The 576716-nt window shown below is 46.6% G+C and overlaps 3 protein-coding genes across 6 annotated transcripts in view; all 3 read right to left on the bottom strand.

Moving 5' to 3' along the window:
• LOC147712541 (inositol 1,4,5-triphosphate receptor associated 2-like) overlaps nucleotides 1-84846 on the bottom strand; it is a 420289-nt gene extending 335443 nt beyond the window's left edge. The window contains exon 1 of one of the 3 annotated variants that reach the window (XM_086923244.1): nucleotides 84635-84846. Coding sequence is in view for 1 of the 3 variants with exons in the window: in XM_086923245.1 (XP_086779371.1) it covers nucleotide 83278 (1 nt within the window). In the remaining 2 variants the exon portion in view is untranslated. Of the gene's footprint in view, nucleotides 1-83277; nucleotides 83400-84634 lie in introns of those variants that run through there. The other 2 variants (XM_086923246.1, XM_086923245.1) reach the window with 2 other exon arrangements.
• Nucleotides 84847-150215: 65369 nt separating this feature from the next.
• Nucleotides 150216-157268, bottom strand: RPL10A (ribosomal protein L10a). Its single transcript, XM_086923241.1, has 6 exons — nucleotides 157018-157268; nucleotides 155930-156004; nucleotides 153549-153629; nucleotides 153037-153185; nucleotides 151261-151433; nucleotides 150216-150424 (listed from the first exon to the last, which is right to left on the bottom strand). Exons 1-6 carry the CDS (start codon nucleotides 157020-157022, stop codon nucleotides 150254-150256), a joined length of 654 nt encoding a protein of 217 aa, XP_086779367.1. The 5' UTR covers nucleotides 157023-157268; the 3' UTR covers nucleotides 150216-150253.
• Nucleotides 157269-232345: 75077 nt separating this feature from the next.
• On the bottom strand, nucleotides 232346-532650 carry FANCE (FA complementation group E). 2 transcript variants are annotated; one of them, XM_086923242.1, is made up of 12 exons: nucleotides 532562-532650; nucleotides 515841-515930; nucleotides 512289-512523; nucleotides 484899-485628; nucleotides 483853-483897; nucleotides 462767-462826; nucleotides 433430-433573; nucleotides 421349-421472; nucleotides 295155-295230; nucleotides 237405-237471; nucleotides 233400-233525; nucleotides 232346-232908 (listed from the first exon to the last, which is right to left on the bottom strand). In XM_086923242.1, exons 3-12 carry the CDS (start codon nucleotides 512516-512518, stop codon nucleotides 232804-232806), a joined length of 1707 nt encoding a protein of 568 aa, XP_086779368.1. In that variant the 5' UTR covers nucleotides 512519-512523; nucleotides 515841-515930; nucleotides 532562-532650; the 3' UTR covers nucleotides 232346-232803. The 2 variants fall into 2 exon arrangements, with proteins under 2 accessions (XP_086779368.1, XP_086779369.1); XM_086923243.1 differs by lacking the exon at nucleotides 532562-532650 and adding an exon at nucleotides 521658-521764.
• Nucleotides 532651-576716: the final 44066 nt, after the last annotated feature.

The following is a 576716-nucleotide window of genomic DNA, read 5'->3' as shown; positions in this document are numbered from 1 at the left end:
CTTCACTCTAAAAGGTGCAGACGGAGTCTGTGGCCACCGGGCTCGTTTCTCTGGTGCCATGTCGCTGCCTGCAGCAGACTCCTGCCCTATAGGAAAACAAACAGAGCTGTGAACGCGAGGAGCTGGAAAACAAGCATGATGTACGACGGAATGAAAACACCGCTTTCATTTCCGTCCATCACAAAACGATTTCTTGTCTTTATGGGGCCATGTCACATGGCCCCATAAAGATACAAAATCTTTTACGACCAACAGAAAGCAGGCGAGCCAGTGCAAGTGGGACAGCTCAAAAAGACAAAAGTATATGTCATCAAAAGCTCTTTCCCAATGGCTGGCCATTGTTTAGCATAAACGGTGACGCCGGCCAATGGGAAAGAGGGGCGGGGCTTAAAGCCCTATAGTGAAGCTCCCTCAAAAATATAAAATCTCGCCAGCGAGACTGTGCATGTGCAGCTCACGCAGGCAAGACCTAAAAAGTACCATGAAGAACAGCACGAGCAGCAGAAGGACAGGTGAAGGGCACTAATCAAAGGTAATCAATTCAATTCATACTTGGTCCATTCTTCAGGGAAATAAAAGGAAGTGCTGTGAGACATATAGTAGCCAATGAGGAGGCAGCTAAAAAGAATGACAATCAAGCTAGCAAATGGTAATTATTAGGGAGGCTCCAAGCCCTTTACTGTATACAATACCTCTTGCTGCAACAGCACATGCGCTCTGTTAGGTCGAGACCATTTGGAACGAGCATGACATTATATCCTTTTGCCAAAAAGGATTTGAATAGAAGTGTCAGTAGATAGAAATAAGACTTCACTGACTCCATACTTCACATCTGTATTTAATTTGGTCAGTATTTGATTACTCTTGGTTAGCGTACTAAATGCTTAAGATCCAATATCCGACCCCTATTCTAATATTGCTTAGCCTCTCTGGGGAAAAACAGAAGAAAAAAAATAATTCATTAAGAATTAATGAATTGATTAATTACTATTTATGCAGCTTTCTGGTATCCAAAAAGGGTCTAATGCCACTGGAAACGCTGGATCAACAAGCAGAAGACCTCATGAGGCCATAGGAAAGAGATGCGCTATAAGAGATTTCTGTAAAAGGGAGTGATGGTATTGAAGACATGAGAGTAAATGGCAGATTGTTCCGGTGTTTTGCGGTGAGGTAGGAAATGGGCCACACCTCTATGTGAGATCTACAAACTCAAGAAAACTGAAGCAGGTTGAGGTTAGCAGTTAGGTAAATGGGAATGAAACAATCACTGAAGATATGGCCTCATGGAACATCTTCTGAACAAGTCAGAGGTGGACATGTCAAGCAATAGAGAGCCAGTGAAGACGAGCCAGATGACCATGTACAGAAATGCAGCGGGGATGTCTAGAATGAGACAAGCTGTGTATTTTGGACAACTTGGAACCTAGAAAGAAGACAGAGATACAGGGCCAGATGTAGGTAGCCCAATACCGGTCGGTAACGGCTGAAAATCGGTATTTTCGGCCGTTACCGACCGGTATTGAGCATTTGGGATGTAGGAGTCCGAAAATCGTCCGAATCGGTAAATTTACTGAATCGGTAAAGTTACCGAATCGGTGAAATACCGAATCGGTAAATACCGATTCGGTAATTTCCGAAAGTCCGATTTCGAATTTTACCGATTCGGTAAAAAATACCGATTTTTTTCCCTACATTTAATTTATGGATTTTTTAATACCGAATCGGTAAAATTCTGTATTTAAGAATCTACATCTGGCCTTCAGTGAGTTATCATCCAGCAGAAGTTAAATAGGACCAATGAAATACATTTTCTGGGCATCTGAAAACCAGGGAAATAGTTTGAGGCAGTGCAAATAATTTGAGAAAAAAAGGATAGGTTGTTTTTGGGGAGAAGTCCCAGATTTTTAACACATTTAGTGAAAATGTGGGTGAGCCAAAATCCAAAGGTCATCGGACAGGTGACCACAGGATGAAAGACCCTCCAATGATTAGGACGTATGCCTAGTTGGAATTAAGTTTGCAAGTATTAGCTTCCATCCATTCAGCTACATTTGCAGGACAGATGTGAATGTTCCATTGAGTGTTGCCTTAATTGTCATCCATCTGATGATAAGATAAATATTGTCAGCATTCATTATGAGGGAGAGGCAATAAGAACAAATAGGATCTGATAGTGGGGTGATGTATAGATTGGAAATGGTGGGGCTCAGAGAAGCAGTGAATATCCCTAAGCAACCCCACCGATGAGAGGTTTAAGGGAAGAACTAAACGGGTGCTGTGTGAGAAAAGATTGATAAAGAAAGAGAGTACATATTAGCAGTCGCGACTGGTGCAGGTAAGAGCGGTGAGGCGAGTCAGGGCAATTGAAGTTGACAGACGACGATGATGGAAAATAAAATGTAAAGAAAAACGCTTACCTTGAGCTCGGTGCATCGCCGAGTCGGTGATGCGGCAAGCGCAAGGTGAGTGGTTTTCTTTTTTTTTTCTTTTTTCCCTCGTCGTTGTCTGTTGACTTTACCCGGCCCGCCCTACTCCACCTCAACCCACTGCTCTTACCAGCACTGACCACTATTGCATATTAGAGGTAATATTTGTTTTAAAAATATTAAACATTTCTTGCCTCTTGCACTGACTGGTAAAAGATCAGCTGTGGGGATTAGGTTGCAGCCTACCAGAAAGCGCAGCTGTCTGGCTATCCGAAAGATATCTTGGGGACTATCAGAAAGTTGGCATTTCGCCTGTTGCTTGCTATTGGCTTTGTTGTTTGTAACTCACATGTTCCTATTTGTTGGTTTTATTGGCTTGAGGCTGTGCAGCTTTAACTCGTATCTCCAATGCTAACACCGTGTTGGCAGCATTTTTCCACAAACATGTTTTCTGTCATAAATATGCTTTTAAATCTTGTTATCTCATCACATTTGTCAAGCATTCAAAGACCGAGGTCAAATGTCAAGCTGTGTTTTTGTGGGAGCCAGATGTTTATTTTGCTTCCAGCTGACCTCAAAGTGAGAGCGTTTATAGGAAAGAGGAATGCAGTATACTTTCCCCACGGAGCCTGCTTGTGCCCTGTTTAGGGCTCGCGCCCTGCGTTGCACTGCACAGCAGTGCTCGCGCAGGCGAGAGTCCTTTTGTCTGGGGTTCAGAAATGAGCCCTTGAATTGTACATGCTTGCGCGTGTTTTTACTTTTGTGGCCTGCTATTGGCCTTTCCCTGCGTGTTCGTTTTTTAAATAGCACACAATAGGCCAAAGGCAGGCGCATTGCTCCGCCCATGGCCTATTGGTGTCTATTATGCGCATTCCTGCCATATGGTTTCAATTACCGTGCCCAGACACGGGTGCGATAATTCAAACCATATATCGCGCGCGCACACCAAGCGCGGCTTTGTTTTTCCCAAAAGCGATCGCTTTCAGTTTTGGAATCAATCAATCAATCAATCACAGGCATTTATATAGCGCACTACTTACCCGGAGGGTCTCAAGGCGCTAGGGGGGGGGGGAGCGCTGCTACTGCTCGAATAGCCAGGTCTTGAGCTTCTTCCTGAAGGAGAGGTGGTCTTGGGTCAGGCGCAGGTCGGTCGGTAGGGAGTTCCAGGTCTTGGCGGCCAGGTAGGAGAAGGACCTTCCTCCCGTTGTCATTCTTCGGATGCGGGGGACGGCGGCGAGGGCGTGGCTGGCTGATCGGAGAGGTCGTTTGGGAGCGTAGAAGTTGTTGCGGTTGTTGAGGTAGCTGGGGCCTTGATCGTGTAGGGCTTTGTGTGCGTGGGTGAGGAGGCGGAAGGTGATTCTTTTGTTGACGGGGAGCCAATGCAGGTCTCTCAGATGTCCGGAGATGTTGCTGTGTCGTGGGATGTCGAGGATGAGTCTGGCTGAGGCGTTCTGGATCCGCTGGAGTCTCTTCTGGAGCTTGGCGGTGGTTCCAGCGTAGAGGGCGTTGCCGTAGTCCAGTCGGATGGTGACGAGGGCCTGGGTGACCGTCTTCCTGGTCTCGGTGGGTATCCACCGGAAGATCTTCCGTAGCATGCGCAGGATGTTGAAGCATGACGAGGAGACGGCGTTGACTTGTCTGGTCATGGTGAGGGAGGAGTGCAAGATGAAGCCCAGGTTGCGTGCGTGGTCTGTCGGTTTGGGTGCGCTGCCCAGGGCGGGGGGCCACCAGGAGTCGTCCCAGGCGGAGGGTGAGGAGCCCAGGATGAGGACCTCCGTCTTGTCTGAGTTCAGTTTCAGGCGGCTGGTCGTCATCCACTCGGCTACGTCTTTCATCCCTTCGTGAAGTTTGGCTCTGGCGGCGGCGAGGTCGTTGGTCAGGGAGAGGATCAGCTGGGTGTCGTTAGCGTAGGAGATGATGTTCAGGTTGTGTTGGCGTGCGATGGCCGCGAGGGGGCTCATGTAGACGTTGAAGAGGGTGGGGCTCAGCGAGGATCCTTGAGGGACACTGCAGATGGCTTCGGTGGCCTCTGACTTGTACGGTGGTAGACGGACTCTCTGTGTTCTTCCGTCGAGGAAGGAGATGATCCAATCCAGTGCCTTCTCCTGGATTCCGACGTTGCTGAGACGCTGCACTAGGGTGCGGTGGCAGACAGTGTCGAATGCCGCGGAGAGGTCTAGGAGGATGAGGGCCGCTGTTTCTCCGTTGTCCATCAGGGCTCGGATGTCATCGGTGGCAGCGATGAGGGCGGTCTCGGTGCCGTGGTTGGCTCGGAAGCCCGACTGTGAGGGGTCGAGGGATCCATTCGTCTCGAGGAAGGCAGCCAGCTGCTTGTTGACGGTCTTCTCGATGACTTTGGCTGGGAACGGGAGGAGCGAGATGGGGCGGTAATTCTTGAGTTCGGTGGGGTCCGCTGTAGGTTTCTTGAGTAGGGCGCTGAGTTCGGCGTGCTTCCAGCTCTCCGGGAAGGTGGCGGTGTCGAAGGAGGTGTTGATGATGTCCCGCAGGTGGGGTGCGATGACCGCGTCGGCCCTGTTGAAGACGTGGTGAGGGCAGGGGTCGGTCGGAGATCCGGAATGGATGGAGTTCATCATGCGGATGGTGTCTTCGGTGCTGATCGGAGTCCAGGCGCGGAGGGTGGTGGTGGGGGGCGGTGGTTCGGTTGTGGCGTGCGTCGGTTGAGTGCTGAAGCTGTTGTGTATGTCCGCGATCTTGTTGTGGAAGTAGGAGGCGAGGGAGTTGCAGAGGTCTTGTGATGGGGTGATGTTGTTGTTTCCGGCGTTGGGGTTGGAGAGCTCTTTGACGATGTTGAAGAGTTCCTTGCAGTTGTGCGCGTTGTTGTTCAGCCGGTCCTTGAATGCAGTTTTCTTAGTGGCGCGGATCAGTTGGTGGTGCTTCCGGGTGGCAAGCTTGAGGCCGGTCATGTTGTCCGGTATTGGTTCCCTTCTCCAGGCTTTCTCGAGGGCTCGGCAGTTCTTCTTGGAGCTCTTGAGTTCGTCGGTGAACCATGGGGCCTTCTTGCTGCCGGGTCTGCTAGGCGGGGTCCTCAGTGGGGCGAGTTTGTCCGCGCAGTTGTTGATCCACTTCGTGAGGTTGTTGGCGGCCTGGCTGGGGTTCGCTGATCTGGCGGGGGGGGTGCTGGCTCAGGGAAGCGGCGAGCTGGTCAGCTGTGATCTTGTTCCAGCTTCTTCGAGCAACCGGTTGCTGGTGGTGGTGGATCGTCGTTCTTCTGAAGGTGAAGTGGATGCAGCTGTGGTCCGTCCAGTGGAGTCCAGTGAGTGGCTGAAGGCGATGTCTTTGCTGGATGAGAAGACGGCGTCGAGTGTGTGTCCGGCGAGGTGGGTGGGGGTGGATACCAGCTGCTTGAGTCCGAGGTTGGCGAGGTTGTCGAGCAGGGTGGTGGTGTTGTGGTCGTTGTTGTTCTCCAGGTGGAAGTTGAGGTCCCCCAAGAGGATGTATGCAGCGGAGGGGAGGGCATGCGGGCTGACGAAGTCGGCGATGTCCTCGCTGAATTGTGTGCGTGGTCCCGGGGGTCGGTAGATCAGGGTGCCTCTGAGGGTGGTCTTCGGGTCGGTGCGGATCTGGAAGTGTAGGTGTTTGGTGGTTTTCAGGGTGTCGTCGGTGTTGGTCGTGATGTGGATGGTGTCCTAGTGGATGATGGCGATGCCTCCTCCCGTCTGGTTGGTGGTGCGGTCCCTCCGGGTGATATTGTAGCCCTCTGGGATGGCGATGGCGATGTCGGGCGCTGAGGAGTCGTTCATCCAGGTTTTCGTGAGGAAGGCGACGTCCGGAGATGTGGTGTCGAGGAGGTTCCAGAGTTCGATGGCGTGCCTGTGGACGGAGCGGGTGTTGAGCAGGATGCACTTGAGGTGGTTGCTGCTGGTGTTCGGCTTGGCGGGTGCTGGTGTGGGGCAGGTCCGGATGCAGGTGAACTTGCAGGCGTGGCAGCTGAAGGGTCCGTGGGTGCGCCTCGGGGTGGCTCGGTAGCATCCAGGGATGCCGCCGGTGTTGAGTGCGATGAGTTCAGAAAGTTGGCATTTCTCCTGTTGCTTGCTATTGGCTTTGTTGTTTGTAACTCACATGTTCCTATTTGTTGGTTTTATTGGCTTGAGGCTGTGCAGATTTACCTCGTATCTCCAATGCTAACACCGTGTTGGCAGCATTTTTCCACAAACATGTTTTCTGTCATAAATATGCTTTTAAATCTTGTTATCTCATCACATTTGTCAAGCATTCAAAGACCGAGGTCAAATGTCAAGCTGTGTTTTTGTGGGAGCCAGATGTTTATTTTGCTTCCGGCTGACCTCAAAGTGAGAGCGTTTATAGGAAAGAGGAATGCAGTATACTTTCCCCATGGAGCCTGCTTGTGCCCTGTTTAGGGCTCGCGCCCTGCGTTGCACTGCACAGCAGTGCTCGCGCAGGCGAGAGTCCTTTTGTCTGGGGTTCAGAAATGAGCCCTTGAATTGTACATGCTCGTGCGTGTTTTTACTTTTGTGGCCTGCTATTGGCCTTTCCCTGCGTGTTCGTTTTTTAAATAGCACACAATAGGCCAAAGGCAGGCGCATTGCTCCGCCCATGGCCTATTGGTGTCTATTATGCGCATTCCTACCATATGGTTTCAATTACCGTGCCCAGACACGGGTGCGATAATTCAAACCATATAGCGCGCGCGCGCACCAAGCGCATCTTTCTTTTTCCCAAAAGCGATCGCTTTCAGTTTTGGAATCGATCAATCAATCAATCACAGGCATTTATATAGCGCACTACTTACCCGGAGGGTCTCAAGGCGCTAGGGGGGGGGAGCGCTGCTACTGCTCGAATAGCCAGGTCTTGAGCTTCTTCCTGAAGGAGAGGTGGTCTTGGGTCAGGCGCAGGTCGGTCGGTAGGGAGTTCCAGGTCTTGGCGGCCAGGTAGGAGAAGGACCTTCCTCCCGTTGTCATTCTTCGGATGCGGGGGACGGCGGCGAGGGCGTGGCTGGCTGATCGGAGAGGTCGTTTGGGAGCGTAGAAGTTGATGCAGTTGTTGAGGTAGCTGGGGCCTTGATCGTGTAGGGCTTTGTGTGCGTGGGTGAGGAGGCGGAAGGTGATTCTTTTGTTGACGGGGAGCCAATGCAGGTCTCTCAGATGTCCGGAGATGTGGCTGTGTCGTGGGATGTCGAGGATGAGTCTGGCTGAGGCGTTCTGGATCCGCTGGAGTCTCTTCTGGAGCTTGGCGGTGGTTCCGGCGTAGAGGGCGTTGCCGTAGTCCAGTCGGCTGGTGACGAGGGCCTGGGTGACCGTCTTCCTGGTCTCGGTGGGGATCCACCGGAAGATCTTCCGTAGCATGCGCAGGATGTTGAAGCATGACGAGGAGACGGCGTTGACTTGTCCGGTCATGGTGAGGGAGGAGTCCAAGATGAAGCCCAGGTTGCGTGCGTGGTCTGTCGGTTTGGGTGTGCTGCCCAGGGCGGGGTGCCACCAGGAGTCGTCCCAGGCGGAGGGTGAGGAGCCCAGGATGAGGACCTCCGTCTTGTCTGAGTTCAGTTTCAGGCGGCTGGTCGTCATCCACTCGGCTACGTCTTTCATCCCTTCGTGAAGGTTGGCTCTGGCGGCGGCGGGGTCGTTGGTCAGGGAGAGGATCAGCTGGGTGTCGTCAGCGTAGGAGATGATGTTCAGGTTGTGTTGGCGTGCGATGGCCGCGAGGGGGCTCATGTAGACGTTGAAGAGGGTGGGGCTCAGCGAGGATCCTTGAGGGACGCCGCAGATGACTTCGGTGGCCTCTGACTTGTACGGTGGTAGACGGACTCTCTGTGTTCTTTCGTCGAGGAAGGAGATGATCCAATCCAGTGCCTTCTCCTGGATTCCGACGTTGCTGAGACGCTGCACTAGGGAGCGGTGGCAGACAGTGTCGATTGCCGCTGAGAGTTCTAGGAGGATGAGGGCCGCTGTTTCTCCGTTGTCCATCAGGGCTCGGATGTCATCGGTGGCAGCGATGAGGGCGGTCTCGGTGCTGTGGTTGGCTCGGAAGCCCGACTGTGAGGGGTCAAGGGATCCATTCGTCTCGAGGAAGGCGGCCAGCTGCTTGTTGACGGTCTTCTCGATGACTTTGGCTGGGAACGGGAGGAGCAAGATGGGGCGGTAATTCTTGAGTTCGGTGGGGTCCGCTGTAGGTTTCTTGAGTAGGGCGCTGAGTTCGGCGTGCTTCCAGCTCTCCGGGAAGGTGGCGGTGTCAAAGGAGGTGTTGATGATGTCCCGCAGGTGGGGTGCGATGACCGCGTCGGCCCTGTTGAAGACGTGGTGAGGGCAGGGGTCGGTCGGAGATCCGGAATGGATGGAGTTCATCATGCGGATGGTGTCTTCGGTGCTGATCGGAGTCCAGGCGCGGAGGGTGGTGGTGGGGGGCGGTGGTTCGGTTGTGGCGTGCGTCGGTTGAGTGCTGAAGCTGTTGTGTATGTCCGCTATCTTGTTGTGGAAGTAGGAGGCGAGGGAGTTGCAGAGGTCTTGTGATGGGGTGATGTCGTTGTTTCCGGCGTTGGGGTTGGAGAGCTCTTTGACGATGTTAAAGAGTTCCTTGCAGTTATGCGCGTTGTTGTTCAGCCGGTCCTTGAATGCAGTTTTCTTAGTGGCGCGGATCAGTTGGTGGTGCTTCCGGGTGGCAAGCTTGAGGCCGGTCATGTTGTCCGGTGTTGGTTCCCTTCTCCAGGCTTTCTCGAGGGCTCGGCAGTTCTTCTTGGAGCTCTTGAGTTCGTCGGTGAACCATGGGACCTTCTTGCTGCCGGGTCTGCTAGGCGGGGTCCTCAGTGGGGCGAGTTCGTCCGCGCAGTTGTTGATCCACTTCGTGAGGTTGTCGGCGGCCTGGCTGGGGTTGGCTGATCTGGCGGGGGGGTGCTGGCTCAGGGAAGCGGCGAGCTGGTCAGCTGTGATCTTGTTCCAGCTTCTTCGAGCAACCGGTTGCTGGTGGTGGTGGATCGTCGTTCTTCTGAAGGTGAAGTGGATGCAGCTGTGGAGGCCAGTGGCGTGGCTGAAGGCGATGTCTTTGCTGGATGAGAAGACGGCGTCGAGTGTGTGTCCGGCGAGGTGGGTGGGGGTGGCTACCAGCTGCTTGAGTCCGAGGTTGGCGAGGTTGTCGAGCTGGGTGGTGGTGTTGCGGTCGTTGTTGTTCTCCAGGTGGAAGTTGAGGTCCCCCAAGAGGATGTAGTCAGCGGAGGGGAGGGCATGCGGGCTGACGAAGTCGGCAATGTCCTCGCTGAATTGTGTGCGTGGTCCCGGGGGTCGGTAGATCAGGGTGCCTGTGAGGGTGGTCTTCGGGTCGGTGCGGATCTGGAAGTGTAGGTGTTCGGCGGTTTTCAGGGTGTCGTCGGTGTTGGTCGTGATGTGGATGGTGTCCCTGTGGATGATGGCGATGCCTCCTCCCGTCTGGTTGGTGGTGCGGTCCCTCCGGGTGATCTTGTAGCCCTCTGTGATGGCGATGGCGATGTAGGGCGCTGAGGAGTCGTTCATCCAGGTTTCCGTGAGGAAGGCGACGTCCGGAGATGTGGTGTCGAGGAGGTTCCAGAGTTCGATGGCGTGCCTGTGGACGGAGCGGGTGTTGAGAAGACGGCGTCGAGTGTGTGTCCGGCGAGGTGGGTGGGGGTGGCTACCAGCTGCTTGAGTCCGAGGTTGGCGAGGTTGTCGAGCTGGGTGGTGGTGTTGCGGTCGTTGTTGTTCTCCAGGTGGAAGTTGAGGTCCCCCAAGAGGATGTAGTCAGCGGAGGGGAGGGCATGCGGGCTGACGAAGTCGGCGATGTCCTCGCTGAATTGTGTGCGTGGTCCCGGGGGTCGGTAGATCAGGGTGCCTGTGAGGGTGGTCTTCGGGTCGGTGCGGATCTGGAAGTGTAGGTGTTCGGCGGTTTTCAGGGTGTCGTCGGTGTTGGTCGTGATGTGGATGGTGTCCCTGTGGATGATGGCGATGCCTCCTCCCGTCTGGTTGGTGGTGCGGTCCCTCCGGGTGATCTTGTAGCCCTCTGGGATGGCGATGGCGATGTCGGGCGCTGAGGAGTCGTTCATCCAGTTTTCCGTGAGGAAGGCGACGTCCGGAGATGTGGTGTCGAGGAGGTTCCAGAGTTCGATGGCGTGCCTGTGGACGGAGCGGGTGTTGAGCAGGATGCACTTGAGGTGGTTGCTGCTGGTGTTCGGCTTGGCGGGTGCTGGTGTGGGGCAGGTCCGGATGCAGGTGAACTTGCAGGCGTGGCAGCTGAAGGGTCTGTGGGTGCGCCTCGGGGTGGCTCGGTAGCATCCAGGGATGCCGCCGGTGTTGAGTGCGATGAGTTCGGTGGCGTTGTAGGACAGTCGGGTCGTCTTCCGTCGGTGGGGGCCAGGGGTCCTGGCGCTGGGCGAGGTCCGGTCGCGGACGGGCGCAGACGGGCTTACCTTTGGCGCGCCTTCGGCGCACAATCGGCGCGCCCGCTGCGCGTGACCGCTGCACGTTCGCACGGTCGCCATATATGGCCAAGTGCGAGGAAGGGCGGAGCAGCTGGGAGGCGGGAGCGGGGAGGTTACAGAAAGAAAAGGGGGCGTGGTTAGCGGCGGTGGCGGGGAGCGGGGAGGGAGGAGACCGAGAAACAGGGGGACAGGGGAAATTACAAGCACTATACAAATTGACAGAAAATGAACAAAAATAGAACACAATATAACACAGCAGTCAGGGGGGCACACAGCAGGAGAACGGGGTCCAAGAGCACAGCGCTATCACGCAGGAGACCACGCCGCTCGGTGGCAGGGGGCGTGGTCACACGGCGGCAGCAGGGGCAGCGAGGAGGCGCACGCAGCAGCTGGTGGCCGTGCGGCGCGGGGGTGTCCTAGACTAGGTCACACTCACCTGCGTCGCACGGTCGCCATATATGGCCAAGTGCGAGGGAGGGTGGAGCAGCTGGGAGGCGGGAGCAGGGAGGTTACAGAAAGAAAAGGGGGCGTGGTAGCGGCGGTGGCGGGAAGTGGGGAGCGGGGAGGGAGGAGACTGAGAAACAGGGGGACAGGGGAAATTACAAGCACTATACAAATTGACAGAAAATGAACAAAAATAGAACACAATATAACACAGCAGTCAGGGGGGCACACAGCAGGAGAACGGGGTCCAAGAGCACAGCGCTATCACGCAGGAGACCACGCCGCTCGGTGGCAGGGGGCGTGGTCACACGGCGGCAGCAGGGGCAGCGAGGAGGCACACGCAGCAGCTGGTGGCCGTGCGGCGCGGGGGTGTCCTAGACTAGGTCACCCCCGCGCCGCACATCGCCTTGCTCCTCCCTCACCACTCCCTTTTGGTCTCCTCACCTCCATCCCCTCCTCGCACCCCTACCCTGTCCGTGCGCTCAGCAGCCTGAGCCGCAGCTGACTGTTGTAGAAGGGAAGGCGCGCGGTGGAGACAACAGAGAAGGCACGTGTCGTTAGCCCCTGTCCGTTTCCCGCCAACAGCTGGGTAAGGTACACGCTCTCATGTTCTCGAAGTGCCGAACAGCCTCTAGGGCAGCGGTCTTCAATCTGTGGGGCGCGACCCCCAGGGGGGTCGCGGAGTCCTGGGAAGGGGGTCGCAGATTCTGCAGAGTGCAGTTTCTGGCGTCCGGCTGATCGAGGGAGCTCACGGAGGAGGCCTAATTCACACCAAGGTGTGAAAAACATCAACGCCTCATTAACAAGTAAAAGGTCTTTTAAAGACCTTTCAAGTACTTGGGTGTGACTGTATGTGTGTCCCTGAAACTTTGTCAGCCTGGCTCACATACACGCGCTGGGGGGAGCTGGAGGGGGGGCGGGGGGAGGGGACAGTGGCTGTAGTGCAGCCCTTTGAGTTCAATGGATGTTGCGCACCTGAAGCTGTGGGTCCCGTGACACATCCCCCACAGAGATGCCCTCCTGTGAGCGGGAAAGAAGAAGGACGACGAAGCAGAGAGATACTGATCCCCCCCTCCCCCCATGAGAGAGGCACAGAAAAGGTGGGTGGATGAATGATGGGTGGATAGATGGAAGGATGAAAGGGTGGATGGATGAAGGATAGATTGGTAAAGGATAGATGTATGGATGGAAGAATGAAAGGGTGGACGGATGAAGGATGGATGGATGAAAGGGTGGATGGATGAATGATGGATGGATGGATGTGTAAAAAGATGGGTGGATGAATGAAGGGTGAATGGATGGATGAAAGGGTGGATGGATGAATGATGGATGGATGGATGGAAGGATGAAAGGGTGGATGGATGAAGGATAGATTGGTGAAGGATAGATGTATGGATGGAAGAATGAAAGGGTGGACGGATGAAGGATGGATGGATGGATGAAAGGGTAGATGGATGAATGATGGATGGATGGATGTGTGAAAAGGTGGGTGAATGAATGATGGGTGAATGGATGGATGAAAGGGTGGATGGATGAATGATGGATGTATGGATAGAAGGATGAAAGGGTGGATGGATGAAGAATAGATTGGTGAAGGATAGATATATGGATGGAAGAATGAAAGGGTGGACGGATGAAGGATGGATGGATGAAAGGGTGGATGGATGAATGATGGATGGATGGATGTGTAAAAAGATGGGTGGATGAATGAAGGGTGAATGGATGGATGAAAGGGTGGATGGATGAATGATGGATGGATGGATCGGAGGATGGAAGGGTGGATGGATGTATGAATGGATAAAAGGTTGCATGGATGAATGATGGATGGATGTGTGAAAAGGTGGGTGGATGAATGATGGGTGGATAGAAGGAAGGGTGGATGGGTAAAGGATGGGTGAATGGATGGATGAAAGGGTGGATGGATGAATGATGGATGTGTGAAAAGGTGGGTGGATGAATGATGAGTGAAAAGGTGGGTGGATGAATGAAGGGTGGATGGATGGAAGGATGAAAGGGTGGATGGATGAAGGATAGATTGGTGAAGGATAGATGTATGGATGGAAGAATGAAAGGGTGGACGGATGAAGGATGGATGGATGAAAGGGTGGATGGATGAATGATGGATGGATGTGTAAAAAGATGGGTGGATGAATGATAGGTGAATGGATGGATGAAAGGGTGGATGGATGAAGGATAGATTGGTGAAGGATAGATGTATGGATGGAAGGATGAAAGGGTGGGCGGATGAAGGATAGATTGGTGAAGGATAGATGTATGGATGGAAGAATGAAAGGGTGGACGGATGAAGGATGGATAGATGGATGAAAGGGTAGATGGATGAATGATGGATGGATGGATATGTAAAAAGATGGGTGAATGAATGATGGGTGAATGGATGGATGAAAGGGTGGATGGATGAATGATGGATGGATGGATCGGAGGATGGAAGGGTGGATGGATGTATGAATGGATAAAAGGTTGCATGGATGAATGATGGATGGATGTGTGAAAAGGTGGGTGGATGAATGATGAGTGTAAAGGTGGGTGGATGAATGAAGGGTGGATGGATGAATGATGGATGGAAGGATGAAAGGGTGGATGGATGAAGGATAGATTGGTGAAGGATAGATGTATGGATGGAAGAATGAAAGGGTGGACGGATGAAGGATGGATGGATGAAAGGGTGGATGGATGAATGATGGATGGATGGATGTGTAAAAAGATGGGTGGATGAATGATAGGTGAATGGATGGATGAAAGATTGGATGAATGAAGGATAGATTGGTGAAGGATAGATGTATGGATGGAAGGATGAAAGGGTGGGCGGATGAAGGATGTATGGATGGATGTGTGAAAAGGTGGGGGGATGAATGATGGGTAAATGGATGGATGAAAGGGCGGGTGGATGGATGTATGGATGAGAGGGTGGATGGATGATGGATGGAAGGATGAAAGAGTGGATGGATGAAGGATGGTTGTATGGATGGGAAGATGAAAGGGTGGATGGATGTATGAATGGATAAAAGGTTGCATGGATGAATGATGGATGGATGTGTGAAAAGGTGGGTGGATGAATGATGGGTGGATGGAAGGAAGGGTGGATGAGTAAAGGATGGATGTATGGATGGAAGGGTGGATGGATGAAGGATGGATGTATGGATGGAAGGATGAAAGGGTGGATGGATGGATGTGTGAAAGTGTGGGTGGATGAATGATGGAGGGATGTGATGAGGTCTAACAGGCGCATTTATGGTTGTGAAAAGTTGATGATGAGGAGTACCAGTTTCTAGAAACTTTTGTCGGAAGGGGGTCCTTACACCTAAAAAGGTTTTACAAGGGGGTCTCGGCATCAAAAAGTTTGAAGACCTATGCTCTAGGGTATCATCGCCACTCCCGGGTGTTGCCTGGACAGGCACCTGGAGCAGTTGGTCCCCTCTCACCTGCGGGATGCCACATGAAAAACCAGCAAGCAGGCACATTCGATGAAGACTCCCCGCAGAGCAGCTGCGCCTCCCCACACAGGCCGGCAGTACTTCTTCAGGCCCTCCGGCTTTCTGACCAGGTAACTAATGCTGGTTTGTTTTCATCTCAGTTGGGCCCGTTTGAGGTTCTGTGTAGTGGGAAGATCTGCTGTCCAGGCCCTAAACGATCCTGTTATAGAAGGGTAGTGTTCGCCAGTTTGTTGCAGGCAGTGAGGGGTATGGTTAGGGCGAAACAACGTGTCCTAGTCTATGATTAGCGCTGGGTAGCATCGGAGAATGCATAACCGGTAAGCACGATTTTAATTAACCTTATATTCATGTGACATGTTTTATGCCCTTACCATCTTTTATAAAGTTATGACGACGGGATTAATAACTATTTACCGTGTTTTCAATATGTAACTTAAGGCTCTGCTGGAGGTTGTTCGTGTCAGCCCTTTAAAGTGGATCAAACTGGGTGTGGCCACCAACCTTAGAGCTCTCTCCTAACTTTCTATGAAGTAGGACTGCTTGTTTGTGTATGAGGAAGGGGGTACCGCTCTACCTGCCTCTCTCTATTCATGCAGAACCCGGCACATTCCTCAGCGGTAATTGCACCCTCCAAAAGTGCCTCAAACTATTGACTTACCCCTGCTCGGCTCAGCCTCCTTTTGTACTAACCCATTCGATGCTAGTTTTATTTGCCAGTTGCCTCGAGACCTATTTTGCATTTCTAAAGATTAAAGCAGCAGTTTTCCTTCGGGCTGCTTCGTCGTTTACCTACTGTTTCAGTTTACTCGGCTTCTTTTGTGGCGAAGTGTTATGGTGGCAGCTTCTTGTATTGCAGGTTTATACAAATAGCTTTTCACGTGCCTGACACATAAGTAGACGGGTATCATGCTGTGCCATAGGATGTGCTTTGCTGGATGTTGAGTTGTTGTGTGGCCTGTGTGGGGGGCGGGGTGCTTTTAATGTATTGCAGGAAGTCTAGAGCTGTTCTTTTACCCTGTGCTTCAGTGTGTAGTGGAACAGAGAGAGATTAAAAGATGGAATGGTTGCTTTTATATAACTGTTTGGTTTGGGAGGGTATAGGTTGTGAGCAGAGCCTATGTAGGGCTGGGAGGTTGTTTTGAGGTAATAGGTGATGGATGACTTTTCTGTCGGGTTGTACAGTGAATGAGGTTCTGCCATTACCCTTCCAGTATGTTTGGAGTGGGGACAGACCAGGTGCCAGTCTGTAGTATAGGGTTCCATTCTGAAAGAGTCTTGAGTTTTACTTGGTTAAAGGATAAGACGGTTCCTTGGATGTCTCTACTGGCGCTAGAGTCCATTGAAGGTGGATCACCTGGCTCAGTCAGTGAAGTAATTGATTGGAGCACTGGTGCAGTTAAAATAAACCTGGCTGCTGCAAGTTTAATATTGTCATGGTCCGCTTGGACAGACGATTAGCACCATGGTGGCCTGTAGTTTCTAAGGCAAACCTAGATGAGGAAAGATGCATTGAACTGTTCGCATAGGTGTCCAAATAGTCCTTTGCTTCTTTTCTGAGCTTGCGGCCAGTGTACTATTTGTGATTTTATTTTTAAGTGAAAGTCTCTCCCTGTTTCTCTTTTTTTATGCTCTTCCTGCACCCTTCCTCCCACGCTTTCTCTCTTTCTCTCTTTCTCCGTCTCCCCTCTTCCTCTCGCTACCTCTCCCCCTCTTCCGTTCTCTCTCCCCCTCCCAACTTCTCTGTCCCCCTCCCTCTTTCTCTCTCCTTCTCCCTCTCACTCCCCTCTTCCTCTCCCTCTTTCTTGCCTTCTATCCCTCTTCCTTTCTCTCTCCCCCACCCTTTCATGCTTCCTCTCTTTCTTCCCCTCCCTCTCATGCATCCTGTCTCTACTTCACCCTCTCCGCAAGACAAGGCAACAGTCTCAAAAGCATTTGCAATGCAATAGGTCTCGCTTTACTGAAGTTTGAGCTATTGGTGTTGCATTATTTTAGCAATGCCAATAGCTCAAACTTTAATAATGAGAGACCTATTGCATTGCAAATGCTTATTTAATTTTATTTTAGACATAGCCATCTCAAAAGGTATCACTTTCTTCTGCTGCACAAAAAATGTTTTTTTTTGTGCAAAATTCCATTTTTTTGTTGAGCCCATTCAACTCGAGAATCTACCTTTTTAGGAACAAAGCACAAAACAGCATTTCAGTCTAAGCGTCAGCCTAACATATGGTGATCTTAGGCAATTTACACGGCTTATGTCCCATTCACTTTCTTTTTTTTTTTTCAAATAACTTTTTATTGTTGCACTAGGCGTATCATCTGAAAGACACATGAGGACACGGGTTGGCTTCAACATTCAGCCAGTTCCGTTGGTTCCGCAACTTTTCTTTTTTCTTTAGTAGGATTACTCACAGATCAAAAGCGACAGTACTGCTTAACCTAGGCTAGATACTGATGCAAATAAACAAGAAAAAACAACCCCTAGAAACAGCTCCTATCATGCCCGCCCACCTCCCCCCCACCCGAAGTCCGTCTACCCTTAGCCGATATAGTCACATCCACCTGGATGAGAACCGGGTTCTACAGTGAGGCATTGAACCGGTCCAGCCTCCGTCACCCTTTCTAGGCCTGTATAAAACATCAAGTGTGACCAAGTTCCCATTCAGATCCCCTGTGAGGTCACTCTAGTCCGTGATATTGCCGCCACAGAGTCCATACTCTCCGGAATTTCTTTGGGCAACCCCAGGCTTTGTATGTCACTCTCTCAGCCGCCATATAGAGGTCAAGCCCCAGGGGCGTAGCTAGAGCTTGTGGCGCCCGGGGCTACCCCTCAGATTGCTGCCCCTTGGAGGGTCAGGGGGGTGCTGGGGAAAAAAGACGGTGAGCACTTGAAAGATGTCCGAGCCTCCGAGGAGAGACACGTAGTATTGCTGCTAACAGTTACCTCGATCATGCAAGTTACATTTATTTATTTATTTATAAAGTTTTATATAGCGCGAACTTGATCCCGAAGGATATCAGAGCGCTTTACAATTTGAGGCAAAGGTAACAAATCAGAACATTAGAGGCATTGGCATGTCTAAATTGTGAGCTGGGCACATGCTTGCCATAGGCCCCACTGACTTAAATACCGGCCAAAGGTACCAGCTACGCCCTTACCCATCCCTATTCCCAAAATTATAGTACTGACCTGATCCAAAAAGTACAGTGTTCTCTTGCTTATTTTACATTGTATATCCTACATCTTACACCTGCACAGTTGTTGCTTCTCCACAGTATATCCTAGCACCCTTAGTTGTAAAGTGCTCTGTCACTCTTCGGGGCTAGCAGCGCTATAACAAAAACTATAAAATAAATATAAATATGCTGTATGTGTTCTCTTCTACTTTGGACATGGTTAAATATTTGTGTGGTTGGATTCTCTGGCTACTTGTGGTGCATGACCCCAGCTTTCCACAATCCCCCATCGATGATTGTGCTGTGGGACACCGAATGTAAAAAATACCATTATTTCATGCCCGCACTGTTTGTGCTTGCAGTGGAGGCGAGAAGCATGCCAGGAGTGGACGTGATGGAGTTTAAAAAGGGGCAAAAGACAGGCCTGGCATCTGTCTGCATCACTGAGAGAGAGAGGGGGAGGGGGTGACCACCCCTCTCGGGCAGGACCGGGCGCCATCCTGCCTACTATGGATTACTTTACTCTACTTCGTCGTGTATGAGTGAATACAACAAGGAAGGAGGCCTAGAATGAGATCCAAAACCTAACGGGCCGCGGCAGAGTGCAAAGCGAGTCTGGGACCGGCTTGCTTGTTGAAAACAGAACAGAGTGTAACTTGGTGCCGTCGTGGCCGTGCACGGTGCATTGCAATCATTCATTGTAATTCGGACGGTTCTTTATTACTTTCTCACAGTCTGTCTCACCTCGAATTACAGTAAGCAGGCAAGTCACTCAGAAAGGTGGTCTCCTCTCCACTCAAAGTCCGACTACTAGACGGGGCCGGGACAAGGGGCGAGCAAGCGCAGCGGGCGGGAGCGCGTAACGCGTCACACTGCTACGGTGCGGCGAGGGCAGTCAGTCAGAGCCGGCCCACGCAGCCACGGTCACCTCATACTAACTAGTTCAAAAAGGTGCCGCCTCAAAAAAGGTGCCGCCTGGGGCGGACCGCCCCCCTCGCCCCCCCCTAGCTACGCGAGTGTCAAGCCCTCTTCTCCATTCCTCCAAGTCCAGCGGTTCGGCCGCTCCCCAGCGCCTGGCAATGTCTCTCTTGGCTACCACCAGTGCTAGCCCTAGAAAGATGATCAAGGGGCGGGCCAGGTCGACTTCGGTCGTTAACCCCAACAGAGCTAGTTTCGGATCCTGTGGTAAAGTAGTTCCCAGGACCTCCTCTAATTCCCCAAATATGTTCTCCCAGTATTCCTGTATGGTCTCACAGCCCCAAATTATGTGGTAGAAATTCCCCTCTGTTTGGCGGCACCTAAGGCATGCAGTGTCCATGACCTTCCCCATTTTGTATAGCCGCACCCTGTCGTAATAGGCTCTGTGCAACACCTTCAACTGTATGAGGCGGAGTCTGGACTTAATCGCGACCTCACGAGGGTGCATAAGAACCATCTCCCAGTCCAGGTCTTCCATCTCCCCCGTGTCTGCCTCCCATTTGTTTCTCAAGTCTTGTAAGGTTCCCAATGTATTGTTGGTTAGTGTTCTATACGTGAGGGAGACCGCCCCCCTCCCTATCTGCTCCTGCAGCAACCTACCTTCCAATGGGGCATATTCTGGGATATCTGCCACAATGATGTTCTGAGCCCTCCAGGCATGTCGTAGCCGTGTGTATCTGTAGTACTGGGTGTTATGTAGGCCAAAGTCCCCCTGCAAGGCGTGGAATGTTTTCAGGTCCCCCCTAGCGATCACATCCCCTATGGTCGAAATGCCAATATCATCCCATTGCCTGAAGCCCGTCAGTTTGTTAAGTTCACCCAGCCACTTACAGTGCCATAGTGGCGTCTGTCGGGTGGGTCGTTTGTCCCATCCCATGCGTTTAGTTGCCCGGTTCCAAGCAGTCAGCGTGATCCTAGTGGCCGGTAGGAGGTGCTTCCCTCGTGGACCCCCGTATAGGTAGTACAGAGCGTGTGTGTGAGACCATTTTGATCGTTCCAGCGCATATGTAGGGTGGTCTACTGCTGCATGTAACCATTCATTTATCGGGGTAAGGTGTTCTGCCCAATAGTACGCCTCCAGATTGGGAAGGGAGATCCCACCACTATACTGGTGGCGTTGTAGTGTGGCTAAGGCTATTCTCGGGTGTTTCCCCGACCATAGGAAGGCTCGCAGGTCCGCGTGGATTTTAGGCAAGATTGTAGGAGGGAGCGGGTAATATTCATTTTGCAGTGCATAGAGAAATTTTGGCAGCAAGACCATTTTATATAGCGCTGCGCGCCCCAGTAGGGTGAGCGGGAGCTGCCTCCACCGGTCCATTTCTAATTTCGCACTAGTCATGATACGGGCCACGTTGGTATTAAGGGAGAGTGACTCGTCCAGCGTTATGAACACCCCCAGGTACTGGAATCCCTCCGTGGTGTGGATGAGAAGTTCCAGTAGGCAACCCCTCCGGTCTAGGCCGTGTGGGTCATATAGAATCGATTTATGCCAATTAATGGTATGGCCCGCTCTGGCTCCGAAGTCGTCCAGCTCTTTGAACAGGACCGGGATAGTGGCATCCGGTTCCGTCACGAATAGTAGGACGTCGTCAGCATACAGTGAAATTTTTTCCTGGGTAGCTTCCGAGTCTCCCCAGGTGAACCCTCTAATACCCTGATTCTGTCGGACCCGGATTGCTAGTATTTCTATCGTCAATGTGAATAGAAGGGGGGACAGAGGGCACCCCTGGCGTGTTCCTCTGTTGATGTGGAATTCGCGTGACAGTATTCCATTAACCCTCACTCGTGCCTTTGGGGCAGAGTACAAGAGTCTTATCCATTGTACGAACTTAGGGCCAAAGCCGAACCTCCGTAGCGTCTCAAACAGGAAGGGCCAGTGCATTGCATCGAAGGCCTTTTCTGCATCCAGTGAGAGGAACCAATGGGGTTCGCTCCTTCCCCGGACTTCCTGCAGCCAGTTATGTGTGCGGCGGAGGTTTAATTTGGTCGCCCTATCTGGAAGGAACCCAGATTGGTCTGCGTGCACTAACTCAGAGATGACCCGCCGCAGGCGCCTAGCAAGGACAGTGGCCAGAATCTTCGTCTCCATATTGAGGAGAGATATCGGGCGGTAGGAGGCACATATGTCTTTGGGTTTACCCTCCTTCTGTATGGGGACAATTGTGGCCGTCTCCAGATCAGGTGGCAGGCTCGCCTTTTGGAGTGCCTCAACAAAGAGTGTTTTAATATGGCGTTGCAGCAGGTCCGCCGTACGTTTGAAGAATTCCGCCGGAAAGCCGTTGGGTCCCGGCGTCTTCCCCGGTTTTAGGGACGCTATTGCCTCCGCTATTTCTTCTAGTGTAAAGTCTGTCTCCAGGTCCGTGGCGTCCTCCTGGGACAGCATTGGGACCTCCATGTCGCACAGATAGCGGTTGGCTTCAGCCTCGCCCCCCAGATCTCTAGCTCTGTAGAAGTCCTCATAGTACGCGGCAAAGGCCTCTGCTATCGCCTCGTCTGTGCAGGCCGACCTGTTCCCCGGCACTTCAATCCTGTCTATCCAACGTGCCGCCCTCTCTCTCTTGCTCAGCCACGCCAGGAGTCTACCAGATTTATCCCCCACGTCGTATAGGCGGTGGAGTGTCGCCAGTGCCTGAGTTCGCGCCTCCCCAGTTACAAGTTCTCTATAGTGCCTTTGTGTGTCTAGCAGTTTTCTAAGTACCTTTTCTTCCTTACCCTGATGATATTCCGTTTCGAGGGCTAAGATCGAGACCTCCTTGGTTGTGACCGCTTGTTGTAGCTCCCTCCTGGCCGCCCCTCGTCTGCTGTTGATACGATCCCTAAGGACTGGCTTAAGTGCTTCCCAGAGTGTGATCCCTGATTCTACGGACCCCTCATTCTCAGCCACATACACCTTTATGTCTGCTCTAAGTCCCTTCAATAGATCCGGTGTCTGGAGGTCCCACGCCGCAAGGTGCCATCCCGCAGCCTTTCCTCTCCTCCCCCGCCCCAAGTGGACATACAGTGGGGAGTGGTCCGAGATTCCCCGTGCTTTATACTCCGCTAGGTCAGTAACCGTAATTTCTTGCCTGGAGGTAAATATATAATCCAGTCTAGAAAAGACCTTGTGCGCCCCGGAGTAGTAGGAGTAAGCTCCTGTGTGGGGTGGAGCCACCTCCAGACATCTGTGAGGCCCAAGGTGTGTATTTGTCGAGCCAGTGCCGTGCCATGCCCCGGTGTGCGTGGGGTCCCCGATCTGTCCCCTGTGGCACACATTACATCATTAAAGTCCCCCCCTACTATCTGGATCGTATCTGCAGTGTCTAGAAGAATAGCCGTGACTGCCGTGAGGGTGCGTGCCTGAAGCTTTGGGGGGGCATAAACTGAGACGAGCGTGTACCTGCGCCTCCTCCAAGTGCCCTGTACCCCCGCATACGTCCCCTGAGGGTCCACCCAAGTGCGAGTGATGGTGAACGGTGTGGATTTTTTAATGAGGATTGCAGCCCCCCTGGAGTCCGCCGTGTAACCGGAGTGTGCAAGTACCACGTGCCTGCCTCTCGCTATGAAAGCGCAATGAGTGCCTCTAAGGTGGGTTTCCTGGAGTAGAATAATGTCCAGCGCTAGCCTTTTCAGATATGCATTTACTAGGCCCCTTTTGATCTTAGACCCAAGGCCGTTCACATTCCAAGATAGTATTGTGACGCCTGGGTCACCAGTGGGAGTGTGATCTAGTGGATCTGCCATTGTGCGTTCCCTTCAAATTTCCAGGTAGGGCTCCCGAAGTGGTGTGGTTTGAGGTGCGTAGTGGCATGTGGTCGCTGTTTCTCAACTTGTGACCCCCTCCCTTCCCAAGTCCCCTGTTTCCCCAACTCCCGATTGTAAGAAAACCATGTATCCCCAGCCTCCCCCACCCCACCTCCCGCCCCCTCCAGTCGCTCCCCATCTAGGGACCTAACCATCCGAGGGAGAAGGCCTGTCGCCCTCCCATCATTCCCTCCCATCACACACCAAACAACTGAAAGAACAAGAAAAACAACATATAGGGGCGTGTCATCTTGCGTGGTCCCGGCAACGGGCTGCTATCTCGTAGTCCCCCGGATGGCCGTGTTCATGAGTGCGAGTCCTGGGTGTCCGCAGCGGGACCCAGCCCCGACGAGTCCTGTTCCATTAGCTGTATCTCGGCGACCAGGGGGTGGACTGATCCTGCACGACTGTTCCCTTCGCCTCCCCCGGATTCAGGCCCCTCCGAGTCCTCCTCCTCGTCGCCCTCCGATCGGATACCATTCCGTAGGCTGTTGAACCTGGAGCCTGACATGGAAATGTTGTTGTTTGGGGACGTCGATCTGCCCTCTCTCCCCCCGTTAGCACCACGGGTCTGATAGGGCGTCGCTGGTTTACGTCCTCTGATCTTTTCAGTTCTTCGTCTCTGTGGCTTCGGCTGTTCCCATCGTGTCCTTTCCCTCATCGATCTGTCCATGGCGTCTCTGCCCGCCGTTTCCCTAGAGTTCAAGATGGGGCGTTCCTCAAGCCAGTGCCAGGCGTCCTCTGGGCACGTGAAGAAAAGTGTCTTGTCTTTATAGATCACTTTAAGTTTCGCCGGGAAGAGGAGCATGTAGTCCAGTTTCAAAGCACGTAATTTCATCTTCACCGAGTCGAAGGAGCGGCGCTGTTTTGATACCTCCTGGCTATAGTCCGGAAAGATCATAATCGTGGCATTTTCAAAGCGGATCTCCCCCAGCTTTCTGGCTTCTCTGAGGATCAAGTCTCTGTCGGCATAGTTTAGGAATCTCGCAATGACCGGTCTCGGTCGCGCGCCCTCCGGCGGCTTGGCCAGCAGCGCCCTGTGGGCCCTCTCAATAACGAAACAGGCAGAGAACTGAGCCGCAGGGAAGGTAGTCTTTAGCCATGATTGGAGGAAGGAGGACACATCCCTCCCCTCAAGCCCTTCTCTAAAGCCCACAAATCGGAGGTTGTTGCGGCGTGACCTATTTTCCGCATCATCCACCTTCCATTGCAGGTGGCGATGCGAGGCTTGTAGTTCTGCCATGTCTTTCCTTAATGCTGCGATCGATGACTCATTATCTGTGACTCTATTCTCGGCCGTTGTTACCCTCTCTGATAAATTACGAAAGTCTTGGCGCAGCAGGGTGATCTCTGAGCCTACCTCTCCGATCTTTACCTCCAATGCAGCCCGCGATTCCTGGATGTCACTTCTGGAAGCCTGGATGGCCGCCAGGAGCATTGCCGTCTCGGCTAGCGGTCCCGGTGCGTCCGGCCGCTGATCCCCGGCTTGTCTGGATGTAGCAAAGTTGTCCATGGGGCCTTGCTTTGTTGGTTTGGGGGTCTGGTCTCGCTTCCCCATGACCGCCCTCTCTGTGGGATCGACTGCGGTTCTGGTGCGGTCTCTGCTGTCGACTCGTCGTAGATGAGTGCCCGTATCTCCGGCGCTGTCTCCAGGACGGTGGCACCCTTGTTTCACCGGTGTAGTCGCCAAACTATGAATAGGTGGGAGGGGGGCGAGTGTCGTCTGGCCGCTGGTTGGTTTGCCCCGTGCGTTTCCCATTGAGGGACCTCAATCCACCCCTCCCAGGTTCCAGGAAAGCTTCTACCTCAGGCTCGGACCCCCCCAGTGATCTGGGTGGCGTGCACACTATGGCGTCTGGCGTAGCCGATTCGCACTCCCCAGCCCGTGGGTGTCAGTTGTGGGGTGACTGCTGGGTAGTCGTGCCTCTTGCAGAGTAAACACCCCTTCTCGCACCTCCTGCTGTGAAAGTCCTTGTGTCTGGCCCGTGGGACGGGGCAGCCCTCTACACATTCACAGGACACCCCCAGGCCCGGCACCTCCGTCCTCCCCCTTGAATGAGCGTCAAGGGGCAGGACCGTGTCTTTTCCAGGTGCAGTGCCCTCCCGCTGGCAGTGGCCGCCACTGGATGTCTTTTGCTGCCACTGTCCGCCGCCGGTCCCAGGAGCTCCTCCGTGTGCCAGGGGGGGGGGGGGGGGGGGGGGGGGGAAAGGGTGTTGCTTACCGCGTGTACAGCGGAGTCCCGAGCCCAGTCACTGCCTTCAGTCAGCGGGGGCGGGGAGGGGGGAGAGCAGTCCGCACGCCTCCCGCTCACAGCCCCAGGCCCCTGTACCTCGCTGCAAGTCGCCGGTCCGCCTCGCGCCTCTGGGGCCGCTCACCGGCTACGTCCGCTGGTGGCCGCCATCTTGGTGTAGGCGGCCGGAGCCCGACCTCAAAGTCCCAACACAGCGCTGGCTCCACTTGTTCGTCTCGGGACGCGGGATCCGTCTCACGCTCTCCGCTCCGCCGCCGGCCTTCCTCCCGCAGCTTATCAGGAGTCCGCAGCCTGTAGCACACCTCAGCGGTAAACTCCTAGTCTGCTATGCTGCCGCCGCCGCCATGTTGCGTGTTCGAGCGCACCCGACCTGGTGCCGATAACTACGGGTGAAGGGGGCATCCACGGCGCCGCCGGTGCCACCAGGCATGCCCCTGGTACAGTGCCCACAGATACACTGGCTGTTGTGTAGATCTTCGCCCGGGATAGGGTAAAATCGACGGATTATTTTGCAGCCCGGCCGGAGCTCCGGCCAGACACGTCTTAGCCGGCCATGCTGCTAGCCACGCCCCATGTCCCATTCACTTTCGAGCACAGGATAAGATCTTTTCACAGGAAAGAGCCAGCCACATTATAACACATTTTAACAAAGCTTGGTTTTCACTCTGATGTATAAAACAAATGCTTTATTTATGACATCTGTGGCAACTCGTTTTGGAGAGTTGATTGAGTTTAAAGGCACTTTTTATTAACGCTTTTGTGTTTATGTTTAGCTACACAATAATTATGTAACCATTCTGCAACTGTGCCTTTTAGGAACTCATATGTTACTGAATATAAAAGATTTTCTCATTTGTCCTTGCAGGCGCTTGGATTATGATTTCAATGGCGCAGCAGGTGCAGTGGCACAGGGGCCATTAGGTTTAGGAAACCTACTGGGCGCTGAATATTGTGATATTTTACTACAAAACAAGTAGTGAAAAGAGCAATTACCCTGCATGCACGAGGGTCATGATTTGAATGGTGCAGCAGGTGCAGTGGCACAGGGGCCAAAAGGTTTAGGAAACCCACTGTGCACCGAGTATTGCTTTATTTTACTACTAAACAAGCTGTCACAGGTGCAGTTAACTTGTAAGCACCAGGGTCATGATTTGAATGGTGCAGCAGGTGCACTGGCACGAGGCCAAAAGGTCTAGGAAACCCACTGAACACCAATAATTGCTATATATTAATACTAAACAAGCATTCACAAGCGCAATTACCTTTTAGGCATTAGGGCCATGATTTGAATTGTGCAGCAGGAGCAGTGGTACAGAGGCCAAAAGCTCTAAGAAACCCACTGAACACTGATTAGTGCATTATTTGACTACTAAAGAGCGGTCAAGTGCGATTACCTTTCAGATACTAGGGTCATGATGTGAATGGTGCAGCAGGTGCGGTGGAACAGGGGACTATAGAGCTAGGAAACCCACTGAATACCGCTTATTGGTATACTTCAATACTTAGAAAGCAATCACAAGTGCAATTACCTTGTAGGCACTAGGGCCATGTTTTGATGGTGCAGCAGGTGCAGTGGCATGGGCCAAAATGTCTATATTTTAATACTAAGCCAGCAGTCACAATTGGTTACCTTACAGGCACAAGGGTTCATGATTTGAATGGTGCAGCAGGTGAGTGTGGCACAGGTGCCGAAAGCTCTAGGAAACCCACTGAACACCAATTATTGCTATATTTTACCAATAAACAAGCAAACTCAGGTACAGTTACCTTGCAGGCACTAGGGTCATGATTTAAATGGTGCAGCAGGTGCAGTGGTGCTAGGGTCAAAAGCTCTAGGAAACTCATTGAATATGACTATTGCTATATTTTAATACTAAGCCAGCAGTCACAATTGGTTACCTAGCAGGCACAAGGGTTAATGATTTGAATGGTGCAGCAGGTGAGTGTAGCACAGGTGCCGAAAGCTCTAGGAAACCCACTGAACACCAATTATTGCTATATTTTACTACTAAACAAGCAAACTCAGGTACAATTACCTTGCAGGCACTAGTGTCATGATTTAAATGGTGCAGCAGGTGCAGTGGCGCTGGAGTCAAAAGCTCTAGGAAACCCACTGAACACTATTGCTATATTTTAATTCTAGACAAGCAGTCAGGAGTGATTTTGTAACTATTGCACCCAAAGTAATGCATAGCCTGAAGCATCACTGTAATAAAAGCTGGAACCTACACAACTTTCCTGTCTACCTACAACTTATGCTACATTCAGTACATTTATAGGGCACATTTTCACCGTTTTTGTATGGTCCTAAAATGCTTCTGAATTGGGACACCTTGATAAAGACATTCTGCATTCTATAACATTAGCACTTCAGCCGTTGTAAACACTATAGAAATACCTATAACTTACCATATGGCATTCCATGTCAAGCTTTGGCAAAGCCAATAGGACTCCCCTAAGTGAGAGCTTTTGGCTTTGTCAATGTTTTTAACTATATTATACAGCAGCACTAGCTTCAAATGCAGCATATCTGAAAATAAATAAATAGAGCTATAACGTGGACAGGGCTGGCTGTGCCATACAGTTTTTTACATTACTTTCAACCATTTGCAACATAGCTAAAACACATCAGTAAAGCCAATAAATCTCACATAGGCAAGACCTATTGGCTTTGCCAATGCTATGCACATTTTTTACTTTTCCTGTCGACGGGGATTTGTAACATTTACTAAATTTCCCTGGGAATAGACTGTTTAACATTGTCATTAACTTACTCCTGGGCTGCACTTTCCTAATCAGGTGCCTGGCCAGATATTCTGTCTTCATTCTTATTCAATATATATTTCTATTGATCTGTTTGAGGCATTTTAATTTTGCTGACAGTATCTCGGCTGTCTTCTCAAGTGCTTCCTGGATTTAAAAGTGACTCTAAATGTTGGTTAATATATTTGAACTGCTGAGCGTTGATTTGCACCAGGGACATCAAAAGTAAAATCCTACCTGCAAGCATCCGTGGTGTCTCCTCAAGGGGTCAGAAGAGCTTTTGGTGTTATCAGTTTGTGTACATTCTACTGAGTTCTAAACTCTTTCCTTCAGGAAAGAGCGTTCATCATTAATTAAAGACCCTTTGGCTCTTCATGAGTTGCTACAACCTATATTTACTCCACATTGGACCCCTGTGTATGTATTCACATCATAACTACACATGGGCACACTCAATGCTCATCTGGCAAAATACCTTTTCTTTTCAAGAATTGAACCAAAGGCCTTCACATCTCCCCTAAATTAATTAAATCTGTATGATCTTTGCTGCATTTATAGTCTGTTGATTATGTGCCGCCTGATGTCGACAATCATCATAGCTGACTTTGGTTTACAATGATCGATCACGTTGATTTTATATGAATTTATAACAATACAGGCATTAGCATGCAGCCTATCACTTCGACAACTATCCTCACAAAAATACGTCCTAGATATTTGCCTGCAGCCCAGCTCTGCTTGTTTCTTAAGTGGGAAAAACATATTCTTAATAAGACCAAGTTTATTAGCCGATTCAAGCGAATACATAGTTAGAGACGATGCGGTTGTTCTACAGATGGGAGATAAGGTCTACCTTTGAAAAATGCCTGGTCTATCAAGGTCGTCGATTCATAAGCCCTAGAGGAGCCAGCAGACATAAACAAATAAAGTCAAGGTGCCACAAACATAAGTGCCATCCATTACTCCCATCACTGATAAGCATCAGACTGGATAACTCTTTGACCTGTTGTGAATTTCCAAACATGGCAGGAAAACAGGAACTCTAGTATAACAATAATATTTTGCCATTTCAGTTTTTCTATAGGGTAGAAATACATCTGGTAAATAACAGCTGATGTTGATAGAATTTAAATCAAAGGAATGCCTCTAACATGCCTCTAATATTATGAACTCGCTTTCAAAAAAAGGCCAGCAATTTTTCATTGTTTTTATATTTATCATGATCATAAATAATGCTCACATCAAAAAACAAAAAAGAATTATTGCAGGATTTTACCATCCTATCGCCTCAAATATTTAGGCCCTCATTACAAGTATGCCATTTTCTGGTGTGGGGATACCAGAGGGTAGGATTCAGCCTATCCTGGAGAGGATAGGGGGTAAGTTGTGTCTGATCTCATGACATTCTGTACAAGGGAGTGCAGTAGTCTATTCTTAGGAAGAGAAAATGTTCTTTTATTTTATCAGATAGCCAATTTATGGAGCCCAGTGCCATACACTGTACTTTCATAGATTATGCCACTCTTTGCATGTGCTTTAGACATCAGAGCCGTGCACCACATATTGCATTGTTTGGTAGCATTTCTATAAAGTGTTCCTGCCTCTTGATGAGACCTCAAAGACCATCTGGTTGGTTGCATACGTTTCTTCTCCATTTGTTGTGTATGGTCGGAAAAGAGTTTTGAGAGAGGTGTCATCTAGGAGTAGTGCGTTGGTGTTATGTTATGTTATGTTATGTTATGTTATGTTATGTTATTATCATTCATTTTGCGCACAGATGCTCCAGCTAAGGAGCGTCCTGGCGCAAGGAAAAGGTGAACATAACACAACGCAGAAAGGAAACAGAAAAGTGACGGAGTCAGTATAGGAGAAATTAAAACAAGTAAGTTTTCACGGCCCTACGAAATGCTAGTAGATCCTCTAACAGGCGGATTTCCAAAGGGAGAGAGTTCCAGAGAGCCGCAGCTCTCACACGAAAAGAACGACCGCCCATCCGGCTAAGCCTAAACCTCGGGATAACCGCGAGGGACTGCCCAAGAGATCTGAGAGAGCGAGTCGGGACATAGGCGGATAAGAGATTATTGAGGATCTCAGGTGCCGATCCTTTTAAAATTTTAAAAGCAAGGCTAAGGGCCTTGAAGTGGATTCGGCTTTTGATTGGTAACCAATGGAGGGACCGCAGAGTATTAGAAGTGGGACAGGACCTCGGCAGACCCACCACTGCTCTCGCAGCTGCGTTCTGAACGCGCTGCAAGCGAACGATCTCAGATTGGTTAACTCCCAGCAGGAGCGAGCTGGCATAGTCCAGCCGGCAGATAATCGTCGCTTGGATAACCAACTGTCTCGTCGGAGCATCAAAAAATTTGAGCACCGGCCTTAGCCCACGCAGGACACCAAAACAGCATGCCGCCACTCTCTTAGTGTGGGTAGTGAAGCTAAGGGTGTGGTCTAGCCACACTCCCAGGTTTCTAAGTTCCATCACTGGTGTAGGGGCCGGCCCTAACTCCAGAGGCCACCAGATGTCCCCCCAGCGATCCGCTCCCCTCCCAACGATCATCACCTCAGTTTTTGTCGCGTTCAGCTGGAGACAGTTGTTATTCCTCCAGCTGGCCACCTCTCTCAGCCCATCTCGGAACCTGGGGGCATCCTGTTCTGCATCCCCGCTGATCGTGACTGCTAGCTGTGTGTCGTCGGCGTACGAGACCATGGTTAGGCCCCACTGCCTGGCGACATCAGCCAGCGGCCGCACGTACAGATTGAAACGCGTGGGATTCAGCGAGGAGCCCTGAGGGACCCCTAGGTCCAGCTGATAGAATTTGGACTGAAAAGGAGGGGTGGCAACGCAGAAGGAGCGATCGTTTAGGAAGGAGCGGAACCACTGCAGAGCAGAGCCACAGATGCCAATGTTCTCCAGGCGGTGTAGAAGGATGCGATGGGACACTGTGTCAAAGGCAGCGCTAAGGTCTAATAAAATAAGCGCTGCCATTTGACCTGCATCCAACACACTCTGCGTAGGGTCGAGGACATTGGCTCGGGCCATATGCTCGGACAGAGCCAGGTTGACATGAGCCTCCATGACTTTGGCCGGCCAAGGAAGCAATGAAATCGGGCGGCAGTTTTCCGGTTTTAAAGGATCCAATGATGGTTTTTTCAGGATCGGGTGTTGTGCATGAGTCCTGAGAGGTCCTCCAAGCTTGTCACTGCAGCATATCACAGTGTTTTACACATGGATTCACATGCAAAAGAAAGTAAGGGATACCTTCACAGGTCTATATAATCCAGTATGGCTTGTAATCTGAGGGTTACCTTACTGATAATTTAGAACATTTCAGAATTCTAGATGGCTCTCAATTATACTTATTGTCTTTAGAAGCAAGATCCAGTGCTTAAATGTCTGTATTTCCTTCCCCCTCTTCCTTTACCATGTCCTGTTTCAGAGTGATACTGCACTTCGTTTTAAATTACTGTTATGGGCTTTACCTTTGAATCATCTTTCCACTGCGTTCTTTTTACACTTCACATTCCTTCTCACTCCCCTCCCCCTCCTTTCCACTTCCATCCTTCTGTTTTTGGGGTTACCACAAGCTCACTCTTTTCACTTATATTTATTATTAGCTTATTATCACATTCCCATTCCCCCCTTTTTTCCCTTTATTGCAGGGACTTTCTTCTGTACCCTCTTCCCTCTCCCTTTCGCTCCTTACATCCGTTTCTTTTTTTCACTTTAATTTTAAGACTACATTCCCTCAATTGATTTCATTATTTTTATTATGAGGTCCATAATGAGGTTTTTTAAAGTGTTTTCCCTTTATTTTCAGTAAATTAGTATTCATTTTTAACTGTTCTATTTTTTCTGTTATTTTCGACCCAACTGCATTTCTGTCAATTTGTTTTCAATTACACGGGCTTTCCAATACCTGCTTTCTCAGAAAGGGCTTCTATTATTTTGTTTTTTGTGACTTTACATACTACATTCATATTTATAGTAGGATTTATGCTATGACCTACTTCTGATGGTGTTGCCATAAGGAGGTTAAGGTTTAAGATAATGATACTGTGAGCACCCCAAAAACTTTGTTGTGTCCTCTGACTAGAATAGTCTTCTGTAGGAGAAAAGAGGAGCCGCTGACAAAATATCCTGCGAACAATATTGTTGCAAAAATATTGTGTTAAAAATATAATTTACCACAATATTGTGCTCCTTTACCTGTAATAGTAAGTACAAAAATATGAGAAAAAAAAACATTGACACGTATATTGTCCAAAAATAGACGAAAATATTTACTTTTTTAAATATAGAGTTTAGATTAGTAAATGTTATATATTTTAATTTATACATTTAATATAATGTAAATTTTAAATATCCCACTAATGTTTAATACTGTATATAAATATTTACTTATATAAATACATAAATATATATATATATATATATTTGTATTTGTGTATATATTTATATAGTTATATTGATCTATATATGTAAATATATATATTTTCATATACAGAGATATAGATGTATATAGTGTGTAACATAATTAATGGAAGTATTTATTTTACATTATATTCATTTTCCAATATTGTAAATTTATTAATATGAAAATACAATTAAATATATATTCATAGTAATACATTTAAAATTACTGTAATGTAAAATAAATATTTGTATTAATTATGTTACACTATATAATTAAATATACAGAACTATAAATACATATAAAGATATTTATATATACCTATATACATAAAATATACATACATAATAAAACATAAAAATATAATTAACTGAATAAAAAAAATAATGTTGAGAATAAATAAATATAAAAAATTGAAAGCTCCACAAAAAACACATTTACAAAAATAATATAGACGTTAAATACATTTACAAATAAAAATACATTTATAAAATAAAAAAGATAAAACAATGCTACAAAATCTATTTTACCAATATTATGAAAACTATTGGAGTCTAAGAATATTAAATATACTAATCCCGCTCTGGTTTATGTAACAGTAGGGAAAGTGTTTGACTTCGGAGGAGTTAGAGTTACTATTTCTACTCCAGTCAGGGCAACACTAGGGAAAGCACTGGACTTTGGAGGAGTGAAATTTACTATTGCCTCTCCAGTCTACACAACAGTAGCGAAAGTGTTGAAATATGGAGGGGGTACATTTACTATTCCTACTCCAAACAACACAACTATATGAAAACCGTTGGATTTCACTATTTACTATTCCCATTCCAAACAGAACAACAGAAGGGAAAGTGTTGGACTTACAGTCAGGAAGGGTGTAGGGCCAGACCTCTAAATACTTATCCTCCCTATGACCCTAACTCCCCTTCTACTTCATCTCATCTAACTTGACATAGCATTGCCATATTAACAACACTGTTATCCCCAGTAGAACCAAATAGCTATTATGTTGTTGCTAACTGGTCCTTCACTGTTTAACTCCATAGGGTAGGTGCCATGGCTACTTGTATGCAGTGCATACCTATGGGTTGGTCCTCTATTGCTCCTTGGCGAACCTTATAGAGTATTTACCACACAGCATTATCATTGCTTCCTATTCCCAGTGAAGACATATGGATTGGTCCTCTGTAATTCCTGGGTGGATTCTAGAGGTCACTTAATCTAGTGGGCAAATACTAAAATCTGTATGGCACTGTTAATTAAAGATGATATCTAACTGTACCTGATATGAAGGAACTGCAAAATAAGCCACATGTTCCTAGTTTTATCAATTGGTATATGTGTTTAATTTTTTCTAGGTAGTCATGCCTAACTGTGGCCTTTGCTCAATAAATTAATCACCTGCTGTTCCAGATCCACCTACATTGTTCTGGGAAGGGGAGAGAGAACTTTTTATGTAGGAGTACAAGATACAGTCTCACTAGCTAGCCATGCCTATGCATAGGTATCATATAGCCTAAATTGTATTCAAAGTTCAGTAAACCTTTGAAAATTAAAGTGGAAGAAAGTCCACATGTTAATATCATTTATTTGGACGATCTCCCACTGTAATGGCAGCATGCCTCATTATCAGGTCTCATCCTGGCCCCTACAAACCAGAATGGGTTCAATCATGTTCCAGGGTGCACTTAGGATTATACTTGATGGTATCTCTAGAATAAAAATACATTAGGGCAACCCCAGTTTCCTTTTATTATTGGGTTTCCTGGATAAGGATAAAAGATAGGATGACGGGGTGCATATGGGTATTAGTCTCCCTACACCCTCTTAAAGAGTTGTCAACATGTTTCAGCCTTTCAGAATAGGCATCTCTTGGTCCAAGACTTTCATCAGGAAAGAGCATTGCCCCATCCGGGAAATATTTCTAGATAAAGATTGTCCTAGCCCTGACAGTCAGACTGACTTTTTATAATGCAATACAATACATAAAACTTGCAGGAATAATTTCCGCACCACAGAATATATATATTAGTGTCTGCATAAAGTAATCATAAATGTAATCATGATTTCCTTTAACGTTCAGATTTACAGCACCCAGAATGGATGATGCTTTTCATTGTCAAGACATCAACACCAAACCACAAGGGTGGCGTGGCTTGGGTGCCGATGTAGTCAGAAGCTCCTCCGTGGCCGCCCTCCGTACAAAATGATCCTGTTGTCTTGCAAGGGGCCCGACACCGCAATCTGTTGCGGAATTGCTGGAGCCCAATTGGGAGCGAGATCGGGGCACTAGCGAGGAAGAAAATCAAGTTTTACTCTCTTGCTGCAGCCCGCCTGAACGAGACCCAAAGTGGCGGCCCCGCACGGAAGTGTAGACGCCTGGTGGTGAGGCCGGCTGCTGCGGACCGTGAGTGTCCTGGGAGCATCTCCAAACGTAATTGAAGCGGTTCGGGAGGTGGACGCGACTTGCCTGAGAGCCCGGTGAGTGGTGGCGCAGAGGGACAGTGGGAGAGGTTGAGTGGCCCCTGACTGGCCAGCCGTGGCTGCCTGACCTTAAAATGGCGGTGCGCGGGACGCCGTCTGCACCGCGGTGAAGTTGCTCACATTTGAACTGTACCTTCGCCATTAAGTGCATTCTGGAGGTAATGGGAGCGCAAGCTGGCCTGAACTGCCAATTGGGTGGCACCCTGGGCCATTGATGATGAGGTGTGGAATGCGGACCCAGTAAGCAGGGCAGTGGCTGACTGACAGCGCATGGGACCTGCGGTATGGTAGGGGAGCGAAGCGCGCAAACGGCCAGGGGACCAGCTGGGCGCTCTTGAATGGTATGGCGCAGCCTGGTAAAAGAGCTAGCAAGCAGAGGCGAGAGCACCTGATGACCGGAGATGCCCACTGAGCGCTATGTGGAACACCACCAGGGGCTGCCTGTAGGCACTGAGCAGGTCTTCATTGCGTCCATCTGGATACAGCGATAAGTGAAGGAGCGGATTGGTGTTTGACTATGGAGGCCTGTTTTGAGGACTGTGCTGCTGTCAGTGCAGAGGCCCTGCGTTCGGGAGCGTGGAGAGCTGGGGCTATCTGGGGAAGGGGACATTGGCTGCAACTTCCCTAGAAACCTGAATACGCTCTGATGCTGTAGTTGGGCATAGTCCACAACACCGCAACAGGCAAGGAGTACTGTCTACTGTAGGGGGGACGGAACAGACTTACCTCCGTTCTGATCCTATACAGGGACGAGGGTTGTTGTTCCTGGAGGGTCCGCACCCCGCATACTTGGGGAATCTACGAGGAGGGACCATCTGACCGGCGGACTTTTGGCAAAGAGAGGGTGACACCACACCGGCGGGAGTGAAGTCGCAACATCATCTAGCCGCCGAGGGTGGGGCTCATAGACCCTCCTTACACAACCTACTACTGCCGGAAACGGATTGCAAGATGGGCAGAGTGTCCAGGAAAAAGGGTTTTGAGGTCCTGCGAATGGAAGTCGGAACAGCATAATGATGAGGACGACGCTGCCACTGGAAGACGCAGACCTGGACAACCCAGAGACCCCACATTGGGATTGGGGGATATCATGCAGGCCATTATATCTTCGTGAGAGGCGCTCGAGGCGAGGATGGACGCCATCGGATCAGACCTCACCCTATTGAAGGATGACCACCAAAAACTCAGCGAGAGTAGCGACCCATGAAACTAACATGAAAGCCTATTAAGATACGGTCGCCAACCTACGAGACTCCTTGAAACACGTGAGGAATAGGGTCAAGGTGTTGGAGATGAGGACTGAGGACAGTGAAGGGCGCTCAAGGTGAAATAATCTCCGCATCGTAGGCGTTCCGGAGCGCAAAGAGGGAGCTGATGCGAGCCAGTTCTTAGAAGCCTGGCTCAAAACGGAGGTGGCTCAGGAGGGTCTATCCCCCTTCTATGCACTGGAACGTGCGCACAGGGTTCTGTCTCGCCCACCTAAACCTGGGGCTCCGCCCCGGCCATTGGTGGTGAGACTGCTACATTATCAGGATCGTGACTTCATAATCCAGAGAGCCCGGGAGCAACCGAACCTACAGATCGGAAACAGTAAGGTGATGATATTCCCAGACTATACTCGGGAAGTACAATGGCAGAGAACCTCCTTCTTGGCTGTCAAACGAAAATTACACCAGCTTCATCTCTCCTACGCCATACTGTTTCCAGCCCGCATTAGGGTAACTACAGAGTCGGAAACCCACTTCTTTCTCACCTCGCAAGCTGCTTGGGACTGGTTGGAAACCCGCTGTGGTGCTGGCACACGCTCGCCACAATCGACCTCTCCTAGGGCTCGGCTGAACACCACGTTGCCGTTACAGTGGCTCATCTCCCCTGCTGATCGTCACCAGGAACGAGACAGAGCAGTCCTGGCAGTGGCAGCTATTAGTCAAGGCGAAATCAGTCTGAGTAGCAACGACACGGACAACGAGAGGGTCGGAGTGGAGACTTCGGGATCGAGCAACCGCAGGGACTCTCAGATACTGAGCTTCCGGACATTACTCCGCAAACAGCGGATGGGCTATTTGGGTGTTCGGACTACTGAGGGTTTGCGGCACAAGTTGGTAGGATACCTGTTGTGACTCTGGGGCCCCAACCGACACACTGAAGGGGGGCCTACATACGTTATGGGGTCCCAATGGGAGAATAACATACAACCGAGAAGGCCATGGGTGGGTTCCAGGACCAACGGATGCGAGCCATGCACCAACTTCTTGTTATGGTTCTTTGTATGATTGCCTTTGTTTGGATGGGGGCCTGTTTTTGTGTACCTGTCCTGGGGAGTGGGAGTTGGGTGAAGTTTGAAGATTGGGGTGGGTGGGTGGGGGTCAGACATGTCGCTATGAGGGCTCTCTGGGGCCAGCGCCTAGAATTGGAACTATGGGTACCTCCGTAGGAATTGAAATTATGACCTGGAATGTTAGAGGGATGCACACCATGGGTCGGCTGCACAAAATACATGCATACCTGGTGAGAAGAGGAGTGCAAATTGCATTGCTACACGAAACCTACTTGACGAAGTCAGAAGGGGCCGCATTGCAACGCCGTTGGAGGGGGCAGTTGTTTCATACTACATATTCGGCCTTTGCAAGAGGGTCCTTGGTGTGGGTACGAGCAGGGGTACCATTTCAATGTGTCCGGCAGATTATTGACCCCGAAGGCCGATTCCCAGTAGTGGTGGGGCGCCTTGATGGCGGGGATATTAGCATAGGAAGTATATATGCTCCTAATATCAAATAACCTGCTTTCTTTTCACAGTTATCTCAGAAATTGGCAATGGTCTTGACGGATCCTGTACTTCTAAGGGGAGATTTTAATTGCATTACTGAGGTGTCCCTAGGCCACTCCCATCCACCGCTCCCACGCATAGGATTGCAGAAGCCCGACGGGACTGGCAACGGTACTGGGGACTGACAGACACTTGGCGGGCTCATCACCCAGGGGAATGGAACGACTCTTATTTCTCATCTCTACATGAGCTGCAGGTGCGACTGGATTCTATCCTTTGTTCCCGAGATGTGCATATGGTGGTCACGCTGAGTGAGTACTTAGCCAGGATGGTATCTGATCACAATCCATTACTGGTGTCCTTGAATTGGTTTCGAATTAGCTCCACTATCCCCAGTTAGCGTCTTCGCCCAGAGACACTGGAAGACCAGGTCTTTAGAACCACCATAGGTACTGCTATAGAAGAGTACTTTCAGAACAACACTAAAACGACCACTAGCCTACATAATGAGTGGGATGCATTTAAAGTAGTGATACGAGGTTGATGCATTGGGGAAGCGGTGGGAGTTCGTAGAACCTTACTGAATAATGTACAGAAGGCAGAACAACGGCTCAGGGATGTAGAAAAAGATAGGCCCGAAAGGAGGATAGAAAGGAGGATCTCATGGCTGCCAGGGAGCTTGTCTCCTTTCCGGTGAAGAATTGGCTTGGTAGTTTGGTCTGCCCTGTTCCCATGATGCACTGGGCCAGGGACAGACTAATTTGCATATAGCCAGGTTCTGAGCTGGGATGGTGCAGTGAGCTAAATAACGGTGATGGATCAAGCCCTGATCTTTGGACTGGGTAAGAGTGGTCTGCTTAATTCAGACACTCTGTTCATCACCACCCCCTTTTTTGAATCGTTTTTGGCCACTATAGGTGTGGCAGGGTATACTCAGACATGAGTCCCTTGCTCACTGCACCATCAGGATTCAAGCAAGCCGGGCCGACGACGGCTGAAATGCCAGAAACCGGTCCCCGGAAGCTTGTCTCCTTTCCGGTGAAGAATTGGCTTGGTAGTTTGGTCTGCCCTGTTCCCATGATGTACTGGGCCAGGGACAGACTAATTTGCATATAGCCAGGTTCTGAGCTGGGATGGTGCAGTGAGCTAAATAACGGTGATGGATCAAGCCCTGATCTTTGGACTGGGTAAGAGTGGTCTGCCTAATTCAGACACTCTGTTCATCACCACCCCCTTTTTTGAATCGGAGGGAAGAGATGGCGGCACAGGTAGAGCAGTTAAGGTATTTCGATAACAGGGCATACACGGCACGGACACAAGTGGAGAGGGATTAGTCTGGGGCACTGTTGGCTTGGCGCGCAGAGAGACACCGATTTTAGAGCTGCGGGGCAATGAGGGTACAGCATATTATGGGCAGCAGGCTATCAACACACAGTTTCTGGAATACTACACTACTCTGTATTAAAGCCGGCTAGATCCCAGAGTACTGGAGGAGGAGGGATTCCTGGACATAGAACTCCCGCAAGTTGAGGCTGAGGAGGCAGAGGTCTTGGGCTGGGCAGTGGAGCTAGGAGAGATCGGAGGAGCCATTAAGCGTATGGCCAGGAATCAAACCCCCGGCACCGATGGGCTACCGATTGAGTTTTATGCCAGGTATGTGGACCTGTTGGCCCTTCATTTGCTACCCCTGTAGAACAGGTCGAAGCAAGAAGGCTGCCTACCTCAACTAGAGAAGCAGTAATCATACCGCTCCTCAAACCAGATAAGCCGACGTGGGATCGCGCCAGCTATCTGTCAGGATCCTCCAAAAGCGCCTACCCTACCCTTGAACTACATCTCCCAGAATCCTTAGAAGGGGCGTGGTTCTATAAAGGCAGGGAGGACCATCCCCACCTTGTTAGTGATTTTGTGCAACCACTGTGTTTGGAAGAAACTTTAGAGGTGAGCTGCTTAGGGCACCTCTCAGTAAAGAATTAGAGAGGGTTTGTTTCCTGTTTTCCGAGGCTGTTGGTAACGAGCGAAGGGATCAGGAAATCGCGCCTTGGATTGCAGCGGTGTTATCTCTCCCGTAGTGCGAGGAATGCGCTTCCTGTTGGAGTGGATTGTTATTGGAGTTCCTGTCACCGGTAAAGCGTTAGCGGCTGAGAACGAAGAACCGGGACACGCTGTAACTGTACCGTGAGTTATTAAAGCAGCGCGTGACTTTGAACGCGTTTGTTGTGCCTGCGCGGAAGCGTTTCCTCATAGGCGGCCGTCTGCTAACCGGCAAAGGGGAATTGAGTGAGCTAACGTGTTTCCACATTTTGGATTGATTATTTTTGTTTGGAGATTAATGTGAGAACGGAGTATTGCCGGATTACCCATATCTGCCTACTACCGTTACGAAGCGAGTCACTAGTGGCTACCAAAGAAAGTGCCAAAGCGGAAGGTAGTGGGGGGGGGTCCTACACCTTGCCGTATTTGGAGTGTAACATTCAAAGAACGCTGTGTTGAGTATTAGAGAGCGGAAGACGGTAGTATAAAGCTACGTCTTACCGTGTCCTTAAAGGATTGAAGTGGAACTATTTGTACAGAGGTGAATTAACTTCTCAAGAAGAGAAGGTCGTTTTGGAATACACCAAGGTTGTGGGACAAGCACATGTTTATTATTTGAGCACAATACAACACAAGGCAGGGTAGGTGAAATACCACTAGCGAGTATTGAATTAAGGTTATGCGAGATATTCTGATAATAACCAGTGTTTGTGTTCCATAGGGACTAGTGTGGCAGTTAACACTATTCAAGAACCAGGGAGGAGGTGGAGAGCCCTTCTTTTGTTAAAGGTGATTTTCTATGCGTACTTAGTGATAATGAAACGAGAGTAGGATTACATGGTAACCAAATATAACCTGTATTATTGTTCTCTTGTCTTGCAGCTATCCCTTCCCTGCAGTTCCCTTCCGTCCCCTCCTTGTTTTGTTTCTTGTTTTCCCTCGCCCTATCACTCGAACACGCTGTGTTGCTAATACTAGCGTGTTGGTGAGATCGGGAGGTGGAGTTATATGTGCATCAACCAGATCCGGCGGCGTGGAGTCTGACACTATCGTCCTCTCGCTATGCTTAATCTAGATTATAAGATCTTGAGTAGTATTCTGGCTAATCGATTGATGACCCATATGACTACACTTGTGCACATGGACCAGGCCGGGTTTATTCCTTCCCGGAATACGGCTATGAATATACACAGAATGTGTCAACTGGTATATGACTCGGTGGGTGAGGGGGGAGAGACGTGCATTCTATCAATTGATATTGAAAAGGCCTTCGATAGTCTCGAGTGGCCATACCTGTTCAGGGTTTTGCGGGACTTTGGACTGGGTGAGGGATTTGTGGCTTGGACGAAGATTCCGTATAACCTCTCGACTGCCAGAGTTCTTACAGGGGGAGTTATTTCAGAAGCCTACAATGTGGGCAGGGGGACGAGGCAGGGATGACTGCTGTCTCCCCTCCTGTTTGCTCTGGCAATAGAACCACTAGCTGTCCATGCAAGATTGAGGCGGTTTTACAGGGGCTTAGACAAGATGAGTCAGGCACACTACATTGCCCTATACGCGAACCACCTTTTAATGTTCCTCGCCATTGCTGATGAGGAGCTACAGGGGCCCAAGAATTGTTGTCCAGACTAGGGCGGATGGCGGGGCTCAGAGTCAACTGGAATAAGACGTGCCTTTTCCCGATCCGTGGGGGTAGAGACGAACCGCCAAAGGGATTGGATGTGCAATGGGAAAACAGCTTCTTGACTCATTTAGGAGTTAGAATTTATCATGGGACTTCTGACTTGTTCGAAGACAATATAGGATGGGCATTGAGAGCTAACAGGAGCAATTTTGACTTTTGGGGGACCTTACCGCTCTCAGTAGCGGGGGGAGTGGCGTTACTGAAGATGGTGACCCTGCCCCGGCTACTTTACTATTTTGGCTCACTGCCTCTATGGGTACCTGGAAAATATTTTACCCAACTAAGCACCATGGCTATGAGATTTCTGTGGGGTTCTGGGAGAAGTAGAGTGGCGCTAACTACCATGATGCACCATAGGCAGGAGGGAGGGTTCGCAGCCCCTGATTTTGAGGCGTATTATCACGCAGCCCAATTTCAGTGGTTCACTAAATGGTTGGCAGGGAGGCTGGGTGCCGATGAGGACCAAAAGGGCATGGACCCGGGCCTCTGCCGGCTCTCTCGGACTCTTCTCCAGCTGCCGTTGTGTGAAAGGGTGGTACCGAGGGACCTGTGGGTGGTGCGGCAATGCTGGAATTGTGCCAATAGGAGAACTAAGGCTGGCCCCTCGTATGCCCCTGAGATTCCATTATGGCTCTGTGAGGCGTTGCCGCATGGAGGGGATTGGCGGAGGTTACGGGACTGGGAAGATCTGGGGATCTCCAATATTGGAGACCTCTATGAAGATGGTACTCTTATACCCTTCCAAGACCTTCTGGAAAGATATGAACTACCCAGGCAAGACTTTCTCTTACACGCGGCATTGACGGCAGCCATTCGTGAACATTGGAAGAAAGGGATGGTGGAGCCACCGACCTTTCTCCCCTGCCAATATGTGGTCTCCTCAGCGGGGACAGTCAAGGCGGTTACCTGCCTGTATCGGTGAATTACGCAGGGGGTCAGACCTCCTTTGGAGGGATTGTGCACTAAATGGGAAGCGGACCTGGGGACAACTATAGGGGAAAAGCTGTGGGAGGCACTGATGGAACGGACATGGAAATGCTCTAGAAACGCAAGATTTCAATTAATACAGTTTTATGTGTTCCATCGAGCGTATCTCACCCCTCACAAAATTAACACGTTTTTCGGTTCCTGTACAGCCTGCCCATGGTGCAAAGTAAAAAATGCCACATTTGTACACATGTTCTTGGAATGCCCACGGCTACATGGGTTTTGGGGGGAAGTCACGGCCAAACTAGGTGAGGTAACAGATAGAGATATTCAGCATACCCTGGGTTTCTTTCTGATACACTGGTTCTCCCACACTGCCCGTAGTAAGCTCACCAGTAAATTTATAGATTTAGGATTAGTCCTAGCTGAAAAAGAGATTACTAGCCATTGGAAGGCGGTCACTGAACCTAATGTTGCACGATGGCTGCAAGAATTTATAAAGTGGGCTGATTGTGAGGGGATTTTTAGATTACAAATAGCTCAGAGAACCAATAATGACAAATTGTTGGATGTGGTAGGGCGTCGGTAGCGATGGCAGGGCTACTCAAGAGCCCATGGATGACGGTGACTGACCCTCTGAAGGGGAGGATCCGTACTTGTGAACTGGAACGTTGCCTTTGACGAGCAGGAGGTTTGGATGTTGAGTAGTGAGAATGGTATGAGAGCATCCCCCTAAGTGGAAGCTTCCTTCCTGACACGGTGATTTCGAATGGTTTGTGAGAGTTAGTATGGAGCAGCACAGGGGGGTACGGGGTAGAGCGACATGTCTGACGGGGAGGGGTGGGCAGGGCTGGTGGGGGGAGGAGGGCAGGGGGGAGTTGTTATCTTCTTAACCCATTGACTGTTGGGATGAACCAGAAGATGCTCGCAGCTGGAGCAGTAAGGCTTTGACAAACTGGATAGAGGTGTAGATCAAAAATATTCTAGCAATGCTGACTATAAGGACAATTACAGGAATATGAGCAGAGGCACGGACATCAATGAGGAAGAACTAGTTCCAACTGTGGCATTATATCTGCTCAAGGTGTTAAAGAATGTAAATTGTTGTGCACTGTACCCTCTGCAGGTAGATCCCAATGTATCTATGATAAATGAATAAGGAATATGCTACTTACCAGTATACATCTGTTCTTGGCATAGAGGGCTGCAGAGTGGTACATTATGAATAGATCGCCATCTGGTGTTGGGCTCGGATGATTGCACTTTGTTTTTCTCTTGGAGAGTCTTTTGTAGCTTGGTGACTCCTCCTTTGGTTGGTAGTGCGCATGGGCATCGGCACCATCCTTAGATTGTTTTGCCATAGTAGGGTTAGATGGAGTAGTATGATAGAATACAGATAGAAATGCCCATGTAAGTGTATCTAAATAAGATATTGTTGGAACAGACACAGGTTTCCGGGGAGGCTGGGAGGGCATGTACCACTCTGCAGCCCTCTATGCCAAGAACAGATGCATACTGGTAAGTAGCATATTCCGTTCGAGGCATATGGGCTGCAGATGGTACATTATGAATAGACTATACAGCAGTTCTCTCCCTAGCGGTGGTCGCCCGTGTCTGTTGCAACAGTCTGAAATAAAGTCTTTAATACAGCTTGTCCCACTCTAGCTTGTTGTGTTGTGTGCCCATCTACACAGTAGTGCTTTGTGAAGGTGTGCGGTGTAACCCAGGTAGCTGCTTTGCATATGTCATCTAGTGGAATGTTTCCCAAAAATGCCATAGATGCTCCTAGTTTACGTGTAGAGTGAGCTCTAGGAGGAACAGTTAATGTCCTCTTTGCTTTTAAGTAGCATATTTGAATACATTTTACAATCCATCTGGCAATGCCCGCTTTAGAGATGGGATTGCCCTTATGTGTAGGAGAAAACGCAACAAATAGCTGTTTTGTCTTTCTGAAAGTTTGTGTTCTTTCTATATAATACAATATTGCCCTTCTGACATCCAATGTATGTAGGGCCCTTTCCGCTACCGTCTGTGGTTTTGGAAAGAAGACCGGTAGTTCCACTGACTGATTGATGTGGAATGCAGAAATTACTTTTGGTAAGAATTTTGGGTTTGTTCTAAGAACCACTTTGTTTTGGTGTAACTGCATGAATGGTTCTTGAATCGTAAAAGCTTGTAACTCACTTACTCTTCTGAGTGACGTGATAGCTATGAGGAAGGCCACCTTCCATGTGAGGAATTGTATTTCACACCTATGCATAGGTTCAAATGGTGGTCCCATTAGTCTGGTAAGTACTATGTTGAGATTCCAGACTGGGGAAGGTGGCCGTCTTGGTGGAATGACTCTTTTGAGTCCCTCCATGAAAGCTTTAATTGCTGGTACTTTAAACAGGGAAAGATGTTGCCTGTTTTGTAGGTACGCCGCTATAGCTGCGAGATGAACCCTGATAGAGGTATATGCTAAGTTACATTGCTGCAAGTGTAGTAAATAGCAAATGATTTGTTTAGTGGATGCGTCCAGAGGGTTGATGTGATTACTGTTAAAGTGTACAGCAAACCTCTTCCATTTTGCTGCATAGCATGCTCTGGTGGTATGACGTCTTGCTTGTTTAATGATTTCCATACATTCTGGTGTTAAATCTAAATATCCAAACTCTATGACCTCAGGAGCCAGATCGCTATGTTCAATTGTTTGGGATCTGGGTGCATTATTTCTCCATGGCTCTGTGTAAGGTGCATGGGTAATAATCTTAGCTTTTGATGGGGCACCTGTGAGAGTTGTAGTAGCGTGGTGAACCACGGCTGTCTTGCCCACGTGGGTGCCACTAGTATCATTGTCATTGAATGTTGTTGCAGTTTCCGAACCACTAACGGAATTAGTGGGAGAGGGGGAAAAGCGTAAGCAAATCTGTTGGACCAATTTATCCATAGTGCATTGCCCTGGGACTGGTGGTGTGGGTACCTGGATGCGAAGTTTTGGCATTTTGCGTTCTGATGACTGGCAAACAGATCTATCTCTGGTTGCCCCCATCTTTGGAAGAATGGCTGCAGTATCTGGTCGTGCAGCTCCCATTCGTGTACTTGTTCTGACTCTCTGCTTAGGATGTCTGCTATCTGATTTTGAACTCCTGGTAAGTGTTCTGCTAACAGATAGATCTTTTGAGGAATGGCCCATCTCCAAATGTCCTGTGCTAGTTTGGATAGTTGGAGCGAGTGTGTCCCCCCCTGTTTTTGAATATAATACATTGCAGTCATGTTGTCTGTTCTGATCAGGACTGCCTTGTTGGTTATTTGCATTTGGAAAGCTTTTAGTGCTAGAAATACTGCTAATAGTTCCAAGTAGTTGATGTGCAGTTTCTTTTGCTGCACACTCCACTTCCTCTGCACTGTGTATTTATCCATATGCGCTCCCCATCCGGAGAGCGATGCGTCCGCTGTCAGTATCACTTGTGGAATCGGTTCTAGGAACGACCGTCCCTTGGAAATGTTTGTTGTGTTCCACCACTTCATAGAGCGATGCGTACGGTCGTCTACCAACACCAGATCTGTAATCTGACCTTGAGCCTGATTCCACTGTGTCGCTAGACACTCCTGTAGTGGACGCATTTGTAGTCTGGCATATGGTATTAGCAGTATGCAGGAGGACATCATGCCTAACAGCTGCATAAACACTTGTGCTGGTAGTGAGTGTCGTAGTTGAAATCTTTGTATTAACTTGACCATTGTCTGTATCCTGATTGGATTGGGGTATGCTATGGCTCTTTCTGTGTCTATAGTAGCCCCTAGGTATTGTTGAATTTTGTTTGGTTGCAGGTGTGATTTTTTGTAGTTCACCGTAAACTCTAGGTGGTGCAGCAATTGAATGGTCTTCTGTGTGTTGTGAAGGCATTCTTCTTGTGACTTGGCCTTTATTAGCCAATCGTCCAAGTAAGGGAAGACATGTATTTGTTGTCTTCTTAGGTGTGCTGCCACCACATCTAGGCATTTTGTGAACACTCTTGGTGCCGTTGTGACCCCGAACGGATGGACTTTGAATTGATAATGTTGTCCTTCCACTACAAACCTTAGGTATTTCCTGTGGGCTTTGTGAATTGGGATATGAAAGTAAGCGTCTTTTAGATCCAGTGTAGAAAGAAAGTCCCCTTTCTTCAGTAAAGGAAGTACCTGTTGGAGCGTGACCATGTGGAAATGTTCCGAATTTATGTATGCATTGAGAGGTCTTAGGTCTAAGATTGGTCTTAGAGACCCGTCTTTTTTGGGGATTAGAAAGTATAGAGAGTATACTCCTGTCCCTTGTTGATGTTTTGGAACCTTCTCTATGGCATGCTTTTGTAGCAGTGATAGTACTTCTTCTTTTAACAATGTCAGATGATCTTGACTCATTCGACGCTGTTTGGGGGGAATGTTGGTGGGGTACTGTGAGTTCTAGGCAATAACCATGTTGGATAATTTGTCTCACCCACTTGTCTGATGTGATGTTTTCCCAGACAGGTAGGAACTGTGATAGACGTCCCCCGACCGGTGTTATGTGGTCTGGGGGAAGTTGTATTAAGTCACTGTTTTGGGGTTAGGTAGTTGTGGTTGTTATTATTTCCGCGGCCTCTACCCTTGTTGTTGTTACCTCTGTAACTACCTCTTGAATTACCTTTGGGTGACGTAGGTGTAAAAGAGGTGGATTGCTGATTTGTTCCTGTATTTTTTGAGCCTCCTCTATAGGTGGATCTACGAAAGGAACCCCTTTGTGTTGGCTGTTGCAATGCTCCCATTGACTTAGCCATTTCTGTATCCTTCTTCATCTTTTCTAAGGTCTCATCTGTGCTTGAGCCAAAAAGTGTTTTTTGATCAAAGGGTTGGTTCAATAAGGATGTTTGTACTTCTTTTTTGAACCCTGAGACTCTAAGCCATGCATGTCTCCTTAACATGACACTGGTATTGATGGATCTTGCTGCAGTGTCTGCCGCGTCTAGGGCACACTTAATGGAAGTGTTAGTTATTATCTTTCCTTCCTGTATTAGCTGATCTGCTCTCTTCTGATGTTCTTTGGGAAGATGTGTGATGAGTTTTTCTAACTCATCATAATGTGCCCTGTCATAACGTGGAAGTAGCGCTTGTGTATTGGCTATACGCCAGCTATTTGCCGCTTGTGATGCTACTCTTTTGCCTGATGCATCTATTAATTTTGACTCTTTATCGGGTGGAGGGGCCTCTCCTGTAGATAATGAGTTCGCTCTCTTGCGAGCGTTTGAAACTACAAGCGAGTCCAGAGGTACCTGTCCTTTGATAAATATTGGATCCTTTGGAGCCGCTTTATATTTTTTATCAATTCTTGGGTTTAACACCCTAGCCCTCACTGGGTCTTTGAATATTTCTGCTGTGTGACTGAGAAGACCCTTTAGCATAGGTAGAGTACCTGATGTTCTTTGTGGAGTAGGTAGTGTCTCTAATAGGAAATCCTCTATCTGAGATTCTGTATGTAGATCTACCATATGATATTTTGCTGCCCTATTAATGAGCTGTACAAACCCTGTGTTATCATCAGGTGGTGAAGGCTTTGAGGGATATAACTGTGGGTCGTTGTCATCATCTGACCCTGCGTCATAATTTTCCCATAGATGCTCCTCATCTGGGATAGTGTCATCATCCCCTTGAGGTTCTCCCTCCCCTGTGTCACTGTCTACATCTGACTGAGGTGTAGATGGTCTTGGTGTAGAAGGTGGAGGAATATTTGGCATAGTGTGAGGAATAGGAGAAGAGGGTGTGATCTTAGGTCGAGGAGAAGTAGGAGGAGTTGTATTTGTCCCCAGTGTTCTCTTTTTAGAAGGAAGAGGTTTGTCTTCTAACTGTTCATTCTTCCTCTTCTTCGTCACTACTTTGCCAGTTTGTGGATCTATAAACAAAATCTTTTGTTTGGGATCTGTTTGCTGCTCCTGTGTCGGTACCGAAGCCTTTGGTTCCGAAAGGTGCCTTTGTTTTCGATCGTCAATGTTCGGTGTTTTCGGCACCGAGTGTTTGCTCGATTCCGATTTTTTCGGTGTCGAGTGAGTCTTCGACGTCGAATCATGTTTTTGTTTTGATATGGAGTGTTTCGATGCCGAGCTTTCCCTTGCATGAAGCTTCGGCGTCGAAGTCGATGTCGACCGCTTCTCGGATCCGACATGGTGGGAGACTGAGAGTTTCGGTTTCAGTTTCGGTTTCGTTGCCGGGCCCAAAGGCGGGGCGTCGGAAACTTTTTTCTGCGGTTTGACCGGGCTCGAAGGCGGGGTCGTTACCACACGGGGTCGGTTTTTTGGTAAGGGGACGTCGTCACTCACGGTTTGTTGCACGTCGAGTTCTTCGACATCCGACTCGTCCCCTTCCGACCCCGACTGATCTTCATGATCTTCTTCTTCATTGGGGTGCTGGTCTTCGAACAGCTCCGGGATCGCCTCCGACTGCATTCTGGAAACCTTGTGTCTTCGAGCTCGACGGTTTCTAATAGTCGACTTGGAGGAGAATGCTGCGCAGGCTTCGCAGTCCCTGGATTCGTGTTCACCGATAGGCAGAGGTTGCACACCTCGTGTAGGTCCTTGTGTGGGAACTTAGCACCACACGTTGGACATTTTTTAAATGGAGTCCTTTCCATGGACTCCGGGCTTGACCACGTTGAGAAAGGCCTCCTTTTCGTCGACGTAGATCAAAGTTTTTCTTCGATGTTGGAGTCGAAACGCGTCGGAATGGAAATGAAATCGCGTTCGATAACAATACCGTCGAATTGGAAAGGGAATACGCGCCGATAAGTTACTTCTTTCCGAAGTCGATCTGGAGCGTCTCAATCCTCATCCGAACCCGATGGCGGAAAAAAACAATCTAAGGATGGAGCCGATGCCCATGCGCACTACCAACCAAAGGAGGAGTCACCAAGCTACAAAAGACTCTCCAAGAGAAAAACAAAGTGCAATCATCCGAGCCCAACACCAGATGGCGATCTATTCATAATGTACCATCTGCAGCCCATATGCCTCGAACAATTTGTTTACAAAAATAAATCAACACACAAGCATGCAACAAATGCGTAAGTGAGCTTAGATGATATGGGAGATCTCTATCATTCAAAAGACAAGGACAGTGACTCACAAATTACCAGTATAGTCAGTCTTTGTGATACACCCCACAGTACACAAATTGATAGAAAATAAGGTAATGATGAATCAAAAAGTAGCTCATCTCCGTCTAGTAATGGGTGCTACTCCATAGAAAGGGTTTGGGCGACATGAACCTGAAGTCACACTACAGTAAGTCAGGGTAAAAAGATAAAAACAAATGTATGTCATGCGGTATTTAGCCCTCTATGCCAAGAAACTTCCTGCCTCCAGAAATTACCCAGGTCAATCAATTGAGAACGGTATATGTACTCACTGCAATGTCGATATTTCACCTGTTTAGGGTCCAACTGAGATCCTGGCTGCATGAATAAGTGCCTTTCTCATGAGTTATTTATGGCTGTTTGGCGCATTTTCCTGACAGCGCTGGGCCTGGCGAGGCCAAGCGTTAAATGACGCGTGGGGCCCCAAACATTGTGTGCAACACACCAGTGATGGAAAGGAAGGGCAGCCCAACAGATCCCTGATTTGGCAGCTATTATTGGACCAACTGGGGATCCGACTGGCTCCAGTGGGATATGCTCAAGTTGTCCAGGTGTAATTTGTCAATACAGGCAGGACACAATTCAGCAGCGGCCCTATAGAGCAGCAACATGAGGCGGCAAGGGGCTTTCTTGTTTTATTCAGTGGGGCCCTAAACAGTACAGAGAGAGATTGAAAAACTGGTTGCTTTTAGATCCACACAAGTAGCAGGAATGAGAAGCGTTTCTTTACATGGGATACGTGTAGTGGTCATCTGTGGTACGAAAGTGGTGAAAACCAGTACATTAACTTGGGAATTGCTTGTAACAAAGGAAGTTACAGAATGTGTGGGAATTAGCAGCTTAGTGTGCGTCTCAACAACAGGGAAGGATATCTGAAGGGAGGAAAGTTGGTCCTATCAAAAAACTATTATAAAAAATAAACTTATGATCTCACCAGGGCTTCGGTGATACCTTAAGAAGCATAATCATGGTGTTGTGATTGATAAGTAACCACGTCTCAGACAAAGGTGTTCTAATTTCCATAGACATCGAAATCTGGGACAGTGCTTGCAAAGACTGCAAGGTTTTTTTGTTAAGTTACTGCTGAAAATACTTAGGTATAGATTGGTTCTGAAAATCATACTGATGTAGCAATCAGTACCAAGGTTGGTATCATGATTCTAATTATAATACATGGGATTCTGTAATCCTTGTAAAAAAAAACAGTGCCTAATTTCTTTATAATCAGCGACTTGAGGTGCACATAGTCGCCAATTATAAAGAAAAGGCGCCCGAACTTGGCTATTAGAAGTTATTACAGTCAAGCTTTGACGTCAATTTTTCCCTTCTGCTCTATTTTTTTTAGCTTACAATGGTCGGCAGAGAGAACATGTTTATCAATCGTTAGAGAACAGCTAGAATCTTTCTGCATCTTTCTACACATTCTGAGCTAATACAGCCTTTTTTATACTGTTCCTAATATCCGTTTGCAACAAATAACTAACAGGTTTTTGATCTGTTTAATTTTGCAATAGAGGTTTTATTCGCTCTTTCAAAGTTTTAAGTGGTTTGTGGGAAGGGTGATGTGTAACTATGTATTTTATAGGATAAAGTACCCCCTGTCACAAATAATACGGCTATTGTAAGTCACATCGGAGTTCCACAACCTTATAAAGGAACTCTGCCTTAGGCCTCATTCCTCTATATGGTTATGGAACTCCCCAGTGACTTGCAATATCCTTATAAAGTATGGCAGGGGAGTATTTATCCCTTTTGTATCATGATATTCAGCTTGCCCTGGTGGTTTTATTTGATGATTTACTTCCGCCAGGGACTCCAAAATGCCTACTCTTGCCCAACACTTGGAAAAAGTATTCAGTTTCACACACACTCTTAACCCAGCCTAAATTCACCTGTTCAGTCTATTGATTCATATATAACACAGTTCCCTATACACATTCCTTATTATAATGATGATATCAGTCCATGCCCGTTTAGTGTTGAGGCTCCTGACTTTGCATATCTTTGCCCATTCTGATAACAGACCCAGTACTGCATTGACTACAATGAACCCTTCTTCACTCCTCCAGCACCTGCTCAAGTTTAAGTTCAGTGGATTTTTTACCCTGTCGCAGCATCTCTCGAACTTACACCCAAATCAAGCTGCAATCTGCCATCACCTTTAACATCTTTCAAAAATTTCCCTCAGGAATATGTATGGGGAAAAATCTGGTTTTACTTCCGACTGGCCCCTAAATTCTGATGTCCCACTTCATGTAAGCATTATACAGCACTCATTGGAAATTCTCAGCAAATAACTTTAATTTAATCCACCACTGCAGGCCCCAACCAGCTATTTACTATGACCGCTCCTTGACTTCTCACAATGACAATCAGATATGGGATGATATCACCAAAGTACATTTTAGCAGATCTCTCCACCAATTCTTCTTCCAACCTATGCCTGCTCAGGAATATAATTTTTCAACAAAATATCTCAAAATGGACATTCCAGTGCAGTAACAAACTAAGTGAATTATGGTCATAAGAGATACTATAAAGGGATCTGAAGAGCTGTTCAAAGCTACCGGCTTACTGAAATGAATAATCTGTGTACCTCCCACTCATACTTCTTAATCCAACACACTTCTAAGCTTGTGTCCCATAACACAATAGCGGTGCCTCGGTGATCATCATGCACAACATGAAAAAACTTCCTGCAAAGGATCAAAACAAAAACAATACACTTTCAACCAAAAGCCCTCCACAATGTAGTGTGCTAGCCATGGAGGCAAGCGCTTCAGCGCCCAACAAAGGGTTATTAAGAGCTCTATACATGTTGCAATACAATACTATACAATACCCCAACACGTAAACAAGTTGCACGCAACATGGCGCCAAGACTCATGGCTCTCGCTGTGAAAACGTGTTGCTTTTCCCTGTCTGGTCCACAAACTTCTGCCCTATCAGAAGCCAGGACAGGGCTGAAGGTGGAATTTCCTTCTCTATGCCGGTTTCTAATATGGTCTAAGCGCGCTTGAAGCTCTGCTAGTTGATATGCTGTGATGCTTGATACTAGTGCAGCATGTCAGCTATGTATTATGAATGAGTGAATCTGGGGATACAGTCATCTCTCTCACATATCAAAAATATGACTCTACAAAAGTTTGGCCTAAGGAGATTGGTTCACCCCCAACCACTCAAGTTAACTAAAGGACCAAACATGCTTTCCTCACAATGAGAACACTATGTTCTATCTTTCCTCATCTGGGTTTCCCACACATGGATCAAACTTCAGGAACTCTGGTGCTATTATGTCTTGATTATGCCAAAGGGCTCTACATTGGGTTCCCAAGGTACCTAATCAGAAGACAAATCCTGAATGCCATAGCTAGATACGTTCTAAGCATAAGTTGCCAAAACCATCCTACTCCTGCCATGAAGGCCATTCATTATTTACTCATTGCAAGAATTCCCTCTTTCAAACCTCCCTGTATTGCCCACACGATGATCTATGGGACAATCCTACAATTGAAACTTAGTTTATGGTAAGGGATGGGGTTGAAAGTGAGGACTAAGGATTGAAGTTGGGGTTAGGGTTAAGATTAGGGTAAGGGTTGGGGCAAGGTTGGGGTTTAGCATTAGGGTTAGATAGGGTTTAAGGATAGAGTTCGAGTTAGAGTAATGAAAGTTGTAAGAATTATGGTATGAGTAAATGATGGGCTTGGAGTAAGGGTGAAGGTTAGAGTTAAGAATTAGGGGGCGTGGCTTGGACACAGAGACAAGATGGCGGGTCCGGATTGAGCTCTGCTCGGACGCGGGGCTTTCTTGTAAAAAATTGCCTCTTCAAGTGCATTTCTTTCCGCACCGACTGTGATCCCGGCTCCATGAAGCAGCGGTGAGTTCGGGAACCGCTTTGGACATTCCTGTTATTACTCCTTTTGCCCGGGAGCTACGCCGGTGTTTTTCCTCTCCACAAACACGAGTGCCCGCCATTTTGATTATGGCGCTCGCGTCCCGTTTTTCTCCTCACGAGTGGGCTTCCATTTTTGTCACTACTAATATGTGAGGGCTGTAATACAATCATTTTTGTGAGAGTTTAGTCTTTCTACATTCCTAGAGCTGCCAAGGACTGCGCTGGTCATTCCTGAAATTCTATTGTTGGTTGATAGTTACTGTGTAATGGCATGCTTTTCAACGTGTGGAGATGAGTTCCTTCACCATATTGCACAAGCTCTTTCTACCTACAATGCATTGGTTTCATGAGCTGAACTCTATTTTGGGAGTTTTTGTAACAATATACTGAACTGTACTTACTATTATCCGTCTTTGGCTGTTCTGCTCCTGCTGATGCTCAATATTTGCTGCTGTGGTGCCCCTTATCTTTGTTTAGTCACAGTTTTGTCCGGTACCACCTACCAGTCACCCAATATATCAATAAATCATAATGGCTAGTGACACTCACACCTCTTCCAGACCATCCTTGACAGTAGCTAAACCCAAACGGCACAAAAACGACCCACCTTCTCCGATTCAATCATCACCAAATCTGGTTCTTGACTATCTTAGACGAGGTACGGGGCATCCAGCCTTTCATGTCTGCTACCAACGAAAAATTGCAGCAAATAGAGGACCGTTGGATCATCATGGAGGGGAACGTGTCGGAGCTCGAACAACGTGTAGGAGACATTCAAGATATTACCACAAAGATTCCTATACTAGAGCAAGAGATTCACAAACTTAAATTACACACCGAGGATCTTGAAAATCGAAATCGAAGAAATGACCTTCGCCCTTATGGCCTTCTGGAAAATATTGAAGGCTCGGATATGCTCTCCTTCTTAAAGAAATTCCTCCCAAAGCTCCTGGATCTGCAATCTTCACCTCCTCTAAATATATAACGTGCTGGGGCATGGCTAGCAGCCGATGAAGATGGCTGCGTAGCAGAGGAGCTCTGTAACCAAAGCGGCTCCGTTCACTAAATCCGCTTAATAATCCGATGTATCTAAGCCTCTGACGGCTGATTCCGGTGGGGGAGACCGAGAGGCAGGCCTTTAAGCCCATTGACTGCACCGGACTTGCATGTGCGACTGCCCGGGCGGAAGTGGCGGCTGACCGGGGACACTCACCGGAAGTCACAGCTGAGAGGAGCGAGTCGCGTAAACACGCACACAGCGGCGGAGCGGAGTCCGGGACTCAATCGACCCAGTGCCCCCTGAGTGCAGATCCACCCGCTTGCCTACGCAGGTATCGTCATTCTCGGAGACACCTGTAGAATAGCCCCGACTTCGCGGAGAGCGGCGCGGAACCTCTGGGCTTGGGGTAAGGCGGCGAAGGGTCAGTTATTATCCATATAGTGCTGCCCGCGATCGTATCTGCCCCCCCCCCCAGGCCCTGCAGAACACATTAAGATAGAGGAACACCGCGAGGCAGTGGGCGAGCGTGGAGGGCCCGGAGAGGGGCGGGGCCACGCAAAGAACACTTAACGAACTCTCTGCGGCCAAGACTGGGAACTTTGGATCGCTTCTTGCCTTGGTGGCGCGGGGGGAGAACTGGCTGTGACACCGCCTCTCTGGGGGCCAAGTGGAAGACCTTGAAGAAAGGCATGTGCGCCGGTGGCACTTTACAACAATCGGGGCCTGAATACAGGACTGCAGGAGGGCAGCTACAATTGTGAGCCACGGAGCGCTTATGCCGCTATATACATAAAGCCTACAAAGTAACCACGAATATAACACGGAGACGCATGCCTCCAGAAGATCCGCCTGGATACTCCACCACAGTGATCTAGTCTATGAGATCGCGAAGACCTTTGGGCACAACGCCATCTTGTCCCCGTGCCCTGGAAGGCCTCAAATAGCGCATCGCAACAGCGCTGGTGGTGACTCGAGCCCTGAGGCTCTTGGCAAACGATCGCTACTGCAGCAAAACTAGTCACGGACAGCGGCGCAGTGAAGGTAACAGCCATGTCGGGCAAGGGCTCTAGGAATAACACGGCGTAGGCACGCCTAGACAAGTACGCCTACGACAAGGCCACCACGCAGCATTCAGAGAGACGTACCTCCACGGGAAGGGGCCCGGAGGGAGACAGCACCAAAAAGGTGAAGTTAGAAGACCTGATGAAAACTTTATCCAATGTCCAAACTACGGTGGGATCCATCTCAACAGACGTCGGCCTGCTGAGAGCAGACTTGCATAAAATGACGGAACGAGTGTCACAGGTGGAGGTGGTCACTAAGTCCCTGGTTGAAGACACCTCCGAATTGCAGTTGGCTATAGCACGTATGGACGCAGTCACCAAGAAGCTCCAAGAAAAGCTGGACGAACAGGTAGGACGGTCCAGGCAAAACAACGTACGTATCCTAGGAATACCAGAATCGGAAGGCAAGCGTGCAATGGATCTCTATATTGAAGTCCTAAACAAGACCAAGCTACAGCCCAGGGCCTTTCCCACTTTTTCTCCATAGAAAGGGCACATAGGGTCCCTGGCTGAGCACCGAAGCCGGGGGCGCCGCCACGGCCAGTACTGGCTAGACTCTTCAACTTCCGGGACAGGGACTCCATACTCCAGGCAGCACGGACTGCGCCGCCTATTAAAATACACAACTCCACAATTGTGTTCTTTCCAAACTATACAGCCGAAGTGGCCCGACGTCAAAAAACTTTCACAGACGTTAAAAAGACCCTGCGAGAAAAGGAACTGCCCTATTCAATGCTATTCGCGGCGAAACTGTGAGTAGTGGACAATCATAAAACGTGGTTCTTTGACACCCCTGAAGCGGCAAGAGAATGGCTGGATGGCTGGCGGCAGGTGGAGGCACCTCGGCGAACGGGAAGAGGTCAACGAAACCAATGGTCTGAGATCCTAACGAGTTCGCAGACATCAACCGGACATAACCAAGATAACATCTCTGAGAAGGGACTGGGCGATGATGAACAACAGCCTGAATCCTGAGGTCCCAACAGAACTAGCTCGGACACCAATAATCTAACAAGGTAGACGTGTTGCCCTTGGACTCCTGTCTCGAAGAAGCGGACGAGGGCAGATGGAGCCGCTGGCACCACAGAACATCTTTGTACCCCCACAAGCAAGTACAATGGGTTGGGTCGGGAATGTGCACTCTGCTGAGTTGGGGAGGCGGGCGGTTCTATGTCCGGGAAGCAGGGAGGCAGGGAGTGGAGCAGAGAGGCGGATTTCTTTGGCTATGGTTCAAGTTCTACATGCAAAGACACGACACAACGAGAGACACATATACGCTGCTCACAGGGGCACTAGATTCACAGTATTGCTGAGGGACACACAAAGGTTTCCGTCTACAACACTTCAATATGTCACAACACACACAAGATGCCGCAGGTAGCGGCGTAATGCAGCATACAACTGTCCCACCCCTGAAGGTGTTGACCTGGAACGTACAAGGACTGGGAGACAAGATTAAGAGAGGAATGGTGATGCAGGCACTCAAGCGCCAGGGCCCACATTTGGTTTTGTTACAGGAGACACACCTCACAGGTAGAGCATGTCAGGTGCTAGATCGCAGGGGCTACAAAATGGTGGCACATTCAGAATTTACCTCGGGCTCCAGAGGGACAGGTATCCTGTTGAAGAAGACCCCCCCTTTCATTCTCTTACATCACAAAGTAGACGATCAGGGCTGGTTTGCTGCAATACACGGACAGTGGGAGGGTAGGCCTATGAACATTGTATCAGTTTATATCCGGCCGGCACTTCAGACAGTGGCCCTACCGGCATTAGGAGAATTTTTAATAAACCTCCCGGCGGGAGACACCTTCATCGGGGGTGATTTTAACGCAGTGGTTGACCCAACGCTGGATAAATTCCCAGTCAGGGCGCACGCGCCCGGCCCTTCCAACTTCCACGGTTTCCTGGAGGCCATGGGTTTGATAGACATCTGGCGCTACAGGCACCCAACCGCAAGGTAATATACCTATCATTCAGCCGTACACAACAGCATTTCACGTATAGACTACTTTTTGGGGTTGGGAGAAGGTGTACAGGATGTGGATACCATTGAAGTGCAGCCCAGGGGAATATCGGACCATTCTCCGATAGTCTTGATATTACTCAGTCGGGCAACGACACGCAAAAGGATATACCCCATATATCCTAACTTTTTGAAAATCCCGGGCATTAGGAAAGCTCTGAAGAAAACAACTAAGTTATACTTTGCTGAAAACACAGGCTCGGTGTGCTCCCCCTCGACCTTATGGGAAGCATATAAGACCGTCCTTCACGGCCAAACGATGGCCTCCATTACGGGGCACAAAAAAGCGCAGAGACAGGAACTCTTGGGGCTAAAGCGGTCTGTCCATGCAGCCAGTGTGTCCCACGCGGCAGATCCCACCATAGACACGGCTCACACTTTACATCTATGCCAGCAGAGACATAAGGAACATCTCAGACTGCAGGTACTTGATAATATTTCGGCTACGGCCCACAAAATATACGAGGTGGAGGACAAAGCCGGCAAAATGCTAGCCTGGTTAGAAAGAAAAGGAAGGGGCAATAGAGGTATTCAACAGTTACACGTTAGCGCAGGGCACCTACAGACACACCCCGAGGAGATAATCAACACACTAGTGGACCACTTCGCGAGGCTGTACACGCCTGACCGGGAAATCTCAGAAAGTGCAGCCTTAGACTCTATAAACCACATAACGGTCCAAACACTTACACAGGAAGCTGTCCAAGACTTGGAAGCTGACCTCTCTCTTGAAGAAATACAACTGGCAATCCAGGCGATACAGTCAGGGAAAGCAGTGGGACCGAACGGGATCCCTATAGAATGGTACAAAATCCTGTCAGACACACTCAGCCCGCCCTTGCTGGACATGTACACGGAGAGTTGGGAGAAGACGGAACTCCCGCTGGATCAGCGGGCAGCCACCATAGTGGCGATTCCGAAACCGGGCAAGCGGCCGTCGGCTTGCGCATCATATCGCACAATCTCTCTCCTTAATGCCGAGATCAAAATTCTAGCGAACTCTTGGCCACAAGATTGCAGGCCCACCTCCCATCACTGAAACACCCCGATCAGTCTGGCTTTATGCCGAACAGGAGCACAGCACTCTCAGGCGAGTGCATGGTGTGATACCGCGAGCCACGTCATTAACAGAACCAGCGGTGATCCTTTCATTAGACGCCAGAATGGCGTTCGACATGGTAGAATGGGGTCACCTCTTTGCAGTCCTGACACATATGGGTTTTGGTCCCAAGTTCATAGCTTGGGTGCGTCTTTTATATGCAAAACCGGTAGCACACATTATAGCCAACGGCCACATTTCACGTACAATCTAATTGGCGAGAGGGACCCGCCAAGGTTGTCCACTCTCCCCCCTATTGTTTGCCCTGGTCTTAGAACCACTGGCGACACTGATTAGAACTACACCGTTATTAAAGGGCATTAGTTGGAAAGAGGGATGGGAGGACCGTGTGTCCTTATACGCCGACGATATGTTGGTGTACTTGATGGACCCAGACAGAAGTATACCATCCCTACTGGCACTATGCGACGACTACGGGACATCATCGGGATACACTCTCAATTGGTCAAAGTCAGTCGTCTATGTTCTGAGAGGGCCTACACCACAGCTCAGCGACTGCCCACTGCAGTTGACCACGTCCTCATTCAAGTACCTTGGTATTCACATAACTGATAGCCAAACAGAATTTTTTGATAAAAACCTGACGCCACCCATGGCCTGACTCCGTACTGACATCAAACATTGGGCTTCGCTGCCATTGACGCTCCTCGGAAGGGCAGCACTTTATAAAATGATGGCCCTCCCACGGTTCCTCTACGCCCTGGAAAACTCACCCTACCCTGTCCCACCGAGATACTTCCGACAAGTGACAACCCTGGTGTCTAACCTCCTGTGGAGCAACAAGCCAGCATGTATCGCGCATGTCAAACTGAACAGAAGTTGGTTTGAGGGGGGGATTGCGTTACCAAACCTACAATTATATTACTGGGCCGCCCAACTCAAAATCATCAACCAATGGATTCCTGCGCCTCGAGATGACCCGGCATATAGGGCAGATAGAACTCAACTGGGCATGGACAGTATGCTTTCAGTGCTCTACAACAGAGGGCAAGCGGCACGGTTGATAGGCCCCACGAGGCACACAGCTCTGCTGTGGTACGCGGCGCAGGCAAAGCTGGGATGGAAGGGTATCATTACAAAGCTTACCCCGCGCTGGGACACTAAGGCACTGGGACAACTGAGACGAAGTAAAGGGTTTACACAATGGGACAGCATTGGCATATCTACGGTAGGAGACTTATGGGACAAGGGAACGTAGTTCCGTTCCCTCATCTTCAGCAACAGTATGACTTGGGGCCCAACGAAACCTATAGATATGTGCAGATAAGGCACGTGTTACTGCAAGCAATACCACCACACACTGAAGTCCCGGAGTCCTCGCCGTTAGAGGATAGATTACTCACGGACTACATGCAGCATAGTGCCACTTCCCTGACCTACAAAAAACTACTACATAACCAATCGGACCCTACATTGAAACTGCGTGAAAAGTGGGTGGACGAGCTGGGAGACATGGATGAGACAGAGTGGAACGAGGCGCTGGCATCCCCGAGGGAGGTGGGCATTTCGGCCAAGCTCAGGCTAGTACAATTGAAAATCCTACACCGTATATACTATACGAAACCACACTACATAAGTTACAGAGAGCTCCGCATCCCTATTGTCTTCGGGGCTGTGGAGAGGAAGGTACATTATTACATACCCTCTGGGACTGCCCCCTGATAGCCGCCTATTGGCGCCATGTGATGCGCACACTGTCACAAACGCTAAAGGTATCCCTGACTCCTGAACCACGTAAATGCCTACTAAACATTTGGGATCCAAATGACCTGTCTAGGTACGGTCTGATATGGGGTACATTAGCAATCATGGTGGCAAAACGAGATATAGCGCAAAAATGGGGTGCCCCAGACCTGCCCACGTTAGCACAGTGGAGCAGGAACATGAACCTGTTAATGTTTACAGAGCGGGCAGTGTACGTAAATATAGCCTGTCCGCGTAAATGGAACAAGGTCTGGTCACCATAGAATACATATAGGGGAGACCTGTGTGATCCATTACCAGAAGACGAAGATGCCAGCTCCGATTAGGAGGTGGAGGGGGAATGGGACTGAGTGTGTCGCCCTGTTGACTGAGTTGGAGTGCATGATGGGACTTCACACTGAACGCAGTACTGGTGAACTCTGATCTTAGGACGATATATATACCTACACCTTGTAGAATTATTGTTGTATAGATTGTTAATGTGCATGTTTGTTTACAGGTTAAAGGAAAACGAGAAAAACACAACAAAAATAGAGAAATTTGTAGACCTAGAGGATGTCTGATACAAGATTTGATTGAAATATGTACACCTTAATTGAACACGTCGCCGGACCCCAGGGTTGTCGGCTAAACGGCTGTGTTGACCAGACAACCCAGAGCAATTTGTGTCAGCAACGCGGCAGGTCCCCGGGGTTGTAGGCCATATGCTGTGTCATTATAATACTGTACAATAAAGGTCTTTAAAAAAATAAAAAATAAAAATATATACAATGTGCTTATCGTTTGGGTCGCCTACATCCTAACTCAAATAAGCCACGTGGTATAATAATGCTCTTTCTTGAATTTACTGATCTCATGTCGGTTTTAAAGGCAGTCAAGCTCAAACGTCGTCTCATTTGGTCAGGCAACAATATTTACATATCTCAAGACGTTGCCAATGCAACTAATGCTAGACAGAAAGAATTTTTAGCTCTCCGTCCTCAGATGAGACACTTGAATATTCAATATTGCATTCTCCATCCCTGTTTTGCAAGATTACTCACGAAGGAACTTCACGCTCATTCGATGACCCTGGCAAACTGAGACTATTCCTAAACAACATTTCCTCTCGCAATATGGATACTAATGCTTAAAATGTTTTTGGGGATTAATTGGTTGATATTTGTTCTTTCATAGTATAACTATACATCTTAGTTATCTCTACTAAGTGCTTTTCTTTTTTGATCATTCCCTCTCACTCTTTACTTCTTTCTTATCTGATGAATGGTTAATGTTTGTTATTCTACAAGTTTCCCTTCCCCTTATAATGTTCTCTCATCCTTTATTCTTTCTATTTCTTTATCTTATTTCTTAAAATTTCTCTTTTATTTGCCTACTATTTCTCTTCCTCACTTTCCTGTCAAGAACTAATGTTATATTTTACTCTTAATTGTACTAGTCTTATAGAATGTTGTTAATCCATCCTCTTTATTTGCTTCTCTTTTATACTCTTTTCTTTCTCTTATATTTTTTATTTCACTTTCAAGTTTTCTCCCCTTTTATTAGTACTCATCGACTTAATACTGAGACCTAATATAATTATTCTTTATTTATTTGTGCCGCTGTCCTTGTTTCTGTCGTCATCATGCCCCTCTCATCTCGTGTTTTACGTTTCTTCAGATCTGGACTTTCCACCTTGATCTGTTTACTTATTTTTTTCTTCTTTCTTCCTGTCCTTCTCCCCCTTCCTGTCTTTCCTACTTTTCTTATTCTCTTTTCTCCTTTCCTTCTCTTTCTTTTTCCTCTTTTTTACTTTTTATCTCACCTTTCATCCTAGCCTTTTCTACATGTTTTTTTCTCAAAATTATCTGTATTTGTTCAACATTGGTATTTGTCTTTGCTTTATTGCTAATATATGTTGGTTTTGTGGGTATTTTTGTAACATTTTACATATGTAACCCTCTTCTGTGGTGTGTTTTTTCTTGTAGTTGTACCTTTGCAGTGTATCATCTTCACCCGTGTTATACCCTCCTATCCCTCCATTATATGTAAGTTTGTCACGTGGAACGTCTGTGGTCTTGGGAACCCAGTCAAAAGGCAAAAGGTACAGTCTCATTTATCCCAACTCAATTCTCAGATTTTTTTCCTCAGGAAACTCATTGTACTGAAGCAGAGTCTCTTAAGTTAAAAAGGCAATGGATTGGTCAAGTTGTTTTTTCTCCTTCATCCAACAAAAAGGGGAGCGTTGCTATATTGTTTCATAAAGCATTGTCAGTATAAATTATATCTACACGTAATGATGTTGATGGATGATGGGTAATGGCAAAGGTTGTGGTACAAAACAAAACCTTAGTGTTGCTAAATATTTATGGCCCTGTTAAACCAGATTCTAAATTCTAGAATGACATTAAAATTCTACCTTCTTCAGTGGACTGTCCTAATATTATTGTTGCTGGTGATATTAACCAATGGTTGGACCCCTTTTCTGATAGATTGTCCAAATGTATATTTCATCCTGATAAATCTCATAAAGCTTTTCAATCGGCCACTGCCTCTCGTCCATTGTATGATGTTTGGAAGACTTGTAAACCTGATGTGCTTGAATATACTTTTTTTCCAATGTGGATCACACCCGTTCTAGAATTGATTATATTTTGGTCAGTAAATCCCTGCTTCCTTCTATTCAAACTTCTGAAATTAGATCCCTTTTTATATCTGACCATGCCCCTGTTCACGCTATACTAGACCTTTCATTTACCTCTTCCCATTTTAGTAGTTGGAAAAGTAATAATTTTTTATTATGAGACACTATTCATTAAAGAAGCAACCACTGGGCAGGGCTGGTGGAGGGAGGAGGGCAGGGGGGGAGTTGTTATCTTGTTAACCCATTGACTGTTGGGATGAACCAGAAGATGCTCGCAGCTGGAGCAGTAAGGCTTTGACAAACTGGATAGAGGTGTAGATCAAAAATATTCCAGCAATGCTGAATATAAGGACAATTACAGGAATGTGAGCAGAGGCACGGACATCAATGAGGAAGAACTAGTTCGGACTGTGTCATTATATCCGCTCAAGGTGTTAAAGAATATAACTTGTTGTGCACTGTACCCTCTGCAGGTAGATCCCAATGTATCTATGATAAATAAATAACATTTGTTTACAAAAATAAATCAACACACAAGCATGCAACAAATGCGTAAGTGAGCTTATATAATATGGGAGATCTCTATCATCCAAAAGACAAGGACAGTGACTCACAAATTACCAATATAGTCAGTCTTTGTGATACACCCCACAGTGCACAAATTGATAGAAAATAATAAGGCAATGAAGAATCAAAAAGTAGCTCCATAGAAAGGGCTTGGGCGACAGGAACCTGAAGTCACACTACAGTAAGTCAGGGTAAAAAGATAAAAACAAATGTATGTGATGCGGTATTTAACCCTCTATGCCAAGAAACTTCCTGCCTCCGGAAATTACCCAGGTCAATCAATTGAGAACGGTATATGTACTCACTGCAATGTCGATATTTCACCTGTTTAGGGTCCAACTGAGATCCTGGCTGCATGAATAAGTGCCTTTCTCATGAGTTATTTATGGCTGTTTGGCGCATTCACCTGACAGAGCTGGGCCTGGCCAGGCCAAGCGTTAAATGACGCGTGGGGCCCCAAACATTTTGTGGAACACACCAGTGATGGAAAGGAAGGGCAGCCCACCAGATCCCTGATTTGGCAGCTATTATTGGACCAACTGGGGATCCGTCTGGCTCCAGTGGGATATGCTCAAGTTGTCCAGGTGTAATTTGCCAATACAGGCAGGACACAATTCAGCAGCGGCCCTATAGAGCAGCAACATGGGGCGGCAAGGGGCTTTCTTGTTTTATTCAGTGGGGCCCTAAACAGTTCAGAGAGAGATTGAAAAACTGGTTGATTTTAGGTTCACACAAGTAGCAGGAATGAGCAGCATTTCTTGACATGGGATACATGTAGTGGTCATCTGTGGTAGGAAAGTGGTTAAAACTAGTACTTTAATTTGGGAATTGCTTGTAACAAAGGAAGTTCCAGAATGTGTGGGAATTAGCAGCTCAGTGTGCGTCTCAACAACAGGTAAGGATATCTGAAGGGAGGAAAGTTGGTCCTATCAAAAAACTATTATAAAAAATAAACTTATGATCTCACCAGGGCTTCGGTGATACCTTAAGAAGCATAATCATGGTGTTGTGATTGATAAGTAACCACGTCTCAGACAAAGGTGTTCTAATTTCCATAGACATCGAAATCTGGGACAGTGCTTGCAAAGACTGCAAGGTTTTTTTGTTAAGTTACTGCTGAAAATACTTAGGTATAGATTGGTTCTGAAAATCATACTGATGTAGAAATCAGTACCAAGGTTGGTATCATGATTCTAATTATAATACATGGGATTCTGTAATCCTTGTAAAAAAAAAACAGTGCCTAATTTCATTATAATCAGCGACTTGTGGTGCACCTAGTCGCCGATTATAAAGAAAAGACGCCAGAACTTGGCTATTATAAGTTATTAGAGTCAAGGTCTGACGTCAATTTTTCCCTTCTGCTCTATTTTCTTTAGCTTACAATGGTCGGCAGAGAGAACATGTTTATCAATCGTTAGAGAACAGCTAGAATCTTTCTGCATCTTTCTACACATTCTGAGCTAATACAGCCTTTTTTATACTGTTCCTAATATCCGTTTGCAACAAATAACTAACAGGTTTTTGATATGTTTAATTTTGCAATAGAGGTTTTATTCGCTCTTTCATATGAAAAGTTTTAAGTGGGTGGTGGGAAGGGTGATGTGTAACCATGTATTATATAGGATAAAGAACCCCCTGTCACAAATAATACGGCTATTGTAAGTCACATCGGAGTTCCACAACCTTATAAAGGAACTCTGCCTTAGGCCTCATTCCTCTATATGATTATGGAACTCCTCAGTGACTTGCAATATCCTTATAAAGTATGGCAGGGGAGTATTTATCCCATTTGTATCATGATAATCAGCTTGCCCTGGTAGTTTTATTTGATGATTTACTTCCGCCAGGGACTCCAAAATGCCTACTCTTGCCCAACACTTGGAAAAAGTATTCAGTTTCACACACACTCTTAACCCAGCCTAAATTCACCTCCTCAGTCTATTGATTCATTTTTAACATAGTTCCCAATACACATTCCTTACTATAATGATGATATCAGTCCATGCCCGTTTAGTGTTGAGGCTCCTGACTTTGCATATCTTTGCCCATTCTGATAACAGACCCAGTACTGCATTGACTACAATGAACCCTTCTTCACTCCTCCAGCACCTGCTCAAGTTTAAATTCAGTGGATTTTTTACCCTGTCGCAGCATCTCTCGAACTTACACCCAAATCAAGCTGCAATCTGCCACCACCTGTAACATCTTTCAAAAATTTCCCTCTGGAATATGTATGGGGAAAAACCTAGTTTTACTTCCGACTGGCTCCTAAATTCTGATGTCCCACTTCATGTAAGCATTATACAGCACTCATTTGAAATTCTCAGCAAATAACTTTAATTTAATCCACCACTGTAGGCTCCAACCAGCTATTTACTATGATCGCTCCTTGACTTCTCACAATGACAATCAGATATGGGATGATATCACCAATGTACATTTTAGCAGATATCTCCACCAATTCTTCTTCCAACCTATGCCTGCTCAGGACTATAATTTTTCAACAAAATATCTCAAAATGGACATTCCAGTGCAGTAACAAACTAAGTGAATTATGGTCATAAGAGATACTATAAAGGGATCTGAAAAGCTGTTCAAAGCTACCGGCTTACTGATATGAATAATCTGTGTACCTCTCACTCATACTTCTTAATCCAACACACTTCTAAGCTCTCTGTCCCATAACACAATAGCGGTGCCTCGGTGGTCATCATGCACAACATGAAAAAACTTCCTGCAAAGGATCAAAACAAAAACAATACACTTTCAACCAAAAGCCCTCCACAATGTAGTGTGCTAGCCATGGAGGCAAATGCTTCAGCGCCCAACAAAGGGTTATTAAGAGCTCTATAAATGTTGCAATACAATACTATACAATACCCCAACAGGTAAACAAGTTGCACGCAACATGGCGCCAAGACTCATGGCTCTTGCTGTGAAAACGTGTTGCTTTTCCCTGTCTGGTCCACAAACTTCTGCCCTATCAGAAGCCAGGACAGGGCTGAAGGTGGAATTTCCTTCTCTATGCCGGTTTCTAATATGGTCTAAGCGCGCTTGAAGCTCTGCTAGTTGATATGCTGTGATGCCTGATACTAGTGCAGCTTGTCAGCTATGTATTATGAATGTGTGAATCTGGGGATATAGTCATCGCTCTCACATATCAAAAATATGACTCTACAAAAGTTTGGCCTAAGGAGATTGTTTCACCCCCAACCACTCAAGTTAACTAAAGGACCAAACATGCTTTCCTCACAATGAGAACACTATGTTCTATCTTTCCTCATCTGGGTTTCCCACACATGGATCAAACTTCAGGAACTCTGGTGCTATTATGTCTTGATTATGCCAAAGGGCTCTACATTGGGTTCCCAAGGCACCTAATCAGAAGACAAATCCTGAATGCCATAGCTAGATACGTTCTAAGCATAAGTTGCCAAAACCATCCTACTCCTGCCATGAAGGCCATTCATTATTCACTCATTGCAATAATTCCCTCTTTCAAACCTCCCTGTATTGCCCACACGATGATCTATGGGACAATCCTACGGTTGAAACTTAGCTTATGGTAAGGGATGGGTTTGAAAGTGAGGACGAAGGATTGCAGTTGGGGTTAGGGTTAAGATTAGGGTAAGGGATGGGGCAAGGTTGGGGTTTAGCATTAGGGTTAGATAGGGTTTAAGGATAGAGTTTGAGTTAGAGTAATGGAAGTTGTAAGAATTATGGTATGAGTAAATGATGGGCTTGGAGTAAGGGTGAAGGTTAGAGTTAAGAATTAGGGGGTGTGGCTTGGACACCGAGACAAGATGACGGGTCCGGATTGAGCTCTGCTCGGACGCGGGGCTTTCTTGTTATAAATTGCCTCTTCAAGTGCATTTCTTTCCGCACCGACTGTGGTCCGGGCTCCATCAAGCAGCGGTGAGTTCGGGAACCTCTTTGGACATTGCTGTTATTACTCCTTTTGCCCCGGAGCCACCGCGGTGTTTTTCCTCTCCAAAAACTTGAGCGCCCGCCATTTTGATTATGGCGCTCGTGTTCCGTTTTTCTCCTCACGAGTGTGCTTCCATTTTTGTCACTACTAATATGTGAGGGCTGTAATACCATCATTTTTGTGAGAGTTTAGTCTTTCTACATTCCTAGAGCTGCCATGGACTGAGCTGTCATTCCTGAAATTCTATTGTTGGTTGATAGTTACTGTGTAATGGCATGCTTTTCAACAGGTGGAGATGAGTTCCTTCACCATATTGCACAAGCTCTTTCTACCTACAATGCATTGGTTTCAATAGCTGAACTCTATTTTTGGAGTTTTTGTAACAATATACTGAACTGTACTTACTATTATACGTCTTTGGCTGTTCTGCTCCTGCTGATGCTCAATATTTGCTGCTAGGGTGCCCCTTATCTTTGTTTAGTCACGGTTTTGTCCGGTACCACCTGCCAGTCACCCAATATATCAATAAACCACGATGGCTAGTGACACTCACACCTCTTCCAGACCATCCTTGACAGGAGCTAAACCCAAACGGCACAAAAATGACCCACCTTCTCCTATTCAATCATCACCAAATCTGGTTCTTGACTCTATCTTAGACGAGGTACGGGGCATCCAGCCTTTCATGTCTGCTACCAACGAAAAATTGCAGCAAATAGAGGACCATTGGATCATCATGGAGGGGAAAGTGTCGGAGCTCGAACAACGTGTTGGAGACATTCAAGATATTACCACAAAGATTCCTATACCAGAGCAAGAGATTCACAAACTTAAATTACACACCGAGGATCTTGAAAATCGAAATAAAAAAAATGACCTTCGCCCTCACGGCCTTCCGGAAAATATTGAAGTCTCGGATATGGTCTCCTTCTTAAAGAAATTCCTCCCAAAGCTCCTGGATCTGCAATCTTCACCTCCTCTAAATATACAACGTGCTCATCGTTTGGGTCGCCTACATCCTAATTCAAATAAGCCACGTGGTACAATAATGCTCTTTCTTGAATTTACTGATCTCATGTCGGTTTTAAAGGCTGTCAAGCTCAAACATCGTCTCATTTGGTCAGGCCACAATATTTACATATCTCAAGACGTCGCCAATGCAACTAATGCTAGCCGAAAATAATTTTTAGCTCTCTGTCCTCAGATGAGACACTTGAATATTCAATATGGCATTCTCCATCCCTGTTTTGCCAGATTACTCACGAAGGAACTTCACGCTCATTCGATGACCCTGACAAAGTGAGACTATTCCAAAACCACATTTCCTCTCGCAATATGGATACTAATGCTTAAAATGTTTTTGGGGATTAATTGGTTGATATTTGTTCTTTCATAGTATAACTATATATCTTAGTTATCTCTATTAAATGCTTTTCTTTTTTGATCATTCCCTCTCACTCTTGACTTCTTTCTTATCTCATGAATGGTTAATGTTTGTTATTCTACAAGTTTCCCTTTCCCTTATAATGTTCTCTCATCCTTTATTCTTTCTATTTCTTTATCTTATTTCTTAAAATTTCTCTTTTATTTGCCTACTATTTCTCTTCCTCATTTTCCTGTCAAGAACTAATGTTATATTTTACTCTTAATTGTACTAGTTTTATAGAATGTTGTTAACCCACCCTCTTTATTTGCTTCTCTTTTATACTCTTTTCTTTCTCTTATATTTTTAATTTCACTTTCAAGTTTTCTCCCCTTTTATTAGTACTCATCGACTTAATACTGAGGCCTAATATTATTATTCTTTATTTATTTGTGCCGCTGTCCTTGTTTCTGTAGTCATCATGCCCCTCTCATCTCGTGTTTTAAGTTTCTTCAGATCTGGACTTTCCGCCTTGATCTGTTTACTTATTTTTTTTTCTTCTTTCTTCCTGTCCTACTCCCCCTTCCTGTCTTTCCTACTTTTCTTATTCTCTTTTTCCATTCCTTCTCTTTCTTTTTCCTCTTTTTTACTTTTTATCTCACCTTTCGTCCTAGCCTTTTCTACATGTTTTTTTCTCAGAATTATCTGTATTTGTTCAACATTGGTATTTGTGTTTGCTTTACTGCTAATATATGTTGGTTTTGTGGGTATTTTTGTAACATTTTACATATGTAACCCTCTTCTGTGGTGTGTTTTTTCTTGTAGTTGTACCCTTGCAGTGTATCATCTTCACCCGTGTTATACCCTCCTATCCCTCCATTATGTGTAAGTTTGTCACGTGGAACGTCTGTGGTCTTGGGAACCCAGTCAAAAGGCAAAAGGTACTGTCTCATTTATCCAAACTCAATTCTCAGATCTCTTTTCTTCAGGAAACTCATTGTACTGAAGCAGAGTTTCTTAAGTTAAAAAGGCAATGGATTGGTCAAGTTGTTTTTTCTCCTTCATCCAACAAAAAGGGGGGCGTTGCTATATTGTTTCATAAAGCATTGTCAGTATAAATTATATCTAGACATAATGATGTTGATGGACGATGGGTAATGGCAAAGGTTGTGGTACAAAACAAAATCTTAGTGTTGCTAAATATTTATGGCCCTGTTAAACCAGATCCTAAATTCTGGAATGACATTCTACTTTCTTCAGTGGACTGTCCTAATATTATTGTTGCCAGTGATTTTAACCAATGGTTGAACCCCTTTTCTGATAGATTGTCCAAATGTAAATTTCATCCTGATAAATCTCATAAAGCTTTTCAATTGGCCACTGCCTCTCGTCCATTGTATGATGTTTGGAAGACTTGTAATCCTGATGTGCTTGAATATACTTTTTTTTCCAATGTGCATCACACCCATTCTAGAATTGATTATATTTTGGTCAGTAAATCCCTGCTTCCTTCTATTCAAACTTCTGAAATTGGATCCCTTTTTATATCTGACCATGCCCCTGTTGACGCTGTACTAGACCTTTCATTTACCTCTTCTCATTTTAGTCTTTGGAAACGTAATACTTTTTTATTATCAGACACTGTTTTTATTAAAGAATAACCCATTAGACACTTCTGTTCCTAACAACTGAAATGCCTTCAAGGCCGCTTTTCATGCCTTCACTATTTCTTATTTATCAAAAAAAAGGAAAATTACAAGAAAAAAATATGAGAATCAATTACACAAACTTAAAGGTTTAGAACACACGTATTTTACTTCTTGATCTTCTTCTTCCCTTCATGACTTGATTACAGCAAACGCTCACCTTAACAAATTTGCAACAATCGAAGCATGTAATATTTTACTTAAAATTAAATCTAGGGGGCGTGTCCAAGATGGCGGCGTGATCGGACGCAGGTCTCCGAGGCTCCCTGCCGATCCCGCCTAAACGCCGCAATCATCGCCTAATCTCCCCTAAAAAGCAGGAAAAAGCACAGGGAGAGGTGTCGCACAGCAGCTGCGGCCCTGAAATCGAGCCACTGACCTGTGTGCCTCGTGGGGGGCTCCAGACGCGAGAGGATGCCAAACCGCGGCCCGTAATGGCGGCCGAGCCAGAGACCTGACCGGCCCGGAGGCCCGCTGCCCCGAAGTCTCTGGGGGCAAGCCTGGCAAGCCGGACGAGCCGAGTGCGGAGCCTGTTGGATCGAGTCCCCGCTGCTGGCCCCGGAGCTGCGGACCCACATCACAGCGCATCGCCATCCTCGTGACCCGGCCGGTGATCAGGTGAGACCCGGCTGGAGGTCGGGAAAATCGAGGCCCTGGCTTTGGGCCTCATTCCTGGAGGCTTGCGGTCTTTGGCGCGGCTGACCGGAGCGCCTCAGCGAGAAAGGAGCGGACCCTGCCAGCGGTGGACTGCGCGACGCTGCCCCCCCATGGTGAATCGGACTTGGAAAGTGCCCCAAGTGGACCAGAGTGACCCCAACGTGGCCAACAAGGACAGCGCCGCGGTGGCCCTGTAGCCCCACAGAACCGCGGTACACTCGGAGGGAGCGCGGAGCGGCGCTGAAAGGCCAGAATTGTGACGGAGGACCGCTCCCAGACCAGTGAGCACAAAGGTGAGGAGAATGGAGGTGGGCACCTTAGAAGGCTCGGGGGGCACAATCGAGCCCCCGGGGTGGGGTTGACTGGAGGGGCCCGGGCTGCACCACACTTAAGGCCTGAGAGGCCGGACTGGGCACACTAACATTGGGACATTGGAGGCCGCAATTCACAAGCCCTACTGCACAGTACTGAACAGCGACCCGGTTAGGGGGTGTATGATTAACTGAAAAGGGGTCGACTTCGCTGCACTCTTGGCTGGCTGGGGGGCGATTGGCCGCATCTGCTGTCTTGACCCCGTGTGGCGCGGGGGGTGAGCTGACCTGTGACAACACGACTCGCCCCTAAAAGCTGCAACGCCGGACTCCTGCACCTACCACGGGCCCCTGAAATCCACCGCCTGCTTGTCTCCGGGACTGCCCACAACATGGCGGGACAGAGGGGAAAGAAAGGGCCCCAGACGTTCCCTGAACTACTGGCTAAGTCCCAGCCCAAACCCAGCAAAGACCCACCCTCCCCGGTAACCGCGAAATCACTGCCAACACCTGCAGATGACCAGATACCCATCATCAGATCCTTTCTAGAGACATTGTTTAATTCACTCAGAGAGGACTTCAAATCCTTAAAGCAGGAGGTGGCAGGTGAAGTCCGAGAGCGCCGGCGTGATGTGGAGGGCCTTGGAGAGCGGGTGGTCGCCATTGAAGAGACAGACCAAACCAGAAGCAATTAAATTGTGCAGCTCCAACAAGAGGTCCTGCGACTCACAGACCAGCAGTTGGACCTCCAAGCCCACGCGGAGGACCTTGGAAACCGTTCCCGTCGAAACAACATACGGGTCCGGGGGGTCCCTCAGAAGGCAGAGGGGACTGATGTCACCGAATACCTGCAAGCCCTCTTCAGGAACATCTTGGGGGAGCCGGCGGACTTTGCCATTTGCATCGACAGGGCGCACAGAGTTGGGCTGCCTCGACGAGCCTCGGCCTCGCCACCAGAGATTCTGGCCTTCCTCCCTGATTTTCCGTTAAAAGAGCGGATTCTCCGAGAGGCCCGGCGAATCCAGCCCCTTCAGTTTCAGGGTCACCCCATAGCCCTATATCAAGATCTCTCAACCATCACTCTGCAAAAACGAAAAGAATTCAAGAGAGCAACGGACTTCCTGCGACAACACGAGGTTCACTACTCATGGGGCCACCCGTTCGACTAATATTCAAATGGAACGGACGGTTACATCAACTGCGGTCGCTTAAGGACACTTGCACCCTCCTGGGACTCGACCAGGAAGATGATGAGCCTATAACGAGAGAATCGCAAGGGCCCTCCAGGGGGGGATGGCAACCAGTGAGTTATAGGCGATCCCCGTCGCACCGCCTGAAACCAGACGCCTCTGTCATCACACAGGAACGTGCAACAGCAATGGCGGAGGTGGCCAAGGAGACCTCTTCCTCCGAGTGATTGGTACTTTTGCCAGGGAGGTTACCTATAGCACATACTCTGTCCATGCGGTGGAAGGAAGTCGGGCGGGGGGCCGGAGAGGCCGCCATCGGGAATAACCCGTAAAGGAAACACTACCACAGCCCTGTGCGGACTAACAGGACTGGGACTATGCTTTTTCTTGAGTTGGGGGGGAGAAGATGGGAGGGGGGGAGTTATTCAGATCTGGAACAATTTAATTTAAAAGAATTTATAAAGCGCACGTATGCCATGCGGCTTCATGGCGCTGGCATACGTACAATGGACTCTCAACTTGAGCATAGAGTTTGACAGTTGGATTGTTTGGGAGGGGGGTTTGGGATCACGGGAGGGGTCAAGGGCGGGAACCAGTGTGCCAAAAGGGTTCTGTCGACGACAGATTGGACATGTCTTTCATTTGCCAGTCACGATCCATGTCGAATACAGCCCACGGGACAGACGTGAGCGGTCTGCGATGTCACAGGGGGGGTTGCTGTTTGCGTTCTGATGCACCCATGCACATGACTCTGATTCTAAGCTATACCACATGTTCACCTTGCCATGAATAACACCACATTAAAAGTACTGACCCTCAATGTGAAAGGGTTGAACAACCCCATTATGAGAAGAGCGATCATCTCCTACCTGGAAAATTCTGGGGCCGATATTTGTTTATTGCAGGAGACCCATCTCTTGCCAAAGGACTGGCATAGAATGCCCTCCCACGCCTTCCCACAACAATTCTTTTCCTCCCTCCCCACGAAGAATGCTGGAGTGGCAATTCTAATATCCAAACACTTTCGGGGATGGGTGGGGAACAAGGTAGGGGAGATTAAGGGCCGCTTGTTAGCGTACACATTTCAGCTAGGAGACACACATCTCACAGTTGGTTCTCTCTATCCCCCGAATACGGGACAGGAGGCTTTCCTGAAAGGCGCTATTTCAGAGGCGTTTCAATCCTCTAACTCACCTTTAGTTTTGGGTGGGAATTTCAACATAGTTATGGACACGCATGCCGATAGGTCAGGGCACCGATATGGAGAGACAGGTGCGGTCTCGGCGACCGGACTCGAGTGGCTAAAGGAGAGGGGTTTGGTGGACCTCTGGAGGGCTAAACACCCGACTGTGTCACAGTTCACCTTTTACTCACACGTGCACCGCACGTACGCTAGGCTCGACCATTTCTTAGGCTCCTCGGAGCTGCTCACAACCCTTGAGGTTGGTTAGCATAATACCTGCGGCCATTTCCGATCACGACGCAGTAGAACTATCGCTCAAACTCCACACGTCTCCTCGCCCCCGGGGCTCGTGGCGCCTGCGCGAAACCCTGTTGCAGCGACCAGAGGTTACTAAAAAAATCAACGACTGCATTACTGACTACCTAGCCACTAACGACACGCCGGGGATATCCATGACGGCTCTCTGGGGGGCTCCGAAATCGGCACCCGCGGTGAACTAATTGCCATAGCAGCCGCTGAGGCCAAAGACCGCAAAGCTAAACGAGATGACCTCGCAGCACGTGTCGCAGAATTAGAGAGGGTCCACAGTCGCACCTTCGCTCCACGTGTTTGGAGGCAACTAAAAGCGGCTAGGGCCCAACTAGCCAGCCTGGATACTGACAGGGCGGAATTCGCAGCACTCCGCCTTCGACATACCTATTATGTCGGGGGTAACAGAACTGGCCGTTTACTAGCCAGTGCCCTGAAGGCTAAGACCCAACGCTCCAAGATTACCGGTCTCACAGATGACACCGGAGTAGTTCTCACGGAAGACACTCAGGTTGCCGAACGTTCCGATCTTACTATGTTGTACGGGGCAGAGGAGACACCTCCTGAGGAGATAGATGCGTACTTGAATACAACGGCTGTCACCAAATTCTCCAAGGCAAACGCAGATGCCTTGGATGCCCCCATCCGCCAGGACGAGGTACTGGCAGCCATATCCCGTTTACGCCCACTTAAGTCCCCGGGGCCAGACGGATTCTCAGCGGGATTCTACAAGACCTTCAGCCAGCTGATAGCTCCAGTGCTTACCCGACTCTTCAATTCTTTTGAGGGCCCTGGTGCCATCCCCCCAGATATGCTGGCTGCCGAAGTGGTGGTATTGCCAAAACCGGGTAAAAAACCTACGCACTGCTCTGCTTTCCGCCCTATTTCACTACTGAACTTCGACCTAAAACTCTTTACTGGCATTCTTGCCACACGTCTTGGCCCCTGCCTCCCCGGGATTTTGGAACCAGACCAATCAGGTTTTGTGCCCAACCGACAATGTAGTGACAACACTAAACGAGTACTCCATCTGATTGACAAAGCCCATTTTCAGGCCTCAGACTCCGCACTGCTTGCCATCGACGCTGAGAAAGCGTTCGACCGCGTGGAATGGACCTATTTACAATGGGTCCTGAGGTGTTTCGGATTAGGAGATCGCTTTCGTTCTTGGATTGCCTGCTGCTACCATCACCCCCAGGCTAGGGTCCGGCTGGGCGGCTTTCGCTCGGACCCATTTGAAATCCAGCGTGGCACGAGACAGGGGTGTCCTCTCTCCCCCCTTCTATTCGCCCTGTATATAGAGTCCCTAGCGCAGAAGGTCCGGGACAATCCGGAAATTCGAGGCATCACTTTTGGACACGAACCCCACACGATAAGCCTATACGCAGATGACGTCACATTAATAGAGGGAAATCTCTGATATTACCATTGGGCAGGAATGCGCAGTCTAACGACTCTGCCATGGGACAGGGGAGCGGCCTTCAGCTTGCCACTCAAATCCCATACCTGGGGATCACCCTCGCCTCCTCAACGGAGTCGACGGTACTAACTAATTACAAATCCCTCGCTACCGAGATCCGGACAAATCTCGCGCGCTGGTCAAAGCAGCCACTCTCTCTATTGGGGAGGGCTGCGGTGGTGAAAATGTCAGTTCTACCTAGGATCCTCTATCTCTTCCAGACCCTCCCGATCGCGCCCCCAGTGGGCACCTTAAAAGATCGGCAGGCCGCTCTCCACTGCTTCATCTGGGAGGGGAAACGCACGCGTATCCATAAACAACTGGCGTATAAGAGCATGGACGAAGGAGGCCTTGGCGTTCCCAATCTGCTGCAATACTTCCATGCCTCTCAACTCCGCTATCTAGTGGAGTGGTATAGGCCGGAGTCGGAGAAGAGATGGCTCTTCCAGGATAGGGCCATGGCTCGGACTCCGCTCCGGAGGATTCCATTCCTCGCCAGGCAACATCGGCCACAATACCTATTAAAATCACCTATTACCCGCACAACCATGCAGGTCTGGGACAGGGTCGCTCTCAAGAGAGGTTTGACAACCTTCCCCTCCCCATTCACCCCCATATTGGATAACCCAGAATTCCCTCCGGGCAATGACCCACGTGCATTTTCACAATGGCGTGGTACTACGTGACGCTCTGCCGGTGAACTTTTCGACCTGCGAGGCTTCCTTCCCCTCTCAGAAATCAAACAAGGGTATGAGATAGAGAATCCTCACCTTTTCCAATATTTCCAACTTAGACATTGGCTTGCTGACCTGGCCACAGCCACCATGGTGGGTCGACCAATGACGACCTTTGAGAAATGGTTACTAACCAAAGACACAGACAAACACCTCATATCAGATATCTACAAGATGCTCACGCCACCACAAACTCCAGATAAAACACCAGGTCAGAGGCGCTGGGAGGCTGAACTAGGTAGGACGTTTACATCTAGGGAATGGGGCTACGTGTATTATAGGGCTTCACACACCACACGCAATACAGCGGCAAGGGAAACTGCAGTGAAGCTGGCAATGTACTGGCACCTCACCCCGGTCTGGCTTCACAAGGGGAACCCATCACGCAGCGAGTTTTGCTGGAGGGGCTGCGGGGAGCGAGGCACTTTAACCCATCTCCTCTGGGATTGTCAGGAAATCCGGAACTATTGGGAAGTGGTACTAGACGATATTGATTCCACCTTTGCAACTGAAATCCCAAGATTCCCGGCTTATGCTATAGTGGGACTCCCCAATGCACTCACCTTTCCTTTGAAATCAATTTGGGGTCGTCAAATGGGGATCGCCATGCAGGCATCCACGCAACACATCTTATCACTGTGGGGCTCGACGACTAAGCCCACACACACAGGGTGGTTACACAGGCTCTGGTTCACCCTTGGGATGGAACGCATACAGGCTACACTTACAAATTCCACCACTACATTTCGAAAAACATGGCTTCCATTGTTGTCCCTCCTGTCCAAATAATTCAATGAAGTCACATGTCCTAAATATCTCCGGGTTCTACGCCTCACTGACACTATACATGACTCTCGGTGACTCTTTGGCTACTCGCACCAATCATCACTGGCCCACTCGTCGATTTTATGCTGACATATGGCACACTGGTTGGGTTGGGGGTGGGGAGGTCGGGTCGGGGTTGGGCGTGGGGGTTGGTTGTCGTTTTTATTGTCCTGCCTTCTTACAATGCTTAACATTTTCCTCCTTGATATCGTACTCTCTTCTTGGCATATGTACCTCGCTTCGCCTTTCAATTTCAGGGAAGACATGCTTGTCTGTCCCGCCAGCTGTATATGCCTATTGCCTCTACAATATGTCACGATGTCTACTGTTACTTTTACTGGAAAAATCAATAAAACACATTTGAAACTAAAATTAAATCTAAATATCATGGAGGTCAGAATAAAGCGGGTAAGATGTTAGCTAATTATTTGAAAGTTAAATCTGAACGTAAAAATATTGGTCCTATCCTTAATGAATCTACTATTAAACTAGTCTCATCAGATGAGGATATTGCTGAGGTCTTCCATGAATACTATAAATCTCTTTATTCCGATGACACATTTCCGACTAATCAAAATTTAAATACCTTTTTTTCAGGTCTCCCTCCCCACCGTCTCTATCTGATGAATTTCATGCATTAGAGAAAGACATCACTCTTCAAGAGGTTACTAATGCTCTTAAATCTTTAAAAAAGTCAAAAGCCCCAGGACCCGATGGTCTATCTGTAGAATTTTACAACACCTTTAATTCCATTTTTGTCCCCAAACTTTTGGCACTTTTTAATTCTTTCATTGCAGACGCCAAAGCATCGGGTTCTTTCAAGGATGCCTTAATTATTATAATACCTAAACCTGATAAAGACCATTCTTTTTATAAAAACTATCGTCCTATATCGCTAATAAATTATGATTGCAAAAGTTTTGCTAAAATTCTTGCATCCCGACTTGAAACTATCATTCCTCTATTGGTTAAAACTGACCAAGTTGGGTTTGTGAAAGGCATATTAGCATCTGATAATGTTTGGATGTTTGCAAATATCATTTCTTATGGCAAAAAGTACAAATTTCCCCTTGCTGCCCTGTCTCTGGATGCGGAAAAGGCATTTGACCGTATCAATTGGCAATTTATGTTTCAAACTCTCCAATGGTTTGGTTTTGGGGCTTCTTTTATCTCTTATATTAAACTTTTGTACTCTTGCCCTCGAGCCAGTATTTTTGTTACGGATGTACGCTGTTACAACGCAGGTTGTAACAACACATACCTTTACCACGCGGCCGCTACAACGCAAGTCGTTACCACGACTTGCGTTGGAGGGCGCGGATTTAGGATTTTTATAATTTTATATTCCAACACCAGTCCCCGTAACAGTAGGGAAGGTGTTGGAATATAAATTTATAAAATTCCTTATCCCACAGCGCCCACCAGCGCAAGTTGTGGTAACGACTTGCGTTGTAACGGCCGCGTGGTAAAGGTACCGCGTGGTAAAAACTTTGTGGTAAAGGTTGTATACCTTTTGTTAATAATCATTTTTCCAAGTTTTTTTCTTTGTCCAGAGGCACAAGGCAGGGATGCCCACTTTCCCCTTTATTATTCATCCTATGCTTTGAACCATTTCTGGAGCGTATTCGTGTTAACTCACAGATCATTGGCTTCAAACATAACTCTGCAGAAACTAAAATATCTGCTTATGCAGATGATATATTGATTTACATGTCTAACCCTGTTGATTCCCTACCGTATTTTATGAATGAAGTTCGATTATACTCCAGTATTTCCGGTTATAAACTCAACCTCTCAAAAACAGAAGTCTTGCCTTTAAACTCCATATACTATCAATTTATGTTTAATGATACTAATTTTGCTTGGTGTCCTTAAAAAATTAAATACCTTGGCATTTGTTTTTCGTCATCTCTAAATGCCACAGTTAAATTCACGTTTCAGGCACTACTAAATAAAATCTAAACACTTCTCCTTACTTGGTCCCCCCTGTATCTTTCCTGGTGGGGCAGGTTGGATACCATTAAAATGGTGATTGTACCTCATGTTCTATATACATTGTCTATGCTACCTATTCGGATTCCCAATGCATATTTTTCCGTATTAATTCTGCTTGTATAACATTTTTGTGGAACAACAAACAGCCACGAATTGCTCTAAATAAACTAATTTGTCCCAAGAAGGAGGGTGGTGTGCGTTTCCCAAACTTTAAAGTGTGTCATTCAGCTTTTCTGATTAAGCAATCCTTCGCTTTAACCTATGATTTTGTTGATATTCCTGTTCCCAGGTGGGTCATTTTTTAACGTTCCTCATTAAAAGACTTTTCTTTTCAGCATGTAATTTTATGTCGAACTGCTCCATTATATCTACTAACCCAGTTTTAAAATACTCCAAAACTCTATTATACAACACATTTTCTAAGGATTTTACCCCGCTTCAATGTTTTTTGTCCTTCACTGTATGGTATAATAAATTTATTAAATATAAAGGTAAATCTTTCTACTACAAATATTGGAAGGAACAGGGTATTATTTTTGTTTACCAATTTATTCACCAAAATTCTATTATTCCCTTTCATGGTTTACAAGTTAAGTATCATTTACCTGATTCCTGTCTCAATGAATATACCATCATTTGTAATGCCGTACAATTTCATCTAGCCACTTTTCTCCTCCCAACTCACACACCATCTTTATCCCCTTCTACTCCTTTATACCCCTTATTTTCAACTCACAGACCTAAAGCTGCTCTTGTGTATAAGTTATTATTATCAAATGTTATTGAAAGACCAAAATCCCATATTGAAAATGCGAGAGAAACTGATGTGTCCGTTTCTTTTCCTATTACAACCTGGGATAAATTGTGGTCTAAGTTATTCAGAATTTCTGCTGCTGCTCGTATAACCCAATCTTTGTATTTTATTTAACATAGAGCCATTATTACTCCTATTTCTATTTCTACATTTTCACCATCTTCCTATCCATTATGTTGGTCCTGTTCTAAAGAAACTGGCATGTTAAAACATCAACTTAATGAATGTTCTAATGTTCTATCCTTTTGGAATTCTGTTTGGAATATCTGCATGTCCATTTTTAAATGCGATGTTACTTTATCATTACAAAATGTTTTTCTAGGTTCTTTATCATCTGATCATCCCTGCTCATCTTTTGTTTCCATGTTATTTGACCTCTTTATTGCATTAGCTTTCAAAGTTATTCTATCATCCTTGAAAGACAATTCTAAAATATCTTTAGTAACTTGGTGGAATTTTATTTGTGATAAACACAGGATTGCTACTGTTTCCTCCATTTCTCTCTCTCAAAAAAGTAAATCTGATCTTCTTTGGCTACCTTTTACTACATATCTCTCTACTCATTCTCCTATACACTAGTTCTTCTCTTTCTTTCTCTATACCATTTTCCTATGCAATTTTGGTTCTTTCTGCTCCTTCTTTTTCTTTTTCCCTTCTTCTTTCTTCTCTCTCTCTTTTGCTTCCTTTCTCTCTCCAATTGTTTACATTATTATTAACTCATATGTTATTTGCCTAAATATATATTTCAACTATGCTGTGTATGTTTTAGTATTGCTTCTCCCTCTTAATACATTTTATTGTTTCCATTTTCTCTTTTATCTTATGTATTTGAAAAACTCAATAAAAACTTCTTAAACAAAAAAAAGTGTTAAGAATTAGATGTTATTGTAAGGGTTAAAGAGTTGTTAAGGAAAATAGTAGGTCAATGGTTACCTTTTTCATACATTGTTGTATTTCTGATTGAACTACACATAAAACCTACATTTTTTGCACAACTTGTATAGGTCTACAGATTTGTCTAATACTCCTTGAATGGATCTTTACTACATACAAGCAGGTATTCTATGTGTTTCTGGAGCAGATTTAGCCTGCTGGTTTATTTACAAAAGTTCATGTTTGAAAAGCTATAGCTGTACGCGTGGGGAGCAATTCCATCATCCATGCCAGAGACTTTTTCTCCAGACAGCACTGCCAGGTCTTATGCAAGGGAAGGAGTACCGAGTCCCATGCCAACAAACTCAGTGCCTGGTATTGGAAAAACAGGTGCATAGCCCTAACCTTACCTGTGCCTTAACCTCCTACCAGGAAAGGCCCTTCCTGACCCAGCAATTGTGCCTTGAGGCTCCTGCCTCGCTCCTCTCCTGGTTGTCTCTCTCTTTCTCAATCGCTGTCTTTCTCTCTACTCTTTTGTTCTGTGTGCTCCATTTTCAGCTCTGCTTTAACCGGTTTTAAGTTTCATTTGCTTCTTTTTCTTGTCCGTTTTTACTCTGTATTGTCCCTCTTCCGCTCCATTTTCTGCTGTTTCACCTTTTTAGTGCCTCTTTGCCCATTCCTTGAAATGGATTTTGCCTCTTTTGCTCCGTTTTTGTTCTGTTTCACTTTTGAATGTGCCACTTTTCTGCCCACTTTTAATCCTTGCTTTGTGACTATTTTCTGCTCTTATACCCCTGTTTTGTGCTTAATTTGTGCAGTTTTTCCCTTGTTTGTATGTCTTTGCTTTCTTTTTGTGCTTCTATTCCCCTTTTGTCTGTGACTCTGTGCCGTCACTATCCCACACTTTTCCTCCTCAGCACTCCTCCACTTCTTACCACGCTCTCTCTTCCTGCGCCCCGTAGGCTTCACCCACTGCCCCTGCAGTCCTCTCCCAGTCGGACCTACTTAATGGTAGTCGCAGAACGGGCACACCAAGGCAAGCTGGTCTTCACCCATTCGCAACCTGGACCATGCACAGCACCAGGAACCTTAGGCCAACTCCCACCGCCATGACCCTCCTCACTATCAGCCCTGGCTGCTGCTGGCCACACTATTGGTACACTTGACATCACTGAGAGAGTATTCACTTGCACTCTTCTACACAATCCACTCCAGATTCTTGGTCTTACATTACCCATCATCCACCCTCAGATTCATCCAGATCAACCACCACTCAAATAGCTATTTGCTCTCTCTTGAATGATCTTCCACACCCACTCACTTACCATACATGCCATAGAAATCTGGGGCCTGGTACACGACTATGGCCCAGATATGCTCTTCGTCACAGATACATGGCTAAGCCTAACTTAAGAGCCAGACATAGCTACTGCCATGCTCACCAGCTACAAGATAGCTAAGCAGGACCGTCAGCACAAGCCCAAAGGCAAAGTGACTATCATATTCAAGGACACCATCAACTGCACCTCCTCCACGGACACACCGACAAGCTACTTGGACACCTCATGTTCAAATTACAAATCATAGCAAACTTCATCCTCTTTGGAACCCTCGTATACAGACCTCCAGGACTGCGTACCAACTTTGCCAACAACATCACGGACTTCATTGCACCCCTCATCCTCCTCTCCAACACCTTCATCCTGCTCAGAAGCCTAAATTTTCACCTGTAAGATCGACCCACCTGAACCGGATTTCCTCCTGCAAAACTTTGGCCTCACCCAGTATATTAATGGACCCACCCACACTGCCGGACACCATCTGGAGCCGATTTTCACCTCCTGCACCAACATCACAGTCAACAAGCCATCACCAATCACCTTGAAAGACCCCGCCCACATAAGTTTCCGCACTCCTGTCCCACACCCCCCACAGACCTGCCCACCTTAGCTGGAACAACATCACACAGAAAGATTGGACTACAGTATTCTCTGGACACAAGGCTGTATATGCCAGCAGCCTATTAAAAGCCATTAAGAACTTCAATAGCTAGATCACCACAACTGACATCCTGGCTCCCTTAAGTGCAACAAAACAGCAAAAGCCGGACCACAAGCCAACTGGTACACAGAGGAACTCAGGCTGACACAGGGTCAATGCAAGTAACTGGAGCGCAAGTGGAGAATAAGCCAATACATTGTGGACAAGGACACCTCTGCATCCAAGGGCCCACTCTCTGCTGGGTCTGTTCCTTCTTGGCTGATAGAACTCAATCTATCAGCCCGGCACAGACTCCTCAGAAGGGCATTGCCTCAAGGTTCATCTCTCATCCCTAACATCTTCAACACATACATGATCCCTCTGGCCAGTGTCATACACATTCACGATATTAACATTTTCTCCTACACCAATTACATGAAACTCGTACTCTCTCTCTCTTTCAGACAAGACCCCCAACACAAGAACCAGGTTCACTGCCTGCATTACTGAAGTTGCTAACAAGATTAAGTGCAACTGTCTCAAGGTCAACAGCGACAAGACATAAATAGTGATTTTCTGCAACAACTCCTAGGACTCCACCTGGTGGCCAGCCAATGTTTGACCCCAGCCCACACTCAGCACCCACACCAGGAATCTCAGGATCATCAATGACAAAACACTGGACATGATTGCCCAGGTCAACTCCATCACCACAACCTGCTTTCACCCCCTGATAATGCTGAAGAAAGTCTTAATTTGGCTCCAAGCAAAACCAGAAGAACTGTCACACTGCCACCAGCAACATATACTCGGGGAACACCTTCTACTCCAGCTTCACTAAGCAACTTACTAAAAGACTTCAAACCATCCAGAACGCAGCAGCCAGACTCATCCTGAATCGCCCACGCAGAATACGCATCATACTGCAGGAAACTTCTCTGGCTTCAGATACACAAACATGCACAGTTCAAACGCCTCACTCACACATTCAAGGTCCTAAACAACACAGGCCCCGCCTACCTGAACAATTGAAACTCCTTCCACCAACTCCCCAGACACCTCCGCTCTGCCAGACTCCTGCCTGCATATATCCCACAAATACAGAGAAACAGATCTGAAGCAAGGTCTTCTTGTACATTGCTCCTACAACATGGAACATCTTTTCATTACACATCATTCCTTCTCCTTTCTTCCAGAGCTCTGCAAGAAACTGAAAACCTGGCGTTTCGATTCACCCCTTCCATATACAAGACTAGACACCCACACCTGCTCAGCTCCAGGAGACCCTAGCAGGTGACAGTACACTCTACAAATACATGTAACATAACATAAACATAACATAACAAGGAGGTGTAACTGTCACTGAGAGAACTTCATGTCAGGTTGCTAGGGCAGCAAGGTCCTCATACCAGGCGACTGAAAAAGCAAGAACTTCAAAGCAAAGGACAAGAGAAACAAGAGCCTCAGAGTAGACGACCAACAAAGCAAGTACCTCATACCATCAAATGACCAGCGAAGCAAGAGTCTCGTACTAGTAGACGGGAAAAGCAAGAACCTCAAGCAAGTGAACAAAGAACAAGAACCTCTGGCCATCAATTGAATATCATGCACTCTTGAAAACTAAGAAGCTTTCAAGTCCCCGAATGAAAATATATTGTTGGCACTGGAGATAATTTGTGGTCCCCTTTATTTATCCCTCCTCTCCTTCCTTGCCTTAATGTATTGTTTATAGTTGGTTTAGTTATCAATGCTATGATATTCGTTATACATTTGGTTACATTTTCTGGTGCGGTAGTAAAATAATCAATTCTTTGTAATCCACCTGAGAGTATCTCCACAAACTCTTAGTCACGTTGCTTTAGTTACTCCTCTAAACTTCGTTTTTGTTGGTTTCGGTTTTAAGTTTTTGTAATCAGTATTCATAAGTTAAATTGTGTAATTTTATCTATGTAAATATGTCAATACAAATATATTAATGAGATTTGGAAAATTGGGATTAACCGCCTTGCCAATGAACGATAGCACTATAGGATGTACAGGCTGCGGATTTATTGACTGCATAACAACAAGAGATATTGCGGTGTACAAAAATGGAGAGAATGAAGCTTCCCGTTAAAGAAGGTCACATGTCCTCTGAGTGTGTGTTGCTTTCCTCACTCTCGCTGAGCCTGTGTGTTTGTGCTTGAAGACTCCTTGCCACATCTTACCTTAAATGTAGCCGCACAGACTTGAAGTGCATCAATCTGTAAGACAGATGTCAGGAACAACTCGGCGACAGACACACGTCTTCTGCTCTGAAGTTGGAAGCGCAGAGACGATTGGTGGAGTCTTGCAGCCTTGGGCCGTGCGTGTGTGTCGGAGTGCTGCCCGAGGCAGCTGCCTCGCTCCCACCAGTCGATGCTCTGCATCTGTTTATGCCTCGAAGAGTTCCCACCTCCTGGCTTTCTTCACGCTAATGTACACAACCTCTGCAGGAGCTGACAGCGGAATCCCTGTAAAGCCCTGCGTCCGCAGGGGGTGACGCATGGGGCGCGGCGAGCTGCCCGCTGGCGAGGAGCTGGGCCCGCCAGTTCTGACACCCGGACCCCCCACGGGTCAGGGGGTGTCAGGACAACCAGCGACCACCAGACGAGTGAACGAATTTTCGATAGTTCATAGAAAGACAGGATATGTTTTAAGTCATATGAAGGCGACAGGAGGTGGACCACAGCAAGCCACGAGCTAGTGTGAACAACATAGTGCACAAAGCAGGCGGAGCATAGAGTAAGCAAGGGAAAGAAGAAAGAGAGCAGTACCATGAAGTCCCGAGGCTGTCAGTACATACATACATACAGAAGCAAGACACCAAGCACACCAAGAAGGGCAGGCATGGCACACATACTTAGAAGGACCCAGACCTGGGGAAAGGGCATTAAATATCTACATTCCATAGAACTGGGACTTTCTACTACACCCACCCAGTGCAAATACAACATATTCCTAGCACGAAGAAAACAGTGTGTGAACCCAGGATTGGGTTCGGATGCTACCTACTACAGGTCACGTAAGACCCTACCAGGGAGGCCATCCTAACGGGAAGAAGATGACTCACACACATTATAGTGTCATGCTTCATCATCGGCATCCTCTCCCCACCCTGGTAAGATGGTACAACCAGGGCAGACTCAACCTCTGCGAAGACTTGACGGTAGGAGGGAGTTCTTACATAAAACTTACAGGACAAAGTCGGGATCCAGTTAGATTTTAAAATACCTCCAGGTTCCTTGGTTATCACCTTTATTAGTGAGGACCCTAGGTACACTAAAAACAGATCAAGGGATGGAGTCTGTAGAGTATAATGACTCTAGTCCATCCCTGAATTCTCCAACATGTTTCTACGCTCAATAATTAGTCTAATAGGTCTGGGGCATTCATCAGGGCGATTGGATCTCTGTCAGAAAGGAAGGGGTGTCCACAACTCTTCTAGATGCTACTGTGAGAAAGAACAGATATACGTTAACCCTAGTGAGTCCTACCTGAGATTCCAACTGCTGGATTACGTCATTAGCCCTATGCTTTAGGGGTTGCCATTTTTCCTCCTCTCCCTCTTTTGTGATAACCCGTTCCACCGAAGATATATATAAAGGACCAACGCTTCTCAGATTGGGGGCTTACAGCAGTTTTGTGCTCCTAAGGGGTGAAGGTATGGACTCTAGAACCAGCTATTATCCTGGGGTGTTATTTAATGTATACACCTGGGGGTGTGTGGAGCCAAAAAAACTCTAATGTGGGAAATGGCAGTCTAGCAAACTGTCCGCCCTCTTTGCTCTTCGAAGCTGGATATCTAGAATTTGGGGGTTTGGAAGGCTTTCGAAGGGGGACTTTTCTATAAGGAAATGGGGAGATTTGTTACAAAGTCATCTCGGTCTGGTGTGAAAGGGTCTGCCCCAGTGTAACCAGCCTTTCAGGAAATCTCCCCACGGGCCCCAGATCAGTCCGGTTCTGTCCGTAATTGTCCGTCTGTGCTGAAGCAGTGTTCATCTCGCACCTGTTTTCATCTGAATGTTCTGTCTAGGCCTCATTTCCAGCAGACTCTGCAGTTACATTTCACAACTGGATTAGCAGTCTCTGCCATTAGAGCTCTCTCGGCCCACTCTTGGAATGCGGCCTTACTTGGACCTGGGCCCATGTTTATGCCTGAAGCTGCTGCACTATAAACAGATCACCCCGTTCAGAAGTTTGTTAGAGAAAGTAACACGGCGGATAAAACTTCCTTCCTCGGGTTCTTAAACTGGAGACAGTAACCCCAGCCAGCTGTCAGTAATGGACGTGGGAGGGGAGTCAGACAACCCACCTTATGTGCTAGACCCTCGCGCCGAGGCCCAGCAAGCATCCCTGCCTCCCGAGACAGGTGAGGCTGGTGCCAAGGGTGTGGCCTCCCTCCCAAGGATGCTTCGGGGGTATCCTGGAGTCCTAACAGGAGGGCGCCTGACACAGCTGCCTAGAAGTGCCTTGGCGCAGTAGAGAGCTGCCATCTACCTGGTATTTACCGACCTTTAGTTTATGTCAACAATGGGATAAAAAGGCGCAAATTACTTAAATACGATGTTCCCCTCTTTGAAAAGCGCACTCGAATGTATTTCTAAATGTTTATTAAAGCAAACAAAGGCATAGCTGCCATGTGAAAGCACTAATAATACAGAGGCGAGTGAAATACTCGTTTAGCCCTTCCAGATTATGAAGATTTAAGAAATAGTGGTCATCTAGCTCGTCTCTCCACACACTGCAAACAAAAGGCTAACCAGTCTGATTAAGCATATCGGGCCCGTGAAGAATTGTGAAGAGCACGTATTTGACTTGAACTGCACACAATAATAACGCTGCTCCTGTTTCCAAGAGAGTCAGGCTCGCCCAGAGGCGCAGGTGCAACTAGAGCAGGGGTCTCCAAACCGGTCCTGGAGGGCCGGATCCATGCCAGATTTTTTGGATAGCCCCATTGAGATACATGTAGTAATTTTAAAAATCTGGCATGGATCCTTGGAGACCCCTGAACTAGAGCCACATTGCGGGGGTGAATTACTGTGGCTCGGAAGTGTGTGTGCCCGGGAAGCTGTCTCAGTCTGGGCTGACCTACACGATGGGTGTGGGGGGCTGAAGCCTTTTCAGCCCAATGGGCCTGGGCTCACCTGTCACAGGACAGGAAAGGAGAGCTGGTTTAGTCTTGTGCACCCCTCATGACGCCTTAGAGTTACAATACCTGATCTGACCTGGTCAGACCCGGTCGCTCCCTCCTCCCGCGCCGTGGCCCGCCCTTAGTGTCCCCGGCCTCCTCCTGCTGCCTCGGAGCTCTGCCCCTGACTGTGGACCCTGCCTGCCCTCAGTACCTGTATCGCCGCCCTTGTGTGCCTCGTACCGCCGTCCTTGTGATCTTGGTATTGTACTCGTTCCGCCGTCCCTGTGATTTGTGATACTGTACTCTTTGTGAATTTCCACCGTCCTTGTGTTGTGTGATATTGTACTCTCTGTGATTCCCCTTGGATTGTACTTGTTGTGCCGCTTTGTGCCCCGTGTCTCCGCTTGTACCCGGCCCCACCCCGCTCCCTGCCGCTGCTCCCCCGCGGCCCCACCCACGCTCCCTCCAGCAGCACCGCACCGCTGCCCCCCCTCCCGCCACCCCGCTCCCGCCTCCCAGCTGCTCCTCCCTCGCCCCTCCCTTCCCCACTCTCCATTTATGGCAGAGTGCACGCGTAAGCGCAGCATTCACGCACAGCGGGCGTGCCGATTGTGCGCCGAAGGCAAGCCCGTCTGCGCCCGTCCTCGCCTGGACCGCGCCCAGCGCCAGGACCCCTGGCCCCCGAAGATGCCTGCCCACATGACGGATCTACGACGCCGCCACCCTCAACGCACTCAACGCCGGCCGAACCCCCGCCTGCTACCGAGGAACCCCGAAACGCACCCACAGACCCTTCACCTGCCAAGCCTGCATATTCACCTGCCTCCGGACCTGCACCGCACCCGCCAAACCGAGCACCCGCAGCAACCACCTGAAGTGCATCCTGCTCAACACCTGCTCCGTCCACAGACACGCCGTCGAACTCTGGAACCTGCTTGACACCACATCACCAGAAGTCGCCTTCCTCACAGAAACCTGGATGTACGCCTCCTCAGCGCCCGACATCGCCATCGCCATCTCGGACGGATACAAGATCACCCGGAGGGACCGCGTCAACCAGACTGGAGGAGGCATCGCCATCGTACACAAGAACACCATCCGCATCACGACCGACTCCAACGACACCTTCACCGCTGCCGAGCACCTCCACTTCCAGATACACACCGACCCAAAGATAACCTTCAGAGGCACCCCTATGATGAAGCATGACACCAAGGGCCCTTTTGATGTGTGAGGGGTATTTAAAGAACACAGTGTGCTCCCCACCCTTGTAGGGAACATACCAATCACATTTCAGTGGATTCCTTTTGTTTATGTATACTCTACAGAAACCACACTTCTGGGAGTCAGTGAAATGATGCATAGTGGCTTGGATGCTGGCGACACTGTGGCGCTCATACTGCTAGATCTGAGCGCTGCATTTGACACAGTATCTCATACCGTGCTTTTGCAAACTCTTCAATCCATCTGCGTGACTGGATACGTTTAAAGTCTTTTCCTCAGCAGCAGCTTCCAAAATCCATGCTCTCCCTATGGGGTGCCACAGGGCTCGATTCTTAGCCCCTTATTGTTTAACATTTATGTTAAACCCTTGGCTGACATCGCCGAGGAGGTAGGATTGTCGATTTTTTCCTACGCTGATGACACCCAAATAGTTTTTTCCCTTTCTGCCAAAGGACCTTCTAAACCTTTTTCTCTTCAAGATGGGCTTTGTAAAATCGCGCAGTGGGTGCAAGTTAATTCACTCAAGCTAAATGGGGAGAAGACTGTGGTGCTAATTTTAGGGAATAATAAAGAGCTTTGGGATCCCCAACATTGGCCCCTTGAATTGGGTGCACCCCCCAGTCTACCAAACAAGCCCGTAATTTGGGTTTAATTATCGATGACCACCTCTCGATGAGACCTCAAGCAATAAAGTTGGCTGCATCTTGCTTTGCCATACTTAAATGGCTCAAGAAAATCTTGAGGATGTTGCAGCATTCCACAAAAGAACTGTAGTCCAGGCCTTGGTCACCTCTCGCCTGGACTGCGGCAACATCCTCTTTTTAGGAGCCAATAAGGAGGTTATTCGCAAGTTGCAAGTCGTTCAGAATGCTGCCGCTCGCTTGCTCTGCCGGATCCCTAAAACAGCCTCTGTTTCTGGTTCCTTGCGTGAACTCCAATGGCTGAAAGTGGAAAACTACATCAAATTCAAGACCTTAACTTATATGCATAGGATTAAAACAGGCAAGGTCCCCCAATATCTGAGGTCCATTGCCCAACCATATGTCCCCTCTCGCCCTCTCCGTTCAGCTAACCAGGCAAAGTTCTCGGCCCCGAGACATAGATTGTCCAGGGTGGGTGGCCGATCTTTTTCTTACTTGGGCCCCACCCTGTGGAACTCCCTTCCGCTGTCATTGAGGAACAAGGTCAGCTTTGTACACTTTCGAAAGACGTTGAAAACCTGGCTTTTTAATCAATAGGTCTTTCCACCTCTCTTTTGATACCTTCAGGCGGCGCGGGGAAACTCTTGGGTAGCTGTGCGCCTTACAAAATCAAATAACATAACATAACATCAGCGTGTGATGTGATCGCTACGAGATGATCATCTACTGCAATGCCTGCCTCTGTTTATGCGGGGATTTATTTCCGCTTGTTTTCTTTCACTCACAAAAGTTTAATTACATTTCCTCTGGTCTGTTTTAATTTTTTTGATTGGGCTTCATTTTCAGTACGTCATTCTAAAGAAGAAGGAAGACAAGGATTCACCTCAGACATGCCGCCAGATCATGATGATATGCGCTTTGTGCTTAATGCGATTATCGTATTTTCTATTTTCTCTGACTGGTTTCTGGTTTCACTTTTCAGAATATGTACAGTCAACATACGATAGCTGCCTGCTTAACACACTCTCACTTACCACCCTGCTACGTAGGCTTCACTGCCTGTACTGAAAGGAAGTTAACACAATATGTTTTCAGGTACACTCTCAGCGGTTTGGTTGCATCAGAAATGATGCAGGGTACACTTCTGCTTCCAAGAAACGAATAAATAATACTTTTTTGTCACCCTGCTTGGTCTGGCCTATTTCCCAATAAGTCAGACCCATCAGGGTAGACCCACAAAGCCAATGTGGACAGTGTTTTTATGAGTATAGGCTGGTTTTGTTACCAAGAGGGTTAGTATGCTACTAATGAAAGAGCGGAAGCAGATGGGCAGTTGCAAATGCTGATGCCGGTAAAGTCTTCATAAGTCTAGGGTGTTTTGCATTTTTGTGTTTTTTAAGAATCAATTTTCATTTTAAATATGTGTCTCAAATTCGATCTTTTATCAACTGTATGGCTGCATAGCACACATAATTTTGATTACCAAAAGCTGTAGGTGCTGCTTCATTAAAAGTCTGCTAATGAGTTGGAAATAAAAGCTTTCTGCACAAAGACAATAACATTTCTTAATGACAATATATTTCAAAGCGCGCCACAATTAAACACACTTAGGGGCCGATTATGATGGCGGACGGACCATAGAGTAGGAGGGAACCTCCGCATGGCCTGCGGAGTTCCCTCCTGTGCAATTAGGATGTGACCGCGCCGGAAAAGCTGCAGACGAAAACCAGGACCCACCAGCCATCCTAATGTGGCGGTGGGTCTTTGGTGGGTCCGCAGAGGATTTTCCGCATCCTCCGGGCCGGCGGTGGCTTCCGCTGGCCCGGAGGATGCGGAAAATCCTCCATCGTAATAGGCCCCATTACGTGCCGCTTCCCTGACCGGAAAATTCAAATTGTGAGGAAAAAGGACATTGTCCGTTTTTTTTAATGTTATTTGCTGTTGTCCGAAAACTCAGCTTTTGTACACAGATCATTTGTAATCATTAAACCACACGCTCTTGGAGGGCCAAGAGCCAGCAGAAACATATTTCCATAGCGCCAATATTGGCAACACTCCCCATCCCCCCCCCCCCCCCCCCCCTCCCACACAGCAATATCCTGGAGAAATAAGCAGACAAGACACCTTCTTTGTGGAGAAAATTGCTGCAGGTTTATTTGCATAACAAATATGCCAACATGTTGGGTTATCTTACGGGCGATCCCAGAGCAGGTAGCCCCTCGCCACCCGCCCACCTGATAAGCCAAATTACACCGTGGCCCTAGCCAACCTGTATTTGTCAGATTTGGGGGAGGGGATAGCCCCTCCCACCAGTGGACCGCCAGTCCACCCCGTTACTTACGCCCCCAGAAGGGGGACAGAGCATTGCAGGCAACCCCCGGTTGCTCAGGTCAACAACCGCCCGTAGAACTAACGGGGCAGCGTCGCTCCTCCAGGGTCCAACACGAGGACCTCCCTGGGGATATTTGGCCTTTGCACTCTTGTGGTGCTCGTGCAGAAGGTACAGCCTCTGAATCACCCTGTAACTCCGTCACAGCACTGGGAGTGGCCACTGTCACCCCAGGGCTCCCCACCACGATAGGCCTAGTTACCTACACCCTGCTGATTCCAAGGCTTCCCCCAGATCAAGCAAGAACCGGTCCATTCCCACTCTGGACAGGTGTGTCCCATCTTCATCTTCATCAAAACACCCTATGGACTTGGCGTGCAGTAACCCATGCCGGATGAAGCCGAAACCTTTGTTCGGTGAATTTACGCATAGTGCTGTTAGCCCTCCAGCATAAGGTCTCCATGGCTTCCCCTGATTGCCCTCCTAAACAGGAAAGTCAAGCCATTGCCTCCCAGGTGTATGGTCAAAATTGGTAGGAGGGAAGACAACCCTCCCTAATCTGTGTCGCAGCCTCACAGCAAGCTGTTTCAGCGCATGCCTGGGACCCCCACTCACAGGACGCCCGGAAGGCCCTCCCACAGACCGTTGGCCCTGGCAACTTGAAGAAATGTTAGGTTGCAAAACCCCCTTTGGGTAACTAGTCATAATATCGAGTTTTGAATTTTGACTAGACATAATATCGAGTCAAAAATATAGAATAGACATAATATCGACTAGACATAATATAGACTACAAAAATATCGACTACAAAAAATTAATATCGACTAGAATAGCAATAATATCGAATCAAAAATATAGAATAGACATAATATTGACTAGACAGAATATAGACAACAAATATATTGAATTTAAGGTAAGTTAAGAATAATGTTTAATTTTTGTGAAATATAATTCTGTAGCGGGTTGTGGGTTTATAGGGGAATAGGGTGGGAAGTAATTTAATTATAATTAATTAAATATGTTATTTTATTTATTGGTATTTAGTTAGAATTAATTGTTAAATTATGATTAATTGGTAATTAATTCACATATAATTGCTAATTAATTTAAATTGATTAATTGATAAATATTTTATTTTTTGTAATTTATTTTCTGTAGCGGGTTGTGGGTTTATAGGGGAATAGGGTGGGAAGTAATTTAATTATAATAAATTAAACATGTTATTTTAGTTATTGGCATTTATTTAGAATTGATTGTTAATTAATTATTAATGGGCAATTAATTAAAATATAATTGGTAATTAATTTTAATTGATTAATTGATAAATATGTTCATGTTATGAATTTGTTTTATGTAGTGGGTTGTGGGTTTATAGGGGAATCGGGTGGGAAGTAATTTTATTAGAATTAATTAAATATGTAATTTAATTTTTGGGTATTTATTTAGAATTAATTGTTAATTAATTATTAATTGGCAATTAATTAAAATATAATTGGTAATTCATTTTAATTGATTAATTGATAAATACGTTAATGGTATTATTTTTTTTATGTAGCGGGTTGTGGGTTTATAGGGGAATAGGGTGGGAAGTAATTTAATTATAATTATTTAAATATGTTATTTTAATTATTGGTATTTAGTTAGAATTAATTGTAAATTAATTATTAATTTTAAATTAATAAAAATATATTTAGTAATTTATTGTAATTGATTAATCGATAATTATGTTTCTGTAGTGGGTTGTGTGTTTTTAGGGAAATAGATTGTGAAGTAATTTAATTGTAAGTAATTACATTTTTGAATAAAAAATGTATTGTTATTTTTTCAAAATACTTTTAAATTGTTAATTATTTTATTATTAATAGGTAAATTATTAGTATTAGTAGGTTATTTTTATTATTAAATAATTTTTATTTGTATTTTAAATTGATTATTTAATATATTTTACACAATTGTAAAATATTTTAATTAATTTGTAATTGGTGTTACTATTTGTATTATTTATATTTAAATAAGAAGTATTTACTTGCCCTACTATTGCACTCACTGTAGTTGGAATATTATTTTTTACCTCTACGCTATCCAACGCTTTCCCTACTGTTGCACTCACTGGAGTGGGAATAGTAATTTTTACCCCTACGCTATCCAACGCTTTCCCTACTGTTGCACTCACTGGAGTGGGAATAGTCATTTTTACCCCTACGCTATCCAACGCTTTCCCTACTGTTGCACTCACTGGAGTGGGAATAGTAATTTTTACCCGTACGCTATCCAACGCTTTCCCTACTGTTGCACTCTCTGGAGTGGGAATAGTAATTTTTACCCCGACGCTATCCAATGTTTTCCCTACTGTTGCACTCTCTGGAGTTGGAATAGTAATTTTTACCCCTAAGCTATCCAACGCTTACCCTACTGTTACACTCACTGGAGTTGGAATAGTAATTTAAACCCCTACGCTATCCAACGCTTTCCCTACTGTTGCACTCACTGGAGTGGGAATAGTCATTTTTACCTCTACGCTATCCAACGCTTTCCCTACTGTTGCACTCTCTGGAGTGGTAATAGTAATTTTTACCTCTACGCTATCCAACGCTTTCCCTACTGTTGAACTCTCTGGAGTTGGAATAGTAATTTTTACCCCTACGCTATCCAACGCTTTCCCTACTGTTGCACTCTCTGGAGTGGGAATAGTAATTTTTACCTCTACGCTATCCAACGCTTTCCCTACTGTTGCACTCTCTGGAGTGAGAATAGTAATTTTTACCCATACCCTATCCAATGCTTTCCCTACTGTTGCACTCTCTGGAGTTGGAATAGTAATTTTTACCCCAACGCTATCCAACGCTTTCCCTACTGTTGCACTTACTGGAGTTGGAATAGTAAATTTAACCCCTACGCTATCCAACGCTTTCCCTACTGCTGCACTCACTGGAGTGGGAATAGTAATTTTGATCTCTACGCTATCCAACGCTTTCCCTACTGTTGCACTCTTTGGAGTGGGAATAGTATTTTTTACCCCTACGCTATCCAACGCTTTCCCTACTGTTGCACTTGCTGGAGTGGGAAAAGTAATTTTTCCCCTACGCTATCCAATGCTTTCCCTACAGTTGCACTCACTGGAGTCGTTACAGTAAATGTAACCCTTTTGCTAACCTACAGTAAAAATATTGTATATGTTTTGTAAATAATATGTATATATATATATATATGTATAAAAAAAATTAAGTTACATTAATTATTTCTCAATTTTACGTTTAAGTATTTTAAATAAGTTTAAATTAATTTATTTTATTATTATATTACTTTTAATTTACTTTTAAGACATTTAAAAAAATCGATATTTTGACAGTTTATATTTTTTACACTCGATATTTTGGAGGCGATATTGTTGTAATTACCTGTTTAAAGATAGGAAATCGATATTCTTGCAGTCGATATTTTTAGCTCGATATTTTAGTTATTGGTATTTATTTAGAATTAATTGTTATTTAATTATTAATTGGCAAATAATTAAAATATAATTGGTAATTAATTTTAATTGATTAATTAATAAATATGTTAATGTTATTAATTTGTTTTATGTAGTGGGTTGTGGGTTTATAGGGGAATAGGTTGGGAAGTAATTTTATTACAATTAATTAAATATGTAATTTAATTTGTGGGTATTTATTTAGAATTAATTGTTAATTAATTATTAATTGGCAATTAATTAAAATATAATTGGTAATTAATTTTAATTGATTAATTGATAAATATGTTAATGTTATTCATTTTTTTATGTAACGGGTTGTGGGTTTATAGGGGAATAGGGTGGGAAGTAATTTAATTATAATTATTTAAATAAGTTATTTTTATTATTGGTATTTATTTAAAATTAATTGTAAATTAATTATTATTTTTTCATTATTTAAAATATATTTTGTAATGTATTGTAATTGATTAATCGATAGTTATGTTATTTTTATTAAATTAATTTCTGTAGTGGGTTGTGTGTTTTTAGGGGAATAGATTGTGAAGTAATTTAATTGTAAGTAATTATATTTTTGAATAAAAAATGTATTGAGTTAATTTTTCAAAATACTTTTAAATTGTTAAATATTTTATTATTAAGAGGTAAATAATTAGTATTAGTAGGTTATTTTTATTATTAAATAATTTGTATTTGTATTTTAAATTGATTATTTAATATATTTTACACAATTGTAAAATATTTTAATTAATTTGTAATTGGTGTTACTATTTGTATTATTTATATTTAAATAAAAAGTATTTACTTACCCTACTATTGCACTCACTGTAGTTGGTATATTAATTTTTACCTCTACGCTATCCAACGTTTTCACTACTGTTGCACTCACTGGAGTGGGAATAGTAATTTTTACCCCTACGCTATCCAACACTTTCCCTACTGTTGCACTCACTGGAGTGGGAATAGTAATTTTTACCTCTACGCTATCCAACACTTTCCCTACTGTTGCACTCTCTGGAGTGGTAATAGTAATTTTTACCTCTACGCTATCCAATGTTTTCCCTACTGTTGCACTCACTGGAGTGAGAATAGTAATTTTTACCACTACGCTATCCAACGCTTTCCCTACTTTTGCACTCGCTGGAGTGAGAATAGTAATTTTTACCACTACGCTATCCAACGCTTTCCCTACTTTTGCACTCTCTGGAGTGGGAATAGTAATTTTTACCTCTAGGCTATCCAACGCTTTCCCTACTGTTGCACTCTCTGAAGTGAGAATAGTCATTTTTACCCCTACGCTATCCAACGCTTTCCCTACTGTTGCACTTACTGGAGTTGGAATAGTAATTTTTACCCCTACGCTATCCAACGCTATCCCTACTGCTGCACTCAATGGAATGGGAATAGTAATTTTTATCTCTACGCTATCCAACGCTTTCCCTACTGTTGCACTCTTCGGAGTAGGAATAGTAATTTTTACCCCTACGCTATCCAACGCTTTCCCTATTGTTGCACTTTCTGGAGTGGGAATAGTAATTTTTACACCTACGCTATCCAACACTTTACCTACTGTTGCACTCTCTGGAGTGGGAATAGTATTTTTACCCCTACGCTATCCAACGCTTTCCCTACTGTTGCACTCTTTGGAGTGGGAATAGTATTTTTTACCCCTACGCTATCCAACACTTTCCCTACTGTTGCATTTGCTGGAGTGGGAATTGTAATTTTTACCCCTACGCTATCCAATGCTTTCCCTACTGTTGCACTCACTGGAGTCGTTACAGTAAATGTAACCCTTTCGCTAACCCACGGTAAAAATATTGTATATGTTTTGTAAATAATATGTATATATATATATATATATATATATATATATATGTGTTAAAAAAAAATAATAATTAAAGTTACACTAATTATTTCTCAATTTTATGTTTATTTAAATATTTTAAATAAGTTTAACTTAGTTTAATTTATTATTATATTACTTTTAATTTACTTTTAAGACATTTAAAAAAATCGATATTTTGACAGTTTATATTTTTTACACTCGATATTTTGGAGTCGATATTTTTGTACTTACCTGTTTGAAGATAGGAAATCGATATTCTTGCAGTCGATATTTTTAACTCGATATTTTGTCCTCTCGATATTTTGACTGTCGATGTTCTGTCAGTGATCCCCCCCTTTGTTGAGCACTGCACACTCTTCTATACAACTAATCCAAAATTCTGGCCAGTACGGGGATCGGTTCCGCAAACTTGGCATTATAAGCACCACTCTTCAACCCACTGAGCTAACTGGCCAAGGCTTGCCCATATTTGCCTAACAACACTGCATCCCAACAAACCACAGGTGGCTCACAGGGGTGCCTATGGTATATTCACCATTCCCCTGTTCATAAAACACTTTACCAGTCATCCAGCCACTCCCCTGGGTGGCTGTTGATGGTTGTACCTTTTAACACATTGGGATTCACATCATCCCACCTGCATGATGCGCTCCGCTTACAAACCTGCCCAGAACGATGGGCTTTCTGCCCCTTCAAAAGAGTGCTTGCAAAGTGACCCGTTCAACCCCATAATGATAAGGGGTGTACTGTCAGCATGAACCAGAGTACCCCTCTTCCGAAGGGCCAGGTAAGGGGCGACCAGACCCACTGGGCCATACATCTATCTCCTAGCTGGGTGTAACAGAATACTTTTCAGCCAAGCCTGGTCGGAGTGTCACCCTTCTCCTAAACCCTTGTAAGGGACCACCAAACCCACCCCTCTTCCATGGCCAAAATTAAGACATTAGTCCCCTTGTTGGCTAACCGCTCCGAAGGATATTATGCTTAACTGACGCAACCTGTAACATGCCGCAGTGGATCGGAGGACATGGAGTAAACCTATGGTCAGTGTACCTGTACCCTCTTAACTATAAATGCAAAATTGCTCTGATAGTAGTCCGTCTTTGTTATCCTAACTCTCTATTCCAATAATATTAGGATACCAGCACCCTCTTGAGAATGGCAAACTCCCACCCCAGCTGACAGGATCAAGCCTATTCGTCCTTGATCTAACAGACCCAATCAACACCTCAAACCCTGACAAGAGGAGGCCTGCTAACCTGCCCTCACTCGCCAACTTAAGGAACCCCGATATTCCACACCTCTCTGCTATCGCTCAAGTTAGTATACAGAGCGTGTGCGTGTCTCCCGAAAACCATAAAAAACATATGTACGTTGGTGACATTCTAGGATACGTGCCTGCCCAGCTTCTGATACAATACAGCGCAAGTGGCCAAGAGTAGAAGATGTCTTAGGTCATGCAAACATAAAAAGTCACTCAATGAACCATAGACCCACCTAATAGTCTCTGAGGTGAAGCCACTGGATTACCCCGGAGAGGCAAAATGCCCGAGACATCGGATGCCACAAGCAGCCCTCGAGTTTAAAAAGGTCCAACAGCTCCGAAAACTGCACCTTAGAGGAAAACCCAAGCTGAGCACAAAATCTGCTTCCACCTGGTCCTGAAATCAAATGTATGCATCCCCTTCAGGATTACGATATATGTACTTCACATTTGCCGCTTTACTGTTAAGTGTGCCTATTTCATACACTGCTATTTCTTTACATTTTCTTCTCTTTCTCTGACTGTAAAATGTCCGTAGATTGGAAGCACCAATCCCATTGTTAAAACTAAAATGCAAGGAGAACTTATCCGGGGACATAGCCTCCCATTCAACCGCCTGTTTTAGAAGTGCAGCAAGTCAAATACAGGGTTAAAAGCCCCTTTAATTAACTTGAGCTTAGATGCACCGGTACTAACTGCTCCTATTACTTGGAAATGCGTGGTGCGTCCGCTGGCTGGAAAGCGTATGGGTGTGCACCGACACAATGCCTGGAAAGCCCAAGCTGTTTTAGAAGTTCCTCCTGCTTATAACCCAGACAAGATAGTCCTGCCAGAACTCTATCTGTGTCCCTTTACATTGGTTCCGCATAGCCCTGCCACTTTCTGATAATTAGTGGCCATCTCTGTTTTTAACCTAAAGCTCCCTAGTATGCCAATTCATTAATATTTGTGTAATTACCTTTTATTAACCGACCTCTAGTAGCGTTAACTATTCTATTAAATCCAACATAACTCATCAGAAGGCAACCTACTTACAACAACCTTTCCGTTAGCCCCAGCCAGGTACTTTTCCAGAAGTTTGAACCTTCCCTCGCATCCATGCTTGGTGGGACATGGTGTTCACGTTGTGTGAAGTGCACATTATTCTCAATAACAGGTCTCAAACAGGTAATGCGTGAGCTACTTGTAGCTCGTGAACGCCCATGAAGTGGCCCTTCAAATTGAATTTCAACCGTGTTCATCTTACAAGGAATTAAGCACCTTGAAAAACACTGCACTGTCCACATCCGGACCCTACAAGTCGAAACCAGCTGTCCCCGTGGCAGGCCCTCATGCTAAGACACCAACACTAGATGGCAATGCGGTTAAACAAGAAAAGGCTAGATTGTATCCGCAAGACTAAAACTTGGCAATAACAATATCAAAGAACTGAATTACTCAATGCCTGTTGATGCGGTCATCTCTAAGATAGACAGACAGTGTCAACTCGTGGCAGACAGTCACAAGCGCCGGAGGTGAAAAATAAGAGATGGGAGAAGATCCCCTTAAATATTCAATTGTGTATCCACTAAATGATCTGCAATAGTCAACATAGTACGTTACAGAGTAATTCAGTTAAGGGACAGGCGACCAAGGTTGTATCTTATCACTTATAATCCTATGATTTTGAGTCCCACCTAGTGCTACACCAATTGTACGGACCTCCCCTTGAAAGGACAGTTCAAGCGATTACACAACCCCTTAACTTGAACAACAGTATTGCCACAGTATTGAAATATATTGTATGTGCAGGGGCGTCCAGAGCTGCTGGAAGGTCCTGAGGCAGACCCATTTTACATTTAAACATGCATGAAGAGCCACCAATAAGTACATTCTGTACTCTGAATTCCCTATGCCATATCACGGGTCGTTTCCTAACGCTCTGTCCCCTTCGGGAAAGATTACATTGAAGCCGGGCCCCTACCTTGACCTGCGGGCTGCATCGATATCAGAGGGGGGTGTTACCACCTAGGCTATCCTCTTGGTCTTGAAAAGGTTTTAATACATTTACCCAGTGCAGTAATGGCGAAGATGGAATTGCTAGAATAAACGACAGGCACTTGCAAGTGCACTGTGCCACCTTGGGGAGAAGCAGCAAGGACACCGAGATATACCACAATCAAGCAGAGTGCACGAACGCCCAAGCCAACCCCATCCCCAATGTAAGAATGTGCCTGTGCCAGTGAACATTGGCCTTGCGCGATAAGTGTTACAACAGTATTGAAAATGCACACTGGCTCCCTAAATAACGCTGTGCCTCTTTAACTGAGCTACAGCGACGCTAGATCCAGCCAGTGGTAATGATATTCCTTGATGAAGCGACCAGACTGCACTGGCCACCCTGAAACCCCGTCCGCACAAACCAACAAACTCTGAGCGGGAAGAGGACTTTGCAGTGCAATGCAGGCGCAAGCCATACCTGCCCGAACCTAGCCCTTCCCACGCTCAACCCCAAAGCCTTAAACAAGCAAGTAGGCCTCTTCCCATACGTCCTGCGGGGCAGTTGCAGATGAACTGCAAAACAACTGAAGGGCATTCTCTTGTTCACCTCTGGCATTGTATTCCCACAAAAAGGTAGCACCGGACACTGACCTTTTACACATTTGCCCCGTGGGGGCCCTGCTCAACACATTCGCCCCGTGGGGGCCCTGCTCAACACATTCGCCCCGTGGGGGCTGTAGGGAAGTCGAATCAACACGCAGGAGAAGAAATGAAGATGGACGAGGTTTTATTTAGATGCTCTCGTCTTAAGTCCCAAGCTCGTAATGCCCATAACTGTACACAGCATTTAACTCCCCACATTCCACATATTCAAAAGATAACACAGAATCCCCATGCACGAGCTTGTCACGAGCTACAGACACCTGAGCGCTCGTGACAGCTCATATGAACATATGTACATACCCAACACACCTTCCCCCCTTAAAATGCAAACAAAATAATAAAAAAATAAAAAATAAAAAAAAAAACTAGTTCATCACAAAATCATTAAATCGAACTGGTAAACGATGAGAACGTGTAACTCTAGTGTTGTCCGAGTTACATTCAGCACGTGCACATTCCCCTTTATCACTCTGTTCTCCAACATCCAAAAAAACATTGCTGTCAAAATCATCCACCGATCAACTAATCCCATTAAACAGAGAAACTCTGCTCAAATTCCACACAGAACCACCATCAACCCTGACCGCATTCCTAAACACTTCAATCGCTTTCCTTGGACTTGACCACACAGGAAAACCTTTACTCACACCCTCTTTCTTTTTAATGCGAACAAGATCACCCACCTTAATAGAACGACTGGACGTAGAGCCAATCCTCTTAATCATATCATGTTTCATCTTATCCTTGTACAACTGAACCCTGTGTTGAACAGCTTCAAAATCCACTTTCAAACAATTCTCAAAACCAGCTAAATTCCTTTTTAACCACCAAGGAACTAACTTTGTGCTAGGCTTCCGTCCTCTTAAAAGCTCAAAAGGAGTGACCAAAGTCACTGAGTTGGGTGAAGTCCTGTAAGCTAACAACATAGATTGCAATGCATTTCTCCAATTCAAATTACCCTTGATAGAAAGTTGTATGGCTTCTTTGATCACACGGTTGAACCATTCAACCTGGCCATTTGCTTCAGGATGGAAAACCGCAATCTTTCTATGAATGATACCACATTTAACAAAAAACTGTTCCATTTCCTTGCTCACGAACTGCGGACCATTATCAGTCACAACTTCCTGAGGAATGCCCTCTCTGCAAAAAATCTCATCCAAAAACTCTATCACCTGACGAGAAGTAACCTCTTTAACCATCTTGACCTCCGGCCATTTGGAATAATAGTCTATAAGGACAATACCAAAAGCTTCCTGTTTTGGTAAACAACCAAAAGGCCCAATAATGTCTATCCCCAGTTTCCGCCAAGGACCTGAAGGTAAGTCAATAGGGCAGGGTTCTGGACGTAAAGCAACAGCTGTTTTGTAACTGTTAGAACAATAAGAACAAGAACGCACAAAATGGTCCACACTAGAGTCAATCCCTGGCCACCAGAAAGACTCCTTTAAACGTCTTCTGGTGAAAGATATCCCCAAGTGTCCCTCATGGGCAATCTCAAGTAGAGTGTTTCTAATAGAAAAGGGTGGAACAATCTTGTCACCCCGAAGAATTAAATCACTCTCCACAGCAAGTTCTTCCTGAACCTTAAAAAAACCCATCATATTTCCAGATAATTTCCTCTGTTCCGGCCAACCATGCACAAGATACTTCTTGACACTGCACAATTCCAAATCTTTACTCATTTCTTCCATCCAAACATCCTCCTGCAAAGAAAGTCGTTCACCACACACTAAATTAACATCATGGAAAGTGAAAGCAACCTCACACTCCTCTTCGTTAACCACTTCAGGAGAATTCGTATCGGAAATCAGTCTGGACATGCAATCAGCATGTACATTCGCCTTACCCTGAACATACTCAATACTGCACTGAAAGGATTGCAATCTTGAAGCTAGTCTTGCAAGGCGCGCCGACATAGTTCTGCCTCCACCTGGAGCCATGAGATACACCAGAGGCTTATGGTCAGTTTTTATCAAAAATCTAGTACCCCATAGGAAAGGTCTAAAATGCTCAGCTCCCCAAACACAAGCCAGCAACTCTCTTTCTATGACAGAATAATTCTTTTCAGCATCTCTCAAGGCTCTTGACGCATAGGCAACAACCCATTCTTTCTCACTATCCTTCTGCAGAAGTACTCCACCCAAACCAGAAGAACTTGCATCCACCATAACAATACATTTCACGCCAACCACAAAAGGTTTGAGGCACGGAGCATTCACAACGAACATTTTCAAAGACCCAAAAGCCTCTGTCATTTCATCAGTCCAAATGAACGTAGCATTTTTCTTCAATCCACATTCCACATATTCAAAAGATAACACAGAATCCCCATGCACGAGCTTGTCACGAGCTACAGACACCTGAGCGCTCATGACAGCTCATATGAACATATGTACATACCCAACAGGGGCCCTGCAGATGGACCGCAAGAAAAGAAGTTGTAAGGCAGAAAGTAGATCTATACCTCCACTCGGTACTACTCAATTTGAAAGTGGCCCACTGGTCAACACCCGTCTAATTATTCCAGGTTCCGTGTTTGAACTGTCTAAAACAGGCCCCGCGGCTTCCAAACTTAAGGAGGCTGCCTCATGTTCGCACTGGTCGCCAGACATCTTTAAAACGCTGGCCGCATGAGGTCAAGCATCTTGTAAAATAAAGGATCGTAGGGTTCACGCCGGTCTTTGAACCACGCATCTGCACTGTCTCCCAACATCAAACACAGACCAGACATTAAACAATCCATGACAGGGAGCAGGAGGCCGCCAGCGGCTCCCCCCCCCCCCCCCCTCCCCCCCCGTTTGTCAGCCTCGAGAAAACCTCTGCATGGGCAATCCAAGGTGATTCCAGCTGCATCCCCATCAGCCAGGACAATTTTATTTATTTATTTATTTATGGGTTTTTATATAGCGCGGACTTTACCCGAAGGCGTCAGAGCGCTTCACAATAGGAACAAAAAGATTACATGATGAGAGTATTACACGAGAACAGATTACAAAAGCAGACGTTAAGTTACATAAGTTAAAAGTAACAATTGTGAGCAAACAACAATACATGAGGTAGTAAAAATTGTAAGAGATGATACAAGATGAGAACATTACACGAGAACAGATTACAAAATCGGACGTTAAGTTCCATAAGGTAAAAGTGACACTTGTGAGCAAACAAAAATCATGAGGTAGTAAAAAATTGTGAGCAACCAAAAATACATGAGGTAGTAAAAAGTGCACAAGAGGAAAAAAGAAAAAGTGACAAGTGTGCAGGTTACAAGAGAAACAAAGTATAATTTGAGGTATAATACTGCAAAATGTGCTAGACGCTCAGGCACAAGAACAAACGTTATGTAGGCAAAGGTGGCACTTGTGAAAGTATCAAAGGTAAAAACATGTGAGAGGTAGCAAACCGTGTGTTACAGGGGCAAAGTGGTGTGTGCATGTTACAAATGGGTACCCAATATCAAGTACATGGATAGTATTGTAAAAAAGGCGAACGCTCCAACCACAAGAACACACTAGGAAGGCACTTCCATGATCATGGAAGGTAGACTTTTCAGTAGTGGGAGGTCTTCCTTCAAATAACAAAGAGGACGTGAGTTATTTTTGGAGGTGTCTCTGGAGGAGGAGAACTTTGAGGTCCCTTTTGAAGGCCTGGGAGGAGGCGGTGGTCCGGAGCTGAGGCGTAAAGGAGTTCCAGATTCTCACTGCGTTCCCTGAAACACCCTACATCTAACGCACTGGGAGCACGGGGCCCACCGCGCTCTGCATACCATACACACGGATGCCTGGCACTAGTGGTCATCAAAGATGCACCTCACCCCTCTATGCACCCACGTCGGTTCCGAAATCGAAATCGGTGAAAAAACCCCATCAGATGTAAAAGGGCGCCCTCAAGGCGGTGTTACATGTAGCTAATATTGTTCGTGACGGGCAATTAGATCTACAGTAGCTTCTTAGGCAAGACCAGCATTACAATAATGGTGAGGGAACAGAACGCATTGCTGAACTACCACTATATTAATAATCATCACTAGGGAATACCGGCAGTCACAGCACCATGGGCAGTGCCTCGCTACATTGGGAGGGAGGGCGAGGGGGAGGGGTTACAGCAGAACTAGGAAACTTAAATGTGGAAAAGGCCGCTTTATTAGGAACAGGTGCACATCACAAATAACATAACCTCGGCAAAGCCTTCCAAAACTAGACCTCACTAAATAAATAAATAAACCTGACCGCGCCCCCACCCCCTCCCCTAAAATGTTATGGCCCCTCCCCCACCCATACAATACAACATTTCAAACATTACAACAACATTATAAAAACATTACATCATCATTAATAAACAATACGTCATTATATCAACCCCAATAACTTACAAATAGCAGGCCCTCCATTAACCAATCACCTGCCTGCCCGTTCACTTCTGTCAAACCCCCAAAAACGTATGATCAGCCAAACACTGACCATCTTATCCTTTCCCTGTCGCTAAACAAACCTGAGCAATAATCAACCAAAATCTGACACAAACTGCCCTGAAACAACTAGACCCCGCTACCCAGGAAGGTGGGGGTGGGGGGGAGCAACACTACCCGCCCCCCCTTTCTGCCCCCCAAATAGGAAAAAATGGTGCAAACCAAAAACACACTCACCGCTTCATGGTCAAAGACCTAGCCAAAACCTCTCGTAACTCCAACAAATACAAGTCCATGCCTATTCTGGATAAATGGACTCCATCGTCCCTAAAAAACTCAACCGACTCAAAGCGAATCTCTCTATGGGACACTCTTCCAAAACCCAGCTGACGGCAAAATCTAGAAACCTCAGCATTCACCTTCTTCTTCTTTCTGGACCTGTCAATCGCTCTGGGATTCACCGCTCCTCGCCAAATCCTACGTGGAATCAATTCAGTCCAAAAAGCATGGCAACCAGCCCAACGTTCCTTAATGAAAGCTAAATCCCTCTTCATTGCCCTCAACAGAAGCACCCCTTTAGTTGCGCAAAGATCATTCTCGCCTAAGTGGATCACTAAAATATCTGGACAACAACCCCCAACTATTCCTTTGTTAAGACACGGAACTAATTCACTCCAAAACATCTCACCTTTACCTTTCCAAACAATATTGAACATTTTATCATTAAAGCCCAACATCTCTCCAAAATAACTTTGGGCCGCCTGAACCCGGGCCCATTTGATGAACGAATGGCCCACTATCCAAACCGTCACCGCTTGAGATCAGGGCCCAGTCACTGAACCTGTAAAAGAGAAAACAATGAATACTCAAGGAAAAGAGGATGACGCATGCGCCTCCCCCGCTTCTCCCCGCACATACAGCTGAAAGCACTTAGACGACCAGCGCCCCAACCTCATGATGTCCCCTTGAGACCAGCCCCTATTATAGGCTTCTGTCGCCGCACCAATTCGAAACAAGTGCGTTCCAAATTGGTCCCCATCCAAACCAATCTGCTGCAGAGCTTTACGCAAAACCATGCGCAATTGATATGCTGTAACAGGTGCTTTGTTAATGTGCTGAAAAACAAGATCACAATCAGATCCCCCTGATAGAGTGCGCCAACGGCGAGCCAACAGCAATGGACATGTAATCTTAGGAGAACGTGCTTCTAACCACACCCCTTTACCCAATTTCATTTGATTAGTCTCAGAACTGGAGAGCCACATGTGAACACCTTCTTCTGAACAAAAAATATCTCTCCAGCAAATCCCAACCTTAGCTTTAGAACCCAACAATTCTGAAACTCGAAAAGCCCCAAAGAACATAAAAGCCATCAACATGGCAAACAAACAAGCTTCAAAATCATCATTACAAACTGAAGGAAGAACAGCTAATATCCGGGCCAGTGTCTGCCAAGATAAAGAAGCTCTAGACATTCTTGAACCTCCCCACTCCCTGGCCCAGCCCTCAAGCATTCTTTTGCCAATCTCACCCACTGAAGGAGAATAACCCCCAAAAAGTTTACCCATGAAGGATATCCCTGCTAACTTTCCTGCAATGGTAACTCTAGACAAACCTTTATCCATGAGGTCCAGTATGAACTGAATCACATCCTCAGAACGGCACCAAACTTCCTCACGCCTGCACGCCCCCGATTCCAAGAACTCCTTCCATGCCAAAGAATAAGCTGAACGCGTGGACACAGACAAAGAACCTACCACCAGTTATAATACCCGACGTTGCCTACGTGCCACAGATGAATCGGCATTGGGGTCGGTGATCTGTCCGCCTCCCTGGCCAGTCCACGGAATCTCCCCCACTGCGAACGAGACAAAGCATCCGCTATGTCATTGTCCACACCAGAAATGTGCAAGGCTCGAAATGCAATGTCATGCTTCAAGCAACCCAACACAAAGACTCTCATTAGCTTCAGTACCTGCTCATCTCTGGCCGACTGCCGATTCACAATCTCGACCACTGCCATGTTATCCACCCGGAAAAGTACTTTTTTGTGTGCCAAATCCTCTCCCCACAGAGTCAAAGCCACCAGCAAAGGAAAGAGCTCAAGAAATGTTATACTCCTTCCACCTTTCAACCAATCTTCCGGCCACCGCTCCGCACACCATCTCCCATTCCAGTACAAGCCAAAACCCTCACTGCCTGCAGCATCCGAGAACATCTGCACATCCCACTGAAAGTCCACATCTCTGACCAATGGCACACCATGAAAGGAAGTGAGGAAAACTTCCCACATCCGCAAATCTTCTTTGATTCCTGCTGACAGACGTACACGATGGTGCGGCAAATGTTGTCCAGCCAGAGCCCTGCCCAACCGACGACAAAAAGTCCTCCCCGCGCTCACCACCCTGCACGCAAAATGAAGGTGCCCCAGCAACACCTGAATTTCTTTCACCTGCACCTTCTGTTTCAACAACATACCACTCAACAGTTCCAGCATCTTTGTTTTCATATCCTCTGGTAAGCGAGCCTGCATTGCCACAGAGTCAATTTCAATGCCTAAGAATGATAACACCGTGGCAGGACCCATAGTTTTCTCAGGAGCCAAAGGCACACCTAATTCCTCCATGAGCCCATGGAAAGTGTCCAGAGCTGTCTGGCACTCCGCGGAGCCCGGGGAACCAACAAAAAAGAAATCGTCTAAATAGTGCGTTACCAGGGAATGACCAGAATGGTGTGTGAAATGCCACTGCAAAAAAAGTGCTGAAACATTCAAAAAGAGCACATGACATGGAACAACCCATCGGCAATGCTTTGTCCACGTACCATTTCCCTTCAAAATGGATACCCAGAAGACACCAGTCATCTGGATGGACTGGAAGCAGCCGAAATGCAGACTTAATGTCACACTTAGCCATCTCAGCAGCTGCGCCCGCGGTCACTACAAGTGACATTGCCACATCAACTGAGGAATATGAAACCGAAGCAGCCTCTTCATCAATGAAATCATTCACAGAGGACCCTTCCGGCCACGATCGTGCTGAATAAGTCTGAACTGTCCCTGCTCTTTTTTAGGGACCACACCAATTGGTGAAATTATCAAATCCTGGATCGGCCAATCATGAAAAGGGCCTGCCATCCGTCCTTCACGCACTTCTTTATTCAATTTCTCTCTCACCAATGCTTTATGCTCGAAAGCTGACTTTAAGTTGTCTGCCCGACGCCTCTGCCTTGGTCCCAAATAGCCCAAATGAAAACCAAACTGAAAACCCTCCAACAGATTCTGCTTAACCTCTACATTCTCATAATCCTGAAGGGCCTGCTGTAATTGTGGCAGCTTAACCGGCGTATGAGCCCTTTGGCCCAGAGCCCTGCGCACCTCTACCTCCCCGACCCCCTTTAGACTGCTGTGACGATCCTGACGCACCTGAACCTGTCTGATTCCCCTGATTGCTACCTCCCGGGACACATTGTGCAATTTAGGAACTGCGTGCGGAGGAGGAGTTTGCCTTTGGACTCACTGTGAACATTTTCCCTGACTCTGATCACTGCTCGCCGGACCCGCTTCGCGGGTCCCGCCTCCGCAGTTCGAGGTGGGTGTTTGCTCGTGTTTGGAGCGGAGCATCAAGGGCAAGGAAAGAACACCAACAGGGCTGCGAGCTGTGAAGCAGGGACTCCATATCCCAGGAGTCCCTGCACTTACCATCAACACACCTGGTCTGCTCTCCCTGCTGCCACGCCCCCCGTCCTCAACTCACCCTTCATAATAGGGTTGGTATACCGCTGCGCGGGAGCGTCCCGGGAGAAGCCCGGGACAAGGGCGGGACCGTCTGTGGCCGTCAAAGGACGATTAAGGACGGGACGGGCCACCCCCCAAACATTTGTTATCTCACACCTCTTGGTAAGACTGCTGCCCGCCATTGTAAAGTGCCTTTTACTCACTGTTACTTAAAGACTGTATTGTGCTTACCCCACTGTGACCGTAATACTTCTCACCCTTTTGCAGCATAATTAACCCTCTAAAGTGCTGATTATGGCCACTTCAGCGGGGACAAGTAACAACATTACGGTGCAAACCTCTAAAGGGGCTGTTACATCTCTATCGTTCTGGAGAAAGAAATTGCCTACACAGAGAAGCGCCTTTCGCTCGATTTACTAACGGGAAAGCGCTCCTCTTTAGGACAAATAGGCCAAGCACCTTCCCCGGGTAAGGCAAACTTAGAAGGAGGTGGCCCCTCACACCTGGCCATAAGGGAGGAGGATGACGAACTGATTTGCCTTAGCGGAAACGTTTCCCTTCAAAATTCCTCGGTGGAGACAGACACCACGGGCCTATGAAGCTCCCCAAAATTATCCATTGCCTCCCCCCAACGATAACTCAGAGTGGGGAATCGAGCATTAAAGGAAAGAAAAGGAAAAGAAGGGGTTCTTCTCAAAAGAAAGGTCGGGTTAAGCGTATAAACAATCCAATTCCTGCAGTCCAAGTACCCTCGCAGCCAATAGAGATTAGTAATTCTGTTTGAATGAATGAATGAATGAAAGTATTTATAGAGCGCACGATGGCCAAACGGCTTCCTGGCGCTGAGAGCTCTAGTGAACAGAACAGACAGGGCCGAGGAGGTTAGCAGGGGTAGGCCTGGGCAAACAGGAATGTTTTGAGCGGTTTACGGAAGTGTGAGAAGATAGGGATAGAACGCATAGAGAAAGGAAGGGAGTTCCAAAAAATGGGGCGCAAGGACAGAGAATCTAGTTCCACCAGTGCGAGTTTTACGGAAACGGGGAACAGTGAGGAGGGCAGAGGGAGATGATCGGAGAGTGCGAACAGGGGTGTGGGTAGAAATCAGAGAATTGATGAACGCCGGCGCAGAGCGATCAACAGCCCGATAGACAAGGCACCCTAGTTTGAACAGGGATCTCTGCAGGATGGGTAACCAGTGGAGAGATTTGAGGACAGGAGTGATGTGAGTTTTGGGAAAATGGAAGATGAGACGGGCAGCCTGATTTTGGATTGCTTGAAGGCGGCGAGTTTCGTAGGCAGGGATACCCACGAACAAGCTGTTTCCATAATCAAGGCGGGAAGTGATGAGGGCAGAAATGATAATTTTGAGAGAGTCAAGGGAGAAGAAACAAGAAATTTTTCGGATCAACCGGAGGGAAAGAAAGCAGGAGGACACTACAGCACTGACCTGGCCATGCATGGACAGGTCCTGGCTGACCTTAATGCCCAACGTTTTAACGGAGGGGACGGGGGTGGGAGTGGGGCCAAGAATAGGGGGCCAAAAAGCGGAGGACCAAGGGCTGGATGAGCCGCCAGTCAGGACAAGCTCAGTCTTGTCTGGATTGAGCTTGAGGTGATTGGCGCTCATCCACCCAGAAATAAAAACCATAGTGGAGCGAAAAAAAGATAGGGAGTGAGAAGAAGAAGAGAGATCAAAGACGAGCTGGAGGTCATCTGCGTAGTTATACACAGAGACCCCCAGCTCAAGGAGAGAAGAAATAAGGGGGTGAATGTAAAGGTTGAAGAGGAGAGGAGAGAGAGAGGAACCTTGGGGGACCCCACAGGGCACCGGGAGGGGAGGAGCAGAAAAACCGGGAAGGTGGACAGCTTGTGAGCGTCCTGTTAGGAAGGACGTGATCCAAGAGAGGGCGGGGCCCCGAATGCCCGCTGCGCTGACACGGTCAAGAAGAATGTTGTGATCGACCGTGTCAAACGCAGCGGACAAATCGAGGAGAACCAAAGCTTGAGGGGAGTTGGAGTCAGCCTTAGCTTTCAGCTCGTCGAGGACGGCGAGCACCACTGATTCGGTCGAGTGGCCCGAACGGAAACCTGCTTGGTGGGAAGCAAGAAGATGGTTCTGCTCGATATAAGAAGAGAGACAGGAAGTGACGTAGCTTTCAAGAATTTTGGCGAGTTTCTCCTACTAACCCCCTAGCGATGGCACGAGGCCCCAATATAGAGGGCGAACTCTTATCTAAATTAGAGATCATGGTTAGGTCTCTTCTACTCCCTTTACTTGAGAGAACGAGGTTGATCAGTGCAAAGCTAGATAAACTAGGTGACCAATTAGAAGGAAATAAAGCGATTCTGGCGGAACTAGTAAAAACACAGGTCATAACGAGTACGGGAGGTCTCGCTGTGACTTCTAACCTGATTACAGAACAACCCTCAACTAGTTCCCCCAGTGCAAATACTGGGACCATAACGGGGAAAAAAAAGTGGTGGCTAAATCCTCAAAAACTTTGCCCACTAAAGAACAATTCACCCAACCACTAAAAGGCCATCCGAAACAAAGGGAGTCCGCAACCGCTGAAGAGAAAAGGGTATCTGAGAACAACACCACATCTAATAAAAATAGACTAGAGAACGAGAATGGGGAACAGTCCACACAGCGATCCTATAGGCACACGCTCAGAAAAGTAGACCTACCACCTGAATCCGCCCCTTTTACTATTATTATGACAAGAGTACCCGAATTAGCAGAAGGGTTGAGGGAAAAACATTACGCCCTAAAAAACAAAACAATCCATTGGCTAGAACAAACTAGACCACTCCCTGCCCATGTAGATGGAGAAATCCTAACCGTGAGGCATGCAAACTGGGTGGGATCAAGACCAAAGGACAGGAAAGGGGACGTAGTAATTGTAAATTTTAAGGACCACAGAACCGTGAGATGCATTGGAGATTGGTATGAGGCAAGAGGGGGGGACTCCATCTCCACCCACTATGTTAGCTATTTCTATCCAAGAGACCCATCATCCTTTCAAAAAGCTAACCCTGTAAGAAGGAACCCCTGTCAATGGAAAGAAGTGGGCCACCAACCTCTTTTCCAAAACCCTAACAATCACCCAAGCTGGCCAATGTCGTATAGGGGGTTTAATAACAACAACTTCTCAGCACAACAGGGATGGAGTAGTTTCTTTTCTGTAACTCCAGTTCTGTAGTAGGGGTATCTCTGTTATAGCCATAATCTAGTGAATAGTCCCGCCCATGTGCGTGGACCCCGGAGCAATCAAAAATAATCTCTAAAGTGTCAAAAAAATGCAGAACTGCACAGACACTTAAGAGAGAATTTAAAGACATATAATGCAGCCTATAACAGGCTACACTGTCCAGTACTTCAGCTAGAAATTCCACCAAAAATCCACAAAACAGCAAAGTCTGTCCAGATTTCCCTTGCCTTCAGCAAAAACCCCTCTGGATGATAGAGAGGAAGACATGGACAGACAAGCCCCATAGGCTGCCATTATGTGGCTCAGAATAGGATACTGTGCCTTTAAGAGAAGTTTCCAGAACTTCACAGTATCCCAGAATGCCCTGCAGGTCTCTCATACTTTCAGTTCTTTTTGAAGGCGTAACACGCCAGACCTGTAGCATTCCTTACATGAATATCTCTCTCTCTACCGGGGAGGAGGGCGGGCGCTTATGACTATAACAGAGATACCCCTACTACAGAACTGGAGTTACAGAAAAGAAACTACTCCTTCTGTAGTAGGGGATCTCTGTGTATAGTCATAATCTAATGAATAGAATGGCAAGCCCATCCCCACACCAAAGCGGCGGTGGAGAAAAGAAACCAACACCACTATTGTGCGAACAAATTCCGCAGCGAAGCCTGTCCAACCTGAGCATCTGCTCTGGCATCAGCGTCCAGACAGTAGTGCTTAGCAAAGGTATGAACTGACTTCCAAGTGGCGGCCTTGCAAATTTCTGCAATCGGCACATTACGGAGCAATGCTGTTGTGGCAGCTTTGCCCCTGGTGGAATGAGCCTTAGGCTTACCCCCTAAGGTCTTATTAGCTTTCTGATAACATAGTTGTATGCAGAACACAATCCACCTAGAAATGGACTGCTTAGAGGTCGCAAGACCCGTCCTGACTGATCCGTAATTGATAAACAATTGGTCTGACCTACGAATATCTTTAGTCTTATCCAGATAAAATTTCAACACCCTCCGAACATCCAGGGAATGTAAGGACCTTTCCGCTGGAGATGAAGGATTCTGAAAAAACGTAGGCAAAGTTATAGTTTGGTTGACATGAAAGTCAGAAATAACCTTGGGAAGAAATTTAGGGTGCGTACGCATAACAACCTTAGCAGCATGAAATACAGTATAAGGCTCATTACAACACAGCGCCTGAATTTCACTCACCCTGCGGGCCGATGTAATGGCCACAAGGAACGCCGCCTTCCAGGACAGGTGCTGCAACGAAGCCTTATGAATGGGTTCAAAAGGCTCCTTCATCAAACTGGACAGCACCACATTCAATTCCCATGAAGGCGAAGGAAGCCTGACAGGAGGGAACACTTTCTTCAAGCCTTCCAAAAAGTCTTTGACCACAGGGATCTGAAAGAAGGAAGTCTGTGAAGGGCTTTTCCTGTAGGCAGTCAATGCAGCGAGATGAACCCTAATAGAGTGAACATTAAGGCCAGATCGCGCCAAATGTAGAAGGTAAGGAAGGATGACATCTTCCTTGCACGTCGTAGGATCGAAGTTCCTGGACACACACCAGATACAAAATCTCTTCCACTTGTAAGCGTATGACGTCCGAGTGGAAGGCCTCTTAGACTCCTTCAATATGTTCATGCAATCGTCTGGTAGATTCAAATGTCCATATTGCACTACTTCAGGAGCCATGCCGCCAAACTCAAGGATGAGAGGTTGGGGTGCACCATCTGCCCCCCGAACTTCGTGAGAAGGTCCGGCCTGCATGGCAACCGAATGTGTGGAAGGAGGGACCGGTGTAGAAGGTCCGTGAACCACCACTGTCTGGGCCATTCCGGGGCAATCAGGATCATCCGTGCCCTGAACCGGGACAGCTTGATGAGCACCGCCGGAATCAGAGGGATGGGCGGAAAAGCGTAAACAAAGCTGTTAGACCAGTTGATCCAGAGTGCATTCCCCAGCGTCCCTTGCTGGTAGTACCTGGAGGCGAAGTCTCAGCATTTGCTGTTTTCGGCGGTGGCGAACAGATCTACGTCTGGAGTCCCCCACCTTGCGAAGACTTCTCCTAGCACGTCGTCGTTTATGACCCATTCGTGGTTTTCCTGGATCAGCCTGCTCAGTGCGTCCGCCTGAACATTCTGCACACCTGGCAGATGGGTAGCCGTTATCGTCAATCCTCTTGCCAGAAGCCAGTGCCAGATCGTCTGCGCCTCCCGAGACAGGGTGCGCGATCTCGACCCCCCCTGCTTGTTGAGGTAATACATCGTGGTCGTATTGTCCATCTGTACAAGCAGAGAGTTGGTCCGGAAGGACGGATGAAAGGCCTTCAGCGCCAAGTGAACAGCCCTGAGTTCCAGGAAATTGATGTGATACGTGGACTCCGTCTGAGACCACGTGCCTTGGATCTGTAAGTCCCCCGAATGCGCTCCCCAGCCCTGGAGAGAAGCATCCGTCACGATCGTCTGAGTAGGAATGTCCTTGTGGAAGGGAACTCCTCTGAGGAGATTCTCCGCTGAACACCACCACTTCAGAGACTGAAGAGCATGCAGAGACAGTCGTATCTTGTCGTCCCAAGATCCTCTCCTCTGGTCCCACTGGTCCTCCAGGCACTCCTGCAGAGGTCTCATGTGTAGTCGTGCATGAGGAGTGAGGAAGATACTAGAGGCCATCGACCCCAGTAGAGAAGACACCGTCCTCACTGTTGTAGATGGAGCGGTCATAAGAGCCTGAGCCTTCCGAAGGATCGATCTCCGTCACTCCTCCGAAGGAGACACGCTTGCTGACAGCGTATTGATGGTGGCCCCCAAGTATTGAATACATTGGACCGGGATCGGGACAGACTTGGACATGTTGATGTGCAACCCCAGCTTGTTCAAGAGAACGCACGTCTTCCGGAAGTCTGCTTGAGCTTCTGAGAAGGAGGAGGCCTTGATCAACCAATCTTCCAGGTACGGGTAGACAAACACCCTGTCTTTCCTTAGGTGTGCCGCCACCACTGCCATGCACTTCGAGAATGTCCTGGGTGCAGATTTCAGTCCGAAAGGTAGCACCGTGTATTGGTAATGATTGGTGCCGACTTGAAAACGCAGAAACTTCCTGTGCTTGTGTGCTATGGGCACGTGGAAGTACGCATCCTGTAGGTCTATGGCGCAAAGCCAATCCCCCTGTTGCAACTGAGGATAGATCTGATGCAACGACAGCATACGAAACTTTTCTCTGCGAATCCACTTGTTTGCCTGTCGCAAGTCCAGAATGGGCCTGAACTCGTTCTTGTCCTTCTTGCGAACCAGAAAGAACCGGGAGTACAGACCTCTTCCTCTTTGAGACAGAGGTACGTCTTCTATCGCCCTTTTCCTTAACAGGATATCGGCCTCTGCTTGGAGCTCGCGCAGTTGGTACTGCGAGCCGACCGGAGGGATCGCTGGAGGAGGGCTGATGAACCGAAGACTGTATCCATTGCAAACAATATTCAGCACCCACTTGTCCTGAGTAATTTTTCTCCACTCTGCCAGAAAAAATTGAACGCTTCCCCCCACCGGAGCAGGTAACGGATGACGGGGAAGTAACCGCTCAGGGTCGAGACCCAGCCGGGCCCTTGTTCGCGGTAGAGGGCTGCTGCCCACCTCTACCCCTCTGACGTTTTTGGAAAGGTCTCCGGAACTGCTGCTGTTGTTGCTGCTGCTGTTGCCCCGAAGATTGACCTCTTCCTTTCCCTTGCGAGCCGAACCGCCGTTGGAACTGGCAATAGGGTTTCTTGTCCTTGGGCTTCTCCAATCCCACCGCCGTCAGAGTTTCTGCCTCGGCCTTCATCCTGGCCATCTCGTCATCCGCGTGCTTTCCGAAGAGCGTGTCCCCGGAAAACGGCAGGTTGGCCACTCGCTGCTGCGCTTCAGGCTTGAGAGACGTAAGTCTGAGCCATGCATGGCGGCGCTGGGTGATCCCGTGGCAATAGCCATGTGCAGCTAACAAGGAGATATCCGCCGCGGCACTGATGGCCTGGTTCGAGACCAGCATACCCTCCTTGACGACCTCCATGAAGTCTTCCCGCCTGTCCCGCGGCACAAGGTCCGCGAACTGCTCCATGGAATCCCAAAGCGCACGGTCATATCGTCCTAGCAATGCCGAGTCGCTGGAAGCCTTCATCGTGGTGGAAGAATTCCCACACGCCTTCCTTCCAGCCGAATCAATCCAGCGGCTCTCCTTGTCCGGAGGCACGGTGGAGGACGGGGAGGTGGAATGTTGCTTTCTGGCCGCTGTAACTATCACTGAGTCGGGGACTGGGTCCATCCTCAGGAAGGCAGGATCTGAGTCCGGTGCCCTGTATTTTTTCAACAGTCTAGACGGGGCGGCCTTCACCACCGCCGGTGTAAGGAACAGTTCCTGCGCCGGTTCCACCAGTCCCGGAACCAAGGGCAGCAGAGGGCGAGACAGGTGCTTCTTGTGCAAGGTCTCGAATATCACGGACGTCGTAGGTGTAGGAGCCGTCACCGTGATACCCAACTTTGCGGCCCCCCTCAGGAGGACCTCCTGGAATGTACCAATGTCGTTGATAGGAGACACCCTAGTCTCCGGGGAATCGGACAACGTAGGGGAATAGGAGCGGGTCCTAGAAGAGGTATCGGTCCTGGACCTGCGTCTCCCATGGCGCCGCCTGGAACGGGTGGAGGACCTGTGCCTGCTCCTCGAACGGTCCCTCCGTCTGGAGCGAGACTTCGATCTCCTGGGCCTCGGCCGGCTTACGTGGTTCCTTGGACTTAGGAGTCTTCTTGGGAGGGGTCGGGAGATCGGGCAACGAGGCCGACCTCGGCCAAACCGGAGGAGGCTTGACGGGCGGAGGAGGCAAAGGAGGAGGAGTAGGATTCCTCGGACGCGGGCCTCTAGGTAGCGGAGGAGGAGGTGTAACTGACTTCTTTGGAGTGTATACCTCCGAGTACACCGTTCCCGGTGACCCACCATCCTTCCTGGGCTGAGGGGAGCCCCCCACAGCCCTAGGCCGCGTAATATTATCCTTCGACGCCTTTGGCTGGTGTTCAGGCGTCGACCGCCGACCTCTCGACGTCGAGCGACCCCTCGGCGTCGACCGTCTCTTCCTCTTCGGCGTCGAACGACTGCCGTGTCTCGACGTCGACCCGGACCATCTCGACGACGACCCTCGGTGTCTTGACGGCGATCTCTTGCGCCTTGACGGCGATCTCTTGTGCTTCGACGTCGACCGCCTCGACGACGCCTTGGAGCGTCTCGACGTCGATCTTGACCTCCTACACCTCGACGGCGAACGTCTCCGTTTCGCCGGCGAGTGCTTCCGCGTCGACGGCGGGCTTGACGACGAGGATCCCCTCGACGACGATGAAGTCTTGCGCCTTGACGGCGAACGACGGTGTCGCCTAGGAGGCGAGCGTCGACGCCGATGCTGTCGACGCCGAGAGCTCGAAGTCGACGCCGATGACAGCGACGAAGACAGCGTCTCTGTGTCCGACGGCGGCCTATGCAGGTCCCTCGACGTCGACGGGTGACGTTTTCTCGACCCAGAGCCCTGGGGAGATGGGGAGCCGGCCTTGGACTTCCCCCTCGACGTCTTGGTGGGGGCCACCGACCCAGACGGAGAATGGGGACGTGTGCTGGGCTTCCTGCCCCCGGGGAGCCCCCCAGGGGCCTCAGCATGGGCAGATGAAGCCCCTCCAGACCCACCTTGCGTCTTCTGTCTTCTTTCTTCAAGTCCCTGAAGTCTGATTTTCATTCTGTCCTTCAGGGTCCTGCCAGAGAAGCCCTGGCAGATCTCACACTCTTCAGGAATGTGGGAAGAGGGAAGGCAGAGAATACAGACCTCATGGGGGTCTGTCTTGGCCTTCTTCCTGGAGCACTCCGGGCATTTGTCGAATAATGCAGGCATCATGGACTGCCAAGGGGTGCAAGAAACTAAGAAGAAAGCTTTAAAGTACTGAAAAAGTACACAAAATCAAATTTAGTGCAAAAAACACCAACAAAACCCTTGAAAAGGGAGAGCTCAATGCTCCAGGGTCCTGCTAGCAGGAGCCGGAAAAAAGAACTGAAAGTATGAGAGACCTGCAGGGCATTCTGGGATACTGTGAAGTTCTGGAAAGTTCTCTTAAAGGCACAGTATCCTATTCTGAGCCACATAATGGCAGCCTATGGGGCTTGTCTGTCCATGTCTTCCTCTCTATCATCCAGAGGGGTTTTTGCTGAAGGCAAGGGAAATCTGGACAGGCTTTGCTGTTTTGTGGATTTTTGGTGGAATTTCTAGCTGAAGTACTGGACAGTGTAGCCTGTTATAGGCTGCATTATATGTCTTTAAATTCTCTCTTAAGTGTCTGTGCAGTTCTGCATTTTTTCGACACTTTAGAGATTATTTTTGATTGCTCCGGGGTCCACGCACATGGGCGGGACTATTCACTAGATTATGACTATACACAGAGGTCCCCTACTACAGAATTAATCTCCCCACCTTCAATCACTTCTCAATGCTTTATGGGTTAGATGAAGTGGACTGACTCATCCCGACCATAAATGGGGGTGAGAGCCCTTTACCAAAACTTATTCCCCCAGAGACTACTATTATAAGAGGTGCTGACATAAAGGAGGATGAGACAAATGAGGAAATGATAGCATACGATCACCAGCATGCAGCTCCTAATCTGGCACCCCTGGAACTGGGAGAAACCCTGAATCTAGAGAACACACTAGGCCCAATAATAGGCATCCCAAGGGAGAAGAGGCAACTGATAGTAGATAGTTCTCCCCTAGAGGAGGCTCCCCCAAGCGAGGTACCGCATGCATATAAAGGTGGAACGGTATCACTCTTGTTTTGGAATATAGCAGGACTTCGCACAAAGATTGAGGATGATAATGCCCTAAATTTTGTTAAAGAACACGGGGTTATCTGCTTACAGGAGACCTGGGCTACCTCGGAACAACATCTGATGGGCTATAAAACGTATTTTTCCCCAGCAATAGCAGCTACTCATGGAAGGGCAAAGGGCGGTCTGATCACTTTTATAGCAAATACCATATCTGGGCTGAAAGTTACGGTCCTCCAAATAGGACCTAATTATCAACTACTAAGCCTCTCTTTTGGGAAGAAGGAGACTGTTCTCCTGGTAAATTTCTACGATAATTTAATAGGCACTGAAGCGCTAAAAATAATTGGTGAGCTCCGTCAAAAACTCGGTAAACTGATAAATCAAATGAAACTCACGGGCACACCGTGTATTATTTGGGGGGGGGATTTTAATCAGCACCCTTGTCCTAAAATTAATACCAATATCTGTGGCTTAGCGGAAAACCAAGATGAGCAAATTGTTCACTTTAACCACTCTTTGGTGGGAGACTATTTAAACGAAACTCTTTCCGAACTAGGCCTAGTGATAATAAATGAGGTAAAAAATTCACAGGTAGGATTGGACCCAACTTATTAAGGGAGAGGACGTGAGTCGACCATAGATTACATCCTAGCCACCGTTACATCGGTAAGCAAAATTAATGAATTTAGAATATTAGTAAACTCCCTAAGTGACCATGTGGCTCTGGGTGTGAATCTCTCTCTAGAACAGGGCCAGCTCTCACCCCAGCTCATAATGACTGCTCTTGCCCAGAATAACTTACATCTTTCCAAAATGAATGGTTACACTCTGGCCTGGGAAAAGATAGATCCAGCAGAATTAACAGCCAAGGTGGTATGTGCGGTTTACCCGGCTATATTGAAATGCCTAGATACTGACATAGGGGAACCTCCAAAACTTCAATTTAATTCTGGAAAATGTGAAAAAAATGTTAACTGTAAATAAGAAAGGGAACAGGGATACAAAAAAAGGATGGTTTAACCATAAATGTACATTGGCCCACAAAAACCTAAAAAGAGCACTTTCTAATAGACCTAGAAATCAGGAAGAAATAAAAATGCTTAGAAGGTCCTATAGATTAGCCTGTAAGGAAAGAAAATTAGAACTGAAACAAGCCCTGTGGAACCAACTACACGAAAGTTCCCTAAATAAAAACAGCGAGACATTTTGGAAAGTGATAAGAGCCCCGTTTCTAACAGACAAAAAAAACCAACCATCAATATAGGTGGCTATAGATGGATCTGCATGGGTAAATCACTTTTCAAAAATCTTTGGTAAAAACCCAGAATCAGACCTTATAGGGGGACAAATAGCAATAGTAACACCCAACAGCTAAACTCTCTTCCAATTCCATTAGTATTTACCCTAACTGAAGTTATTGACGCAGTAACGGCTAGTAAAAGTGGGAAAGCCCCTGGCCCAGATGGGGTACCAGTGGACTTTTTTAAATACAAATTAGATTTGTGGGCCCCAATCTTAAAAAGGGTATTTGATTCCACTATGAAGTCTGGGCTACCTAAATCCTGGACCCAATCTATTATGGTCTCCATCTTTAAGAAGGGTGAAACGACAGGACGTCACTTGTTACCGTCCAATCTCACTCCTGGATTCGCTGGGGAAAGTCCTGGGCAGAGTGGTTCTCCAGCGTTTACAGGAGTGGGTTGAGGACAGGGAGATTCTTTCAGACATCCAGTTTGGCTTCCGAGAAGGTTTCGGAACAACGGAGCAAGCCCTAAATCTGTCATTAATGATGGGGAAATATGTCTCAGCTAAGCGGGCAGGCTATACATGGTCTATGTCGACCTGTCCGCAGCGTTTGACTGCGTTTCCCATTCGAAATTATGGTCTAGCCTCACTGAGATGGGGATGGAGCAGGCCCTCGTAACCTTCCTGAGAGAAATTTACTCAAACGCCTCTGCTAGAGTACGTTTTAGAGTAAACGGCGAATTATCTGATTCATTCGAGGTAGAGCGTGGGGTTAGGCAGGGTTGTGTCCTGGCCCCCTTTCTCTTCTCCCTCTACACAAATGGCCTTGAGGTTGAGATGTTGAGGGGGGGGTCAGGATCTTCCTCGAGTAAGAAACCGCCTAATTCCCGCTCTATTATATGCGGATGACGCCGTGATTCTCGCAAGAACACTGCGCGAATTACAGAAGGCACTAGACAGGTACGCAAGGTTTATGGGAAGTTTGGATCTGCGCATAAATATAAAAAAGACCTACGTCATGGTGGCAGGAACTAAGAAAAAAGGGGGGAAAGGTATCTTACTTGATAACGAAAGGATTGAAACAACTGCCCAATATCCATATCTTGGCATTATGATGGATGAAAAGATAAATTGGAAACCAGCCATAGAAGCCCGAAAGCACCAGTTCCTATGAGCAATTGCTGCTCTCAAAAAATTCTCACAAAAACTAGGAAAGAGACCACCAGTAGAACTGCTCCATATCTATAAAGCAAAATGTCAATCTACCGCACTTTATGGGGCAGGACTTTGGGGACACAAAAACACTAACTCCTTACAGGTTGCTCAGAATACTTTTCTAAGATTCCTGTTGGCAGTCCCCAGACGTACATCCACCTATGCCTCTCATATGGAGCTAGGCATTTCGCATATAGCGGACCTGGCAAAAATACAACCGCTCTTGCTCTGGCGACGTATCTGGACCACGACGACAAATACCCTATCTAAACAGATAGTAACAGATTGTATGTCACTGGACTACGTGGGAAAAATTGAGTGGCTCATGTACGTAAAGAACTTCCTCACAGATTTGGGACTTAGTAAATACTATTCTGCCCCGGAACTAATTGGTGAAATATCCAGAAAAGATTTTTAAAAAAGGGCACTGAGCCACGTGGAAGAGTTACGATTTTGCACTGAGGCAAGAAAATCTTCGGTCCAACACTCCATGGCAGTTATGACCACCCTGGAGATTGAGCCGTACCTGACATACGTCGAGTCACAATTTGAGCACTTCCTTTTGACAAGGTTTAGAATGAATATCTTTCATAGACTGGTGGCATTCCCGATAAAAAATAGTTGGGAAGAGTGTTTAACAGTGTGCCCATGTGACGACACATCAGAACAATCCACTATGCACACTTTTTTGTTTTGTAAATTTCACTCTGCACACCGTAAACTTTGGCTAATCCCACTCTTAAGAAAAATGGGTTTAAGAAGATGTCGCCCCGCCATGTTACGTTTGCAATTTATTGAATCAGAAACAGTCTGTAAATATACGACTTTTTTAAAATGTATTTTTAAACACAGAGTAAATCTTTGACCAAACCATATCGCAAACTGTATGAAAAATGAGATGATTTGGAAAATCGTTTGATAGGTCTAAATTTCTTTTTAAAACTTTTTATATTAAAATTGACTTTAAAGCTGATAGTTTTAAAGCTGATAGTTTTATGCTGTAAAGACTAATAACGGGTTGAAAGTATATGTTATGATATATTTGCTGAAATTCTTTTATGGTTTTTTATGTACCCTGAAAACCGAATAAAGATTTACTTACTTACCTCCCGGTTTGGGCCCCCAACATTTAAACAAAGGGTGTCGCCTTCCACAGCCGGAGCACTCATGCCTATATTTGCAATATTCTCTGGTGCACAACCCCTTATTGAAATCCCAGCAAGCACCACTTCCTGACTGTGTACTTGAACTACTCCCCACCCCTCCCCAGGTGGGCTTGGCCTGAAAGGGCTGATAAATTAACGGGAGGCTGCTGGCCGTAAAAATGGTTTTGCCCCCTGAGGCGGCCCCCAACGTATGCTGCCATAAATCAGTATCCAACTCCCCCCACTTTGCCTCCGAGGTCCCAAGCCATCCTTGCCCTAAATTCTTCATCATATTGGGCCCATGCATACCCTTCACCAGTAAGCTGCGCTTTCCGGATCACATCCATGTATTTAAATATAGAAACGCTGCGCTCTGGGAATTTCTTACAGTAAACACTTGCATATATTAGAAAGGCCGCCGTCCAATTCTCAAAAGCCAATGGTACTTTTGGACGCTTTGCTAGCTTATACTCTTCCTCCTTTGAACCTTCCTTAGACCTAACATCACAGTGAAGGAGCTTCAATATCTACACATAGTCACCCTTCCAAATGCGCTCCTTTGTTGCCAACATTAAGTGAGCGCCCAAAGGTTTAGTGACTCCCATATAAGGTAATTTTTTAATCTTCAACTCTTTACTTTGAAGTGGTTCCTTAACCCCTTCTGCAGCATCCGTATTTGTACCACTTTCAATCTTACCTTCAACTGACCCAATATTGTCATCCGTGCCTACACCTGTGTCCTTAGCATATCTACCTTTCAACAATCTCCCTTCCCCAACCCCCCCAACTCCCTCCACTGCCGTCCCCACAGACACCATTTTAGGTTTGGCCTGTGTAACTGCTTTCTCACCTGGCTCTAAAGGAACTGCCCTTGCAGTCTCCGCCCGTGGCGCCGAAAAATCCAACATAGTCCTTCCTCGAGGAGCCCTAATGGATGGGCCGTGCTCTCGTCTCTCCTTTGACTTTTGTGCAACTGACGAAACCTGAAAAACACTATGTGACACATGAGAGGGCTCCACCCCACGCAATTCTCCTTCTTCAGGAGTATCGTCGTCATAATCCAACACCACCGGCTCCATCTCCAGAAGCCCCATATTCTCATTTGCCATCACACTTCGGGTCTTACCCAACCCGTCATTAGAAACATTAAGCTCAGACTGAATGGAACGTCCTCCTGGAGGGGGAGCAGACTGTACCCGCCTGTACCTTCCCCTGTGCTGACTCTGTAGCTCCATAGCCGACGGTAAGGTAGACCACCTAGACCTGCTATTCGTTGGGGCCAGCGAGGTTGCGCAATACCTTCGTGCGCTGACCGCAACGGGTTCCCTCGGTGGAATAGAGATGGCCGCGCTAGGCTCTCTCCTCACTTCACCTCGGCGAAATTGGACCGGACCACGCCCTACCGAGTCTGGACTGCCGCACCGATCTACAACCTGAAAAGAAAAAGTTTGGACTGGTGCGCTGGGACCCCTCATAACAAAACCTGCTCCAGCACCAGGGTGCTGCAAAACAACTGGACCAACTGACCTTCCTTGCAACCTATCAAGAGACAAAACCCTACCTGTACTCCTCAAAGGCGCCCCCCTCACTGGGGAATCACCCACCACATCTCCATCTTCACTCGAAACCACTCTAGGAGGCGTAACCACCGAAGAAGACCCCATACCTAAAAACTTCTCAGCCAACCCCTGCTCCCCACCCTCCCTCTGCAGCCCACTCCGATCCATACACACCCTCCCAAAACGCTCCCAACCAGGAGGATGAACCTCAAAATGGGGGCCACCCAAACCCTCTACAAATAAGGAACAGCATCTGAGGACCCCCGCACTGAAACACTGCCCACCTGCCCAAAACCCTTACCATATTGTGAAAGTGTACCAGGAACCACATTGCCAAAACCAACCTCTGAAACATTTTTCCAAGCCTCAGAAGACATCGCTACTGCTGACCCCCAAAACCTACCTGTCCCACACCCAGCTCAGAAAAACTAGATTTAGCAGCACCCCTTTCGTCCATAAAAGCCCCTGCACTCTCACTCCTTACACTACCCAACCTCCTAACAGGAAAAACATCACCCTGCCCTACATTACTGCCAAAACGAGAAAGGGAACAAGGTACAAACTGTTCAAACCTACCTTCCAATTCATGCAATGCAACATCATCAGACAAACCTACAACTGGTCCACCAGCCCCTGCCCTGTCAACCCCCACATCAAAGACAGTCCCACTGACACCCCCCTCCCCAACTTGAGCCCACTCTCCTTCACCTCTAGAGCTTCCCAATACAGATACAGCTTCTTCGTGCTCCGAAGGAGGACCAGAAAACAACAAAGGGCTATGCACAAAACCTGCCCCTTCATATGCCCCCTCTGCATGTGTCATATCGATATTAAAAGAAGCTTGGCCCATATCATCGTGGGGTACATCAGAACCTGCCATATTCAAAGTATCTGACAATTGTTGATCAAAATGCACACAACCAGGAGCCCCAGGAGTAAAAGAAAAAACTTCCCTGCCCTCTCCACAACCACTTCTCCCCTCACCCAAAGCAATAGAGCCCCTCCGCGCACCACGCTGTGGAGCACCGGCTCCCAACCCCTCCTGCCGCTCCAATGCCGTCAAGGAGGAAGAGCGCTTCCCGCTCCTCTTACAGCCTCCGCGGCCATGAACGGCCGCAGAGGAAGCTTCCACAAATCCAAGCTGCGCATCGCCACAAGCACCTTCAAACGGGCGCCCGGTTACCTGCGACACTGACGTGACCTCCGCTCCTGCACACGGAGGGTCACGTGAAACACCAGAAACCTCCTCCCTCCCCGCACGCGCCTTTGCAGACGGGGCCGACTTCCGAGTACGGGAGCGGCCCCGCTCACTTACCCCCTGAGACCGGCGCTTCTTCGGCGATGAACAAGCTGCCACCACCGCAGCTACGCCAGCAGAGGCCTGGCGCGAGGGACGTGCTGGGCCCCCCCCAATCACCAAATCCATCCGGCCGGCTTCGGACAACAAGCGCAGAGCCTCCAACACACGGTGATCTTCCATTGCCGCAGTGAAACAAAGTAGAAACCACTAGCCCTAGATTATAAAGCTAAATGTATAAATACTACCTCACAAAATTCTAGACACAAAAAACCAAGCTAACCTCCCAGACACCAGGTCACCAAACCTAAAATGGTGGCTGGGAGGCGGAGACAAGGGGACTTATATGTTGGGCTGCAAAAACCTACCAAAATGCAGCCCAACAGGAACCTTCTAGAAGGCTCTGGAAAGGGAAAACCCCTTCCCCCCCCGCAGCCCTCCCAAATCGCCCGGGGTGGACCTCCCCGTGGTCGGCAGCCCCCCCCAATCCCCCCATGTGGCCCAACTTCCTCACTAAAAGCCAGTGACTCCAGGAAAGGCTGCGACGGCCAATAGTACGCAACACGCTTGCATCCTCCCCCCACACAAAATATAATAGCTCTGCCGCTACACTACTGCGGGGAGGCTGCACGCTGTACTCCATCCAGACCAGAGGACTGCGAAACCAAGAAAAGGTGCCCCCTGTGATGCCAGCCGGGCTCAAATTAGACGTACACACATCCGCCTCTATTGTCCTGCAATAGCAGCCAATCCGAATCTGGCTAACGAAAACTACCAATTGCCAATAGCTAAACCTATTAAAAACTAGACCCATTGTGTTTCCCAATGCTTGTTATGCCTAGAACTCCCACCCAGCTCCATCGGTAATGCCCCTTCCTCACCAACACAACCAACACCAGACCAGGGTCTCTACGGCCAGACAGGTGAGCCCAGTCTCCTCACTCTCAGACTCTCTCTAGTGTCTGAGGGCGAAGCAGGGACACCAACTCTCCACTTTGACTCACCTCGAAAACCGGAAGACCGGAAACAGCCACCATCGCGACCCCAACAAGCTTGACAACAGGGCGACAAAGAGCCCCGGTCCCGGCACGCACCTCGTTAAAGAGTACTCTCCTGCCTCCCCCTCTGGCCTCCTCCACGGTCAGCACAGTGCTGGCCTCGACACGGGGAGGGGCGCCGCTGCCCTAGCCCCATGGGAGCTGTCCTCCCCCGCCACCACGGCAGAAGCCGGGCCCAGCCTCGGTGGAGGTGGGGGGGGGGAGATCCGCACTCACCACGACAATAAGCAGCGCCCAGGGACAAGTCAACCGGCATGAGGGCAGCGGGACAAAGAGGGCGTCCAAGCGTCTGTCTTGTTTTCGTCTGTCAGATTCCTTCTGACAGTGGTGAGTTTTTGGATACCGAGGCAGTAGCCTCATTACTCCACATTCATTTTGAATTTTTTAGTCGCTGTTTAGGTTGTCTTATTGATGTGTGACGCTTTGTCACAGTTGAGGTTGTATCACATGGTCAGCTCAGTGATGGGCCGCGGGTAGCGGTCAATTGAGTTTGCAGAATTGTCAGCATGTTTCCTAAGAGAGTCTCGTCTTTGTCTATCTAGTGTCTTCTGACAGTGTTGAGTTTTGGGTGCCTGCCGCGGCGATTATGCCATCAGACAGCGAAAGGGTTTTGGTTGCTTGCTGAGGCGATTATGCCGTCTGACAGCGGTGAGTTTTGCGTACCTGCCTGCGTTTGCCTTCAAGCAGTGATGAGTTTTTGGATGCTGCGTTGCTGTTTCAGTTTTGCAAGGTTAGCGCTTCAATGGGACGCGGGTAGCAGTCAAATGGGTTTGTAGAGATGTCTGCGAGTTTCCTGATCAGTGGGTTTTCCTTTTGATCTAATCCTTTGTAGAATGTCCTGTTGAGTTTGAGGAGATGGTCGTCCAACATCTCAATGCCTAGGTCTCTGTGGAGGTCTGCTATTCGTGTGAACATAGGTGCACCTGCTGCAATCCGTAAGGCCTTGCTCTGTAGTCTCTGTAGGTCTTTCCGAAGATGGGGCGACAGCCACTCCAAACTGGTGAAGCGTATGTCATAGTTGGTCGAATTATTGCGGTGATTGCTCTCACCTTGCTCTGCATGGGCATCAACTTGGTCTTCAGGCGTGGGTATAATGCAGCCAGTTTGGCTGCTGCTTTCTGGCAGGTCTTCTCTATGTGGTTTCTCCAGCTGAGTTTAGAGTCCAGAGTCAACCCCAGGTAGGAGCTGCTGTTTTCCCATTTGATCTCATCCCCATTGAGGAGGATCTGTGGATGTTTCCTGTTCAGCTTCCTGGTGAATAGTGTTGCTGTGGTTTTGCTTCTGTTCAGGGTGATCTGCCAGTCGCTGTACCATTCGGAAAGTCTGCAGAGCGATGTCTCAAGGTTTTTTGCCACTTCTTAGTCGCTGAAGGATTGGGAGATGACTGCGACATCATCTGCGTAAATGGCTAGATCAGTCTTCTTTAGGTCAGTGGGGATGTCGTTTGTGAATATGTTGAAGAGGAAAGGTCCTAGGATTGACCCCTGAGGCACTCCAGCAAGATTTGGGCATGGCGATGAGCATTCTTCTCGCACCGCCACGTGAAAGGTCCGTTTTGACAAGTAGCTTGACAACAGCTTGACCAGGTAGTTTGGAAACTTGAGCTTGATAAGTTTGTAAAGCAGACCCTCATGCCATACTCGGTCGAATGCTTTGGCTACATTGAGAAAGACTACTCCAGTAGACTTGTTGATGTTGAATCCATGGCTGATGATGTCCACAACTCTGAGGAGTTGGTGATTGGTTGAGTGGTCTTTCCGGAACCCAAACTGTTCTTTGGCAAGGAGGTTTTCGCTTGTTGCAAGCTCCACGAGACGGGCGAGGATAACTTTTTTGAAGAGTTTTGATAGGCCAGATAACAGACTTATGGGGCGGTAATTTGCAGGATCTCGCAATGGTTTCCCAGCCTTGGGGAATACGACGACTCTTGCTTCTTTCCAGGCGTTAGGGAAGTACTGGTGCTGCATGCACGCGTTGAATATCTCAGCAAGATGATCCACTGCGGTATCTGGGAGCATCTTGATGGCTTGGTTGACTATTCTGTCCTTTCCTGGTGCCTTGCCGTTTTTTAGTGTCTTTACCAGGGCCAGTAATTCGTCCATTGAGCATTCCTCATTGATTGCAGCTTCTGTTTCTGGTGGGTGCTCCCGGAGGTGCTTGGTGAGCTCTTGCTCGACGGCCGCTGCCAGCCTGCTTGCTTGGTTAGGCCTGAAGGATGCCTCCAGTGTGTCAGCGAAGACCTTAGCCTTGTCCCTGTTGCTGCATGCCAAGTGAGTCTTCCCTTGTATCGGTGGGTTTGGTTCCTTCTTCCCAGTCAAGCGTCGGGTCATTCTCCAGAGAGAGTTGTTTGAGTCCTTCAAGTTAGCTGTAGCTGCTTCCCATTTTTCCCCTCTGTGCTGCCTTCTTTGCATCTTCAGCTGTCTTGTCAGTACGTTGTTCTGTACTTCTTCAGTAGGTCGGGAGTGCGGTTCCTTTGCCACTCTCTCCGGGCTCTGTTCTTATCAGCTATCGACTGCTTGATGCCCTTCGGGAGGTCGTATATAGAGCAGCGTTTGGAGTTTCTGCTCGGGAATGCTGCGCTCAATAGCAGTGTGGATTGTGATGTGGTGAACTGCCTGGTCAATGTCTTCGATGCAGCGTAGGGGACCTGGGACCAGTGTCTCCTCCAGGCTTCTCTTGTATAGGCTCCAGTCCGTTGTGCCTGGTGCCCTGTTGCTGGACTTCAAGTACATCTCCAACTGTGATTAGCACTGGGTTGTGGTCGGATGTCAGCGCTGTTAAGGTTTCAAGCTCCATAGACTGGGAGAGATTCTTCGTCACAACAATGTCCTGAACATCTGGTTTATGTAGTGCAGAGCCTGGATATTGTGTTGGTTGAGTTGGGCCGGCCACTACAAAGTCCTCCTTCTTGGAGTGGGCAAGTAGAGCATGTCCTTTGCTGTTTGCCGTGTGAGAGTTCCAGCACTGGTGCTTGGCATTAAGGTCGCCTCCAATTAGCGTTGGAGTGCTGGGGTCCAATAAAGCATCCATGTCCTTTGGGTTTAGCTTGCCTGGGGGTGAGTAGGTGGCAATCAGCCATAGCGGGCCTGCAGGTGTCTGGATCTGTATGCCAGTTGCGTCAATGCTCCCCACTGGTGGTAGTGAGATCTCGTGGTGCTTCACTTTTGTGCTGACAATCACCGCTGTTCCTCCGCCCTTGGCTCCAGTGGTGCCATCTGTGCGGTATACCAAGTGTTTTGCTATGTTGAGCTTTAGGCTTCCTTGGAGGTGGGTCTCGGAGATAAGTGCTATGCTCGCGTCCATGGTTTCCATCAGGTGCAGGAGTTCTGCAGTTTTCCTCTGAATGCTATTAGCACTCCACATCAAGAAGAACGAGTTTCTTTTAGATTTTGCTGCCATTGCAGGTGTTTTCTTCACCGCGGAAAAGTCAGGCGATAAGATTCGCCACCATTGTCACCATAGGGTGGATGTTCATGTCTGCAACTGTTTTCGCAATCTTCGTGATGAGTTCCTGCCAGTTGATGGCTGAGCCTATTTCACAGGATGGTGCTTGGGCGGTTGTTGGTGGTGGGCTGTCCTGTTTCGGTTTTGTTGTTTCTGCGTATGTTCTTCCATCCACACGCGCATTGCTATGGCTGTTGTTTGGATTGCAATTTGAGATCCTGTGTGACAATGCAGGTTTGTGAGTCTTCCTTTGCCCTGGTCCGTTGTTGTTGAGTGTAGGGAAGTCTTTTGTGGTTGGAGGGGTTTGCGCTGGCCTTCCCTCTTTGCCTTCTGCAGGTAGGGACAGCCGCGATAGCTTGCTGGATGTGGTCCTGCGCAGTTGGCATAATTTGCTGGTTCGGTTTCCTGGTTCCTTGTGCATAGGTTAGAGGTGTGCTCGCCTCCACAGCGTACGCACTTTGGGTTCTGGCGGCAGAAGGCAGAGGTGTGCCCCAAGTGCTGACAGTTGTAACACATGACTGGTCCACGTTTCCCTCAGGGTGCTTCTGTGGTGACGATGCAGCTGCAGAGACGTGTGACTGCTGAGAGGTCAGCTGGCTTCCCATCATGGCTTGCCGACAGGGTTACAACAAAGAGCGGAACTTCCTTGTTCTTGTCCGCTGGAGAGGCAATCTGTGCAATATTTTTGACTGGGAGACCAAGTTCAGCTAAGTCCCCAGTGATGTGCTCAAGTGATGCATTTGCTGGGAGCCCCCGTATTATAAATCGCTGGGCTTTTGCCGTGGTCATTGAAAAGGTGTGGTACTCAATTTTCTGTTCTGTAAGTATGGTGGTCACAGTCCTGTAGTCATCTGGGGAGGTGAGCATAATCTTGGCGTGGTCTTGCCTGGGCTTGATTGTGTAGGAGGAGGTGCAATATTCACCCAGTAGCTCCACGAGGTCCTTATGAGTGGCTAAGTTGAGGGCGTCCAGAAGGTGGGAGAGGAATATATACCTCGCCCCCGCCCACTCCTGCCCGGAAATGACACGGGCATGTGGACCCTCAGGGGTCCCAAACCCTGGGCGGCTGACTTGTGTGCCATCATGTGGCACTAAGGGTGGCCGCCCTCTTAGGAGGGCCCCCTTCGTGGGCCCAGGGCAGCCCGCATTTTAATGCCTTTAACTGATGAAAGCGTCAGCTTATATAATCAGTTCAAATCCATTTAACATGGAGCCTCGAGCATGTTGTAACTTGTAAGGCTTCCGTTATTTCTGATGTGCGGTTAATAGCACTTCGAATCGATTCCTTTGAACTAGGAATCAGGGCCTGAGATGCTAACTGTTACTCAGTCATTCAGAAAAGGGGGTGGTGATGAACAGAGTGTCTGAATTAAGCAGACCACTCTTACCCAGTCCAAAGATCAGGGCTTGATCCATCACCGTTTTTTAGCTCACTGCACCATCCCAGCTAAGAACCTGGCTACATGCAAATTAGTCTGTTCCTGTCCCAGTGCATGATGGGAACAGGGCAAACCAAACTACCAAGCCAATTCTTATACTGGGAATTGGTGCAATGAGCAAGGGACTCACATCTGAGTATACCCTTCCACGCTTATGGTGGACAAAATTATTCAGAAAAGGGGGTGGTGATGAACAGAGTGTCTGAATTAAGCAGACCACTCTTACCCAGTCCAAAGATCAGGGCTTGATCCATCACCGTTTTTTAGCTCACTGCACCATCCCAGCTAAGAACCTGGCTACATGCAAATTAGTCTGTTCCTGTCCCAGTGCATGATGGGAACAGGTCAAACCAAACTACCAAGCCAATTCTTATACTAGGATGTTACTCAGTCGTCATTCCTGAAGACAGAGTGACACGGCGTCGGTGAAGTAGGTAGCCGAAAAATTTAAAAGATGGGGAAGGTATAAGAGAATTGGTTTGAGTCCGAGAACTACAATGTATTGCATTAAAAAAAAATCCGGATTCTAATTCTCCGTTTGGTTTCTCTTGTACGTGTGTTTTTCTGTTCACATCCCGCTCTCTGCTCTCCTCGTTTGTCACACTCCACTCACTAACATGACGTCTTCCACAGACACATTCATCAAAGTTAGGAAGCAGCGTTGCTCTGCTGCAGTAATTGAAAAATATAAACCACAAAGCCATGTTTTCCTAAGTAAAAAGCCAGGAGTCAGTTAATCCCTCTTTCCAGATCATTGGTCTGCCTCAGAGGTGCTTCCATTTTGGATTTCAAATCTCTCCTCCTCGTCACTGCTAACTGGTCAGCGTGTTACAAATTTTGACAACTAGACCTGGGCTTAGTTTTACTTTTACTGGAAGCTTTAAATATCTTGGCTTGATGTTTTATAAACCGGACAGTAAGCATAAGCTTAACTAAAACTTGGAGCTCCTCTGTGGATGAGAATGTGGCTTAACAAATGTAAAGGTAAAGTCAGAGAGCCAGTGCTAAAGTGCATGTGCAGCAGTACCACCGTTGCTGCCATGTAACTTTGAAGAGACTCGTAGGTCTTTCATAGTTTCATCATTTCAGAACTGAAGCACTTTCAATCTGCTATACTAGAAGCCACGGTTGTTGCACATTTGTTATGCAACTAAAAACCATTGACAGAGCCAATACTACTGGCTTGTTGTAGGTCACTGTTACTTGTATTATATATCTGGATGCAATGACAGAAGCAGCAAATTACCTTTCGGGTGGTACACTTTGCTAAGCACAGACTTTTAGCTTACTTTTTAAACCACGCAAGTGGCTAGAATGATTTTATTCCCACCCAAACATATTAGCGCTACTTTACAGAGTTTGCCAGTGAAGCAGTACTTTTTGTTTTCTTGTCTTTTTTTGAACAGCATTGTTTTCCGGGGTGGGCGGATTCACCAATCCTGGGGTACTGCAATGACTGATTGATAGGTGGATTGGTAACCATGTTCTCCCTGCTTATATTTCACATGCTTTATTTAGTTTTTTTCCAGGATGTTAGTACTTTTTATTTAGGCAGCATATTTCTCTTTTGTCTAGTGCATAATTTGAATGGAGTTGCAAATATATTATGGTTCTAAAAGCATGCACTACCACCTTCCTGTCCTCTAGCAATTTTCGCAAACAATAAAAATGTCATGATAACGCTGATGGTTAATGTTTTTCCTAGTGAGAGATCAGAGGTTTGTCTAGTGGAAGTTTTGACTCATGGAAAGGTAGTGCAGAAGGTTAATGTGCCTGCTACTAAATGTAAATGTATAGGCATTTATATAGCGCACTACTTACCCGGAGGGTCCCAAGGCGCTTCGACCGCTGCGAAACCCTTCCTGGCTTCCCTGAGAGATGGTCCCTTAATGGGTATCTCCAGGGTGAGACCAGGCATCCCCGGAGGTCTGGTGGGGCCGTTAGTGAAGATGAGGCAAGCTAATGCCCAGAGTTGCCGAGTGTGATCGCTGATCAGAGTGGGCACCGAGGGGAGAGAATTATCGAGTCCGCTGACCCTGGTCCAGAAACCTGCCGCGCCGGGAATCGAACCCTGGTCCCGGGCCGTCCTCTGCTCTCGGGTCTGCCGCCTCTAACCAGTGAACAAGTACTTGATGCGGATCACAAAATGATGTAAATAGGTCAGTGAGTCACTACTTTAGTCAGAGAGATCCTTTTGTTACTTGCTGTTTGTAAGTTAAAATCCTAACATAGAACAGTGAGCTATTAACTGTCATCTAATGGCCGCATGCAAACTGCAAGGCAAGGCAAGTGCTCAACATCTAGTTACCCACATTAGAAAAAAGGGTCAGTTTTCAGTGGAAAAATAGGACGTGTTAATGTTGTTCTGGCCCATTTCCTGTTGCAAGCACCAAGCCCACGCACAACAGTCAGGTACCATTTTTATCTGAAGACTTGTGGAGCATAGAATATTAGTTATTACAAACTGGATTTTGCTGCATTTGTGCCTTTCAAATGTAAGCCAGTGGATAAGACAGAAGATATTTTAAAAAATTACCCTCTACATCAGAGCTTTCCAAACTATGTGTCACGACACTCCACTGTGTCGCTTGCCATGTGTGGGTGTGTCGTGCTTGTGTCCATTCTTTGGTATTATTTAAAATTACGACGACGAGACACTGTCTAGTACACATTCAGGATGGTACTGCGGCTCTTGGTGTATGGGCATGATCAGCCGTCGCCTGCCATACGCACAGGGCACGTCGCTTTGAGGGAAGAGGGATGCGGCTGCACTTCTGCTGTAGAGATCTGTGGCCTGGGCTGCAGGAGTGAGCCACAGAGCGGGAGCTGTGGAGGAGACCCACTAAGAGAGCCCTGAAAGCTGCGGTAGCTAATGTCTGCAGCTGCGATGAACTACCAGCCTGACTTTTATAAAATTGCAGCTTGTTCAGTGCTGTGCATGGGGCGGCCCTGAACAGTGGAGATACCGGGGCACTGCAGCCTAGCAGACTCGGCACCAGAGGCGCAACTAGAGTCAAATTTCAAGGGGGGGAGCGTGGATTGGGGGTAAGAAATAATTTCGGGGGGGGGGGGGGGAGCTGATTCTTTAAGCAAAAGGCAAAGTGGAGCTGCAGGGGCTCTAAGCAGGGGGTGGGAGACATCAAAGCCTCATTAACAAGAAAATGGTCTTTTAAAGACCTGCAAAGTGCTAGGGTGCGGGGGGGGGTGTGCCCGGGAAGCTGTCTCATTCCCGACTGACCCACAAGACGGGGGAGGGGGGGGTCTGAAGCCCTTTGAGTCCAATGGGCGTTGTGCGACTGCTCTGCACGTGAGTGACCAGCGCTCTGCCGAAGACACTGATGAGGTACTTTGTGAATATTGTCCATGGTGTGTGAGTGGGGAAAAAGTTAAGAACTCAGCCCAAATGTGGGACTAACATGTAAAGGAATAGTCAAGTGGTACATGAGGGTTTCGTTGCTTGCATGTTTCTGTCTCAGTACATGTTTCTGTGTTTGTTGGTGGTGCCCATGTTACTAGAACACTACTGGCCTTTTATTCCAAACTGTTGTGGTGCTGCTGACTCTAGGTTTACCAATATGGAGAATTGGCGAATGAACTTCAAAGAGAAGTAGGCATTTCTTCTTCATCACAATGATTGGTAAAAGCGGAGGCATGACGGCTGGATTCAAGTAGGTGTAGAAGAAATATGTCTACTGTTAGCAACAGTAAACCCACCTTCCACTGTCGGGAACTTGGCTAGATGTTGAGCAGCCAGACTTCCTGTGATTTGTGGGATAGTGGGAAGCGTTGGCAACATGGTTAGCTGAATAAACAACAAGAATCATTATAGTCAACACTATTACTTTACCAACATTCAGTAGGTAACTTATGGGTAATTTACCAGGGCTGGGCTGTTCCATTTTCGTGTGCTAATTCCAAGATTCTACACAGCTGAAAGGTAAAAATAAAGCCATTTTTGGCTGTAAATAGTGACAGTCTCCTGTTTAAAATGGGAGTATTTGCATAGTCATAGATGCAATACCGCTCCGGGCAAAATCACAACCCCCCCCCCCTCCCCCCCCGCAAATTTAAATTACACCTATCCTAAACTTTGCATCTATCCCAAAAGAACTGTATGTCGATACCCAGAGCGAGATTACTATTCAGCTAATGGGGAGTAAAAGCACAAAAAAAGGAACACCAGATTTTCAAGATCCTGTTCTGATTAAAGACATGCAGGCGACTATTATGCTTCCTTGCTTGGTTATTGCTGTTTATGTTTTAACTTATAACAAGAAAGCATAGTAGAAGCCTCCTTTCTTGTCATAAAATTTAAAGCAAGGTTCAACACTCCTGCCCCATCAAGTTAGTGACTCGGCTTTCATCCTATTTATTGGCTTAGCATTGGCACAAAGAAATGGGTTTGCGTACATATTCTTTATTTTATTTATTTATTTTGTGTACTTGTAGAGCGCAGACCTGTCACCCAGAGGGCATCCTGGCGCTTATGACACAACAATGACTCAGCATAATCATGTATGCATGCATGCGAGTCACCATGCATGTGCCAATATACTGCATGATGTGGGCACCATTTTATTTTTTTAATTTTTTATTACCATGCATGCATGGCAGGTGCCAGTTGTGGAACAATAACTATATAAATAAAAATAATTTAAGCATTCAAAAGCACAATTTGAATAAGAATGTTGTCTGGCAACAAATATAAGCTCTCTGGCCTGACCAAAAAATTAAAAAGAAACATTATAAAAAACCAAAAAAAACGACCACAATAGTTGTAAATCTTGTACACATACTTTTATTGAGACACTCATTGCATCCCTATCTGTATCTACCCCTTTGCTTGCCAAATTTCTGCAAACCCAAATGTGTGTGTTCTTACAAATCATATATTTTATAAAATACTAATGAAAGGTTTTCGTGAGATATGTTGCGTCCCCATACATTTCGTTGTTTGCAATCTCTGACATATGTATTAGTCCTTATCACCTATATGTAGTTAATTTAACATCTGGTTTGCTAGTGAAATTGAATTACTGTGTCGCGAACTGATGAGTGTCTAAAAAGTGTGTCACCAACACGAAAAGTTTGGAAAGCTGTGCTCTACATCATACGCTACTTAGGGTACCCACAAATTCAGAGATGTATAAATAACCACTGCTCCTAAACTCCGTGTTATGCCAATTTCCTAAATAGATGTTTTTTTTTATACCCATTGTTCAATCTGCCCATTTCACAATATGAATTTGTCTATACTCTGTACTCAATGACAAACCATTGTACGGTGCAGCTGAGTTGTTGACTCTGGGTCCTTGGTTAACCTACAAACTCTGTGGTCATAAATGGCACTCTCATTTACAATATTTATTTCAAGTTACTTTCCCTGAAAAATCCTTAGGGATATACACATATGACCTCTTGCTGAATTCAGCAATATCTACTTTTCAGAACTCTATAGCTTTCCTGGATCACCCTGGGTTTCACACTAGTTTCCACCACAAATGTGAAGTAGGTTGAGAGCACACAAAAAAAATTGGAATAAAGGGCTACCTCAAGAAAAATGCAAAGACTGCGGCACAAAATTAGGTTTTTGGATTCAGTATTGCATGTTCCTGGAAGATGGTGACTAACTGCAAATCATTTGTTGATGTCATTTTTAGGGAGGAAAGGTTCTTTTATCTGGAGCACTTTCCCCCCATTTTTAACAATTTAAAAAAAACTTTGCTGTATTTTTCTGGTTTCTTTTTTCAGTCCCCAGCAAAGGAATCCACAACCCTTAGGTACCTTTAGAATCCCTAGGATGTTGGAAAAATAGGACACACATTTGCCATGGATACCTGATGTGTAAAAAAAAAAGGTTATGTAGCCTAAGCACGAACTACCCCAAATAGCCAAAAAAGAGCTAAGCACTGGATCGCAAAAGGACCTGCAGGTAAGGGGTTAAGTTGGTTTCTGTGGCAAGCTAAGGGTTAAACACAAGTTCATTTGGGGTTTGCTTGTGTTTCACCCTGACAAGAACTGTGGCTGCTGCTTAACCCCTTTCATGCTGATGACGGAATCGCTCCGTCATCAGCTACAGTTGAGCTGTGCTGATGACGGAGCGGTTCCGTCATGGCCCGGCCGCCGCGCCTGCGCGGCGCTGATTTCGCGCCTGCGCGGGCGTTCTAAAGAGCGGGGCGGGTCATGACGGAACCGCTCCGTCACCAGCACAGCTCAACTGTAGCTGGTGACGGAGCGGTTCTGTCACCAGCATGCGGCGGCCGCGCGGCCGCCCCGCCCCTTTAGCGCTGCGGCGGAATAGCCGCCGCAGCGAAGGGGTTAAGTAGGGTTGTAGCCCCCTCAACCACTAACCCAATGTCCTACAGTTCAATTTTTAATATTCATGGATTGCACTAAAATCATGCAAGTCAAAATCCATATCAAACCCAGAACGATTTTCTTCCCCAGATGCAAACAAATGTGAATTAGATACAGTCATTATCCCCAGCCCATGTATATACCATGCATGATCAGAGTTCATGAAAATGCCCACAGTACTAACATGTGAAGATAAATGTAATAACCCAGGGTATAAAACAAATCAATCAATTGTGAATACTGATTTTCTGACTGATCCGAAAGCAATTCCTAATGACAGTGGGAGGGGATGCATAATTGGAGCAGTCCTGGAGATAGACCAAATTGACTCATATTTTATGCATTCTGTGACGGTCCTAAGCCTACCCTTCTCTGAAAGAGGATTCCAAGTTGAAGACATCAGTAACAGATTGTTAATAAAGTCAAAGCAGATGTTCCTGTTATAACCTGGTAAATGGAGAATAATGAGCTCATCCTGCATGATCAGAGTTTGGTAAACTTGTTGGGTACAGACTTGCTTTGCAAGATGAACTGTGTGATTTATTGCACACTGAAAGCTGTTGCAATTGAAACCCAAAATGAAGATTCTGTATTTATAATTAAGTCACATGACTGACTAGAATCAACTGTTCCCAGTTCTGACCAAAGACGATTTACCTCTTGATGCAAGACTTGCCGTCAAAGAAGTGGTCTGAGATTACTCTGGTTAAGATATAGGATTAATAAAAAGCATAAAGCCTGCAAAAAAATAATTACATCAAATTCAGTTTTCCCCAGAATTAAAGAATATAAACTATCAACAGAAGCAGAGAAAGTAATGAAGCCAGTCATTAAAAAAGTGGTTTAACAGGATCCCCCCAAAATTTAGCGATTTGCAAATATATATATATATACTAGCAGCCCGTCCCGTTGTCTGGGTATGAATTGCTGCCGGCCAGTAGTATATTGTTTTGTAGGATTTCGTTTTGATAGCATTTCTTATCTGTGACAGGCCTGTGAAACGCTCCGATTCACAGTGCACTGCTGATGCACTTAAGAGTGCGCGTTCAGTAGTGTGTGAACTCCAGTTTCCCTACTTTATTTTTCTTTGCAATATTATATAGCACAAACTCGACAACATGGCATGAGCACAATTTACATTACAGAAGAACACATTCATTTGTGGTAGGCACGGGGAGACAAAGCGATTTGCCTGGAATCACAGGATGTTGAGCTGATGCTGAGATTCGAACGTAGTTCTCCAGCTCTAAAGTTCGCAATTGTAGAACTTGTGGCGGGAGGTGTGTCTAAAAGTGTATGACGGTGCAGGCCATCAATGAGAGAGACCTGTGCATTTTTTCAAATGGGTGGTGAAAAAATATGAGTATGTTGCTGGAGATGTGGGCCGCCGTGCCACCAATGTACTTACCGGGGGAGGGTAAACACCCATTATTCCGCAACTTTCTTTCCGCATACCATCACCCCGCATACTTTCATTACGAAAGTACCATGACTCCGCAATGCCATTATAACGCATGGCATTACATTTGATATGCTTTTACCAAACATACATTTACAACGAAATTCGTTGTAAATACATGAATGGTAAAAGCATGTTTTTTTAATGTTTGGATAAGGTAAATATGGGTATAGGGGTATATGTTTTGGGGTACTGAGGTATATGTTTTGGGGTGTTTGGGTATTTTAAGGGTTCAGAAATAGTTTTGGGTTATTATGGGGTACAGGGGTAGTTTTAGGGTTTAGGGATAGTTATGGGTTTTGGGGTACAGGGGTATTTTTAGGGTTCAGGGCTAGGTTTGGGTTTTGGAGTACAGGGGTATTTTTAGGGTTTAGGGCTAGGTTTGGGTTTTGGGGTACAGGGGTTTTTTAGGCTTCAGGAGTAGGTTTGGGTTTTGGGGTACAGGGTTATTTTTAGGGTTCAGGTATAGGTTTGGGTTTTGGGGTACAGGGGTATTTTTAGGGTTTAGGGATAGGTTTGGATTTTGGGGTACAGGGTATATTTATAGGGTTAAGATGGGTTAGTGTTTAAGGGTGTTGGGGTATTTTAAGGAGTAAGGGTAGGGAATGATTATGGGTTGGAGGGGTATTTAAAGGGAGCAGGGTGGGATTAGTGTTTAGGGTGTAAAGGGTAATAAAATAAAATAATAAATAAAAATAATATAAATAATGCAATTTAAAAGAATAAGGGGCAGATTTGCAAGCCCCTTGCGCCACGTTTACGCCGCTGTTGCGTCACGCAAGGCGGCGTAAACGTGGCGCATCCCTACGAGGCATTTACAACGTGACGCATTTATGGAGATGCGTCACGGTGTAAGGCCCTCCGCCACATGAAACCTGCGTCAGGTTTCATGTATGCATTCCGGTGCAGTGGGCCGGGGGGGGGGGCGTTTCGTCGCAGGAACGCTCCTGAAAAGTGACTCCGTGAAATCTACAAGATTTCACTGAGTCACTTTCCCAACGCTGATGCGTCAAAACCCTGCGCCTGCTTAAAGCAGGCGTAAGGCTTGACGCACCACGTTAAAGATAGGGCAAGTTGGAAAAGTGCTGGAGATACGTGCCGCACGCAACACAACTTCAGCACTGCGCCAACTTTACGCCCAAGATGCGACACGCATCTGTTCATTACTGCGCCATGGTGCGCAGCATTGTAAATGCGGCGCATCATGGGTGGCGCAAGGATGAACTTGAGTGTCATATCTTTCCTGTCGCATCTCTGCTGATTTGCAGAGATGCGTCAGGCAACGTAAATCAGCCTCCGTATGTTTTAATTAAATTTAAAAAATGTGTATATATATATATATATATATATATATATATATATATATATATATATATACATATATACAAACATATATTTGATGTTTTAATAATGTACTTTTACAATGTATATGACTTTACCACACATGCATTTGCGTTATAATGGCATGCGTGATAAAGTCATATGCATTGTAAAAGTTTTAGAAATTATGTCTTTGCAGAGTAATAGTCCCGCGTTATAAAAATTGCGGAGTGATGGTTTGCGGAATATCATCACATATTCCCGGGGGAGGGATAGTCCCTTTCTTGCTATTTCCGTGGAGGCGGGCCTTGTGTCCGGATGTGCGTGGCGCGAGGCCTATGCGCAACAGAAGTGGAAAATCTCCAGTGTGCGCTTCAGGCATCACCGGAAGTTAAGGCGAGATTAAATTTCCTGCATAATGGCCCCTGTTTGTGCTCCTTCCGGCCCTTGAGAATAGCGCCATGCCTGACCTCCATACAGTGCCCGTCACTGGGAGCGCGGGGCAAGCACACCCGGAGCTGGAATGGTCAGAACCTGGGAAGAAAAAACAATGAAATATTGGGCACAACGCTCACTTTTTATTTCTGTAATCCTGCACCCCGCACACGCCCACAGCACACAATATGAGACATGGCATGAAGGGCGGAACGTACCACACGCCCCCAGCGTTTGTCACGCCCCCAGCACATGCCCACAGCACAACGCAGACATGCCCACAAGAGACTACTTTGCTGGCATGGTTCTTTTAAATGTATATGGTGGGCGTCTGCATAGCCTTTGTCCTTCTGCTGCAACTGCCCTTTCCAACGCTGTATTGGGTGTTGTGATTGGTTCTGTGGTTCCTGAGATTACCCGCCTCAAAGGTTTGGGCTCTCTCTTTATTATATTAGTATAGATATATATATCAATCAAAATCTGTACTTTTGTAAAAATGCTGCGATTTTTACAAAAGTGCCCACAAAATGTTACAACAAGCATTTACAATGCAATATGTCTCACATTTGTTAACCCCTTAAGTGCTGCGTCAGTGCGTTGGCCGACGGCAGCACTACCTCCCCAGTGCTGCGCACGACCATTGGACGTCCATTCAGCACTAGTTCCAATGGACAGCGCAGCACTGGGGAGGGATGTTTACTAGCATCTATGAGGTTAATGCTAGAGGTGTTGGCATTGAAAACGTCAATGTTTTTGAGTTGTGTTTTTTTTTATTTGCAGTGGAGTCATATTTGCATAGCGCTGTGGACAATGGTATAAAAAAGCAATACTAAAAAACATTGTCATTTTGACCACCAACAGCTCTAACTTTAACAAATGCATGACCTATTGCAATGCAAAGAATGAGCTCTGGGATTTTTTTTTGCAGTTTTTTTAGGGCAGAAACCCAATGGAATCTGAGCACTTTACATGAGTACCAGTGGCATTACAGACAGACACATCCTCCTGCCAGACTCGAACCTGGTTACCCTACATCAAAGTCAGCCGCCCCAGCCGTTAAGCCATACCCTCTCCTTTTTAGGTTTCGCCTGGCGAACAGCTGCGCAAGCAGCGTTTCGCGCAGGCGGAAACTTTTTTTTTACTAGTGTGTGGATTATTCCCGCCTCTCTGTTCCATTGGCTGGCTTCATAAATGGAGGCTAGCCATTGGAAGAGAGAGGCATCCGTCATTCTGCGAGGCGACTCGTGGGCATTCCTGAGATTTTTTCTCATCCAGCCCCTTTGTTGCCGTCATTGCGGAGGTGGACGGTTTCTATTTTTTTGGGGGGGAAGGCTTGTTTTTTGTCATTGCAGGCCGACCGCCGCCGGAAGAAGTCCAGGTGAGTGTTTTTTCTTACCTTCTGCTTTGCCTTTCTTGCAGTTTGCCGTTCCCGCCCCCCCTCTGGCTGTCTGTGCCTTTCCTGCCCTCCCTCCCGCTGTCCGTGCCTTTCCTTGTTCTGTTTCCAACCCGATTATATTGCACTGGGTTTACCCATCTGTTTTGGGCTCAGTGAGTTGCCGGTCATAGGTTCCACATGCTGTATTATAGCTCAGCTGGTTCTAACTCCTGCTGCAGAGATTCGTGTATTTTATACTAGCTGTTAGGGGTTTGAGAGCAGCTACGAGGATTAGGCATTGACATGTGTTTACATAGTCACCCCGGGTCTCTTTTCCCTCACTCCCTCATAGAGCAACACATACTGATCTTTAGAGACGATCCCTTCATCACGTATAGGGACGCTCTACAGTGAAACAGACGCTTGGCTTACTGCCATGACCACGCCCCCTTTCCAGTTCCGTGTTTGTTTGTGATCGCCATTGCTCCTAGCGAGACGCCTGTTTGCTGATTCCTTCCCCGTATTCCCCGCTCTCCGAAGACTGCATTCGGAGAGATTGCCGAGACAGCTTCATCGGCGCGGACTTCTCCTCCTTCCTCCTTTCATTCCCCGGTCAACTTGCAAACCGGGTTCCTAATTCCTGCCGCACCGCTCGGTGCAATTCTCGGCATGGACGCCGATGTTTGTTTTCTTTTCCTTTTTGCACACTTTAACCTCCGCACCGGTCGGTGCACGTTGAGGCTGAAAAGCCGAGTTTACTTTTCTCGCTATTGATACGCTGTGCCTGTATGTACCACTGGTAAAAGGCTCTTTGAGTCTACTTCCCCATTTTCTGTTCTTTATTCCCTGTATGGGAGAGTGTTGCTCCACCTGGTGCTTGGTCCTGGGCCGGGCTTCGCCTCTCTTGAGAGAGTGGATGCTCCGCTCTTCAGTGCCCCAGAAGAGCCGGCCATTGCTCCTCAATTCCCTACGTTAAAACCTTTGAGTTGATTCTGTGGCACTTTCTTTTTGGTCAGTATGGTTGTATGTCATGTGAGTGCGATATTGAGTAGCCATTCCCAGTTCCTCTGGACTCCTATCTCCTTGATGTTGTCGAGGAGGTAGCGGGTCAGCTGTCTCGACAATCTTCTCCGTGACTTTCGACGGGAAGGGGAGCAGGGAGATGGGCCGGATGTCCTTGGGGTCCGCCTTGGGTTTCTTCAGTAGGGCGTTGATCTCAGCGTGCTTCCAGCTCTCCAAGAAGGTTGCTGCCTCGAAGGAGGTGTTGATTGTGTTCCGGAGATGGGGTGGTAAGGGCATGGGTTGGATGGGGATCCGGAGTGGATAGAGTTCATGGTCTTGATGGTGTCTTAGTCGCTGACGTTGGACCAGTTGGTCAGGCGACTGGTGCGGGTGGAGGTCGCAGGTGTGGTGGTCTTGGTGGTGGATGTGGGGGTGTTGGAGTTGAAGCTGTCGTGGATGTCTGATCTTGCAGTGGAAAAAGGTGGCCAGTGAGTCACACAGGTCTTGTGAAGGTAGGATGTCGTTGGTGTTGGAGCTGGGGTTGGAGAGTTCTATCACGATGCTGAAGAGTTCTTTGGAGTTGTGTGCATTGTTGTCTAGGCGGTCCTTGAAAGCGGTCCTCTTGGCGGCCCTGATGAGTTGGTGGTGTCTGCGGGTGGCGTTCCTGTGGGCTGTGTGGCTGTCTGGTGTATGATCGCGGAGCCATTTCTTCTCCAACTTCCGACAGGTGTGCTTGGAGGTCCGGAGGTCTTCGGTGAACCATGTGGCTTTCTTGTTAATTTGATTGGTTGCAGAGGTCTTGAGTGGGGCGAGGGTGTCGGCGCAGTCGATCCACTGTTTGAGGTTGATGGCGGCGGTGTCGGCAGGTGGTCTCAGGGCAAAGGTGGTGGTCAGTTGGTCCTTGGTGACTTTGCCCCAGCAGCGACGTGGCAACTATTGGGTGCGGTGGTGTTTCCTGAAGGTGATGTGGACGCATCGGTTGTCAGTCCAGTGGGGTTCTGTGGTGTGGTCGTTAGAGACGTGGGGACTTGCGGATAAGATGGGGCCCAGTTTGTGTCCAGCGGCATGGGTGGGTGTTGTCACGAGCGGTTTGAGTCAGAGGTTGTCGACCAGGGCGGAGGAGTTGGCGTCGTTCTTGAGGTGGAAGTTCAGGTCCCCGAGGAGGATGTAGTCCTTTGAGGTGAGGGCATGGCTGCTGATGAGGTCGGCGATGGCATCGCTGAACTGTGGTCGTGGTCCGGGTGGTCTGTAGACTAGATCCTCTGAGGGTGGTGTTAGGATCAGTGTGGATCTGGAAGTGCATGTGCTCCGCGGAGGTGAGGGTGTCGTCAGTGTTGGTCGAGATTGAGGGCGTCCTTCTGGATGATGGCAATTCCCCCACTCTGTTGGTGCGGTCCCTGCAGGAGATCTTGTACCCCCTCTGGGATGGCTATGGCGACGTCTGGTGCCGGGGTGGCGTTCAGCCAGGTCTCCATCAGGAAGGAGACATTGGGGGTGGTTGAGACTAGGAGGTCCCAGAGTTCGATGGCGTGCTTGCGAGCGGAGCGGGTGTTGAGGAGGATGCATCTGAGGTGGTTTGGTTCTCTGGTTGATGGTTTGGCAGGCCGGATGCTGATGAAGCTGTAGTTATGGCAGGAGAAGGGCCCTTGGGTGTGCTTCAGGGTGGCCTGGTAGCAGGAGTGGTCTCGTCCGGTGTTGAGTGCGTGGAGGGTGCTGGAATCGTAGTGCAGTCTGGTGTCATGGCGACTTCGGGGTCCTGGCGCTGGGCGCGGTCCAGGTGCGGAAGGGCACAGACGGGCTTGCCTGTGGCGCACCTTCAGCGCGTCCGCTGCGCAGTCGAGCTGCGGTCGCCATGAAGGCGGGGAGGGAGGAGAAGCAGGGCAGCGAGGGTGCGTGGCCACGAGGGAAGCGGCAGGAAAACAATGACAGAAGGCAAGGGGGGGGGGGGGGGGGGGGGGTGGCAGAGGGCGGAAAACCAGAGAAATAAGCAGGCAAAAAATACAAGTGGCAAGTTTACAGCAGTGATTAAGAAAACAAGCGTCAGATCAAACCGCAGTCAGAGTGCTGGTCGAGGCACAGGAGGCTCAAACCCTGTTGGTGGCAGCAGCGGGTGAGAGCACACACAGAGGGAGCTGTTGGCGGCAGGGGGAGCGACCTGGCCCCTGGAAAAGGTAGAGGTATAAGCCTTCTGCTCCAACAATCCAATATTTTTCTTCATGTTTCTTACTTTTTAGGTCTCTGCTAGGCAGCACAGGCGCGGTCTTGTCGAGAGATGCTGTGTACAGTATTGTGAGGGAAGCTCTGCCCATGCTTTTGATTGGCTCAAATCTGAAATGCTGCATTCAGATTGGTTGCCAGCATATTAGTCCATCCACCTTACTGCCATGACGTCATGTTAATCATTCAATGCTTATCAGCTCCTTTACTTCAGCAACTCTTTTGTTCCCCTGCCTTCCCCTGTACCCTCCCAGTTTGAGACTTGTCTGGCCGCCACCACCAACCCCTACTCACTTCCGTTCCTGCCTTCTTCGCCCGCATTTTTGTTTACAATGCAATAGGACTCGCATAAATACAAGTCCTATTACAAATGCAAATGCTTTTTTTTCTATGTGACTCTTTGCCTGACCTGTCCACTCTTGCGCGCGATACTTTACTTTGTGCGCATGCGCCCCAAAAGTCTTACTCTGTAGGCAGAAGAGCACTGCCTAAATACTGGTTCCTCACACTTTTATTTTTGAATAGTTGGTTGGCAGAACTTTTTTTATATTATTGCGTTCTGCTCAATGTTGCTTGCTATCCGCTACTTTACAACACCAGCCTACTGCGGAGCTCCCCGTAGCGCAAACTGCACCTGGTATCACTTCCCTGGGGGCACGCACGGCCGAACCCAGCCCTGCCTGCTGGTCACACCCGCGGGGACTTGGGGCCGTCAATGTGACTTCTTCCCTGAGCCACACTTAAGTAGAGGAACATATCCTAGCTGAGGCATTCGGCCGTGGACCGGTGGATCACCTGTGGGGCCTGCAGAGCTGTACCTGGGACTGCAGTGGCGAAGAGATGACCCGGGCCTGCCTGACTGAAGCCCAAGTCAGATGCGACTCTGCTGTGGAGCCGTGGCCTAAGGGAGTTCGTTCTGCGGCCTACCCAGCCTACCGCTCTGCGCGGCAACTTGCCCCAGGCGTCCAGTGGTCTTCCGCCAGGGACCGCCACTCCTGCAGTTGTAATTATGAGTCCATTGGGCACATTTCACCGTGCACCATGAACTGCTCGCCCTGGAGAGAGCCAGACAACGTGCTGAATGAACCAGACTAACTGCATCCCATTCACTACTATTGCGTGTGCAGAGGCATGGCGGACCGGCCTGCTGCTCAAACGCAATTACCTGCATTGACTCCACAAGATGACCAGGTGCATTACAGAGGAGCAATGCCGCTGCCTGAACCATCGTGAAGGTGTGTGGGTGTGTAGCACTCATTTGGCCCTGTGTGCGCGCGCACTGGCCTGTAGGCCCCCCTGGCAGGCATGTCTGCACTACTATCACTGCTGCTTTACTAACACAACTATTAATACTCTTGCTAAGTTATCACTGCTCTCCTGGTAACTCAACTGCTATCACTACTCTATTGCTTATGTTGAAACTGCTTTACTGGTAAAACTGCTGCATTACTATTCTGCTACTTCTAAAGTCATTGCTAACCTGCTAATTTATTCATCCGATACTAAACACAGTATATTCATATATTTATAATGGCAACTACTCCACTAAAATCATTAATGTGCCAAGCCCAATTGGCATTGCCAATGCTGGTTTTACCTATCCTTAACCTTCTCTGCAGCCACCCCCGCCCCACAAGTGGTCTGAAGCCAAAAAGAGCAGGTTTCATATTTTAATCTGCTCTCTGGTATCAGCCACCCTCCGGTTCCAGACTCTGCGCTGCTGGAGACTGCAAAGTTAGACTGACATAGCAGTCTCCTGCATTGACAGAGCACAAGCATGCTGTATTTTTGTAGCATGCACATTCTTTGCCCACTGCATAAATACTGTGAAATTTGAGTTTGCTGCAAAAAAAATTGCCACAAGCTGATAACCGCTAAGGGGTCTAAATAAAAAGTGGTTAATGGAGAACAGTGCGGGAATTAAGAAATAAAGTGATCCCATTCCAGCAGTAATCAGATGCAGAGTGGTACAGTCATTTACTTATTCCGAGTGGACAGTCAATACTTATTTGCTCTCCAATTTAAAAATAAATTCTCAGATCCCACAAGGGTAAAAAGTCGTTCAGTTTTTAGTAAAATCCTTAACATCTAGAAAATGTAAAGTTGCCCAGTCACTGGGCAATATATTGATAATCTACTTGGTTGCATCCAAGTAGAAACTTTAGTTTCTCTTCTGCAATGAATTAGTAGACAATGGGCACAAGGTTTCCTTTGTAAAAATGTAGTACTGTAAAAGGGAAATTACAACAAAAAAACTCCGAGAAAAAGTGTTTCATCTTGCCATCACGTTGAAAAGGGAACAATGCAAATCTCAAAATAACAATTCTGTAAGTGAATCCTCCTACCACCCAGAGCAGAGGCTGTGCTTGGGGATTTTTTGCTTGTGATCCAATTCCAAACTTTTCTTCCGTAGCAAAACACAGCTAGTACGGGTGACCTGAAGTGGCACCCAACATCCAGTATCATTCGGCTGAACGTTTTCATGTTTTGAGAGAACGTTTAAGTAATGCACATACTCTATAAATGCCCAATTATAATTTTGGAGTTTTACTTTTTGTAATGGAAAAGGTGTGCACATGCAATGTTAACACAAACATGAGGAATCGTGAGGCAATCACAAGTGTTGGATCCAGTAGCTGCAAGTCTTCCTGGCTGTTTGAAAGCAATTGCAACAGTATCTATTGCAATTGAACTAAGTGATATATACGTGAATTGAGTTTATTTCACATTTGAGATTTGCCAACTCGTACACCAGCTCAGCACAAGACAATTGACCAGTAATGAGCAAGTCCATAAGGCTGAATAAGATCTGGTCAGTATTGGAAATAAATATTCTGAGCAGGTGGCCAAATACTGTGCTAGATTATGAAACCGTGATTTAAGGAGTAGAATAAATGGGGCAAGAAAAAACTAAAAATGGTCAGTTTCGTATTGGATCCAGTCCCAGACTAAATGAACCAAGAGACCCACAGGAGGAAGCTCCATAAGATGAGAAAGAATGGTACTTTTGGGGTGAAGAAAGATCAGGATCTATACATCGGTCCTGAACATAAAATCTGCACTGCCTGACCAGGTTACATCCCATGGTCCGATATTTGCATAGGAAGGGAAAGAAAGGGAGAAGTTACAGCTGTATTGAATTACTCCTAATGCCAGCAGGAAATCTAGACTCAATCCACTCAGTACAACGAACACCCTAAGGCCGCCCAGGAAAAAAAGTGTTATAATATAGGACTAGTTAAACCTTATTGTACTTCAGTGAACATGGAATAATCTGGGTGGGGCATTTACATATAGTATGGTTGCTTTTGAGACATTTTCTGTGTTTTACCGCCTTTTTTGGTACATTAACGAATACCAGTCCTGACAAAAATACCATCTTATAAAAGATGGAAATCACCAGTCACTCCTTTCCCCATGCACTCCACCTTCTCTACCCCAACTCTGCATCACTGTCAAACCGGGATAGGTTTAATTCCACTGTTATGCTAAATAAAATGTCAATGCGAACATTTACCAAGGACCTTCCCCTTGTTCACTGTGACAATTCACCCATGCCATTATTCATAGTTTTGTTCCATTTTCTGACAACATTAGCAATGGGGGCTGAATAATTATTCAGAGTGGGTTAGTGCTTTGGAGTTAAGACGAGGACTTATTTTTCATGCTCAGATTTGCTGATGAAATGCTACATTTGCTGATAAGTGAGCAGATTATACATTATTTTTGCTTTTAAAATTGCAGAAACACCATACATGTATGGGTGCAGAGAACTCCAGTTCTACTAGAAATGCAACCATTTTTCGGATTTATCTTCCTACCCATTTAAGACTAGTTATAGATTTTTGCATTCTTGGTATAATTTTCATTGAATGCCTTTAAGACATTGACTTACGATTACTTTAAATTTCGCAGTAAAATTCTAACTTTTCTGTTGATCTGAAACTAGTTTTTGAATGAGCCAATTCATCAATTTGAAATTGATGGCATTTCCTGATTTTTGGTGCATTAGAGCAGCGAAATGTTGCTTCATGAAATGTGGAAATAAGACAGTGAGATGTCTACATTTCAGGATACCTTTTTGCTCCCAGTGCTTTGAGTGACTGGCTTAACCCATAAAACTTCAACATACTTCAGGCTAAATGCCCCAGCATGACACCAGTCAAAATGAACATGCCAGCCTCGGTCAGTTAAGGAAATGTGTGCGGGACTAGACGGACATTACCATAGAGTTATTGCTGCAAGGTGAACCAGATACAGTCTTGTTTCCTCACCACCTGTGGCGGCGATACGAATAACTGCAGGTGCAGACACCAGGTTTAAACAGTGTGGAAGTCACTCTTTTGGCCAAATCTGGACATGAAGTATTGAGTGCACAGAAAGTAAGCAATACATATGCATCTATTACCACTTTGTCAGACAGACCTTGAGACACCATTAACTCAGAGGTATACGATTATCAAATGGATCAAATTAAAAGACATTCAAGCTTTATAAAAATTTATTCTGTCAATGCAGGGCTTAATACAGGCGTTGGGGCTTTCCCATTGTGCTCTTGATGTACAAAGCCCGCACATTCTGCCAGTTCTTTTTCAGCAGTGAGACCAAGAAGTTAATGGCAAGATGGATGTTGTACACCAGCTCATCCTCTGTCATTTTAACATGGCCAACAGCAACTGCGAGGCAGAGGACCTAGATAAACAGAAAAAAAATGCGTTCAAAATAGCCAAAAATGTATTAATATAGCAATACATTTTTGGGGTGAAATAAAAAGTAATCAGATTTAGATACAAGCTAGGAAAAGGCAAAAGGGGAATATCCAAATCACAGCAGCCCTAGCCTTTAGGGGGATGACAAAAAAAACGCCACCAACACTGAAAAGTTAATGGAACAGGAAAAACACCTATATCCCCAATGAGAGCCCCGTCTGTTGAAAGCTGTTAAATTTGGTGTCCTCCCATGAATGCAGGAGCATAGCGCCACCTTGTTCTGGAACCATGTTTCCCACTAGATGAACGAAACTTCTCTGCATGAAAATCTTGAGACGCATCCCCTTGTAAGAGGGGGAAACTAAGTCCCTACCAAAACCTTCTGACTGGGCCAGATGTCTAGGAAGCATCTCCTTTCTTATAAGTAAGGACTCGGGAGATGGACTGATCTTTTGTTTTCCTTTCCGCTACCCAATATTCATGCAGCTAGTTTAAGATAAAACAAGTGGATTAATGTGACCCATTTTGTGGAATACCTGTATCCCCCAACCTCTGGACCTAAGCCAAACTATTAATTATTCCAGAAATTCTCCAAAACCACTATTGTTTATCTTCACAAAGGAATGGGGTTGCAGTTAACTACAAGACCAGAATAGACCTATTTTTCCAACAACTTCATGTCTGAACAGCGTTCCAAGAGAACATCACTTTATAAAACTTAAGATATTGGACCCGTTGCAGTTCAATAACTCCCTATCATTTACAAGAGGCTACAATTTGCATGCTCCACATCTGAATTACTCAATTTCAAAAGCTTACCTTCTTCATTTGAAACTTGATGGTGGATTTCACTTCATCAACCTTTGCCACCATGTTTTCATTGTGGGTCAAGAGCGAAGGGAATTTTCCAGCTTTGTTTAGACCAGGTCCCAGGATACGGGGTATCTGCTTAATCAGAGACTCCGATGCCAAGAAGGCATCATACTTCTTAGCTGAAATTAGAACAGATGTATACTCATATGTTAATGCTGTTCAAACTTGCATTCATGGTTCTTTAATTGAAAGCCTTTATTAGGGTGAGCACGAAGTAAATTTTGTAAGCTCCAACTGATCTACTGACTGTAGTTCCAGTATAAGTGTACACAAGTTTTCAAAGTTTAGCAACACGAGGCTATGTATAATGCTCCCAGAACGCTCTAATTTGAAGCAAATATTTGCAGAAGCTTGAAAACGAATTGCTTTCAAAATAAAATTGATGAAAATGCAAACAATCAGGAAAAAATAGTTTGATAAACTACTGTATGTCAGGTAGCATTTCATTGCAGCATCATTTTACGTGTTGATGCATGGCAGTATTCCCCAAAAATATTCATAATGGAAAACCAGTGTAGCAGTTTCAATAAGATTATGGGGAAACAATAAGCATTGACAAAGCCAGGTGGTCTGAAATTGGTGGCCCTCTTTAGTTGTCCTTGGGAATTGTTTTGCCATAGTTTCTGTAAAACCATATTGGCGTGGGAGCTGCCAGACACTCACTATTATAAACATTGGCAAATGCAAAATAAATTTTTGGTTTTAAGTAGTTACTGCCACTGAACAAAACTACTTTTTAAGATACATGCTACTTGCGAAAAAGTAGAATGCTGAGGTCACTCAGTGAAGCCAGCCGAAACAGAATTTGAATAAAAGCAAAAGGTCATGGTAAACTCCAGACTATAATAGGGACCCAATTATTAAAGAAAGTCACAATAGTGCACCAATGGTATACGTCCTTGCATTAAGCTATACAGTGTTCACGAATTCCCAGAACACAAGAAATAGTACCCGAGAAAATTTGTGAACTACATTTCAGAATAAGCATGTGTAGATTTGCTCAAGCGAAAATCATTTTCAAATTCACTTTCCCTTCAACCACTCCCCCCCCTCCCCCCCCCAACTCCAGAAAAAGACGTACGTCTGCCATTGTCAGGAGCAAATTTCAACATTTCTCTGTATGGGAAAAGATTATAGAAGAGTTGTTGAAAACCTTGAAAGCATACAAGTTAGTAGGTTTGCAGACTCGGGGCTCAAAAAAAAAAAATCAGCTCGCACTTGCCAGTCAAATTCAATAAGGACGAGCTATTTGAGGGTCCTACTCGCCCTTTCTGGTGAGTAGGAAGACAAACTGACACTTGACCTCTGCCTCTAAAAGCAGAGCAAATGTGACAAGATAGCAAGATTTAAAGGCATCTTTATTACTCACAAAGTTACTGAGCAATAAAAATGCTATTAAATCTTGCTAACTTGCCACATTTGCTAGGCTTTAAATCAGTTGTCAAGTGCGTTTGTTAGGTAAAGTATGTAACATTACTAGACCGCCAGGTCTAGTGCAATTTTTATGTTTTTTCGAGCCCCCCAATGTCAAAATGGATAGCCTAAAATGTACACACACAATGGACACCATGTCTCTAGAGAACCATTCAGCACACCAAGGGGTGCAGCCGGATTCATGGCCGCTTACTTGTCACTGTTCCGCTAGTTGTGCCCAATTAGACACTCTGCATTTTCAAATTCTGCTGCAGTATAAAGTGAACCATATGCACTTGTTACACTCACCCAGTTTTTTGACCATCTTCTTGTTTTTATTGAGCTTCTTCAGTGCTTCTATGTCCATGTGGGGCATGTCAACAGCCTTGGCCTCATCACAATGTTGCTGGTCTCCCAGGACGCAAACAGAGAACTTCGGACGGGGGCAGGACTTGAGCCTGTTGAAAAGAGGAACATTACTAACAGAAAACCACCAAGTCTAAGGCAAAGGAGGAATTTCAGAAAAGCCTTACCACACGTGCTAACATCTCTATCCTCCATAAGGGCACAGTTTATACAAATGGTCGGTGAGGTTAGCAAAAGCCTTCCTTCACCTCCCCTCATGTTTTAAGACCCAGGGTGGAGGTCCGTCCAGCCATGCCCACTTGATGTGGGTGGTCTGAACTACCCGGGCGGTTCTGCACTGCACCCCACTGGTTACACAAACAGTAACCATTTGAAACAAGATTGAGAGAAGTGGTATACACGACAAAATGGTTGAAGTGCAGGCAGAAGGCTGGGTGAATCAGAGATTGTCGAACCTGACTGTGCCTGAGAAACGCTTGTCCTTCTGAGGGTCATAGTTCTTCAGACTAATCTGCAGCTCCACAGTTTCCAAGAACCTACAAAAAAGAAAGACCAATCAATGTATAAGTCAAGGCCACAAAAAACTAAGAAATGTATACTATCATCAAATCTTTTCTGAACCATGTTAAACTCAATTGGTCTTTAATTCAACATATTGTCATGAAAGACAAACAATACAACAGAAGTTTTTTTTTAAAAAGATTAAGAGAACAAATGAACATTTTCATGCCTGAGAAGTACATGTTTAACTCATTACTGCACCACCTTCCAAACAAAGTGCCTTAATTTGCACACATCTTGCCTCACCTGCTGCTGATAGACCAATCAGGCATCAAAATGTGCGTACTGTTCAACAAGAGCCTACATACCCCTGAACATTACATATTAAGAAGACTTTGTGGGAAGCCCAACATTTTCTATATACAGTAACCAGCAATTAAACCCACAAAAAATCTTTCCAATTGCACGAACTAGTACTATAGTAAAGCTCAACACTGCACAAAAAATAAAATAAAAAATACAGTCAGGAAACCACATAAGGGTACTTAAAAAAGGGTGTCCTTATCAAGAATGTGTTGGAGACAGGCTGGTGATTCTATACAAATGCTGATACCCAAGGGCATGCTTCAATGAACCAGTCACTGAGCGAAAAAGTGGTTGTACCATTTTAAGAAATCCAAAACTATTTATACAATTTGGTCTCTCCAAATGGATGAGAACAGTCAACAAATTAGTGAAATGTATCCTATGTCCAAACCAAGAACAAAAACTCATTCTCCACGATACATTTTTTATATCAGTGTTCTTGAAAAATGAGTGTTACTTACTTGAATACATATATTTACATACACAGAACAGTTCTTCTGAGAATATTTAGGACTTAGATGAGCACAAACATTAAAATATGTACATGTCACAACAGATTGCACAAAATACATGACATGTACTACAAAGAAAAATTATATCTGAACACAGTGCGAAGGTTTGAGAAAAAAATCAGTCTAGTGAGTAATTAATAAAATAATTGGTTTGTTATCCTGGGTGATCATCAACACTTAAAGCGTCGACATTTCAACCCCTGAAAAATGCGTGCTATTATAACCGTCTCTGGGGTCTTCCTCGGGACTAACTGGAAGATCGGTGTAGCCTTTGTGGGGCTTCCACCCAGTCATCTATTCGTGGCACGATAGCCCTAGTCGCTTGCTATAAGTGATCTGGTCACTTATAAGATTAATATTGTATGCCATTCCTCTGGCGCACGGGACTCCATGGGGAATTATCTTGAGAAAAGGGGAGGGTGACTATAAAGGTCCTTCCGCGTCCTCACACGGCCCTCCCATCATCTTCAAAGGCTTGTTAATCACCTTTTGAAACTGCTTGATTTTCTTATCCTCAGAGCTACAGGCTTGATTTTCTTATCCTCAGAGCTACAGGCAACCCTCGTCCTCTGTAGCTGTTTGTGTAAACAGTTACCCAGGAAGACCAAAACGCTGAAGGAATGGCATACCAGATTAATCTGTGAAGTGACCAGATCACTTACAGCACGAGACTAGGTCTATCGTGCCACGAATAGATGACAGGGCGGAAACCCCACAAAGGCTACACAGATCTTCCAGTTAGTCCCGAGGAAGACCCCCACCGAGACTGTTATATTGCGCATTTTTCAGGGGTCGAAACGTCTACGCTGAATGTTGATCACCCAGGATAACAAACCAAATATTTGATTAATCACTCACTGGGCTGATAATTCTTTTTTCTCAAAACTTCGCACGGTTCAGATATAATTTCTCTTTGTAGTACATGTCCATGTATTTTGGGCAATATGTTGTGACACGTAAATATTTTATTGTTTGTGGTCATCAAAGTCCTAAATGTTCTCAGAAGAACGGTTCTGTGTATGTAAATATATGTATTGAAGTAAGTTTACACTAATTTTTCAAAAACACCGATTTACTGTGAAGGATTAGTTTTTGCGCTTCTTGTTTTGGACAAAAGGTACATTTCGCTCTTAATTGTCAACTGTTCTTATCAATTTTTAGAGACAATCGTATAAAAATAGTTTGGGACTTCTTAAGAGTGGCAGAACCACTTTTTCACTCCTAGTATGAAACCCTAGGTTCTGCACTAGACTGGGCTACTCCACTCCTTTACATTGAGTAAACCAGTCTGTCACATCAAAAAGGTACAAGACACTTCAAATTACAACATACATTTACAGAAGTCTAGTTCAAGAACATTCCCAAGATGTGCGATCTGTGATAGCCACAGACAAATCTTTTCCACTTCGACACTATCCATGACACCCGCCCCCTTCTAATAGTAAATATGGGCTTACTTGCGGGGTTTCTGCGTAGAATTCTGTAGAAGTTCTTTCACCCCTTCGTACAGGGTGTCACGGGAGACTTTGCTACTGCAGGGAGACAAGAGAAAAACTTTCAGGAAGGTATCGCCTCAGCCATGATTATACACGTACATTAAAGCAATCATCGTACTACAAGTCTTCTACAGCAGGCACTGTACCACTGCTTCACCTACCCCAGTTATAGATACGGCGTCAAACAAAAAGAAAGACATGGCGTTTCAATCGTATGAAAGCATCAAGAGTAATTGTAATTGAAACGTTTTCCCAAAAAAAATGACTGAAAGCTTGCAAATAGTCGAAACTGGCAATTTCTGCAGGCAGCCACACTATACAAGCCTCTAAACGCAACTTATAATGGGATAAATTAAATGCATACGGTTGTACCCGTGCAGCAACTGTGAATGAACATTCTTCCCACAAGCCTTGCCAGACGACTATGGGAGATACTCAAAAGGACCACGGGCAAAATAATTCACACCCTATTTAAGTGATAGAAGATAGTACTGGTAAAGAGTGATCAACGCTGGCAATCTCACCGTAACAGAATATTGACTTTACGCTCACGGTTTACCGTTGCGGAGCCTATTATACACGTTGAAAGGGAGCTAGTTGGAAGCCCGTTAGCAATGTGGCTTTTAAGCTGCCGTTCAAGACTCGGAACTGCGGATTATAGCAATACCTGGCCCCCCATCCATTAACATATACCCGTGAAAAGTCGGCGAGGGCGTTGGACAGAGTATCGTATAGAGACAGAGGCTCAAGCGAGTAGTGCAGGGCCGAAACTAAGTTAGTAACGCAAAGCCAAATTACAGGAGTGAATAGGAGACGAGAAATTTGGACAATTACTCATATTCGTAGATCAGTGAATATGCTGCGGTGACAGCGCCGGTTGAAAGGCCCACGTGTACCAATACTACCCGTGGTCTTTTTTTACCACCTACAAACATATTCGCTCTAGTTGGCGCGCGCACTTGAGTCCGCATGGTCTCCGGCTATCCGCATGGATCGGAAAGCATGCTATCTTTAGGCAAATAAATTCTCGAAAGAAAGCGCTCCCTCACCTCATCTTGACTCAGCGAATGAACAGAGCAAAAGACTGCGCTTAACCGGCTTCGAGAATATATTATGTTTTTATTCTCGCGAGAGTACCGTAAGCACGTAAACGTCACCCACGAAGTCACATCGGAAACATCGATGTAGTTCATCCGGCTAGCAAAGAACTGGAACGCTAACCGCTTTTTATGATGGCAGCGACACTGGCAGCCATACCTCTGAACAAAACAGCACCACAATCCATCAGTTTCACTCTCTCTGACAGAGTACCTCTAGTTAACATATATGGCCAAATGGGCGGGCACCGTGTCTCCTCATTAACTTTACATTTTAAGTAGGTGCAGAACCACACGGGTTAATCGGAATGTCAGGTCTTGCAAACAAACTGAGGCATAAATAATACTTACTTAACATCGCATTCGTTGTAACAATTATACGAGCTCTAATTAGGGTGACCAGATTCTCAAAACCTAAAACGGGGACAGGTCATAGACATAGAAGTAGGACTAAGGTTTGCAGTAACCACCGACATAAAAGTAGGACTATATGACGGCTGTCATAGACATAGAAAAAGGACTACGGTGACAGCTCTCTCCACAATCTGAGATGAAGCATTACAGACGACAAATCAGAGGTCTTTTATCGGCAGTAACCATTAATTTCATTTAAACACACTTTGCCTCACCATTTGCTATAGTTGGTGACCACCCTTGCCTTAAAATTCCAAGCATGTTTTCTGATAAAATTGAATTGATTTTAAAACAAAAATGTTTTAAAGATACTAGTTAACCCCTCCTTTGCTCATGACGAGCTCAGCTCGTCATGAGCCACGGCGCTCCGGTGCTCATGACGAGCTCAGCTCGTCATGACCGCGCCCGTTAAATGGAACGCTCGCATACTGGGCTGATTCCCCTGCTGTGCTGAGCGTTCCATTGGGACAGGCGTGGTCATGACGAGCTCAGCTCGTCATAAGCACCGGAGTGCCGTGGTTTAAGACGAGCTGAGCTCGTCATGAGGACCGAGGAGCTGTGCGTGCCCTCCCCCCCCCCCCAGTACAGTGGGGGAATCCTGCCAGCAGCAAAGGGGTTAAAGGAGTGGAGCTCTGGACATTCCTGTCAAGTACGATGAGACAGATCTATAGTAGATGACAAGTGCTTATTCCTTTTTAGAGTGGCCTCTGGGTGCACACAACGAGCCCTGATATTTGTTTTTAAGCTCAATGCTAGGGTGCTTTTATCATGCTTTTATCAGTTAACTTAAACAGGTAACTGTATTCTGCACTATCAAACAACTTCTCAGCCTCTAAACAGAGAACTATCAGAGAAGTTGGACTGTTCTCATACCCTTATTGGGGACTGCACTAACCTAGTGTTATTGCTGGTGGTTCTGACCTTAATATATCCGGATTGATAAGGTGAATTAAGACAGAGCTATACTACGGCCAATCAGGACTCTAAGATCGAAGTAAAAAGTTTGACATCACAATGAAGGAGAGCTTTTGACCTGTGTGAATCAAACTTACTGAAGCCCGACAAGGGTTTCTGTAAGAGAATCTAAAACTTCAGTCAAGTGAGGCTCTGAGTGGGAAAGCTGACTGCTGGTAAAAAGTCTTCTTAGGCAAGCCATCTGATTGCAGTCCATATATGTATGAGGAGCAGCCTGAAAAGACTCCCAATGTGATTGTTCCAGCAAATCATTCCTTTCAGTCCCATCTCTTATTTCGTCAAGTGGTTGCATGCCTGTTTCTTGCAGATATTGTTGGATAAATGTCTGCTATGCCCTGCTTCTAGTAATAGCTTTGCTGGGTTGCAAAGGCCCTACCAACTATGATTGCTGTTCTTTTTCTGCTCCACCCGTGGCAAAAGTGTACGTTAGTGGGTAGTACCACTGCATATGCCATCATCCTGATTAATAGGTCTACTTTCATGCGATTTTGGTGAAAAGTGACAGCTAAATGTCCACTCCGGCTGGCTTTGTGCTAGTTTGAAGCCAATACGAAATTTAGAAATCTAAACAGTTAAACTCTTGTCACCAAACAGCAACGAATGCCTTGGCACATATTGTAACACGTCAATTTATAGGACAGCAAACCTAACAGTGCTTCTTAGACGTACCTACAGCAGTTTTATTAATGTGACAAAGTTTTAAAATGCAGGCTTTACATTGCTTATAGTGGGGTAGGCAAGATACAAAGAGCAAGGAAATAGGTAACAATATTTAAGCCCGTATATTGAAACCTAGCAACTCATTGATCAGGTTTCAGCCCATCTTACACCGAAACAAAGGTAAACCAATCCGATGTGCTACAAGGGCATATAAACGTAAGTCTGATCCTAGTTCAAAAAATTACTATAAGAGAACACTTACTCTGCTGGGGTTTATCGCTTTTAAATTTACTGGTCAAGCCACAATTGGGCACTGACTGTGATGGCAGTTATGCTCGTGTGTCAGGCCTCGGGCAAGGTGGTTTGCTGTGTGGAAAGGGATTAAAATACTCATGTTGCGGGCTGGCAGGGCAAGTCTCGTTGTATGGCTACAGATGATCCTGGCTCCAGGCTGAGGCATCTCTGATGCAGAGGCAGGGTCCCGTCGACGGTGCTGGTACTGGTACAGCTGGGCTGTGGAAGCGTCACAAAGCTTCAGCTGGATTCTGTTTTAGTTGGAGACTGTCCGAACCTCGCTCGTTTTAAGGCAGAGCAGGGCCACACTGACTGGAGGTAAAATTAGGGTCATCCTGGTCACAGGTGGTTCTAACCAGCTGCTGTGTGATGACTGCCATGATGACGTTGGTGGCGCTGCGACGTGGACAAAGAGAAGGAAAATCCTGAGAGAAAATGTCTCTCTTCAAAGGATTTCCCTTCCTGCTACCGTGCACACCTCAGTGACGTCACAGTCAAAGGTAGTGCATGCAAACAGAGCATGCGCGCAACCGGGACAGTTAAAAACGGGGACATTTCCCTGTTTGCCCCGGACACTGTTCTAAAACAGGGACATTTGACTAACTTGGCGGATAGTGTCGGGACACAGAGACACTTCGCCAAAAATGGGGACCGTCCGGGGAAAACTGGGACGTCTGGTCACCCTAGCTCTAATGTCAGACAGAATTGTAAGCACGGACGGGAAGCTGTACGTTACATGCCTGTAGAAACGGCAGAATCTGAGTAGAAGAGAAACACTTTAATTCTGTTCACAAGTTACTTTCTCTCAGACTAACTGCCACCCGCCATCCAATCGTCCATAACCAGCCTGTGGACCCACGCTGCTTGAGCAACAGGTGACAGAAAAGGTAAAAGGGAAAAACTTCGTTCCTATGTATATGTTCAACATATCCAGGAAACAGTATGACCTTTTAGCAGACACCACACTGTTGTGCTTGACTAGCTCTCCCACTCTGACCCCGTTGTCCTCTCTGTGGCGGGCTATGAGGGTGTGGGGTGAGCATCCTGTCTAAAGGCATGACAGAAAGTTAGGCAGTAATATCCTTCATCAGCGAGGGCCGTTTTCAACTGAGATGGGGTGTTGGGTAAAGCAGCAAAATATTTGCATAGCTGCCAAGGTTTCAGACTGCATAGGTTTGACATTCTCATAATTTCAGTGTAATTATAAGTGACATTCAACAGCTATGAGTGACACTTTCCCGCAAGCAAAATGAAGGAATGAAGACAAGGGAAATATATAAATAACAAAAACTACATCCGTTTGAGCAACAAGAAACTTTAAGATCTTATAACGGCTGGAAAGGACCTGATCATACTGCAGATAGTGAGTCACTGCAATGCTCTCAGCTGTATTAACTCTACTTATGTGGCTAAACCCAACTTTGTGCAGAGTGAAGACAGTGCGATTGCTGCAATGTAGCGCTCTCAGCCATAGCTGCCATGTTTTCTGCCGGCTCATGAGCGATATTTAAATGTTTTCAGTGTCCTCATGAGTGACATTCCAATGCCACAATATGAGCAAGATTTTATTGCAAGAAAACAAATGCGTTATCCCACATCATTGAGATACATTACAGAACTCCCTTTTGTGTAATGTATGGCCTAGAAATGCCCATAAGAGAGATCAACATCTTTCAATTGCAACATCTGTGACTGGGAGTGAGTGTCTGAAAAGTTTCAGCGCTCCGTCCATCATCTAATTGTGTTTGCTTTATTCACACTAAGTTGGCAGGGTATGCCCAGAAGTGGTTCCCTTGCTCAATGTGCCACTGGATTCAAGCTAGCCTGGCTGATGAAGGGTGTTACCCCCAAACCGGTCCAGGGATGCTTTTTTTCCGGTGCAGGGATGACCTGGCTTGGCAGTTTGGGCTGTACTTTTCACATGAGGTACAGGGTCAAGGCTGATTTGCATATAGCTGGGTCTGAAATGGGGTGGCAAAGTGAGCTAAAGAATGATGATGGATTTATCCCAGATCTGTGACTAGGCATGAATGTCTGAAAAGTTTCAGCGGTCCGTCCATCATCTCCTTGTGAACACAAGTTTCAGCGGTCCGTCCATCATCTCCTTGTGTTTGCGCTGTTCTCTTTCAGGCCAGCACAATCAGTAAGTATGTGCTAATCTTGCCATTTAATTCTGTCCTAGCGTTGCAAGGTGCTAGTTCAAACGATACAGGTTAAAGGAGCAGTGCTTTACAGAGTGCAACTTTAGATAATTAAAATAAATGCCACCTTGTGAGATCTGCGCACTTGCTTACCAGAACCAGCTGGGTGCACTTTAGCAGGTCTAGTTCTCCCCACTCTTTCTGTCTGATTTCCCTCATCCCATTTTCTCACTTGCACACTCCTTTCTTGCTCTTTCGTCCTCATAGTTTGCTTTTCCTCCTCTTCCTTTCCCTACCCTGCATTCTCCTTTCTTGTGCTTCTATCCATTCTTCTCCTTTCTTGCACTGTCCTCTCTGCCCACTTTTCCACCTTAACTTTTATTGTCTCCCCTGTATTCTTAGTTCATCTTGTCCCCTCCATCCACTTGTTCTCTTTCTCCTATATGGTACTTTTTCACTCAATGTACTCTTTTTATTAGTTTATCATCTTACTTTCCACTCCATTTCCAAGCATTATTTCAGTCATTATAGACCATAAAAGCAGAAAGTATAATACATATATCACTGGATTTGCGCAATAAAAACATCAATAAACATTATAAAATAGAACCAGAATGTAAATGAATTGATCAAGTTTCATAACAGTTACAAGAATGTAAAAATTTGAAAAGAAGTTAAAACAGCGATTTTATGAATTAATAATGGTAAAACAGTAGAAAATTCAAAAGGGTCGTTTAACATATGCAAGGGGAATTAAAAAAACTTACGGCGCCTATGCCACATAGCATTGAGGACACGGGACCCAGCAAAAACAATCAGAGGATGGGTGTCAGTTCTCAAAACTCTAAAGTCCCCCAGAAACTGCCTATACCCCAAGTTCCTGCAAAGTGGTAAGAGCCAATGCCTCCTGGCTACATTATAGCCAGGGCAGAAGAAGAAAACATGAATGGCTGACTCTTCTTGGCTGTTACAAGCAGGATATCCAATGGTAGAAGCTTTTGACCATTTGTTTGTAAATGCATGAACTGGCAGGGAACCCAATCTGAACTGTATATATAACTTCCTTGCCATGGATGGTTGAACAACATCAAGGAAAGACTCAAATAGATACAGGTTTTTAAAATTAAGCAAGTCAGAAGTTAGGCGGCCTAGTTTTGTGCTCCCCCGAGTTTCAGCCAGTCTAAGCATTCTGACAGCTTTAACTAGTTCTAACCGCGATATTGTCGGGGGCACTTCCTCAGGGTGGGTCCAAAGGTTTGACCGGCCTAATCTGACGCACATATCTTTATGTGTACAACCAAGGGTAGTTTTCCCACCCCTGGGAGTCCCAGAATCGCCTTAAGTTCAGACTGGTAGACTGTTAATTCGGGGGTCGCCCATAGTCTACTCCAGAAAGTCAAGGGTCGCAGTCCAATCTCCTTTTCTATGGGTCTAATCCCAAGATCCATATGTAGGGGGATAAGAGGAGTACTTAGTGGTAGACCCAAAAGCTGCCTCATAAACTTATTTTCAGATTTGGCCAGCAGTCCACCTGCAGGGAGATGATCCCAAAGTACTGCCCCATACATTATAGCACTCCTGATTTGGACTTTATACATCTCGGCCAGGGGGCCCGGCGGTCTATTTGATGAGTTCCTGAATGATTTTACTATTCCCCCAGCCATCTGTGCTAGCCTTAAGCCTGCCCTTTCTTGCTGCGGGCCCCATCCAAATGTTTCTGACATCGCAACGACTAAGTGGCAAGATCAACTCTGAGGTGACCGGAGCGAGGCCCCCCCTGCAATTCCAGACGCCCATCGAACGGCTGCGCGTTCCATCCTCCGTCAGGTTGGTGCCACTCCTTCGTCAGGATCACCCAGCATACATGCAGTGGGCACAACACCACGTACTACTCCTTCAGATGCCGCAGCAATGGGGAAACTGAGAGCATCGCAGCACGCCGCGGTCCCCAAGACCGCCCCAGAAAACATGCCAAAGACCCCGACATGGGCCTTAACTACAACACCTCCACCCGGCCTGTCCATTTCGGACAAACTGGACAATGTCTTAAAGATCATGCATCCGGTCTTAAACATCGACCGCTGCGTCACAGGAAGCCAATGTAGTTGCTTCGTATGCATCACCATGCTCCAGTAACTGTTTGTAACCATGTAACTTTTACCAAACTAACTACCCCCTACCCGTCCCCGCTCTCCTACTCTCCACTTTCCTGGTACTGACCTCTGCCCTCACCTGTCCTGGCCCTAGTCCCCACCCTGTCTACCTGTGAATTCTCCCTCGTCATTTGAGATCTAGCTATTTTGTCTGATGCCCAATGGAGCTACCTGGTTTAGCTATAGGGAAGACAGGTCGAGGATTCCCTCCTTGGACGTCACCTTCCCAGTCAGTCTTTAGCCAGACTTCCTTTCGTCTCTCCTGTTGTCTCTTCCTTCATCTCCCTCTATTTATGTCTCTCCTTCTCTCCTCTCTCAATGTATTGAGACTAAACTATTTTGTCTGATGCCCGATGGAGCTACCTGGTTTAGCTATAGGGGAGATTGGCCGTGGACTCCCTCCTTGGTCGTCACCTACCCAGTCGGCCTTTAGACAGACTTCATTTAGTTTCTCCTTGTTGTCTCTTCCCCTATCCTCCCTTTCTCACCTTCCCTGTCCCCTCCTCTCTACGCTCCATGTTTTGCCCTCCATGTTCTCTAAATGTTTTTCATTGAGACCTAGCTATTTGGCCAAAGCCCGATGGAGCTACCTGATAGCTATAGAGGACATGGTTTTGGGTCTTCCCATTCGACCGTCACCTACCCAGCCGGACTTTGGTCAGACTTTCCTTAGTCTTTCTGCCGTATCTCCCTCATTCCCACCCCTTTACCCTTACCCCCTTCCCCTCTACTCTTCACTTATCTTGTTTTCTATGCTCTTGTAATTGTTTGTCTAGCAACTGATGTAAATTGGAACTGATGTAATCGTGTAATTTTGTGGAACCTCATATAAAGCGCTCTTAAAATAAATAAATAAATAAAATTGTAACACCAAGGTAATCAAAGACAGCTACCCTCTCTAGCTGGGTGCCATTTAGAGAGGGATTTGGACGAGATGTTTTGCTTGGGTTAAAAACCATGTACTTGGTTTTTTGATGTGTTGATCTCCAACCCCCTGTCTTTACAAAATAAAGAAAAGCTGTCAATGATCCTTTGGATGCCCATGGGAGACTTGGATAGTAACAAAGTGTCATCCGCAATCATCATTGCTGGCACCTTTTCACGGACTAGCTTTGGGGCATCATTGTTAGCTGCCTCATTTAATTGGTCCACCAGAGCGTTAATAAAAAGACAGAACAGTGTAGGGGCCAGAACATACCCCTGCCGTACAACTCTATTTACTGGGAAACAGGGGGTTAATTCCCCCCTATTTCCCGTATCTCACCTGGGCAAAATTTCCAGTATGCAGGCGCCTAATCAAAGACAACAAGTAGGGCGGAATGCCCATTTGCTCAAGAACCACCCACAGTTTATCTCGAGGTACCAAATCAAAGGCTGATTTAGGATCAACGAAAATCAAATGGAGGCTCCCACCCACTATTGACACCGTCTTCCAATATAATAATTGGAACCTGAAGATTTGATCAATAGTGGAAATGTTTTTACGAAAACCAGCCTGGTACGCACTCAGAATTTCACACTCGTCCACCTAGGACTCGAGACGCTCCAGGACAATCCTGGCAAACAACTTCTGAGTGACGGCAATCAGGCTGATCGGCCTTATTTAGTGGGCAGGAGGGGTGAGCCCTTCTTATATACTGGAAAGATTTCAGCCCCCAACCAGGTATCCGGATTTTCTTGCCATTTAAGATGGCGTTAAATATTACCCAAAGATAGGGGCCCAAGATATTGGGTTGTTCCCGAAATAAATCCCCTGGGATCTTATCTAACCCGGGGGCCTTTCCAAGGGGAAGCTTTCCAATTGCACTCAACACTTCAGTCAGAGTGAACCCTTCAACAACTTTCAGGGTATTCCCTTCTGAGGTTGCAAAAGTTCCCTCAATTAGCTCTAAGGTTTCCTGTGTGGAATACAGCAATTAGAAATGACATTTCCAGACGTCTGCAGCGATGTTCGGCTCAATAGGTGAGTTCTCTGTGGAGCTATCTGTACAAACTAGGATCCAAAACGCCTTCATATCCCTGCTAGTAAGTGCCTGTTTGATTGCATCCCATCTTTCAAGCTTCCAGTTCTTTTTGGCTAGCTTTATACAATCACTATATAGAGCCCTTTTTGTTTTTATCAGGGATCTGTCTTTGGTTTTTATAGTGTTGATAAGGGCGCACTTTGCATTCTGCAAGAATTATTAAACCAAGTAGATTTAGGGCTCCTCTTACCCTTGGAGTGCATCAGGGGATTGAAGACGTTTGTCAGGCTAGTGGTCAGATCCACATGTAAAGCTGGGAGTTGAGCGATGGTATCAGGAGAATTGAGTGTCTGGGCAGTCTTCTCCATCGCCATTAAAGGTGAAATAATTCAAGAATAAAGGGCAACAGCCTTGCCTGGTGACTGCATCAGGGTTCCCATCTAATTCTTCTTCTATTAGTGGCTAGTGTTAGATTGCTGCCAGAGGAGGAGCTAGTAGATGAGGGACTGTAAAGATCCTGGAGCTTGAGGTTGAGTACCAGAGCATTATGCTCACTGTCATGTCTCAGCAAGACAGCAAAGTCGACAACCCAGTGTAGTATGTCTTTTATGATGAAATATCGAATAAATACTTTTTTTGACTTGACTTGACTTGACAACCCAGTGCCATTTGCTTGCTTCCACTAGGATATAATCCAATATGGATGAATGCCCTGGTCTATTAAAAGTAGGCTTCCCTGGTTGGTCTGACTTAGTACGACCATTACATGCCCTCAGTGCATGAGTTAGTGTTACTGCACTGATTTAGAGAACCAAGGGAGTCCAGGCCTTTACCGGAGGAAATTGCAGTTCGGGGATTAAGGAAAAAGAATCCTCCTCAGTAAGGGAAGAGTCAGTAGGAATGGCTAGAGGCTCAAATTGACAATTGAAATCTACCCCTATAACCATCCTAGTATTCTGGGAAATTAGTTCGATAAATGTGGTTAGCATATTTATGGTTAGGGATTCCTGTGCAAACATTACCTGGGTGTGAATAGATGTTAATAAAGGCAATTTTGGTCCTGGTAGAAAAAAGTAAGGAGGGTACCCTGGATGTCATCAGATGAGGTATTCAACTGTTCAACAGTAGAGTCCAGATGTGTAGCAACCCACGTGCCTAAGCCCCCCAATGGTCTACCTCTACTACCCCCATAGTGGCTAGCACATTAAAAGTTACATAGCACCTCATAACAATGTCTTCTCTTGCCCAAGTCTCCTGGAACATACACACGTCATAATCTTGTACAAATTGCCTCCAGTCAGGATTTTGCAGTTTACTTTTAATACCAGCGATGTTCCAAGACTAGAACCTCAGTTTGTGGCCTAAGTTCAAAGTGGCATTATATACTTTATGGCCAGAGGGGTTGGGGGTTTGTGTAATCTCTGGCTCAGACCCGGAGTCTGATACACCCACTTCTGTTAGGGAGCTATTCCTAACCACATTTGGAGGTATAAAATCAGGGGTAAGAAGGGCTAGATTGTTCGACACATCTATACTAACACCATCAGAATCTTAAGGTCCCTGATGAGGTTCATGTTGAGACTCCACTGGTGCATCTTCAAACATGTCAAGAATACTCTGTGAATTGTTATGGATAGAGTAAGATGTTTAGCATGGAATGTGGCAGGATTAAATAGCAGGAACAAACGGCGTTCAGTGTTTGATGAATTAAGGATGTATAACCCGCATATAGCTTTATTGACTGACACACACATATGTTATAAGGACCGAAAAGTCCTTAAAGAATTAGGGTATAATGTTATTATAAGCTCAGATTTAAATGCGTCAATTCGGGGTGTCGCTATACTACAAAATAATTTTTTTACAGCAGAGGTAACCAAAACTTTCACAGATAAAAGCGGCAGATGGGCCATTGCACAATTTATTATAGAAAGCAAGAAATACACGTTTTGTGTGGTTTACGGCCCAAATATTGATGACCCCACCATTATGGACAAAATTAATATGGAACTTCTTGAGTAGGAGGGAGAGCGCTTGATATTTGGTGATTTCAACTGTATTTTGAATTATGATATCGATACTACCAGACGTTGGGCATTTAGGAAGATGCGCAAAACACGTGCTGCTATTAGGGAAATATGGCCAATCCACAACATCAAAGATGCTTGGAGGGTATTACACCCTGATGTTGCTGGTTACACCTATTTTTCGGCTGCGCATAAACTATGCTCCAACATAGATATCGATTCAGAAAAGGGGGTGGTGATGAACAGAGTGTCTGAATTAAACAGACAACTCTTACCCAGTCCAAAGATCAGGGCTTGATCCATCACCATTATTTATCTCACTGCACCATCCCAGCTCAGAACCTGGCTATATGCAAATCAGTCTGTCCCTGGCCCAGTGCATCATGGGAACAGGGCAGACTAAACTACCAAGCCAATTCTTCACCGGAAAGGAGACAAGCTACCGGGGACCGGTTTCTGGCATTTCAGCCGTCTTCGGCCCGGCTTGCTTGAATCCTGATGGTGCAGTGAGAAAGGGACTCATGTCTGAGTATACCCTGCCACACCTATAGTGGCCAAAATCGATTCAGAAAAGGGGGTGGTGATGAACAGAGTGTCTGAATTAAACAGACAACTCTTACCCAGTCCAAAGATCAGGGCTTGATCCATCACCATTATTTATCTCACTGCACCATCCCAGCTCAGAACCTGGCTATATGCAAATCAGTCTGTCCCTGGCCCAGTGCATCATGGGAACAGGGCAGACTAAACCACCAAGCCAATTCTTCACCGGAAAGGAGACAAGCTACTGGGGACCGGTTTCTGGCATTTCAGCCGTCTTCGGCCCGGCTTGCTTGAATCCTGATGGTGCAGTGAGAAAGGGACTCATGTCTGAGTATACCCTGCCACACCTATAGTGGCCAAAATCGGTTCAGAAAAGGGGGTGGTGATGAACAGAGTGTCTGAATTAAACAGACAACTCTTACCCAGTCCAAAGATCAGGGCTTGATCCATCACCATTATTTATCTCACTGCACCATCCCAGCTCAGAACCTGGCTATATGCAAATCAGTCTGTCCCTGGCCCAGTGCATCATGGGAACAGGGCAGACTAAACTACCAAGCCAATTCTTCACCGGAAAGGAGACAAGCTACCGGGGACCGGTTTCTGGCATTTCAGCCGTCTTCGGCCCGGCTTGCTTGAATCCTGATGGTGCAGTGAGAAAGGGACTCATGTCTGAGTATACCCTGCCACACCTATAGTGGCCAAAATCGATTCAGAAAAGGGGGTGGTGATGAACAGAGTGTCTGAATTAAACAGACAACTCTTACCCAGTCCAAAGATCAGGGCTTGATCCATCACCATTATTTATCTCACTGCACCATCCCAGCTCAGAACCTGGCTATATGCAAATCAGTCTGTCCCTGGCCCAGTGCATCATGGGAACAGGGCAGACTAAACTACCAAGCCAATTCTTCACCGGAAAGGAGACAAGCTACCGGGGACCGGTTTCTGGCATTTCAGCCGTCTTCGGCCCGGCTTGCTTGAATCCTGATGGTGCAGTGAGAAAGGGACTCATGTCTGAGTATACCCTGCCACACCTATAGTGGCCAAAACCGATTCAGAAAAGGGGGTGGTGATGAACAGAGTGTCTGAATTAAACAGACAACTCTTACCCAGTCCAAAGATCAGGGCTTGATCCATCACCATTATTTATCTCACTGCACCATCCCAGCTCAGAACCTGGCTATATGCAAATCAGTCTGTCCCTGGCCCAGTGCATCATGGGAACAGGGCAGACTAAACTACCAAGCCAATTCTTCACCGGAAAGGAGACAAGCTACCGGGGACCGGTTTCTGGCATTTCAGCCGTCTTCGGCCCGGCTTGCTTGAATCCTGATGGTGCAGTGAGAAAGGGACTCATGTCTGAGTATACCCTGCCACACCTATAGTGGCCAAAATCGATTCAGAAAAGGGGGTGGTGATGAACAGAGTGTCTGAATTAAACAGACAACTCTTACCCAGTCCAAAGATCAGGGCTTGATCCATCACCATTATTTATCTCACTGCACCATCCCAGCTCAGAACCTGGCTATATGCAAATCAGTCTGTCCCTGGCCCAGTGCATCATGGGAACAGGGCAGACTAAACTACCAAGCCAATTCTTCACCGGAAAGGAGACAAGCTACCGGGGACCGGTTTCTGGCATTTCAGCCGTCTTCGGCCCGGCTTGCTTGAATCCTGATGGTGCAGTGAGAAAGGGACTCATGTCTGAGTATACCCTGCCACACCTATAGTGGCCAAAACCGATTCAGAAAAGGGGGTGGTGATGAACAGAGTGTCTGAATTAAACAGACAACTCTTACCCAGTCCAAAGATCAGGGCTTGATCCATCACCATTATTTATCTCACTGCACCATCCCAGCTCAGAACCTGGCTATATGCAAATCAGTCTGTCCCTGGCCCAGTGCATCATGGGAACAGGGCAGACTAAACTACCAAGCCAATTCTTCACCGGAAAGGAGACAAGCTACCGGGGACCGGTTTCTGGCATTTCAGCCGTCTTCGGCCCGGCTTGCTTGAATCCTGATGGTGCAGTGAGAAAGGGACTCATGTCTGAGTATACCCTGCCACACCTATAGTGGCCAAAATCGATTCAGAAAAGGGGGTGGTGATGAACAGAGTGTCTGAATTAAACAGACAACTCTTACCCAGTCCAAAGATCAGGGCTTGATCCATCACCATTATTTATCTCACTGCACCATCCCAGCTCAGAACCTGGCTATATGCAAATCAGTCTGTCCCTGGCCCAGTGCATCATGGGAACAGGGCAGACTAAACTACCAAGCCAATTCTTCACCGGAAAGGAGACAAGCTACCGGGGACCGGTTTCTGGCATTTCAGCCGTCTTCGGCCCGGCTTGCTTGAATCCTGATGGTGCAGTGAGAAAGGGACTCATGTCTGAGTATACCCTGCCACACCTATAGTGGCCAAAATCGATTCAGAAAAGGGGGTGGTGATGAACAGAGTGTCTGAATTAAACAGACAACTCTTACCCAGTCCAAAGATCAGGGCTTGATCCATCACCATTATTTATCTCACTGCACCATCCCAGCTCAGAACCTGGCTATATGCAAATCAGTCTGTCCCTGGCCCAGTGCATCATGGGAACAGGGCAGACTAAACTACCAAGCCAATTCTTCACCGGAAAGGAGACAAGCTACCGGGGACCGGTTTCTGGCATTTCAGCCGTCTTCGGCCCGGCTTGCTTGAATCCTGATGGTGCAGTGAGAAAGGGACTCATGTCTGAGTATACCCTGCCACACCTATAGTGGCCAAAATCGATTCAGAAAAGGGGGTGGTGATGAACAGAGTGTCTGAATTAAACAGACAACTCTTACCCAGTCCAAAGATCAGGGCTTGATCCATCGCCATTATTTATCTCACTGCACCATCCCAGCTCAGAACCTGGCTATATGCAAATCAGTCTGTCCCTGGCCCAGTGCATCATGGGAACAGGGCAGACTAAACTACCAAGCCAATTCTTCACCGGAAAGGAGACAAGCTACCGGGGACCGGTTTCTGGCATTTCAGCCGTCTTCGGCCCGGCTTGCTTGAATCCTGATGGTGCAGTGAGAAAGGGACTCATGTCTGAGTATACCCTGCCACACCTATAGTGGCCAAAATCGATTCAGAAAAGGGGGTGGTGATGAACAGAGTGTCTGAATTAAACAGACAACTCTTACCCAGTCCAAAGATCAGGGCTTGATCCATCACCATTATTTATCTCACTGCACCATCCCAGCTCAGAACCTGGCTATATGCAAATCAGTCTGTCCCTGGCCCAGTGCATCATGGGAACAGGGCAGACTAAACTACCAAGCCAATTCTTCACCGGAAAGGAGACAAGCTACCGGGGACCGGTTTCTGGCATTTCAGCCGTCTTCGGCCCGGCTTGCTTGAATCCTGATGGTGCAGTGAGAAAGGGACTCATGTCTGAGTATACCCTGCCACACCTATAGTGGCCAAAATCGATTCAGAAAAGGGGGTGGTGATGAACAGAGTGTCTGAATTAAACAGACAACTCTTACCCAGTCCAAAGATCAGGGCTTGATCCATCACCATTATTTATCTCACTGCACCATCCCAGCTCAGAACCTGGCTATATGCAAATCAGTCTGTCCCTGGCCCAGTGCATCATGGGAACAGGGCAGACTAAACTACCAAGCCAATTCTTCACCGGAAAGGAGACAAGCTACCGGGGACCGGTTTCTGGCATTTCAGCCGTCTTCGGCCCGGCTTGCTTGAATCCTGATGGTGCAGTGAGAAAGGGACTCATGTCTGAGTATACCCTGCCACACCTATAGTGGCCAAAATCGATTCAGAAAAGGGGGTGGTGATGAACAGAGTGTCTGAATTAAACAGACAACTCTTACCCAGTCCAAAGATCAGGGCTTGATCCATCACCATTATTTATCTCACTGCACCATCCCAGCTCAGAACCTGGCTATATGCAAATCAGTCTGTCCCTGGCCCAGTGCATCATGGGAACAGGGCAGACTAAACTACCAAGCCAATTCTTCACCGGAAAGGAGACAAGCTACCGGGGACCGGTTTCTGGCATTTCAGCCGTCTTCGGCCCGGCTTGCTTGAATCCTGATGGTGCAGTGAGAAAGGGACTCATGTCTGAGTATACCCTGCCACACCTATAGTGGCCAAAATCGATTCAGAAAAGGGGGTGGTGATGAACAGAGTGTCTGAATTAAACAGACAACTCTTACCCAGTCCAAAGATCAGGGCTTGATCCATCACCATTATTTATCTCACTGCACCATCCCAGCTCAGAACCTGGCTATATGCAAATCAGTCTGTCCCTGGCCCAGTGCATCATGGGAACAGGGCAGACTAAACTACCAAGCCAATTCTTCACCGGAAAGGAGACAAGCTACCGGGGACCGGTTTCTGGCATTTCAGCCGTCTTCGGCCCGGCTTGCTTGAATCCTGATGGTGCAGTGAGAAAGGGACTCATGTCTGAGTATACCCTGCCACACCTATAGTGGCCAAAATCGATTCAGAAAAGGGGGTGGTGATGAACAGAGTGTCTGAATTAAACAGACAACTCTTACCCAGTCCAAAGATCAGGGCTTGATCCATCACCATTATTTATCTCACTGCACCATCCCAGCTCAGAACCTGGCTAAATGCAAATCAGTCTGTCCCTGGCCCAGTGCATCATGGGAACAGGGCAGACTAAACTACCAAGCCAATTCTTCACCGGAAAGGAGACAAGCTACCGGGGACCGGTTTCTGGCATTTCAGCCGTCTTCGTCCCGGCTTGCTTGAATCCTGATGGTGAACAGACTAATTTGCATACAGCCAGGTTCTGAAACTGGGATGGTGCAGTGAGCTAAAAAACGGTGTTGGATCTAGCCCTGATCTCTTGACTGGGTGAGAGCTTTCTGCTTAATTCAGAGACTCTGTCCCTCACCACCCCTTGTTGTAAATATTTTTGTCCCCCCTAAGCGTGGAAGGGTATTCTCAGATGTGAGACCCTTGCTCATTGCACCATCAGGATTCAAGCAAACCGGGCCGAAGACGGCTGTAATGCCAGAAACCGGTCCCCGGGAGCTTGTTTCCTTCCCAGTGTAAGAATTGGCTTTTGTAGTTTGGTTTGCCCTGTTCCCATCATGCACTGGGACAGGAACAGACTAATTTGCATACAGCCAGGTTCTGAAACTGGGATGGTGCAGTGAGCTAAAAAACGGTGTTGGATCTAGCCCTGATCTCTTGACTGGGTGAGAGCTTTCTGCTTAATTCAGAGACTCTGTCCCTCACCACCCCTTGTTGTAAATATTTTTGTCCACCCTAAGCGTGGAAGGGTATTCTCAGATGTGAGACCCTTGCTCATTGCACCATCAGGATTCAAGCAAACCGGGCCGAAGACGGCTGTAATGCCAGAAACCGGTCCCCGGGAGCTTGTTTCCTTCCCAGTGTAAGAATTGGCTTTTGTAGTTTGGTTTGCCCTGTTCCCATCATGCACTGGGACAGGAACAGACTAATTTGCATACAGCCAGGTTCTGAAACTGGGATGGTGCAGTGAGCTAAAAAACGGTGTTGGATCTAGCCCTGATCTCTTGACTGGGTGAGAGCTTTCTGCTTAATTCAGAGACTCTGTCCCTCACCACCCCTTGTTGTAAATATTTTTGTCCACCCTAAGCGTGGAAGGGTATTCTCAGATGTGAGACCCTTGCTCATTGCACCATCAGGATTCAAGCAAACCGGCCGAAGACGGCTGTAATGCCAGAAACCGGTCCCCGGGAGCTTGTTTCCTTCCCAGTGTAAGAATTGGCTTTTGTAGTTTGGTTTGCCCTGTTCCCATCATGCACTGGGACAGGAACAGACTAATTTGCATACAGCCAGGTTCTGAAACTGGGATGGTGCAGTGAGCTAAAAAACGGTGTTGGATCTAGCCCTGATCTCTTGACTGGGTGAGAGCTTTCTGCTTAATTCAGAGACTCTGTCCCTCACCACCCCTTGTTGTAAATATATACCAACATAGATATGGCATGGGCATCAGATATTATTTTGAAAACAAGCAACATGGAGATTTGCCCGCGGGTCGCTTCAGATCATAACCCCATTATTCTCTCTTTCAAGACAATAACAAAGACATTAAATCCCCGCTCTTTTTCATTTCCAAGATATTTATTTCTTAATGCAGACTTTATGATTAAACTGAAGACTCATATTAAAGACTTTTTAGATTTTAATGTTGGCTCAGCTATACATAACGTGGTATGGGATTCTTGCAAAGCCAGTATTAGGGGCTTTACACAGCAGTATATTTTTAGAGAGAATTCTGAGAATAAAAAGAAACAGCTGATACCATAGCGAAAATACTACATGTAGAGGAGCAACTGGCGGCCGCATTCTTACAAGGGTCCAGCTCAGTAGAAGAGCTGGGCTATACTCTAATAGATCTTAAGACCGCTCTAAAACAAACACTGAGAGAAAAAAGTTTAATTCAACTACATAAATATCGTTTCTCTCAGAATGAGGGTGGGGAAACTATAGGGAAAATGCTAGCTTATAAGGTAGAAGAAAATAGGGCTAAAACGCTGGTTAGGACTTTAAAGGCCATGATAACGCAATATATAACAGTCCTCCTCAAATTCTGGAACAGTTTGCTAGATACTATAAAAATGTGTACTCCCCTGAATGCTGCCCAGAAACTGGTGATATCAACTTATATCTACAAACCAATGCAGTGAAACGTATTAGCAAGGATCAACTGGACATGCTAAACAAAGAAATTACTTTCGCAGAGATCAGACTGGCAGTCTCTTTTCTACCTTCTAGTAAAGCATCGGGCGAAGACTCGATTCCAGTTGAACTTTATAAACACTGTATTAAGGAAGTAGCCCCTATACTTAGAAAGGAGATCCGACTTACGGGACAAAGGGGTAAAGCCCCCGAGTCTTGGACTATTACGCAAATTATATTTTTCCTAAAGAAGGGCAAAGGGGCGGACGAGTGTGGGTCGTACCGACCAATTTCATGAATAAACACTGATGCAAAGGTATTTGCTCAAATATTGGCAAATCGACTAGCCCCAATAATTTCTACTTTGGTATCCTCACAGTAGCACAGCTTTGTACCAGGTAGGGACACGACAACTCATATAAATACGGCTTTCGCTGCCTTTGATGTTGCCAGGGTTAGCTCCACCCCACTCGGTATGATACTATTAGATGCTGAGAAAGCATTTGACCGTGTGGGGTGGGACTTTCTATGGGCTGTCTTGAATAGGATTTGCATTAAGGGCCTATTTCTGCTATGGATAAAGGCTCTTTATGATAATTCTCGAGCCAAAGTATGCTATGCAGGGGCACAATCGGATATATTCTCTGTCCTGTGTGGCACCCGTCAAGGGTTTCCACTATCACCTTTATTATTTGCTCTGGCTATTGATCCTTTTTTAATGGCACTACAAAACAATAGAAATATAATTCCTTTTTCATCTGGCTTAGATACTCATAAGATGACGGTATACGCAGACGATATTGTGATTTACTCTACAAATATAGATGAGGCCATGACAGGGATTACTACAGAGGCTGGGAAGTTTGGTATAGTATCTGGCTACAGGTTGAATACCAATAAAACAAAAAAAATAGTGAATTATAAACCAAAGGACTCTATCCAGGGGTTATGTAAAAAATGCCCTCTACCTGGGAGTTAAAATCTCTGCGTGTCCAGAAGAGTCAGCCACGCTGAATTACGAACTATTGCTAAAGGAAACAACCATTACTCTAAAAAAGTGGCACAAGGTTCCACTTAGTTTAATTGGCAAAATTAATTTAATTAATATGAAGATTCTCCCCAAGTTTATATATTTATTTCGGTCCATTCCATTGTGCATTAACAACCTTTTTTTTAAGCGTTTAGATGGCATACTAAGCAGCTTTATTAGGGGGTATAAAAAAGCACGTTGTGCAATAGAAGTACTTAAACTACCATATGTAAATGGTGGCTTGGACTTTCCTGATTTTAAAACATACTTCTGGTCAGCATTTCTAGGGCGTATCCGTAGTTTGATACACCCTGATAAAGAACCTTTTTTTATAATACATTTATGTTGGGAATAGAGTCTAAATTGTTCTTATACCGAATCAACGACCCAAACTATTTTAAGCGGGTCAAATTTAAGATTGCACGAGATATAGCATATATCGGGAAGGCTATTGTTAGTAAATTTGAAATGCCGATATATCACCCTAAACTACCATTATGGGATAATCCAATCCTCCCTGGAATTTTTCATGATAGGGCAGGGAGACATTGGGCACATTGTGGGATTAAAGACTTAGGGGATCTATATGACAACTCAGGCTTTTCAACGTTTGTCAAACTTCAACTTTTGTATAATGTCACCGAGAGCATGCCTTTTAAATATTATCAAATTAGAGATTACTTTCAACGTAATCTTAAACTTACTGAACCGACTGACTCTAGTATGTGAGAATGTATTTACTTAGTAAAAGATAAATCATTGATCAGTTCTGTCACACAACAAAAGAGTATCAAGGGTACAAGGCAAAAGGATGACTGCACCTATCTAAGATTTTGGTGTTTTAGTATTTAGAGAAACTGGGTGCCAAGAACCTGAAGCCACATACCCCTAGACTTCCAAGGGCATTGCCCCAAACTTAACAAAAAAGCACAATGGTTCAGCACTCCCCACATTAAACAATAATAATCAAGTAAGAATTTAAGGAATCCGTTCAGTGGGCTTAAAAATTTCTTTTATGCTTTTTCTTCATACCAAAATGTAGCCCTTTTATTCTTTTTCTTCATACAAAAAGGTAGGCTACGTTTTTGTATGAAGAAAAATAATAAAATAATTTTTTAAGCCCTACTGAACAGATTCCTTAAATTCTTACTTGATTATTATTGTTTAATGTGGGGAGGGCTGAACCATTGTGCTTTTTTATTGATCAGTTCTGTATATAAAAAATGTAACTCTCAAAAGGAAGGGGACTGTGGGAAATTAGCTACACGCTGGAGTCAGAAGTTGGGGTCTAACATTCCTGCTAATTCAATACGTCTTGTATTTGATACTATTAAGAAAACAGTTCACTCCACTAGCTTAAGGTTACAATCCTATAGAACTATATGCTTTCTCTATTATATTCCTGCACGTTTTTCAAAATGGGCTGTAACTAATCTAAATAACTCAGATAATGATAGAACTAGATGCCCGAAATGTGACCTATATGCAGCAGATTTAGAGCATATGTTTTATACATGCCCATCATTACTATCTTTTTGGGGTGGAATAGAAAGGATTATATCTCAGAAACTTAAAAGATCTGTTTCACTTACGGCTATAGACATTTTACTGGGGCCACAATTTTGTGACCATAACGTTAGAGAACTTATAAGTGTTATAGTGGCTTGTGCTAGGCTAACTATTGCTCGTGCATGGATTGCTAATATGGAACATACCTTAGCTAAAACTCAGGGGTAAAAGCATTACATAAATTAGGAAAAATTTGGGGAGAATTTGTTTAGGTATCTGTATTAAAATTATGCCAGGATGTTTACAGAAAGCTATATTTGTGAGTAATGGGTTTTTATTTTGTCATTGGAAATTAATTTTGCCCTTGCCTTTTCGACATGTATTTACCTTTATAGTTTGATTTATGTGTTTCTAACCTTGCTGCTAATGTGATCTCATGTCTTTAATAAAAAAAATAAAAGAATACTCTGTGACTGGGACCCAATGTTTTTCGGTTTAAACTCTCTATCGGCCATCCGAGACCCACGACTAGGAGTAAGATCAGGTGGTAACATAAGTCAATTCACCTCTTCAAGGGCCCAAATCTATTTGCTACTGCAACATTGTACAGGATTCTAGGGGTTTGGCCTATTATTGGATGGGGTTGAAACCAGTGTGTTGGAACTCCAGTGCAAGGGGTCCAGGGTGGTGGATAATTACAAGAATAGAAGAAGTCCAGGGTGTGTGGTTGAAACCCTGTAAGTAATGCCTAAGAACGGGAGAACTGGTCTGCCAGGATTTGGACTGTCTGGAGATTACTAAAATTAATAACTATACAGTCTCCTTTAATTGATTTGGGGTTTTTACAAACCCAACACACTCTTCAAACTAGTACTATCTCACCTGCCCTATCATAGGGAAACTGCCCATGCCTGGCGAGTCAAAAAAGGTACTTTTTCCTCAATTTATTCCAACTGAGATTCTCTCTGACCTGGTTTAATTTCAGTTACACCAGTTAGGACTATAGCATAGGGGAGTGAGGCTAGGGGTAGATCTATTGTTGGAGTAACCCATAAAACTGGACCCGAGTTCTCACTTTCTGGCGGATTAAGCCTTTCTCTACCTAACATCTGCTCAGAATGGGCAAGTCTGCTTCTACGTGGGCCTTCATTTTTAGGAGCAGGATGGGAGCTCACATTATCAGTGGTGAGTCTCCTGGGGCCAGGAATAGTCCTCCGTACTTGGGCCTGGTGGATGCCAGGTTCCTCACAATGAGAGTGAGTGTTTCCCTCTTGGACAGTGATGCATGCAGCTGCCTTGACAGCACTCGTTAGAACTGGACAAGATGGAGCACTAGAAGGGCCACATCTATCTAAAGGGGATTGTACTGCTCTATCCGTCTGTGAACTACAGTCTTTCTTCTCCACTGCAGCAGGTAAAATATTAACCGTGGGATTGGCTGTGAGCTCAGGTCAGACAACTGGCCTCTAGCAATATACCCAAGGTAGAGCACTAGTTCCTCCTTGACAATGGCTCTCATCTGTACCTCTAGTTCCACTATCAAGTTCCTCACCAATGAAGGGCAGTCAGGATCTTTATAAGAGTTGGAGGTTGGTTCTGTCACTCCCCCAAAGCTGACTGGTTCATCCTCACTGGAAATTATTTCTGGACTTATCCTTTTCTTAGCTCCTGTCCCATTACCCGTTTTGCGCCTACTAGCCTTAGAGGTAGAGCAGTAGTCGTTCTACATTTACGGGTTGTTGGCTTTACTGGGAAATGTTGTAAAGGTGGTGATAATGTCTCACTTGGACCAGGCAAGGAATCTAGTAGACCAAAAGTAGATCCGGGACTAGAGAGTTCAGAGATTGGTGGTTCAGAAGACTGAAGAAATATGTCTGGGTTTAGGGATAATTGTCTCTCTGTGAGCTCTATTTCAGTCAAGCCTACCCCTATAGCTCTCTGAAGCATCCTATCAATTGAAGTTTGGGGAAGTGGGGCTGGTATCAACACGGAAGATGTTTTTTCCCCATGTCAACCGCAAGGGAAAAAAGTACCAATACCAAATTACCCCGAGGGTAGATCCAGGGAGATCAGGCAGCCCCAATACATATGATTGTAAAAAACAGTACAAAAAGATACAAAAAAATACAGTACCCAGGGTCGAGTTAACAAATGACCAGTCTGTTGGTGGACAGCTGGGTGAAAGAGTTAAACAATATCCGCAAATTTTTTCAGGTGTATTGGTTGGTTGCAATATCCCTATCTCCACCAGCTGCTCGCAATGAAGTTAAACGGTTCCCAGAAAGTCCTACCAGTTTTGTTGGCCCCAAAGCCCAAACTCAAGGGGGGTTGCCCTGCCCTGCCTTTTCCAGGCAAGGATGGGCCCGCCCTTTGCCCGGGCGCGTCCCGCTCTGCGGGGGTGAGAGGCAGCGCTATAAGCCCGATGACAGCACCTCCCCCTCGTTAGCAGCACTTCGGTGAGCAGCGGAGAATGCTTGGACTTGTAGTCCCCTTTGGGCGCAGCAGGCATCTGGTGGAATGGCGGTGCTGGCTTGAAGATGGACCCTGGGATTCCAATCCCACTAGGGTGCACGAAGAGGCGAAAACACCACCCAGCAGAAGCAAAGAAACTGGCAACAGAAGGCATCCCCCGACTTTCACTTTTTTCTTTTGTCCCACACTTTCTCCCTCTCTGCCATCCTCACTCCTTTCTCAGACTCATTTTCTTTCTCTCATGCTTTCTTTCATAGTTCTGTTCGCTCCATTCTCCCTTGATTCCTCCTACATCTTTTCTTCCTCACTCTTTTAGTCTACATCTGCAGCAGTGATGACATTGCTCACTATAATCTGTGGTTGATGAGTATGTTGGTTCATGCACCCCAGCAGCAAACTGCAGAGGCACTAGTAAACAAAAAAAACACCACTGCAAGAACAACTGACCTTTGACTCAAAAAATCTGAATTGCAATAAAAAAATAAACCTAACCTATACTGAGAGGACTTCTTGGTCTCTCTAGGAAGCTGGCTCTGTATGTGATATCACTAGGGGGTAATATGTTGAAGAGAGTCCAGGGATTCCCCAAAGTGTACATATCTCAACGCAAAACCCAAAGTGCTCTATTAGTGGTAGTGTGGGCGAGCAGCCTTAGGCCTAACACAGAGGAGTTAAAAGGTACCAGGACAAGTAGTGGTATTTACAAGCATTCTGTAAAATCCATGTTTTTGTGTCCAGGGTTATCTTAGGGCAGTTGAGGAAGAAGTTGGAAACTCTTGACTTCTCCAGGTTTATTTAGGGTCATAGATGATAGCGACAAGAAATACTTTTGTGATGCACAATCAACACATGTTTCACCCCCTGCTGCCCATAAGCCGGGGCTTTCTCAATCCTGAGGTGAGTAACACAGCGTCCCCATTCCCAAATTGTCATACACGCAGCATGGGAAACACATCACATTGAGAAAGTGACCCATTATAGAAGAGATATAAAGTATGTATTTCAGTAATAAGAGAAGCCAAGGACATCATCATATGTCAATACCAAAGGGAGGAAAAAGGGAAGGTCAGAACACGAAAAAAGAGAAGGGGAAAGAAAAAGAGAGGGGGAAAGAAATAGAGAGAAAAAGGAGGTAGACAAAAGCGAGAGAGAAAAAGAATTAGAGAATGGGGAATGCATATTTAGAGGCAAAGTAAAGTATAGGGAGCAACGGCACAAAAGGAAAGAGGAACATTTCAGTCAATTGATATATATTTATCGTCACACAGGAGTGAAAAGTTTGCAAATAGGAAACAGCATTGAGTGGCACACATATTTGAGAGCATCAGGCTCAGAACAGGAGTGACAAAATTGCTGGAATTTCCAATCGTTGGTGTCTTCTTTCTTCTTTGGTCATTACAGATCCAGGGTCCAGGTCTGGGGGAGCCACCTAAATACTAAATTTAGAAGGCATTTTAGGGGAGTAGCAGATAGGGCAAATGGGCACCTAACCTTGGGTGACTACACCCTCTATTAAACCACCCTCTTGTGCCACGGGGCATCGACTTAGCCCTCATTGGAAAGGTCCCTTCAATCCTCAAGATGCCGGGGACTGCAATGTGTGCTTCAACTCACTTCCCGCCAACTTAGGGGTGGGTTTGGCAGAGATGGGCACACCTCAAGGGATTACTCGAAAGGTGATCTGAATGAGGACAGATGATGAAGCTGGACAAAGGGAGACAGGAGTCTTCCTTAGGTTATAATAAACCCCTCACTCACCACCTAGTGGTGACATGCTTCATCATCGGGGCCACCCCGAAGGCCGAGTGCCAACAGGGTGTGCTGCAACACCTGGAAGACAGTGGAGCGGGTTCTTGTGAGTGGTGCAGAAAAAATGTAAAAAAATGTCCTGGTATATCTATGACAAATGGATTTTATTTTAAGATTACTGGACATTAAATAAAAACGTGTTGCGATACAATTACAGTGAGTTATGACTGTGTGTATCAGTATGTGCAAGGTCTACATGTTTCAACCCATACATAGCAGTTAGCCGGGTTTTCTTCAGGACCGAAAGGAAAATGGGGGGTCAGAGTACACTAACACCCTGCCAGCCCTAGATTCCTGAGCCTTATCTACAAAAATCTGTAGTAGGCTGATGCTTCAAACCCTAAAATAGGGTATGAAGAAAATGTAAAAAAAGACCTGTGGAGAGAAAAGGAAAATTAAAACGAGATCGCTACAAGCCTGTAACGTCGTGCAGTGCTCATCACGTGTGTCTCGTGGTTTCCTCACACAGTACTCATTCAGACCTTATCCCGTTGTAATATGAGCTAATTGGGGGGAATGATTACCCCGTGTCAGGAATGCTCCGGGGAGATAGCACACTAAGTCAAAGAGGTGCAGTGTATGGTGAGTTTTGGCTCATACACCGGAGTCTTTTTTGATACAACACACCTATCAATATTGTGATGTGCTGAGAAATACATTATGCGCATACTCATCGATTTTAAAGTGTGTGACTCGGCCCTTTTCAAAAGTACACTCAAGTCGGAAAAGCGGCGTGAATTATCAAAAATCAAACAACCTTTCTGGTGTGGTTTTAAACACTAAACACAACAAATATGAACAGACACACATAAAAAGACGTACTCCTCACGGGGGGTCTTAAGGCATCACGGGATGGAGGGAGGGTGGCCTCCGGTTTAGAAACATATTCTGGCAAGGAAAGTAAGGCGAGATTTAGGACGCTGCAGTCACGCGTCTGGAAAAGAACTCCATCATGTAGATGCAAGTAAAGGCAAACGAGTGATGAAAGGGAGCCTCGTTGCCAAGAAATAGAGGTATCACTTACAGTTATCCAGGAGGAAAAAGGCCCGTCACCTATACACCTCTCCGTATGCCCGCAATGGAGGGTGCCGGCAGGCTCGTATACATTGACCCTTCCTGGAGGCGGAGTCGCGTCTGTGCACAGCACGTGACCGACTACGGGAGGCGCGGGGGGACAGTGTGCTGCCTCGGTTGCTAGGCAACTACGCAGGGAGCCGGGGTTCGGTTCCTGCTAAATGAAGTAAAATCCTTGACAAGTGTTTAAATTATATTAAATGCCAGAAGTTAAAAGGATGTGATGATAAGTACCGGCATCTGCACAACACAGTGCCGGCTCATTAAGTTTTTTAATTCAGCAGCAGGATCCGAACCCTGGCTTCCTGCGAGTTGCCTAGCATCCTAGGCAGCACACTGCCCCCGCGCCTCCCGTAGTTGTTCACGTGCGGAGTACAGAGGCGACTCCGCCTCCAGGCAGCACTATGCCCCTTCGCACCTCCTGCAGCCGGCACTGTGTTGTGCAGATGCCGGTACTTATCACATCCTTTTAACCCCGGCTCCCTGCGTAGTTGCCTAGCAACCGAGGCAGCACACTGTCCCCCCGCGCCTCCCGTAGTCGGACACGTGCTGTGCACAGACGCGACTCCGCCTCCAGGAAGGGTCAATGTATACAAGCCTGCCGGCACCCTCCATTGCGGGCATACGGAGAGGTGTATGGGTGACGGGCCTTTTTCCTCCTGGATAACTGTAAGTAATACCTCTATTTCTTGGCAACGAGGCTCCCTTTCATCACTCGTTTGCCTTTACTCGCATCTACATGATGGAGTTCTTTTCCAGACGGGTGACTGCAGCGTCCTAAATCTCGCCTTACTTTCCTTGCCAGAATATGTTTCTAAACCGGAGGCCACCCTCCCTCCATCCCGTGATGCCTTAAGACCCCCCGTGAGGAGTACGTCTTTTTATTTGTGTCTGTTCGTATTTGTTGTGTTTAGTGTATAAAACCACGCCAGAAAGGTTGTTTGATTTTTGATAATTCACGCCGCTTTTCCGACTTGAGTGTACTTTTGAAAAGGGCCGAGTCACACACTTTAAAATCGATGAGTATGTGCATAATGTATTTCTCAGCACATCACAATATTGATAGGTGTGTTGTACAAAAAAGACTCCGGTGTATGAGCCAAAACTCACCATACACTGCACCTCTTTGACTTAGTGTGCTATCTCCCCGGAGCATTCCTGACATGGGGTAATCATTCCCCCCAATTAGCTCACATTACAACGCGATAAGGTCTGAATGAGTACTGTGTAAGGAAACCACGAGACACACGTGATGAGCACTGCACGACGTTACAGGCTTGTAGCGATCTCGTTTTAATTTTCCTTTTCTCTCCACAGGTCTTTTTTTACATTTTCTTCATACCCTATTTTAGGGTTTTGAAGCATCAGCCTACTACAGATTTTTGTCGATAAGGCTCAGGAATCTAGGGCTGGCAGGGTGTTAGTGTACTCTGACTCCCCATTTTCCTTTCGGTCCTGAAGAAAACCCGGCTAACTGCGATGTACGGGTTGAAACATGTAGACCTTGCACATACTGATACACACAGTCATAACTCACTGTAATTGTATCGCAACACGTTTTTATTTAATGTCCAGTAATCTTAAAATAAAATCCATTTGTCATAGATATACCAGGACATTTTTAAACATTTTTTCTGCACCACTCACAAGAACCCGCTCCACTGTATCCAGGTGTTGCAGCACACCCTGTTGGCACTCGGCCTTCGGGGTGGCCCCGATGATGAAGCATGTCACCACTAGGTGGTGAGTGAGGGGTTTATTATAACCTAAGGAAGACTCCTGTCTCCCTTTGTCCAGCTTCATCATCTGTCCTCATTCAGATCACCTTTCGAGTAATCCCTTGAGGTGGTACTCCTTTCTTGTTTACTAATACTAGTCCAGGGGACCAGGAGTACTCTCCATTCACACCCTTGTGTGAATAAGCTTCCCTTACTCTCTTTTTGTTTAAGTGTGTAGAGGTGGGCACACCTCATATCTTATTGAATTTTCCCGCCAGTTTTTCAGTCCAAAGTGGGGGGGAAAACCAGGGCTGCCATCTGCTACTAGCAACAGAGGCTGGGGGTCACGTTAGAAAGGCAGCAGGCCCTTGAAGCTTCCCTCATCAAATACTGGCCCATCCTGGGGAAGGAGGCATAACACCTCTGCATAGGATGCGCTTTGTTTCTGGTCCTAGAGAGCAGGGTGGGATGATCTGTATATTATGTCATGTGCCTGTAACTAATAGTTTAGAGTTTATGTGTATGAGTATTCTTAGAATGTATAATAGGTCAGTTGTCAGTTAAGCTGTGACTGTTTGTGGCTGAGGTGATTAAAACCTACCTGCTTAATTATCCACTGGAAAAGCATCTTTATTTATATGTGGTAAACACCACATTAATTTGGCGACGATCGGAAGAAGGGAGAACACCTCAACACATAGTTAAGCCTGATCTCGGTAAACTCCTCCAGCGGCGGTGAAGTAAAGAAGTGAAGCGTTGCCTTCTCAGCGGCTGTATTCAAAGAAGGAATTCATTTGTATGAAAATAACGGTGAGGAGTGTGGTGGGAGGCTTACTACGAGTCAGAAAAGGTCAGATTAATTTTGAAGAAAGTGCCGTGTTTAAGTAATGGAAGAAACGACGTGCGTGTCAGTGATTCATTCTCATGCGTTTCAGTGACGATTGTGTAAGGAATCAATTCCTTGCGTTCCATGGGAGGAAAAGAAACAGCGTCTTGCGTTTCAATGATGCAGATGGCGTCGACTTCATTGTGACGGAATACAAAGACAAGGAATCTATGTGTGGAGGCCAGATAACCTTTCACATAAACGTGCGCTCAAGTTAACATGAAACACAATGCTTCTTCTCAATATTGTAATTTCTCCAATGATGTGAAGCCAAACGGTCTTTTTATGAGAACATATCGGTATTTATTTGTTGATTATTTTCATTCCTTATTTCATTTCATAAGGGTCAATCAATCATCTTTCAACTTCCGATTTTTAACATTACTCCTCCGCCCAATGCATTTCGGGCCGATAAGAGAGACCCTTCGTCAGGGGCCTCACTCACCGCTCCGGGGTCACAAAGACAACGCACGCAATCAGGAGCATTGTATCTCCTTACCAACGCGGTAATCTCGTAGCGTAAAAGGGCATTGTGGTTGCCTAGCAATGCAGTAAGCCCACAGTACATCTAGTAAAGGCGTGCTTGGAGTGAACACACATGTTGAAAGGATCTTTGACATAAGAAAAACAAGAAAACAAAGTTAAAAACACGAAAGTTTTTTAAAAAAAGTCTCTTTCTGTTAAATATTAATACAAGGAATAACAGTTTTAATATTGAAATATTATTAAGAATAGAGGATATCTGGTAAATAAAATAAAGAAATTCTCCAAAATAAAGAAATTCTCTCAACGTTGGAGCTAATCCTATACAAAAAAAATAATAATAATCCATAGTAATATAATAAAGAGAGAGACCAAACCTTTGAGGCGGGTAATCTCAGGAACCACAGCACCAATCACAACACCCAATACAGCGTTGGAAAGGGCAGTTGCAGCAGAAGGACATAGGCTATGCAGACGCCCACGATATACATTTAAAAGGTAAAAGAACCGTGCCAGCAAAGTAGTCCCTTGTGGTCGTGTCTGCGTTGTGCTGTGGGCGTGTGCTGTGGGCGTGACAAATGCTGGGGGCGTGTGGTACATTCCGCCCTTCATGCCATGTCTCATATTGTGTGCTAATCCCACCCTGCTCCCTTTAAATACCCCTGCACCCCATAATCATAACTCACCCTTACTCCTTAAAATACCCCAAAACCCTTAAACACTAACCCATCTTAACCCTATAAATATACCCTGAACCCCAAAACATAAACCTATCCCTAAACCCTAAAAATACCCCTGTACTCCAAAACCCAAACCTAGCCCTGAACCCTATAAATACCCCTGTACCTCAAAACCCAAACCTACCCCTGAACCCTAAAATACCCCTGTACCCCAAAACCCAAACCTAGCCCTGAACCCTTAAAATACCCCTGTACCCCAAAACCCAAACCTACCCCTGAACCCTAAAAATAACCCTGTACCCCAAAACCCAAACCTAGCCCTGAACCCTAAAAATAGCCCTGTACCCCAAAACCCAAACCTAGCCCTGAACCCTTAAAATACCCCTGTACCCCAAAACCCAAACCTACTCCTGAACCCTAAAAATACCCCTATACCCCAAAACCCAAACCTAGCCCTGAACCCTGAAAATAACCCTGTACCCCAAAACCCATACCTATCCCTAAACCATAAAACTACCCCTGTACCCCATAACCCAAAACTATATCTGAACCCTTAAAATACCCAAACACCCCAAAACATATACCTCAGTACCCCCAAATATATACCCCTATACCTATACTTACCTTATCCAAACATTAAAAAAAACACATGCTTTTACCATTCATGCATGTATGCGTGGTAAAAGCATATAAAATGTAATGCTATGTGTTATAATGGCAATGCGGAGTCATGGTACTTTCGTAATGAAAGTTTGCGGAGTGTTTGGAATGCGGAAAGAAAGTTGCAGAATAATGGGTGTTTACCCTCCCCCGGTAAGTACATTGGTGGCACGGCGGCCCACATCTCCAGCAACATACTCATATTTTTTCACCACCCATTTGAAAAATGCACAGGTCTCTCTCATTGATGGCCAGCACCGACATACACTTTTAGACACATCTCCCGCCACAAGTTCTAGAATTGCGAACTTTAGAGCTGGGGAGCTACGTTCGAATCTCGGCATCAGCTCAACATCCTGTGATTCCAGGCAAATCGCTTTGTCTCCCCGTGCCTACCACAAATGAATGTGTTCTTCTGTAATGTAAATTGTGCTCATGCCATGTTGTCGAGTTTGCGCTATATAATATTGCATGGAAACATAAAGTAGGGAAACTCGAGTTCACACACTAATGAACGCTCACTCTTAAGTGCATCAGCAGTGCACTGTGAATTGGAGCGTTTCACAGGCCTGTCACAGATAAATGCTATTAAAACGAAATCCTACAAAACAATATACTACTGGCAGGCAGCAATTCATACCCGTACAACGTCGGGACAGGCTGCTAGTAATAAATAAAGTGAAGTTAGTGCAAATGTGAGAATAGACTGTTGGATCTCTAAAAGACGCAGTAAAATATAAATTTAGTTGCGAAGATGCAAAACGTAACTCAACCGGCATTCTTTTTAATGAGTCCAGGAGAACCAAATGGAAAGTCGCAAAAATGGAAAAAAATCTTTGCAAACTATGCTAAAGTGTGTGGCACAAATTTAAGTGCAGAGCGTAAGCATTCCTTACTACTACATTGTTAAGGAGGTGAGGGACAAGACGTTTTGGAACATTTACCTGAACTAAGTGCATCAGAGCAAAGGAATTTAAATTAATATGAAATAGCTATAATACAACTAGATCGACATTATCTACCACGGTTAAGCACCATAATGGAGAGATATCACTTTGGGTTACGAGCTCAAAAGAAAGATGAATCTGTCGAAAAATACGTATAGGCCTTAAGGAAACTAGCCTCGTCATGTAAATTTGGACAAACATTGGAAGAAAGGATTAGAGATCAATTTGTTTTGAGGTGTGCACATGATAGCATAAGAAAAGGACTTTGGTTAAAGGACGAACCACCACTAGAAGAAGTATTAGTCATCGCGAAACAAGTTGAACATATGACAAAATGTGTTGAAGAATTAAAAGGAGAAAAAGAGATTACATCTAACACTGAGACAAAAATGGAATCTAAAGTAGAAGTGATTTGTCAAGTGAAGAAGCAAGATTCTGGCAATGTAGAGAAAAATTATCAGAAATTGAGTAACACGGCTACAAATTCTTCTAGTCAAAGCAATAGTTTTTCCTGTTTTAGATGTGGTCAAATTGGTCATTTAGCTAATTCCACAAGTTGTCCAGCGTTAAGATCTACGTGTAATACGTGTGGCAAAAAGGGCCATTTTTTGCGAAATGTTGTAGAACTAAAATGTATAAAAGAGATAACTATACTAAAAGATGGTCACAACCGCAGGTGAAAACAGTTACTTTTCAGGTGAACGGGGATTTATTAGAACATCCTTCACATTTAGTAAATGTTAAAAATGCTTTGATCAATTTTAAGTTTGATTCCTGTTCACAAATCACTATGATTGATGAAAAGTTATATGTTGAAAATTTTGAAAATAAAGTAAAAATGTTAAGGAGTGACATATTTCTGTTGGGTTATGGAGAAAAACCCATAAAAATGTTGGGATATTTTATAGCCACCATTGAGTTGGGCAGTCGCATAACTGTTGGTAAAATTTATATGGCTAAAAAAGGTGATGCATTATTGGGTTGGCGACATCAGCGGGAACTTGGGGAACAACTTAATCCTAATGCATCACCTCAAGTGCAGATACAGGAGGTTGGAAACATGTCTGCCATGTTTGCTGAACAATTTCCAAATGTTTTTTAAAAATAGTTTAGGGTGCTTGCAAGGATTCAAACATCATATAAGGTTGAAAGAGGGTGCAGTTCCAGTAGTGGCCAAAGTAAGGAGGATCCCAATAGGTGAACAAGTGGCTGTACAAAAAGAAATAGAGAAACTTGTTGTTAATAAAATAATAGAACCTGTTGAAGCCACAGAATGGTTGGCTCCTGTTGTTATAGCTAAGAAACCATCAGGCAAAATTTGCTTATGCATTGATTTACGTTCCCTAAATAGGGAGGTGGTTGTGGATAAATTTCCGTTGCCAAATATAGATGAAATGGTTGGAACATTAGAAGGTGCAAAATATTTTACAACACTGGATTTGGCTTCCGCTTACCACCAGGTGGAATTGGATGAAGCTTCGCAGGAATTAACAGCATTTGTTACTCCTATGGGCACATTTAAATTCAGGCGCATGCCTTTTGGTCTCATTTCAGCAGCTTCAGTATTCCAACACATTATGTCGAAAATCCTGAAAGGTCTGAGAGGTGTGAAATGTTATCAAGACGATTTGTTAATTTACGGTGATAACATTCAGGAACACAATAAACGTGTGTGTGCAGTTTTGGAACGTTTGAATGTGGCAGGACTGTCATTAAAAAAAGAAAAATGTAAATTTGGAGTGGAAGAGGTCAATTACTTAGGACATCGAATAACATGTGAAGGAGTTTTTCCAAAAAGGGAGCTTGTTGAATCTATAGATAAAATCGCTGAGCCTGTTAATAAAGAAGAACGTCTTTCTTTTTTGGGAATGGTAGAATTTAATGGGATATTTATAACAAACTTTGCTGACAAGACTTGCAATTTAAGAAAGTTAACAGCAAAAAATGTGGTATTTGAGTGGACAAGTGAGTGTAAGAGTGAATTTGAGGGTATAAAAGTTGAGTTGAAGAAAGCTCAGTCGCTTCATGCGTTTATTGCTGGATTTCCAACATACATGTTTACTGATGCAAGTGATAAGGGACTTGGCGCTGTTCTAGTTCAAAGAAGAAATGGGAAGGAATTTTTAATTGGTTGTTCCTCAAGGTGTCTTAGAGGTTCTGAGATAACTATTCGGTTATAGAGAAAGAATCATTAGCAATTTTTTGGGCGCTAAGAAAATTCAAAAATTTGATTTGGGGTACTAAGATCTGTGTTTTATCTGATCATAAACCTTTAAAATAGGTATTTTTGAAGAAAGGTCTTGATGCTATTTCATCCAGGATTAGGAAGTGGATTATTACATTACAAGAATTTGACTTTGAAGTACAATATATACCTGGTGTGGCAAATAAATCTGCTGATTGCTTGTCAAGATTGGTAGATGGTAATTCTATAAATGATGAGGATTTATATGAAAATGAAGAAGTGATTAATGTTTGTGAAGTTACAGAGGGTGTTGTGGAAGAAGGCGAGTGGAGAAGAGAATTGGAGAAAGACGAAGAGTTAATCAAGGTTATGAATTTATTGAAAGAGAATAAAAGATTAACTAAATCCTGGTCTCTTGTTTGTGAAGAACTTTCAATAACAGATGGAATGTTGACACGTGGTACAAAATTGTTACCACCCTTTGGCGTTAGAAAAAGACTGCTTTCACATGCACATTGTGGTCATTTAGGAATTGTAAAAACAAAGGAAATGATGCACATGCAATTTTGGTGGCCTGGAATGGATTTAGAGATAGAAAGAATGATTAGGGAGTGTGTTGAATGTTGTGCCAGCGATAAGATTCTTAAAACTAAGCAGATGCCCATGGTTTGCAGAGAGTTGCCACTTTATCCTTGGGATGAAGTTGCTATGGATATTTTAGGTCCACTTAATGGTGTTTCTGATACTCCTTATTTAATAGTACTTATAGATCTTTACTCTAGATGGATAGAGGTATGTGCTGTTAGAGACATTACTTCAGATTCTGTTATTCAGTTTTTAGAGGATATATTCAAGAAAGTTATCCAAATAGTATTTTATCTGACAATGGTCCTCAATTTTGTTCCACTTTGTTTCAGAGTTTTATGAAAAAAAGAGGAATTTGTCATAAAAGGTGTTCTTTATACCATCCTGAGACTAGTGGAGCAGTGGAGAGAGTTAATAAAACTCTTAAAGAATGTATACAGCTTGCCAGGGTTAATGGGTTGAATTGGAAGGTTGCTCTTCAAGACAGAGTTAATGCTTATCGTTGTTCTCCACATTCTACTACTGGAAAATCACCATTTGAGCTGTTTAAAGGAAGAGTTCCTAATACTTTGTGGTGTCCAGGATGGATGAAGTGGAACAAAGGTTTAGTTGATAATGGCATTGGAAAATGGAGAGAAAGAGAGTTGAATAAACAGTGGAGTAGGAAAAAATATTTTGATGAAAAAAAATGTGTGCAATTTCAAGAAGTGAAGATAGGTGATCTTGTTAAGATAAAAACACCTGTTGGTTGTAAGGCTTGGTCAAAGTATACCAATGTAAGACCTGTAACCAAAGTTTTTAAGAATGCTGTTAAAACATTAGAAGGGAGAATTTGGAACAAAAGTCGTATAGTTGTAATTAAAACTAATGATTTATGTCAAGATGATTCTGATGATAATAACAATTTGTTTAACTCGGTAAAGTTTTCCACAGATTGCTCCACATCTTTATTTGATGGTAAAAAAAGAAGTCAAAGATCTCGCAGGGCTCCTGCTTACATGAAAGATTATGTGTGAATTTGTGTTTATTTTATCTTCTTTGTTTGTTACTGTATTTTCTTGAGGTTGCTTAGTTTTAAATTTGTATTTCAGCATTCTTATAAAATAATTCTCTTCTTTTTTCATTTTATTTTGTCTTGTTAAGAAGGGAGATATGTGATGATCTGTAGATTATGTCATGTGCCTGTAACTTTAATAGTTTAGAGTTTATTTGTATGAGTATTCTTAGAATGTATAATAGGTGGGGATTGTCAGTTAAGCTGTGACTGTTTGTGGCTGAGGTGATTAAAACCTACCTGCTTAATTATCCACTGGAAAAGCATCTTTATTTATATGTGGTAAACACCACACAGGGGTCTCCACAGAGGGGCCCAGAAACATATCTGGTGGTGTCTGGTTTCCTACAGCTGACCAGAGACCACACCAGGGTTGATAGGGATTCAGGGGGCACCTCTGAGGTGCTATCTGGTTACATTGTACAATAAATCCCACACTGTCATCAGTTGGTATCAAACACTCCTGTATTCAATAAAGCCATCATGAGGCTGTGGAACTCGAGTTGTCGAGTTCTCAGCACGTGTACTCGCTATCAGCACGTGTACTCGCTATCGCTTCACTGACACTTAAAATATTAGGAAATGGTGCCAAATATTGGAGGGGCATATCTGCTCAGGAAGATATGCCCTCACCTGTAGTATAGTGCACCCTGCACTATAGTATAGGCTGTGAGGCCTGCTAGAGAGGTGACTTACTTATGCTGCCAGGCAATGTTAGCTGGCATGGCACCTGAACAGGGTGACATGTCAAATTTGTTATTTTCTCCCTCACAGGGGCAGACAGGCTGCAGGGGTAGGGGCATGGTCCTAGTGAGGGGGGTACCAAAGGACCCTCTTCAGCTCCCAGGCCGTGGGCACCCAGTGTACCAGTTACTAGGGACTTACAGTGGGGCAGAAGTACCAATTGGGAGGTTGTTTTAGGGAAGAAGCACTGGCATAGGTCACCTGGTTGGCAGGGACCATGTGCACTACATTTTAAACCACATCAAAACCAGGAAAAAAGGGGTGACTAACCATGTAAAAGATGTCCTTTCTCACACTCTCCATAGCACAAAAGCAAAAATGAAATGTCTTTCTGTACTTGAAGGTGAAGACATTGAATATATTTAGTACTGTACTACTCCTATAGTACACTAAAATGCATTGCATTTGTTAGTATCTCAGTGTTAATTGATCCAATTTGCCAGTGTATTGCTACGTACATTACAATTAGGGCTCCCGGTTTTATGGTATTTATATTTTTGTCATTTCCATCAGTATTTACCCATATTTATTTTTTGCAAATTTTACCTGTATTTATCCATATTTATTTTAGGTTTTGTGAAAAAATGAAGCTGAAATGTGTATATTTTTGCATTTATTTAACTAGTTAATGTGCACTCGTGCCTGCACGCCTCACATGTTTCAATGAAATATATACACACAGTCAGGTGGGAAAATATGCACTTGTATGAAAATATATACATTTTAGCATCAAGGTTGTGAAAATCTGCTGCTGTTTAAGACTCTTTACTTAAATCCCTATATTTTTTTAATACCCTTGCCTGTCAATCCGCACAGCTATTGGCCTGGCAGTCATGATTGACAGAATTTAGAATCACTCAAAAACAACCCAATTTCCGGTTTTATCCACATTTAAAAATAAATACAGACAGGAATATAAATGGTTTTCTGTCTGTATTTATCTGTAAAAATCAGTAAAAAACAGAAAACAGGGAGCCTTAATTACAATACATTAGCTACAATTCCCACAGTAAAAACGTCTGCATGATTTGCAGAATTTAGAATCACTCAAAAACAACCCAATTCCAATTTCCGTTTTATCCACATTTAAAAATAAATACAGACAGGAATATAAATGGTTTTCTGTCTGTATTTATCTGTTAAAATCAGTAAAAACGGAAAACAGAGAGCCTTAAATACAATACATTAGCTACAATTCCCACACTACCGTCCTATTTCATTGCTCCCCTGGCCGGCGAAAGTTGCGGAGGCACACGTTAATTTGGCCCTCTCAGACCATCTTACTCGGGCCAATACCCTGGACCCCACGCAGAACGGTTTCCGTGCTGGTCACAGCACGGAGACAGCCCTTCTCGCCATGGTGGAGCATTTGCGTGCGGTGCTGGATGCGGGTCAGACGGCGGCGCTTGTATTATTAGACCTTAGCGCTGCCTTTGACACCGTCTCTCATCGTATTCTTCTGCATCGCCTGGAGGAGATTGGCATCGGTGGGCTTGCTCTGCAGTGGTTCTGCTCCTTCCTCGACAATCGTTCTTTTTGCGAGGCCATCCCTCCTCACCAGTCCAAATTCCATCCTCTGGCCATGGGGGTTCCGCAGGGATCCTCGCTGAGTCCCACGTTATTCAATCTATACGTGAGACCGTTGGCTGATGTCGTCAAGCAGTGGGGCATGACTATGGTCTCATACGCTGACGACACTCAGCTAGCGGTTACTATCAGTGGGGATGCTGAGCAGGATGCCCCTAGGTTCCAGAGTGGACTGAGGGCGGTCGCTAGCTGGAAGAATGCCAACTGTCTCCAGCTTAACGCAAAAAAGACTGAAATCATGATTGTTGGTAAGAAAGCGGAACTTTGGGGGGACAGGTGGTGGCCTCCGGAACTTGGGCCGTCCCCGACTCCGGTCACGGAATTAAGAAACCTGGGAGTCTGGCTGGACCCCACCCTCAGCTTTGTTGACCACACAAAGAGAACTGCGGCCTGCTGCTTTGGTGTTCTTCGGGGTTTAAGACCTGTCCTCAAATTTTTGGATGCCCCGACCAGGCAGTTGGTGATTCAGGCGACGGTGATCTCCCGGCTTGATTATGCCAGTTCTCTCCTGATGGGGGCCAACCAGGCAGAAATCACTCGCCTCCAGCGCGTTCAAAACGCCACAGTCAGAGCGGTAGTTGGCCTGCCCAGGTTTTGCTCCGTTTCTAACACTCTACGATCCTTGCACTGGCTGCCGGTCAAGATGAGAATTCATTTCAAGGTCTTATGTCTGGCCTTTAAAATCTTGAAAGGTTCAGCTCCCCAGATCCTTACCACCCTCTTGTCTCTCTATATCCCGACTCGCTCTCTTAGATCCTTTGGCCAAGCTCTCGCTGTGGTCCCCCGGTTCAAGCTCAGCCGAGCTGGGGGCCGATCTTTTCGAGTGAGAGCTGCGGCTATTTGGAACTCCCTTCCTGTAGAGATCCGTCTGTTGGAGGACCTCTTGCTGTTCCGTAAGGCCATTAAAACTTTCTTATTTTAATTTTGCCCCGTAGCTGTTCCCCTTTTCGGTTCTTTGCATTTAGCGGTGTTGTGTTCTACCTTGTCGTGCGCCGGGACGCTCCTTGGCTGGGGCATCTGTGCGCATTATAAGTGTCCATAGCATAGCATAGCAAAACGTCTGCATTTTTCATAGTAATTTTCTTTTTTACTGTTTCCTTACCAGTGGTTTGGTAGCCATTGTTCATTCAGGACCCCCTTTCTCTTTTAAACTACTAGTCATTGTTGGATTCAAATTAAACAGCTCTGAGCTCCTGGAGCTAGGACTAAAATATACAGATTTCCTGTGAGAAGCTGGCCTTGTAGATGATGTCCACTAATGTAAGTTGAAAAACAAAAAAGGCTTGAGTCCTGTCGCTACCCGGCCTGGACATCTCAAATATGATGGAACAAAACATTGACCGGATAGGTTATTACTGATTCTTCATCTATGAGCTTAGACAAACAATTATAAGTTCATGTGATTTATTTCACATCACTTGTGACTTATTTGATGCACCTGTAAGATAAAACATTAATTAATGTCATAGGGCAGAAAACACATCATTCAGTAGGTCACGCTTATGAAAACATCACAAAATTCAACATTACAACGAAAACACATGAATGATAAACATAAAATGAAACATATACGCCACAACAATTATAAGTGTCCTACAAGTGTCCTACAAACAGCCAGTCCATGTTCAACACTTAAAGCACAGGCGGACAATTAACAGTTCTAGAGGTCCTTCCTGTGTGTGGGGCAAAGCGTTATACAGTTGTCATAAGGGTTGTCTGCCCAAAGGGAAAGACATTTCTTTTAACCAATTCCCATACACCAGTTCTTCCAGACTATATCATACCTCTGTGGACAACCCTTGATGAGGTATACCAGATGCAGTAGTTCATACCTGTGGACCACCCAGCCACTAATGGGGCTGTAGTGCCCTTCATGCTCTTACAATGCCACCCTTAGCAATTATGAGCCCCAACCTAAGCTGTGCCTTCTTGTACCTGTCCCCTCATGTCGTCTGTAATATGTAACAGAATTAGTTTGGGGTCTCTGCGAAATGTCCACCTCAGAACTGTCTCCAAGGTCCCCTACACCTTCTTCCAAAAATGTGACAACGCCTGAATGTTTGCACAATTCCCCCTGGGGTCTCCACATCAAAGGCAAGATCCTAAAGCAATCAGCCCCATTTTGAAGAGCTGTGGCCTCAGGTATGTGCGATGTAGTTATTTAAGATGAATTAAGCGAAACGGAGAGGCTATCAGAGCCTACCTAGGGACGGCCACTGATTCGAACCAGTCCTCTTTTTCTAATGGCCCCAAGTCGTGCATCCATGCCTCCTGCACTCCAACCAGGGGATCTAGTTGGTTAAGCATCAGCATCTGATATAGGATGGATAATTTGTGTTCTTCTGTGTCAATGAGTAGGATTTTTGCCTTCAAAGAAGAGCTTTCAGGAACAACCGCATCCTTGAGCAAGTATGGTGCAAGTGCATGGCGGAGCAGTAGGTAGCGGAAAAACCGGGTGCGTTGCATGCAGTACTCCATCTGCAGCTCCCAAAAGTACTCGAGGGGCCCATTATAGAGCACATCTCCCAGGGTCGATATGCCAATAGTGTCCCATCAGGCAATATAGCTGAGTGCTGCAACCTGGGGAGTCTGTTCCTCCTCCACAGAGGCGTTACCAGCCCATCCCATGGACTTCGTCCAAGCTTTTTAAGTATATTTTTCAAGTCCCTAACTCTACTAGTCACTGCCACAATAGGCTAAAATTCAACCAAATACAGTCACTATAAACACTTATGGTACCGTTTTTAGTTATTTGCCACAAGCTAAGATCCCGTAGGGCTTCTTCTTTGAAGGCAGCGATTTAGTCTGCCCTTTCTTCAGACTCAGTCAGGAAAAATTACTTTAAATCTGCAATAATTACAATCGAGGCAGAAACCCTCTGGCACTTACCTACATCAGCGGCACCGTTTGGGAAGCTGCTAAAGAAGCAAGTGAAACTTCTCTCTCACACATTTGATCTGGGTGCTTTCAAATGCAAAAAGATTTCCTTTTACATGGCCACTTCTTACATAGATAATGTACCCTTGGCCTATCTGGTATCCAGCATGTCCAGGCCAATAAGACATTATCTTTTCATGTGCAGCTCTTTTTAGTCCCACTACTAGAATTCCGGCAAGAGAGGGCCAGATATAATTATTCTAATATTAGTGGTCACCTGTATATCTACAAGATCAAATCTTTAACATGTGTTGCGTCCATTTGCTCTCATCTGTTATGTTAAAGAATCTAATAGTTTAGACAGGGCTTCCTAAAAGTGGTTCTCGAAAGGTGACTGAGGCTATACAATACGCCTTAAATGGTGAAAATATGCAAATATTGTATGCTCTAATTAAATTCATGCACCAAGCAACTAAGTTATTAACTGCAAAAAAGGTCCATACTTTTAACTCAGTCCTCATTTGGATTACAGCTGTAAAGGGGATTAACTGACATTATACGTGACACAAGAGAACAACTATAATAAATGCCTACTTACATCTAGGCCTTTTTATTGTTACAATAGCGAGCCACAATACTAAAAGGTTGAGGCACAAGATTGCCTCGATTTTGAGGGTTATCTTAGAAGTTATAATATTTATTGAAGCACTTCCCCAAAGTTTGGGAGGTTTTAACTGATATTTTAGGCTGTTTTAATAATAATATTGTCAGGGAGGTCCTTAAGTGATTTTGTAAAGATGTCCTCATTTTAAATAATAATGCATTTTGCACTGATGTGATTGGTAATGTTGATGCATATCTGCCCTTTCCTTTTGTACAGTGGGAAGCCCTACAAAGCAGTGAGTTAATATAAAAATGTAGAAACTGGCTCTATTGTAATCAATCACATTAGTTACAATTTCTGTAATCATGTAGGCCCGAAGAATTGCTATTCACATTCTTAATTTCAGTTTGGTGCAAATTTACTTTATAATATTATGGCACTTCTCAAAATATTCAGACTTTCGCCTTATAAGATGCGACAGTTGCAGCTTCTCACTTGCATATACTATTCTAACCAGTGTTTTAAATGGGCCAGTACTGTCCGATACGGAGTACCGGCACTTTTTTATTTTGGGTGGGAGAGTACCAGCACTTCGCAAAAGAAATGCTATACTTTTAATTGGAGAGCACCGGCACTTCTCAGAAACAAGCACGTACTCTGCTACAGAGTACCTGCACTTCTATTTTTCCATTTCAAGCACTGATTCTAACAGAAACGGAGGCGAGGATTATGCTTTACTTTCCTTACTCATTATTCCATAGAAGTTCAATACCAAAGAAAAACGACAATGTTCATAGCATTAAAATAGTACTAATAATGTTAGCCATTGAATCAATCAGCTCCCTGAAGGCCCATAAGAATCTGTGGTGAAGACATTTTTTCTCTTTTCTTTACTACAAAGATAGCACTTTCTTAATCAGATTAGAATGATGTTGTTTTTCATTACTTAAAATAATAATATAATACATTTGGAACCATCAAAGAACAATTATTTTATCAACAGGCAAACTAAAATATCATAGACCACAGGTGTACTAAATCATTTTTTTGAATATGAAGCACATCAATAACCCAATTGGAATAATCCTGGCCGCGTTGTATTTTATAGAATTAAAACTTGGACGCCAAATCTAAAAAATTTTATATTCCATGACAAACAGGAAGCTAGAATTATGCTAGATCGAAGCTTAGGCACTACCTGTAAAGCCATGGATGCCATGCGTTGAAAATAAAACTTTTTAAATGTGGGCTTCTTTGAGCTGCGTTCGGCCTTCACAATGTTATCTAATATTACTCCTGATAAGATACATTTGGTAGCCATAGCCCCTCTGACCAAAGTGTGCAGGAAGTCTCACCTCATCAGTTCCTGCATGAGCAATCACAATTTAACTTTGGTAATGAGCAAGTACAGTTTCAAGGGTTATCTGATTCAGAGCCATCTGACATGCATAACCCCACGTATGTTTGTCATGGTCCACTCTAACATATTTCTTAGAGATGTGATCTCAAAGCAGAGCAGATTGTTCAGCCTATCAGATCATCAGTAAGGGAATTAACGCATGTCGACTCTTTCGGCCATCAGCTTACTAGGGAGCATTAACCAGACCAGAAGGCATATCTCTTTAGCACCTCACTTCAAGGTATTGGAGAGTCCAACGCTTACTCAGGGAAGTGGTGTGGGGCTAGACTCAGAATTTAATAAGCCATCCAAAATAAGTTAATAAACCATAGTCCGTTCGGTGCTTTATCTTTAAAAAGTAAGTACTTTACTATTGCAATGTAGTTTATAAAGCTTTCATACACTAGAAGGTTTCATGTTACTGAACTATCATGTGAATTTCAGCAGATGGCAAAAAATAAACCTCAAAGTATGCTATCCGGTCCAGGAATTCAGACCAGAAAGTGCCAAACCTGTAAACGGGTACACTAGGAGGGTTTGGAGGCAGTGGGCTGATGAGTGGTGCGGACTGACCCGACAGCTGGCCACCCGACCCATGGGGCTGGTAGGTACCGCATCCACGACCAAACAGAGGCTGGAAAGCTTGTGCAACACAGTAGCTGGGCGGGTAAGGACGTGGCTGTATGCCCTTCCATGGCTGCGAAAAGCGGATTGAGAGTGATGAGGGGCCATAGAAAGGCCCAAGGGCCTGGCTGTAGCCCTGCTGTCCTTAAAGCGATCCAGTGCTGAATCCACCTTGAAGGGACAGGAGCAATTAAAGGGCATATCCATGATTGGCGTCTGGACATCCCCAGAAAAGCCAGTAGTCTCCAATCAGGGGTGGCTTCACAGGGCCACTGTCGACGAAACCGCTCTGCCCAGTGAGTTGGTGGCGTGTAGTCCATATCTAATGGTAAACTTAGCTGCATCCCTCCCGTCGGCAACAGCCTGGGAGAGCATGGCCCAGGCTCCGGGGCTGTTGGCAGCACCTGCAAACCGTATCCCACAGGGCGTTTAAATAGCAGCCCAAAAGGCATGCAGTGTTCACTGACCGCAATACCAAGCTGGTGGAAGAAAACATTTTCTAGCCTAAATTGTCCAGCCTCGTGAATTCCCGGTTCGGCAGGGCAGTAAGAATGTGCCAGGATTTTAATGAAAAGTGGACTCTTGGACTACCAATCCCTCCGGGGTATGGTGTTCAGTGAGGAATTTGGGGTCCCCTGGAGCGAGGCGGTGGGCAATAGTCCTGTTCACAGGAGCGTCTGAGCTGGGCTTGGACTAGGTCCCAAGGACGGCGTCAGTAAGTGCTTCATTAGATAGGAGAAGCAATTCTGAAGGAGGCACTCCCAGCTGAAGCACTTCCATCAATAAATTAGTCTTGACTGCCACTGATGGCAAGCTATGGTCCAGGACTTCAGCCGCCCTCCGCACGACCATTGCTTTCTTCCCCCTACTGTAGCCACAGTAGGGGGGAGAAAGCATGCCAGTATCTGGAGAAGTATCCAGTTAGCTGGCTTCACCCAGATCCTAAAAAAGTCCTAGGAGTCATAAGGAGGGTATTTTTCAGGGTCCAGTGACCCCTCCCATTCTTCCCAGAGTCCTAGCCCATAGGAATAGGTACTCAGGCTCCGGCATCAGTGTCAGAGTCTGGAATGAGAATAGGGAAGGCGCTGCCAGTGGGCACCTAGAGCGTCAACCTCAGGGCCAGTGCCAGTGCCAGGGAAGGTCATCATGACAACTGGTACCTATCCAGATCCATCTGGGAATTAATGGAACCTGTCTTGTTCCCGAAGTCACCGGCGTGGATCCATAAGGGACCCCTCCCGAACCCGCAGGACCCGAAGTCACACCAGAGGGAATGGGCCACTCAAATATGAGGGGCATGGCCTCCTAAAACTCTTGCATTTTAGCAGGGGTTGCAGTGGCTCCCGGAAATGCGGGCAGGCATGGAGTTGGCCCAGGCTTAACTGCAAGTGTCGTGCATTGAGCCACCAGGAGCTTAAGGGATGCTTCCTCAAGGCCTTTGGATGCATGGTGTGGCATTCAAACAGGCCTTTGTGTCATGGTCGTGTTCAATGCAAACAGGGTGTGGATCCGTCACTGATATCTGTCGGTGACAGCTGCCTCAGGGCTTGAAGCCGGGCTTCTTTAATGACATTCTGACATACCAGGAGGTAAGACCGCAAAAAAGACTTTGACAATTGGTCTTTCTAGGGTGGGGGACCTATGGGCACATTCGCTGAACTGCAAAGCAAGTATCATCTAGCACCCACTGAAACTTATCTCTATGTGCAAATACGACATGCACTGTAGAAGGCGCTGTCAAAGGAAGAGGAGCTCCTTGAATCCTTGCAGCTAAAGGTAAGATTATTAGATTACTACATGCCCCTCAGAGCAATCTCCCTCACTCATCAAAAATGTATTAATTACGCCCAGATACCTTAACTTATCTATAATGACAACTGAAGTGTGATCTTGAGGGCCTAGAGGATGATAAATGGCCAAAGACCCTGGCAATCCCCAGGGAAGTGGCTATAAGGTCTAGGTTCCGCCTAGTGCAATAGAAAAGTCTGCACAGATCCTGCTATGTATGCACTACTATGGTAACGATGAGCTTGGCAGCGACCCTACTGTGTCACAGGAGCTGCGGCCAAGTGGGGGCGTTTTTCCACATTATTTGCAGCTGCCCAGCACATTGAGAACTATTGAGAGTCAGTGGTTACTAGTCTGAATAACATTCGTAGGAGCAACATGGGTGCCTCTGCAAGTGGTGCCTCTTGAATGTTTGGGATGCTATAGCCCTTACCCGTGTGAACCAGATCTGGATGAAATTGGGAAGGATGGTGGCTAAGTGCAGTACTGCATGCTTATGAAGCGCAGATTGTACCACACAACTGGGAGATTGGGAGCGGGACATTACTGGTGCATGCTAGTGGAGAAAGGGGTCTGTGAGGACAGGGGCTGTCCCAAAAAAGGAGCCAAAATACCGGGGGAGTGGAATGCACATCGAGGAGGCCAATGTGCCTCCGTTAAGAGTATTGGTTTCGATGCCTCTTGCATGTACCGCCACTTTACCTCAATGACCTTATGATTCCTTATGAGACAGGAAGACAACTGAGATCCACAGGGACACATCTGGTAAAAGTCCCTAGGATTAGGAAGGCAGGAATGGGAGCACGCTCCTTCGGTTACTTAGCAGCGAAAAGTTGGAACTCCTTCCCCCTGACTCTCAGGGCGGAACCATCGGAGAAACTTTTCCGGAAAAAATAAAAACGTGGCTGTACACACAAGAATAAGAAGTAGTACATGAACTAGATAACACTAATTCCGGAAGGGTGCAGAATGTCTTAGTAGCGCAGGGACACACCAGTTGGTGTAACCAGGCGCTCTACAAATGCAGAAATAAAGAAATAAAGAAATAAAAATGGCTCACTCAGATTCGAATGCTGCCTTGTGAAACGTCAAGAAGTGAGCGGAGAAGGGGGTTCCTAATGGCTGGAGGGAAACTGATTTGGTTTGACTGTGTCTCAGTGCTACAGTGTATTATGTTTATTGTCCATGTATTTTTGTTTGCTCTATCTGCAATAAAAAGATCTTTTAAAAAAAAAAAACTTCGACAAAATGTCAAAGAAAGCGTATTCAAAAGTGACTAAGGGGTAGCTCTTCCTGGGTCTGCACTACCTAGCGCGGAAAGAAATGAACTGACACCACCGCACTTAGGTGTCACCTAAATTAGCACCACAAACGTCACTACCGTAATGAATGATGCCAACAATGCCACGCAGAGATGAATGACACCACCTACCAGCACCCAAGGGCACTGCTCACTAAAAACTTCCAGATCCAGTCTGATGCCTGGGAATAATTCGAAGGTAAGACATCTGCAATCTCTATCAGATGCAGGTATTCCTGTCTGTCTCATTTGAAAGGGATGAGATTTTCAATAAAAGCTGTATAATCTGTGAACATGAGTGCAATCTAGCAAACAAAGGAAAGATGAGTTATCTTGGGTGAGTGTAGTTTTGAGGAATAATAATTTAGATTTTTTTTATAACAGAATTCTGGACCATGTAGGGCTCTAATTTTGACTTTGGACTGGCATGTCCAATGAGTTACATAGTTATACACCTCCCACACTTGGTAGGCATCAGTGTGGGTTTAGCAATCATCTTTAGGGAGATGCTGGGCCTAAGGAAGATACATTTACAGTCCATTAGCAAAGTTGAAATGTTAGGCTTCTCATTGTAATTTTATGGTTCTTCCTCCCTGATGAGCTTACTTTGATACAGGTCTCCAGGGTCTCCGGGCCATTTTGTAGAAGATTTCTTTTTTTAAAAAAACATTTTTATTTGCATTTTAGTGTAACTCCACAATACAATCATGTCATCTTCAGCGCACATTTCGCATTCTCCACTCCCCCCAAACATCTCTATCTAGTTCCAAGGCAGTGCAATCCAGAGTCCAGAGTGCCACAATACAGTAGTCTCTCATGTTCGGCCTGTGATGTCTTCCTAGTTGGCTTAGACACATTCCTGATTCCCCTCTAAGTAGATAGCCTTCATAGCCCAGCATCCAGCCCGTGATATGTTCTCCATTTACCCCAGACCTTATGGAACTTCTTCGGGCATCCTCTCGCCTTGTAAGTGACCCTTTCAACAGCCATGTACAGGTCCATCCCTCTCCTCCATGTCTGGTGATTCAGGCGCACCCCAATGTTTAGCTATGTCCCGTTTGGCCACTACCAACGCCAGAGCCAAAAAGGTCAACAGGGGACGTGCCAGATCTACGTCATTTGTACTCCCTAGAAGGGCCAGTTTGGGCTCTGGATCAATAGGGGTCTCCAGCACCTCACTTAATTCCGTGAATATGGTACCCAAATATGCTTGGATTATAGTGCATGTCCACATGATGTGGGAGAAGTCGCCTCCCGTGGCCCTGCATCTAAGGCATCTAGTGTCTTCCGCCCGTCCCATTTTATGAAGCCTCACTCTGTCGTAGTATATTCTGTGTAGCACATTAAACTGGATGAGTCAGAGCCGAGACTTAATGGCCACCTCTCTGGGGTGCATTAGCACTATTTCCCAGTCAATTTCCTCCATGTCCCCCAACTCACTCTCCCATGTTCTCCTCGGTTTCTCCTGGTCTCCTAGCATATTGTTTGTTAATGTTCTATACGTGAGAGGCACCGCTTTTTCCTGCACCTGTTCCTGTAACAACCTACCCTCTAGAGGTGCGTAATCCGGGAGTCCGTCTAGTGATATTCTTTCCGCTCGCCAGGCATTTCGCAACTCGGCGTATTTGAAGAACTGCGTGCGATGCAGTCCGAACTCGGACCTCAGTGCTGCAAACGACTTCAGGTCTACCCCTGCCACTATGTCGCCAAAGGTGGAGATCCCAATATCGTCCCATCTCCGAAAGTCTTTTAGCTTATTCAATTCCGCGAGCCACACACAGTGCCAAATCAGCGTCTGCGGGTGGGTTTCTTTCCCCAGCCCGTGTGGCTCATCGCCTTTTTCCACAACTGTAGGGTGGTACTCGTAGCGGGGAGAAGCTGTCTCCGTCGGCGCCCCCATACAGATAGTACAGCAACGGACAGGCTGAGAGTTTATGTCTCTCAAGAGCACTGCCGGCGCATGCATCCACTCGTTGATCGGGACCATATGTTCTGCCCAGTAGTATGCCTCCAATTCGGGAGCGAGATGCCTCCGCTGTATTGATGGCGTTGAAGCGTGCGCAGTGCCACTCTGGATTGTTTACCTAACCACAGGAAGGACCGAAGTTCCACATGAATCCTCCAAAAGACTTTGGTTGGGAGAGGGTAGTACTCGTTCTGTAGAGCATATAAGAATTTGGGGAGTGTGATCATCTTAAACATGGCCGCCTGGCCAAGTATGGTGAGAGGGCTCTGCCTCCACCGGGTCGCGTCCTCTATAAAATTCAATATTATTCGTTCTACGTTCCGTTGGTAGGACTGAGTGCGATCCAGGGTGAGATACACTCCAAGGTATTTAAACCACTCCACTGTTGTCAGCAACCTTCCAGGAAGGTCCGGCCGGCTTCCCTGTCCCTTGGGATCATAGAGGACCGACTTGTGCCAGTTTACCTGGTACCTCGCATGCCTGCCATACCGCTCCAGTTCCAGAAATATTTCCGGAATTGTGGATTCCGGTCGAGTAACGTATAAGAGGATGTCATCTGCATAGAGCGATATTTTTTCATCTGCAGAGTCCAGCTCACTCCGCCTGAATCCCCTAATGGCTCCATTCTAGAACACTCTAGCTGCCAGTACCTCTATCGTGAGCGCGAACTGGAGGGGGGACAACGGGCAGCCCTGTCTGGTCCCCCTTTGGACTGGGAATTCCCTCGATACAGCTCCGCTCACTCTCACTTTAGCTCTAGGTTCTGTATAGAGCAATTAAACCCACTTCCGGAATTTGGGGCTGAAACCGAACTTTTGTAGGATACCCTCCAGAAATGGCGAGTGTACCACATCGAAAGCTTTCTCCGCGTCAAGGGAGAGAAACCAGTGCGGATCCTCCCTTTCTCTTACTTCTTGCAACCAATTGTGGGTACGTCGGAGATTTAACCTAGTAGCCCTATTCGGGAGGAACCCTGTTTGATTGAGATGTACTAGTTCCGGTACCACTAGGCGAAGGCGCAATGCTAGGATAGTTGCCAGTAGTTTTGCCTTTATATTCAATAGGGAGATAGGGCGGTATGACGTGCAATCGCCCTCAGGCTTCCCTTCCTTATGGATCGGGACTATTATTGCCAGCCTCAGATCTTGGGGGAGCCTCTCCTCCTCCAACGCCCCGTCGAAAAGGCCCTTTAGATGACGTGTCAAGAGGTACGCCGTACGTTTAAAAAACTAGGCTGGGAACCCGTTGGGACCCGGGGATTTACCCGGTCTGAGCCGAGCCATGGCCTCGGTGATGTCATCAAGAGTAATGTCAGCCTCTAGGCCTTGTTGGGCCTCGGAGGATAGTGTCGGTAATTCAACCGTTTCCATGTACTGTAGCGCCTCATCACAAGTCCCTAAATCTCTAGCTCGGTAGAAGCTTTCATAATGGTCTGCAAATGTCTCGGCAATAATAGAATCCGATCTTATCGGTATTCCCTTAGTGTCTCTGATTTGCTCCACCCATTTCGCTGCGCGCTCTTTTTTACTGAGCCACGCCAGCAATTTGCCAGACTTATCCCCCACATGCCAGCAATTTGCCCGACTTATCCCCCACATCATATAGCCAATGCAACGTGGCCAGTGCCTGGGTTTTGGACTCTCCCGTGACCAACTCTCGGTACTGTCTCTGCGTGTCTGTCAGTCGCCTGAGAGTCCCTGTCTCTTTCGAGACCAGGTATTCCCTCTCCAGATCCAGAATGCTTGTCTCTAGTGCCACTGTGTCAGCATGGAGCTTCCTCCGTTCAGCCGCCAATCTATTCTGCGCCCTGTCTCGCATGACCGTTTTTAGAGCCTCCCACAATATTACTTTGGATTGGACCGTCCCTTCATTGTCAGCCACATAAACCTTCACGTCTGCCCTCAGGCCCTTCAATACGCTCACATTTTGTAAATCCCATGCCGTCAATCGCCATGACCCTCCACTCCTATCTCTCCCCAGTCCCACTCTAACTAAAAGTGGGGAGTGATCATAAATCCCTCTTGCCTTATATTCCGCCGTGTCGTCTATTGCCAGGTGTTGCCTAGACATAAATATGTAATCCAGCCTCAAGAGCACTTTATGGGAGCCCGAAAAGAAGGAGTAGTTCCTCTGGTCCGAGTGTAACCACCTCCATACGTCTGTGAGTCCCATGTTTGTTATCATTCGGGACAGGGGGGTCCGGGTCTGGTCTCTGGACATCAGTCCCGTCCGGTCCATCCCCGGGTCCATCACATCATTAAAATCCCCACCAAGGATTTGTATAGTGTCAGCTGTGTCAAGGAGTCGGTCTACTACTGTCTTAAGCGTGTTGGCCTGCAGTTTCGGGGGGGGGGCGTATACTAAGAGTATTGTGTACTCACGCCTATTCCAAGTCCCCTTCACCCCACGTACGTCCCCTGTGTATCTGTCCATGTTTGAGCTCTGTGGAACGGTGTAGTCTTCTTCAGAAGTATGGCCACCACTCTCGATCCCGTGGTGTAACCTGCATGTGCTAGAACCTTGTAGTGTCCCCTAGCTAGGGATGCACAATTTGCTCCTTGAGGTGTGTTTCCTGCAATAGTGTTATGTCAGGGCCTATCCGTTTAATGTATGAATTCACCAGCCCTCTCTTCACCTTACGGCCAAGCCCGTTCACGTTCTACGTTAGGACGCTGAATTCCCTTTGTCTCTGTGGTTTCTCCTATTGTCACCCGGGAATCTGGCGTGTGTGTGGTTTAATTCAGTCAGCCTTCTGCGAGGCGGTGTCACCCGGAAGACGTGAGTGTGCGATTAGTATGACATGATCGTTCCCCCCCTTCCCATCCCTCCCCCCCCGGTACCTACGACCCCTTCAGTAAGAAACTTTGAACACCCCAACTTTCCCCGCTGCCCCCCTCCCCACCTTCCTCCCCCATCAGTCCCACCATCTACCTCCCTCCGTGATAGGACTTATTGGCAGGAAAAGGTCTGTCGCCCCCCTGGTGTCTCTCCCCTCTTCTGACCTACCCCAACTTGGCACCCTACCAGAACTAGGAAGGATACTTTCTTACAATGTCCACTGTTCGATGAGGTAGTTCGTGACCAGAAAAGGAAAAATACAATAATAATAACCAAACAGTACTTAACAAAAATAACAATTGAGAGGCGTGTGGGCCACTTGCGTGCTGTCCACTGGTCCAGCCGATATCTCGTCCATCCAGCATGATTCATGTTCAAGTATTGAGGTCCTTGTCCTCGCCCTGCACAGGGGCATTGCCTGTAGGCGGGTCCTTCTCCATCTCGTTGATGGCAGACACTAGCGGATGAAGTGACTGATCTTCCTCCTCGTCGCTGCCTGTCGTAGCACCACAAGTGTCAACCTCTTCCTCAGCGCGTTCCTTGGCGGCTAGGGCACGAAATCTGGATCCCGCTTGGCTGCCCCGACCTGGGGAGGCAGGGTCCCGGTGCCTCCTAGGGGACCTAGTCTGCGAGGGATATGGCGTCTTTTTCGTCCCCCGCAGTCTGCGCTGGCGCTGTGGTTTCACCATTTCCCAGAGGTTGCCAGTTGAGGGGCCCTCCATTGCCCTGTTCAGCTCGCCCCCTTCATCTCTCCGGGGTAGTGGGCGTTCTTCTAGCCAGTGCCATGCGTCATCCGGATGAGTGAAGAAGTGGGTATTTTCCTTATATATTACTTTAAGTTTAGCTGGGAAAAGGAGCATATACTGTATCTTCAGATCCCTAAGTTTAGCTTTCACAGTGTCAAAGGTGCGTCTCATCTTCTGTACCTCTTGGCTGTAGTCCGGGAAGATCATTATGTGTGAGTTTTTTACTCCCATCTCAATCAACTTCCTGGCTTCTCGCAAAATCATATCTCTATCTGCGAAGTTGAGGAACCTCGCTATGATCGGTCTAGGCCTTCCCCCAGCCAAAGGTTTCGCCATGAGTGCTCTGTGGGCCCTTTCAATGATGAAGCAATTGGAAAATGTTGCTTGGGGCAGCGTTTCGATCAGCCATGTGCGCAGGAACTCCGCCGTATTGGACCCCTCGAGCCCTTCCCTAAAGCCCACAAAGCGGAGGTTGTTGCGTCGTGCCCTGTTTTCCGCATCATCAACCTTCCACAGTAGTTGCTTATGGGAGTCCGTCAGATCTTTGACATCTTTCCGTAGGGCATGTATGACATCTTCCGCTTCGCTCAGCCTCGTTTCCGCCGTGGTGAATCTCTCCGTGAGGTTTTGGAAATCCTGCCGTAGTAGGTGGACCTCCACTCCCACCTCTCCTATTTTCACCTCTAGGGCCGCTCGAGAGGCCTGGATATCTTCCCTGGACGCCTGTATCGCTCCCATCAGAAGGGCCGTGTCCGAGTTCGCTGCCGCTCCCTCCATAGCGTTGGTGGGGGGCGCCACTGCAAACTTATCTATGGGTCCCTGCTTTGGGGCCTTCGGGATTGCGTCCTTCTTCCCCATGCCAGCCCGGTCTCGCAGCCCGGGAAGGGGAGGGCGAAGTCTGTGTTCCTTGCGGCTGTCCGGCCTCCACTCCGGCCCTCCACCACGCCGCCTCTCTGTGGGCTTCGTCTGCCGCTGTAAATGCCTGTCTTGTCCGCCCTTCCCCACTGTCCCGAGAGTCCAGGGTTTCGCCCTGCTAGTGGTCGCTCTCCGCAGTGCAATGTTTCCCGCCAGGTCCAGGGCTCACAGAACGGCGTGGCCGTCGTGTGATAAGGGTACCTCAATGCAGGGGGTCGCGCAGTGTGGCAATGTCCGTACCCCGTTCCTGGCCCTGCGCTGCCAACAGTCTCTCTATCACACGTGTAGGAGTGGTTATCGAGAACGGAGGAGTCAAGAGGAATTATAGTGTCCCAGTGGTGCAGCACGGCCTATTCCATCTCCCCCTGAAAGTTGCAGTGCTTTAGATCTTCTGGGCTTATCACCGGTGACTTTTGCAGTGCAGGACCATTAATTGCGCTCAGGAGCCTGGGGAGACATGTGGGAGACTAGTGGCATCCGGCTCCGATCGCTCTCCCCACACTCCAGGAAGCACCCGGGCATTCACCGGGGCCTATATCCCTCTGTGCCCAGCCGCGTCTCCGATGTTTAGCGATGGGGGACGGGCAGGCACCAGTCCGCGTCCCTTTCGCAGCTTGTGCGTCCCTCCGATGGGCCGGTGAGCCTGCAGTAGGTGTGGGGGGGGGGGGGGGGGGGGGGGGGGAGAGAGCGCAGACAGAATCTCCCTCAGTCGTTTCCCCGGGATGTGTCCGTTGCTTGTTGGGCCGTTCCCTCCAGTGCCTGCTACGGGGAGTGCATGCGCCCCGGTCCGGTTGCGCCCCTTCGCCTGATGCTCACTCCCGGGTGTATGGCCAGGCTCCCCGGGGCTCACCCACCTCTGGCTGCAGTCCGGGGAGTGCGATAACGTGCTCTCCTGTCCCCTCCGAAGTCGCGGTCGATCCAGCCCGCAACTCCGAACTAGGCTGCGATGGGCGTCGCCATTTTGGATCCGGGGTCGGGTCGGCGCGCTAAAGCTTTCCCGGCCTGTTTCTTCCTCCGATCGGCCCCCAGGAGTCATCAAGGGCCACCTCTGGGGTCCGTGTACTGCCCTCTACCGCGTGTGAGGATTGAAGGGTTGCTGGATGGGGTAAGGTTAGTCGGATAAAGTCGGCTCAGCGGAGCTCCGGCAAAGTGCTGCTCACTCGGCTATGTTGCTGGCCACGCCTCCATTTTGTAGAAGATTTCTTGGAATTTTTGGACCCTATACAATTTTTCCAATGCTAAACGTATTTTCTTAGGTACCTTTATTTATGGACAGACTCAGCCAACAGGGTACAGCCAAGAGATGCTGGTCACTCTCTGGATGCAATAGGTCTAGTGCAATACATTTATGGCACAACATGTGTCGCAGGCCATACACTAAACCTGATTGACACACATGGCCTTATTAAAATGTTGATAATACCTCAATTCCAGACAGGCAATTGTTTGATCCTCTTTAGTATCAAAGGGATGACTCTTTCAGGACAGAAAGTGAGTTACAACCTGACATTATGAAGCACCCATGGGGAAGAATTCACATAAAGGAGGCTGACAGCCAGTTAAAAAAATTCTCTCCCACAGTTTACAACCCACGTCAGCTGATTTGATGGTGGTATCGGTATCTGTAGGAAAGTAGGATCTGCTTTCATGCTTACCCCCAATTTTTGCTGGTGTTATTCGTGTTTTATGACTAGACTGACTGGGATCCTGCTAATCAGGACCCCAGTCACTGTGCTTTCTCCCTGAATTTGACAGTGGTAAGTATTTTGGTACCTTCCCAACTGTCTCCTAAGTCCCTAGTATATGATCCTAGGTACCCAGGGCATAGGTACACCAGGGGCCTCCTCTGAGGTCAGCATGTATTGTTCCTCCCAAGGGAGGCTACTTAAACTGTGACTGCAGGCTTGCCTTTGCAGCCTGTGTGAGTTGATGCTTGCACCTCTCATAGCAGATATACGTTTCCTTTTATCTGCGGTCACTTCACTTAAAACCTACAAGTCTCCCCTATGGCAGGCTCCTCAGTACTGAGGGCAGGGTGCTTGGTTAGAAGTGTGAGGGTGCCTCCCTGCATGATCAAGACACCCCTACAAACCCCAGAGTCAATTCCTCACTACAGGCATTGTAAGTGCAGTCAGCCATTTCACACATTTAGAGGACATCGAGTCAGTTATGAGATGTCTAACTATATATTGGCTGCACCAAAACCAGTCATGTTTGGTATCTAACATATTGGAATCCTACCCCAACACGGATTCCAATGTTGGATGTAGGATCCAGTGTACTAGGTTGACCCCCTGTATTCCAGGTATCAGCCTTGCAGGGTCTAACAGCACGTAGTGCTGCTGCTGATCACAGACACGTTTCTGCCTTCCTGCAGCTGAGCTGAGCTGAGCTTCAGCAATGGAAGGTAGAACAATAGGTTTCCTGTCACAGGGAGGTGTGACAACCACCAAGACAGTAATGTATTGGGGTGGCGGGCGCTTGCTAGTGCCACCAGACAGGCTAGAAGGGGACATTTGCTTCCCTCCTTGCATACTCCCATGCTCTCAGAACCAGTTCTGGGAGCCCTTGGCTCCCACTCTGGCGCGAAACCGGACAAAGGACATGGGAGTATCCTCCTCTCTTATAATAACTGGATAACCAGGATAATAGACAAGATTTTTCAGCAGCTCGACTACCAATTGATCTTCCAAGAAGGGCCTCCATCTCCTTGACACTAAAAAAGCTGCATTACTTACCAGGCTAAAACACATTTAAAAAATCACTTTATAGTGTGTACAAGGCTTTACATATGATGGGCTCTATAAATCTAAGAAATAAGTTCAGGAATTACCAACCAGGTCATTGATTAAAATTAACTGAAGAAGGCCTTCTGGTTTAAAGAAGATTTGGACTCTTCCGGTTTGGAGGCAGTGTTTTTTTGTAAAGGTAGCATTTTGTGGAAAATGTTACCAATGGCACTGCATAAATCACCTGATCCTGGACAGTTCAGGAAATCTCTCAAAATGTGGCTGTTTACTAGATAGTGGTTGGGGTAATGAATGACATACCCGTTCATGCTGCTTAGCGCCAGGTTGCCTTTTAGGCAATTGTGCACTCTAGAAATATAATTACTAATAATAACACAGGCGTCTCTATTAATTGTACAACTACTCTGTACATTAATATCTGAAAGCATATATTCTCACTCTCACTCGGTTAACACTCCAATAATTCTTGGGAGACAGCTTGGGTTATTCCTGTGGGACAGTTCTCAAAGGTACCCTTAGTGGAAAGTGACAACAGTCTCTGAAACCCTTCCACGGATTTGAAGGCAGTTGATGTCTATGGTTAGCATGACTTGACCTCTGCCAATATGGGCAAATCATTTCCTCCGATACAAGAGTTCTCCCTTCTATCGCAGTACCTTTTTGTCGGTTACTATATTTTTGCGCAGACCTCACCTACAATGTCCATGGACCAGCAAGGATAGTGCCACTTTATGGTTCAGGGTAATAATAATAATGAATTTTGTAAAGCGCCTGGTTACGCCATGTCGGCGTGTCCCCGCGCTAATGCCACTGCACTTACTTTGTGGGTGCACAGGTTTTAGTCAGTACTGCAAGGATGGTTCTGGCAAAGTAGTGCTGGTCTTGCCCCAAATTGCAGTAATTTCTTCAGTTTCCACCATTCCTGTCCCCTTTGCAGACCTCCAGCTTCTGTATAGCCTCGTATTTGTACACCTATAACTGTTTGTACTGACAGCGAAGTCGTTGTACCCTTGGACGTTGTCCGGTGAAGCTGTCTTATGCAGCTACAGCGGATCCTGGCTCTGGGTCACTTCCTCAGCCATCACCTACCCATCCGGACATTGGACATTGTATTTCCCGGTTCTTCCCGGTTTTATTTGTCTCGATCCTCGACTGCCTTGACTAGTTTGTTCCCCTTCAGATCTACCTGACTCTGTCTGTTTTCCTCAACCCGGTTTACCTTTCCCCCAACTACCTTCCATTCCCCATCTGACGTTTGTCCTGGATATACTACGCGCTAATATCTTATAATATCGTGTAAGCTCACGTTATTCTCCTAAGCATATACTGGTAACTGTAACTGATGTAACTATGTAACAATGTTCTGAAACAATGTCCTGTCTCATGTAAAGCGCTTTGATACCCCCGGGTCTAGCCAGCGCTATATAAAACTTTTCAAATAAAAAAAATACAAGGGCATCTGCAGTGCCCTTTCCCAGCAGTCGTTCAGCTACAAGGTTGAGGCAGTGTCAACTGGCAGGCTTAATAGAACTCTCCAGATTACTAGTTGCAATTCTGGCTAGGAGAGTTAGAATAGTTACCTCAACCCTGGAGCACAGAGTGTTTCTTGGTCGCAACTGGTGGCAACACCCAGTAATCTGGTAGAGAAACTTTGGATTCTGTCCCATCTTATGGCAATGTTGCTGGCAGCATTTGTGCTCTCTAACAGTCTGCTTTGACAGTGGTTCTAGTTAGATTTTACCAGATTGGTTGCTCCATAGTTTTTGCTGTCAGATGTTACTAGGGAGTCAGTAGAGACCCCAAAGAGAGGGGGCTGACACCTTAAATTCCATGTTAAACTTGTGAGGTATGGGGGAACCTTCCAGAGAACAATGGAGCATAAAGCAATAGAGGATACTTCCTTATTTTAAATGGGGCCCGTCTACTCTCCTCCACACCCAAAAGTCCCCCAGGAATGCTCCGGAGGAGCCCTGCAGTGTCATGTAAATAAACAAAACTGATTTCACTGTAACTACAACCATATAGCATATGCTCCATCCACTTCTCCTATACAGAGTAGTATACGCTTGAAACATCCATATCCTACAGAGATGAGTGAAGGACCCAGTTGCAGAGGACTGGTAGAACAATTTAAAAAGATGGGAGAGGCCAAGAAGCAACTCTCCCTGGTGGAGACAGGAAACAGTGTATGCATTGCCACTAGTCTTATCACTGATACTACTGTCAGTACTCCCCAGACCACGGGTAGTTGAATTTGGTATAGAGAGTGCATATGGTATGTCTCTCAAGGCAACAGAGTGCTGCTCTAAGTTACAATCAGTGTCACAAAAGGTCTCCAGAGCATGTGTTTGATTGTCGTACGTACTAAGGCGGGGAGAGGTCAAAACACACACAGAGCTTCCTGTGATAAACTCAAGGCAGGGGCGCTGGCTCAACAGAGCAATGCAGGGCACATACCTGGCGAACAAGCAAGAAATGTATTGCTTAACTTGGCAGGGGATAAAGTAGAGGAAATAATAATAACATTCCCTGCACAAGAACTGAGTACATATAAATGACACAAAGTGTTTTAATGAGAAATCTCAATTAGAAGAAGAAACAATGGATGAATATGTAACAAGATTAAGAAAGTTAGTGACTTTCTGTGAATTTGAAAAGTTCAACAATGAGGAAGCAATAAGGATAAGAATAATACAAGGGTGTACAATATTTTCCAGTCATGGATGATTTCGGTGACACGGTAGACGCCTCCATTGTCAGGCGGTCTCGGACGCAATGGCCCCTCTGGAGAAGTAACTTCTGGATAGGACACAGCGATGCCTACAACCCCTCACACTGAGGCAAAACTTCAGATCCAGCAGCTGCCCCCCTCCGAGAGTCCACGCTAGTGCTCCAAACAAGTAGTGGTAGACCTAAACACCTTCGCTAAGCATAAGTTGTTTCTGGGGGCCAATCCCACCCCGACTGCCAGAGGCCCATGTTGATCCTACACCTCTGGGGAAGTCAGGACCCAGGGCTTCCCCCCAATGTCAGATGGTTCCCCTACGGGGTCTGATGACTCTGACCATGACCGGTCCTGGAGATCCTCTCCCCCCCCTTCCACAGTACCGCGCCCAGCCGCGGATGCTTCGGGGGATGGCCAGTCTGATCCCCTAGAGCCAGAGGAGATCATGCATCCCCGCTCCTTTCAGTGGCCTCCCTGTGATAAGGTAGCCAAGTATGTGGTGGAAGGCAGCGCAAGCTGTGGTGTTCTGCACCTTCTTTGTAAACCACAGGCTCCTGGTTCTGGAATGTAGTGAAGGTTGCCTAGCATGGTTTTGAACTGGGAAGACAGTTACGCTTGACCAGCTGCTGGATGGGGTCTCAAAGCTTCTTCTTACTTGAATAAAGTCTATTCACCTCAACTACCAATGCTTGGGCCTTCATTTGTGAGAGACCTACTTATACATTTTGGCGACAATCTACCTGCGCGAATTAAGAGACCCCAAAAGCCTATTTTTAAAAAAAGACAGCTTCACAAGTGTCTTCTTACAAGGACTACCACTCCTACCTCCCGGTGGGCTGATCTTCATCATCTGCCAAAGAGGGGAAGATTCCGGTGATTTTCTGGCATCCTGCTGCAGTGTTTTGATGTTCCGACTTCATCCAAGGTTTGCTTCCTCGACATGTTCGCTCAAGAAAGACTATGTAAGTTGAGCAGACCCTGGAGGAAGGTTTTCCTGTCTCCATAAGCTGCACAAATCAAGGTATGTGCGCTGCAAGGACTACCACTCCTACCTCCCGGTGGGCTGATCTTCATCATCTGCCAAAGAGGGGAAGATTCCGGTGATTTTCTGGCATCCTGCTGCAGTGTTTTGATGTTCCGACTTCATCCAAGGTTTGCTTCCTCGACATGTTCGCTCAAGAAAGACTATGTAAGTTGAGCAGACCCTGGAGGAAGGTTTTCCTGTCTCCATAAGCTGCACAAATCAAGGTATGTGCGCTGCGCTTCGTTTTTCTTACAAGTTGATCCGCTCTCCGCTTCGACTGACTTGCGGAGCGGCCTTCTCTTGGATTGCCTGATCCGGACGTCATAGCGTACAGACACGGAGGCCATCTTAAGCGTCTCATATTTGCCTGACTTCCTGTGCGGCGTAAATTTTGTGGCCTGGCCAAAGGTCATTGCGTACTTACGGGGCAACCATCTTCGTTTGGGCTGACAGTATTAAGTTGTGCGCTGAGGCGCACAGCTGATCTCACGTTTCATAAGTGCTCTGTCAGTTTCAAGAAAAGCTTCTATCTACGTGCTCATGCCATCTTTCTGGGATCTTCCTGTGCAAGGTGACAGATTTGAAGTTGTGCGCTGATACGCTCAGCTGATATTTCGTTTCTTCAGTACTGTGTCACTTCCAAGTAAAGTTTAAATCTACGCGCTATTGCGCACAGCTTGTAATAGTTCATCATTTGTTGTGTGCTGTTGCGCACAGCTCTTTTCATCTTACATTTTCTTCAGTACGTTGTCACTTCCACGTAGTTTCCATCTACGCGCTGATGTGCACGGTTTGCGTAACTTCATCATTTGTTGTGCGCTGATGGGCACAGCTCTTTTTATCTGGCATCATCACTCAAGTAATCATCTAGTGACATACATTTCATCATACACACAGCAATATTCTGTGTTGAATAGTTCACTCATGCCCTGATGCTCAATGATTGTTCTTTTATTTCATGCACTCTACACGCTGATTAGCAGTAATTGTGTTTGGTACTCATTTTTTGCTGTGTTTCTGTCACAGTGTTATAATAAGTTTATCCTCAAATAGGTGTTTGTCACTTTCGCTAATACACACAGCTCATTTCTTTCGAACTCTCGTTTTATGTAATAGCACTTCATTACATATATAATGCAGAATGTTCCAGCAATCCTGTTTTTTCTCTCTTCCCCATGTGTACCTCCTATACTCTGGCAAAAGTGGAAGAAGGTGTTTAATCTCTATGCTCATGTCTGTGGTACCTCCCACAGTGCAGAGAGGAAGACTTCTCTGCTAATGCACTGCTTAGGTTCTGATGGGCAAGAAGTATTTGAGCACCTATCTGATCTCACTGATAGTGACTCTGCATCTCTTAATGAGTATGAAATTTGTATAAAAAAACTTGATTTGCACTGTCTACCTAAGATAAGTACGGTGCTTGAACGCTATAATTTTGGTAGAAGGATGGCGAGGCAGGATGAGTCCGTGGAGCAGTACATAACAATTTTGCGTAAGTTAGCCTCAACCTGTAACTTTGGTGCCACATTGGAAGAACGCCTGAGGGATCAGTTTATGTTGGATTGTGTTCAAGACAAAACTAGGGATGCTCTATTGCAAAAGGACAATCCCTCTCTACAAGAGGTTATTACCATCGCAAAGAGTCATGAGCATTCGAAAGCGTGTGTTGACATCATAAAGAAGGAATCTTCTTCTGAAAAGAACGATCACTCTGAGGTTAAGGTTATTTCAGATAAGTCCATTAAATCTAAAAATATCTCAGATCAAAAACCGTCTTACCAACCTCAAGGAACATATTACAAGTTCTTCTTATTAAAGTCAGAGATTTTTCAATCCAAAGCAATTTCAAGGGAAGTGTTATAGGTGTGGTGACTCTGGTCAGACGGCTGATTTTAAAAACTGTCCAAGTTGGAAAGTTATATGGAAAATTTGTGGTAAGAAAGGTCATGTTTCCAAATGTTTTAGATCTGGTAAAGATCACAAGACTGTCAAAGAAGTTGATGTTATGATGATGATACTGAAGAAGTCATTATTTGTCAGGATTCAGGAAATAAGCCTGATGGTCCTTAAGAGGATGTTTTAGTTCATGATGCTTCGGTCAAACTGCTGTTAGATTCTGGGGCTAAGATTACACTTGTTCCCAAAGTGTTTTATGAGTGTAATCTACAAGATAAAGTTGTTCTTAAAAAAACCTGACATTAGACCAAAGGGATATGGAGGTGTCACCATTGACCTACTTGGTTACTTTTGGGGGTCAATACATTTCAAGGGGAGAGTGATCTCTGTGAAAATGTATGTCAATGAAAGGTGACTCACTTATAAGTTGGCTTCACCAAAGAGATATGCGTGTTTTACTTGACCGCAACGAAGATCCTCAGGTCTGTCTGAAGAAGTTGCCGCCTTTTAGAGTGGTTGACTATTTGGTTAATGATTTGATTAAAGATTTTCCTGCTGTTTTTGCAACTGACCGAGGCTGTTTTAAAAATTATGTTCATTGCATACGACTTAAGCAAAATATTATCCCTAAGGTTGCCAATGTTATGAGTGTTCCTCTCTTAGTAAGAGACAGCATGAAGAGTGAGCTGGACAAACTTCTGGCGAGGGGTATCATCCAAGAAGTTGAGGCAACATAGTGAGTCTCTCCGGTAGTTATTGGCACGTAAGGCAAATGGTGAGGCCCTACTCTGTGTGGACTTGAGGGAACTCAACAGAGTGGTGGTCGTTGACCACTACCCTCTACCCAATATTGCTGAAATGCTGTGTTCTCTTGAAGGGGCGAATCACTTTTCTTTATTGGATTTAACCTCTTCTTACCACCAGGTGAGGCTCCATCCTTCTTCTCAAGAATACACAACCTTTGAGACACCCTTTGGTACGTTCAAGTTTCTAAGAATGCCCTTTGAACTAATTTCATCTGCCTCAGTTTTCTAAAGGATAGTTGAGGGCATTCCTGGAGATGTAAAGGGTGTGAAGGTGTATCAGGACGATGTGCTAATTTTTGGAGTTGTATTTGGAACAACATGATTTGAGGTGGAGGTCAGTTTTAGGGAAGTTACAAGATGCCGGACTCACACTTTGAGCTGACAAAGGCAAGTTCCATGTCAAGGAAATTGAGTACCTTGGACATTTTGTTTCAGCAGAAGGAATCAAACCAAAGAAAACTCTTGTGGATTCTATCCGAAATTTGCGTTCATCATCTAGCAAAGATGAACTTATTAAATCTTTGGGCATGGCTGAATTTTCTCATAAATTCATTACGAATTTTGCAGGAAAAACCTTATCCCTAAGGTCATTGTTGAAGAAATTAAGTGAATTTGAGTGGTCAAAAGATTGCGAAAAGGAAGTCATTGGAATGAAGACTCACATCAACAATGCACCATGCCTGAGTAGTTTTGAACCTGGAAAATCGTCTTTTCTCATGACTAATGCCAGCTCAAATGGTCTAGGGACAGTACTGGTACAAAAGGTAGATGGTGTAGAAAAAAACATCTTGTTCATCTCCAGGCCCTTAAGAGGTGCGGAATGCAATTACTCTGTTGTTGAGAAGGAGGCTAGGTGTGTTCTGGGCGGTGCGTAAGTTAAGAACATATTTATGGGGTAAAAGACTAAAGATTCTATTTGACCACAAACCGCTCAAAGAGGATTTTACAAAGAAGGGCATAGATTTTGTCTCTCACCACATTCGCAAGTGGGTGGTGGCTCTTCAAGAATTTGATTTTGAACTATCGTATTCACCTGGTTCAAAATGTAGAAGTAGGTCTCTCACAAATGACGGCCCATGCTTTGGTAGTTGAAGTGAGTAGACTTTATTCAAGTAAGAAGAAGCTTTGAGACCACATCCAGCAGCTGGTCAAGCGTAACTGTCTTCCCAGATCAAAACAGTGCTAAGCAACCTTCACCACATTCCAGAACCAGGAACCTGTGGTTTACAAAGAAGGTGCAGAACACCACACAAGCACCTTGACCAAGAGGTCTGATTCCATCTCTGGGCAGAATGCCCCTGGCCTGCATTGGAGGGTAAGGTGGCGTTACGCCCGAGATAGACTCGCGTATAGCCACCTTCTTGGCCAAGTACATCAAAAAACCCAAGAAGGGTATCGACTGCTGACAGTCACGCCAGTATAAACTCCGCTCGTTGCGGGACGCGATTCATTCCTTGACCGAATAACTACGAAGCCCTCGTCTGACTTGACCAGACCTCCACACGATCTTAGTTTGATCGCGTTCATCAGTCTCTTAGACTCTCCAGCTCCGCTTGAATTGACGGTACCTCGGACCATGTTAATAGATTGAATTGGGGTCGTCCCTATACCACTTTGTGCATCACCAGTATTGACGACATATTCGGACCGTGCCGGTAGACTGTACCACGGTCTTTTGAATACCATTTCGTGGTGTGTCCCCACCCCTGTCCTGATGAAGACCCCACAGCAAGGATAGCAACTCTACCTGCATACTAGAGGGTCGAAACGTCGACAACTATTCGCATTATCAACTCCACGCCCCATTGTTTTCATTCTTTGAACCTTGTGGAGTATGTTGTTTTGTGTAAATAATAATTTGAACCTTGTGGTCCCCATCTCTACACACATGGTGTAGTATGGACAAATGATGTATATCTACTGATTAAACTGTCACCTGAGAATTCCTTCCTCCTTCCCTCCACTTTTTCCTCACAGGATCACTCCCCCCTCCCTTGTTTCTCTACTATACCTGGGGCACTGCGAAACCATGTTCACGTTCTGAGATAAATTATATATTTGGTATATACATTCACATTGTGATTAAAACAATGTGGACAGATTTGTTTCTTGGTTGATTTATTTGTAATTATTTTGTAAACTATTCCTTGATTACTGGGACACCTTCCTCTTATTACTTTGATAGCCCAGGTCCCAGTGACACTTTCTGGGTACAACCCCTTATCTATACCCCAGTATAAACTCCTGGACATTACTGTTCCTTTGATTAAAATTTTATATGACAGAGGATGCCAAGGCATGTTCACCAGTTGGGCCGAACAGGCAATTATCTTTCTCGGCAATGGCAACTGTGCCAGCTCTACTGAGAGGTGCAGGTCGTTGCTCATTAAAATTGATCCTAAGTTAGGGGAATTGGCCACATCGGAGGCAGGTTAGGTGGCCCAAGGAAAGCTCTTTGGCGAGCCATTCGCCAAGGAGTCGAATCTAGAAGGGGAGTTACTATTTTCGAAAAGAAATTTCCACACTTAAGTATAAAAGTCCAAAAGAAGATCCTTGAAGTGTCCGATGTCAAATTCTTGTTCTTTATTTGCATCCAGTCAAATCATCAACGTCAGTCAACTTGACAAACAGTTAATACTTCTCACAGCCAACGCGTTTCGTCCCCTTCTGGGACATCATCAGGGCTTTAATCAATATAACTCCAATAGGTACTTGTCTGATCTCACCCCGAATATCTAATCTGCCCTTGTGATCCACAAGCCAGGACCCCTGCACTTTTCGGCTAAGCAACAGCTCAAAGGCGTCTTACCTTCATCACGGTCTCACATACTCCCAGTATTTTCCTCCCTCTGACGAGGCCAAGGAGGAACTCAATTGGCGGCTCTCTCATACGGAGGCATGGAATGGCTGTGCCATTTTTGGCTCATAGCCAGATATAGTGACTGAGACCGATGCCAGAAGTGCGGGCTGGGGGATTATTGTGTGGAGTTTACCGCTGCCAGCGGCAGATGGTCCGCCGTAGAGCAGTCCCTCCATATAAACTACCTAGAGCTGTTGGTAGGTTCAATTGTCGTCACATATTGGACCAGAGACAGGGTGTAGTCATGTGTTCTTCTGAGGATGGACAACCTGACGGCGGTCTGCTACATTAATCATCTAGGGGGTACGTGGTCCAAAAGCCTTTGCCGATCTGGCCAATAATTTCTGGGAATACTGCCTGGTGCATCACATCTCAGACATGTGATTGATTTGTCTCATGAAAGCCACAGAGGTGTCTCTGCTACAGAAATGTTTTTAAGAGAAAAGATGTGGTTTCCCAGATTAGACAGTCAGGTCGAAGAAGTGATTCAGACTGGTCACTCATGTCAATGTACTACCAAAGAGACAGGGGTGGAAGAATTACACGTCTGAGTTGCCAGATGCAGGATGGTCTAATGTAGCAGCATATTTTTATGGATTATTGGATTCAGGGCATTATTTATTAGCAGCAATTGATGAGTATTCCAATTTTCCTATAGTAAATGTGGTGTTGTCAACATCAACATCAGTTGTACAAAATGTATTGAGAACGAATAATGCACCACCGCTCAGTGCCAATAAATATCAGAAATGTATTAATTATCTGGGGATAATGCACAGATGAGCGACTCCAGTGTAGCCTCAGGCGAATGGAATTGTTGAAAAATTGATTGCCACTATTAAAAAGGCTGTCCAAAGAGTAAAACATTCACAGATTTCGATGAACCAACCACTATGTCAAGTTCTACGTGATTATCGGAGTACTTCTCATGGATCAACTGGAAAATATCCTTCAAACAGATGTTTGGGTAACAGAGAAGAGAGATAAACTTGGGTGCAGCATCTCACAGCACATCCACCAAAAGATCATGCCGAGATAATGGAAAAAGGCAAAGAGGCGGAAAAAAATGAAATACTATGCAGAATGTAAGTGATACATTCAAGATCGAGAATATCAGATAGGTTACTTGACACTAGTAAGGCAACAACAAACACGAAAATCATAATGTAGATTTTACCCTGCATCTATGGAAGTGTCAAATTCAAGGGACGGTAGTTACAGCGTGGAATGATAACAAGAAATAAGAACTTTTTCAAGAAGTTTAATGGTTGAGTGACTGCACAACACGATGTGCAACTGAATAATCAACTAGAGGAACAGGTCTGAGAAAATCTGTAAGGATTCCAAGAAAACCAGATTGACTAATTGAACATTGTTAAATTATCAAATATATGTTTTTTCTCACTCTCTATTTTCTCTTTCTATCATCTATTCTTAAAAAACAAACAGGGGGAAGGGAGGAGAAATGTAGTAATGTGATGTAATGGAATGTAGGGAAAGCTTTCCTAGAATGGAAGGGGTTTAGAATATAAGCAAGTCACTTGTAAGGGACTAAGGAAGGCTACAGGCAGCTTCCTTGTGAGAAACTAATAAAGATATTCGAGCCCACCTAAGAGTATGTGTATAGTGTACAATTTGGGCTAGCACATGGATTCTCAGGCTGAGTGCAGGTTAAGTATTTGTGTATAAACTTGTGACAAATAGGAGACCTAAACATGCACTGGGCATAAAAGAATTGGACTTACTTTTAAATTATTTGTGTTTTGAGCTACCAGTCTTCTGAATGCCCTAATTTTCCACAATTGCCCTATACTATAGAGCATCTATGGTGACTTGTTTTCTGTTGTCTTGATTCTAGTTTGTATTTCCTCATACCCTTCTTGTGCTTGTACAACCAGTGCCATGCTTCAGTGATGTTCAAAGAATCCATAATGATTTAATTACTCATTTTTAAACCTTCCTACAAGCATTGACAAACTATAGAGTACCATTTTCAAGCAGATTGTCTTACCCTGACCACCTTGAGTAATCCCATTGCATTACCATCCATCCCTTCACATTGGAAACCCTCTCCTATTGCTGGCCCTCTGCCAGATCCACCATTTGGAGCCCCCACTTCTTTATCAGATATTCAAGCTCATTTCTAATGTTCCCAAGCCATTGGAGAGCACTGGTAACACTCAAATACCAGGTAACAACCTTCACCACACCGTCATCCCTTTGAGTGGATGGTGCAGCTGTTATCTTTTAAAATCAACTAAATCTGAAAATTCACAAGCAAGTACAACTCATAACAAGGGCTGAGAATCTCATATGTCCCCTCAAACATTCACTGCTTGCACTTTCATCTGCTTCCTTCTGGGTATGATGCCAACTTTGCCAATTCTATCCTTGAGTGCCTTTCAAGGTCCTCAATTGGAAAATGACAATCCCAGATTATTGAGAGAATAAGCGTCCAAAGCCCCTGCCTTTCAAGGTTCTCAATTAGAAAATGACAATCCTAGATTATTGGGAGGATAACATTCTAGAGCAGCTGATCAGTGTATCAAAAATACGTCTTTGCAAATAATATTTATCAATCTCAGATGAAATGTGTGGACTGAAAATCATGCTCTTTTCTTCCACTACTTTTTTAGGCTTACCTACTAATAAAGAAAAGATCAACCCAGCATGTGTTAAAATTCCCAATAAAAACTCTGAATACACAGTGATCTTTTTCCTGTCCAGATAATATGCTTTTCATTGCAATGTATGGCTATGTTGGCAAACTCTTGGTAGTCTAGCTTTCAAAACAGCCAGTAGAGTTCAATGCCTTTGACAGCAGTTGGATTCACCTGGATTGAAATGATTTAAACAAAGGGACAATCAGAAAAGAAATGGAGATAGAAGTGTATGTCTACCGACTGGCTTGTGTATGGTGAGCATTTCAAAATCAGCCATAACATGAAAAGAATGTGTTAACAAAATATTAACACTGAAATTATTCCACTCAAATTTTACGAAACAGGTATTCTATTCTGTCAATACAACCCTGTTCACATCTGTGCCTCTCAACCCAACAGCAGCATTGTCTCAATCATTTAGTGACTGTGCCACCTCCCCCACCAACAACAACCAAAATAATAAGGAATCAGATGTAAGACACATAGGGGCACATGCATCAAAGGTTTTTGCAATTGCAAATGGTGCGATTCGCAAAAATCAGCTTTTGGAGATGCATTAAATTGTTTCCCATGCGCAATTTAAGAATCCGCAATTATTTGCGAATTCCTAAACTGCGATTGCATTTAAGGAATTTGCGATTCCTTAAATGCAATGCTAGAAGCACTTTCAAATAGCGATTTCGCTATTTGGGACCGCATATTACAGACAAATCAAACTTGTCTGTAATTTGCAAAAACTATGAAAAATGCACTATAATGATTTTTTAAAGTTTTAGGTCACCCCCCCCCCCCCCTTAGGGTGCACATCACAATTTCAGGGGTACAACAGGGTGTCATTTTGACACCCGTGCATCCTTGAAATTGCATGAGTAATTTGTGAGTACCTACTAGTACTCGCAAATTGTGCGTGCAATTTCCCATTCATTCCTAGGGGCCTTAGGCCCCTAGGAATGAATGGGAAGTCATTCCTTAATTGCGACTCGCAATTTGCCACTCGCAATTAAGGAATTTTCAGCAATCGCTACTTTTTTAGCGATTCCTACATGCATAATCTTTTGGGATTCCTTATTAGCGAATCCTTATGTTTCGCTAATAAGGAATCGCAAATGACATGTATGATGCATGTGCCAGATAATTCGCTACCCCAAGTTGAATTTCACTTTTCTCATTCTAATGAGTTTAGATGCGGAGAAGGAATTTTCTAATGTTGTCTGGTCATATTTGTTTGACACACTGAGAGAATGAACTTCGGAAACATTTTTATTAGTGGAATCAAAAGAGTGAATGAGGGGAAAAAGGCCCCTTAAAACCAAAAAAGGTTATATCCAGGGTTATCACAAAGGAACCCTGCCAGACTGCCTTCTCTCCCCTCTATTTAACCTGTTGTTAGCACCCCTATCAATAGGATAAGTAATGTCATCTCAGGTGTTAAAATTGGTTAAAACAAAGAAAAAAAAGTATGGATTGTAAATGATAAGTTGGTCATGATACGTTCCCCCACAGACATCTATACCAGAATTATTGAACTTGGTAAACATATTCGCCTGAAAATAAACTGGCCAAAATTGTCTCGGATGCCAATTTCCAAAGTGGTAAAAAAAATGTTTTAAATGTAAAGGCTGGTAAATACAATGGGAAGCAAGCATGTAATGTATCTAGGTGTGTGTATACCCTAGGAGTTGCAGTCCACTGTACAAATTAAACCATGTAGAGTTAATAACATTCATCAAATTAAATTTGAAACATTGGCACAAGCTTAATTTATGTCTTTACATAAAAACAACACAATTAATTAATGTTTTACCATGTATTTCTCTAGCGATTTCAAGGTATTTGTGCATCAGGTAAATGTTTTGTAAGTTAACATCGAAAATCTAACAACTAATTTAATCTGGAGGCAAAAAAGAGTGCATCTTCTTTGGGTAGAAATATTTTTGTAAAAAAACGGATTTTGATTTTCTTGACTAACAAAAGTACATTTTGTTTTCACATGACACATTGTTTTAAACTGAATACCAAAGAATCACAAACATTGGCCTTTATTAAAAACAGGTTATTATAGAGCTCTCAATAATTTTCTTTTTACAAACAGATACAAAAAACAGACATTAAGTGTTGTCAGTATGATTTGATACAAAAGTGCTTTCAAATTAGCCATACATTTTTGGATATAATCTTAGGAAATTACTAGTGTTTCCTAATTAGGATAATCCACACATTCCTATAAAAACAAACTCTTTTTATTGGAAATCGTGGATAGGCTCTCACATAATCACAGTAAAACAACTACTGTCCCTGTCCATAGACAATAAAGTTGTCCGCAAGAAGAACTTTGCAACTTTATGAATCTCAGACAATATTTTCAGGACAATGACTGCAGATATTTATCATCCTTATAAGTAAATAGCACTTATATAGCGCACTACTTACCCGGAGGGTCCCAAGGCGCTTCGACCGCTGCGAAACCCTTCCTGGCTTCCCTGAGAGATGGTCCCTTAATGGGTATCTCCAGGGTAAGACCAGGCATCCCCGGCGGTCTGGTGGGGCCGTTAGTGAAGATGAGGCAAGCTAATGCCCAGAGTTGCTGAGTGTGATCGCTGATCAGAGTGGGCACCGAGGCAAGAGAATTATCGAGTCCGCTGACCCTGGTCCAGAAACCTCCCGCGCCGGGAATCGAACCCTGGTCCCGGGCTGTCCTCTGCTCTCGGGTCTGCTGCCTCTGACCAGTGAGCCACACTACTTCACGTGGTAATATCCTAATCGTTTTGGTTAAATAAAAAATTGTACAGCAACTTTACTGAACTCCATAACTGAGAAAAATATGTGTTGCTAAACTCCCCAAGCAGATTTTAGTCATATTTTTCTTCCATGGCCAGTAGTGTCTCAGTGGCACAATAAAATGCACGCTTCTAGGAAAAAGCAAACAACTTTGGCTAAAGCAATGTCTTACGATGACAAAAAAAAATTCTTTTGACAAGCCGTAAGTCTTTCAGAAAACTACATGTTGATGCTTGAAATTGCAAATTTGTCAAATAGAAATATCATAGATTTTGCTTAAGCTCAGGCGCATCTAGAACCATTTAACTTTGGGAAGATGTTATTGATCTATAGGGCTCAATGTACTGACTAAATTAACAGCCTAAGAACTCAAGATATTTCATATTCCTGTTTTACATGTATATGTTTAAATACATTCTTTTATAGATAAAAGGGGCCACATTAAGACCACTGCTAAATGTTTAACTCTTTGTAACATGGTGCCTCATTAAACTTCTTTCCATATTGATGCAGCTTGTTTAGGTCTCGCCTACCGATGCAGCGCATGCGCTGGTTGAGTAAGCGAGACTTATAGTCGCCGGGTGCTTAGCAAAGTGGGACAGGAGAGGTGCACAAGCTTGCCAAACACATAGGAAACAATGGCTGTGACCGCGCGCTTTAGGAGACACGCGCTGTGAACGCGCGAGTCTCTTCTCGCGCCCCCCATGCTTTCACTTTCGCGAGCGAGCGAGGGTGCCTGAACAGCCCATGTGCACACTCATGGCGTCTTGCCCCGATCCTTGGAGTCACCTACGCTCTCTAAACACATGTTAATGCCCCCAAGGGCTGTAAAAGTCAGCCCCGCTCACCGGGCTACTTGCTGCCTGCTCTCACGTACGCTCCGCTCTCACCGGCTGAGACCTCGGCTTGGAGCCTGGCAGGCGGCAGGCACAGACGCAAGCAGATACTGGGAGCTCGTGGGACAGCGGCCCTCCACCTTCTCGTCCCACCGGCTCTCGGGTGCTCCCTGCGCACACCCCCGCATCTACAATTGATGCCTGCTTTGGGCAGATGCTTCGGGGCCGGGGACTAGAGCATCTGCTAAATTTATGGAGGAGAGACCGAGCAGGATGGTGCAGCAGGTAATTCACTTTCTTTTCCGCTTGGCTCTGGCGTTCCGTCACAGGTAGGGCACTGCGGGTGTTAACCTGTCCCACGCCGTTCCCGAAATGTTTTTGTTAGTGTAACTTCAACTCTTGTGCCCGATCCCTCTTGTTTTATTGCTCTTTGTTCCAACCCCTCTTTGTTGCCTTTCCTCCGAAGCAGACCCCTCCCACCTCACCATGGCCGTGACAGCACCGGTTTCACTTAAGACGCATCTGCTTAGAGTGTTTTTTGTGGAATTTCCTACAAAGCAGACCTCGCCCACCTCCCGACACCTTTATTTATTTAATAACATTGCCGCATTTCGTCTCCTCCCACCTCCCAACACAGCATGGCCGTGCGCCATTATTTATTTAATAACGGTGCCCGTGTGCTTTGAAAAATGTTATTAGCTTGCCTCCAAAACAGATCCATTGGATCTCTGACAAAGCATGGCTGGGCACCTTTATTTATTTAATAACCGTGCTGCTTTCACTTTGGGCTCATCTGCTTAGAGTGTTATTTGTGGGATTTTCTCCAAAGCAGACCCCTCCCACCCCTGACACAGCATGGCTGCACCCCTTTATTTATTTAATAACCGCTCCGCATTCAGACCCCTCCCGCCTCCAACACAGCATGGGCACGGGTCTTTATTTCTTTTTAGCTGCGCCCACGTGCTTCATAATTATTTCTTGCCTTTACTCAAAAGCAGACCTCTCACACCTCCGACAAAGCATGCCTGTGCTCCTTGATTTATTTAGTAACAGTGCCGCTTCCAGACCCATCCCACCTCTGACACAGCATGCCCTTACCTCTTTATTTATTAAATAACAGCGCCGCTTTTACTTTGTGCTCATCAGCTTGGTGTTTTGCTTGTGGGATTTCCTCAAAAGAACACCTCTTCCACCTCCCGACACAGCATGAACATGCACCTTTATTTATTTATCAACAACACTGCTTTTATTTTACATTTAAGGGCTAGAGCGGAGAGCTGCGCTTTGAAACTCTCAGCTCTATTTCTCCGCAGCGCCATGCAACTCCGCCCCTGTTGTTGGTTGCTTCCCCTGCAGCTATCACTTCAGAGGGGCTGTGGTTGCGGACTTCGATCCACTCTTTAATTGTTGCCGTTAATACATTGTTAAGATTCAGATGGTAATGTCCCCACCACCAGCATCCTGTGCAATGAAGCTGCAGCCTGGGGCTCTATCTGCTTCTGCTCTGTGCCCAGTACATAGAAACTGAAGCTAGCCTGCAACTGCCTTCCACAACTATCAGTAAGTGCAGGACATATTAACTTCCATGCAGCCCTAGGCTGCCATGCCATAAAGTGCGCATCCCGGCAGTGCTGTGTGCTGCCTCACACCGCTCACCCCGTCAACTCCTGTGTGGTGTTCCCAGTATTAACGCAGTACTCAGCCTAGCACATCCAACACTATAAAATATTGCCATTCAGGCCAGCGCCAATAGCTCTAACTCTTGTTGTATTTCAGCTAGACCCCCAGTCGTGATGCTTTACATAGAGCACATATAATCATGGCATCAATCTGTCTATGCTGCCTGCTGCCTGGTTTTAAAAAATGTTTCCTATACGCTTTCATTAAATTTACAAACTATTATTAAGTTGTGTTTATACACCATAGCTGTTGTCCCCGGAGCTCAGTCATTATCAAACCAGTCTCGTTTTACACAGCTTTTAATCCCCAGAGGCTGCTTATCTCACTGCCATGCAAATACTTAAGCTTTGCCAGAGGAAACTCAATGTTTATAAGCTAAAAAACACTGCTTTAAAAAGATCTAAACTGCAAAGCAAAGGCATGCTCTCAGTTAGTATTTCAATTCAATTGCAAAGTCAGTTGCTTTACCTGTTACGTTTCTGCACTGCAAGCAAAAAAACATAAGTTAAAAATATGATCATTTACAATGCCAATAGCTCGTTTTCGTTGGAGGTGTTTGCAGGGCCTGAACAGGACACAGTAGCCCCGATCCGTCCCTTCCCTTCCTTAGAGACAGACGTGCCATCAGCGGACCCGGGCTTTCCAAAATTGCCAGGGCCTACTATACCTCCACCCCCTTCCCAAAATGTCTGGCGAGAGAAATAATCGCCCTGGTCTCGGGCGTGGATTTGTTCACCAATTCACGTGCCACATGGCGGGCGGGATATGTGCACTGTTAGGATTGAAGTATGTCTCTTTGGGAACTTCCTCTAAATTACCCGCATCCATACATGCACACATAACAAACGAGACATGCATATGAAGGCACTACCACCCTGCACACAGCTGCTGCATAAACTGCAATGCAGCGAGCAAAGGAAGGGGCTAGTCTGTCATAGATGCAGACTTGTGAAGTATTTAAGCAGGTCCTCTCGATTTGAACACTTCCTAGGCCGTTATGTCGATGAGGGTTTAGGATGGGCAATGCAATAGGTCGCACATTTGCAAAAGATTAAGCTATTGCCATTGTAAATAAGAATGCCATTTATTTATCTGTTTTCAAAACCAACACATACATAAAAATGTTGTCATTTACAATGCAAATAGCTTTAACTTTTGCAAAGGCGAGACCGTTGCATTGCAAATGCTTGCTTACAGAAGCCTCAGAATACCTCTCTGCTGTACCCCCAGCAATCATGTTTACTATCCTAACTGTACTATCCATCATATCAGAGAGGAAATAGGTGGCCCTCTGTCAGGTAGCCTGAAAGACCGATTTGGAGAACACAACTCTACTATGGTTTTTGCACAGTTTTCCTTCTTTCTTTGCTACCATCACTACTGTCTGTATTAATAACATATTTGAGAGGAGGTAGTGGTATCGTTCTTGTTCAAACATGTAACAGTTCCCCCTCTTTTTTAAAACATCAAGCTTGCCCCAATAAGATTATTGTCCAAAAAGTGATATCTCAAGTATCATTAAGATTTTGGAAAAGGTAGCCATTTTCAGCTTAAGATCAACTGGACTTTTTATATCATCTCAAACCGTAAGCAGTTAGAATGTTGACCTAAACATGAAACTGAGGCAATATTGCTTAAAAGGTCATCTTCGTCTGTTTGACAATTTGAGCTTAGTGGTATATGCTTGTGGTTCGCCTGAACCGGTCCCAGTTTTGAATAGGGGGGGCCATGCCTTACTTCCCCACTGACTCCCAAATATTGTAGGTTTTTCAGATGCCTCATTTGATGGGTTCATTTTGTTTCTTCCTTAAAGAACCTCAAGAGTTAAAACATGCCAATTCATCTCCAGTAGAATACTGTTGTGGTATTCCTCTGGGTTCGCCTTAATCCAGAGGACACCGTTTTATACTTGGATCAAGACTTCAGGAATTTTTATGAGACATCTTAAGTACTAGTATTAACTCACATTGATGTTAACTCTCCATAGACACTGACTGCTCCCACAGAACGAAACACCCTCCATTTTGTATATAATCTAACCACACCATTTTAGGATGCCTGCTGTCCCTTCTCAGCTTCAGATTTCCTATAATCATTATGCACTAAGATGATCTCTCGTGGCTACCCCTTCTTTTCTGGGTTAAACTAGAAAATGGCCACTAATCCACTTTAGATCTTATACACTTCTGTCAAATTTGCAGGAATGCCTATCCCTAACCCTTCACATCTAATTAATCTACTGCAAGACTTTGCGGCTGAGCATTGTCTCAGATAGAAGCTCATTCATCACTGTCTTGCTCTATTCCAATCAATAAAACCCAGGACACAGGAAAGGGATTTTTCTGATCTGTGTTTAATTCCAACATCAAAGAAATTTACCAAAATGCAATGGCCTGCAGATCTGTCTCATAGTCAGGAAAAGAGTGTTGGTGTATGGACAACGCATATTTTTTTTCTTCAGATCCATAAGGTTGTGGCAATTGGATTTGAGCACACTTTGATGTATTCCATCCTGGGGATCCAAGCGTGACTTGGCTGCTATCACTCTAAGAGACCTAAGCTCCAGCACAACTGCCAGCCAATATGTTTGGCTTTTAAAATGTCACCATCCAAGGAGAAACCAAGAGTCGTTGCAGTGCTTCCGGTTGACGAGTCCTTGAGGTTTGAGAGGCGAACATTAGCCCTGGGGCAAATTAATTTGCAAAGATATGGGATTGACCACAAACAGAGCATGTAAGGGCCAGCATTTAAAAAAAAGAAGAGTCTACTTTGGTGTTCCAAGAGTTATGTATACTGGCACGGTGACTGTCCTCTCAGTTTATCAAGTGCCATTATGTCTTTGGTTGAAAATAGGGATAAAAAGGTGGTTACTGACTAATGCAATGTAAACAAATACAGTTTTCCCACAAGGCTTGCAATAGATGTTTATTTCTCAACGCACTACCAATTTTCCAGGAGTAATATTGCATTCACCAGAGTAATCCGCTCCACACTTCTTCACCAGTTCTGTAGGATACAAGCACTTAGCCCTACTGCCTGGATTTCGATTTGCTTATTGCACGTTTGCCGGATTGCCTAATTTCTCACAGTAGGGTAACAAAGATCTTACTTTGGAACAAGCAGCACTAGTCAGATGGATAGGCTTGGAAAGAATGCCAGTTAGAATTCTGAGGAGGCAAACAATATATTTGGCACAAAAGATAAATTGCCCCAACGGTGTCTTGAGTGTGGTTTCCTAATCCGTGGCAGCACCTGAAATCTGCTAGGAAGTCCACTCTGCAACATTGAGCCTTGATGTTTTGTCTTCGGTCAGTGTATAAACAAGTAAAGTCTAGGGAGATGTAGGAAGGTTCAGGCAAAAGACATAATTTCAGGAAGCAAGCAACCGCTTCAGAGCAGCTTGGAGAGATTTTTTCAGGAATGTTTCATTTAAGGCCAGAGCACTGGACAGTGGCTTATGGTGAGACACCAGGATCTGTAAGAAACACAACAAGGTTTGTCAAGACAATATAGTTTGAATCAAAGTTACTGCCTGAGGCCACTGGCAGGTCTGGGCCATTGTGTTAAAGCCTCTTCTGCTATGCCCAGGCAAAATAGTAACGAATATCCCGGAACCAACACAACATCTACCATTCTACAAACAAAACAGATTATGTTGATTGTACATAGAAAAACACCAACACTACAAACACCTACATGCTGGGACTACATAATCACAAGAGCTATTACTGCTGTTCAACAGCCATTGCCATATTAGTTCCCACTGTGTCACAATCTGAACAGCCACTGCCATGTTACACCCATCATAGCCACTACCGTGCCACAAACACAAAACATGCCACTGTCCAAGAACAGCTGGCACTACATTCTCTCAGAACAGTCTGTCATTCACGATATTAGGTAACAACTTGCACATTGAGTTGTCTGCCTCCTGTGGGTTTCCACTGCCTAAAAGACAGTACTCACATGATTCTGGTATTTAGTCAACAAGTTCAGCATCAGTTTGGCAAATTTCATGGAACTGATAAACTTTGGTGACCACTGGCTCAAATTCTGGATCAACAGATCAAATGTACCAGATGGCAGCTCCACCTGAAAAGAGAGCGATAAAGAGTAACCAATCCATGAGACACCCAGGTGTAGAGATAGGGGCTCCTGCGGCACACAGCTTTTACTGTGATGCTCCGGGGAATGACTGCAGAGGTTGAAGGAAGGACAAATGGTAATTGTTTAACACCCTGGAAAGCAGTAAAAGACTGACTGTGAAAACATGGGAATTAGAACAAGCATTGACAAAGCCAATAGGTCTCGCCTTTGGGACCTTATAAGTATTTAGTTAGGCAGCACAATGTCCTTGGTGCAACTACATCAACTCTTGCACGGCTAAACACTTATAAGGTCCCAAAAGCGAGACCTATTGGCTATGCCAATGCGTGTTGCTATTATACATGGAAAACGCAAAATGCCATGGTTTGTTTATGTATAGGAAGGTGTCCCTTCCTGCACATAAACAAACTTTAAAAATAAATACCATGTTGTCACTTCCATGTATGCTGCATAAAGCAGCACACATGGAAGTGACAGAATAGCATTTCTAGGATTGTTAATGTGGAGGAAGGGACACCTTCCTACACATAAACAATACTCCCCTGCATGCAGATAACCATGCACTCTGGTGCAAGGGTGCCTGCGTTGGCGTTAAGTGGCTAAACTTAGCGCCATCGCAGGGGGAAACGCAAGGCTGCACCACATTCTTCTAAATATGGTGCAGCCTTGCGTTTCAGAAGTGGAGGAGAGAGGCGTTAAGCCAGGAAGGCTAATGCCAGAGGAGAGAGGCGTGAAGCCAGGAAGGCTAAAGCCTCTCTCCTCCACTTCCATGTACATATCCCCCAGAGTGTTCAAAATGATTTCCATAATTATAATACCTTGATGCCCTTGTCTGAGTTTATGGAAAAAGGAGCTGCGAGGGGAGTTGAGGGTTTTCGAACAAGGTGCTGGCAAAGCCGCTACAGCCCCCATCATGCCTGGCCCCCACCTCCCTCGGGTTCCACTCTCCAAGCCTAGACAACTTGGCTGCAGCAGCTTTGGGCTTGTCCTTGTGCTGCAGCTCTTGAATCTTGGTCACTTTAATTACACTGTACACGTCCTTAATTACATTGGTCAGGTCTCTTTGAAAGACCCCCAACCCTAGTGGTTCATCCCACTTAAAGCCCTGGATAGAGCCCCCCTTCTCGAAAAACCAGACAGCAAAAGATGCAGCTAACAGGAAAGTCACCTTAGATTTAGCCACACATTCTGAAAACCCAGTCTACAAAACATGCAACTAACAGTAGGCCGTGATGTCGAAGCCAATCTGCAGGCCGGAGAGAGGGTTAAGGGACCGATAGACAAAAAGTTCCCCCTACCCTGCTCAGTGATCTAGGGCCAGGAGTTCAGGTAACTGTGAGGGCAATAGATCCTCCTTCTCTAGCCCCAATATTGCAAAATAAACAGAATGATGGGAGATAATATCAAAAGAAGACCAGAGACCATTAGGGACAAAGATCCTCCTATTGCAGAAGCATCAATGGCAATACAAGCAGAACCATTTCAGATTATAGTTCCTGCATCACCCACCGTAAAACAATGTTTCAAATCCAAGGAATGTGTAGATGAAAATACAGTGAATGCCTATTAGTCTATTGCTCATATCTATCAACTACCTTTACAAATCACTAAATAGGCATAGAAGGGAAATACAATTATAAAACACGTAAGTATCTGCTATTGTGAATCAGACAGCATTCATTGCCACACACGTTACAAAAGAATGATGTCATGCATGAGAATTATTTTCCATAAACACAAGGGTTTACAAAATCCCCATAAATTACTTATTTTACCCAGTATTAGGTCTCGAAAATGAGGAGCTGAGTGTAAGTTCCTGCTCACCAGGAAACTGGTTTCTATGCATGACAATGCACTCAAATAACAAACACATCAAAACACATTCTTTAACTTAATCGTTGCACTTTGTTAAATCAGCAGACTCTCCATTTAAGGTAAACGAAAGTAGGGAATGTTATCTACAAACCCAACCTTATCAAGGGGCATTCCATCACATAAACACATCTTTTCCCCAGGGTACCCTCTGTCTCCATGCTTGGTAGCATTCCCGAAAATAAGCTGTGTGAGGAGCATATCGAATTACAGCTATTTTGGTAAAATATAAATAAACAAGCAGTCTTAATCAACTTTTAATAAAAAGGTAACATTTATTAACTGGATGTCACACAATATTTGATTAAAAAAAGGAAAAATAAAAAAAAACATGAAAAGCTAGAAAGACAGTCTTTGGATGCATAATGACCCTTATCTCATGTGGCCTTAAAGTTGAGAAGGATTAAGAGAACAATTCAGCATCAAAAATTGTGTGTTATCCAATGAGTCCACTAGAAGGTGGCATCAAATCAAGATTCTTACTACAGCACATGCGTGGCCAGTAGAATTCACAGGAGTCCAGGGCAGATTTAAGAACTTTTCATGCAAAGCACACACAGCAGGCAGAGCTACTGCATTGTGCTGAAGAGAAGAGAGTACACACGGTTTCACTGGAACATAAGTAGGTGAAGGGCATTAAGGCTCCTGCATTGGTTGTTTCTTTCAATAAAGTCTAAGTAGAGTATGTAAACTGCGTTAGAATGTTATAGGAAGAGAGAGGAATCTTTGCTTCCAAGGGATAGCAAGTTGAGGGCCTTGCAGACAACAGTTGTGAACACCTTTTCGTTTCTGAAGACAAAAGGAGAGCCAGGGCGAAAGTGAGAGCACCCCGTTTTAATGACCCGTGACAACGGAGGAAAGACAGATAGCGGCGCGTTCACGCGCGCGTAACCGCACGCTGGTGGCCTTTGGCAGCCCTTTCAAAAGCCAGCTACTAAATGCTAAATGTCTCGGCCTGACCAGCGCATGCGCTGGATCAGGCCGAGACCTAAAAAGGAACTGACTCTGGAAACACCACAAAATAATGTGCTGAAAAAAAGATTGCTATATGACAGAAGCTTACAAAGCATACCCAAAAGTAAAGTAAAGAGCCATCATTGAATTAGTCTACATTGAAAAGTTTTTACGCCAGTTTGCGTAAGTTGCCTCCTGTGAACAAATCTCACATTGATAAGTTTCTTGCGTTTTAATATCACTCTAGGAGCAAGAAGCTACCCATTTCCCTCAAAGATTGGTCTCCCTCAAATTAATGGACCTGTCTTTTTTCTTGAGCCTCCAGACATATACGTTTCTGAACTTCTGTTTCATGGAGTGGTTTCTCCTCCTGAGTTTACTACTAACTTAAGATGCATCCCTGTGCTTTAAGAAAAGAAATTAACACTCTCACTCTGTTCTTACTCCTGCGATCCTGCTTCAGAGGATGAAACACTCCTCCATTGCTTGTGACATTAGAAATGTGACATTTCTCTAGAAGGTGCAGCCTGTGTTTGACATGTTCCTCCTGAGGGTGTGCGCCAGTGAATTACATGTTCTTTCGAAGATAGCTCAGCAACTTCATATCGTGGGCATGAACTACTTGATATATAGATTGAATCCCTTCAAATACAAAAGTTGATAAACTGTATACCATTACATTTGGGTAGTCACAGCAGAGAGAACCTGTAAAAAGCATGGTATCAACTGGCCACATACACGCCTCTTCCTCTTTTATGGTAAGACCATATCATGATCTACAAGATAGATCCAGCTGCTGTTATATGGAAACATTCGTGTTACCTTGAAACTAATGCTCTATTGGTTTTCAGTTGGTATTTTCTTTTAACCTTTAAAATTTTATTTCCAAAGACTTGTATAATCTAATGACAAATAAAATTGATAAACTGTTGTGGAATCCAAAAAAACATTTGTAACTGGTCATCTGGAATTTCTGTCAAAGGTGATCTCATTTCTCCTTCTGGCTAATAATGGATTGTGGGAATATCTTTCACTTACCCCTCTTTCCAACAGCGAATGAAGCACTGCAATGACATCTTCAGACCATGGTGCTTCAAAAATCTCACTGTAGAAAAGAACATTGATGCCTTGTAAGAGCAACACAAGAAAACACAGATGAGAACTGCTGAAACTACCCCAGACGAGACATAGCTTGCCGATCATGTCTACCTTGGGAACTGGGTCCTTATGCATCATATTTACTAAGGAAAGACTTTTCAGGTGGGTGAGATAATCCAATTTACAAGTATTCTAGGTCACACCCATTCATTTTTATGGTAAATTTCAGGGTATTTCAAACTCAAAGGTTTGAAAGTAATGAAGAGTGGGAGAGGAAGTGAGGGACAATGGGGAAGGCAATGTAGTCATGTGAGGTAAGTGTGCAAGCAAAAGAAAGGAAATGTTAGGGAGAGAAAAAGTAAGGAGAATGAAGAGTGGAACAGAAAGAATTGAAAAGAGATTGAGAAAGTAGGAAAAGAAAGGGAACCAGTGAAGGGACTGTGAATAAAGGTGGTGATGTGAGACAAGAGGAGGAAGCGAATGAAAGGAAAGTTCAAATAAGGTCTCATGGTAGATGCCGATATGGAGTTAGACAACATGACATCATGGTCTATAAGTGCCTTCACCTTTGTATTCAGTTCACCTAGGGAAGAATAGGTCACTCTCCTGATATGCGCGAAACGTCTGAGGGATGGTGGCAAAGACAATACAGCAAACACAACAAGATGATGGATGGAGTGCTGAAACTTTTCAATCACACAACACTTGGAAAGAGAATGAGCAAGCATCTTAATTCCATTTATAACAATCACTGGCAAAGCCAATAGGTCTGGCGTTGGCTTTTGTCTTTGTCAATGCATTTTTGTCATGGTTCTTGCTGAACTTTACTGTTGCGGAAGCTGTTGGGCCCTCGTCCATGTAAAAAAAAGAACACTGCCTAAAAGCAAAAATAAGTTTTGGTCTCAAAAACCACACGCTGCCACAGTAGTCCCTGGCACTGGAGAGAACTATTTCTGTGTTTCTAATGAAAGATCTTCCTTTTTTTTTGCTGCTGTTTCCCAATTGATGTTAATACTACCCCCTTGTTCTTTCTTTCGGCCTATTGTAAAGCGCTCTGATATCCTTCGGGATCTTGTTCGAGCTATATAAAACAATATAAGTAAATAAAAAAAGAGCAGAATGCCGTCACTCACTGTGAAGTTAGTGAATGGCTGAAGTGGGCCAACACTCTGCCCTATAATGTATGTTGTAGTGGGCCTAAGAAAGATGTGAATGCTACATTAACAGACCAATGGATAAAGAGTGCTAGGTGAAAGCCTCTAAGTATTTTATGCATATAATTTTAGTAAAATTAAAAGGTCTTTTCTAATTCCAGGCCTAAAAAGTGGCTCCTCGGGTGAGGTCTGTTGGTTGAATTAGAGTTTGTGAGTGACTTGGAAGCCAATGAATCAGCTATGCCAAACATATACATCAAAGTTTGAGTGTAGAGCAGTTTCTGCTCATTATTCCTGCATGTCTGGCATGAACATGAGCAATGATGATCCATCTGTCTGCTTCTGTATCCTCAAAGAGCAAATGGACTTTCCTTTACAATCTCCTGAGCAGCCTATAAGGAACTACATCACCCATAATGCCCCGTTTTGTCAGGACTTTGAAGACAGTCTTCATTTGCTCTAGTGATCCCCAGAGACATTTTACTTTTTTGTATGCCAACTCTAGTGCCCGATTTCATAGATCCAACAGTGCAATTTCAGGTGAAGTATTGATATCCCTTCTGACCAAGTTTGTTCTATTCTGTGCGTTTTCGCCCATGCAACCTTAAATTCCCTTGGCACCCTTGCTGGTAAGCCCAAGGCCTATCCATGGTCTCTGCCATCCCTAAGAGTAGTGTTAGCAAGTTCTAATTTATTTCAAGGGGCAGCAAGAGGGTGCCCATACCTCTTAAGGCCTAGAGTGTACTAAGAGGGTGGAAATACGTTTTGGAGGGTGATCCCAATGAAACTAACAGAGATGGTTTAGAGGGTGAACACTGCTGTCAGGACAGGTCCTATTTCAATTTGTGGTTTAAATCTTTTTATTAAGTTTCCCAATAACAATATCCGCCACCTCCATCCAATGGCCGGTGGGGAAAGCATTATAAAGCAAATTGAGAGGTTAAAAAAATTGTTGTAGAATAGAGAGAGAAGGTAGAGGGAAGGCGCCATAGGGAGCTTGTGCTGGTTTTGGGTTAGGGAAGGGGTGAGATATCTAATGGTCCTGAATATGATCCCTGGTGAGTCCTAGTACCCGAAGGTACCTGGGGCATGTGAGTGCATAAAATTCAGTTGACAGAAACTCTAAGGTGGAGCCCCATGTTTTATCGAAGCGGGGAAGCCGGAGTGTCAATCCTGCTGTTGTCTTTTCCATGCCGATTACTTCCAACAGCGTGTGCAGCTAGTCCAGCCTGGTTGGGATTTCCTCGGTACCCCATCTAGCCAGTATCACCTGCTTGGCAGCCCCCAGTGCTAGTGTAATGGCTCTACCCCTGCATGATTTTCGGGGATATGTTAGGGCGTTGGGGAGGTCCAAGAGTATGTAACTCGGGACTCTTGATGTGCCTGTGTCATAGGTAGTGTTTTTTTGGTAGTATAGAATCCCAAAAGGGTTGTAACTTAGTTCAATGCCACAACAGATGGGTCGGATTTCCTACCTGGCCGCAGTGGCGCCAACAATCAGCGTCACTCCCTGGCCTCCTGGGGGGCACTCTTTTGGGGGTATAGTACCAATAATATGCTATCTTAAGGAACATCTCCTTTCCTGCTGTACTGCAGGAGGCGGCCCTGGCTCCATGTACTATATCTTACCATTCTTTTAGGGAGAACTCTTGTTCGCACTCTAACTCCTACCTACGCTGCGCTGGTGTCTTATTTTGCTGTGTGGGTACAAGCAGAAACAAGTATATATCCGAGAACAGACGCTTGTCTGAATGTCTGGTTTTGAGCCATTTTTCGAACTTGGTTAAAGTGTGACTTGCATGCGTGCTTATTTGTGTGTGTGTAACCCAATGCCTCAGGGCCAGGTATTGCCAGTATGTTGTCTTAGGTAGGTCATGGTCTGTAACTAACTGGGGGAGTCCATTATCCCATCCTCATCAAAGAGATTGCCCACCCTTTTGCAATTGGCCTCCTGCCACTTAAGGTAATCCTGCCTGGTTCATGCGGGAGGGAAGTCCGGGTGACCAATGAATGGGGTCAAGGGAGACGTAGGGGTGGACCGTCCACAGGATACCTGAACCCTATCTCACACCATCATCGTGGCTCACATAACTAGATAGATGTGGACCCTGACAGGGTGTTGACGCCTGGGGAGCCAGGGCACTTCCCACACATGTATGCCCGCTATTGCATGGTCAATAAAGCACAAATGCTTTCCCGCCATTTGCTTGTACCATTCGGTCAAATACTGAAGCTGTGCGTCTTGGTAGTATCGCTCTAAGTGTGGAACTCCCAGTCCTCTGTCCTCCTACTTCAGATACGTTTGGGGGCGTGCCATCTGAGCCTTCTTTCCGCCCCAGATAAAGTCTGCTATCAAGTGCTGCAGTTTGGCCAGCGTTATCTTTATAGCTGCTAGTCTACCTAGCCAGGCCAGTGTAAGCCTCCTCCAGTTTTAGAGTTCCGTCCGGGTGTTGGACAGCAGGATACCATAATTCTCACGTGGCGTGCGTTTAACCGTGGGATATATCTGTAGGCCCAGGTATGGAATCTTACTTCACTTTGTTGAAGAGTAAGGCAGAGAGGCATCCACCAGCTGATGAAGAATACAGCTGTACAATAGATTGCAATATATTCATTTAATTTTTCTCTGACCTATTGATAGGGATGCCGTAAGTTAGTACGACAGGTCAAAAGACAGTAAGGGTAAGTTCCACCTTCCCCACAGCTAGCTCTGTGGTATGACTAACAGTAGAGGAGCAGTCCCTAATTCGGATACTAGGAAGAAGTACATTTTGGGTCATAACCCAATGTACTCTCAGGATAGATGACATGGCAAAGCTTCAGCCTTTCATAAAGGTCCTCTTGGCATGAAATCCAGATTTTTACAACTTTCTTCACATACCGCACCCATCTAAAAAACATACAAACCAAATATCGAAAACCACTTTGTCCAATCACACCTCAAAAAGCCACAGATCCATCCGTTTTTCAGCAAGCAAGGGGTGGCTTGCAGCAAAGAAAGCAATTTCTAGTCATAACACAGACTACAGTCTGCATTCAAACTGAATACACCAAAACCTCAAAAACAAAGTTAAGGGAAAAAAAGAAAAACAAGAGTTAGAAAACCAAATTTAGTTTACCTATTTATTTTTACTGCCATTTGTATATCACAAACATGGCCCAAAGGTTTTAGAATGCTTTACACAAGAGAGGACATTTACAATAGAAAAAGTGTCGCCCTCAGCAATCAACCCCAAGAACATGTGCGCAGAAGTCGTAGGAAGATGAAGAAAATAAGATAAAGACTGTGTGTAGACAATGATGTGATGAAAACGTGGGATAGATTAACAGCGTGGAAGGAGGCCTAAGAAGAATTCAGCTAGTGTGTGAGGGTGAGGAGAAATAATGGGCAGTGACTTAACCAGAGAAGAATAGGGGAAGGTTTACGAAAAGGGTAGGTGGTCAAGGGGGCCAAACGTCAGAGTTGCACTTAACAAGGGCTGATTGCAAACTTTCTACGGAAGAGAAAACCTTTGAGCTCGTGTCAGAATTTTGGGCGGAAATGTGGTTACCTCTTTCCTGAGCGTTGTTTGGCCTGTGTTCTTGGCCACGTGTTGAATCTGCCTTATTTGGAGCTTTGGTGTAGCTACAGACATCACGGTTGGGGTCAACATGGGGCTTGGTGCGAGAATGATACCAACAATGCATGCCAGGTTAGTTGTTGGCAGCATTCATGGTGTTGGATTCCTTGTCAGCATTCGGATGGTTCACGTGTTTTTAAAACAAATTTAACTCATCTGGCATTATCCTATGGCCAGGGACTGCCGGAGGACCCCCCACCAGTTCCGTTGACAAACATTAATACCAGGACATGAGAGGGATTTCTTTGGGGGGGGGGTCTTTCAACTCGCGGCCGTATTTATTAAAAAGATACAAATAAATCAAAAATTGAAATAAACAATATTTACACAATTACGCAGAAAACGTTCCATAACATTCGATTACAATTGATATATACAGATATCAGATGTCTAACCTTAACGTACTTCTAGTAAACGGTATTTCCTATCCGATACTAACATATCAATCACATTATACAATATTTCTTTTCTGCGTATCCTATTTGGGCCTACGGCAAGGTCACTAACTGGTGTCAGATCCTTATCACTAAAACCACGCCCTCCTGTCGGAGTGCCCGTTTGCATCTCTGCGCCGTTTACTGGTGTCATTGTGCACATGCGGGGTGGCCAACCAGCCTAGAGAAAGCGTGACTCGGCCCGCCCCTGCACCCATGTAGCCAACAGGCTGTAACTGCCCCTGGAGTTCTAGGAGCGACCACTTGTCCCTACCTTTGGGCGACCCCATTCAAGAATGGCGCCACACCCTAAGGACCTTAAATTAACTGCTCACCAATCATGCCCTTACCGCCTGACCAAGGAATAGCAATAAATACGACGATTGATGACCTGTAAACGGGATAAAGTTCTAAGGAACAAAAACGTATTAGTCAGACACTCTTGTCATCTATAAACATCTGTAACAAAACTGTGAAGACCTTCATAACACACAATACCAATCATCTGCTTCAGGGGATGGTGGGCGGGGAAAAAGAATTACAGCCTTTTAGAGGCTGGAGGGGCAGGCTGTGGCGCGCGGAGTCAGAGAGGCAGACTCCCGCGCTCCACGGCCTTTTAACCCCTCCTCGGCCAGGCCGGATCTAACCGGCCTGGCCTTTGTTCCAGTGACCCGGAAGTGATTCAATCACTTCCGGGTCACTCGGGGACCCGGGGTCCAATCTATGCCAGGTTAGTTGTTGGCAGCATTCATGATGTTGGATTCCTTGTCAGCATTCGGATGGTACCAGATCCACGTGTTTTTAAGATAAATTTGACTCATCTGGAATTCTCTTGGGAATTAAGTCTTTTTCCTACTGTAATATTTAGTGCCAGCCCGATCCACAATGGTAGAACACCTTCCGGGTGAGTAGGCGGTGTTTCGGAAAATAAATAAGCAGGGAATGGTGTGTAATGCGTTGCAACATTGTTTCTTGTCTGTTCCTCGCTCAGACGCATTTTGAGGCATATTTTTTGCCTTCTGGTTGTATGATTTCATGCTTGCCTGTTCGATTGTGCCTGTATTCAGAGTTGTTATTCTGAACTCAGATTTTTTTCCTCTGAATACTTGAATTTTCCCGTGATTTTCTGCTGTCTGCCTTTAGCTCCTGTGCTTATACCACAATGGATACGAGACCGATCTTACCTGAGAAAAAAAAGATGTTTTTCAAGAACTGCAACCAGAAATCCAGCACCTGACAGCTCGGTCTTCTAGGCAGGCAAAGGTGATTGTTAAGCTTTGGATGGAGAGAATCATATATTATGGTTGCACTCCCCGAGACGGATCGTGCACGGTGTGCTCTTCTTTTAAAGCTGGACGTTCTAATTAATGAGCAAAAGTTGCATAACCTAGCATAATTCTGGTAATTTGACATTACCCTTGTCGTGCGAAATTCCAGAAAATATGCTATTACGCCCAGTGGTAGAATGGGGCGGGATCGGAGGGGCACGGCGTGCCCCAACTTTTAAAAATTCTTTCCGTCCGTTCCTCTACTTCTGTCATTCAAAAAATCGTCCCGGGACGGCAAGAATAGTCCAACTTACAAAATTATTATTCTTTCATCTTCCAGGGGCTGCTCGCACTTCTCTGTTGAACTCGAGAGGCTGCAGCAGCTCTTCCCTGAGCTGGCACAGACCGAGGGCGGCCCATTGTCACTCCGATTGAGGCTGATTAATCCTTTCGAATGACAATGCGGCGCCCTCTGCCTTTAGCATATCATGCTGAGTTGGTGATTACAGAGGAGCTTTCCCCAGAAGAAGGACTGTCGGGAACTTGCCACCAACTCTGCGAAACCTGCATGATTATTTTTTGGTTAAGGTGGTAAGATGACTTTGTAAGATGTTTGTGAGGAAAACAAACGCATGAAAAATTGTGACTTGTGTTTTTAGGCCTTAATGTCCGTGCCAACTGATCTAGTTTAAACTTGATACTCCTTTGTCCAGCTCCTTGAAGATGTCCATTCCTGCGATTGTCATGAAGCAACCAGGGCCAGAAACTGTAGATCCACAGCCACCCCGTGGCTTCAGTATACTCCATAGTTTTTTCCGGACAATAATTTGGGGTTTTCCTGCACAGCGGCTACTTTAATATTCCAGGCCTGTTCTGTAATGTGATGTTAGTCTCTTGGTGTTTTGTCGTGATATTTGCTTATCGACTTGTATGCTTTGTGTACTTTTGCTTATTCAGGGCCTGTCATTTTTAACCATGCAGCTCTGAACGCGGCATTTGTGGATATACCCGTATTTTGCAGGACAAAATTGTTTGGGGTGTTGGGGAATGTTCTAGTCTGTAATGAACTGGACATGTATTGCTCTGAACCAGAAAAGGCGTCCAAGAGTTAGTTTTGACCGAGTATCTCAGAGGTTCCCAGTTTTCTACAGCAAGTTGTGGTGGTTTGAAGCGATTGTGATTTTGCGTGAATGTTCTCTTGAGTGAATGCGCTCTAAAGGCATGAATTTTCGTGGAAACCCCTGTCTGTAAAGACCCATGCTAAGGGAATCATTTGCGTGCTGACCAAGTTACTTACATACAAGAAGGCTGTTTACTTGTTGTCCCGTTAGTAGAGGTGATGGGGCGGGAGAGTTGACCGGGCAGGAGAGGCAAAAGGGATGGAGAGGTGACGGGGCAGGAAAAGTGACGGGGCAGGAGAAGTGACGGGGCAGGAGCAGTGATTAGGCATGTGCAGGAACGGTAACCGGGCTGGAGTGGTGAACAGACAGGGGCAGTGAATGGATAGGGGCAGTGAATGGATAGGGCAGTGAATGGATAGGGGCAGTGAACGGATAGGGGCAGTGAACGGATAGGGGCAGTGAACGGATAGGGGCAGTGTACGGATAGGGGCAGTGAACGGATAGGGGCAGTGAACGGATAGGGGCAGTGTTGCATTCTATCATTTCCCTTCTTTGATGTTCCTTATTATATATTTATTTCATTGTTGGAACTAGAACCTGGCTCCTGCGTGAGCCTCCCTGGTTCTATGTTCCAGATTCCCTGTTTGGCAGTTTGAGCCTGCTCTTCTGCTTTCTGGATGCTCTGTGCCTTTCCCTTCACCAATTAAACCTTTTGTATTTAATTTCTACGTTTGGATTCATACTTTACAAATTGGCGACGATTGGAGAACCTGAGGAACATTTCTGCGGCATCACAAGGCACAGGTGCGAAATATTCCTCTTCAAAAAACGAACCGGCCTACCTCTTCGTTTTCTACATTTTCGGACTGCTATTTTAAAAGTTCTCTACTTCAGCGTCCGACCGCCAGCTTCCTGGTATGTACTTTACAGATTTTATCGATTTTCTACGTTTCCTCGATTTTGCCGAGATCTGCTACTGCTGTTACCATAGCCACCATTTCTTCGACGACCTCACGCGCATCTGGTTGTCATAACTACCAACCAGCGTTCCTTCAGCCAACGCAGCGCAGCGCGCCCAACGCGTCAACTTGTTTTTAACGTTGATGCGCCTTGTTTTCTTCTTGCCCCACGTCACAAAGCAGCGTCAGAGCCTCGAAGCGTCGGCCCTGTATGACGCCAATATCGCTTTCTGCGCAGTGAAGTGCAAGAGGAAGTCCGCGCTAGTGTAAGCTGTGGGCGTTTGAGCTGGGAGCGTTTCATACCGGACACGCTTCAGCTGCTGAACCATACGGCAGCTATTCTTTGTATTTCAACGCGCTCAGCAACGTTTCATACCGGACACACTTCAGCTACTGAACCATACGGCAGCTATTCTTTGTATCTCAACGCGCTCAGCAACTCCTCTACAAACTGGTTGGTACTTTGGCATTGTAAGATTCGTATTTATTCTACCTTCAGGAAAGACTCGTGTTTTCAAAACTTTACTAGACTGTGAAACTCTTGCTTGCTACTTAATTTTAACAGCATTTCACATTTTTGGACATCAACTTCTCTCAAATTTTCTCAATTTTGATATTTTATATTTTTTTTTTGGGAAAACATTGCTATTTGTGTTACTATTGAAACTCTTCATTACTGTTTTAAGGCTTACTTATACTGTTCTATAATATATAGTTACTGCATTTAGTCAGTGTAACCATACTATTTTACCATGCAATTTGATCCTCCTAGCAAGTTTCTACAGACTAAAGGTGAACCATCTATTCCATGGTCACGATGGAAAGAAGAGTTTATTACCTATTTAAAAGCCATTGATGGTGAACGTATGTCTGCTGAAAGGAAAAAAAATATTTTTCTCCACTGTTTAGGTTCAGAGGGTCAAAATGTATTCAGAACTCTTCCACCTATGCGTTCTGGAGGTGATCACAATGTTTATGATGAAGCATTGTTACGTATTGAAAATAGGTTCAAACCCAATACTAGTGTTGCATTAAACAGGTATAAATTTTATACTAGAGCTCAAGAAGAAAGTGAAAGTTTTGATGACTTTCTTACTGCTCTTCGAGCTTTGTCACTGCATTGCAATTTTGGGTTAATGACTGACGAAATGCTCAGGGACCAGATTATTGTACACGTGAGAAGTAAAAAAGTTCAAGAACAGCTTTGGATTCTGGGTGATCCCAGTTTAGAAGTAACTATAAGTACCTCCAAAGCGCTTGAACAATCTGAGCGCTGGATGAAAACTCTAGAAAGTAAAGCCTCCTCTGGTACTGTTAGCAAATCTTCTTCTAGCATTGATGAGGGTAATGTTAATACTGTTTCCTCCTCATTTTCCAATAGCAAGCCTAATGCTAATACGAGAACTCAGTCTAATTCTAAAAATTATTATTGCTTTAGATGTGGTAATCCCAACCACATTGCTTCGTATTCTCGTTGTCCTGCTATTGGAAAAGAATGCACTAAATGTGGACGTGTTGGTCACTTTTCAAAAATGTGCAAAGACACTGGTACAAGAAAGGATTCTTCCTTTTCCTCTAAAGGCAAAATTTCTACTGTGTCACAAGGTACATCGTCATCCCAAGACCTGGAACATGGTATTGTTGTTTCCATCCGCGATATGACGGATACCAAGTCTGCAGAAACTCTAAGCTCTCCAGATTGTATTGTTACTATTTTAGGTAAGGAGCTCAAACTTATGGCTGATTCAGGCTCTCCCTGGACCATTATTACCAAGTTATATTGCAATGAAGTTTTTGGGAGCCTTGTTGATCTATCTAGCTTATGTGAACCTGATATTATTGCACAAAACTTTGATGAATCCTACATTAATGTTGTTGGTTATAAAGAAGTCCTTATTGAATTTAGGGGAAATAGTGCTTGGATCAAAATGTACATTGCCATCAAAGGTGTGAATGTTCTGGGCTGGAGGGATCAATTCAGACTTGGAATTACCTTAAATCCCAGGAACAAAGACCCTATCTCTGTGGTTGCCATTACTTGCGATGCTGCACCTTTACACAACACTGCTTCCTGTACTACTAGTACTCATCTGTCTGACGATAGTATGATTGTTTCTGAATCTTCCAGGAATGTCTGTGATCTCAAGAAAGACCTCCCTTTGCTATTTCCTCAAGTTTTTTCTGAGAAACTTGGCAAACTTAGAGGTTTTTCCCATAGGATCAAAGTTAAAAATGGTGCCATCCCAGTCAAACAAAAATTGAGGGGTGTATCTATCAGTATAAGAGCTGAACTCAAGATCTTATTGGACGACATGATCCTTGGTGGTGTTATTGAGGAAGTGGAGTCCTCTGAATGGGTTTCGCCCATCGTTTTGGCTCAAAAACCCGATAAAAGTATCAGGTTGTGTGTGGACCTAAGGGCTCTCAATGCCAATTTGATCACTGATTGTCACCCTCTCCCTAATATAAACGAAATGGTATGTTTGTTGGATGGTGCTTGCATTTTTTCTACCCTTGATTTGCGTTCCGCTTATCACCAAATCGAATTGACTGATGATGCAAAGCATTTTACCGCTTTCATCACTCCGTTTGGCCTTTTTCAATTTAAGCGGATGCCTTTTGGCCTAGCCTCCGCCGCTTCGGTGTTTCAGAGGGCCATGCACCATATTTTTAAAGAGGTTAGCTCCTTCGTAAAGTGTTTCCAGGATGATATCCTCATTTTTTCTAAGAATGTGGACGATCATCGTGTCCATCTTAAGGATGTGTGCAATAAGTTGTGTGATGCTGGACTTACCCTCAAATTTAACAAGTGTAAATTATTTTGTAAGAGTGTCGAATACTTGGGTCACTCCTTGTCTGCTGACGGTGTTGTTCCCAAGCGTTCCCTTGTTGATGCCATTGTAAAAGCCCCTTCCCCTGATAACAAGGAGAAATTGCTTTCCTTTGCTGGCTTATGCGAGTACTACAGTAAGTTCATTCGTAATTTCGCCACGAAAATGGAACCCCTCAGGGAGCTTACCAGGAAGTCCTCAGACTTTGTGTGGTCTGAAAGGCAAGAGTCTGCCTTTTCTTCTATCAAAGAAGATATTATCAATGCTCCCACTTTGAGATCCTTCTCTCTTAACAAAAAGTGTATTATCACCGTGGATGCCAGTTGTTATGGCCTTGGAGCTGTGTTAGGTCAGGTTTCTGGCAAAGAGGAATGGTGTGTTGCCTTTGCCTCGAGGACCCTATCTCTCACTGAGAGGAGGTATGCGGTCATCGAAAGGGAGTTGTTAGCCTGCACATGGGCTGTGGAGCATTTTCGCAATTATGTTTGGGGCAACAGATTCATTCTTAAAACTGACCACAAGCCTTTGGTTGGAATTTTGTCTCCTGGGGGAGGTTGGAACTCAACTGCTCGCATTGCACGCTTATCTTCAAAGTTGCAGGAGTATGATTTTGAGGTTTTGTATGTTCCTGGTAGGAGTAATGTCACGGCGGATTTCCTCTCCAGGTTGCCTTGCCCTGATGTTGGTTCCAACTCAGATAATCGTGAGATTGATATTGTTTCTGTGGTCAATGACTATGTTTCTAATGATTTCAGGGGTATCTCTGAGATTGACTGGATGTCGGAAGCTGAGAAAGATCCTATTTTTTCATTTATTTTTAACTGTTTGGAAAGAGGTTGGCCCAAGGATAAATCCGTGTTACCTGAATTTGCCCCTTTTTGTCAGGTTTCGTCTGAGATTGAGGCGGTGGGTAGGATCTTGTTTAAGGCTGGGAAGATGATTCCTCCTGCTTCTTTGTACAACAAGATTCTTTCTTTGGCCCATAGGACTCATATTGGGATGTCCTCTATGAAACGTCTCATTAGGACCAACTTTTGGTGGCCTGGCCTTGACAAGATGGTAGACAGAACTGTCCGTGACTGTGTGGATTGTGTCAATAGTGATAAGATGCTTAAGGTGTCTTCTGCCCCCCTATGTCCTGTTCCTTGGCCCGATCATCCCTGGCAAAAACTAGCTTTTGATATCTCTGGTCCTTTCCATCGTCTTCCTGAGTGTGCTCGTTTTGCTTTGGTTTTAGTTGACTATCACACCAAATGGCCTGAAGTTAAGTTTGTCTCCTGTGCCACCACCTCAATTATTATTTCCTTCCTCAGGGAAGTTTTCGCCAGAGAGGGTTCTCCTGAAATCCTAGTTACTGATAACGGCGTCCAACTTGTCTCCCAAGACATGGAGGATTTTCTTGTCTCCTGTGGCATCAAGCATCACACTACCTCATTGTATGAACCTAGAGAAAATGGCCAGGTTGAGCGGTTTAACCGTGTCCTTAAAAATGCCGTGGAGCTTGCTTGTTCTTCGGGAGGGTCTTGGAAGGATGTGGTAAGGGAAAGACTCTGGATGTATCGCATCACCCCTCATGCTGTCACGGAGGTCAGTCCTTTCCAACTTCTGAGAGGGAGAACTCCTAGTTCCGATATCTGTCCTTGGTGGGTTAAGAAGCTAGATGTTAAGGTTGATCACTTGGATATTTCGCAAGTGGCCAATCGTGTTGTAACCAAGCAGAACAATATGAAAACTTTGTTTGACCGCAAAATGAATGTAAGAGTTCCTGATTTTGTTGTGGGTGAGTGGGTCAAGATCAAGAAACCTGGGTTCACTCTCAAAGGTCTCTCTAAGTTCAGCAATCCTATTAAGATTGTTAAAGTTTTCAGAAACTCTGTCATCACTCAAGATGGCAGAGCCTGGAACATTAGGAAGGTTGCCAAATGTAAGCCTGTTCCTCCTGGTCCTGTTCAGATTCTTTCTCATGACAAATGTTCTGCTCAGAGTCCAACTCATCATGACTGCAACAATGTTTCACATTCTCAGTCTGTGGCTCATAGAGTCAAAACCAATGCCAGACCTGTTGTTTTACCTTCTAGGTTCCTGTCCTAACTCTTCCCTCCACTGTACAGTTCTGCTTGTTTTATAGGAGGAAGATGTGTTGCATTCTATCATTTCCCTTCTTTGATGTTCCTTATTATATATTTATTTCATTGTTGGAACTAGAACCTGGCTCCTGCGTGAGCCTCCCTGGTTCTATGTTCCAGATTCCCTGTTTGGCAGTTTGAGCCTGCTCTTCTGCTTTCTGGATGCTCTGTGCCTTTCCCTTCACCAATTAAACCTTTTGTATTTAATTTCTACGTTTGGATTCATACTTTACAGGCAGTGAACGGATAGGGGCAGTGAACGGATAGGGGTAGTGAACGGATAGGGGCAGCAGTGAATGGATAGGGGCAGCAGTGAATGGATAGGGGCAGCAGTGAATGGATTGGGGTAGTGAATGGATAGGGGCAGTGAATGGATAGGGGCAGTGAATGGATAGGGGCAGTGAATGGATAGGGGCAGTTAATGGATAGGGGCAGCAGTGAATGGATAGGGGCAGCAGTGAATGGATAGGGGCAGCAGTGAATGGATAGGGGCAGTGAATGGATAGGGGCAGTGAATGGATAGGGGCAGTGAATGGATAGGGGCAGTGAATGGATAGGGGCAGTGATTACATGCCGTTTATGGTAAAAATGTAGCGTAAGTGCATTGGCATAACACGAAAGACAGAAGGCACACACCTGTTGTTCACAGCGCTTGTTTTTTGTGTATGATTTTTTAATTATGAAATGCCGGTTTTTCATTTTGTGTGATAATGCGTATTTTTGTGTAACTTTCCCGAACCTTTGCATAATTACGCAACAGCAATTCATGCTTACTTCTCATAGAAGGGTTTCCGAACTATATAATCTGAGCCTTTCTGACATTTTCTGCGTCACTGCTAGGTTTTGAGGGGTAAAAATAAGTGTGGACGCCCTATGGGTGGTGCAAGCTGTTATACAATGCTCTGGCTTCCAGGGGTAAATATTTGACTGCCAGTTGTTCAGAGTGATGTGGGAAAATATTTTAGTGCCTAAGACAAAGTGTGCTGCCGCATGTAACACTGCCTTCAGGGGGCGAGGTGTGCTTCAGCAAGACCAGTCAAGATGGGTTTCCATAGTCCATACCGGACAGCACAAGGAATTGGTCATGATTCTTGAGGTTTGTTTTGATGCAAACTGACACATTCTCTAAAGACGTTGCAATTGAAAGTGCGCGCTGTTAGCCATTGCACTGACTGACCGATTAAGGGCCCTATCTAGAATTTGCCAGAGCAGGACATTTGCCAAAAAGCGACTCTTGTCGAAATCAATGATGCACTCTTAATACAGCAGATGTGACATAAGGATGTTTTTGACTGATGTTTTTCACCTGCCTAACACTAAATATGCCTTTTTAATTATTTTTCTTTTTTATCAAGGAGGACACCAAAGGATTTTACGTTTTCAATGATGGCAAGTTTGTAGTCAAGAATACTGCATGGCTCATTCCAAGAATAAACTGGTAAAGTGGATTGTGACGATGAGATACGGAAACACTTGGTCGGTAAGGGGTTGCGTTTCAGGAGGTTAGAGGTCACATAGGGTTGCACCGTTTGTAAAATTAGGGCACAATGTAGCAGGTCTCCGGAAGAAGAAATCTTTAGATTGACCTGTGTGGCAATTTTGTATTGATGCTAAAAGATCTGTTATGTTTAAGGTTCTGGTTAGAGAAAAAAGCGACGATGTGGGGGATTAGAGAAGCGGTAAGGGGTTAGGATAATGTTATAGTTAGGTTGATAATTGGTTAGAGTTAGGGTTACAGATAGGATTGGTAAATGAGCCAACGTTTAGGTTTGGGAGGGATGTGGGTTAGGGAATGCAACAATAAAAAGTATGTAACAGTTAGGGGAAAAGCAAAACAGTTAGTCTTAGGGACCGCTTTGGGTTAAGGTATCTTCCAGCAAGAGTTAGATCCTATGGGGAAAAAAGTAATTTGTTTCCGAACGTGTTTGTCTTTCAAATTTTATGACTCATACATAGAGTGCATTAACATTTTAAATTGTGGCTCCTCACTTTTAAATTCTTTTTTTCGTCACTTTTTAAATAAAACATTTATGGCATGATTCCCTGCACTGGGGGCTCCTCAGAGAAGCCTCCAGTACGCCCAGTTCACCCAGTAAGCTTGTGCTGCTACCGATTCTGCCCTCCTGCTGCTAAGCTGAACGCGAGCAGGGGATGGTAGAACAATAGGGTTCCTGTCACATGGAGGTGTGCCCACCTCCCAGACAGGACTTAGTGTATTGGGCTGAGGTGGGCGCTTGCAAGTACCACCAGACTGCTTTGAAAGGCACATTTGGTGCCCTCCATGCACATTCCAGTTGGAACCAGTTCTGGGGGCCCATGGCTCCCACTCTGGCGTGAAACTGGACAAAGGACATGGGAGTATCCTCCCCTCTGTCCAGCTCCTCCTCTGGGAGGGATCCCTGAATCATCACAACCTTTTCCCTAGGGTACCAAAGGGCTTACCTTGGGTGGCTCTTCAGATTCATCGAGGGACAAGATTCAGACCCCAAACCACTTCAACTTCAACCATCTGGGCACCTTGGACTTCGACTGGAACCAAGACTGCATCTAGCAAGGCTCCTGGTCTCTTCATCCTGCCAGCCTTCTGCGTCATCTGTGCCCATCCAGGTTCTTCTCCAGACCTGTGGGCATCAAAGAGACCCGAAGTAGTGAAGGAGTCACTCCCCAACATCTGCAGGCTCCATAACTAGGACTCCCAGTTTTCCATTTTTCCTGATTTCTACATATAAAAACAGACGGAAATCTATATTTCCTTTGTCTGTATTTATATCTAGAAACGACAAAATACTAGAAAACGTTGCTGCGCTCGAATCCAGAGTTCTCTCCAGGCCACCTTCCTGCTGCTGGAAATTCCTTCTCGGGCGCGCACACACAGCCAGCCACAGCAGAGTACTTCACAGGTCTTTTGAAAGACCATTTACTTGTTAATGAGGCTTCATTGTTCTTTCACCCCATGCCGTAGCCTCCCCCAACGCCCCTGACTCCTCCTGTCCCAGGCCCCATACAGTGCATGTTTTAAGCACTTAAATTCACAGTGCTGCAGCAGGGCATCCTGTAACTCAGCTTTTTTAAACCTAAAAGATGATGATTTTCCTCGTATAAGGAGGCCTTGTATCATTTTCAATGCACAAAAGTGATGGGAGGGTATTTTTGCATCTCTTGAAGTGCGTCTCTCCGTTTCACTCCACAGTTATGCAATGTTGCACAGGCGGGGTGGCAAGCTCTTCCAAGCCACCTCAAGAGGGCACATTTCAGTACAATGAGGTATCGCCTAACGAGATGTCAATGACGCACCCAGTAATTGAAATCCTGGGTGGGGAGGGGTTTGCTGAGAGAAACAATACTGTGACAGATCTATCCTATGTAGCCTTCTGCGGTTCCTGAGAGGACAGCAGAGTCTCTTCGCTTGCTGAGCTTTCCACAACCACTGCACATTTCCTACACAGCTCTGTCAGGCATCAGATCAACAATCCTACGCCACATCTCCCCCCACTACAATGTCTGCATGTGGAGCCCACACAGGAATATGCAGTGAGTGGCATAGCAAATTTACCATAAGCAGGTAGGAAATTTGAACCCTTTTGGTCCACAGTTTGGGAGGTGAAGTGCAGCTATAGTGGGGTACAGTGGGGCCCTAGGCTCCAGGGCCACGGCACCTGCTGCACCACCAATAGCTGTTCCTCTGGTTAATATTTTGTACCGCCCCCATGATTTTCTTAACTTTGTTTGCAGTACATATATATTAACTTTACATTTCTATGGCATGAAAGTCTCATAGCACCCTTTGCAATGTAAATGGTCTAGCCCCTTAACAATCACTCAGTGGTTTAATTCATAGTTAATGATGGAACACATCATAACTAGTCTGTGGTACGCGTACGTGCCTGTGAGGGAAAGGAGGGAGAATGAGGGGCAGATTGCTGGTGGCAGGAAGGCGAACGAGGAGAGTTGGAAGGAATGTCAGACTGCCCAAGACAGAGGTAATGAGGTAAAGGTAAAATGTGAAATGCATGAAATAATAGAAAAATATTGCATTTATGTAAGGACAGCATCTGTTCTGTTAACCAGCATCAGGTAATTTTTCACCCCTAGAAGTTCTGTCTATATTTTAAATTTGAAAGTGCTTGTACTCTATCCTGAAGTGTTGTTATAGCAGAACTGAGAAGCACAGGTACTCTCCTTTTCAAATTACTCAGTACCGGACCATTTAAAGCACTGCTAAAGCCACAACAAATCGCAAGTTTAAGTGAGCGCATGTGTGCATTGTCAATTTAAATAAATGTGGAAAAATACTAGCTGTAGCATCGTCTTTTACTTGTGGCAAGAATAAATGTGGATAAATACAGAAAAAATGCCCAAAAATAAATAAGGATAAATACAGACGGAAATGGCAAAAAAATAAATACCATAAAACCAGGAGCCCTATCCATAACTAAGCTGACCGGTCTGCGGCTCCTGTAATCCAATGGACTTCGAAAGGCTCAACAACACAGGTGGTTGTTCTGCAACTCCATTGAGGCCTGACCTGTACTCTCTGTAATTTTGAGGGACAGTATCCCTCATCGGAACTGCTGAGACCAGATTCCTGTGCACCGCATCGAGTTGCCGTTACCTAGGCTTGTTGGCTCTGCACTCCAGAGATCTTTGAGCTACAAGAAGCTCCAACCTCCAACATCTCTTCCTGCTAAGTTTAGCATCAGTACCGCATCCCCTGCACCGTAGGCCTTCTTCTATAGTTGGCTGCTCGAGGTCCTCTTGAGACTTCAGTCTTCGGCCTGAGGGTCCTCCTGGGAGTCTTCTCTTGCTTCAGTGGGCTACCCTCTTGCTTTGGCCTGCCCTGGCTCTCCTACACTTGGTGAATCCCTTAGACCTTGCTGGTCCCAACATTGCTCCTTCATCGTTTTCCATGTCTGTTGTTACTGCCAAGATCTTGTTGGTGCTCACCCTAAACACCGACCCCCTGGGTCTTGATTTCCGATGTGAGGCACCTTGTGAATGTTTCCTGGTCTTCCTCAGCGTCGCCTGGTCCTCAAAGCTGCAGTGACAAGGGCACCGCCATCACTCCTGCATCTTCCGTCATCGGTGGGCATTGCTCTTCCTCTGAGGGGCATAGACTCTGTCCCCTCTGCTTGCATGTTCTTCTCTTCAAGAATCCACCATTAGATTCCACCGGACTCTTGCACAGTCTTCGCCAGCGACATCTTTTCTGAAATTCTCCTTTGCACTCTATAGCGGTTTCCGACGTCACTTCGCACCTATGCACCAGGCTTCCCTGGTGTAGGTATCCTGGTTCCTGGGGTATGCACGGGTGTGGTGACTGTCCAACCTTCTGTCTTCCACTAACTTTCTTCAAGGTCCACTGGGAAGGGTCTGTCTTCTTCAAAACTGCACCTGCGACTTTCCTGTTGACTTCTATTGAGTATGCGGCTGTGTTTTCACTCTGCACACAGCCTCCGTGGGGTTCCTAGACACTTACATTGGGTGGTTTCTTGTTTCCCAGTTCTTCTGGGTCTCCTGGTCCAAGTCCTGACTTCGGTCACAGTTCTCATTCCACTTTCTTAGAATATGGCTTGGTCGCCCCCTGGAGACCACTGTGTATTGTGTTTACTTACCGGTTTGCAATTGATGTATTTTGTGTATTTTTGTTGATATCTCTGGGTAGGAGATATACCAATGTGTTAGTTAGTGTTGTGTAATAAATAGACATTTTTAAAACTGCATTGTGTGGTTCTTTTTCGTTTAACCTACACTACGTAATTAGATCTGGTAAAACAAGCTGCTTAACACTGCTTCTGAACTAAGCCTGAAGGCTGCTCCCCACAGCTACCACTTAAAGAGCTTTCTATGGGTGTCTAAGACCACTAAGTACCATAAGGGTTGCCTAGATTAGTGCAAGGTGCTTCACTTAAATAAGTGTGCACCATATACTAAGCCAGCCTCCTACAAATTGTTATTGGAAAACCATGTTCTTCCATATTATCACTCCTTACTCTTCCTGTACATATCCTATGCATCACATCAGTTCTTTGATTCTTGCAGCTTGGTGTGAAATAAAACCAGCGTAGTAGTGCTTAAATGCTTATTCCATCACCCAACCCATATACACAGGTAAGGTAGGCATGTTGAGGGCAAAACATATGTAATGGGATTTTCAGAGGATAGGTGCCTTTTGACTGCGGAAAACGCAAAGGTGATATGGAATACTGGCAAAAGTTGGCCCACGCCCTTTTTGGCGGGGTGCAAGATGACAGAGTACTTGCACTTATTGATTTACTTTGATGATTTTCCAGAATGTAATACTGACCAACAGCAGTGAACACTTAAATCAGAAAAGGGGAAGTGGGGTTTTGGGGGTTTCAGGAAATAACCAAGATCACCACTACTTCCAAACTAGAACGCATTCCACCATCATGAAAGAGGCGACCCATTAAGGGTTTTGATTGCCTACTCAACCTGATCGATATGAATGTCAGCAGCCCTACATGCCAAGAACAGATGCATACTGATAAGTAGCATATTCCGTTCGAGGCATGTGGGCTGCTGAATTCATATCTGTGCATAGAATAAATAGCAGTTACCTCCTTAGCGGCGGTTGCCCGTGCCAGCTGCAGCAGTCTGAAAGAGAGTTCTGAGAACAGCTTGTCCTACAGCGGCTTGCTGTTTGGAGTGCACATCTACGCAGTAGTGTTTGGTAAATGTATGTATGGTGGACCATGTGGCTGCTCTACATATATCCTCTAGAGGAATGTTACCTAGGAAAGCCATGGATGCCCCTAGCTTGCGTGTGGAATGCGCTCTTGGGGGAACTGTTAAAGTGCGTTTAGCCTTGTGATAACAGATTTGTATGCATTTAACAATCCATCTGGCTATACCCGATTTGGAAATAGGGTTGCCTTTGTGTTGTGGGGAGAAGGCAACAAACAGTTGTTTAGTCTTTCTAAAGTCTTTTGTCCTGTCGATGTAATACAGGAGAGCTCTTTTGACATCTAAGGTGTGCAGTGCCCGGTCTGCCACTGAATCTGGGTTTGGAAAGAAAACTGGCAGTTCTATGGTTTGATTAATGTGGAACTGCGAGATTACCTTAGGCATGTATTTGGGGTTGGTGCGCAGCACTACCCTATTAGCATGAATTTGTAGGAAGGGCTCTTGAATTGTCCGGGCTTGAAGCTCACTGACTCTTCGTAGCGATGTGATGGCTATCAGAAAAGCCACTTTCCATGTAAGAAACTGTATCTCACAAGAATGAAGAGGCTCAAAGGGTGGCCCCATGAGCCTGGTGAGAACGATGTTTAGATTCCAGACAGGCGAAGGAGGGTGTCTGGGAGGGATCACTCTTTTGAGGCCTTCCAAGAAGGCTTTAATGGCAGGCACTTTGAAGAGGGAAAGATGCTGCCTGTTTTGAAGATAAGCTGCCATGGCGGCCAAATGTATCCTAATGGAGCTATACGCTAGATTGCATCGATATAGATGCAACAAGTAACATATGATGTTTTGCGTGGACGCATCTAGCGGATTAATGTCATTGTTGGAACAGTAGATGACAAAACATTTCCATTTGGCTGCATAGCACGCCCTAGTTGTAGGTCGCCTTGCCTCCTTGATGATGTTCATACAGTCAGGGGGCAAGTTGAACTCTATGACCACAGGAGCCAAATCGCAAGGCTCAACTGTTGCAGATCTGGGTGCTGAATGTCTCCATGGCTCTGAGTGAGGAGACTTGGCGTGAGGCGCAGCCGTTGGTGAGGCACCACTGAAAGTTCCAGGAACGTGGTGTACCAAGCCTGCCGTGCCCACGTTGGAGCAACCAGGATGAGCGTCATGGAGTGCTGCCGCAGTTTGCGCGCCACTAGCGGTATGAGTGGGGCTGGGGGAAAAGCGTACGCAAATCTGCCTGACCAGTTCATCCATATCGCATTGCCCTGAGACTGCGGGTGTGGGAACCTGGCGGCGAAGTTTTGGCATTTTGCATTCTCTTTTGTGGCGAAGAGGTCGATCTCTGGATGACCCCACTGCTGGAAATATGGTTGGAGCACTGAGGGGTGAATCTCCCACTCGTGCATCTGATGACTGTGCCTGCTGAGCAGGTCCGCCATCTGGTTGTCTTTGCCCGGGAGATGTTCCGCCATGAGGAAGATGTTCCTTTGGATGGCCCACTTCCACATGCTCCGGGCTTGGTGAGATAGCTGCGGGGAGTGTGTGCCTCCCTGTTTCTGGATGTAATACATGGCAGTCATGTTGTCCGTCCGGATCAACACGACCTTGTTGCACAGGTGCAACTTGAACGCTTTCAGTGCCATGAAGATTGCCATCAGCTCCAAAAGATTGATATGCATCATTTGCTGCTGTGCCGTCCATAGTCCTTGCACAGTGTAATGGAGGACATGCGCTCCCCAGCCCTGGAGAGATGCGTCCGTCGTCAGCACTATCTGTGAGACAGGCTCTTGGAACGGTCGTCCCCTGCAAAGGTTTTGTGGATTCCACCAATGCAGAGAGTTGTATGCACGACCGGTCACCAACACTAGGTCTTTCAGATGCCCATGAGCCTGGTTCCACTGTCGTGCTAAGCATTCTTGAAGGGGACGCATGTGCAGCCTCGCGTGCGGGACTATGAATATGCAGGAGGCCATCATACCGATCAGCTGCATGAATACTTGCGCTGGGAGCGATTGTTGAGGCCTGAACTTCTGAATTAGCAGCTGCATGCTGTTGACTCTGGCAGAATTTGGCTGCGCTGTTGCGGTTAGAGTGTTAAATGTTGCCCCTAGGTACTGTTGCACATGAGCGGGTTGAAGGTGCGACTTTTGGTAGTTTAGTGAGAATCCTAGACTGTGTAGGAGGTGAATTGTGCGTGACATGTGGCTGGCACACAGCTGGGCCGACTTTGCTTGAACAAGCCAGTCGTCCAGGTAGGGATAGACATGGATGTGTTGTCTCCGAAGGTGCGCAGCCACAGTCGCTAAGCACTTGGTGAACACTCTGGGGGCAGTGGTGACCCCGAAAGGCAGGACCTTGAATTGGTAATGTTGATTGTTGATGGTGAATCTGAGATATTTCCTGTGACTTGAGGTCCAGGGTTGCTAGGAGGTCGCCCTGACTGGGCAATGGTAGGACCTGCTGTAAGGTTAACATATGAAAGTGTTCTGACAGTATGTATTGGTTGAGGGGTCTGAGGTCTAGAATGGGCCGCAGGGAACCGTCCTTTTTTGGGATTAAGAAGTACAGAGAGTACACCCCTGTACCTTGCTCTTTTGCAGGCACAAGCTCTATTGCCCCTTTTTGCAGCATGGAGAGTACTTCTTGCTGCAATAAGTGCATGTGCTCTGCGGACATAGGACGGTGCCTTGGGGGTAGGTTGGGGGAGTGGAGGTCAGTTCTAGACAATAGCCGTATTGGATAAGTTGTCTCACCCACCTGTCTGTGGTAATGCCTTCCCAGACTGGCAGGAACTGCTGGAGTCTTCCCCCGACAGGTGTTAAATGGTTGGGGGGCAGTGACAAGGCGTCACTATTTGTTGGGAGCGGAGGATCTGGCATGGTTATTTCCACGTCCTCTGCCCTTGGCGCTGTTCCCACGATATCCACCCCTGTTATTCTTTGTATAGGTTGTTTGCGTGCTCCCTTTGCTGTACTGGGCTTGCTGTAAGGCTTGTCCTCTAGAGGCTCCCCTATTACCGGAGCGACGAAAGGAACTGCCCCGAAACTGCTGTGACTGCAGAGCCCACCTGGATTTTGCCGTCTCAGTGTCCTTTTTAATTTTTTCGAGGGTTGTGTCTACCTCGGGACCAAAGAGGAAGTCAGGGTTAACTGGCTGGTTGAGCAAAGTTGTTTGAATCTCTGGTTTAAACCCAGAGATGCGGAGCCAGGCGTGACGTCTCAACATTACACTAGTGTTAATGGCCCTAGCTGCCGTGTCTGCTGCATCCAGTGCACATTTGATGGATGCATTAGAAATTAACTTCCCCTCCTGTATGATCATTTCTGCTCCCTCTTTCTAAACATCAGGCAGGTGTTGCAACAGCTGTTCTAACGTGTCGTAGTGAGCCCTATCATATCTAGCCAATAGGGCCTGTGTATTTGAAATCCTCCAAATATTAGCAGCCTGTGCTGCCACCCGCTTTCCTGACGCCTCCAAGATCTTTGATTCTTTGTCCGGAGAAGGAGCATCACCACTAGTTTGCGAGTTCGCCCTCTTGCGAGCATTGGCCACTACGAGGGAGTCCAATGGGAGCTGGCCTTTGATGTAGGTAGGGTCCAAGGGAGCAGGCCTACACTTTTTTTCAATCCTAGGGTTGATAACCCTTGCCTTTGTGGGCTGTCCGCAGCATGTTTGAGGACTCTCTTTAGCATAGGCAATGTCTTTGCCGATCTTTCAGAGGTGGAGAAAGTATCAAATAAGAAATCTTCTTCCACAGGTTCTGCGTGCATCTCCACGTCATGGTTTAGGGCTGCCCTTTCTATCAAAGCGTTAAACGCCGCCGTGTCTTCAGTAGGCGAGGTTTTGACATTGTAAGACTGAGTGTCCGGTGCAGCTTGTGGATCGTCAGGGTCTACAGCATCAGTCCATTGCTGAGGTTCCTCCTGATCAGTGTCAGCCTGATAAGTGAACGCCGTCTGACCGTATTCATCACCCACGTCCTCCTCGCTTTGCGCTGCAGAATATGCCATTTGTTGTGAATATCTGTCAACATGTTCAAAGAGAACTGGTGAGGTGGTTGAGTCTTTCTTTCGTTTAAGAGGGATTTTATACGCCTCCAAGGGATGTTCAGGAGCGATCTTCCGTTTATGGATGGTGAGCCTGCCTGATTCCGAGTCGATGAAGAGTTTCGACTGGTTGTCATACGAGGGTTCTTGGAACACAACCCCCTCATGAGTGGACTTCAAAGGCGCGGACACTGTTTTGGATGGGTCGGTGCCTTTGTGGTGTTCGAGATGTTTGGCTCGAGCCGTCGGCGGCAGACCGTATTTAATTGGAGGGTGACCTGTGGACGGGCCGACCTTCTTAAAGCTTGTCGTAGTGTTCGATCCGAGCTGCTTCGGCGACTCACTAGCATGCCTGATTCCTTGCGTCGACTCGAGCTCATGGTGCGTAGCATGTACGGCCTTGGTCGTCGATGCAATATGCTGCTTCGGGTCGGTTTTGGTCTTCGATTCGAGAGCTTTGCCCAGTAGCGGTTTGAACGCTGAAATCTTCGGCTCAACAGCCTTCTTGGTCTGGAGACCTTTGGTCTTGTCGCCATGCTTGGGCGTCGACGCCGACTGCGTCGAGGTGACATGCTTGACTGTAGAGCCTGGCTTCCGCGCCCTGGTCTTCGAGGCGGTGCCCCCTTTCGACCCCGAAGGGTCGCCGACAGTCTTCGACTTGACTGGCGTCGACGTGTCTGATGGCGTCGATCCGATGACCACCTTTAGTAGTTTCCGTTTTGGCTCTGTAGGTTTCGGTTTCGATTTTGAAAGATCGACCGATGGCTCCTTTGAAGTATTCTTAGCCAGGCCTGGACGCGGGGCTATAGAATGTGGAGTAAGATCTTGGCTAAGGCCTTACGGCGATGCCTCGACCTGAGCCGTAGGGAGCGTATTGTCAGTATTAGGCCCCGCTACTGCTGTTGGGCCTGGCTCATCACTGGAGTCGTCATCGACGGCCCCGAAGGCCTCTGCGTCGTCCCCTACCTCGACGACGTCTTCCTCATGGACGTAGTCCTCATCCTCTTCGTCCACATCGAAGTTGGGGTCAAGCTCCGACGCTGGGTCCGACTGCTCGTCAGGATCTTCTTCGTCGGCGCCTTCTTCGTCAACGGCCTCGAAGATGTTGACCGGCTCGGGCGCAGACTTCTGCGCTGATTGTCTTGCTGCGCGTCGAACTCGAAGCGTCTTCTTGGACCGGAACTTCGAGCAGGCCATACAGCTGGCCTCGTCGTGGTCCGGGGATAAACATTTATTGCACACTGGGTGCACATCAATGTGAGGGTATTTAGAATTGCAGACGGGGCATCGTTTGAACGGGCTCCGTTCCATCGTCGTCGTAGTTTGGGACTTTGGTGTCGTAAGTCAAAATCTGCTTTCGACGTCCGGTTCGAAGAACTGGAGAAAAACAGGCATCGAACGAGACAATACCGACGCCCGAAGGCCTTTTGGCCTTAGTAAAGAGTTATAACAATGTTTCCGAACTGGAGTCGAGAAAGTACATCCAAACCCAATGGCGGAAAAAAACAATCTGGGGATGGAGAGGATGCCCTTGCGCACTGTAGTCCAGGGGAGGAGCCACCTATCTCGTGATACTTCGAAGACTCTTCCAGGACAACAATGTGCAATCATCCGGACCCAACACTAGGCGGCGATCTATGCACAGATATGAATTCAGCAGCCCACATGCCTCGAACATTGAGTTTCAGGAAATATTTATCATTTGCCCATCACCAAGTAAAGTGTTCTGATTTATTTTGATCCTATTAAACATTTGTTTCCATCACACATCATTATTTTAAAAAGTGCTTTGCCAACTACTGAAATATGTTTTGAAATATTTGTACAGCTAATTTGCACGGTATTTTAATGTTTTTATTTTTTAAATAAACTGACATCCTATAGCCTTTCATTGCACACAGCATGAGTGACAGACAGTTCACTTTACTTTTCTTTCTCTGGCTGAAAAATTAAAGGATTTTGTAAACACTTCCTCAAGATAAAAAAGGAACAATATGTAATATGAAATAAGCAGATGTCTGACCTCTGTCTTTGAAAGCACAGCAACGTGTTAATTAATTAATTAATTAATTGTGGGTTTATATAGCGCTAGGATAGACTCCCGGAGGAGTATCTCCGCGCTTCGACCGCTGCGAAACCCTTCCTGGCTTCCCTGAGAGAAGGTCCCTTAATGGGTATCTCCAGGGTGAGACCAGGCATCCCCGGCGGTCTGGTGGGGCCGTTAGTGCAGATGAGGCAAGCTTATGCCCAGAGTTGCCGAGTGTGATCGCTGATCAGAGTGGGCACCGAGGCGAGAGAATTATCGAGTCCGCTGACCCTGGTCCAGAAACCTGCCGCGTCGGGAATCGAACCCTGGTCCCAGGCCGTCCTCTGCTCTCGGGTCTGCCGCCTCTAACCGGTGAGCCACACTACTGCACGAGACTGTTACAAGATTTAAAGGCATTTCTATTGTTTTTTTTAGTTTCTTAATTAGAAGAACACCTATTCTTTGTCAGTTGGAGTCTCTTGCCAGACCGGGACAGTAGTCCTTGAAAATAGCTCGCCCTAATAACATCTGACTCGCCATAGAATGTGGGCAAGAAGATTTTTCGAGTTCTGAGTGTTAACCAAAAAGGTTGTTAATAATAGACTACAATATTAGAAAATGGCAAAACAACTGTGGATGCATAAGGCATCCATCATAAAAGGTTCAGACGAAAGCCACAAGACTGTGGTAGCAAGGTGGCTGAATATCTTGACCATTTGATACCTGGGACATAATCTCCCATTGGGTGTCCCATCTTGTTTTTAATTTTACCAAAGAACAACTTTTTTCATATAAACTCTAGATAACTCCTTAGGTCATTTTAATTTTAGGATCCCCTCCATCAGATCTAAAACAGCTCCCTTGTGTTCACAAGGTAGAGCCAGTGTATGTGACAATGGGTCCCAACATCAGGACTTAATGATGAAGCATGCCTCTGACTGATGGTGAGAGTCCTATAAAAACACCAGATGAGCGTCAAGGGATAAGTTATCTTTAGGTTGAATGTGATAACTTAGCCTTTACGGGCACCTCTTTCATGTTGCTGCAAAAAGGTGAACTCCATGCACTGTGATTTGGATACATAAGTTCTAGATTTCTGTAAATCATGATAAACATGTTGAATGTCATACTGCTTTCAAAGAGCATCAAAAAAGGAAAGTCAAGTAACATATTAAAGCATATGGCTGACTTTTATAAATTACATGTTTAATCCTGTAAGTGTGGTGGATGAATGATGCACATCCACCACATTATCTCTATATTGCGGTGGATGTGAACGGTTCGTCCACCACACTAAAGAAGAAAATCCTTCTGGTGCTGGCTTTTTACAAAATAATGCCAGGACTCAAGCAGGGTGCTTCCCCTAGGGCACAGAAAGCCTATGGTAAGCTTAAAAAAAGAAAACAAATCTATAAAAAGTGGGGGACTGCCTTCCCTTCCCTGGAACTGGGCCTGTTCTCACTCCCAAACTGCAACATCTGTCTTTCTGTCCTCTCCCCCTCCTCCCACCCTCGGCAGATTGGGAAAGTTTAGCAGGAGGCCTACTCAACGCCAGGGAAATTTGCTATAAAAAAAAGGAAGGAGTGGGGGGCATGCCCCCACCCCATAATATTCATAGCAGTCTTCTTGTTAGGAGAAGCTTTGGGAAATCTCGAGGAGTTTTCCAACAATCTGATCCTGGGGGCAAGGGGTGGGGGCAGGAAAGCCCCCTGGACACAAAGACTCTTTTTGTTTTGTTAAAGGAAAATATGGTGCAAAGTAGCCCCCCCAGGCATTGGGCCTTATTCCCACATCTAGGGGTCCCCACAGTCTTTCTACCTCCCATTCTGGGAGGTGGTGGAGGGGAGAAAAAGCCAAATGAACTCCAGGGTTCATTATTTAATTATAGGAAAAAATATAGGCTGGGTGACCCACCTCGTCACACCTCCATTTCCTCCCACTCCTAATGCCCCATCAGTTTTTCTGATATTCTGTGGGGAGATTGGAGATTTTACTCCCCAATCTGCACTCAGGGGGTAGAAAACCCACCGGATGCCAGAGATTTTACAATTTTAAAAAATTGTGTGGGGCTGACCAATCATTAGGCCACCTCCTCACCACTAAGACCCCAATAGTCTTTCTGCCCACCTTGGCGTTGAGCATCCCCATGGCAAGTAAAAGGAAATGTTGATTCTTTTGGGTGTAATTCTGACATATGCACTAGGAGAGGGGGGGGGGGTAAATACCATTTTCCTCTCACTTGCCATGGTGAATGGCTGCACTATCTTGGCTCTGCATCAACCAGGAAACTCTACAATATCTCGGCATTCCTGAAACTTAAAGACCCAGGCTAATTCATAGTGGCTTTGTGTGGATCTCACTATGTTTTTTTCCCGCAGAATGTCCTGCAAGCGTCAAACTTTGACTAAAATTCCACATATTCTTCACATTTCTATGAAGGAAAGAACGTTCTGGAACAGTGGGAACCATACAAATTCCTAAAATAAGTAATTCCCCTACTACACCTGCTAAAAACAGCACCCCATTTGCACCCTACATGCATTATTGGCTGATAAAGTGAATGTATTATTCATATGACCTTATGGAAATATGACTTGCTGGATGTTGGTTAATATTTGGGGCATCTTTTTTTATTATGAATAATACATTATGTTACAAAAAACTCGATTTTCCTGCCTCATTCAGTAGAACCTGAGCTGCAGATGTCACAAAAGCCTGGCTTCAAGAAATGCGAAGTATTTTCTGTGATTAACCTGCTCAGAGCCTACATCCAGTTGGATCTGCCGGGTTTGTTCCAGACGTGCACCAAAGTCCTTCGGGAGCTCTCTTCAGTAGGTGCAACCATAGGGGGAATAACTTCACAGGAGAGTACTGGCTTCGCGAGAAATCAATAGAGACCAGGCATGGATAGAGCGCCTCCCCACAGCCCGCAAAGGCTTTGCTCCAGAAGCAAAGGTACCTGGGGACCTCTTCAGAAGTTCCCGGCCGCTCCGGGGTGGAGCAGGCTCCGCTGCAATGAAGGAGGATGAGCGCCAATCCTTCAGTGCCCAAGGTCTTCCAAACCGGTCTTCGAATTTACTGTGGCCAAACAGACTTTTAAAAATAAGAACCTGTAAGCGTAAAAGGCACTCTACGCTCACAAAACAGGGGATCATTCTTGACAGACATTGTAGAAAACCCCAAGAGACGGGAGTAAGGAATTTTAAGAAAAATCACCTGGGGAGAGGGTTTTAGAGCCAGTCAGCACACGACGGGTTTAAATGCTGCAAAGGCAGCTACAATTACAGAAACTGATTATGGAGCATTTGATTGCACACGCACACGAATATAAGAGGGACACAGAAGAAAATTGGTATTTCAAACTATCAATCACATACCATTTTTATGAAGGTTTGGCACAAGGTCATGACGATGCAGTGCACCGTGGCATGAAGAGATCCCACATTAAATTGCTGGTCAAAAAGCCATCCCTTCTTTAAATAAATAAATACAAGCCACATAAGACAGAGGAAGGAGAGTGCACTCATGCTCCCCTCAGAAGCACAAGAACGACAGACAAGATTTTAAGGCTGCTCGATGAGTTTACAATCTGAGGCGGGCATGAAGGGTTGGAAGGCGGGAGGTATGGGTGAAGTCAAACCTTATTCAATGCAGAAAAGTGTCTGGAAAATACTAAGGAAGGGGGGTCAGCAGCCCAAACATTGCATTACTAAATGTCCGTAGCTTTAGAAACCTGTGTTGCAAAGCCCTTCATCCCTTACTCTTTAGAAACAATCTACCTGGAAATGTAGAGTGTGCTCAACAGATTACAATTACAGGTGGTCTCGCAGCGAGAAACACTGCTTCAACAATTTCTCTACACGCCACATAGCAATGAAGACACGCACACGGTAAAGGTTATGCTCTGACCATAGATTCCTGCGTGATGCATGGTCAGTAGGAGAGAACAAGTGCAAGACCCTGTGTAAGAGTATGACTGGAGGTTCATATCAGGGCGCTCAAAGCGATGGAGGAATTTAAATGTAAAAGGTTTCCTTCTGAAGGAGCGACAGAGCACAACTCTTCAACTTATATAAGAAGCAGCCAGAAGAAGGAAATCTTTATCTCAATGCCTATCCTGTGAACCAACAAGTATGCCCATAGTCACGGCTTTAAGTGGGCGGGGGCAGGCTCTCAAGGGGCGTGGCCAATGTAATTAAGGGCATGGCTTAAAAACACGTAAGCTAAAAATCTGTGCTTAGCATAGTGTCCCGCTCGACTTGTATTTTGCTGTTTCTGTCATTGCATCTAGATAGATAAATGATACTATAAGTAACATACCTACAACAAGTCAGGGCTATTGGCTTTGTCAATGGTTGTTAGTTGCATAAAATAAATAATCAGCAACTATGGCTTAGATATAATACTGAAAAAGCTTCCACTTAAAGCTCAGGTGACAATGTTGCTGCTCCTGAGTTTTAAAAAAGAAGGGAAATCCAGAGAGAAAATGAGTCTTTCAAGGTCTCCCCTTCTCCTACAATGCTCACCTGGCATGACGTAATGCCCTAACTTCTCCACTAGTGACAAGTGAGCAGTGGGAGCACGTGCACACCGATGTGCCTGCTGTCACTGCAGTCCGGAAACAAATGGACCACCTGTACCAGAGCACAAAAGAAAGGCAGATAGAGAACCGTTTCGAGGCCCCCTTTAAAAAACTGCACGTTGTCAGCACCGGTGAGACCCTGCACATTACCAGCACCCAGTCCCCTTCCTGGATCGCGATAGGGGTGGCTTTCCTGCGATCGTCAGCGTAGCTCTTCATCTTCTCTTTCTATATCCTGTCCACAGCAGCAATCTCTTCATGATCGGAGTCAGGATACACAGCACCCTCGGGTGAGTTCATCATGGGCAATCTAGTGCTCACTGGCCTGCCCAGCTTGAGGGTGGCCGGCCATTTTCCGGTGGTGGAGTGAGGCGTGTTTCGATATGCTCGTAGCACTTCGTTGAGTGCTGTTTGTGTATTCTTTCTGGTGAGCTCCGCTTGTTGAATGTTTTTTTTACTGTGGCCATAAATCGTTCCACCATTCCGTTGGCCTGTGGCCAGAGTGGCGTGATTTTGCGATGTTTGAAATTCAAGTGTCGAGCAAAATCAGCAAAGTCCTGACTGTTAAATGGGGGTCCATTGTCAGACTTTACCACCTGTGGGATGCCCCATGCAGTGAAGACCTCATCAAGAAATTGGTGCTGGATGCCTTGGTGGACGTGATGAGTTGTGCAATCGGGAATCGAGAATATTCATCCATTTAATAAATTTTTTTTTTTAAAGACCTTTATTGTACAAAATGCGTCATACACAGCTTACAGCTTACAACCCCCGGGGGGGCCAGCCGCGTGGATCAATAACCATATAAAATATTGTCAAGTGAACACAGCCGTATGGCGGACAACCCTGGGGTTCGGCTGCGTAATGTTTTAGCAGTACGTATATTCAGTAAATCACATATCTCAATAAGTAAACAAGCCTGTAAGGTTTTGTCTGTTTGTAGAACAACAGTGGTGTTTTGTCATCTTCATCATATGGATAACAGCCCGCTCCCATGAGTGAATATTGCAGGTGAGTGTGTCAGTAAGTGTTTTTCCCATGGGGACATGGGGCATTGAATTTGAAAAGCAGTCCTATGTAATATCGCAAGTGCGTTAATGGGCGTGCGTCTATGCAGCTCACTATGTCTAGAATGAGAGGCTCGTGTTGGCGGCAGCGTCCGGCAGGAACCGCCATGGCCATGGCTGATACTTTTAGTGGTCCTGTATATGTGGGGTCTCTCAGTAGTGGCGGTGTGAGCGCGATAGCCGGTGTTGTGAAACACAACCCGGATCTATCTGCCCGTCCTCAAGTAGTGCGTGTAGCAGTCATTCCCTTCAGGTCGTGTTTTTATGTTGTTGTGTTTTATTGGCGCTGCGAAGGAGGGGGCTTAACATGTCGGGCAGAATATGGTGTCTAAAGTCACTTGCGCAACGCGTACAATGTCTTCGTTAACAAAATCTAAGAAGCCTGGTCAGCGAACAGGACCAGCATATCAATAAACATGTGAGGCGGAAGCCGGAGGTTTGCCAATTGCTCACGCACTGTTTGTTTGTTTTTAAAAATTGTAACTTCTGATCTTATACCACTTAACTTCACGAGCTCACCTGCTGAAGCGCTGCCTCTTAGCGCCAGCCAGACCCCCAGATCGACTTGAAAATCGCCCTCTCCGCCAGCGCGGCAAAGGTGTAGCCAGGCCCCCTGCGAGGTCACGCCCACCAAGGAACCAGTATAAAAACGCTAGAAAGCGCAACGAAACCACTTAACCTGAAACTCCCTCTGAGGCGGAAGCCGGAGGTTTGCCAATTGCTCACGCACTGTTTGTTTGTTTTTAAAAATTGTAACTTCTGATCTTATACCACTTAACTTCACGAGCTCACCTGCTGAAGCGCTGCCTCTTAGCGCCAGCCAGACCCCCAGATCGACTTGAAAATCGCCCTCTCCGCCAGCGCGGCAAAGGTGTAGCCACGCCCCCTGCGAGGCCACGCCCACCAAGGAACCAGTATAAAAACGCTAGAAAGCGCAACGAAACCACTTAACCTGAAACTCCCTCTGAGGCGGAAGCCGGAGGTTTGCCAATTGCTCACGCACTGTTTGTTTGTTTTTAAAAATTGTAACTTCTGATCTTATACCACTTAACTTCACGAGCTCACCTGCTGAAGCGCTGCCTCTTAGCGCCAGCCAGACCCCCAGATCGACTTGAAAATCGCCCTCTCTGCCAGCGCGGCAAAGGTGTAGCCACGCCCCCTGCGAGGCCACGCCCTCTACCACTTACTACAAATGTGCCGCCCCCACCAGCGCAGCGGACGAGCGCAGCGGGAGCGCCTAAGGCAAGCCCGTCTGCGCCCGTCCGCGCACGACCGGGCCTAGGGCCAGAACCCCTGCCAGAATCTTTTTACCCAAATATAAGGTATTCTCGTAGAGAACTACTGAGCCTCAGACCCCCCCCACCCTCCTGTGATTACACCCATGATCTCAATGGACCTTTCACTCGCTGCTCCTTATGCAAGCCAGTCCAGCTCACGCTCCCCACTAAACCTATCAAACCCGCCACCCTTAACCTTGCCTCTCTAAACTGTCGTTCACTTCCAAAACATGCGACACAGATTACCGACATCATAGAAGATCATGAAATTGATATACTCTTCCTCACGGAAACGTGGCTCGGCCCTCACTCGCAATCAGACATGGTATTAGCAACACCACAGGGCTACTGTATTCAATCCCTACCCCGCCCTCTAGGTAGAGGAGGCGGTGTAGCTATCATCCATCGAGAACACCTTCACTGCAAAACCCACGACGCACAGATTACCGACGCAGAAAGTCTGCATTTTACCGTTACACTCAATCCAACCACTTCTTTAACAGGACTCCTTGTTTACCGCCCACCCGGCCTCCCAGGCCCCTTCACCTGCTCTCTTCTAGACCTAGTCACAACTCAGGCCCACTCCCTATCAAACTATATGATAGTTGGGGACCTGAACATCCACCTAGAAGATCCGGCCGACTCGGTAGCCAATGATCTGATTCAAGATCTAGCGGCTTTTGACATCCGCCTATTAAACTCCGGAGCCACCCACACCAAGGGCCACCTATTAGACCCTGTGTTTACCAGCTCGCCCTCGATGCTAGCGAAGGAGGCCCTTCCCCTCCCTTGGACAGACCACTTCCGTGTCCCCTTCCAATTACCTGGAACCTTCAGGAAAAACCGAATACCCCCACCTTCAGTAAGGACAGGACCTGGTCCAGACTCCCCACGGATGAATGGGCTAAGACCCTTGAAAAAAACATCCCTGCTCACGCTGGAGATCCAACTACGGCAGACAGAAGATTCAGGGACTGGATTACCGCCTCCCTAGACCTAGTACTCCCACTCAGAAATAGGGAAGACAAAAACGGCAAACATGGCTCAGCACCATGGTATTCCGCAGATCTAAGAACACTTCGTAAAAACTGCAAAAAAGCCGAACGACTCTGGAGAAAAAATTGGCAACATGCCAACAAAGAAGCCTACCAGTCTACGGTCAAACTCTACAAAGAGGCCATTAAATCAGCCAAAGCTTCATACTACGATACGCGAATACAGGAAGCATCTAATTCAGCCCGAGAATCCTTTTTAATTGTTAAAGAGCTGATCAAGGTCCCCACCACTTCCCCCTCCAACACCCCCAAAGTTGACAGAAGTAATGAGCTAGCGAACTTCTTCAACGATAAAATCACCTGCATCCTGGCCTCCCTCCCACCCCCCAGCTCCCCCAGTCTCACGGAAAGCCGTACTCCCCTCGAACAGACTGAAAGCATCTGTCGCCCCACGCTTCAGACATTCCGACCTGTCACCCCCCTAGAGGTTGAGCGAACCCTAACAAAAATGAAAAGTGGATCACCCTTGGACCCAGCTCCTATCAGGTTCCTCAAGACCGTAGCCTCAGTAATTGTACCCACCATCACGGATCTCATCAACTGCTCGTTCGCCCACGGAACTGTTCCCGACAGCTGGAAGAGTGCTGTGGTCAAAGCACTCTTAAAAAAACCTCAGCTAGATCCATCGGACCTGTCCAACTACAGACCAATATCCCTACTCCCTGGCATCAGTAAAGTCACTGAGAAACTGGTAAACATCCAACTATCCCAGTTCCTTGAAACTAATAACCTCCACCAACAATCCCAAACCGGATTTCGCCCGGGCCATGGAACGGACACCGCACTCCTCGCAGTCATTGAAGAGGCAAGGGGCATACTGGATTCAGGAGGATCAGTGGCAGTGATCCTCCTGGATCTAAGTGCAGCCTTTGACACGGTCAACCACCGTGTCCTTCTGCATAGACTGGCGAATGCAGGACTTACCGGGACAGCAATCAAATGGATCGAATCCTTTCTTACAGGACGCACTTTCCAAGTGTGGGACAATAACCATCACTCATCCACCCTCCCACTCACCAGCAGCGTCCCCCAGGGCTCTTCCCTGAGCCCGACGCTTTTTAATGTCTATATGGCCCCCCTCGAGGACGTGGTAACACCATTTAACATAAAAATGGTGAGTTACGCTGACGACACCCAACTAGTCGTCTCCTTGTCCCAGTTGATTGACCATCCTGAAAATCTGACTAACTGCCTCACAGGTATCCACAACTGGATGAATGACTCATCACTAAAATTGAATGGGACAAAGACAGAAGTAATGCTACTTGGCAAGCAATGGACATCTATCCCTCCTACACTATGGCCCGATGTGTTCGGAGAAATCCCCCCCCAAAACGCGAAATCAAGACACTCGGGGTGTGGCTTGAGCCACAGCTTACGATGAAAACCCAAGCAACTAAAACCTCGGGCACATGCTTTGGGCTCATGCGCACGACCCGTAAAATCCTGCCCTTACTCCCACCTATGTCCAGGAAGCTCCTCATCCAGGGACTAGTGCTGTCCCGCCTGGACTACAGCAACCTGGTCTACTTGGGAGCCCCCGAGTCTACTATCACGAAACTCCAGCGGACACAGAACGCGGCAGCACGCATGATTACTAACACTCCCTCTAGAACGTCCGCCAAGCCAGCCCTCAAAGCCCTGCACTGGCTCCCCGTGCGCCAAAGGGTGCACTTTAAAGCAACGTGTACAACACACAAGCTTTACAACGGATCTGGTCCAGCGATCCTCAGTAAAATGATCACACCTTACACAGCAACCAGATCCCTACGATCTCAAAATGAGAATTTAGTCAGCACCCCCAGATTCAAAAGAACCCGCACAGGAGGTCGACAATTCTCCGTTCAAGCGGCTAAGGGCTGGAACGCACTTCCTCGCGCCCTCAGACTAGAATCCAACTACCTTGCTTTTCGCAAAAAACTAAAGACCCATCTGTTTCCTAAATAACACCCTTCGGTCGCTTCCCCCCTCTCTCCCCCTCACTAGGATTTCAAGTTACATAGCGCGGGGATGCCCTTGGGTCACCAGGCGCTTTAGAAATCGCTAAAATAAAATAAATAAATAAATAAACCATAACATGGGGGTATGTGCAAAGGGGGACAAAGTGTGGGTTGGTGTATCTATGCGTTTGAGGGAAAGAGAGGCAGTGTTGCAGCGTCAGTGTAGGAGCGGTGGTCGGGGAATGGGATGCATCATGTAATTAGCTCATTTGCGTAGGGGGGGGGTCCATCAAAGGGGCGCATTGATGACGTCTTTAAAGTGCAGCCGGTGTGATGGCCACGTCCAGATCGCATGGTGAGGGCCTGATATGCGAAGGAGTAGGCAGGGCGAAAAGCGCTTTATCGCTGACAGCAGGGCACGTGTCTTAGGCATTTCGGAGTATGGGTGGTTCGCAGGCGAGGCGCAGTGTGTTGTTCGCAGTGTGGCAAAGATGTAGTGGCGTGGGTCCCGACTTGAGTTACCCTGCCAGAAGGGGGGGGATGGGGGGAGCAGTGGGCGCTAGCGCACTCCGCAGTGTCCCTTGTGTATATCTGAAGTTCGGGTACGGACCCCTTCAAGTGATCCCCTGTTCCAGGCATTTCTGCTGAAAGGACTGAAGGATATCATCCCAGTGCTGTGCAATGGGGAATTTCCTAAGTCCTGCCGTCTCTTCCCGCCGTAGGACTGTGCTTTCTGCTCGTGCCCAGTTGGTGAGGAACATAAACCAGTGTCGCATATGTGGGGGTGCGTTGGCCTTCCACCGCTTAGTGAGCAGGCGTTTGGCCGTGATCAGCCCTAGGTCTCAGAACCAGGCCGGCACTTTGTTCAGCTTTGTTCGTTTATATAGTCCTAGGATGCAGGCCTCCCACGTTTGCGTTTTCGGCACATTTTCGTTGGTGCAGTGTGTAAGCAGCGCTGTTACCTCATCCCAATATTGCTGGATATTGGGGCACAGCCAAAGCATGTGCAAGAGGTCTGCACCAACCAGGGAGCAACGTCTGCAGGCAGTATCTGTGACTGAAAAGTATCTGTTTATCTTATTGGGGGTGAGATAGGCACAGTGTAATATGTAGAATTGTATGACCTTGAAGCGGGGGTTACGCGGGATGTTAACCGGCCCAGCACCATCGACCACTCCTTGTCTGTCCAATCTCTCGCTCTGTCTGTCGCCCATTTCTCTCTCAACTGCGAGGTGGAAGGTTGTGTATGAATGAGGAGGGCTTGCGCTAGCCAATGCACTATGTGGGAACCATTGCCCATAACATGGAGGTATTGCATAAAGTAGTGTTTCGGTAACTCCTCGGACATGTCGCCCCAGGCGGCAGTCAGCGTGCGGATGAGGGACGCGTGCAATAGGAATTGTCCATTCGGGAGGGCCGTACCTTCTGCGAGGTCCGCAAAAGAGAGAAGGGTACCGTCAGTGTATAGGTCTCCTAGCGCTTCCACACTGCATTGGACCAGCTCTCCAGCATAGCGTCCGTCAGTACCCCAGTGATCCTGGGGGTACCCAGCAGAGGGAGTATCGGGGCATACGGTATCGTCGCACGGGTGAGTCGTAGGCATCGCAGAAAACACCTGTGCGCCACTGCTAGGTACAGCTGCGGGGGATGAGGAGCCCGGGTCAGCGGATGAAACAGAGTGCACACTTGTAATTGAGACCAGGTGGTGACGTCCGTGGCGGTGTCCCCTAGGTTTTTACCACTTAGCCATCCTGACACCCACTGCATCTGCGCCGCTAGATAATACAGCTCCATGTTGGGGACTGCCAGACCCCCCAAGTCAGTGGGCATCTACAACTTTGTCAACGCCACAGTGGTCCGCCTGTGTTCCAGATTAGGCCCCGGAGTAGGACCTCGAGGTCTCGGAATACCCTGTTGGGGACATAGGATGGGATGTTGGCAAAGTAATACAAGAGTCTCGGTAGGAATATCATTTTGGCCAGTGTTACTCGGCTGGGCACGTTCAGGGGTAAAGTCCTCCAAAATCCAATTTGTGCTCGAATGGAGGCGAGAGCTCGCATCAGGTTCCCCTCCAAGATATCCTTGGGGTTACGGTAAATGTGGATTCCTAGGTACCTGAACGTCGTGGGATACCATTGTAGCCTCTCGCCACCGATGTATACGTCGCTCTCGGGTATGCCCGGGTCAAAGGAATAGGCTCCAGACTTAGCCCAGTTGACTCTCAAGCCCGACATCTCCTCAAAGGTGTGAAAAATGTCGGCGAGGGATCCCAGGACATTAGTCAAGTCTCTGACATAGAGGAGGAGGTCATCCGCGTACAACGATATCACGTGGAGTCCATCCGCCATCGGTATTCCCCACTCCACACCCCGGGTCCGGAGGATCGTGGCTAGGGGTTCTATGGCCAAGGAAAACAGCAGGGGTGACAGCGGGCTGCCCTGCCTGGTGCCTCTCCGTACGCGGATAGCGTCAGAAACCAGTGCGGACCCGAACTGTGGGTCTATGGTACAATAAGCCAACCATGGTCTCGTATCCATCCGCCAGTTCAAATTTCTCCATGACCGCCCTTAGGTATGGCCATTCCACTGAGTCAAATGCTTTCTCGAGGTCAAACACCAGGCACCCGACGTGTGGCCAGTGGTGTGTTGCGTATTCCTGTATACGAAATAGGCGGCGGATGTTATAGAAGGTATGGCGTGTTGGTACAAAGCCATTTTGATCATAATGTACCAGGGTTGGGACCAGGGGGGCCAGCCTCCGGGCCAGGGTGGAAGCAAGGATTTTATAATCTGTGTTGAGGAGGGCCAGGGGACGGTAAGAACCCAATTGCTCGCCATCCCTGCCGGGTTTGAGTAAGGAAATGAGGTTAGCCTCATTGAGCGTGGGGGGGAGGGAGGAGTCTTCCGCAGCTGCAGCATACATCTTTAACAGCTTGGGGATGAGTATATCCGAGCCAGCCTTATAAAATTCGGCGGGTAATCCGTCTGGGCCAGGAGATTTGCCATTCGACAGGATGAAGATGGCTTCACGGAGTTCCTCAGGAGCGAGCGGTGCCCTGAGGTTGTCCTGTTGTGCGGCCGTCAATGGAGGTAGCTGCAGGGGTGAGAGATATTCTGCTATGTCAGGTTGCGGGTCGCAGAGCCGGGAGCGATATAGATCTGTGTAGTGGGTTATGAACGCTTCATGTATGTGGCGTTGTGTGTAGAGTAACCCAATCCCTTCTACTTGTATCGCTGATATTGGGGTCATGCGGTCTTCCCGTGCAATCAGCCAGGCCAACAGTTTGCCCGGTCTATCGCCCTGGCGATGTGTGCGGGCAGAGTGTGCAGCAAAGTTGAGACTACGCAAACGTTCTAGGAGGCGTGCATGTTCGTTTTTTGCTTCCATCAGGGGGTCGCCTGCGCCTCCCACCGCGTCCCGTTCGTGGTCAAGCAGTTCAGTTTCTAATCGCGTCAGGTCACCCTCCAGTTGTCTCCGCATGTGGCCCTGTTTGCCCAGGCAGTGTCCCCGGATTACCACTTTGAATGCGTCTCACTCGATCTGGGTGGAGGACGCCGTACCAGTATTATCTTCAAAGTATTGGGCAGTTTGCGTGAGCAGGGCGTCGCGGAAAGCCGCGTCTAGCAAGAGGTCCGGCTGGAGTCTCCAGGTGGGGATGGGCGGGTGTGGACGCTCGCATGCAATGGTCAGAGTGTGCGGGTTGTGGTCCGAGTGTGTACGGCCCATGTATTGTGTATCTGCAACCAAAGGGAGGAGGTCAGCGGTCACCATAAACCTATCTAGACGTACATGTAGATCATGTGCGCCCAACCAGTAGGAATATGTTCGTGTTGTTGGGTTACGTGTCCGCCATACGTCGTGTAGGTCCCACTGTGTGGCCCAGCTGACCAATGTTTTCGTGGCGACGTGTGTCGGTGCACCAGTCGGGGGCGGGGAATATCGGTCTAGAGTCGCATCTAAGACGCAGTTTTAGTCACCTCCCAGGATCCACGGGACCCCATGCCAGGCCGCTAGCACCGCCGAGAGGCGGGTAAAGAAAGTACCCTGGTCAGTGTTTGGTGAATACAGAGAACCAGTACTATTGGGTGTCCATCCAGCCTACCTCAAGCTATCACGTACCTCCCGTCTGGGTCCACATGTGTGTCTATGACCGCCCATGGGGTCCCAGGACGGACCCACAGGAGCGCCCCGCGGGCGAAGGAGGAATACTCAGTGGCATAGAGTTGCCCGCGCCATCTGCGGTGTAGAGCACGCACCTCCGCCTTGTTTAAATGTGTTTCCTGTAATAGTGCTACATGAAACTTATGCAGACCCCCCAGGATATAGCGGCATGGATTAGCAAATTTAGCGGCACAAAAATGGAAATTTAGCGGCACAAATATGTAAATTTAGCGGCAATTTTGCGGCATTTTATTTGGCAGTTTTTCCTACAACAAACACAGATATGTTAATTATTTTTGCTATTTAGCAACATGAAGCTATGTATATTTGGTTTATTTACAATGTAGACACTTTGTTTGGCTTAAAGGCTAGATATAGGACATAAACATACTTTAAAATAGGTATGTTCAAGGTTCTGCCGCTCTACGGAAACACAGCTCCAATCCTAACCTTTTTTGAGGGGGTCCTATTTCTCCCTGGGATGTTCTAGCACCCCTGTGCGCACCCCTCCTGGGGCACTGCTGCCTCCTGGACCCATGAGGCACAACACCTCTTCCTCAGGTGCCCTAGGGCACAGGATCGTAGTGGGTGGAGGTGCATTGCCACGGCTAATGTAAGGATGTTAAATATCGCTCTGCGCCATGGCAGACATACTGAGGCCTGTAGATGGGAAAACGTGTAATGTTTTGTTCACTGTTAATTAATATTGCATTATTGTAATATGCTAGAGGAAGGATTTGTTCTAACCTTAAAAAGAGATGGGGATGCAAAGTACGTGATTTTTGTAAGTTCTGTAATCTTACTTACCAATGAAAAGATTATCAATAAAATAAAAAAATATTGCTCTACGCAAATCAGTGGCATGGGGGTGGGTGTGAGCCTTTATACAATACAGCTCCCACCTCAATGTGACTTACAGGTGATGTGTGTACAGTTTACATCCCACCTGCTTACGGCTTCAACACTGGTACCACTGCACCTGTTGCACCAATGGTAGCTACCGCCCCTGTGTGAAAGCCTTTTCTGTGTTTTTGTGATCCTAGGAACTATTAGCTTCCTCTAGTCGCAGGTTCTCATGCTGTAGGATACCTGCAGTGTGATCTTTTCTTGAGTGTCTTGGCGGTGTTACAAGATTTACTTAGTGTGACCTTCTACGCTGTGTCTTAGAATCCCAGCTAGGATCCCAGGTAGTATCAGAATTCCTCAGCAATGCCAGATGACCAGTTCGTAAATGATTGCTAATCTTTAAACTATTACTATTTTACACAGTTTTCTTTTCTTTTTCACTTCAAACCTTGCGATTTTCCATTTTATGGTTGTTCATAAGAACTTCCAGATTTTAGATGTGTCGGTACAAACATCTCAAGTCTTTCCCCAGTGGTGCTGCAAAGTTGTTAAATACCCTAATAAATATAAGGAAAATAGGAGCCCACAACCTGTGGTACACAGTGAACAATCAGCCATAACTGAGGTGCAAAGGGAACATTACAGATCTGGGCCCCTGTGCTACTGCACTTGTTGCACTGTTGACAGCTAAACCCCTGGCTGTCCCTGTTTATCTCAAAGTAAGCAACAATCCAGACAGACCTTTCACTTGTTTTTTGTTTTACAGGTTTATCTAACTCGACCCGTAGTGCTTTACATGAGCACCAACTTTTTTTGCTGGTGTATCTTTAAGACGCAGCGAAATTGAGTGATTGGTCCAGAATCGCAGGGTGTCGCTCGATGCCGAGATTCGAACCTGACATCCCAAATCAAAATTTGTCAGCTCAGGTCATTAAGCCACACACCCTCCCCTTTAATACCCATAAACCTGAGAGAGTGTGTAACCGCTTTTGAAAATGGCCCTGAAAAATCTATGAAATATTGTGAGAGATAATGCCATCAATCAGGTCATTACACTGCTTCGAGCATCTGCTTGCCCACCCCGAAGTTAAATTGTGCAGTGAAACCTCTATAAGCAGTCAGGCGGGTCTGGATGAGGAGTGGGGGAGTGGGAGAGTAGCCGTTAGTGACAAGCGGAGGCAGTTCTTAAATTGCCGTGAATATCTGAGCAGCGGCCTGAAGTACATGCAGTCAGTCCAAGGAGGCCTAACACATCTTTCGTGGAAAACAAATCGTTCCGAGGAACGGCATTGCTAGGGCTTGGTGGTCTGATGTAGAACAACAAACAAGTCTGATCTTGCAGTGAGCGCTCACCACTGGTGCGGCGGCGCGGGGCTCGGAGGTTTTCAGGAAAAAAAGGGAGTGTTTAAAATGCTCGTGGTTCACCCTCTGCAAGGACGAGATGAAAACAGACACGATTTTTTTTTTATTGCAGCTGGGACACCTTTTTCGCGGCCGAAATAGTAAATATCGCGGCCATTGCGCTTCTCAGCTGATTTCGCGATTTTTTCGTGAATCGCGAAAAGCTGAAGGGTCTGCTTATGGCGCTTCAAATAAGAGTAAATCTGGTATCGTATCGCTGATGTATGCATGCCCCTGAGATTCCATGTACATATCCTAATTTCAGCCATTATCGTCACTTGTGTAAGATCTACCTCTGTCATCCAGCCCCAATTCCCTGAGTGTGGCCCCCCCCACTGATCTCCCGGCACCCTCCCCATTTTCAGACCAAACACAGCTGCAATCATATTAAGGAACAACCCAGACAGTTCCCAAGGGGTGAGGGTAAAAGGGAAAACATGGAGCCTAGAAGAGGCAATGCAGTAAGAAATACCAAAAGGTCAGCTGCGCAACATGCTGCCGTCCAAACACTCAAGTGAGCTAAAATAAGCTTCTAACTATACAGTTCTAGGGGGTGGTAGGCAATTGGCACAGTAGCGACACAACAGTATTGTTCTCAAGGGGGGTGGTGTCCCATCCCAGGCCGGAAGAAGAATGTGAGCCATATCTAACAGACTTTACCTGATATCAGCAAATGCAATGCAGTGGGAGAGTGTCCATTCGTTGCAATGATTGGAGGGAAAGTCCGTGCGAGGATGCACACCTCCGGCAAGGCAGGTCCGGGGACCGCCAGACCAGCAGCAAGTACGGTAGGGGGTGGGAAGGCGTTGCAATGAGACAGTTCAAGCATTTGCAATGTCTGTAAGGTGTTACTCACTGTGTTCCGCCGATTCCACCCCTTGTGGAGCAAGGGGGTTCCCCCCCGGCCTCTGCCGCCAAATAACCCGCACCCCATGACGAGCAGGGGGCGCGAACGCGTAACAGTTACCACAGCGTGAATGTTCTGAAAATCCCAAGGGGGTTCCCCTCAGCCGAGTAGATCCACTGTTTGTGGTGTGACTTCAGGTGGGTCCGCGGATTGTTGAGAGTCCGGTATGCCATAGATTGCTTCGTCATCACTGGGAAAAGTGCGCGGACTGGCGTGTGGGGCAGAGGATGGCGCTGGAGAACTGCTAATTTCCGTAACCTTGCGTAGCGCATCCTGTTGTTCCTGCAAGACTAGATCTGCTGGTGGGGAGCGGGTCGTCGTTTCCTGCGAGCTGTGAGGCGTAGGTGATTTGCGCCTGCATTTTTGTCTTGACCCCCGGGAGCGCGTCATTGTAACAGTGCCCCGCGCCTGTCGAGGTACCTCCTCCACCCCGCCATCCAGCCAGGCTTCAACCTCCTCAGGGCTGGTGAAGAAGTGTGTTTTATCCTGCGCCACTACTCGTAGACGTGCCGGAAAGAGGAGTGAATATTTGAGACCCGCTTGTCGCAGCCTGCGCTTCACCGCCAGAAAGGAATGTCTCTGCCGCTGCACTTGATTGGTGTATTCTGGGAAAAACATTACAGTGGCATTGTCTATTTGAAAATCTCCTAACTTCCTGGATATGCGCAGGATGGCGTTGCGGTCTCTGTAGTTAAGGATGCGAAAGATCAGTGGTCTGGGGTTAGATCCCGGGGGGAGGGGTCTCGTGGGTACCCTGTGGGCTCGCTCCTCCACAAAGTGCTGCGATAGTGTTCCCTGCGGTAAGAGGTCTCTTAGCCAGTCCTCCACGTGGCGCGTAGGGTCCGTCCCCTCCCATTTTTCCAGTATGCCAACCAGTCTGATGTTGTTTCTTCGTGCCCGTCCTTCTGCGTCCTCAGCACGCTCCTCCAGGAATTCAACCCTGTTGAGGAGGTCACGTATATGTTTGTCCGTTTGAGTCACACGGGGACCCAGATCAGTCGCCGTGGTTTCCAGCGTGGTAGTGCGGTCTTGTAATTTCTTGTGGTCGGCCTTGAGATGGGTCAGGTCAATCGCCACACTATCGATCTTATTTTCTAGGGAGGTGCGCGTCTGTTGGAGGGACTCTTCCAGGCGTTCCATCACAGTTAAGACACTATCCAGTTTGGATTTCACATCGGTATCCATTGTGGGTGGTCATTTGGCCTGTTTCCCTTTAGAAGATGTGCTGCCGGTTCCAGTTCGCGTCCTCACCCCTCCAGACATGGGCAAGGCGGTGTGTGTGAGTGGTCATGGCCCACAAAGAAGGCGGGTCCCAGAGGAGAGACCCCGAGACGATGCTAGGGCAGGTTGGTCACCAGGTCCCCAGTCTCCAAGCGACCGGTGGGGTCAGCTCCAGCCACAGGGGGAGCGTCGGTTGGGCGCCCACTTGTTCCTGTTCCAGGGAGGTTCTAGTTAGTGGTAGTGTCTTGCTCAAACAAAGTCAATGGGATGGGGTGTGCAGGGAGGATGTCCAAAGGGCGCAGCGTCAAAGCGGCCGGCTGCGCAGTGCAGGGTGTATAGTGTCAGAGTCGCACATTTTGCAGCTTCATGGCGGCAGGACCCCCAGCGGTGGTGTGCCGCACCCAAAACAGCAGCAGGGACTCTCCGCCTCCATGCTTGGCGTTCCGCTGTGGGCAGCGGGCAAAGTCGGTAAGTGTCTGGTAACTACTGGGGTTGTGGCACAGGTGTGCAGCAAAGTAGAACACTCTCGTCAGGGTGGCGGCTCCCCCCAGTGGTGTCAATGTCTCAGGGGGGTCTCCTGTAGCCCTCGTTCACCAGGCAATCCTCCCCGTCAGCCCAGGTTCCTCACCTCATGGGGGATCGTCCCCCCCGGTAGTTCACAGGCAGGTGATCGTCACACGCGCAGCGCTCCACAGTCCCCAGAGCTATGCGCGTGGGACTGCAGCGTGGTAGCAAGGAGGCAACGTTTCCCGGGCGCAGATCCCATTGACCCCAGCAGCGTGCCGTATCTCCTCCCCCCTGTACCTCCAGGCGCTTGTCCAGTGCCTGCGTTGTGGTGCGGTTCGATGGGGTTCGTCTGAGGCCACGACAGCTCCCACAGCCTCATCGATCGGTAGGGTCCATCCGGTGTTGCCTCCGCTTTGCCCCAACAGCGTGCCAGTCTCCTGCTACGTGGATGGCAGACAGTGTCGGCCTGGAGCGGGGGGGGGGGGGGGTTTAAGAGCTCCGCCGCAGCAGGTCAGCGTGCAGGATGGCTGGAGGCGGTCAGCCCACACCCGCGGCCCCCAGGCGCAAGGGCAGGGCACTGCACAGACCGCAACTCGGGCCCCAAGCCGCTACGTTTTCCGGGTCCCGCTCAGATGCTGCTACAGCGGTCGAAGGGGTCACACCTCCCCGCTGCTGGCTCACAGTTGCCCTTGGGTCGCGCAGTTTTAGCGCTGTGGAAGGGGTAGCGCACTTTCCCGCCGGTCCAACAATCGCCGACCCTCACCTGCGGCCACCGATCTCTTCCTCCCCTCTAGGGAGATCTCTGTCCCCTACTGGGGTTCGTGTTGGTAAGCAAGTGGCACCGCTGGGCAGCAACAGGAGCAATGCGCTAAGTGATCGCGGGACCAATCCTCCGGGCTCCGCCCCCGGTCGCCAGGCGGCCTCTCCTAGCTTCCTGCAGGCCGTGCCGGCGGGCCTAGTGGCGGGTTGCAGACCACGGCCTCTCATGTCACGCCGGTCGGGAAGCTGCGTGTACGGCCACAGTCTACCAGGCGGTGCCGGGGCGGTCTCCGGTCATCAATGTGCCCCAAAGTCGCTGGAGGCAGAGAACATGTACAGATGATGGTTCGCCTCGATTTTCGGCCATGTCAGAGAGAATGTGTTAGATAATCGGCCCTGGGAAGGGGAGCTCAGGACGGAGCTCTACCCAGTTGCTGCCGCCGCCATTGCGTGCCAAGCCACGCCCATAGAATATTCATCCATAATAACTAGGACATATTGTCCAGACTTGAACGGCCCAAAGAAATCCACCGCAACTTGTTGCCAAATGCTATTCGGCAATGGAGACATTTGCAGTGGTGCAGGACGATTTGGACGGCTCACTAGTTAGCATTGCGGGCAGTCCTTCAGTGTTAGCTCAACCATTGGATCCAACGTTGGAAACCAGACCCGCTCTCTCCGTGCCCTTTTTGTGGTTACAATGCCCCGGTGACCCTCATGGGCCAGATTGATGACTCCTTGCCGCAGTTGCTTAGGAATTACTATTCGACTGTCTCATAGAACCAGACCATTGGCTGCTATTGACAATTCGTCATGGACGTGCTTGAACACAGACATCTCTTGGGTGTCACTCTGGGCACCTTGTCCCTTGTCTTCTATGCGTCTCCAGCTGTTGGTTTGTATTCGACGTTTGAATTCTTGCAGAGTAGCATCTGCGTGAGTGGCTTCGCAGATCGCTTCAAGCGGGACAGCCGGGGGTCTGGCCTGAGCCACCACGAAGTGTATGTACTTCTCCGCAATCGATTGCTTGGACTTGCTTGTCAGGTTTGGGTGTCTCGACATGTAGTCGGCACGATGGTGTATGTGTACTCCTGAAGCCGAAGGCCCCACTTCTCTATTCGGGGTGGCATCTTAGCCCGGGGGTTTCCGAAGATGGTAATCAAAGCTTGGTGGTCCGTAACTAGAGTAAAATGCTTCCCAAATATGAAAATGTGGAAATGTTCACAGGCCCAGACTACGGCCAAGCTCTCCTTTTCTGGTTGTGAATACGCTCTCTCCGTGTCCGTTAAGCTCCGACCGGCGTACGCTATGATGTGGCGTTGATCCTCTTCTCCATCATATTGCGCCAGTATGGCTCCTAGTCCCACAGGACTGGCATCAACCGTTATTTCTGTCTTTCTCTTTGGGTTAAAGTATGCCATGTTTTCGGCAGACTCCACTGCCCTCTTGATGTCCCGGAATGCGTGCTCATACTGTGACGACCACTGAAACGGCTGCCCCTGTTTGGTGAGTGTCCTCAGGGGGTAGCTCATCGTGGCATAGTCCTGTATTTATCTGCCACAGTAACTGGCCATTCGTAGAAAAGAGAGCACATCCCCCACATCACATGGGCTTGGAGTGTCGTTCAGGGCAGCCACCTTGTCGGTATCAGGTCTCATTCCCATTTCAGAGAAGACATGGCCGAAGAATTTCAACGTTGGTTTATGGAATTCAAACTTGTCTTTGTTTAAGGTGAGGTTGGCTTCCATCAGGGCATGGCAGACTCGTTCCAGCGCGGTATCATGCTCTTGAGTGGTGGCCCCATATACCAGAATGTCATCACTATAGTTCAGGGCGTTAGGAATGTGATGGATTGTTTTCCGAATCGCCTCTTGAAATATTTCGGCAGCCGAGGACACACCGAAACTGAGCCTTTTGTACCTGAAGAGCCCCAGATGAGTTGAAAATGTTGTGATGTACCGGGATCGCTCATGCAGCTCCAGTTGATGGTATCCTTTGTTAAGGTCCAGTTTCGAGAATATTTTTGCTCCGCTGAGTGACGTGATCATGTCACTAATGTGAGGGCCTGGGTGTCTCTCCCTTCCTATGGCGATGTTAGGCGCCCTCATGTCAACACAAAGACGGACTATGTCAGTTTCACCTTTCTTGGGGACTACTACTACTGGAGAGACCCATGGCGTCGGTCCATCTGTCCTCTCGATGATATCGGCTTTGAGCAAGTCATGAAGCTCTTTCTCCACGGCTCGTTGCAGATGGAAGGGGATCTTTCTGTGATGTTGGGCAACCTTATGACTCGTTCATTGATGTGAAGCCAAATTTGGCAGTTTGTCATCTTTCCAAGTCCTTGGAAAAGCTTGGGGAATTTTTGAGTGATGTCGAGTTTGTCATCGACTCTGTATAGTATGTCCACACGTCTTAATCATTCCGCCGGGGGCAGGCTTAGGAGGCAGTCGGCTTCAGGTCCATCGATGACGTGAATGTAAGCTTGAATGGTGCGATCTTGATAAGTCAAATCCATTGGGAACTTCCCAAGACAGGGAAGTGGCTTCTTGGACATCCACGTGTATACTCGTACATGGGCATTACTCAACTGGGGTGGTGTCCTTTTCCTTTGATATTCAGCCACTGGTATGTAATTGAGAGAGGCTCCACTATCCAGCACAAATTTGGCACAGTGAGAACCAATTTTGATGTCAAGCCGCGGGTATTCCTTTAAGCGGTCAGGATCCGCCACCAGACATATGTATTTGTCGCGGTCTTGTAAGATGGGTGACAGCGATCTGGACTCTCTTGAAGAACGGTGAGATTGGTAGGTCCGGCGGGAGTGACAGCTGGAATGTGACGACCCAGTGGACGAATCTCGGCGATCTTGCACCGCTCTCGCATGATGGCAATTACTTGAGGGATGAAATTGTCTGGTGTGTTCTCGTTGATCATTATTCTGGGGAGTTCCAGATACACTTTCAAAACGATTGTCCATTCCACACTTCCGACACCTCTGACCTAGTGCCGGGCACGTGTCCATATGAGGGAAATCATATCCGCATCAGTAACATTTGAGTTGGCGCTCCGATCTCTTCTTGGTGCGACTTGAGCTTTTGTGTCGACGACTTGAGGAATGGTGCTGCTTTTTGGATCTGGAGGAGCGAGCTTGCGCTGGTGAGTGTCTATGTGTCTGTCGAGAGTGAAGTCGGAAAGCTTGCTCGCGTTTCTCACTTCGCCCGGCCTCCATTTTCTTCGCATGCTCATCAGCTTGATCGTTCACTCGCGTCATGTCCTCAATTTCATCTAGTGTATAGCTTTTTTTTAGCAGTTTTCGTCGCAGTGATTCTGATAGAGAGCCTTCAATGATTCTCAATCTGAGCCCATCCTCGGTGGAGAAAGAATCAAAATCACAGTATTGTGCTAACCGTCTCAGACGTGTAATGAATACACTCATAGGTTCCTCTTTCTCTTGCAATGCCAGGTTGAACGTGTGTCGCTCATAATCAACATTCTTTCTGTGTAGAATCTTGCGGTTGAGCGCCACGCAGACATTGGCGTACGAGGACGTAGCCGCCGCCGGCAATTCTTTTATGATCTGACCAACTTCTTTGCCTACTAGATTCCGTAGAGCGATCAATTGCTGTTCTGCATCGGTCACGTGGGACCCCTTCATGAAATCCGTGAAGTCCTCCAGCCATTCTTGCCACCGGAGACCCATACCCCCACCAGATTCAAGAGTGAGGGGTTCTGGGACGGAGGGGGGGGGCGTAGAAACGATACTCCTAGCACACTCATGGGACCGGGGTTGACGGTCGCCTGACGTTGGCGCGATGATGGAGATTCGGACATCTTGCAGCTGTGATACCCTTTTCAGCCGGTCACAATATGACTTCTATGGACTTCTGGCACCTTCTATGGACTTCTGGCACCTTCACACCAGTCACTGCCACTTCTGCACGCAATTATATATTGCTTTTTTCTTCTTCTTTTTTCCCCAGTTGCATTTGCCAATGCTTGTTGACTTTTCAGCTCTCAGCCTGACTTCAAAATGGCCACCTATGATCCCTGGCAAGGGATTGGACGAGGTGCCTGACTTCAAGATGGCTGCCGCGAGAGTCTCGCTCCTCCCGAGACTAGGGTCCCGCTGCCTGCACCAGGGGCACTTCTCCCCCCGGATTGACCACAAAGTCGGCGGGCACTCACCCGACCCCACACGCAGCTCCAAAGGCACAGCAGGTGAGGGAGACGCTCACGGGCCGCCTCACTCGACAGTTCAGCATGGGGAGGGATCCAGGCAGACGCACTGGAGAGTCCAGCACACGCTCACTCGATTTACCGTAGCGCGCCACACGCACACACTTCAGCTGGGGTGGGCTCCCAGCGCTCGTGGACACTCTTCAAATCACCTGGGGTGGGCTCCCAGCACGCGTGGACACTCGCGCAGCGACATTCGCGCAGCGGCACAGTAGGAGGGCAGACCGGCGGTCCAACACGCCACCACTGCCGGGCATCCGACGCTCGTAGCAGCAACACCAACCGTTGCTGTGCAGATCTGCACCACTGCAGGTCCCGTGGCCCCCTCGTCGCCAGATGTAGTGTCTAGGTGGGCATAGACGGCACGGACTCGGTGGGAATAATTGCACCGCCTTTATTTCGGCGTCTGCCCTCTTCCCACTTCATACTTCCACTGCCCATCCTGTCCCCCGACTCCTCCCTTTCCGCCCGCCTCTGTCCCACTTTCCGCGCAGGTCCTGGTGCCCCTGCTTTTCACATCATTACAACGGGATCCTCCTCAACTTTATTCATGAGACAAAGGAGTCATGTTAGAGTCCCAGAGAATCAGAGAAAAGTAACACCACCACTGGGCAACGCAGCCCAACAATGGAACCTTTGTAGGAATGAGTAGTAGCTGCCAGTAGAGGTAGAAGACAGACCTGAAAGACAAGCCAAGGTTCATAATTCATGAATGAATGTGACACTGCTACATGGATCCAGAAAAATCAAAGAGAGGTCATACGGAAAAAGCAACAGGCAAACAGGAAAGTAGTAGAGTAAAACACATATTTAAAGGATGCAGTGCAAATCCCAACACTGCCACAATCTATATATTTAATTTGTACTCAATCACCTTAAATACATGGGATTATCTGACACAGAGGCTGCACAACCCATTCTTTCTCCTTGACACCTGTAGTAGCAATTCAGATTTTATTCTGGGGCTGGATAGATTGAGAGTGCTATTTCCTTAGGGATTTCTACCAAAATGGCAACACCCTCTATGCAGGAACCACAACCACACTCCAGAAGAGACTCCAACGAATACAGAACGCCTCTGCAAGCCTCATCCTCGGACTCCCTCGCCACAGCCACATCACCACCCACCTAAGAGACCTGCACTTGCTCCCGATCAACAAGAGGATCACCTTCAAACTCCTCACTCACGCACACAAAGCATTCCACAACCTCGGGCCTGCATACCTCAACAAACGACTTCTACACCTCGAACCGTCAGCTTCGCTCCACCGACCTTGCCATCGCCACCGTCCCACGCATCCGACGAACAACCAGCGGCAGTAGATCATTCTCTCACCTCGCTGCAAAGACACGGAACACCCTCCCCATCCTCCTTTGGCAGACCCAGGACCTGCTAACCTTCAGGAGACTTCTCAAGACCTGGCTGTACGACCAGCAGCTGCTTTCCCCACCCCCTTGAGACCCTCACGGGTGAGTAGTGAGCTTTACAAATACTTGATTGATTGAATATTAAAGATTTTAAATCCATGTTACAGATACCAGAAAGAGAACAATACCACTACCACCAAATCCGTCACCAAGTCTCTCATGAGGATATTAAAGGAGTAGTTATCCAACCCCTAACCATATTTGTGAAATTTTTTAAAACACCCCAACAATTGGTCTTGAGGGAATACGTCTTACGTAACGAGACCCCCGAATCACAGCCACAAATATTCATATCAAGCTAGCAGAGAAAAATACTTAGAAACACAATTTGGTCAAAAACAACGGGAAATTATGTATCTGCAACACAAACTTTGCGTATCAGTCACATGGTGGGGCCCCTACATAAGATATTATACAGGTGGCATTACACCACTACCAGTATGCACATTATGAATCTGACACACTCTGAGATCTGCTGGAGGGATGTGGAGACCACTGTTCCACATCTACTATGGTCATGCCCTAAACATGAGACTATTTGGTCTTCTATTCTCTCAATGTTTCACTATTTAGGACTATTTAAGACTATTTGGTCTTCTATTCTCCCACGCTTCTTGTGTGAGTCTCCTGCACTGCTGCGTGTTGCAGGGTGCAGGAGAGCTGCTTATATTTTAATATTTTAAGGCTTTTACATTGATTTTAATTTTAAGGTCTCTCATCTGTCTGTTTTGGGTGGAGAGGGGCTCCTGCTTGCCTCATTGTCACAGAAATTTGTATTCGTCCTACCTGGGACGCTGCTAGGAACCATTTTGAGGGTCGGCGGTCTAGTCTTTGACCTGCCGGCTCAACCTCATACTTATGGAAGCCGGAACGCTGACGCGAGCAGCGGGCACTCTGCTGGCGTGCCGGAGGCAAGCTCGTCTGCTTCTGGAACGTGGCCAACATCAGACATGCTGCTCAAATGTTTAACTTGACTCATATTACTTGGTCCAGGAACCAGCTACTGTACATGAACAAAGCAGCCTGCTCGGGTAAGGCCAAGACAGACCTGGGGACCGGCGCCTCGGAGTACTGTTGCAGCACTTGCACGTTTAAGCTAGTGGTTAATGGAGGGCGGGATAGGGGCAATATTGCCTCCGCTGCATACCCCTTGGCCAAAAGTATTAATATTAGGGCCTGCTTGATTAATTGTAGGTCTTTGCCTAAACATGCAGAGGATATCTGGCTCTCCCTGGAAGAAAACTCCTGGGATCTCATGTTACTTACAGAATCGTGGCTGAGGAAGGGCACAAATCCTGACCTGATGATGGTGGTGCCGGCCGACTTTCTGATCATGTTGCGCTAAGCGGGGATGAGGCGGGCAACAAGTTAGGTGGGAGTGGGGCAGTTATCCTCAGGGACGGTGGGGAGATCTCACCTAGGAGAGAGGAGCACGTTGGGAACATTGAGGCTCTGACCTTCTGTGTAAGAATCTCATCCTCCTCCTCTGTGGCCAGGATGTTAGTTTAAAGACTTGACACCCGTTCTAGCCAATTGTCAGAGCTCTGCAACATTGCTGCTTAACTCTCTGAAGTATGCCAGTCTTACTGTGCTTGGCGACTTCAACATACATGTGGATGATGAAAACTGTTCCAAGGCTTCACTGGTCATGGAAATCTTAGAGGGATTAAATTTCTTGCAATCGGTTACCACCCCTACTCATACTGCGGGCCATATGTTTGACTTATTTTTTTCTAACAACACTACCCTTAAAGTGGACACACCTTTGCGCCTGACTTGGCCGGACCATTTCTGGTACCGTTCAGCTTCAGTTTAGAATCCAGGCCGACTAAATACTTGTTGATCACTGACAAAAAAAGAACCTGGAGAAAGGGCACTCCAGAAGCTATGGGGCCGATACTCCAAGAATCTATTCCACAGTTGACTTGTGATCCTGACAGTGATGCATCCACCTTTAATCGCTTGGTCACCTCTGCCTTATACACAGTCGACCCTCTCAGGCTGGTGACTTCTTCTAGACGGAAGCCCTCAGCCCCCTGGTTTTCCACGGAACTACGAACAGAGAAAGTCTCTGTAAAAAAAGAAAACGTTCCTGTAGAAAGTCCTTTGATCTAGCTGCTAAATGCATCTATAAAGAGGCTCTGATAGGATTCCATCGGATAAAGCGCAGTATGATGAGGGAATATTTTTCTAACCAAATCTGTATATCAGACAACTCGACCAAATACATTTTTTAAATAGTCAAGAGTTTTATCAATCCCGCAGCTTTGGATAGTACAGTTGCGCCCTCTCCTACTCTCTGCTCTAGCCTGTCAGACTACTTTGAGGAAAGATCCAAATGATCTATTCCGTCTTCTATCTACCAGCGTCTCCCTCCTCCCAAAGTATAACTTCAGATTCCCCTAGCACCTGGTCAGAATTCCGCACACTGTCTTTGGAAGAGTCACTCAGGGAGCTGTCCAGATGAAAGTCGGGCTCACCGGGAGATCCATGCCCTGCTTGGTTCTTCAAATTATTGGCCCCTTGGCTTCATCCGTTTCTGAACCAGATTTGGAGCTCCTCCATGAAAATTGGTATTTACCCAGTCGCCTGGAAACAAGCATTATTGCTTCCTTTATTAAAGAAACCAGAGGCTGATCCAGCGGACCATAAGGATTTTAGACCCATTTTCATACTGCCAGCGCCGGCAAAAATTCTGGAGAAGGATGTCCAGAAGCAACTGGCAGATTTACTAGAAACAAACAGTCACTTCCATGACTCGCAATCAGGTTTCAGAGCTAGGTATAGCACGGAGACCGAACTCCTTGAAGTCTACGAAACAGTACGTGAATCTGTGGATCAGGGCGCCTCAGCGATGCTGATGTTACTTGACCTTTTCTAAATCGTTTTTGGCCACTATAGGTGTGGCAGGGTATACTCAGACATGAGTCCCTTTCTCACTGCTCCATCAGGATTCAAGCAAGCCGGGCAGAAGAAGGCTGAAATGCCAGAAACCGGTCCCCGGTAGCTTGTCTCCTTTCTGGTGAAGAATTGGCTTGGTAGTTTAGTCTGCCCTGTTCCCATGATGCACTGGGCCAGGGACAGACTGATTTGCATATAGCCAGGTTCTGAGCTGGGATGGGGCAGTGAGATAAATAACGGTGATGGATCAAGCCCTGATCTTTGGACTGGGTAAGAGTGGTCTGTTTAACTCAGACACTCTGTTCATCACCACCCCCTTTTCTAAATCGTTTTTGGCCACTATAGGTGTGGCAGGGTATACTCAGACATGAGTCCCTTTCTCACTGCTCCATCAGGATTCAAGCAAGCCGGGCCGAAGAAGGCTGAAATGCCAGAAACCGGTCCCCGGTAGCTTGTCTCCTTTGTGGTGAAGAATTGGCTTGGTAGTTTAGTCTGCCCTGTTCCCATGATGCACTGGGCCAGGGACAGACTGATTTGCATATAGCCAGGTTCTGAGCTGGGATGGGGCAGTGAGATAAATAACAGTGATGGATCAAGCCCTGATCTTTGGACTGGGTAAGAGTGGTCTGTTTAACTCAGACACTCTGTTCATCACCACCCCCTTTTCTAAATCGTTTTTGGCCACTATAGGTGTGGCAGGGTATACTCAGACATGAGTCCCTTTCTCACTGCTCCATCAGGATTCAAGCAAGCCGGGCCGAAGAAGGCTGAAATGCCAGAAACCGGTCCCCGGTAGCTTGTCTCCTTTCTGGTGAAGAATTGGCTTGGTAGTTTAGTCTGCCCTGTTCCCATGATGCACTGGGCCAGGGACAGACTGATTTGCATATAGCCAGGTTCTGAGCTGGGATGGGGCAGTGAGATAAATAACGGTGATGGATCAAGCCCTGATCTTTGGACTGGGTAAGAGTGGTCTGTTTAACTCAGACACTCTGTTCATCACCACCCCCTTTTCTAAATCGTTACTTGACCTATCTGCAGCGTTCCATACTGTGGCCCAACCGATTCTGCTTGTGAGACTGAGACAAGTGGGAGTGCAGGGAATAGCTCTGTCTTGGTTTCTGTCCTGCAGAATTGGTCGCAACAGGTGTTTCTACGTCCTTTTGTTTCATCCCAGAAACCCCTTGTTTTCGGGGTACCCCGGGGTTCGGCGCTGAGCTTGCTACTATTCAATGTCTACCTTGCCCCACTGGCTACACTGGTGGAGACATGAGGTGTGAAGGTAATCTCCTATGCTGACGAAACACAGCTGGTGGTCTCTGTCAAAGAACACTCGGAGGCGGCCTTTCACAACTTTAAGGAATGCCTGAAAAACATTTCGGCTTGGATGAATGAGAAGTGCTTAAAGCCTAATGCCGAAAAAAACGGAGGTCTTGTTTTTCAGTCTGGCGGATCCTCCTCGTCAAGTCTGAGGTGGCCCTCAGAGCTGAACCCACCACCTAACCCACTGGAATCTGCCATAAATCTGGGGTTAAAATTTGATAATGACCTCTCTTTCAAGATGCAGGTACGCGATGTCTCTTCCACGTGCTTCTGGAAGTTAAGCGCACTCAGGAAATGTTTACATTTCCTGCTGGAAGACTGCAGGAAGACAATGGTCCATGCCCTGGCGACCTCTCAGCTGGACTATGCAAATGGCCTTTATCCGGGGAAGCAAGCATATCTTGTCCGCAGACTGCAAGTAATTCAGAAAGCTGCGGCCAGACTGATTAGGCAGGTGCTGCTTCGCCATCACATTTCCCCACATTTGCGGAAACTGCATTGGCGTCCTGTTAGCAGGAGGATTGAGTTTAAGTCACTCACTTTGGTCTACAGAGCCACTAGGGACCAGGGCCCAGGTTATCTCAGGCAGAGATTGCATGTATACCATCAAGAGCGGGCCCTGAGATCAAACCACCTGCGACTTCTGTGGGCTCCTTGCTTTTTCAAAGCCAGGATAGGTGGCAGTTCTTTCGCGTTGAAAACAGCGAAACTGTGGAATGCTATGCCTGTCCACCTCCATATGTTGGATTCTGGACAGGCTTTTAGGAAAACATTTAAAAAATGGCTTTTCAACAAGTCTTAATTGACCCCCCTCCCCCTCTTTTTACCGAGTCTGCAACTAGCGCCGGCACACCTCAGCTGAGGTAGCTATGCGCTATTATATAATTATAAAAGAAATTCAAGAGATAGACTGGACAGACAAAACAATGTCCGCTTTATTGTAGATGGCATTTACCCACTACATTCTACATGAGGCAAGAGAATAGCATTTCCTTCTTGCGGCAAAACAAACAGCAATAGGGCTGTGGGGCAAATCAGTTATTTTCTACATAAAAACTCTGGTTGCCGAGACTATGGCAATAGATAGCCAACAAGATGACTACCGACCATTTGAGAGATGAACCTATGGAACCCGTTCCTTCAGTACCTTAACAAGGATAATAGAGGCCTTACATGCCCAACAAGATTATGTGTTCTAGGCCTCTTGGCCCCAGATGACCACTCCTGTAATTAATCTAAAGGACATGTTTTTTACCCATGGGATACACTCTGTTTACTGGCAGAATGCGGCTTAACCAAAGTGAGAAAGGAGGGGTGAGTGTGGGGGGTTTTGGGTAGTGTTTTATTGTTGGCTGAACACCGCCTAAGTGCTGTAAGTTACAAAATCCAAACAACATTATTGAACAAAAGGTTGCGGTGAATATGCCGTCCAAGACAATGAGATTTAAAAACATTGTCCTTTTACCAAACAGTATGCCATCTAACCACAATATAGGAGCAGAGCTCCAAGTAGACCATGGAAGGAAACAGACCATACAATGTAACACAGATGTCATATGTGACTACCTTTGCACAGTAAAGCAATGGCTGGTCGTCCAGACTGTAAAATATTATTCTACGGTTACAGACACTTTAATTCACCTATTAACAGAAGACTTTTCGTTTATTAACAGCTGTCTAGAAGAAGAGAGTGGCCCCTCCTGACTTTGGAGTAATAGCTGAATATAAGACCTACTCTTTGCCTGTATCATTTGTACATCTGTCCCTTTGTAAGGGGGTTTGGGGGATTTACTTTCTTTATCCACCCAACCACCTTTATATTTTTACAATATAAATTTACCTTAACACCAGGATTAAATGGTCCAGCTCTAGACATTCTTCGATAATTCGGCACAACAACTCCACAAGCACAGGTCCTGCGAGGTAAAGATAGGCAGTCACCAGCTGAAGTCTTTGGAGGGATTGGAGTGACAAACTGAGGAACTTAAGGGTTGATTCACAAAACATGAGCAACGTGAGCACAACTGATCAATAACTGCACACAATCAAAGACTACAAGCATTTACACATGTATAAGCTATGCATGGAACAGTATTCACATACACATATGACTGTTCTTCTAACATTGAGTGTACCTACTTTATGCATTACATAAATCACGGATAAGAGGGTTATCTTAATTGAGAAACAATTTCATAATAACGTTATTTCGATCAGCAGGATCATAAAAGTACAATTTGAAACATAAATGCATCTCAGCAGTATACATTAAAAAAGACAATAAAACAACGCAAGAACGAAACCCTCATTTAATAAAAACAGAGTAACCCCATACAGACATTTGATTGTTCACTTTAAGGCTACTCCAGGTACCGTTACCTTCGTGAGCCCTTTATTGGGAAGTACTCAATTTCACTAATTAAAACCAATAGTTAAAAGTCCCATATTTAACACATAAATAAATTTAAATGTACGCTACCAATTACAAATAATTCTGAAATTGGAAACAGGTCACCTTGCTTGACAGAAGTAGACTATTAAATGTAAGAGGACGATTTAAAGAGAGCAACTGCAACAAATAGACACAGACCTTTGGGGCTAAAAGAAGAGCAAAATACCAGTAAACAAGCAGTCTTCACGATTTGGAGGCACCAAGGCATCTGGGGCCAGATGTAGGTAAACAAATACCGGTCGGTAACGGCCGCAAATACCGAATTTCGGCCGTTACCGACCGGTATTTGGATATTGAGATGTAGGGGGTCAAAAAATGCTCAGAATCGGTAAATTTACTGATTCAGCAAAGATTCGGTAAATTTACCGAATCAGTAAATTTACCGATTCGGTAAATAAGAAATTGAAAAAATGACTTTTGAGATGTAGGTAACCTCTAAAATACCGAATTTCCATGAAATTCGGTACTTAAGAGTCTGTATTTACCATGCATTGAAAGCAGGTGGTAACCAGGTGCAGGCTATAAAAAATGCCCCAAAATGCAACACTTTGACCAGAATGGCGGCATTCTACGTCATAGCGAGGCGCCTACGGCTACAGGCAGAAGGAGAGAGGGTCTGGAGAAGGGAGGAGCAGGTCTACAGGCAGAGGATCACCCTATTCCAACTAACTGAGGCAGAGATCCTACAAAGGTACAGGCTACACCCCCAAACCATCCTGGAATTGATCAGGGACCTGCACCCACTTTTGGAGCACCCAACCCCAAGGGCACATGCCATCCCACCCCATGTGAAGGTGCTGTGTAGCATACCCCTGCTCTCCTCTGGGAGTTACCAGAGTGTGATTGCTGCGGTAGGTGGGGTGTCCCAGAGCTGCCTGTCCCATTTCTTTAGGAAGTTCCTAGAGGCCATGATGCAGAGAATTCATCATTACATCAGCTTCCCTGAAACGGATGCAGAACTACTCAGGACCAAGACAGACTTCTATCAAACAGCACATTTCCCCAACATCATCGGCTGTATTGTTGGCACCCACATCCCAATTTGCCCACCTGCTGCCACAGAGTACATTTACAGAAACAGGAAGTCAACCCACACAATAAATGTACAGGTAATCTGTGATGCAAACTACATTATCACGGACATTGTGGCCAAGTTTCCAGGAAGTGCCCACGACTCCTACATCTTTCAGAACAGTGGGATCTACACACGCCTGACAGCGGGGTCATTTGGCGAAGGATACCTGCTAGGTAAAACACTGTGACACACCCTGATAGATATTGCAAATGTATGTGTATGTGTGCATGTGAGTAATGCCTTTTCTATTTTCAAATAGGAGATAGTACATATGCCGTCCGGTCAATTCATCCTGACACCCTACCTCAACCCTTCAACCCCCAGCCAGAGGCGATACAACAGGGCACACATTAACCAGGAACATTGTGGAGCGCACCTTTGGCCTCTTGAAAAGAAGGTTCCGCTGCCTCCACAAAAGTGGAGGTGCACGGCAATATTCACCTATAATCTGCTGTAAGATAATTTCAACCTGCGCAATGCTACACAACCTTGCAATTAAGAAAGGCACAGAAGTGGAATTGAGTGACTATGAGGACCACGACGATGAACATGCACTGCCTGACCCAAACACAGCAGGAGTGGCCCCACCAACAGACGGCAGACAGAGAAGAGCAGAGATCATACGGAGCTACTTTTGAGTAAGTAAACACACACAGACAGGTGGAGCATGCACCCAACGTAGTTTAATATTTGGCACTTCGCAGGTATTCAAAAGCACAAATGTGCAACACAAATGTCATCCATGTAATAATGGTAGTCCTGGGTAAATTCCCCATTAACTGAAAAAGCCATGCCTACCAGTGCCAGATGTAAGTGGCTGGCTTTCTTCACTGTGCGTTTGGGCTATTAGCTCACCATGGCGCCTGCTGCTCCTCCGTGTCTCCACAACAAGGGGTTTGTCATGCTGCTCCTACTGGTGCTTTCCTCACTTTCTGGGACGTCCAGGGCAGCAGTTTGTGCTGTCTGTGCATTCATCATCAGCTCTACAGCACCGGTCAGACTAGCAATGCCCCTAGACACCTCATTGCTGTTGTGTCTGAGTCCCTCTTGCATGTTAATGCACAAGTTACTACTTGTGTAACGATATATCTGTAAGAGACATTAGTTAGTGATAGATTCCTTACCTTAGAATATCCCCAGGCGTCAGACTGGATCCGGAAACTTTTGCGTAGCAATACCCCTGCGCGCCGGTAGGCGTCGTCTGCGGCTCCGCGTCCGTCGTCGTGAGCGCTGGGATGACGTCGTCGGAGTACTTAGACGGCGCCCATGCGCACTGACGTCAGTTCTGACACACAGCTTTTCCGCGCCAGATACGCAGAGCCATGATAGAACTAACACTGGTGCCATGAAACTAGGGCCCTGAAAGGGGATGACCTTAACCCTAGATATCGGTTCGCAGAACTGGGAGGATGGGTGGGTCGGTAAGGAATCTATCACTAACTAATGTCTCTTACAGATATATCGTTACACAAGTAGTAACTTGAGCATCTGAAAGAGACACGTTAGTGATAGATTCCTTACCTTAGAATAGATACCCCAGCAATACCAACCCCGGTGGTGGGTCTGCGAACCAGTATCACACCAGAAAGTCCTGGAGGACGGAACGGCCAAAGAAGCCATCCCTCCGGACTTGACTGTCCAGGCAGTAGTGTCTTGCAAACGTGTGCAGCGAGGCCCACGTAGCTGCCTGGCAAATGTCCTGTAAGGGGACTCCTCGGCCCAGGGCAGTAGTTGTCGCCGTGGCCCGAGTGGAGTGAGCCCGCAGCCCAGCCGGGGGCTCCTTCCTCGCCATGGAGTAACATGCTTGAATACACAAGATGAGCCACCTCGAGATGGTCCTCTTGTGTACAGCCTTTCCCTTCTTCGCGCCCACGTAACCAACAAAGAGTTGGTCATCCACCCGGAATTGGCGTGTGCGATCTAAGTAGTAGGAGAGCGCACGTTTTGGATCCAGACGGTGGAGCCTCTCTTCCTCTTTCGAGGGATGCGGAGGCGGAAAGAAGGTGGGCAAAGTGATGGACTGCCCGATGTGGAAGGCCGTGACAACCTTGGGCAGAAAGGAAGGTCGTGTACGTAACACCACCTTGTCAGGATGAACAGACAGGAAAGGTGGAGAAGAAGAAAGAGCCTGGAGCTCACTCACTCTCCTGGCAGAGGTGATGGCAACCAGGAAGGCAGTTTTCAACGTGAGAAGACGGAGAGGACAGTTATGGAGTGGCTCAAAGGGAGCACACATCAGGTAAGTGAGAACAAGATTCAAGTCCCACTGGGGCATCACGAAGGGAACAGGAGGGAACATGTGTGTGATGCCCTTCAGAAATCTACTTACAATGGGGGACTTGAATAAAGAAGGCTGATCAGTTAGCCTTAAGAAGGCGGATAGAGCAGAAAGGTACCCTTTAAGAGTGCCCAGAGCAGAGCCCTGCTGGGCAAGGGAAAGAAGGAAGAGCAGCACTTCCGAAAGGGGTGCAGAGAGAGGATCCACAGCCTTTGCTGTGCACCATGCCACAAATCTGTTCCACCGGCAGGCGTATACCGACTTTGTGGAGGGACGCCTGGCTGCCAGAATGATATCACAGACTTCAGGAGGCAAGTCAAATGGCCTCAACTGCCGCCGCTCAATCTCTAAGCTTGTAGGTGGAGACTGGACAGGTTTGGGTGCAGGACCGTCCCCTGCTGCTGCGACAGAAGGTCCTCCCGAAGAGGCAGACGAATCGGGGGATCGACTGACATGCTGAGTAGCTCGGGATACCAGTATCTTCGTGCCCAGTCCGGAGCCACAAGGATAACCTGGGCCCGGTCGTGCCTGATCTTCTTCAGCACTCTGGGCAGAAGTGGTATAGGCGGAAAGGCGTACAACAGACCGCAGCTCCACTCGCGACGAAAAGCGTCTCCGAGCGAGTGCCTTGGAAATTCCAACGCGCAGAACTGATGACATTGCGCGTTCTCTTCTGTGGCGAATAGATCTAACCAAGGCTCTCCCCACTGCTGAAAGAGACCTTGCGCCACGTCCGAGTTCAGACGCCATTCGTGATCCATCATGCACCGACGGCTGAGTTCGTCCGCCCTGGCATTCAGAGAGCCTGCCAGGTGTTGAACCACCAGGGTCACGCCCTGATGTTCCAGCCATTGCCATAGGCGCAGAGCCTCTTGGCAAAGGGTCCACGACCCCACCCCGCCTTGTTTGTTACAGTACCACATGGCGGTGGTGTTGTCGGTGAACACTTGCACTAAACGTCCCCGGACAGAGGGGAGGAATGCTTTCAGTGCTAGACGAATCGCCCGAAGCTCCAGCAGGTTGATATGGAGCCGGGACTCCGCCGGAGACCAGAGGCCTCTGATCTCCGCCTCTCCCATGTGGCCTCCCCAGCCCTGGAGGGACGCGTCCGTCACAACTACGGGTGGGGTAGGGAGAGGGATCTGCCACTGACCCAGTCGCGGTCCGTGAGCCACCACTGCAGTTGTCTCGCAGTGCCCTCCGAGATCAGGACATGATCAGACAGGTTGCACTGATGCTGGGCCCACTGAAACTTCAGGTCCCCCTGCAGAGCCCGCATCCGCCACCTGGCATGACGCACCAGAAGGATGCAGGAGGCCATCAGTCCCAGAAGCCGCAGCGTCAACCTGACCGAGACTCGGGATAACGGCTGGAAGATGGGAACCAGAGCCTGAATATCCCGAACCCGCTGCTCGGGTGGGTAAACCCGAAACTGCGCCGAGTCGAGAACCGCTCCGATGAAGAGGAGCTTCTGAGAGGGACACAGGTGTGACTTCGGCACATTGATGGAGAACCCCAGCAGGTGCAGGAGGTCGGCCGTAGTCTGGAGGTGGCTGACGACTGCCTGGGGCGAGCCCGCCTTCAACAACCAGTCGCCGAGGTAGGGGAAGACTGATACCCCCTGCCTGCGCAGATGAGCTGCGACCACCGCCATCACCTTCGTGAACACCCGTGGGGCGCTGGTAAGGCCGAAGGGGAGCACGGTAAACTGAAAGTGCTCTTGGCCTACTGTGAACCGCAGGTAACGCCGGTGGGCCGGCAGGACGGGGATGTGGAAATAGGCGTCCTGCAGGTCCAACGCTACCATCCAGTCTCCCGGGTCCAGGGCAGCCAGGACCTGAGCCAAAGTGAGCATCTTGAACTTCTCCGTCCGGAGGAAGCCGTTGACGTTTCGCAAGTCCAAGATAGGGCGTAGGCCCCCTTTGGCCTTCTTGGGCACCAGAAAGTAGTGGGAGTAACATCCACACCCTACTTCTGGCCCAAGAACGCGCTCGATGGCCCTCTTGGCCAAGAGGGCCGTGACCTCCTCTTGCAGAAGTTGCAAGTGATCCCCCGACACACGGTGGTATTGTGGTGGCATGGATGGAGGGGATGCCTCGAAGGGGAGGGAGTAGCCCCTTCGGACAATCTGCAGCACCCACCTGTCCGAAGTGACTGTATGCCAGTGGGAGAGGTGATGGCGAACCCTGCCCCCCACAGGCATCACATGGGCCTGAAAACGCGGACTAGGAAGGTTTTGAGGCAGGTGCTGCTGAGGGAGGTGTGGACTGGCCTCGCCGCGGTCCCCGACCGCCGCCACGGCGGTTCCCACGTCCGCCACCGCGCTGCTGGACATTTTGCGGTGTGTGGCTGACGGTACGTGGTGGGGCGCCCCTTCCGTGGCCACGAAAGGAGCGAAAGGCACCCGTTTGCTGGCGTGGGGTCGTGAGGCCCAAGGACTTGGCCGTAGCCCTGGAGTCCTTGAAACGTTCCAGCGCATGGTCTGCCTTGTCGCCGAAGAGGCGACGGCCATCAAACGGCATGTCCAGGAGGGTGGCCTGGACATCGGCAGAGAAGTTGGCGGACCTCAACCAGGCGTGGCGTCGAACCGCCACAGCCGTTGCCATCGCCCTGCCCAGTGAGTCCGTTGTATCCAGCCCACACCGGATAGAAAAGCGTGCTGCATCTCGGCCGTCCGCAAGGGCTTGGCCGAGTTTAGCCTGGACCTCCTCCGGGCATCTAGGCAGCACCTCCGCAACCGTGTCCCACAGAGTGTGGGTGTAGTGGCCCAAGAGACAGGCGGTGTTCACAGACCGCAGCCCTAAGCTAACAGACGAGAAAACCTTCTTCCCGAACTGTTCATATCTCTTGGATTCCCTGTCGGGCGGGGCCGACGGGAATGCGGTTTGGGAGTTTGAGGCCTGGATGACCAGACTCTCGGGGGTGGGATGGGTGGACAAAAAGCATGGGTCGCCCGGGGCGGTAGCGTCTGGCCACGTTCCTATCCACAGGTGGGCCTGTGGCGGGCTTGGACCAAGTGCCCAGAAGAACGTCACATAAGGCCTCATTGAACGGCAGCAGGGGCTCCGCGGAGCCTGACTGCGGTTTGAGGACCTCAGTGAGGAGATTAGTCCTCACGGCCGCGACGGGGAGCTGAAGGTTTAAGGCCTTAGCTGCCTTCGTCAACACTACGCTGTAAGCAGAACCCACTTCCGAAGCCACAGTCGGAGGCGATGTAAATCCAGTGTCTGGCGATGTGTCAATACCACTGGCCTCCCCAAGCTCATATGTCCAGTCCTGCTGCGACTGGCAATCTTGTGCCAGAGGGTCCTCGGACCCCTCCCAATGTTCCTCGTCACCTGTGTTCTGGAAACCAGGATTAGCAGACAGGGCCTCCTCGTGGAGATAAAAATCCCCAAAGGCCGATGGAATCGGCGCCCAGCGGCGCCCTTCCGGCGCCTGAGTAGGACCGCAGGAAACATTGGGGGCGGCAACCACATTGGCCGCCGGGGGCGACACCTGAAGGGACGGCGCCGGCGAGGTCGGAAGGTCGACCGGCGAGGTCCCGGATCCTGAACCGGATCCAGCGAGGTCCTGCGGCGCCGAGACCGAAGTCGCCAGCGGCGTCGGAGCCGAAGCACCCGACGGCGTCGGGGCCGAAGCCCGGAAGGACCTCCAGACGGAACCGATCGGCCCGAAGGCGCCACGGGAACCGACTGAGGAGGGAGGGCCCTCATGGCCATGAGGTACCTCCGGCGTCGCGCCGTGCCCAGGGACCCGAAGGTGTGGGGCAGGCGGCGACGCTTGCGACTCCCGCGGAGCCGCGTGGGCGGTGTCGCCCGAGCCCCCGGCCGCATCGTGCGAGCGTCGGGGCGAATCGGAGGATCGATGACGTCGCTCCGACCTCTCATGCCTCTTACCTGAGGACTTGGAACCAGACGATCGGTGTCCACTTCCGGAGCTTCGATGACTCCGACCTCGCGACCTGTCCCTCGACCTCCCGTGGGACCGGGACCTGGAGCGGCGCGGGCCGACTGCCTCAGCTCGAGACGCTTGCGGGACCGCTCCCGCCTAGCCTTCGACGTCAGGGCCCGGCAGTCGGAGCAGGTTCGATCGTCGTGGTCGAGGCCTAAGCACTTCAGGCACCGGCGATGGGGGTCCGTGACCGACATGAGTCAATCGCACTTCGAGCAAGGCTTGAACCCGGGCATCCCTGGCACCGATAAGTCGAGAATTCGACAAAAAGAGAGAGATCAAAAGGATCAAAAAGTTCAGTCAAAAATTGACTGGGGGTAGAGCTTCTTCCGGATCTGCGCTAGCTGGCGCGGAAAAAAGAAGAACTGACGTCAGCGCGCATGGGCGTCGTCTAAGTACTCCGACGACGTCATCCCGGCGCTCACGACGCCGACGACGGACGCGGAGCCGCAGACGACGCCTACCGGCGCGCAGGGGTATTGCTACGCAAAAGTTTCCGGATCCAGTCTGACGCCTGGGGATATTCTAAGGTAAGGAATCTATCACTAACGTGTCTCTTTCAGATGCAACGTCTACATAGCAGGGAAGTGGCTGTGGCCAGGCGGTTTATTGCTTTACTTTGCTGCTGCACACGCTGCCTCTCCTTGTGCCTTGCTAACATGTCCTGGTCCAGTTTGCTGCACAGGAGCTGCACTGATTGTGTCATGTCCCGCATCCCTGCAGCCATCTCCTTGTTCACATCGACCAGTTCTCTAATGACCTTCCCTATATCTTCCACATTTGTGTTCAGGCTCCTCATCTGGCATTGCACAGACAGGATGGCCATCCCCTTCATCCTTTGGATTATCACCATGCTACCCTCAAGTCCACGGAAGACACTTGGACCCTCCACATGAGCTGCTGCAATGCTTTCTCTGTGCCTGCGGCGTCTGCTACCTGTACGGACAACCTTTGCACTGGACTGCTGTGTGGCAGGGCTACTTTCCCCAGGCAAGGTTGGTGTGGCATCCCCCTCCATGTCACCCGCTGGTGACTCCATTTGGACAAGTGGGGCAACTACATGCCTCCTGCTCTTTTGTGATGCAGGAGTTGCCAGAGGCAGTGATGCAGGCAGCTCAGGTGAGGACAGTAGCAGAGGGGATCCTGAACGTTCTGGGGACGCCTGCAGATGTGGAGACATTTCTGGGTCTTGTGATGGTGGCTGTGTAGTTGGTGCACCTGTGTCCTCTGTGACATTCTCTGCACTTGGCCCTGGCTCCTGGCTGTCATCCCTTTCTGGTGCTGTGCCTTCTGTCTCTCTGGTACGCCTGCTTGATGTCTCGCCTGTGGACATATAAGCGTACATTAGCTTGGTGCAACAGCCACTACAATTAAATAATTTTCACTTGTACAATGTACATGTTGCATGCGCTTCACTATGTCTGAAATGATTAGCCTAACTTGTTGCTTGCTGTGCTGTATGACATGGTCCTTCATTTACTGACTACATGTCCCATAATGCATTGCTCCTGTATAGTGCTACCTCTACTGGACAGTGTTTGACTTTCCCACATAGGGTAAAGGGAAGGCTGGTGGGGTGGGGGTGATTGCTGTGCATGCGTCTTACCTTTTCTGGTGGCAGCTCTGGCTGAGCTGTCTGCATCTCCCAGCCCACAGACACTCTCGTTCAATGGTGGACCCCACCAGCTCCTTCAGGTCAGTCAGGGGGTGGTGAACGGTTCTTCCCTCCTCCAGTTTTGTTTGCCTGTTTGGGGAGCTCAGCAATTTCTTTCTTTGTCAGGCTCCTGAGGTCATACCACCTCTTTTTCAGGTCGTCTACGTCCCTCCTACGTACTCCTGCAGCATTCACCTTTGTTTGAATGTCCAGCCAAATCTTCCTTTTGGCTGATTCAGCCACAGTCAGGGACAGCTTGCCAAACAATTTCTGGTGTTCCTTCACCACCTCCTCCACAAGGACCTGCAGCTCCATGTTGCTAAATTGTATTTTCCTCTTCCTCTCTGGCTGTTCCTTTTCAGTGCTGCTTGCCATTTTCACAGTTTAAAAGTGCAAAACTTTTTCTGTGGCTCAGTGACTCAGCTCCAACTTCTTCTCCAGAAGCTTCTAATTACTTGCAGCTGCCTGTGTAGCCACTTCCTGGTAGGGAGGGGGCATTTTGGCCCATAGGAATGAATGGGAAATACCGAATGGCAGATTCCGAATCGGTAAAAAATACCGAATTTTCATCTACATTGCATTTACCGATTCTAAAATGCAGAATCGGTAAAATTCGGTATTTTAGAGTCGGTAAATTCACATAGCTGCCAAGGTTTCAGATTGCTTAAGTGTGACATTTTCATATTTCAGTGTAATTATGAGTGACATTTCAATGACTATGAGTGACACTTTCGCGCAAGCAAAATCAAGCAATGAAAATGAGGGAAGCATATATAAATATCAGAAATTACACACATTTGAGCAACGAGAAACTCTAAGAAGATCTTAAAACTGCTGCAATTGACCTATGGCTTTGCTGTTACTCACTATTGGTGACTGCTGTAATTTCTACTGTAATGCTCTTTGTCTATCATATAAGGCCCAACACTATCGTGTAGTACCAATCATTTATGTGCCTTATATCATCGATTTAATTCCTAAAGCACTCTAACATCTTTCGGTCTCTCTCTCACCAACAGTTCATTTGCTTTATAGTTATGCTCATACCAATGTAGGGTGTCAGGGCACTTCACATCAGACACACATTATACCAACACAATTACTCTTTTGTGGGAACTACAGTCTAGCAAATGTTATTCGTAGCACATCTCTTTGACAGCAGCTGAAGTGTTTAATATAGGTAGTTCATCCATCAAGCAAGCAATAGCGAGGGGTGAAACTGAAGTGCTTTGCAGTGTTCACAACCATTCTGTCTTTCAATTTCGATTATCCTGCTGGCCTGAGCCCCCAGTTGCTAATTATATATTTGTGCTCGGATTTCTTGCAGTACACCAGACAGAATGGTTGCGAACACTGCAAAGCACTGGGGGCGAAATTGGAAAAAATCCTGCAGTGTCACCTGTGAGCTCAGTACTAACACACGCCGGCACTGACTGAAGGCTGCAGCTGTGCCTGACGATGCGCTGCCATTCATTCTGTAAATCACACAGGCTGGTGGCATTTACTTTGGTAGTAGAAGTCGCAATGTCCGGAAGAGTGTGGCGCTCTAACAATTGCTTGACATGCGACGCCGTCGCTCTGAAAGGCAGTGGCTGCAGGCTCACTTAGGCCGCCTCAATTATAGTCACCCTCCAGGCTCAGCAGGCCAGTGAGTCACGGAGCTGGGCTGTTCAGTCACGGTGACACGCAGACTGTCCAGGCGGCCGCTGCAACCTGGTGGTGGGTCACTCACTCTTTTCGGGCTCCCTTAGGTCTCTGGCATTATTGAATTGAGGAGGCTGATAGCGCACGGCAGCACCGGTGAGAGTTGTGCTTGTGGCAGGCAGCGCGACGCTGCAAGTGCCATATTTGAATAAATTTGTGGAGCCGCGCAAAACACTGGGCAGCTGGCACTCGACTGTCCACTTACTTATTGTTGATTGACCTGCTGCTGCCCAGCCACGATTGTGCAGAACAGACACTGCCTACTGCCAAACTGCCAGTGCTGTCTTCATCCACTCTGAGGCAGTCTGAGCTCAGGTCAGCTGAGCTGCTCATGATGCGGCCGGACGGTCGGGACCCCCCCCTACGGCCGGCCCGGCCTGCCTGGTGGCGCCATGATGAGAGGCTGTGAGAGTGAGCAACTGAGGCAGCCTGCACACTCACTCTGATTCCCCCGCCGACCGTACTAACTTCCTGTTCCTGGCAGCCGGACGGGACGCGGGAGTACCGCACATCCGGATTTAATCCCGGCCCCCTGGTGACACGTCGGTGATCATCATTGGCTGCACTGTATCGGGACTGGCAGACAGAAGTACAGTACTCGATACATTTGTAGCGCCGGCTCTCAGAGAGCTGCGCAGTCTGCTGCTGTTAACTGTTTGGGACACAGGCGGCACCTCGAGCAGCAGAGAGAGCCACAGTGACGGGCACAGTGACAGGCGCCGTTGGCTCGCCTGACAGGTGCAAAATGCGTGACATTTCATTTCAGTGCGGTGATGCGGATCACCGCACTGAAATGCGTGGGCGTCCCACGTGTTGCGTGACGCTTGACAGGACTGAATTCAATTTACCTACATCTAGCCCTTGGTCACCTGATTGGGTACTATTGCAACAAAGCAGCAGTATCTAGGTAGCCATGGCTTTAAGTGGGCTGGGTCTGTTCGGTCAGAGCACTGGCAGTTATTTTCAGGTGGCCTCGAGACGGGTCTCTATCGGGCTCTATTTTCGGGCCTCGCAGAGGTCGTCCATTTTCTTTGTTTTTCTTGCACCAAACTTATTTTGCTCTAGCTGGAATTGCCAGGCTAGATCCTGAAACCACTGAACTTTGTGCACGCTGTAGATCAGGCGCGCAACACCCATTGGAATGAAAGGGCTTCAGCCCTCCCCCAGTCCTCTCTCCTCTTGTGTGTGTGGAGCCCAGACAGCTTCCCGGGCACACAGACAGCCACGCCAGAGTACTTCACAGGTTTTTCAAAGACCATTTATATGTTAATGAGGCTTTGTTGTTTCGAAGTCTTGCTTTTCTTGGCATTTTGAGGATTAGTCTGTCCTTGTTTTCTGTGTATCAGTTCACATCCATGAGGTACACTTTTTCTTTCAGGTAGGAGGGTAAACTTTGCTCCTTTTTTGAGCTCTAGTACTTACTTATACATATAAAAGTTCCATACAGCAGCGCTGTTTCTTTAAGGTGCTTATAATGTACAGCTGTTTGTCCTAAAGACAAAACCATCGCCAATATATGTGCTGTGTAAATCGAAAACTCTTACAGCTACAGTAGAAAGGGTAATGTGTCAATGGTTCTAGGGTGTGTGTAAAGTTCTCATGCATCTCCCATCCGTAAAAGCTTGATTGAGTGGAATAATTTTCAGCATCAGAAACCACACTCTGGATACTATTCCACCTGATAGTCTCAAAACTGTCTACCGAGTACCTTTGGAAAATTCTTAAAAACCTGTATTCTGAAATGTAGTATCCAACAATTGATGTACTGGAGTGTCTGTGTGCTGCTGCCTTTCCAACTCGTGGTGAGATGCCAGAGGCAGAACACCCTGCTGACAACATCTGGGATTATACAAACTCTTCTTAAAAAGACCAGAGTTTTATGGTCTGCTTGATGCCTTGTGTGTGTTGTTGTATGTCACTGTATTCAAAATATATGTATGAAGGTGTATTTAAATGTTTGTTTTTGGAAAATGTGGTAAGCAGAGAAGAATAAGCATGGTAGTATTAAATGATCATGGTTTCTGTATTTTCTTAAAATAGTTTTTACAACTAACCTTCACTGCCACCCCATAAAAAGCGTTTATAGCTACCCAGGTTTCAGATTGCTTATGGGTGACATGTTCATAGTTTCACTGTTTCTGTGTACTTGGGAGTGACATTCAACGTCTATGAGTGACACTTTCCGGCAAGCAAAATCAAGCATTGAAGTCCATGGAAACAGTTAAAAATCAGAAGTTACACCTATTTGAGTAATGAAAAACTAAGATCTTGAAACTGCGGCAAAGGAGTTGAAATGGAAGGGTTTGTTCATTGTAATGTAAAACAATTCTGTAACCATGGAGGCAGTACATTATTTACGCTTTTTGCAGATAAATACAAAAAAAGTTATTACTGGATGTAAGAGATTGTCACTTCCATTATAAAATACGCAATGTACCATGGTCAGTGCTTTTCTCTTGGAAAAGTGGCAGCCCTACTGGCAGATGTGCCCGGCCGTGCATTTGTAAGTGTGCACCAGCGCCAACCCAGACCCACTGCACATTGTGCGAGGTCAGGGCACACTTACTCGAAAGTGGTTGACACATTACAGTGGCAACAACCTAATGAATAAATCACCGTCGGACTCACAAATGGTAAATATCTGTGATGAAGAGTTTCTGGGGCCCAGGAGCAAGAGCAGCGCCCACCAAAAAGCATCTGTGGCGTGCCACTAAGGATAATAAAAAAACGTGTAATTTCATAGATTTAGAGCCTTATTTTTGGTAAGCGTAAGATTGCGATCCTGCAACCAGCCTCCAAACACACACAGCAGCACCCGAGTACTTCACAGGTCTTTAAAAACCCATTTGCTTGTTAATTAGGCTTTGTTGTTTCCCCCCACCTTTGTAGTGTCCCTGCAGCTTCACTCTGCCTATTGCTTGAAGAATTACCCTTCCCCCAATCAATCAATCAAAGCATTTATATAGCGCACTACTCACCCAGAGGGTCTCAAGGCACTAGGAGGGGGGGGGGCCGCTACTGCTCGAACAGCCAGGTCTTGAGTTGCTTCCTGAAGGCGAGGTGGTCCTGGGTCAGGCGGAGGTGGGAGGTGGGAGAAATGTTTTCTTAGCCCCCCCTCGAAATTTGGCTCTACTTGCGCCTCTGAGGAGGGTCAATGGCGTTATCCATACATATCTTTATTTAGACCATACCCCTACTTGGATAGACCACACCCCTTTAAGAGGTTTGCCCCGCCCCTTTTAGAGCACCCCCACTTTTGTTTTCCCCGCTAAACATTTTCTAATTGGGTCACGTGATTGATCCGACTTTAAAAATACCCTACTTAATCAGTGCAAATATGGCTTTAATGTGCAGGAGGACACATGTATCGAACAATAGAATCGTAATAGAGTGCAGAAGTGGCAATACGGTGCAAAAGAACTCATACTACATATATCCGTCATCACATCACAGAATGTATATATCACAATTGATTCATAAACACACACAGCAAGAGTAGAAATATGCAATATAAACTTTTTTTGAGATACACCAGAAATCTCTAGTCCTTCATTTTCCAAAAACAAGCATTGAATACCAATGGGCAGAACACCTTTGTCTATATGGCACAATTGCATCGTCTACACCTTAGCTTGGATACACTTACCATGCCAAATCCAAGCAGACATGAGACATTCTGCAATGGAATATACCACCAATCTATTGGTATCTGTACTAAGGATCCTAAAGGCCTCCAGATGCTGTCTAATGCCCAGGTTCCTACAAAGGGGAACTATACATTTAGCTCTTTGGAAGATATAGACCGGAAAGAAAAATTATATGTGAATGAATGATTCTGACCCTCCTGCACAGCCAGGACAGAGATCATCCCCCGCTACTTCTTCAGACCACTTATAGCAGAACATTTTGTGGGGAGCGATTTATGTCTAAATTGGATGTACAATTTATGGGCAAGGGACGTCGTGATTTTGTCAATTTTAGGCTTGTACCAAGGGCATGGTTTAAAATCTATAAACTCCTTAGCCAATTGTCCCTTGCAATTTATAACAGTTTGGACAGCCACATTTCTTTTAGGCCAGCTTTTGATACTGAAATTAGTTCATCTGGGGATGATCAAGATCTCTCCAATCCCAATTTCCTCAATGAAACTTTCACAAAATTCAACCAGGGGACTTTGCAAGCCAACTCAGGCGACATAAGATTTCTTAGATCCACTCTGTATCATTCAAGGGCTATAGAGGACTAATATCGGTACCAATAGATCAAAATTCTACATTAATTCTTCTGTGCTATCACCCTTAATGCCAGGTCAAAAAAAAATAGAGCTATTGGCGGGTTTGCAGGGAGTCCCAAAAGAGCTCTTTGGGACTTATTTTCAACTGTTGACAAGATTTTGGTGCTCACAACTCCTCCCCAGATTTCTGAACCATACAGGGCTGCCCCAGAGCCTTTACCGCATAAATCTTCAAGGCTGGTGCTGCCCTCTTAGATACTGTCCTTTTGTGGAGTTTGACTATACTCAACGAATTCCGTATTACCATCAATGAACCAGTTTGGTTTGACTTGATGTAAATTAATTTGCCAACATTACACAGTAGCTACCTCAGTGCTTATGCCAGTGAGGAGAATGAGAAGGATTAGGAAGGAATCTTTATTGAGCAGATGTCCACGGCTTGTAGCAAGAGACGGGCAGTGCGATGCTGTACTCTGCAGAGCTTTACCATCATTTAGAAAGACAGACTTCTAAAAAATACATTGTAGTAGTCGATCCTAAAAATAAGCAATACAAGAGTAAAGATGACCCTAAAATAGGAGAGCAGCAGAGGTGGAATTTCTCAGAGAATGCAGTGTAGTTAGAAGGCATTTTGGGTGTTAAGCTCTAGAATCAGAGCTAGGTGTTGTGCTCCCAAGGTGACTTCTGTGCTATTGACTTCTGACAAGTTGGTGACAGAGAGCCAAAAGAAAGTAGTTAATGTAGTAGAAGTGAGGAGGAATTACTGCAAAATTATAGCAGTACCGCAGTCTTCAAGGCCAGTTCTGATGGATCCGTTTTAAACTTGCATTCTGTAGATCCAACGATCTGCTTTCACGAGAATCCAATTATCCTCAGCATACAGATAATAGCCATGTAGAAACAGTTAAAGGCGGCAGTCTGAGACCCTTACAGGATATTGTATTGTATATAGCCAAGGCTGATGAGTAAGAGAGCAGTGCGAGAACAGCCAGAAAACAAGGAAGTAATTCATTGAAGGAAAAGGTTACTTACATGTAATAAAAGCTAACACCAAATGTAGCTGGGAGAGGTCTAGTAGTATTTTGGTATAGACCACATCAATATTTTAAGGAGGCTGTGTCTAAAGTTACAGTTGCCTCTGCTTCAGCACAGCCCCACACACTCAGACTCACCGTCCTCTGATTTACCCACTATCTGAAAACATATAATTGCTAGCTCTGCGTTTGGAAGTAGCATGGCATGACAACTGTCTAGAAAGAATAAAATCTTCTACAACTACAGCTGGTAGTATAACAAAGTGATCTTTGCCTCCAAACGAAGTTTTGGCACAACAAAATCCGTGCAACACAAAATCCATCCAGTAAATGTTTTTAGGTCATTTCTGTTTTTATTGCCAACTATTGTAACCATTGACACCCACTGAACAACACAAAGCTATCGTGCACTATGGAACAACAATTGCAACTGCAGACAAAAAGGCGCTGTCAAATGTGTCTTCCTATTTGGTTGACATTTGTCTGGCACTTGCATGAGGGGGCACACCTATTACACTTTAAATTAGTCGTAACGTAAGTAACATCTCATATACACTCTTTATATGAGCATTAAAAAAATGTTTGAATCTCACTAAATTCCCCTTTGATAGGACTCCTGAATGGATTTTCCAACAAATCCTCAGATGCTTTTGATGCCACTCCCTGGGTAATCCCCTAGTTGTTGAAAAAAAACATTATCTCTCACTGATCCTGAAGCTGCTTCTGGATTCAAGAGGTCAGTCCATTGCTGGCCGTTCCAATGATGGTAAGCGGATGGAAAGTGTTGACCAAGCATCTACAAGAACTCAGAAGCTCAAAGTCATTTTAGAACATAGGCTAGTGGGGTTTCTGCCTCATCCTGGCACCAACACTGCACTGCATGATGTTCCACAAAGTTACTGTGGATCACAGACTGGGGCAGTTGGTATGGGCTCATCTTGCTTAAATTCTCGGCAGACCTCTAATACATCACCTCAAGTAGAGTTTTGGAGCTGTGGAAAGCACACTGAATGCTTTCGTGAAATCTACATAGGAGTCACTAGATCCACGTCTTTGGTACTTAAATGTACAGTTTCTCATGGCTCTCATTTCTTCAACAACGACCAGAAGGGGCAACAGGCTGGCCTTTCAGCCCTCTGCTGACAAAACCCCAAGCACCAATGGAACCAAGGCCAAGCCCATGCACTTTAACAATATATCCCAGTGTCTGTTGAAAACAGTGGAAGGGAGGCAGATCAAAACTTCTGACTTTAGCATCTACGGAGGTCATTCTAGTTTGCACATGGAACCAACAAATGGTTTCCAAGATTCAAGTCCATCAGAATATTAATATATTTGACATGGTCTCTGACAACCTTTCACATCTGTACTGTGGAGTAGACCATCGTGATCTGGATTTGTGAACACTCTTAAGTGCTCCCCGTTTCAATTCCATCTTTAGAATACTTCTCACAGCCCTTAGCTGGACTTCCTGATCTTTTTTAGGGAGCATCCCACAGCAGTTCTCTCCTCGTTCAGTGTCCCCAGTGCTTGCACTTCCTTCCACAAGCCCATTTTAGCTCCACCACTCTACCAGAGACATCAACCATAGCTGTGACTTTGACAGACTCTTTAGTGTTCATACCCTTGTGTGGGATATTATTACACTTCAACAGGTCTCCTTCCCCACTTTTATACTTCTGTTGTTCTCTGATGTATATTAGTAGCATCTGCAGGGATGTTTCTCATGCACGGTGTCCTTGATTAAAAAAATATATTCCTTCACCAGTCATCTTATTCCTTTTTAGAGTGGCTGGTCCAACTGGTCTCTTTTTGTTCAACAACCAGCATCTTCACATACTAGATTATGTTTCACCTTCCCCCTGCTTGCCCACTAGGAAGCAGGCCTCTCAGTCGTACCAACACCTGGTCATGGAGTGGGAGGCAGCTTTGAGCTCTGCTGTCAACTAAAAGTAGCCACATAACTCCAAAGTACTGTGGAGATGGTGCCACAAGGGTCATTGTCGGTGCCCAGCAGTTACAGCGGCATCAGTGCCTGGCCTATCCAAACCAGGGCACGGTATAGATCTCTGCAGCAGGCTCTCACTACTTTGCAGCTCTCATCATCCCCATCAGAAGTCCAAGTGGCAAAACCATCTCTTAGATGTGTGGTCCTTCGTTACACAACAATCTTCGTGTCTTCTCCAAGCCGGAGGAATGAGTGAGCTCTCCCTCGATCATGTCAAGTTCTCACTTTCTGAGCTCCACCAGCGAGATTCTGATGTGCATCAGGGGTCATCCTGATTTCAAAGTATTTTATTAGTTTTTTTACAAACAAATACAATAGCATTCTGTCACGGGGTTAGCCAAACGTAGTATGTATGCGCTGGTTACAGGTACTTTAAGGTAAGATATCTGTTTTAGCTAATCCCCTCTACATTGACTTGCTGGGAAATTCGGCAAAGGCTGATAGAACGAGAGAAACAGGAAAGAAATAATAGGGGTTTTAGTCATGTGACAAATCTGACACCCCACTAGTTGACCTATGACAGGAGAGGTGGTCCAACAAGGCAGTACAACAAGGCCCCCGATGTCCCTTCAGCCCGTGGAGGTAACATCCGATTTGCTCTGTCCTCCCCCACCCCCCCGAGGGGAGGGGAGGAGGAAGACGGACTGGCTTCAAAGGGGTTCGTAAGAGTCTAGGTATTCGCCAAGTGACTTCCAAATCCCTCTGGTTGCTGGTCTACAGGGCGAATTCTGCAACGCAATGTTATCGCGCCTCTGAGGTACGTCACCCAGTTGAGCCAGCCCTTGTATGAGGTCTTAGTCGTGTCCTTCCAGTTGGTGAGGCCATTTTCACTGCCGCAGTGAGAAGCAGGTCCAGTAAGTCTTTGTCATGCTCTGATCTTAGTGCAGTGGTCATCAATGCAGTCGCTAGGGAGGAAAATTCAGTTGTTAGTTTGCAGCCCAGTACGTTATTTATGAACCCAAAGATTTTCTCCCAGAACTTTTTGAGTGATGGGCAGTAGTAGATAGATGTGCTAGATCCCGCTTTTCCTTGCTACAGTTCCAGCACAACTCATCTTCCCTGAGGCCTATTGAGAATAATCGAGCGGGGTCCAGAAGGGATTGTGGAGTAGCCAGAATTTAGTTTGTGCTAGTACCCGGGTGATTTTATTACGTGAGGCAGAGGACCATAATGTCACCTGTTCTTGCTCATTAAGTGGGGTATTGCCTTGTTTTATCCAGTAGTTAGTTGTCTTGTCATACATTTTGGTGGTGTTTGGGCGTAGCAGTTTGTAGAGGTGTGATACCTGATGACCTAGTCTGTTGATCTTTGCCAAATACTGTGGGATTGACGGTCGGGCTGGTGATAGTTTGGCTTTGGATAGGGCTGTTTTAATTTTCCAGAAGTTGTAGAACTCGATGTCTGATAGGCTATGTCTAGATTTCAGTACGTACGACAAACATGGTGGGGTACCCCCCTTTCTCCAGCTGGGCTGGGTGGGAGATGCCTCTCTCTATCCATGTGTCGAGGTCAAGGCATTTCCCCTTGTATCTGATCTTGCTATTGGCCCAGAGTGACTCCATCTTCGAGTCCTTTATGCTGTGCCCCATTTTCTTGTCTATTTTTAGAAGGGCAATTTTTGTGTTCTTAAAAATGAAGCTGGAGGCATGAGGATGTTTGTTATCTGTTAACAGCGCCATTCGGTTTAGGTTGTTCAGTATGGCTCTCTCAACTTGTAGCCATACCGGTGTGTAACCATGAAGAGGTGCTATCCAGTAAGCCCCTTGTTTTGCCAGAAATGCAGTTTGGAAGGTTCTAAAGTCTACTAGGTTTACCCCTCCCAGTTTTTTCTACAGTCAAGTCATCTGTGAGCGGGAGTGGGAGCATGCTGATCAGGTAGTTGATCATTGGGGTGATCATCATTTTGATCGTTTCGATTCTGCCCCACCAATTTATACATTTCGGGGACCATGCCTCCAGGAGTTTCTTTATTTTTTCTAGCAGTAGCTTCTCATTGTGGCCTAGTGTGCTCATGTGGTCGTTGCCAAAGTGTATGCCTAGATATTTGCTAAACCCTGTTTGTCAGGCGAGGCCCGAACCCCCTAGGGTGTCTCTATTGCAGTGGATGTTCAGGGGTTTGCATTCTGATTTGTCCCTGTTGAGCTTATAGCATGAGTGACCTGAGTATATCTCTATGGCGTCTATCAGGGCCTCAATTTGGGTCTTTGGTTGCTCTGTAAATATTAGGATGTCATCTGTGTATGCAGCCAGTTTTATTTCAACATCATTAATGTTGACCCTTTTTATTTTCGTATTTAACTTGATGTCGCTGATCAGGGGTTCTAATGCCAACAGAAAGAGTGAGGGGGACAGTGGGCAGCCCTGTCTAGTGCTGCGTTGTAGTGTGAGTGGTTCGGAGAGTGACCCATTAATGACAATGCGTTCTCTTGGATCCCCGTACAGCGCCATCACCTTCCGAATATAACCTTCCCCTAAGCTGAAGAATTTCATGCACTGTTCCAGGAAGGTCCATGATACCCTATCAAATGCCCTCTCGCCGCTATCCACGGTGATAGCTACCGCTGCTTTTTTTTCTTCTTTGCTGTGTGTTCTAGTATGTGGCAGAGAAGTCGGGTATTGTTGTTAGACATTTGTGTTCTCAGGAAGCCTACTTGGGAGTAGTCTGGTTGCTAGGATTTTTGCATATATTTTGCAGTCCACATTAATTAGTGATATGGGCCTGTAGTTCTTGGGTAGCAACTGATCCTAACCCTCCCTTAGGGATTACTATTATGTTAGCTTCGGACATGGATTGTGATACCAATCCATTCTCCACACAATGATTGAACACCCTCTTCATGGTAGGTTATAGCTGCTCTAGAAAGGACTTGTAAAAGGTGGCTTTGTATCCATCCGGACCCGGGGCTTTGTTATCCTTCATATATTTGACCTCCATTTCAATCTCGGCGGTGTTAATCTCTTGCCCCAATCTCTGTGATTCTGCACTGGTTAACTGTGGGAGACCAAGTCTGTTAAGAAAATTCTTGCACGCCTCCAGATTCAGGAGCTGGTCGTTTTTATAGAGTTCCTGATAAAACTCTCGAAAGGTATTGAGAATGTCTATGTGTCTTGTGTGGGTCTTGTTGGGTGGGTCTGTGATGGACGAGATGGTAAATTGGTTGCGCTTGTGTTTCAGGTATGAGGCTAGTAGTTTCCCCGCTTTGTTTGCTTCACATAGGTTAATGGCCTTGTATCTGTTGAACCACAGCCAGTCTTCTCTCCCTCAGGATCTTATTGTATTTGTATTTTTTTCTAGTTAGGTACGTTAGAAGATTAGTATCATGAGTGGCCCTAGCGTGGCACGTTTCTAGGCTTTTGATGTCTTGCTCGAGTTGGGTCAGCTGTGAGTTTGTATTTTTGTTTATCTTGCCTTTAATTTCAATTATTGTGCCCCTGATGGTAGCCTTCAGTGCGTCTCATAGGGAGGAGGCACTAGTCCCCGGTAAATCGTTGTGCCTAAGGTATTCTCTTATTGCCTCCTCAATATTTTTCCTGTTCTCGGGGGAAGCTAGGATGTTGCTGTTAAAACACCACCTCCGGGAAATGTCTACGTTGTGGCATCAGCTCAGCTTTAGGCTTATACAAGAGTGGTCTGACACTAACCTAGGCGCTATGTCAGAATGTTCTATTAGGTGTGTGTGTGCCCTGTGATTAGTATGTAATCTATCCTGCTGTACGAGTTGTGTGGGTTAGAGTAGAATCTGAAGTCCCTTGTGTCCGGGTGCTGGAGCCGCCATGTGTCCTTGAGGGTGAATTTGGAGCATATGTTTTTTAATGTAGTATGTGCACTTGTGGGCTGGTACTTGCATGCTGACTGTCTATCCAATATGTGGTCCAGGGGCTTGTTAAATCCCCCCACCACAACCATGAGGTCGTTCTGTGGGAGACCATCGAGCTTGTGCTCTGTGTTTGGGCTGTATATGTTAGCTACGTGTATACTCTCGTCTCCCCTTCTCAGGTGTGTTACCAGAAGTCTGCGAGAATCATCATGAAGCTGTGATTCTACTGTTAGGTTGGAGCTTTTAGATAACAGTGTGATTACCCCTCGTTTTTTCCCATCTGCCGGTGAGCACCCCAATTGAGAGAACCAGTTGCCTTTCACTAGTCTGACATCCCCCAAGGATAGTTTGGTTTCTAGTAGCAGGACAACGTCTCCCTTAGTCTTAGCTAGATAGTCTAGGATCTTCTAAGGTTGAGCCCTTTGGCATTGAGGGATTCTATCTTTAGGTCAGCAGCCAGGTTGATATTATTGGTAGGGGCCATTATATGGGGTGAGTCATGTCTGGCGAACCTAGTCTACGTCCCCAACTCTCTACTGTTGTTGTTTCTTTTCCCCTCCTGCCCAACTGGACCCTCTCTTGTCGAGCTATTGGTGTCTGCCTTGTGTAAGTCGAAGAGTTTGGTCTCTCTCTTCTAGCAGCAACGAGTGCCTGGCCGAACCTTCTCATTAATGAATGTGAGAGTAAAGAGGTGAAAATAGAAAGGAAGATAGAGAAAAATGAAAGCAAAGTCAGGTGCCCTCCCCCCCTCACAGGAACTTCATATGTTGAGCGAGCAATGACAGGGTCGCCATCCCGTCTCCCTGGGAGTTGTTGGGTGATAGCTCTGTGTTTCTGTGATCCCAAATGTCTACATTTGTCGCTTCTTCGCCATAACAAGTCTGCATTACTGTCCCCCTACACCATTATACATCACCCTTGAGGCCTTATGTGTCCATATAGTAAAATAGGATATGGCAATTGTCTTGGTTACAATGCGTGACATCAAGTATGTGGACTGATCTGCCTGCTCTCCAGCGCTTCAGTGTCTTTTGTAGTGTATATTGTAGAGATCACGGCGAGCTAGCTTGTAGAGGTCTCCACTGAGGAAGGTGGAGTTGACACAGCAGGATCTGGGTGTACCCCCTTTAGTCAGGTTTAATGCAGTGTTTGGGTCTTTGACCCCCCCAGTGCAGGGCTCTTCTCTGCGTTGCATTGCTTCGAGGACCATAAGCCTTCCGCTGTCTGTTGTTTGCTGACACAGGCAGGGTATTGGTCCGGTTGTGCCCGGTTAAGCATGTCCTGCAGGGCCTACGGTGAGCCTACATGATTATTTGTGGTACTTATGGAACCTTCAGGCATCTTTGAGGTAGTTATTTAGAGCGTGTTTTCTGCAATTGAGGTAGCTAATGGGGTAGAACGCGTTGTTTCTGTGCTTCAATATGTCTTTTGAGATTTTGTGCCGTCTTTGGTCGAGATAGATAATGAGGTAGGTAGTTCCGGTGAGGCTCTCCTTTTGCTGGTACCTGCTTGAGAGGTCTCCATTTCTTGGGCTGTCGGACCGTCTAGTATCTGGCCAACTCTTTCGGATCGTCGAAGAGTTGGGAGCGCCCTCTGTCATTTATCCTGAATTTTGCAGGGCCAGCGAACAAGAATTGGATGTTATTCTTCTTCAATTTATCCTGTAAGGCTAGGAAGCCTTTTCTGGTATCCACAGTGGGCTTGGAATAGTCCTGCGTGAGGATGATCTTCTGCCCATTCCATGTGATCTGGTGATTTTTCAGTGCAAAATTTAAGATGGCTTCCGTGTGTTGAGAACACAGTGGTTTGCAGATTATTGGGTGAGCCGCGCTCCTTATTGTGGACCTGAAGGTAGGGATTCTGTAAGCACTGTCTAGCTCGAACTGGTGGTCAAATTTTAGGTTTGTCTTATGTAGGTTTGTAATTTTCAGGACCATGTCTTCTAGGAAGGCCAGGCATGAGCCTGCTTTATCTTATGCTTCCTCCTGGACTCGTAGGATTCTTATGTTCCCCAGTCTATTGCGGTCTTCCAATTCCGCAGTTTGTTTCTGGAGTGATGCTGTGATTCTAGATAAGGTTTTCAGCTCCTTGTTTACTTGTAGGTCCGCATCTTCGATATCACTTATTCTTTGTTCCGCCACAGCCAGCCTATTGTTAGCTGTGTGCATATTCGCCCAGACCGCTGCTAGCTCCAGTTGAATCGCATCTGTGGTCTGTTTTGTGGTCTTGGCCAGATCATAAACGTCCGTCAGTTTTTTTAGATCATCTCTGGGGTGTCATTGATGTCTGGTTTTTGCTTGATTGGTAAATCGAATATTGCGGGTTCGCCCTTGTTTTTCTTTAGCTCACGCTGGAGTCTTGCCTCGCTCCCCGCCATGTTCGCTAGAACTCTCTTCTCCTGATTAAGTTCAAATCTTCCCTCTCTCCTTGCTGCCCCGTCTGGATCTCTATTAGCTCGCGTTCTCTTCACTTGTGACTGCCAGGGATGCTTGGGCTCCACTGTTGGTTCGCGGTTTGCTTTCCTGCTGCGTTGGGGGTCTGAGTTATCACTAAAGGTCTTCTGGGCCACACCCTTTTGACTGGGCTTCCAGGTGTCCAACTTTGCCTATATAGGTTGGTACTTTCCCAGTCGGCGTTAGGGACTTGCACTGTGTCTGGCCTACACCTTGGTGCTGACTCTCCCTGTCTCTCCTGGAATGGTTGCCTAGGTTTGTGGTCCTGTCCGGCTCTTGCGGTTACCTGGAGCGCCTGCCATCTCCTGCTGCCTCCTGCTTAAGTATGTGTGGATGGGGGTCTCTATGCAGCGCCTACTGCCCTTGTGAAAGTTCCGCTTTCTGCAGGGTTTTGTCGCCAGCTCCTTTTCCCGGTGCCCCACTCTGCCACTTCCGCGTCTCTCCCACTTTGTTTCCATTATCTCACACCTTCTTGGTTTCACCCCCCAAACCTCACAGTGGGGTCTATTATTCTGTCCTCCAGCCCTTCTTTTGCTCCTCCTTTGGTGGTTATTTCTTATCGGGGTCTTATCAGGGTCAGTTGTGGAATGCTTGGGGCGCTTTGAGAGTTTTGGGTTTTTGTGCTGTTATCCCAAGGCACATGTGGTCCCCTCCTGGGGTCTCCTCTCTCGCGCACTGCTCTGTTGCTCTGCTGGCTCACTCCTCACCTCCTTCCATTACCTCATGCCCCCTCTCCGTGTACATTTTTCTGAGTCATTGTGGCTCTGCATGGATCACTTGGTGTCTCTGCGTCAGTTACACACCACACACACTGCTTTTTCCACCCGCTCCGCTCGTTGTAGGTTTGAATTTCATGAACCCCGTAAGTCTTGTGCACCTCTCGCTGTACTCACATTGCTTTTTCGCCCAGGGGGAGGGCTCGGTTCACTTTCCTCACTTCCTGCCCTGTGTTCGATAGAAGCCCTGTATTTCTTTTGTGCACGTTCTCTCTGGCTTCTCCACCGCAATGGTCTGATCAGTCCTGCTCCTCCCTTAAGATGGCAGCGTTGTTGTTTACAGCGCTGGTCCTGGAGTGTGGCTGAGTTTCAGTTTCACTTCAGGTCAGGTGTCATTCCTTTTTGTTCCTCTATATCCACCTTGTCCGTGATGGCGGGTCCTTCTTCCCGGTGCCCCTTACCTCTTCCGGTGCTTGCCGGTCGCAAGCCCTCCGATGGAGGTCGGCTGGCCCGGTTTTGCTTGTCTTTTACTTGCACGTTGTTTTTCTGTGCCGGGGTGTGCCACTCACTTATCCCCCGCCGCTGGTCTGTACTTTAGTCCTGCACAGCCACGCACATGTGCAGCAACAACCGGCTATGGGACCACAGTGCTGCGTAGTCTGGCGCGTAGTCTGGCGTTCCAGTCTCCACACTCCCCTCCGTCTCTCCACACAGCAGCCCTTGCTGCCTTGCCCTTTCTTCCTCTCGTTATGGCTCTACCTCAGCAGCCAGCAGGCAACCAGCAGGGTGGGCTGGGGTGGCGGCGCAAGGGTGCAATGGCAGCGCTGGGCTCCCTTTGTCTTGGGCTCACCGTGTTCTGGGTTTCAGTTTTGATTTGTAGCCGCCATTCTATCTCCCCCTGCCCGTTGCTGCGAGATCGTAAACATGGCAAATTCACCCTTACTTCGGTGCGGGTATCTCGCCATTGCACACATCGGCTGCCGCAAAAATTCAGAGGCACAAAAATGTCCTTTTGCCCCATTTTTGTCCGGTGCAAACTCTTAGGATCGTTGTTGTTCTCCCAGGTATGACAGAGCGGCTGACTCAGGCAAGCATCCTCCTTGCCGTCCAAGCCACGCCCCAGGGTTCATCCACCAAATCCATTGAAGTGTAGTTCCTATATTCCCAATAGGCTCTGCGCATTGGAATAATATATCCTATAGATTAGACGTAGGACTGAGGTCAACTAGGTCTCTATTGAATATACTAAACTTAATTGTGTATGTGCCAGCTAACTCAGAGGTCACTAGAAACTCTCGAATACACAAAAAGGGATTCGTTTCTGACAACCGCATAAACATGACAACTTTGTTTCCCAAGAATAAGAATATATCTCTCAGAGTCGTGGAAACAATAGATAAGTATTTTAATCAGTTAATCGTGCATGCTTCTTTTCTACAGAGTTGTAGAGAAATAGTGAGACGGGCGTTTTCAATAAAAAGGTTTATTGAACAGTCTTCTTTCTCATGCAAGAGAGGTGAAGAGCTACAATCGTTATGCAGACTGCAAAGTATAATGCGTACAGCGAGAATAGTATTATAAAATAATACTGTAAGAGCATTGTATGTTTTCTAAGCCATATAAAAATACATACATAAATAACAGACTAAACTGGTGTTTCTAAAATACGCCTACCTCAATGTACCTAACCTAAGTCTAGTACGAGAGAAAAAGTAAGTATTGTGTACCATAGGTTTAGGTTTTGCCAAGAATCTACCAAAGGTTTCTCTAGGTTCTTATCAGCTCCATACCTTGTTAGAATAAAGGAGGTCTGGAGCTGGATTCTTGGCAGGAGAAAGGCAGCTTCTTGATCAGCCGGAGAGGCGGCTTCCTTCGGCACTTGCTGTAGCGAGCTGCTTCGGGCAAGTAGGTCTTCAACTTCTCCGAACCACTGTAGTTTTCCATAGCAAGTGAAGGTATATTTATACCTCGAAGGTGTTTAGGAATGCCATAGTTTGACGTAAAGTCGGGCATATGAACATCAGGAAAGTACCCCTAGGGAATAGTTGTTCTTTGTAAAGCAACTGAGTTCTTGGACAAATCAATATTCAAGCACGGGGAAGTTCCCTAACTGCTTAAGCTGGTTTTCCAAGAAATTGTTGTGACGTTTGGTAAGGGTGGAAGTAGCCATGCCTGTATTTGATTTCTATGCCTATATAAGGGCAATGTGAGTTGTACCTATATAAGAGCGAGCATGAATTGGGAAAATTCACTCAGAGCTTAAAACGCCACACAACACCCACTCCACTGTCTTATGTACAACATTACTAAGTTCTTAACACATAAAAACATATCTAAACAGGATGTGTTAAAACCCACCCAAAATACATAAAAATGCATTGGTCTCGGTTGTACACGAAAAGCATTTGTGCTGTACGCATTAAAAGCAATGTTTCATTCAAAGCATACAGATGACATTTAAAAATGCTATCCGAATGAATAATGAAAATACATTTATGAAATGGCTCTAAATTACAGAAGAAAAAGTCGAGACCATTTCATGGCAGATTATATAAACTGTTTGAATGTGGACAAGGTCCAATATTGCCTCTTGGAAAATTTTCAAGGAATTCTAGTTCTCTATGAATAGTTCTACTTTAAGCAGATTACTTTGTGCCAAAAAATGAAAAAAATAAAAATTTGGAAAAACAAAAGTTTGATCATAGAAAAAATAGGAGGTCCAAAGTTAGAAACTTTGTTTTGAAAAATTGAAGGTCGAATTCAGAGTCCCTCAGAACACTGTGTGCCAAATGCACAAGATACTTACCTACGGTAACGATATATCTGTAAGAAACAGTAGTTAGTGTTAGATTCCTTACCTTAGAATATCCCCAGGCGTCAGACTGGATCCGGAAAGTTTTGCGTAGCAGTACCCCTGCGAATCGGTAGGCGTCGTCTGCGGCTCGCGTCAGTCGTCGGCGGCGCCGGGATGACGTCACCGGAGTACTTAAACGCCGACCTCGAGTGCTGACGTCAGTTCTTATACACAGCTTTTCCGCGCCAGGAACGCAGAGCCATGATAAAAACCGACACTGGTGCCATAAAACTAGGGCCCTCAAAGGGATGTGCCTTAACCCTAGATATCGGTTCGCAGAACGGGGAGGATAGGGGAGGATGGGTGGGGCGGCAAGGAATCTAACTCTAACTACTGTTTCTTACAGATATATCGTTACCGAAGGTAAGTAACTTGTGCATCTGAAAGAAACAGGTTAGTGTTAGATAACCACCCCCGGTGGTGGGTCTGCGAACAAATGATCACAACAGAAAGTCCTGGAGGACAGAACGGCCGAATAAAAGTCATCTCTCCGGACTTGGCTGTCCAGGCAGTAGTGTCAAGCAAACTTGTGCAGCGAGGCCCACGTAGCTGCCTGACCGATTGCCTGCAAGGGGACTCCCCGACCCAGGGCAGAAGTAGCCGCCGTGGCCCGAGTGGAATGGGCGCGCAGCCCACAGGAAGCTCCTTTTTAGCCAGTGAATAACAAGCCTTGATGCACAAAATGATCCATCGAGAAATGGGCCTTTTGTGCACCGCCCGTCCCTTCTTAACACCCACGTAACCAACAAAGAGCTGGTCATCCACCCGGAACTGGCATGTGCGGTCCAGATAGAATGAGAGCACACGTTTTGGGCCCAGACGGTGGAGCCTCTCTTTCTCTTTCGAGGGATGCGGAGGCGGAAAGAAGGTGGGCAAGGTGATGGACTGCCCGATGTGGAAGGCTGTGACTACTTTGGGCAAGAAAGAGGGACACGTTCTCAAGACAACTTTGTCCGGATGGACAGAGAGGAAAGGAGGTTGAGAAGATAGAGCCTGGAACTCACTCACTCTCCTGGCAGAGGTGATGGCAACCAGGAATTCAGAGTTAGAAGACGAAGAGGGCAATTGTGAAGTGGCTCGAAAGGAGCGCACATCAAATAAGTCAGAACAAGGTTCAAGTCCCACTGAGGCATCACGAAAGGAACAGGAGGAAACATGTGAGTGATGCCCTTCAAGAATCTATTTACAACAGGGGACTTGAAAATAGAAGGCTGATCAGGAAGCCTTAAGAAGGCTGAGATGGCAGAGAGGTAGCCTTTGATAGTGCCCAGAGCAGAGCCCTGCTGGGCAAGAGAAAGAAGAAAGGAGAACCTCTGAAAGGGAGGCAGAAAGGGGATTCACAGCCTTTGCTGTGCACTATGCCACAAATTTGTTCCACCTGCAGGCGTATACCGATTTTGTGGAGGGACGCCTGGCTGCCAGAATCACATCACAGACTTCAGGAGGCAAGTCAAATGGCCTCAACTGTCGCCGCTCAATCTCCACGCATGTAGGTGGAGGCTGGACAGGTTCGGGTGGAGGACCGTCCCCTGCTGCTGCGACAGAAGGTCCTCCTGAAGAGGCAGACTAATCGGAGGATCGACTGTCATGCTGCGTAGCTCGGGATACCAGTATCTTCGTGCCCAGTCCGGAGCCACAAAGATGACTTGGGCCCGGTCGCGCCTTATCTTCTTCAGCACTCTGGGCAGAAGTGGTATAGGCGGAAAGGCGTACAACAGACCGCAGATCCACTTGTGACGAAAAGCGTCTCCGAGCGAGTGCGCCTTGGAAATTCCAACGCCCAGAACTGATGACATTGCACGTTCTCTTCGGTGGCGAATAGATCTAACCAAGGCTCTACCCACTGCTGAAAGAGACCTTGTGCCACGTCCGAGTTCAGACGCCATTCGTGATCCATCATGCACCGGCGGCTGAGTTCGTCCGCCCTGGCGTTCAGGAAACCTGCCAGGTGTTGAACCACCAGAGTGATGCCCTGGTGTTCCAGCCACTGCAAGAGGCGCAGAGCCTCCTGGCAAAGGGTCTACGACCCCACCCCGCCCTGTTTGTTGCAGTACCACATGGCGGTGGTGTTGTCTGTGAACACCTGCACTAAACTTCCCCGGACAGAGAGAAGGAATGCCTTCAGTGCAAGTCGGATCGGCTGCAGCTCCAGAAGGTTGATATGGAGCCGGGACTCCGCCGGAGACCAGAGGCCTCTGATCTCCGCCTCTCCCATGTGGCCCCCCAGCCCAGGAGGGACGCATCCGTCACTACTACGTGCTCCGGTTGGGGTAGGGAGAGGGATCTGCTGCTGACCCAATAGCGGTCCGTGAGCCACCACTGCAACTGTCTCGCAGTGCCCTCCGAGCTCAGGACGTGGTCGGACAGGTTGCCCTGATGCTGGGCCCACTGAAACTTCAGGTCCCACTGCAGAGCCCGCATTCGCCATCTGGCGTGATGCACCAGAAGGATGCAGGAGGCCATCAGCCCCAGGAGACGCAGCGTCAACCTGACCGAGACTCGGGATAAAGGCTGAAAGATCAGAATCAGAGCCTGGATATCCCGAGCCCGCTGTTCGGGAGGATAGACCCGAAACTGCGCCGAATCCAGAATTGCTCCGATGAAGAGGAGCTTCTGAGAGGGATACAGGTGTGACTTCGGCACATTGATAGAGAACCCCAGCAGGTGCAGGAGGTCGGCCGTAGTAAGGGGGTGGCTGACGACTGTCTGGGGCGAGCCCGCCTTCAACAACCAGTCGTCGAGATAGGGGAAGACTGAAACCCCTGATCTGCGCAGATGAGATGCGACCACCGCCATCACCTTCGTGAACACCCGGGGACGCTGGTAAGGCCAATGGGGAGCACGGTAAACTGAAAGTGCTCGCGGCCTACCGTGAACCGCAGGTAACGCCGGTGGGCCGGCAGAATGGGGATGTGAAAATATGCGTCCTGGTAGTCCAACACTAACATCCAGTCTTCGGGGTCTAGGGCAGCTAAGACCAGAGCCAAAGTCAGCATCTTGAACTTTTCCTTCCGGAGGAAGCCGTTGACGTTCCGCAGGTCCAAGATAGGGCGTAGGCCCCCTTTGCCCTTCTTGGGAACCAGAAAGTAGTGGGAGTAACAACCACACCCTACTTCTGGCCCAGGAACGCGCTCGATGGCCCCCTTGGCCAAGAGGGCTGTAAATTCCTCTTGCAGAAGTTGCAAGTGATCCACCGACACGCGGTGGTACTACAGTGGCATGGCTGGAGGGGTCGCCTCGAAGGGGAGGGAGTAGCCCCTTCGGACGATTTGCAGCACCCACCTGTCCGATGTGATGGAGCACCAGTGGAGGAGGTGATGGCGAACCCTGCCCCCCACTGGCATCGAATGGGCCTAAAAGCTCGGTCTAGGAAGGCTTGGAGGCGGATGCTGCGGGGGTGGATGTGGACTGGCCTCCCTGCTGTCCCCTGGCATCGCCACGGCGGTTACCACGTCCGCCGCCACGCTGAATGTTAGTCTGCGTCCCGTGGCTGGCAGGACGTGAGGGGGCGCCCCTTCCTTGGCCACGAAAGGAGCGAAAGGCAGAAGTTTACTGGCGCTGGCCCGACAGGCCCAAGGTGCTTGGCCGTAGCCCTGGAGTCCTTGAAACGCTCAAGCACACTGTCTGCCTTGTCGCCAAAGAGGCGACGCCATCAAACGGCATGTCCATGAGGGAATTCTGGACATCAGCCGAAAAGTTGGCGGACCTCAGCCAGGCGTGGCGGCGAACTACCACCGTTGTGGAAATCGCCCTGCCCAGCAAGCCTGTGGTATCCAGCCCACATTGGATAGAGTTCCGTGCTGCATCCTGCCCTTCAGCAAGGGCTTGAGTGAGTTTGATCCGGGCCTCCACCGGGCAATCTGGCAGCACGCACGCGACCGTGTCCCACAGAGAGAGGGTAACAGCCCAAAAGGCAAGCGGTGTTGACCGACCGCAACCCCAAACTAAGTGAGGAGAACAGCTTCTTACCGAACTGCTCATACCTTTTGGATTCCCAATCAGGTGAAGCAGTCAGTAATGCGGTCTGGGATAAAAAGGCTCTCGGGGGAGGGGTGGGTGGACAGGAAGCTAGGGTCGCCCGGGTCTGGGCGGTGGCGCTTGGCCACGTTCCCATCTACAGGGGGACCTGTAGCGGGCCTGGAACAAGTGCTCAACAGAACGTCCGTAAGAGCCTCATTAAACAGCAGTAGAGGCTCCAAAGAGCTTGCCTGCGGTTTAAGGACCTCGGTGAGGTTAGTACTTACGGCCGCGATGGGGAGCTCAAGAGCCAAGGCCTTGGCCGCCCTCGTCAGAACCACGCTGTAAGCAGCCCCCTCCTCCGTAGCCACGGTAGGAGGGGAGACAAAGCCAGTGTCGGGCGAAGTGTCCAAACCACTAGCCTCACCTAGATCCACTTCCCAGACCTGATACGACTGGCACTCTCGTCCTAGTCTCCCATCTCCCGATAGTCAGGTGCAAAGGATGGGGCCGGATCATAGAAGAATTGCTCTCCCCTCTGCGTCGAATGTGACGTCGAGCAACGCCGGCTCCACGCCGGATCCGGACCGAGGGAGGGACAACGTCTTCCGGGGACAGAGTCGGGGGCGACACCCTGGGGGTCGGCGCCGGCCGATGGGTTGTAAGGTCGACCAGCGGCAACCCGGATCCGGACCGGGTGGGGCCCTGCGGCGTCGGGACCCAAGTCGTCGATGGACCCGGGGCGAAGCACCCGACAGCGCCGGGGTGGAAGCACCCGGCCCGCTTGGGCTCACAGTCGGGGCCACGGGGCGCAAAGGCGCCACAACGGGACCCGACGGAGGAGAGAGCGACCTCATGGCCATGAGGAAGGCATCGGTCACCTCCGGCGTCACGTTCAGCCCAGGGACCGGCGGGTATGGAGCTGGCAGCGGCGCCTGCGGCTCTGGCGGAGCCGCGTGGGTGGTGTCATCCAAACCCCCGGCAGCATTGTGCGAGTGTCAGGGGGAGTCGGAAGAGCGATGTCATCTCTTCGACTTCTTGTGCATCTTACCTGAGGACTTGGAGCCCGACGAATGGCGTCGACTCGCCGAGCTGCGATGACTGTGGCCCCGCGACCGGTCCTTCGACCTCCTCTCGACCTGGACCGTGAACGGCGCGGGCCGACTGCCAGAGCTCGAGGCGCTTATGGGACCGCTCCCACCTAGCCTTTGACGTCAATGCCCAGCAGTCTGGGCACGACTTGTCGTCGTGGTCGGCCCCAAGGCAATACAGGCACCGACGGTGGGGGTCGGTAACCGACATCAGGCGGTTACAGTCAGCACAGGGCTTGAACCCAGGGATCCCCACCGGCGCCGAGAGTCTACAGACTCGAAAAGGGACCCAAAAAGGATCGAAAAAGTTAGTCAAAAAGTGACTAAGAAATACTGCTTTTCCGGATCTGCGCTTGCTGGCGCGGAAAAAAGAAGAGCTGACGTCCGCGCGCAAGGGCGGCGTCTAAATACTCTGGCGACGTCATCCCGGTGCCAACGACGGACGCGGAGCCGCAGACGACTCCTACCGATGCGCAGGGGTACTGCTACGCAAAACTTTCCGGATCCAGTCTGACGCCTGGGGATATTCTAAGGTAAGGAATCTAACATTAACCTGTTTCTTTCAGATTCAAAAGTCAGTTTTATTGTTTGAGGAAAACATCAAGGGCCAGATGTAGGTGGCCTAATACGGGTCGGTAATGGCCGAAATTACCGAATTTCAGCCGTTCCTAACCGTAATAGGCTTTTCAGATGTAGGAGGCCAGATTGAAGTATTCGCTAATTTACCGAATCGGTAATTTAAGGAATCAGTAAATTACTGAATTCTTAAAATACCGATTCGGTAAGTTACTGAATCCTTAATGTAGGGAGCACTCAAATGAGTGTTTTTCCCATTTCAGAATTCATTATTTACCACCAACTACAAGTTGGTGGTTAATATCGTAAACGCTAAAAGAAGCAATTTTTTGCAATTTATGATAGTGCCATGTGGCAGACATACATGCCCTTAGGGCATGTATGTGTGCCACATGTGCACCCATGCACTATTCAGGGGTGCAACAAGGTGTCAAAGTGACACCCTGCTACCCTTCAATGTGTTCCCGTTGTCGCGTTCTAATCTAGGACCCTGATCGATACTGTGACCTTATGCCCCTATACGGCTATAATCCCTTTGTACCCCTATATTGGCATAACCGATCAAATGCAATATTCAGAAACTCGTCTCTGGCCTCACACGATCAGAGCCACATTTCAGAATCACTTCCTCTGCAACTTCCTTTGCAGCTCATTAGTGCAAATGACACAGCAGAAGCCACTATCTAAGATTCCTAGATTACACTCCGAGTTCTTCAACAGGATAAAAACTCAGCAACCTGGGAAATCCCCGCTTGCTATGTTTTGATTAGTAATAGAACTCTAATGAGCACTGAGAGACAATCACTTCCTAGTGACATCTTTATTGACGTCTTATGTCCAAAAACTTACGTCAAACCAGGCACCTTTCAGGTATAAATATTACCAACGTTGCCTTAAGCAAACGCTGATGCAGCTGATCCTAACACGGCTGCTACTATCGCTACTGCTATCGCTGCTAACGAGCGAACGATGGTGTGGTGAACACAGGAGCTGAACAGCTGTCCCCTTCAGAGCCCAGCAGATGCAAGCTGCCCGCGGACGCTGCCCCTCCTCTTCCTCGACGCGCTGAGAGAGACGCTGTCTTTTCTCCTGCCGAGAAATCCAGCTCCGGCGTTTCCAGCCTACTCTTGCGAGTGACTGGGATATCGAGTCCCTGGAAGGAGATACCAGACCTCCAACATTCTATTTCAGAGGTATGGTGTTGACTAAACCCTTAGAGAGAATTCTTGAAGCAAACCTTGGCAAAACCAACTTAACTTAAAGCTACTTACTTACTCCCCTCCCACGTATTAGGCTTAGGTCAGGTACACTGGGGTAGGCGTAGTTAGAAGCACCAGTTGAGTACGTTAGCCTAATGTATATATGAATGTATATATGTTTTATTCATTTTAAACCATTGTATGGCTAAGAAACCATATCAATGCTTTTACAGTATTATTTCGCAATACTCATCTTACTGTACGCACTTTTTATAATAACTAGTCTTGCAATTGTGGCAATACATTTCTCTTGTATGAGAAGAAAGACTGTTCAATAAATATTATCTTTTTATTGAAAACGCCCGTCTCTCTATTCTCTGCATATTGGTGAAAGTAATCTGCACAAAACTGACTGAGTAAAATAACTGTTTATTGTTTCACACGACCCTAGAGATTGACTCTAATCTGAGGAGCAAAGTTGTCATGTTTATGCGGTTGTTGGAAAACTGAATCCCTTCTTGTCTGTACCAGGGAAGCTGATCACTTCCTATTCAGTCAAGAAAGTTTCCAGTGACCTCTGAGCTAGTTGGTAACAAACCCAATTAAGTTTAGCATAGTCAGTAGAGGCCTGGAAGATCCGCACTTCTACGTCGATACTACTGTTTATGTTATTCCAATGCGCAGGGCCTATTGGGAAAATAGGAACTACACTACATGGCGCCCAAACGTTTGGTAAGGCGATAAACTAACGCAAGACGTTAGAGTAACTCAGTCGTGCATTTTTCACACAGACCCCTTTCTCCCGTAAATACTCCAATAGACGTCTGGAGTGGGTGAAAGGTTAAAATCCGCCCGACCTTAGTAGGAAGAGATTCCTATGTAAAGCTCTGGTTTATTCAACGTTGAAGGATACAGTGTTCCAAAATATTGTGCACCTAATCTTTGTCTCCTTGGAGACCTGCTCTGCAAACCTTGCATTTATACAATGCCAGGAGAAAACGGAACCGCTGCAGCCGCAGTAGATGCGACTCAGCAGGGTCCCGACGGGACTACTGAACCGGGTGCAATAATCATCCCGGCACATTTAAGAAAATCTATAACGTTAAAACTTATAGAAAATGGACTGACCACACAAGGTGGCACAGTCGTCTTCGTGATAGAGGCACACGAATATCGGCAGACAGAGGTATTCTATTCTTGGATAAAATTTTCAGCGGCAAACGCCGCAACACACGAGTTTCACTACTATGTAGTAGGGGATCCACCGGAAGAGTACGCTCCTTTCGAGGAGACTGAAATCCCATTAAAATACCAAGAGCACCTGCTCTGGTTTAAAGGCGCCCTAAAACACAATGATCATATTACCAGGCTCGGTCCACTAGGTAGACCAGGAGCAACGTGGCCAGTTCTAGCCGGCTACACACCACATCCAGACATTGATAAAATGTCAAGTGAAGAACTCTTAGTTAAAATAAGAGAATTAACAAAGGCATATAGAGAGTTAGTAAAATTATTTATTAAAAATAATTCAAACACTCCTAAAAAGAGCTGGGATGGAAATAAACAATCCACTCCCAAAGAAAAAGTCTTCCAGTCCAGAGGAAGGTCTCCTCGACGGAGGGAAAGAACTCCGACTCGAGAACACCAGTCTCCCCAGAGGGAGCCCTCTGAGAAAAGATATAACCTTAGAAATAGGGATAATTTGAAGAAGCCTGATAGATATCAACGTATTGATACACGTCCCTCTCGATCTTTTTCACAGAAATCGGAAAGAGGAGGACGGTCAGACCCAGGAGAGCACACCAAGTCCAAAGACAAGGAACCTGCTCAAAGTCAAAAATCTCAATTTCCAATAAAGAAGGTAGCCAGTATTAGAGTAATCGAACATGCCGAGAATACGGAGGACACAGTTGAAAAACGGGGAGTGGGCACAGACAATGTAAGACAGTGCAGCAGAAATCAGTATAGCCCGCAAGATCCTGATGAGTCATCTGGAGACAGTGGATACGAATGAATACATTCAGGTTGAAACTGCCGACACCAGAGTTAGCGAGCCCCATAAGATATACGAAATAACATTGCGTATAGAGGGTGATAAGACTAGGAAAATAAGGGGTCTATTTTGGGATAAACTCTCAAAAGGCTATGATATTCTGTTAGCTGAAAAAGATTGGCCCCCAGAGTTTGTCAGGGAGTGCACTCGTGGCGAAGAAATGATTATGCCTGCCTTCTCGAATCACATTCCGATTCACAAAAAATATACTTGTGCAAGGAAATGGGCAGTGGCCCAGGCACCGGCATTATATAAAAATCATGTAGGATGGGATGAGGACTCTCCTCCTCACAAAATCCAGTTAAAAAATCAACCGACTGCACAAAGGCAGTATCCCATTAAGCAAGAAGCTAAAAAACAAGTCAGGGAGATTTTAGATCAACTTGAATACCAGGGGGTGATTGAAACATGCACCTCTCAAATGAACAATCCTTTGTTTCCTGTCTCCAAGCCAGACGATTCATATCGTCTAGTTTTGGACTACAGACACCTTAACGCATGTTGCAAAACATTTGCAGTACAAAATTCGCATAGTGCTGCACTAATGAATAACAGTTAGGAAAAAATATAAAACGACATTAGACATATCTAATGGTTTCTTTTGTCAAAACATTGCACCAGAAAGCAGATACTTGACCGCTTTCTCAGTAATGGGGTCTCAGAAAAATTTCTGTAGGCTCCCACAGGGGTTCAAGAACAGCCCAGGACTATTCTCAGCGAGAGTAACAGAGTTACTACAAATATATGATGATGAGGCATTGTCTTACGGTAGATGATATCTATCTCACAGACAACGACTTGGAGACTCACTTGAAAAGAGTGAACACCATAATACTTGGGTTCGCAGCAGAGGGTTACAAATTCAACTTTAAAAAGTCCCGAATTGCCCATCTGACAGTATTATTTTTAGGATACGAATTATCAAGTGAAGGAAAAAGCCTAGCGGACAACTTCTTAGAGAAGTGCGCTGTACTCCAAGCTCCAAAAACGCTGAAGAACTTACAATCGATTCTAGGCTTTCTGAATTTCGGTAGAACTTACATTCTAAATTATGCGGAGAGGGTTAAACCTCTCTACGAACTAATTAAACCTGATTTTAAACCAATCACTTGGACTCAAAAACACACAGAAATGTTGAGATAACTGCAAACAGACATGTTAGCAAAAACAAAATTAGATACATGTGACAACACACGCGATCTTGTAATCCGAGTCATCCCAGGAAGATGCGGATTCACGTACCTGACCTCTAATGAGGGAGAAAAGGTACCAATTTCAATTAAATCTCACTTGTACACACAAGCAGAAAAAACATTCAGTACCACAGAAAATACTGTGAAAGCAGTAGAAACTGCATTAGCGAATGAACGAGAACTAGCACACGGCAAAAGAATTATTATCCTCACAGCGGAATCCGCCTTCGAGGCGCTATTCAGCCCAGTAAACCTGCCTACAGTGTCACTGGATCCGAAATGGATACAGTGTGTAGATTCTCTTGGAGCGGAAGATGTGAAATACTATTTCGCCCCGCAATTCGAAAAACTGAATGATTTAGAATATGAAGAAGAATATCCTCTGCCAATCGAACTTCTGCCTCTCCCACAGTACGCCTGTATAATCTATACAGATAGATTCGTACAGCATTTTAACGTAGAGAACAAATCCTACGATGCAGCCTGTGCGATTGTTAAAGGTCGCTGGCTGTGCGGTAAATTCAGACCGAAAATAACAAAAACTGAATCAGTTAGAAACTGTTCGGCTCAGAGAGCTGAAATCAGATCTTTAAAGATGGCGCTTGAAAATGCGGAACGTGAATTCCCGACACTAATCGTGTGCGATTCGCATTTTTGCGTCAACTCTTACAATAATAAGTTGCAGAGCTGGATTGAAAACGATTACAAAGATGACACAGGTGCCACAATAAAGCATAAAATGCTTTGGAAACAGGTAGCTCTTTTACAGAAAGAACTACAAAAGACTCACGTGATACACACTCCGAGTCATCAACGTGATGGCGTTCACGTTGCAGGGAATTAATTGGCTAATACAGCCATAGCGGAAGCAACTAAACCGGCTTCCGTAGCCACAAAAAAGCGTTCAGAAAAATACATAGACGGGGAAACCATGCTGGCAGTCAAAACATCCGTAAAAGGCAACTGTGCAGCACTACCCTTGAACTATCTACTCAATTATGCATACGTAATCGATGCAAACTCCGTTCCTTTTGCTCGAATTCCTGGAGTGGGGGATAGAGTAATTCCAAACATGAACAGGAGAGGTTTCCTATTACAGGAAGCACATATGGGGTTGGGTCTGAGACACCAAACAATCAGGGACTCTCTGAGAGAATTGCAATCAGAGTACTGGTGGCCGGAAATGAGTGAAGGAATTCATGATTTTGCAAAAAATTGTGAAGACTGCAACAGAGATCGCAGTGGAGAACCGGCCAGTGTAGTGTCAGAAACCCTAATAGAAAGCATAAGGCGATCTATCCGCGCAATCAAACAAGAGAAACGCGTCCCATTGTATATCATCAAGGCTAAACCCACTTAAAAAATGAGGACCCAGCGCTCGGCTGACGCCAGAACGGTTATAAAAGATCTGCGAGTCTTTATCGGCACATACGCAATTGCCATGTTCTATTCTGACCAGGGTCCTGCTTTCAGCTCTCGAGCTTATAAGGAGGCCATGGCCAGCATGGGCGTTGGCTTGAGGTATTCTTGTCCGTCACACCCCGAAGGGAACAGTGTGGTAGAAAGAAAAAACCGGGACATAAAGCAATCTATAACAGCGAAGGTATTAGGTTCAGGTGCTGGGTGGGTCAAACATTTAATAAGTGTCCAGTTAAGCCTAAACAACTTGCCAAGAAATTCTCTAACAGGTTTCAGCCCATACGAACTATTGTTCGGAACTAGAATGCGAATTCAGGACTTAGATAGTCAGGTATCAGTGGTAAAAGATAAGAAAACAGACTTTGACATCAAAGATCGTTTGGCTGTTTTACAGGACTTGAATGAAACAAGAAAATCCTTAAGCAACATAAAGTTAAAGCAACAGCCAGCTACCACTGACGAGGCACCACCAGCCCCAGCAAGGCCTGTCTGGATTCCAAAGATTGGGGATCTAGTCAGAGAAAAAATAGCGGTGAAGAAGGAATTTGGGCCTTCTTACAGAAAAGCAGTACCTGTCTTAGCAATCAACGGAACAAGATCAGTAGTACTACCGCCCCTTGCTGGTAAAAAGGAGAACAGAGTTGTATCAATCGGCCTGGTAAAACCACAAGCATGTGGCCTATAATCAACAGTAGGCCCAGTGGACTCCCGAGAAACAACAGAATACCCAAACTTGCAACAATCCAAGAGGTTCAAACTGAAAGACTAATCACATTCGATCAGCCTGCAGTGCACAGAGAGGGACTACGCAATAATGCCATGGAACTCGTGCCTCTTGAGACACAGATTGAAACAGTTTGTCAAGATACACCAGTCTACCATGATGTGGCATCAGAATGTGCTACCGAAAGACAAATTGAAAGAACAATTCCAACAGTTGACAGAACTGCCTCTGGCTACTTCATCAACTTCGACAACTTTTCTGAGGATCAAAGCAACCTGAAGTGAAGTATCCTCATCAATTCAAGGTTTCCTTAAGTGACTTTGTAAAACCTAGTACATTCTCTGATGATTGGGACTTTGAAAGTATTAATAATATGATGTCTGATTTAGTAATGTCAGCTAGATTCACAGATCATGATTATTTACAAGGTTCGTCTAGCTATGAACAGATGTTCTGCTACACACACTATGGTGATCATTACTTGCATAAATCTGCACAGCCTAGAAATGTTTTTAAGTATAACCAATGGGAACATTGTGCTACACCACCTAAAAGCAGTTCTAAAACATTCTATGAGAAATTTCAGTACTTCTCAGGGTTTAACACCAGTGATGCAGAAACGTTTTATTATAAACTGTTAGATAAAACAGGATTGAAAACAATGCTGACAAATACTAAATTGATATATTCAGAAGCATTTTATAAAAAAATGATGACATTTGGTTTTGATTATTGGAAAAATAACATTGAAACAAAAACAATCTGGGGTACAAAAGATTGGCAGGTACAAGGCACTATTTCGAGCCTGCATGATCCCAGAGCAAATAATGTTTTTAAATGAAACAATTCAACAAACAACCTGTCTTGGCCTAGCTAAGATCAAAGACCTTAACAAACCGTCTATTCCAAAGCCAATACCTGATAATGCAACAACAGATATTGAGATAGACGTATCTAAAATTTTACATTTAAACAGAACACATCCTGATTGGAAAAAGTGGTTAATCTGGCCTACTGACACAAACAACTGTCAAGATAGATTCCTGAATAAAACACAGGGGTTAACAATGTCCAGACAAGACCCTAGATACTCCCAGAGACAACATTCAGGGATAGTAACAACATACAGTGTAGGGAAGCTGTGCCTTGAATGGCTAGAATCATCCACACTGGCTGAAATTAAGCAACACTTGTCTTTACTTAAAGATGGTGCTGATTTGCGCCATTTCATTCTGGGACCACGCAAACAACGTCAAAAGCGTTTCATAGCGACCAGTATCTATGCTGTATACAACGAGGCTTGGAAAGTCACACAAATTGAAACAGCTGAAAAAATACGAGAAATTGATCGTATTAATTTGGAAAAATCACTTTCTGTAGTGGACAATGGGTTAATGACTCTGTCCTCCAGAATATATTCACTGGACAGCATTGTATCATCTGCCATTGATATAATAGACAATGACTTGCTAATGTTACAGCATGGCCAGTCACAATTGCGTTCTATTGTACAGTTAGGCTGGACGCTGCAAAATCTTCGTTCAGGCTATGTGCCTTGGCGTGTAATCAGCACAACGTCATTGTTTTCCATCTTTAACCTTACTGATAAACAAATCAGCTTGGCACAGAAAGGAGCATACTATACAATCCTGGGCATCGAAAAACTTGAGAGATTACCTTTGACAATGTCAGAAAGTTGTGTCATTGAATGAATAATACACGGGATTATCACAATTCCGATAACAACTTTCCAATTTAAAAATTGCCTTGAATACATACCTACTGGCCAGTATGAACGATTGGGTAAAGGATACAATAAGTCAACATGGAAATTACCATACACACACACATGCTATAGTGACAGCAACAAAAAATGTATTTCTTAGTGGTGAAAACTGTAAACGTTCACTAAGCGGTATACTTTTGTGCCAGGGTATTAATTTACACGGAGCCTGTGAAGGTAATTCAAACAACCTTTCATGCCACCAACATGTCACACCTGCAACGCAGATAGAGCCTTTCTTTATGCAACTCGCAAATGGGAGTTACATTCTAAGAACGGATCACAGCTGTTGTGGCCTTTTGCCAGGAAAAGCCTATCTCGTAAGCGTAACATCCATGGTCAAATGCTGTATGCAGGCATTGTTTCCAAACGGCCCTGGAGCCACCGAGACTCCCTTATGGCCTCGTCTAAATTTCTCTTCTATACGAATTGATACTTTAAGCAGAATGAAGTCTGTGCTTTTGCAGACAACAGTGCCCATCACGTCATCAAAAGAGACGTATGATCTCCAAGTTGCAAGGACGGCTGCAGAGATTCATGACCTTTTATCAACAAATTGCCCCGTGCATTTCACAGAAATGCTTAGCCAACTCCTTAACATGTCTAGTGCCATAGGCATCCAAGGCATATTTAAAACGATTTTTACGGGACTGCTAACATCATTCAAAGCAATTCTGGGAATCATTCCTAATTTTGTACATTCAGTCTTTGGCGGCATACCCCTTATTTTGGGACTTGTAGCATGCATTTTATTTTTGACCCTCCTGCCCCGATATGGCAAGCCAAAGCTCAGACATGACTCCTACAAGGATGGAAGAAACGATCCTAGCAATCCGCTACCGGGACAGAATAACTAGAGTCCTTGGATTGGCCAGGCTGAGAGATCTAAACATGACCTGGTTTCTTTCATTCAGACCGATATGGCAATCCTGCATCTTACCTGTGCTTCGATGTATGCTATGCGGAGATGAGTGCGTGTAGGACATCTGTCTTGCACTTCCACCAGCAGTACCAATGGATATCGATACTTTGCTAAGTCCGATAACGGCTCACGCATTGTGTTGTCCCCAGCGGCTACCAATCCTGATGACGGCATTCGTTGAGACTCCTGTGCTACGACTAGGTGGTGACAGTGGAGCGAGAAATAAAAGCAACATCACCCAGGTACGACCTTCTGTGAGCATTGCTGATCCAGACTTTGATGACAGCAATCATTCTCACACCTGCCAAGTTACAGCACTATCGAACTTTGTCGAACTGTCACCTGATTTTGTAGACCAATTCTTTGAGAGCCTGTCTGATATGATGTTCTCACCAGAACAGAAACAATAACTTTAGAGAAGCATTCCGACACACAGCGTTCCCATGAACTCTGAATTCGGCCTTCAGTTTTGATCAACAAAAACTGCTGAAAAGCGTTGGAACTCTATTCCCCCGTTCAACAACAATTTCTTTGAATTGAACACTTTTTAAAAATATTCACTTTTTTTGGGCACGAAAATTCTTTGCTTAAAGTAGACCTATTCATAAAGAACAGAAGCTTCTACTTCTATTTTTAGGTAAATCTAGAGACATAATAACTTTACATCAGCCTCTAGCACATTTTACTGCAATGCATTTATATGTGATGAAATTATCTCGCACTTCTTTTCTGTATTAAGGGATATTTCATGTGTAATTTTTTCGCAAAATCGTTCATTGATTACATATGCTATAATTTTGAATGATTTCTATGCTTAAAGACGTACAGTACCTAAATTACCACGTATTTCAAATACGCCATTTCAAATGCATATATGTATTTTGGGGTGGGTAATGTTACACATGCATCTTTTGCTATAGTTTTAGTAAATTGATGGACGTAAATTCGTGGAGTGGGTGTCGCGTTCTAATCTAGGACCCTGATCGATACTGTGACCTTATGCCCCTATACGGCTATAATCCCTTTGTACCCCTATATTGGCATAACCGATCAAATGCAATATTCAGAAACTCGTCTCTGGCCTCACACGATCAGAGCCACATTTCAGAATCACTTCCTCTGCAACTTTCTTTGCAGCTCATTAGTGCAAATGACACAGCAGAAGCCACTATCTAAGATTCCTAGATTACACTCCGAGTTCTTCAACAAGATAAAAACTCAGCAACCTGGGAAATCCCCGCTTGCTATGTTTTGATTAGTAATAGAACTCTAATGAGCACTGAGAGACGATCACTTCCTAGTGACATCTTTATTGACGTCTGATGTCCAAAAACTTACGTCAAACCAGGCACCTTTCAGGTATAAATATTACCAACGTTGCCTTAAGCAAACACTGATGCAGCTGATCCTAACACGGCTGCTACTATCGCTACTGCTATCGCTGCTAACGAGCGAACGGTGGTGTGGTGAACACAGGAGCTGAACAGCTGTCCCCTTCAGAGCCCAGCAGATGCAAGCTGCCCGCGGACGCTGCCCCTTCCTCGACGCGCTAAGAGAGACGCTGTCTTTTCTCCTGCCGAGAAATCCAGCTCCGGCGTTTCCAGCCAACTCCTGCGAGTGACTGGGATATCGAGTCCCTGGAAGGAGATACCAGACCTCCAACATTCTATTTCAGAGGTATGGTGTTGACTAAACCCTTAGAGAGAATTCTTGAAGCAAACCTTGGCAAAACCAACTTAACTTAAAGCTACTTACTTACTCCCCTCCCACGTATTAGGCTTAGGTCAGGTACACTGGGGTAGGCGTAGTTAGAAGCACCAGTTGAGTACGTTAGCCTAATGTATATATGAATGTATATATGTTTTATTCATTTTAAACCATTGTATGGCTAAGAAACCATATCAATGCTTTTACAGTATTATTTCACAATACTCATCTTACTGTACGCACTTTTTTATAATAACTAGTCTTGCAATTGTGGCAATACATTTCTCTTGTACGAGAAGAAAGACTGTTCAATAAATAATACCTTTTTATTGAAAACGCCCGTCTCTCTATTCTCTGCATATTGGTGAAAGTAATCTGCACAAAACTGACTGAGTAAAATAACTGTCTATTGTTTCACACGACCCTAGAGATTGACTCTTATCTGAGGAGCAAAGTTGTCATGTTTATGCGGTTGTTGGAAAACTGAATCCCTTCTTGTCTGTACCAGGGAAGCTGATCACTTCCTATTCAGTCAAGAAAGTTTCCAGTGACCTCTGAGCTAGTTGGTAACAAACCCAATTAAGTTTAGCATAGTCAGTAGAGGCCTGGAAGATCCGCACTTCTACGTCGATACTACTCTTTATGTTATTCCAATGCGCAGGGCCTATTGGGAAAATAGGAACTACACTACACCGTTTTTACCGAATCGGTATTTACCGATTCAGTAATTCCCATTCATTCCTATGGGCCTCCAGGCCCTTAGGAATGAATGGGAATTACCGATTTGGTAAATACCGATTCGATAAATACCGAATCGTACCAATTCGGTAATACTTACCGAATTTTTAGCTACATAGCATTTACCGATTCTAAAATACCGAATCAGTAAAATTCGGTATTTTAGAATCGGTAAATGTAGTTTACCTACATATATCCCCAAATCCTCTACGTCTGTAAAGAATTTGTCTACCATTGTAGGTGAACATTGGATTACCTCGTTAAGAAGATTAATCGCACATAGATGTGAAGCATCGCCGTCAGCGTTGGTTGCATTAGCAATGTTCGAATAGGATGGTACCACTGTGCCACTTTCCGCTGGTACCTCACCGTCAGCATTTAGTGTCTGTGAGATCTCAATGAATGCTGTCATCAGAATTGGTAGCCGCTGGGGACAACACAGTGCATGAGCCGTCACTGGTCCAAGCAAAGTATCAACATCCGTTGGCATGACTGATGGGAGTGTGAGACATATTTCTAACACGCATTCTTCTCCGCATAGCAGGCATCGTAGAACAGGCAATATGCAATCTTGCCAGATTGGTCTGAATGACAGAAACCATGTGGTATTCAATACTCTTAAACAAGTTAATCCCAAAATTTGACTATGGGCTCACAACATTTCATTACCAGAAGAGTATTTTCCACTGTGATCTGGGTGTCTGCTTTGGATTGGCTTGCCATATCGAAGCAGAAAGAGCAAAAATAGTATCCCTGCAGCAAGTCGCACGAAGTTTGGAAATATTCCTAGGACTGCTTCAAAAGGTGCTAACAGTCCCGAAAAAATAATCTTAAATACATGTACAATATCACTCGTATTAGACATGTTTAAGATACAACCTAACATTTCTGAGAAATGTACTGGGCAGTTTGTATTTAATAGAGTGTGAATCTCTGCAGAAGTCCTTGCGACTTGCAGATCATAGGTCTCTTTGGCCGAAGTCAATGGCACAGTTTTCTGTAAAAGAATGGCTTTCATTCTGCTCAAAGTATCAGTTTGTATAGAAGAGATGTTCAGTGAAGGCCATAACGGCGACTCCCGGTCTGTCTTGGTTTTTGGAAACAATACGTGCATACAGCAAGTGACCCTGGCTGACACAGTTACCAGATAGGCTAAACCTGGCAACATGCCACAGCAGCTTTGATCATTCAACATAATGTAACTTCCATTAGAAAGTTGCCTAAAAATTGGATCAATCACAGCAGCTTGTGAACCTTGCAGGTGGCAGGATAAATTGTTAGAGGGACCATTGCAGGCCCGTGTAAATTAATACCCTTGAGGTAATTGAACTTTTTATGGTCAAGTATGTCCCCTATCGTGTACCCCAACGGCTCCATGTACGTGCTTCAAGTACATGTAATTTCCCTCCATGACCGAATATGAAGACGCAAATACATTTGCGTCCAACGTTAACATGTCCTCTTTCAGATCCACCATGAATGGATCAATAATTCAGTTCCTAACCATACCATGCCAACGTCTTTACATGGTATACTTTTTCGTTTTTCCTGGCCCTGCCGAGCTAGGCCCTGATTTCTGTCTCAAAGCCCTTTCTGCCTCCTGCCTCTGAAAGCTGCAGCATGGACACGTATCCCTGACCTCTGCCTTACTTCCTGCCAAGCGAAGCGGTGCCTGGCTCAACCTGGCCTGCCTGCCAAAATCGTATTTTGCCTTCAAGTTATCTGTTCAGCCTCCTCGAAAATACATTCCTGTCTAGTGATTTAGGTAAACATCTCCCCGGCTGCAGAGCAAAGAGCAAGCTTTCCTGCCTCCATGCAAGTAATTTACAGCTCCCGTTACCATAGTAGGCCCATGGCCCCTGCACGTAGACACGTAGACATATATGCACGCACTAGTATTCAGTATAGATTAGCCTCTGCCCGAGAGACCTTTTACTTCAGATAATACGTCTTCCAAACATAAGATACCAGATATGCTATAGGTCCAGGTCGTTCTGACATCCCAGACTTCTGTCTCTTCTACTAGTGTTAAAGTTCCTCCCAGTAACACATCCATGTCACGTCATGCTAGTTGCGCGCGCATCCGCACTTTCTGCTGATTCTGCAACTTTCTCTATGCACCCACCCACATGTGACGATTCTTGTGACGTTTCTCTGACATGTACAGTGCACGCCTCCGTGTACGCCTATTACACGCCTTCTTTCACGCCTCCTGTTACGCACATGTGTTCTTATCTTCTCTTTTTCACCTGTTACGCCTACTGTATTGGATTCAATAATGTTTCTATACTATATATAATGTGTAATGTTAATAAAACGTTGACTATCCCCTTCCCGAACCCTCGTGGTGACGGAACATGATCTCCAACCTCGAGGTTTTTCCATTAAAACCCGTAAGACTCAGATACCACAGACTCTGCCTCTCATTTATATGAGCTGTCTTGTAATATTAATTATACGGAAAAATAGATAAGGTAAAATATTTACCACATAATTTGGCGCCCGAATAGGAACCCCTCCCCCACCCCACGCGCCGGCGATGCGTCGCAGGCCTTGTCCCCTGCCACAGCCGTGACGGACATCCATGCGCATCTGCAGGTTTTCCTGTATCTCCCTCAGGCCTACGGAGGTGACGGAGAATGCGGTCGACATCCAGACGAGGCGGTGAGGAGTGCGGAGGATCCCGACCAGAGCCCAGCCGAGAGTAACAGTGTCCGAGGTATCCAGAGGCCCACCTGTTCCGACGTACCGTGCTGAGGCGCATGCGTAGTAGCAGTACCAGTAGAAGTCCAGTCCAGTCCGAGGCCTTCAAGTTCAAGTTCAGGTATTGCTCCCAGTGAGTACCGTTGCTAGGGACGCATCTAGACGGGTGCATTAGTGTGTGTCCGGTCAAGACAGGTCTGGGTACACAGTCCTGGTCCGTACGTGTTCACTTAGGTGAGCACGGTATGACGTGTCTCTTTATGGGACCGGTCTGTACTGTTTAGCAGTGCATCTAGTAATTCGGTGATTCAGTGATTCAAGCCTTCAAGTATTATTTCTCGTGATTCCCAGTATTGTGTTTATATGTACTAGACAGTATCTATTCGAAATGTTTTAATGTGTTTCATGTTGTGGTATGAATGACTGTGTACTTTTTATAACTGTGTTGATTGTGTTCGAGCAGAAGTAGATATGCCGTTATTCTCTAAACTACGTCAGATAGGAACTAGGAAAGGGATACTCGAAGAAGCAGTTCCGGTCCCGTCGAGGGACACTCCAGGGTATTTTATGTACCAGAAGCACGGCTTAGACGCTGTGTTGTATTTAGACTTGTGGGTGGATTATACCAAGCACTTAGAAGAGAAGTTTAGATGGCCTGTCTCAGGGACATGGGAAGCTGAATGCATCATGAGAGTAGAAGAAGCATTATGGAAAAAGAAAGCCAGACAGTCTCAGAAAGATGCCATAGAATTGTGGCGCAAAGAATCGCATAGACGAACAGAAAAAGCACTCAGAAAAGCAGATAGAAGCAGAGAAGAGTCCGAAAAAGCCAAAGAAAAAGAGTTCCTAGAAGAAGGAGAACAGGTCAGATCAGAACAATTAGACCGCAAAAGAAATGCACTCATTACAGGCTTATATCCAGTTGTTGCGAGGGCCTGCCCAAGGCGACCCCGGAAGTACCCAGTAACTTGTCACCACCATTGATCCCGACTAAAGTACGTCACCACAAGACCGCAGCAGATATTTTCCTTTCTTCCTATTTAGATGATGTAGCTCCCGCATATACCAACGTACCCGTACATCCTGCTGATCATGCCCAAGCCACGACCCCTCCACGTCAGCAATTTCCCGCACCTGGTACCATTTCCCCTACTGTTCCCCCTATTAATCCTTTTTCGATGGATGCAGCCCAAGGTTCAACCACGATACAGTCAGGTTATGCCCATGCTTCCGCCTCAGGAGGTGCCACAGGAGGTCCCTATCACACCCCGCCACAATTGCAGCGACTGACAATGAGAGAATTAGCTACGCAGCGTACCCCGAAAGCGACCCCAGCCGAAAAGCTTAAAGAATATCTTACAGATTGTAGATATGATTCAGTACCTGGCAAGACAGGACCCATGATGCTAGCATCGTTACGTTTAAGACGTGCTGCAGACTTTTTGGTTACACTACCAGGAATGCCCGAACAGTTAGACAAGATATATCATTTTATTCAGACAGGAGTAGGCCCTGAATGTGTTCGTGAAACCATGGCATATCAGAAAGTTGATACACAAGCTTTAATATTACGGTTCTTGATTAATTGTTTGATAAGAGAACGAGATCGACCAGGTTTTGATCAAGAAGAGATGAATGTATTGACAAAATGGAGTCAGAATATTGCAGATTGTAAGCATGACAGAGAGAAATGTATAGAGGCCATGTCTAGAAAAATACGTAAGGAAATAGTAGCCATACATATCCGACAGAATGCCGATAGGGCAGTAGAGTCAGCCGATAAAGAATCCTCAGAGGAGGAAGAACCAGAGAATCCAGAAGCGACTCAAGAGACGATAGCGTATGTAGGTAGAGCGAAACTCCCCAAACAGTACCCTTTAGGTAATCCTTTTGACAGACCCATTCGTCCAGAAAGCAAGAAACGTTACCTTTCCCCGATACCAGAGCAATGTTCTCTTGAACATATTTTCCAAGTTACTGATAAAATCCTGAAAGAAAGAATAGGTTATCATGAACTCACTACTTTACGTGATCAGGAACTAGCCCGGTCAGCAGTCCAATGGGCCGAGGATGACAGTATATATAAAGATGATCTAGTAGTCCAGACGTTTTTAAGTCTTACTCCAGAAGAACAGCGGCTAGCTGGTATATATATGACCCAACATCTCATTATCCAGTATGAAAACCATCAGTCAGATCCAGGTCCGCTATATAATTTACTGCAAGACTTACTCCTGAGAAGATGGAGAGGCCTAGGTACCGATTTAATTGATATCATTCTAGAGCAACGTCACAAATATAGCACGTTCCTGACTCCACGTCATGTTTCTGTTCCACCCCCAGCAAGACAACCATATCACCTAGACAGACAGAATCCTTTACGAGAAGTACATCCAATTCGGAAGCCAGATAATACGCTTGAACGTGTGTTTGTATACACTCCCTTGACTAAAATGGAATTATTGGAAATGAAGAAAATTGTACCTTGTCACGATAAAGACCCTGCAGGGTTCCACCGTGAATTAAAAGACATGTTACTAATGGGCGATTACACATATTCAGACATTCTTAAAATGTTAAAAGTATTGTTGCCAGCAGGGATTTATGAAAAACTGAAAGAGAAGGATTGGGAGGTGGGAGATAAAAAGATTAATTGGACCGAATTAGAGGACGAAGACAAAGGACGTACCCCAGGTTTGGGTCTTGGGGACAAAACTAAAGCATTACCAGGATTGTTAGTACAAGTTTTGCCTAGATTATTGACAGTTAAAAAGGAAGATTGGGATGCAATCTCAGCCTGCAAACAGAAACCAGATGAAGACACTAGTGATTTTTATTCTAGATTCGAGAAATGTTTTATTATTAATAGTGGCCTGAAAACAAGTAGCGAATCATTTCCACATCTTTTTGTAACAAAATTAGTTGAGAGTTCCTTACCCCAGGTTAAGAACAGAGTATTGAAAGTCGAAAGTACATGGCAAGCAAATACGCCTTCCCAAATGTTACAAATGTTACAGTACCATCAGAATAGAATCAGAGAGGAACACGATCATGAACAAAGACGCATGAAAGACACTAAAATGAAAGTACTAGTTGCCCAGTGGAGGACTGGGTTATTTAAGACCCAGCGGTGCCAGGGGACAACACCTGAAACCTTTGTGGGTTACCTGTTCTGGCGTACAAATGACAGAGACACGGGACACTTCCTTCGGCGTCAAAGATTCGAGATTTATTTACTGCAGGGAACACAGAAGTCACAGGAAGTACAACGAGTGTAAGTTCGAGGAGACTGCTTCAATTTGCTACTGTGGATCGCTCCTTTTATACAGATTTCTCCCATAGGGTTACATGGTACACAAAGGTTTACAACTCGGTTCCCATAGTTATCCCCGAGAGGGGTCGCTTTGATGCATTCAAGGTCCGGAACATAAGCACAGAAACATTTGGCGGTTCCCAACTGTAAAAACCCATCTTCCCACCATTGGTACATTCCAATCGGCAGTAAACAGATCGAAGAAGGAACAAGAACAGGTGTAGAGGAAGACAGATACAGTGGGGAGATCGGAAAGGGTGTAAAAGGGGAGGCATCAGGGAACACGAGCTACAGGCATCAAAGGGACGTGCCTAATGAGATGCACGGCTGAGACAATAGTCCGGCACGGCAAGATGAGCCTCGAGCGGGGCCATCTGCCTTACAGTATCATCCCCCTCGTCATAAAGACAATTTCAAAGAACATGTGTCTTCCGCGGTTATCTTGGGAATCCCAGGGTCGCGAAACGGACAACGTCCGTTCGCTGGCTACTTGAGGGCAAGAAACAAAATGGATGCTATATCTAAGATGGAACCCGTGGGTACAGATGAAAAACCCACGTAACAAACGAACGGTTTAGGTTAGCACAGCGAAACTGCGCACACCCACTAAACTCGTCATTTGCGGTTCGTAGATACCAGACTCGACCATATTCGTGCGAGTCGAAAAACATCACTTACAATCGTCACGGAACCTCAGACGCTCCTTTTGCCCTCATGTAGGCAAGCACTAGTCGGAATCATACTCGATATTCATCAGACCATCTAGATGTTGCTGCAACATAGCTCTGTCCAACCGAGTCCCCTTGGTAACAGGTGGCTGTCTTATACACGTTGTAGCACACAGGCCACATAAGGCAGGACCACACTGCACACAAAGGCAACACGTGAACAGGAATGCCACAACAACCCCGATAATCATCAGAATCTTCCAACCCCAAGTCGACATCAGGCCCCAAAACCACCCAAGTAGCGTCCAATCCCCTACATCCACGTGTATGGATTCAGAGATCTTATGCAACTTTGAGATGGCTTGATAGACGGTCGGAGCGTTATCTGGAATGAAAATACAGCAGCTCGAATGGATCACCTTACATACCCCACCTCGATCTGCTAAGATCACGTCTAAAACCATACGGTTTTGTAACGTCATAAGCCTATCCGCCTGAAGTTCTGTGGAGATATTGCCAAGGGCACTGGCAGTAATATTAGCTGTCGATTCCACCACTCGAGTCAACTGTCTCAGGTTCCTACTATTAACCATAGGCCCCCAAAACGGGAGGAAACCCTTGAAAAAGTCTCCTGCCTCTTGACCGGCAGTGTCCTCTTCGCTAATTACGCCTCTCACAACTCTAGTTTTGTGATAGTCTGCATCTACGGTGAACGTCGGAGGCAACAGGTTTGCGATAAAACATGAGCCCACAAAGTCGGAGGGCAACCATGCATACGCACGATCATGACAGACAAAGTATGTACCCTTGGCAGCCAGAAACACAGGGGACGAGACCATCGGCAGAATGTAATTCTCGGTGCAAGCACTCTCTCCAAGTCGAGCTTTCGATCTTCGGCCACGACCCATTAAACAAAAATTACCAATGTGGGGTATGACCCATATCGGAGGCGAGCTTTTAAGCTGTTTTGTACCTCTTCCTCTGGGATGAGCGACGGCTCATAGATATCTCTATCTAAATCTTCTATCGCTATAGACAAAGGCTTATGATACAAGCCAGGGCCAAAGTAGGGAGAACGTGGCTCTCGACTGGGGTAAGAATCTAGTGCGCTTCGAAACATTGTTTGGAATGCTCGAGCTGAACCCTGGGAACTATAAGGTAGGACCAGATATGGAATTCCCTTATCCGTGGTATGTGGCATTAACCCACATACCCAACAATTTGTGGTGTTAACTAACTAGTGCTGATGAAGGAGCTGAATAAAGGAATTATTTCGGAATTCTGCACGTCTAGCCTGCTCGTGTTCGGGTAGGATATGGAAAGAATGAGGGGATGCAGTGGAGGTAAGTTTAGGGTCAGAAGTAGGAGTAGGTATGGCGGAAGGTAAGAAGTACGACATCATGTAATACACCCCACCCGTCAATAGTGCAGAAACAGTCAAAAGCAATACGAACATTTGAAACATACAACATTTGGTACGAATAATTTGCTGCAGTTTGAATCTTTGCGCCTGAGCTTCTTCCAAGTCCATCAGCTTCGAAAACGCCATACCCTACAACCGCCCGCAACGTTTCTTGACGCACTTCGTTCTGTGTAGCAGTAGTCAATCCCTAGGAGTTCCCAGGAACCGACGGTCTTTGGCCTAGCGCCAAGACCTACTAACCAGAAGGAAGTACACGCGCGGCCCTGCGGTACACCTGGATGAAAGGTATCTTATTCACAATGTATGTACAGAAAATGTCTTAGCTGAGGAAGTAAAAGCACATAGCTGGAACGAAACTCAATTTTTACAAAATAATCACAATAACACGGGTGTTTTGAACTGATCGTGGCAAATGGGATAATGCTGTTGTCAAGGGACAGAACGGGAAGTTTATTTGACTCTGGTATTGGATCGCAAAAAGTATCGAGTTTTCCCAGGACGTGTCTGTTCGTCAAACAATGGATCCGATGAAGGAACAGAGTTCTGCCGATCAGTTGATTGTTCTGATCTTGAGTTTCGTGATGGCAAATGTTCAACAATGTCTTTCTGCTGCACTGAGGATTCTCCGACAGGCTGTGCGTCGCTAAAGGGTACAAAAGTCTGTGGTCCTTCGGTTTCAGATGAAGCAATGCCCTTCCTCACCCACGAGTCTGCCGGTAAAGGTATAGGAACCTTCTTAGTATGGGTGGCATGCACCCAATGTTTTCGCCCTTCCAAACGAACGGCAGTTCTCGTGCCAAGGAGGATCTGGTAGGGTCCAGTAAAGCGGGGTTCCAAGTTCTTCTTTCGGGCAAAGTTGCGGGTGACCACCCAGTCCCCGGGTTGGAGCTGGTGGCCTGGACCCTCCGTCTGCGTCGGCAATGCTTCGTAAACCTGTTGGTGAATTACCCTCAGTTTAGCAGTCAGATCATGAAGATAATCAATCAAAATTGGGTACTCAAGATTAGAAAATACACCCGGCTTAGGGACCCCCCAAACATTCGCAGGACGGCCGAACACTATTTCATAGGGACTGAGCCCTACTCGGGAGTGTACTGTCGTCCTTGTTGACAACAAAGCAAGGGGCAAAGCGTCAGGCCACGAAAGACCAGTCGTAGCCTGAATCTTAGCCAGTTTGAGTTTAAGGGTGCCATTATACCCTTCAACCAAACCTGCTGACTGGGGATGATTGGCGCTATGGAATTTTTGATTAATTCCAAGGCCCTTACACACACTCTTCATCACACTCCCCACAAACTCACTTCCGTTATCAGACCATACAATCCGAGGCATTCCATACCGAGGAAAGTATTCCTTCAGTAGGATTTTCGCAGTCGACAGGGCAGTATTGTCTTTAAGAGGGTAGGCTTCGATCCATCGGGAGAATGCGCAAACCACAACTAAAACGTATTTCAGGTTATTGCATCTCTCCATATGGATGAAGTCTAGCTGGATTACTTCAAAAGGATATGAAGGGGGAGCAAAGTGGCCAGGAGGTGTAGGAGTTCCCTTACCAGGATTGTACAACATACATATCATGCAATTTTTCACCAATCTCTCAGCGCATTTCGTGATACCATCATTCTTCCACACAGGAGACAACAACTTACAAATACCTTTCGCACTAATATGTGCTAACCCGTGTGCCATTGTCACAACAGCCAGCACATACGCATCCGGCAACATCCACCTCTTGTGTTCCGACAAATCGACCCAGCTTTCCCGTACTCTCTTTCCACTTCGTCTTTTCAGTCTCAGTGGCCTCATTCTGAATTGCTTTCACGCTCTCGATAGTGTCCTCACACATGCTAGTCTCTGTAGGCCACCTAACCGAACTCGTCACATACATTCTAGTGCTAAGGTTCCGGGCAGTCTCCTTAGCAATCTCATCCGCAAATGCATTACCACGACCAACATCATCCGTCACCTTACGATGTGCACTACATTTAACAATCGCTACCTGCTTAGGCAACGTAAGTGCATCCAAAAGATCATTCACAAGCTGTCCATGCTGAATCTTTGTACCATGCGACGTCATAAAACCTCTCTCTCTCCACAACCGTCCAAAGCTATGGGCGACGCCAAACGCATATTGGCTGTCGGTGAACACATTCACACGTTTCCCTTTCGCTAACACACACGCTCTAGTGAGAGCAATCAGTTCTGCAGCCTGGGCAGAGTTCTGATTCAATCTCGCAGTTTCCACGACAGTATTCAAAGTTACAACAGCATACGCAGTAGTCACATCACCATTCGGCAATTTAAAACATGAACCATCCACATACAAGGTCCCATCGGGATCTTCCAAAGGGGTGTTTTTAAGGTCCACTCGACCTTTTGTTTCCTCTTCTGTTCTTAAATAACAGTCATGAGCTGTTACTTCATCTGACTCTGTACTAATTGGCAGCAAAGTCGCCGGGTTCAGGACATTACATCGTTTTATCTGAATGTGACTTGCCAAAAGCGTCAACTCGTACCCTGACAACCTCGCACTCGTCAAGTGCTGAGTTTTCGTACGATTTAAGAGAGTGTCAACTGCATGCGGAACCATCACCGTAAGCATATTATCCATGACCAATCCTGCTGATTGTCGGATGGAGACCGCGGCTGCCGCCGTTGCTCTTAAACAACTCGGCAATGCTCTAGCTACCGGGTCCAAGGTCGAGGAAAAATATGCGCATGGACGCTGCTTATCACCGAAAAGTTGCGTTAAAACACTCAACGCACAACCTTCCCTCTCGTGAACGTATAGTGTAAACGGCTTGCTATAGTCAGGAGTACCTAACACAGGAGCCGAACACAATGCGTCACGCAATTCAGAAAAACTTTTCTGACATTCGTCGGTCCATGGTAAAAGAGTTGAAACATCCTTGCACGTAAGGGCCACCAATGGTTTCGCTAACAATGAAAAATTCGGAATCCACTGTCTGCAGTATGACGTGATACCTAAAAAGGCACGCACATCTCTTTGGGTTTTTGGCACGGATATGCGCGCAATTGCTGCAATTCTTTCTGGGGTCAACCTTCTTCCCTCCTTTGACAATAAGTGACCTAGGTAGGTTACTTCTTGACAACAATATTGAAGCTTAGAAGGAGACACCTTGTGATGCAAGTCACCGAGATGCTGCAACAACGATATAGTGGCAATTTTGCAAATGTCCTGAGTATCGGCAGCCACCAATAAGTCATCGACGTATTGGATTAAGGCTGCGCCAGCCGGCAACACAAACACATCTAGTTGGCCCTTCAAGGCTTGACTGTATATCGATGGACTTTCACAGTAGCCCTGCGGAGCGCGTTTAAACCGGAAGCTGCGACCACCAAGAGAGAAACCGAAAAGGTCTCTGCTTTCTTCGGCAATCGGAATGCTAAAGAAAGCATTCTTCAGATCGATCACCGAGAACCATGATGCAGAAGCTGGAATCAGAGTCAGTAGCGCCGTGATGTCAGGCACAACAGGGAACTGAGGAATCACAATTTTATTGACCTCCCGTAAATCGATAACAAAACGATAAACAGGTGGTTTAGAAGGATCAGTACGTTTCAAAATGGGCAGTACAGGGCTATTGCACACGTTTCCCCGAGTCTCCTCGATAACATCTTTCTCGATCAAATCATAGATGATCGCTAACAGTGCTCGTTCACCATCAAGGGAGATACGATACTGGGGAATACGTGGCAATCGCACATTAGATTTCACGTGAACAACATAAGGGGAGATGTCAAGCAGGCCCACGTCATTGGGACCTGTTGCCCACAAAGATGCAGGAAGAGAACTCAATTCCGGTGGAAGCTTATCGAGAGATAAGTACATAGGAGAGACAACCCTCTCACCTAATGTAAGCTTTACACCCGCAGGAGAACAATACAAAGTTGCATACAAACGTTTTAACAAATCCAGGCCCAAAAGATTTTCACCACAACCAGTAGTTAAAATCAACGGAGCTTCAAGCTCACGAGGCCCAATTGTAAGGGGCAAAGGGCGCGAAACTGGATTGCTAACGGGGGCGCCAGAGAATCCAACGGAAACATTTGTTAAGCCAGACAAAGGTGCGCCAGGGAGTTTCGAATGCATTATGGAACTTTTCGCTGCACCAGTGTCCAACAGAAAAGGCTCAACGACGCCCGATGTAGCAACTGCGACGTAAGGCCCTCTCTGATCAACCGGAACTGATACCACTCCCTCTCCTTGTCTATGGCTGTCCTAGTAATTACTGTCGTCAGTTCCTTGATAGACGTAATAATCATCTACATTGTACTGCGCAGATCGTCCTTGCGAAGATCCACGGTGATCAAAACAATTGTTAGAATTTGACGAATTATCTGAACGATCATTGGGAGCACCACGACCTCTACCACGTGAGGTCTGCTGAGAACTACCACGACCTCCTCTAGACGCGTTACCACTATTACGCTCATTGAGAACTGGACAATCGAATTTTAAATGACCCTCCTGTCTACAATAGGCACACTGATTGTACCCTAAAGATGATCTCTGCGAAGAGGAGTCATTTCGCGATTGCGATCTATTAGATTGCGGCTGCAATCGATTACGTTGTTGCGAATCATTCTGATTCGAACGCGGAGGATACGCTTGTTGCAACAACACTTTAGTTTTAAGTTCTTTCGTCTTTTTATCGGCACGGTCGTTCTCTTCTTTCTCCCTATTCTCATAATATTGTGCCGTAGCCAATATTTGAGCAGACGTAGAAACAGCCCACGCACTCTCAGAATTTTTTAATTTATTGCTCAAGTCGGGCAATAAGTTTGAAACAAATTTATCCACAAACAACCGCTGACCACCCTCAGTACTCATATCCTGACCACTGTGGTCAATGAATGCCTCCTCAAATCTCGTAAAGAAATCGGAGACACTCTCGTCTTTCTTCTGTCTACAAGCTGACAACTTGTCCCAGTTCACCCTCATAGCTGGCATAAGCGTTTTCATTAAGGTAATAATTCTCTGAGGGAGAGCAGTAATAAGCTGGTCAGGCTTAGCCCCGCCAGTTTGTCATGCGTCTGCCGCAATAAGAGCAGCCCAATCTCCACCTAATTCATTTGCATGGTTTTCCTGATGAATCTTAGCCCATACCGGTTGCGGTACGACATTGCCAAACAGCATATCAATATCGGCAAGATTCATTATCGTCGCATCTACGAGCTGTGACAACTCCTTGTAATACCCTGCAGGGTTTTTGCGAGGGTCAGGCAAAGATTGTTTCACCTGTAAAACTTCCGATCGTTTCCATGGGAGATGTATCCATACTCTTTGGAAATGCGGCAGGACAACAGGAACGGCAGTAGCATCACCTGGCATCCACACTGGTGGAACTTCACGCATAGGAAACTGACCAGACGGATCTAACTGTCTCTCAACATCCTCAACGAACAATGCTTGGGGTATCGGAGAGGGACGAAGAGATAACAATTGCTCAACAGCGCGTCGAACATTAGTATCCACTATCATTCCGCTCGAGAACTGAAGCTGTAGGTTAGTCAAAGCAGTTAATACATCTTCCGATGCATCTGCCGATATTTGGTCACGCAGAACTTTACACATTTCTTCAAAGACATATCTTTGCGTCGGTATATTGAATTGACAAAACGTCTCAAGCACAGCACGTGGAGGATTTCTAAAAGGGTGCGTCATTCACCCCATTGCCATATTATACAACGCAGCACGTTCCCTATTACCGGGAAGTTGGCTACGTCTTTGAGGACCGTCCGAACCAGCGGACTCAAGAATAGGTCCAAGAGAATTAAAGATGCTAGCAGCCATTGAAGGGGTACGACGTCGAGTAGTTGGAGAAGTATACGATAGAGTAGAAACAAGAGAAGGAGTAGAAACAGAAGAAGCAGTAGGCGTAAGTAGAACAGGAGCAGTAGCGGGAGCAGGAGTATGTGGAAGCACAAGCGGAGGAGCAGTAGGAACAGCAATAGGCAAGGGAGCAGGAACAGCCGGAAGAATGGGTACAGGTTGAGGAACAGGTTGGGGAACAGGCACAGGAGCAGGGGCAGGTGGAACCACAGGAGCTGCGGTACCCTGTGCGTACGGAGGTGGTGATTTCATAAGATAGGACATTAAGGGATCCTCAACTAATTCCTCCTTCTTATCCGACTCCGTCGGCAAAACGGGATAACATTTATCTATAGACATACGCTGAAGCCTATCAAAAACTTCCTTTTCCTTTTCCTCCTTATCACGCTGAAACTGCTCTGCTTTCTTTACGATGGTAGCAACACCATCTCTCTGAATACGTTTAGTCTGTCTGATCTCTTTCTGTCGGGCTTCTTTGCGCCATAACCGAAAGGCATCAATCATGGCCGGCCTTGACTTTTTCTTAAACAATGTAGCCTCGAGGTTATCTAAAATGGGGGTCTCAAAACTACCGTGAGGTGGCCAACTAAGGACACCGTCCTTTTTAGTATAACGAATCCAATATTCATTAAAGGTGATCGGACCGAACCCATGTTTACTGTAAAGCTCATAAGTTGGAGTTCCAACCGGAGGTATCGGACACGAGTCCTCCAGTCGGGAATCCGCACCACAACGTCTGAAACAACTGAACAAAGTACTACGACCAGGCATCTTGCACACTAGCCGAGTTTCACAAACTTCAAGGGTTACGGGATTTACCAAGTCCCAGCAAAGAGCGAAAACCCTCGGTTTTTGGCAACTGCAGATGTCAACTAATACAACAAAGAACCAAGTATTAAGAACTGCCCTCCAGTGGTTTCGCTCCTTCCTGAACGATCGTTTCTTTAGCGTTGCGTTGCCACCGTACCAGTCCCAATTCCTTCCTCTGAGACAGGGGGTCCCGCAAGGCTCCTCGCTGAGTCCCACGCTTTTCAATCTGTATGTGAGACCGCTGGCTGAGATCGTCAAGCAATGGGACATGACTATGGTCTCGTATGCTGACGACACTCAGCTAGCGGTAACTATCAGCGGGGATGCGGTCCAGGATGCCCCCAGGTTTCAGAGTGGACTTAGGGCGGTGGCAAGCTGGATGAAGAACAACTGTCTCCAGCTCAACGCAAAGAAAACCGAGATCATGATCGTTGGCAGGAGAGCGGAACTGTGGGGGGACAAGTGGTGGCCCATTGAACTGGGGCCGGCCCCTCTCCCGGTCAATGAACTTAGGAATCTGGGAGTGTGGATGGATCCCGCTCTCAGCTACGAGGGCCACTCGAAGAAAATCGCGGCCGGCTGTTTTGGCATCTTGCGGTCGCTGAGGCCCATTCTTAAGTTCTTCGACCGTGGCACCAGGCAGTTGATAGTCCAGGCTACGGTATTATCTCGCCTGGACTATGCCAGCTCGCTTTTGGTAGGGACCAATGTGGCGGAGACTACCCGCCTCCAACGAGTGCAGAATGCCGCAGCTAGAGCCATCGTTGGCTTACCCCGAAGGAGCTCTGTTTCAGGAGTCTTGAGATCCTTGCATTGGCTCCCCATTAAATCACGCATCCAGTTCAAGGTGCTGTGCTTGGCGTTTAAGATCTTGAGGGGAGTAGGTCCGCCAATTCTTGCTGACCTCCTGTCGTGGTATGTTCCTTCCCGCGCTTTGAGATCAGGAAGCCAAGCACTTGCGGTGGTCCCCCGATACAGGTTGTGTCGGGCTGGTGGTCGTTCTTTCCGGGTGAGGGCGGCTGAACTCTGGAATTCCCTCCCAGTGGACCTGCGGCTACTGACTGACCTCTTGGCCTTTCGCAAAGCTTTGAAAACGTTTCTTTTTAAATAAATCTTTTATCTGTGTTGTGTTTCTGCTATCTGTTGCACTCTGCCTGCCATGCGCCAGGACGCCCCTTAGCTGGGGCAGCTGTGCGCAATACAAAAGTGCATAACATAACATAACATAACAATGGAACCATGCAACAACTAAGAACCACAACTAAGGACTCTGGGAGCGACCCACAAATACTTAACTCAAAGATCGATGGCGTCACCAGGAAGGCCCGTCAATCGTCTCGCTGTACCAAGGTCTACGCCAGGCGCCAAAACAGGTCTACAGTCAGGGCAGCAGTCCGTCGCAGCCGTCAGGAGGCGGGAATCTTCGCGGGAAAAGTCGTCGGGCCACTTATTTCGACAACAGGATCGATGAAGCGGGGTGCACCTTCCCTCGGAGATTTCACACGAAGTTCCTCACGATCGTCGGGCTTGGACCGGTACCACTGATGCAGCCCCACGTTGGGCGCCAACTGGAGGACTGGGTTATTTAAGACCCAGCGGTGCCAGGGGACAACACCTGAAACCTTCGTGGGTTACCTGTTCCGGCGTACAAATGACAGAGACACGGGACACTTCCTTCGGCGTCAAAGATTCGAGATTTATTTACTGCAGGGAACACAGAAGTCACAGGAAGTACAACGAGTGTAAGTTCGAGGAGACTGCTTCAATTTGCTACTGTGGATCGCTCCTTTTATACAGATTTCTCCCATAGGGTTACATGGTACACAAAGGTTTACAACTCGGTTCCCATAGTTATCCCCGAGAGGGGTCGCTTTGATGCATTCAAGGTCCGGAACATAAGCACAGAAACATTTGGCGGTTCCCAACTGTAAAAACCCATCTTCCCACCATTGGTACATTCCAATCGGCAGTAAACAGATCGAAGAAGGAACAAGAACAGGTGTAGAGGAAGACAGATACAGTGGGGAGATCGGAAAGGGTGTAAAAGGGGAGGCATCAGGGAACACGAGCTACAGGCATCAAAGGGACGTGCCTAATGAGATGCACGGCTGAGACAATAGTCCGGCACGGCAAGATGAGCCTCGAGCGGGGCCATCTGCCTTACAGTATCATCCCCCTCGTCATAAAGACAATTTCAAAGAACATGTGTCTTCCGCGGTTATCTTGGGAATCCCAGGGTCGCGAAACGGACAACGTCCGTTCGCTGGCTACTTGAGGGCAAGAAACAAAATGGATGCTATATCTAAGATGGAACCCGTGGGTACAGATGAAAAACCCACGTAACAAACGAACGGTTTAGGTTAGCACAGCGAAACTGCGCACACCCACTAAACTCGTCATTTGCAGTTCGTAGATACCAGACTCGACCATATTCGTGCGAGTCGAAAAACATCACTTACAATCGTCACGGAACCTCACCAGTCTGTTCCAGCAGATGGTCAGAAGAGGGGTAACATGCAGAACACCCAGACTAGTCGTCCTACAGGTCCTGTTAAAGGTAATTGCAGTTATTGCAAACAGCCAGGTCATTTTATTAGTGATTGTGCCGTTCTGAAACACAATATTGCTACAGGCAAAACGAAAGAAAGACCACGTCAGCCTAGGCCAGAATACGTTCAACAGAATATTCAACAGAATCCGCAACCTGCCCCACAACAAGCACAGCAACAGACCGTGGCGGTACCTCAACCTCAACCCATTGCCGCAGCACAACACGTTACACAGCAGATGTACCAGTATGCGCAGTCAGAGTATCCAGATTATCAACAGTATACATGAAATAGCCTAGAGAGGGAAGTGGGTTTGCCTCTCATCGAGATTCCTGTAGATCAAGAAGGTCCTTATGTACATAGTCAGGTATTAGGGAAAGACAGGAAATTTCTGATTGACACAGGGGCAAGTAGAACTACCATCAGTCATGACGAGGTTCCAGGGGCACCCCTCTCAGGCTCACAGAATGTTTCCCTTGGATTTTCAGGACAGCCTATTGTCAATGAAGTATCGAAGCCAGTTCCCCTTGCAGTTGGTCCATTGTCCCGGACTACAGATTTATTACTCACTAAGTCATGTCCAGAAAACCTGTTAGGTATTAGGACGCTGAAGGCTCTAGGAGCTGTAATTTGCTGTTCTCCGGAAGGAGTGAGATTGTTTTTGCGTGACTTTAAGGGTCACTATGTGTTAAGAGATTTTGATCCCCGATTACAGAATGTACCACAGCATTTATGGGCACAAGGCCCTACTGATGTAGGTTGCATGCATATTACACAGTGTCGTGTTACACTCAAGCCGGGAGTTGTTCTGCCCAGAATCCGACAATACAAATTGCCACCTGAGGCTGTAGTAGCCTTATTGAAAATCATTGACGAGCTAATTGCTCAAGGAGTAGTTGTAGAAACTGACTCCAATATTTGTAATTCTCCAATCATTCCGATTCTCAAACGTACTGATCCAAAAGCACCCCCTGTATAACGTCTAGTGATTGATCTCAGAGAGCTTAACAAATGTATCATACCCCAGTTTCCAGTGGTCCCAGATATTTCATCCCTATTGACAGCTATTGATTCTGAAGCGGTGTTCTTCACTGTAATCGATCTCAAGAATGCCTTCTTTAGTATTCCCAATGATCCGGAAAGCCAGTACCTTTTCGGATTCAGTTTAAATGGCCGAAGCTTTAAATTTGCACGTGCACCTCAAGGGTTCACGGAAAGCCCGAGTATCTATAGCCAAGCATTGAAAAGACAACTTGACAGTATCCATATGCCTGCTAACACTGCCCTACTTCAGTACGTCGATGATCTATTGATCACCGCCCGAAGTGAACAAGAATGTGAACATGCCTCCCTGACAGTCTTATATTTCCTGGCCGACAAGGGACACAAGGTGTCTCCTTCGAAGCTGCAATTCTGTGTTCAGCAAGTTGTGTACCTTGGTCACTTGCTGTCCAAGAGGGGGAGACAGCTTACGCCTGACCGCATCCAGTTAATTGTACACATGCCACAACCCAAGACACAAAAAGAAGTACGGGCCTTCATAGGCCTCACCTCTTACTGTAGACAATGGATCCCTCAGTATGAATATCTAGCCAAGCCCCTTATACAGTTGACAACTCAGGAGGCAGCGACATCGACTGTCCTCCCTTGGACTCAGGAACATACACAGGCTTTTGACGACTTGAAGAAAGCCCTATGTCAAGCACCTGTTCTAGCGACACCTTGTTACAGCAAACCTTTTACACTTTTTGTCACAGAGCGCGAAGGTACTGCATTGTCAGTACTCACCCAAGATCAAGCAGGTTCACACAAGCCATGTGCTTATTTTTCTAGTACATTAGACCCAGTAGCCCAGGCTCTGCCTGCGTGCTTGAAATCAGTTGCAGCAACAGCTCTAGCAATCAGACAAAGTGATTCCATAGTATTAGGACACCAATTGACAGTACAGGTTCCACATTCCGTGGAAGTTCTTTTAAATCGTACACAGACTCAACACTTGACTATAGCACGACTGACAGGTTATGAATTGACGTTATTCCAGCCACACATAGAAATCAGACGCTGTAACACACTGAATCCTGCTACACTTTTACCGTTAAGTACAACAGACCCTATGGCACATGACTGTGTGGAAGTCATTAACACCATGACGAAACCTAGACAAGACTTGACAGACATCGCATTACCAGATCCGGACCTGACACTTTATGTGGATGGTTCATGTATGAGAACAAGTACAGGAGAGTTAGTGGCCGCGTATGCCGTGACCACTGAAACTGAAGTCATAGAAACACATCGTATTGACACCCTGTCCGCCCAAGCAGCAGAGCTCATCGCTCTGACCCAAGCTTGTATTCGAGCCAAGAACAAGAAAGTTAACATATACACAGATTCCCGTTATGCATTCGGAGTTGTACACGACTTCGGAGTCCTCTGGCAAGAGAGAGGTTTCTTAACTTCACACTGGGCCAAGATACAGCACGGTCCCCTCATTCAAGCTCTGCTAGAAGCAATACATTTGCCTACAGCCATAGCTATCATGAAATGTTAAGCACATACGAAAGTCACAGATACCATTTCCCAGGGTAACGACCTGGCAGATCGAACAGCCAAGCATACAGCTCAGACTCATACTCATACTGATATGACAAAGACAGTAGTTCCAACACATTGCATGACAGTTAGGGATCCCGCACTCGATGTAATTGACATACAGACACATGCTACCCCAGACGAAATCAAGAAATGGACAGAACTAGGAGGGATCCAGACAGAACAGGGATGGATGACGAAGGGAAAAGCCACATGGTTTCTCCCCGACTCTATGGTTCAAGTTATCATTAACACAGCACATAGTCCTGCACATTTAGGAGAAAAGGCCATGTTAGACAGTATTCAAAACCTTTGGTTCAATAAGCCTTTACGAGCGGGAGCAAAACAGAAAGTGCGTACTTGCATGATCTGTTGTCAGTTCAACCCAGGTAAAGGCATTCCCGTCGAGCAAGGTGGATTTCATCCTCCTGATCACCCTTTTGAAGTCCTCCAGATGGATTATATCCAGATGGAACGTTGTCGAGGATTCAAGTACGTCCTCGTAGTTGTATGTGCACTTTCCCGATGGACAGAAGCATATCCAGTCCCAGATTACACTGCTCCGACCACTGCCAAGCAGTTGGTTCGTGAATTTTTCCCGAGGTATGGTTTGCCTCGTGTCGTGTATTCAGATAACGGACAGCCATTCTCGTCCGAGCTCATGAAGCAGGTTTCCCTTTTGTTGGGCTACCAGTGGAAGTTTCACTGCGTCCGACATCCCGAGGCAGCAGGTCTCGTGGAGCGGCACAATCAGACTCTGAAAACGCGTCTTGCCAAAGTGTGTAAAGAGAAAGGAGTAGATTGGATAGTAGCCCTTCCAGTTGCCCTCTTCTATATGCGAATGGTAGCCCATTCTAGAACAGGGCTATCCCCGTATGAGGTGGTTTTTGGCCGGCCACCGAATATGTGGGGGACGCCTCTGCCTCGTAAAATTACCGATGTTGACAGTAATATGCTGACAGATTACCTTGCTTCCTTGATGTCTGCACTACAATCATGTCGTTCACAGGTTGCGGCAGCCTTCCCAGACAACACCGAGGTGAAGCCACATGAACTGGTTCCAGGAGACGTCGTCGTAGTCCGAAATTTCGACAGATCAAGCCCCCTGGAGCCCCGTTGGAAGGAGCCGAAGATTGTTTTGTTAACAACCAGGACTGCAGTGAAGTTAGAGGGGAGGAAAGGCTGGGTTCATTCCAGTCATGTTAAAAGATTCCATGGACTTCCGCCAAAAACTGATTCCCAGGATTTTCACATTCCAGACACTGATACTAAACTCCCCCTGGTAGAGAAAACTCCGTCTCAGGAGTACAAATCAAAATTGAGGTCTAGTAAGTCAGACAGTTTAATTGTTTAAGTCCCCCCTGGGTGAAGCGGTTAGACGGGTTCCTGACATGTACATACTAGACCCCCATAATGAGAGAGATAGACAGGAGATCAAGAAACAGAAATATCGCAAGAATCTGAAAAGTAGATGTATCGTTACTTTAATTGTCATGTTTATTCTGAGTCTTACGATTATATGCCTAAGCTATATTTTGTATGTATACCTTCCTATACAAGCACATTTTTCTTTCAATGACACTGTAGACCACACCTTTAGTGATCTGCCTCCGCACGAGCTTTCTTACCGACTTGCACTGCGTAATAATTCTTTCATCAGTATGTTACACCATTCCCATCAGACCAGCAATGCCACTAATTGCTGGATATGTGGCCGACTCCCTCCCTACCAGAAAATGTCGGGAGCCTTGCCTCTTTTTCCTTACCCGTTTACACATAATGGTTCATGTGGTGCATGGTTTACATTAATGTCCTCATTAGATAGGAAGTCCCAAGTTTCCCAAGGTAATTGGATATGGGGAGACCTGAATACCGTTATGCATAAGGCATGTTTCCCTGACAAGGAGGGTCTTCCCCAAATGACAGGTACCAATCTAGAAAACGAAGTATATGGATTAGGCAATTTTACACTTAGCCTCATGATTTTGAATGTCCAGTCAGAAACTAGTTCGAACTTACCCTCAATATCAGTTTTACCAGTAAAGGGTGACCTATGCGTTAGAAAGAATGGTTCAGTACATCTAGGCCATAGCGATTGTAATACAGTTATTGAATTCAGTGATAAAGGCAAGTCTACATTCAAAGCTTCCCGACATTCCTATTTCATTTGTGGCCATACAGCTTATATAAGTTTGCCCCCAGACTGGGATGGTACTTGTTACATTGCATTCCTTCTACCACCTGTTTTTCTACCCCACCTGATTACCATAGAAATTCACATCTCGTTCATATTAGACCTAAGAGAGATCTCCCAATCGTCGATTACACTGAAACAACATGGGAACAATACACAGATTTCAATAAAGGATTCTTCCCTTATTTAGGCACTGTCTCGAATAGTAAATTGATACGTAGATTGACCAGAACCCTTGAAGCTGTAGTGAATGCAACTACTTTTGCCCTAGGTAATTTAACAGATGAACAGTCTGCTATGAGACTTGTCGTTCTTCAAAATCGTCTCGTCCTTGACGTCATCCTGGCAGATAGGGGCGGGGCTTGTAGAGTCATCGGATCTAGTTGTTGTGTTTTCATACCAGATAACGCACCGTCAGTATATAGAGCCATAACTCGGCTCCACAAGATTGCAAGTCAGATACATCAGAATCCAGGCACCTGGACTTGGTCCGGTTGGCTCTGGAGCATAATATCAGCCTGGGGATGGAAAGTCCTATCCTTCCTTGGAATAGCCCTCCTCATAGTATTCAGTTGTTGCCTATGTCTACAATGTGGGCCAGCGATTTGTGGCCTGTGTGCCGCATCATGTATTCCCCATCCAAGTCCAAGTCCACGTTCTAAATCCCGAATGAAAAAAGATGAGCAAATGATGTTATATGAACAGATAGATGGACTCATGAAGATTGATATATCATGAAGGGTCCGTAGGGGACAAGGAGGGAATGAGGTAATTGAACTTTTTATGGTCAAGTATGTCCCCTACCGTGTACCCCAACGGCTCCATGTACGTGCTTCAAGTACATGTAATTTCCCTCCATGACCGAATATGAAGACGCAAATACATTTGCGTCCAACGTTAACATGTCCTCTTTCAGATCCACCATGAATGGATCGATAATTCAGTTCCTAACCATACCATGCCAACGTCTTTACATGGTATACTTTTTCGTTTTTCCTGGCCCTGCCGAGCTAGGCCCTGATTTCTGTCTCAAAGCCCTTTCTGCCTCCTGCCTCTGAAAGCTGCAGCATGGACACGTATCCCTGACCTCTGCCTTACTTCCTGCCAAGCGAAGCGGTGCCTGGCTCAACCTGGCCTGCCTGCCAAAATCGTATTTTGCCTTCAAGTTATCTGTTCAGCCTCCTCGAAAATACATTCCTGTCTAGTGATTTAGGTAAACATCTCCCCGGCTGCAGAGCAAAGAGCAAGCTTTCCTGCCTCCATGCAAGTAATTTACAGCTCCCGTTACCATAGTAGGCCCATGGCCCCTGCACGTAGACACGTAGACATATATGCACGCACTAGTATTCAGTATAGATTAGCCTCTGCCCGAGAGACCTTTTACTTCAGATAATACGTCTTCCAAACATAAGATACCAGATATGCTATAGGTCCAGGTCGTTCTGACATCCCAGACTTCTGTCTCTTCTACTAGTGTTAAAGTTCCTCCCAGTAACACATCCATGTCACGTCATGCTAGTTGCGCGCGCATCCTCACTTTCTGCTGATTCTGCAACTTTCTCTATGCACCCACCCACATGTGACGATTCTTGTGATGTTTCTCTGACATGTACAGTGCACGCCTCCGTGTACGCCTATTACACGCCTTCTTTCACGCCTCCTGTTACGCACATGTGTTCTTATCTTCTCTTTTTCACCTGTTACGCCTACTGTATTGGATTCAATAATGTTTCTATACTATATATAATGTGTAATGTTAATAAAATGTTGACTATCCCCTTCCCGAACCCTCGTGGTGACGGAACATGATCTCCAACCTCGAGGTTTTTCCATTAAAACCCGTAAGACTCAGATACCACGGACTCTGCCTCTCATTTATATGAGCTGTCTTGTAATATTAATTATACGGAAAAATAGATTAGGTAAAATATTTACCACACCCTGACAAAGGAGAGAACCGCTTAGTGCGTTTCCACAATTTTTACCACTAAGAAACACTTTTTTTTTCCCACTCCAACATTTGTATGTGTATGGTAATTCCCAGGATGTCTTGATGTATTCTTTACCCAACCTTTCATATATGCTTGCTGGTATATGTTTTAAGCAATACTGAAAATGGAAAATTGTAACAGGCAGAGTGATTGTACTGTGTATTATCCATTCAATGGCTGGCTTTTCAGCTACAGTAAATGGCAATCTTTACAGTTTTTCAATGCTCAGCACTGTATAGTCTGATCCCCTCTATGCCTGTATGATCTGTTTATCAGTGAGATTGAATTCTGAAAACAGTGACGTGATATTGATTAAACGCCAAGGCACATAGCCTGAACAAAAGTTTTGCAACGTCCAGCCTAATAGCATTATAGAACGTAATTGCGACTGACCATGCTGCAACCTGACCAAGTCCTGTTCCATTATGTCTATGGCAGAGGATACTATGCTGTCCAAAGAATATATCCTCGCCGACAGAGTCGTTAACCGATTCTCAACTACCAAGAGAGATTTCTCTAAATTAATACGATCAATTTCTCGTATCCGTTCTGCAGTCTCTGCTTGCGTATCTTCCATGCTTCATCATAAGCAGCATAGATACCGGCGTATATAAAACGTTTATGACGCAGTTTAGTAGGTCCTTGTAAGAAGTCCCTCAGATCAGCACCATCTTTAAGTAAAGATAAGTGTTGTTTTACATCTTTTAGTGTAGATTTGTGTAGCCACTCAAGGCACAGTTTCCCTACACTGTATGTTGTTACTATTCCTGGATGCTGTCTCTGAACATATCTTGGATCCGACCTAGTGAATGTGAACCCTTGTGTTTTATTCAGGAATCTATATTGACACTTGTTTGTGTCTGTGGGCCAGATTAACCATGTTTTACAATCTGGATCTGTTCTGTTGTGAAGCAAAATAGTATGTACGTCGACCACCCCCTCTGAAGTGTTACTGCTATCAGGTGTAGGTGTAGGTATGGACGGTTTGTTTAAATCTTTCATCTTGGCTAACCCAAGACAAGATGTCTGTTGGACAGTGTCATTCAAAAACATTATTTGCTCTAGGATGATGCAGGCTCTAAATAACGCTTCTAATCCCTGCACTTGCCAGTCTTTTGTGCCCCAGACAGTTTTTGTCTCAATGCTGTCTTTCCAAAAGTCGAAACCTAACGAAGACAGCTGAGCATAAAAGGCCGCAGAATACAATTGCTTGGTATTTGTCAACATACTTTTCATTCCTGTCCTATTAATATTTTTAAAGTAAAATGATTCTGGATTTGAAACATTAAAACCTGAAAAGTATGGAAATTTGCCATTAAATATTTTTGAGCTACCCTTTGGTGGCGTAGGACAATGTTCCCATTGGTTATATTTCAGCACATTTCTAGGATTTGCAGACCTGTGCAAGAAATGATGACCATAGTGATTATAACAATACATTTGTTTATAATCTGATGAACCTTATAAGTATTCATGATTAGTAAATTTTGCAGACATTTCTAAGTCTTACATCAGATCATTAACAGTCTCAAAGTCCCACTCATCAGAAAAGGTACTAGATGAAACAAAGTCATTCAAGGAAATCTTGAACTGGTGTGGAATCTTCAACAGCTCCGCCGGACCAAAAATGTCATATTCAGTCTGTCCCAAGCTATACCACCAGGTATAGGAAAGGCTGTGATGTTCACTGATGACAAGTCTCTTTGTTCACAATGAGATGATTTGTGCGGCTTGAATAGTAAGTTGATGTTCTTACTTGCTGTGTCCTTTGTAACATATCTTCCATTTATCAGCATTCCCAAAGTTATTACCACAGTCAACCAAAGTAGAAGACAAAGTACACCCAACACAATACAAAGTTCAATCCATGGTGAAACCAGATAAGTCTTTCAGTTGACGAAAAAGTTCTGTTGCTTGTTCTTTAAAAGATCTTTTTACTGGTGTTGTTTCAGGTTCGCTGGTATCCTCGGAAAACCTATTAAAGTTAATGAAATAGCCAGAGGCAGTTCTGTCAATGGTAGGGATTGCATCAGGATTCGTTGAAATCGCTGAAACCACTTGATCACTTGTTGCATTTGTATAGTCAGATGCTATTTCATTGTAGACAGGCATTTATTGACTAACTGTATTTGGGTCTCAAGAGGTTCAAGTTCCATAGCTTTGTTGCATAGTCCTTTTCGCACAGCAGATTCTTCAAAGGTGATGAGTCTCTCAGTTTGAACCTCTTGGATAGTAGCCAGATTTGGGCGTCTGCTACATCTTTGGAGTCCACTTGGCCTACTGCTTATGATCGGCCACATGATGTGGTTTTACCAGGTCGATGGACACAAACCTGTATTCCTTTTTACCAGCAAGGGGCGGCCGTGATACTGTTCTTGATCCATGGATGGCTAGGACAGGTACTGGTTGTCTGTAAGAAGGACCAAATTCCTTCTTGTCCGCGATCTTTTCTCTGACTAGATCCCCAATCTTTGGAATCCAGACAGGTCTTGCTGGGACGGATGGTTTCTCTTCAGTGGTTATTGGCTTCAGGAACATGTTACTTTGGCTTTTTCTTATTTCATTTAAGACCTGTAAAACAGCCAAATGATCTTTGATATCAAAGGGTTTTTGTTCTACCACTGAAGTCTGACAATTGAGATCCGAAATAATCATTCTTGTTCCAAAAAGGATTTCATATGGAGTGATACCCCCTAGAGAACTTCTTGGCAGATTATTAAGACTATGTTGGACACTTATTAGATGTTTGACCCACCTGTCACCTGAGCGTAATACCCTAGCTGTTATAGATTGCTTTATGTCCCGGTTTTTTCTCTCCACTACTGAATTTCCCTCAGGATGGAATGGACTAGAGTACCGCAAAGCAACGCCCAATTCGGCAATGGCCTCCTTGTAAGCTCGAGAGCTAAACGCAGGACCCTGGTCAGAATGTAGCGTACCGACTGCGTATGTGCCGATAAAGACTCACAAATCTTTTATAACAGTTTGAGCATCAGCCGAGCGCGGAGGACACATCCAAATGAATCTTGTCTTAATATTTGTGGGACCGCATTTGTCCATTGGGACATCTGCGTGTAGAAAGTCTAATGCTGTCTAACAATGGTGTCTGTACTGGGCTGGCGGCGTTCTTTGCTGCGATCTCTGTTGCAGTTATGGCAGTTAATTGCAAATATCTGAATGTGACCATTCATCCCTGTCAACCAGTATGTCTCTTTTAATTCTAGTATAGATTTAGAGATCCCCTGATGTATCAGACCGTCTCCCAAATGTGCTTCGTGCATCAAAGCTACTCTACGTTTCCTGTTTGGAATTACTCTAACACCCACTCCAGGAATTCGAGCAAAAGGAACGGAGTTTGCGTCAATTATGTATGAGTATTTGAGTGGATAGTTATGAGGTAACGCTGCACCGCTGCCTTTGCTTGTGGCATTTACTGCTAGCATTATTTTGCCGTTCATTTTTGTTTTTGAACAGGTGATTGCAGCTACGGCAGCCGTTTGCACAGCTGCCTTCGCTGCTTCATCAGCCAATGAATTCCCTACAACGTGAACGCCATCATGTTGATGACTCAGTGTATGTAGCACGTGAGCCTTTTGTAGTTCTTGTCGTAACTGAACTACTTTTTCCCAAAGCAACTTATGCTTGATTGTGCCACCTTTTGCATCTTTGTAACCGTTTTGAATCCAGTTTTGTAAGTATTCATTGTAAGATTGAACACAATAATAAGAATCGCACACTATGAGTGTGGTGAATTCGCGATCAGTATTTTCAAGCGCAATCTTGAATGCTTGTAGTTCAGCTCACTGAGCTGTACAATCTCCTAGAGATTGTGTTTTAGTGACCGTTGGTCGGAATTTGCCATCTCGCCAACAACCTTTACCGATTGCTCACGCAGCACTATAAGCTTGTTTACCCCCCGTAGCCGGCTGTGCTGATCCGTCAGTATAAATTACACATTCATATTTTTCTAGAGGCAGAATCTCAGTAGGCAGAGGACATTTTTGTTCATATTGTAGAAATGCTTGTGTTTTCAAATAAGGGTCAACGTCTGTTGCAGCAAGAGAATTAACCCATTGTATCCATCTCGGATGTAAAGCTTTTGCATTTGGAATGCTCACCTTTGTCACTACCTCTAAGGCAGGTACAGGTGTAACGACCATAATGCGTTTACCATGTGAGGACTCTCTCTTTTGCTACTGCAGTTTGAACTGTTGTCAGAATTTTTTCTGTTGAAGTGAATTTCATTTCTGCTTGTGTGTACAAATGTGATTTGAAAGCTATTGGTACTTTTTCTCCTTCATTAAAGGTTAAGTATGTAAATCTGCATTGTCCTGGAATGATTCGGGTCACTAGGTTTCGTACGCTTACGCGTGTTTGTAAATATTTTGTTGCTAACATGTCTGTTTGCAATGAACGCAATATTTCTGTATGTTTTTTACTCCAATTAACTGTTTTGAAATCAGGTTTAATTAACTCGTAGAGAGGTTTAACCCTTTCTGCGTAGTTTAGAATGTAAGTTCTTCCGAAGTTCAGGAAACCTAGAATCGACTGCAAGTTTTTCCAGTGTTTTTGGAGGTTGGAGCAGCGCACATTTCTCTAGAAAGTTTTCTGCCAGGCTTTTGCCTTCACTTGAAAGTTCATATCCTAGAAAAAGGACTTTTAAATGGGCAATTCTCGATTTCTTGAAATTGAATTTGTACCCTACAGAGGCGAAGCCCAATAATATGGTGTTCACCCTGTTCAAATGCCTATCCAAGTCATCGTCTGTTAGATGGATGTCATCCACGTATGATAATGCCTCATCATCATAGGTTCGTATTAACTCTGTTACCCTGGCTGAATATAACCCTGGACTATTCTTGAACCCATGTGGGAGACGACAGAAGTGACACTGTATCCCCATAATTGAGAAAGAGGTCAAATACCTACTTTCATGTGAAATGTTTTGACAGAAGAAACCGTTAGAAAGATTTAATGTGGTTTTATATTTTTTAAGCACAATGTTATTCATTAGTGCTACACTGTGTGCATTTTGTACTGCAAAGGTTTTGCAACAAGAGTTTAGATGTCTGTAATCCAATACTAGAAGATATGTATTGTCCGGTTTGGAGACAGGAAACATTGACGAGGTGTATGTTTTAATCACCCCCTGGTATTCAAGTTGATATAATATCTCCCTGACCTGTTTTTTAGCTTCTTGCTTAACTCGGTACTGCCTTTGTGCAGTTGGTTCATTTTTTCACTGGATTTCATGGTGAGGAGAATCCTCATCCCATCCTACATGATTTTTATATAACGCAGGAGCCTGGGCTACTGCCCATTTCCTGGCATAGGTATACTTTAAATGAACTGGAATTTGGTTGGAGAAAGCTGGCAAAATGATGTCTTTGCCATGCGGGCACTCCCTGACAAATTCAGGTGGCCAGTCTTGTTCAGCCAGAAGAATGTCATAACCCTGAGAGAGCCACTCCCAAAAGAGTGCTCTTATTTTTCGAGTTATATTCCCCTCCATCCGGAGTGTTACTTCATATAACTTATGTGGGACACTAACCCTGGTATCTGCAGTTTCAACATGGATGTACTCATTCAAGTCTACTGTCTCCAGATGATCATTCAAGTTATTGCTAGCTATGGTGACTTCTGCTGCTTTCCAACATCGTTTGAGCCCATTCCCCGTTCTTGAGTTGTGTCCTCAAGATCCTCGGCATGTCTGATTTTTAGACCTGCTACCTTCTTTTTGGTGAATTGAGTTTTCTTATTTGTTGATCATTTTTGGACTTCACGCGTTCTTCCTTTTGTTCTGACCATCCTCTTCTTTTGGATTTCTGTGACGAAGTCTGAAAGGTACGAGAGGAACGTGTATCAGTATCTTGATATCTATCAGGCTTTCTCAAATTATCCCTATTCATGAGGTTATTCCTCCTTTCAGAGGGCTCCTTTTGAGCACACCTACCTCTGGATTGAGAACGCTTCTCTTTAGAAGTTTGGTTGGTGTTTTCCCACGTCTTTTTGGGAGGAGTAGGAGTGTTGTTAATAAAGACCTTTTCAGGACTTTCTGACAGTTGAGGTTTAACTGGTTTTCCACCCAAGCTGTCTCTGCCTAATTCTTCAAAGGTTTTTTCAAATATTCTCATGTGTTTGCTCAGTTACATCAAATTCTCTAAACTTTTGGCGGATCGCCACGAATGCTGCTTCACCTTTAATATTAGCTAATATTATTGTTGAGATTGTTTGAAATCTTTCAGTAATTTCATACCTAGATTTAAAGCAGGCTCTGCCCCGTATTCATTTTAAATCTGTTTCAGGACGTCTGGTATTACCGCCATAGACGGAACACCATGTGTTTTGGTGTAGATTGCAGCAGAGACTGTACCCCAAGTGTCGCAGTCCTCCAGATGTGGTGCGATCCCCATTGGTAAACAGATTGTTAGAATTCTGTGTTTCTCATGAGGGATAGTATCAGGAAACACTGCCTCGATTTGAGTAATTTTTTGAGCAATCCAGAATGGAATTTGTTCCCGTTTTGCGGGTAATTTATCAACAAATGAATGTATAGTCCGTGGTGTAATTTTATTTGTGTTCCCCTGGTGGGGGAGATGTTGTGGAATCCTTATTGCCTTTGGACTGTGAAAGTCCGCATGACATATTGGGCCAATTGTCTATAGATTTTGATTAGCTCTTTGAGTTGAGCTAATAGTTTCTCGTCCGACATTTCTTCAATGGCAGGATGTGGTGTATAGCTGGCTAATACCGGCCATGTTGCTCCTGGTCTACTTAGTGGACCGAGCCTGGTAATGTGATTTATATGTTTTAGGGCGCCTTTAAACCAGAGCGCATGCTCTTGGTATGCTAGTGGAATTTCTATATCCTGGAAAGGAATGTATTTCTCTGGTGGTTCATCTTCTTTGTAGAAGTGAAACACTTTTGTTTTTGGATCTGCTTCAGGGAAGATTATCCATGAATAGAATACCTCTGTCTGATGATAATCATGTGCCTCTATCACAGAAACTACCCTACCACCGCTTGCTGATAAGGCCATTTCGCATGAGTTTTATAGTGATGGCTTTCCTTAAATTTTCAGGAATGTTTATAGCATCCTCGTCGTTCTCTTGGAGACCTGTAAAGTTTAAAGTTTGTACGGCGTTATCGCCTGTAGCTCCACCGGCCTCGGTATTATTATTGAGGGACATTTTGTGGACTGAAAGTTTCCAAAGCAAGTTTCAAGGAAACAAAGATAAGGTGCACAATATTTTGGAACACTGTATCCTTCAACGTTGAAAAAAACAAAAACTAATACATAGGATTTTCGTCCTACTCAGCTACGGCGGATATTATCCCTTTACCCACTCCAGACGTCTATTGGAGTATTTTACGGGAAAAAAGGGGTCTCTGAGACAGCATGACTGAGTTACTTTAGTATCTAGCGTTAAATTAGTGCCTTACCAAACGTTGAGCGCCATGTAGTGTAGTTCCTATATTCCCAATAGGCTCTGCGCATTAATAATATATCCTATAGATTATACGTAGGACTGAGGTCAACTAGGTCTCTATCGAATATACTAAACTTAATTGTGTATGTGCCAGCTAACTCAGAAGTCACTAGAAACTTTCTCGAATACATAAGAAGGGATTACTTTCTGACAACCGCATAAACATGACAACTTTGTTTCCCAAGAATAAGAATATATCTCTCAGAGCCGTGGAAACAATAGATAAGTATTTCACTCAGTCAATAGTGCATGCTTCGTTTCTACAGAGTTGCAGAGAAATACTGACATGGGCTTTTTCAATAAAAAGGTTTACTGAACAGTCTTCTACCTCATGCAAGAGAGGTAAACTGCTACAATCGTTATGCAGACTGCAAAGTATAATGCGTACAGCAAGAATTGTACTATAAAATAATACTGTAAGAGCATTGTATGGTTTTCTAAGCCATATAAAAATACATACATAAATAACAGACTAAACTGGTGTTTCTAAAATACGCCTACCCCAATGTACCTAAATCTAAGTCTAGTACGAGGGAAGAAGTAAGCATTGTGTAGCATAGGTTTTGTTTTTTGCCAAGAATCTACCAAAGGTTTCTCTAGGTTCTTATCAGCTCTATACCTTGCTAGAATGTAAGAGGTCTGCTATCTCTGTCTCGGGACTCTATTTCCCAACACCCGCAAGGGGAGCCGGAAACACTGGAGCTGGATTCTTGGCAAGAGAAAGGCAGCTTCTTGATCAGTGCATCAGCTGGAGAGTCTGCTTCCTTTGGCACTTGCTGTAGCGAGCTGCGTTGGACAAGTAGGTCTTCGAACTGCTCCGAACCACCGTAGTTTGCCATAGCAAGTGAAGGTATATTTATACCTTGAAGATGTTTAGGAATGCCACAGTTTGACGTAAAAGTGGGTATATGAACGCCAGGAAAGAACCCCATAGCAACTGATTTCTTGGACAAATCAATATTCAAGCAAGGGGAAGTTCCCTAACTGCTTAAGCTGGTTTTCCAAGAAATCATTATGAGGTTTGGTACGGGTGGAAGTAGCCATGCCTGTATTTGGGTAGCATGGGCTATGCCTAAATAAGGGCTTGATTTCTATGCCTATATAAGGGCAATGTGAATTGTACCTATATAAGGGCATGAATCGGGAAAATTCACTTGGAGCTTAAAACGCCACACAACACCATCTCCCAAGTTAGAATTCCAGTGCTCTGCAACAGTCAGCAAAATCGCAGAAGAGAGACATAAAACTACCTAGCGTAATGCTGGAGTGCCAGAACATAGGTGCACATAAAGATTTATTGCACAGTATATATACACCCTGCCTAAACGTAACACATCTGTCAGAAACTCCTGTAAGGGACAGAACCATTATGTGGCTATTGAACGCTCAAGATCTTACAACACAGTCAAAAGAATCCTTTCTAGAAGGCTGGCGCAAGTAACAGAGATTGCAGGTAAACAGGATTATCAACCTTACTTAAAACTTATCCTTACTAATATAAGCACATGCCTAAGTAACACTGCAACAACGTAATTATTACACTTAGATGGATAATGTTTTAAAAAAAACTCCAATGGCTTCTTTCTTTGTTAAAACAAATAATATTTACCATGAATTACACGTTAAAGAGTAATACTCTACATCTACCTGCAAAATTCTCACCTTTTGAATATCCCTAGGTGCCAGACTGGATCTGAAAAGTAGTAATAGATGGTGCTGGCCACACCTCAGCGCCAGATGCGACGTAGGTGTGTCATCAATGGAGCCATATAATGTCACCCGGGCCTTTGACATCAGTTTCTTGTTAATTGTTTTCTGATAGACACTTCTAGCTGCTGATTCCTCACCTTTTAAATATTCCCAATGCATCAGACTGACTGGATCCAGAAACGTTTCAGTAGGACCTCAGTGTGCTGAGAGGGCGCGCTGGCCCTCCGCTCTGACACCGTTCTGCTCTGGAAATGACTTGGGAGCCAACGTAGGTGCCACCCCTGCGCTCTGACGTCAGTTACTTTCTTTCAATGACACCAGATTGTGATCCTGAAATTTCCTTTATTGCTCTCAGAGACATTTTCTCTTTTTCTAGTACGCAAGGGATGCCACCACCAAAAATTACAAATTTTAAGCCCCATAGGGACTGTCACAAGGTATGCTTTTGATGTCCAGGGTTAGGACACCACTTCAAAGCCTGCAGTGACTGAGCATCAATGAATCTGAGAGTCATCAGGGACTACAAGGCGAAGCCCTACGGTGCCAACACATAACGGCTCCTCGTCGGAACCGCTCCAAGTCATGGTCTGTGTCTAAAGCTCAGTCTTATTGTCGCTCGTGGAGTTGTCATAGCAACTTCAAAGGTCGATCTTCAATGTGGTACAAATTATCAGGTAAGTCTCAAAAGAAGCATAAGAAATAGAAGCAGGATTCTGTGGCCGCCCGCCACTCGCATCTGTCTGCGGGTGCAGCGCTACACCTCTCAATTTCGCTCCCAAAGTCAAACGACTTCGAAGTCACTTTTGCATGCAATTGGCTCTGGCGCAACCTGGGTTTCCGGGACTGTCAGCCATCCCATAATAGATCGAAGAGTCCGGTTCTTCTGACCCTTACTGACTCTTTCTGGCGTCCCTCTGGGCCCAAGGAGTTGAGAAGCTTTCCATCTGGAGTACCGCCAGAGGGTTCCCCTATCTGACCCTCCAAGCCCATCTTGCACCCGACTCAACTTCCTACCCTGCTTCTGGTGCAAAGACCTATGCTGGCCCCAGGCTCTTCAACGCATACTTCATCGAGGCCAGAGGAGGATGTCCAAATTGTTCTATCCGATGCAGAGTCGACAGCAGTCAGACCTCGATCGAAGTAACACCACCCAAGGCTCCTCTTCCACACCTCGAGTTTCCACCCCCACAAGTGAAACAACAGACTTTACATTTCCTTTTTGGGAAGGACATGGACAATGACTATGACCAGGCTCATGAGTTCACCCAACTAGGATTCCAGGACCACAGGAAGCCAGTAGTCTCTATACCTCCCCACATCTTCAACAAAGCCGACTCCACCATCGCACCCCAACTCCGAGACATCATCAACAGCTCCTTCGCATCTGCCACTTTCCCAGAGTGCTGGAAACATGCCGAGCTCAGCACCCTCCTGAAGAAACCCACCGCGGACCCCACGGACCTCAAGAACTTCCGCCCCATCACGCTCCTCCAGTTTCCAGCCAAAGTCATCGAGAAGATCGTCAACAAGCAGCTCACCGCCTTCCTCGAGACCAACGGTTCCCTCGACCCCTCGCAGTCCGGTTTTCGAGTAAACCACAGCACCGAGACCGCCCTCATCGCAGCCACCGACGACATCAGATCACTGCTCGACAACGGGGAAACAGTAACCCTCATCCTCTGGACCTCTCGGCTGCCTTCGACACTATGCCACCGCACCCTGATACAGCGCCTCAGCAACATCGGAATCCAAGGACAGGCCTTGGAGTGGTTAAACTCGTTCCTCGCCGGCAGAACCCAGAGAGCTCGCCTTCCCCCGTTCCGGTCCTCGGCCACCGAAGTCATCTGCGGCGTCCCACAAGGTTCCTCGCTCAGCCCCACCCTCTTCAACGTCTACATGAGCCCTCTCGCAGCCATCGCACGTGAACACAACCTCAACATCTCCTACGCAGGCGACACCCAGCTGATCCTCTCCCTCACCAGCGACCTCGCCACCGCCAAGGCCTACCTCCAAGAAGGAATGAAGAACGTCGCGGAATGGATGAAGATCAGCCGGCTGAAACTGAACTCAGATAAGACGGAAGTCCTCATCCTGGGATCATCCCACTCCGCCTGGGACGACTCCTGGTGGCCCCCCGCCCTGGGCTCCGCTCCAAAGCCCACGGACCACGCACGCAACCTGGGCTTCATCCTGGACTCCTCCCTCACGATGACCAAGCAAGTCAACGCAATCTCGTCATCCGGCTTCAACACCCTGCGCATGCTCCGAAAGATCTTCCGGTGGATCCCCACCGACACCAGGAAGACGGTCACCCAGGCCCTCGTCACTAGCCGACTGGACTATGGAAACACATTCTACGCTGGAACCACAGCCAAACTACAGAAAAGACTCCAGCGCATACAGAACACCTCCACACGACTCATCCTGGACACCCCCCGATCCAGCCACATCACCCCCCTGTTGAGTAGCGCGCTTTACAAATTCCTTGATTGATTAATTAATTGCTTGAAATGAGACTCCGCTCGCTCCCTGGACCTGGTACTGAGAAATCTGCTTCCTTCACCATGGTGATGAGTGATGAGTAGGGTAGCTGAAGTCCTTAACCTCCACCTCCCCACCACAGTGTTTCAAACCAATGTCTGGACAGATGTCTCCATCTAAGGCGGACATTTTCTGAGCCTGTTCTTCTGTTTAACGAGACAATGACCGATACCTTATTGAGGACTGGCACCAAACCTTGCTCAAGCCCACCAGTCCATCGACAAATTGCCAGGTACCATCGCCCTCCTACAGGCAACCTTGCTTTTCTTTCACAGCATCCTTGGCCCGACAGAATTAGTGCGATTCATGTAAGCATTCACCACCAGGCTAACACCTTTCCTACTGCTCCCCTAAACAGAGAGTCTAACCAGGCGGAAAAACAAAAAACGTGTTTTTTTGTCCAACACTTTGGCCCTTAGATCCATTAATGCCAGCTGTTTGTTAGGCCCTTACTCCCACGCTCTTTGGAATTTGGAGACACAAGTATCCCTGAAGACCTTTGCTGGTTTTCGCTCAAGTGATTCAACACAGCCAAGTTCACGATTTTTTGAGGCATGGACACCACTAACTCCAATGGGTGGACCACAGGCATATCGGTTGCCATTAGCTGCTATGCATGGCTGCGATTGACCGGATTCTCAAGCGATGTCCAGTCCTCCCAGATCGATAAGCCCTTTGCGATTGACCGTATTCTCAAGCGATGTCCAGTCCTCCCACATGGATAGGCCCTTTGATGGACCTTGCCTGGTTCTTCCTTGTTTGCAGAACCTATGCCATATTCTTCCTTTCTTTCCCACCGCACCTTACACTGTCCCCCTGAGTGACTGACTGACGACCAGATCACTGTTTTGCAGCAGGAAGTACAAGCTCTTTTGGCCAAAGGAGCTATTAAGAGTTTGTGTGCCAGAAGTACACTGTGGTTGCTATTCTGCTTCTTTCTAGAGCCCAAGAAAGCTGGAGGCCTGCGGCCTATGTTAGATTTGTGCACTCTCTATGCCTTCCTCAGGAAGAAGAAATACAAAATGCTCACGTTGGCCCTTGACCATGCAGAGTGGAGTTCAGGGCTGGACCTGCAAGGCTATTTCCATATACCTGTCCTGCCGGCCCACCGGTATTACCTGCGGTTCGATGTACGATAGAAGTATTGCTTGCTGTACTCCCTTCTGGTCTCACAAGTTCCCCTCAGGTTTTTATGAAAGAGATGGCATTTGTGGAAGCACATCTTCGGAGGTACCAGTCTTTCCTAACCTGGACATCTTGTTGTTGAAGGTGGACTAACCTCAGGCAGTTGTCAACCACCTTCAGACTATGGCGAACCTCATGTCGTCCCTAGGGTTCACTATCACTGTGCCAAAGTCACACCGGACTCCTTCTCTGATACTCCTCTTCATTGGAGCCATTCTGGACATGGTTCTGTGTTGTGTCTTTTCCCTGGAAAAGAGTCCAGAACATTCAGGCAATGATCCCACTCTTTCAACCTCGGTCCTGGATTTCCGTGCGGTAGACTGCTGGGGCTGATGGCCTCCAGGTCCTGTTGGTCAAGCATGCCAGATGGCATTTGCAGGCTCTCAGCGGGATCTAAAGTCTCAGTGGGTCCAACATCCAACTAAGTTTGTACATTTGAGAAGGCAAAGGATCTGCAGTGGTGGTTCCTGGAGCCTATTTCAGATCCCTCTCCCTTCCCAACCCAGAGCTCACAGCAGTGACAGATGTGTCTCTTCTGGGATGGGTTGGTGGACATCCGAGAACTCTAGTCTCCAGGAAGTTCCAGTGCCATAACAAACGTTTGGAACTGACAGCAATCTGCTTAGCGTTGAAAGTCTACTTTCTGTCCATCAAGTGGAAGCTGGTTCAGGTGCTCATGACAACACCACCACCTCCATGTGAGACTGTGAAAAACTGTGTGGGGTGGGGTCACAGACCTGTGCTAGGAGACATTGCACCTCTGGAAGTGGCTGGACTGCCACGGGATATTCCTAGTGGTGAATCACCTTGCATGATCTTTGAATGCCAGGGCAGATAAATTCAGGCGTTGGTGCCTAGCAGACACCAGATGGCATTTACACCCAGAGATGGCAAAAGTATCTTCTGTACATGGGGAGAACCATGGCTAGATCTTTCAGCACCGCCGAGAAAGTGCACTGTCTGCACTTCTGCGTGTTGAAGTTTCCAAGGCGTCTCTCACTTTCAGATGCCTTCTACCTTGAGTGGAACACAGGACTCCTGGATTCCTTTTCACTGTTACCACTACTTCACTGTTACCACTACTGCCCACAGTTCTAAGGAAGATCAGGAAAGACTGGGCCCAAGTCATCTTAGTGGCTCAGGATTGGGCACGGAGAGTTTGGTGTCCAGAACTCCTGGGCTTGAGCATCTGTCCTCCGATCAGGCTGCCCCTCCGGGGGTAGGGTTCTGCAGCCAGTCCTTCTCAATCTCCCCTTCATGTTTGTGATCATCTTGGCAGCCAGGTATACATCAATGAAACCTCTAAACACCTGTTGGGATGGATTTATGGTTTAGTGCAGCACATGCAGGACTGATCCCATCCAGGTGAAATTATCTGATGCTCTCTTGTTTGTTTTGTGCCTTGCCCAGCAAGGTTTTGTTTTGGGCAAAGTTAGTCTTGATCTTTCAGCTCTTTTGGCCTTCTTATGGTTCCGATCAGCCCTCCTAGTTTAAGTCACCAGTTGCCATACAATTGTTGGAAGGCTTCAACACAGGTTTCCCTCTTCTCCTTTTGTGATGCCCCAATAAGACATAAGTCTGGTCTTTATGTACTTGATGAGCAATCCATTCTAACCCCTACACAGTTGCCCTTTCGGGTCCTTACTATTAAGAATGTGATCCTCCTTGCCATCACCTTCACAAGGTGTGTCAATGAACTTCAGGCTCTTTGTGTTAAATCACCCATACACCAGTGTCTTCCCAGACAAACTGGTTCTGCGGACTCAGCTATCTTTTCTGCCTAAAGTTGTAATGCCATTCCCTGTTGATCAAACCATCACCTTGCCGGCATTCTATACCCTGCCTCACCCATCAAAGGAGTTAGGTGAAACTCCATTGTTTGGACCCCAAGAGAGCGCTGAGCTTCTTTACAGATCTTGCCAAAGAACACCAGGTGGATGTTCAGCTCTTTGTGGGATTCACTGGAATGAAAAAAAGTCAAGGCTTAGCAGAAGATAACTACCTCCCCCTGGATTGTGCTCTGCCAAATAATCTGCTTCCCACTGACTAAAGAGCAGCTTCTGAAAGACTGCATGCTCATTCCACCAAAGCTGCTACTACAGCCCTAGAAAGTGGAATCCCTGTCCTAGACACATGCCAGGCAGGTTAATGGGTTTCCTTCAACATGTTCACAAAGCATTATTATTTGGACATGCAGGTTTACAGAGAGAGGCACTTTGCCCATTCGGCCCTGCAGGGTTTGAGTATATTCACAGACCCTGCCTACTATACATACTGCTTTGGTATCCATAAGTTGATTATTCTGGAGATAGAAGTGTCCTAGGTAACGCTCTTTCTGGTAGCAACTCTATCTAGCTGCAGATTCCTCACAGACCCTCTCATCCTCCCCATTCTGTGGTTTGACTCTATCCATTAATAAGATCACATGTCTAAGACTCTGCACAATTATCACAATCTATTTGTCCTTGGAGCTCTGCATCAGAGTGTGTGCACAGCCTCAATATCAATTGAGTTCAGTGAGCAGTGGTGGAGCCTATATTGGCCCTGCATGTGATTTCTGGAGCAGAACAGAGTAAGGGCAGAGCCGCATAATGCCGCCTGACAGAGCGTCAAGTTTTGGGATCCAGTCTGATGCCTGGGGAATATTCAAAAGGCGAGGAATCTGTGCCTAAACAGAGTCTCTATCAGAAAAAGCATTACTAAAGGTAAGTAAGTTGTTCTTCTGAGTATTTAGAGACAGAAACCAGGGTTTCACCAAATTGAGCATGGATAGGCAGTGCAACAAAACTAAATTGAAACCTTATTATATTTTGCTTTCTAAAGGCCATCCTTCAACAGGGGCTTGATCCGGATTGGTGGCAACCTGCAGATACATACAGTATCCACCAAAAAGTTTTTTTATTTTTTTTATAGACTTTATTTTTTGGATTTTCAACAGAGAACATAGAAAGGGTTTGGCATTGCGATAAGGAGCGTTAACACCAGTGGCATATAGATCAGTTAGTGCATGTGTATACAGCAAAATAACATGGCAGGAGAAGAGCAATAGGTCAGGCACGATGCATGGCAAATAAGAACATCAGTCAGCATTCACAGTACATTACAGGAGTATCTTAGGACAGTTCGTTTCGTAAGTAAACAGTCAGCGGCTAGGCCACAATACAGTGAGAGATTAAACAAAAGCGATACATGTAAGATAGTCAACTATACATTTACATAAGGAGGTAGTGTCCAGAAGTGTTGTCCACTGACAGTAATGCACATGTGTTGAATCAAGCAAAGCCCACTTGTACATAGTTACCATTTCGTGCCTCTTCGCCATTCGGAACGTTATTGTCTGCTCCCTGGGCTAGTAGATATGTGACTAGGGGGCCCCAGATGTCCATAGGTCTACTGGAGGTCAGGAGTGTCTCAGCAAAAATGGCAGATTGTTCCTGACAATGGGTCATATCCGCGAGCCAGTCCTTAAACTTTGGGACCCTGCCACGACCCCATATAAATGCTACGCGGCGTTTCGCAAGAAGCATAGCAATGTCAAGGAGTTTCCTACAGGACTTAGGGATGTGTGGTGTATGCCTCAGTAGCATCAGCAAAGGGTCTGGGTTTATCGATACCCCGGTCATGGACTCGAGGGTAGACCGGGGGGCATTCCCATGACAGGTGAAAGAATCCAGCGTGTTCCGCGCGACAGCGTTCGCATCTATCATCGCTGGACAGGCGGAACCTGTATTTCCTTACCAGGGTGTAGTACAGCCGTTGTAAGAACTTGTAATGGATTATCTTGAGTCGACAGCTGGCGGATATCCTACCCGTGAGATCGCAGCAGTAAAGCCACTGTTCATCAGTAATCTCTGCTGCCAGGTCAGAAGCCCAGTGTAAGCGGGCTAGGTTTGCCAGTCCGGGGCTGGACGCCCTGACGAGGCGATACATGCCCGATACCAAATGCAAGCCATCTTGCGAGCATAGCATGAAGTGCAAAGGAGGAAAGCTCTCAGGCTCACTGGGAAAGTCAGGGAGAATCTTCCTCATCCCCTGACGCAGTCGCATATAATAGAAAGAGTCGAGTGGAGTAGGCATGTGAGATTTGAAGAAGAGGTCTGTAGAGTTGAACTGACCATCGGTGAAGAGGTCACCCCAACAAGTGACTTGCAGGCGCTGACAGAGCGATTGGAAACCCCGCTCCTGGAGGAGCACTAGTTTGGGGTGGTACGCCAATGGTATCCGAGGAGAATATGAGAAGATGCATCCTAGTAACCTCGCCATGCGACGCCAGGCATCTATGATGCACGTGAAAGTGGTGAACGGCGTTTCTATGGACATCACTGGGCAATGTATGAGCCCATTCAGTGGGAGGGGGTTCGCAATCCAATCCTCGACCGCCAGTTGGGGCATGTAGGGTGTGGGGGTCATCCAGTGGTAAGCATAGTGCACCTGAGCGCATATATAATAAGTCTCAAAATCAGGAATATCAAAGCCCCCTTTATCATATGGCTGAGTCAGCAACGACCACTGCAGTCGGGGATGTTTACTCCCCCAGAGTAGTCGGCACAGTTCAGCTTTCAATGTCTTAAAGAAAAACGCACCCGGGTGGTAAGGAATATTAAGAAAAAGGTACAAAAAGCAGGGTAGCGCCACCATTGATAAGGGATGCTCTCCCAGCCATGGACAGAGGAGGGAGATCCAGCGATCAACCGATGTGATGAGTTTTGTGATCTCGACCCCGTAATTCAGGCGCAATGTTTCGTATTTATCACAAGAGATTTGGATACCAAGGTAGCGGAGGTCCGATCGGCACCACTCTAAGGGGAAGTCGAGTGGGAAGTCAGCCACTGCATCCGCAAGGGGGTAGAATTGCGACTTAGCCCAGTTGATACATACACCGGAAAGCCTTCCGAAGACAACAAATTCCCTTAACCGCGGATTCAAGTTGTGCAATGGGTCTTTGACATATAACGTCATGTCATCTGCATACAGTGACACATCAATCTGTCGCCGAAAACAGCGAAAGGCGCCCTCTCGGTGCAACTGACGGAGTCTACAGGCCAACGGCTCGACGGCAATCGCAAAAAGGAGAGGGGATATCGGGCAACCTTGTCTGGTGCCTCTCGTGATTGCGACCGAAGGAGAGAGACACCCATTGATCAGTACCTTCGCTGATGGTTGCGTGTACAGTAATTGGACCAAGGAGATGAATAATTTAGGGAATCCCATACGGGTCAGGACGGCGAATAGATATGGCCTTTCGACCGAATCGTAGGCTTTAGTAGCGTCCAAAAAAAACGCTGCAACGGGGAGATCAGGGTGCACTGTGCGAATCAGGGAGAAGAGCGTACGTAGATTATGGGAGGTGGAGCGATTAGGGACAAATCCAGATTGGTCGGGCAGTACGATTTGGGTCATAAGGAGGGACAGCCGGGTAGCCAGTACCTTTGCCAGTATCTTAACATCGCAGTTCAACAAGGAGAGCGGACGGTAAGAATCACAAGTGTTAGGACTCTTGCCAGGTTTCAGAAGTGACGTAATTACGACCTCTCGCATGGAGCAGGGGAGCATCCCACCAGCCAACGACTCCTCAAAGACCTCTTTAAGGACCGGGACCATTATGTCTATATATGCTTTATAAAACTCAGCAGGTATCCCATCGAGGCCAGGCGCTTTGCCATTTTTGAGTGACATGATGGCATCTCTGATTTCGTCTAACTCAAAAGGGGCAGCTAGAAAGGCCCTATCCGCGTCACTGATCCAACACAGAGCTACATCACCAAGGAAGTCATCAAAAGACATGTCCGGGGTCGCAGCAGTGGTGTAAAGTGCATGATAATGAGACGTGAAAACTGTCAATATATCGTCCGAGTCTCTAACTGGTTGGCCCTGTGTATCCAGAACTTCGAGAATTGTATTGTGAGTGTGAGGAGGGCGCGTTAACAGTGCTAGGACCCTACCAGGTCTATCTCCCTCACAGTATTTTCTCGCCTGCCAGTATTTCCCCTTGAACTTAGTTTCCCTGGCCGCCTCTTCTTCGTACTTTGTCAAGTTTTCCCTAAATTCCGCATGTACATCAGCACGGTCTCCCGACGCCATACGAGTCTCTAGGACCTTCAGATCCCGATCAAGGGTGCGCAACGTGCGCTGTATATCGCGTAGCACTCCAAAGCTTTTTGATATGCAGTTGCCCCTGACCGTAACCTTGAATGCCTCCCAGATGTTTTCCACAGAGTCGACAGACCCCTTGTTGCGAGGGAAGAAGGCTGCTATCTCCTCGCCGAGTTCGGCCCGGAACACCGCGTCCAGAAGGGCCGCAGGCTGTAGCCGTCAATGTGGTCGAGGGCTATCCCAACCAGGCACCAGTAGGAGCATTAAGACCGGGCTGTGATCGGAGTATGTCCTGGGTAAGTGAGCTACTCTAGTTACCCCAGCACTCATCTCTCTGGACAAGAACAGGTAGTCCAAGCACACCCACGTGCCCGTCAGTGATGTGAAGTGTGTGCCTTCTTTCCGTGGGGGGTGTATGCATCGCCAAGCATCTACCAAATCGCCTTCAGTGATCACACCCAGAAGGGCCTCCCTAGAACGAGGCTTGTAGTGTGCGATTCCATCTGCCCTATCCAGGTGAGGCACCAATGCCACGTTAAAGTCACCTCCCCAGATAACATGTCGGGACCCCACGTCTAGGACCCTACCCGACAGTGTGGTGAAGAAATGTGGCTGATCTATATTAGGCGCATAGCAGTTTACTAAAGTAATAGTGTCTCGGCCCAGGCGACCCCACAACATAGCGAAGCGGCCATCCACATCTGATAGCTCGCCACATACCTGGAACGGCACATTGCGTCTAATCAATATAGCTAGCCCTCTCGCATAAGTGGAGTAAGACGAAAAGATGCAGGTGCTAGCCCATTTGCCTGCAAAGGTAGTGCATATCTGTGGTGACAGGTACTTTTTCTGTAACATGGCGATCTGGACCAGATGGCGATCCAAGCAAGCAATCACATTCCGACATTTTTTGGCATTATTAAGGCCCCTGACATTCCATGACATACAGTTCAATTGCGCTTTGGGCTCTATCCCCGCCATAAGATAAAGGTCATTGTATAATTATAACATAACAATGCACCATTCATTGAGCCAACTCTTCTCGGGTGCAGCCCGGCTCCGCACAAACCGAACAACTGTATCCCCCCCTGCAAAGAAAGACCCCGCCCTCAACAGTACCCTGCACTCCTCCCACTACTGCATCCCAATCATGCCAGCAGCAGCCATTTCCCTCCCCCTCCCACCCTCCTACCCCCCTCAGCAACCCCAACTTGTCAAAAAGATGCCCCAAACACCCACCCTCCTTCCCTCAAGGTTCAGTCTCGATCAAAAAACAAAACCCATATGTGGGGTGTACCCGTAGGGGGAACAGCATAGAAAAGCGCACAACCACAGCACCCCCCTCAAGCCCCGCAACGAGTGCCGCCCTTGGGTGGGACTGAGGAGGGACAGTGGACCCTGGAGTACATTACCACTGGATGCAGGTCGCAGCTCCGTGTCCAAATGACCTGACATGTCCATCATAGGAAGAGAGTGCTATCTCAGCAAACCCAGAGTACCACATTCAGACTAGACAAAGCTGCATCAGGGATAGGTCAGGCGTCTGCATTAGAGTCTGGATGGTTGTCGTCGTGCGCTGCACCACGGTCTCGCGGCCAATTCCGCATTCTCTTGATCACTTTTAAGTACTCCTCCGCCTGTTGCGGATTGGTAAAGAGCCGCTGCTTCCCTTGATGTGTGACCCGGAGCTTAGCAGGGTATAATAGGGCATAGTAAAGTTGTGCAGCACGTAGTTTTTCTTCACCTCAATAAACTTACGTCTCTGTTCCTGGACCACTGGAGTGAAATCGGGATAAATGGAGAAGTTGATGCCATCATAGGACAGAGACTGCTTGGCGCGCGCCGCTCTCAACGCGGTATCGCGATCGCAATAGTTCAACAGACGAGCTATGATGGGCCTCGGTGGCGTGCCCGGTTTGGGCACCGGGCCCAGAGATCTGTGCGCCCGATCGACTATGAACTGCGATGAGAAGGCCTCGGCTCCGATAGATGTCTGAAGAAGCTTTTCCACATACAGTTCCATCCTGCCCTTGGCTGTGGACTCCGGTATGCCGGTGAATCGAATGTTGTTGCGTCTGCTGCGGGCCTCCAAATCCTCATACTTCGCAGCGATGACCCGCAGCAAGTTGTCCATGCCGGCAAGCTGGGTGGCATGAGAAGCCGCAGCATCATCGACTTCGGAGATGCGCTGTTCAGTGGCTGTGATCCGCTCCTCGTGCCGATCGATTTTGTGCACAAGGGCGTCCATCCTCGACGATAGTCTGTCCACCTTGTCCACCACTGTAGCAAAACCCTGTCGCATCTCTTGCAGGATTTGTTGCATGTCCTGGGCTTCAGGGGGGGTAACAGTGTTGGATGCTCCCGCGCCGCTCATGCCAGGCCTCTCGCTCGGCGTTTTTTGAACTTTCTTAGCGGCCTCAAAGGAGAGTTTCTGTTGGCGGGTGTCCTGTCGAACCATCGTGCCACTGCACAATGCCCAGTCGGTGCGCTCCAGGCCAGTAAATGAAAGGACCTCCAAAATCACTCAGACGGTGGATTGGTCACACAGGCTTGTCCCAGGCCCCCAGTAGTTCACGATGCTGGTGGCACCAGAGTTCGCCTTTGTCTCTGGAGGAGGTAAGGCGATATGTTGACGGGGGGTTATATGGAGAGGGGGAACCACTCGCAACGCAGCTCCTCAGCAGGGTAGTCCATGGAGCAAAGCACCACAATAGCGCACCGGGTTAGGCTCATGTAGTGTTACCATCAAAGGGTACAGTCAGATAGCATAGGGAGTCCACGCCAAGTCACCAAGGCCCAGCACGCTGTTCTCATGCCAGGCGCCCCCAGCAATGTTATCCCCAGCCGCGTAACGCTGTGTTCAGGCCCTCCGCAATGTTCGTGCTCTGCAATGTAGGATAATAAGGGGAAGATGCCAGCCAACTCCCGTAGTACTCACAAGCTGCACACCGGTTATCTGACCCCACCATGGTGTAGTCTCATTTGGGAATTTCAGAGGGGCCCAGGGCCTGCGGAGTGTGAAGGCGCGGGAAACAGCGATAGGTAATGGCGGTCGCCCCTAATAATGGCGTCGCCCCAGGCACCCCATCCAGTTTGGTCGCCTCTACAGAGCCCAACGTCCCAACGAGATACCTGGGGACACAGATCGAGAGCTGTGGGCACCTCACGCCGGGGCCATCGGCAGGTCGCAGCGGCCGCTTCGATCCGCCCCCCAGCAGCAAGAGGCCGTGGTCGCTCCCGAACCACAGCAGCGCCCATCCGGCCCGGGGATAATGGTGGCAGTTCATGGTCCGTGAGAAAAGTCAGTGGGCGCAGCTGTGAGTCCGCAGTCTGTGAAGAGGGATCCGGCGAGAAGCCCGCAGGAAGGGGAGCCGGAGCCGACAGCATCCCGGGATGAGGTCCTCCGTCAAGGCCTACCGCCTCGTGGCGATCCCCGGCCTGTCCTGACCCCTGGGATCCGTTCCCGGGCGCACAGCAGCTCCAGCGGCAGCTCCGGAGGGAGCCAGCGAGTCTCAGTGCTCAGGCATCGCTGCTCGGATTTGCCCCAAACTTGGACCGAGTCAGGAGGATCGGTGCTGGAGCAGAATGAGTGGGTTGCGGAGCTGCTCGGACACCAGTAGGTAAGGATTATTGGAGGATATTTGCTCCAGGGTACAGGAGCCTCACCGTTAGGCGGCCATTCTGTGTGCGCGCCCTCTAGCGCCCTCGTATCCACCAAAAAGTTAGTTACTAGAGGTATCCTTTTCTCTGATGGATGCTTCTTCTGGCATATGCCTCATCTGTTGAATATATACCACAGCAGTATGCTCTGCCAGGTGGTAGTTCTGAAGTAGTAGTCAGACGAGTAAATCCTGCGTACTGAACAAGCAAAATGGTGTTCAATTCTAACTTCCAAATCCAAGCAATAGGGCGGTGTGCAGAGTGTGTGAAGGAAAGCCCAAGAGAGACTTATCTTAGACAAGGAACACCCTGGCTAGTCCCAATGTTAAAGCTTTCACTGAGGTGGAATGAAGACTGATTCCCTATGGTGGATACTTTTTAGCAAGGGCATAACCAATTTTAGTACAGAAGACTATCCTCTTCTGTACTTCCTTGTCTTTTTTGCTGCCTACATAAAAACTGTCTGCCATGCAAGGGTCTAGCTGATGTAGTCTCTCCTCGTCCATGTGGAGATGGTGCAAAGGGTAGAAGGTGGATAGGGTAATGGTCTGACCCATATGGAATGGGATAACTGCCTTTGGCAGGAAACACGCTTTAGTCCTTGGTGTTAGTTTGTTTCTTTAGAAACAGGTGTTGGGGCAGGGGGTGGACACACTGATGCAACCAAAAAATACACTCCCAGGGTCAACAACTGCAGCTGACAGGACCCCCTCCCCCCACCCCCCAAAAAAAAGTCAAAACGAGATTTAGGTCCCATTGGGCATGACAAAGGGTATAGGGAAACTTATGTCGGCACCTTTAAAAACAAGCATTTTCAATGCAATAGGCCTCCCATTAGGAAAGTTTTAGCTATTGGTATTGTAAATGACACATTTTTTATTTATGTTTTGTTTTTGAAATTAGCTAAATTAATAGCTTTGTCATTTACAATGCAATAGTTATAACTTTCGCAAATGGGACTCCTATAGCATTTATAATGCAATATGTGTTGTATTTACGTGACTTACATGTATTGATATTACAAATAACAATGGCTTTTACTTTTTTTAAATAATTAATACTTCAATAAAAGTTATTGTAATTTATAATGGCAATAGCTTAAACTTTTGTAAATAACTTTTGTGAAGATTATGTTCAGTGTATTTTATTGTGACGAAAATCCAAGAACAGAAGTGAAATACTAACATCTTTTTGTTACATTTGTAATAAAGCTTGAAACTTGAGTGAACATATTTGAACCAGTTGTTGTTGAATGGTTGCACAGATTGATGCTGTGGTGGCGCTGAGTGATGTTGTGATGGCGAACGAGTGATGCTGTGGTAGCGTATAGTGATGTTGTGGTGCTGTGGTGGTGCTGAGTGATGCTGTATGCTATGCTATATTTTGTTTTGCTATGTTTTGCTATCCTATGCTTTGATTTGTTATGCTATGCTATGCTGTGTTCTGTTGTGTTTGGTATGCTATGCTATGTTTTGCTATGCTATTATATGCTTTGTTTTGCTATGCTATGTTTTGTTGTGTTTTGTTAAACTATGCTATGTTTTGTTGTGTTTTGCTATGTTTTGTTATGCTATGTGTTGTTGTGTTTTGTTATGCTATGTTTTATTATGTTATGCTATGTTTTGTTATGCTATGCTATGTTTTGTTTTGCTATCCTATGCTTTGTTTTGCTATCCTATGCTTTGTTTTGCTATCCTATGCTTTGTTTTGCTATCCTATGCTTTGTTTTGCTATCCTATGCTTTGTTTTGCTATCCTATGCTTTGTTTTGCTATGCTATGTTATGTTTTGTTGTGTTTTGTTATGCTATCTTTTGCTATGCTATGCTTTGTTATGCTATGTTTTCTTATGCTATGTTTTGCTTTTGTTTTATTATGCTATGCTTTGTTTTGCTATGCTATGTTTTGTTATGCTATGCTTTGCTATGTTTTGTTATGCTATGCTAAGCTTTGTTTGTTATGCTATTCTATGTTGTGTTATGCTATGTTTTGTTGTGTTTTGTTATGCTATGCTATGTTTTGCTATGCTATGTTTTGTTATGTATGCTATGTTTTGTTGTGTTTTGTAACGCTGTGTTTTGTTGTGTTTTGCTATGTTTTGTCATGCTATGTTTTGTTATGCTATGCTTTGTTTTGTTATGTTTTTTTACGTTATGTTTTGTTCTGCTATGTTTTGTTGTGTTTTGTTATAATATGCTATGTTTTGTTATACTACGCTATGTTTTGTTTTGCTATGCTTTGTTATGCTATGCTTTGTTTTGTTATGCTCTGTTTTGTTATGCTAAGCTATGTTTTGTTATTCTATGCTTTGTTGTGTTTTGTTTTGCTATGCTATGCTATGTTCTGCAGTTTTTTTGTTTTTTGTTATGCTATGCTATGTTTTGTTATGCTATGCCATGCTTTGTTGTGTTTTGCTATCCTTTTTTGTAATTTATTATTATTTTAATTTTTTCCCACAGTAACTCAATGAACCATTACAAACAGTAGTAAATCAAGATCATTTCAGTCAGACACATAGTCGGAAAACATCCCCCAGATACCCAAACAAATCTTATGATTCTTAAAGCCTGTAACCGAATACATACTAAACTCCGAAGAAAATAAATTATACATCTTAGCCCTCCATCGCACAACAGGCGGAGGTTTGACCTGTAGCCACTCGGCTGCGATACAGAGTGGAGCAACAGTCATTGCAATAAACAAAAAATGTCTATGTTTATATAAGGGAGTACCCTTGCGGAGTTCCGGACCAAAACCCAAAAGCATCATTACAGGTGTTATAACAATGGGAACCTTTAGTACACTTGACAAAAAATGCTTAATACATCGGATATAATTTGCCACACAGACACATGAAAAAAAAATATGCAACATATCTGCATTATCCCCACCGACATCGAAAACATTTTCCATCCTGCCCAGTTCCCCATTTTATCATACGAGCCGGTGTATAATGTAAACTGAAAAAGGTCTTAAAACATTGAGCTTTCAGGTTCGCAGATTGAAGAGTCTCCCTGGATCTAACTATCGCATCCTTTAAATTCAGATGCTCAATATCCAGTATCGCAGTCCACTTTGTACTATGTTTATCAAGATCGTCTTTTTTACAAGATAGTAGTATTTGATAAGCGGCCCTAATTTTGACCTGATGTTGAACCGCCATAACTATTGGGCTGAAATCTGCTCTAACATTTTTCCGAAGAATAAAATCTCTAACTTGGAGATACTTGAAAAATAGTTTTTGAGGTAAATTAAACAGTTGGGATATTTCTTCATAAGACATCAGGGAGCCGTCATCACTAAACAAATCCCCAAGTGAAGCTACACCCTTTACCCTCCACCCTTTAGCAATAGTATCCCAGAATATAGGCGGAAGAATATTTACAGCGTTGATTGGAGTATAATCGAGATAATGTTCCTACTGAACAAAACTTACGTATTTTTTTCCACGCGTTAAAAGCAGATATAAGAACCTTAAACCTTCTGCGTTTATAGTAGCTACCATCAATTTGTTTAAAAAAGCATTGACGTGCCTCAGGACCCAACAAAATTTGAAAAATAGACTGAGCATCCGCCATATTACCCACATCTTCTACAGTTAATAAAAGCCTCATTCTCAACAAAAAACAAGAATAAAGATAAGAACAAAGTCAGGAATAGCAAGCCCTCCCCGTACCACGGGTAAGGTCAGGAACTTCATTGCTCTACTGGGTTTCCACGGGGCCCAAAGAAACCTGGAGCAAATCGACTGCTGCAATTGTGCCATAGAAATCTCGAACGGCACAGCTCGGAAAATGTATAATACCTTTGGCAAGACATTCATCTTTATAATACTAGTTCTAGCAATCAAAGTAAATTGCATTCTAGACCATTTATCTAGTGAATATTGAATATTATAGAAAAAAAAAGAAACTCCACAGCGGATCAATCAGCAAGCACCTCAAATTTCCAAAGTCACATAAAATGTTCAATCTTATTGTGCTGTAAAACCTCCAAGACCTGCTGTGGTTCGGTACCACTGGAATCCCAGATAGAAAATTTGAAAAGCGTGGAGGCAGCACTAATCCTGAAGTAAATCAATAGAGGTCAAGTTTTACAAAAATAGATTTTTCTTTTCATTTTCATATTTTCAAAGTGCACAGGACAGCCAACGCGTTTCTCTCCCCAACCATGGGAGCTTCGTCAGGGCAGATTAAATAGATGATTCTCCTCTATTAGTGCAATCAAGATGAAGAAAATGCTGACCACTATAATGGTGCATATACCAGTAAAAGGTTCCGAGTTGCAAGGAAGTATCCAGAAACGTAGAGGGCCGTTGGGTTTTTCACGCAAATAACATAACATCAGATTATCCCATTAGGTAAATATTAGTATCCATCAAGGTATTATGCCACGAAGAGACGTATATGCAGTCCTTGATAAGCTGCTATCACACACGTACTTCAAGAAGTTATGCGAACGTGACGGCCCACAACGGATTTTTGCAAAATCCGTTTTGGTGGCCGTCACGTTCGCATAACTTCTTGAAGATACTAATATTCACCTAATGGGATAATCTGAAGTTATGTTATTTGCGTGAAAAACCCAACGGCCCTCTATGTTTCTGCACTAATAGAGGAGAATCATCTATTTAATCTGCCCTGACGAAGCTCCCATGGTTGGGGAGCGAAACGCGTTGGCTGTCCTGTGCACTTTGAAAATACGAAAATAAAAAGAAAAATCTATTTTTGTAAAACTTTGGCCTCTATTGATTTACTTCAGGATTGGTGCTGCCTCCACGCTTTTCGAATATTGAATATTAGATCATAGCGAATTCCAATTAGCGTTAACCAATTCCTCCATAGATAGTCTAATTTTAATACCCAGGTAGGTGACTTCTTTTACCACCCGTGAATCTTGCATAATCACCTGATCAGTAATTAAGACCTGTGTCTTGGCGACATTTAATTTATAGCCAGACCTCTGACCAAACAAAATTGCAAGCCGCTCTATCTCTTGTAATGCTGAGACGGGGTCAGAGGTGGTTACAGCGATATCATCTGCATATGCAAATACTGAATAAGATACATTATGAACTATGAAGGGCTTAATTAGAAAGTCTTTCCCAAGTTGTTCAACAAACGGATTTATAAACAAAGCAAACAATAATGGGGAAAAAGGACACCCCTGTCTAGTACCTCGAGTGATTTGTACTTCTTCCGAGAGTAAGCCCATTGAAGCGATCCTGGCGACCGGTGCAGTATACAACACTTGTAGGGCATTTATAAACCCTCTGAAAAAACCCATCCTTGACATCAGTTCCCACAAGTAAGCCCACTCCATCCGGTCAACCGCTTTTACTGCATCCAATAAAATAAGACCTAACTCACGCTTCTCTGTTTGGGCAATATCAAAGAGTGTCACCACTTTATTGACATGTGATACTCTGCTACGCTCCGGGATAAATCCATGTTGATTTTGGGACACCAAAGGAATAATAATTTGAGACAATCGATTAGCTAAAATTTTGGAATATATTTTGCAATCGCAATTCAATAATGAAATTGGCCTGTAAGACCCCGCCAATTCTGAGTCTTTGCCTTTTTTCCCCAAAAACCACTATTGTGGCTTCTGCCCAGGTTTTAGGGGACAATCCACTCTGTGCAGCCCTAAATGTACATAGCATATCTTCCTTTAATACCCCAAAAAACAGCTTATATATTTCTGGCGGTAGTTTGTCGGGTCCAGCCAGTTTCCCCCATGCTAATCACTTAACAGCTGCTTCCAGTTCATCCGGTTCCTCTAACCTCTCCCTTTCACTACGCTCAAGTTGAACAACAGGCCAATCTCTACTATCTAGAATGGGTGAGCTAGGAGATAAATCCTGCATATATAATTCTGAATAAAACTGGTGTAAAATAATCCTGAGACAGTACACCAGCATTATCCCGCATCCCAGCTATGCGCCGCCCAGATTCTTTCATACGTAGACAAAGCGCTAAACATCGTCCAACCGATTCACCGAATTCATGAATTAGTTTTTTATGGACCAAATATTTCCTGGCACTAACCATATTCCAGATTCCCTTAATTTGGGACCGCAAAACCTCCACAGCCTCCTCTAGCTCTTGTATATGGACTGTGTGCGTAGTAGCTCCCATAATTAATATATTTTCAGTATCCCTCAACTTGGCGTATAAGTCTGCATCTACTTCTTTCTCTTCCTATTCTGATAGCTCACAAAACTTAAAACCTCCCCTCTAAAACATGCTTTGAATGAATCCCACACAATTGCTGGTTGTGACGAATTCCGGTTAATAACAAAAAATTCCTTAATCCACTCCGACATATGTCTTTGAAAATCTTCATTCAAACACAATTTCCGGTCGAAAGAAAAGTTTAAGTTTGGAGGTAAAAAAGAGAGAGCAGGAACTCCAAGCACAATTGGAGAATGATCAGATGTAATTCTTGGCATAATTTGCATTGACGCCATATTAATTAGTGAGGCCGACAGCAAGAAATAATCTAAGCGTTCAAACTTTTTGGGAGGGAAAGAGTAATATGTATATCCCGGATCTACGATATTTAAATGACCCCAAACATCAACTAGTGCATAATCTGTTACCAGATTATATAATGCTTTAAACAATTTTGGCTTACGCCCTTTATAATGTCGGGCCCCATCTTCAATGCGTCTCAGAATAAAGATATATTAATGTCGCCGCAGACTATGAGAGGTGTCCCCCAGGTAGCTAACTCATTATTTAGTTCAATCACCAACCACATGATGTTTAGAAAAAACTTAAAAACTTATCTGTTCCCCAGCTATTAATTATCATTCTATCTCTGGACACATTTTTCACTCTCAATCCCATCTGCAGTTATAGCGCGGAGATACCCCTTCGGGGGTCTAGTCTAGCGCTCTATAAGCATATAAAATAAAAAATAAAATTAGGGTGGTAGCATCATCCAAATTTGAGCCATATATTGTACACAAAGTGAATTTACTCTCACCTTTCAAACACTCCGCGATAGCCCACCTCCCTGCTTTATCAGCTAGACTTCTACCCACACTAACTACATTGGGTTTGGCCAGAATCGCTACCCCTGTGATCATTAATGATTGCTGGGATGCCACTATTAAACCCCAGTGTTTCTAAAATTGCACGCTGCGACCAAGGAATATGTGTCGCTTGGAGACAGACCAAATCTGGAGACATACTACGGAGCTCTGCAGAGATTCTATTTCTCTTATGCCAGTTATTTAAACCGCTTACATTTAAGGAACAAATCCTAATTCCCTTAGCCATCCTAAAGAATTATTTTTTAACACCATCAACTTACTTAAAGCTTTATCACATTTTATTTGAAGACCCAGCCACATAAATTTAGTTTTATTTTGTCCTTGAGTTACTTGAGTTACTGTGATTTTTTTAACCCTTTTCCCCCACCTCAGTGCTCTCCCCCCCCCTGCCCCCCTCCCCCACCTGAGCTGCCCAACCTTCCCCTCCCCCCATGAACAAGGCTTTAGGACACAAGGTCCTGTAGATGCAGATGATTGTACTCCCCTATGCCCCTACTCATGGCTATATCATACCACAATAATACCAAAAAATTGAAAATTACCAGCCTAGATCAGCTAACCTTCATTGAGCAAAAAGACAGTATATATTTCGTCCAAGCATAAAGCCCCTTGAATTATAATGATTTCAAAAATTCATTAGCAGAATTTTCACTAGAAAAAAAATATGTACGATCTTTAAATATTACTTTCAATTTAGCGGGATTCAACAAATATGCTTGAGCATTTTTATCTTGAAATCTAGATAACATCTCACGGAGCTTCCATCGGAGTTCCACTGTTTGCTTACAAAAATCCGGCGGAACAAAAAACTCAAAATCCCGCCAGATCTTTTTTTGTTAGGCTGTGCTAATCGAAAAATATCCTCTCGCCTGGAAGCTGTTAAATGCAACAAAAAAAGCTCTTGGGCAATCATCCCGTTGGGAACTACTAGAACCAGGCACCAACCGTCTATTAAACAGAAAGCGATGTGCTCTCTCGATTTCGCGGTCCCAATCCCACTTAGATAGTTCCGGAAAAGATTTGGTGAAGAGTTCAACCATGAACTGCCGTGGGTCCTGTCCTTCCTTCCCTTCAGGAATCTGAATCACTCTCAAATTGTTCCGGCGAGCCCGATTTTCAATATTGGCCATCTTCCGGAGCCATCTGCATGGAAGCAGTCTTAGATTTTTGCTGGGCCAGCTCATCCTCCAAATTAGAAATTCGCGTTTCAGCTTCACTGACCCTAGAGACAAACTCCGCCTGTGATTTAGACATGCGTCGAACAGAATTCTGTAATTTCTTGCATATATTCAGGACTCTCTGGCTCTCTACCCGAGTCTCAGCCCGGTGGGACATGATGGATTGACAGATTAGAGATAAAGAAATCTCTTCTTCAGCTGGCGACTGCATGTATTCTGGATATTCCAGCCCTTTACCACTATTTGCCGGTGTTTTTTTCCGCACAGTATGAGACTGCTCTTCATTAAGCCCCGCAGCATTCTCAAGAAATGAACTGCTATGTTCACTACCATCATTATTAAGATTCATCTGTGCTGTATATGGTAACTCCAGTTCATCGCCTGATGGATCAGAGTGCTAGGACAATGAATATAAATCACGGGACTCTGTATCAGGCATCACTGTTTGCTCATCGTGTACGGCGTGTGCGATGGTAACATGACCGTGACCATGAGGGGACGACCCCATAGAGCCAGGGGTCGCGCCAGAGCCAGAACCAGTAACGGCATCTTTCGCCGTTGCTCCAGAATTCTCCATGTTATTTCGCACCTCCATATCCAGACTAGATCCCTCTATATACGCCATCTCCTTCTCTTTGTCCTGCGCAACCTTTTAGGGGGCATACTTGTCTATATGGTCAGTGTTATCAAAGTTATCAGTGTTAACAGCGATATTAAAACTGTCAGTCAGTCTTATCAGTGTTATAGATGTAGTGACTCTCCCCAGAGCGGAACACAAGCACTGAGCACTTAATACCTCTTTATATAGAGAGTGTTGCAGCCCGTCCTATCCGTCCTCCAAATAGGCACTTTTCCCTCGAACACTCTGGTTTCTCCTGCTTACTAAATATACAACGAGCTTTCTGCAGACCTTCGTGGAAGCGGCATTGAAGAAAGTCAAACTGCAGGCATGACCAATCTGCTGCCAGCCGCCGAACACCGCAAGGCAATCCGCCAGGCAATTAGCTCCCAGCTGTGAAAGCGTGCTTAGAGGTGGTCAGAGTCCGTATCGCGGTCCAGCAAGTTTTCCGAGTCCGCCGAGTCCGCTGAGCCTGCAGAATCTACTGCAAAGAGCTTTCCCTCCGCTGGGTTTAAGGCTCAGGAAAGACGGAGATATTGCTGTAAGTTATTCCGCTACAATTCCCACAAAACCGTACGGCTAGCTGCCAATGGCCATGAGCCAGTACAGGGTACGCGGACGCCATCTTGCCTCTAGTGTTTTTCTATCCTATGTTTTGTTTTGTTATGCTATGCTATGCTATGTTTTGCTATCCTGTGCTTTTTTTGTTATGCTATGCTATGCTGTGTTTTGTTATGCTATGCTAGGTTTTGTTATGCTATGCTGGTGAGGGTGTGTGAGGGTGTGTGATGGTGAGTGATGGTGAGTGAGGGTGATGGCGAGTGAGGGTGAGGGGGTGTGAGGGTGTGGGGGTTGTGAGGGTGAGGGGATGGGAGGTTGAAGGTGAGTGAGGGTGTGTGAGGGTGAGGGGATGTGAGGGTGAGGGTGAGGGTGTAAGGGTGAGGGGGTGTGAGGGTGAGTGAGGATGAGGGTGTGAGGGTGAGTGAGGATGAGGGTGTGAGGGTGAGTGAGGATGAGGGTGAGTGAGGATGAGGGTGTGAGGGTGAGAGGGTTGTGAGGGTGAGTGAGGGTGTGTGAGGGTGAGTGAGGGTGTGTGAGGGGGTGTGAGGGTGAGGGGGTGTGAGGGTGAGGGGGTGTGAGGGTGTGTGAGGGTGAGGGGGTGTGAGAAGTGTGGCTCACTGGTTAGAGGAGGCAGACCTGGAAGCAGAGGTCAGCCTGGGACCAGGGTTCAATTCCCGGCTCGGCAGGGTCTTGAGTCCTAAAATGTCCATGGACTCGACAATTCTCGCTCCGGTGCCTACTCGATTCACGGGTTCACACTCTGCGACTCTGGGCAATAGCTTGCTTAATCTCCACAACGGCCCCTCGCGGCGGGATGCCTGGCTTTCACCTTGCGGATACCCTGATGGGGTTATCTCACAGGGGAATACCAGGACGGGTTCCCTAAGCAAGCGCTTAGAAACCGGTTGGTGATTTGCTCTATATAAATTCCTGTACATTTACATTTACATTTGTGAGGGTGAGGGGTGAGGGGGAGGGTGTGAGGGTGAGGGGGTGTGAGGGTGAGGGATTGTGAGGGTGAGGGATTGTGAGGGAGAGTGAGGGTGAGAGGGTGTGTGAGGGGGGTGTGTGAGGGTGAGAGGGTGTGTGAGGGGGTGTGTGAGGGTGGGGGTGTGTGAGGGTGAGGGTGTGTGAGGGTGAGGGGGTGAGGGTGTGTGAGGGTGAGGGGGTATGAGAGTGAGCGGGTGTGAGGGTGAGGAGGTATGAGAGTGAGCGGGTGTGAGGGTGAGAGGGTGAAGGGGTATGGGGGTGTGAGGGAGTGAGGGTGAGGGGGTATTAGGGTGAGGGTGTGTGTGAGGGGTGTGAGGGTGGGTGAGAGGGTGTGTGAGGGTGAGAGGGTGTGTGAGGGTGGGTGAGGGTGAGGAGGTGTGAGGGTGAGAGGGTATGAGGGTGAGGGGGTGTGAGGGTGAGGGAGGGTGAGGGTGTGTGTGAGGGGGTGTGAGGGTGAAGGGGTATGAGAGTGAGGGGGTATGAGAGTGAGCGGGTGGGATGGTGAGGGGGTGAGGGTGAAGGGGTGTGGTGGTGTGAGGGAGTGAGGGTGAGGGGGTATGAGGGTGAGGGTGTGTGTGAGGGTGTGAGGGTGAGGGGGTGTGAGGGTGGGTGAGAGGGTGTGTGATAGGGTGGTTGAGAGGGTGAGTGAGGGTGAGGAGGTGTGAGGGTGAGGGAGGGTTAGGGGTGTGAGGGTGAGGGAGGGGGTGTGAGGGGGTGTGAAGGTGTTGGGGTGTGTGAGGGTGTGAGAGGGTGTGAGGGGGGGTGAGGGGGTGTCAGGGTGAGAGGGTGTAAGGGTGAGAGGGTGAGAGGGGGTGTGAGGGTGAGAGGGTGTGTCAGAGTGAGAGGGTGTAAGGGTGAGAGGGGGTGTGAGGGTGAGAGGGGGTGTGAGGGTGAGAGGGTGTGTGAGAGTGAGAGGGTGAGTGAGGGTGAGGGTGTGTGCGGGTGAGGGGGTTTGATAGTGAGGGGGTATGAGGGTGAGGGGTGGGTGAGGGGGTGAGGGGTGTGAGGGTGAGGGTGGGTGAGAGGGTGTGTGAGGGTGAGAGGGTGAGTGAGGCTGAAAGGGTGTGTGAAAGGGTGTGTGAGGGTGGGTGAGAGGGTGGGTGAGGGTGTGGGGATGTTAGGGTGAGGGGGTGTGAGGTAGGGTGAGGGGATGTGTGGGTGAGGGGATGTGAGAGTGTGAGGGTGAGGGGGTGTGAGGGTGAGTGAGGGTGGGTGAGGGTGAGAGAGTTGTGAGGGTGAGGGAGTGAGGGTGAGAGGGTGTGTGAGGGTGAGAGGGTGGGTGAGAGGGTGAGTGAGGGTGAGGGGGTGTGTGGGGGTGTGAGGGAGGGTGAGGGGATGTGAGGGTGAGGGGATGTGAGGGTGAGGGTGTGTCAGGGTATGTGAGGGTGGGGGTGTGTGAGGGTGAGGGTGAGGGTGTGTGAGGGTGAGGGGGTGTGAGGGTGAGAGGGGTGTGAGGGTGAGAGGGGTGTGAGGGTGAGGGGGGTGAGGGGGGTAAGGGAGAGTGAGGGTGAGTGAGGGTGAGGGTGTGAGGGTGAGTGAAGTTGGGCCACGGTGTCTCTGAAAGCAGTTGTTTTCATTTACTTGGCACGGGTTCAGGTCTGATAAGGGCTAGGCGCATTCCTCTGCCGTGAAGCCATTCCAAGAGCCGTTTTAAAGTTAACAGGAGAATTCCCCCCCTGCTGTTCTCATCTGTCATTCCTCGAGACGTCTGTTCGCCGAGCGCTCACTCCGTACATTCCTAACATTCGGGATTGCAAAATGTTGTTTTCGCTCACACAGTAAGAGCATGCTGTCAATTAGGCACCTCGTGCTTGCACAACTATTCCCCCCACCCAAAAAAAAATTCTTGCGTGCCGTGATGTGACACATTGAACTTCCACCTAGCAAAAGCATTGTTGTTGTCAGAGTGACTTTTAACATTTCACAATTCGTGCTCAAATTAAGTTATATTTGTTTGTAGCAAGTAGGGTTTACGATTTTTTAAAATGAGTGCTACAAAATGACGTCACCGAAACTTTTCTTGGTTCTTGAGACCAATTTTCTCACAGAGAGTTTTCGCAGCCAATTTCATCCAAAAAAGCTGTACTACTAATTAGGCACATGCATTGTTCCACCTTAAATCAAAACAGTGTGAAATTTACCTTAAAATACTTTTAGACATGTTACAGTCAATGAACGCATTTTGCGTTTACAGAAACGATTTAAAGTGAAAGTGTCAGTGAAGCTCTCGGCACTGCGCGGAGGGGGGGTGTGTGTGTGTGTCTGTGGGCTGGGTTAAAGATGAGAACGGAGTAAAATTAACGAAAACAGGGTTATAGTGGAGAGAAGCCTGTTATAGTAACTAGGGTTTTAGTATAGAGGAGTTAGCGGCGCCAGCCAGAGTTCCAGTAGTCAGTCCGACACAGTTCTAAATCTAATGGTGCTAACAGGAAAGGGGTGACCCTATAAACCCCTTACTTGTGATTAAAACTAACCACACAAACCATCTACAATAGACCTTTGCACACATATAATCAATTTTGTATAGTGTGTAAACGTATTTGAGATAATGAAAACATAATCCAGTTGTGACTTCTTATCATTATTATTATTTTTTGCATTTGTACTGCACATCGGCTAACCAAATAGGGTTTCCCGGCGCATCTCTGCTGTTACAGATGAAGAAAGGGTCTTATTTATCGAATAACCAGGTTTTTAACAACTTTCGGAAACTGGAGTAGTTAGGTTCATTCCTCAGTGAAATGGGGAGAGAGTTCCAGAGAAACGGACCTAAGTAGGCAAAGGATTTACGTCCTATGCGAGTACGCTTAAATTTAGGGATCTTAAAAAGGCCCTGAGTGGTTGATCTGAGGTTCCTGGATGGAATGTATATTTTTGCCAGTGAGCAGAGGTACTTCGGGCTGTGTTTGCTTTTATTTTGTGCATATAAGTGAGTGCTTTAAATTTCACTCGATTTTCAATATTAAGCCAGTGTAGTTTACGTCGGAATACAGAAACTGATTCCCTTTTAGGCACCTTACACAGTAATCTGACTGCCGCGTTTTGGGCCATCTGTAGGCGGTGGAGATTAGCCTTATTGGATCCCAAGTAGAGGAAATTTCTGTAATCTAAATGGGATGTTATCAAGGCGTTCACCACCGTTTTTTTGGTTGACTCAGGGATTTCCAGCAGATTTTTCTCAGCCACCGTATGATGGAAAAACAGGTGGCTGCCACTCTAACGGATTGTGCATGCATGCTCAAAGTGTCATCCAGGAGTACCCCTAGGTTACGTACTTGCGAGACTGGGTTTGGGAGGTTGCCCATTTTCTCTCGCCAATGTTGATGGCTCCATAGATGCCTCTGTTTCCCTAGAATGACTACCTCGGTTTTTTCTCCGTTGAGTTTTAAAAAATGTTCCTTCATCCAAATTGCGATGTTCAGTCCAGTTTTAAGCGTAGAGATGTCATTTACGTTTTGTGTCGCCAGTGAAAAAAGAATTTGCGAATCATCAGCGTAGGAATAGATCGTGAGTCCCGACTCTTCAACTAACTCAGCCAAAGGCTTAACATATAGGTTGAAGAGAAGTGGACTCAGGATGGATCCCTGTGGTACGCCATGACTGAATGAGTGGGTTTCGGAGCATGCATTTTGAGAGAAGACTTGAAATGTCCTGTTTGAGAGGAAATCCTGGATTCATTTCAGAGCATCCCCATTAATTCCAATGTTGCTCAGAGTGTTTAAGAGCACCTTGTGAGAGATGGTATCGAAAGCAGCGCTCAAATCCAATAGGATGAGCGCTACTGTTTCATCTTTATCCAATTTCTGGCGGATTGTCTCTGTCACACCCAGGAGTGTGGTTTCCGTTGAAAAACCTGCCCTGAATCCGGACTGTGACTGGTGAAGAAGTTGGTGAGTGTTCACATATTATGTCAATTGAAAATGGATATGTTTTTCTAGAACTTTTGATAAGATTGGGAATAAAGAAATGGGACGGTAGTTTTTCGTATCCGTTGCATCCGCGTTTGTTTTTTTTAACAATGGGTGGATCATGGCATGCTTCCAAAGGGAGGGAACTTTGACCTCTTCAATTGACATATTGAGTACCTGCGTTATAGTAGGTTATCACAGATATACTTAACTGCTTGAGAGTGTTAGCTGGGATAGGGTCTCTTGGTGACCCTGATTTGATTGAATTTAATAGGTCTTCAACAGTATTAGTGGTTAGTAGGGGCCAGTCTTTTAGTTCATGATCGATCTTTCCTCGATTGGATTTCTGCGTGCCATCCAATGCAGTGACCTTTGGTCTTGGGGCCTCGGTGTCATGTAAGATGATATCTTGATAGATACCTTCCACTTTATCTATGAAGAAGTTCGCTAGTTCTTCACATTTGGATAGTGACAAAGTAGGTGGTTTGGCTATTGCGTCTGAGCCAGCCAACGTTTTCACTGTGTTAAAGAGTATTTTTGCACAGTTTGAAGCCTTAGAGATGGCTTGATTCACGAAGTACGCGTTCCGCAGTGGGTAGACTTATCGAAACGCTTACTATAAATCACGCCTACCATCCCTACGGGATGAAACAGAAGAGTACTAAAAAAGGTAAAACAATTAAGGACATAAACAAGCAAGGTGAATCAGGAAGGCAGAGGAATGCAGAAGCCGCCGCCAGATCCCATGCACCTGCACCCCAATCCAGAGCCTCAGAGAGGTTCCCAGCAGAGAGGATGAGAACCCCATGCTTATTGGCATAATGCATCCCAGTCCTGCTCTCTGTCAGGATATGGACAGACCGTCTGTAAGGGGAGGACATGAAGGCTTTGAGGGCCAATCAAGTAACCCAAAGCTCAAGCAGGTTGATTTGCAATACCTCGAGACTCAAATCCGGTGACCTCTTGTTCCGACTGATGCACACCCCACCCTAGTGTAACTGCATCTGTCACTAATGTGGCCACTGCTGGTAATGCACAAAAGGGATTCTTGTGTACCAGGTTGCCCCTTAACGAACACCATAGCAAATCTGCTGCCACACTATAGAGATTCTGATGGCTGACAGATCACTGCTGTTTGGAACCACTGCGTACAGAAGCACTACTGGACAGCCATCGTGTGCCAAGTTACTTGAGGCTGAGGAGGAGCCTCCAGCACAAAATGTGCTGACGGAACAACTCCTGCTGGTAGAACACAACATTGGAACTAGCTTGTGCGGAAGGAAACCTCTGAGACGGTATCCCAATCAAAGGCCCAAATTCTTTCATGAGGACCTTAGGCGCACCAGAAGAACCCGCAGCACTCTGGAACAATGCCACCATGGCATGTAGGAATAAAGCCGGATAGGTACTTGTGATGGAAATTCAGGGCAGGATGGGAAGGATGCTGGCATGGCACCAGGATTGGCATTGGGGGTCGGGCCTGTTAATGGAGTTTGGACTGGTACTGAAGTCTGGTCTGGCACTAGAGACTGCCCAGGGGTCAGAGTCGGTGAATCCGGTATGATGTCCACAGGCTCAGTCTAGAGGAGGACTCCACTGGGGGTGGAGAACGCAGAGGCAGCCTGCCATTTGAGCTAGAGCGGTGCCTGGGAGAGGAGCTTTCATTAACTATTTTCTTCTTCTTGTTCATTGTCTTTTCCTTCGAAGATTTTGATGAAAGGGAGAAATGTGCTATGAAATGATTTCGAGCGCAGACAACGCAGAGCCAGCTGCTCATCGCGTACCATCAAAAATGTCGCCTCCTGTTCCTTGTTTGCTTTAGTTTGTATAATCTAATGATAGTGCTTTGGGCCGAGACATCAAAGGCAGACCTCGTGATAGTCTGAAATGACACCTGTCCATAACCCTAACTTCTTAGGAAGAAACACCCCAAACACACTGCAAAACGTTTTTAAGAGAAAATGTTTGAAAATAGGAAAATTCCTGGACAGCACCTTGAAGCGCGCAGAAAAAAAGGTGAACTGATGCCAGGGTGGCGCCAGGATAGCTCCAGGAACATTACACTTACATCCTGTCCGGAGCCAAGTGTAAAGACGAGAGGGAGACGAGATTATATAAAAAAAAAAAATTATTAAGTGATATAAAAGGACCCACTGGTTCAAAGAAAAGACATCCAATGTAGTCCGATGTCCAACCATTTCTGTCACAAAACCAATCTCAAAGAATACCAAGTTACATACTTACATTCTACATGACATAGTAATGAATCTAAAATCTATAATGAACATAAAGAGAAGACACAATACCACATGTATCCTTTTAAACAAAAACAAAATAAAACACAACTTGAAAATGGAAAATAGCAAAAATTATATATATTTTTTTAAACTAAACATCTAAAATATAATCATCAAACTTCTTAGGCATTCTATGGTTTCTCTTTTGTAACTCAGAAGTTTCTTGAACTAAAGAATCAGAAACCAAAGCTTCTTTATCATTGGATTGAGACAATTTAGAATGTGAAGAATTAGCACAGGTACCTTCCAGTTCATTATTTTCATCATTAATCCATACTGAACCACCATCTCCTTCATTAGCAAAAAATTGTTCTTGCCCAGGTTTAAGAACCACTACAGAACTTTTATTCCACCAACCCTTGTCCTTTATTAGAACTGAGGTCTCAGTAACCTTTTCAACCTTGTAAGGATTAGTGAACTTAGAAGAACCCTTGCTGTTCAGTGTGGGTTTGATGATACGTACCCAATCTCCAATTTTAACATCTTTCATCATTCAATCTTTATTTCGGCCATTGGCCATCAAAGATATACAATAACACATATATATCACTATAAAATCCACATACATAATCAATCAATACATTTTTTTATACGATGTAAAACCTTGAAATTACATACTGATAAAATTACCTTAAGAAAAAAAAAACTGTAGACCTTAAAATTAAGAGGGAGCCTGCATCTTCAGAATACGGATGCGAGTGTACCAGACATTGGTGAGGAATTTTGCTAATACAAACACAGTTAGGCTAGAGACATCAGTTTTTAAAATTCTATACATTGGGAGGTACTCCCTACAACCCAGGTTTCTGATCAATGGTAGGAGCCAGTATTTCCTCGCTGCCTTGTACACTGGGCAAAACAGGACCACGTGTAAATCGCTTTCCTCCGCGGCAGCGCAAGCCGGGCACTGCTTGGTGGAGGGGGGTGATGACCAGGAGCTGGTAAAAGATCGTAAGGGCAATGTGCCATATCTCCATTGGAGAAACAGCTTCCTGGCCAGCACGGGGGAGATGGCATCTAAAACCCTCTCCAGCCTGTACGAGTCCTTACTTTGCACAAATACAGAGGTTAGTGACCCTTCACACTGGCTATCTAGGGCAGTGGCTAGTTTTTGTTCATGATAAGCGATAGCCAGAGCTCTCTTTGAGATGTTTAATGAGGCATTTGCAGGGTTAGACCAAAGGTCGGGAAGCCCCAGTACCTTACAGGAGTTTTGGATGTATTTTATCCAGGGAATCAATAGCGCTTTCGGGTGGGTCAATAGCTCCATTAGTTCTGCCCTTTAGGCAAGAAGTTCATCACTACTCCACAGCCTTCGCCAAAAGGCTATGGGTCTCAAGCCTAGTTCGTCAGCTATGGGTCGCAAACCCAGATCTAACCTCAAGGGAAGTAGCGGGGTGCTGGGCGGGAGTGCGACTATCTGTCTGATGAATTTATTCTCGGTTAAAGACAGACTGCGACAGGATGTATGTCCCCACAATTCCGCCCCGTACATGGTAGCACCCCTGGCCTGTGCCTTGTAGATCTGGATGAGCGGCCCCAGTAGTCGGCATGTGGAGCCATTCATCATCCGCGCAATACCCCCTGTAGTCTGTACCAATTTAAGATTGGCCCTGCTCTGGTGTGATCCCCAAGACATAGTTTCATTGAGAGTTACACCAAGGTAATCGAAGGTGGAGACTCTCTCGAGCCGCGAGGCTCCAAATAGCGGATTCGGCCGCAATTTATGGCTTGGGTTCAGAACCATAAACTTAGTTTTGGCCGCATTAATTTCTAAGCCCCTATCAGTGCAAAAGGCCACGAATGAATCGAGGATCCTCTGTATCCCCATTGGGGTTTTGGACAGCAGCAGGGTGTCGTCTGCAAACATGATTTCAGGCACCCTGCTACCGTTCAATTTGGGGGCGTCAGTGTATTCAGTGGCATTTAGGTGGGCGATCACCCCGTTGACAAAGAGGCAGAACAGGGTTGGTGCCAGCACACAACCCTGTCTAACCCCTCGGTCAACGGGGAATCTATCCGTCAAAGCCCCGGATCTCCCGCACCTCACTCGAGCATAGTTATTGTGGTGTAATCTCTGCAAGATAATCAGGATATCCGGGGGCACGCCCATCTCAGCCAGGACGCTCCAAAGTTTCCCTCTGGGCACCAGGTCGAAAGCGGCCCGCAGATCCACAAAGATTGTGTATAGGCTGCCGCCCTCGAATATCGCTGCCCTCCAGTAAATAATATTCAATCGGAAAACCTGGTCCACTGTGGAAACTCCCTTTCTGAATCCCGCCTAAGAACACCCAACTCTTCTGCCCAATCTTGGAGCCGGTTCAACAATACCCTACCAAACAGCTTCTGTGCCACATCGATTAGACTGATTGGTCTGTAGTTGGCTGGGAGAAGAGGCAAGCCCTTTTTGAATATGGGGACCACCTCCGCCCCCAGCCAAGTACTAGGGATTTCCATGCCGCTGAGGACTCCATTGAACAGCGCGGCAAGGTAGGGCGCCCAAACATTGGGCTCCTGCTTAAACAGGTCCCCGGGTAGGCCGTCCAATCCTGGCGCCTTTCCAGTGGTGAGTCCTGCTATTGCAGCCTCAACCTCACCCAATGTTATTGGATCTCCCTCGTAATCAGGCCAACCAACGCGGGTATCGATGGTGGGTTCTCCCGGTTCAGAGCTATAAAGGGATTGAAAGTGTGCCTGCCACACCCCCGGTGCAATGTTTGGCTCAATTGCCGAATGAAGATTCCCCGAACCCCCACTTACTATTCTCCAGAACATTCGGTGATCTTTTGTCGCTAGGGACTTAGTGAGTTCTTCCCATTGGTTCTCTTCCCATTTAGTTTTGGCATGGACAATGAGTTTTTTGTATGCCCGTCTGCGTTCTCTTAACTGTTCCCCGCCTAGACCCTCCTTAATGGATCTAAGGAGTTCCCCCTTTGCCCTTCTGCAGGCTGTATTATACCATGAGGATTTGTATGGCTGCCCCCTCCTTGAATTCTGTACATTGCTAAAGAGGAAGGGAGCCGCAGCCTTTATAAGGTCCTCGTGGGCCTGGTGTAATTTGGCCTGTAAGTCTTTATTACCCACCCCGGTAGCCAAGTCTCCCACAGTTTCCAGAATGGGGATTATCCCTGCGTAAAGCCTTGGGAGTTTCTCCTCGCTTGATGCCAGTTGTTCCCACCTGATTCTTCTCCTGTTGTTTTCCAGTAGAAGTTCAGGTTTGCTCCCCTCCCCAGACGTTGTGCAAGTTTGGCGGCCGGGGTGGATGAGGTCAAGTTCAAGGGCATTGTGATCGCTGTCTAGCCTTTCCATAACCCTAAAGTCCCGAATAGCTGGCCAGTTCGCTATCTGTACCAGGACATAATCCAAGCAAGATTCTCTTCCCACTCTGTTATAAGTGGTTCTGCTAGGTATGTCGGATCTAATACGCCCATTACAGGCTCTAATTCCAAATCTTAGGGTAAGGGCTGTGATCTGCAATGCTACAGGAGTCCATGCCTTCGGGGGGGGAGCTTCTACCGAAGGCACTGACCACCTGACCTCTTCATCCATTGGAAAACCCTCTAAGAGGCCTGGCAATGGCTCAAAGTGGGAATTTAAATCCCCTCCCACTACATAGGGTAGATCTTTTGGTATTTCGGATAGGTAGTCCGAAAGTTCATCTATGGTGGCCGATTCCCTGGGAATTCCAACTGGCCTAGAGTAGATGTTTATTAGGGCGAGTTTCGCTTGATTCGGCCAGGACAATAGAACCACGAGGATGTCGTCCGAGGGGGCCGGTAACCGTGTAGCCTCGCAGCCTAGGTGGGAAGCCACCCAGGTTGTAAGCCCGCCTGAAGGGCGTCCTTTGCCCTCCCACCTGGCCGGGATAAAAAATGACTGATAACCTTGGTGCCCATAGTCTTCCCTTGCCCAGGTCTCCTGGAACATGCAAACATCCCCAGTCTCAATGTAAGTTTCCCAGTCTTGAGCAGCCAGCTTATTAGCTAATCCGGCCACATTCCACCAAATTAATCTCAAATGTTCAATGGTTGGGGTTGCCGGGATGGGAGAGTGGGGGGGAACAGTTCCGGGTGTTACACCAGTTATTACATCGGGAACATTATCCACGACGGATTCAGATGGCTCAAGGAGATTACAGGATCCATTGTCCGGGGTCGCAAGGTTGTTGGTGGACAGTCAATCAACCCCGTCAAGCCCGCTCAAACAGTTGAAGCGGTTGAAATGGAAATAGGGTGTTTCAGGTGGCTGGTAATTTGGGCGTCGGACATATTCTTTGTATCTTGGTCTCCGTTCCACCCTTGTCCAATTTCCTTGTGGCCGGTCATAATGCATGTGGATGGGCGAAAAAAAGAAGGAGACTGGCAAGGTCTGTATGGTGGAATCCAATGATCTGTTTGAGCCTGCGCAGATATGTAAAACAGTACCGGGGTCCCTAAAGGTCACCATTATACAGTCCCCTATTATTGTTTTCCTCGTCTTCCCCAGCCATGGCACCCTTCTAACCATAATGATCTCATTATTAAAGTGTGGTGGTAGGGGTCTGTTCCAATTCAGCCATTTAATGACTTTCTTCTTAAGGGATTGGAAATCTTCGTTTTCACCCCTTTGTAGAGAGGGGGCACCCGCTAAAACCACCATAAGACTATTGGCTTCCGGTGGCAGGTCTGGTCTCCGCGGTCTTTGAGCGGGCTGGCCAGGGGGGGGGGGGGGGGGGGGAGAGGGAATACTAGCAATGGGGGGGAACCCCTGATTTGTACCAGGCTCTACACTGGGGGGGGGGGTCTATTAACTGAGGAGGCATGGTATTTAGGATGCTTCGTAGGGTCGGGACAGGAATAGCCATAAGTGGCTGCAAAGGGGGGGCAGTGGTAACGCCCTGTGGAGCTCCTGCATTGGCACCCTGTGAATCTCCTATATTAGAAGGGGAATTTTGTTTGTTAGGGAAAGTTCCTGTAGGTGGATTGAGCCCCGCAGTTCTAGTCTGCTTGGTGACCGAAGTGGTCAGGGTAGTTAGAGTAACCTCTAGGTTGGTAAGCCTGGTCTCTAGGCTTTCACTAATCGGCTGCAAGAGTGAACGGAGTAGAAGTTCTATACTCCCTAGGGATATAAGAGGGGGAGCTACGTTGGATGGGTTAGACCCTGGGTCACTGCTAGTAACAACAGAGATAGCTCTTGTGTCCCTAGTGGAATTAATGGTGTTCACGTTATCTCCAGCCCTAACGGGGGTGAGTGCAGGCTTGTGTTTTTTACCAAAATCTAAGTGGGACATTTTGGTTTTCCCCTGTCCCTCCCTCGTCTTTCTTCTGCGCTTGTTGGGTGGGGGGCCATGCAATTCCACCACAACAGTGTGCTTAGGCTTCTTTTTCTTGGTTTTATTTAGAGGGGAGGTTTGGGTAACCAAGTCAACAGGCATGTTAGTAGAGGTTAAAGGTGGAGTGGCCTCCGTAATCTCTTCGGACAATGTACCCGGCATGATGATACTGTCCCGTAACAGTAGGGGGACGCCATCTTGAGTTGATAGATCCTGGCTTTCATTGGGGGTGCCTTCCTCTTGGGAAATGGGATAGGGAATTATCTCGCTAAGGGGTCTGCTTTTCATGATTTCAATCGAGCGGCGACGCTCTGCCCTGCGCTTCTCTAAAGAGCTTTCTTTTCCCCCTTCTCCCTTTGCGGATTCAAAATAGTTGTTCAGAGTCCCGGTGTTGCTTCCCCCGCCCTTGTTTCAAACTTGTAAGGATTAGTGAACTTAGAAGAACCCTTGCTGTTCAGTGTGGGTTTGATGATACGTACCCAATCTCCAATTTTAACATCTTTAGATTTCACTTTATGAAAGGAAACATGATAGCTTTTCCCATTAATACGGGAATCTACAATATTCTTTTTTGCTTTGTTAATAGATAATTCTAAACTTTCCTTTCTAGCTTCTTTTTTAAACAAAAGGTGTTAAAGATTTAGCTTGTCTCCCTCTCATTACAAAATACGGAGAAACTCCAGTAAATGCATTTGAAGTCAGATGATAGCTCCACACCTTTTCTTTTAAAAATTCAAAAACATCTAAATTACTTTCTAATGCAGCTTGAATCCCCTCTTTTATGAATCTATTAGCCCTCTCAACTTGCCCATTGGCACAAGGACAATATAAAGGTGCTTTTTCAGACTGCACATCAAATTTTTTTTTTAATGACTTCAATTTGTTTGAGATAAATTGCACCCCATTATCAAATAAAATAGTGTTCAGCTGCCCCTTCAATTCTAAAAATGTTGTCCAAAAACTCGGTGACCGGATGTTCAACAAAAGTGTAAGAAATCCACTTCGAAAAATTGTCAATTACAACAATAGAAAATCTGTTCTCCCTACCTAACCATTCATATGGACCTGAGAAATCAATAGAATTTTTTTTCCAATGTCCTGCTGGAACTTCTTGAATAGATAAAGGTTGTGTAGAAACTTTCCAATGCTTATCAGATTTAACACCCACCGAACAATTATCCACCATTCTTTCAACACTGGCATCCATACTAGGCCACCAATAATGTGCTTTAAGCAAATTTTTTGTACCAGATACTGCTGGATGCCCTGAATAAGCCAACTGAATACGTTTATCTCTAATACCTGCAGGTGGAACAAACAAATCCTGTCTCAAAAGTATGTCATTCTCAATACTAAGTTCCTCAGCAATCTGAGCGAAACTACGACAATGTATATATCCAAATTTCTGCAAGGTGGCCATCCTTTAACAACAAAATGCTTTACTTTAGTCAAAATAGAATCACTTATCATAGCATACAACCAATCTTTCTCTGAAACTGCAGCATTACATGAAACTATAGCATTAACCAATGCCACAACACACTCATGTTGATCAACTAATTCATTGTCGCATTCATTTAGAGGAGGAAGTCTAGACAAGCAATCTGCTGTAAAATGTTTACCTCCAGGGATATGTTGTATTTCCAAATTGAATTCTTGCAATCTAGCAATAAGTCTTACAAGCCTCGAAGAAGCCTTACCACTTCTAACACCATCCATCATAAAAACAAGAGGCATATGATCTGTAACCAGGACGAATAGTCTTCCCCACAAAAATTTTTGAACTTCTCTACTGCCAAAACACTGCCAAAACACAGGCCAAGGCCTCTTTTTCAATGGTGCTATAGTGCCTCTCTGCATCTCTAACCCCTCTTGAAATGAATGAAATAACTTTTTCTTTGCCATCTACAATCTGCGTAAACACAGCACCCAGCCCAATGGCACTCGCATCCACTGTGACAAAAGATTTCCCCTTAGGATCAAACTTATTCAAACCTGGCGCTTTAGCAATAACCTTCTTTACATTAACAAAGGCCTCATCATGAATATTCGTCCAAACAAATTGAGATCCTTTTTTTTAAAGTTGCCTGAGAGGTTCAACAACAAGTGCATATCCCTTAACAAATCTAGAATAGTATTCACCTAACCCTAAAAAGGAACGCAAAGAATCCTTATCTTGTGGTCTACTAACCTTCTCCAATGTATCAACAAGATCTTCCTTAGGAAAGATGCAATTTTGAGTAATTTTATGTCCCAAGCAATTGATCTCCTCAACAAGAAATTTGCACTTATCCTTACTCACAGTTATTTCTTTTTCACCTAAAATATTCAATACTTTGTCCAGGATTATATTATGTTGTTCACTGTTCTCAGCAAAAATTAAAATGGCATCTTGAAATGACTGTACACCCTTTATTCCTTTAAAAATATTCTCATTAGGTTTTTGAAAAACACTGGCCGCTGAGGCCAAGCCGTAAGGCATCCTCAAAAATCTATATAGACCAAAAGGAGTGATAAAAGTTGTGAGGTTTTGAAGACTCTTCAAGAATTACCTGATTGTACGCAGATTTAAGGTCGATAACCGAGAAAAATGTTGCCCCATTAATGGCTGCTAACATTTCCTGAATATGGGGCAACGGATACTTCTCAACAACAATATTCTTATTAAGAGACCTGAGATCAACACATAATCTCAAATCCTGGTTCTTTTTAAGTGCGATAACAATGGCCGAAACTCATTCTGAACTGTCGGTGGGTTCAATAATACCATCTGAACATAAAGTATCTAAATGAGACTTAAATTTTTCTCTAATGCCCAGAGGAACCATACGCACTTTGTGCTGAATAGGGACGGCTCCTTTTTTTAAATTCAATTTGGTGCTTAAAACCCTTAACTTGACCAACCTCATCTTTGAATACATTGCTATGCTTCTTTAAAATCATTTCCAATGAAAATATTTCCATAGAAATATTGTTGACATTTAAATCTCTTAATTGAATGGGTCGATCTGAACCAGGAAACAAATGAATACCCAATCTACCTAGTCAGTTTTCTTAAGTTTAACATCCTTCCAATTTTCATAAAAACATAAATCAGAAAGAATGGTGATGGGTGACCCAGAGTCAGCCATTGCTTCAAACTCCACTGTGCCTACTAACACTTTACCTAAGGGTGACTTAAAAGGAATGGTCACATTGTTTACAAAATCATTATCATAAAGAGTAAGCAATACATTTTGTACATCATGTTCAAATATTAGAGATACTATTAACTGTAGAATTCACTGTTTTCTTTTGTGCATGACAAACAGTTGAAAAATAACCAACTTTATTTAAGCAGGACAGTCATAAGAATTTGCCAAATGTGTCTTAGCACCACATCTGAAGCAACTTAGCTTACTATTTTGTTTGACAACACCGTTATTGTAAGATTGCATAGCACAAACAGGATAAGAAGAATTTTTAAGCTCTTCAGCAGAAATACCCTTCGAAGAAATAATTGACCTCTCTATTCCTTTTGCAAGATCTAATACTTCACTCAACGTGGGATTTCGACAGGCAAGAAGCCTTTCCTGTATTTTCTTTCACTCGCAATTAAAAATAAACTGATCTCTAATAAAATAGTAAACTGTTGCACCATACTCAGAATTTGCAGCTAAAACTCTAAGTGCCACAACATATCCTTCAATAGTTTCATCTGGAAGTTGTTTCCTTTTGTGAAATGCATGCCTCTCAATTAAAACATTTGGCTCATCCAAAAATTGTTTTTCCAACCTTGCTACAGCCTCTTTATAAACATTCCATCCATCACCTTCACCACTAGGTGGTGCAATGGGAACAAGATTTTTAAAAATTTCAATGGCTGCATTACCAAGAAAACTAAATAAAATAGCTTTCAACCTTTCTGGAGAAAATTTAGTACCATCTATTGCAATAACGTAATTCTCAAACGATTCACGCCATTTTTTCCACTCTGGTTTTCCTGGAATTTGTAAAAATATCGTTGGTTGATTACAAATTAGTGACATAGCCATAATGACTAAAATGCAAACAACGAATATGCTACTTACCAGTATGCATCTGTTCTTGGCATGTAGGGCTGCTGACATTCATATCTGTGCATAGATCGCCGCCTAGTGTTGGGTCCGGATGATTGCACATTGTTGTCCTGGAAGAGTCTTCGAAGTATCACGAGATAGGTGGCTCCTCCCCTGGACTACAGTGCGCATGGGCATCAACTCCAGCCTCAGATTGTTTTTTGCCATTGTGGCCAAGATGGAGTGAAACTCAGTGAATGATGACCATGCTAGAAGTATATGTGAATTCTGCAGCTGCTACGGGTGCCGGGGAGGAGGGCGGGCGATATGAATGTCAGCAGCCCTACATGCCAAGAACAGATGCATACTGGTAAGTAGCATATTCGGTTAGAGGCATGTGGGCTGCTGAATTCATATCTGTGCATAGAATACATAGCAGTCCCTCCATTAACGGCGGCCGCCCGTGCCAGCTGCAGCAGTTTGGAAAAGTGTTTTGACAACAGCCTGCCCTACAGCTGCCTGCTGTTTGGAGTGCACATCAACACAATAATGCTTTGTAAATGTGTGTGTGGTAGACCATGTGGCTGCTCTACATATGTCTTCCAAAGGAATGTTTCCAAGGAATGCCATAGAGGCCCCCAACTTTCTGGTGGAGTGGGCCCTTGGTGGAATGGTGAGAGTACGTTTGGCTTTCAGATAGCAGATCTGGATACATTTAACGATCCACAAGGCAATACCAGCCTTGGAAATAGGGTTACCTTTGTGGTGTGGTGCAAAGGCGACAAAGAGTTGCTTAGTCTTCCTAAAATCCTTGGTCCTATCGATGTAATACATCAGGGGCCTTTTGACGTCAAGCGTGTGGAGCATTCTCTCCGCCAATGACTCAGGATTTTGGAAGAAAACAGGCAATTCAATAGTCTGGTTGATATGGAATTGAGACACAACCTTAGGAAGGAATTTAGGGTTAGTGCGAAGCACCACCCTGTTAGAATGAATTTGAATAAATGGCTCTTGGATAGTGAGGGCTTGCAGTTCACTAACTCGCCGTAGCGATGTAATCGCTATGAGGAAAGCCACTTTCCACGTCAAGAGTTGAATCTCGCAGGAATGCAGTGGTTAAAAGGGAGGACCCATCAGCCGGGTGAGGACCACATTGAGGTTCCACTCCGGAGCTGGTGGAGTCCACGGAGGAATGACTCGTTTGAGTCCTTCTAGAAAGGCTTTAATGGCAGGCACTCTGAAGAGTGAAAGGTGCTGCCTGTTCTGGAGATAAGCGGCCATCGCAGATAGATGTATGCGAATCGAAGCATAGGCCAGATTACATTTGTACAGATGGAAAAGGTAACAGATGATATTCTGAATAGACGCATCTAGCGGGTTAATGTTGTGGTCTGCACAATAAATAACAAACCGCTTCCATTTCGCCGCATAGCATGCTCTGGTGGTGGGCTTCCTTGCCTCCCGAATGATGTCCATACAGAAGGCAAGTCCAGGTAGCCAAACTCTAAGACTTCAGGAGCCAGATCGCCAGGTTGAGCTGTTGCGGATCTGGATGCTGAATGTCGCCATGGCTCTGCGTCAGAAGGCTGGGTGTGAGACATAGCCTCTGATGCAGTACCACGGACAGTTCTAGAAACGTGGTGTACCATGGTTGGTGAGCCCACGTTGGAGCAACCAGGATGAGAGTCATCGAGTGCTGCCTGAGCTTGCGTGCCACCAGCGGTATCAGAGGTGCTGGGGGAAAAGCGTACGCAAATTTGCCTGACCAGGTCATCCATATCGCATTGCCCTGCGACTGTGGGTGTGGGAACCTGGCGGCGAAGCTCTGGCATTTTGCGTTCTCCCTTGTGGCGAACAAGTCTATCTCTGGATGACCCCACCTTTGGAAGTACGGTTGGAGTACTGATGGATGTATCTCCCACTCGTGCATTTGGTGGCTGTGCCTGCAGAGCAGGTCCGCCAGCTGATTGTCTTTGCCCGGGAGGTGTTCTGCCATGAGGAAGATGTTCCTCTGAATGGCCCACTTCCACATGCTCTGAGCCAGATGAGACAGCTGAGGAGAGTGTGTTCCTCCCTGCTTTTGAATGTAGTACATGGCTGTCATGTTGTCCGTCCGGATCAACACAACCTTGTTGCACAGATGTACTTTGAAGGCTTTGAGTGCCATGAAGATCGCCATCAGTTTGAGAACATTGATGTGCATCTTCCGTTGCTGGTGTGTCCATAGTCCCTGCACCGTGTAATGGAGTACATGAGCTCCCCATCCCTGGAGAGAGGCGTCCGTTGTCAGGATGATCTGTGGCACAGGCTCTTGGAACGGTCGGCCCTTGCAAAGGTTTTGTGGATTCCACCAATGCAGAGAGTTGTATGCCCGACCACTCACCAACACTAGGTCTTTCAGCTGCCCGTGAGCCTGAGTCCACTGACGTGCTAAGCACTCCTGAAGCGGACGCATATGTAGCCTCGCGTGCGGGGCTATGGAAATGCAGGAGGCCATCATGCCTATCAACTGCATGAACACTCTTGCCGGAAGCGAGTGTTGAGGTCTGAATTTCTATATCAGCGATTGAATGCTGCTGACCCTCACTGAATTCGGCTGTGCTGTGGCCGCCAGAGTGTTTATGGTCGCACCCAGATACTGCCGTACGTGGGCGGGCTGGGGGTGGGATTTTGGGTAATTCAGTGAGAATCCCAGATCGTGCAGGAGGTGAATGGTGTGGGACATGTGGGCGGCACACTGCTGGGCTGACTTCGCTTGGATGAGCCAGTCGTCCAGATAAAGGTAGACGTGGATGTTCCGTCTCCTGAGATGCACCGCCACTGTCGCCAGGCACTTTGTGAACACCCTGGGTGCCGTGGTGACACCGAAAGGCAAAACCTTGAACTGGTAGTGCCGGTTTTGTATGGTGAAACTGAGGTATTTCCTGTGTGAAGGGTGCAGTGGAATGTGAAAGTATGCATCCTTTAGGTCTAAAGTTGCGAGAAAATCCCCCTGTCTGAGCAACGGGAGCACCTGCTGCAGGGTCAGCATATGGAAGTGCTCCGACAGGATGTAGTAGTTGAGTGGCCTGAGGTCCAGGATGGGCCTGAGGGACCCGTCCTTCTTTGGTATTAAGAAGTACAGGGAGTAGACCCCTGTGCCTCTTTCTGGCATAGGCACGAGCTCTATTGCCCCTTTTTGCAGCATGACGGTGACCTCCTGCTGCAATAAGTGCAAGTGCTCGTCCGACATAGGACGGTGCCTTGGGGGCATGTTGGGTGGAGTGGATGTTAACTCCAGACAATAACCGTATTGGATAAGTTTTCTGACCCACCTGTCCGTGGTGATGAACTTCCAGACGGGCAGGAACTGCTGGAGTCTCCCCCCGACCGGTGTTGTGTGGTCGGGGGGCAGTGACAAGGAGTCACTGTTTGCTGGTGGTAGAGGACCTGGAGCTGTTGTTGCCACGTCCTCTGCCCTTGGCGCTGTTGCCACGATATCCACCTCGACTCTTGTTGGCGTAAGTAGTCTGGGTGTTGCCCTTGTAGTATTGCGTGGACTGGGAGAGCTGACCCCTTGAGACGCCTCTAGTGCTGGAGCGACGAAAGGACCCACCCCGAAACTGCTGGGACTGTAAGGCACCCATGGATTTTGCAGTGTCAGTGTCCTTTTTCATTTTTTCTAGGGTGGTGTCAACCTCTGGGCCAAACAGGTGATCTGGGTTAACCGTTTGGTACAGGATGGTGATTTGGATGTCTGGCTTAAATCCAGAGATTCTCAGCCAGGCATGTCTCCGAAGCATAACACTGGTGTTTATAGCTCTGACCGCGGTATCAGCTGCGTCCAGAGCGCACTTAATGGAAGCGTTAGAGATTAGCTTCCCTTCTTGAATCAGCATCTCAGCCCCTTCCTTGTATTGATCAGGCAGGTGTTGCAACAGGGTCTCTAGTGTATCGTAGTGCGCCCGGTCATAGCGCGCTGGAAGCGCCTGTGTGTTAGAAATGCGCCATATGTTGGCTGCCTGTGCTGCCACCCTCTTCCCCGAAGCCTCAAAGACCTTGGATTCTTTGTCTGGGGAGGAGCATCACCCGTAGTCTGAGAATTGGCCCTCTTCCGGGCATTCGAGACGACAAGGGAGTCCAGAGGCAACTGTCCTTTAATGTAGGTAGGATCAGTAGGCGCCGACTTGTATTTTTCGTCAATCCTAGGGTTTATCACCCTGGCCCTGGTAGGTTCTTTAAAGATCTCAGCAGCATGCTTTAAAACACCTTTTAGCATAGGCAGAGTTTTTACAGTCTCTTCTGATACTGAAAAAGTGTCAAAGAGGAAGTCCACATCCACAGGGTCAGCATGCAGCTGGACATTGTGATTGTTAGCAGCCCGTTCAATGAGGGCATTCAAAGCAGCAGAGTCTTCCGTAGGTGAAGTCTTTGCAGAAAAGAGTTGAGGGTCTTGTCCTGAATGAGGATCCCCAGGGTCACCACCAGCTGCCCATGGCTCATTTGTATCCTCAGGGTCTGTATAGACTGGATAACTGTATTCATCCTCATCATCCCCCTCACCAGCGTCCACATCTGAGTAAGTGGGCGACACATCATGAGTCCGTGGTGAAAGGGGTTCCACCAAGACTGGAGAGCAAGCAGAGTCCTTCTTCTTCTTGAGAGGGATCTTGTAAGACTACAGTTGGGGTTCCGGGGTGATTTTCCGCTTCAGGAGGGAAAGTCTGCCCGTTTCGGCGTCAATGAAGTGTTCCTGACACTCATCCCCCGAAGGTCGTCGAGGTCGCGGGCCGTAAACCACCGACGCCGCCTTCGGCGCCCAGGAGACCTTTTCGGGCACGCCGGCCACTGCCTTAGGAGCGAAAGCCGTCGGCGCCGTCTTAAGCGGCAACGTGAAGTGGATCGGCGTGGACGCCTTAATGGGTTTCTCCACAGGCTTCGCAGGCAGAGGGTCCTTCGGTTCGACCGCCGCGGTGCCTTCACGGATGCGTTGCAGGGAGTCCGTCACCTGAACGAGGCGGATGGACGCGCCGGTTCAACGGAATCCTTTGAGGCCACTTTCGGAGTCGACTCACGGGGCGCAGCGCCCTTGGCCTTGTCGTGCCGACGCGGGGTACTGAGGATCTTCGGGTCACCAAGACTTTTCTTAGGTTCGCCGACAGCCTTCTTCGGGTCGACAAGGCCCTTGCCGGCGTCGACCGGTCTCGGCGCCGACGCGCCAGTATCGACCACCTTTACTTTAGCCTTCGGCGCGGCAGACTTTGTCTCGACGCCCTTGACTTGACTTTTCGGCTCGACAGCCACCTTCGGCTTCTTCGGCGCCGAAGCCTCCGAAGTTTTTGATCCGACCAAAGCAATGCGCACTTTCGGTTTCGATGCTTGCACCTGCGCAGTATCTGGCGTCGAGACCGTAGGTTTCACTTTCGGTTTTGTTTTGCCAGGGAGTGGCTCGGTAACAATGTCTGTGGCCGGGCCCGAAGGCGGGGCCGTGGAACCCATATCGAGGTCTTGGGTAAGGCCCGAATGCGATCCCTCGACCTGGGCCTTATAAATAGGCACGGCCCCAGAGTCAGTTTGAGGAAGCTCCTCGTCCGAGCTATCCTCCATGGCCCCGAGGGCACCGTCGTCGTCTCCTACCTACTCGACGACTTCTTCGCTTTCGAACACCTCTGCATCAGCGTCGTAGTCTTCTTCGACGTCCGACGCGGGGTTTGATTCAGAAACGTCCTGGATATATTCGTCCTCGACTTCCCCAGCATCGAAGATGTCCGTAGGCGTCAGAGCAGATTGCTGGGCCTCCAGGCGCACAGCTCGTCGAAGCTTAAGTGTCTTCTTGGACCTGAAGCGTGAACAAGCCATACACTTGTCCTCATCGTGGTCCGGCGACAGACACTTGTTGCACACCGGGTGGACGTCGATGTGGGGGTACTTCGAGTTACAGACCGGACATCTCTTGAATGGACTTCGTTCCATGATGGATGGTCGATAGGTCAGGAGCGTTGACTAGGCCTTCCGCGCCGAGAGCATGCGGAAGTACAGAATCCGGCTCGGAGCCGAGCTAGAAGAAGTAAAGCCGAACGCAAGACAATACCGACGTATAGACTAAAGACCTTTTGGTCTTAAGAAAGTTTTTCTATCGATTCCGACAAGAGGGAATTAAAGACATCCGAACCCAATGGCGGTAAAAAACAATCTGAGGATGGAGTCGATGCCCATGCGCACTGTAGTCCAGGGGAGGAGCCACCTATCTCGTGATACTTCGAAGACTCTTCCAGGACAACAATGTGCAATCATCCGGACCCAACACTAGGCGGCGATCTATGCACAGATATGAATTCAGCAGCCCACATGCCTCGAACCCTCTATTACAAATAGAAAGAGAATAAATACCGTAAATAAAAAAATTAACACTGTTAATAGTGAAAGTATCCTATTGTACTTCAAGTGTGCACATCACTGAGAAAACATGCTCAAATAAGTGTTCAAAATTAAGTGTGCGCATCACTGTGCAGATGCGCCGAAGTAATAATTCATTCAAGTGTGCGCACCACTGTGAAGTTGAGCAGAAGAAATCAGAAAGTTAAAATGTGGAGGAAAAAAACTTTTATTTTTAAATTGAGTTTAGAAAATAATTAACTAAAAAAAAAATACCGACTTGACGATGTGAAATATAATCCTCTTCAAAAGTCTTATTTCATTTGCTTTCCGAAGAGCTGATAAATCGGTATCTGTAACCACTAAAATGGCCGTTGATGACGTGACACGTAGAAAATCACGCCGATCACTTAGCAACCATGTCATCAAAATGGCCGAAGTTGCGTGCTTGTAACGTGCCGTAGAGGTGAAACGCAGCGTTATCCACGTGATGAGACGTCACTGAGCGTCAGCGTGAACCTCACCACAAAGCGTCACTGCACTCCTCACTTTCCCCAAGCAATAACGGTATTTTAGTTATAGTACCTTATTTTATAGTAGTTCAAAATTTCACAACAAATCAGCTCTTAAAATGGTCCGAAGTAAAAATATACAGCAGTCAAAAATTGTAAATACTTCAAGAATGTTCATAGGTAGAAATTTTAAATCGAAAAAAAACGAAAATAATGAAAATAAAAGTGCACAGTGGGTCAGCACGTTAAAAACACCTTGTCGCCATTGTAAAGACGAGAGGGAGACGAGATTATAAAAAAAATATTAATTTATTAAGTGCTATAAAAGGACCCACTGGTGCGGAGGAAAGACATCCAATGTAGTCCGATGTCCAATGGTTTCTGAAAAAAAAAACCAATCTCAAAGAATACCAAGTTACATCCTTACATTCTACATGACATAGTAATGAATCTAAATTCTATAATGAACATAAAGAGAAGACACAATACCACACCAAGGTAGAGCCAGGGTCACCTATCGGCGACGGAGGCAGAGGTATAACAAGTTGAAGGATCCCATCCTGTGCCTGGGGCTATTCAAAATAATGAGGAATCTGTAGGCAGGAGTATCCATCAGGAAGCCAGGTTTAGAGAAATGAACAAATCACATGCAGGAGCCCACCTATGAGGAATCTGAAGGCAGAAGTATCCATCAGGAGGCCAAGTTTAGAGAAATGAACAAATCGCATGCAGGAGCCCGCCTATGAGGAATATGCAGGCAGAAGTATCCATCCGGAGGGCAGGTTTAGAGAAATGAACAAATCGCATGCAGGAGCCCGCCTCTGAAATTACCTTTCTCTGGCGTCAACAGCAGGGGGCCAATCAGAGCACTGCACGTTGCGTGCGCGTACTTTGAGCTGAACAAGGTGAGGGCTGTGAGGAGAAGCCGTGACGCAGGTTCGGTGAGGAGTAGAACCTACAAGGGATGAGAGACATAACCGGTCATTCCATACAATTGTGGGATAAAGAGATGGACACGAGACAACAGGTAACAGACAGACGGTGAGACAATCGAACAAGGTAGACTGGCTCAGACTCAAGAATAACAAGAACAATTGATAGGCAAATGGCTGATGGCGATAGGTGCGCTGAGGCAGCAGGAGCCACTGTTTCCTACTCGTCGAGACAACGAAACAGCGACCGTTGTCCGGCCAGAGTTGGCTGTCCGTGTCTCTTCACAGAAGATGTCTAACACCCCTGTCTGTCAGATCAGATGCCAATGGTGTACAGGTGCTATTGCCAATAAGGACGCTGCACAAGTGTGTTTGTAAACGTCTTCTTTAATTGCATTTCTTAATCCCCTAAAGAGCGCCGAGCCGGCGCTGCTCCCCGTAGGCTTTCGCGCCTCGCAATGTAGTTGCGCACGCATCCACCCAAAATGGCCGCCCGCACGTCACGTCATTACGTGACGTGCAACAACTAGTGCGCGTCACTACATATCTCCCTTTTTTTCCAAGCAATGGATAAGTCACTTACAGTTCGCTGTCCATATCGTAGTCTCGAAACCGGGAGGGTCTCACCACAGTCCTTCCACTCCGGGTTACCCTGGTTGGAGTCACCGGGGCCCCCCTGCTCTGGACCTCTGTGCTTATTCTTCCCTCTCTCAGCGCAGCCGCGCTCTCATCAGTGCTTCTCCTCTGCATGTCCATTGGTCGCTGTTAGGGCTTCTCTCCTCCAGTTGTTCACCTCTCTCGCTTCTCCCTTCTTGCAGCCCTCCTGCCGGTTGTTCCAGCTCCACATTGGGTTCCTCCATGTCCTCCCATTCAGTTCCATCTTGCTGCCATCGCAAGACTTTGTTACATCTGGCCATGCGATCTTGGGACCACACATTCCTGTCACTCAGCAAGGCCGCTCGGTCGTACACTTCCTTAACCTGCATGGGTTTACTATATTTACTGTCTCCCTTCTTCTGTAGCGTTGCCAATTTTACTCGTACCCACTCGCCTTTTTCCAGCTCTGTCCCTTTCACGTTCCTGCGTTTGTTGTAGTGGTTGGCATAGATGGACTGTGCCCTTTCCAGGTTGGCTTGTACCACTGCGGGAGACCACTCACTTGTTATGATTTTTTCTTTATAAACCCGGTTGTCATGCGTGAATGGTTCACGGCCTCCCAAAATCTGGAATGGGCTGTATCCGGTTCCAGTGGGGGTAATTCTGTACGCCCATACCATGTTCCATATTGCTCTTTCCCAGTCCTTGTTGCTGGAGATCGCTGGTTGTACAACTCCCATCACGACTCTATTAAATCGCTCCACCAGGCCGTTGCCAGCTGGATGGTAGATCGACGTATGTTTGATTGTGATACCATTCCTCTGCATGAATTTGTTCCATCTTTCGGACGTAAATTGGGGCCCATTATCACTCAGGATGGACTTGGGGATGCCCTCTCTCACGAATGTGTCCGACAGAAATTTCAATATGTTTTCAGCGTCCATAGCTTCGTCTACTTTTACCTCTGGCCATTTGGAGTATCTGTCTATAAGGACACATACGTACTTCTGGATGCCTTGGCCATCAATGATTGGTCCCAAAATGTCTATCGACAGTTCTTCCCACGGATTCTGCGGGGGGTCGAACTTTCCCAAGGCCGGGTTTGAGCGTCTTGTCAGCTCCTTGGCACTGTGGACAATCTCTGACGTGTCTCTCTGCCCGTATATCCATGCCTGGCCACCAGTAGTTTTGTTTAGTCCTTAGCTTCATTTTTCCTATACCCAGGTGGCCCTCATGTAGAATGTCTAGTAACTTGGGGATGATGCCTCTTGGCGGGACGACTTTGTCACCTCTGTACGTGAATACTCCCCTGTCACCTAACGACAATTCTTCCCTAACCTCATAGTAGGGCTTAAGGTTTTCACTCATTTGTCTTTTGTCTGGCCAACCCTTGACAATGTGCATCTTCACTTCCTGCATGACGCTGTCCTCCTCGTATGCCTCTGTCCACTCTTGGTAGCTGATGGCTCTCTCTTGGTCCTCCATGAGAGCTACCATCTCCTCCTTACCAATTGGGTCTTCCTCTCCAGGCTCCATGGCTGCTGCTCTGCTCAGGTAGTCTGCTACTCTGTTCCGATTTCCTGGAATGTACTCTACGTCGTACCTGAACTCAAGTAACTTCAGAGTCATCTTAGATATTCTGGGGGTGGCGTTGGCATGTCCACTGGACGTTAGCACCTTCACCAAGGGCTTGTGATCTGTCTTTAGTTGGAATCGGGTTCCCCATAGGAATTGTCTAAATGTTGTCATGGCCCACACTAGAGCCAACATCTCCTTTTCGATTACACTGTATTTTCTTTCGGTGTCGCTCAATGCGCGGGACGCAAAACTGATCGTCTCCATCTTCCCTTGTCCCCGATCTTGCATGAGCACCGCACCTAGCCCCTTGTCACTGGCGTCGGTTGTGAGTACCGTTGTGCCCTGTGGATCATACCCTTGGAGCGGTACCGCTCCTGCAACATCTTTCTTGATTGTCTCGAATTCACTTTGAGTCTCTGGTGTCCACTGGAAGGTGGTGCTCTCCCTGGTCAGCATCCTCATATGGTGTGTTTTCGAGGCGAAGTGTACCACAAATTTGCTGTAGTACTCCGCCATGCCCAAAAATGACCTGACCTCCTCCTTGTTGGTGGGGGGCGGAGCCTCGGAGATCGCCTTCACATTTTCTGCCTTGGGTGTGATTCCTTGCACCCCTATCTCGTGGCCTAGGTAGGTCACCGACTCCAGGCCCAGTCGGCACTTTGTCCATTCTGCCGTGAGGCCCTTGACCTCCAGGGTTTTCAGCACTTTGCCGAGCTTCAAGTCATGGTCCATTTTGTCACGCCCCATTACCAGGCTGTCGTCCTGGAAGTACTGGACGCCCTCCATGTTCCTAAACAGCTGGTGCATTCGCTTCTGGAATACTGCGGCGGCCGAGGCCAGTCCAAACGGCATGCTGCAGAACTGATAGCATCTGAATGGGGTGATGAATGACGTGAGTTTCCTGCTGTCCGGGTGCAAGAATATTTGGTGGTAGGCGGAGGTTAAAATCGATGGTGGAGTACCACTTGACCCCTCTGGTTTTCGCCAACATTTCATCAATCCTTGGAAGAGGGAATTTCTCCACCACAATGTTCTTATTTAGTTCTCTCAGGTCAACACAGAGCCTGACTTTCCCGTTGGGCTTCATGACTACCACCAATGGCGCGAGCCACTCTGCACACGTGATGGGTTCAACTATCCCTTTTTTCTCCAAGTCTTGTAATTCCGTTTCAACCACTTCCCTCACCGCTAGGGGCACGTTTCTTACTTTGTGGGCAATTGGGATGGCTCCCTCCTTCAGTACTATCTTGTGTAGGAATCTCTCCAGTTTTCCCACTGTGCCTCCAAATACCTTGGGTTGTCTTCTTTCCACTTGACCAGATTTGGCCACACTTCTGGTTCCGTGAGCAGTATCTGTTCCTTTCCTCCTGGATCCAATTTGATTCCCAGGTCGCCCTGGTCCAGCCATCCCAAGACTGACGGTCCCTTCTCTGAAATGTACAGCTTGCAGAACGCTGACCGGCCTCTGAACTCGAACTTTAAGGGTCGGAATCCCGCCATTGGTATGCGGTCGCCGTTATATGTGACTGGTCGGATGTCCAGTTTCTCTAGTTCTGGGCCCAAGTGTGGTCTGAATGTTTCGTTCCACACCGCTCTCTGGACGATGGTGTAGGGAGAGCCGGTGTCCGCTACTACACTTATGGGTATTCCGCCAATCGTCATTTCTAGTACAGGTTTAGTTGTCCTTTTTCCGTCCACGCATAGCACCTCGTCGTATATACAGAGGACTGTGACTACCTCTTCTTCTGTGTTTCCTTCCTGGTCTTCATCGGCCTGGTCGATGTATTTCACCACGCTCTTGGACGATTTCTTCCGGCACACCTTCTGGTAGTGGCCGATGATACCGCAGTACATACATTTGGCCCTGAACGCTGGGCATTTTCTGTTGTGTGCCTCATGGGACCAACTTCCGCATCTGTAGCACGTTTTCTTATTGTCGTTGCCTGCTTGTTTCCCCGGTGGTCCGGTGTTGCCTTGCCATTTGTTAGGTCCTTTTGGGGCGGAACTCTTGTACTTATGGTCTCTACAAAGTTCCTCATCGTATACTCTGTTTACCATGGGACTGGGTGTCGTTTCTTTCTTGGTTGCGTCAGTGCACCTGCGTGCCAGCTCTGCCCTTTTGACGATGACCATTACGTCCTTGAGTGTGGTGTCCCCACTTGCCCACAGCTTGTCCTGAACGTTCGTGCTGGTAGTGTGCATCACTATCTGGTCTTTGATGAACTCCTCCTCCCATGCTCCATATCTGCACGTGGTCGCCAGCTTCTTCAGGGCCGCCACATACTCCTCTACCGACTCTCCGGGCCGTTGTTTCCTCTGCTGGAAGTTGAATCTATCGACTTACACACATACCGTGGGCCGGTAGTGTTCGTTCAGGTCATCAATGGCATGGGCATATACGTCATCGTCTGCGCTTCCTCTTGGTTTGGGCACCAGGCTTTTGTAGATTCTAAGTCCTTCTGGTCCCAGATTGAGTAGTAGTATGCGCTTTTTCCTCTTGGGGTTAAATTGTTCCTCATTCTCGTCTTCCAGGACCCCTATGAAATTGTCTATATATTCTCTCCAGTCTTCCCACTTCATTAGTGGTTCCCCTGGTTAGGGCAGGAATTGGACTGGCGCTATTGCGTATCCCGCTGGTGTGCTCATTTTCTCCTCCTTAACTGTGGGTGCTGTTGTCCCTTTGCTACTAGGGCTACCTGGGGTGCTGTCCGTTTCTTGTTTTCCTTGTTGCGATTGGGGACTCTCAGAGTCAGCCCCCTCCTTTATGGTAGCCAGCGCGGTTCCTCACGTTTGTTTGGTCGATTGGGTTTGGCGCGCTGTGTCCTGACTATGCTTGGGCCTTTGTGCCTCCTTGCCTGTTGCCTTCCCCTTTCCAGGGTGTGTATGGGCTCTGCCGCGCTCTTTAGGGTCCAGTACCTTATTTGGTGTCTTCTGTGCAAGCTCTGTCCACCTTGTGCTCTTCTAGGCTGCTTGGCCGTGCTGTTCTAACCTCGGTCAGGGTCTGGGCTCACTGGTGTGCTGCTGTCTCCCTCAGTGTGCCCTTGTGGTGGGTCCGTTTTTTTCTTTTCTTTGGGTGCCGGTTTGTAGCTTCCCGACCTCGTCGCCACTGTAAAGGTGCTATTGCCAATAAGGACGCTGCACAAGTGTGTTTGTAAACGTCTTCTTTAATTGCATTTGTTAATCCCCTAAAGAGCGCCGAGCCGGCGCTGCTCCCCGTAGGCTTTCGCGCCTCGCAATGTAGTTGCGCGCGCATCCACCCAAAACGGCCGCCCGCACGTCACGTCATTACGTGACGTGCAACAACTAGTGCGCGTCACTACAGATGGCCCCATTCTGTCAGAAATGATAAGCATGGTTCATACATATCCCGCATGAACAGGACAAGAGGAGTTTCTTGATTGGTTTTCTAAGGAAGGGAAAGGAAGTAGAGTGGCCAACAAAGACAAAGCGCAGCAAAAGGAGAGCTGACCCTAAGATACAGACACAGTCCGTTGTAGATTTCCTATTGAAAACGTGGAATAATCCCAAGTGTTACTCTACAGGTGTGCTTGGGCGTGGAATTAATAATTGATTCAAATAAAGCATCATTTGAGAATCGTGCCACATCACAGCATATTTGATTAGGTAACGTGTGAATGGATGGATTATTTTATTAAGTTTCCTTTACCATGCACTGTTTTATGCATCTACATCTGGCATGAGATAGCCTACAAAATAAGTAGGTTCATTGGGCAACAAGCTAGCACTGCTTAATATCAAACTGTATTAATTAAATGACAATCAACGGCCTGCATGTAACAGTAACTAGGACAGAGGACACAGAAAAACGGCAATATGTGTAGTCTGTATACGACAAAATATGGGAAGCAATTTTTTTAACACCTGCATAGCAAACCTGGATTAAATACTGCTGGGTTCTCAAAGCATAATGGGGCGAAAACTCACAGCATGGACTGTGGTGGAAAGTCTCCAACCCCCTATCTCTAAATTAGTTCATTACCTCTCCACCCTCCCTTTTATTTAGCCCCTCTCTATCAACATCTTTTAATGAACTAACTGACAATTCTTCAAGCTTCTCCCCTCATCAACCTTCTCTCACGGTTATCAATTTAACCCGTCTCTTCTCATTGTTCCTTACAAAAACTGGGTGGTGGCAAACGGTGTGAGGCTTAACAACTAGTTCAGTAGAACATCACAGACACAGAATAGTGCACAGAATACTGCCTGGAGCACTACGGTAGGTAACAACATGCACACCAACAAATCCAAGAGAACCAAAACAACGACACCTGCAAAAAAAACACAACACGCACACACACTCAAAAAACCATGGTGCAAGGTTAAAAAAATTGACCTTCCACGAACCCCTTGTTGAGACTTCTACTGAGATAACCCAGAAAATAGCAGTGGGCAGTGAAATTACACTGACAGAAACAGTAAAAATAGGCCACTTGCAGGCAAAATGTATAATATTTAGTTTATGGTAAGTTTAGCACATGAACACTCCAAGCAAGACAAGAGTGAAATATTAGCATGGTGGTCAGGGAGGGTCACTAATTGGTGGACGGGCGTTACACCAAACCCTAGCATCCCCCAAGCAGTCTGAAATGAGATTAACTGCTATGACGCAATTAAAGACAAAAACGCTCTGCTGTTTTGTAAAGACCGTATGCTGTACTATACCAAACCCTTAACATAATGAATGATTATAGTTTAATTAGTAGTGCAGTTCAATAAATTCAAAAGGACGCACGTGAAATCTCAAGCAGGCTTGTAAAGTTTAGTTAAAATTGCTGTGAATAGTCTCACTAAGCAGATGCTGTCCCAGTATCCACTGACCGCTTCGACAGGTGACTCCCAATTACTGATCACAGCCTTCAAGGCAGGATACTCAGTGGGACAATTTTTTCAGGAGGATCCATAGAGAACCATATTCTTTCACAGTGAATACTAGATATTCCTACCACATTCAACAGATCCCAGAGGTGTCTACTCCCATACAGCACAAAATTTGCTAATGCAGTTGGCCATTTAGGGTCAATTCAGCTGGCCATTTTTTTGTTGTTGCAGTTTTTATATAAAACGAACTCGACTTGAAGGTATTGGAGTGCTTTACATGAACACAAGTTACATTAAAGAAGGACACATTCCTTTTTGGTAGGCACAGGGAGATTAAGGGCCCGACTTAGATCTTAGCAGATGAGTTACTCCGTCACAAAATTACATCCTATGGGATTTATATTCCGACGGGGGGGTGGCTAGGACGCCGATAGCGGAGGCGGCGTGAGCTCCCTACACTAGGATATTTCGCAAGTAGCTACCGGACTGGGGCTCCTGAGAGCGGACCATGCGAAGCTAGTGGACAGGGTCAAGGATGCTGAATCCACCATACTGGAACTGAAACCGGCGGTGGTAACGGTGGAACGCAAGCTGGAAGATGCACTGCATCGTTTGACGACTCTGGAACGAAGGGCGGAGGATTCCGAAAGTCGCAATCGACGAAATAATGTAAGGGTGGTGGGTCTGCCGGAGAAAATTGAAGGAACGGACATGGTGACGTACCTAGAAGAGTGGTTCAAATCAAGGGTGGCACCTGAGGGCCTATCGTCTTTCTTTACCCTGGAAAGGGTGCACAGAGTGCCAGCCAAGTCGCCCCTGCCGGGTCGCTCCCCTCGACCTGTGGTGGCCAGGGTGCTTCACTAGAAAGACCGGGACTTGTTAACCCAGAATGCACGGTCGACCGGGCCCTTTAAGGTGGAGAACTGCTCGGTGACATAATTTCCGGACTATACTCAAGACATTCAGAGGCGTAGAGCCTCCTACTTAGCGATTAAAAAAGAACTCAGAGAAGAAGGCATCCAGTATTCGCTGTTATTCCCGGCGAAGCTACGAATCATCGTGGATGGGGTGACGCAGTTTTTCTTAACGCCAGATGAAGCTTGGTCGTGGCTTGAGACATATAGAGCGGGAACGGACCGCAGAACTCGAGGGCCCGGGGCACAATATAAACAGCCAAGAATGTGCCAGTCACAGAGGATCCAGAACAGAGGAAACGCTTAGAAAGGGTCCCAGTCCACGCAGTTAGTGGCAGATAAACAGGACGCGCTGCTGGCCGCTACTGCCTTAACTGGGTCGCAGTCGGAGAACTCAACTAGAGGCACGGACTCTGAGGAGGACAAGCGGCATTCGGGACCTGAGTTTTCGGACACAGACAGTATCAAGGGCCCGGAATTGACACCCAGGCTGGCTGATGAACTGTAACTTTCGCCAACTCTGCAAGGGTAAATACTGTTGTTCCGGAGGAGCGCCTGCTGAGCCAGTGGGGGAGCCTCATGACTATTTGGGTGCACCGTAAACTGTGGGGAATGCGGGATGGATGTTGAGATGCGACCCGCCTCATGCCGGGCCTACGCCACCTCCCTGTAGCCCTTAAGGCGTCCTGTGGTGGTGACTGCGGGATAGTAGTGTGTGTCTGTTGTGGAGGTTTGGATGGGGACTGATAATGTGTTATTGGGTCCTGTTCTGGGGGGGTGGGGGATGGGTGTTGAGTTACAATGTTTGGGGTTACGGTTTATAGCTCTTGGTGTGGGCTGGCAACAATGGAGAGGGGAGAGTTTGTTGTGCCTTATCAATGGGGACATTACCTGAACTGAAATGTATTACCTGGAACGTGCGTGGATTGCATACTATGTCCAGACGCCACAAAGTGCCGCTTATTTGGTAAGGCGGGGGATCCACATTGCATTGCTTCAAGAGACCCATCTGACTAAGCAAGAATGTACCGCATTACAGAGAAGATGGAGGGGGCAAGTGTTTGGTACTACTTATTCAGCGTATGCAAGAGGGGTTCTGGTGTGGGTGAGAGGGGGACTCCTTTCCAGATGACGAACACTGTGGTAGATCAGGAGGGCAGATATGTGGTGGTGGAAGGGAGATTGTGGGGAAGAGAAGTGGTGCTCTGTAGTGTTTATGCCCTAAACACGGAACAACCCAGGTTCTTAGATAAATTGTCTGGTTCATTGGCACATGCTCTAGCTGGTATGGTGATAATTGGAGGGGATTTTAATTCTATAACTGACGTGCTGCTTGATAGGCCACACACACCACTGGTTGATTCCTTGGTCCGTAGAACAGCGAGACTGAGGGCGGACTGGCAGGAGAAATGGGGGTTACTAGATATTTGGAGAGGGCACCACCCAGATGACAGGGACTATTCTTTATTCTCTGCACTACACGAATTACACGTTAGGATTGACACGATCCTCTGTTGTCGGGAGTTGGCTCCCTTGGCGATCCGCTCAGAGTATTTGACCAGGACGTTGTCGGATCATAACCCTCAGGTGGTGGCGTTTCAATGGCAACAGGAGAAATCTGCGATACCCACTTGACAGTTGCAACCGGACACCCTGGAGGATCTTATCTTTAGCACCAGGGTACAGGAAGGGATTGACAACTATTTTACGATGAATGAGGGTACAGCGACGTCCAGAGGGGTGGAATGGGACGCCTTCAAAGTAGTAATGAGAAGGCTCTGAATTAGTAGAAGAGAGTGTGAGGGAGTTGGAAATACAAAGACCTGAGCAGCCGGGGGTGCATGAACGATTGATGGAGGCCAAGGAGCGAGTGGCAGCGGAAACGGAGAGATTGCGCTGTTTCTATTATAAGCAGTACATGGTGAAAGTCCATGCGGAAGGGGACAAAGTGGGAACGCTTCTAGCAAAATTGGCGACGCCATTGTCAGGGGGGTGCTCGGTTTTACATATTAGAACTGACACAGGAGAGGTGGTGTACTCCCAATCAGAGATCCTTTCCTGTTTTTTGGACTACTACACGTCATTATATAGTAGTCATCTGGAGGCTGAAGAAGCAGAGATAGTGGAGTATTTGCAGGGGACCCTGCTGCCGCAGCTGGAGAAAGAAGATGCAGAGGAGTTAGGAGGGAAAATACGAGTGGAGGAAGTGCGTGGGGCAATTAAGCACATGGCAAGGAACAAGACACCAGGGGTAGATGGGCTCCCAGTAGAATTTTATGCAAAATATGTGGACGTCCTGGCTCCACGATTAGTGGAGGTCTATAATGAGGCTGCAGAGAGGGGTCACCTGCCGCAATCTATGAGGGAAGCATTAGTGATCCCCCTATTAAAGTCCGGAAGAGAGGGTAGCCACGTAGCCTCATACAGGCCGTTATCAATGTTAACGGTTGACTATAAAATACTGAGTAAAATACTGGCCACGAGACTGTTACCCCATATGACCACCTTGGTGCACGTGGATCAGGCAGGGTTTAGGGAGCAGAAATGCGCGTTTCCAACAGGTGCACTTTTTTGTGTTGCACAGGGCATAACTCACCCCGGGAAAAATTAAGAAATATTTCCATGTCCAGGACGCGGCCTGCCCCCGGTGTTTGGTGCCCGAGGTAGAGTTGGAGCATATGCTGTGGGACTGTCCCAAATTAGGGCACTACTGGGCGGAGATAGGGGAACTGTTAAATGAAGCTACAGACAGGCAGGTGGAATACGACATGGCGACTTGCCTGCTGCTTTGGTTCCCCCATACGAGGAAAACCAAGGTAACCAGTAAGTTTATTGACCTGGGACTTATGCTAGCGCAAAGGGAGATAACCTGGCACTGGAAGGCAAAGGAGGGCCCTTCTGTTAGGAGATGGGCGAATGAGATGTGCAAATGGGCCAGTAGCGAAGGAGTGCTTAGACGTCGTCAGGCAACTCGCTCTGCTAATGAAAAGTGCTTAGAGATGGCGAGAGCGTGGGAAGACCTAGTACAGACATTTAAGAATAGCTTAGAACCTGAGGACGAATGAGTTGATAGGGTTCTGCGTGGCGTTTCAGGGAGATACGTTGTGCATGGAATAAGGACGAGATGATCTCAGTATTGGATCAGATCTTTAATCTAAGTGAGGCCCACGCCAGTTGCAGTTAGATGGGGGAGTGGGTTATAAGGGTTAAGGACAAGACGCAGCTAATAGAGGTGTGGATATGTGGGGGTGTTGTGACTAAGCACCAGGCTCGGGAGGAGGGAAGTCGATATGCTGAACTGGGTTTGCCTGGGAATCGGGGGTGCTCTAACACATCGGTAAGGTACCTGGAAGGGTAGACATGGAGGGAGATGTTTGGAGTTTATGTGAGATAAGACCTGCAAGATGTCCTCCAGCGTGGATTGTCAGTAGTTTGGGAGTTTGGGAGTTGGGGGGCGGAGAAAATATTCGAAAAGCAGATACCAAATGTTTGACCGAATGAAGATCCTGCTACCCCCTGTGCGGTTGCCAGGGGTAAATGTCACCGATCCTTGCGCCACCCAGCCTCCGGGATGTGGGCTTTAAGGCTGTGTAAGGATTGTTGATGGGTATTACATGGCTGGGAGGACGGGCAGTCACATCGGCATGTACAGCTCTATGTTGTGTTTTCTTTTACTTCCTGTCTGCAATAAAAATTATTATTTTTTTTAAATGAGATTTATATTCCGACGGACGGGATATCGGTCACCATTGTGGCGGAGTAACCTGTCTGCCAAGATATAAATTGTGCCCTAAGGGATTTGCCCAGAATCACAGGATGTTGAGCCTACGCCGAGACTTAAACCTGGTTCTCCAGCTCCAAAGTCGGCAGCTCTGGACGTTACCCCACACCATGATTTGCAAACATTGAATCTGTAGGAGTATAATTAACACATACATTAGTTATACTAATGTTATTAGGTGCAGCTTCAAAGGACAGAGAAGTGAAATCCAAGGTCTCCCATCCTCTCATCAGCAACCAGCACAACCCCCCCACAGCAATCTCATACTCACACGGTGCAGGAAGAGGTGCTTGGACAGCACTGCTGCGTTCCTGTAGCTGAGGTCAGGGCTAAGGGACTGTAGTTTGGTGCATAACTGTACTAATGCCTGCTCCGAGAGCTGTGAAACCTGCAGCAGCGAACACAGCACCTCCAGCTGAAGGGAGATGGGATAGAAAGACACTGTCAGCTATAGGGCACAAGACATGTAAAGGAATAAAATGATAGTTTATCAACCTGGGTGGAAGAGGGGCAAAATGTCAGTGAAAGAGGTAGGAAGCATTAAGAGACAATTAAAGAGCAGTGACCCGCATGAAAAGTAGGCAGAGTGAAGAAGGGGGAGCAAATTGATGCCATTTTCAATCTGTAAGAACACATTATGATGTTAAAGGAACAATTTGTAACCCCCACAAAGGGAGGGCAGAATTTTTTGCATTATGTTTACTTTATGGCTAAAAGTGATCCTTTGATAAAAAAGCGCTATAAAAACATTTTATACGGGTTGGTCACTATTTCCAAGCAGGTTAAATGAGCATTGGAAATGCAATAGGTCTTGCCTTTGATTAAGTTAGAGCCATTTGCTTTGCTAATGGTTTTGTATAGCGAGACCAATTGCATTTTTAATGCTTGTTTTCATGTATGCTGCATTCTGCAGCACACATAGAAGGAGGAAAACGCCTGATTGTTTTTGTGTAGAAAGGTGTCCCTTCCCTCACAAAAACAATGATCTCTGCAACACAGACACACTTGCACCATGGCGCAAGAGTGCCTGCGTTGCCTCATTGCAGCACATTGTGCACCAGCACAGTGGAAAAGGACAGGAATGTGCTGTATTTCATAGATACAGTGCATTCCTGCCCTTTTCTTTTGATGCATGGCAGAGCAGTAAGATTCCTTACTGTGATGCCCTGCGCCAAAACCTTGTGAATGAGGCCTTTTGATAATAAATACATCCCTGTGTTGCGAGAGGTTTGTGTGCACAAAGTTGCAATGGTATACAACTCCCAGGATTCAAACATTAGAACTCATCACTCTTGGGATACTACTAAACATGTTCATCACACCCAAGCTATGAATATGCAGATTCAGCACTCCTGGGGTACAACAACACAGGTTCATCATTCATGTGGCGAGATTATGCATGTTCTTTATGAACATACAATGTAGATACAATTATGCAGGGTTGTCACAAGTGGTGTAAGATCGTATAGGTTTTTCATTCTCCGGGTAGGCTAGTTAGTCACAAGATACAATCATGCAGGTTCACCACTCGTTGAATATGGCATAAACGATATTCACTCCTGGTGTTTGACAGTCACTCGTGCAATCCCATCAATTATTGACATCCCTCTTCTAGAGGTACTAATTTGTACTCTTCATGCATTACCGGACAAGACATTTTATAAAGCCCTTTTATCCTGGGCCATACCGATAAAACACTTGAAAGTAAGTGCTGATAATATGGTTATTTAGACAGAATGAAATGGTACCTTAAGGCACGGAATATCAATATTAAACAGCATCCGACGTGTCACTTTGTCCCCATATCTGAAAGGAGACTTCTGCACTCGCTGGGATGTTGGTAACTCTACCCATGGGCTTGTTCCACCCTGACGAATGCGATGCCCGCGTCTGCTTTGACTCTAGTTACAATGTAGAGCACAGAGGAAACTGCGATGTTCACCGGCGGTTAACAAGCATACAACTTCACAACGGAGTTAGTAAACTGTGCAAAGAGGGTTTGCATGTCTCAACTCAATCTCCATTTTTAGGCAGTCGGTGATCAAATAGAAAAATGCGGTCAACATCTGGCGCAAAATTTATTTGGACCAGGTAGCTTTGTGCCTGCAATTCCAGTCGAGTTTTGATACACACACAAGATCCTTTCTTGGCGCATGATTAGAATTAGGTCTCACGGTTTTATGGTTTTTGTTTGCCATTTCCGTCTGAAACGTTTACATATTAAATTTTGTTCAGTGTATCTGTATTTATCGATATTTATATTACGCTTTGAAAACATGGAGTTGAAACTGGCATATTCCATATTTATGTCAAAATAAACTTGGAATCGCCCTTGACTGTCTGTCTGTAGCAGCAGCGCTATATACACACATAGAAAGAAACGCTACTCGCGTACAACACCCCGGTTTGATTTCTCCACATACCCGCAGCTACAGCCGCATTGTAAAAAATATTTCTTAAACTCTCCGTGGTGTCATCTGCACAGACGGCGAGTTGTGATTGGCAGCACTGACGGTCAAAAAAGTAGATCAACTTTCTTTTATTTTTTTTTCGTTTTCATAAATAAATACAGCCAAGAAGCTGATGGTCTTACATCCGTATTTATAGTTACTAATTAGTAACAATGGAAACAGGAAACTTTAGTTACAATGACAGACATGCCTTTATATAATTTTATTTGGATTTAAATCTTATCTTCACTCCCAAGTATTGTACAAATTCTTGCATCTTAATCAAAATGCCTGGATAAGTCTGCCGAAACCAAAAGAAAATCTGCCCGACCAACAGCTGCCGAAACTCTTCGATCCGCACTTGTAGCGCTGCGAAGCCGCGTCTGCTGGCAGGGGCGGCCTTAGGCATGTGCAAGCTGTGCACTTGCACAGGGCCACCAAACCCCAGGGGCCACCACGCCAATATATATCCTTAATGTAATAATCCTCTGAGGATGGATACATATTTGCGTGGTGCCCCCTGGCAGGGATTTTAATTGGCGCACTCCGGCTCTGTTCCACTTCCATACACCCTGACCCCCCTCTTCACTGACCTCCGTGCTCTGACCCGCTCGGACCCCCTCTTCTGGGGCCCCCACCTACGCTCCATGCCCAGGGCCGCCATGAGCATAGAGCCGCCCCTGCTGCTGGTAGGAACCAGTGCCGAGTTCAACAAATGGAAATTTGCGGGACCCGGGCAGCTGCTACTGATAACACATGCGCGAGGCACTACGTTTTTTTAAAGCATAGGGTGGTACTTATCAGCGTTTGTGAAGTGTACAAAAATCACAAAAAAATGCATGGTGAAATCTTGACTCTGACCGAGGCCCGGAGGGAACACTAATAACGAATCTCTCTGACTATGCTAGCATGCGTGTACAATGGCTGCCTTTCAAGATTGGGCCAACGCCCAGGTAAACAGAGACAAGCCACGCCACGCCGCCTTCCACGAGTGACATCTCACCCCATTCTGCAACAGACTGCGCTTCCAAAAATGTGCGCCTTTAATCAACAAGAAAACACGGTTTACACTCTAATAGGACCTTAAATGCCAACATCCAAGTACATCGGAATAAAATCCTTGTTTTACATAGCCATTGCTGCTGCAGCATTGCTGCTTCGAGGCGCTGTAAATCAGCGTTACTATCACTTTTTGTCTTTGGGCAGAAGGCGCCACAACACAATAATTCTTTACCACAATTTCACACTGGAAGGACGTTAGACACTAACGAAGAAGTGCAGGCAGATTATTGTAGAAAGCATTATGAACAGAGCGCTTGTTTATATTTGCGTCGCGCTTTCACTTTAAGTGAAAGCGATATGCAAAAACGAACACATGACTGCCGTTACAAGTCATCACCCAAATAAAAAAAAGTTGTGTGCGAGTGAGAGATCCAATCCCGCTAGGCGTGGCTAAAAGGAGTCCGGTTGGCAACAAGGAGGGATTGACATACCTTCGGTGCAATCATTGCACTGCCTTTGGCATAGTTCGTGACGCCAAACGATGCACACGAATGAAAGTTGAAGGCGGAGCTGGGACACAGCTTCTGGAATCGTATCGATTCCAAGAAGCCTCGTATGACGAGAGCAGCGCATGCGCTGCTTACGTCAGGCCGAGACCTAAAAACTATAATCAAAGTTGTGATTGTTTGCAAAAAGGATACGAATGGCTCCTGAATAACTTTGATAATTTACCAGCTGCATACATTTTGTGCGAAAACCTATAAAAACCATTTCCCGTTCAATTCTTAATTTTTGAGACCTAATTTAAACGTTGTATGTAGCCTGATCATTCTATATTTATTTAAACATTGTTTAAGAAACATCATGTATGATTTTCATAGATGGACTGCTTGTGGAAAAAATGAATTTTTACAAAGAATATCACCTTTTGGATGAGTTACAGTTGTCCAGGCAATTGCAAAACAAGCTACTTACCTTCAGCAATGCCTTATCTGGTAGACTATATCTAGCCGCAAATTCCTAAACTTAGAATTATCCCCAGACATAAGGCTGGATTTGGATTTATTTTGCATGCGCAGTACTCCTATGCGTTTGTATGTGGTGTAGTTTGGCTCTGCGTGGCATCGTCCGCGCTGGTAGTAGCGTTCGTGGTGCCTATTGGAAGCCACCCTGGCACGTTGACGACCGTCCGTTTTTGCAACTTTCCACGTCAGAAGATCAGAGCCACGAAGTACACTGTCCACTGGAGTGGAAAATCAGGGCCCTGAAAGGGGAAAGCCCTGTCCTAGAAATCCATTCGCAGAGTGGGGAGGAGGGATGGGTCGATAAGGAACCTGCGGCTAGATAGATTCTCTACCAGATAAGGAATTACCGAAGGTAAGTAACTTGTTTATCTGATAGAGACTTCTAGCCACAGATTCCTTAACTTAGAATAGATACCCAAGCAATACCTCCCCAGAGGTGGGTCTGCAGACCAATTTCACATGAGGAAGTCCTACAGGACCGAACAGGCAAAGTGCCCATCTCTTCAGACCTAACTATCCAGGCAGTAGTGTTTGGTAAACGTGTGAAAGGATGCCTAAGTTTCTGCCTGGCACATGTCCAGGACCGGAACTCAGCGTGCTAACACAGTTGTTACAGCTTTAGCTCTGCTGGAATGAGCACTCAAATACTCAGGGGGTTGCTTCTTAGACAATGCATAGCAGATTTTGATACAGAGCACGATCCATCGTGAGATGGTCCTCTTCTGTACGGCCCATCCTTTCTCTGCTCCGACACACCCCACGAAGAGTTGGTGGTCCACTCGGAACTCTATTGTGCGATCAAGGGAGAACGACAACGCTCTTTTTGAGTCTAGAGGGTGAACTCATTCCTCTTCCTTGGAGGGATGAGGCGGAGCGCAAAAAGTAGGTAGAGTGATGGATTGACCTGCATGAAATGGAGTGACCACGTTTGAGAGAAAGGAAGCTCTCATACGAAGCACCAGTTCGTCTGGGTAGATGTTCAGATAAGGAGGCTTGGATGACCAAGCCTGAATTTCACTGACGCTCCAGGCGAATGTTGTTGCCACCAGGAAGGCCGTCCTGATGGTAAGGAGCCTGAGAGGACAATTGTGCAGGGGCTCAAAGGAAGCACAGGTAAGGAAAGTGAGGACGAGATTGAGGTCACAATGGGGCATAATAAAGGGAGAAGGTAGCAACCTATTCACAATAGGGGATTTGAAAAGGGATGGCTGACAGGCAACAGCAGAAAAGCTGAAATAGCAGAGAGATATCCCCTCAGAGTGCCCGGTACCTGCTGGGAAAGGGAAAGGAAGAACAGAAGAACCCGAGAAAGAGGGGCAGAAAGGGGATCAATTTGCCTTTCTGTACACCATGCCACAAATTTTACCCAAAGCAGCCATAAACTCTGTTGGTGGAGAGCCCCCGGGCTGGCAAGATAACATCACAGACTTTGAGAAGAAGGTCGAAATCTGTCAACTGTTGCAGCTCAATTTCCATGCAAGAAGGCAGAGCGTTGACAGGTTCCAGAGGAGACCCCTCGCCTGCTGCTGGGACAGAAGATCCTCCAGAAGGGGCAGCCTGATTGAAGGACCGCTGGCCATGCTCAACAGCTGGGGATACTAGACTCTCTGTGTCCAATCCGGAGAAACAAGGATTCCCTACGCCCAGTCGTTCCTGATCTTCTTGAGAACTCTAGAGGAAAAATGCTGGTTCTGAGGAAATGCGCTGAGTTTACTCCCCGCAACCAGCTCAATGTACCGGTTCTGTTACAGGCAGACAGGAGATGTGTTGAAATCCAAGTTGCAAGTATCTGGGCCATTTCCAGAGAGCCAGGCACAGGAAAAGGGGTAGAGACTTTGATAACCCCGAGTTTCAAGCTACAGGAGGCAAGCCAACAAACCCTTGCAGATCACTTGGAGTGAAGGCAGAGTCCAGCTCTCCTTCAGCAGAGTCAAGAGAGTAGCAAGGCCACACACAGAAAAGCAGGCGTCCCAGATCAGCAGTCCAGTTGAGTCCTTTAAGCAACACAGCAGTTTTCCTGGCAGAGCTGCAGTTACAAGTCCAATAGTTAATTATTTTAGGTGGTGGGAGAATCTGTACTTATACCCAAAAGTGCCTTTGATGGGGTGGGAAAGGGACTTCAAAGCAGTACGTTGAAGTGCACAAGTATCCCTTTCAACCCAGCCGTGTTTGCCATCTGTGGGGCGTAATCAGTCCTTTGTGTGGGGACAGGACACTGCTTATTGGAGTGAAGGGTTATCCCCTCACTTCCATCTTGCCCTGGCAAGGCCATCAGAAAGCGGATGTATGTAGATGGGTACTCACACACACCTATCCTTCCTGTGTTGTGGCTGTCTAGAGGGAATGCACAAAGTGTAGCTGTCATCCTGCCCAGATGTGTATTGGAGACAGGCTGCAAAACATACAGAGTTATAAGCACAGGGAAATGTCCAGTTTCTGAAAGTGACATTTCTAAAATAGAAACGTTAAATCCAACTTTACCAGTAAGGAGGATTTGTCATTACGATTCCAAACATATGAAACATGAAAAAGCTACTCTTCTCTGATCAGGAATTACAGCTTAAAAGTGTATTAAGGTATTCCCAATGCTAACCTATGAAAGGAGTAGGACACAAAATAGTGAACAATGAATTAGGCAGTTTGTCACTACCAAGTCATGCAAAACATACTAGTAATGCCCTACCTTTCATTTATACAGCACTCTGCCCATAGGGCTATCTATGGTACACCTAAGGGTTGGCTTTCGTGTAATAAAATGGGTGTTACAAGCTGGGCAAGTATTTTAAACGCCAAGTCGGTATGCAATAAACTGCACACACAGGCCCTGCAATGGCAGGCCTGAGACAGGTTTGAAAGGCTAATTATGTGGGTGGCACAATCCGTGCTGCAGGCCCACAACTGTGTTTTTTGCAATTTTCACCCCGAGTGTGCTGGGTATACTCAGACGTGAGTCCCAGGCTCTCCACACCACTGGAGTCAAGCTATCCAGGCTGATGAAGGCTGATAGCCAGAAACCGGTCCTTGGATGCTTGATTCCGGTCTGGGAAAGACATGGCTTGGTAGTTCGGACTGGACTGTTCCCATGAGGCACAGGGTCAGAGCTGATTTGCATATAGCCAGTGTCTAACCCAGGGTGGTGTGGAGTGCAAAAAAACGATGGATTTAGGCCCAGATCCTTGTACTGGGTTGAATGTATGACATTGTTCTACATTCTGTCCATCAACTGTGTTTTTTGCAATTTTCACCCCGAGTGTGCTGGGTATACTCAGACGTGAGTCCCAGGCTCTCCACACCACTGGAATCAAGCTATCCAGGCTGATGAAGGCTGATAGCCAGAAACCAGTCCTTGGATGCTTGATTCCGGTCTGGGAAAGACATGGCTTGGTAGTTCGGACTGGACTGTTCCCATGAGGCACAGGGTCAGAGCTGATTTGCATATAGCCAGTGTCTAACCCAGGGTGGTGTGGAGTGCAAAAAACGATGGATTTAGGCCCAGATCCTTGTACTGGGGTGAATGTATGACATTGTTCTACATTCTGTCCATCAACTGTGTTTTTTGCAATTTTCACCCCGAGTGTGCTGGGTATACTCAGACGTGAGTCCCAGGCTCTCCACACCACTGGAGTCAAGCTATCCAGGCTGATGAAGGCTGATAGCCAGAAACCGGTCCTTGGATGCTTGATTGTGTTTTTTGCAGGCCCACTAGTAGCATTTAATCTACATGCCCTGGGTATATGGTTTTCCACTTTAAAAGGGCTTTACAAGTAAATCAAGTATGCCAAACCGGTGTAAACTAATTATACCATGTTTAGAGGCAGGTGCACATGCACGATAGGACTGGTTAGCAGTGGTAAAGTGCCTAGAGTCATAAAGCCAACAAAAAAAATCAGAAAAAGAGGAGGAGGAGGAAGGCAAAACGTTTGGGTGACCTTTCAGAGAGTGCCATTTGGAAACACTTCCACTGAAAATGAGTGTTTGTATTGTACTTTTCACCTAGTGGGTAAGCGGATGCTTGAACTGTTTATGGTGACAAGGCTGCAAGCATGCCTCATTTACTGTGAAAAATGCAAAAAGAACAACTTATGGACAGAATGCAGAACAATGTCATACATTCACCCAAGTACAGAGATCTGGGCCTTAGTCCATCGTTTTTTTTCTCACCATGCCATTCCAGTTTGGACCGAGCCATATGCAAATCAGTCTTGACCCTGTGCCCAATGGGAAAAGCCCAGCCCAAACTGCCAGCCAGGTCTTTCCTGGACTGGAAACAAGCATCCTAGGACCCGTTTCAGGTTCTCAGCCCTCATCAGCCGGGACAGCTTGACTCCAGTGGCATGGAGAGCACAGGACCCATGTCTGGGCATACCCGTCCCACTCGGGTGACAAATGCAAAAAGAACAATTGATGGACAGCATGCAGAACAATGTCATACATTCACCCCAGTACAGAGATCTGGGCCTAAATCCATTGTTTTTTTGTTTACCATGTTATTCCAGTTTGGACCCAGTCATATGCAAATCAGTCTTGACCCTGTGCCCAATGGGAACAGTCCATCCCAAAGTGCCAGGCCAGGTCCTCCCTGGACTGGAAACAAGCATCCTGTGAGAAGTTGGCCTGGCATATGCTGTCCACTATTCTAGTGGGCACCTTGCACCAGCCCAAACGACCCTTCTTGATGGTAGGTTAAAGATAACCTTAATAGAAAGCTATCCTAGTGGTAGCTGTGGAGAGCAACCTTCAGGCTAAGTCTTGAAGGAATGTAAAGCAGCTTGTTTTACCAGTCTATAATCTTGTGAATGACCAAATGAAAGGAGAACCACACCAGGTATATATATATAAAATATATGTATTTATTCTAAACACATCCCTCTAGTCTCCTCATAAGGCTCGAGGTAAAAGTACATAAGAAAAACCTAATAGCACACAGTAAGTTAGCACAATATACGTTGAGCCCTAGGGGCGTACCAAACCATATATTAAGAAAGTGGTATAAGAACCACGACTTGCATAGACACAAGGCCCAGATCCTGTAGAACCGCTGGGGCCATCAGGAACCACCCAAGGTAGTGACACAGGGGGGCGTGGCTAGCGGCATGGAGGAGTGAGACGTGCCTCAGCTCAGCTCCTGGCCCGCCGCTTAAATCCGACATATACTTTCACCCCAAACCGACTTTAAAAACCTGAGAGACGGTAACCGGAGCCAGTGCGGATACCCTGACCGCGGCTCCGCCGGTTCCCCCGCAGGTTGGAGCTCGCAACCGGCCTGGAAAACATCGGAGGCTGGAGCCGCGCTGGGACGGCAAGATGGCGCCCGAGGAGAGCCGACGAACCCAGCAGTGATCGGACTGAGGACCCGGCTTGGTGCCCCGTGAGCTTGCTGGCGGGCGGAAACGAGTGCCGGAGGAAATCGGAGACTGCATGGGCGGGCGCCCGGTCATCGCTCCCCCCGATCGGTGAGTGCCTGCCTCGGTACGGGGAAGCCTGAGCTCGAGACCGGCGGCGCTTCCCTGGACCCCTCCCCCCCCAGTGACTGTAACCGCCGCGGAGGGAGCTGGAAAGTCCGTTTTTGCGGGGGGCCTCGGCCAGAGCGGACCCCCCCCCCCCCGGTTCTTGGGCCACGGAAGAGGCTCTTGCACATCAGGACGAGCCTGTACAGCGGGGGGCCCACAGCACGTCACCTGGGTGGCAGAGGACAACATATATTGCTTGGTGGTCTCACCCCTGACTTCATTGTGAGCCACCAGGGGGGCACCCGTTTGTGTGCACGCTGTGTGAGACCGGGCGAGCTGCGAGGAAGACACTGAGATTGACCCCCCCCCCACCCACCGTGCATTGCATTTCCCGGGCATTTGTACCTAACCGGGGGGGAACGATGGGGAAGAGAGACCCGCCTGCCCGAACTGCCCGACAAGAATCCATTGAGACTTACACAATGGCAAAATCGCAGAAAGAGCAACCCCAGAATCCCCCGGAAAAGCACACGGACATGGCTGCGCTTCTGGAGGCGATCCAGGCCTCTAGATTCGACATTAAAGACTCCAGAATGGCGCTGGAAACTAAAATAGGCGAAGTAGGATCCGAAGTGCTGCTGTTGCGTCAGGACTTTCGCAACCTCACTGAGAGGGTAACCACCGCGGAATCCAGAATCGGGGAGACGGAGGACTCCGTCGCCACACTTCGCAAAGAAATGGCGGAGCTACAGGCGTCCCACAGGCAGCTGCTGTGGAGAGTGGATGACGCCGAAAATAGGGCACGAAGAAATAACCTCCGCTTTGTGGGCTTTAGAGAGTGGATTGAGCGGACTGACACGGCGGCCTTCCTCCAGGGCTGGCTGCGTACCACCTTCCCGCATGCCCAGTTCTCTACCTGCTTTGTGATCGAAAGAGCGCACCGGGCATTGCTGGCGAGCCCGCCGGAGGGGGCGAGGCCGGGGCCGATCATCGCGCGCTTCCTAAACTACGCGGATAGGGACCTCATCCTCCGTGAAGCCAGGAAGGCGGGTGAGCTGAACTTCGAAAACACGCACATCATGATCTTCCCGGACTACAGCCAAGACGTCCAGAAGCTGCAAAGGTCGTACGACTCGGTCAAGGCGAAACTCCGGAATCTGAATATATCGTATATGTTGCTCTTCCCGGCAAAATTGAAGGTGATCTTTAAAGGGAAATCGCACTTCTTTAGCCGCCCGGAGGAGGCCTGGCAATGGCTGGAAGAGAGACCCCTGTTTCGAGAGGCTGAGGAAGAGGGCCGCAGAATCCGGACAGAGCTCGCAGCAGCCAACTTTCGGAGGAACTCACCGAAGCCCCAGAGATCCCAAATTCCGCGAATGCGGAGAGGCTCACACCCGTCACCATATGTGAACCCCCGTCAGAATAACGGAGGATTGTTGGACTGTGACGCGTCCTCTGCTGTTACCGACCAACGGGAGACCGGATCCAGTGGTCGGGCCCTTCGGCTCTCAACGGACGAGGGAGAACTGGACAACGGAACATTATCGGAGATGGAGGAAGCGACGGTCCGCTCGACGCACCCTCTGGAGGTGTTGATACGGGAGATGGAGCAGGGGGCGACAGGTGGAACACAGGAACAGGACATTGACACGCAAGACTCGCAGTCGTGAAGTGGTTTGGGACCTACATTCGTGTTGGCGGCGGGCCGCTGCTGACACCACGCAAGTTATACGTACTTTCTTTCTCTTCTTTTCATTATATGGACTCAGTTGGGGATTTTGGGATGCGGTTGTGGGACATGTGGTCTGATTTGCTCTAGATACGACAGGCACAAGACGCACCCACGAAGCTGGCAGCCCCTGTGGAACTCACGTTTTGAGCCCTGGGGCTAGTTTGATAGATGTCCTATTGGGTGGGCGACAGACCTTTTACTACCTGAAAGTCCTAGGGGCGCATGGTTTCTTGGAAGGACTGGATGGGGGGAAAAGGTGGGGAGGGGGGTGGTAGGAGGGGAACAGTTACTACAGTTTTTTGCGGGGAAGGGTTCTGGTTAAGGGTTTGGGGGGGTACGTTGTTTTTTTTGCAGTCAGACGGATTGGTGCTATGTGCTGTACTTCCACGCAGGAGGTCTCCCGCCCTTAACGCCCGGATGGCTAATGCAATGCTGACACCAGACATGGCTTTAGAGAAAATACGGGTTCTGACATGGAACGTGAATGGTTTGGGCAACAAAATCAAACGGGGTCTGGTGAATAAATATTTGAAGAGAGTAGGCCCGGACATAGTTTTCCTATAGGAGACTCATCTCAGGGGGTCGGCTTGTGCCTTTATAGCGAGGGGTAGATATAAAGTGCTGGGACACGCGGGCTACACGACTGACTCCAGGGGGGTGGCGGTTATTGTCAAGACTACTTTCCCATTCCGTGTCACACGCACCTGGGATGACCCACTAGGAATGTGTGTGGGAGTACAGGGGACGTGGCGCAGGCGCACCTACACTCTCATTTCAGTATACGCACCCCTGAAGCTGCAGGCTACGGCTTTGAAGAAGCTAGCGACCATACTCCTGGACACCTCAGACTCTATTCAGTTGGTGGGTGGAGATTTTAATGACGTAATGGATAAGACTATGGATAGGTCAGGAACGCCCAGTACCCATGGCTTGCGGACCCCCCTCGCTCAAACAATGTCTGACATAGGCTTAACCGATGTCTGGCGACTGCTGCACCCGGACACCATTGCATATTCCTTCTACTCAGCTGCACATAAGGTATTCTCTAGGCTGGACTATGTGTTTATGCACAGGCAGGAGCTCGCCATGGAGGACACAGCAGAATACCTGGCGAGGGGTCTCTCTGATCACTCGCCTCTATTAGTATCGCTAGGCCGCTCTAGACATAGAGGAGAGACCTCGTGGCGCCTGGCCGCCTGGGACCTCACGAATAAAACTATACTTAAAGGCATTAGAGCCGACGTCCGGGTCTACTTTGCTGACAATAACGGCTCGGTAGACTCAGCTGTGACCCTCTGGGAAGCACTGAAGCCGGTAATGAGGGACAGAATAAATGGGAGACTGGGGAGGAGAAGAGGAGGCAACAGGAGTAGGTGGGAAACGTCGAGAGAGAAATAGTGGAGCTCGAGAGGGAACACCTCCGTACTAAAAGCATTACTGTGCTGCGTAAACTTCTAGACACTTAGAGGCGATACCGGGAACTGGTCTTAGAGGAAGCAAAAACACAACACTTAGCAACACTCCATAGATTATATGATGTGGGGGATAAGTCGGGCAAACTTCTAGCGTGGCTTAGCTGTAAAGAGCAAGCGGCGAGATGGGTGGAGGGAGTCAGGGACGACAGGGGAAGGATGGTGTGCACGGGCCCTCATATTGCAGACACATACGCGGCTTACTATGAACGCTTCTATGAAGTTAGACCACTGGGCACGTGCGACGACGCCCTACTCTACCTGACACAGGTCACCCTGCCCGTGGTGGACGCTGCGGCCCTTCCGGCACTGGAGGCTGGTATCTCCCTGGAGGAGGTGAAGACCGCCATCTCGGAGCTGAAACCGGGTAAGGTCCCTGGACCGAATGGATTTCCCCCGGAATTCTTTAAGGGTACAATGGACATACTAGCCCACCACATGCAAAATCTTTTTACTGCGGCCTACCGGGAAGGAGGCCTGCCGGCTGACCTCACCATGGCAATCATTGTACCTATACATAAGGAGGGCAAACCTCGAGAGGACTGCGCCTCGTACCGGCCTATCTCCCTATTGAACACGGAGGTGAAGGTCCTCGCCACAGTCTTGGCCCGACGGTTAAAGGCGGTACTGCCTGACCGGATACACCTGGACCAAACTGGTTTCCTGCCAGACCGAGCCGCGAAGTTCAATCTCCGACGCACACATAACTGGCTGCAGGAGGTGCGGGATAGGGAGCTGTCGCATTAGTTCCTCTCCCTAGACGCTGAGAAGGCCTTTGACTCAGTACATTGGCCATTCCTGGAGGCCGTATTGCAAAAATTTGGCCTTGGCCCAAAATTCTGTGCATGGATACGACTTCTATATACCAGCCCACGTGCCAGAGTGAGAGTCAATGGGAGGCTCTCCCGCATCATTGATATCCAAAGGGGCACCCGTCAGGGTTGTCCCCTATCACCGCTCCTGTTTACACTTACCATTGAAGTGTTGGCGGCCAAGATTAGGCAGAACCACAGGATCTCAGGCTTCCGGATCGCTGCCGGGAACGCCACGCAGGAAAAAATATCGTTATATGCGGACGATATTCTTCTGTACATCACCAATCCGCGGACTACAGTGCCCGAACTCTTCAGAGAGTTGGAGCGCTATGGCAGCCACTCCGGCTATGCCATCAACTGGCACAAATCTGTCCTCTACGACCCTAGTGGAGGTGCGCGAGTGGAGGTGCTTCCGGAACGACTGGTAGTCTCTGAGGAGGGCTTTCAATATTTAGGGATCTACGTCACGCTTGACAGGCAAATGTCGCGTCGCAAAAATGTGGACAGAATACTCTTGAACTCTGCCTCGGACATGGACCGCTGGCGACGACTCCCCTTGACACTCCTGGGCAGGGCAGCGATGTACAAGATGATCATACTACCTAAGTACCTCTACGCTCTCCAAAACGAGTACTATCTGCTCCCAGACAGCGTACTACGTAAAGCCCATGCAGACCTCCGAGCCTATATATGGTTAGACAGACAGCCGAGAGTGGCGTTGACCACTCTCCAAAGACATCAATATAGTGGTGGAATCTCGCTCCTCAACCTTGAAGCCTACTATTGAGCAGAACACGTATCCCCCATTAATGACTGGTTACACGCCCCGGCGGATCACCCCACGTATGCACTGGAACGGGCCAAACTATCACCCCATGCTTTGCTTACGTACCTATATGGCAGAACAGCGACGAAGTCGCTGCTCCCGGCCACGAACATCACACTCCGAGCCTGGAGAATGGCCACCAGACGCACAGGCTGGGATAAGCGACCCACGAGACAGACCCCGCTTTGGCACTGCAAGTGGCTACCTGAGTTGTATAAACTTACCGGGTTTAGGAGATGGGATGATATAGGGATATCCACAATAGGCGACGTAATCGCTAGAGGCGACCTGAAACCCTTTGCGACCCTACAGGCAGAATATGGTTTACACCGAACACAGTTCTATAAATACACCCAACTGCGGCATGCATGGAGAGCACAGTCCCTGACTTTAGAAGGTCTCCCCGAGTATGCTCCGCTGGAAGGCAGACTGCTACAAGAACGAATACCGAGCAAGGCTGTATCGCTTACATATAAAACACTCACCAATAATATGCTGGGGGACCTTGCGAGCCTTAGAACGACATGGGAGAATGATGTGGGCACACTTGAGGACATAGACTGGGACACAGTTTTAATGCACCCCAGGGAGGTGGCCATTAAATCCCGGCTTCGCCTAATTCAATATAATGTACTACATAGAACGTACTATGATAGGGTTAGACTGTTTAAAATGGGGAGAATCGTGGACGCCACATGCCTCCGATGCCAGGGCGGGAGAGGGGATTTTTTCCATACACTATGGACATGTGGTAAAATACAGTCCTACTGGACCTTAATCTTTGCTGAACTTAAAGATGTCCTGTCGGTACCACTGGAGCTAGAGCCCAAGCTCGCCATCTTGGGCATGACAAACGATGTTGATCTCCCACGTCCTTCGCTGGTGTTCCTGACCTTGGCGCTAGTGGTGGCAAAACGGGATATTGCAAGGTACTGGGGGGGTGGAGACAGTCCCTACTGTGGAGGAGTGGAGGAGAGGGTTGGATCTTTACATGGCAGCAGAGCGTGTGACATACAAGGCCAGGGGCTGCCCGAATAAGTTTAAGAGGGTCTGGTCGAAATGGAGACATTATCACGGGATGGATGGGGGGCTGGGATTGGGGGGCATATGATTCATGACTGGTGAGATGGAAAGGGGGTGCGAAGGGGACCGGGATACTTGTCTTGAATTGAACCTGATGCAACAGGACCGCACTGAGAGTTCAGCATTCTTACACACATGCCTGCCGGGCGGGATGGGAGGTTGGAAATTGAAGGAAATGTATGGTGCCAATGTTATGACTGCACAGTTTAGTTCTGAACAAGAGATGTTAAGATGATTTTTTACATACACACTATGCTGTTTGTTCAAGGGAAGGGGGGAGGGGGAATTAACAAAAATAAAAAAAAAGAAACAGTCGCTTGAATGGTTCACATGAGTGCCTCCCTCACTAAGCCATTGATATGTGGAGAATTGGACATTGTTATCGCCGGACTGTTTTTGCTGATTATCCTAGGGCAGAGCGGAGGACTCCGTGGGTTTACTTTGTAGTGTACTTATGAGTACTTTGAAACATGTATGTTACTGTGGATTTCTTCCCATTTGAGCGTCTGCAATAAAAATATTTAAAAAAAAAAAAAAAATTTAAAAAAAGGTAGTGACACAGGGAACCCACATGGGACGCGGGCAGTGTGTGAACACAGCCGCGATTCACCAATAACTTCTATGGGGAAAGTCGCAGTTGGAATTTTAGAGATAAAGGACACTTAGAAGAGGACTTCGAGCAAACCCCTTTAGAACTAGGAGGTTCTAGAGCAGAGGTCTTCAAACTTTTTGATGCTGAAAACCACTTGTCAAACTTTTTCAAGGAGTAAGGAACCCCTCCTGATAAAAATTTCTAGAACCTGGTACTCCTCATCATCGACAACCGTAAACACCCCCAATTCCCACACAAAATAATTTTTACAGTGAGGAAATAATATTATACAGTGTTTGGCAAACCAAAGGTCAGTGAGTGTGGGGGCGTGGTCAAAGGTGTAGCTAAAAACAAAGGGACTCATTGATGAGGAATTGGGGTCGGGTAGCACTGCAAGTCCTCTTACTGCGCTGCCCTATGCCAATGTGGAACGGCAGGAATGCGCCATATTTATGAAATACGGTGCATTCCTGTCCTTTCCCCTTGCGTTGGCGCACAAATTGCTGCCTAGCACCAATATAGACAGAATTGTTTTGGTGTAGGAAGGGCACCTTCCCTCACAAAAATAATCACAAGAGAAGTTTTCCTCTTTCTATGTGAGGTGCAGAATGCAGCACACATGGAAAGAGGAAAACACGAGGAGAAATGTTTTCACTGGGAAGACGTACGTTTTTGGTGTTGCCCCAGGTTCCAAGTGATTTTAAAAATATGGGTCAGCATCAAAATACATGGGTGTTGCGTGGGAACACCCATGCAGAGCACATGGAACACCTCCTTGTTGCAGAGTTAAGCAAGGCAGCAACTTGCCCTGCTTTGTCTTATTCCATATCAATGAGGCCATGCAAAGCTATGCAGGGTGACTTTGCGCCGCCTCCTAGGTATGGTGGAGACGCTCGGTCCGCCAGAGCGTAAAAAAAACTGCTGCTCTGGTGGCGCAAGCCTTTCATAAATAAGCCCCAAAATATTCTGTATGTTATTTAGGTCTTTCACCATCAGGGACCTACATATACAATAATGGGCAGTGTAAATTAAAAATAAATGTAAAAAGTTGTTACTCAGTTGGGAAATGCTCTGTACTACATTACAAAACCTTTATTAGTTAATGCACTGCATAGATCTGTATGTAACCAGAGAGACACAGAATTAAATATTGGTTGGGGCAGTGGAGAATAGTGTATTTTTAGTGCTACGTAATCAAAGCCTGTGACAGAAAGCACTGTGAGTATGTAAGTCGTTATTGTATACTTGCATTGCATTACACACAGTAAAATATAGACTGATACAAAATGTATAAATAGTTTTACATGAAATGGTTCTTCCAAAATTTCGATTTTAGAAATACCATTGCTTATGTAATGCAATTTCTTTTTAAATAACTGTCCCTTCAACACCTCCTATGGGGTACTAAGGGCTGTGTAAGTACAGTTATGATTAAAAGCAAACACTTCACAGCCCAATTGTTAACTCTTTGCACTACCACTCAAAAAAACAACTCTTTGTCATCACAAAGGTTGGAGTGATTCACCGGTCTCAAGCACCCTTCACAGTTCCAGATTAACTAATGGGGCATATTTGCATTTCTTTCAGGTGGCCAGGCACCCTCACACAAAAGCTTTTCACGGAACAGGAGACACAGCAGAAGCATTTCAAACGATTGAACTTAGCTGTCCCAGGACCGCTCTCCTTTTTCAAAACTAAAGCAAATGTTTATGAAATCAGGCAAAGTGAGGCTGGGGAGTGTGCGACCCCCTTCCCAGAGCTCCACGGCCCCCCTGGGAGTTGCGCCCCACAGTTTGAAGACGTCTGTTCTATCTAGAGTCAACACCCCCGGGAGCACCGGAGTACTCGAGTTACCTCACCCAGGGAAGCCGGGTGCATTGGTGTCTTTTCGTGACGGGTTTCATCGTAGTTTTCAATGGCGATCTGCTGCAAAGTGCTGCTGGCGTCCAAGTGGAAAGTGTCTGGCGTGATCCAAGCCTGGATCGAAGATGAGAGGAATCTGAAAGCAAAGGAGACAGAGTCTCGGTCACTTGCCAGTGACTAGGGGGCACGATAGTCGAATGCCCTCCGATGTCGGGTGATTTCAGGTGAAGAAAGTGAAGCTTGACCACGAGGACCAGGAGGCGTTGATGACGACCAGGTTCTGGATTCGCGTTGTCCCACGAAGGATGTCGAGTGCTGCGGTGTAGGTTTCCGGATTGGTCCCAACAAGCCTTGGCATCAGCAACCCACGCAGGAATCAAAGAAATGCTTTGGTGCAGACCAGCAAGGTCTGAGGGACTCACCACGCAGTGGGGAGTTGGGGCATGTCTGGATCAACCAAGGAAGCCCAAGGAAAAGTAGAGTTACCTTTGAGGGGACCCACCAGTCGATGGACATGGGATCGTGAAGGAGCCTCGAGTGGAAATGCAAGAAGTGGGCTCACGGAACACTCGTGGAGTGTAGGCCCACAATCTTCGGTGCAGATGAAGCTCGGGGCTTGGGCTGCACGTAACGCAAAGCACAACTTCAGGAAAGATCGGGAAGTCAATGCACTTAGCAAATGTGCACGTGTCCAGGGTTCCGGTTCCACGTCACTCGTGAGGGCTGGGGCCTCAGGTCGGCCTTAGAGAAGTCTGGAAATCCTCTTTCTGGGCTGCAGGTACTTCGAAGTCAGGTGAGAGCTTCGAAGATGCAGACTGGCAAATGCTTCGTTGGAGCCTGTTTGAACAGGGGAGTCACTCCTTGACCCCAAGGGAGATTCTTCCGTCCTCTAATCGTTAGTAGAGCGTCGAAGTTCCAGGATTCAGTTTCAGAGTTTCGTCCAGGTGTAATCTAAAGTCCTGTTGCTAGGGGTCCCTTACTTATTCTAAACAAGCATTTACAATGCAGTGGTTTCGCCTTTGGAAAAGTTAGAGCTATTGGCAATGTAAATGACAAAATTTGTATTTATGTGTTGGTTTTGAAAACAGATAAATAAATGGCATTGTCATTTACATTGCCATTAGCTTAATCTCGGCAGTCACTCTGCACTCCCTAGCAGTCACTCTGCAGTCACTCTGCACTCCTTAGCAGTCACTCTGCAGTCACTCTGCACTCCCTAGCAGTCACTCTGCAGTCACTCTGCACTCCTTAGCAGTCACTCTGCAGTCACTCTGCACTCCTTAGCAGTCACTCTGCAGTCACTCTGCACTCCCTAGCAGTCACTCTGCACTCCCTAGTCACTCTGCAGTCACTCTGCACTCCCTAGTCACTCTGCAGTCACTCTGCACTCCCTAGTCACTCTGCAGTCACTCTGCACTCCCTAGTCACTCTGCAGTCACTCTGCACTCCCTAGTCACTCTGCAGTCACTCTGCACTCCCTAGTCACTCTGCAGTCACTCTGCACTCCCTAGTCACTCTGCACTCTGCAGTCACTCTGCACTCTGCAGTCACTCTGCACTCTGCAGTCACTCTGCACTCTGCAGTCACTCTGCGCTCTGCAGTCACTCTGCGCTCCCTAGTCACTCTGCGCTCCCTAGTCACTCTGCGCTCCCTAGTCACTCTGCGCTCCCTAGTCACTCTGCGCTCCCTAGTCACTCTGCGCTCCCTAGTCACTCTGCACTCCCTAGTCACTCTGCGCTCCCTAGTCACTCTGCGCTCCCTAGTCACTCTGCGCTCCCTAGTCACTCTGCGCTCCCTAGTCACTCTGCGCTCCCTAGTCACTCTGCGCTCCCTAGTCACTCTGCGCTCCCTAGCAGCACTCTGCGCTCCCTAGCAGCACTCTGCACTCCCTAGCAGCACTCTGCACTCCCTAGCAGCACTCTGCACTCCCTACTCTGCACTCCCTACTCTGCACTCCCTACTCTGCACTCCCTACTCTGCACTCCCTACTCTGCACTCCCTACTCTGCACTCCCTACTCTGCACTCCCTACTCTGCACTCCCTACTCTGCACTCCCTACTCTGCACTCCCTACTCTGCACCCACACACCCAGAGCCACACACACACACCTAGGAGAGCAATCACAGCGAGGGGGCAGGGAAGCAAGCACAGTGAGGGGGCAGGGAAGCAAGCACAGCGAGGGGGCAGGTAACACCCATCAATCCTGAAACCCAACTTCAGAACAACAGTGCAAGCCTTGGGCCTTACCTTGTTAGGTAGAGGCAATGCTCTGCTTAACAGCATCCTGAACATCACACTGGCACTCCTGAAATACATCCTACACGCTGCTGCATCAACGTCCTGAAAAGCCTGGCCACATAATCCCAATATTGAAGGTACTATGCTGGCTCCCCTGCAGGTGTCCATCAACTTCAAGACCTGCTGCTAGTTTATAAGTCCATCAGAAATTACTTCTTTGCATACCTAACTGTGAAATTAGCCATCTTAGGTGGAAAGTGTTACACCAAGTGCCATGACATCACCAGATTGGAAGAGAAGAACTACCTATGGAGAAGACGGAGAAGGTCTTGTCCATCTACCCACCTAGAACATGAAACATTCCCATCGACAACCTGTAGTTCAGAAAAATGCAGACAAAGATTTCAATGAACACTACACAATACAACTTACATTCTACCTGCCTCACTTTAAACACAAGTACCACACACTACTGGATTGTAAATAAGGGCTCATGCCTACTGTTCAGCGCACCAATGCTCCACAGCTAGGCTCTCATAAGTACTACTACATGCATACATACACTTATGATGCAATAGCAGGTCTGTAATCCGTCACGCTTGCAGAAATTGTCAACTTTTGCCACACTGAACATGGAAGACCTGTCTTTCACATGCAAAGGTGAGGCTGTTATAAATGGCCATGAATTAAACCATGCATTCGTCTATGGTAGGAAGGTGGGTATTTTTGTGTGCTGGAGGGTAGGATATGCGGATGCTGAGGGAGGCAGGCAGGATAGCATGAGAGGGTGCCAGCTACCTTGATGCAATTTACCAGGGGGGTATCAGAGTGAGATGGGGAGAGGGAAAGATCAGGAATTTAAAATAGTTTCATGAAGAATAGTGGTGATAGGAGGCAGGTATGTTTTTTATTGAAGGAAATGGGCATCAGCGGGGTGGGTGTGCCGCTGATCATCGTATCTTAACACCTTTCGAAGTACAGTGCTTTGCTTAGCCAAGCTATATTTCTACATTGCTGTCCTAAGTCATTAAACAAAATCATCATTGATTTTTCTGTCCACGTTTCCTTAAAGCATACAATTCTATATAGTTGATGTTTTTTGCAAATCCCGACAACCATATAAATATTACAAAAAGAAAGACATCCGCTTTTTTTTTGTTCGCAACAATTGATATTTAAAATGTTGCCATAGCGTACCTGTATCCGGTGCAGTCATCTTTCGGCTCTCTTGAGCCATGCCCTCGAGGATGTGTAGGTCGTGTAAAGTCCCGCTTCCATGCTTGGCTCTTGAATCTAGGATTTTCTAATTTATATTTTTGAACCCGCTTGAAGGTCGTCTGCCTACGTATTAATGATTGCAAGATTCTGCCCGGTGGAACTCGTGTTTCAGACTCATCACTTAGTCTCCACTGGAGCCCTGTATACGAAAACCTATGCGTTTAGGCCTTGACTCTCCTTGAGCATCAGTGGCACATTTCTGGCACTGGCTGATCTCTGTTGCCTGTTTCTGTGATTCACAGCTCGATTTTTTTCTTTTGTCAATAAATATTTTCAGCCTTTGAATTAGCATGCGGACATATCATCTTTAACAAGAGCATTATAAAGCAGCTCACAAAGGAAACTGCAATTATACCTGGATTGCAAACACTTCTGTTTCCATAGTGGAAACTGCAGAACACAAATACCTGCAGGTGTGTTACGTAAGAGCCCCACAATGTGAGATGTGCTTTGTCACAAAGCCTAGGAGCCCGTGACAAACTCTCTCTGTTCATTCCTACACCTGTCTTTGTCTGCCACAACAAAGGAGAGGCCATTCAAGCACCAGCACAGTCACAAGGTGTGCTGAAGCAGGCTACGATTGGAAGACACATGAGCACTGCAGAATCCACACCTGCAGCCCGTGCTTTGTTACTTTATGTCGCCCAAGCCAGGCCACTCGTCACTAGAAATCAGTAATATGTTTCATGAAATGAGTGCAAGTGAGAGCGTTGTTGTCTAAATAAAGCAGGTGCCACTTGGAGTTTCGGTTGCCCTGTTGCTTGTCGCGGGTCGCCATTAAAGCAGTGAGCCTGTGGCCTGCCCACAGTGAGACCGGCGTGTCCTTGCAGTCAGCGACCTTCAGTGCTGCTGACTGTGCTGTCCGAGCAGCTGGGCGGGGAGAGAATGAAAGCAGAGCTGTGAACATAAAGATGGGGTAAAGCGCCTTCTGTAGCAGTGAAGGCGCTGCCTCCTCACACACGGAGGGAGTGGGCTTAGCCTCACCCCCCCGGGCACAGAGGGTTCTGAGGCTATGCGAATCACCCACCAGCTGGGTGAAAGGCCATTGTCCCAGTTCACAGCTCCTCAACATCACACATAACAATGTGACCTGAGGCCTGCCCCGGAGGAGGCGCTGCCCAGCACGGTGGGTGGAAACAGCTGACACAATGGAAATCAAGAGCACGTCCATTTCTACCCGGGGATGGCAACAGGGGGTGGGAGGGGCACCAATATGGATATGAAGGGGGGGTAATGGTGGTTGCCCAGTGCGGGGCGTGGGGGTAGGGGTGGAGCTCGAGTGGGAGGCGGGGGCCTCTCGGGATGCGGGACAAAAAACATTCATGGCAAAATATAAAATGAAAGATGCAGGCAAAAACGCGGGGTACCGATGCTGCTTGACCAACCTGGCAAGCGTGCTCGACATGTGGTCAAGGGGTGGCCGGCTGTTTTTCACAGAGTAAACACAGCATATTTCCTCATTTCCCAACTCCATGCAGTGAAGTATTGCAGCCACTGCTCACACATGTGAGTAAGAAGAGCGGGCTGTGCAACCCTGAAGCCACCACCGCAGCCTGCTCCCCTGTGCGCTGGGAGAATGGGGGCCTGGAATCAGTGGGGGAGTCTGGGGGCGGTGCCATCAACTCGGATTATCTGGCATTTCTCAGACCCTTTGAGGTGCCAGGGTGTGAGAAGAGGCGTCCTGCGGGGGAGGGGGCTATTAACATAAATTCCACAGCATGCCCCGCCGGAGAAAGACATGGAGGGGATTGGGGGTAATCAGATAAGACTCTTCCGGGGTCGTAAATGTTCTATAGATTCAATTACAAACACCAATATATACAGGGATCACGCAGCCAGCTCGAATTGTCATGGGCGCCACCTGCAGTCAGTCTAACTTTTTAGACAAGAACATCAACGCCTGGCTTTTAGTGTCCTTCGCATCTGGTGTTTCAGTCGCTGCCTCGGGCTGCAATGTACCGTGGACTGAAAAACCAGTGTTTGTGACACAGTGCTTTTTCACGGAGTTACAGCTGCAACGACTGCTGTTAGAGCCACCCTACTCCCCGAGCGAAAATATACTGCTTACCAACAACTCCGCACAAACTGTCTTGCGCTGTGAACTCACGGACTCCGAGGGGCTTCGGGTCCCGGCTTCGCCTTCCACGGACGAGCTGCCGCCCATGCTCTTCAGTGCGGAGTGCGGTCCTCACGTGCACCGACCCCCTCACCCGGCTCTGTTTCTCTTTGTGGGTGGGGGGGGGTCTCATGGTTTCCTTCGCGCGAGCTTTCCAGCTTGAATGAACAAGCACCTACGGGCACACGGGGAGGGGGGTACGGACAGTGGGAGGGGGGGGGCGAAAGAACGGGCACTCACCTGGACTCGTCCCGAGCAGGAAGGCAGGTGCCCGCAATGCCGGACCAGATTCAGGGGCGTTCCCGAGAATTAGCTTTCGGCTGACGTAGCGTGACGTAGCCAAAAGCCAAAAATTCTCGGGAACGCCCCGAATCTGGTCCTGCATTGACGGACAAACGTGTCTTCCAATGGCTAGCCTCCATTTATGGAGCTAGCCAATGGAAGACGGGGGCGGATTCCAAGCCCCATACTATACTCATTAGGTTTTCGCCTGCGCGAAAAAGCTGCGCAGAGCGCAGCTTTCGCCAGGCAAAACCTAAAAAGGAGTTGGACATACTCTGGGGACCCACCTATGGGAGGGTCTGGAAAGAGGGGTGGTTACACCCATTTCCTTTGCCCAGATTCGCACTAGAGCAGGGGCTGAGTGTCCCTGCTACCGGTTTGAACTGGACTTTGCACATGGACACCAAATGTGCCCCCAGTGCAGACTTTCTGGCACTCTCAGAGTGCACCCACCCAGCCCCAATACACTAAGGCCTTTCTGGGAGGTGGTTACACCTCCCTGTGACAGGAAACCTATTGTCAAGGCCTCCCCTGCCGGAGTTTCATCCAGCAGCAGGAGGTCAGACACATGTCTGTGGCTGCAGCATCCATTTTGTGACGCTGGGGCTCGTTTAAACTATTACCGGGCAGAACAGTGTGTACATGTCTCTCCCTCTAGAAGAGTGGAATTCTACCCCCAATGCCAGGACTGGCGGGGGGCTAGGATTCTAAAGTATTTGACACCTAATACGACATGTTTCCATGCAGCCATTCCAAAGTTAGCATTTACTGCGATGTTATAATGCACTTAAGAGTATTTGGTCTCGCTGCATCACCGAATAGCTTCAGAGAATAGATTCCGAAAGCTACAGAGGGGTCCTGCTCATGCATGGGCACCCTCTCACACAAAACCAAGCCCTCTGCCTTCAGGATTGATAAGGCCTGCCATAGGAGTGACTGATAGGTTTATATGTGTCAGTGATTAAAGGTAGATATAGGTACCTTATATCGTAGTAAGGGGTGCATGCACCACCTTACCCAGGCTGCAGTAGCAGTTCTGTGGTGTCATTTTAGAAGGCTTCCCAGGGGTGGCATAATACCTGCTTCAACCCCTGGTAGGCCTCTGGGGTACCTATGCCCTTAGTACCTAGTGTACCATATACTAGGGACTGACAAGGATACCTCAGTAAGCAAACTAGGGTGTACCTAAAGTACATGCAATCAATTTAGAGAGGAAGCAGTTGGCTGGTGTCCTGGATAGCAGGGCCCCAGCCAGACTAAAGTCGAAAAACAGTAAAACACCAGCAAAAAGTGGGGGAACCATAGTAAGCAGATCCTACTCTCCTACACCTAGGACCGGTTTCGGGCTTTTAGCTCATATCCACCAGGATAGCTTGACTCCAGTGGCATGGAGAGCATGGGATCCACGTCTGGGCATACCCGTCCCACTCGGGGTTACAAATAAAAAAAGAACAATTGATAGACAGAATGCAGAACAATGTCATACATTCACAGCAGTACAGAGATCTGGTCCTAAATCCATCATTATTTTGCTCACCATGCCATTCCAGTTTGGACCCAGCCATATGCAAATCAGTCTTGACCCTGTGCCCAATGGGAACAGTCCAGCCCAGGCCTCCCTGGACTGGAAACAAGCATCCTATGACCGGTTTCAGGCTTTCAGTCCTAATCAGCCAGGATAGCTTGACTTGGACAGGAAACAAGCATCCTAGGACTGGTTCCGGTACACCATTGGATTCAAGTTAGCCTGGCTGATGAATGGTGATGCCCTGAAACTGGTACCAGGATGCTTGTTTCTGGTCCAGGGAGGACCCGGCTTGGCAGTTCGGGCTGGACTATTCCCACAAGGAACAGGGTCAAGACTGATTTGCATATGGCTGGGTCCAAACTTGGGTGGTGTGGTGAGCAGAAGAATGATGGATTTAACCCAAGATCCTTGTGACTGGGGATGAATGATTGCATTGTCCAGCATTCTATCCAGCAACTGTTTCTTTTGCATATGTCGCCCTAAGTGGGAAGGGTATGCCAGACGTGGGTCTCGTGCTCACTACACCACTGGATTCAAGCTACCCTGGCTGATGAAGGATGATGCCCTGAAACCGGTCCCAGGATGCTTGTTTCCAGTCCAGGGAGGACCATGCTTGGCAGTTCGGGCTGGACTGTTCCCAATAGGAATAGGGTCAAGACTGATTTGCATATGGTTGGGTCCAAACTGGGGTGGTAAGCAAAAGAATGATGGATTTAACCAAGATCCTTGTAAATGGGAAAGGCATAAGTTAAAGGCAATAGTCTGTTAAGAGTGGATTATTATTGTACTCTGTTAAAGCCTGTAGACGAGTATTTTGTCACATAAATTCTCCCAGAATACCATAGAAGGCAAGGGTTTTGGCTTTAGTTAGTGCCTCAGACAATCCCTGGGTGTTGTAGGCTTGCACTGAAATGATCCTTTTTAGGCCCTTTCATAATGGTTTGCACATTTTTTTGCCCAATGTTATTTTGCATATATTTGTAATTCTATGACTGTATACGTGATGGCTGCTCTGAGGGAAGTTTATGTTCAAAACTCAAATGATTTTTCCAAAATAGGGGACATCTTAAAAAGGGTGTGATGGCCTCTATTGGCACGCTCCAAGCCAGGTAACAGCTCCACGACACTCAGGCTTATGCATACCTTCGTCTGAAGCATGCATGGATTGCGGAGGGATTAGATGGGGAGACACTACCAGAATGTGCCCCGTTAGATGGTCGACTCTTGCAGGAAGAGATTCCGGCTAAAGCAGTTTTGTTTACCTATAAAACGCTAATTAACAATATGCCCTACTAACTTGGTCCACTCCAAACTAAATGGGAAAGGACCACCGGAATATTGAAAAATATAGACTGGGAGGCCGCTCTTATGCATCCACGGGAAGTGGCAATTAAACTTAGGCTACGCCTCATTCAGTACTAAATCCTGCACCGCACATACTTTGATCGAGTTCGACTACATAAAAAAGGGAGAGTGGAAAGTCCAGAATGCCTTAGGTGCCATGAAACAGACGGAACTTTCATACACACCCTCTGGGAATGCACAGAGATTCAAGCGTACTGGGGAAAGATTGTGGAAGAGCTTAACATAATACTTGAAGTCCAAATTGAACTGGAGCCAAGGTTTCTTCTTCTGGGTATCCTAACGGATGTAGATATCCCAAGACGTAAACTTGTATTACCTAACTTGGGATTAGCGTAGCCAAACAAGATACAGCAAAGTACTGGGGGGCGCAACACATACCTGCACTTAATGAATGGAGGGCAAGTCTTGATCTCTACATGGTGGCGGAACAAGTGACGTATAAGGCCAGGGGCTGCCCTCAGAAATTTAGGAAGCTATGGACACCATGGATAAAATACTATGATCTGGAGGTGGAGGGGGACGTAGAGGGAGGGGGACTGTTATCTGGAAGGTTGAGGGAGGAACCTTGAACAATGCAATGTATGCCCCTGATGTTGGTATGCAAGAGTATTGTAGGTATGGTTTGTTCTTCAAATACACCCGGTTCATTCAAGCCCATCGATAAATCCACCTACAACGGACATTAAATTTGAACGATTGCCAGATGAGACAACTGTGAAGGACAATTATTGGGCGTGTTGTATTCATGCTTTGTTTAACATGTTATCTTCTTTTCAAAACAAAATAAAAATATTTGTTTTAAAAGAAAACACTCAATTGACTTGAGTTGTTTATGTTGACAAGTCCATGTCAAAGACTGTATACCTAATTGGTGCATTGTTAACAATTATGTTAGATTCCATAAGACTGGCTGGTTTATTATGAAAAGTTACAACAAAGGAGTAGGCCTGACACTTATTCATATATTCAAGCCAACAATCCTTCAACAGTGGATTGTTGTTTAACTGTGCATACACTATGCACAATACCATTCCAAGACGGCTGCCCGCTGCCGTGTTTAATTTTGTACTTATTTTTTATTCAAGATTTTTTTTAAAAACTTGTAATTTATTTTTTGTTTTATGCACATGCATGTTGAGTTTGTGCGTGTATGTTTTGTTGTGGAAGGGTGAGTGAGTGACTGCAAGAATAGGCTGATGGATTATAGGATGCAGGAATGCAAAACTGAGTGATAGAGTTCATGTAAGATAAGCGATTGAGTGCCCAACCTCATCAGTGTCTGAGGAGACACTTTCAATTATTAGCTAGGCCAACTGATATTGCCATTGCATGTTGAATGGTGACATTACAGTGGCGTGGAGGCTAAACAGCTGTTGGCACTGACTGATAGAAGTAGGGAAATACATTCAGAAAGCAACAGTAAACCTGTGAGAAAAGAAAAAGATGTAGTGCTACTAGAGTCCCAACAATTGACTAACACACAGACTCTTGAACATGTAGATGAGCTACTAAGATACCACACATTTAGAGAGCCCAATCCCCTACTTTTGTCCTAATTGCAGATGAAATAAATCTTCACACAACAAAAGTGAGAGCAAGAGAATTTTTTCCAAGGAGACAAGATCTGAGTGCCCTCTCTTGGTACAAATGTTCAGTTCCCCTAAGTCTTGTATACAAACAACTGTTCTATTGGTAGTTTGAAATAATGAAAATAGTTTCACCTGTTTAGTACATGGACATTTGTGATTATAACAAAGACTTGTATACAAACAACTGTTCTATTGGTAGTTAGAAATAATGAAAATAGTTTCACCTGTTAAGTACATGGACATTTGTGATTATAACAAAGACTTAGGTGAATAAACCTTTGTGAATAGGCTAAACAAATCACCTGTACCCTGCTAAAAACACAATATGCAATGTACATCTAGGTTAATACATTGGTCCAAGCTATGCTAAACACCAGTCTTTTAGTGCGAGAGCATGCAACTTAAAACTCTACCAGGCTGAGTGATATTCAGACAGGGACACCCAAATTCAATTTATGGAAGAAGAGAGTCAATTGGGACTGGTGTAACATTTGCTGCTGTAGGGGACCTCTGCTACCATATCGGGCTGCTAACACACTAAGCAGTGTCCTAGTATTGTACTGTCCTTGAACCAGCCTTGAAGTTGGGTAAGAAAAATTGCCCCAAACGCCCCTAAAGGAACCACCCACTTATGAATAGGAGAGTGACACCTCAACAGCACTGACATTCATGAACAGCAGTTTCAGTGTCTCAGGTACTGGCTACCCATGAACAGGAGATCCACATCACTGACCTGAAAATGCACCCCTCACCTATATGCCAGCAGCTTTGAAAGCATCTATACAACCCAAGAACCATAAATTGTTATAATCATGACAGCTGCCCTCACTGCAGCAGAGGGCAATGAACAGGATAAATGCACTATATATAAGGCCCAAGTGGGTGATATACCATACACTTACCTGGGCCGAGTCACACTCGTTTAAAACCTGCAGTTCAGTAGAAGCGAGTACATCTGGCCTCTGAAAAAGAAGTGGAGACGACCTGTGGTCAATTATTTATCATCAGCAAGCCTACTCACAATGACACCAACTACCACAGATTCACTAACGCAAAAGGTCCATCAATTCATAATTTATCAAGTAAAATTCCACTTTAACGATGGCAAGCGTTACCATCTACAATGGCTTCATGTGAAAATATGCAGACCAACATATTTTGCAAAATAGCCGACCAATATCTCAATCTTACAAAAACATCGCCCTTCAAACATTTTGACCTGTATTCTGTTTCTGAATTCAGTCAAACGTACTTCCCATACATATGAAGAATGGATTTAATATTCCCTCTCCAGTCGAAGCGCATTAGGTGTTAGCAGGGCCGGGAACCGAAACCGGCCCTGGCAAAGTGCTTTGCCGGCCCCCCTGGGGGCCAGAGGGGATACGGCCGAGCTGTTTGCTAGGGCCAATTTCAGCCACTTTTGTTACAGCGGCCAAAATTGCCAGCCCCCAGTAACAAAACCAGCCCCCACCCTGGCGGCCCACCGGGGAAATGCCCGGGGCCGGCTATGGCCAGTCAGGCCCTGGGTGTTAGATGACAGTATGCTTGGGTGCAGGTTGAAATTTATATAGAGAGATATTTACCCTAGGTCGAGATTTTGGCAGTCTAACCCGTTGACAATGTTTTTTTACGAGACTGTGTTTTCACAAGTTACCATCTTCTGTGCTTTTTATTATCCTTCCTTAGAAGCAAATTCCACCAGTACAATTAACTTCACTCCTCATTCTCTATCTTGGTAGCGCCCCTCTTCGGCAGTACTACCTGGTGCAACTGGGCTGAAAATATTACATAGTTTTGACAACAACATTTCTGGTGGATAACATATATTCTTGCACATTCCTCACATTATGAAAATCCTCTAGGTGTCAAACTGGATCCAGAAAACCTTTGTTCCCCAGCAATAGCTCTCTAGTGCTGCCAGGTGGCACATGCAAATCTAACCATGACAATAACAGCAGGTAACACATTTTCATAACTTGGTCTTTCCTTCTCAATGGGACTAACTCATCGAAAGAATAGGAAAGACTGTGTATTATCTCCGGGAAGATATAGCAACCACCAGAAATATCATTAGGAAAGGTAAATATCTTTTTCCTCTGATGGATACTTTTTAGCAGCTTACCCAATTTAGAAATAAGTTGAAAAAAGCAATCCTCTATGGAAGGTGTGATTTAGTATCACTGGATAACGAAGGACGCAATGCAACACAGTCTGGTGAAGTATCCATCACTGCATGCTTGAGCTGTGAGACAATACTTTTTTTTTTACAAATATATGGAAAGAACATCTTTCTAGACGAAGAGACCATAAGTGAGCAAAACCTACAAAGAGCTGATCATACCTCCGGGTGACTATCGCGCTTTACAAAAATAAATAATAATAATAATAATAATCATCTACTCTATTCTGTATTTTACAGTCAAAGTAGTAGAAGCACATGGGCTCTTGGTAGGGGGAGGAGGAGGAAAGAGTGGATAGGTTAGTGTTCCAGCTGCCCGAGCACGCCTATTTATGGCGGCTGCAGCACGGACGCGAGGCTGAGAGTGGGCACACCGGTGTCACCACTCTCTGGAGGTACTATTGTTTTTTACCTGTATCTTGAAATATTGCTTCTTAATTGTTATTGAATTTGACTGCCACAATAGTTTTATTTACCTGCCACAATTCGTTTTTATGTTGTTTTTAGATCATTTCTACTCGTTGTTTTACTGCACCTATATCTCCACCTTGACTATAAAGAGGTTCGCTCCTCCTCTCAGTCATAGAGTGAATAGGTTAGCGTTCTAGCTGCCCGAGCACACCTATTTATGGCGGCAGCAGCTTGGACATGAGCAGCGGGTGCTCCGCTGGCACACAGAAGGCATGCCAAAGGCAAGCCCTTCTGCTCCCGACCGGGACCAGGGGCCAGGAACCCTGTGCAAATCCCCTTGCATTACTCTAATTTTCTAAGGTATAATGCTGACGAGCTACGGCAGCTCAGGCCTGCCTTGTTCCCACAGTGCACGCATACCACTGAGCCGGATAGTCCCCTAAGAAACAGAGATCTCTGTCTGCATTGTAATTTCACTTGGGACAGGAGCCCACACTACAATCACATCACACAGGATATGTTGGGAAAGATAGCACACTGGAAAATGGGGCTCATAAACAGCAGATCCCTCCCAGGGCACAAAGTAGAGATTGGGCTGCTTCTAGAGGAAGAATCACTTGACATACTGTCTATCACAGAAAATTGGCTCAGAGAAAGTTCAACTCATGAAATCATTATGACCCTCCGCCCGGGCTCCAGCATTAGCAAGCATGACTGGTTGGGAAAGCCAGGTGAAGTGGTGGCCATTATCTATAAAGAACAGTTTAGCTGCTCTGTCACACCCCTGACATTAACCCATTGCGAGGCAATACAGTTTAGAATCATACTCACCCCCACACCCTTCTTCTACGGAACTCTCATCTACAGGCCCCCACGGCTGTCTACAACATTTCTAGACAACCTTCCTAACCTCCTAGCCAGTTGCATCATAGGGAAAGGAGCTTTCACAGCGCCTGGTGACTTTAATATACACCTTGATGGCTCCAACAATCTAGCTGCCAATAGACGTTGCTCAGACCTTGAAGCCTTACAACTCTCCCAGCTGGTGTGCGCCGCCACTCACGAAAAAGGTTATACTCTGGATCCTATTTTCTCTTATGACCCTAAAGTACAGGTACTCAGCCCGGTCCCAGTTCCTTGGTCTGACCATTGCTTCATCCCTTTTTTGTATGCTAAATCACTCATTCAAACATCGTCGATTGGGGACATGAACTCAGGCAGGAAATGGCCCAGGGTTGTTCCAGAAAGATGGATCAATTTCCTAAAATACACCACACTATCCCCAACAGAGGACCCTAACGAGGCCCATACGCAATGGGGGGACATGATTCATTATTCAGTGGAGAAATGCATTCAGAAACCTCAAATGAAAGCACAACGTAAGCCCAGAAGAGCTGCTTGGTTTAACAGCCAGCTAGTCTCTCAAAAAACAGAAGTGCAAGAAAGTAGGAAGGAAGAGGAAGACCTATGCCCCAGACCTCAAGATGCTATACAAAAATTCCATCCGACAATATCACAATGATATCAAGGTAGCCCAGGCTAAATACTATGAAGAAAGGATTAATATGGCCTTCAACTCCCCCAAGGAACAATTCAAAATCGTAAAGTCGCTCACCAAGATTGAGCAGGACATCTCCATGCATCAATCCTCCCAGGAGAGATGCAATGAGTTAGCCACTTTCTTCAAAAACAAAGTGGAAAATATATAACTCATTGCACATAAGCCCCATGGGTGGCTTTGAAGTGGAGCAGGACACCTCTGGCAGGACAAGACCACTCTCCAGCCTAGACCAACATGGCCCGTCAGCAGCCCCAGTACTAGACACCTTTCCGGTTCTAAGCAAATAACAAACAGGACTCCTAATGAAGAACATCAAATCTGGTTCGCCACTTGCTCCTGCCCCCCCCTCACATTTTACTCCAGAGTGGGGATCCCTTCCTCTCCACTATGGTTGACCTTGTCTTGTTATCCCTGATCACTGGGATAGTCCTCAAGAAGTGGAAACATGCTATTGTAAAGCCCCTGCTCAAGAAGCCTCATCTTGATCCCACGGTACTTGGGAATTTCTGCCCCACTCACTGCTACCAATACTGGGTAAAGTAGTGGAGAAACAGGTCAACAGTATCATTTCACAATTTTTGAGGAGAATAACATCTTGCATCAGACTCAGATGGGTTTCCGTCCTGAACACAGCACAGAGTCTGCTCGCCTCCTGGTCACCGAGAAACTCAAAATGATACTAGACCAGGAGGATCCGCCGCCATCCTGCTCCTTGACTCAAGTGCAGCATTTCATACAGTTGATCATAGTATCTTAATACGCAGATTAAGGGAGATTGGGATTCAGGACAAAGCCATCCAATGGTTGGCCTCATTTCTAAGTGAAATATGATTCCAGTGTATGGAATCTGCCACCCTCTCAGACACGTTCTCTGCCCCATACAGAGTTCCTCAGGGATCGGCGCTTAGCCCTACTATGTTTAACATTTCTATGAGCCCACCAGCAGAAATTGTGCAGGAGTTCGGACTGTCAATTGTGTCCTACACTGATGACACACAATTAGTAGTCTCAGGGTCTGAAGCGACTAACTTCAATCATCTTCAGCTAGTTCCATGCATGGAAAAGATAGCAAGCTGGGTGGCCAACTGCAGCCTAAAGCTTAACGGCGAGAAACACTGAGCTGATGTTCCTGGGCAACTGCACAGGGCCTTAGAACAGGATCAGCTGGCCTGAAAGCTGGGGTGCACCCCCACTTCTAAGCCCTCCAATAACAATTTGTGGATGTGGTTGTACCATAATCTTTCTATGGAAACCCAAGCAACAAAAACTCTCAGCTACCTGCCTCGGTATTCTATGATGATCCATAAGATCATAGACCTCATACCAGAACAGACCCGGAGAACGGTAATCCAGGCATTAGTGTCTCATGACTAGACTACGGTAACTCCCTGTATCTGGGGCCCCCAAATAAGTAGTCAACAGGCTACAGGTTATCCAAAACGCTGTGGCCAGGATGCTCCTAAAGATACCCAAGCAGGAGTCAGTGAGATCCTTGCTGAAAAAGTTTCACTGGCTACCGATTAAATCCAGGGTCAGGGTTAAAGCCCTTTGCCTAGCCTATAAAACTATACATGGCAGGGGTCCACCCCTGTTAAAGTCCCTCGTTTACCCATATGTCCCCAACAGATCACTCAAACTGCATCTGACTTCCACATGAACACACTAAGGATAAAGGGATCTAAATAGGGAGGGATATCTTTTTCTCAGTTGGTACCAAAAATCTGGAATTGAATGACCACTGAGTTAAGACTCCTAAAGGACAAACGCAGTTTCAGGAAAAAACTCAAGACCTGGCTCTTCCCATGAGTGCTCCTCCATACCTCCTTGCCTCTGCTCTGCAGCGCTGGGAAGCCCTTAGGCAGCCATGCGCTTTATAGATCCCCTAAACATAAACATAAGGATGGAAGAGTGATGAACTGACTCGATGCAGCCTTCGGCAAAGAAGATGGACAAGCTCGAAATACCAGCTGGTCTGGATTGAAAACGGTGAAAAGTGACCAGACCAACAAGGCTTGTAATTAACTGGCACTGTGGGCTGAAGTGATTGCCTCCAAGAACACAGTCTTCAAAGTAAGAAGGTGAACCGAGTAACATTACATTAGTTTAAACAATAAGCCATACAAAGGCTGCCACCAAGATTAGATCACACTGCAGGGTAAAAAAGGGGCTGGGAGTAAATAAATATAATAGGCCTGTGAGACACTGGGCCAATAGGGGCGACCTGAAGAAAGATAGTTGATTGGGAAGATACATGTAGTCAGACAGGGCAGCCAAGTCGTTAAAAGTGGAGAACATCAAACACAAGATTTAAAAGATGTTTAAACCCCTGGACTACCAGCAAGCAATGAATATGGACCAGCAACTAACATAGATCAACTTGGTTAACAGGTATTCACACTGCAAGGATGACATCATCTTGTTCCAAACAGACAGTTTTTCTCGTTCTCCATGCATGCAGATGAAGCATCCATGGCCTGAGGTGGAGGGCCAGACCTCCATGCTGGGAAAAAGATCTAGCCTGTTTGGAAGAGAAATAAGGGGGCAATGTTGAGTTCCAACTGATCAGCGTTCAAAATCCTCATCACCCAATATGAATCAGCAGTACTTGATACTCTTGTATATTCTGTAGGACCCTTGAAGAGAGGGATCAGTGGGAGCGCATAGGGCAGATGCCGTAAAAAGCTAGCTGAAGGTGCCCACCAGGGAACCTTTCGAAGGGAAGTGAAAAACACAGGATGGACTCTTTCTGTTCTGGGCGGCGATGAAGCTTCCATGCAAGAATATTAAAATCTGGAAAAGTGCATGTTTGTCACTTCAGGATGACTGTCTTACTCATGGTCCTCCAGTGAGATCTGACTCAATATATCTGCCCTCACATGGAGGGTGCCTGCTTGGTAAAAGCCAATTGGATAACACCCTGCTGTAAGGCCCTTTGCAACAGCCATAAAGTCTCTCAACAAAGTCTCCGTTGACATGATGGACGTTGGTTGCGTTGTCTGAAAGGACTGAGATGACACTCCATCAGATGAAATGGAGAAAGGCCTTCAGGGCATGGCAGATCTCTTGCAACTTCATCATACTGATGTGCAACAGTTATTCTGATGTGGACTAAAGGCCATGTGCTGACATGTTCCCCATGTGAGCGCTCCAGCCTAACAAGGAGGCATCCGTAACAACAGAGGCCTACAACTATAGAGGCCTGAATGGACGACCTACAATCAGAGTGAAGCAACACATCCACCAATATACACCTGAGAAGACAGAATTGAAGAGCTCTAGGCAAACAAAGACTACCTTGATGGTGCAGCCACTGTTGTCATTAAGCACCACTGACGGGCCCTTGCACGCCATCTGCAATGCAACACCAAAGTATCTCCAAGCCCATCAAACTCAGCAGAACAAGGATCATTCCTGGATACAGAAATATCAGAATCATACCCTGACCATCTCTAATCCTCTAATGATGAGGAAAAGCTCTCATGCTGGTCATGTTCAGTACCACCCCAATGAAGCTCAGTCTCTGAGTGGTGGCGAGATGGGACTTCTCGATGACAATGGAGAAGCTGAGGTCGAGCAGAAGGGTCATAGAGTGCTGAAGATAGGTTGTGACCTGTGCCAGAGATTGCCCTCAACAGCCTATTGTCCAAGTCCAAAAATACATGAATTCCTGACCGGCTACCACAGCCACCACCTTGGTAAAGAATTGTGGAGCAGTAGTGAGACCAAATGGCAGTACCAACAATTGGTAGTTCTGGAGCCGCACTATGAATCAGACATAGGGTATGTGAGCTGGGAGGATCAGCAGATGTAATTAGGCTTCCTGAAGGTCCAGGGACAGTCTAATCACAGGGATTGAGGGCCAGCAGCACATGGCTCAGGGGTAGCATATTTAAACTCGTCCAGCTGATTGAGGATGTTTAACAGCCTCAGATCCCGAATGGGTCTGAGAGACCTATCATTCTTAAGGACAAAGAAGCCAAAGCAAAGGGAGTAAAAACCCAGGCTCCTCTCCTCCAAGGGCACCACTTCTAAAGCCCCTTTGTTCAACTGGGCAAGGATGTCTGCCTCAAAGATCAAGCATGTGTCGGATAGCACTTCCTTGCAGAAGGAGGATGGTCCAGGGATGTCAAGAGAAACGGAAGGCGTATCTCCTGCTGAAGCACCCAGCAATCATTCGTAATAGACTCCCAATTGTTGTTGAGGTAGGAGACCCTCCTCCCATGCTGAAGTGAGTAATGGAGTCAGAGTGATTTTGAGGGGATGGATCCAGTGGAAGATGAAGAGGCTGGCTCAGATGCTGTTGGACTACCTTTCGTCCACCCATCCTTCAAGACAAACTATTATTGAGTCTGGACTAGCTGGGGAAGTTGCCTGGAAGAAGTGCCATTTTTGTTGGCAAAACTGTTTCTGAGGGCAGAAAATTGTATAAATTCCTGCATCAAACTCCATCTTTCAGAAGTACTTAGTATTAGCATGATTTTAGTTATTCCCTTTTATAAGATTTAAATACGTTGTTTTACATGTTTTCAAGACACAGGGTCACATGCAGCTTGAACAACGTTTTCTTGTTAGCCTATCTGCAGCATACAAGACATGAGCCTGGTTGTGGTGCCCTAGAATATCTATAACTCAGGGTTGCCTTGTACATAAATGAGATATAACAATGCTAAGTGCACAGAGGTGACGCATTACAAGAATATTGGACGTGGCATTACTGTCCTGCTTGTCACTCACAATCAGTTAGATTAGGCAATGGTGATTTTTAGGTCTCGCCCAGGCAGCGCATGCTTTGTCTCTTTGAGATATATACTGTATTCAGAATATGGGCTTGGAGGACAGTCCATCTTTTTAATCGGTTCTTTATTATGTGCTTTGGAAATGCTGTCTTTTGGTTGGTGGATACGCTTTGTAGTCCCTCCTTTTGGACTTTTGTATCCTCCCATGGAGACTGCTCCTTTTACATGTGTTCTTACTCATCAGGCTACGTAGAGAGCTTTGAGAGCACTTTTTATTTTCTTTTCATGCCTCCGCTCCTTAAGTATTCTGTTTACTTAGCTTTGGCAACTTCACTTGCCCTGCCTTCACTTGTTCTCCCTGTGCCCCCCCCCCCCCCCCCCCACATCCTAATCCCTGCCACAGAACTGCTTGGCCTTCGATATGCTGCTTTCTTTTGTTTAATTTAAACAACAGTTCTCATACTTCAATCTCTTATGCCCTCTCTCCGCACCCAGTCATCCCTCACAGAACACTACTTGCCTGCCCCCACCATCCCTCCAAGGTCGCTGCGATTGTAGCTTTTTTTTTCATTTAAATTAGAACATTTATATAGTGCAGGCAGTGAGGAAAATAAGTGATTTGTCCACATCACAAGATGTTGAGCCGAGGCTCGAACATGGATCGCCAACCCCCGAGTCAGCAGCTTTAACCGCTGCGTCACATCCTTTCACTGTGTGGATCCATGTTAGAGTCTCCTTTGTTACAATAGTGCCTCTAATGTGTTGCTCTTACGTTAGAGGACTTGTGCGGCCGGGGCCTTTTATTAGCATGGCGCCCGCTGCTTCAACAACAGACTTCATGCTTGTTTATTTAAATTAACCCTTCTTATACCTAACCTCCCTGTGCCGTCTCTCATGTGCTGTCTCTCACCGACCCACTCGCCCCTATCCCAACACTGCTTGCCTTGCCACACAACCCCTTCAATTAATACATTTATATACTGCAAGCGAAAAGAGGTAATTTGCCTAAATTCACAGGATATTGAGCCTACACCGAGGCTCAAACATGGATCACCTGCGGCTGGTACACATTCCCTCCACTTTTTTGTGCTATGGCCAGAGTGTTATTATTATTATTATTAATATTATTATTATTATTTCAGAATTTATATTGTGCATGGCTGCCCCAGCAACTGGGCGACCCAGCGCATACAAGTACTGATAACTCGATGCCGTATTTAAAGGAGAACCTTATGCCGGGAAAAGCCAGGTCTTAATTGCTTTGCAAAACATAAGATCATTCTGAATTTGCGATGGAAACTGGGAGTGAATTCCATAATCTAGCTGCCAGGACTTTAAATGAGCGCCCACCTGTTCTAGATCTTAGAAAGCGGGGGGCACAAGCAAGCTTTTGATCAATTGAGCGCAAAACGCACCTTGGGGAATACGCCGTTAGCAGGCCGGCCAAACCCGGAGGAGCTTGTTGGATATTAATTTTGTGGGCCAAACACAGTGTTTTAAACTGTATCCTTTCCTCTACTGGCAACCAGTGTAACTTAAGTAGAGACTTAGACACTGGACAGAATTTTGGCAACGTCAGCAGAGTGCGGGCGGCTGCATTTTGTACTCTTTGCAGCCGTTGCACACTAGATTTGTTGGCTCCCAGGAATAGGCTGTTTTCATAATCCAGCCTGGACAGAATTGTGGCCTGAACAATGGTTTGGCGGATTTTAAGTTCAAAGAAGCCCAGTAGAGGTTTTAGTCCTCGCAGGAGTCCAAAGCAGGTCCATGCGACTGATTTAGATTGGGTGTCAAACGATAATCGACTGTCAATCCACACTCCCAGGTTCTTTACTGCCTTGGGGCTTATTTATTTGGGGAGCCTGGAGTAGTCTTGAATGAACACACTCAAAAGAGCAATCATTACATGTATACGTAGACATCTGTTTTAATCATTGTTGGAACCGCTTGCACATAAAATAAGGATTCCCTATGCCTCTATGGTTTAGTGAAGCTTGATTCTTAAAAGGTAAATCCCCATATGTGGATTCCGATTGTTGATTCTCATTGATTGAATCTATTCACTTAATGGCGGTACCTTCTCTTGCAATAGGAGTTAATTACAAAAAGGCAGTAACACAACATCTCCAAGCAAACGGAGTCTCCAGCTTTGGGGTAACAAGCAGTTATTTTTGTAATAGCTGCGCATGCAGTATATGGATGTATAACATTTTACTCAGGGCTGGAGTTTGAGGCAATTAATGCTAATACAGGACACTTTCATGCATACCGACCAGCTGCACAAAAGTAATGAATATATAGCATCAAAATTGGGTTACAAATACACGTCAGACTGGAGCCTTTTAGTAATGAAGGAGCTACTTGGCCAATCATGGCGAACACATGTGCACTTACTATAGCAGAGGTACTAGTGCTACTAATTTAGTCAGGACATACCAACAATATGTTTTATGAACCTTAAATACTAGACAAGCTCCAGTAACACCTATGGCATAGGGACAAATTGCCATTCAGGCAATAAGTCCGCAGATAATAAAAGCCATTATGGGAAAGGTGCCTATAAAGCGTAACACAATAGCCTTCTGGATTGCTCTAAGACCAACCAATTAGAAGCAATTAGAAGCAGTCTACCCTCACACACCACCACATGATAAACATATAATTCTTACTATGTGTGTGCCTACCCTTAGGAATGGTGGCACCGGTAGAGAACTAAAACCTGTGGAGGCATGTTTTCTATGCATTTATACTACAACACATGTAACACCCTTGTTGGCAGTACTGCCAGAGGTGATTAAATCGACACAGAGCTGCATCAGCCCTGGATCCCAGAATGAAATCAATCAGTAATTTTGCACTGATGTCCTCGATCATTTTAAGCAATATTCGAGGGAAGTATCAGCACTGGCTGTACGTCCAAGATTGGCACAGGATCAGGAACAAGAGCTACCTAAAACCATAGCTGAGACCTACACATCTGTGGGCTGTGATACCTTACTGACAAGGGCGGTAAAACCGTGTATTAAAAGTATAAATGAAACTGGAGGGTAACATTAATGATAAACCCACACTAGAAGCCAAAAAAAACCGAAGGTAATGGTGAGAGAGAAAAAGCCGACCAAATCTTCTGTAGCTCAAATGTCCAGATGGGATGGTTACAATTTGTGGAACCGCAACAAGATTAAAAAGCCGAATAAGTATCAGTATTCTGATGGGTGTTCTTCCCAATCTTTTCAGGACTCTGATGATAGGAGGGAGTCAAAGTGATTACAGAAGCTAAAATGATTATACGAAACAAAAGTGAGAATCAGGCCGAGACACTGAGGTTAGTGTGAAGAAAGAAGAGCAAGGTCCGGACTCTAAAGCACCTGTAAAGAAGAAGAAAGTAGCTGGACTTTCTAGAAAACATGCCCTGCACACTAGGGACACTTGTGCAGAACGGGACTTTGGCGTGAATGCTGCTAGACAGTGCAGCAGAAGTAACAACAGTGTATCAACCTCTACAAGAGTTTCCGCTGGTGAATCCAACTGAGGAGTACATACAGGGCAAAACTCCAGACAGACATTGTAGCCCTCTAGACAGGGTTTATAACTGTAGAAATACAAACAGAAGGACATATTCAGTGCACGATAAAAGCAGCCTTCTGGTCACATTTATCTGACGCCTATGATATAATCTTGGCAAAATGGGACTGGCCTCCAATCTTTATTAGGGAACCATCCTGGGGGGCATACATATGCAGTGTAGAATACACACAGTACAGGTCTTTTTGCACATTAGGTGTGTTAGAAATATAAACCACCATTGGATGTTGCTAATGGCTTCTTTAGTCAAAATATATCACCCGAAAGTAGTTATCAAAACACATTTACCAGTTTCGGCTCCCAGTATTCCTTCTAAAGGCTCCTCATGGGCTATAGAATAGTTCAGGTTTATTCTCAGACTGCATTATAGAGATCTTATAACCAGATCCTGAAGCTTTGTCCTAAATTGATGACATCTACCTCAAAGATGATGATTTAAATACACGCTTAACGCACGTGGACTGGATAGTGACCATATTGGCCTCACACAGTTATAAAATACATTCTGTAAAATAGCTTACTTAAATGTAGTCTTCCTAGCCTATGAGCTATCTAGCGAGGGAAAAGGACCAGCACCTAATTTCCATCACAAATGTGCAACTTTGCAACCTCAAAATATACTTAGAAAACTGCATGCCCTATCGGAATTCCTGAACTTGGGATGAGCCTACTTACCACATTTCGCTGAGTAAATTAAACCATTGTATAACTTGATAACTCCCACGTTTTCTCCAAAACACTAACCAGATAAACTCTCCAAGCAGACACACTGGATTCAAAATATTTGCAAACTAGTGTTAACAAAACAATCTTCGTTTTGAGAATCATACCAAGTACCTCCAGGTACACCTTTGTAATCTACAATGAGGAACAGAATGTTCCCATTGCATACAAATTACACTTGTGCTCAAATGCAGAATCCTATTTCGCATCCACTGCGAAAATTCTTGCAGCTGTACAAACCCTCATTCTAGAAGTGTCCTTTGGTGCAGGGAAAACAAATCCTTGTTGTATGCCCTTGAGGCTGCCACCAAAGCCAGCATTCCTAATGCTCGAATACTACACCTTACGTGGATTCCGTGGGCATCATCCTTAAATGCAGTGGATGTGCAGTTTCAATATGATTCTACCTTAAGAACAGAAGAATTCCTCTGGTGTGAGCAAAAGCTGCCTATAACCCCAGATGATGTCCTTCCTGGACCTAGGTTGGAGCCATGAAGCTAAACCTGAGTTCTGCTAAATTCTGATCACAGAAGGCTTCCTCCTCCTAGTTGCCTAACCAGTTAAAGGTCTAATGATATAGATGCCCTCTGTGTGGCAGGTATGCAAAGCAACAATTCTAACACTTCCCCTGTAGGCAATGTTAGCATATTTATGCTCTCCGAGTAGTGTATCGAGAGTGATAAACGTTAGTGTAGAAATTAGGGAACCTGGTGCTGTGAATCAGGATAGAAACATTTGTCGTGTTCACTTTCCTCTAAACCCCGACAATGTCAATCTGTTTCATATGTTCTTTGGTAATAGCACATGTACTAATTCGTTTTTTGAACATGCGTTGTGCCATCATTAGTACAGATACTTCAGTGTGACATTCTTAGTATGAAAGCTGTATTTCCTAAATACCACTGAGTCGCTGAGAGCGGGACTGTTCCATTTAACAGAGCAGCATCTCCCCCTGTGAAATGGACCAGGTTGCAGGTCTGCAGCAAACCAGACCTGCCTTTCTAATTCATATTGCATTGAACTCAGTCCTTGTGCTATTATGTTAGAGGGTCTAAAATTGCACTTAGGGTATACCCCTATGATATGTAACAGCAAGGCCCAGTATATTTGCTGTGGCACATCTGTGATTGAAGAGTAAAAGAGTGACACTATCGAATATAGCAACCATGGCTTCAGACAACCCTGGGAGATAGACCCTTTCCTCGAGGAAAAAGATTACTTCTCTTTCCCATGATATTTTTGAAGGAGGATTGGGTGATCACTCCTTGTCAGGAGATTTACCTGCAGGAAGTGTCATTCTGGGTCCTTGCCAAGAATAACTTGGCCTCCTACTCCTTGGTGTCTTTCGGGTGCATGGATGACCAACTGTAGCAGGCCATGTGGTCATGATCACAACCTAGACTCCATATTCTGATGTTGTGAGTTTCACATAAAAATATATTCTTTCAACGCTATCCTCAGGGTTAAACCTCGAGATCACAGGACATGGCTTGACCTATTTGCAGTTGAATTCGTTGGGAATTTAACTTTTAGGAATGAAGAAGTGCGAGGGACATGGCCTTGCAGCACAAGATGACAAACACTAGTCTTTAGTGATCTGGTGTCCGGCGCCTGAAATCCTTCAACAGCCTGCCTTATCGTGCATCCTGCCGTCTACCGGAGGCTGGGAAGTGAGGCAGGCGAAGGTGCGATTGATTCGTTTTCTGCCTTTCTTGGGCTGAAGAAGGCCAGGGGGATTGTGGAGGGAGAATCACTAGTCCACGGTAAGACTCGGCCTCGCACATGAAACAGTGGATGCCCCGGGAAAGCGCAGTGGCTTGACCATAGCATCTTTTGGGTCCAGTCCTGGGAATGCGAAGGCCCTGCAGAGAAGCGGAGTCTGTCCTGAGGATCTGCCCAACTGAGGAAATGAGCCACTGACATTGGACGGGTGGCCTGAGATGTAGCCTAACATCTTTGGGAGAGTTGAACCAGTAGCCGCACTGGTACAGCGTCAGCAACATTTTCAAGGCAAAGTTTGGCAGTCCGGAGGCCAGACAGCCTCTCGATGACGGTGAACTGATCAGGGAGAAGGAGGATGCGGCATTGGAGTGCAGGTGTGGGCAGGCTGGCTGGGCTGGAGATGGGGCTGGGTGTGGCACCCATATATCCCCAGCAGATGAAAAGTGACAGCGCACCCTGAGACTCTCCCAGAAATGAGGAATTCTGGTCGAGCATCCGGGGAGGCTAACTTATAGGCTTCACAGGTTTTGAGACCAGCCAGGAACCAATTGAGGCTGAGGCCTCGGCTGTGAGGATCTTGGAGGTCCCATGGACATTATAGTTTTTCCTGAAGACTTCCCTTACTTTCATCCCAGGCCACCCACCATTACGCACTGCAGCACCAACTCCGGAGCTCGTCCCAGCAGCCACGCGGCGACCCCCGCTCCATGTCTAGACGGGGGGGGGGCTGTATGATGTGTTCTTACCTGCCTCGTGAGGATTGCATTCCTTGCATTCTTGTTGCATTCCATGTTCTGTATCTTCCGAATTTCAGGCTGACGGCACTCAACAGTTGGCAGTTGTACGGGACTGTTGAGGTGGTCGGATGCCAGGTTGTGCATTGCGACTAAACTTATCTTAATTCATCCTGCTTCAAGACTGGGTTCTCCACGAGACCTCACAACAGGGGCCCTAGACCCGATCGACCCCCGTGCCCCCCTCCCCTCCATGTAGAGCAGGCGACAGAATCGCAGGTTATAGGCCTACCAGCTCTGCCAAGGCCCTGCCAACCGTCAACGGGCCGCCGACGGGAACAGCACTCTGCACCGTAGCTCAGACCTGCGTTGGAACTGCCGGCCGGAGTAGGCTCAAACGCGGCATCCACGTCCCTGCAGACCGTCGCCGGTATTAAGCCTTGCCCTCTCCAGGGAGCCGCAGACTCAGGGGGCAGGAAAGCATGGCAGTTTTGAGTTCTCCGCAGGGACCGTCTTGAGGTCTGAATGCAGCCGGGGCCGCGTGCCGCCCCGCTGGAACCCGGATCCCACAGAGTTACAGGCCGGAGCACCCCGGGCTGTCACAGATGGCCGTCGGAGCTCGGGAGGCACTCATCAGGTGCCGCTGAATCTCGCAGGCACTGTAGATGCGGGCTAAGGCAGGGAAAACCGCCAATTTGAGAGGATGCACAGGATAAACGAGGGATTCACTGCAGAGTGTTAGCAAGATGCATCCGCCATCTTCGGCGCTTGGCCACGTCCCCCCATGTCGAAAATATGCTTCATTACAACCTTTCTCAGGGTCAGAGTTGTTAAGTTCAACTCATGGGCGTAGGAAGTGTGGGGGACGCGGGGGATATATCCCCCCCCAGATTTTGTAGTGGGGGGGACACGGGGGACAAGGGTGGGGGGGACAAAGGGGGACAAGAATTTCCCCTTCTTCTGTCAGTCGCAGGGCCATTAACACCTCAAAGCACTAATGCTTTGAGGTGCCAATAAGTTCTTCGAGGTGCCAATGGCCCTGCGACTGACAGACGGGAGAGGGGAAATTCTTGTGTCAAAGCCTTTCACTTGCCGATGGCCCTTCCCATTTGTTGTCTGCAAACCTCCAGGAATTTTCTCACCTCGTCCTCCCCGCCATGGCTGCCTGCACGCTGCACTTCTAGGACAAAGGAGGAGAGACAGTTTGTTAATTGCTGTCTGCATGCTGCACCTCCTCAGCCCCGACCCGACCCTGCTTAGTTATTTGGACTGCGTAATTTAGCCGCTCCAAGGCTAATGTTTGGTAAAAATGTATATTTTTAGCAGTTGACCCTCGCCAGGGAACATGAAAACCATTAGTATCAGACCCCGTCTGAGCCCACTTCTGTTGGGTGTCAGATGTTTTGGTCTGTTCTAATATTTACGTAATTAACAATTTAGATACCACTAGTTTGTCTGAATTCTCTTATAGCACCACTCAACCCAATCCAGGGTGTCAGAGCGCCTTACATCACACATGCACATTGGCAATAAAGCATATGTTTTAAAATCAATTTAGTGGATGTGGTACATAAGACAGGGTTACAATTTGAGGAGTCACATATCCTTTCCTTCATAGTTCACTGTGCTATAATAGAAGGATTACAATTTATGAACTGTAAGTAACGAAAGCATCTGTGTGTTAAAAGCAATAACCTACTTACCCATCCATATAAAATAATGATCCATCATCTGTGTGTCACATGATGTTCTTTGTGGGAGGCACATGAACCCTCCATGCTACTTTGACAAAACTGAAACTAGAAAAAACACCTGTCTCTCCAGCAAGTGCATTAACTTCCAGAGTTATCCTACCATTATTATTCCCTCAGATTTACTGGGTACTTAAAGATCTATGCAGCAGGCACCTTAACACCATAAGATATTTTAGAATGCAGACTTTGCAAGCAATTAAGCAGAATCGATACACTGCCACGTTTCTCCTCACTAACACCGCATATCTGAGCTTTGCCACACAATTCATTCTGCATATCTAACTATATCTATCTTCTGTGAGAATCTCATTTGTGTCTCTCACAGCATGCTGTTTTACATTGGTAAATGCAAAAACAACAGTTGATGGTAAGCATCTCTCTTCCACACAAACACTGTAAATCTCATTTTTGTGACATCCCACACAAGGATAATTCTTATTGCAAATTTATCTTATATGGGGTCTTATATTCGTATGCAAGATAATGTGGTTTGAGTGCACTCTACACTTATGTCATCCAGCTGCAATAGCGTTTCTCACAGATTAGACAACAAATGTTTTTGTATTGTGTTGTACACTTTGCGAAGCATTGAGGGTTTCTCCACCCTCCAGCCTCAGGAATGCAGGCGATAAACTTACAGTGTTTGAGAAACTATTTCCGCTCTCCTTCTAGTGCCCTGCTAAACCTGGGACTTCCAAAAAGGATCTGACTGACTTTAATACTAAAACAGACAGACATAATCCTACACCATACTGTTAGATCTGTCAGCCCTAGGATGGACTTCCCCCAAACTTTTTTGCCTGCTTACCTCCTTTTTTGTGATTAATTTTGTTGGCCTTAGGACTCTGAGGAGTTTACCTCTGCTCACCAGTGCTAAAGTGCATGTGCTTCTCCCTTAAAAATGTGAACATTGGTGTATACACGATTGGCCTTTTATATTTACTTGTAAATACCTTGTACAGTGTTACACCATATACCCAGGGCCTGTAAATTAAATGCTACTAGTGGGTCTGCAGTACTGATTGTGTCACCCACACAAGTAGCCCTTTAAACATGTGTCAGGCCTGCCACTGCAGAGCCTATGTGTGTAGTTTTACTGCCAGGTTGACTTGGTATTAAAATCCCCTTGCCAAGCCTTAAACTTCCTTTTATTATACACACGTCATCCCTAAAGTAGGCCCTATGTAGTCCTTGGAGGAGGGTGCTATGTTGCTAAAAGGTTGGACATGTACTTTAATGTTTTGCATGTCCTTGTAGTGAAAAACATCTACATTCATTTTTCACTAATGTGAGGCCTATTCTTTCCATAGATTGACATTGGGAATTCCTAATACACTCTTTTAAGGTGGAGTGCCTGGCTAGAAAGGAGTAGCAGATGCATGTTTTATAACTTTGGAATGGCAATGATAAATTCTTTTTACTGGTAAGGATGGATTGCACATTACTATTTAAGATATGCCACTTTTAGAAAGTGGAAATGTATCTTCTCTTACAGCTCTGTGTGCATGCAGCCTGTCTCCAGTACACTTCAATATTGCATTTTGAGAATAGGAATGTCGCAAAGAGCATTCAGTTTATTTTTCCTTTTTTTCGTCCCACCTTTGTTTGCTTGTTGCATGATGGCGTAAGATTCAAAAACATGTTTTTTTCACATTTGGTCTAATTACTTTATGAATGTAAATAATAATTAAAGCACATTTGCAAACTGTGACTACATGCCTGCCATTATCAATGTTACACTACAAAACTATGCAATTGTATTTTTTTAACAGAGCGTACAGCTCTCAGACAATGGCCGATTTGTAAAAGATCATTGGAAAGTCCAAAAGGTTGTCCCTGTCCCCCCCAGAATTTCAGTGTCTCCTACTCCCCTGGTTCAACTCTTACTTTTGATATCAGGATTGGACCTTCCTCCCTCTATAGTTGAGTGGTATGTCCTTCCTCTGTGCTCTCTTTTTTGGTTCAATACTGATGCAATCATGATATGGGGTGCTCTTTGCAATCTTGACACTATAAATAATAGTTTAAAGGGCCTGATTGTATTTCTCTAGTGCACAATCTTGGCCAGTATTGAAAAAGTCAATAAACCAATTTCTAACCAAATAAAAAATAGTCAGGGAATCAATTTTTTGGGTAATTCTGAATTGCGATGGAAACAGAAATTTTATTAGGATCAAATCGAATCAGAACACTTTACTTGGTGATGCACAAATGGTAAATATTTGCTGAAATAGGATTTCACAAATTATCTTTTGAACCTGTATAGTTTTATCAGTAAAACTTCAGGTCAGTGGGAAAATGTATGGCAATTTCAGAGGCAATTATGCTGTCTGTAAAAGGCAGCGTGCAAATGTATCATGCTTTAGAAATATATTTATTAAAAGTGAGCTTTTAACCATGAGCTGAGACAGATTCCTGCCCCTGCCGTGAGGACAGTGAGATTAATGAACTAAGAGACACGTCAGGGGTCTTGTGTACTCTACATATAGGCTAGATCATTTTAATACATGGAGCAAACATTAGGTTTATCAAATCAAACAAAATAGTTTTTTGTACAGAAGACATGCTGAACTCACATAATTGAAAGTGCTCTTATATGTGATAATTAAAAAATAAAAGATTGAAATAAAATATTTCCCTAGGATCACACAATTTGAAACCAGTTTATGAGTCAAGTGTATTACAGTTAGGTCGAGTAGATTATTTAAATCACTAGACCTGCATGCCTAGTGACCTTTTTATGATTTTGAGAGGCCTGTGAGGTAGTGTGTATTTTTGTGTGTGGGCGGGAGGAGGGGGAGGGGACGGCTCAAAACTCAACAATCAACCAAAATACACAATAAATTAATGTGCACCACATAGGTGTTTAGTCAATGCAGGGTTGTATCCCTGGTTGTACTCCTAGTGTGCCACACCCTCCCAACTTAAGATTCTCTCCGCACCCGGGTGACCCTTGCTTCTACAGCACCCCATATTCTGAGGCAGAGGAATGAATATGTTCACTGTTTATACTCCTGGGTTTAGATGTGCAACTCCATCAATATTTCTTACCCAGATTCAATTTGGCCAGAAAGTCTCAATTACCTGCACACGATATTCTCAAGGCGCATCTATGGCCTTTTTTCCAGTTGTGGTTGAAATCTTGCAATGCATGCACTGTGATCCCACATGTCAAGGTGATGCCGCAGATGTAGCCTGCTAGGTCAATCCTCAAGGCAGCCTCAGCATCCATAAATGACTACAGCACGGCAGGTCCAGGGGTCTCAGCAGTTGCAGCTTCCCAGGCCAACCGGTTGTGCTCTGCGACGACACCACAACACTGCGGGACCAAGGGTCATGGCACGGCTTCTCCAGCAACTGCTGCCTCAATGATCGACCAGCGGCACTCAGTGGCCACATGTAGTTGCAGACACCTTAATCCAACTGGGTTCCACTCAGCAGTGATGGTCTTCTTTCTCGTGACAGCAGTGGCAGCTCCAGCGTGCGACTTGCAGCATCTGTCCGCGAGCACAGCCACACTCAATTTGGTGAAGTCGCTAGGGCCGTTGTCAACACGAACCAAGAACAGAGATGGGAAACCTACTTACATTATGGATTGCTCCTAGGTTTGCTCTCCAAAGTAGTGTGCTTTTTCTAGGTGTTCCTCCTGTCAGGACCATACCCGCTGGGATTCTCTATCTGGTCAGGCTCTCCTCCTGCATAGCAAGACACTCCTTCCCACTCTCAGCAAGCAGGAAGTCGGGCTTCTAGGCACGAGAAAGACTCTCAGCTTCTGGAGTAGGACAAGCAGAATTTAGGTAATTTCCTCTCACCTTTGGGAGACTGGAGGTCAGGCAAACAGGCGTTCGAGCATTAGAACATTCCCTTATATCTTGCAGGGCCCATTCCTGGCCCTACTTTCAAAATGATTCCATATGTAACATCTATCACATCATGCAGTGTGACTACGTCACAACCTAGGGTCTCGGATGTATAACCCACCTATCTGAAGTGATCTCTGCATGTGACAGACTGTTTAAAGGGTCTGTCCCCAGACTTACTGTAGATAAAAGGGAGCCATGTCATTAACTGGGAAGGAGTATGTTCATCATCATCCATGGGATAAGGACAAGACGGCGCCACAAGTGCTTTACTTGTGGCAGCAGATTTGCTACTGGTCCTCCAATAGGTGATTTTGTACATCTAATGCACTCTAATAGGGGTCCTTGCTGAAAATCATGGTCCTCCCCTGAGCTGTTTTAATAACTATAGGCTGGAGGTAGACCCTTTCAAACTTTAATTGGAGTGTACCTTGTTTAGTTGCCCCACCATACGTTATTTCAGTCACCAAGTTACTTGTGTGTCTGTACTTGCTGTATTTATGAAGCATGTTACAGAAATGGTAACCCAAGCAGCAGTCTTCCCTCCTCCATCATAAGGTACCAGGTCTGCAGAAATTTCAAAAGTTCAAAAGGAACACTGCAACTCATGACCTACAACAGATCATTCGCTCAACAACTTGGGCAACTGAAAATGTCAGTCCGTTAGCCCCGGCTAACAGCCAAGGCCACGTAACGGTCATCATGTGAGAAGAAAATGCTTACCTCTCCTTCTGTTTCCAAGAGCTCTTTTAGTCCAGACACACTCAGCTAGAAAAGAAAGTAAAATGACGGTAAAGTTTTCTCTAATTGCATACTTCACACCGCCTCGGCCTTTCCTAAGCAAGAGTTTATAAAGACACTCACCCTCTCCAGCCAAGGACTGGACAAACCTCTACCACTCGTCGCCATCTTGCCCTTATCTTGAATTTATGCCCATCTTGAACTGGATCTTCACGCTCTGAACTATCCTACTGCTGTATCTTAAAACCCCTACTACTCTGTGCTACTCTTACCGTGAAGACAAACCACTCACTAGCTCTTGGCCTCTCCTCCAGTCCAATGACCGATGATCTTTTTAAGGCTCTGGACTCGCTCTATGCCTTGGAGGCCTTGAACCCATGTTCTTCTGCACATTTAAGTGGGAGTATGAATCTGTCCCCCTTGTATTATAACAGGTTTAAAAAAACATCAATTAGGCTGGATTAAAGGCATAGGGACAAATGAAACAAATGACATGACCGTTTCCTTCCAGAAACAGCAGCTGGGCATCAAACAAAGACTTTTAGGAGGTGAAAGAGAGTGACTATGAAGAAAAGTAGTTTTCAAAACTAAAGAGGACAGATTACAATAACAACAAACCCTTTTTCGAAGCATCACCAAGCATAGTTTGAAGCCCACCATAAAGATTTCTTTCCATGATCCTCCCCATAGACAAACATCAGTGACAAACATGGAAATAAATACCCGTCCTTTCTGAAAACCTATATGCGTGCGCAGGCCAACAGCCTTACCCTTCACCAGATATGCTCCATCATCTTTTCCAGAGTAGACCGATAACTTTATAAAAAATGCAAATGCACTCGGCCATCAAGGCTGTTTTGTTGTTATGTCTGTCTATTTCTATTCTTTGTCAAGATCAAACTCTAAAACACGTGGTTGGACTCAAGTATTTTTCATAAAAAATTCGCCTTGCTTAGATACCCAGTACAGGTTTGCACTAAATAAACACCATTAATAAAATGAAATAAGAGTAGGAAAAGTTTCAATACCTTTATGGACTCTGGAAGTTCCCCGCAATGGCCTGGTTCGAGTGCTAGTTGTCCAGGATTCGCAGTCTGGCTCTGTGGCAGTGGTCTTCCCATGGCCCTTGTCGGGGACGGCTGGGACTGTGATGCATGTCCTTCTGTGGCTCTGGTGTGATTCTGGGATGCAGGTATCCCAGCGTCGCCGGAGCCCTCTTTTGCAGCGACATTAAAGTCTGTGGCATGTTCAGCTGAGAGTCCCTCAAATAGGTCAATGTCTTGATCCTTCTGTGCGGTGCGGCTCTTCTTAGCCTGCTGCCCTTCCTCGGGGCCCCAAGGTGGAGAATCAGGGGCAACATCAGGGTTTTTCCTCTTTTTCAAGTTATGTGATTCGGGGTCCACTGCTTTCCCAGTGTCTCTGCAGTGTTGCTTCTGCCAGAAGTCCCTGTACCAACCGAGCCGGTAATCAGTCCTCAAACTACCCTCTGCTTCACTGGTAATTCCTCTGCACAGATCTCTCAGCCTGTGCTGGCATTGTTCTGTAAGAGGATGTAAGAGGGGAGAGCTGTTCTCTCTCTCCAGGTCCCTCTGCAGTAAAGCTCTCAGTGCCATGATCCAGGGGTCCGAGGAGGTATCATGCCCTACAGCGTCAAGGACTTCGCTCAGACAGGCCTTTGGTATTGGCGGGTGTGCCACAAGCAGGAAACGAAGGAGATTCCTCTGACACGTCAGAGGCAGCAAGAGGAACAACGGCTTCCTAGGAAGGGAGGAGAAAATGCAAAAGAACAGAGGTGAACAAGTACCACTTCAACCCTGAATCTGGAACTCAAGAAACGTAACTGATGTCAGCATGACCCTTACCAATCTATTAATCTATCTAGTCACTACACCATAATTTAATGTGTGCCTTGGTACTTTCTGCTTACACATCTACTATCAAGTATGTTTGCATTCTTTCTGAAGGAATTTGGTATTATTCTAGTAGATCGGATAGTTTTTTAACCTGTTGTAAACTGGAAAATGTGTGACTATTGACAATCCTTCAGAAGGTATTTGTAATTCCTTTTTGGAAAATCTGTATTCTTTCGTAACCAATTATACAGTGGTTCCTTCTCTGTGCCACCTGCTTTATGTATGGGTGGAGTTAGTCCCCGTTTTGCTACGGCCTTGCATTGGACAATGTCACTTTCTAAATCAAAGAAACTCAGAAAGCAACCATTCTAAGAACACCAACTAGAGCTGTTGATTATCTGTAGGAATCATCGTTGGAACCAGGGGTCACAAGACAATATCCTGTAATCCTCCCTTCCCACCCTTCTTCCTGACAAGTCTTTGACTACTCGCTGCCCATCCTTCTTGGCTCATCAGGAGTAGTAGTATTTTGCCAAACATGCTGCTCACAACTGTATTTTATCAGCACTGTGCCTAAATTGTTGTAAATAATTTGTAGTCCATTCATGGAGTGCAACATTGAAATTGAAAGTCTAGTTTTTGTGCAAATGATTTGTTTGTGCATGTACCACAACAGAGTTTGTTTACCATTTCCTTCCTACTGGTTGTCACGCAACTGCCTCCTTTGATTCGATCCACCACTTAAGCACTCCATTCAAGACATACTGTTCAGTTATCCATGTGAACAGAAGATCAAGAATGACTTCCTGCACCAGCTTTACAGCTAGAACCGGTTAGAGGCCTAGGCCAAAAACCATGCTAACACCCCATCCTGAATTCCCATTGCATCACTAATCAACATCTCTTCTTCGATCACCCCCCTTCCGTCGCCCTATTCTGAATTTCAATTAGATACTACACTGGCTCTACTAATTTAGGTATACGAAGAACCCTCGCTAACACTGCTTTATAACCTTACTACCACACATTCTGTGGTCACACCTGCACCTCCACAGGGCTGACACATAGGGCCTCGTTAGGATGTCAATGCGACTGACACCAATGGCACATCGGTGTTGGTCTCACCGACATCTGAAGCAGCGGTCGAACTGCTGCATTACAATGGGGTCGCTCCAACCGCATGGGTGAGGGACCAATCACTGTGGTTCCAACAGGCTCAAGGAGCCTGTTGGCCCTTCTGTCGGAATGTAATCCCTACAATGATGTAGGGTGCCTGCTCAGGGATTACAATGGCCCTTCCAATGGCCTTACAATGGCTGTCCGGATGCCATTGAAAGGCTGTCGGAAACGGACTAGGAATGCCCCCGTCCCCCAGTGGCCTCCGCTATGACACCCGGGTGGCACCACTGGTACCCCCACAAACACCCACAGTGCCTGCCACAGGGTGCAGGGATGTTTAAAAACATTAATTTTGGAATTGGGGCTTGTGCTGCGGTTCTTTTTCGAACCACAGCACAAGCCTCAATGCAAAGAGGGCTGTTTCCGACCACCTCCACGGGGGCCGGATCCTAATTTGGCGGTCGAGACTGCCAACTACCTATGGGCAAGTCCTGTTACCACAACAATGCCAGTCAGACATTCGTCCGACCAGCATCGTAATTGGTGCATAGTCTTAAGTAACAATGGTTTGACCAGAAAGCTGCTTCTTCATTTGGTGACACCTATGTGGTTCCTGCGTTCCATAGTGTTTGAATACTTCTATGGCTTAACCAGATAACAATATTTTTTTGGTAGCAATAAAGCCACGCCTGGGTGGACATACCAGTTATCTGGTAAATCTGCTATTTAACTGGGAAGCAGGGCTCTCAGATATTGAGCCCATCCTGCTCCTGGGTGAACATTGCAGGCCCTGAGGATCATTTTAAATCCCTAGTTTCATCTACCTCAGCCCTTACACTACATAACCAGTACTTAATCCTGCTCAACATGGCTGTACCATAACCCCTCACCCGTTGTAAGAAGTTTATCTTGCTACCACAGGCAAAACAGTGGCATGTCATAAGAGAAGCTTTCATTAAAGTGCCAATTTGCTTGTAAATCTCTACCTTGGTGTACGGCAAGAGCCTATTCAGGAATACCATAATACTAAGGACTATCCGGCAGAGCTATGCAATAATAAGGCACTAACCTATGGATATGAAAATCCTTTCCATGATAGATATGCCTAGGTTTGGCTCCAAGTCTACAGGGACCAGGTGGGAGCAGTCCTCTGCTGCTCATCACAGCATCCAATGCTTCCCACTTAGGCCAAGCTACAAACATACACTCTAGGAACCACACAGAAACGTTTGCTTGGATAAACAGAACAAGACATGCATACATAATAATAATAATAATAATAATAATATTAATACTTATACTGAATGGTTATGTACCTACTACACCTTTTCTCAGAGTCAACAAGCACAACATGTGAATAGCTCTGTGTCCCCTGAAAAACGTATCTGTCAAAAGAGGTGAATACCTCTGTATTACTGTGGTAATAGCACTAGAAATTAATGGTTCGATACAGGGAATCAGCACAAACAACTATATTGCTCTCGAATATTATAAGACCAAATGATTCCAGACATAGGCACAGTTATACACAAACACAATTCTCTCTAGGAATACAATACCTAGGTCCTGTACTCCCAGGCTCACTATACTCTTCAAGTACACCATCATCTCCTCCACAGGGACCGCTTCTGAATGGGAGTCACTTATGGCTAAAATCTCCAGTATCTATGAGCCAAGGGCTTCGACAGGCATGAGGCTTGTGACTGCTTAAAAACCTCCTCCTTTTCTTATCACAGTATCCCTTAAGAAAAAGAAGGTCACATTTGCAGAAATGGTGGCCAGATTTCGAAACTAGACAAGACTGGATTCCTGCGGTGGTGTCGTCAGGACAGATCCATTTAAGTGAAAGTAGCCCAACTTGCTCTCAGAATCCAACACATTGAATAGGGAGTTACCACATGTGTGCAACAGGGACTTTCATGCACAACCTCGACATGGACAATTCCCTCCTGCTGGCCTACTGACTCACAACAAATTCACTAAACAGCAGGTCCAGAGCACAGGCAAGAATGATGTTGCCAACCTAAAATCTTTCTGTGCTACAATGACAAATAACGAGTGTGCACACAGGACAGCAGCACCTTTTCCCAAAGTCACTCAGCCGTGGATGAACCCTTTCCTCCAACTTTATTTAAGACTATGTGGGAACAAAACTGCACCACAAAATTTAGACACCCAAAATGTACCACATTTAGCTTTCCCACAGTTTACTGGGTCAGAGATGGTGTAAAACGTTAATTTCATGAGCAATGTGTCCCCGTGTTAAGGCACCTTCCCAAATATCGAACTAGCAGAGTAAAACAATTGAAAAAGATATGGGATTAAACAGATTGAATGGACCCCACTCTATAACTGAGATCTAACTTAATAAAAAAGATTTTTTGTTTTTTAACAAGATAAAAAAAATAGGCGATAACAGGTTACATGCCACAAAGACTTGCAGAATCAGAGTTATACAGAGTATGTAAAATCAGAAATTATTCAAAGGCCCTAATGAGCAGCAAAATCAGTAGATAGATAAGCAGCATCCCTAGTAGAATAGGAAAGTCTTCTCTAAATCTCGCTCACCCCCAGAATCAAGGGTTTTTATACACAATTCTTGCGCAGAATATCAGCAATTCTGCAGTTTCAACGTTGTGTGAGCAAAAGTATAATTTCTTTAGCAAATCAGAACACAAGAAAAATAAACATCATTACCTTAACAGATAAGCATCATTCAATTTTCTCAAACAATTTTTTAACACCCTCTATGCTAATGTCATCTGGAGATGTTGGAACAAATGTGTAACATTTAACAATAAAACTTTCTTCATATGAATAAGGCTAGTGAAATGATGGAAAGCATAGCAACATGTATTAGTAATACATCAGCACCATGGAAGATTTCAACACTATCGGGACAACTACAGCAGTGAAAATAAACTGTATTGACATCAGTTTGGCTATGCTCTGCTGAGCCTGTGGGGAGAGGAGGTATACCGAGGGGAGATTTAAGTGGATCAGAAGCAGGGGTGAGTGACTGAGATGGAACTAACTAAACCACATTCATTACTTCATTTCTATACATCATACAACATATTTTTCTAATGCAATTATATTCATTCAGTTTACAAATGTATAATCATGATTGGAGATGAATATTGCACGTTATTATTAATGCACTAAAATATAAACCCGAAAAACCTTTCTACAGCTACTATGGGAGAGGAGGGAGGGGCAGGAACTGCCTGTTCTCACTCCCAGTTTCAGGCATTCATGAAATATAAGTAAAGACCACACACGTAAAAGAGGACAGAACAGACAGAAAGCTGTGGGGACCGGGATGCTGACTGATGCTGCACACTTTATCCAAATTGTTCGTTGCAGATGGTCTCACAGGTCGCACACAGTGAAGGCGAATGAGCAGTGGTCCGACCTAAGGACACCTTATTTGGGCTCTATTTAAGACCCTGAATCTAAATTTTAATGGGGAATCCACGCTGATATTCTCACTCCAACTTGTGAGCTCTAAAGAAAGCCAGTACCCTTGCAGCGCACTGTAAACCTCGACTTTCTCACTCACGTACCCTACAGAATTTACCCAGATCAAAAGGACTTGGGTCTGACCGTCTGCCTGGCTCATGAATTCTGTGTGATCACGTTCAGCTGCAGTCTTGTGGAGACACGAAACATGGCAACTCATTCCAAATGATCATTTTAGTTCTGGGGAGATGGTTACAGGACAGGAACAGAAAGCACCAGGCCTCTTCACGCTTTTTTTGCGGAGGAGCCCCACTTTTGAGGGATCTCCTTGACAGATGAAAGATTTCTCCCACAGGAGGCTTGTAAACGCAGGAGCGTGGCAACTGGCTCTTCTTACAGCTTCAAAACGCTGCTCACGGGCGGAGCTCAGTTCCGACTACAGGGACATCAAGGTTTTGTCCGCGGACCCGCAACGATGCTAAATATGCTCCAAATTGCCTCGATGTATCACATACGAGACCCTTATCAGGGAAAACTGACATTTCTCAGTCTTTACTATCAATAGTTTCTCTTTTCATCGCATTGCATTAATGCGGTGGCGTGGCGCAGGTAAGTTGAAGTTCAGAGATTTGTATAGCACACTACTCACCCAGAGGGTCTCAAGGTGCTTGAGGGAGGGGGGTGCTTTACTTATCGAATATCCAAGTTTTTAGTTGCTTTCTGAAGGCGAGGTGGTTCTGTGTAAGGCGGAGGTGGGTGGGGAGAGAATTCCAGGTTTTGGCCGCTAAGTAGGAGAAGGATCTTCCCCCCATGGTGGATTTATGGATGCGCGGAGTAGCGGCGAGGGCTTGATTGGACGATTGTAGTTGGCGGGAGGGGGTGTAGAAGGACAGTCGCGTGTTGAGGCATTCGGGTCCTTGGTCGTAGAGGGCTTTGTGTGCGTGGGTGAGGAGGCGGAATGTTATTCTCTTGTTGACGGGGAGCCAATGGAGGTCTTTCAGGTGGCCGGAAATGTGAGCTTGCCGGGGGATGTCCAATATGAGTCTGGCTGAGGCGTTTTGGATTCGTTGGAGTTTTTTCAGTAGTTTGGCTGTGGTTCCGGCATAGAGGGTGTTTCCGTAATCCAGTCGGCTGGTGACCAGTGCGTGGGTGACCGTCTTTCTTGTTTCGGTGGGGATTCAACTGAAGATTTTTTTGAGCATGCGGAGGATGTTGAAGCAAGATGATGAGACGGCGTTGGCTTGTCTGGTCATCGAGAGGGAGGAGTCCAGGATGAAGCCCAGGTTACGTGCGTGATCCATAGGTCTGGGTGCGGTTTCCAGGGCCGGTGGCCACCAAGAGTCGTCCCAGGCAGAGGGGGATGAACCTAAGATGAGGACTTCCGTTTTGTCGGAGTTTAGTTTTAGACGGCTGTTCTTCATCCACTCGGCTACTTCTTTCATTCCTTCGTGTAAGTTGGTTTTGGCGGTGTATGGGTCTTTGGTGAGGGAGAGGATCAGCTGGGTGTCGTCTGCGTAGGAGATGATGTTGAGGTTTTGTTGGCGAGCGATGGATGCGAGGGGACTCATGTATATGTTGAAGAGGGTGGGACTGAGTGATGATCCTTGTGGTACGCCGCAGATGACTTCAGTGGCCTCTGATCTAAAAGGGGGGAGGCGGACTCTTTGGGTTCTTCCAGCGAGGACGAGATGATCCAGTCCAATGCTTTCCCTTGTATTCCGATGTTGCTGAGGCGTTGAATGAGGGTGCTATGACAGACTGTGTCGAAGGCTGCGGAGAGGTCGAGTAGGATGAGGGCGGTTGTTTCTCCATTGTCCAGTAGAGTTTGAATGTCATCTGTTGCTGCGATGAGGGCGGTTTCGGTGCTGTGTTTGGCTCGGAAGCCGGACTGTGAGGGGTCGAGGGATTTGTTGGATTCAAGGAAGGTGGCTAGCTGATTATTGACGGCTTTCTCAATTACTTTGGCAGGGAATGGGAGGAGCGAGATGGGGCGGTAGTTCTTAAGTTCAGTGGGGTCTGCTGTGGGTTTCTTCAGAAGGGCGCTGAGTTCGGCATTTTTTCAGCTTTCCGGGAAGGTAGCGGAGTTGAAGGAACAGTTGATGACATCGCGGAGATGGGGTGCGATGATGGAGTCTGCTTTGCTGAAAATGTGGTGAGGACATGGGTCGGTTGGTGATCCTGAGTGGATGGAGTTCATCAGGCGGATGGTGTTTTCAGTGGTGATTGGGTTCCAGGCGCAAAGGTTGTTAGAGTGCGGTTTTGGTTCGGAGGTGGGTGGAGTGGGCTGGTCTTCGGACTGGTTTTCAAAGCTGTTATGTATGTCGGCGATTTTGTTGTGGAAGAATGAGGATGAGGATAGAGAGTCGCAGACGTCTTGGGAGGGAGTGATGTCGTTGGTGCCGGCGGTGGGGTTGGTAAATTCTTTCACGATGTTGAATAGTTCCTTGCTGTTTTGGGCATTGTTGTCAAGTCGATCCTTGAATGCTGATTTCTTGGTGGATCGGATCAGTTGGTGGTGTTTGCGGGTGGCGTTCTTGAAGGTGGCCAGGTTGTCAGTGGTTGGGTTTTTTCTCCAGGCTTTCTCGAGAGTACGGCAGAGCTTCTTGGATTTCTTAAGGTCATCGTTGTACCAGGGGGCTTTTTTGCTACTTTGCTTGAATAGATGGTTCTTCAAGGGTGCTAGTTCGTCGGCGCTGTGGGTGATCCATTGTGTGAGGTTGGTGGCTGCTTGGTTTGGGTCCGATGATATGGCAGGGGGGTTTTGATGGAGCGAAGTGAAGAGCTGGTCGGTGGTGATTTTGTTCCAATTTCTTCGAGGAATAGGATGTGGGGGGTTGTGGGTCGTGGTCTTTTTGTAACTGAAGTGGACGCAGCTGTGGTCTGTCCAATGGAGTGCTGTGGTGTGATCGAAGGAGATGTGCTTGCTGGAGGTGAAGATAGGGTCGAGCGTGTGTCCGGCAAGGTGGGTGGGGGTGTCAACAAGTTGTTTGAGTCTGAGATTGTCCAGGTTGTCCAGAAGGGAGTTGGTGTTGCTGTCGTTTTTCTTTTCCAAATGGAAGTTGAGGTATCCCAGTAGAATGTAGTTCTCGGAGGTGAGGGCATGTGGGCTGATGAAGTCAGTGATGTCTTCACTGAATTGTGTGCGGGGTCCTGGTGGTCTGTAGATGAGGGTGCCTCTGAGTGTGGTCTTGGGGTTGGTGTGGATCTGGAAGTGAAGGTGTTCGGCGGTAGCGAGGTTAACGTCGGAGCTGGTTGTGATGCGGATGGTGTTCTTAAGGACGATGGCGATGCCTCCTCCTGTTTGGTTGATGCGATCCTTTCGGATGATCTTATAACCGTCCGGGATGGCTATGGCGATGTCGGGTGCTGAAGAGGCGTTCATCCAGGTTTCTGTAAGGAAGGCGACGTCCAGTAAAGTGGTGTCGAGTAGGTTCCAGAGTTCAATGGAGTGTCTGTGGACCGAGCGGGTGTTCGACAGTATGCACTTGAGGTGGTTAGAGTCAGAATTATGTCTGGAGTTAGTGGATTTGGTGTGGGTCTTGATGCAGTCGAATTTGCAGGAGTGGCAGGTGAAGGGTCCATGGGTGTGTCCTGGGGCAGCTTGGTAGCATTGTGGTGTGCGGCCGGGGTTAAGTGCTGAGAGGGTTGCAGCGTCGTATGTAATGCGGGTGGAGTAGGTTTCGGGGGGGCAGGGGGTCTGGCGCTGGGCACGGTCAAGGCGCGGACGGGCGCAGACGGGCTTACCTTTGGCGCGCATGGGGCGCGTCCACTGCGCGTGAACGCTGCGCGCAAAAGCATCTGACATATGCGGATAGTGGGAGGGGCGAGGGAGGAGCAGCTGGGAGCGGGATGGAGATCCGGGCAGGGAGGCACAACAACAACAGCAAAATGGCAGCAAGCCAAAATCGAAACAGGATAGTGGCACAATCACAAAAAGCGCGATGCAAATGGCAGTGGCACCGGCACAATCAGGCAAGAATGATTTCTTCAGGCAGCACAGCACAATTGAAAAGAATGTTAAAGCGCACTTTGGCAGTCTCGCGCTACGAAATAAATATGCTTAGCAATTAATTAAACAGTCAGGCAATCTAGCACTACGATATAATATTGAAATCGATCTGGCAATAGCAATAGTGGGAGCAAGGCGAGGTAGCAGGCAGCAGTTTGGCGGTATAGCGCTACGATACCAGGTACAGCAGGGGAGCAGCGTGAGGAGCGGCCGCATCTGATGGGAACAGGGCGGTCACAGCACTACAAACGGGAGAGCAGGGCTAACAGTATCAGTGGGAGGGAGGAGCAGCTGGGAGGCGGGAGCGGGGTGGAGATCCGGGCAGGGAGGCACAACAACAACAACAAAATGGCAGCAAGCCAAAATCGAAACAGGATTGGGGCACAATCACAAAAAGCGCGCTGCAAATGGCAGTGGCACCGGCACAATCAGGCAAGAATGATTTCTTCAGGCAGCACAGCACAATTGAAAAGAATGTTAAAGCGCACTTTGGCAGTCTCGCGCTCCAGGTAGAACTTCCAGTCCAGGCTGAATATTTCGAGGCTGACCGGTATTAGTAAACTGTGATGTTGTGTTCTTTAAAGCGGGTGGTATTCATCTCTTTCCTCAACTGGAGCAGTGTTGCAACGACGTTGGGTGTATTGATGGAAAATACATAATGCCTTGTTTTTTTATTTTTACACTTGTGTCCAGCCGGACGGTGTCCTACTGCAAGTGTGCAGAAAGCCATCAAAGATACAGAGACCATTCAAAATAGAACTAAAGGCCTGCCATTGCAGCCTGTGTAAGTTGGTGCATGCACCACTTACTAAAGATATAGGTTTACTATACCAAAATTCACTGCACTTAAAACCTATAAGTCACCCCTATAGCAGGCCTTTATAATCCTGAAGGCAGGGTGCTTGGTTCTAAGTGAGAGGATGCCCCTGCTTGAGCAGGACACTCCTGCAGGCTACAGAGTCCATTCTCCCGGGTTGTCAGTGAAGCAGCCATATACTAGGGGGGCACCATGTAATTACCCGATGACCATCTCGAAAACGGCTGCAACGAATCCTATCATATTTGCTATCAAACATGTAGGAATCATACCCCCACACCATAAATGGTGTGGGAGGTATGTTTCCAAGCACTGTAAGAGCCCTCAGTTAGGCTCTCAGTGTTCCCGGTACCAGCTTTCTAGTCCCGGACAGCACAAAGTGGTTGCTACTGACCAGAGACACATTTCTGCCCTCCTGCTGCTGAGCCAAGCTCGAGCAGAGGAAGGTAGAACAATAGGCATCCTGCCACAGGGAGGTGTGACCACCTCCCAGACAGGATTTAGTGTATTAGGCCTGGGTGAGTGTGCTTGCCAGCGCTAGAAAGTCTGCATGACGGGCACATTTGGTGTCCCTCTACATTGTCCAGTTCAAACCAGTCCTGGGAGCCGTTGGCTCCCGCTCTGGTGCAAAACCGTACAAAGGACATGGGAGTAACTCCCTGTCCAGACCCTCCCCTGGGAGGGTCCTCTGAATCTTCCCAACCCTTTCCCTAGGGTACTTAAGGGCTTATCTGGGTGTAGGAACCTAGATTTGTCGTGTGATAAGGTTCAGACCACTGCACTTCTACCGTCTGGGCACTTAGGACTTCGTTTGGACCTAACTTAGTCTCCCTTCCAGACTTCTGCATCATCTGTGCCAGTGCATCATACAGGAACCTCCAAGGTCTCTGAAGCATCAATGGCAACCCAAGTAATCTCCCTTGGAGTGAAGGAGTCACTCCCCTGCTTTTGCAGATAACGCAACTAAGTCGACCGATCTGCAGATCCTGAGCTCCTCCGGACTACGTGGGCTCTGCAATACAGGTGTTGGTTTTCCAAAGCTCCCGAGGCCTGTTCTACCCTCTCACCAAGTTTGAGGCCAACATACCTCGTGGGGGTTGCAAAAACCGAACTCCTGGGTACTGCGTCCAACTTTCAGTTGAAAGGCTTATTGGTTTCCTTGCAAAAATATCTTCGGGCTCCAGGTAGCCCCAACCTCGAGCATCTCCTGTGACCAGAATCTTCAGCCACACTGCATAGTGTGCACTGTGTCCTGCATCTTTTGGTGAGCTGCTTGAGATCCTCTCGAGACTCCAGTGCCTTTGGCCTGTGGATCAACCAAAGGGTCAAACTTGTTTCTTTTGGGCTCCCCTGATTGCTCGGGCCTGCCCTGACTTCCCTGCCTTTGGTGAGTCCCCAGGACCTTGCTGGTCTCGACGTTGCTCAGTCTTCAATTCCTGTGTGGCTTGCTCTGCCAAGGCTTGTTTGTGCTCCTGCTGGAGAGAGACCCCTCAGCACTTTTAATTCTTTGTGGGACAGCTCGCATACGGCTCCTGGTCTTCCTCAACATCGCCTGGTCCTCACAGCTGCAGAGTCAAGGTGCTCGTCCTCCATCCTGAAGCACCCGCCATTAAAGGGCATTTGTCTGCAAAGTCTCCTGGTCACTCCTGAGTGACAGACTCTGTCCCATCTGCTTTCAGGTACTCCTCTTCGAAAATGCACATTTAGATTCCCACAGACACTTACTCCTCTTCCAGCAGCGGCCCTTCCCTGAAGTCCTCCACTGGGTTCGACGGCAGTTTCCGACACCACTTCACACGTATCCACCCTGCTTCCCTGGTGTTGGTAACGTGGGTACTAGGGTATCCACACATGGGATAGCTCTCCAACCTTCTGTCTTCCAATGGGTTTCTTCAGAGTCCAGTGGGAAGGGTCCTTAACCTTTAAAAATCCAACGCTACTTGCACATAGAGTTGTACGGAGCACGTGGATCTGTTCCCACACTGCACACGCTCTCTGTGTGGTCCCTATCTACTTACCTCGGGTGGTTCCTTGGGGTCCAAGCACATCTACATCCTCTCAATACTGTCTTGACTCAAGTCGAAGTTCTTATACCACTTTTTTAGTATATAGTTTGGTCCCCCCCAGGGCCACTGTGTATTAGGGTTGTCTGGACTGGTGCAAGGTGCCCACTTACATTAGTGGACATCGTATACCAGGACAGCCTCGCACAGTGTATATCTCAGTTTGCAAAATGCTGGAGCTTACTTTGTGACAGTGTGTTACGAAGGATAAATCTGACAAAAGAGCAATGTTTTGAGAAGATGGTGAAAGTTAAGAGTGGCGTTTCCTAGACCTAATGAAGACGGCAAAGAATTTCATAATCTAGAAATAGAAAAGGGAGAAACTTTTGCCTCCTCATTTTTGTTTTATGCTGAATTTATTTCATTTTTTTTTTTAAATCTTTTATTTCGGCAAGCATGTCAAAGAGAAAACATTATATCAAAAACAAATTTAAGAGCGATTTCAGGGAAAGATCAAATATACAAAGTAACACAATATTCTTACACATAATACCGCATCAGCCTGACAAAAAGACTGGATATAAGAAATCAAATTAGACAAAAAGCATTCAATCTTCAAAGTTCAGAGTCCCAAACCATTCATCTTGTATCATATAGGATATATACAAAATTAGCCCATATCCTTTCCATTTTTTCCACTGCCTTTCGGCTTCTATTCTTAGCAAGAGCCTTTTCCATAGAGTATATTTCGTGAATTAAGGTTAACCATTCTGTCCTATAAGGTGGGTTCGGTGAGATCCATGCTCTAGCTACCACCAGTCTAGCAAAAGATAGCGCTATATTTAGCCAGCCAGTATTGTTATTACTTCTCGTATTTAGAGAAAGTAAGACCATAGGTGCAGTAAGTGGAAAGCAGATCAGTTGCTTTTGAAATAGGGTGTTTTCTACTTCTTGCCAAAACGGAGCCAACATAGGGCACGAGTAGATCATATGAATTAGATCTGCTGCCACCAAATCGCATTTAGGGCATTTGGTACGATCGTTATTTTGTGACCATTTAGAGATTTTCAGCGGAGTATGGTAAAGTTGGCTGACCGTCCTATTTAGTTGAAGCTTTAAGCTCGAAGAATGGACTATTTTGTTAATATTAACAAGAGCACTAGATATATTCTGTGGTGTCACATTAATTCCCAATTCTATAGTCCATTTTTGTGACAATCTCGGGCAATCATCCACATTATGTTGGCTTAAGAGTTTGTATCCAGAGCTGATTAGGGATTTCTTTTTTGTGCTATACAAGAAACCCCACATATCCGAGCTTGTAATTTTATTCAGCTTCATTTTTCGAATTAAGTAGTTCCTAACTTGCATATATTTAAGTAGCATTTCCCCAGACAACATGTAAAGCAGTTGTAAAGTCGAGAACTGAAGAAAACCATCGGAACCATAAAGGTCTCCCAGTATCTTAATCCCATAAATGGCCAAATCTCTCCCCGCTTTGTCATTAAAAATACCTGGTAATCCTGGATTGTCCCATAATGGTAGATCTGTAAGGAAAAAAGAGGTATCACAAAATTTCATGATCTGGTTAAAAATCACTACCGAATCCCTTGCGGTCTTAAATTGGACTTGTTTGAAAAAATTTGGATCTTGTACTCTTGCTAGAAATTGAGATGAATTTGTGCCTAACATAAATTGATAAAAAAAGAAATGAGTTTTGTTTTTATTTAGTAAGCTCCTAAGCCGTCCTAAAAAGGATGCATAAAAGTAAGACTTAAAGTCCGGAAATTCCAATCCGCCTTTCTCTAGGGGCAATTTTAGTATCGTCATTGATCTCCTAGGTTTTTTGTAGCTCCAAACAAAACTGCTGCAGATTCCTTCCAGTTTCCTAAAAAATATATTATTAACTCGAAGGGGAATAGAACGGAAAATATATAAAAATTTGGGCAAAATATTCATTTTAATCAAATAAATTCGGCCCAAGATATTCAGTGGAATTTTGTGCCATTTTTTAAGAACCGTTGAAGTGTATTTGAGTAGAGGGTCGTAATTTAATTTGTTTATTTCACTAATTTTAGGAGAGATATTCACCCCTAAGTACACAGCTGAGTTGCATAGCCCAGTAACTGGTTGATTAATTTGATGGTTCATCAAAGTTTGAGTTTTGTTAAAGTTTAATTTGTATCCAGAGATAACCCCAAATTTTTTCGCTTCATCTACAATTTAGATTAATGCTTCTATTACATTTGTAGTGTATATAGCTGAATTTATTTCAATAGGCACCTGTTAGTGAATGCTGGTGTTTCACTCAGCAAGGTCTTGTAGATTATGCAGAAAAGTTTAAACTGAACTTTTTGCTTTATTATGAGCCAGTGAAGTTTCAGAAGTAGTGGACTGGAATGAGCAAAAGAGAAAGTCCGGTAAGAAAACGGGGCACATTGTTTTGGATGACTTGCAGCTTAATTTGTAAACAATGCAGTAACTCCGCCCAAAAAGGGAATCGCATAATCTAAGAGGGACCCTATTTGGGCACTAACTGAAATATATATGCACTCTGCTCACAACACAGGAAGAATCTTCAGTAGTATTCTGAGGTAGAGTGCAAGAAGGCACTACTCAATACATCTGAATACATGTGAGCCGCTAGACTCATCTGGCAGTCAGTCTTCACTTCTAAACTTCTGTAAAAGAAAATTGGTAATGAGCCATTCTCGGAGGGCCAATATGTATCAAACCATAGATCACTGCAATTATTAATGATCAGAATCTCTATTTTACCCCATGTGCGCACAAGTACATTTTGCAGTAACTATGCGACCTGCAAAACAAATTATAGATATTCCCAGTCCTCCAGAATTAGGGGCCATTGGCTGGAAAGGCGCTCATGGAGTAACCTTATATGGATTAATGACAGAGGACCCAGTCATGGTATGAGGTCATATATCCCAGTAACTTTAATCCTCAATCAGAGACATCTAATAAAGGTTCCTGCAATGTCAACATTGTGAACTTGGTCATTGATTCACCTGGTAATCATTTTTGTTTAAATACTAGGTCTTTGCAGAAGGATCTCAGGCAACATGTCAAAAACTGTTTTTTTGGATTGCAAGGAAGTGAGAATTTGAGCCAGGCAATTGACCTCTGCCGCCAGCTGTCCTGAGTAGAGCTATGCAGTTCTGCGACACAGCAGGTTTGAAGCCTGGGCGTAAAATATAGGGAAGGAAGATAAGACAGTCTTCTAATGGAGTCACCTTGATTATCTTCTCCTTTTTAATCCTCCTTGAGCATACCGAAGGTTGTGATGGCCATTCCACTCCCCATGAGGCATAGCGTCTGATAGGGTTAGCAGCTATCAACATACTGCTTGGAGTTTGACTTGAGAAGCTCCACTGCTTCGATTACTGAGAATGCATGGTCGGTTCCCACACTGAGTGAGATAAAGCAGGAACGCTGCTATTGTGGCTCACCAACCCAAAGTCCAGGGGCTCTATAATACTGGAGGTGGAATCAGAAGCTGGTGAGCGCCTCTATAGCCAGGCCGGTATTAATGGTAGATTTGAGGAGTACTGTACGTTCTTGTTTACCCTCTACTTGTTCTGCCCCCTCAGATCCTTGCCAAGTTCTTGAACTCAGTGGCCCTGCTGACACTCGCACGGGATGAGGCGGAAGACCTCAGTGGTGACATCACACTTCAAGAAGTATGGCGGCAATCACGCCCATGGCGCGAGGCAAGGTCCCCGGAGCAGACTACAATGTGTCCATTTCCATAATAAGTCTATCTACATTTAAAACCTGAGTCTAAAATCATTATAAAGCCACACTGTTTTATCCTATCACTGTATATATTGAACACCGATCACTGATGCGCCGTTCACACTGATCACCTTGTCACTTGCGTCGCCACTGTGCACACCACATGCACCTTTATTGCACCAAGTACAACTAGGGTTGTAGTATTGTTACCTACAGTGTTGATACTGTGTTCTTTTCTTTCCTAATTTACCTGTATAAATATGAGGCCAATGGCACAGTCAAATAGATGTATTGAGTCTCTTCATTCTTTTGCTAATAATGTTTTTGCATATCCTATCTAAAGAATTATACCTGTTGGGATATTATCTGTTTATTCTAATTTCCTACCCCAATCCCAACGTGGTTGAAGGGTCCATACTCCTGTAGTTTTCACAAAACTTCTTATCTTAGATAAGCACAGGGCGACGGTTGTGGCGATAGACATCGAGAAAGACATTGAGAAAACCTTCGAAGGTTTGCGGTGGGATTTCCTTTATCAGGTGATAACTAAGATGGAGATTGGACCTCAGTTTTTTCAGAGGACCAGGTTTCTCTACTCAGGACACGAGTACGTACCGGTAAATTGATTTCAGACTCATATGTAGTGGGTGGAGGACTTAACAGTGGTGCCCTCTTTTTCCATTGCTGTTTGCTATTGCAGTGGAGCCATTAGCCAGCGACCCTTGACCCTGTTTTCAGGCAGGTTGCCCCCATGCCGCACCGCTCCACCCGACTGCGCCCGTGCTCCTGTGCCCAGCTGCTCTGCTGAGGGTGTTCGAGGCCCGCCTCCGCCCGAAGGCTGTTTTTCTTCTCTGTTACTCTGTGCTGTATTTCCCTTGTGCCTGTTGCTTAATGCCCTGATTTGTTGCTCGTATTTCAATTATGCCTGTTGCTTAGTGCCTGATTTGGTGCCCTCTTTGTTGCCTTTGCCCGTGCTTGTTCCCCCCTCGCCGGTCCTGTTCCCGCCGCTGCTTCCCCGGCGGCCCCGCCCCCGCCCCCGCTCCCATTGGCCCACTACCCCCACCCAGCTGCTTTTCCCTCCCACCTCCCCTTATTATGGCGGCCGCTGCGCTGCAGTGAGAGTGACCCTTGACCCTATTGTCAGGCAGGTCGCCCCCCACGCCGCGCAGCTCCACCCGACTGCGCCCGTGCTACTGTGCCCAGCTGCTCTGCTAAGGGTGTTCGAGGCCCGCCTCCACCCGCAGGCTGCCACTTGCGCCTCATCCCTGGTGGCCAGTGGTTGGCCCATAGGTTTGTGTCTGCCCGCGCTACTGTTTTTCTTCTCTGTTACTCTGTGCTGTATTTCCCTTGTGCCTGTTGCTTAATGCCCTGATTTGTTGCCCGTATTTCAATTGTGCCTGTTGCTTAGTGTCTGATTTGTTGCCTGCTTTGTTGCCTTTGCCCTTGCTTGTTCCCCCTCGCCGGTCCCGCTCCCGCCGCTGAGTCCCCGCCCCCCGCTCCCATTGGCCCGCTCCCACCCACTTCTCCCTCCCACCTCCCCTTATTATGGCGGCCGAGCGCCGCGGGCGCGCCGCTGGCGCGCCAAAGGCAAGTCCGTCTGCGCCCGTCCGCGCCTGGACCGCGCCCAGCGCCAGAACCCCTGGACCCCGGAGACACCCCTGCACCCGACTGCACTACGGCACCAGCACCCTCCACGCACTCAACCCCGGACGAGAACACGCCTGCTACCGAGCCACACTGAAGCGCACCCATGGGCCCTTCACCTACCGGAACTGCAGCTTCACCAGCATCCAACCCGCCAAACCGTCAAGCAAAGATCCCAACCACCTCCAATGCATCCTCCTCAACACCCGCTCCGCTCGCAAACACGTCATCGAACTCTGGGACCTCCTCGACTCAACCGCCCCCGACGTCGCCTTCCTGGCGGAGACCTGGCTGAACACCACCTCAGCACCAGACATCGCCATCGCCATCCCAGAAGGCTACAAGATCTCCCGGAGAGACCGCACCAACAGAGTGGGAGGGGGAATCGCCATCGTCCAAAATAACACCATCAGAGTCTCGACCAACACTGACGACACCCTCAACACCGCCGAGCACCTGCACTTCCAGATACACACTGACCCAACACCACCCTCAGAGGAACCCTCGTCTATAGACCACCCGGACCCCGACCATAGTTCAGCGGCTCCATCGCCGACCTCATCAGCATCCTCGCCTCGACGGACTACATCCTCCTCGGGGACCTGAACTTCCACCTCGAGGACAAAAACGATGCCAACACCACAGCTCTAATCGACAACCTCGCAAACCTCGGACTCAGACAGCTCGTAACAACACCCACCCGCGCCGCTGGACACACGCTTGACCCCATCTTCTCTGCAAGTCCCCACGTCTCCTTCAACCACACCACCGAACCCCAATGGACCGACCACAGATGCGTCCACTTCACTTACAGGAAACCCACCACGCACCACCGCACCAAACAGATGCCGCGCCACTGATAGAGTCAAAGCGCTAGGATACCCTCTGGGTGATAGTAGCGCTATACAAGTGTGCAATACATACATACATACTGCTGGGGCAAGGTCACCGAAGACCAACTGACCACCATCCTTGCCCTGAGACCAGCCCCGGACCCCACCGACCCCGACACTGCCGCCCTCAAACTCAAACAGTGGATCAACGACTGCGCCCACACCCTCGCTCCACTCAGGACCCCCGCCGCCAACCACTCCAGCAAGAAAGGTACATGGTTCACCGAAGACCTCCAAGCGCACCTGTCGAAAACTAGAAAAGAACTGGCTCCGGGAACTAACACCAAACAGCTACACGGCCCACAAGAACGCCACCCGCAGACACCACCAACTCATCAGGACCGCCAAGAGGACCGCTTTCAAGGACCGCCTAGACAACAACGCACACAACAGCAAAGAGCTCTTCAACATTATGAAAGAACTCTCCAACCCCAGCTCCAAGACTAACAACATTCCCCCCTCTCAAGACCTGTGAGACTCACTGGCCAACTTCTTCCACCGCAAGATCGCCGACATCCACAACAGCTTCAACGCCACAACCCCCACATCCACCGCCGAGCCCACCACCCCTGCGACCACCATGCGCATCAGCCGCCTGATCACCTGGTCCAACGTCAGCGACGAAGACACCATCAAGACCATGAACTCCATCCACTCCGGATCCCCGTCTGACCCATGCCCACACCACATTTTCAACAAAGCCAGCACAGCCATCGCACCCCATCTCCGGAAAACGATCAACATCTCCTTCAGCACAGCAACCTTCCCGGAAAGCTGGAAGCACACCGAGATCAACGCCTTACTGAAGAAACCCAAGGCGGACCCCAAGGACCTCAAGAATTTCCGGCCCATCTCCCTGCTCCCGTTCCCAGCGAAAGTCACAGAGAACATTGCCAACAGACAACTGACCCGATACCTCGAAGACAACAACATCCTAGACCCATGCCAGTCTGGCTTCCGCAGCAACCACAGCACCGAAACCGCCCTCATTGCCGCCACCGACGACATCAGGACTCTGATGGACAAAGGAGAAACAGTCGCCCTCATCCTTCTGGACCTTTCAGCCACCTTCAACACGGTCTGCCACTGCACCCTAACAACGCGCCTCCACGACGCCGGAACCCTAGAGGAGGCCCTGGCCTGGACCACATCCTTCCTCTCTGGCAGAACCCAGAGCGTCCGCCTCCCACCCTTCCGCTCCAAGACCACCAAGATCATCTGCGGCGTACCACAAGGATCCTCTCTCAGCCCAACGCTGTTCAATATCTACATGGCTCCACTCGCCCACGTCGCCCGCCAGCACAGCCTCAACATCATCTCCTACGCCGACGACACCCAGCTGATCATCTCCCTCACCGAAGACCCTCTCACCGCCAAAGCCAACCTCCACAGGAGAATGAAGGCCGTCGCCAAATGGATGAAGGACAGCAGGCTGAAGCTGAATTCTGACAAGACGGAGGTCCTCATTGTGAGAAGTTGGCCTGGTATATAATGCTCACTAATTCTTAGTGATCACTTTGTACCATGCCAAGCAACCCTTATGATGATTGGTTGTAATTCAACCTTGTAGACCAGTTATCCTAGTGGTAACGTGGACAAAGCAGTCTTAGGCTAAACTCTGAAAGGCATGTGAAGCCAGCTGTATTACCATACACAACCCCCTTGAATACCAAATGAAAGGGACACCACACAGATATATATTGAAAATATATATTGATTTATTAACTATAAAATCCCCTGGACTCTTTATGAGCACAGAAGCACAAGCGTTAAATCACAAGACAGTTTAAAATACACAAAAGTTGCACAATATGGATGAGCCCTACGGGCCACCTAAACCATATACTAAGAAAGTGGTATAAGAGATACCAATAGGAAAGGGAACAGGCCTAGGGCCTTGGGAATCGCTGGAGCTATTCGAGACTAGCAGTGACTAAGTCGGGAAAGGCCCGCGGGACTCGGGTGCAGTGTTCAAAGTGCACGCACTTTCCAATGCAAAGTCTATGGTGCGTAAAAAGTACAAAGTTAGAAAGTTAGGAACCTTCCGAGTGACCTACTGAGCTGAAACTTAAGACACAGGCCCTTGAGATGTGTACCAGTGTAGGAACACCGGCGGAGCTGAGTTACCTCACCCACAGGAAGCGGGTGCACAGGGTCGAAGTAGTGTCGGGTTTCGTCACGCTGGTCGATGGTGCTTGGAGCTGAAGATGCTGCAGGCGGCTCGAGGTGAAGAGTTCCGGTGGATCCAAGGGTGGATCTGAAGATGTGAAGACCTGAAAGCAGAGGGGACAGTGTTCAAAGTCACTAGCCAGTGACTACCGTGGAACCAGATTGGAACCAGGCGATGTCGGGTGCAAACAGGCGTTGTCGGGTAGCTTCTCTCTGCAGCCACGTGGACACCGGGGGTCGAGGACGTCCAGGAGTCGGTCACGAGCTGTCCCACGCAGGCTTCTCGCTGTTGGCGGTGTCGGCAACTTGATCGGAGCAAACAGGCCTTGGCAAATGCAAGCCACGCAGAAGTTGAAAGATGCTTAACACTCGGACCAGCAAGGTCAGAGCGGGTGCTCCTTTTTACAGGAGCTTGGGTAGGTCTGGAGCAACCAGACCTGCTGTGTAAATCGTCGGTTTCGTCGCCAAGATGGCCGCTGACCACGTGGCTAGTGGCCGGGATGGCGCGTCGAGTGGCACAATGCAAAAGGGCCCCACGCAGATCGTGGAGATGCTGGGGGGCTGATCTTCGGTGCAAGGACTGCTCGGTGGTGGGGGTTCTCAGTCCCCAAAGCACAACGTCGAGGATGCCTCAGAAGCTGCGCAGTCAGCTTTTCGGGTGTCTTCCAAGAGGTCCGGTCCCACGTCACTCGGTGCCTCCACGGGTCCCTTCTTTGCAGGACTGTGGATCGGGCTCTGAGAGGTCTGGGAGTCTGGTTCTTGTCGGGCTCTGGGCTCGGGCTCAGGCGGGAGGCGGCGGCAAAGCAGACGTCGAGTTGCTGGTTGGTACCTGTGTTCACAGGGTGGCCACACCTAGGCCACAAGGGAGATTCTCTTCAGTCTTCTGAGCAGCAGAATGTCGCAGTCCAGTCTTCTTCTTTGTTTAAAGTTAATTTCAGGATGATCTGCTGTGCAATGGCACTGCTCCCACTCTTATTCCAATCTGAGGGGTGGATCTCCTGCTAGGTCCCTCCCCTATGGGTGGGACCAGGAAGGGGGGTGGTTACACCCCCTTTCCTTTGTCCAGGTCTCACTGGAGCTGGGGCTGGGCTGCCCCAGAACCGGTTTGACCGGATTATGCAAGGGGAAGCCTTGTGCTCCCCAGGCACTGTCTGGTTTCTTTCAAACCTCCCTGCTACAATCCACTATCTCCTGTCTGGGGTGGTGTGACACCTCCCTGTGACAGGAAATCCTTTGTCCAGGCCTCCTCTGCTGAGTTTCGGTCAGCAGCAGGAGGTCAGACATGTGTCTGTGGCAGAAGCATCCATTTTGTGGATCTGAGGCTCTGGTTAACTTTAACCGGGGTTAAGGCTACACACATGTCGTGTCCCTCTAGAAGGGTGGAATGCTATCCCCGTCGACAGAACTGTCGAGGGGATAGTATTCCAATTCGTATGACACCTTACTCGACATGTTTTGATAAAGCCAAACCAAAGATAGCATTTAACCGCGAGGATTATAATGCACTTAAGAGTATATGGTATGGCAATATCCCGGAACAGCTTAGGGAGTGGTTCCCGACAGCTGCAGACAGGCTCGGCTCATGCTAGAGCACCATCTCACATATTTCCAAGCACTCTGCCTCCAGGATTGATGAGGCCTTCCATAGGAGTGGCTGACAGGAACATAGGTGTCCAGTTTAGGGTTAGATATAGGGAGACTATATCTAAGCAAGAGGTGATTACACCAACTTACCCCAGCTGAGTGATCAGCCAGTTGTGTCAAATATGGAGGCCAGGCCAGGGGTGGCACAATACATGCTGCAGCCCCTGGTAGGCCTTGGATGCACCTATGCCCTGGGTACCTATGGTACACTGTTACAGGGGCCACTAAGGTGAACCAATTCCAATTGTGTTATGCACCTAAGGTACATGGAGTCCATTTTAAGGAGAGAGCAATCAGCCTGGGGCCCTGAATAGCAGGATCCCAGGCCAACTAAGTCAAAAACCAGCTAAACACCAGGCAAAAAGTTTGGGGGTAACCATAGTCAGATATCCACCTCCCTACACTCATCCTCGGCTCCACCCCCTCAGCCTGGGACGACTCCTGGTGGCCCACCTCCCTGGGAACAGCCCCAGCACCCACCAACCATGCAAGCAACCTGGGGGTCATCCTCGACTCCACCCTCTCCATGGCCAAGCAGGTCAACGCCGTCTCCACATCCTGCTTCAACACCCTCCAAATGATCTGCAGGATCTTCAAGTGGATCCCCTCCGAAACGAGAAAAACCGTCACCCAGGCTCTCGTCACGAGCTAGCTGGACTACGGAAACGCCCTCTACGCAGGAACAACAACCAAGCTCCTGAGACTGCTGCAACGCATCCAGAACGCCTCGGCATGACTGGTCCTCGACATCCCCAACGCAGCCACATCACCCCCCACCTGAGAGACCTACACTGGCTTCCCATCAACAAGATGATAACCTTCAAACTCCTTATCCACGCACACAAAGCCCTACAAAACGCCGGACCAGAACACCTCAACGGACGACTCAGCTTCTACACCCCCACCCGCAGCCTCCGCTCAGCCAGCCTCGCCCTCGCCACGGTCCCACGCATCCGGAAAACGACCGCCGGCGGCAGATCCTTCTCCCACCTCGCCACCAAGACCTGGAACACCCTCCCCACCAACCTTCGACAGACCCAAGACCTGCTGGCCTTCAGAAGACTTCTCAAGACCCGGCTCTTCGATCAGTAGCGTCCCCCCCTCAGCACCTTGAGACCCTAACGGGTATGTAGTGCGCTTTACAAATTCCTTGATTGATTGACATCCCCACCAGACACCTCGCTCCGCCCAGAGGGGCCTGGCTGCTGCCCCCCGGATCCACAAGACAAGAACCGGAGGAAGTTCCTACTCCGAACCTCGCCAAAAAGACCTGGAACACGCTGCCAACTGACCTCAGACAATCCCCGTCGCTGACCCAATTCAGGAAGGACCTCAGGACCTGGCTCTTCGACTGAACACCTTAGCGCAGACAGGTCAGTAGCCGCACTTTAGAAACCCTGATTATTGAGTGCACACACTAAAGCGTCCTCTCGAGGACTGGTACTACTGGGTATATACTGCCTTATATGCAAGCAATAAGCTCCTGTTCCTAAGGGATGTGGGAGCGGATTTACCAGGAGCGATAGTTCTACTGGAGCACTTCGGGAGGGTGTTTGGCTTGTGCATTAACTGGCAGAAATCCCATCGGTTTCCGCTCTGTAGCAACGTGCCTCAGCTCCAGGATCTGTGTGAACTTACATGGGAAGGGACATGCCTGAAATATCTGGGTGTCAAGATTTACCATAATCCCGAAACCTCTTAAACCGTAGTATTGGCGCTGCCTTCAGGGCTCTTGTCACTTGGGTGGATTTGTGGAAAACCTTGCTGCTGTCCATGGCGGGTAGAGTGGCTGTGGCCGAGATGGAGGCACTCCGCCGGCTAGTGTACTTCATCTCGATGTTTCCCGTTGAATCTTTTGGGATCTTGAATCACTGATGATTTCTGGTATGGGGGACAGGCAGGTGTAGAGTGGCAATGTCAAAACTATAGCACCCAGTGACAGAGGGGGGACTGGCGGTGCCAGACCTGGAGGCCTACTACTTAGCGGCGTTGATACAGTGGTTAAATCAGTGGATCCATGCTCGAATGAGCCCTAGGGAAGAAGCCCTCTGCTTAACACCAAGCTCTCAATCCCTATTTCGGATCTTCCTAAATCCTAGACAGCATCTCTGGGAGGCTCCGAAGAGTTATTGGTCGTTCAGCACTACAGGCAGCGCTGCCTACAGCGAATGCGCATTCGTGCACCATACTCGCCAGACCTGCCATTGCAATGGCTGGAGTTGGTGGCCCGGGATGGGGCCCTTGAGGAGCCTCACAGAATGGACCCCATATGGAGAGACCCACACGGGGGATCTCTACAGAGACAGAGTACTTCTCCTCTTTGAAGACCTATCAGCGACTTTCGAACTACTGGGGGGATGATACTTATTACAGCGGGCAGTAGTAGCGACCCTACGAGATCATTGGGGGACAGGGGCTGCTGAACCCCCTACTCATAAATGCTGCCAGGTACTCTGCACTACGCCTGGTCGCACCAAGGCAGTTACGTGCCTATATCAGGCTTTAAGGGCTTCGCTTAGATCATTACACCTTTAGCAGCGCTGCAAGAGAAATGGGAAGGGGATTTAACACTCCCAATCACGGATGGGCTTTAATCCTTGCCAGGCAGCATCTACGCAGTATCTAGAAATGCCAGATTCAAATTAATCAATTTCTATTTCTTGGGCAGACCCTACCTCACCCCTGGTGGGAGGTGGTGATACGCTGCATTAACCAAGTTACCCAGAGGGCGATCCCCTGTAATCCTATAGTCTGTTTGCTTGGGGGGAGGGAGACGGGGGGGGGGGGGGGTTGGGGAGGTTCCTGCGCCGAAATACATTTTAAACTTATACTTTTGTGGACCTGGCATGGATCTTCGCAAAGCGGGAAATAACCATGCCTAAGGCCGCCCGAGGCCCTGGACTGTCCAAATGGAGGGACGAATCGTTAAACGGGAAGGATTGGAAGGTGTCGTATTACTTGGAGAGGAGAGGGTCCGTATTGATCAACAGGGCAGAGCCTGGGATCATTTAGTAGATTTTCTTAAAGAACCTGATTCGGACGTCCTGGACCGGTCCCCGCACCCTGTAAACGAATTGGATGTGGAGCATGTTAAGAACCACTCGATCCATAAGCGGTGCATATTCTTTGAGCGTTTGATTATAGGAGAGAACTGAATGAACACTGCGTGAGTGTGATAATACAGATTGTGGGATAACATGGGCAGAGGCATGGGATTGGAGGGAGGTTCTCCTATAACAGGGAAGGACTCAGTATTGTAATGCACTATGTACATTGGTTTGAAGTTCTATGGTTTTATACTTGCAGTTTAACCATGATTAATGTACACCGTATATGGACACCAATATTCTTACTGTATTGTGCCCGCGACTGTGTTGCTTGCATTGATAACAATAAAAACATTTGTTTTTAAAAACAAAATGTGTAAGCAGACTTGCATCTGCACTATGCATTTTTTGTATTTGTATGTTGCAATGTAGAAGCTCTTAGCAAAATACAAACGTGAAAAGGTGATGGCAGTGTCCATTTGAACCGGAGGAGAGCCAAGATGAGCTGATACTCTAAGTGGAACAAATCTACTTTTCTACCCAGGTTGGCTCGAGAGGCCAATGACCGCCATGGCCCAACAGAACCCTGACATGCTCAAACACTGTGGTCAGTTTCAGGTACTGACCCATTCCCTGGCTGGGAAGCAGAAAAGGAGAAATAACACAGTAAAGACCGCTTCACATCAGGGAGAAAAATCAGGAGTATAACACATCGGGTGCTTTGTATTCTTTTTGACTCGCACCCTGTCTACTTCAATTCATTAGGTTACACTACTGGGCGCTACAGCTTAAAGCGATGCAAGTAGCACCCTTCTGGTGAAGGCACAACAGAGGCACCCTAAGGGACGATCCAGAGCCCTCCCTCCATTAATGCACGACATGCCACCCTGCTGCTGCTAGAGCACTAGTGTGTCCAAACAGAAATGTAATCAGAGTTACAGAGGGTACAGACCAACAGCTTAACTCATTTGGCCTCGACGAAAAGGGGGCAGAGACAACCTGAGCTCTGTATGCCAGGAATGATCAGATTCATTATGAAGCACTCCATCTGATACTCAGGCATCTGGAAGTATTAGATGATACAGTACTGGAAGCACCGGATGCAGCAAATAAAACCAGTGGCCCAACACTGTTTCTATCAGCTATCATGCTTAGATAATCCAACCCTGTAATGGCCAGTGAATCTGACTCTGGCCTGTTCCCCACTGTATAAGGACTAGCAGGTGCATTGTAATACGTCATTCCAGTTTGATTTCAATGACAAAAAGAATGAAAGTAAGTATCTAGGGAAAGTGAGCTCCTGCCTTTAGTTTTTTCACATTTCACAGGAAAACAGCAAGAAGAACAGCATAACAGGATTGAGAGCGTCTCAATCTGGGCTTGCAGAGAGACTGACTGGGGGAGATGTTCAACTGAAAACAAACCAAAAATACTGAAGAATACTTCTGATACTTCCTGGGGGGGGGGATGGTGATGCTGCAAGCATACTGAACTACTTTTGGTCTTTGACTTCCCGCTTCAATGTTTTGTTTTTACGGCTCTTTCTGAATTTTACAAGTCCAAAAATGGCCAAGCCTGCAAATTACTGGCTGCATGTCTATCGTTAGAGTCAATAAGTCTTCAAGCTAAATTATGTTGTGAGCCTCTGCTTCTGCTATGTAGGGGAATGACTTAGCATTACTGATCCAACTAGTTGAGCCACCAGTACAACAAGTGAGAAAATCCATATCCACCTACTAAAGGCTCTGAATTCGACTGGAACCCATTAATCCAACTGGTCTTGGAGGTGACAGTCTCATTGTAACATTGCAAACCCTTGAATGACACAGGACTGTAGGAAAAGGCCAAGATTCCTCAGGTAACCCTTTCAGCTTGCTATAATGTCATCCAAACATTCAGGTGAAAAGTTGAAAGGTTCTATATACCTGGGCCAGCTCTTTCAAACCACTCATTCATCCGTCCAATATAATAAAATAATTCCCAACGAATCAAATGTCTCCCTTACATTGTGAGTCTCTTCTCTGGTCCCTCTAGGAAGGGCTCCTGTCTGCATAGGGTTCTCGTCAAGCTCATCCAATCAAAAGGTTCCTGACCAGTCCCCTGCCAGGAGGACTGGATGCGCTGGAACGTCCGAGAGGCTGTCAGTGACCCAGATGGGCCAGACATCAGTGCATTTAGCAGAAGGCGTGATGGCTTATCAAAGGGCTCTAGCCAGCCAGGCTTTCGTTCTTCCATTGTACCTGCAGATCAAGGCGGCAGACAATGAGGGCAGGCATGAGAGGATGTGGATAAAGAAACAACAAGAAATAACTCAGTACAATGCATAAAACAAAAAGCCACTATGTCTTTGAACAACATTTCTACCTAATCCCTTTCTTCACTCCATTATAGGTGTAGACAGAGGACAAGACTCTTAGATACTTCAAATTGCAGATACACCCTGGCACCTGACATATGGTGGCGAAGTCTAAAATCCAGTCTAAAGTCCTTCCAGATCACTGAAGACTGGCTTGAGAGGATTCGAGCTTTCAAGTAGGTGGATGGTGGGTGACAAAATGGGTGCACCTTGCATTGACACTGCAAAAAATAGCAGGGTGCACTCTATAAATGCAATATCAATCATAGAGGGGTGTCAAGATGAAGAGCTACTTGGGGCCTTCTTTAAAGACTGGAGAAGCTCAAATGTGCAAAACACAAGGGAAAAAATAGCTTGTCCCTATTATTTACCACAGTAGAAGCAGCAAGTTGCATTTGAGGGGCATCTTAAAATGTTCAAAACTTAGATCTCATCTGCCAGTGTTCGGACACAAGGAGGGACAATACAATACACTCTAAAGAGGTGCAATGAATGCAGGCTTGGATACCCTGTAGAGGATTTATGACAGACTGGGTGCCATAGGGTAGAAATATAATGTAAAGACATGTACAAAGTTAGGTGGATCAAAATCCTGGGTAGATCTAGGGCTTTAAATGGGAAAAGTCCAGCCTGTACTAAGGCATGACATGAATTAAAAACGACCTCTGAAACGGACCCTATCTTCATGTTATGAGCATACTTTTGGGATGGGCATGTCCCTATGCTGGCATGTACCTGTTACCTTTGTGCCCAACAACATATGTATCCGGTATCCTGACTTTTAGTTTGGCCCAGGTGTCATGCTAATTTAGTATGTGTGCAGGAGTCTAGGTCTTTTGTTGACTTTATGTGGTCAAGGACATGTCCTGTGACCTAGAAGTGCACCAAGGGTGTCCTCATATTGAACAGAGGGCTACTGTCCCTGGCCTAAGTTTAGTACATAATTTGCTGTGGCAGTATTATGTGTTTGGTAATGATATAGTACACCAGAACTTGCACTGACATCCAGTGTGTATGTCGAATGCATGCATGTACAGTATTCATGCAGTACGTATCTGTGGTACGACTCTGCGTACATTGGAGTCTGAGAACTGAAGTCATTGAGACCCATTTTGGATGCCTCTAGTTTAGCATGGCATTAGATGGCAAATCCCTAGACATTGGAATTGTAATGCCGGTATTCCTGTGGCTGGAGAGTGGAAGCTATGACACTGCATTGAGGAGGAGGATGCAAAGCAATAGAACACGTAATGAACATGAACTGGTTATATTATGGACCTCTGCCTCACGCAACAAAATCCCCCCGGTAATCTCACAAACTAAATTCTGGCTACTCCACAAGGCATTCTGAACCCCTGCACGCTTATTCTCACTCGGCCTCAGAGAAGATGAGCTATGCTGGAACTGCAGCAAAGAAAAGCGGGACCTTATCTACCATTGCCCAACTCTCAAAACATTCTGGGAGAAAATATTTGTTTTAATAAATAAAGCACTGGGCTGCAGACTAACACCTGAATTTTCCTCTCTCACCACCGCATTCATGAACACAGAACTAAGATCAGAGCACGACAAAGACCTACTAGACCTGCAGCTGACCGCAGCAGTAAAAATGGTCCTGGACAACTGGAAAGACACAAGTAAGACATCATACAGAAGCTGGGTTAGCTGGATTACGCACCTCAGGGTGGGCAGATAACATTGCACTACAGAACTCATGTGAAAGTCACTCGACACGTACCTAGACTCTTAAGAACACCCATGAAACCATTTCCTCTCAGCGACACCCCATCCCTCGTTGGGTGCGTGGGCGAGAAGATGGAGCGCTACTACCATGGCCCTACGGGGGGATGTATGGACTGACTCGACTACCAACCTAGCCACAAGCAAGTCAGCGTGGTGACGGCCTTGTCACGCAATAAGTCTCATTAGTCTCATTACTACAGAACCTTACTTGTATCCTACATACACCCCTTTCTCTTCTGCTTTTTTCTATCACCCGTTGCCTAATTTTCTATAGGTCAAGTCAGAGGGGATTAGATAAACATATATTCAAAAGTGCCTGTAAACACTGTTCTACAAACTACGTTTGGTTAACCTTGTAACAGAAACCCTAATGTACTTGCTTATAAAATTAATAAAATACTTTGAAATCAAATGCTGAAATATTGACATTGCCAAATAAAAATAAAATGATGTGTTTACAAGTAAGAAAAGGGTGTGTGAGAAAGAGAGAGAGATAGAGAAAGAGAGAAGATAGGGGAAGGGGAGGTGACACAAGGAGGTATCCGGAAAAGGACTGAGTGAAAATTCAATGATTTTATTTGGAAAATTTTATATAGCGCAAATATGACCTGTCCGGGTATTAGAGCGCTGTACAAAGAAGCAGACATGTTAAACAAGTATATTATATATCAATGGGGATACCAAATAGGCTACTAGACCTGGGTTACAAATGCGGTACGGTAAAAAAAGTGGTCAAGTAGCACTGATTGCTTGAAGCAGAAATCAAACAAATCATCTCATTCACAATACCTAATTTTAGATATCACATTTGCAAATGTATGCAGTTTATTTATATTAAAGTAGTGATTCGCAATCGTGGCAACGCAGTTGCTCTATCATCTCAATTGAAACCAAAACCATTTGCAAAATTTGGTGCTCAGGTTTAGGGGAATAGGGGATGGAATGTGGTAGTGATTAAAGTGAAAATGTGGGTGTAGTGGACAAGGACAGGGTAGTGTGACATATATACATCATCATATGGTGGTGCTGATCCGGCCTTAGTGAAAGGTCAATTGTTCCACAGAAAACGCATAGCACTATATGAACACAGTCACATTGATTACAGTTGTCCTGGCTTGTGTTCGGGTTGAAGTTGACGTTTGGACCCGTAGTGGGTGTGCTGGGTAAGTTCAGCCTTAGGGTGGGGTCTTCATCAGGACTAGTGGGATAGGGAGCACCTAAAAGTTACTAGATAACTGGCGTTAAGGTAAGCTTAGGGTCACAGGAATAATGAATGCGTATGAATTGGGGTAAAAATGTTACCTAATTACACATCCGACGTGTACCTTAAGGGATGATTAGTAGTTTTGGGAGGGGCTCAGCTGAGCTCCTAAAGGCAGAGAAGACACCTATGTAGTCTTACACAATAATAATTTAACTGCTGTAAATAAAAACACCCAAAACTGAGCTGTCACTTACTTATATACCAAATGGATGCACGGCCATCTCTGCACGTACGTTCAAAGGGGAATTGCAGGTCAACCGATCACTGTAAATTTCTAGATCAATCTAAAGAGACGTGGAAACAAACTGGTTAAAAAGGGGAGTTCTAGGGCATTAGCTGGGTATAAAAACTCAATAGATCGCCTCAAACTGGCCAAACTTCCATAGAAGGTACCTTAGATGAGGAGCAATACGCTTCAACGGCCGTCGAACAAGTAGACATGCAAATAGTAAATACTGAACATATAACAACAGGTAAAGCATACAAAATGAGAAAAGAGACAACAAGAAACATAGTCAAGTCAAGTCAAGTCAAAAGATTTATATAGCGCGCTACATACCCAGAGGGTCTCAAGGCGCTTGAAGAAGGGTGGGGAGTTACTTGTCGAATATCCACGTTTTGAGTTGCTTTCTGAATGCTAGGTGGTTCTGAGTAAGGCGAAGGTGAGTGGGAAGTGAGTTCCAAGTTTTAGCTGCTAGGAAGGAGAAGGATCTACCTCCCATGGTGGTTTTGTTGATGCGAGGTACAGTGGCAAGGGCTTGGTTGGAGGATCGTAGCTGGCAGGAGGGGGTGTAGAAGGATAGTCGTGTGTTGAGGCATTCGGGACCGATTTCGTAGAGTGCTTTGTGTGCGTGGGTTAGGAGCCGGAAAGTGATCCTCTTATTGACGGGGAGCCAGTGGAGGTTTTTCAGGTGATCAGAGATGTGTTCTTTACGCGGGATGTCTAATATGAGCCTGGCTGAGGCGTACTGGATGCGTTGTAGTTTTTTCTGGAGTTTTGCGGTGGTGCCGGCGTAGAGGGTGTTTCTGTAGTCCAGTCGGCTCGTGACCAGAGCGTGGGTGACTGTTTTTCTAGTTTCGGTAGGGATCCAGCGAAATGTTTTTTTGAGCATGCGAAGAATGTTGAAGCAAGATGAAGAAACGGCGTTGACTTGTCTGTTCATCGAGAGTGAGGAATCCAGGATGACGCCCAGGTTCCGTGCGTGGTCCGTCGGGATGGGTGCTTTTCCAAGGGCCTCTGGCCACCAAGAGTCGTCCCAGGCGGAGGGGGAGGTACCTAAGATGAGGACTTCTGTTTTGTCGGAGTTCAGTTTCAGACGGCTGTGCTTCATCCATTCGGCTACTTCTTTCATTCCTTCGTGTAGGTTGGTTTTGGCCGTGTTAGGGTCTCTGGTGAGTGATAGGATCAGTTGAGTGTCGTCGGCGTAGGAGATGATGTTGAGGTTATGTTGGCGTGCGATGGCCGCGAGGGGGCTCATGTAAACGTTGAAGAGGGTGGGACTGAGTGAGGACCCTTGAGGTACGCCGCAGATGACTTCAGTGGCCTCTGACTTGAAAGGTGGAAGGCGGACTCTCTGGGTTCTTCCGGAGAGGAACGAGGTGATCCATTCCAGTGCTTTTCCTTGGATTCCGATGTTTTTGAGGCGCTGTAGAAGGGTGCTATGGCAGACTGTGTCGAAGGCTGCGGAGAGGTCGAGGAGGATGAGGGCGACTGTGTCTCCATTGTCCAGTAGAGTTCGAATGTCGTCTGTTGCTGCGATGAGGGCGGTTTCGGTGCTGTGCTTGGCTCGGAAGCCGGATTGTGAGGAGTCGAGGGATTTGTTGGTTTCGAGGAATGCGGCGAGCTGGTTGTTGACAGCTTTCTCGATGACTTTGGCCGGGAATGGAAGGAGTGAGATAGGGCGATAGTTTTTGAGTTCGGTGGGGTCAGCTGTGGGTTTCTTCAGGAGGGCGCTGAGTTCGGCATGTTTCCAGCTTTCCGGGAAGGTTGCGGAGTTGAGGGAGCAGTTGATGACGTCTCGGAGGTGCGGTGCAATAATGGAGTCTGCTTTGTTAAAGATGTGGTGAGGGCAAGGGTCTGTGGGGGATCCTGAGTGGATAGAGTTCATCAGACGGATGGTGTCCTCAGTGGAGATTGGCTTCCAGTCATTGAGGATGTTCAGGGGGGGTGGGGGTCCTGCAGGGGATTGGGTGGGTTGGTCTCCGGGTTGGTTGTCGAAGCTGTTGTGGATGTCTGCAATTTTGTTGTGGAAGAATGAGGCTAGGGAGTCGCAGAGGGCTTGAGAGGGGGTGATGTCGTTGGAGTTGGCTGAGGGGTTGGTAAATTCCTTGACGATGTTGAATAATTCCTTGCTGTTGTGGGCGTTGTTATCTAGACGGTCCTTGAAGGCTGCTTTCTTGGCATTTCGGATTAGTTGGTGGTGTATGCGGGTGGCGTTTTTGAAGGCGTCCTTGGTGCTGGTGGTTGGGTCTTTTTTCCAGGCCTTCTCGAGGGAGCGACAGAGTTTCTTGGATTTCTTAAGGTCATCGTTGAACCAGGAGGCCTTCTTGCTGCCTAGTTTGATTTGTCGTTTTTTCAGTGGTGCTAGGATGTTGGCGCTGTTGGATAACCATTGGGTGAGGTTGGTGGCTGCTTGGTCTGGGTTTGAGGAGTGGGCGGGGGGCTTTTGAAGAAGCGATGAGGAGATCTGGTCGATGGTGATTTTGTTCCAGTTTCTTTGCAGAGTGGGTTGGGGCTGGTTGTTGGATGTGGGCTTGTTGTAGGTGAAGTGAATGCAGCTGTGGTCAGTCCAAAGGAGAGCTGTGGTGTGGCTGAAGGAAACATGTTTGCTGGAGGTGAAGATAGGGTCGAGTGTGTGACCTGCGACGTGGGTGGGGGTAGTGACAAGTTGTTTAAGTCCGAGGTTTGCGAGGTTGTCCAAAAGGGTGGTGGTGTTGCGGTCGTTGTTCTTTTCAAGGTGAAAGTTGAGGTCTCCCAAAAGGATGTAGTCCTCGGAGGGGAGCGCGTGTGGAGTGATGAAGTCCGTGATGTCTTCACTAAATTGTGCGCGGGGTCCTGGTGGCCTGTAAAGGAGGGTGCCTCTGAGTGTGGTCTTGGGGTCGATGTGGATCTGGAAGTGAAGGTGTTCAGAGTTGGCGAGATTGACGTCTGAGCTGGTTGAGATGCGGATGGATTTCTTATGGACGATAGCGATGCCTCCTCCTGTGTGGCCGGTACGGTCCTTGCGAATGATCTTATAGCCTTCCGGGATGGCAATGGTGATGTCTGGGGCTGAAGAGGCATTCATCCATGTTTCTGTTAGGAAGGCGACATCCGGAGAGATGGTGTCGAGTAGATTCCAGAGGTCAATGGCGTGTCTGTGGACCGAGCGGGTGTTGAGCAGGATGCATTGTAGGTGGTTGGGATCGGGAATCTGTTGTGTGTTCGTAGATGAGGAGTTGTTCTTGGTGCCGTCGAACTTGCAGGAGTAGCAGGAAAAGGGTCCATGGGTGTGTCCAGGGGCGGCTTGGACGCAGATGGGGGAGCGGCCAGGGTTAAGGGCTAGGAGGGTGGTGGCATCGTAGGTAATGCGGGAGGGGTGGGCATTACGAGGACCAGGGGCTCTGGCGCTGGGCGCGGTCCAGGCGCGGACGGGCGTAGACGGGCTTACCTTTGGCGCACCTTTGGCGTGGCCGAAGCGCGTGGACGTTGCGCGTTGGAACATCTGGCATTTAAAGGATAGTGGAGGGGGCGGAGCGTGGGCGGGTCAGCTGGGAGGCGGTAGCGGGGAGGCGGGGCAGGGGAAAGCACAACAACAAAATGGTGGGAGGGATAGGAATCGAAACCAACACAGTACAATGCCAGCTATGAAGGAATGCACTGTAAGCAGTGAAAGCGCAAAGGACTGAATACTGCTACAAATATGTAAAAAGCGCTACCAAATGCAGCTACGTTAAAGCGCTACCCAAATGAGCAAAGCACACAGCACTATGAAATAAACACGAAGGCTGATTGAAGGTGCCTCAGCTGTGGGCTAAAGCATTAACTTTTAAAGCGCTACCCAAATGAACAAAGCATACAGCACTGTGAAATAAACACGAAGGCTGATTGAAGGTGCCTCAGCTGTGGGCTAAAGCATTAACTTTTAAAGCGCTACCCAAATGAACAAAGCACACAGCACTGTGAAATAAACACGAAGGCTGATTGAAGGTGCCTCAGCTGTGGGCTAAAGCATTAACTTTTAAAGCGCTACCCAAATGAACAAAGCACACAGCACTGTGAAATAAACACGAAGGCTGATTGAAGGTGCCTCAGCTGTGGGCTAAAGCATTAACTTTTAAAGCGCTACCCAAATGAACAAAGCATACAGCACTGTGAAATAAACACGAAGGCTGATTGAAGGTGCCTCAGCTGTGGGCTAAAGCATTAACTTTTAAAGCGCTACCCAAATGAACAAAGCACACAGCACTGTGAAATAAACACGAAGGCTGATTGAAGGTGCCTCAGCTGTGGGCTAAAGCATTAACTTTTAAAGCGCTACCCAAATGAACAAAGCACACAGCACTGTGAAATAAACACGAAGGCTGATTGAAGGTGCCTCAGCTGTGGGCAAAAGCATTAACTTTTAAAGCGCCACCACAATGAGCAAAGCACAGAGCGCTAAGAGCTACGATACCACACACGAGGATTGCAGGCAGGAGCCAGGGAGCGTGGGGGAGCAACCGTTCGGGACGAGGTCCAGGCGGTCACAGTCTTCTCTAGGAGGTGGAGGACTCTCTGTTCGTGGGTGGGCGGGTCAGCTGGGAGGCGGTAGCGGGGAGGCGGGGCAGGGGAAAGCACAACAACAAAATGGTGGGAGGGATAGGAATCGAAACCAACACAGTACAATGCCAGCTATGAAGGAATGCACTGTAAGCAGTGAAAGCGCAAAGGACTGAATACTGCTACAAATATGTAAAAAGCACTACCAAATGCAGCTACGTTAAAGCGCTACCCAAATGAGCAAAGCACACAGCACTATGAAATAAACACGAAGGCTGATTGAGTGACAACATTGAATAGTAGAATAGGCTTCCAGAGCTGTATACACAAAATAATAGTCAATTTGAATGGATTCAGGTCTATTGTTGAAAGTAATTATTCAAGAGCAACTGTTTTACTTCTTTTTTTAAAGAAGAGGTCGATGGGTTAGATTTTTTTCAGGAGGGCATATGTTCCATATTCCAGGGGCATGACCAGAGATGGAGCGGTTATAGGTTCTCTTCTTTTGGAATGTCTGTGGTTTCAACATAAGAGAGTTGGAACTTCTTAGGGACCAACCCATACCAGATTGTTTTAGTTTGTTTTTTTACCAGGTAAACTGGTATGTTATAATGAGGAGATAATGAGGAGCTTTGTGTGCCAAGCAGGCTGTCTTGAACGAAATCCTTGTTTCGAGAGAGATACAATAGAGTTGCAATAGATCTGGTGTTATGTGATCATGTTTTCTTGATCCTGTGATGAGTCTTGCAGCTGAGTTCAGTGTAGCCCTTAAAGGGGCCAGCCTAGCTTTGGTAAACCTTGCCAGGGTAGCACTCCCGTAATCTAAAGAGTGATAACTAGATTTTAGACTGCTAACTGCAAGTTATCTGGAGGTAGGAACGGTTTGATTATCCTTAGAGTGTTGAGTTGGTGATTGGCTCTTCTGATGGCTGCACTGATGTGGTCTTGCATATTTAAGTATTTGTCTAGAGTTTTGCCTAATGATATCATGGATTCAACATGTGGGGTGTAGCTGAGTGCAGATAGTTGTTTGAGGTATTCTCCTATGTGGGCAGAGTGGTTGTGGGAGGGGATCAGGAGAAATGTTGTCTTGAGTGTGTTTAGCATAGGATGATTGTGTGTTAATCACTGTTGAGTTTTCAGTAGGGCACACTTGAGCATTTTTATTTCTTCTGGTGAGAAAAGCTTTATGTACAATTGAGTATCATCAGCCTACATGTAATAATATATGTTTGAATACTTCAGAATTTCGGTTCGAGCTTCCACATACCTGTTGAAAAGCGTTGCAGGTCCTTGAGGCACTCCAATTGAGACCGGCATACTGTTAGAAAGGGATTGGTTGACTTTGATTGTTTGTGTTCTGTTATGGAGGAACGAGGCAAACCAGCTTAAAACTGGACAGATAGCCCCATTCTTTTCTCAAAAAGATCAATCATGTTGGCATGTTTAACCGTATCAAACGCAGAGGAGCGATCACAAAATATAAGCAGGCAAGGTCAGTTCTGATCAAGTAGTCTACGGGTCTCATCTACAATGTGTGTTGGAGCAGTTTCAGTGCTGTGACCCGATCTGAAGCCCAATTAGTATTGGTCAAGGAGCTGAAACTGCTCGATGTGACTACAGAGTTCTGTGTGCGCATATTTCTCAAGTAGTTTGTTTAGAATCATGCTGTTAGTATTTGGACGGAAGTTGATGAGGTCTGACAAGTCTGCGTTCCATTTTTTGGGGGGTAGGGGAGATCTTTCCTATCTTTAGGCTGTCGGGAATAATGCCCTGTGAGAGAGTTTCATAGACAATCTTAGCCACTGCGAGAGAATGGAAGATCTAAGCTCTTTGAAGAATTTGGCATGTAAAGGATCATCAAAGTGGTTAGAGGGTTTTATTGATATTATTTTGAGTGGTTCTGCATCATCTAGTAGATTCAAGGTATTCCATGTCTCATTATGTTTTGTAGTATAATGAATCGCGCCAGACCGAGGGAAACTCAGCAAGGGAAGACATGGGGAGGGACTGGGCAGGGCCTCACTATGTGGATTTGGGGAGGCGAGTTGCAATTCTAAATCAATCTTCCTTGTCTTTTCAAAGACGTGTGCGGAAAACCCATTGCCCCAAGGGAGTGCATTTGTGTTTGCAGAATGGTGGTTAGAGGAGTAGTTAGCTTGTTTGATGATTTGAAATAGCTTTTTGGGTCTAGTTTTGGTGCTGTCCAGTTGCAACCTAATGTGTTCAGCGTTGGTGCAATGGAGGAGTTTGTTATACGAGCTTCTTGTCATTCTCAACTGCTTAAGGTGTGTTATAGAATGAGAGCTTCTCCATGATCTCTCTGCAACCCTTAGTTAAGTCTTTCCTCATTAAGGAGGTCATTGAACCAGGGCTTGGAATGTTTGCTGGGAATTCTTTTGAGTTGTTTCAGAGCAATTAAATCAAATATATTTGTCATGGAATGGATGTAATGTTCGGTAAGATCATTCGGATTTGTCATGTCAGAGAGTGGAGGAAGCAGGTTGTTGCTAATAGAAGTTAGATCAGTTATCTTGATATTTCTCAGTTTTCTAGCCCATTGTTTGATCTTACGAGGGTGACCTTGTCTAATCAGTACCTTGTCCAAAATGAGAAAAGAGATTAAGTAGTGATCTGACCAGTCACATGGTGATATGGCTTTCAGTTGAATGACATTATCCTTAGCGATGATTAGATCAACAGTGGAGCCTTATTATGGACAGGTCTGTAGCAAGATTCGGTGAGGTTCAGGTCAGAGAGGAAGGACCTGAAGGTGTTCAGCGTGGGATCATTTGCGTCGTTCCAGTGTAAGTTGAAATCACTGAGGAAGTTTAGGTTAGGGTGTTGGTGACAGTTAGACGATATGGTCACCATTATTTGTTCGATGAAAGGAAGGTTATTTTGCTAGTAGGTGGTAGATCGTATGGAGTTAACAACATCTTGTGGTTGTTTGAAATTTCAATGCCAAGGTATTCAACGCAGGACATAGGAGAAGTTTGAGCTTATCTCAGGGCGAACACGGAACAATAGATGCAGCTAAGCTGACTCCAATCTTATCAGGTATATCCAATCTGATGATCTCATAGTTGGGAGGTACTAAAATGTCCAGAATGGGTGAGGTGTAGTTGAGCCATGTTTCTGTTAAGATCAGGAAGTCAAGTTCTTGCGTAAGCATGAGGTTGGCAATGTCAGCTGTGTTTGTCACTACTGACCTACAGTTAAGGAGCAAAGATTTGATATGCGATTTGGTTACTACTGCTTCTTGGTGTGATGTGGAGACAATTATTAAATTATCCTTGTTCATCGTTCTAAGATTGAGGCTGGGTTCTCTAAGTGGGTTGGAGGGAATAGTTTGAATATTGATGGCTGAAGGTGATGAGTTATTATGAGCGGTGTTGTATGATAAAAGAAGGTAATGAATGTTGGCATCAGATAGATGGGTCAGTAAACCTTAGGGGTCTGGAGCAGGGTTGGAGGTAGGGTTGCGATCTCCAATGCAAGATCGGTGGGTTCTTGTTCTTCATCGTCCTAGTCTCACGCCCGTAGTGACTACCCCTTGTGTGAAAGTTGAATTGTTTAGACTCAGAGGTTTTGTTAGTTTCAGAGGTCTGGTTGAAATTCCAAAGCTTCATCGTCTTCACAGTGAAATGAGGCAGGTTCTGTAGGTCGGCTTTGACTAGTTGAAGATCATGCTTAAGATCGAGTTTGTCCTCAATGGAGGGAGGGTCTATAGTATGTATGAATGGTCTAGGGGTCAATAGCGAGTGTGATCCCTCAGAGAGGGAAGGGGTGGTCAGCTGGGTGGGTAGCTCGTAGGTGAGGTGGGAAGTGGCCCAGGAGGTATCAGGCGGCTCCCTCCTCCCCCACCCCCAGTAACGCTCAGCAGTGATCTGAGCCACAGACCCCCAATATTATTGGCAGGGCTGGAAAGTTCCCATAATATTCTTTGCAGGGTCTGGGCAAGAGATATCCCAACTGGAGGTGGAGGGATGTTGGCATAGGCAGAGAACTGTGAAAGCATTCAAGTGGCAGCCACGGAAACCTCAATGTGATGAGTCGCCTCAGGAGAGGAGAGGCGGCTTGTTAAATCAAGAGACAGTCGAATAGTAGATTAAGAAGTGGGTTTATTCCGAGAAGTAGGTACCCACGCCCGGAGCCGTTCAGCTGCGCAGAATCCAACGCCAACACTGGCGTTGCTAGGGGATTCATCTGGGTGCATCCCCATGCAGGTGGGGTATCTCCCCCGGGCAATGAGTCTAAAGTCCTTCCTATGAAGCTTTCTTTGTTTAATCAAAAAACGTTGTAATGAAAAGGTTCTTTGTTCATAAAGATGAAGTTTTTATTAAAACTGTTGCATCACAATTCTTTTATTCCAATTTCCAAACATTGTACACTTCAACTCCCAGAATGCATTATAGTTGTTACATAACTTTTAGTCGTCCGAATGCATTTCGGCGTAGTTGCCTTCGTCTGGGGATATTCTGTAACAATAACATATTGTATTTCTGTAAGTACTCCGCATATGTACATGAATTAAGTCACAAAGAAGGGTGAGATACCTTTACCCACAAAATGGTGAATCGTTGTTGCGGAACGTGGGGTTAAAAAGAAGGTGATTGACATTTCATTTGGTGCCGAAAAGGTGAACGTAACGTGTTTTCGGGAACTTTTCAAAGCGTGACTAATGTGTGCTCGGTGCTCAAACAGTAACGACGACGAAAGTGCAACAAGTTGTTATGTTAAATTGGAGCCTTCGTTTAAAACGCCGAGATGCCAAATCACAAGTGAATGAAACGTGTTAGACGCGAAATGTTATGCAGGTTAAATGATGTGCATGATTAGATAGCAAGCACCTTAGGTGATGCTGTTAGTTTATATGAACGACATGTTCATATAACAACCGTTAGCATAACGTTCTAACAGGAACACGGCATTAATGATCGCTGCTTACCGAGTGTAATGGGTGAAAAGACGCTGGTGTCTCTCAGTGTGTTTCAATCTTTTGCAGCGTTTCCGGGTGTACCAGTGACCAAGAAAGGGCGGTTCTTATGACGTGTGTGTGATTGAGCAATAGACATAGAAAACTGCTAGCGGGTAGTGTGTAAAAATGCAGTCAATTGCGAACATAGTAGCTGGTACATAAAATATAGTGCCGCAGGGGGCCTAATTCTAAACCACATCAAGTACTTCAATCAACAATCGAAATACAGAGAATTAATATACAGTAAATTGAAAGGTCCATGCCAATATAAAAATAAATTGTGAACTTAGTGGTCATAAAAATGTTTGTGGAAACTAAGTAAGAATAGTGTAAAAAGTGGGTAACATGGTGAAGGTCCAAATGCAGTCCAGATCTTGTTCCTAAAGGTAACAGACACTCCATACAATCATTTATACCATGAGGTTTCATGGAACATAGGAACATAGGAGGATTAACCTCCTATGTTCCATGAAATCTCATGCTATAAATGATTGTATGGAATTTCTATGTTACCTTTAGGGACAAGATCTGGACTGCATTTGGATCTTCACCATGTTACCCACTTTTTACACTTAGTTTCCACAAACATTTTTATAACCACTAAGTTCACGATTTATTTTTATATTGGTATGGACTTTTTAATTTACTGTATTTTAATTCACTGTAGTTCGATTGTTGATTGAAGTACTTGATGTGGTTTAGAATAAGGCCCCCTGCGGCACTATATTTTGTGTACCAGCTACTATGTTCGCAATTGACTGTATTTTTACACACTACCCGCTAGCTGTTTTCTATGTCTATTGCTCCATCACACACGTCATAAGAACCGCCCTTTCTTGGTCACCGGTACACCCGGATACGCCGCAAAAGATTGCAACACACTGGGAGACACCCGCGTCTTTTCGCCCATTACACTCGGTAAGCAGCGATGATTAATGCTGTATTCCTGTTAGAACGTTACGCTAACGGTTGTTATATGAACATGCCGATCATAAAAACTAACGGCATCACCTAAGGTGCTTGTTATCTAATCGGGCACATCATTTAACCGGCATAACATTTCGCATCTAACGCGCTTCATTCACTTGTGATTCGGCACCTCGGCGTTTTCAAATCAGGCGCCAATTTAACATAACAACTTGTTGCACTTTCGTCGTCATTACTGTTTGAGCACCGAGCACACAGTCACGCTTTGAAAAGTTCCCGAAAACACGTTACGTTCACTTTTTCGACACCTAATGAAATGTCAATCACCTTCTCTTTAACCCCACGTTCACCAACAACGATTCATTATTTTGTGGGTAAAGGTATCTCACCCTTCTTTGTGACTTACTTCATGTACATATGCGAAGTACTCACAGAAATACAATATGTTATTGTTACAGAATATCCCCAGACGAAGGTCACTACGCCAAAATGCATTGGGATGACTAAAAGTTATGTAACAACTATAATGCATTCTGGGAGTTGAAGTGTACAACGTTTGGAAATTGGAATAACAGAATTGTGATGCAACAGTTCTAATAAAAACTTAATCTTTATGAACAAAGAACCTTTTAATTACAACGTTTTTTGATTAAACAAAGAAACCTTCATAGAAAGGACTTTAGATTCAGTGCCTGGGGGACATACCCCACTTACATGGGGATGCACCCAGATTGATATTCATTACACTCCAGTTCAGTGAGTGTTACCCTAGAGCACGGCACAACTATACAACTACGTTTAAAACTTGGTAGTGCGCACACTAAACCCCTTGGATAGGTTGCTAGGGGATTCTCAACAAACGAGCAGCCATGCTCGAGAATGCAAGACTAAGATAAACAAGATGACAGTGAGCCACGTGGTAGCACGCGGCTCACGGAGCATTACAATTATTACAACATCTCCCCCTTTAAAGGGTAAAGAAAAAACATTATCATAGCGAAAAGGAGCAGAGAAACATTGGTAGAGAAACAGCATGAGAAATATAAATGAAATGGTAAAAGCAAAATTACCTAAAACCTGAACTTATAAATTGCATAAAAGCTGTACATACAACAATCCATGCCAGATTTTTGGGATATCCCCAATGAGATACATGTAGTTACTTTGAAAATCTGGCATGGATCCGGCCCTCCAGGACCGGTTTGGAGACCCTCTAACACATGATCCCTCAATTTACAAGGAATTTGCCTAAGACGTGATACCCTCCTGCTGGATGCCTCACAAGATTCGCTAAGATCAGTAACCTGAGGTTGGGAAGCTTGCACAGTAACAGGCCCCGAATCAGAGCAAGAACTCTCCTCCTTTCAATTAGAAGTGGGTTTATTTCGAGAAGTAGGCACCCATGACCGGAGCTGTTCAGCTGCAGAGAATCCAACCCCACCACTGGCGTTGCTAGGGGATTCTAAACAACCGAGCAACCACGCTCGAGAATGCAAGACAAAGATAAACAAGATGACAGTGAGCCGCGTGGTAGCACACGGCTCACGGAGCATTACAATTATTACAACACGGCCCTCCAGTGCTTCAGCCTGGGGAGCGATAGGCTACCAAGGGTGGTTCAGGCGGGGAGAAGCAGCCCTCAATAATGCGATCAGAGGTGCGGGCCGCTTGCAACGGAGGCAGGGCCGGACTGGCCATAGAGGGCACCAGGCAATCCCCCGGTGCGCCGCACGGGTGGGGGGCGGTTTTGGGGCCCTGGGGGCCGGTTTTGTTACAGGGCGGTTTTTGCAGCATAGCTGCAAAACCGGCCCTGTAACAAAATCGGCCGAAAACCGGCCCCAGCAAAGAACTCGGCGGCACCTCCAACCTCCCAGGCCCCCAAGTGGGGAGGAGGGGGCCGAGCACTTTGCCAGGGCCGGGTAGTGGTTCCAAGTCCGGCCCTGAACGGAGCCGTCCCACCTTCAACCAATGTCGGCTACATACAGTTGCACAATCTGAGGCACAGTCAGATAGAGAGAACATTGTGGCCAGATTATGGGACAGCGAGCGCAATCGCCAACAAAACGGTTCAGGGGGCATCAACTCACCAAACTTCCGCACCTTCCCTGCTGCTGACTTACTTAGTTTCTTAATCTTCGAAAAGCTGGTGGGGAGGCGGGCAGTAATGCGTGGGTCCGAGACAGGTCAGCAGCACCGGGAAATGAGTCTTTCCCCGGTTAGCTGGATTTGCCAGGAGAGTCCTGGTTTTTCCACATCCATCTCAGCAAATTTCATTAAATTTAGCACAAGCTATTTTCCAGAGAGGATTGACTGAACACAGAGAGTTGTAAGTTTTTACATGTTTTAGTGAGAAATTGTTTAGCAGGCCAAGCAGAAAGCAAATTAGCAAACACAGATTTTACGGTATGCAAAAACTGTATTTAATCTTATTGGAACAGGAAGTCTCCTGGTGGTTCTGGAAACCGTGCCTCCCAGCCCTATGTTGATCTCCTGGCAAGTCACTGGAAAGCTGCTGTAGGTTTTATTGATCTCTACTTCAGCGAAAATAACAATCATACATGTCCACTGAGGGTCTTCTCAAATACATGGATTGAGATTCTAGTGCTTGGCTATGCTGTTGAAGGCTTCTGCACAGCACTCCTCTCTTTTACAAAGTTGCTACAGCACTCTCTGCCCAGGCTGTGGTAGACTGACAGTGGCGTCAAAACTAATCTATACTTAGGGGGAAAATGTAACCCTGTATTCTTTAAGAGGGGCGGTCTACTAGCCCCCTCCTGATAAAGTCTGTGCAGCAGGCCCGGCTCCAGGAATTTTTATTTGGGTGGGCCAAGGGTGCATTTGGGTGGGCCACTGGGACTCAATTTGTTGCATATATTTCTGGGCAGGCCTGCTTCAGGGCCCTCATTTATCTCTTCTTACTCTTGCAAGGCCCAGTAAAACGCACTCTTTTCCAAATCTCTTTCTAAATGTTATTACTCTCAAAAAGTGCTTTTTCCTTGTAATGTTCCTTTGCTGGGAACAGGAGGTTTCGGAGGTGGGGGTATCAGGCAAATGACACTTTTCGGGCTCCCTCTGTGCGAGCCTTCAGGGAGAATCCCTCTTCATTACTACCTCCACCTGACCCCGGACTCTGCAACACACTCCCTTACAGGCTTGAATATCCACTACTCCTCTCCAGTGCACCTTATGTCACAGCTGACCTTGGACCCCAGCCCCATATCAGGCACCATCGGGCTCTTCTTTCCTTTTGCCCGGTAAAAACATTAGAAAAATCACCTTCAAACTTAAAACACTGAACATAGCAGTAAATGTAATTCGCATGCACTTTAAACTATGTTCCACAGTAGCCCTTATGACCCGACTGCTAATTAAATAAACAAAAACAGAAAGGCCATGACAGGGCCGGCTTTATCGCTGATGCAAAAGTCTTTTTTGGTGCCACACCAATAACCTCTTTCTCCGTAAATACCTTTACTACCACCTTCCAACAGTGACCCACATCCCTCCATGACCCCCCCCTATTGACCTCCTCCTCAGATTTCCTCACTGCCTCACGCCATAAGTGCCCCTCATATCCCCATAGCCCCTCCCCCTCATGACCTCCTCCTTGGAGACCAGTATCCCTTAGCTCTTGGTAGCCCCTCCCACTCAAGACCTCCTCGTCTAACTCCCTCACTACCACCCTCCACCAGTGCCCCTCATCCCTCCATGACCCCCCTATTGACCTCCTCCTCAGACTCCCTCACTACCACCCTCCACCAGTGCCCCTCATCTCTCTCTAGCTCCCCCCTCCTCCCCATGACCTCTTCCTCAGATTCCCTCACTGCCACCCTCCACCAGTGCCCCTCATCGCTCCTTTGCCCCTCCCACTACCACCTCCTCGGATTCCCTCACTGCCACCCTCCACCAGCACCCCTCACCTTTACGTAGCCCCTTTCTCATATGCATTTCATTTGTTGTATAGCGCTACTCATATCAGTGTAGTGTGCGTCAGTAATTTACATCACACACACATTATACAGAGACAATGAATCATACAAGTATGTAAATCAGTCTACAGGGATTGTCACATTAGCCAATGAGGATTACAAGGTGTAGAAATCACATGTCATCCATACTGGTGGGCAGTATATTTTAAGAGGGTTTGGTCTGGGGTAACACAACCTTAGGATTTAAACAGCATTCCATGGGGGTCAGCTTTACTGATAAAAATGTATATCTGTCCAAACATACTCATTTTAGCAACATTAGAATAATGAAAGACTGGGGAAGTTCTAACTATATCACAAAACAAAAAAAGGGAAGTTCTAACTATACCATTCATGTTTGTAGACAGCTCTTAGATGACAGTTCATAGGTCACTGACCTATGATACGATTGTAACTTCTAAACTCTAAGTAACACAAGGATCTCTGCAACAAAGGCAGTAACTCACTGAGCTATCCAGATACAATACAGTTCATCTGTATTTAAAAACTACTAACAAACAAATGATTGCTCTCCAGAAGGATCATTAATCACCAGTGTTATCTGGCATTTTGTATTGTCTTATTGCTGTCCTGCATCTGCCATGATAAAGATAAAAACTGTTTAAATGAAGCTCACACGAAGTATGTGTCCTTCTGGGCCTGTGCAGATTTTAAAAAGAAAAAAAATGTAGTAACACATTCTCTTACCTGCTCCATTAGTCAAACTTTGTGTCACAGTCTGATGTGATAAGCCACTGCAAGGGTTAGGAAAGATGACTAAGAATAAACAAACTTCTTTTCGCCTGAGCTGCATAGAAAAAGAAATATCAACGCAGCAGGACAATAGGCAAAGGTTACCAAAGGTTACCAGTGTCAAAGAAAGGATTTGTCACCTTTCGCTCGTTAACATGTTAATGGTCTTTAGAGACCTGTGAAGTATTCGGGTGATGGGCTGCGATAATCTCTAAATCTGTCTGTGTGTGTGCGCCCGGGAAAGCTGTCTCGGCCGGGCTTACACACACGACCTGCGCGTTGCGCGCCTGCCTTCAGCCCTCACTGCTGAGGGCCAAGGCTCCTGTTTGGGGGGGCCAGGCTCATATTTGGGTGGGCCTGGCCCACCTGGCCCACCCGGCCCACCCGCTAGAACCGGGCCTGCTGTGCAGTCTCACTTACTCTGGATGTTTTTGCCTCTGTCATTTCTGGGATGTGTATTTTGAGAGCCAGTGGGTTCACTGGGAAGAAGATGGGGAGCCATTGTGTTTAGGGTGAGCCAAACTGGTATCTATTCTGCGGGACATTCCAGTTACCCTGTGTCCCTCCTTATTCTGTACAGAAGCTTGGTGGGTCTGATACGCACTAACTCTTATGCACCCACAAGGAATTGTTCAGGAAGTCGAGATCCAGGTGTGGAATCCAGGGGTGTTGGATTGCCATTCCTTGCAACCTGGGAACAGGGTTGAACTTGCGAAGGTGTCTCTGTGACAGATTACCGGTGAGAGGAATTTGCCAATCTGATGGAAGGGGCTGGGCTTCGGCTCATCAGGCAACATAACAGCAAAGAATGAGCTGTCTGCGAGGTTTGCTGAAGCTATTGGTGATTTGGAACACAAAGAAACTGCACACAGCCGCTCCAGATAAGGAAACTTGCTAAACATTATCATGGAGGGAATGCTCAAAATTGTCATTGAGGTTGAGACTGCTTTGCGCTGCCCCTCCCCAGTGCTGTGGGTGCTTTCAGTTACAATCTGTAGCTGGGGGAAGAGCCTGCGGATGAAAAATTTACGATTGTAACTCTTGGACCCTGCCCCGCGACTTGCTTTCAGTTACAATCTGTAGCTGGGGGAAGAGCCTGCGGATGAAAAATGTACGATTGTAACTCTTGGACCCTGCCCCGCGACTTGCATATTCTCCATCTTATTCCTTTACTTGGTCTGAAATACAACATGTAACCCCCTATTAGAAATTTTAGACTGTGACCAGTCTAATATCTCTAATTCTTGCAAAAGCGAGACCTATTGCATTGCAAATGCTTGGTTGAGGTATTGTGGCAGTTTACTGAACCAATGCGTTTCGAGCCACGTGGGAAATGAGAATATGGTTCAAAGAGCATAGCAGGCACGATGTAATACAGGAAGAACATGGTGTGTGTTTGTTGGCAGCTGCCCATCCACTACTTGGCAGTATTGGGGAAATCGAAAGCAGCAGCTTGTAATAAGTCTTTAGAAAACGAAAAGAAAATATTATTTATGTTATTGACAGAGGCACGCGAAATAAAATGACCACCTGTCTACGACTTACAAGCACCGGGTGTTTACAGTCCGTCGTCCGCAGTGGATCGTTTAACTGGTGTCTGTCATTAATCCATAATCTGGACACAGCGGGATCGCAAAATAACCAATCCAACTACAGAACATATTTTGAGGGTAGAAAGCACGCCTAATATGTAAAGGAACTCAGGATTGGCGCGTTCGGTGGCATCTAGACCAATCCTAGTTCGTCACACAGAACTCTGAAACATGGTTGGCTTTCAATCCGCGCAACCCTTCGTCCGGGCAGCCCTCCTTCAATCAACGAATGATGCCCAAATCTGGCCGCGGTATGGGGCAGTGTTCGGATTAAGTAACAGTCTTTTCAGTTCCTTTTTGGCAGCTGCTCGTGCGTTTGTGGTCCAGGCTTGGCGTGAAAGCCATTCGTGATAGGTCCGGTCTCTGGCAGGATACAGAGTGGCAGTTTGGCATTTACTGGCAAAGGATATTCCGTTTGTTATGTGGCAATGGCTCAAATGGCACCCTGCTGCCACACTGACGGCTCTTTTTTTCATAGAATTTCTGGCCTTTGCGGTATTTGCGGTGTTCTATAGTTTGTACCTGACCTTTAAGGCATTAGAGCGCTTTCATGAGCACCAGAAGAACCCGTGTCAGGTTGACCAAATTATTGGTGGTTCCAATGACCAGTGCAATGGAGATGAAAGATGAGGCGCGCGTATGCCTTTGCTTACATTACAAGATTGATGGTCCGTGGAAGACAACCTAGAATGAAAGCACTCGCCCCAGCTAATAAATAAGCAACGTATTTATTAATTTTGCGTAGAGCCAACCAACCCGTGATGGATGCTCATGTTTGCCATCCCTTGAAGCCCTAATAAAAATGGGTGAAAGCAGGGGACAGGTCCTAATAAAAATTGGAGGGGGAACATGAGTAAAGGGCAGGCAATGTTCATCAGTACCTCTTAATCAGAAGTACTGTTGCAACCTTATCACGCCCTCCTTTACAGTCATAGGTGAGGTAAAAACGTAGTAGTGGCCAATACATATGCATGTAAGCATGCAATTTTTCGGTTCATATTTTCATATAGAAACCACATGCGGGGTAAATTATAATTGTTCTGTTTTTATTGGCAAGAAGAGGCATATTATTTAAGCTCTATAAAATAAACTAGATAATATCGCAAATTGAAATGTGAAACAAACATTTAAGTTATTTTACTAATATGTGACATGCAGATTTTCCATGTATGAAGGAGTTTACCTCATGAAGGAGACAATGACATTTTAAAAAGGGTTGCTCTTGTTTCGTTCATTCAAAAAGCGCAGTTTTCCAACAAATAAAGTAATCATTCTGCCTTGAATGTTTAATACTTGCTTGCTAAAGGTATGAGACGTGCGATTGCTTTGCAATGCAGCCTTACAAGTCTCTGACACCCCGCTGTAAAGTTGTTCCCCAAATGAAACACTGGCTGCAGGTATGTGGTTCAATATTCTTTAATTGTAACTTAACAAGGGTTGTTCGAGGAGCGCCGGCCGGCGCTGCCGTCTCGCTCGGTCCTCGGCGCGCAATCCCCTTTGCGCGCGTATCGCCACCAACATGGCCGCCGCACGTCACGTCTGCGTGACGTGCATAAACTAGAGCGCACACTACATATCTCCCCCTTTTACTAAACTTTAAGAAGTCACTTACAGATCATTGTCCAATTCGAAGTCTCGAAATCTGGAGGGCCTTACCACCTGCCTTCCGCTCCTTGTAACCCTGATGGGGTTCTCCGGAGCCCCTTGGTTCTGCATTTCAGTTCCTTCCATTTCTTCGCTCGCCGCCCCACCATCATTCATGCTTCTCCCCGGCCAGTCCATCTCAGTTCCTTGACTCTCGCTCGCTCCTTCGCCTTCTCGTGCCGTCCCGGCACTTGCTCCACCACGCTGCTCACTTACGCATTGTCCCCCTTCCGTATTTAAATCGTCCATGTCTTCCCATTCCGTTCCGGGTTGCTCCCAGCTCAACACCTTGTTGCACCGGGCCATGCGGTCCTGAGACCACACGTTTCCGTCGCTCAGCAGGGCCGCTCGATCGTACACTTCCTTAACTTGCATGGGTTTGCTATATTTACTGTCTCCTTTCTTCTGTAGAGTGGCTAGCTTTACTCTTACCCACTCTCCCTTCTCCAGACCTGTTCCTTTCACATTCCTTCGTTTGTTGTAATGGTTGGTGTAGATTGTTTGTGCTCTTTCTAAGTTGGCCCGTACCACTGCAGGGGACCACTCACTGGTGATGACCTTCTCCTTCCAAATCCTGTTGTCATGTGTGAAGGGTTCTCGCCCTCTCAATATCTGGACCGGGCTGTACCCCGTGCCAATGGGGGCTATTCTGTAGGCCCACACCATATTCTCTAGTGCTTTCTCCCAGTCTTTGTTGCTGGAGATTGCGGCTTGTATGGCTCCCATCACTACCCTATTAAACCGCTCCACTAAACCATTACCGGCTGGATGGTAGATCGCCGTGTGTTTGATGGTGATGCCGTTCCTTTGCATAAATTTGCTCCACCTTTCCGACGTGAACTGGGGGCCATTGTCGCTCAGAATGGACTTGGGGATTCCTTCCCTTGTAAAGGTCTCTGACAGAAATTTCAAGATGTTCTCTGTGTCCATGGTCTCATCCACCCTCAACTCCTGCCACTTGGAGTATCGATCCATTAGAACACACACATACTTCTGTGTGCCCTGGTCGTCTAGGACAGGTCCCAAAATGTCTATGGATAGCTCTTCCCACGGATTTGAGGGGGGGTCGAACTTTCCTAACACTGGCCGCAGGGGTTTCAGGGTCTTGTCCGCTCCTTGGCACTGTGGACACTCCCTGACGTGCCTTTCCGCCCTTATGTCCATGCCTGGCCACCAGTAGTTTTGTTTGGCTCTTGCTTTGAGTTTCCCTATGCCTAAGTGGCCCTCATGTAGCAGGTCCAAGAGCTTGGTGATGAGATTCCTTGGAGGGATCACCTTGTCTCCTCTGTAAGTGAACACCCCTTTGTCTCCTAGCGACAGTTCTTCCCTCACTTCGTAGTATGGCTTCATACCCTCACTCACATGCCTTTTGTCTGGCCAGCCTTGTACAATGTGCATCTTCACTTCCTTCATCGTAGTGTCCTCCTCGTATGCCTCTGTCCATTCCTGATGGCTGATTAGTTTCTCCTGGTCTTCTACGAGAGCTACCAACTCTCCTTTGTCTGCAGGGTCCTCCTCTCCTGGCTCCATGGCGGCTGCTCTACTGAGGTAGTCGGCCACTCGGTTTCGGTTCCCGGGGATGTACTCCACATCATACCTGAACTCAAGTAATTTTAGAGTCATTTTGGATATCCTGGGAGTGGCACTGGCATGTCCACTCGAGGTTAGCACTTTTACTAACGGCTTGTGATCTGTCTTGAGTAGAAATCGGGTACCCCATAGGAATTGCCGGAATCTCGTCATGGCCCATACCACTGCCAGCATCTCCTTCTCTATCACGCTGTATTTGCTCTCGGTATCCGTCAATGCCCTGGATGCGAAGCTGATCGTTTCCATTTCTCCTCTTCCACGGTCTTGCATGAGTACAGCACCCAGGCCCTTGTCACTGGCGTCGGTCGTGAGCACTGTGGCGCCCTGTGGGTCATATCCTTTGAGCGGCACAGCTCCTGTGACGTCCTTCTTGATAGTTTCGAACTCGGTTTGAGTCTCCGGTGTCCACTGGAACGCTGTGCTCTCCCTGGTCAGCAATCTCATGTGGTGAGTCTTCAAAGCAAAGTGTACCACAAACTTGCTGTAGTACTCCGCCATCCCCAAGAACGACCTGACCTCTTCGTTGTTCTTGGGGGGCGGCGCTTCTGCGATTGCTTTTACATTCTCCGCCTTGGGTGTGATGCCCCGCACTCCGATTTCATGGCCCAGATACGTCACCGATTCCAGGCCCATTCGGCACTTGGTCCACTCTGCTGTGAGTCCTTTGCTCTCCAACGTCTGTAGCACTCTTCCGAGCTTCTGATCGTGGTCCAGTTTGTCGCGTCCCATCACCAGAATGTCGTCCTGGAAATACTGGACGCCCTTGATGTCTCTGAACAGCTGGTGCATCATTTTCTGAAATACTGCGGCCGCCGAGGCCAGCCCAAACGGCATGCGGCAGAACTGGTAGCACCCGAACGGGGTGATGAAGGATGTGAGACTTTTGCTGTCCGGGTGTAGTGCTATTTGGTGGTAGGCTGAGGTCAAGTCAGTTGTGGATTACCACCTAACTCCTCTGGTCTTGGCCAACATCTCCTCAATCCTGGGGAGGGGAAATTTCTCCACGACAATGTTCTTGTTCAGTTCTCTCAAGTCCACACAAAGCCTGACCTTCCCATTGGGCTTCATGACCACCACTAGGGGCGCCAGCCATTCGGCGCAGGTGATCGGTTCGATTATACCTTTTTTTTCCAACTCTTGTAGTTCCGCCTGGACTGCCTCTCTTACCGCTATGGGTACGTTCCTCACCTTGTGGGCTACAGGGATAGCTCCTTCCTTGAGCACGATCTTGTGTTGGAATTTCTCCATCCTTCCTACTGTGCCTCCAAACACCTTTGGGTAGTTCTCCTTCCATTTATTCAAATCAGGCCACATCTCCGGTTCCGTGAGTAATATTTGCTCCTTCCCTCCTGGATCCAATTTTATTCCCAGGTCGCCCTGGTCTAGCCATCCTAAGACGGAAGGTCCCCTCTCGGCTATGTACAGCTTGCACCATGCTGACCGGCCCCTAAATTCAAACATCAAGCGTCGGAACCCCACCATCGGGATGCGATCGCCATTGTACGTGACCGGTCGAATGTCTAGTCTTTCCAACTCTGGGCCCAACTTCGGTCTGAACGTTTCATCCCACACGGCCCGCTGCACAATGGTGTATGGAGAGCCTGTGTCCGCCACAACACTGATGGTAATCCCGCCCATTGACATTTCCAGTACGGGTTTGGTTGACCTCTTCCCTTCCACACATAATACCTGGTCGTATATGCACAGAACGGTGACCACGTCTTCCTCTGCCACCTCCTCCTGGTCTTCTTCGCCTTGGTCAACACATTTCACTACGCCCTTGGATAGCTTCTTCCGGCACACTTTCTCATAGTGGCCTATGATACCACAGTGCAGGCACTTGGCCCGGAACGCCGGACATCTTCTGTCGTGTGCTTCGTGGGCCCAACTTCCGCACCTATAGCACGTTTTCTTGCTGTCATTGCTTGCTTGCTTCCCTTGCGGACCTGAATTCCCCTGCCATCTGTTGGTTCCTTTGGGTACTGGATTCTTGCCTCTCTGGTCTCTGCGGTGACCTTCCTCCTGTATCCTGTTCACCATGGTTGGGGTCGCTATGTCTTTCTTGGTCGCATCGGCGCACCTCCGTGCGAGTTCCGCTCTTTTGACGATGACCAATACGTCTTTGAGTGTAGTGTCACCGCTTGCCCATAACTTGTCCTGTATGTTCGTGCTCGTCGTGTGCATTACTATCTGATCCTTGATAAATTTGTCTTCCCAAAGTGCGTACCTGCACGTGGCCGCCAGTTTCCTCAAGGCCGCTACATATTCTTCTATGGACTCTCCAGCCCGTTGTTTCCTCTGCTGGAAATTGAATCTGTCAACTGACACACAGATTGTGGGACTACAGCGTTCATCCAGGTCTTCAATTGCGTGGGCATACACGTCAACATCAGTACTATCTCTCTGCTTGGGCACCAGGCTCTTGTAAATCCTGAGTCCTTCCGGTCCCAAGTTCAGTAACAGTATGCGTTTCTTCCTTTGCGGAGTGAAATTTTCTTCATTCTCATCCTCCAGGACCCCTATGAAATTATCTATATATTCTTTCCAATCCTCCCACTTCATCAGTGGGTCTCCAGGTTTCGGTAGGAATTGCACTGGTGCAATTGCATATCCTGCTGGTGTACTCATTTTCACCTCCCTGGTCGCTGTTGCTTTAACGTCTTTGCCGGTGGGACTACCTGGGGTGCTGTCCTTTACTTCTGTGCTCGTTTCCTCCTGGGGACTCTCAGTGCTAGTCCCCACCTCCTCCTCTTTGGTAGCCAGCGCTGTTCCTCCCTGACGTTATTTCTCGGGAATTTTGCGCGCTTAGCCTGGCTGCTGTGGGGTGTCTGTGCCACCTCTCTGACCTCTTCGCCGCCTCTGTGGGTAGCTGTGGCTCTGCCACGCTCCTCGAACTTTGGTGTGTCCTGCCGTGTCCCTGTGAGCTGTCGGGTTGGCTGGGCTGTGCAGGATAGATCTGTGCCAAGATCTGGGTGGGCCGGAGGGCTGCCTTCCCTGTTGCTGCCCACGTGGAGGGTCCGTTTTTTTCCTGGTGTCGTCTAGCTGGGTACCTCCCGACCTCGTCGCCACTGTAAAGTTGTTCCCCAAATGAAACACTGGCTGCAGGTATGTGGTTCAATATTCTTTAATTGTAACTTAACAAGGGTTGTTCGAGGAGTGCCGGCCGGCGCTGCCGTCTCGCTCGGTCCTCGGCGCGCAATCCCCTCTGCGCGCGCATCGACGCCAACATGGCCGCCGCACGTCACGTCTGCGTGACGTGCATAAACTAGAGCGCACACTACACCCGCCTAAGTCTCCTTTAGAAATGCTAATCACTCAATCTCACGTTGCCTTTTTGAACGAAGACGCCTGGCAATAAATACATGAGCCTTTCGCAGGGTCAGCCAGTAAGCAGTGTGAAATGTCGTGGCCCATATCTCGGGCACCCATGAAATGACTGGAGGGGCCCAAGCCTTTATAACTTGGTGTCAGTGCCCTAGAATATGTTCCACATAGGTTCGGCGCGGAACAGTGTGATTTGCCATTAATAACAGAATGTTTAGCTGAGGCTGGGATTCGAGCCTGCTGCTTCCTAAATCGGCAATTCTAGCTCTGAGGCCGGTTCCATTTCTCACCGTACCCATGCCCAGATTTCATTCTGAATGGCACTCTTACATAGGTCGCGTTCTGCATGGCTCCCGCACAGGTCGCATTCTAACTGACACCTCTTACTCTGGGTGTGTTCTGCAAGGCACCAACAGACAGGTCTAAATTTGTGTGGCACCCGTAACAGGTTCTGTTCTGCAGAGCACCTTTACACAAGTCGCATTCTGCATGACACCCATAGTCGAGTTACATTCTGCATGGTCAGCTCTGCCAAGTTTCCCAAATTCATGTGTGATGAACTGCTCCCATCCAGGATTTTTCATTGAGTTCTGGGGCTTGCAGTCTTGTTGATGCCATTATAAAGCCCGGACTACAAGTCCCAGACTTCAAAGAGAAAAAAAACTGAAGTAGATCTAGGAAACTTGGCAGCTATGCATGGTGCCCATATTCCTTAGATGCTTTGAGATTGCTGCCATTTATAAGATGGTCCTCTGCACTAACAGCGTATAGTATCCATTCCTCGCAGTTTCTGTAAAAAAGGCAATTTTTTACAGGGAAGACAATAATTGCAAAGGCCTATTGCACCCTCTTTCTTTCCTTGAAGTACATTTCATTTTAGAATAGACAATTAGTTAAGTGATGATGGTATTTGAATCATATTTGGTCCCCTAAAATAAAATAGTCTTTAATTATTTAATTGTGACTGGAGGTGAACCATGAGTTTTAATAAACAAGAATCTTTTAAAGAGCGCACATAAAGTAGACTGGGGAATTCTATACAGAACATAAATAGAGAGGTGTACATTGCAGTAGAAATAGTAAGCAAAAGATAGATGGAGAAATGTAAAGAAAGAGGCAGTGAATACAATTTTTTAAATGTATTTGATCCTATATGATCACATTCTATACATATTATGAGTAGCATTTCCCACTGCTCTTGTTCAGAGCTACATTCTCTTGTCACAATTGCACTGGAATAAGTTGGCATTTTTGCCAAATTCAACAAACTATGAGGTGTATTTCGTTAACATGGCAGTATGTGTGGTTTTGTGCCTGTTGTTAGCGGAGTTTGCTCATGATGCTTTTCCTGGATGGGCCTCCTAGTCTTGTGCCATCTGTGTCCTGCGAGCTTATACTAACATACTAATGGCGATTTTCAGTGTTGCACCCACTCCCTTGTCTTTCGAGTACAAGCATGCCCAGCCAGAGAGGGAAAACAAGTAGAGAGAGATAGCGCCTTTACGGTGGTCTAACATCATCTTTGGAAATCTTGTTCAGTATAATGCTCCATTCTGCTATTCCACCAGCCAGAAGATCTCAGCATAGTAGTTCAGTGAGTACTCTGTTCTACATCGCAACCCATTTCCTTAAATCGCACTTGCACTGGGCGACGGGATCAGGGGATCTACTCTTCCAGGACATTTTTGCCTGTTATTTTGTTAAGAAAATGGCCAGGCACACAAACCTGGCGGCCACCCTTTGTTTCTTACACTGTGACAACACCCCCCAACAATCACGATTTTTGGTCCTAGGATAAATGCAACCATAGGTTATGTTGTTTATTTGTTATAGGATATCTGTCCAATATGGTCCCAGGGCCAAGCACGTCCAGAACATGTGTAGGAGGTCACATAGTCCACTGCCCGTGCACTGCGGGCCTTTGTCCGAATCATGTCTGAACATTTTGTGTTGGCTGCTGGGGATGAAATACGAGTGATGCAAGATTTGATATTGTGTGAGCTGAAATCTTTCATTCTGGATACTGTACCAGGGTCACTTACAATGTGTTCTGGGTAATAACTAGGCTGTGCTTGCATTATAGGCTCTTTTCCTATTGTTGATGACCTTAGACTTCTAATGCCCTATTCTGTTCGCCCCGCTCTTCGGATGTTTCAGTTTTATGATGTAGAGCAACTCCCACCAAGGTGCAGGCTTCTGCAGTGACCGCCTTCATCATCCAAAGGATCTTCACGCCTGATGATTTTCAGTGGTGTAACCCTATCAACCTTCATGACTGCTCTCACTCCACCATTAATGCGCTTTCTGGCACTAGGCTGAGACTGCGTGTTAATTTTAGAGCACACTTTGGCAGTGCAGTTGCCTCCTATCACAACACAATTAATTCTATTGACATAAACTTTACCGAGGTTTTTCCGTTTTCTCACTTCTTTGTAATGCCCATATATGCCTATTGCTAATGCTCTTGTCTATTTTTGATTCTACCTACTACGTCATTGCAAAGGTGATACCAAAGTTCTGCTGTAGCTTTAGTGCAACTGGGAGGAATTCTCAGCCTACATTTCTTTGACTTTACTGTCAAGCCACACTCATCCAGTCTTCACAGGATGTTTGTCAATTCAACACCAGGTCCCTCCAAGTTATCGCTGCCTAGTATACATTCTAAATGGCAGCGAACACTTTTTTCCTTTCTCGCTGAAACACAGCCGCCTCTTCCAGAATCATCTGATGGTAGGTAGGCTGTTGATAAATCTATCCTCTGGATGCGTCAGCGAGCCCAGCCCATGATGGACACACAATTGTGAGACTCCCCTGGCCAGAGCTAACAGTCGTACATAATCAGTCACTTTCCTGACACTAAAAAGATGTTATATTAAATATTTACCCACTTCATTTTGAAAGGATACTGATCAGCTCAAACACTGCATCGGGGAAACCCCCAAAGCAGCTCTGTGGCTAGTGGCCTACCACCAGAGAGAAACTTCGTAGCGTGGGACTGAGCCGAACCATGGCCCTCGGTAACATTGAAGAGGCCCAGAGGTACTTTTTGCTTAGACCCCCATAACTTTTTGTCCACATAAAGTATCCATGCCAAATTTGCGTCTTTTTCTTAAACATCCTGAGGATTCTAAAGGTACCCGGAGTTTGTGAATTCTTTTGGAGGAGACGAAGAAATTAGCCAAAATACAGCGACAGGTTTTTTGGGGCGATGGGAAAGAAAGTGCTGCAGAAGAAAGCGTCCGTTTTTGTCCCCTGCAAACGGTATCAATGAAGGGTTTGCAGTGCTAAAATCACCATCTTCCCAGCATTCAGGAACAGGCAGACTTTCTCAGAAAAACACATTTGGCATTTTACTGTGACATAGGCTATTTTTCCTATTTTTTGTGCTTTAAACCTCCTTCCAGTTAGTGGTAGGAATGGGTTAGAAATCAATAATGGATCCTAGAAAGATATACATTTCTGAAAGTAGACATAATTCTGAATACAGCAAGGGGGCATTTGTGTAGATCCTGCAAGGTTTGTCTATAAAAAGTAACAGTTGAAATAAAAACAATTGAAATTGAGTTGAAACAAACAACCATTTGTGCCTACGTTTTCACCTGTAACTTCTCCCAACTTTGTAACCAGGCATCTAAACACCGATATTCCTATGGTGTCTCATCGTTACGGAGAGCCGTACCCTGCCACCGCTTTTCTAATTCTGGAAGATATTGAACGCGAGATATTACCGTATTTCCAGCTCTCGGTTACCCACAAGTCATCGGAGTTTAGATCGAGAGGACCTCTCCTGTCTTACGCTACTACTCACAGAATCGTCATCTTTCTCACAAGGCTTGAGTCCATATAACTGAATGTGGCTATAAATATGCAATAAATACAAGGTCCTCTGCAAGGATTCTCTACTACAGAAATCGGACGTGGGGGTTCAGTCCATCATATCTGCCCTTATGTATAATTAGGATAATAAGAGGTCGACGTTTGGCTACATTTATAACGTTGGGGAAAAAACAATTTTTTTGTGTATGACCTGGATAGCTTTCATTGCAATAGACCATAAGTACTCACAAACTTTCTCTCTGGGGCCAAATTTAGAGTGTGGTTTGTGGCCGAGGGCTGCACCGGTGGGTGCGGGGTCAGTGGGGGCGGGGCTAGAGGGGGAAAAAAATCACTGCAGTTTCAAAACATTACTAGACAATGCTGTATTTCCAAAGCAGATACAATGGTCAGGCCTGTAGAGAGGGGGTGGGCGAGGGGAGGTGCCAGGTTTCAGGTGGGGGGTTACTAGAGCGGCGGAGAAAGAGAGATGATACCCCAGCCTTAATGGTCAATGAGTTCTGCTGGGCTTTTCGAATCTCCACTCCGGGTCTATTTTATAGCACACAGTTGCTCTTTACAGTACCTGGATTTTTAGAGCATGTCATCAGGTAATCCACTTACAGAAAAAAAGGATTGGACTGGAACCAACAGAACCAAGGTTCATGAGATGTTTCCCTCTTGGTTCCTTCAACTGGTCTGGCTGCATTTTCAATCACTTATCTGTTCGGGCCTGGGAGGGGGGGATCTCTCGATCCCAATGGCCATCCTTTCACCTCACTAAAGACAGGTCAGCATCATTAGTGTTAATTGCAACCTTTATGGGCACGCTCTTTACAGCCCCAGTGCATGTGGGCAAAAAGTAAGAACTAATCTTGCACCGGCACGAGCCTGTCCCTCCGTAGCATTGGTAGTATTGTACTGTAATTATATATATATATACACAGCACTTCATACCAGTAACGAGGCACTGAAGTGCACTGTGGATGGTGTGTATATCTCTTTATTGGCCTTGCTTAGTCTGAAGCCTGTAGGTTTGTAGTGAGGCCCTTGGAGAATGTGTTCCGATATGTGTGGTTTAACCAGACCTTTTATCTTGTTATGTTATTATATGTCAATGAGATTTGATGTGAAAGGTAGCAAATATAAGGCATTTTTAGGTTTGGTTGAAAGGGCAAGGATGTATGCTTTGACCTATATGGGGAGTTGTTTGTGATTGGCTGTTCATATTGTGTCACATCACTCTTATAGCAGCACTTGTGCATTAAGTGGAGCAAAGGAGTGCGAGAGATAGCTTTTTTTTTTTTTAGGGAGTTTTATATAGCCCAAACTTGACCCGAAGGTATCGGAGCGCTTTACACGAACACCAGTTGCCTCAAAGAGGGACACATTTATTTTGTTAGGCACAGGAGATTAAGTAATTTGCTCAGAATCACAATATGTTGAGCTTCTCAGCAGAGACTCGAACCTGGTTGCTTAGCCTGGAGGTTGACAGCTCTAGCCGTTAGGCCACACCAACTTGTTTGTATATCACACAATGCACAACGTCATCAGTTCTAGACACTCATGTAATAACTTTTTAACAAAGCCCCCTATCCAGATAAGTGTTTGCAGGGGTGGTACGGTCTCAGTCTGACTGACAGAAATGTAAAACATTTAAAGCGCATGGAAGGAGTGATTCCGGACTGGAAACGGAAAGCTGGTCTGCAACATATTTTAATATCGCCTCCTGTGCACCATACATGTGCTATCTCCTGCCGTGGCCGGGTGCAACTCTCCCTAACAACAGTGGTTACAGCCTGTGTGTTACGGTAATGAATGTCAGTCGAAAGCTGCACACACGTCCCCCGAGGTCTTTGCTATCTGTTGCATTTCTTCCTTTCTCGCCAGGCACGCTGCTAATACACATAACGCCCGGATCACCATTAGAAGTTAACATCCATTGCTGGAGGAGTTAAATGAGTTTTCAAAGTCGGGGCCAATGTTATTAACTGCGCCACTGCCTCCTGGACATGAAGGTTTCGGTTGACAGCTTGACAGCTGTGAGCAGCTTTTCGGCTTCACCACGGACACAGGAAGCTTCTTAACAGGTCATTTAAAAGTCAGCTGTAAAAGCGCTAGTTACAGCTGACTTTTAAAGGGCCTGTGCTTCGTGCCAGGTGCCGGGTGTGACGTCTCAGAGGCTCAGGCCAATCAGAGGAAGCATAAACCAAGAAGATGGTCGCAGGAGCAAACGTTGTGAATACATATTCACAACGTATGCGCCTGCGGCCGTCTTCTCTGTTTAAACTTTACATGACGGACTGGTATGGCACCATAAAAATATGTATCCTGTGAACACAAGATGCATTCCATCCATGCACTCCTTTTCAAACTTTCATAAATTTGCGTGCAAATCTTTCTTTGATGTTTGATGATTCATTTATTTATCAATAATATTTTGTTCAAAACATATCATTGTATTCATGACTGTTCAACATATTCCATGTCTCAGAAACATTTTTTCACGTTGTTAGTGTTGCCCAATGCATTTCAAGCGTAACGCCCTTCCTCAGGGGACTTCATAAACTCTAGAAACATTAATCATAAGTCACAATCAGTATCCAAATAAAACAATCTCTGTATGGAAACACGCTTTTATATCAACATGTTACATAGGTGATACCCCACATGCTGTAGTGAAACTAATAAGGTTCGTGGAAACAATCATAAGTGTATTTTATAAAAAATAGGGTACTCATGTTAAGCTGGTGTAAAGACAAAAATAGAGACCCAATGACTGGGCACTGACCTTAATGCATGGAATTTTTCATTCAAGATGTTTAGCTGCAACAAGGTAAATGAAATCTGATTGTAAATACATTACGTGACACGAATGTCTCGTTTCTATGTCAAAAAAGATGCCCATAGTGTCTTACCGGGGTACTGGAACTGTGGAGTTTCCCTCGCTAATCTCGGCGTGCAGCGCTCTATACGGGAGCGCTCTATGGTATATAGGTCGTTCGCTGTGTGTTACCATAGTTACCGTACGTAAGCGGGTGGCGCTCTGTGTACTCTATGGTAGTGAACGGCGCTAAGAAAACGGCGTATGTTTACAAAAGTAAACAAGAAAGACGGACTATATCGCTACCCGGGAACTCGGGTGCATATGGATATGAGTGTAGAAATGTAAATAGGAAAACATACAAGTGGGGATGTGTCAGTTAAAAAGTAATATTCAAACATAGTAAACATGTTGTATGTGCATAGCAAAACGTACGTAAAATATCATATTTAACAAAATCCTGTGACTAATTCAGTCTTATAATACGAGCTGAAATACATTAGATTTCAAAACCTGTCCACGTTATAAATAACAATGAAGATCCAATCTTTCATTGAGCCCTTTCGGCTGGAGGGTGCATAAGTGGTCTATCCAGAAGGTTTCTCTGCGCAGTAAGTGGCTGTTGTTATCTCGGCCCGGCAGGGTTGCCACTTTTTCAAGTATGCAGAATTTGAGTTGGCTTACGTTGTGCTTTGCCTCATTAAAATGTACTGCTATGGTAGATTTGTCATTTTTTAGCCGAATGTTACTTTTATGTTCTACAATTCTGGTCTTTATTTTTCTTTGTGTTTTGCCTACGTATGAGAGTCCACAGGGGCATCTCAACAAGTAAATGACATTTGAAGTGTCGCATGTTCCAGATACCTTCAATTTTATAGGCGAACCTTTTGTGGGGTGGTTTATAGTATTTCCTTTTATGATTGCAGAGCAATTACCACAGTTATGGCATGGTAGAGTTCCTTTGTAAGTGCCATGTTCTGTTGTTTTCATTTCCTTTACCAATTCTTTCAAATTCTTTGTTCTTTCATACGCAAAGATTGGTTGGTGTCTGAATAAGTTTTTGAAATCCTCTTCAAGTGCGAGCATAGGCCAATGTGTTTTGATGGATTTTTTGATCATAGAACTGTTTGTAGAGTACTTGGATACAAATACAGATCTGTGTTCATCAATTTTTTCTTTGGGTTTTAATAGGTGATCTCTTTGTAATATTTCAGCTCTCTGAGAAGCAGAATCCAAGATGGCTTGGGGGTATCCTCGTTTTCTGAATTTTTCCAACATGTCTTCTTTATGTTTTTGATACAATTCCTTTGTGGATGCAATTCTTTTTATTCTTAGTAATTGTGAAAAGGGTAAATGCTGTTTGAGCGGGGTTTGGTGAAAACTTTTGAAATGGAGTAAATTGTTTCTGTCTGTTTTTTTGGTGAATATGGATGTTGTTATGTTGCCATTTTTATTGGTTAATTGTACATCCAAGAATGATAAGGACTCTTTGTCTATAGTGAAGGTGAATTGTATTCTTTCATCAATTTGGTTTAGTAGATCCAATTCCTTGATTAGATTTGCTTTGCTCCCTTTCCATAACACAAAGATATCATCGATGTATCTCTTGTAGAGGATTAGATTGCTGGCCCATTCTTCTTTGTTCAGTATGTGGTCTAATTCATAGCGGTGCATGAACGTATTAGCATAGGTAGGCGCGGCACAATTGCCCATAGAAGTGCCCGACATTTGTATGTAGAAATGATTCTCCCATTCAAAATAGCTGTGGTATAGCGTAAAGTGTAGTAACTCCATTAGTAGTATCTTGAGTTTTTCTGGTTTATTCTCTTGTACGAGAAAGCTTTCCACGGCAAATAAGCCTGAATCATGCGGTATGGATGTGTATAATGATTTCACGTCTATACTTGCCATAATCATATCTGTGGTGAAGTTGCTTTTTTCTGATTCCAAAATATTAAGAAAGTGTGTAGTATCCTTAATATAAGTTGAGCTGTTTTGTACCATGTTTTGAAAATGTTTGTCCAAATATTTTCCAACTGGCTCATGAATGGATCCAACTGTAGATACGATGGGTCTTAGTGGTGGTAATGTTTCATGTTTGTGAATCTTAGGTGTCATGTATATATACGGAGTTGCAGGATTGTTTTTTATGAGGTATTCTTTCTCTTTGAGACCTATAGTACCTTGGTCAACTGCATTCTGTATTATGTTGGTGAGAATTTTGATGAATTCTTTTGTAGGGTCTGAGTTGATACGTGTGTACATGTTAGAATCTTGGACATGTTTCTGTACATTTTCTTTGTAGTAACTTGTGTCCATTATCACCAATGCTCCACCTTTGTCTGCTTGTCTTATCGTGATTTGTTGGTTATTCGCTAATTTTCTTAGGATTTGCTTTTCCTTTAGCGGCATGTTGGAGTGTTTTGGTCTTGGTTTTTTGAATATTTCTTCAAGTTCCGTTAGTATAACTTTTTCAAACGCGTCCAAAACTTTGTGGCTCACTGGAGCTATGAATTTACTTTTGGATCTTAAACCCATGAGGGTGTTCTCTTGATTTTGTGTGGTAGTTGCTGTGGGTTCTATCACGTTAGTGAAAAAGTGTCTTAGTCTTAATGATCTGAGAAATTTGTATACACAAACTTTTGTCTCCAGTAGGTTAGAATGGTATGTGGGAACATATGAGGATCCTTTTTGTAATGTCTGTAATTCTTGATTGCTCATTTGGTACTGAGATATGTTTATGACAAGGCTTTCTGACTCCTTGTGCTTTTGGCAACTGGAGCGCTTTCTGTTTGTGCGTTTGCTCCTCCTGGTTCTATTTCCTGTCCAGTGCTTACCTCTAAAAAAGGTGCTGGTGTTTGTTGAACACTAGATGTACTGGCTGTTTGTTTGTCGGTTGTTGTACTTGATTGAGCAGTGCGTGGGTCTTTTGGTTGCCCTGGTTTAGGTCTCCTGTTGTCCCAATGGGGACGTCTTTGTTGCGAATCGTCAGAAGATGTATCATCTGTGGATTTGTCAGTATTAGGTCTCTGTTGTCGCCTTTTTGCATATATCTCTGCCCATGAGTATACTTCTCCCAATCGGTAATCTGTTGTATCTCTTTTGAATTTTCTTAATTTCCTGTCATTTATTTCTTTGGTGTATTCATCCAGTTTTTTGTTGGTGTCTATCAGAATTTGGTCCCATTCCTCCTTTGTTACTAATTTGTTTAATTCGTCTTTAGTTTGTGCAACTTCTTTTGTCAATTCCTCTATTAGTTTCGCTAACTCTTCAATAATCAATAAAATTAAGTCCAATGAACATTTATTTAGGATAGCATGCCATCGTTCTGTGAACCTTGCGTTGTTCTTACATAATGTAGATTTTAAGGATATTCTCAAGCCTCGAGGTATTCTTTGTGCCTTATGATACTTTATCAAAGTACTCGCATGAAGTTTTTGATTTACAATACGTTTTGATATGTACAAAAGTTGTTTCAAGTTTGTTTCTTTAGAGCCAATACTAGGACTTATGTCTTCTGTTTCTTCTATGAGGGAGTAGATCCGACTAGTGTCATCTTCTGTAAATGCTAGGGTTTCTGCCCTTTGTTCTGTGGTATGTGCTATGTCTGCAAATTGCATTTCTGGTGGTGCCGGGAACCTTTTAGCTCAGAAGGTTATAAATGCGAATGATTTGTTATGGATCCCGCACTCCTAGGTAGTTGTTTTGAATTTGGTTGTTAAACAAGTGTCAGTGGTTACACTTGTTTAACAACCAAATTCAAAACAACTACCTAGGAGTGCGGGATCCATAACAAATCATTCGGACTGGTATGGCAGCAAGGTCCGCGGGCTGCCAATTAAGGCCTGGCGGGCCGCCAGCGGCCCGCGGGCCGTACTATGAGTACCCCTGCAATAGACGGTCACCTGAGGAAGGCTGCCTAGCCGAAAAGCGCATAGCAATTACCCTACAGCTTTGCCTCCATACTCTGCCTTGTCTTACGCTATTTGTTTTTGTTTGTCTGTTGTGCGATTTTAACACCATTTTGTACATGAATTGCAAATCATCAATATAACAAAGAGAAAAAAAGAAAGAAAATGTTAAAAAAAAAGATAAAATACACATATGTTTTATTGATAATAAAATAAATAAATGATCTATCACTTGGGTGAATAGTTTCTGTACTGTTGGGCAACATCTTTATTCATTCTATTATTGTCTTCCATATACAGTGTTTAGTATTATCAATGTCTTTAACTTGGCTATAGACTTTTCCCAAATTAATTATGTTTCCCTATGTATAGCAAGTGCACTAGTAATATAAAGGGGTCCCCTTCTTTCTAAACTACTTCTCCCAGCTCGGGCAGATTTTCGAAAATGATATACCATTACATCCACAGGGCCCTTCTGGTTTTAGGGATATATAGGGTTTGTAGGTTCACCAAGAACCTGAGGTACCTAGAGCCAATAACTGACCTGCACCTTGCAATGGTGTTTCATTGTGTACCGGGTATACAGCAATTCATTTGGTAAAATATAAAGACTGAAAGATAGGCATCAAGGAATCCTATGTATTTCCGAAACGGGAACAAGATATGTGTAGAAGCAGTGGTTCTTTCCACAACTCTGAATTTGTGAGTACCCATAGTAGCATGTGAATTAGAGAGCATTTTTCAAAATGACGTCATTTTTACACACTGTCTTACATTTGGTAGGCAGAAGTGCATAGAATTACCGTTGCTAGTAACACTTGTATCTACTATTCTTTGCTCTCCCAAGACTCCCAATAAAAATGGTACCTCACTTGTGTGGGTTCGACTAGTGCCCGTAACAGGAAACGGCCCAAAACGCAATGTGGACTCATCACATTTTTCCACTAAAAACAGGTTTTTTGCAGTGTGCCTAGCTGTGGATTTGAGTCCCTAACTCAGTTGACACCAAGGGAAACCTAGAAAACCTGTACATTATTGAACACTAGAAACCCAGGGGAATCTGGGATGGGGTGACTTGTGTGGCTCTCACTAGGTTCTATTACCCAGAATCCCTTGCAAACCTCAAAATGTGTTTAAAAAACACATTTTCCTCACATTTCTGTGATGGAAAGTTCTGGAATCTGCAGGACGCAACAACATTTCACATACCCAGCATTTCCCAAGTCTCCCAATATAAAATGGTACCTCACTTCTGCAGGCCTAGTTCCCGCTACGGGAAATGGCCCTAAACACACATCACATATTCCCACTGAAAACGGACCCTTCTTTTGCAATGTGCCTAGTTGTGGATTTTGCGCCCAGCTCAGCAGCCACCTAAGGAAATCTTATGAGCCAAAATCCGGGAGAAAGTCTTCACGGATGCCTTTTTCAAAAAGTGGAGCAAATCCGGGATAGTCGGTATGCGGGCAGTTGATCCTCCTGCCACGTTACCGCTGATTTTGGCTCATAATGACAACTGCCCCGATTGTGACCAGATGGCCATCCTACCCTGACTTGAGCTTTACCCTTCATCGCTCCGGTTATTGTTAGGCTGCCACTCCCCAACTCCAGTCCTGATAAACACCCGCCTGATGCTTTAATATCGCGCATATAGGGTTGAAACATCGTCGATCTCCTGGTCCAGTTCAAGGCCCTGCTTGCAAAACATTGAAAGCAATTAAGGCAACATGGTCATTGTATTGGTGTTTACCATGGCCTCTCACAAACGTGTACATATCTTAACCACCTTGTATATATTACGCACTTACCTTGCCACTGCTCACACAATGTCACTTGATCACAATTCATTTGATTGTCAAACACAGTTGGCAACCTTGTGTTGCATAATTATCTTGTATATATGTGAAAACAAAATGTTGAAATTCGCATAAAACATGCAAACCTAATTCAATTGTGGTTTTTGAATCCTTGTTGTGTGTTCCCTTGAATACTTTTTGCACTAAATAACTTATCTTTGAAATTAAATTGTGATAAAAAGAAATTTTGGTGGTTATACCCGACGGATCCACTGTACTTTTTGCATAACTATACCCAGGTTCTGAGGTACACAGGGTCACCCTATTGTCTTTCAAACCTAAGGAAACCTAGCAAAACTGCATTTTGGAAAACTGGAAACCCAGGGGAATCCAGGATGGGGTGACTTGTATGGCTCCCACCAGGTTCTGTTACCCAGAATCCCTTGCAAACCTCAAACTTTGTCTAAAAAGACACATATTTTCTTCACATTTCTCTGATGAAAAGCTCTGGAATCTGAGGGGAGCTACAAACTTCCTTCTACCCAGCATTCCCCCAAGTCTTCAGATACAAATGGTACTTAACTTGGGTGGGTAGGCCAAGTGCCTGCGACAGGAAACGTCCCAAAACGCAACGTGGACATATGACAATTTCCCACTGAAAACGGACCATTTTTTTGCAATGTGCAGAGCTGTGGATTTTGGGCCTAGCTCAGCTGGCACCTAAGGAAATCTAGTAAACCTGTACATGTAAAAGAAATATATGCTATGGGGAATCCGGGATGGGGTGACTTGTGTGGCTCGAACCAGGTTCTGTTACCCAAAATCCCTTGCAAACCTCAATATTTTTTTAAAGACATACATTTTTCTCACATTCCTGGAATTCTGGAATCTGCAGGTGTTGCAGTGGTTCTGTTCATGCACAGAACTATGCACAGGAAACCAGGACCTCAGTGAATTGTGGTGTACCAAAAAACTCACATCAGTACCCATAACTACCTTGCATCAGTGTCTCATCAGCTCTCCCTACTACAGCGAAGCTACCAATGATTAGACAACCCAGACCATGCGACTTAGGGTACTCTCAGGAATGTGGGAATCAAGAACACTCTTTTGTTTTTATTCTCGTACCAGTTGAGGTAATATGAATTTTTATGGTCAATTGTGTCCCCTATCGTAGACCCCAACGGCTCCATGTACATGCTTCTAGTACATGTAAGTTCCCTCCACAACCAGCTATAAAGACGCAAATACATTTGCGTCCAACGTTAACATGTCCTCTTTCAGATCCACCATGAATGGGTCCGATATTCAGTTCCTAAGTGTGCCTTGCCAACGTCTTTACATGGTACACTTTCTCGTTTTTCTGGCCCTGGTGAGTTGGGCCTTGTTTTCTGCCATTCAAGCTTTCTCCTGCCTTCTGCCTCTGGAAGCTGCAGCCTGAACCTGCATCTGTATCCATGACCTTTCACTCACTCCCTGCGCGGCTAGCGGTGCCTGGCTCAGCCTGCCGGCCTGCCAAGACTGTATTCAGCCTTCAAGTTATCTGCCCCGCTCCTCGAAAAATACATTCCTGTCTAGTAGTTTAGGTAAACATCCTTCCCAGCTGCAGAGCAAAGGGCCCGGCCTCACTGTCTCCATGCAAGTAATTCATAGCTTCCGTTACCATGGTAGGCCCATGGCCCTTCACATCTCATGCAGACACGTAGTCGCATATGCACGCACTAGCAGTCAGTATAGAATAGCCTCTGCCCGAAAGACCTTTCCTTCTAGATAATACAGTTCCTTAAACACAAGATATTAGATATGATTTGGGATTAGGTTGTTCTGACACTCCAGACTTCTGTCTCCACATGTAGGGCTAAATGTCAAGTCCCCTTCACCCTCCAGTTCCACGTCATTCATACGTCATGCTGCTGCGCGCGCATCTCTGCCACATGTTTTTGCTGACTCTGCAGGATCCTTCTAGGGATCCACCCACTTATGACACCTTTATGTGACGTTTCTTGCACACACCTCCGTGTACGCCCTAGTGCACGCCTCCTGTTACGTATTTCTGCTCTTATCTCGTTTCTCTCAGCTGTTACGCCTTCTGCATTCAATGTTACTATATGAAATGACTATATATATGATTACTTGTTAATAAATCATTGTACATGTCCATTGCAATTCCCACCCTGAACCCTCGTGGCGATGGGTCATGCTACCATTGGTTCGAACCAATTCCTTTTTAAGGAATAAAACCCCCTTTTAAAACCTCAGATACCACGGACTCTGCCTTCTTATTTTGACTGAGTTATTCTTATTGAACAATACCGCATAAACTCCGTATAGGTAATTAAAATTTACCACATAATTGGCGCCCGAATAGGGACCCCTCCCCCACCCCACGCGCCGGCGGTGCGTTGCAGGCCTTGTCCCCTGCCACAGCGCTGACGGACAACTACGCGTACCCGCAGGATTTCCTGTATCTCCCTCAGGCCAACGGAGGTGACTGAGGCTGCGATCGACACCCAGACGAGGCGGTGAGGAGTGCGGAGGATCCCGACCAGAGCCTAGCTGAGAGAGCAAAGTCCGAGGTATCCGGAGGCCCACCAGTTCCGAAGTTCCGAAGTACTTACGTCACGAGTCGAGTCCAGTCGAGTCCAGTCCAGTGTCGAGTTTCCGAGGCCTTCTGTTCCGTGCTTCCCGGTGAGTACCGTTGCTGGGGACGCATCTAGACGAGCGCATTAATTTGTGCCGGTCAAGACGGGTTTGGGTACGCAGACCCGGTCTGCACTGTTTAGCGGTGTATCTGTACTGTTTAGCAGTATATCCAGTATGGAATTAATTAGTTTTATTCTAATCATTATTGTTCGTTCTGAAATGTTTTAGTATGTTTTAATGTCGTGGTATGAGTGATTGTTCGATCTGCATTATTGTGTTTACTGTATCAGTTGTATCCAAGTTCAAGTAAGTATCAAGCCCAGAGTAGCACAACTTAGACATGCCGCTGTTCTCCAAACTAAGACAGATAGGAACTAGAAAAGGGATTCTAGAAGAAGCAGTGCCTGTTCCACCTAGGGACACTCCAGGGCACTTTATGTACCACAAGCACGGCCTAGATGCTGTATTATATCTCGATTTGTGGGTAGACTATACTAAAGATTTAGCAGAGAATCAAAGATGGCCCGCCACTGGGACATGGGATGCCGAGTGCATCATGAGAGTAGAAGAAGCATTATGGAAAAAGAAAGCCAGACAGTCACAGAAAGACGCCATTGAACTATGGCGTAAAGAATCGCACAGACGCACAGAGAAAGCACTCAGAAAAGCAGAGAAACATAAAGGATTCAGACAAGGCCCAAGAAAATGTATTAGTTGAGGAGGGGATACGAGTAAAAGCAGAACAAGTAGACCGACAACGAAACACTCTCATGAATGGTATGTATCCTTTGCTGGCCGAGGGTTTACCTAAGGCCACTCCGGAAATACCGAAGGATCTGCCCCCTCCCTTGCTCCCGACTAAAGTACATCACAAGACCACAAAGGACATATTCCTTTCTTCCTATCTAGACGACGTAGCTCCCGCATATACAAATCCACATGCTCAACCACTACCCGCTGATGGTACTCCACCCCGAAATCATCTACTCCCACCTCCGCAAGGAACTCCTTCTCCCGTTCCACCCCCTGCACCTGTTCCCCCAACTCTTCCTGCACCTCTTCTTCCAATCATACACCCATCAAATCCTTTTGGTCCTGGCACCTCGGGAGGTGCAACAAGTTTTCAAACACCGCCACCAGCGCTCCGATTGACTTATAGGGATTTAGCGCAACAACGTACACCTAAATCAGCCGATTATGACATACTTAACGAACGTCTCTCGGACTGCAGATATGATCCGGTACCCGGTAAAAATGACGACAGAATGATGTTGTCATCAGTACGACTAAGACGGGTTACAAACTTTTTACTGTTACTACCAGGAATGGTTGAACATCTAGACAGAATATATCATTTTGTTCAAACAGGGGAAGGCCCTGAAAGTATTGGCAAGGCCATGGCTCACCAGAAAGTTGACACTCAAGCCAAGATATTACGGTTTTTCATAAACTGCCTAATAAGAGAACAAGATAGGCCGGGTGTAAACCCGGAAGAAATGAGAGCACTTAATAGATGGGGTCAGAATATAGCAGACGGGAACCATGATAAACAGAGTTGTATAGAGAATATGTACCGAAGGATCAGAAATGCAGTAATAAAAATACATGAAAGAAGATCGCAAGAACCAGAAATAGATTCAGACAAGGTAGAATCCTCAGGGGAGGAGGAGGCACCCGAAACGGCAACAGGACAATCACAATTACCAGTTAGAGAAATGATAGCATATGTAGGTAAGGGAAGACCCTATAATAATTCAATGCGTCCGGCACGTCCGGAAAGTCAAAGAATCTTTCAAGCTGCCATGTCAAATCCAAGGACCCCCGAACACCTATTCCAGGCCACTGATAGAATACTGCAAGAACGCATGGGGTACCATGTACTCAATTCCATGGATGAACAAGAATTGGCCAGGTCAGCCGTACAATGGACTGACGATCCTGATAAATATAGTGATGATGGTTTAGTGCAGACCTTTTTAAACCTTTCCCCTGATGAGCAGAAATTAGCTGGCATATACATGGTTCAGCATCTCATTACATTATTCAAAGGCCATCATTCTGATCCAGGTCCCTTACCTGATATATTAATAGAACTACTCTCGCCACAATGGAGAGGTCTAGGTACTGACTTGATTAAAGTAATTCTAGAACATCGACACAGGTATAATACTTTTCTGAATACACGGTTTGTTCCGGCTCTACCTGTAGACAGAAAAACGTATTACCTAGACAGACAGAACCCCTTGCGAGAAGTGCATCCGGTCCAGAATGCTGATAATTCCTTTAGACGCGTGTTTGTGTACACGCCCATAACGAAAATGGAACTGTTAGAAATGAAGAAATTAGTGCCCTGTCATGATAAAGATCCAGCAGGTTTCCACCGCGAAATCAAAGACATGTTACTCATGGGGGATTACACCTACCCCGACATTATGAAAATATTGAAAGTATTAATGCCTTCCGGTATTTACGAGAAACTCAAAGAAAAAGATTGGGAGGTAGGAGACCAAAAGATAGATTGGGCTGCATTAGAAGACGAAGAAAAAACTCGTACCCCAGGAACAGGGCTTGGGGACAAATCTAAAAAATTACCAGGATTGTTAGTGCAAGTATTGCCACGTTTATTAACAACTAAAAAGGAGGACTGGGATGCAATCTCAGCCTGTAAACAGAAACCCGATGAAGACACTAGCGATTTTGTCTCCCGATTTGAGAAATGTTTTGGTATTAATAGTGGCCTGAAAGCCAGTAGCGAGTCATATCCACACCTTTTCGTAACAAAGCTAGTAGAAAATTCCCTGCCCCAAGTTAAGAATCGTGTACAGAAAGTCGAGAGCACATGGCAAGCAAATACACCTTCACAAATGTTACAAATGTTACAGTATCACCAGAACAGAATTAGAGAGGAACATGAACACGAACAGAGACGCATGAAAGACACGAAAATGAAAATGTTAGTTGCTCAGTCAGTTCCAGCTGACGGTCAGAAAAGGGGCACTACACAGTCTAATAATACAACAGCTCCTGTTAAAGGGACATGCAACTATTGTAAACAGCCAGGTCACTATATAAACGATTGTGCAGTTTTGAAACATAATATAGCTACGGGTAAAACTAAAGAAAGACCGCGTCCTCCAAGACAGGACCAGGTCCAACAACAAGTACCACAGAATATCCAGCCTATGCAAGCCTCACAACAGACAGTAGCGGTACCACAACCGATTGCCGCAACCCAACATGCATCACAGCAGATGTACCAGTATGCCCAGACTGATTATCCCGATTATCAACAATACACATGAAACAGCCTAGAGAGGGAAGTTGGCTTGCCTCTTATTGAGGTTCCTGTAGATCAAGAGGGTCCTTATGTACACAGTCAAGTATTAGGGAAAGACAGAAAGTTTTTAATTGATACAGGGGCAAGCCGAACAACGATAAGTCACGACGAGGTCCCAGGGGCACCCCTCTCAGGCTCACAGAATGTTTCCCTTGGTTTTTCAGGCAAGCCTATTATTAATGAAGTATCGCAACCACTTCCCCTTGCAGTTGGTCCTTTAACACGTACTACAGATTTACTGCTCACAAAGTCATGTCCAGAAAACTTGTTAGGTATCAAGACTCTGAAAGCTCTAGGAGCTGTTATTTGCTGTTCTCCGGAAGGAGTACGGTTGTTTCTACGTGACTTTAAAGGTCACTATGTGTTGAGAGACATTGATCCCCGATTGCAGAATGTACCTGCACATTTATGGGCGCAAGGCCCCACTGATGTAGGTTGTATGCACATTACACCGTATCGAGTCACACTCAAGCCAGGTGTTGTTTTACCACGAATTCGACAATACAAATTACCCCCCGATGCTGTAGTGGCTTTACTGAAAATCATTGAAGAGCTCATTGCACAAGGAGTGGTTGTTGAAACCGACTCGAATTTATGTAATTCTCCTATCATTCCAATTCTTAAACGTACAGATCCCAATGCACCACCAGTTTATCGATTAGTTATTGACTTGCGTGAATTGAATAAATGCATTGTACCGCAGTACCCTGTGGTCCCAGACATCTCGTCTCTATTGACAGCTATTGATTCTGAAGCAACGTTCTTTACTGTTATTGATCTTAAGAACGCCTTCTTTAGTGTCCCAATTGATCCGGAAAGCCAATACCTTTTCGGATTCTGTTTAAATGGACGAAGCTTCAAATTTGCACGCGCACCTCAAGGATTCACAGAAAGCCCCAGCATCTATAGCCAAGCACTGAAAAGACAACTAGACAGTATACACATGCCTGAAAACACTGCCCTACTACAGTATGTCGATGATCTACTGATCACCGCCCGAAGTGAACCTGAATGTGAACTAGCGTCACTGACGGTTTTACATTTCCTGGCTGACAAGGGGCACAAGGTATCCCCTTCGAAGCTGCAATTCTGTGTTCAGCAAGTTGTTTACTTAGGCCACTTGCTGTCCAAATGGGGGAGACAGCTAACGCCCGATCGCATCCAGTTAATTGCCGGTATGTTACCACCCAGGACACAAATTGAGGTGCGGGCTTTTATAGGCCTCACTTCTTACTGTAGACAATGGATCCCTCAGTATGCATTTCTAGCAAAGCCACTCATTCAGTTAACAACTCAGGAGGCAGCGTCTTCGACTGTCCTCCCTTGGACTCAGGAACATACACAAGCTTTTGACGACTTAAAGAAAGCCTTATGTCAAGCACCAGTTTTAGCGACACCATGCTACAGTAAGCCTTTTACACTTTTTGTCACAGAACGTGAAGGTACTGCATTGTCGGTACTCACGCAGGATCAAGCAGGTTCACACAAACTGTGTGCTTACTTCTCTAGTACATTGGATCCAGTAGCCCAGGCTCTGCCTGCGTGCTTAAAATCAGTTGCAGCAACAGCTCTAGCAATCAGACAAAGTGATTCAATAGTGTTAGGACATCCATTGACAGTACAAGTTCCACACTCCGTGGAAGTTCTTTTAAATCGAACACAGACTCAACACTTGACTATAGCAAGATTGACAGGTTATGAATTGACATTATTTCAGCCACACATAGAGATTAGACGCTGTAATACATTGAATCCTGCTACACTTTTGCCATTAACTGAAACAGACCCATTGGCACATGATTGCATTGAAGTCATTACTATTACGACGAAACCCAGACAAGACTTGACAGACACTCCATTACCAGATCCAGACCTGACACTTTACGTGGATGGTTCATGCATGAGAACAAGGACTGGAGAATTAGTGGCCGCCTACGCAGTCACAACAGAAACTGAAGTCATAGAAACAAATTGTATTGACATCCTGTCAGCACAAGCAGCAGAGCTCATCGCTCTGACCCAAGCCTGTATCCAAGCCGAGAACAAGAGAGTTAACATATACACAGATTCCCGTTATGCATTCGGAGTTGTTCACAACTTCGGTGTCCTCTGGCGAGAGAGAGGTTTTTTGACTTCTCACGGTGCCAAAATTCAACACGGTCCCCTCATTCAAACTCTATTAGATGCAATACATCTGCCTACAGCAATATCCATCATGAAGTGTAAGGCACATACAAAAGTTACAGATGCTATTTCCCAGGGTAATGACCTGGCAGACCGAACCGCAAAACATACAGCTCAGAATCAGATTCACGCCACTGACCTGACAAAGACAATAGTCTCGACACCGACACATTGCATGACAGTTAAGGATCCCGCCCTAGATGTAATTGACATACAGACAACATACAGACACATGCTACACCAGATGAAATTAAGAAATGGATTGAACTAGGAGGGACTCAGACAGATCAAGGATGGATGACGAAGGGAAAATCCACATGGTTTCTCCCCGACTCTATGGTTCAAGTTATCATTAATACCGTACATAGTCCAGCCCATCTAGGAGAAAAAGCAATGTTAGACAGTATTCAACATCTCTGGTTCAATAAACACTTACGAGCAGCAGCCAAACAGAAAGTGCGTACTTGCATGATTTGTTGTCAGTTCAACCCAGGTAGAGGTGTTCCCGTAGAACAAGGTGGTTTTCATCCTCCTGATCACCCTTTTGAAGTCCTCCAGATGGATTATATTCAGATGGAACGTTGTCGAGGTTTTAAATATGTCCTCGTAGTTGTATGTGCACTTTCCCGTTGGACAGAAGCATATCCAGTCCCAGATTACACTGCTCCGACCACTGCCAAGCAGCTGGTTCGTGAATTCTTCCCTCGATATGGTTTGCCCCGTGTCGTGTACTCAGACAACGGTCAGCCATTCTCGTCCGAGCTTATGAAGCAGGTATCACTCCTGCTAGGCTACCAATGGAAGTTCCACTGTGTCCGACATCCTGAAGCAGCAGGTCTCGTAGAGAGACACAATCAGACCCTGAAAACTCGTTTAGCAAAGATCTGTAAGGAGAAGGGTGTCGACTGGATCATAGCTTTGCCGGTCGCCCTTTTTTACATGAGGATGGTCGCCCATTCCAGAACAGGGCTATCCCCGTATGAGGTGGTCTTTGGTAGACCACCGAATATGTGGGGGACGCCTTTGCCCAGAAAAATTACTGATGTCGATTGTAATATGTTGACAGATTACCTTGCCTCCTTGATGTCTGCACTACAATCATGTCGTTCACAGGTCGCTGCAGCCTTTTCCGACAACACCGAGGTGAAGCCGCATGATGTTGTTCCAGGAGACACTGTGCTTGTAAGAAATTTCGACAGGAAAAGTCCGCTGGAGCCCAGGTGGCAGGCGCCGAAGTTGGTACTTCTCACGACGAGGACTGCAATCAAGGTCGAGGGCCGCAAAGGGTGGCTGCACTCAAGTCACGTGAAGAAATTTCGTGCATTGCCAGAGACTGACTCACCCTCCCCCTCTAAGGACTGTCCAAATTCTAGTGACTCTAAACTTCCCCTGATAGAGAAAACTCCACAGCAGGAGTATAAAGAAAAATTGAGGTCTAGCAAGTCAGACAGTTTAATTGTTTAAGTCCTCCCCTAGGTGAATCGGTTAGACGTGTTTTCTGACATGTATCCCCTAGACCCCAACAGAGAGAGAGATAGACAGAAACAGCTCAAGAAACGTGAATATTGCAAATCTCTTCGCAGCCACTGCATTGTGACTTTATTGATTATGTTTTTTCTGAGCCTTATGATTATTGCTGCAAGTGTGCTTCTCCACATATACTATCCTATATTCAAGCGTGAAAATTCTACCTTCAACGTCACTGCTGAGCATTCTTTTAGTGAACTGCCCCCACACGAACTGTCTTACAGACTTGCGCTGCGCAACAATACATTCATTAGTATGTTACATCATTCCCATCAGACCAGCAATGCTACTAATTGTTGGATATGTGGCCGACTCCCTCCCTATCAGAAATACAAAGGAGTTCTGCCTCTTTTTCCGTACCAGTTCACACATAATGGGTCCTGTGGCGCATGGTTTAGTTTAATAAACTCTCTAGATTCCGATTCCGTAGTCTACCAGGGTAACTGGGTATGGGGAAACCTGAACATCGTTTTGCATAAAGTCTGTTTCCCTGACAAGGAGGGTCTCCCCAAAAGGACAGGAACTGATCTAGAAAATGAAGTATATGGATTAGGTAACTTTACACTTAACCTCATGATTCTCAGTGTTGAATCCGAAACAGAACCAGTCTTGCCCGCCATGTCCGTACTTCCAGTCAAAGGTGAATTATGTGTCAGGAAGAATGGTTCAGTACACCTGGGTCATAGTAGATGTACTACTGTGATCGAATTCAGTGATAAGGGCAAGTCTACCTTCAAAGCTTCACGTCATTCCTACTTCATTTGTGGTCATACTGCATATATACGCTTACCTCTAGATTGGGATGGCACCTGTTACATTGCTTTCCTTCTGCCACCTGTTTTCTTAGCCCCTCCTGACTATCACAGAAACACTCATCTAGTACACAATAGGCCCCAGAGAGATCTCCCGATTGTCGACTATACTGAAACGGCATGGGAACAATATACATATTTCAATAAAGGTTTCTTTCCCTACCTAGGTGCTGTCTTTAATAGTAAATTGATACGAAAATTAACTAGAACCCTTGAAGCTGTAGTGAATGAAACTACTTCCGCCCTGGGCAACTTAACAGAGGAGCAGTCTGCGATGCGGATTGTTGTTCTTCAAAATCGTCTCGTCCTTGACGTCATCCTGGCCGATAGGGGCGGAGCCTGTAAGGTCATCGGGTCGAGCTGCTGTGTTTTCATTCCAGAAAACGCGCCATCAGTATATAGAGCCATAACCCGCCTTCATAAGATTGCAAGTCTAATACACCAGAATCCAGGCATCTGGACTTGGTCCGGTTGGTTCTGGACAACGTTGTCAGCCTGGGGATGGAAAGTCCTATCCTTCCTAGGTATTGGCCTTCTCATAGTATTCAGTTGTTGCCTATGTCTGCAATGTGGGCCAGCGATTTGCGGCTTGTGCGCCACATCATGTATTCCTCATTCAAGTCCTCATTCGAAACGTCATAAGAAGAAAGAAGAGCAAATGATGTTACATGAACAGATTGATAGATTAATGAGGATTGATATATCATGAAGGGTCCGTAGGGGACAAGGAGGGAATGAGGTAATATGAATTTTTATGGTCAATTGTGTCCCCTATCGTAGACCCCAACGGCTCCATGTACATGCTTCTAGTACATGTAAGTTCCCTCCACAACCAGCTATAAAGACGCAAATACATTTGCGTCCAACGTTAACATGTCCTCTTTCAGATCCACCATGAATGGGTCCGATATTCAGTTCCTAAGTGTGCCTTGCCAACGTCTTTACATGGTACACTTTCTCGTTTTTCTGGCCCTGGTGAGTTGGGCCTTGTTTTCTGCCATTCAAGCTTTCTCCTGCCTTCTGCCTCTGGAAGCTGCAGCCTAAACCTGCATCTGTATCCATGACCTTTCACTCACTCCCTGCGCGGCTAGCGGTGCCTGGCTCAGCCTGCCGGCCTGCCAAGGCTGTATTCAGCCTTCAAGTTATCTGCCCCGCTCCTCGAAAAATACATTCCTGTCTAGTAGTTTAGGTAAACATCCTTCCCAGCTGCAGAGCAAAGGGCCCGGCCTCACTGTCTCCATGCAAGTAATTCATAGCTTCCGTTACCATGGTAGGCCCATGGCCCTTCACATCTCATGCAGACACGTAGTCGCATATGCACGCACTAGCAGTCAGTATAGAATAGCCTCTGCCCGAAAGACCTTTCCTTCTAGATAATACAGTTCCTTAAACACAAGTTATTAGATATGATTTGGGATTAGGTTGTTCTGACACTCCAGACTTCTGTCTCCACATGTAGGGCTAAATGTCAAGTTCCCTTCACCCTCCAGTTCCACGTCATTCATACGTCATGCTGCTGCGCGCGCATCTCTGCCACATGTTTTTGCTGACTCTGCAGGATCCTTCTAGGGATCCACCCACTTATGACACCTTTATGTGACGTTTCTTGCACACATCTCCGTGTACGCCCTAGTGCACGCCTCCTGTTATGTATTTCTGCTCTTATCTCGTTTCTCTCAGCTGTTACGCCTTCTGCATTCAATGTTACTATATGAAATGACTATATATATGATTACTTGTTAATAAATCATTGTACATGTCCATTGCAATTCCCACCCTGAACCCTCGTGGCGATGGGTCATGCTACCATTGGTTCGAACCAATTCCTTTTTAAGGAAAAAAAAAACCCCTTTTAAAACCTCAGATACCACGGACTCTGCCTTCTTATTTTGACTGAGTTATTCTTATTGAACTTTACCGCATAAACTCCGTATAGGTAATTAAAATTTACCACATAATCCACAACGTGAGTAATCAGAGACACAGAAAAGTTTAACATTTTCATTTTTAACTACATGCTCTTAAATGCAGTATTTTGGCTAACATAAGCAGGCATATGGTTAGAAATAAAAACAATCAGCATTGTTACAATTCCATAAAACACAAAGAGAGAATTCATATTACAATGATAGTGGAAACAGGTCGTATAGCACTTGGTAATTATAATAATAATAGAAGGTCTCTTAGGCTTAAATGGGGACCCCACACCTCCAAGATCAGCAGAAGTGAATCACATCTCAGGATCAGCAAAGCTCTCTGTCTCTGGAAAGGTTTTTTCTCCAAGTGCCCGAATTATGCATGCAATGCAATATTAAAGGCACTAGAATTTCAGTTGGTTGCAGCTGTGTGCGTGTTGTGTCCAGAGCGTGGGCCGATCAAACTGAATCACAGCATACATTGTTATTATGACCTCGAAGACTTCTGCACGCAGTGTACAGACTAAGGTCGCGGTGTAAGTCTAGGGATGTAAAAAACAGACTGTTCTCATGCAAAGAAAATCAAGCAGTTTAACTTACAACAACAGTTACATGTAGCGTTGTGTGCATAAGCTGCAAAGTGGCAAAATGGCGTTTAACTTCTAATACACTTATGCTGACAGCAATGTGTCCAAGCAGAACCCAGTCTTCACTACACAAGGATGCACAAACTTCCATGCACTCTGCATTTCCCCAAGTCTCATGACAAAAATGGTACCTAACTTGTGTGGATAGGCCTTGTGCCTACAACAGGAAACGTCCCAAAACGCAACGTGGACACATGACAATTTTCCACTGAAAACTAAGCGTTTTTTTGCAATGTGCCGACCTGTGGTTTTTGGGCCCTAGCTCAGCCACCACCTAAGGAAACTTAGCAAACCTGTGCATTTTGGAAAACTAGGAACCCAGGGGAATCCAGGATGGGGTGACTAGTGTGTCTCTCACCAGGTTTTCTACCCAGAATCCCTTGCAAATCTCAAAATGCATCTAAAAAATGAATTTTCCTCACATTTCTGTTATAGAAAGCTCTGAAATCTAAGGGGAGCCACTAACTTCCATGTACTCAGCATTCCTCCAAGTCTTCCGATACACATGGCCCTCACTTGTATTGGTAGGCCTAGCGCCCGCAACAGGAAACATCTCAAAACGCCATGTGGACACATCACAATTTTCTGTGGATTTTGGGCCCTAGCTCAGCCGGCACCTAGGTAAACCTAGGAAACCTGTACATTTTGGAAAACTAGATACGGGGGAATCAAGGATGGGGTGACTTATATTGCTCTCACCAGGTTCTGTAACCCAGAATCCATTGCAAACCTCAAAATGTATCTTAAAACACATTTTCCTCACATTTCTGTGATGGAAAGTTCTGTAATCAGCAGGGAGCCACAACTTTCCACCCACCCAGCATTTCCCCAAGTCTCCTGATAAAAATGGTACCTCACTTGTGTGGGTAGACCGAGTATCCACAACAGGAAATGGTGCAAACCGTACTTTGGAGACATCAAAATTATAGATCACAAAACGACCTGCTTTTGCAAGGGAGTAACCTGCGTTTTTGGTCCCGAGCTCTGCAGCGCTCTAGGGAAGCCTACCAAACCACGACATTTGTAAAACCTAGATTCCCAGGGGATTCCAGGGATGTGTGGTTTGTGTGGACCCCCTAACGTTTTGTTACCCTGAATCCTCTGCAAATCTCAAATTCTGCTAAAAAAATTACATTCTCCTTACACTTCTGTGTGAAAAAATTGTGGGATCACCCAGCAGACACAAATTTCCTACCACCCAGCATTCCATCAGGTCTCCCGATAAAAATGCTACCTAATTTGTGTGGGTGAGCCAGGTGCCTGTGCCACTGACTGCCCCTTTGTGAAGGGGGGCATTGGCATGCCCATTTTGGGCAGCTCCCAACCCTACATATCCAAAAACTATAGTCCCTGTGGCCTGGTGGGCTTTCTGCCTCCCCTAGGGGGGGGGTTAGGGGGGGGGGGAATGGGGGCAGACGCTGATCAGGGTCTAGTGCCCTAATCTGCCTTCTGTTTTAATTTATTTTGGGTGGGGGCATCGTCTTGCCCATTGTGAGTAGCCCCACCCCTCTTCCCCGGGGTTTAGTGTGCTTTCTGCCCCCCCCGGGGGCAGATCGGGTGTAATAGCTCCCATCTGCCCCAGGGCAGGCAGAAAGACTGTCCCTTTTTTGTTTGAGGGTGGGGGCATTGGCACACCGATTTTGGGCAGCCCCCCACCCCTAAGTATTAAAAAAATAATAATACATGGTATCTAGTGTGCTTTCTGCCCCCCGGGGGGCAGATGGGGGCTATTGCTAGAAAGACTGAATATGCCAAAATAAATTTGGGGGTAGCAGAGGTCCTTGCTCAAGGGGCCTCTTCCCCCCTCCCTGGTGTCTAGTGGTGGATCCCTGCTTGGGGATCGCCCTCCTGTGGAAAATTAGGAAAAGTGATGTACATAAGCAGTGTTCATTTGCCCTTTCCCATTTCCTTCCCTGTACGTTAACCACGCCACTCCGCCAGTAAAAGCCCATGCCCACATATACCTGATAGCCATTTTAGGCACCATGGCCCTTTTTGCCCGCTCATCGGAATCCCCGGCTTCCCTCCTGCGCGTATTTGAACCCCCCCCCCCTCTCACATGTATAGACCATGAAACCCTCTCCCTCTGCGCGACCCTGCTATGAAAAGCAACCCTCCTGCTTGGCCCACGCAAAGTCCCCCATTCCTTCTTGAAGAAGCATCCCTTGCCTCAGCTGACATAACCCCCCCAGCGGTATCTGACTGCCCCCGTTCTCTCGTGTGCAGGTCATAAGATCTCTCTCTCTCTATGCGACTCTGTCCCTGTACGTACCCTGGCTCTCCCCTCCTCCCTTGCATGGACAAGTCATAAACCTTCTTCTTCTGCAAGACCCCGTCCTTGGGAGTCACGGCCGCACCTGACCAGTACCTCCTTTCCTTTCATGAATAACCCCTCTGTTACTAAACCCTCCCTCCGCGATGGACTATCCACACATGTCCGAGGCCATCGCCTAAGCCGGAAGATACTGTTTATTGCCCCTTATTGTATGGAGTCACTCCTCTTCAAAGAACCCACTATTGATCCTGGCTTCCCCACCCCTTGGGATACGATCAGGCGCACATATCCTAATAATCAGCAGAACACTCAGCTACGTCACTGCCCCTTCTCTTATCGACAGTTCAAGGGTCTCTATTGTAAGCATATGTGGGGTAGGATTGACACGAGGATTATGGGGATGTCTTTTCTTTGTGTCACAATGTCCTGATTGTAATGCCAAGTGTTTTGTAAGGTATAAAAGACGATGTCACAGCTCACTAGTTAGAGCACCTCCTGAAAGACACTGTGTTTCGTGTCCGAAATGACAGGCTCTCCTCATGAGTAATAAATCCTGTTCTTGTGATTCCTGCTGCCAGCGCCCGTCTCTTTATTTGGTAACTATTCAGAATGGGAACTAAGAGGCGACTTGCGCCAGCAGCCCGGGCATCGATAGTAATATGGGCTCACCTTCAACAATTGGCGTCCCAACGCGGGGCCCATCAGTAACATAAGGTCCGGTAAGAGAGATCCAGACGAATAAGTGAACATCTAAATGATCGGAGTATACCTGCCTTGAGAGGGCCCTCGTCCGGCTGCCGATCGAATGAACTTCACCGACTCTGAACGGACCTCTCTCGAGTGACCTATTGTCCTGACTGGAAACCCATAGGAATGCTACACGGAGTAAGAGAACGATCGGGCGCTGGAGGAGGAAGATAAAGAACTATCCATATGGTCCGGTCCGGGTAAGATTAAGTAGGGCGTTTTACGCCTGATTGGTAGGATGGTTTCATCCATCTGATTGTTTGATTGATTGTATTGGAATCGGTATTTGAATACTGATATTGTTGTTATTGGTTCATGTAGCTTTGGATGCTACTTGAAATATTGGTTCTCTTCTTGAGAACGAGACATTCTCTGTTTGCAAACAGCGGCGAATAGGAACGTTCGTCTCTCTTTGCAGATAGAGAAGGCTAGGTAATGCAGACCTTTGTCCCCGTTGTAATCCGTCATGCCTACCTTTCTCCCCACTGATTGTTTGAAATCGATTAAATATCGATTGTTGCTCTTTGAGATCTTCCCTGTCCACAAACAGAGACGAATAGAAATATTCTGTCTCCCTTTGCAGATAGCGAAGGGCAGGTAATGCAGACGTTTGTCCCCGTTGTAATCCGTCATGCCTGTTTTTCTCCCCACTGATTAATTGATTGACTGGACATTGTTGTCCAAGGAATTGTTTGTTTGAGGTATTTTCTGTTTGCAAACAACGTGGAATAGAAATATTCTGTCTAGTCTTTGCAGATAGAGAAGGGTAGGTGATGCAGACTTTTGTCCCCGTTGTAATCCGTCAGTCCTACCCACTCCCCACTGATTGACTATTATTTGGGGGGTAGCTCACCTGGTCCGTCCAGGAGACTACCCTAATGGAGGACACATGCCCCCACTTGTTGGCCATTTATTGGAAGTAACCCATCTGGTCCGTCCAGGAGGCTACCCTAGTAAGTGGAGGTACATCATTTGGTCCGTCCAGGATGATACCCTAATGAAGGATATGTGTTCCCCTCTGATTGATAATCTAGTTCCAACCCGGACCATTTATTGGAGGTAACTCACCTGGTCCGTCCAGGAGTACCCCTAGTGAAAGGACATATAAAAATGAAGTGATCACCGTACCCTACTAACAGAAAACTTTAGCTCGAAACACGCTAAGGAAATGAAGGAAAAATAAAAAGAAATCGGGCTAAGTCAGTAACCCCCTGATGAGCTTTCGACTTCACTAAAAATAAGAAACATTAGAAACAGTTCGTAATAAGAAATATAAAATGGCGAAAAGTTTGACAGCAAAAATAGCCACGAGGTAGCTAGGCTTTGCTGCCTATTCCTGCTCCCAACATGTCTGCCTCATTGTTTGCCACACCCAAATAACGGTAACATGAAATAGATACAAATCAATAAGACACCTACCCCCATTCCGGAAGCTCCCGAAGTGCAACAGCTCCGCGGTTACGCCCATCCGGAAGGCGAGGCCTCGATGCGTGCAGGGCTCGGCTGGCCGCGGTCGGAAGGGGAGGCTGTAGGGCGGACGGCCCGAGGAATCATGGAGGTCTCCCTTTTCCCTCTTCTGTTGCCTTGCAGGCCACGGGGGGGGGAGCTGTCTTGCCTCAGCCACCGACCACCCCCCACCCCCTCTCTTGCCTGATCTGGCCATCGTCGAGGACCGGAGAAAAGGCGAGGTCGGACAACCCTGAAAGTTGCAGGTAGTCCCGCCACATGACCACGCCTGAGAGTTTCAGGTAGTTCCGCCACATGTCAAAAAGGGGGGGGGGGGGGATGTCTTGCCTCAGCCACCGACCCCCCCCCATCTTCATCAGCCGGCACGGCCAATACCGAAGTTCTGGAGCCGAGGAACGGCGCAGGGTCGCTGGAAGGGGGAGGTGGCGCGAACGACCCTCCCCCACCTCCCTCCAGGTGGAGGCTTCCAGCGACACCCCAACGCTCTTGCTTAAAGAGGGTCAACATCGAAAAGCGGTCTTTCGCCCAGGACGGGCACACGCCCCATGCCTTCTCTCCTCAACTTTGAAGATTCTATGAGAGCCGGGGGGCACTCCGATCCCTCCACATGGGCGCCCCCGTCCCCCTCACTGGGAACCGCGACATCGACGCACTCCTGCCAGCACCAGCCTCAGTTTGGAAATGGCTAAAATACAGCCAAGGTACAGACTGGTTCAGTTCCGGTGGTACACCAGAACGACCCGGTAGGAAAAATTGTTACCGCCCTCCTCACTCTTTGACTAATGGTCCATATTGTTAGACTGTTACCACATTGCGAAAAACTTTTGAACTACCAACGGAAGGTTCTGGTCCTACTACGAGTCAGTGGAGGCAATCTGACTCTACTGGGACTTGCCAGGCCTCGCCCAAAATGGCGCCGACACAAAATGAGACTTTTTAAATAAACCTTGTTGCACCCTGATTGCTCAGCTTTGATGCCCCGAGATATGTATGCAGTTTTTGGACAATGAAAGTAGACAAGAAGAATATTGAGTATGTGCTTGGAAAAGAAAGCGATATAAGATGAACATTGATTATGTGTTGGGATGATGAACTGATTTAGAGTGGGTACTAATTATGTGTTGGCAGCTATGAATCGGTATGAAATAGGCACTGATTGAGCATTTAAACAATGAATTGATGTACATTAGATATTGAGTAAAATAGTAGAATAATGAAATGATATTATTGAACGCTTGACACGCATTATATTTGCGGCTTAAGAAAGTTCGATATGATTTTCATTGCACTGCTGCACTTTATGAAATAAATAGCCACCGACTTCGCTCCTCATGCCCAGTTCCAGTATGCTCCGTAGCTGGCCCACTGGGTTGTAGGCCCGTATTTGTGCGCCAACCTTTTTCATTAAAGTTCTTTGAACACGTAAATGTTATCGTAGCGTTTGTATTTATGAATGTTATTGAAATGTATGGCTACTGTCACCGACATAAAATACGTGCAGTATGGCTAAGGTTGAAGGGTAAAGGGGCCCAGTGCTTAGCAACTACATTCTGTGTCATAGACAGCCGGAAAAGTGTTTCAGACGCCCTTAAAAACGATGCCGAAGAAATGCCACTTGACCACCACCCTTGCACATGACCTAAAGAGCCACGATCAAGTGATTCATGTAGATACGCAGCCCATCAACAATTATTTATCTAACACTGCTGGTCCCTCTGGGCTTAAGCGCCGAGATGGTAGAGAATGCACCCCGTGAAGATAGGTCGAGTATGTGGTAGGTAAAAATATTCTCGGATTTATGCAAGCTGATGTGTTTTGAATGCTGCCCCCACCCCCTTCTTCTCCTCCTTTCTGCAGGTCGCGTCGGAACGTCGGCTGAAGAATGGAAGAGCGATGATCGAACGACCGACGATAAGGGAAGGAGGGGCTTTGAGCATAGTACTTATGCCAGACTTAGATATGACTGTTCCTCCATTAGAGCATAGCGACTGGGAGAATGGACTGACATAGAAACTTGACGGGTACTGTATGACGGAAATTGACTCGAAATTAGCACGCTAGATAACGCGATTATGACGTTTAATTAGATAGGGAAAGGACTAGGAAAAGTCCTGAGGTAAGGGTACCCAGGCACCACCCGTCTGGGAAGTCAGAAATATTGTTGATGTTCGAAATGTACCACCTCCTTCTCACCCTCTTATAGATATAACGAAGCTGCCCGACTGTTCTCCTGATCAATTCCCTCTGTTGCCTCAGCCTGGAGAACCTCCAACCAAAGGAAGAAACTCAAAAGTGGTTTAAGATCCACTTATGGGCAATAGCCCAACCAGGTTAATTTCTGACCAGCTGACCGAGGTGTAAGTATTGGCAATTGGGAGCGCTAACAAAAATAGCAAACGAGAAGAAAAGGAGGAAAGGTAAAAAGAGCTCAGCCCATGGATAAATAGGATATTAAAAATGCGCAGCATACGCGAGGAGATTTTTCCTTTTGGCCAATAACTGTTCTATGTCTTGTCATGACTTTCTTTGTATGTAATGTACGTACTGTCTTCCTTCGTCTGAAGTTTTGTGCGTATGTATGAGTTTATGCCTCCCCTCTGTTCGTGTCTCCGTGCTACCTAACCCCAACTGTTCTGTGTTGTGAGCACACTAAATGACCCATTTTCGTACACGTCTCTCTATCTCTCTCTCTCTCCTTCTCCCCCTCTATCAATCTGCCTATCTCTCTCTCTCTCTCTTCCTCTCTCACTCTCTCGACATGTCATACGTGTACTGAATGGCCCGTTTAGGTTGCGGACGACTCTCACTCCCTGCGAGAGTCCCCCTGTTCCATTTTTCTTTTCGTGATAAAAATTGTGCCCCGCTGACACCAGTTTGATTGGATACTCTGTGAACACAAAGGTGTTCAGCGAAATTGACAGAAAATCAAATGATTGTGATTTGCCATATTACTACCTCTCCTTTCCACAAAATGAATGAACTCGAATTGGCTAAGAAGGAAAGGACAGGTGAGACGACTAAGGTCCCCTAATTTGGCCCTCTTAAAAAGGGGAACTATATGTCAATGGCACCCTATTTTTCAGTTTTTTTAGAGACAAGCGTCAATAGCCAGATTGGCCCCCAATGCCCAGATTGCCCCACCCCTTTGCACCCAAGCGCGAATGCCCGAAGCGTCCCCGCCCCACTTGATTGACCCCAGCTGCTGTCCCCGATATATACATAGTGACCATGAGTAACTGTCCTCCCTCAGGAAAACGTTGTTTTTACCCTGACCCCCGACGATAGCGCCCCCACCCCAGTTTTGAAAGGGATAGCCAGCTTTGGAGGGAAATGTTAGACTGTTAAGGCCCGGGTTTGAAAGACAAAAGTCCGCTGGAGGTTCTGGAAGGATGAATGTGACAAAATGCGCAGTTGATAGGAGTCTAATCTCTATCTATTTTTATGTCATGAATAGACGATGAATAAGCTTGGCATGAGCTCAGTAGGAATGCCGACATATGCACTGCTTAATAATAGACTTCTGACTGTGACCAATGAACGTGTCTGCGTAGGATTGAGGGAGGAGTTCACATGCATAAATGTCTTCTCCTGCCAGTTCTCTAAAGCTTGTTTTGTACCTATTCAAAGATATACGACCACAGGAGGAGGAGGGTCGGACGTGACACACCGCCTGGCCGCCGATCATGGGATACATGCGACCTCGACCAAAGGTGGAGCCACAGCACAGCAGGAATACGGGACGAGACAGCACTCTCCAATGTGGTAAAACGAAAGGAGGAAAGGCTGTCCTGAAGCCTTTTGTCCACCTACCCACGCGTGCCTGAAGTCTCCGTCCCCCTTTTCAAGCCCGATTGATGGGCCTGCTCGCTTGTTACCCTTTGCTCCCTTGGTCCCTTTGGTGTGTCCCAGGAAAAATCTGCCCCCACTCCTCCCCCCTCACTCCCATCGACTATCGAAACCACACACCCTCTTTTCCACGTGACTTTTTGTCGAAAGGAAAGAACAGCATCCAGGTGGAAAAGGGGTACGCTGCAGGAATATGGGTGCCGAGCATAAGGCGCCACTAAAAGGATTGGTTAAGGAACAGGACTGTGGTCTAACAGCAGAGGACTGGCCGCACCCTGCAACGCGTAAAGATGGATCCGAGCTGGACCTATAGCTCCACCGCCGGTGCTCAACAGCGCCAACAAAAGGATACGGACTAGAGCCTACGAGTGATGGCTCACTGCTAAAAAGACACTGTGACGAAGAGATCTTATTTGAACTGGACTCCTCCCTCGACTAATTGATAAAATATTCATTGGTCACATTATTGAGAAAGTCAGAAGCATTTATGCTATGTAGTGTATTTAAATATTAGGAAGTTAACAAAATGCAATTTCCTATATGCCACATTCTTCCAATCACGTCAATTGTCCATGAACATATGCCATACGTTAGTATTGACAGATGCTAATTCTTTAACAGCACCCGTTTATATGTACACACCCCCCCCCCACTAATTAGAAAAATGAACTCTGTTATGTAAAAAGCGGCGACTGTGGAAAATTAGGAAAAGTGATGTACATAAGCAGTGTTCATTTGCCCTTTCCCATTTCCTTCCCTGTACGTTAACCACGCCACTCCGCCAGTAAAAGCCCGTGCCCACATATACCTGATAGCCATTTTAGGCACCATGGCCCTTTTTGCCCGCTCATCGGAATCCCCGGCTTCCCTCCTGCGCGTATTTGAACCCCCCCCCCCCTCTCACATGTATAGACCATGAAACCCTCTCCCTCTGCGCGACCCTGCTATGAAAAGCAACCCTCCTGCTTGGCCCACGCAAAGTCCCCCATTCCTTCTTGAAGAAGCATCCCTTGCCTCAGCTGACATAACCCCCCCAGCGGTATCTGACTGCCCCCGTTCTCTCGTGTACAGGTCATAAGATCTCTCTCTCTGTATGCGACTCTGTCCCTGTACGTACCCTGGCTCTCCCCTCCTCCCTTGCATGGACAAGTCATAAACCTTCTTCTTCTGCAAGACCCCGTCCTTGGGAGTCACGGCCGCACCTGACCAGTACCTCCTTTCCTTTCATGAATAACCCCTCTGTTAGTAAACCCTCCCTCCGCGATGGACTATCCACACATGTCCGAGGCCATCGCCTAAGCCGGAAGATACTGTTTATTGCCCCTTATTGTATGGAGTCACTCCTCTTCAAAGAACCCACTATTGATCCTGGCTTCCCCACCCCTTGGGATACGATCAGGCGCACATATCCTAATAATCAGCAGAACACTCAGCTACGTCACTGCCCCTTCTCTTATCGACAGTTCAAGGGTCTCTATTGTAAGCATATGTGGGGTAGGATTGACACGAGGATTATGGGGATGTCTTTTCTTTGTGTCACAATGTCCTGATTGTAATGCCAAGTGTTTTGTAAGGTATAAAAGACGATGTCACAGCTCACTAGTTAGAGCACCTCCCGAAAGACACTGTGTTTCGTGTCCGAAATGACAGGCTCTCCTCATGAGTAATAAATCCTGTTCTTGTGATTCCTGCTGCCAGCGCCCGTCTCTTTATTTGGTAACTATTCAGAATGGGAACTAAGAGGCGACTTGCGCCAGCAGCCTGGGCATCGATAGTAATATGGGCTCACCTTCAACACTCCTGAGGCGTTACCAAGCAGGGAGCAGGGATCCACTAGGGAAGGGTACCATTGGAAAGGGGAGATTCTTCCCTTTCCAACGATACCTCTCCTGTGTGTCTGTGCTCTGGATGCTGAGATAGCCCAGCGAGCATTGAAGTAGTTAAAGTGCAATGAGCCTATCGGCTCATTTCAGTTTCACTTTAAAAAAATCAGCACGCAATAGTCATTACAATGAAAAATAAAATTGCCTCGAGAGGCTGGGGCAGCTCCTTCCGAGCTCCTGAGCCTGAAAAATAAAAATGGAAATTCCTCTGCGGTAAACAACAGAGGGATTTCCTGGTTGTGTGCAGAGGATGGAACAGTTATGTCCTTAGCACACGACCACTGTGGCTGAAGATGGAACTGTACAAGCCTAAGCACCGAATGGGTTAATACCCTGCAATCAATACCAATTAAACTAATATGGACCTAGAGACAAAGTAAAGTGAAACACATTGATCAGACTATACCAAGAGGGTGGTTTGGAGGTTCCTGATTTTAAACCATATTACAATAGTGTGCTATCCCACTTCTGGTATCATCCACTGTCTGCACTAGCCCTAGTCATATTTATTGTACAGTTAAAAAAAACCTTTACAAAAGAGACAAATAATTAAAGTGCTGAGTGCTATAAAAAGCCCTCATAACTAAAAAATAAAGCAGGTTTTAAGGTGCTGAGTGCTGTTAAAAATGTTGTACTTAGGCCGTAATAAAGCAAATTAAAACCTGCCTTCTTGCCATCGCTTGGATATCCCAAACGTAGCAATCATGTATAGGTTTGCACAATTCGGTCCATCCATCTGATAGATGGTTTCGAACAGTCCAGTTCCAGAGAGCTAGTTATGGGGCTGGATGACTAGTCCCATTACTCCATCATTCCCCTAGGCATTCAATTAGTACATTATGAGGTTGTTGATCCAATGCGCATCCGCTTTAAGGTGCAAACAGTGCATAGAGTTTAGGAGCGGCAAGCCATAAGTGGTTTTGCTAACCCCCGGCCTGTGTTCAATCGACATTTGACCCAGGTGCGTGTTTTACTTGCTGCTTGATGTACTTGCTGTAATTAATTTGAAGTAGCACTTTCTTTTACGGGGATAGCTGAGGACAGATACATAGAACATGGATTAGGGTTTCTTTTCCAAGGCCACATGGGTGGTAGCTTGGGTTATGGCTGACAGAGCGACGCCAGGCCAGAAGGTGATTTCAAAATTCCACTCGCCCATTCTTAATGCCACGAGCCTGGATTTAATCTATATTGGATAGGTATTAGTTATGTAGCACTGTTGTTTTGTAGAGGAGTACGAGTCTATCACTGACCATACGTGGGTGCATTTACACAAAGCTGCCTTGTTTTCTACTGTCAATTTTTTTTTTGTCAGGAGCAAAGGTCAGGTTCTTGAATACTTGCTGGGAGAGGTGTTTACTCCAGGCTTCCATTAGTGAGAAGTCCCTCAGTAAGTTGTCTAGTTGGACCATATATGACGATTGTCGTCCTGATTGATCCAATTCGGACCAAATTAGAGCATGCATAGAGTCAGGCGGCACTGATCTGAGCTGGTGGCAGAAGCTAAGAAAGCAACTGCCACTGGGCCACCACTGCTTGGTGTTGTCATAGTCTAATCTCACTTGGGCAGGAGATCCTCTTTTTGGAAGACGCAGGGTCAATTTATAGATACTTGTGAATAGTTTGTTCACAAGCCCAACTTCCTGCCCTTGGGTGACTTCTCTGCCACAGGTTAGAGCAGTGTTATTCAATCTGTGGGGTGCGCCCCCCTGGGGGGGCGCGACACCTTCCCAGGGGGGGCGCGGACTCCACTTAAATCTGACCTTTGTTCCCAGCGTCGCTCCATTCTTCTTGTAGGATTGTGTTATATCTAAGGGGGAGGGAGGGGAGATCGATGGGGCAGGACGTGCCCGTTCTTTTCACATGTTAACTCTCCCAGGAGGGGGTTAATTCACAGAGCTGGCAGCTTCAGCTGCAGTGGG

Source organism: Lissotriton vulgaris, chromosome 5 (genome assembly GCF_964263255.1).
Source record: "Lissotriton vulgaris chromosome 5, aLisVul1.2, whole genome shotgun sequence".
In the NCBI taxonomy this organism is placed as follows: Eukaryota; Metazoa; Chordata; class Amphibia; order Caudata; family Salamandridae; genus Lissotriton; species Lissotriton vulgaris.
The sequence above is the reverse complement of the archived record's forward strand: the minus strand, read 5'-3'. Positions and strand labels throughout refer to the sequence as shown.

What these genes read in the sequence shown, in the direction of transcription:
- RPL10A (XM_086923241.1), bottom strand. An exon ending in TCTACGCAGAAACCCCGCAA is followed by an intron (nt 153,630 to 155,929) that starts GTAAGCCCATAT and finishes TCTTTTTTGTAG; the next exon opens with GTTCTTGGAAACTGTGGAGC. An exon ending in CGTTTCTCAGGCACAGTCAG is followed by an intron (nt 153,186 to 153,548) that starts GTTCGACAATCT and finishes TCTTTTCAACAG; the next exon opens with GCTCAAGTCCTGCCCCCGTC.
- FANCE (XM_086923242.1), bottom strand. Translation starts at nt 512,518, where the DNA reads ATGGAAGAACGAAAGCCTGGCTGGCTAGAGCCCTTTGATAAGCCATCA. An exon ending in AACTTCCAGAGTCCATAAAG is followed by an intron (nt 483,898 to 484,898) that starts GTATTGAAACTT and finishes TTTCTTTTCTAG; the next exon opens with CTGAGTGTGTCTGGACTAAA. An exon ending in AGCACCTCTTCCTGCACCGT is followed by an intron (nt 421,473 to 433,429) that starts GTGAGTATGAGA and finishes CATCCCTTGTAG; the next exon opens with GTTCTACTCCTCACCGAACC.